This window comes from Oncorhynchus keta, chromosome 14 (assembly GCF_023373465.1).
Source record: "Oncorhynchus keta strain PuntledgeMale-10-30-2019 chromosome 14, Oket_V2, whole genome shotgun sequence".
In the NCBI taxonomy this organism is placed as follows: Eukaryota; Metazoa; Chordata; class Actinopteri; order Salmoniformes; family Salmonidae; genus Oncorhynchus; species Oncorhynchus keta.
Genome location: NC_068434.1, coordinates 49,037,783 through 49,485,970, shown reverse-complemented (window position 1 = coordinate 49,485,970; position 448,188 = coordinate 49,037,783). Strand labels below are relative to the sequence as shown.

Genomic DNA, 448,188 nt, shown 5'->3' with positions numbered 1-448,188 from the left:
TCAGGACTGTAACATTCTAATCATTTATTAAAACACATTTCCTTATCAATCCACCACACAACACCCACACAGAACCAAATCACTCATACAGGTGAAGGTTGCCCACAACACAGTGATTATGACGTTCTTCCATTTCCCAAACACACTGTCAAACCAATTTTTTAGAGAATTACCGACCCCAGAGTTCTCAGCCAATTCGTAAGCTGGGGTTGCTATCAATGTAAACTCTATTGTCAAAAGACCCGGACGGAGCACTCCGTCTTAACCCCTTGAAACTAGGGGGCACTGTTTTTATTTTTGGAAAAATAACGTTCCCAAAATAAACTGCCTATTTCTCAGGACCAGATGCTAGAATACGCATATAATTGACAGCTTAGGATAGAAAACACTCTTAATGTTCCAAAACTGTAAAAATATTGTATGTGAGTATAACAGCACTGATATTGCAGGCCTGAGGAAAATCCAATCAGGAAGTGCCTCTTATTTTGAAACCGTTGTGTTCCTATGCACCCCTATTGGCCATTGAAAGGGATATCAACCAGATTCCATTTTCTACGTATTCCGTACACCGTGTTATGCTGTGTTATGCTGTGTTATGCGTGTTATGCTGCACGGTGTCTCCAGTGCGGGTGCATAGCCCGGTGCGGTACATACCAGCTCCTCTTATTGGCCGGGCTAGAGTGGGCATCGAGCCAGGTAAGGTTAGGCAGGCTCGGTGCTCAAGAGCTCCAGTGCACCTGCACGGTCCGGTCTATCCAGTGCCACCTACACGCACCAGCCCTCCGGTGGCAGCCCCCCGACCCTGCTTCCTGTGCGTTTCCAGAGCCAAGTACTCCCTGTTCCTCTTCCCTGCACTCGCCCTGAGGTGCGTGTCCTCGGCCCAGTACCACCAGTACCGGCACCACGCACCAGGCCTACAGTGCGCCTTGCCTGTCTAGAGCTGCTAGAGTCTTCCGCCTGTCCAGAGCTGCTAGAGTCTCCCGCCTGTCCAGAGCTGCTAGAGTCTCCCGCCTGTCCAGAGCTGCTAGAGTCTCCCGCCTTTCCAGAGCTATTAGAATCTCCCGTCTGCCCTGAGCCACCAGAGCCGCCAGTCTGCAAGGAGCCGCCAGAGCCGCCAGTCAGCCAGGAGCCGCCATAGCCGCCAGTCAGCCAGGAGCCGCCAGAGCCGCCAGTCAGCCAGGAGCCGCCAGAGCCGCCAGTCAGCCAAGAGCCTCCAGAGCTGTCAGTCAGCCAGGATCCGCCAGAGCCGCCAGTCAGCCAGGAACCATCAGAGCCGCTAGTCAGCCAGGATCCTCCAGAGCCGCCAGTCTGCCAGGATCCTCCAGAGCCACCAGTCAGCCAGGATCTTCCAGAGCCGCCAGTCAGCCTGGATCTGCCAGAGCTGCCAGTCAGCCAGGATCTGCCAGAGGCGCCATTCAGCCAGGATCTGCCAGAGCCGCCATTCAGCCAGTATCTGCCTGAGCTATCTCAGTCCTGAGCTGCCACTCAGTCCTGAGCTGACTGTGACTGGAACGAATTGCAAAAATCGCTGAAGTTGGAGACTTTTATCTCCCTCACCAACTTCAAACATCTGCTATCTGAGCAGCTAACCGATCGCTGCAGCTGTACATAGTCTATTGGTAAATAGCCCACCCATTTTCACCTACCTCATCCCCATACTGTTTTTATTAATTTACTTTTCTGCTCTTTTGCACACCTCTACCTGTACATGACCATCTGATCATTTATCACTCCAGTGTTAATCTGCAAAATTGTAATTATTCGCCTACCTTCTCATGCCTTTTGCACACAATGTATATAGACTCCCCTTTTTTTCTACTGTGTTATTGACTTGTTAATTGTTTACTCCATGTGTAACTGTGTTGTCTGTTCACACTGCTATGCTTTATCTTGGCCAGGTCGCAGTTGCAAATGAGAACTTGTTCTCAACTAGCCTACCTGGTTAAATAAATAAAAATTAAAAGCTACCCCTCAGTCCGGAGCTGCCCCTCAGTCCAGAGGAGTTGGTTTAGTCCAGTAAGGCCCTTTAGTAGGGTTGCCAATCCTAGGTTCCTAGGAAGAGACTAAAGCGGACAAAGACTATGGTGGAGTGGGGTCCCGCGTCAGAGCCACCACCGTGGACAGACGCCCACCCAGACCCTCCCCTATGGATTTAGGTGTGTGGCCGGGAGTCCGTGTGTGGCCGGGGGGGTACTGGCCTTTAGTTATCTTTGTTTTCTTTATTATTTGGTTAGGTCAGGGTGTGACATGGGGGATTTAGGTGTTTTGCCTGGTCTAGGGGTTTTTGTATGTTTATGGGGCTGTGTCCTTTCTAGGTAGTATGTATGTATGTCTGTGGTTGCCTAGATTGGTTCTCAATTAGAGGCAGCTGTCTATCGTTGTCTCTGATTGTGTCATCACTATTAATAACACAGAAGCCCGCACCCAAAGAATGGAGTCAGCAGAAGCAGCGATCACCCCTCTCCCAACAATGGAGGAGCGCATCCATCATCATACAGCTGTCCTCCATCGGATCGGTTCAGCGTTGGACCAGCTGTTGGAGAGGATGGAGCGATGGGAGAGGAGTGGTCTACCGACATCCACCCCAGCTCCCCCACAGACGACGCAACCCACTCCTCCCATGTCATCGTCTGGGTCCAGCACATTGTGTCTCACCCCCCCGAGGGAATACAATGGAGCGGCGGCTGGGTGCCAGGAATTTTTGCTCCAGCTCGAGCTCTACCTGGCTACCGTGCGTCCGACTCCCTTGGGTGAGGAAATTGTGAGCCTCCTCGTCTCCTGTTTGTCGGGTAGGGCCCTGGATTGGGCCAACGCTGTCTGGAACAGCCCAGACTCGGCTCGGGACCACTACCCGGAGTTCACCCGCCGTTTTCGAGCTGTGTTCGACCACCCACCGGAGGTGAGCGACTGTTCCGCCTCAGACAGGAGACGAGGAGAGCGCGGGACTTCGCGTTAGAGTTCCGGACCTTGGCTGCTGGTGCGGGGTGGAATGACAGGGCCCTGATGGACCATTACCGATGCAGCCTCCGGGAGGACGTCCGCCAGGAGCTAGCTTGTTGGGACACCACACTCTCCCTCGGTGAACTTATAGACATGTCGATCCGACTTGACAACCTGCTAGCTGCCCGCGGGCGTTCAGAGGGGGTCCTGTCAATTCCACCTCCCAGCCCTCCCGCTCCAACTCCGATGGAGTTGGGAGGAGCTGCATCTAGGGGGACCGGAGGAGGAGGCTCCTCCTGCACCTACTGTGGCCGGAGAGGACACACTTCGGACCGGTGCTGGAGGAGTCCATCTGGGAGTCCATCCCAGGTGAGTAGGCACAAAACTCACCCAGAGCTCCCTGTTGGTCACATGTTTTTGTTTATTTTTTCCCCTGTGTTTTTTCCCTCTCTCCAGCATAAGGCGCTAGTCGATTCAGGCGCACCTGGGAGTTTTATGGATCGCGGACTCGCCCGTAAATTGGGTATTCCGTTGGTGCAGATAGACCCACCTTTCCCTGTGCACTCCTTAAGACAGCCGACCGTTAGGGTCAGGGCTGGTCAGGGAGGCCACGATTCCGCTGGACATGGTAACGCAGGGGGATCATAGGGAGCAGATCAGTTTCTACCTTATTGATTCACCCTGGGTTTCCAGTGGTGTTGGGGGTTCCCTGGCTAACTATTCACAATCCCCTCATTTCCTGGAGACAGGGGGCTCTTCAGGGGTGGTCAGAGGAGTGTTCAGGTAGGTGTATAGGAGTTTCCATCGGTGCCAAGTTCAGACCAGGTTTCTACTGTGCGCATTCCCCCAGAATATGCCGATTTGGCTATCGCTTTTAGTAAGAAAAAGGCGACCAAATTACCACCCCATCGACGGTAGGATTGCATGATAAACCTCCAGGAGAACGCTGCACTTCCCAGGAGTCATGTTGTCACACGAGGAGACGTTGGCTATGGAGACATATGTCACGGAAGCTCTGAGACAGGGGTACATTCGGCCCTCCATGTCACCCGTCTCCTCGAGTTTCTTTCTTGTGAGGAAAAAGGAGGGAGGACTGCGTCCGTGCATTGATTATCGAGGTCTCAATTCGATCACAGTGGGATTGTTATCCGCTACCTCTCATCACTACGGCGGTGGAATCATTCCATGGTGCACATTTTTTTTCTCGCAAAACTGGACCTCAGGAGTGCGTTAAATCTGGTGCGTATTCGGGGAGGAGACGAGTGGAAAACAGCGTTTAGTACCACATCAGGCTACTATGAGTACCTTGTCATGCCGTATGGATTGAAGAATGCTCCAGCCGTCTTCCTATCCTTCGTAGATGAGATTCTCAGGGACTTGCACGGGCACACGTGCCGAGCATGTCTCCCTGGTGCGCAAGGACCTTGGGCGACTGCTGGAGCATGACCTATACGTCAAGGCTGAGAAATGTGTGTTCTCCAAACAAGCCGTTTCCTTCCTGGGTTATCGCATTTCCACCTCGGGGGTGGTGAAGGAGTGTGACCGCGTTAACGCCGTGCGTATTTGGCCGACTCCGACCACGGTAAAGGAGGCGCAGTGGTTTTTAGGGTTTGCCAATTACTACCGGAGGTTCATCCGGGGTTTTGGCCAAGTGGCGGCACCCATTGCCCACTGCTGAAGGTGGGGCCGGTGCATCTACGGTGGTCGGCCGAGGCAAATGGAGCCTTCAACCAGTTGAAGGCGCTGTTTACTGAAGCTCCTCGTGTTGGCGCATCCGGACCCTTCGTTAGCATTCATAGTGGAGGTGGCTGGGGTTGGAGCCGTGCTGTCACAGCGCTCGGGCACGCCACCGAAGCTCCGTCCCTGCGCTTTCTTTTCTAAGAAGCTGGGTCTGGCAGAGCGGAATTATGATGAGGGGGACCGGAAGTTACTAGCTTGGTAAAAGCCCTGAAGGTATGGAGACACTGGCTTGAGGGGGCTAAACACCCTTTCCTCATCTGGAATGACCACCGCAATCTGGAGTATATCCGAGCGGCGAGGAGACTGAATCCGCGTCAGGCTAGGTGGGCCATGTTCTTTACAAGCTTTAGATTTACGATCTCTTATAGACCAGGTTTCCTTAACACTAAGGCCGATGCGCTGTCCCATCTCTATGACACCGAGGACCGGTCCATCGATCCTACTCCCATCCTTCCAGCCTCTTGGCTCATGTCCCCGGTGGTATGGGAGGTGGATGCAGACATCGAGCGGGCATTGAGGGTAGAACCTGCGCCGTCACAGTGTCCGACCGGTCTTAGGTACTTGTTGTCCGTGATCAATTGATTCGGTGGGCTCACACACTACCTTCTTCGGATCATCCGGGGATTGCGAGGACAGTGTGGGGTCTTATGGGGAAGTACTGGTGGCCCACCTTAGCTAAGGACGTGAGGCTTTATGTCTCCTCCTGTTCGGTATACGCTCAGAGTAAGGCTCCTAGGTACCTGCCTAGAGGGAAGTTACAACCCCTCCCGGTTCCACAACAGCCATGGTCTCATCTATCGGTAGATTTTCTTACTGACCTTCCCCCATCTCAGGGGAACACTTCCGTTCTGGTCGTGGTGGATCGGTTCTCTAAGTCCTGCCGTCTCCTCCCATTGTCTGGTCTCCCTACGGCCCTACAGACTGCGGAGGCTCTATTTACCCATGTCTTCCGGCACTACGGGGTTCTGGAGGACATCGTATCTGATCGAGGTCCCCAGTTCACGTCCTGGGTTTGGAGGGCGTTTATGGAGCATCTGGGGTTCTCGGTCAGCCTTACCTCTGGTTATCACCCCGAGAGTAATGGGCAGGTGGAGAGAGTGAACCAGGAAGTGGGTAGGTTTCTGAGGTCGTATTGCCAGGACCGGCCAGGAGAATGGGTGAAGTAGGCAGAGTTGGCCCAGAATTCACTCCGTCACTCATCAACGAACATGTCGCCATTCAAATGCGTACTGGGCTACCAGCCGGTCCTGGCTCTGTGGCATCAGAGTCAGACCGAAGCTCCTGCGGTGGAGGAGTGGGTACAGTGCTCTAGAGAGACCTGGCGGGTAGTCCAGGACTCTCTCAAGCAGGCCAGTGAATGGCAGAAGAAGAGCGCTGACCGCCACCGCAGTGAGGCCCCTGTGTTCGCACCAGGGGACAGGATTTGGCTCACGACACGAAACCTGCCCCTCCGCCTGCCCTGACGAAAGCTGGGGCCACAGTGTGTGGGGCCATTCAAAGTCCTGAGGAGGATAAACGAGGTGTGTTATAGATTGCAACTTCCCTCTTACTATCGCATTAACCCATCGTTTCATTTGTCTCTCCTCAGGCCGGTGGTAGCTGGTCCCCTACAAGATGGTGAGGTACCATAACAATAACAAGAGTTTATCACAATACTTTGTTATTGTTGGCAATGACACCTTTGTTGGCAATGACAGAGATCAAACGTTTTCTGTAAGTCTTCACAAGGTTTTCACACACTGTTTTTGGTATTTTGGCCCATTCCTCCATGCAGATCTCCTCTAGAGCAGTGATGTTTTGGGGCTGTTGCTGGGCAACACGGACTTTCAACTCCCTCCAAAGATTTTCTATGGGGTTGAGATCTGGAGACTGGCTAGGCCACTCCAGGACCTTGAAATGCTTCTTACGAAGCCACTCTTTCGTTGCTCGGGCGGTGTGTTTGGGATCATTGTCATGCTGAAAGATCATTGTCACGTTTCATCTTCAATGCCCTTGCTGATGGAAGGAGGTTTTCACTCAAAATCTCACGATACATGGCCCCATTCTTTCCTTTACACGGATCAGTCGTCCTGGTCCCTTTGCAAAAAAACAGCCCCAAAGCATGATGTTTCCACCCCGATGCTTCACAGTAGGTATGGTGTTCTTTGGATGCAACTCAGCATTCTTTGTCCTCCAAACATGACAAGTTGAGTTTTTACCAAAAAGTTATATTTTGGTTTCATCTGACCATATGACATTCTCCCAATCTTCTTCTGGATCATCCAAATGCTCTCTAGCAAACTTCAGACGGGCTTGGACATGTACTGGCTTAAGCAGGGGGACACGTCTGGCACTGCAGGATTTGAGTCCCTTGCGGAGGAGTGTGTTACTGATGGTAGGCTTTGTTACTTTGGTCTCAGCTCTCTGCAGGTCATTCACTAGGTCCCCCCCGTGTGGTTCTGGGATTTTTGCTCACCGTTCTTGTGTTCATTTTGACCCCACGGGGTGTGATCTTGCCTGGAGCCCCAGATCGAGGGAGATTATCAGTGGTCTTGTATGTCTTCCATTTCCTAATAATTACTCCCACAGTTGATTTCTTCAAACCAAGCTGCTTACCTATTGCAGATTCAGTCTTCCCAGCCTGGTGCAGGTCTACAATTTTGTTTCTGGTGTCCTTTGACAGCTCTTTGGTCTTGGCCATAGTGGAGTTTGGAGTGTGCCTGTTTGAGGTTGTGGACAGGTGTCTTTTATACTGACAACAAGTTCAAACAGGTGCCATTAATACAGGTAACGAGTGGAGGACAGAGGAGCCTCTTAAAGAAGTTACAGGTCTGTGAGAGCCAGAAATCTTGCTTGTTTGTAGGTGACCAAATACTTATTTTCCACCATCATTTGCAAATAAATTCATTAAAAATCCTACAATGTGATTTTCTGGATTTTCCCCCCCTCATTTTGTCTGTCATAGTTGAAGTGTACCTATGATGAAAATTACAGGCCTCTCATCTTTTTAAGTGGGAGAACTTGCACAATGGGTGGCTGACTAAATACATTTTTGCCTCACTGTAAGTCACATGGACTCACTCTGTGTGCAATAATAGTGTTTAACATGATTTTTGGATTGACTACCTCATCTCTGTACCCCACACGTACAATTATCTGCAAGGTCCCTCTGTCGAGTAGAGAATTTCTAACACAGATTCAGCCACAAAGACCAGGGAAATTTTCCAATGCCTCGCAAAGAAGGGCAACTATTGGTAGATGATTCAACATTTTTAAAAATCAGACGTAGAATAACCCTTTGAGCATGGTGAAGTTATTCATTACACTATGGATGATGTATCAATACACCCAGTGACTCACTACAAACATACAGTCACCCTTCCTAACTCAGTTGCCAGAAAATAAGGAAATTGCTCAGGGATTTCACCATGAGACTTGGTGACTTAAAACAGTTACATCATTTAATGGATCTGATCGGAGAATACTGAGAATGGATCAACAACATTGTAGTTACTCCACAGTACTAATCAAATTGGGGCGGCAGGGTAGCCTAGTGGTTAGAGCGTTGGACTAGCAACCAGAAGGTTTCAAGTTCAAACCCCCGAGCTAACAAGGTCATCTGTCATTCTGCTGCTGAACAGGCAACTGTTCCTAGGTTGTCATTGAAAATAAGAATTTGTTCTTAAGCGACTTGCCTAGTTAAATAAAGGTAAAATTGACAGTGTGAAAAGAAGGAAGCCTGTAAAGAATACAAATATTACAAGACATCCATCCTGTTTGCAACAAGGCAGTAAAGTAATATTGCAATAAATGTGACAAAGCAATTCCCTTTTTGTTTTGAATACAAAACCAATACCACACACCACTCTTCATAATTTCAAGTATATTGGCAGCAGCATCATGTTATGGGTAATCGTTAAGAACTGGAGAGTTCGGAAAAACGGAACGGAATAGAGCTAAGCACAGGCAAAATCCTAGAGGAAAACCTGGTTCAGTCTGCTCTCCACCAGACACTGTGAGATGAATTCCCCTTTCAGCAGAACAATAACCTAATCACAAGGCCAAATCTGAAATTGAGTTATTTACCAAGAACAGTTACAAGTATTGACTTAAATCTACTTGAAAATCTATGGAAAGACTTGAAAATGGCTTTCTAGCAACTATCAACAACCAATTTGACAGAGCTTGAAGAATTTTGAAAATAATAATTGGCAAATTTGACACAATCCAGGTGTGGAAAGCTCTTATAGACTTAACCGGAAAGAGACAGCTGTAATCGCTGCCAATGGTATTTCTGCAAAGTATTGACTCAGGGGGTGGGAATACTTACGTAAATGAGACATTTCAATAAATTTGCAAACATTTCTAAAACATGCTTTCACTTTGTTATTTTTTTAATCCAGTTTGAATTCAGACTAACACAAATGTTGAATAATTAAAGGGGCATGAATACTTTCTGAAGGCACTGTATGTCAGTTTCATTAAGACGGCAGAACTGGCAGTGTACAAGCTCAACCTTTATTGACAGAGTACAAGATCACACATGAGCTGGTATGACACTTTCTCTCATTGGTAGCCCAAAGAGCTCTAACCCAAGGCCACGCCTCCAGTGGCATACCACTCTGCATACCACTGCTGGTTTGCTTCTAAAGCTAAGCAGGGTTGGTCTAAAGAAATATCTCAATGCCCCAGGGCAGTGATTGGGGACGTTGCCCTGTGTAGCGTGCCATCTTTTGGATAGGACTTTAAATGGGTGTCCTGACTTGCTGTGGTCACTAAAGAACCCATGGCACTTATCGTAAGAGTAGTGTCAATCCCAGTGTCCTGGCTAAATTCCCAGTCTGTCCCTCATACCATCACAGTCACCTAATCATCCCCAGTTTACAATTGGATAATTCATCCCCCCTCCTCTCCCCTGTAAATATTCCCCAGGTCGTTGTTGTAAATGAGAATGTGTTCTCAGTCAACTTACCTGGTTAAATAAAAACACATTCCTCCAGATCCTCAAATAGGCTACAATATATTTTGTCAGAATGTATTTTTTATTGTACTTGACACATATTAACAGCACAAAAATGCATTTTAAATTACCACAAGAATTACGACAAAAATGTTACATTATCGGTCAGGTAGTGATTTCTTTTCAAGTTGAAGAGAGGCACGACTATATAGTCACATTTTTTTTTATGAAGTTGAACATGACAGAATTTTTTGGGGTGAAATCAAATGTTTTTTTTAAACCATAATTTAAATGACATCACTAACCACATTCGCATCCACAGTTTTTATACGAGTATAGTCATACCGTATATTTAAAAAATCAAGACAGCGGTGATGGAAACTGATGGTTCAGTTTTATAAATGCCGACAGAAAATGTGTTCGTTGGTGGGATATTTTTGTGTCTGTAAAATTAATTATGCGTGACATGGCAGTGGAACCGCCTTTATGCGCAAATATTGATATATAATAACAATCAAATTGAAGTAAACTTGGAGTCACGCAATAATATGGTGTGTGGTCCTCCCACTACGACTCCGGAAAGCATGCAGTTTATAAGGCTACAGATGAAATCATTTATGATGATCTTCACAGGGTGGTGACAGTAATCTTCATGTTCCTTTCCAATAAATATTGAGGGTCTTATTCAGGTGACATGATGATCGATGCTTGACTGCCGTTTGACAAATACAAATATTCTCGCTCTTATCCATAATAATCTCATCATGTAGACTAGCCTACCCGCACTGTATCTACGAACTGTTGGCTAGAGTGCATGTGCGAAGACCAAAGTAGGCACACAGCTTTTGTGAGGAAACTATTGGTAGAGTTGAAAATGCAATGGAAACACGTTGAACTGTAGATTTTTATTCGGTACATGTAAACTTAAGCGAAAAAGTACATTTTGTGTGCATTCACTGATTTTTATACGCCACAAGTCTGTTTGGTGGAAACACACCGCTGGTGGGATAATGCACATATTTTCTTTACGGCGATTTTATAATATTCACATGGAAATCTGTTGCCAATTGGATTGAAACCTAGCTAGTTTTGGCTTGGTGGCAAATTCTCCATTGATCAACACGTAAAGAGTAATTTAAGAATCCTCTGAAGGGACAAACTATGTCATATGCCGAATTAGGAACAACTGTGGCCACCCTGTCGACTAGATGTCATAGTCATGCATTTCTGGAATTGTCAGGCATTACATGCACTTTAACAAAGATGCAAATGCATGTACATGCATCTCTGGAATAAATGTTAAGGCATTACATGCATTTTAACAAAGATGTAAATGTATGTACATCTAAGTTAAATATATTGAGAAAAAAAGATGTATGGGATGAATGCACTAATGTAAGTTGCTCTGGATGAGAGCATCTGCTAAATGACTAAAATGTAAAATATATGTTATAATCCAAGTAAAGATGTACTGATGAGTTCGGAATTCCATGATCGGAACTCAAGAGCTGCATTAACTGTATGTAACCTCTAAAGCAACCTCTATCGATTCATGCAGACAGCTACTGTCAGACTCATACAGACTAGACTAGAACACTCAAGTGACCATGTAAAGCCAATGAAGCTGAAGACAAAATTAAATGTGTGAGGACAACAAAGGATTCCCAGCTCGCTCATAATGTCCCCATAGTGTTCCCTTGAGGTTCTCCTTTGGTTATTTGAAAAATTACTTTTCCACATCGTTCTGGGAACCAACATTTGTTTGCTGGGTTTTCATTTTTCAATTAGGAGCAAACTGCAACAGGACCACATGCTCATGAAACTGCACAAGGAGTGGTTATTGTAAAGCTGTGAACAGGCCCTGCTGAACGTGCTACAAGTGTTGTTGTCAGATAAAGCATGGGAATGTTGGAGCCACTAGAGGGACATAAAGTCACTTCTCTTTAACCACCCTCACTCCATGGCAGTACAATAGTTTTATATGGCTGAATCTCAATTGTATATCCTTGATCCCAAAGAGATCCTATTCAATTATATGTAGTTCTACATAATTCTATCCTTGTCATTTCTCCTTGCCTCCTTCTGAGAGGACGATCTTTTGCTCCAAAGTGCTTTGAGAAGGAGATAAGGATTTGAGGAATGAAGGAATAACAATTGATATTTACCCAATGATTCCATACCATCTGAATGACCAGACACATTATTATTATTAGGGATCTACAACCTTCACCAAAGAATGCCACAGATGGAAATTTGCTATCTTGACAACAAAATATTTTAAGAGGGGGAAATATGACTTGTTCATCTGAATTGATTGGTATTGTTGTTAGAATATATAGAGGACTGAGAATCTACCTACAGAAAAAAAACTATAATAAAGGCACATTTGAAGCGTCTAATTATCATCATTCAAATGGACAAACCACAGAATTAGTGGAGCTTACAAGATATTGGACATCAAAACGTTTGCCTGAATGTGGAGTACCAGACTAAACTGTATTCTTTCAGATACCGGTCACCAGTTTGTAGATTAATATTTCAGTATTTATGAAGAGCAATTTCAACAACACAATGCACATAAATGGTAAACTATTACAAATGAAGCTTTTTTAATTTATTTACTTTATTGTCACATACACCTGTTCGGTGCAGTGAAATGTGTTGTTTTACAAGGTCAGCCATAGTAGTACGGCGCCCCTGGAGCAAATTAGGGTTAAGTGTCTTGCTCAAGGGAACATCAACAGATTGTTGGCTAAGGTATTCTAACAAGCGACCTTTCAGTTACTGGCACAAAGCACTAACCGCTAGGCTACCTGCCACCCAGTTGGCTACAGTACCTGCCACCCAGTTTCTAAATCGAAATTAATTTTGAAGCACTTAGTTTCTCATTACCACAGTCAGACTGAATCTTAAAAGGATTTTCTATTTACCACTATCGTTACATTTAGTATGTGTAGTAGTAGTAATGTATGAGTCTACCCTCATAGATTCCGTCCGACCCTCCTAATAAAGTGATTTATGATTGGTGGATGGGGATGCATAGTGGTTGTGTAGTCTTCAGAGACCAAAGAGAGTGAAGCATGTTAACATGCAGGGGTCAGGACCAAGGCCAAATAAACACTAAAACCCCAGTTAGGATCATGCAAAGTCAAGTGATCACCATTTGGTGTGAAAGCATGGGTGCTTCAGCTCAAGGACATGGCACAGTAAAGCAGCACAGCGTAACATACACAAGTCCAGACTCTTAGAGCTATACATGCTACATTTCATCTCCTTACGATACACCTTTTACAAATTTTCAAAGACAAAAAAGTGTCTCAATGGCAACCTATTCCCTAAATAGTACAGTCCTACATGGGGAACAGGGTGCCATTTGAGATTTTCCCAAAGATTGATCAATCTCCACCAACTCTGATTTGATCTGCTGGCAGAAGAACCATGTTTCACGTCAATGATGTCACGCCCTGGGAGAGGGATGATGAGGTCACACAATGACACCTCACTTCCTGTTTACCCTTCCTCGCAGTAAACACATTCAAAAGATCACCCCATCATCGCCTAAAAACAACAAGGATTTTCTTCCTACGTTCCTTCTCAATTCTCTCTCTCTCTCTCTATCTCTTCAATAATCCACTCTCTCTTTGTCGTTCATTATCCCAGGTATGCAGGCGTGTTGCCCACATAGAGGGACAGGGTTGCCAGGGTCCCGTTGCTCGCAGTGACTGTCCCTCAGGCCGGTAGGCGGGGCTCTATCTTAAGAGAGAGGTCATAGAGAGTGTCCTCATCCATGATCAGAGTCTTGTCCAACAGGTACTGAGTCACCTGGATAGAGGGAAGGGGTACACACTGAAGACTAGGAAAATAGCCATTGGCAATATAAAAAGTGTCTAGTAAGTAGGCGTACCTGAGGCTGGTGTTCTATCCTGTAGGGTGTCTGCTGGAACTGGCGGATCTCTCGGATGATGTGGGAGATCTAGGACACACAGCATTTTCATCACAGCTCTTCATCACATATCTCAGAACTCAATTAAATCTATGGCAGATCAATGGAAACAGCAGTGCTGCAGCTTCACTGAACATGTTCATGCTGTATTCTATGGGATGAAAGTGGTTTCACATTGGAATACAATGTGTGTAAAATAAAATAAAATGTTATTTGTCACATACATTGTAAACAACCGGGGTAGACTAACAGTGAAATTCTTACTTTACTGGCCCTTCCCAACAATGTAGAGAGAAAATACAGAGTGTGTGTGTTTTACCATCCTCATCTTGGAGAAGTTGACCAAGCCCTCCTCAGTGAAGTTAGGTGTTCCTTCCTCGATAAAGGCTAGGTCAGTCAGGTACATACCCAGGTAGGGCACACTGGGAGGGTTACAACTGGGGAAGAGAAAAGTAGGAGGGAGACAAGAAGAGAGTTAGGGACAAAATATTCTGGGTCACACCTCCCTCACTGAAAATAAAGTTTTCATCAATAAGATTTGTGTCTAACTTTTTCAGGGTTTCCCTCAGGTTTTTGAATCTCCCTTCAGACGACACAGTCTTCTGCAGCTTGTCCATCAGGGCTTTAGTCTGTCAAAACCAAACACAACCATGTTTTAACGTGTCTGGTTTAAAATCAACAAATACAAAAAAATAAAACTCTTGCACACTTGTATTCTTGATGCTTTCAACAATTGAATGGATCTTATTTAGCAATGTTTCATTCTCAAACTACTTTCATAAGGGTCTGAAATCAACCCCTCACCTCTACCCCTTTCGCTAACGCCTAAGTGTTTAGCTCCACCCAGTCTTCCCAGTGGATACTGGGAGCTTTCCCCGTGTACCGCTATTAGATCTGAGAACAGATCTTCAACAAAGCTTTATTAGCAAAAAATGTATTAAAATGCTCTCCCTTTCGCCTGAAGTGTGCACTCGTACACTTACCTTCATGGATTTAAAAAATAATGCAGTGTTGGTGAGGAATATGGTGGGAACTCCCTCCAGCCATGCTTGCACCAATCCAATGCATAAAGTTGATTGACGTGCCCGTGCTTCACACAGTGATACCATTTTGAATATTGGATAGTATTCCATGTGCTTATGCTAGAGACTTACCTTATTGTAGTGGCTGCAGCCCAATCCCTTCTTTCCGCTGATATAAAGCTTGCACCTATTCCATAACATGGGGCTTGTGAAAGCTGTGTTTTCTACACATGAGAGGATCCGGACATGAAAATCGTCACAAACTTGTCTGTAAAATCCGAACCGTTTGCACGACAATTTAATAAGTCAGCAACATCAAAAGGCGAGACTTTCACAACCACAGAGTTGTTCGACAACGTACACCGGCTTCAGGGGAGTCGTCTGATGTTAACCCCGTACAGGGATGCAAAAATGGCACAACGTGTATAGGGGGTTAAAAATGTATCCCTGAGTTTTCTTATATCTCTCAGATATAGGACAGACACATCAAAACCTTATTCCATATGATTTCTTTTTTGACTGTCTGTTTTGTCATGTACAAATGTGTTATTCAATGCATTTATATGGGCAATAGCAGTAAAGGCCAAATTCAATGTTTTACAAAATAATTGTAAAATATTTGTTTATATAATTTAAAATCAAATGGCTAAATTATAAATTTTATGACCATTTCAAAAAATGCAATATGTTAGTGTCACAACTGGCCTGTGAGGATCAGGTTCCAAAGGATCACGGTTCTACAGAGATATTCCTCCCTCCCGCAGAGACGGAGAGGTACAGTTGAAGTCGGAAGTTCACATACACTTTAGCCAAATGCATTTAAACTCAGTTGTTCACAATTCCTGACATTTAATTAAAGTAATTTCAAAAAATCTTAGGTCAGTTAGGATCGCCACTTCATTTTAAGAATGTGAAATGTCAGAATAATAGTAGAGCGAATGATTTATTTCAGCTTTTATTTCTTTCACCACATTCCCAGTGGGTCAGAAGTTTACATACACTCAATTAGTATTTGGTAGCATTGCCTTTAAATTGTTTTACTTAGGTCAAACGTTTCAGGTAGCCTTCACAAACTTCTCAAAATACGTTGGGTGAATTTTGGCCCATTCCTCCCGACAGAGCTGGTGTAACTGAGTCAGGTTTGCAGGCCTCCTTGCTTGCACATGCTTTTTCAGTTCTGTCGATAGGATTTCTGTCGAATTTTCGATAGGATTGAGGTCAGGGCTTTGTGATGGCCACTCCAATACCTTGGCTTTGTTGTCCTTAAGCAATTTTGCCACAACTTTGGATGTATGCTTGGGGTCATTGTCCATTTAGAAGACCCATTTGCAACCAAGCTTTAACTTCCTGACTGATGTCTTGAGATGTTGCTTCCATATATGCACATAATTTCCCCCCTCATGATGCCATCAATTTTGTGAAGAGCACCAGTCCCTCCTAGAGCAAATCACCCCCAAAACATGATGCTGCACTCCTGTGCTTCACGGTTGGGATGATGTTCTTTGGATTGCAAGCCTCCCCCTTTTTCCTCCAAACATAACGATGGTCATTATGGCCAAACAGTTCTATTTTTGTTTCATCAGACCAGAGGACATTTCTCCAAAAAGTATGATCTTTGTCCCCATGTGCGGTTGCGAACTGTAGTCTGGCTTTTATATGGCGGTTTTGGAGCAGTGGCTTCTTCCTTGCTGAGCAGCCTTTCAGGTTGTGTTGATATAGGACTTGTTTTACTGTGAATATAGATACGTTTGTACCCGTTTCCTCCAGCATCTTCACAAGGTCCTTTGCTGTTGTTCTGAGTTGATTTGCACTTTTCGCAGCAAAGTACGTGCATCTCTAGGAGACAGAACACATCTTCATCCTGAGCGGTATGACGGCTGCGTGGTCCCATGGTGTTTATACTTGCATACAATTGTTTGTTCAGATGAATGTGGTACCTTCGGGTGTTTGGAAATTGCCCCCAAATGATGAACCGGACTTGTGGAGGTCTACAAAAAAATTTCTGAGATCTTGACTGATTTCTTTTAATTTTCCCATGTTGTCAATCAAAGAGGCACTGAGTTTGAAGGTAGAGCTTGAAATACGTCCACAGGTACACTTCCAATTGACTCAAATGATGTCAATTAGCCTATCAGAAGCTTCTAAACCCATGACATAATTTTCTGGAATTTTCCAAGCTGTTTAAAGGCACAGTCAACTTAGTGTATGTAAACTTCTGACCCACTGGAATTGTGATACAGTGAGTTATAAGTGAAATAATCTCTCTGAACAGTTTTTGGAAAAATGACTTGTGTCATGCACAAAGTAGATGTCCTAATCGACTTGCCAAAACTATAATTTGTTAACTGACCTTAGAGCTTTTTATGTCTCTATTTTGGTTTGGTCAGGGTGTGATTTGGGTGGGTATTCTATGTTCCTTTTTTAATGTTTTTGTATTTCTTTGCTTTGGCCGGGTATGGTCCTCAATCAGGGACAGCTGTCTATCGTTGTCTCTGATTGGGAACCACAGGTCGCTTTTTCCCACAGGGTTTTTGTGGGTAGTTCATTTCTGTTTAGTGTTTTGCACCTTTCAGGACTGTTTCGGTTATTCCCTTTGTTATTTTGTTCAGTTTTAATAAAGAAAGCATGAACATTTACCACGCTGTGCTTTGGTCCGATGATTCCTCTTCTTCAGACGACGAATACCGTTACATGGAGTGGTTGAAAAATTAGTTTTAATGACTCTAACCTAAGTGTATGTAAACTTCTGACTTCAAATGTATAGAGGGATTGATGGGGGGGGGGGGGTTATAACCACACGCCCATCGTAAATTATAAGGCAGCAGCCCAACTCCTTCCTTGTCTCTAATGTGACATACTGGAATGTGTGTGCCTTATGGAGAATCTACCTCAGAACTGTAACATGCAATAAATGGACTTCGGGACATTATATTTCATCAGCCAAAATGGTGGTAACAATGATAGATGGAATATAAAAATGAATGTCGTTTTTGTTATGTTATTATAAATTACATGACAACGTTATAATGAAAACTCCCCTCCAAGTCTCCGACCACTACATTGTATCCTTTTCCCTCTCGCTCTCATCCAACACTTCCCACACTGCCCCTACTCGGATGGTATCGCGCCGTCCCAACCTTCGCTCTCTCTCCCCCGCTACTCTCTCCTCTTCCATCCTATCATCTCTTCCCTCTGCTCAAACCTTCTCCAACCTATCTCCTGATTCTGCCTCCTCAACCCTCCTCTCCTCCCTTTCTGCATCCTTTGACTCTCTATGTCCCCTATCTTCCAGGCCGGCTCGGTCCTCCCCTCCCGCTCCGTGGCTCGACGACTCATTGTGAGCTCACAGAACAGGGCTCCGGGCAGCCGAGCGGAAATGGAGGAAAACTCGCCTCCCTGCGGACCTGGCATCCTTTCGCTCCCTCCTCTCTACATTTTCCTCCTCTGTCTGAGGAAGTACAGTTCCCGCTCAGCCCAGTCAAAACTGTTCGCTGCTCTGGCTCCCCAATGGTGGAACACACTCCCTCACGACGCCAGGACAGCGGAGTCAATCACCACCTTCCGGAGACACCTGAAACCCCACCTCTTTAAGGAATACCTAGGATAGGATAAAGTAATCCTTCTCACCCCCCTTAAAAGATTTAGATGGACTATTGTAAAGTGGCTGTTCCACTGGATGTCATAAGGTGAATGCACCAATTTGTAAGTCGCTCTGGATAAGAGCGTCTGCTAAATGACTTAAATGTAATGTAATGTAAAACATTGTAACTTGAACAGTTTTCATAATGTTTGCATACTGTGCATTTTGTAGAAAATATCCAGATCAAAGAGAATGTTTTTGTAACGATGAACTGTGATTTTAGTTGTCTAAACGAGATTTTAGTTTCCGTCTTCATAACATGTTCTCTGGGTTTCCTGGAGCATAGCTCGTTACAAGGCAACATTTGTTCTAATACCTGGAAACCCAGAGAGCATGTCATAAAGACCGAAATGCCCCTTTTAGACCCGAGGGTATAAAACATGTGAGTTAAGAATTTTACATGCAGACTAAGTTTACCACGCGCTGCAGCCGAGGTTTTACGACTAGTCGTGACCCTGAAACACAACACAAGATTGAAGACAAAAAAAAATCAAGTTCATGGTGGAGTAGCGATTCTGTATTGTATCTGAGAAGGTGAATTCAAGAAAGACCAACCGGTTAATCTCTTCAAATCATCGGTTGTCTACACGGCCCTCCTACCCAAGCTGGGAGCGTTGACACAGCTGATTAGCCTCCTAAGAAGACTACTCTCACAGAACAAGTACAAGGCAACAGACAACCAAGAGAAAGAACATTGTGTGGACAATCAGTAACGAAGGAGACTCGGCCATCGAAAGAAAAGGGCGTCGGCCAAACCTATCCCACTAAGCAGAACTCGGTCCACGAAGAGATACCCAACGGAGACCTTCAACATGTAAATACATTCTGACCCATAAGAGTGACAGTTCGGGGCAAGGTGTTAGAGCTAACCTAAGCATAGTTTACAAATGTATCTAAGTGTGCTTTTCTCTCATGCACTTTCTCTCTTTCTCTCTCTTTCTTTAAAATCTCCATCTTGTGTAACACTTGTCATATTGTGTTGGACCGCTAGGGACCTGTTGCCATTGTATTAGGTTCTAATCAATAGCCTAGACTGTGTGTGTGTGTGTGTGTGTATGTGTATCCTATGTTACCATTTAACTTGTTAGTAAATAAATAATCTACTCAATTTGTGTGGTACGGAAAGACCCGAGTTTGTGCAGATTTACGAATTATCCGACGTTCAGAATGAGACTGATGAAACGTTACCTCTTTAAACAAACTTTTCCCGTGGTGCCCCAGGTTACCGAGTTAATGGTTACCTGATTAATTTAATCACGTAATTCTAAACATAGTTAATCATTCGATTAATAGCATGTCATCACATTAACAATAATACGTAATGACAGTTAGCTTAGTAGATCTAAGGGCAAGGGAGAGTGATTGAGTGCAGACCTCTGGAGAAGGATAAAGAATTAGAACAATTTCCCACCTGTTTGCAGACTTTGGCCCATGTCTTCTTCAACCTGTAGATGGCGCTGCGGTTCAGAGCTGAGGTGATCTCTAAGACTCCATTGTAGTTATTGAGGCAGCGGCAGATGTCGGCCACAGCCACCCATTTTTCAATAGAGTTGGCCCTGGAGCCCACGTCAGTATGGGTCATGATTTGAGACGCCACCAGGTTGCTCATCTAGAGGAGGGTGAGAGGGGAAAGACAGAGAGAGAGAGGGAGAGAAAGAGACAGGGGGTGGAAAGCAGAGAGGAAAAGAGGAGACAGACTCACTTTAAGTATAGCCCACTGGGCACAGACGTCAGTTCAACGTCTAGTTTTGATTTACATTTGGTTCAGTTGTCAACTAACCTAAATTCAACAAGAAATCAACAAAAAATGTCACCAAGTCATTGGATTTAGGTTAAAAGTTAATAATAATAATATATAATATAAAGTTGGGGGGGGGGGGGATACTGCCCTTACATTGATGACTTTTTGCAAGTCCAATCAGTTTTCCAAGTTGATTCAACGTCATGACATAGATTTTTGGGGTTGAAATGATGTGGAAACCAAGTTGATTCACCCAGTTTTTGCCCAGTGGGAGGCCTCCAAATAAAGTAAAGACACACACACACAAACTCACATCATTGAAGTGCTGGCTGGTCTTCATGATGTAGGGTGTCCTCTCAGACTTATCCACCTTCATCCAGCCCTGCCCCAGGAACTCCCTGACAGAGACAACACATACTGATATGAGATCATCACAAGAAATTATATCATCACTTTAGGATAAGGTGACAGACTCACAGACTCACTCATAGGGGATACTCCTGAAGACGATGTGGTCCAGTAGTGTGATCTGTTCAGCCAGCTCCATGGCAGACAGAGACTCAAAACACTCTGACCTAGGGCACTCCACCTGGAAGAGAACATACACACACCAGCATGAGACATACATACACACACACATGCATCCACGCGCTGTACACATACACATACAGTGGGGCAAAAAAGTATTTAGTCAGCCACCAATTGTGCAAGTTCTCCCACTTAAAAAGATGAGAGAGGCCTGTAATTTTCACCATAGGTACACTTTAACTATGACAGACAAAATGAGGAGGAAAAAATCCAGAAAATCACATTGTAGGATTTGTGGTCCTTCTGTAGCTCAGTTGGTAGAGCATGGCGCTTGTAACGCCAGGGTAGTGGGTTCGATCCCCGGACCCACCCATACACATGGTGTAGAATGTATGCACACATGACTGTAAGTCGCTTTGGATAAAAGCGTCTGCTAAATGGCATATTTTATTATATTATTTTGAATGAAGTTATTATGCAAATTATGGTGGAAAATAAGTATTTGGTCAATAACAAAAGTTTATCTCAATACTTTGTTATATACCCTTTTTTGGCAATGACAGAGGTCAAACGTTTTCTGTAAGTCTTCACAAGGTTTTTCACACACTCTTTGCTGGTATTTTGGCCCATTCCTCCATGCAGAGCTCCTCTAGAGCAGTGATGTTTTGGGGCTGTTGCTTGGCAACATGGACTTTCAACTCCCTCCAAAGATTTTCTATGGGGTTGAGATCTGGAGACTGGCTAGGCCACTCCAGGACCTTGAAATGCTTCTTACGAAGCCACTCCTTCGTTGCCCAGGCGGTGTGTTTGGGATCATTGTCATGCTGAAAGACCCAGCCACGTTTCATCTTCAATACCCTTGCTGATGGAAGGAGGTTTTCACTCAAAATCTCACGATACATGGCCCCATTCATTCTTTCCTTTACACTGATCAGTCGTCCTGGTTCCTTTGCAGAAAAACAGCCCCAAAGCATGATGTTTCCACCTCCATGCTTCACAGTAGGTATGGTGTTCTTTGGATGCAACTCAGCATTCTTTGTCCTCCAAAAACGACGAGTTGAGGTTTTACAAAAAAGTTATATTTTGGTTTCATCTGACCATATGACATTTTCCCAATCTTCTTCTGGATCATTCAATTGCTCTCTCGCAAACTTCAGACGAACCTGGACATGTACTGGCTTAAGCAGGGGGACACGTCTGGCACTGCAGGATTTGAGTCCCTGGCGGCGTAGTGTGTTACTGATGGTAGGCTTTGTTACTTTGGTCCCAGCTCTCTGCAAGTCATTCACGAGGTCCCCCCGTGTGGTTCTGGGATTTCTGCTCACCGTTCTTGTGTTCATTTTGACCCCACGGCGTGAGATCTTGCGTGGAGCGCCAGATCAAGGGAGATTATCAGTGGTCTTGTATGTCTTCCATTTCCTAATAATTGCTCCCACAGTTGATTTCTTCAAACCAAGCTGCTTACCTATTGCAGATTCAGTCTTCCCAGCCTGGTGCAGGTCTACAATTTTGTTTCTGGTGTCCTTTGACAGCTGTTTGGTCTTGGCCATAGTGGAGCTTGGAGTGTGCCTGTTTGAGGTTGTGGACAGGTGTCTTTTATACTGATAACAAGTTCAAACAGGTGCCATTAATACAGGTAACGGAGTGGAGGACAGAGGAGCCTCTTAAAGAATTTACAGGTCTGTGAGAGCCAGAAATCTTGCTTGTTTGTAGGTGACCAGATACTTATTTTCTGCCATAATTTGCAAATAAATTAATTAAAAATCCTACAATGTGATTTTCTGTATTTTTTCCCCCTCATTTTGTCTGTCATAGTTGAAGTGTACCTATGAAGTCAATTACAGGCCTCTCTCATCTTTTTAAGTAGGAGAACTTGCACAATTGGTGGCTGACTAAATCATTTTTTGCCCCACTGTATAGAAACACAAGAGCAACAACCATTGAGCTGCAGAACAATGCGATTCAACAACAACAACAAAACAGCCAGCCCACCAGCTCTGACTGACAAGGGTTCGGTGAAAAGCTGTACATATGTGTTCACAGAAAGGAGAAATAAAAGGCTCAGTAATTTATTTGTTGAGACAATTAGTTGCCGTGGCCTCTGGTGGCTGGTTTGAGATTATTTTCTCTCTGGTCACCCCCAAAACCAATTATTTATTTGGCCGCCTCTCCTTCCAGTTCTCTGCTGCCAATGACTGGAACAAACTACAAAAATCTCTGAAACTGGAAACACTTATCTCCCTCACTAGCTTTAAGCACCAACTGTCAGAGCAGCTCACAGATTACTGCACCTGTACATAGCCCACCTATAATTTAGCCCAAACAACTACCTCTTTTTTATTTTATTTTTTGCTTTGCTTTAATGCTTTGCTTTATCTTGGCCAGGTCGCAATTGTAAATGAGAACTTGTTCTCAACTTGCCTACCTGGTTAAATAAAGGTGAAATAAAAAAATAAATAAAAAATCCACAATTAACACACAAGGTAATTAACCCCCCTCAAAAAACATGGTGTGAGTCACGAGAAAGAAGAATAAGAAGGGAGATATAGAAGGGAAATTAGAGAGAGAAAAACATAAACAGCTTTCGGTGATGTAAGATAGTCACAGTGGACAAATATATTAGGAGAAATATATACCTCTATCTGGAACTCAATCTCTATAACACACCACACACACCATTTTTCTATCTCTTTTCTCCCCTTTCCTTAATCTTTCTCTCTCCCTTCATTTACCTCTAACCCTCTTACACTCAACCTCTTTCTCTCCGTCTCTGACTATCTTATGGGTGGCCCATTAAGATTTTGTGTCGGAAAATTCTGGATGTAGCCAATGCTTTTTCAATGGGAGTCATCTTTTGCCGGATGAAAGACAATGGCCGTGATTTTACGACAAACCATGTACAATATGTCCACCTATGAACATATGCAACTCCAAAAGAAGTCGAGATTATTTTAACTTTTGAAGAACAAAAACGCACAATGACTAGGTCATATATGATTTCATCATTGATCATGCGTCTCAGTGTGACCATACCCTACTTTAGGAACTGTAATGTTGATGTTATAAAAAAGAAAAACAGCAGATGGTGCCTAAGTCTCACAGACTGGCAGGCCTATTTATATCAGCATGTCTGAGTTCTGCTTCGTGGGATAGGTCAACTAATCTATAGATCACAGGAGGCTGGTGAGGGGAGGATAGCTCATAAAAATGAAAAATTATGGAATGGAGTGAATGGAATGGTATCAAACACATGGAAATCATGTGTTTGATTCTATTTAATCCGTTCCTGGTCATGGCTGTTTGTAGAGACACGGACCAAGGCGCAACGAATGTTGAGTTCCACATCATTTATTAATAGTGAAACTTAACAAAAACAACAAAACAAGAAACAAACAACGAACCGTGACTACAGAGGTGCTACATACACCAACTCAAAGTACAAAATACAATATCCCACAGCTGGGAACAAACACTAATTAAATATGATCCCCAATTAGAGACAACGATTACCAGCTGCCTTGAATTGGGAATCATACAAATCACCAACATAGAAAATAAACCTAGAACCCCACATAGAAATAATAAACTAGAACACACCCCAGTAACACCGTGACCTACAATACCATAGAGAAACAATGGCTCTCTATGGTCAGGGTGTGACAGTTCCAGCCATTACTATGAGCCCATCCCTCCCTAATTAAGGTGCCACCTGCCGCCTGTGGTACATAATCCAACATCAGTTACCTTTCCTAAATCTTAACCATTAGCACAACCTTAGATCTGCTCTGTAACCTACACTATTAGGGTGGGTTGCACCAACATGGTTTAAATTACTCATACATTAGACCTAATCTAGACGCTGTAAATCTAGGTTCATAATTATATTATATTTACGACTGGATTAAGGTTAAGTCACTAAACTATACACCGAGTTGATATTCACATCATAAAATGGAATTACCCTTGACCACACCCACAAATTGGGGAAAACAAAAATTCTTTACCATTGACTCCCATTGTAAAAGAACCAACTTTAACGTCGATTTTCCTTTTTACAGAAATAACAAAACATGCCTTAAAAGCTGCTGTGTTGTTCAATGTACATGTAACCAGGTAAAGAAAATCACGACCTTTGGTTCGGAATGCTCCCACATAGGGAAATAGAGCCTGTGAGAAGACCCCTGTGGCTTCAGGCTTTTCTGTGCAGAAGAGTGAGAAATGTGGGGACAATGACAATACTGGGTCAGTAACGAGGGCGTTGGCACCAAGTAGGCTACAAGTAGCTATATGAGTGGAAAATATTTATTCACAGGTAAGACATTTAACTTGTTTAGTATAGTCCGTTTGTAACTTCACTCACTACTTGTAGCTGTATAGTCTGTTTGTTTGTGTTGTTGGTCTTGGCTATCGTAATGTTCCGGTTGGTAGCAAGCAAGCACTCACTCAGGTGGCTGCTAGCACCATCATGAAAAGTGGCATGAAGGAAGCCCTACAATATTACAAAAATGGCCATGGGCGCCCCCTATCGGATGGGCACGGTTGGGGGATGCTCTCTACTCGGCCATGGACCCCTTGCACCCACTAAAGGCATTAAAAAAAACATTTAAAAAATGTGCTCCTGGTAACCCATTCAGATTAACAGGTGCATGGCTATCCATTTGCAGTGTCTTACAATGGGTATTTACCATCAAGAATTTGACATGCTCTAATATACTGCAGAAATGCCCAATTGACTGGCCCGTTGAATGAGTGGACAGATTCCAGGACCCAAGATGACTTGGATGTACTTCGCCATTCCCAGGCCGTCATTGAAAATAAGAATATGTTCTTAACTGACTTGCCAGGTTAAATAAAGGTAAAAAAAAATAATAAAAAAATAATAATAAATAAATTCCTGTAGAGTATCTTCTGTTTCCAGAAGGTGTCAAAGTTATCTATAAAACTCCAGCAGAGCTACAGTAATACTTTTGCCACATGTGTAATGCCAGTAGCCTGCTGAATCTTTCACACCCGCGGCCCAACAATGGTACTGGACCTGCAATTATAGGAGGTTTTAATGCTAAAATCAATTCTTTAAAATCCATTTTCAGATCTTCTGAGCTAGCCCTCTTTTGATCCCACATGAACTATAACAGGGTCAGCTCCCGGCATCTGTTGTAGAACAGTCATAAGCAGCCTTGTGATGTCCTGTACTCTTACTCCTGGGTAGCACATGGTTTTTGCCTTGGGAACCAAGACGTTTCTCACCATAGAGCTGTTTATGATGACAGCTGGTGATGTTAAATGGGCCAGTCGCTCAGGCAGCCTCATGGTCTGATGAGGGTGAGAGCTGCGAGGATCTGAACCCGAAGTAGAAGCCACCGGAGAGGAAGACAGAACAGAAGGCGAAGATGCAGGTACCTCCGGATCCAATCTTGAATGGGAAGCCCCCAAAGAAGAAGGTGCTGGAACCTCTGGAAATCGTCCAGGGCCATGCCAGTCCTCAAACAACAGGTCGGAGGGCTCTCGCCCAATTCCGGCTGCCACAAATGGAGGGTCTGGGACAGTAGGGGACCGGCCCAATGAGGCCACAGTGGGCTCATCAGAAGTCCCGGGTTTATCCTTCACGCAACCAGAAGAGAGAGCCAACATTATGAAACTTCTAGTAGCCTCAGCCTATGGAATTCCCAGACCCAAACTGCCATACTTTGAAAACGGAAAGGAGAGTGAATTTGTCCTTTTGGAAATGGAATTGGAGAGCCTACTGGGTATTCACAGTCATCTGTCAGAACGCTACAAATACCAAGTACTAATGGATAATTTGCGGTTTCCCAGTGCATACAGGCTGGCCCAATCCTTTATGCACTCCGCAACACCATACACTGCTGCTCTCCAGGCCCTGAAGGCGAGATATGGTGAGCCATGTCAGCTAGTCCAGAATTAACTAAACAACATCCTGAACACGTCTCCAATTAAAATGGGAGACCATGCTGCCTTCCAAGAATTCTCCCTGGCTGTCCAATCGCTGACCTCGATGCTCCAATCCGTTGAAGGAGAAGACGGGAACGAGCTGAAATGTGGCTCCCACGTGGACAGGCTTCTTAGCAAACTTCCAGTGTACCTCAGAGACAGTTTCATTGAACATTGTTTGAATAAGGGCATCCTGAAAGAGGGCTCGAGAAGCACCTATGCTCTTAGAGACCTGGCCGCATGGTTGGAGGTGAAGGCAAAGGCGAAGAGCATCGCTCACCAGGCCACAATCTCAGCCATAGATGGGGGAAGGAAGGAGTTTGAACGCCAGGAGGGACAGAAAAGGCCAAATCCCACTACCATGTACTTAAATAGTGAGGCTGGGGAGGAACCCGGGAAGAAGAGCCCTCTCAAGAGCAAGCACATCAAATTCCAGCCTTACTGCCCATACTGCAATAGTAAGGGGCACTTCCTTGGCTCATGCCCCAGAGTAAAAAAGCTCACTCAAACTCAATTGAAGGCCTGGATCACTTCAGGCGAGCGATGCTACAAGTGTGCCCGTAGCCATAAGGCTACCTGCACATTGAGGAAACCCTGCAACCGCTGTAAAGAAATCCATCTCACCGTGTTGCATGATCTAATTCCCCAAGCACAGAAGGAGCAGAGTATGCTCATGGTAGGAGCTGCAAAGGAGCTGTACCTCGACCAGCAGAACCGGTCTCCAAAGGTCATGTTGAAGGTGGTCAAGGTCACTGCAAAGTGAAGGGAGAAGCATTGATACATTCGCTGTTCTAGATGATGGGTCAGAAAGAACAATCATTCTCACGGCGGCCACCCGTCAGCTTAACCTGGAAGGGACCCCTGAGACCCTTAATCTCAGAACGGTGCGACGTGATGTTATCCAAATGAAAGGCTCTGCTGTAACCTTTAGCATTTCATCTTCAGGAAACAGGGACGTGGCCTATAACATCACCAATGCCTTCACGGCAGATGGCTTGAATCTCGCAGAGCACTCCTGCCCGGTAAGTGTTCTACAGAAACAATATCCTCATCTACGAGGATTGCCTCTTCCTAACCTGGCCAGAGTAGCGCCACTTATCCTGATTGGGTCAGACCACCCACATCTCGTCACCCCGACTGAGCCTATACGAGCTGGACCAGAAGGAGGGCCCATTGCTGTCCATACCTCCTTGGGTTGGGCTGTGCAAGGTCCATCCCATCTACTGCTCTCCACCCAAGCTGTACAGTCACAGCAAGTCCTCTTCATCAGAAGCAATCCAGATCCATTCCCCTGTGCAGCCACTGACCTCCTTCGGAATGTTGAGATGCTCTGGAAGATGGACACCTTCTCCAACCGGAAGATACAGGAGGTCACTCGCTCGAAACATTACTCCTATGCATTAGACCTCCTGGAGAAGAGCACCACCACCACTGAAATGGATGGTGTTCGCAGGTATGCAACCCCACTGCTACGGGTGCCCAACCATCCTCCTCTGGCAACCACGACACGGGCTGTACTCCCACTACTGCGTGGAACGGAGCGACGCCTGGTGAAGAATCCTGAGCTTGCAGAAGTTCATAACCGAGAGATTCATAACCTTGTGAAGGCAGGCTACGTCACTGAAGTGACAGCTCATGAAGTGGGAAACTCCGTGAATCCTGGTACAGTGCCTTGCGAAAGTATTCGGCCCCATTGAACTTTGCGAACTTTTGCCACATTTCAAAATTATTCAGCCCCCTTAAGTTAATACTTTGTAGCGCCACCTTTTGCTGCGATTACAGCTGTAAGTCGCTTGGGGTATGTCTCTATCAGTTTTGCACATCGAGAGACTGAAATGTTTTCCCATTCCTCCTTGCAAAACAGCTCGAGCTCAGTGAGGTTGGATGGAGAGCATTTGTGAACAGCAGTTTTCAGTTCTTTCCACAGATTCTCGATTGGATTCAGGTCTGGACTTTGACTTGGCCATTCTAACACCTGGATATGTTTATTTTTGAACCATTCCATTGTAGATTTTGCTTTATGTTTTGGATCATTGTCTTGTTGGAAGACAAATCTCCGTCCCAGTCTCAGGTCTTTTGCAGACTCCATCAGGTTTTCTTCCAGAATGGTCCTGTATTTGGCTCCATCCATCTTCCCATCAATTTTAACCATCTTCCCTGTCCCTGCTGAAGAAAATCAGGCCCAAACCATGATGCTGCCACCACCATGTTTGCCAGTGGGGATGGTATGTTCAGGGTGATGAGCTGTGTTGCTTTTACGCCAAACATAACGTTTTGCATTGTTGCCAAAAAGTTCAATTTTGGTTTCATCTGACCAGAGCACCTTCTTCCACATGTTTGCTGTGTCTCCCAGGTGGCTTGTGGCAAACTTGACATGACACTTTTTATGGATATCTTTAAGAAATGGCTTTCTTCTTGCCACTCTTCCATAAAGGCCAGATTTGTGCAATATACGACTGATGGAATTAACTTCCCACTCAACAACCCGGTCGCATTCCGCTTCGCTCCACAGGTAGTATCACATTTTCATTTCATTTCATTACAGCACAACGGTTTGATTTGCTTGATCGTAGCTAGCTACATAGCTAGCTACATAGCCGTCCTTGTATCAAAGATAATTGTGTAGTCTAGAGCGATTTTCTAGGTTAGCTAGCCAGCTATTGTCGTTCTTTTAACGCAACGTAATGTAATCAACACTGCTAGCTAGCCAGCTAGCCCCCGAATAGCTGCACTGTAGAAACTATTACACTCAACGGAACGACTTGATTAGTGTAGTGTCAACAACGCAGCCACTGCCAGCTATCCTACTTCAGCAGTACTGTATCATTTTAATCATTTTAGTCAATAAGATTCTTGCTACGTAAGCTTAACTTTCTGAACATTCGAGACGTGTAGTCCACTTGTCATTCCAATCTCCTTGCATTAGCGTAGCCTCTTCTGTAGCCTGTCAACTATGTGTCTGTCTATCCCTGTTCTCTCCTCTCTGCACAGACCATACAAATGCTCCACACCGCGTGGCCGCGGCCACCTTAATCTGGTGGTCCCAGCGCGCACGACCCACGTGGAGTTCCAGGTCTCCGGTAGCCTCTGGAACTGCCGATCTGCGGCCAACAAGGCAGAGTTCATCTCAGCCTATGCCTCCCTCCAGTCCCTCGACTTCTTGGCACTGACGGAAACATGGATCACCACAGATAACACTGCTACTCCTACTGCTCTCTCCTCGTCCGCCCACGTGTTCTCGCACACCCCGAGAGCTTCTGGTCAGCGGGGTGGTGGCACCGGGATCCTCATCTCTCCCAAGTGGTCATTCTCTCTTTCTCCCTTTACCCATCTGTCTATCGTCTCCTTTGAATTCCATGCTGTCACAGTTACCAGCCCTTTCAAGCTTAACATCCTTATCATTTATCGCCCTCCAGGTTCCCTCGGAGAGTTCATCAATGAGCTTGATGCCTTGATAAGCTCCTTTCCTGAGGACGGCTCACCTCTCACAGTTCTGGGCGACTTTAACCTCCCCACGTCTACCTTTGACTCATTCCTCTCTGCCTCCTTCTTTCCACTCCTCTCCTCTTTTGATCTCACCCTCTCACCTTCCCCCCCTACTCACAAGGCAGGCAATACGCTCGACCTCATCTTTACTAGATGCTGTTCTTCCACTAACCCCATTGCAACTCCCCTCCAAGTCTCCGACCACTACCTTGTATCCTTTTCCCTCTCGCTCTCATCCAACACTTCCCACACTGCCCCTACTCGGATGGTATCGCGCTGTCCCAACCTTCGCTCTCTCTCCCCCGCTACTCTCTCCTCTTCCATCCTATCATCTCTTCCCTCTGCTCAAACCTTCTCCAACCTATCTCCTGATTCTGCCTCCTCAACCCTCCTCTCCTCCCTTTCTGCTGGACTTTATGCAAACTGGAAACCACATATCCTGAGGCCGCATTTATTGTAGCTGGGTATTTTAACAAAGCAAATTTGAGGAAAACTCTACCAAAGTTCTATCAACCCATTGACTGTAGTACTCACGCTAATAAAACACTTGACCACTGCTACTCCAACTTCCGGGATGCATGACTCCATTTTGCATATCCCTTCCTATTCGCAGGAACTCAAACAGGAAGTACCCCTGCTAAGGTCTATTCAACGCTGGTCAGACCAATCGGAATCCATGCTTCAAGATTGTTTTGATCACGCTGACTGAGAAATGTTCCGGGTAGTCTCAGACACTGAGAAAGTGATTGTGTTCATCAGGAAAGTTATAGTGGATGTTGTTCCCACTGGGACTATTAAAACCTACCCAAATCAGAAACTGTGGATAGATGGCAGCATTCGTGCAAAACTGAAAGAGCGAACCACCGCATGTAACCATGGCAAGGTGACTGGGAATATGGTTGAATACAAACAGTGTAGTTATTCCCTCCGTAAGGCAATCAAACAGGCAAAACGTCAGTACAGAGAAAAAGTGGAGTCGCAATTCAACAGCTCAGACACGAGACGATTGTCTACAGACAATCATGGATTACAATGGGAAAACCTGCCACACCGCGGACACCGACGTCATGGTCCCGGACAAGCTAAACACCTTCTTTGCCCACTTTGAGGATAACACAGTGCCACCGATGCGGCCAACTCCCATGGACTGCGGGCTTTCGTTCTCAGTGGCTGACATGGGTAATGCATTTAAAGCGTGTTAACCCTCACAAGGCTGCCGGCCCAGACGGCATCCCTAGCTGCGTCCTGAGAGGATGCGCCGACCAGCTGACTGGAGTGTTTAAGGACATTCTATCTCTCCCTATCCTAGTCTGCAGAGAGAGCACGCCCCTATCCACATCGATGGGACCGCAGTGGAGAAGTTGAAAAGCTTCAAGTTCCGTGGCGTACACATCACCGACGATGTGAAATGGTCCATCCACACAGACATTGTGGTGAAGAAGGCTATAAAAGGCTACAAGGCCATCAGACTATAAAATAGCCATTGATAGCCGGCTCCCACCAGATTACTCAACCCTGCACCTTAGAGGCTGCTGCATAGACATGGAATCATTATCATTTTAATAATGGAAAACTAGTCGCTTTAATAATGTTTACATACTGCTTTACGCATCTCGTATGTATATACTGTATTCTATTCTACTGTATTTTAGTCAATGCCACTCCGACATTCCTCGTCCTAATACTAATATATTTTCTAATTCCATTCTTTAACTTTAGATTGTTGTGAATTGTTGGATATTACTGAGCTGTTGGAGCGAGGAACACAAGCATTTCGCTACACCCGCAATAACATCTACTAAATATGTGTATGTGACCAATAAAATTGGATTTGATTTGACTATCCAACACAACACTGGAACTCTTCCAAGTCAAGGTAAGCTTTCGGTTTTACTAATTTATTGCCACCAGGACCCGCCGGTGTAACTGCTTACTGTAATGTGTAACTGCACACTGTAATGTTACTGCATGATTGTAGAGGGTTTACTAACGCGTTAGTTCTATTAGCTATGCTGACTATGACAGTACTTTAGCTAATATGGTGACACCGATGTAGGCTGTGTGTAGGGGTTTGGCTTGGAAAGTTTATTTTGCCTGGTCACGCTGATGCGTTGTGCATTGAAGTTCACAAGCGAAGGGAAGAGGTGAGAGTGTTTACGCGTGATCAGGTGTGCATTCATTCCGCTGATTCAGGATAGCTTCAAATAGTCCTTGTTGAGGAATATATCCATTCCTCTCGAGTTCTTGGCTCTATCCTGAACCTCAGGAACTTGACCACTATCTTGACCATCTGACCACTGTCGGCCTGGGCCTGTCACCTGGGTTGGTGGTGGGTTTTCCAGTCCTGTGGGCGTGCTCCACCTCAATCTTCCTGTGGTCCATCTTGAGTTTTTCCGAGATAATTTCCCACCATCCAGGTCTCATGTGGAGATTCTGCAATTCTGTCCACAACCATTGTTGTTCCACCTTGATTGTCCTTTGAGATAATCCGATTTCTCACTGTTATTATGGATTCACATACAGAACTGAGGTCCTCTCTCAATAACTTACAGATTGCTGTCATCTTGACATTCTCCTGTTTAAACTCATCGAGCTGACCCTGGGAGAACTGCAAACTATTCTTCAGATCCTGGACCACTCTGGTCAGGTCGTCCATTATTTTATTAGCTGACTCCACCAGTTTTTGGACAAAACACTTGAAGCTATTTCATGTCGTTGTAACAACTGTTTGTAAAACTATTTTTGTTCGCTTAAAATATCCTTCACAGGTGATAGAGAGACACCACTGTCCTCCACGGTACTCCCACTGGCTTTGGTCTTTGTCATGGTAACAACATAGATTACGCTGTTACTCCTCGCAGATCCAGACAGGGCAGGTGGCGGCGAAGATTGATAACAACCAACAGTAGGGTTCAAGACAGCCACAAGCTTAGAACAATCCACTCCACTGATCCCTGACCTATGGTGGGTGCAGACATCTGTTCCAGCTCAGCAATAGCACACTTGATTATTAACCTCAGGGGGCACTATTTTCACCTCCGGATGAAAAGCGTGCCCAAAGTAAACTGCCTGCTACTCAGGCCCAGAACCTAGGATATGCATATCATTTGGATAGAAATCACTCTAGTGAGTTTCCAAAACGGTTAAAATAAGGTCTGTATAACAGAACTGATATGGCAGAGAAAAATCTATCCAGGAAGTGGGATTTGTTTATGTTTGTAGTTTTATATTGAATATAAATATAATACAGTATCCCATGACTTAGGACTAAAATTGCACTTCCTATGGCTTCCACTAGATGTCAACAGTCTTTAGAAATTGTTTCAGGCCTGTATTCTGAAAAATGAGGGAGTAAGACCACTGAGTGAGTGGACCCTGGGAAGTCCCCAGACCTGTTTGCTGCGCACGACCGAGAGCACACCTTTCTTGTTTTTCTTTTATATTGACGAAGCTATTGTCCGGTTGAAATATTATTGATTATTTTGACTAAAAACAACCTGAGGATTGATTATAAACATCGTTTGACATGTTTCTATGAACTTTACTGATACTATTTGGATTTTTCATCTGCCTGTTGTGACTGCCTTTGAGCCATTGGATTACTGAACAAAACGCACCAACAAAACTGAGGTTTTTGGATATAAAGAGGGACTTTATCAAATAAAACGAACATTTATTGTGAAACTGGGAGTCTTGTGAGTGCAACCATATGAAGATCATCAAAAGTAAGTGATTAATTTTATAGCTATTTCTGACTTTTGTAACTCCAATACTTGGCTGGTAACTGTTTGTAATATTTTGTGTGCTGGGCACTGTTGTCAGATAATCACATGTTATGGTTTCGCCATAAAGCCTTTTTGAAATCTGACACTGCGGTTGAATTAACAAGAAGTTCATCTTTAAGCCGATGTATAACACTTGTATGTTTTATGAATTTTTATTATGAGTATTTCTATTTTTGAATTTGGCGCTCTGCAATTTCACCGGATGTTGGCCAGGTGGGATGGTAGTGTCCCACATACCCATAAGAAGATAACTAATTAGGTTTGATACATTGAATCAGGTGTGTTAGTGCTGAACAGAAGCATGCACACCCAGCAGGGTTGGCCTGTTCCATTTCTAATAGGTTTATAAACTCAGCAAAAAAATAAACATATTTCTTTCAGGACTGTCTTTCAGGACTGTCATTCAAAGATAATGAGTAAAAATCCAAATAACCTCACAGATTTTCATTGTAAAGGGTTTAAACACTGTTTCCCATGCTTGTTCAATGAACCATACACAATTAATGAACATGCACCTATGGAACGGTCGTTAAGACACTAACAGCTTACAGGTAGGCAATTAAGGTCACAGTTATGAAAACTTAGGACACTAAAGAGGCCTTTCTACTGACTCTCAGGGTTCCTGCTCATCTGCGTGAACATGCCTTAGGCATGCTGCAAGGAGGCATGAGGACTGCAGATGTGGCCAGGGCAATAAATTGCAATGTCCGTACTGTGAGACGCCTAAGACAGCGCTACAGGGAGACAGGACGGACAGCTGATCGTCCTCGCAGTGGCAGACCACGTGTAACAACACCTACACAGGATCGGTACATCCGAACATCACACCTGTGGGACAGGTACAGGATGGAAACAACAACTGCCCGAGTTACACCAGGAACATACAATGCCTCCATCAGTGCTGACTGTCTGCAATAGGCTGAGAGAGGCTGGACTGAGGGCTTGTAGGCCTGTTGTAAGGCAGGTCCTCACCAGACATCACCGGCAACAACATCGCCTATGGGCACAAACCCACCGTCGCTGGACCAGACAGGTCTGGCAAAAAGTGCTCTCCACTGACGAGTCGCGGTTTTGTCTCACCAGGGGTGATGGTCGGATTCGTGTTTAACGTCGAATGGAATGGGCGTTACACCGAGGCCTATACTCTGGAGTGGGATCAATTTGGAGGTGGAGGGTCCGTCATGGTCTGGGGCGTTGTGTCACAGCATCATTGGACTGAGCTTGTTGTCATTGCAGGCAATCTCAACGCTGTACGTTACAGGGAAGACATCCTCCTCCCTCATGTGGTACCCTACCTGCAGGCTCATCCTGACATTATGGAAGCTTCCGCGCAAAACGAAAAGGGGAAACATGATCGAATACAAGCAAGTGTAGCTATTCCCTCCGCAAGGCAATTAAACAAGCTAAGCGCCAGTATAGAGACAAAGTAGAGCAATTCAACTGCTCATACACGAGACGTATGTGGCAGGGTCTACAGTAAATCACGGATTACAAAAAGAAAACCAGCCCTGTCGTGGACACCGACGTCTTGCTCCCAGACAAATTAAACAACTTCTTTGCTCGCTTTGAAGACAATGGGACCTGTTGGATCGGAGGGTGAGGGCTAGGGCCATTCCCCCCAGAAATGTCTGGGAACTTGCAGGTGCCTTGGTGGAAGAATGGGGTAACATCTCACATCAAGAACTGGCAAATCTGGTGCATTCCATGAGGAGGAGATGCACTGCAGTACTTAATGCAGCTGGTGGCCACACAAGATACTGACGGTAACTTTTGATTTTGACCCCCCTTTGTTCAGGGACACATTATTCAATTTCTGTTAGTCACGTGTCTGTGGAACTTGTTCAGTTTATGTCTCAGTTGTTGAATCTTGTTATGTTCATACAAATATTTACAAATGTTTGCTGAAAATAAATGCAGTTGACAGTGAGAGGACATTTTTTTTTTGCTGAGTATACATTTTGTGTTGACTTAAACTGTATTTTTGTTCACAAAATGTGCTAACATAGGTACATATACAATCCATGGTATACAAGGATGTACCCTTATTCTCTTGGTGCATTCATTGGGATCTCTTCATCTGCTTTGCATCTCTCTGTATCAGAGGACAGAAAGCATCACAAAAGAAACAGGCTGCATTACACTCAAATGAGACAGCCCTGAATATTATGTTGTTATATCTCTCTGTCCTCAGTTTTTCTCACTAGGAACTGGAAATTTAGAATATTTTCATAATGTCCTTCCACAAAGGTACCTGCCCTATCCAGAGTAGCCTACTCTCCATTCTGAAAGCTTGAACTGCTAGCTAATCCATTCACCCTCTTCCATGGCTGTTAGTTAGCTACCTAGCTACAAATTCACTTAGACTTACAATGATAAATACATCAAGATAGCTAGCTGACTAGCTAATATCAAGTTAGCAAACTGGTGAAATTGAATCCACTTAGCCAGCTATACAGTATGTAAAGTTAGCTAACATTACATTAGCAGCTCATTTGAGTTAGCCTGCACACTAAGGTTCTGTAGCAAGCTAGCTAGCTAATAATACATTGATTTTGATAATTCAAAAATATATTTACTTACTTGAAAAGGGGTTTCCACTGCCTCTGTTTTCTGGCTCCTTAGAAAAACGAAATAATTAGCTGTCTTCCCGAAGATTCCGGTGGTAGCAAAATGCAGCCAGCCATGTGGACGATTGGAGAACTTCCAACAGACTGATTTTGGTCTTCCAACATGGTGACTGGTGCGGTTGTTAGGTGATTTGTGACACAACTGTAAGCCCTCTATGATTAGTGACACCATATAAATGTGTTCTTATTCTATTTCTATGGGAACAAATCAGCACTAATCATTGCTAGCTGATCTATACTTCCGGTGCCGACAGAGATGGCCGCCTCGCTTCGCGTTCCTAGGAAACTATGCAGTTTTTTGTTTTTTTACTCGTTATTTCTTACATTAGTACCCCAGGTCATCTTAGGTTTCATTACATACAGTTGAGAAGAACTACTGAACATAAGAGCAGCGTCAACTAACCATCAGTACGACCAAGAATATGACTTTCGCGAAGCGGACCCTGTGTTCTGCCTTTCACCCAGGACAACGGAATGGATCCCAGCCGGCGACCCAAAAAAACGACTTCGTAAAAGGGGAAAACGGAGCGGTCTTCTGGTCAGACTCCGGAGACGGGCACATCGTGCACCACTCCCTAGCATTCTTCTCGCCAATGTCCAGTCTGTTGACAACAAGGTTGATGAAATCCGAGCAAGGGTAGCATTCCAGAGGGACATCAGAGACTGTAACGTTCTTTGCTTCACGGAAACATGGCTCACTGGAGAGATGCTATCGGAATCGGTGCAGCTAGCTGGTTTCTCCATGCATCGCGCCGACAGAAACAAACATCTTTCTGGTAAGAAGAGGGGCGGGGGTGTATGCTTCATGGTTAACGTGACGTGGTGTGATCATAACAACATACAGGTACTCAAGTCCTTCTGTTCACCTGATTTCGAATTCCTCACAATCAAATGTCGACCACATTATCTTCCAAGAGAATTCTCTTCGATTATAATCACAGCCGTATATATTCCCCCCCAAGCAGACACATCGATGGCTCTGAAATAACTTTATTTGACTCTTTGCAAACTGGAATACATTTATCCGGAGGCTGCATTCATTGTAGCTGGGGATTTTAACAAGGCTAATCTGAAAACAAGACTCCCTAAATTTTATCAGCATATCGATTGTGCAACCAGGGCTGGAAAAACCTTGGATCACTGCTATTCTAACTTCCGCGACGCATATAAGGCCCTGCCCCGCCCTCCTTTCGGAAAAGCTGACCACGACTCCATTTTGTTGATCCCTGCCGACAGACAGAAACTAAAACAAGAAGCTCCCACGCTGAGGTCTGTTCAACGCTGGTCCGACCAATCTCAATCCACACTCCAAGACTGCTTCCATCACGTGGACTGGGATATGTTTCGTATTGCGTCAGACAACAACATTGACGAATACGCTGATTCGGTGAGCAAGTTCATTAGAACGTGCGTTGAAGAAGTCGTTCCCATAGCAACGATTAAAACATTCCCAAAACAGAAACCGTGGATTGATGGCAGCATTTGCGTGAAACTGAAAGCGCGAACCACTGCTTTTAATCAGGGCAAGGTGACCGGAAACATGACCGAATACAAACAGTGTAACTATTCCCTCCGCAAGGCAATCAAACAAGCTAAGCGTCAGTATAGAGACAAAGTAGAATCTCAATTCCATGGCTCAGACACAAGAGGTAAGTGGCAGGGTCTACAGTCAATCACGGATTACAAAATGAAAACCAGCCCAGTCACGGACCAGGATGTCTTGCTCCCAGGCAGACTAAATAACTTTTTAGCCCGCTTTGAGGACAATACAGTGCCACTGACACGGCCCGCAACTAAAACATGCGGACTCTCCTTCACTGCAGCCGACGTGAGGAAAACATTTAAACGTGTCAACTCTCGCAAGGCTGCAGGCCCAGACGCCATCCCCAGCCGCGCCCTCAGAGCATGCGCAGACCAGCTGGCTGGTGTGTTTACGGACATATTCAATCAATCCCTATCCCAGTCTGTTGTTCCCACATGCTTCAAGAGGGCCACCATTGCTCCTGTTCCCAAGAAAGCTAAAGTAACTGAGCTAAACGACTACCGCCCCGTAGCACTCACTTCCGTCATCATGAAGTGCTTTGAGAGACTAGTCAAGGACCATATCACCTCCACCCTACCTGACACCCTAGACCCACTCCAATTTGCTTACCGCCCAAATAGGTCCACAGACGATGCAATCTCAACCACACTGCACACTGCCCTAACCCATCTGGACAAGAGGAATAACTATGTGAGAATGCTGTTCATCGACTACAGCTTGGCATTTAACACCATAGTGCCCTCCAAGCTCGTCATCAAGCTCGAGACCCTGGGTCTCGACCCCGCCCTGTGCAACTGGGTACTGGACTTCCTGACGGGCCGCCCCCAGGTGGTGAGGGTAGGCAACAACATTTCCACCCCGCTGATCCTCAACACTGGGGCCCCACAAGGATGCGTTCTGAGCCCTCTCCTGTACTCCCTGTTCACCCACGACTGTGTGGCCACACACGCCTCCAACTCAATCATCAAGTTTGCGGACGACACAACAGTGGTAGGCTTGATTACCAACAACGACGAGACGGCCTTCAGGGAGGAGGTGAGGGCCCTCGGAGTGTGGTGTCAGGAAAATAACCTCACACTCAACGTCAACAAAACTAAGGAGATGATTGTGGACTTCAGGAAACAGCAGAGGGAACACCCCCCTATCCACATTGATGGGACAGTAGTGGAGAGGGTAGTAAGTTAAGTTCCTCAGCGTACACATCACAGACAAACTGAATTGGTCCACCCACACAGACAGCATTGTGAAGAAGGCGCAGCAGCGAGGCTGAAGAAATTTGGCTTGTGACCTAAAGCACTCACAAACTTCTACAGATGCACAATCGAGAGCATCCTGTCGGGCTGTATCACCGCCTGGTACGGCAACTGCTACGCCAACAACCGTAAGGCTCTCCAGAGGGTAGTGAGGTCTGCACAACGCATCACCGGGGGCAAACTACCTGCCCTCCAGGACACCTACACCACCTGATGTCACAGGAAGGCCATAAAGATCATCAAGGACAACAACCACCCGAGCCACTGCCTGTTCACCCCGCTATCATCCAGAAGGCGAGGTCAGTACAGGTGCATCAAAGCTGGGGCCGAGAGACTGAAAAACAGCTTCTATCTCAAGGCCATCAGACTGTTAAACAGCCACCACTAACATTGAGTGGCTGCTGCCAACACACTGACTCAACTCCAGCCACTTTAATAATGGGAATTGATGGGAAATTATGTAAAATATATCACTAACCATATCACTAACCACTTTAAACAATGCTACCTAATATAATGTTTACATACCCTACATGATTCATCTCATATGTATATGTATATACTGTACTCTATATCATCTACCACTTTAACTATGCCACTTTGTTTACATACTCATCTCATATGTATATACGGCACTCAATACCATCTACTGTATCTTGCCTATGCCGCTCTGTACCATCACTCACTCATATATCTTTATGTACATATTCTTATCCCCTTACACTTGCGTCTATAAAGGTAGTAGTTTTGGAATTGTTAGCTAGATTACTTGTTGGTTATTACTGCATTGTCGGAACTAGAAGCACAAGCATTTCGCTACACTCGCATTAACATCTGCTAACCATGTGTATGTGACAAATAAAATTTGATTTGATTTGATTTAGCTTGCTAGCTATCAAAGTGGGTGTTCACTTAGTTGCACTTTTACGTCAAATTAGTAAACTGGCTAGTTGAGTTTTACAAACATGTCTGTCTTGTTTTTTTTGTATCCTTTTGAAATTATATTTAGTGACATTTTATTTCAAACCTAGACTTTCAAATCTCGTATTCCCCTACATGGGGACTATTCTGGAACCCAACCCCCACCCCAAAAAAAGTGTGGCATATCAAGAAGCTGATTAAACAGCATGATCATTACACAGGTGAACCTTGTGCTGGGAACAATATACGTTTTTGTCACACAACACAATGCCACAGATGTCTCACGTTTTGAGTGAGCGTGCAATTGGCATGTTGACTGCAGAGCTGTTGCCAGAGAATGTAGTGTTTATTTCTCTACCATAAGCTGCCAACATCGTTTTAGAGAATTTGGCAGTACGTCCAACCGGCTTCACAACCGTAGACCACATGTAACCATGCCAGCCCAGGACATCCACTTCCGGCTCCCTCACCTGTGGGATCGTCAGAGGAGGGGGGGGGGACTCATTCTAAATGACTGGGCCTGGCTCCCCAGTGGGTCGGCCTGGCTCCCCAGTGGGTGGACCTATTTCCCTCCCAGACCCACCCATGGCTGTGCCCCTGCCCAGTCATGTAAAATCCATAGATTAGGGCCTAATTTATTTATTTCAGTTGACTGATTTACTTATATGAACTGTAACTCGCGTTTATATTTTTGTTCAGTATGGTATTCATTTAAAACTAGGTTTAAAGTTTTGTGCACCAACCTTGATTTAACCCAGTTTAAGAGTTAATCCATTTTGGTGCAACCCACCCTTAATGTGTAAGTGAACGGATCAGTTTGCAGACAGACATGAGGGCAGTTTCCCATCCAGTGGAGGGAGAGGGGAACAAAAATATCCAGTGTCACAGTGGTAATATTTAAACACAACTGGAGACAGTCATTTTTGCGACAGGTTATTAGTGACACGTCAGCGCTATTGTACCTAGCAAAATAGTGTAGAAGCAATTGCTAACTAACTGTAAACAATTGTAGGAATCTTGGCTAACTGTGAGGCAAACAATTCAGTTATTTATTTAGTTAACCTATCTGATCAAAGACTAAAACTTCTAAAATATAGCTAACTAAGCCAATCACAGGTCTCTGTTTACTGTACATTATAAGGTCGTCAGGGTTAGGGTTTGGACAGGGGGAAGGCCGTCATTGTTAACCGTCAAGTTAACTGACTTGCCTCATTAAATAAAGGTTAAATAAATAAGAGGAAGGTGGGTGACGTGATTGATCGAGAGAGATGTAGGATGAGGTAGGACAGAACTCTGACTGGCATCTCTCTACTGGATGGTGCTAAGGGTTTAGAGGGGACTTATCAGGGGTTGATTATCTGGGGAGTGTAGACACTCTTACCAAGATGAAGTGTAGCAGGGGACTGCTTCTCTGGAAAATTCAGAAGAGGTATCAGTTCCGTACAAAGGGGGCAGAGTTCACCAGGGCTAAGGTGAATGAGAAAGGAGGAATGTCCTAACTACAATGATCACTAGGAACCAATCAGAATCAAATGGGACAATACGGTTAGGGACTAACATGAACTTGTCCAGTAAGAAAGGCTTGTTTTCGTGGCAAAATGGGTTCTGTTTTACTACGGTGTGCACTAATGAATACACCCCATGTCTTACCTAGAGACGTTTGTGAGTAAATGAGAGGGGTTGCTGGATAGTGGAGTTTTCTCACCATCTGAAGGATGTCTTCTATCCTCAGCTGGGCATCTGCTTCCTGCTCATCCAGAGAAAGGGTACTGCAGAAACAATTCACCTGATTGGTCAATACAGTCGTTGAAGCGATAGAGTACATGACAGTGTCATCAGCATATAGATGAATTTTACACTTATCTCATCAACGATATTGTTTTTGTAGAGAGTGAACAGTAATGGACCAAGTATAGAACCTTGTAGAACCTTGTGGGACCCTTTTAACCAACTCCAATGGCTCCGACTGGATTCCGTTGACTTAACAGCCTGACTTCTATCCTTTAGATAGTCATGAAACCAACGACAGGCATCCGATCCCAGTCCTATTAACAGCGAGTTGGTCCCCTTATGCTGATACAACAGCCTCCACTCTTCTGGGAAGGTGGCGGCAGGGTAGCCTAGTGGTTAGAGCATTGGACTAGTAACCGAAAGGTTGCAAGTTCAAATCCCCAAGCTGACAAGGTACAAAATCTGTCGTTCTGCCCCTGAACAGGCAGTTAACCCACTGTTCCTAGGCGGTCATTGAAAATAAATTTGTTCTTAACTGACTTGCCTAGTAAAATAAAGGTTAAAAAAAAAGGTACTCCACTAGATGTTGGAACATTGCTGCGGGGACTTGCTTCCATTCAGCCACGAGGGCATTAGTGAGGTTGAGCACTGATGTTAGACGATTAGTCCTGGCTCACAGTCGGCGTTCCAATTCATCCCAAAGGTGTTCAATGGGATTGAGGTCAGGGCTCTGTGTATGCCAGTCAAGTTCTTCCACACTGATATTGACAAATCATTTTTGCATGGACCTTGTTTTATGCATTGTGGCATTGTCATGCTGAAACAGAAAAGGGCCTTCCCCAAACTGTTGCCACAAAGTTAAAAGCACAGAATCGTCTAGAATGTCACACTGTAGTGTTCGGGCTAAGGGGCCTAGCCCAAACCGTGAAACTCAGCCTCAGACCATTATTCCTCCTCCACCAAACTTAGTTATGCATTGGGGCAGGTAGCGTTCTCCTGCCATCCCCCAAACCCAGATTTGTCCATCTAACTGGTGAAGTGTGATTCATCACTCCAGAGAATGTGTTTCCACTGCTCCAGAGTCCAATGGCAGCAAGCTTTACACCACTCCAGCCGACGCTTGGCATTGCGCATGGTGATCTTAGGCTTGTGTGCGGCTGCTCGGCCATGGAAACCCACGTCATAATGCTCCCGACGAACAGTTATTGTGCTGATGTTGCTTCCAGAGGCAGTTTGGAACTCGGTAGTGAGTGTTGCAACTGAGGACAGAATATTGTTACGCGCTACGCACTTAGGACTTGACGGTCCTGTTCTGATAGCTTGTGTGGCCTACCACTTCGTGGCTGAGCCGTTGTTGCTCCTAGACATTTCCACTTCACAATAACAGCACTTACAGTTGACCGGGGAAGCTCTAGCAGGGCAGACATTTTATGAACTGACGTGTTGGAAAGGTGGCATCCTATTGCAGTGCCACGTTGAAAGTCACTGAGCTCTCCATTCTACTGCCAGTGTTTGTCTATGGAGATTGCATGGCCTTGTGCTCGATTTTATATACCTGTCAGCAACGGGTGTGGCTGAAATAGCCAAATCCACTAATTTGAAGGGGTGTCCACATACTTTTATACTTTTATATATATAGTGTATGTGGCCAGTAGCTGCTTGTGTGTATGTGTGTGTGTACATGTGTTCATATTTGAGTGTGTGTGTTTGTCCATGCCTGCATGTTTGTGTGTACCTTAGTATATTAGCAGTAGCTTTTCTCTCCTGTGGCAATAGGTCTGGATCTCTGAGTATCTCCTCTAGTAGACAGATCACTCCCATCTTCAACTCACTGTTCATCTCAAAGTCCTAAACAACACACACACACACACGCACACACACACACACTTAAGAGATATTGCCCGAGAAGCCGCTGTTTGGAGGATACAGCGCATTCGGGAAGTATTCAGACCCCTTTCCTTTTTTTCCCTCAATCTACACACTTTTTTCCCCTCAATCTACACACAATACCCCATAATGACGAAGCAAAAACAGATTTTTAGAGAAATGTATTACAAATAAAAACACATACCTTACTTACATAAGATTTCAGACCCTTTGCTATGAGAATTTAGCTCAGGTGCATTCCATTGATCATCCTTGAGATGTTTCGACAACTTGATTGGAGTCCACCTGTGGTAAATTACATTAATTGGACTTGACTTGGAAAGGCACACGCCTGTCTATATAAGGTCCCACAGTTGACAGTGCATATCAGAACAAAAACCGAGCCATGAGGTCGAAGGAATTGTCTGAGAATTCAGGGGAGAAGGGCATTGGTCAGGGAGGTGACCAAGAACCAGATGGTCACTCTGACAGGGCTCTAGAGTTCCTCTGTGGAAATGGGAGAAGCTTCCAGAAGGACAACCATCTCTGCAACACTCCAAAAATCAGGCCTTCATGGTAGAGTGGCCAGATGGAAGCCACTCCTCAGTAAAAGGCACACGACAGCGCGCTTGGAGTTTGCCAAAAGGCATCTAAAGGACTCCGAGACCATGAGAAACAAGATGGAACTCTTTGGCCTGAATGCCAAGCGTCACGCCTGGAGGAAACCTGGCACTATATCCCTACGGTGAAGCATGGTGGTAGCAGCATCGTGCTGTGGGAATGTTTTCCATCGGCAGGTTCTGAGAGACTAGTCAGGATTGAGGGAAAAATGAACGGAGCAAAGTACAGAGAGATCCTTGATGAAAACCTGTTCCAGAGCGCTCAGGACCTCAGACTGGGGCAAAGGTTCACCTTCCAACAGGACAACAACCCTAAGCACGCAGCCAAAACAATACAGCAGTGGCTTCGGGACAAGTCTCTGAATGTCCTTTAGTGGCCCAGACAGGATCTGGACTTGAACCTGATCAAACATCTCTGGAGAGGCCTGAAAATAGCTGTGCAGCGATGCTCCCCATCCAACCTGACAGAGCTTGAGAGGATCTGCAGAGAGGAATGGGAGAAACTGCCCAAATACAGGTGTGCCAAGCTTGTACAGTGGCTTGCAAAAGTATACACCCCCCTTCCTTGGCATTTTTCCAATGTTGTTGCCTTACAACCTGGAATTAAAATGGATTTTGGGGGGGTTGGTAATCATTTGATTTACATGACATGCCTACCACTTTGAAGATGCAAAATATTTTTTATTGTGAAACAAACAAGAAATAAGACAAAAAATTGAGCCCCCCCCCAAAAAAGTAAATACTTTGTAGAGCCACCTTTTGCAGCAATTACAGCGGCAAATCTCTTGGATATGTCTCTATAAGCTTGGCACATCTAGCCACTGGGATTTTTTTCCCATTCTTCAAGGCAAAACTTCTTCAGTTCCTTCAAGTTGGATGGGTTCAGCTGGTGTACAGCAATCTTTAAGTTATACTCAAATGGATTGAGGTCTGGGCTTTGACTAGGCCATTTCGAGACATTTACATGTTTCCACTTAAACCACTTGAGTGTTGCTTTGGCAGTATGGTTAGGGTCATTGTCCTGATAGAAGGTGAACCTCCGTCCCAGTCTCAAATATAATATATAATATAATATTATTATTATTATTATTATAAATATCTAGAAGACTGAAACAGGTTTCCCTCAAGAATATCCCTGTATTTAGCATCATCCATCATTCCTACAATTCTGACCAGTTTCCCAGTCCCTGCTGATGAAACATATCCCCACAGCATGATGCTGCCACCACCATGCTTCACTGTGGGGATGGTGCTCTCAGGGTGATGAGAGGTGTTGGGTTTGCGCCAGACATAGCATCTTCCTTGATGGCCAAAAGGATCAATTTTAGTCTCATCTGACCTGAGTACCTTCTTCCATATGTTTGGCGAGTCTCAAAAATGCCTTTTGGCGAACACCAAACGTGTTCGCTTATTTATTTCTTTAAGTAATGGCTTTTTTTCTGGCTACTCTTCCATAACGCCCAGCTCTGTGGAGTGTACGGCTTAAAGTGGTCCTATGGACAGATACTCCAATCTCCGCTGTGGAGCTTTGCAGCTCCTTTCAGGGTTATCTTTGGTCCCTTTGTTTCCTCTCTGATTAATGACCTCTTTGCATGGTCTGTGCAATTTGGTGGCTGGCCCTCACTTGGCAGGTTTATTGTGGTGCCCTATTCTTTCCATTTTTTATCATGGATTTAATGGTGCTCCGTGGGATGTTCAAAGTTTCAGATACTTTTTATAACACAACCCTGATCTGTACTTCTCCACAACTTTGACCCTGACCTGTTTGGAATGCTCCTTGGTCTTCATAGTGCCACTTGCTTGGTGGTGCCCCTTGCTTAGTGGTGTTGCAGACTCTGGGGCCTTTCAGAACAGGTGTTCCAATACTGAGATCATGTGACACTTAGAGTGCACACGGGTGGACTTTATTTCAAGAATTATGTGACTTCTGAAGATAATTGTTTGCACCATATCTTTTTAGGGGCTTCATAGCAAAGGGGGTGAATACATATGTACGCACCACTTCTACGTTTTTGATTTTTTTTGAATTTTTTAAACAAGTTATTTTCTACATTTCACTTCACCAATTTGGACTATTTTGTGTATGTCCACTACATGAAATCCAAATAAAAATTCATTTAAATTACAGGTTGCAATGAAACAAAATAGGAAAAATGCCAAGGGGGTGAATACTTTTGCAAGGCACTGTAGTGTCATACCCAAGAAGTACCGAGGCTGTAATCGATGCCAAAGGTGCTTCAACAAAGTACTGAGTAAGGGGTCTGAATACTTATGTAAATGTGACATATATTTTTTGGGTGCAAACATTTATGAAACCAGTTTTTACTTAGTCATTATGGGATATTGTGTGTAGATTATTTTAATAAGGCTGTAACCTAACAAAATGTGGAAAAAGTCAGGTAATCTGAATACTTTCCAAAGGTACTGTACATACACAGTGTGTACAGACCTGGGAGTGTTTTGAGACCCAGTGTCGAAGTACGTTGAGGACTCTGTTAGTAGCTGCTCTTCTGATGATAAACTCCTTATCACATGTCCTCTCTGAGTTATTAAACACTGGTGGAGAGAGGAGAACAATTAGTGTGTGTGCTTGCTTGTGTGTGTGTGTGTGTGTGTGTGTGTGTGTGTGTGTGTGTGTGTGTGTGTGTGTGTGTGTGTGTGTGTGTGTGTGTGTGTGTGTGTGTGTGTGTGTGTGTGTGTGTGTGTGTGTGTGTGTGTGTGTGTGTACCTGGGGGAGAGCCATGTCCTGCTGCAGCTGTAGCAATAGCAAAGGCTGAGGCAGGAGAAACAGAACAACGAGAGTTCTCCCCTGATTGAACTAGAGAGAGAAAGTGAAATAGAGAGACAGAGAGAGAAAAAGAGAAAAGTTATCCATTCACAAGCACACACAGCATTTCCACCTTGTGCTAACAGAATGTTCACAGTCCCAACATTTCTTTCACCGTCTGAGACAATCTACAATATTCAGTCCAATACTGTCACCTTGTCTCAGCTGCCCTACATATGGGCTGCTTTAATGTCATCCAAACAGCATTAAGCTAAATCCAAGAAAAACTGTTACCAGTCTGACCACACACACACACACACACACACACACACACACACACACACACACACACACACACACACACAGAGCTCCTCTGGCTCTGAAGCTCCGACCAGTGACTTGGGCTTGTTTAAATGAAGTGTGAGTCACAGGGAAATAATCCTATGTGAATCTGGCCTCACTAAACATTCACACCTCTGAGGTTATGTACCACTGGAATGAAAGCTAACCCAAACACACTTCAGCCCACCTTGAACAAAAAAGGGAATCAGGTAATTAACTCTAAGATTTGTTAATGCAAAAACATATGCCTTACCTAAAAACACTTCAACATTTGACTATCCAGGGAAATAAAGAAAAATGTGCTTTTGTCCTGAAAATAAATTCAGATCAATGCAGACACAGACTTCTCCTTTTCTTTATTTTCCTGGGATAGTCACCTGTTGAAGTGTCCTTGGGTAAGGAATACTTTTTGGAATATATAATGGGGTAAAAAATGATTTAGTCAGCCACCAATTGTGCAAGTTCTCCCACTTTTAAAAGATGAGAGAGGCCTGCAATTTTCATCCTAGGTGCGTGCACTTCAACTATGACAGACAAAATGAGGGAAAATAAATACAGAAAATCACATTGTAGGATTTTTAATGACAGAGGGAATGGAAATGAGGAGATTTTGAATTTGTATTTATTCTGGATTCCCATTAGCTGTTGCCAAGCAGCTACTCTTCCTGGGGTCCAGCAAAATTAAGGCAGTTATACATTTGAAAAACATTACAATACAATCATAACAGATTTCACAACATATTAAGTGTGGTCCCTCAGGCCTCTACTCTGCTACCACTTATCTATAACACAAAATCCATGTGTACATGTGTCTATAGTGCGCATGTCATTGTGTGTTTGTATGCATTTGTCTATGTTTGTGTTGTTTCACAGTCTCCACTGTTCCATAAGGTGTATTTTTATATGTTTTTAAAATCAAATTTTACTGCTGGCATGAGTTACATTGATGTGGAATAGAGTTCCATGTAGTCATGGCAATATGTAGGACTGTGCACCTCCCATCGTCTGTTCTGGACTTGGGGACTGTGAAGAGACCTCTGGTGGCATGTCTTGTGGGGTATGCATGTGTGTCTGAGCTGTGTGCCATTAGTTCAAACAGACAGCACGGTGCATTCAAAGTGTCAATACCTCTCACAAATACAAGTAGTGAAGTCAATCTCTCCTCCACTTTCAGCCAGGAGAGATTGACATGTATATCATTAATGTTAGCTCTCTGTGTACATTCAAGGGCCAGGCGTGGTGCCCTGTTCTGAGCCATTGCACTTTTCCTAAGTCCCTCTTTGTCATACCTGACCACACAACTGAACAGTAGTCCAGGTGCGACAAAACTAGGGCCTGTAGGACCTACCTTGTTGATTGTGCTGTTAAGGCAGAGCAGCTCTTTATAATGGACAGACTCAATATCCTAACTACTGTTGTATCAATATGTTTGAAACATGACAGTTTACAATCCAGGGTTACTCCAAACAGTTTATTCTCCTCAACTTGCTCAATTTCCACATTATTAATTCCAAGATTTAGTTGAGGCTTAGGGTTTAGTGTATGATTTATCCCAAATGCAACGCTTTTAGTTTTTGAAAGATTTAGGACTAACTTATTCCTTGCCACCCATTATGAAACGAACTGCAGGTCTTTGTTAAATGTTTGTTAAGTGTTGTTGATTTGTATAGTGTTGAGATGCACTATTGTAAAGTGGCTGTTCCACTGGATGTCATAAGGTGAATGCACCGCTCTGGATAAGAGCGTCTGCTAAATGACTTAAATGTAATGTAAATGTTGAGTCATCCGCATATTAGACACACTGGCTTTACACAAAGGCCTAGACATCTGCCCTGACGAATTCCTGATATTATACCTGGATTTTGTGGGAGAGGCTTCCAATAAAGAACACCCTCTGTGTTCTGTTAGACAGGTAACTCTTTATTCATTGTCCACAATATAGCAGGGGGTTTGAAGCTATAACTTTCATGGGTCAACCTGTCACCAGAGGGCGGCAGAGCCCGTCCTAGAGACATTAATGACCCTCAGGTGTGTCCTATTACTCATTATGATTTCCCTGTTAAAAGAGGTGTGTTTTCTGGTTTTCTTTGCAGAAGCTTGAATTGTAAAGTGTGTGTTTGTTTCCTGAGTGAGTTCTCGAGACTTAGTGATTGTTGTTTTTTCCCAGTGTACTGTGAAAAAGTCCTGCGGCTACTGTTTATCCAGTAGTCCTGCGGCTACTGTTTATCAGTAAAGTAATTATGTTTATCCTTAAGCACTGATTCCTTGTCTGGTCTCGTCTCTGCACCTGGGTCCAACCTCACCACGTCACAATAACACATATGTTTTTCCAGCAACAGACTACGATCGATAATGTCAAAAGCTGCACTTTTTTCCGGTTCCGGGTTGGAGCGAGCGGTCGCATTCGCACTTCGCTCTGCAGGTTGTATAACTTTTTCATTACATTTCATTATAGTACAACGGTTGATTTGTCTAATCTTAGCAATTCTTCTTAGCTAGCTACATAGCCGTCCTTGTATCAGAGATAATTGCATAATTATCGTATTTCGTCGCCCTAACGTAGCCTTCACTGCTATTCGCCCAGGAGCTAGCAACGCTAGCTAACGCACACGGATTAGCATCACTGTAGTGCTATTCACTCAACTGAACGACTTGATTAGTCTAGTGTTAGCTAGCTACATAGCTGTCTTTGTTTCCAAGATAATTGTGTAGTTTAGTGTGTGTAGCCTTGGAGTGATTATCTTAATTCACTGAGGGTCGCTAGCCAGCTATTTGTCGTCCTTAACGTAGGAGACTCTGCTAGCTAGCCAACAGCTAACAGCTAGCCAACGTCTACTGTTTCGAATTCAACAACCCGGTCAGGTAGTTTCACATTTTCATTTCATTTCATTTCAACGGTTTGATTTGTTTGATCGTAGCTAGCTACATAGCTAGCTACATAGCCGTCTTTGTTTCAAAGATAATTGTGTAGTCTAGAGCGATTTCCTAGGTTAGCTAGCCAGCTATTGTCGTTCTTTTAACGCAACGTAACGTAAACAACACTGCTAGCTAGCCAGCTAGCCCCCGAATAGTAGCACTGTAGAAACTACTACACTCAACGGAACGACTTGATTAGTGTAGTGTCAACAACGCAGCTACTGCCAGCTAGCCTACTTTAGCAGTACTGTATCATTTTAATCATTTTAGTCAATAAGATTCTTGCTACGTAAGCTTAACTTTCTGAACATTCGAGACGTGTAGTCCACTTGTCATTCCAATCTCCTTGCATTAGCGTAGCCTTTTCTGTAGCCTGTCAACTATGTGTCTGTCTATCCCTGTTCTCTCCTCTCTGCACAGACCATACAAACGCTCCACACCGCGTGGCCGCGACCACCCTACTCTGGTGGTCCCAGCGCGTACGACCCACGTGGAGTTCCAGGTCTCCGGTAGCCTCTGGAACTGCCGATCTGCGGCCAACAAGGCAGAGTTCATCTCAGCCTATGCCTCCCTCCAGTCCCTTGACTTCTTGGCACTGACGGAAACATGGATCACCACAGATAACACTGCTACTCCTACTGCTCTCTCCTCGTCCGCCCACGTGTTCTCGCACACCCGAGAGCTTCTGGTCAGCGGGGTGGTGGCACCGGGATCCTCATCTCTCCCAAGTGGTCTTTCTCTCTTTCTCCCCTTACCCATCTGTCTATCGCCTCCTTTGAATTCCATGCTGTCACAGTTACCAGCCCTTTCAAGCTTAACATCCTTATCATTTATCGCCCTCCAGGTTCCCTCGGAGAGTTCATCAATGAGCTTGATGCCTTGATAAGCTCCTTTCCTGAGGACGGCTCACCTCTCACAGTTCTGGGCGACTTTAACCTCCCCCGTCTACCTTTGACTCATTCCTCTCTGCCTCCTTCTTTCCACTCCTCTCCTCTTTTGACCTCACCCTCTCACCTTCCCCCTACTCACAAGGCAGGCAATACGCTTGACCTCATCTTTACTAGATGCTGTTCTTCCACTAACCTCATTGCAACTCCCCTCCAAGTCTCCGACCACTACCTTGTATCCTTTTCCCTCTCGCTCTCATCCAACACTTCCCACACTGCCCCTACTCGGATGGTATCGCGCCGTCCCAACCTTCGCTCTCTCTCCCCCGCTACTCTCTCCTCTTCCATCCTATCATCTCTTCCCTCTGCTCAAACTTTCTCCAACCTATCTCCTGATTCTGCCTCCTCAACCCTCCTCTCCTCCCTTACTGCATCCTTTGACTCTCTATGTCCCCTATCCTCCAGGCCGGCTCGGTCCTCCCCTCCCGCTCCGTGGCTCGACGACTCATTTCGAGCTCACAGAACAGGGCTCCGGGCAGCCGAGCGGAAATGGAGGAAAACTCGCCTCCCTGCGGACCTGGCATCCTTTCACTCCCTCCTCTCTACATTTTCCTCCTCTGTCTCTGCTGCTAAAGCCACTTTCTACCATTCTAAATTCCAAGCATCTGCCTCTAACCCTAGGAAGCTCTTTGCCACCTTCTCCTCCCTCCTGAATCCTCCCCCTCCTCCCTCTCTGCAGATGACTTCGTCAACCATTTTGAAAAGAAGGTCGACGACATCCGATCCTCGTTTGCTAAGTCAAACGACACCGCTGGTTCTGCTCACACTGCCCTACCCTATGCTCTGACCTCTTTCTCCCCTCTCTCTCCAGATGAAATCTCGCGTCTTGTGACGGCCGGCCGCCCAACAACCTGCCCGCTTGACCCTATCCCCTCCTCTCTTCTCCAGACCATTTCCGGAGACCTTCTCCTTACCTCACCTCGCTCATCAACTCATCCCTGACCGCTGGCTACGTCCCTCCCGTCTTCAAGAGAGCGAGAGTTGCACCCTTCTGAAAAAACCTACACTCGATCCCTCCGATGTCAACAACTACAGACCAGTATCCCTTCTCTCTTTTCTCTCCAAAACTCTTGAGCGTGCCGTCCTTGGCCAGCTCTACCGCTATCTCTCTCAGAATGACCTTCTTGATCCAAATCAGTCAGGTTTCAAGACTAGTCATTCAACTGAGACTGCTCTTCTCTGTATCACGGAGGCGCTCCGCACTGCTAAAGCTAACTCTCTCTCCTCTGCTCTCATCCTTCTAGACCTATCGGCTGCCTTCGATACTGTGAACCATCAGATCCTCCTCTCCACCCTCTCCGAGTTGGGCATCTCCGGCGCGGCCCACGCTTGGATTGCGTCCTACCTGACAGGTCGCTCCTACCAGGTGGCGTGGCGAGAATCTGTCTCCTCACCACGCGCTCTCACCACTGGTGTCCCCCAGGGCTCTGTTCTAGGCCCTCTCTTATTCTCGCTATACACCAAGTCACTTGGCTCTGTCATAACCTCACATGGTCTCTCCTATCATTGCTATGCAGACGACACACAATTAATCTTCTCCTTTCCCCCTTCTGATGACCAGGTGGCGAATCGCATCTCTGCATGTCTGGCAGACATATCAGTGTGGATGACGGATCACCACCTCAAGCTGAACCTCAGCAAGACGGAGCTCCTCTTCCTCCCGGGGAAGGACTGCCCGTTCCATGATCTCGCCATCACGGTTGACAACTCCATTGTGTCCTCCTCCCAGAGCGCTAAGAACCTTGGCGTGATCCTGGACAACACCCTGACGTTCTCAACTAACATCAAGGCGGTGTCCCGTTCCTGTAGGTTCATGCTCTACAACATCCGCAGAGTACGACCCTGCCTCACACAGGAAGCGGCGCAGGTCCTAATCCAGGCACTTGTCATCTCCCGTCTTGATTACTGCAACTCGCTGTTGGCTGGGCTCCCTGCCTGTGCCATTAAACCCCTACAACTCATCCAGAACGCCGCAGCCCGTCTGGTGTTCAACCTTCCCAAGTTCTCGCACGTCACCCCGCTCCTCCGCTCTCTCCACTGGCTTCCAGTTGAAGCTCGCATCCGCTACAAGACCATGGTGCTTGCCTACGGAGCTGTGAGGGGAACGGCACCTCAGTACCTCCAGGCTCTGATCAGGCCCTACACCCAAACAAGGGCACTGCGTTCATCCACCTCTGGCCTGCTCGCCTCCCTACCACTGAGGAAGTACAGTTCCCGCTCAGCCCAGTCAAAACTGTTCGCTGCTCTGGCCCCCAATGGTGGAACAAACTCCCTCACGACGCCAGGACAGCGGAGTCAATCACCACCTTCCGGAGACACCTGAAACCCCACCTCTTCAAGGAATACCTAGGATAGGGTAAGTAAGGGTAAGTAATCCTTCTCACCCCCCAAAAAAAAAATATTTAGATGCAAGTGGCTGTTCCACTGGATGCCATAAGGTGTAAGTAAGTGCTTGTTGAATGTCTGTCCCTATAAGCGTGCTGAAATTCTGTTGTCAATTTGTTTACAGTGAAATAGCGTTGTATCTGGTCAAACACTTTTTTTTTCCTAAAAGTTTGCTAAGGGTTGGTAACATATTGATTGGCTATTTGAGCCAGTTAAGGGGGCTTTACTATTCTTAGGTAGGGGAATAACTTTTGCTTCCCTCCAGGCCTGAGGGCACACACTGTTTACTAGGCTTAAATTGCAACATCGTTCACTATTATCCTCAGTCCTTTTCCATCCAAGTTATTAGACCCCGGTGGCTTGTCTTTGTTGATTAGACAAATTGTTTCACCTCTTCTACATTTCACAGAATTCAAAATTACAATGCTTGTCTTTCAAAATTTGGTCAGATATACTTGGGTGTGTTGTGTCAGAATGTTTTGCTGGCGTGTTATGCCTAAGTTTGCTAATCTTGCCAATGAAAAAAATCATTAAAGTAGTTGGCAATATCAATGGATTTTGTGATGAATGAGCCATCTGATTCAATGAATAATGGAGTGGAGTTTGCCTTATTACCCTAAAATTTATTGAAGGTGCTCCAAAGCTTTTGACTATTATTCTTTGTCATTCATCTTTGTTTCATAGTGTAGTTTCTCCTTTCAAATAAGGAAATAATAAGGAAGCAGAGCATAAAGGAGTGACCAAAGTTGTCTGGAAGAGAAAGGGATGAGGAGGAAAGAGTAGGGTAGAGAGTCAATGATTGGATTTTCCATTTGGGGGAGGGGGACACACCAGCAGAATATGTTTGTATTTTCTAGTTTATTTGAAAATACCACCTCTTCAAATACTCAGTATTCAAATATAGTTTATATAGGATTTTCAACTAAAAGGCAACTATTTTCTTGGATATTCCACTACAGGTCTCAGAAAACCAAATAGGATTTTTAAGTACTGTATTTTGAATACTTCTCAAACTTACCAAATAATATTTGAAAGTATTTGAATATACAATATTAGTCAAACGTTTGGACACACCTACTCATTCAAGGGTTGTTCTTTACTTTTACTATTTTCTACATTGTAGAATAATAGTGAAGACATAAACTATGAAATAACACATATGGAATCAAGTAGTAACCAAAAAAGTGTGAAACAATTTGATATATTTTAGATTCTTCAAAGTAGCCTTGACAGCTTTGCACACTCTTGACATTCTCTCAACCAGCTTCGACTGGAAGGCTTTTCATGCTGAGCACTTGTTGGCTGTTTTTCCTTCACCCTGCGGTCTAAATCATCCCAAACCATCTCAATTGGGTTGCGGTCGGGGGGGTTTTGGAGGCCAGGTCATCTGATGCAGCACTCCATCACTGTCCTTCTTGGTCAAATAGCCCTTACACAGCCTGGAGGTGTGTTGGGTCATTGTCCTGTTGAAATACAAATGATAGTCCCACTTGAATTGTAAAGTGTGTGTTTGTTTCCTGAGTGAGTTCTCGAGACTTAGTGATTGTTGTTTTTTCCCAGTGTACTGTGAAAAAGTCCTGCGGCCACCAGATGGGATGGCATCTCGCTGCAGAATGTTGCGGTAGCCATGCTTGTTAAGCGTGCCTTGAACTCTAAATAAATCACAGATAGTGTCACCAGCAAAGCACCCCTACACCATCACACCTACATGCTTCATGGTGGGAACTACACATGCAGAGAACATCCCTTCACCTACTCTATGTCTCACAAAGCCAGGGCGGTTCGATCCAAAAATAGGAAATGTGGACTCATCAGACGAAATAACAAATTTCCATCGGTCAAATATTCATTGCTCGTGTTTCTTGGCTCAAGCAAGCCTCTTATTCTTATCGATGTCCTTTAGTAGTGGTTTCTTTGCAGCAGTTAGACAATGAAGGTCTGATTCACATTGTGCCCTCTGAACATTTGATGTTGAGATGTGTCTGTTACTTGATCTTTGTTGAATAATTTATTTGGGCTGCAATTTCTGAGGCTGATAACTCTAATGAACGTATTCTCTGCAGAAGAGGTTCCTTTCCTGTGAGAGCCAGTTTTATTATAGAGCTTGATGGTTTTAGTGCGACTGCACTTGAAGAAACTTTGAAAGTTCTTGAAATTTTCCGGATTGACTGAACTTCATGTCTTAAAGTAATGATGGACTGTCATTTCCCTTTGCTAATTTGAACTGTTCAAAATGGACTTGGTCTTTTACCAGATAGGGCTATTTTCTATATACCACTCCTACCTTGTCACAACACAACTAATTGGCTCAAACGCATTAAAAGATTGAAAGAAATTCCACAAATGAACTATTAAGAAGGCGCAGCTGTTAATTGAAATGCATTCTAGGTGAGTACCTCATCAAATCAAATTGTATTTGTCACATGCACTGAATAAAACAGGTGTAGTAGACCTTACAGTGAAATGCTTACTTACAAGACCTTAACCAACAATGCTGTTTTAAGAAAATACATCAAGAAAGTAAAAGAAAAAAGTAACAAATATTTGAAGAGCATCAGTAAAATAACAGGCTATATAAAAGGGGTACCGGTACAATCAATGAGTCACCGGTGTTGAGGTAATTGAGGTAATATGTACAGGTAGGTAGAGTTATTAAAGTGACTATGCAAAGATAATAACAGAGAGTAGCAGCAGCGTAGAAGGGGGGGGGGGACAATGCAAATAGTCTGCGTAGCCATTTGATTAGATGTTCCGGAGTCTTATGGCTTGGGGGTAGGAGCCTCTTGGACCTAGACTTGGCGTTCCGGTATTGCTTCCCATGCGGTAGCAGAGAGAACAGTCTATGACTAGGGTGGCTGGAATCTTTCACCATTTTTAGGGCCTTCCTCTGACACCGCCTGGTATAGAGGTCCTAGATGGCAGGAAGCTTGGCCCCGGTGATGTACGGGGCCGTACGCACTACCCCATGTAGTGCCTTGCGGCCGGAGGCCGAGCAGGTGCCATACCAGGCAGTGATTTAACCCGTCAGGATGCTCTCAATGACGCAGCTGTAAAACCTTTTGAGGATATGAGGACCCATGCCAAATATTTTCAGTCAGGGGGAATAGGTTTTGTTGTGCCCTCTTCAAGACTGTCTTGGTGTGCTTGGACTATGTTAGATTGTTGGTGATGTGGACGCCAAGGAACTTGAAGCTCTTAACCTGCTCCACTACAGCCCTGTCACCGAAAATCGTGGCGTGCTCGGTCCTACTTTTCCTGTAGTCCACAACCAACTCCTTTGTCTTGATCAAGTTGAGGGAGAGGTTGTTGTCCTTGCACCAAATGGTCAGGTCTCTGACCTCCTGTCAGAGCAGCTCACAGATCACTGCACCTGTACATAGCTCATCTGTAAATAGCCCATCTGATCTACCTCATCCCCATACTGTATTTATTTATTTACCTTGCTCCTTGGCACCCCAGTATCTCAACTTGCACATTCATCCTCTGCACATCCTACCAATCCAGTGTTGATTTGATATATAGCAATTACTTTAGGTTGGCCATGGCCTATTTATTGCCTTATACTTCTCTTATCCTACCTCATTTGCACATGCTGTATATAGATTTTCCTACTGATTGATTGTATGTTTGTTTATTACAAGTGCTTTATTTGATCTTGGCCAGGTCACAGTTGGAAATGAGAACTTGTTCTCAACTAGCCTACCTGGTTAAATAAAGGTGAGATAAAAAATAAATAAAAAAATAAAATAAACTGTCTCATCATTGTCGGTGATCAGGCCTACCACTGTTGCGTCATCGGCAAACTTAATGATGGTGTTGGAGTTGTGCCTGGCCGTGCAGTCATGAGTGAACAGGGACTATAGGAAGGGACTGAACACACAGCCCTGAGGGGTCCCCGTGTTGAGGATCAGCGTGCTGGATGTGTTGTTACTTAACCTTCCCACCTGGGGGCAGCCCGTCAGGAAGTCCAGGATCCAGTTGCAGAGGGAGGTGTTTAGTCCCAGGGTCCGTAGCTTAGTGATGAGCTTTGAGATCACTATGGTGTTGAACACTGAGCTGTAGTCAATGAAATACATTCTCACATAGGTGTTAATTTTGTCCAGGTGTGAAAGGGCAGTGTGGAGTGCAATAGAGATTACATCATCTGTGGACCTGTTGGGGAGGTATGCAAATTGGAGTGGGTCTAGGGTTTCTGGGAGGATGGTGTTGATGTGAGCCATGACCAGCCTTTCAAAGCACTTCATGACTACTCGTTGAGAGAATGTGAAAAGCTTTCAAGGCAAAGGGTGGCTACTTTGAAGAATCTCAAATACAAAACATATTTCGATTTGTTTAACCCTTTTTTTACTACATGATTCCATATTTGTTATTCCATAGTTTGTCTTCACTATTATTCTACAGTGTAGAACATAGTCATAATAAAGAAAAACCCTTGAATGAGTAGGTGTGTCCAAACTTTTGAATGGTACTGTATGGTACTATATGAAAACCAAAAATAATAAATATTTGATGGCTGCCAAATATTTGATGAAGATCCAAAAACTAAATTGGTCTAAATATATGATCATTAGCACATGGTTTGGAAGGCTCTCAGGTATTAATTTTAAATATAGCCTAGAATTAAATACATGAGGGACATGGAATCACCTCAACGTTAGAATAGACCACTTTTGCGGCTTCAAAATGATTAACAAATACAGTGCCGTATTCCAGATTTTCTTATGTTACAAACTGAATTTAAAATGGATGAAATTTTGATTTTCCGTCACCATAATGTCAGTGGAACTATGGTTTTATATATATATATTTTTTATTAATACAAAACAAAAGCTTAAATGTCTTGTCAATAAGTATTCCACCCTTTGATATGGCAAGCCTAAATAAGTTCAGGAGAAAAATATGCTTAACAAGTTACGTAATAAGTTGCATGGACTTTTTTTGAATGACTACCTCATCTCTGTACCCCACAAATATAATTATCTACAGTGCAATCTGAAAATATTCAGAGCTCAGGTCCATCCTGTTTCTATTGATCATCCTTGAGATGTTTCGACAACTTGGAGTCCACCTGTGGTAAATTAAATTAATTGGACTTGGCTTGGAAAGGCACACGCCTGTCTACATAAGGTCTCACAGTTGACAGTGCTTATCAGAGCAAAAACCGAGCCATGAGGTCGAAGGAATTATCTGAGAATTCGGGGGAGAAGGGCATTGGTCAGGCAGATGACCAAGAACCCGACGGTCACTCTGAGAGAGATCTAGAGTTCCTCTGTGGAGATGGGAGAACCTTCCAGAAGGACAACCATCTCTGCAACACTCCAACAATCAGGCCTTTAAGGTAGAGGGGCCAGACGGAAGCCACTCCTCAGTAAAAGGCACATGACAGCGCGCTTGGAGTTTGCCAAAAGGCACCCAAACGACTCTTAGACCATGAGAAACAAGATTCTCTGGTCTGATAAAACCAAGCTTGAACTCTCTGGCCTTAATGCCAAGCGTCACGTCTGGAAAAAAACAGGCACTTCTCATCACCTGGCCAATACCATCTCTACAGTGAAACATGGTGGTGGCAACATCATGCTGTGCAGATGGTTTTCAGCGACAGGGACTGGAAGACCAGTCAGGATCAAGGGAAAGATAAACAGAGCAAAGTACAAAGAGAATCTCAATGAAAACCTGCTCAAGAGTGCTCAGGAAGTAGAAAATGGCGCCGACAGAGAGGGCTGCCTCGCATCTAGTCCTTAGGAAACAGTATTTTGTTTTTATATGTATTATTTCTTACATTGTTATCCCAGAAAATCTTCAGGGTTATTACATACAGCCGGGAAGAACTATTATATATGAGAGCGGTGTCAACTTACCAACACTATGACCAGGAATACGACTTTCCCGAAGAGGGAAGACATCAGGGATTGTAACATACTCTGTTTCACGGAAACATGGTTCTCTCGGGTTATGCTGTCGGAATCGATACAGCCTCCTGGATTCTTTGTACGCCGCACCGACAGGAATAAACTTCTCTCCGTGAAGAAGAAGGGCGGGGGTGTATGTTTCATGATTAACGACTCATGGTGTAAATGTAGCAACATACAGGAACTCAAGTCCTTTCGTTCACCTGACCTATAATTCCTCACAATCAAATGCCGACCGTATTATCTCTCAAGAGAATTCTCCTCGATTATTGTCACAGCCATGTATATCCCCCCTCAAGCTGATACCACGACGGCCCTCAAGGAACTTCACTGGACTTTATGCAAACTGGAAACCATATATCCTGAGGCTGCATTTATAGTTGCTGGGGATTTTAACAAAGCAAATTTGAGAACAAGGCTACCTAAATTCTACCAGCATATTGACTGAGGTAGTCGCGCTGGCAAAATTATGGATCACTGCTACTCTAACTTCTGTGATGCATATAAGGCCCTCCCCCCACCCTGCCTTGGGGCAAATCTGACCACGATTCCATTTTGCTCCTCCCTTCCTATAGGCAGAAACTCAAACAGGATGTACCCGTGCTAAGAACTATTCAATGCTGGTCTGACCAATCGGATTCCACTCTTTAAGATTGTTTTGATCACTCAGACTGGTATATGTTCTGGGTAGCCTCAGAGAATAATATTGACGTATATGCTGATTCGGTGAGTGAGTTTATAAGGAAGTGCATAGGAGATATTGTACCCACTGTGACTATTAAAACCTAACCAGAAACCGTGGATAGATGGCAGCATTCGCGCAAAACTTACATGACTGGGAATATGCCTGAATAGATACAGTGTACTTATTCTCTCCGCAAGGCAATCAAACAAGCGAAATGTCACATTTAAACGTGTTAACCCTCGCAAGGCTGCAGGCCCAGACGGCGTCCCTAGCCGCATCCTCAGAGCATGCGCAGACCAGCTGGCTGGTGTATTTACGGACATATTCAATCTCTTCCTATGCTTCAAGATAGCCACCATTGTTCCTGTAGCCACCATTGTTCCTGTACCCAAGGAGGCAAAGGTGACTGAACTAAATGACTATCGCCTCGTAGCACTCACTTCTGTCATCATGAAGTGCTTTGAGAGGCTAGTCAAGGATCATATCAAAGGATCATATCACCTCCACCTTACCTGTCACCCTACAGTTGTGGCCAAAAGTTTTGAGAATGACACAAATATCAATTTTCACAAAGTCTGCTGCCTCAGTTTGTATGACCGCAATTTGCATATACTCCAGAATGTTATGAAGAGTGATCAGATGAATTGCAAAGTCCCTCTTTGCCATGCAAATGAACTGAATCCCCCAAAATCATTTCCACTGAATTTCAGCCCTGCCACAAAAGGACCAGCTGACATGTCAGTGATTCTCTCGTTAACACAGGTGTGAGTGTTGACGAGGACAAGGCTGGAGATCACTATCATGCTGATTGAGTTCGAATAACAGACTGGAATCTTCAAAAGGAGGGTGGTGCTTGGAATCATTGTTCTTCCTCTGTCAATCATGGTTGCCTGCAAGGAAACATGTGCCGTCATCATTGCTTTGCACAAAAAGAGCTTCAAAGGCAAGGATATTGCTGCCAGCAAGATTGCACCTAAATCAACCATTTATCGGATCATCAAGAACTTCAAGGAGAGCGGTTCAATTGTTGTGAAGAAGGCTTCAGGGCGGCGCCCAAGGACGTCAAGCAAGCGCCAGGACTGTCTCCTAAAGTTCATTCAGCTGGAGGATTGGGGCACCACCAAGTCATTGTCTCTGATGAATCCCCTTTCCGATTGTTTGGAGCATCTGGAAAAAAGCTTGTCCGGAGAAGACAAGGTGAGCGCTACCATCTTTCTACTTTGCACATTCTTCCATTGCAAATCTACCATTCCAGTGTTTTACTTTACCTCCCTGTCTTTACCTCCCTTATCTCACCTCATTTGCTCACATCGTATATAGACTTGTTTATACTGTATTATTGACTGTATGTTTGTTTTACTCCATGTGTAACTCTGTGTCGTTTTATGTGTCGAACTGCTTTGCTTTATCTTGGCCAGGTCGCAATTGTAAATGAGAACTTGTTCTCAACTTGCCTACCTGGTTAAATAAAGGTGAAATAAAAAAATTAATAAAATAAATGCCAACAGTAAAGAAGAAGAGAAAAGACCATTCATGTGTGGGGTTGCTTCTCAGCCAAGGGAGTGGGCTCACTCACAATTTTGCCTAAGAACACAGCCATGATTAAAGAATGGTACCAACACATCCTCAGAGAGCAACTTCTCCCAACCCTCCAAGAACAGTTTGGTGACAAAATGCCTTTTCCAGCATGATGGAGCACCTTTTGGAGGATAACTAAGTGGCTCGGGGAACAAAGCATCGATATTTTGGGTCCATGGCCAGGAAACTCCACAGACCTTAATCCCATTGAGTACTTGTGGTCAATCCTCAAGAGGCAGGTGGACAAACAAAAACCCACAAATTCTGACAAACTCCAATAATTGATTATGTCAGGATGTGGCCCAGAAGTTAATTGACAGCATGCCAGGGCAAATTGCAGAGGTCTTGAAAAAGAAGGGTCCACACTGCAAATATTGACTCTTTGCATCAACTTCATGTAAATTGTCAATAAAAGCCTTTGACACTTGTGAAATGCTTGTAATTATACTTCAGTATTTCATAGTAACATCTGACAAAATATCTAAAGACACTGAAGCAGCAAACTTTGTGGGAATTAATATTTGTGTCATTCTCAAAACTTTTGGCCTGACTGTAGACCCACTTCAATTTGCTTACAGCCCCAATAGGTCCACAGATGATGCAATCGCCATAACACTGCTCTATCCCACCTGGACAAAAGGAACACCTACCTGAGAATGCTATTCATTGACTATAGTTCAGCATTCAACACGATAGTGCCTTCAAAGCGCATCACTAAGCTAAGGACCCTGGGACTAAACACCTCCCTCTACAACTTGATCCTGGACTTCCTGATGGGCCGCCTCCAGGTGGTAAGAGTAGGTAACAACACATCTGCCACGCTGATCCTCTACACGGGGGCCCCTCAGGGTTGCGTGCTCAGTCCCCTCCTGTACTCCCTCTTCACCTATGACTACATGGCCAGGCACGACTCCAACACCATCATTAAGTTTGCCGATGACAAAGCAGTGGTAGGCCTTGTGGACTAAAGGAAAAGGAGGACCGAGCACGCCCCCATTCACATCATCAGGGCTGGAGTGGAGCAGGTTGAGAGCTTCAAGTTCCTTGGTGTCCGCATCACCAACAAACTATCATGGTCCAAACACACCGGTACCGGAGAGCCAAGTCTAGGTCCTAAAGGCTTCTTATCAGCTTCTACCCCTAAGCCATAAGACTTCTGAACAGTTCATCAAATGGCTACCCCCTCCCTTTACGTTGCTGTTATTCTCTGGTTATTATCTATGAATAGCCACTTTAGCTCTACCTACATCTACATATTACCTCAATTACCTCGACTAAACCTGTGTCCCCCACACATTGACTCTGTACCGGTACCCCCTGTATATAGCCCCGCTAATGTTAATTTTACTGCTGCTCTTGTAAAGCCCTTAACACTTATTTTTCTTAGAACTGCATTGTTGGTTAAGTAAGAAATAGATAAATAAAAAAACAAAATGGTTAAAGAGCAGCAGTAAAATAACATTAAGCATTTCACTCTCTACAGTTGTATCGAATACTGTTGTATTCGGCGCATGTGACAAATACAATTTGATTTGATACTCATCTGTACAAAATATAAATCGTTTTGAATTTATTATGTACACAAATGGACATCCAGGAGAATTGGGAGGCAGGTAGCCTAGTGGTTAGAGTGTTGGGCCTGTAACCAAAGTTTGGTGGATAAAATCCCCAAGCCGACAAGGTAAAAATCTGTCGTTCTGCCCCTGAACAAGGCAGTTAACCCACTGTTCCTAGGCCATTATTGTAAATAATAATTTGTTCCTAACTGATTTGCCTAGTTAAATAAAAGGTTAAATATAGAATGTTCAAAAAAGTGTTGTGTAGATCAAATATGACTGTCATATAGATTGCAATAGTATAGGAGATTGTGTTTGCTATTTATTCTATTTCTATTTTCAACATACAGTTCCAGATACAGCCCTGCCATTAGTTGGAGGCAGCAAATCCAATAGTTTCCGAAAAATAATCACTTTCTGAGATCTGTATTCAAATAGTTAACTATTTGCCCCCCCCAAATAAATAGTTACTTTCCACGAAGCACAGTTTAAACCGTAGTTGTGTCAAGTCTGACACACAAACATATGCACACACATTTACCTCCAGGCTGCTTGTAGCGGAAGTGTCGTGGGGTGGAGGGGGAGCGGCAGGGAGAGACTTCTCCCGATTCGCTGTTCTGAGGCGACTCAGGGATGAACTTGTCCATTGAGACAGACTCCAAGACAGCTAAGCAGAAAATGACACACTATTGTCAATCACACAATGGCAACAACAACAGCGTCATGTAGAACAGTGTGTCAGCATGCTTGGCTGGTCTAGCGGTAATGCTGCAGCCTCCAGCACACACGTCTACAGTGACGGCATAGGTTTGAATCTGGCATAAGGCCCTTTGTCACAATCTCTATCGTTCCTCACTGTCACCCTCTATCTCTATCAGTTAAATCAAATCAGAAAATACCTTTTTAAAAAAACAGAAAAGTGAATCCTTCACTCACACACACACACACACACTCTCTCACACAGATAAATACTCGGATCAAGAAGTCTTCCCTTTAACTGTCTTCATAAACTCAGGACTACAGAGCCACTTTAGATGACTATCCTGCACTGTGTGTGTGTGTGTGGCATGCGTGTGCGTGTGTGCGCAGTGTCCGCCCAGCCAATAAGCGATATGCTTAGGAGTGTGAAAATGATTGACACGTCTAAAGATTTGTATAAATAAAGTAGTCAAAAGTGTTGTATTTGATCCCATATTCCTGGGACGCATTGACAACATCAAGCTTGTGACTCTAAAATCTTGTTGGATGCATTTGCAGTAAGTTTTGGTTGCGTTTCAGATTACTTCCTTATTTTAATTTTTTTTGCCCAATAGAAATGTATGGTAATTAATGTATTGTGTCATTTTGGAGTCAATTTGATTGAACATGAGAGAAAAGGGAAACCTGCAATGCTGCTATTGCTAGTATCACCGTGTAAGCTTTACTTATCGAGGGGACTAGGAGCTACAGCAGGACGTGGTAATTAACCTCTCCAGAAAAGAACTCACTGACGCTCAAGTCTCAGTCTTATCTAAGGGCCTCTGTACAGACAAACCATTTGATACAAAAGATTAATTCACAAGATAAAAACTTAGATGTGTTTTCCCAAAACACTGCTTCCAGCCTAGAGACCCAACAAATAACTATTACTCATTTTATTCCCAAAAGCAAATTATGTCCAATGGTTAACAACTCCTCAGTTAATACCTATTGTAGGTTAGTCATACAAGAAGTTGTGCCTGTATATATATGAGAAAAACTAACCACATTCAGAAAACCTCACCAGGACAGAAGAAACAGGCACTCACTGAACAAATGAAAGACTTTGTTAAATCAAACCTGCAGACAAGGGGGGTGCTGTGGTCATTTTAGACCATGAAAAATACCAAAAAATGTATTGAACTTGATGCAGCTTATTAAGAAAAGATCATTAATCTTCATGAAGAAATTTTACATTTAACCAAACGGCTTGAACTGAATAAGGATTCCATTAGACTATCGGCATCTTCAAATGCTTCCTGTCAAAACATCCAAGAGGATCATAATGGGACCTTCCTGTACTACGACACATTTCCACCACTGTACTCCTCTACTAGCTTGAACCAGAAAATGGCTGCTCATTGTTCGACTCCAGGTGAGCGTAAATGGATGCGTGTCGGAACCAGAACGAAGGAGAAGAATCGTTCTCGGCACACCTGTCTTCTTCCCTGTGTCCGGAATTAAGACTTTCAAATCGCTTTGAGCCCCTGTACCAGCTGTCTTCTGCCGGGGACTTGGGTGTTCCCTCCATGGCTGTGGATGTCCCACCAGCTACCTCTCCCTGTCCTAGTCAATCAATCGCCTGGGCACAGCCTTGACCACCCAGCCCCCCTTCGCTGGGCCGTGGTCTCTGGATCAGAGCTCTGTCCGTTTGTCTGTTGTAGCCTGCACGCAGCCTGCGTCTCAGCAGCCCTCTATTCAGGTGAGTTCTGTGGCTCTGGCCTCACAATCATAGAGTTCGATGGTGAGGTATATATTTGTACCAGGGGCAAAGACTTTGTGTCTTCCCAGGGCAAACATTCAGGATATCACCACGTTGCTTCCTGAGGCTGTGTGTCAGTGGGGGCTGATACTGTCATGGTTCACTTGGGGTCGAATGACATTATGAAGGGCAGCTCAGAACAGCTGAAGATGTATTTTAAAGAACTGATTGGGTCTCTACTTGACACCAACGAACGCCACATAATATTTGGCATAAATCATGACATTGAATGGTTCAGCAGACTTTTAGCTCTCCGTACCTGTCTACAAGACTATTGCAGCTCTGTGGTTTTAACATTTATTGACAACCCAAAAATGTGGGTTCTTGGATCCTTTCACAGAATTATAAGGCTGCGTTGAGACAATGATTTGTCAATGACCCAAGTCCAGCTCATTTAATCCCTACCGTTGTGTCGCTGAGTTGTCATAATGCTTCAGCAAATGTACATTATCCCAAGGGCATTGAAAGACACAATGTAAGTAACCTAATGTATGTCCATCTCACTATCCTGCCTCTGCTGATCCTACAGCTATTGTATGTGGTAATCAGATGCCTATTAACCAGATAAATACTGTTAGGACTGAGGTGGTGTGCACAAGCAGGAAGTCCACTGTGTGCAGCTCACCCTGCACTAACATAAATAACCCAAGCATGTCTACCTCTGCTAAGCTTCCCAGTAAAGCAAGAACTACATTCAAAGACCCCAGAAAAGTGTAAAAAATAGCCCACGTTGACATATGTAGCTTAAGAAACAAGGTTCATGAAATCAATAATTTGCTAGTAACAGGTGACATTCATATTCTGACAATCTCTGTAACTCACTTAGATAATTCCTTTGATGATACAGTGGTAGAAATACATGGTTATAAGATCTACAGAAAAGACAGAAATGGCAAAGGTGTGGCTGTTTATGGTGTGGCTGTTTGTATTCAGAACCACATTCCTGTAAAGCTTACAAAGGCTCTCCTGTTAAATACTGTTGAAGTAATATGGCTACAGGTTCATCTACCTCACTTAAAGCCCATTCTTGTCACAGTTTCTGTTTTATTTTGAGTGTGTTTCCTTAGGTTACCACTGGTTACCACTGGAGGGCACCCTTACCTTGTTTCTATCGTTATCCTGATTGTTTCTTATTGGTTTCACCTATGTGAAATATAGAATATGTTTCAAAATAATTCTATATGCTACCATGATTATGGATAATCCTGAATAAATTGTGAATTATGAATAATTAAAAAGTTAGAGGGTCAAAGATCATACCCCCAAGACATGCTCTCTAACCATTACCAATAACAAGGGAGATTAGTATAATATTTGACTCTCTATAACTTTCTCACTCACTTGTTAATCAAAACCTCTTTCTGCCTCCCGGGTGGCGCAGTGGTTTAAGGGCGCTGTACTGCAGCACCAGCTGTGCCACCAGAGACTCTGGGTTCGTCCCCAGGCTCTGTCGTTACCGGACGTGACCGGGAGGGCTGTGGGGCGACGCACAATTGGCCTCAAAAGTGCAGATGTTCTTCATTTTTCATTTTTTTGGAATATAAACACCATAATATTAATCAAATTAAATAAGCTACATTTCTTAAAATCAATCCCTCTTTTTATTTTACCTTTATTAAACCTCTCTGGGAAATGTGGGACGGTAGCGTCCCACCCCGCCAACAGCCAGTGAAAGATCATGGCGCCAAATTCAAAACAACAAAAATCTCATAATTAAAATTCCTCAAGCATACAAGTATTTTACACCATTTTAAAGATAAAATTATTGTTAATCCAGCCACAGTGTCTGATTTCAAAAAGGATTTACAGCGAAAGCACACCAAACAATTATGTTAGGTCACCACCAAGACACAGAAAAACACAGTCATTTTTCCTGCCAAAGAGAGGAGTCACAAAAAGCACAAATAGAGATCAAATTAATCACTAACCTTTGATGATCTTCATCCGATGACACTCATAGGACTTCATGTTACACAATACATGTTTGTTTTGTTCGATAAAGTGCATATTTATAACCAAAAATCTCATTTTACATTGGCGTGTTATGTTCAGCAGTTCTAAAACATGCAGTGATTTTGCAGAGAGCCACATCAATTTAAAGAAATACTCAAAATAAACATTGATAAGAGATACAACTATTATACATGGAACTTTAGACAAACTTCTCCTTAATGCAACCGCTGTGTCAGATTTAAAAAAACTTTACGGAAAAAAGTATACCATGCAGTAATCCGAGTACGGCGCTCAGAGCCCAAACAAGCCAAAAAGATATCCGCCATGTTGCAGAGTCAACATTAGTCAGAAATAGCATTATAAATATTCACTTACCTTTGATGATCTTCATCAGAATGCACTCCCAGGAATCCCAGTTCCACAAAAAAAATTGATTTGTTCGATAAAGCAAACACCTCCTTTTGTTAGCGCGTTTGGTAAATAAATCCAAACTCACGACTCGCGTGCAAGTACAGCGGAAAGGTCGGACGAAAAGTCAAAAAAGTTCCGTTACAGTCCGTAAAAACATGTCAAACGAAGTATAGAATCAATCTTTAAGATGTTTTTATCATACATCTTCAATAATGTTCCAACCGGAGAATTCCTTTGTCTGTAGAAAAGCAACAGAACGCGAGGTAACTTTCACATGAACGCACGTCACAAGCCCATGGCACTCTGCCAGAAACCTGGCTCAATACCCTCTCATTCAGCCACCCTTCACAGTAGAAGCCTGAAACAACATTCTAAAGACTGTTGACATCTAGTGGAATCCTTAAGAAGTGCAAAATGACCCCACAGACACTGTATATTGGAATGGCAATGAGTTGAAGAACTACAAACCTCAGATTTCCCACTTCCTGTTTGGATTTTTCTCAGGTTTTCACCTGCCATATGAATTCTGTTATACTCACAGACATCATTCAAACAGTTTTGGAAACTTCAGAGTGTTTTCTATCCAAATATACCAATTATATGCATATTCAGGCTTTTATGGTTGAGGAGCAGGCAGTTTACTCTGGACACCTTATTCATCCAAGCTACTCAATAATGCCCCCCAGTCACCAAGAAGTTAACCAGGTAGGCCAGTTGAGAAGAAGTTCTCATTTGCAACTGCAGAACACCATCCTAACCGTGAAGCACGGGGTGGCAACATCATGTTGTGGGGGTGCTTTGCTGCAGGAGGGACTGGTGCACTTCACAAAATAGATGGCATCATGAGGGAGGAAAATTATGTGGATATATTGAAGCAACATATCCCATCAGTCAGTAAGTTGTGGCAAAATGGCTTAAGGACAACAATGTCAAAGTATTGGAGTGGTCATCACAAAGCTCTGACCTCAATCCTATAGAAAAATGGTGGGCAGAACTTGAAAAATGTGTACGAGCAAGGAGGCTTACAAACCTGACTCAGTTACACCAGCTCTGTCAAGAGGAATGGGCCAAAATTCACCCAACTTATTGTGGTAAGCTTGTGGAAGGCTACCTGAAACTTTTAACCCAAGTTAAACAATTTAAAGGCAATGCTACCAAATACTAATTGAGTGTATGTAAACGTATGACCCACTGGGAATGTGATGAAAGAAATAAAAGCTGAAGTAAATAATTCTCTCTACTATTATTCTGAGATTTCACATTCTTACAATAAATTGTTGATCCTAAGACTGGGAATTTTTACTAGGATTAAATGTCAGAAATTGATAAAAACTTGTGGAAAAGGTCAAATGTATTTGACTAAGGTGTACATAAACCTCCGACTTCCACTGTACATGTATAGATGAAAAAAACATGTTTAGATATACTGTAGGCCTACCGTAGGTGTTGTAGGACTTGTTGATTATGAGCCGGAGCTGAGAGGATCACCAAAACTAAAAGGTATTTTGGTTTCAGTGCATTCTCTTAGATTTTTTAAATATATACTATTAATGTGTAGGCATACTGTGTAATAAAATCGATAATTGTGTACTAAAAACGTGAATGTGCTCTTGAAGAGCATATGACCATTATGAGTTCTGCACCACAGGGGACCTTGGTACTTTTCAGCATGTGCTGGTGGAAATGCCCGGGGGTGGTTGAATTCTGGGAGAAATTCAACAATGTAATCTCTGTACTTACATATCAAATTCTGCTATTAGATCCAATAGTGATGTCGCCTTGTGATGACTCTGATTTGCATTTGCACTTCTCATGGCTCCAACAGTGTGTGTAGCGAAATGCCAAGAATAAGATATGCATATTATTAGTAGATTTAGATACAAAACACTCTGAAGTTTCTAAAACTGTTTGAATCATGTCTGTGAGTATAACAGAACTTATGTAGCAGGTAAAACCTCGAGGACTAACTGTTCAGAACAGTTATTGAGTTCACTGAGTTCTCATTGGGAAACGATATTTCTTAGGAACTTGTTTTCAGTTCCTACCGCTTCCGCTGGATGTCACCAGTCTTTGGAATTTGGTTGAGGTTATTACTTCGTGCAATGAAGAAGTACGGCCATTTAGGAACCGGGTAACACTGTTGAGAGTTGCGCAAGACTTGAAAAGTAGCGTTGGTTTGTTGTCTTCCTGTATTGAACACAGACCCGTCTTCAATTTGATCGATTATTAACGTTTAAAAATACCTCAAGTTGTATTACAAAAGTAGTTTGAAATGTTTTGGCAAAGTTTACAGGCAACTTTTGAGATATTTTATAGTGAAGTTGCGCAAATTGGAAGCTGTTTTTTTCTGGATCAAATGCGCCAAATAAATTGACATTTTGGATATATATGGACAGAATTAATCAAACAAAAATACCAATTGTGATGTTTATGGGACATATTGCAGTGCCAACAAAAGAATCTCGTCAAAGGTAAGGCATGTTTTATATTTTATTTCGGCGTTTTGTGTAGCGCCTGCAGGGTTGAAATATGCTACAAACTCTCTTTGTTTACTGTTGTGCTATCATCAGATAATAGCTTCTTATGCTTTCGCCCGAAAAACCTTTTTAAAATCTGACATGTTGGCTGGATTCACAACGAGTGTAGCTTTAATTTAGTATCTTACATGTGTGATTTAATGAAAGTTTGATTTTTAAATCATTTTATTTGAATTTGCAGCGCTGCATTTTCCCTGGCTTTTGGCCAAGTGGGAAGCAAGCGTCCCCTATACCTTAAGAAGTTTTAACCAACGGGCCTTTACACCCATGAATGTGTATCAATAATGTGTCACTATTTCTGAGGATATATGATGTATTGTTGTCTCTGATAGAGTTCAGTCGGAGGGCCTCTGACAGTTTGGACCTCTGACAGTCTCTATGGGTGTGCCACAGGGTTCAATTCTCGGACCGACTCTCTTTTCTGTATACATCAATGATGTTGCTCTTGCTGCTGGTGATTCTCTGATCCACCTCTACGCAGACGACACCATTCTGTATACTTCTGGCCCTCCTTGGACACTGTGTTAACTAACCTCCAGACAAGCTTCAATGCCATACAACTCTCCTTCCGTGGCCTCCAACTTGCTCTTAAATACAAGTAAAACTAAATGCATGCTTTTCAATCGATCGCTGCCCGCACCTGCTTGCCTGTCCAGCATCATTACTCTGGACGGCTCTGACTTAGAATACATGGACAACTACAAATACCTGGGTGTCTGGCTAGATTGTAAACTCTCCTTCCAGACTCACATTAAGCATCTCCAATCCAAAATTAAATTTAGAATCGGCTTCCTATATCGCAACAAAGCATCCTTCACTCATGCTGCCAAACATACCCTCGTAAAACTGACCATCCTACCGATCCTCGACTTCGGTGATGTCATCTATAAAATAGCCTCCAACACTCTACTCAATAAACTGGATGCAGTCTATCACAGTACCATCCGTTTTGTCACCAAAGCCCCATACACTACCCACCATTGCGACCTGTACGCTCTCGTTGGTTGGCCCTCGCTTCATACTCGTCGCCAAATCCACTGGCTACGTGTTATCTACAAGTCTCTGCTAGGTAAAGCCCCGCCTTATCTCAGCTCACTGGTCACCATAGCAGCACCCACTCGTAGCACGCGCTCCAGCAGGTATATCTCACTGGTCACCCCCAAAGCCAATTCCTCCTTTGGTCATCTTTCCTTCCAGTTCTCTGCTGCCCATGACTGGAACGAATTGCAGCTGGAATTGAAGCTGGAGACTCACATCTCCCTCACTAGCTTTAAGCACCAGCTGTCAGAGCAGTTCACAGATCACTGCACCTGTACTTAGCCTATCTGTAAACAGCCCATCTACCTACTCCAGTATCTCTACCTGCACATTCATCTTCTGCCGATCTACCATTCCAGTGTTTAATTGCTATATTGTAATTACTTCGCCACCATGGCCTATTTATTTCCTTGACTTACCTAATTTGCACTCACTGTATATAGACTTTGTTTTCTTTAGTTCTACTGTATTATTGACTGTATGTTTTGTTTATTCCATGTGTAACTTTGTGTTGTTGTATGTGTCGAATTGCTACGCTTTATCGCAGTTGCAAATTCGCAGTTGCAAATGAGATATGTTCTCAACTAGCCTACCTGGTTAAATAAAGATGAAATAAATAAAATAAATAAATTGTTGAGAAGATGTAATATAAATTTGTTTTTATCTCATGATTTATTTGACATGCTATCAGATTGTCTTTTGGGCGTCTCTGGACAGGAACGGGCCAGCAGACCTGACCACTTCATCTTGGGCCATCCTTTCCGGAGTGCTGTCTGTTTTAAGTTCTAACATGCAGAGGTAAGTCTCGATGTCATCATCCTCCGTTAGCTTGATAAAAAATTGATTGGGATGAGATTCAGTCTGCGTTTCTCCTCGCAGCTTCTTGACTTCCTCAAGCAGGCAGACAGTCTGTAGACACTGTTCTTCCAGCATTCATTTGTGAATGTTCTGTTGCGCCCAAACGAATTGAGCTGTTAACTCATCCATAGTGATATTACATAAACGTCAACCCTGGTCTGACCACATTGTCAGAATGCCTACATTCTCCACCACTTGTGGCAGACCAAGGTTTTTGATCTAGACGTTGACACAGATCGGTCTCATCCAGAAGACCTCTTCCGGAATACCGCCTTCTGGGCTCCGGGGAATGTTGTCTCCTCTGGGATAAAACACAGAGCCCCTCGGTTCTAGCAGGCCGTGAGGATGTCTATCCAGTAGCAAGCTCTCACCACCTCCAAACCTCCCGTGGCTGCCCTCCTGGCAGCTTTATGGGCCCCATATGGCCGATGAGCAAACGGCCCCTTGATTACTCACCAGTCTCAATCAGCCTCAATTAGTCTTGGCCAGAGGACCCATCGAGACCTGGCACGTCCATCAGAGGGAGCCAACACCGCGTGATGTAGACTCTGTCTGTCACCAGGCCTCAATGAGTCTCCCCCGGTGGCTTGTCTGCAGTGCACTACAAAAGATTGCTTTTCTTCCACCCAGATGCCCAGATATTTATAAGCGGGGGCATGATTAATGGTGGCACCATCCAATGGACATATGCATAAATCATCAGATACATTTTTACCTGAATTGGAAAATAACATCCCTGCATAAAGTATCAATTTCACTTCAACAAAGGCTTTCTACAAGGAAATTAAGGCAGACTGGAGCTCCAAAAGAGCCTGGCCAACCGTGGGGGCAATAGCATACACAACTGTTTGCAGAAAGCCTTTGTTGAACTGAAATTGGTACTTAATACAGGTCAAAACAAGTACAGTATATGTTACTTTCAAAACATTATTTACAAAAAATGGATGGTGCCCACATTGATCATGTCCCCTCTGGGCATCTGGATTGAAGAATATCTACCTCTTAAAAAGCATATTGATAAGTTAGTTAAGAAGTTGAGAATAAAAATAGTCTTTAGAAATAGGTCATGCCTCTTCGCTAAATAGCAAAAAGCAGATCATTCAGTCAACATTCCTGCCGGTTCTAGACTATCTACACTGAGTGTACAGAACATTTAGGAGCACCTTCATAATATTTAGTTGCACCCCCTTTTTCCCTCAGAACAGCCTCAATTCATCGGGGCATGTACTACAAGTTGTCGACAGCGTTCCACAGGGATGCAGGCCCCACAATTGTGCCAAGTTTCCTGGATGTCCTTTGGGTGGTGGACCATTCTTGATACACACCGGAAACCGTTGAGCATGAAAACCCCAGTAGCGTTGCAGTTCATGACACACTCAAATATATGTGCCTGGCACCTACTACCATACCCCATTCAAAGGCAATTCAATGTTTTGTCTTGCCCATTCATCCTCCGAATGGCACACATACACAATCCATGTCTCAATTGTCTCAAGGCTTAAAAATCCTTCTTTAACCTGTCTCATCCCCTTCATCTAAACTGATTGAAGTGGATTTAAGGATTTAATAGGTGATATCAATAAGGGATTTGTATTTATTAGGGATCCCCATTAGCTGCTCTTCTTGGGGTCCAAACACATTAAAGCACTTACATTGCATTTAAAACAAAATATAAAACAGTACATCATATAACACTATTACACCACTACATATCTACAATACAAAATGTACAATAAAATATGTATAATACCACCATTCAACAATTTTACAATGTATGCGTATGTCTGTACCGGTGTGTGTGTGTCTTCACAGTCCTCGCTGTTCCATAAGGTGTATTTTAACCCGTTTTTATATCTGGGTCAACTGCTTGCATAGTGCCATGCAGTACTATGGCACTATGCAGTACTGTGCGCCTCCCGTAGTCTGTTCTGGACTTGGGGACAGTGACGAGACCTCTGGTGGTATGTCTTGTGGGGTATTCATGCGTGTCCGAGCTGTGTCCCAATGGTTTAAACAGGCTGCTTGGTACATTCAGCTTGTCAACACTTTTTACAAAAACAAATGATGAAGTCAATCTCTCTTCTACTTTGAGCCAGGAGAGACTGACATGCATATCATTAATGTTATCTCTCTGTGTACTTTTAAGGGCCAGCTGTGTTCTGAACCAATAGCAATTTTCCTAAGTTTATTCAAAGCCAGTGGCATGGCGTTAGTAAATATTGAAAAAATTAAGGGGCCTAAACTGCTGCCCTGGGGAACTCCTGAATCTACCTGGATTATGTTTGAGAGGCTTCCATTAAAGAACACCCTTCCATTAAACACCCTCTGTGTTCTGTTAGACAGGTAACTCTTTGTCCACAATATTGCAGGAGGTGTAAAGACATTACACATACGTTTTTTCAGCAGCAGACTATGATCGAAAATGTGAAAAGCTGCACTGAAGTCTAACAAAAATCCCCTACAATATTTGTATCATCAAATTCTCTCAGCCAATCATCAGTCATTTGTGTAAGTGCTGTGCCTGTTGAATATTCTTCCCTATAGGCGTGCTGAAATTTGTTTACTGTATTATATCTGCTCAAACTCCATTTTTTCCAAAAGTTTTCAAAGGGTTGGCTATTTGAGCCAGTAAAGGAGGCTTTACTATCCTTAAGAAGGGGAATAATTTTTCTAGTGGGCTTAAATTGAAGATATGGCAAATAGGAGTGACAAATAGGAGGGACAATATCGTCCGCTATTATCCTCAGTAATTTTCCATCCAGATTGTCAGACCCCAGTGGATTGTCATTGTTGATAGACAATCATTTTTTCACCTCTTGCCCACTCATTTTATGGAAATCAAAAGTACAATGCTCATCTTTCAAAATTTGGTAAACTATACTTGGATGTGTAGTGCCAGAGGTTGTTGCTGGCATGTCATGCCTAAGTTTGCTTATCTTTCCAATGAAAAAGGAATTAAAGTAGTTGGCATTACCAGTGGGTTGTCAACATCTGACCTCTTATACAATATATTAGGCCCGGTCTTTGGAATTTTGGTTTTCCTAGATATGGCTACTATATTGTGATCACTACATCCTATGGATTTGGATACTGCTTGAAATCAAATTTCTGCAGCATTAGTAAAGCTGTGATCAATACATGTTGATGATTTCATTCCTGTGCTATTTGTAACTAGTGGGCAGCTTGATGAAAGCCAGTCAATATTTAAATCACCCAGACAATATACTTCTCTGTTGATATCACATACATTGTCAAGCATTTCACACATATCCAGATACTGACTGTTAGCAGTTGGTAGCCTATAGCAGCTTCCCACAGGAATGGGCTTTATGTGAGGCAGATGAACCTGCAGCCATATTACTTCAACAGTATTTAACATTAGATCGTCTCTAAGCTTTACAGGAATGTGGTTCTGAATATAGATCGCAGCACTGGCATTTCTGTCTTTTCGGGTAGATGTCATAGCCATATATTGCTACCACTGTATCATTACAGGAATTATCTAAATGAGTTTCAGAGATAGTCAGAATATGAATGTCACCTGTTAAAAGAAAGTTATTGACTTCATGAATCTTGTTTCTTAGGCTACATATGTTACTATGGGCTATTTAGCACTTTTCTGGGTTGCTTGATTGTTTTTAATGCTTAACTTGGGAGCTTATCAGCTCATGTTATTTACATTGGAGCTGATAGTGCACGGTCAGTCATTCCTGTAGAGTATCTTCTGTTTCCAGAAGGTGTCAAAGTTATCTATAAATTGATTCCAACAGAGCTACAGCAATCTTTTAGCCAGATGTGTAATGCCAGTAGCCTGCTGAATCTTTCACACCTACTGCCCAACAACAGTACCGGACCAGAAATGATTGGCCGCTTTATTGAATCTTTCAATGCTAGAATCAGTTCTTTAAAATCAATTTTCAAAAGTTCCTATCCCTCCTGATGTCATTTGACCCCACATGGACAATGACAGCGTCACCTCCCAAGCATCTGTCGCAGAATGGTCGGAAGCAGCCTTGTGGTGTCCTGTACTTGTGCTCCTGGGTAGAACAGGGTTTTTGCACTGGGAACCAAGATTTTTCTCACCATAGTGCTGCTGATGTTGAAAGCAGGTGAAAGCTGGGGAGGTATGGATGTTCTTTCGCTTATAGTGGTTTAAAAGACCCCTTGAGGACCGAAGTGTGGTGTGGCCCGATGGACCAGAGCCGGCTGTAGTATATGTGGTAGAGCCGGCTGTAGTATATGTGGTGGAGACGCCCTGGTCTGGAGACAGGGTAGAGGATGAGGGAGCAGGAATCTCCGGAAGCAGGTGGGTGAAACTGTTGGTCAGCAGGATGAGATTCCCAAAATCCATTTCAGCCCCATTCACCAAAGATCTCTGCCTTGGGATCATAGCTTTCACCTGGATTCACTTGGTTGGTCTATGTCATGTTTTGTACACTCAGTGTATATGAATGCACCTGCCACTACACTAAATTGGATGCTGTTTATCACAGCGCATTATGCTTTATTACAGGCCAAATGTTCAGTACACATCACTGCATTCTGTATCAGAAAGTAGGATGGCCCTCTCTGAAGTCTTGTACAGTAAATTGATGCATTGCTCTCTTTTTGTTTATAAAGCTCTCTTGCAAACTTCCGATTTACTTCATTGTTAAATATGTGTAATTATATTTTATATTAATACAATTGCTTAGAGAAAGAGATTGTTTAAAAAATATTATACTTTTTTTATATTGACACCCTAAAGATTCTTATAAATAAAGTAGTGAAATGTTCAATATTTGGTCCCATATTCCTAGCAAATTTGTGACCACAAACTTGTTGGATTAATTTGCAGAAATTGTATGTAATGTGTTGTCATTTTGGAGTCATTTATATTATTCGCAAATAAGAATATAATATGTTACGGGTATAAAAGTCTAGTTACATTTTCAGATATATGTTTCTAATTTAGTCAGAAAGTTGTTTTTATTGCAAGTTAAAGCATACTGTTAGCTAGCATTAGCTTGCTGGCTTACATTACGTGTATGATCTGTGTAGTAATATTATTCTAATCAGAAATCCATTTGCATTGCTAGTTATAGCCTAATGTTATCTAGCTAACATTGAACGTAGTTTGTTAGCTTTAGCTACCTGCAGATTCATACTACAGCTGTTTGTATTGGTAGTAGTATGAGTTGGGATTATTATTTAACCTTTATTTAACTAGGCAAGTCAGTTATGAACAAAATCTTATTTACAATGACAGCCTACCGGGGAACAGTGGGTTAACTGCCTTGTTCGGGGGCTGAACGACAGAACCTTTTCAGCTTGGGGATTCGATCCAGCAACCTTTCGTACCCCACTGCTTCTGTTTTACAGTTTAGAAATTGTATTTATTTAACCAGGTTAGTCTCGTTGAGATAAAAACTAATGTTTTTCAAATGAGACCTGGAAAGCCATTTATGTATCTAGTTCACCAATGTGAAGAAGTCAGAATTATTTAGACAAATTCACTAAAAGTGTATCAAAGTAGTCAAAAGTGTAGTATTTCTAGAAGTGCACCTATTGGAATATGGGTAAAAAAATATATTAAAAGAAGCCCAGTTCTGGGCATGAAACAGTCAGGGGGAAAGGTCATAAAACACTCACTCTCTCTCGCTTTTTCCCATACACACACAGTAAAGAATGTAAAGTGAGAACACTTCCTCTGAATGCTTTCTACTCACACCCCAATTCTAATGGCTGTGTATAATGTGCAGCCATAAACACCCTAGCAGCCTGCCTCTCTTCTCTCTAAAGGCCTTGTCAGAGAACATCAGAATCAGAGCTTCTGTTAAAACTCAGAAATAAACTGCCGAAATGCCTGTGATGCTCAGAAGGCAGCTCAGTAAGGGAATCCAGGTAGTATGTGTGTGCGCATCTGTGCTGCATGTGTGTGTTTAGATAGGCCTTACCTCTGCGGATGCTGCGTCTCATTTTTCCACAGAAGGCGTCAACACGAGGCAGCTCCTGCCCTTCTGTAGTGGGGGAGGGACTCTGTTCGGGGTAGGACAGAGGTAGACAGGGGAGGAGGGGGGCCTGGTCTTGGGGGGTCTTGTTGCCACCTGGAGGGGGCGAGGAGGAGGTGGGAGGGGGGGAAGTGGTAGTGGGGGTCTGGGGGGAGGGGTGTGGAATGTAGGGGTTTGGGCTGAGGATGGACTACTGACAGCGGACTGAGAGAAGGAGGAGGGGATAGAGTTAATATTAATAAGGTCCAGCCCCCCCACCCTGGCACTGATGGGGGAATGCAGAGAGAGTTTGCGTGTGCGGACAGGAGAGGAGGTGCGGGAGGATATGGAGAGAGGACCGGAGAACTTGCGGCAGAGACGGGGGGACTTGTCATTGGTGTGATCACCACTTCGGTTGTTCTGGTTGGTGGCAAAGAACAATTCCAAAGACCTGAGAGAGAGCGAGAGAGAGCAAAAAAATCTGTCAAATTTGCATTGAGTCATGAATTTGAGTGTTTTGAGACAGGAGATGCTATCATCATCATCATGCCAGAAAACTGTGAACAGAACCATCAGCACTACAGATAGATCTATAACTCAGCCTGAGTGGAAAATAGGTTACATGAAAGACCATGCAAAGAAGTTGAAGAAAGGAGTGAGAGTGGTGCTGAGCGATTAGAGCTTTTTGAGGTTGGTTCGGATTCGGTTCGATTATAAACAATAATCAAGATTTTCGAAACATTAAATGCACTATGCATTATGTGGGTTGAATGTTGTAACCAAACAGAATAAAACAATAATTAAAAGTCCCATGATGATAATGACTGCTCATGACTGCTTATCATTATCACTTATCACCTCTCCACTCACTGGACCCTTTTGATCACTCGACTAAGCATGCCTCTCCTTAATGTCAATATGTCTTGTCCATTGCTGTTCTGGTTAGTGTTTATTGGCTTATTTCACTGTAGAGCCTCTAGTCCTGCTCACTATACCTTATCCAACCTATTAGTTCCACCACCCACACATGCAATGACATCTCCTGGTTTCAATGATGTTTCTAGAGACAATATCTCTCTCTTCATCACTCAATACCTAGGTTTACCTCCACTGTATTCACATCCTACCATACCTTTGTCTGTACATTATACCTTGATGCTATTTTATCGCCCCCAGAAACCTCCTTTTATTCTCTGTTCCAGACGTTCTAGACGACCAATTCTTATTGCTTTCAACCGCACCCTTATTCTACTCCTCCTATGTTCCTCTGGCGATGTAGAGGTGAATCCAGGCCCTGCAGTGCCTAGCTCCACTCCTATTCCCCAGGCTCTCTCTTTTGACGACTTCTGTAACCGTAATAGCCTTGGTTTCATGCATGTTAACATTAGAAGCCTCCTCCCTAAGTTTGTTCTATTCACTGCTTTAGCACACTCTGCCAACCCGGATGTTCTAGCTGTGTCTGAATCCTGGCTTAGGAAGACCACCAAAAATTCAGAAATTTTAATTCCAAACTACAACATTTTCAGACAAGATAGAACTGCCAAAGGGGGCGGTGTTGCAATCTACTGCAAAGATAGCCTGCAGAGTTCTGTCCTACTATCCAGGTCTGTACCCAAACAATTTGAATTTCTACCTTTAAAAATCCACCTCTCTAAAAACAAGTCTCTCACCGTTGCCGCCTGCTATAGACCACCCTCTGCCCCCAGCTGTGCTCTGGACACCATATGTGAACTGACTGCCCCCCATCTATCTTCAGAGCTCGTGCTGCTAGGTGACCTAAACTGGAACATGCTTAACACCCCAGCCATCCTACAATCTAAACTTGATGCCCTCAATCTCACACAAATGATCAATGAACCTACCAGGTACCTCCCCAAAGCCTTAAACACGGGCACCCTCATAGATATCATCCTAACCAACTTCCCCTCTAAATACACCTCTGCTGTCTTCAACCAAGATCTCAGCGATCACTGCCTCATTGCCTGCATCCGTAGTGGGTCAGCGGTCAAACGACCTCCACTCATCACTGTAAAACGCTCCCTGAAACACTTCAGCGAGCAGGCCTTTCTAATCGACCTGGCCGGGGTATCCCGGAAGGATATTGATCTCATCCCGTCAGTAGAGGATGCCTGGATATTTTTTTTAAATGCCTTCCCTACCATCTTAAATAAACATGCCCCATTCAAGAAATTTAGAACCAGGAACAGATATACCCCCCAGACCTGAATGCCCTATGGCGTTTTGCATTAGCATCGAACAGCCCCCGCGATATGCAGCTGTTCAGGGAAGCTAGAAATCATTACACACAGGCAGTTAGAAAAGCCAAGGCTTGCTTTTTCAAGCAGAAATTTGCTTCCTGCAACACTAACTCAAAAAAGTTCTGGGACACTGTAAAGTCCATTACATTTACATTTAAGTCATTTAGCAGACGCTATTATCCAGAGCGACTTACAAATTGGTGCATTCACCTTATGACATCCAGTAGAATAGTCACTTTAAAATAGTGCATCTAAATCTTAAAGGGGGGGGGGGGTGAGAAGGATTACTTATCCTATCCTAGGTATTCCTTAAAGAGGTGGGGTTTCAGGTGTCTCCGGAAGGTGGTGATTGACTCCGCTGTCCTGGCGTCGTGAGGGAGTTTGTTCCACCATTGGGGGGCCAGAGCAGCGAACAGTTTTGACTGGGCTGAGCGGGAACTGTACTTCCTCAGTGGTAGGGAGGCGAGCAGGCCAGAGGTGGATGAACGCAGTGCCCTTGTTTGGGTGTAGGGCCTGATCAGAGCCTGGAGGTACTGAGGTGCCGTTCCCCTCACAGCTCCGTAGGCAAGCACCATGGTCTTGTAGTGGATGCGAGCTTCAACTGGAAGCCAGTGGAGAGAGCGGAGGAGCGGGGTGACGTGAGAGAACTTGGGAAGGTTGAACACCAGACGGGCTGCGGCGTTCTGGATGAGTTGTAGGGGTTTAATGGCACAGGCAGGGAGCCCAGCCAACAGCGAGTTGCAGTAATCCAGACGGGAGATGACAAGTGCCTGGATTAGGACCTGCGCCGCTTCCTGTGTGAGGCAGGGTCGTACTCTGCGGATGTTGTAGAGCATGAACCTACAGGAACGGGCCACCGCCTTGATGTTAGTTGAGAACGACAGGGTGTTGTCCAGGATCACGCCAAGGTTCTTAGCGCTCTGGGAGGAGGACACAATGGAGTTGTCAACCGTGATGGCGAGATCATGGAACGGGCAGTCCTTCCCCGGGAGGAAGAGCAGCTCCGTCTTGCCGAGGTTCAGCTTGAGGTGGTGATCCGTCATGCACACTGATAGGTCTGCCAGACATGCAGAGATGCGATTCGCCACCTGGTCATCAGAAGGGGGAAAGGAGAAGATTAATTGTGTGTCGTCTGCATAGCAATGATAGGAGAGACCATGTGAGGTTATGACAGAGCCAAGTGACTTGGTGTATAGCGAGAATAGAAGAGGGCCTAGAACAGAGCCCTGGGGGACACCAGTGGTGAGAGCGCGTGGTGAGGAGACAGATTCTCGCCACGCCACCTGGTAGGAGCGACCTGTCAGGTAGGACGCAATCCAAGCGTGGGCCGCGCCGGAGATGCCCAACTCGGAGAGGGTGGAGAGGAGGATCTGATGGTTCACAGTATCGAAGGCAGCCGATAGGTCTAGAAGGATGAGAGCAGAGGAGAGAGAGTTAGCTTTAGCGGTGCGGAGCGCCTCCGTGATACAGAGAAGAGCAGTCTCAGTTGAATGACTAGTCTTGAAGTCCATGGAGAATAAGAACACCTCCTCCCAGCTGCCCGCTGCACTGAAGATAGGAAACACTGTCACCACTGATAAATCCACCATAATTGAGAATTTCAAGAAGCATTTTTCTACGGTTGGCCATGCTTTCCACCTGGCTACTCCTACCCCGGTCAACAGCACTGCACCCCCAACAGCAACTCGCCCAAGCCTTCCCCATTTCTCTTTCTCCCAAATCCATTCAGCTGATGTTCTGAAAGAGCTGCAAAATCTGGACCCCTACAAATCAGCCGGGCTAGACAATCTGGACCCTTTTTTTCTAAAATTATCTGCCGAAATTATTGCCACCCCTATTACTAGCCTGTTCAACCTCTCGTGTCATCAGAGATTCCCAAAGATTGGAAAGAAGCTGCGGTCGTCCCCCTCTTCAAAGGGGGGGACACTCTTGACCCAAACTGCTACAGACCTATATCTATCCTACCTTGCCTTTCTAAAGTCTTCGAAAGCCAAGTCAACAAACAGATTACCGACCATTTCGAATCTTACCATACCTTCTCTGCTACGCAATCTGGTTTCAGAGCTGGTTATGGGTGCACTTCAGCCATGCTCAAGGTTCTAAACGATATCATAACCGCCATCGATAAGAAACATTACTGTGCAGCCCTATTCATTGATCTGGCCAAGTCTTTCGACTCTGTCAATCACCACATCCTCATCGGCAGACTCGACAGCCTTGGTTTCTCAAATGATTGCCTCGCCTGGTTCACCAACTACTTCTCTGATAGAGTTCAGTGTGTCAAATCGGAGGGTCTGCTGTCCGGACCTCTGGCAGTCTCTATGGGGGTGCCACAGGGTTCAATTCTTGGACCGACTCTCTTCTCTGTATACATCAATGAGGTCGCTCTTGCTGCTGATGAGTCTCTGATCCACCTCTACGCAGACGACACCATTCTGTATACTTCCGGCCCTTCTTTGGACACTGTTAACAACCCTCCAGGCAAGCTTCAATGCCATACAACTCTCCTTCCGTGGCCTCCAATTGCTCTTAAATACAAGTAAAACTAAATGCATGCTCTTCAACCGATCGCTACCTGCACCTACCCGCCTGTCCAACATTTGTAATTGTCCACATATTCTAAGTCAGAACCGTCCAGCATCACTACTCTGGACGGCTCTGACTTAGAATACGTGGACAACTACAAATCCTTAGGTGTCTGGTTAGACTGTAAACTCTCCTTCTAGACCCATATCAAACATCTCCAATCCAAAGTTAAATCTAGAATTGGCTTTCTATTTCGCAACAAAGCATCCTTCACTCATGCTGCCAAACATACCCTTGTAAAACTGACCATCCTACCAATCCTCGACTTTGGAGATGTCATTTACAAAATAGCCTCCAATACCCTACTCAACAAATTGGATGCAGTCTATCACAGTGCAATACGTTTTGTTACCAAAGCCCCATATACTACCCACCATTTCGACCTGTATGCGCTCGTTGGCTGGCCCCCGCTTCATACTCGTCGCCAAACCCACTGGCTCCATGTCATCTACAAGACCCTGCTAGGTAAAGTCCCCCCTTATCACCATAGCATCTCCCACCTGTAGCACACGCTCCAGCAGGTATATCTCTCTTTTCACCCCCAAAACCAATTCTTTCTTTGGCCGCCTCTCCTTCCAGTTCTCTGCTGCCAATGACTGGAACGAACTACAAAAATCTCTGAAACTGGAAACACTTATCTCCCTCACTAGCTTTACATGCACCTGTACATAGCCCACCTATAATTTAGCCCAATCAACTACCTCTTTCCCAACTGTATTTAATTTATTTATTTATTTGGCTCCTTTGCACATTCTTCCATTGCAAAACTACCATTCCAGTCTTTTACTTGCTATATTGTATTTACTTTGCCACCATGGCCTTTTTTGCCTTTACCTCCCTTCTCACCTCATTTGCTCACATTGTATATAGACTTGTTTATACTGTATTATTGACTGTATGTTTGTTTTACTCCATGTGTAACTCTGTGTCGTTGTATCTGTCGAACTGCTTTGCTTTATCTTGGCCAGGTCGCAATTGTAAATGAGAACTTGTTCTCAACTTGCCTACCTGGTTAAATAAAGGTGAAATAAATAAATAAAAATTAACCATCAGTTATTCACATTCCTTCAATAAAATATTTCAGTTTTGTATATTACAATTGTTTGATTTGATGACTTTAATTTCACACACACTATGCTGTCTGAGAAAACCATTATTTCAGTAGTTCTTTAATGTAAATAAGGCATACCAATATGACTGCTGAATACCTCAAAAAGCAACTGCTCTCTATGTATCCCCTCTTGATCGCACATTCTTCTGTCTCTTATGTAGCAGGCGTAAGAATAAACATTATTTTATGGACTATGGTTATTTGAGTTAGTTTAGTGACGAAAACGTGATAATTATGTAGAACATTGGCCTGTTGGAAACTTCAACTCCCCACAACAGTACAACACACAGTTTGGGCATGATCTGATTTATCTGTAGAGAAACTACAGTGTGCGCATTGAGCTCATAGAGAAAAAAAATGAAATGGGATTAAAATAATTCAACCAATGTCAGTCAATAAATTGTTTTAAAAAACAAAAATTAACCAACATTTCTGTTAATCGCTCAGCACTAAGTGACACACAGACAGAGAGGGAAAGAGCCCAGTGGTCTTCCACAGTAGTCAGAAGGGAGAATATGCAGACGGAAGATGCTCGAGGGAGGAAGAAAACTAAGGACAGAGACATTGAGCGAAGGACAGGGAAAGGGAGCGGAGTAAAGAGCAAAGTTTCCTCTAAAAGTAAAGGTGCAGTGAAAAGATGCAAAAGTGAGGAAAGATGAGAAAGAGCGAGAGAGGGGAGAGGAGAAGAGAACACAAGTGAGAGGCAAATAGAGAGGTACTTGGACAAGTCCAGGGACAGAAAGAGAAAGAGCAAGGGATAAAGCAGAGGGGGAGGGAGAGAGAGAGGCAGATTGTGTTACTTGGACTGATCCAGGGCTATCTTCCTGATCTTCAGGCTGTAGTCAGGACAGATGGACGTGATGGACAGGCGGTCAAATGAGTGGTACTGTACCCTGTGGAGGGGGGATGGAGAGGAAAGGGATATAACGGATGGAGGGGATGGGCAAGGGGTGATGGGGTGAGGATGAGAGAGGAGGGGATGGAGTGAGAAGAGGGGATGGGTGAGGGGGGATGAAGGTGATGGGAAAGGTGAAGGATGGAGGAGTGAAGGTCAGGACAACATATACGTTTATTTATATATAACTGACAATGATCACAGGACATCAAAGCCTTTTCATGTTGAAACTATGTGTGAATTCATTATGCTCCAGGGTGAAGACTCCAGTAGGTCAGTGGAGGCTGCTGAGGGGAGGACGGCTCATAATAAGGGCTGGAACGAAGCAAATGGAATGGAATCAAACAAATGAAAACCATGTGTTTGATACCATTCCACTGATTCCGCTCCAGCCATTACCACGAGCCTGTCCTCCCCAATTAAGGTGCCACCAACCTCATGTGCCTTAGGTACAGATCTAGGATCGTCTTACCCTCCCCCAATTCTAAGATTAACAATTAGTGGGGAAAATGCCAAACTGACAAGATCAGTGTCTAGGAGCAAATACACCCTGTCATATACTGTAGGTGTGTGGGTCTCTGCTGTTGTTTCTGGTCTATGTTCTCTGGTAATGAGGTCATCCAGGAGTTGGCCTACAGACATGCGCTGGACACAGGAAAAAGATAGGAAAAGAGGCACAGACTTTCCAGTTGAGAGGATCATTAGGTCTGGGCAGGAAAATGCATACACACAAAACACTGTCTTGGCAAATGAAACATTTTTCAAGCATCTGTTTTGCTAGCAGTAAAATTGTTGTGTCTCGTTCAATTAACCCCTGGGCCACAAGTGGTCCTACACCACTCACCCTCTGTTCTGGGGAAGAAACAGCCAGGTGGAAAGGTTAAAAAAAACTCTCTCTCTCTACACACACACAAAACACCAATAAAACTGGATAGAGAGAATAACAGGAGATATAATGAGGTGAGAGGTTTAGAGAAAACTCAACCCTCTATAACATGAAAATGTGTGTGTGTGCGCTTTTCTGTGAATGTGTGCATGTCATGCATGTTCTCTCTCATGTATTACCTGACAGGTATAGAGGTGAAAGGTTTCTTGTAGATGTCAGCCAGTTTATCCATGACCACGGCAGCAGTAGTGAAGATACGGTAGGTGTGGAGGAAGGTGTTGAGGAAGTCGATGGAGAGGAAGCGCAAGTCCGTCAGCCTTTCCAGTAGCCGCTCCACGCTGGCGTAGCGAATCTGTGGGACCTTGCAGGAGTTGAGTGTCTTGCTGAAGCAAATGTCAACATCATCTTTATGGAGGCGCATATCAGATCTGATGGACGGACACACACACACCACAATCACTGGTGATTGGATTGCTAGGATTACTCACACAGAAGTTTTAAGTATGGATAAACACTTAAAGATGCAGTAAGTCATGTCAGAAGCTAGCAGATTAATTACTTACCGACAACCGCTGCAAATGCCAATAAAACTACATCACGCTTTCAAATTCACTTTCCTTGCTTTGTCTAACACTATAAATCAATCGATCAAAGGAGTTTTGTGGGTCAGAGTGCAGGATTTATTTAGTTTCATAGCACAAATATTTGTTTGCACATATCACAATGTTACCAACACTTAGTAAACTTTTGAAAAAAAAGGTGTGTTTGACCAGATACAATGCTATTTCACAGTAAACAAATTGACAACAGACTTTCAGCACGCATATTTGTGAGGACACTCAAAAAGCACGGCACTTCCACAAATGACTGATTGGCTGAGAGAAATTGATGATAAAATTCTGGGGGCTGTCTTGTTAGACTTCAGTGAAGCTTTTAATATTATAGATCATAGTCTTTCTGGAAAAACGTATGTGTTATGGCTTTACACCCCCTGCTATAATGTGGATAAAGAGCTACTTGTCTAACAGAACACAGAGGGTGTTTTTTAATGGAAGCCTCTCAAACATTATGAAGGTAGAAGCAGGAATTCCCCAGGGTAGCTGTTTAGGCACCTTGCTTTTTTCAATCTTTACTAATGAGATGCCACTGGCTTTGAGTCGTGTGATCAGGTGCCACAAAGGGGGATAATGGGAAATTGCAGTTGGCTCAGAACAGGGCGGCATGACTGGCCCTTAAAAGTACACAGAAAGCTAACATTAATGACATGCATGTCAATCTCTCATGGCTCAAAGTGGAAGAGAGATTGAATTCCTCATTACTTGATTTTGTAAGAGGTTGATAAACTGAAGGTACTGAGCTGTCTGTTTAAAATACTAGCACACAGCTTGGACAACTATGCATACCCCACAAGACATGCCACCAGAGTTCTCTTCACAGTCCCCAAGTCCAAAACAGACCATGGGAGGCGCAAAGTACTACATAGAGCCATGACTAAATGAAACTCTATTCCACATCAGGTTACTGATGCAAGCAGTAGAATCAGATTAAAAAAGCAGATAAAAATAGACGCTATGGAACAGCGGACACACGCACACACACACACACACACACACACACACACACACACACACACACACACACACACACACACACACACACACACACACACACACACACACACACACACACACACACACACACGTGGATTTTTCATTGTAGATATGTCGTTGTGGAGTATGGGCCTGAGGTCACACACTTATTGTGTTGTGAATTCTGTACCGAATGTATTGTAATGTTTTTAAAATTGTATAACTGCCTTAAAACTTCTCTAGGATAGGGGGCAGCATTCGGAATTTTGGATGAAAAGCGTGATCAAATTAAACTGCCTGCTACTCATGCGCAGAAGATAATATGCATATCTTATTAGTATATGTGGATAGAAAACACTGAAGTTTTTTAAAACTGTTTGAATCATATCTGTGACTATAACAGAACTTATTTGGCAGGCGAAACCCCGAGGACAAACCATTCAGAATGTATTTTTGCGGTCACTCTTCAATAGGGCTTTCATTGGGAATTCAGATTGCAGTTCATATTGCTTCCACTGGATGTCAATAGTCTTAAGAAATTGGTTGAGGTTTTTCCTTTGAGAAATGAAGAAGTAACACTGTTCAGAACGAGGCTGAAGGGAAGTGTACTCTTTGTTAGAGGCGTGTGACCTGAAAGGAATCCACTTATCATAAATGTTGGTACATTTGTGGACAAAAGTCCAAAGAAAATAGCCAAGAAATCTGCATTAAAAAAATTAACACCACCACCAACTAAGGAGGTTCAGTCAAAAAAGCAGTGGCTTTTACAATAGCTGTGTTAAATACGGCAGTGTTCCTCACACCTGGGCCTGGAGGAAGTGCAGGCTCATGTTTCAGCCAAGAAGTAACAAACCTGATAAACTATTCATAAATACTTTGAGTGGTATATTCAGGTATGTTAGCTCTGGGTTAGAACTAAGCCATATACACTGGAGCAAAAGCAGGTGTGACAGACACAGACATGTGTTAACGTATACAGTTTAAGTCGGAAGTTTGCATACACTTAGGTTGGAGTGACTAAAACTCGTTTTTCAACCACTCCACACATTTCTTGTTAACAAACTAGAGTTTTGGCAAGTCGGTTAGGACATATACTTTGTGCATGACACAAGTCATTTTTCCAACAATTGATTACAGACATATTATTTCACTCTATCACAATTCCAGTGGGTCAGAAGTTTACATACACTAAGTTGACTGTGTCCAGAAAATTATGTCATGGCTTTAGAAGCTTCTGATAGGCTAATTGACATCATTTGAGTCAATTGGATGTGTACCTGTGGATGTATTTCAAGGCCTACCTTCAAACCCAATGCCTCTTTGCTTGACATCATGAGAAAAACAAAAGAAATCAGCCAAGATCTCAGAAAAAAATGGTAAACCTCCACAAGTCTGGTTCGTCCTTGGGAGCAATTTCCAAATGCCTGAAGGTACCACGTTCATCTGTACAAACAATAGTACGCAAGTATAAACACCATGGGACCACGCAGATGTCATACCGCTCAGGAAGGAGACGCATTCTGTCTCCTAGAGATGAACGTATGTTGGTGCGAAAAGTGCAAATCAATCCCAGAACAACAGCAAAGGACCTTGTGAAGATGCTGGAGGAAACAGGTACAAACGTATCTATATCCACAGTAAAACGAGTCCTATATCGACATAACCTGAAAGGCCGCTCAGCAAGGAAGAAGCCACTGCTCCAAAACCACGATATAAAAGCCAGACTACGGTTTGCAACTGCACATGGGGACAAAGATCATACTTTTTGGAGAAATGTCCTCTGGTCTGATGAAACAAAAATAGAACTGTATGGCCATAATGACCATCGTTTGTTTGGATGAAAAAGGGGGAGGCTTACAAGCCAAAGAACACCATCACAACTGTGAAGCACGGGGGTGGCAGCATCATGTTGTGGGGGTGCTTTGCTGCTTTGCTGCACTTCACAAAATAGATGGTGTCATGAGGGAGGAAAATTATGTGGATATACTGAAGCAACATCTCAAGAGATCAGTTAACTTCTTGCGTCGAGCAATCCCGTATCCGGGAGCGTAATCATAGCCTCAAGCTCATTACCATAACGCAACGTTAACTATTCATGAAAATCGAAAATGAAATTAAAGAAATATATTCACTCACAAGCTTAGCCATTTAACCTCTTCAACCTATGGGGGCGCTATGTCATTTTTGGATTAAAAAAAGTGCCCGTTTTAAGAGCAATATTTTGTCACGAAAAGATGCTTGACTATGCATATAATTGCCAGCTTTGGAAAGAAAACACTGACGTTTTCAAAACTGCAAAGATATTATCTGTGAGTGCCCCAGAACTGATTTTTACAGGCGAAACCAAGATGAAACTTCAAACAGGAAATGAGCAGGATTTTTGACGCTCTGTTTTACTCTGGTCTCCTTATATGGCTGTGAATATGCTGTGAACGAGCTTATGCGCTCTGCCGTTCGTCCAAGATGTCTGCAGCATTGTGACGTATTTGTAGGCATATCATTGGAAGATTGGCCATAAGAGACTACATTTGCCAGGGGGCCGTCCGGTGTCCTTTGTCTAATTTGGTGCGCAGCAATTATTTTACCATGCGATACAGAAGGAGACTCGTACTTCCAGGAACGATACATCATTGAAGAGATATGTGAAAAACACCTTGAGGATTGGTTCTAAACAACGTTTGCCATGTTTCAGTCGATATTATGGAGTTAATTTGGAAAAAAGTCTGGCGTTTGGATAACTGAATTTTCGGGGTTTTTTGGTAGCCAAACGTGACGCACCAAACGGACCGATTTCTCCAGCCCAAAAAATCTTTCAGGAAAAACTGAACATTTGTTATCTAACTGAGAGTCTCCTCATTGACAACATCCGAAGTTCTTCAAAGGTAAATGATGAAATTGAATGTTTTTGCTGGTTTTTGTGAAAATGTTGTCTGCTAATGCTAACGCTAAATGCTAATGCTAAATGCTAACGCTAAATGCTAAATGCTAGTTTGCTATGGCAGAGAAGCATATTTTTTCAAATCTGAGATGACAGTGTTAACAAAAGGCTAAGCATGAGAGCTAACATATTGATTTCATTTCATTTGCGATTTTCATGAATAGTTAACATTGCGTTATGGTAATGGTCTTGAGGCTGTAGTCATGATACCGGATCCGGGTTGGCTCGACGCAAGAAGTTAACAACACTGTCATCTCAGATTTTCTAAATATGCTTTTCAACCATAGCTACACAAGCATTTGTGTAAGAGTATTGATAGCTAGCATAGCATTAAAGCTTAAAGAAAGTTAAAGCTTGGTGGCAAATGGGTCTTCCAAATGGACAATGACCCCAAGCATACTTCCAAAGTTGTGGCAAAATGGCTTAAGGACAACAAAGTCAAGTTATCACAAAGCCCTGACCTCAATCCTATAGAACATTTGTGGGCAGAACTGAAAAGGTGTGTGCGAGCAAGGAGGCCTACAAACCTAAGTCACACCAGCTCTGTCAGGAGGAATGGGCCAAAATTCACCCAATTTATTGTGGAAAGCTTGTGGAAGGCTACCCGAAACATTTGACCCAAGTTAGGCAATTTAAAGGCACTGCTACCAAATACTAATTGAGTGTATGTTAACTTCTGACCCACTGGGAATGTGATGAAAGAAATAAAAGCTGAAATAAATAATTCTCTATTATTCTGACATTTCACATTCTTAAAATAAAGTGGTGATACTAACTGACCTAAGACAGGGATTTTTTACTAGGATTAAATGTCAGGAATTGTGAAAAACAGGTGTATGTACACTTCTGACTTCAACTGTATGTGGGTGCTCTTACTTGATCATGTGAGGCACGGTGACTTTGGAGTTCTCCTCGAATACACTTGTCATCAAACCATTACAGCGGATATTATCGATACACTAGAGAGAGAGGGCGAGAGAGAGAGGAAAAGGGAGGAGAGGGAGAGTTAGTGCAGATAAGTGGAGTGAAAGATCAATCTAAACCTCAATCTGATATATTAGCAACATCCTAAGATGTCGTATGTAGTTATGGTTTACAAAAAAATGTATCAAAACCCTAAGGAAAGATATGTTGTTATTAAAGCTTTTCCTTTGACCTAATCTTTGTTTAGAATCAAGCCAAGCCTCCAGAGGAGGTGTGTGTGTAGGAGGTGTGTGTGCGTGTATGTAGGGGGAACACTGGGTTAAAGGGGATGAGCCAAGCACAAACCAGGGTTTGACCCCTGGGGAACCAACCACTCTGTTTACTCCCTGCAAAGCCTCATGGGATACCCAGAGGGAAACACACGGTGCTGTTTGTGAACTTTTTGTTGTTCGGTTATTATTCCAAGAAGAGAAAGCGAGAAAGAGAGAGAGTTAGTTACCTGGCTGATGTCGCTGGTCCAGGCAGCTTTCTCTTGTCGTGAGGGAGCCAACAAGACTACAGTGAAGGAGGGTGAGTCAGACGGCTCGATGATCAGCTTAAAGTCCAACTGACCGAATACCTGACCACCACTGGACTTCGCTAAAAACAAGGGAAGGGAGAGTGAGAAAGAAAATGAGAAGATTGGGTCACCTAGGGTGACAGTGCATTTTGGTATGACACGAGATAAAGATTAATACATGAATAAGATATAAGCTGGTCCACTTCATTTAACCCTGCAGTGTGCGTGTGTGTGTGTGTGTCACTCAAAGGTCCGTCCCTGGAAGTCTGTGAGTGAAAAGACCCCGCTGTAAGGTTAATGAGTGAGAGATGCCATAGGATCAGCATGAGTGTCATTTAAAGGGAAGGCTGTTAGCTGATATTTGAAGGGATGTGAGAGTCAGCCAGAGCTTTATCTGTGGACACTTATCTTTTGACACTAATTAACCTGTATGGAGACAGAGACTTAATGAGCCTGTCTGAGTCACTGCATAGATCTAAAGGACTGGGGTTGGTTAACACACACACTTTACTCACAGTCGTCCTCGCTGGTCTCTGTTTCTTCTATGAGGGTACATTCTATCAGAGATAGGACTCCACCTTGCTGCAGAGAGAGGTCCGAGGTCATTGACTGTTTGTGTTTTTTTTGTGTGCTTAAAATATGACTAGGTCCCAATTCTCCACCTTTCTCCCAAGGTGTACAATTACACAAATTCTCTCATGGATTTAACAATGGTGGAAACTCATTCTACCAATATGATTTTAAATCCAACCCCGGGAGTATGTAACTGCACACTTCTGGAAAAGGGTGGAGAATTATAGCCAGTAAATATGCGTGTGTGTGGCTCACCTTGAGCAGGTGCAGCTTGCCTCCTGAGCTGCGTGTGCAAATCAGAAAGTGTTTTGTAAACAGGAAGCACTGTCTCTCTCCTTCCTTCTTCAGAGACAGAGAGCCCAGACGCACCTTACTGAGCTTCCCCCTCTCCACTGACGGCAGCTGAATCAGAGAACCTGGCGGGGGAGGGCAATGGGGGAGAGAGGGAGGAGGGAGTAAGAGGTGGTGTTGAGAGACAGGAAGAGTGGGGAGAGGTGAGTGTGAGAAAAAAAATTAAAAGTCTTGTCCAAGCCAGAACTGCCCATCTCCTGTTTCTGTAGCGTGAGGCAGCTTGATGTACAAAAACAGACCCTGGACAGGACGCTAGTTTATCGCAGGGCCTTACCCCCAATCAATCTCCTTAATGCCAAGCAGAGAGGTATCAAGTCCCATTTTTAGACTCTTTGGTATGACTCGACCAGGGATTGAACCCCCAACCTTCCAATGACTGGGAGGACAGTCTAACCACAAGGCCACTGAGATGGGTATGAGAAATACTGTTACATAAACAATAGTTTGTGTCATGAATGTGTAAGTGAATTCTGATGTGTGTGGGCATATACCTGTGGATGTGTGCACGCTCACCCTGTCTGACGAAGGTCTGACTGGTGTCCAGTAGTATATCACATCCCTCTACAATCATCCTCTCGATGGCCAGGTTCTTACGGATGTTCTCTGTATCACTCACCTCATCATGCATCACCCTGAGGAAACACACAAACATGATATACTACATGAAATGTCTAAGAGGTGATAATTCATACCTGAATGTGTTGAGGTATTCGTACTCATTGACACACCCACAAATAAACACAAACACACACCTTGACAGCTCCTCTAGTTTGGACTTGGCGAACTCCAGGCTCTTGCGCTCTACGTGTTCGTGCGGAGTGTGCGCCAGCAGTTCATGCAGGGTGATGATGTAACGAGGAATCTAAGAAAAACAAATAGAGGAAGAAAGGAAGAGAGAGATAGAGGGTAATTGGGAGAAGGGTGAGGTATTTAATTGAGACTTTATGGTTTGAATGTTTGAGCAAGGCCACAGATAGGGTTCTACAAGTAGGTATTTGCTAGGTGAGTGTGTATGGTACCTAGAACATGTGGTATGTGAGGATGTATTTGTGTGTTAGAGTGAATGTGTGCATGCATTGCGTGTGTGCAGGCATGTGTGAATGCGTGTGCATTACCGCTACTCCCCTCAGGGGTTCGATGTCGCCGGTATACTAACCACTGGTCCTGGATCCATCATTACGCACACCTGGTATCAATCATTACACACACCTGCACGTCAGACACACCTGGACTCCATTACCGCACTTATTACCTCCCCTATATCTGGCAACCGCTTAGGTTCTTTCCCCAGTCAGTATTGTTTGTGTTTCATGTCTATACGCTACTCGTGTTTGTTATTTTGCTCGATGTTCTGTTTATTATTAAACTCACCACCTGCACTTGCTTTCTGACTCCCAGCGTATACGTTACAGAACATATGGTTTGTGGTGGTGTGAGTGCATGTGTGTGTGTGTGCGTTGCACAAATCAGAATCACATTTGCGCTATCGATTTTCTATCGCTCATTTGCACACTATGTCACAGTGTGAGGCTGTAGGTCAATTAACCTTGTCGGAGTGGGCGCCCTGATTCTAGTTTGTGAGCTAGGCAGGCTACTGCCTGGGAAGGTCTCCCACTCAGATGTATGAGATAGGGAGGCAGGGGGGTAGGTACACCTCAGGTCTCTCCATTGGAAGCCCGAGGTAGGGGGAGTGGGGGAATCTATCAAATAGCTCACCTCTAACTTTGTACAGTACTAATGCAATTAGTAAAATTAGTCACACTAGAAAATGCTACCAAAGAAACAATTCGTTCATAATATGAATATATATAGTTTCACAGACATATTTTTGCATTTTTTTTCTGGTTTGTGTGAAATTGTGAACAATAATACAAAACCAGTCTGCACACCAATGTGAATTGGTTTAGTCTTGACACTTGGTTGACAGTGTTGGGTGATGGGTAATGTATTGACGCTCGAGTGCCAAATCCACACATTTGTTTCTATTTGTCTTTGTTACTACTTTTTGATATTTGAGTCTTTGTATTTATATTGTTTTAAATGTTATGATTATTTGTGTTCCAAATGTCTGAATAAAATGTGTTAGTGCAGAATGGTGCTTTTTTTGGGGGGCGGGGGGCTTGGAACCGCTACTGATGCCCGTGCATGTGTGTTACCTGGAACATGGGGTATGTGAGGAAGGTCTCCAGCATCCTGCCCTCACAGGCAGCATTAGCCTCATACTGCTTCAGCAGCTTATCGAAGTCTCGGTTCTGCTTGCAGTTGGCCAGCACTTGCAGGCTGTACTGGTGGTTCCTCACAAACTCCTGGTAGATGTTCAGCATAGGCAGCAGGATGTCAAACAGGTCCGCTAGACACACACACACAAATGTATAAATATATTCTACAGTACACGACAGGCTGGTTTCCCAGACACAGATTAAGCCTGGAGAATCTCCATTGAATAGAAATACTAGACAAAGAACTCAAATATATAACAAATAGGAGCCAGGTAGAGAGAACAATAAATGAACTAAGCTAAAATGATATTAGATTAGCATTAGAGCCTGTTCAGTTTGGCCTGTCCCTGGCCATGTCTTTTCCTTACACAACCCATTCCTTACAGCCTGGTCTCCTAGCAAATGCTTATCGGTAGGCTGTTGAGGTTTTTAGGAGGAGAAATTATGGGATGTCAAGCCATTGTATGTGTGTGTGTGCGAGAGAGAAAGTGATGAGACGTTGTTTCAATAAGATGAGTGTGTGTGTGTGTCTGTGTGCCTGAGATAGGCAGCAGTAAGACATCAAGGCCAATTCAGCGCTGAGGAACTGACCTTGATGTCAGTGCAAGACTGGGGTGTTTGTCTTGCATTGTCTGTGAGTGTGTGTGTTTTGACCAATATCCTCTTCATAACAAAGCTCTTAGTTTCTAGAACTGCAAGACCAAAAATAGTTTGTGTAGTCCTGTGAAACCGGCCCTATGACCCCCAATTAAGTCACTTCCTGCAATTAGACAGACAGACAGACAGGCAGACACAGACAGGCAGACACATTTTATTTTTATTTCACCTTTATTTAACCAGGGAGGCAAGTTGAGAACAAGTTCTCATTTACAATTGCGACCTGGCCAAGATAAAGCAAAGCAGTTTGACACATACAATGACACAGAGTTACACATGGAGTAAAACAAACATACAGTCAATAATACAGTATAAACACATCTATATACGATGTGAGCAAATGGAGGTGAGATAAGGGAGGTAAAGGCAAAAAAAAGGCCATGGTGGCAAAGTAAATACAATATTGCAAGTAAAACACTGGGATGGTAGATTTGCAGTGGAAGAATGTGCAAAGTATAAATAAGAAATAACGGGGTGCAAAGGAGCAAAATAAATTAAATAAATACAGTAGGGAAAGAGGTAGTTGTTTGGGCTAAATTATAGGTGGGCTATGTACAGGTGCAGTAATCTGTGAGCTGCTCTGACAGTTGGTGCTTAAAGCTAGTGAGGGAGATAAGTGTTTCCAGTTTCAGATATTTTTGTAGTTCCTTCCAGTCATTGGCAGCAGAGAACTGGAAGGAGAGGCGGCCAAAGAAAGTATTGGTTTTGGGGGTGACGAGAGAGATATACCTGCTGGAGTGTGTGCTACAGGTGGGAGATGCTATGATGACCAGCAGGCTGAGATAAGGGGGGACTTTACCTAGCAGGGTCTTGTAGATGACATGGAGCCAGTGGGTTTGGCGACGAGTATGAAGTGAGGGCCAGCCAACGAGAGTGTACAGGTCGCAATGGTGGGTAGTATATGGGGCTTTGGTGACAAAACGGATTGCACTGTGATAGACTGCATCCAATTTGTTGAGTAGGGTATTGGAGGCTATTTTGTAAATGACATCGCCGAAGTTGAGGATTGGTAGGATGGTCAGTTTTACAAGGGCATGTTTGGCAGCATGAGTGAAGGATGCTTTGTTGCAAAATAGGAAGCCAATTCTAGATTTAACTTTGGATTGGAGATGTTTGATGTGAGTCTGGAAGGAGAGTTTACAGTCTAACTAGTCACCTAGGTATTTGTAGTTGTCCACGTATTCCACGTAAGTCAGAGCCGTCCAGAGTAGTGATGTTGGACAGGCGGGCAGGTGCAGGCAGCGATCGGTTGAAGAGCATGCATTTAGTTTAACTTGTATTTAAGAGCAATTGGAGACCACTGAAGGAGAGTTGTATGGCATTGAGGATTGCCTGTAGGGTTGTTAACACAGTGTCCAAAGAAGGGCCAGAAGTATACAGAATGGTGTCGTCTGCGTAGAGGTGGATCAGAGACTCACCAGCAGCAAGAGCGACATCATTGATGTATACCCTAGAAGAGAGTCGGTCCAAGAATTGAAACCCTGTGGCACCCCCATAGAGACTGCCAGAGGTCCGGACAGCAGACCCTCCGCAGGAAGGACCACATGCAGGAAGTTGGGCAGACAGACAGACATTTTATAGAGAGTGTGCTATGGAATATACGTGTTTTGTTGAGCTCTGCTCAATTTTGAAACAAATTCATGTTTAACTTTTATTTAACTAGGCAAGTCAGTTAAGAACAAATTCGTATTTACAATGATGGCCTACCTCGGCCAAACCCTAACACTAATCAAGTTTGCGGACGACACAACAGTGGTAGGCTTGATTACCAACAACGACGAGACGGCCTACAGGGAGGAGGTGAGGGCCCTCGGAGTGTGGTGTCAGGAAAATAACCTCACACTCAACGTCAACAAAACTAAGGAGATGATTGTGGACTTCAGGAAACAGCAGAGGGAACACCCCCCTATCCACATCGATGGAACAGTAGTGGAGAGGGTAGTGTGGGAGAAATGACATACATGATTATAGTAACACAAGAGAAAGATACACTTATGGGTTCATTTCCTGTTCTGGTAAAATGCATTGTTTATTGTATGGTGCAGGAAGCCGATAAAGGCCATGGGAGTATGGGGCAGCTGGGAACACTAAGACCAGTATGTCCAGCCTAGACCAGCTGGACATACAAAGATCAAAGAGGTTGTCTAAGTCAGCCAAATGACCAACTGATGGATTACAGACATCAATCACAGGGCAGCTGGACACTGAAGCTGGAGGAGATGAAAGACACATGCAGAGGGACACATGGAGTTAATTACAGGGTCTAAAACACAGGCCACAGGAAGAGGGATGTATATTATCTTTAGGTCAAAACAAGGGTCTTGTCATCATTATCTGGCCGAAAGCAGATGTGGGCGTTACTGGGCTGAACAAGCAGGACACACAGATTGGGATGTAACTGTATTTGCATTGGGGGATGAACTGATGATGTATGCATGGATATAAAAGGAAGAGCGAGAGCTCTGGAGGGTGTGGGTCCCGCGGGGCTCTCCGGCTTGTTATACTTTTGTATTAAAAGTCTATAATTGAATTCAAAGTTCTTCATTGTGTCATATTTGAACCGATTTTCCACTACAGTAGTAAGTTTTAAGTTCCTCGGCGTACACATCACAGACAAACTGAATTGGTCCACCCACACAGACAGCATCGTGAAGAAGGCGCAGCAGCGCCTCTTCAACCTCAGGAGGCTGAAGAAATTCGGCTTGTCACCAAAAGCACTCAGAAACTTCTACAGATGCACAATCGAGAGCATCCTGTCGGGCTGTATCACCGCCTGGTACGGCAACTGCTCCGCCCACAACCGTAAGGCTCTCCAGAGGGTAGTGAGGTCTGCACAACGCATCACCGGGGGCAAACTACCTGCCCTCCAGGACACCTACACCACCCGATGTCACAGGAAGGCCATAAAGATCATCAAGGACAGCAACCACCTGAGCCACTGCCTGTTCACACCGCTATCATCCAGAAGGCGAGGTCAGTACAGGTGCATCAAAGCTGGGACCGAGAGACTGAAAAACAGCTTCTATCTCAAGGCCATCAGACTGTTAAACAGCCACCACTAACATTGAGTGGCTGCTGCCAACACACTGACTCAACTCCAGCCACTTTAATAATGGGAACTGATGGGAAATGATGTAAAATATATCACTCGCCACTTTAAACAATGCTACCTAATATCATGTTTACATACCCTACATTATTCATCATATGTATACTGTACTCTATATCATCTACTGCATCTTTATGTAATACATGTATCACTAGCCACTTTAACTATGCCACTTTGTTTACATACTCATCTCACATGTATATACTGCACTCAATACCATCTACTGTATCTTGCCTATGCCGCTCTGTACCATCACTCACTCATATATCTTTATGTACATATTCTTATCCCCTTACACTTGTGTCTATAAGGTAGTAGTTTTGGAATTGTTAGCTAGACTACTTGTTGGTTATTACTGCATTGTCGGAACTAGAAGCACAAGCATTTCGCTACACTCGCACTAACATCTGCTAACCATGTGTATGTGACAAATAAAATAAAATTGGATTTGATTTGATTTGAAACCCTAACCCGGACGACGTTGGGGCAATTGTGCGCCGCCCTATGGGACTCCCAATCACAGCCGGTTGTGATACAGCCTGGAATCGAACTCCCAATCACAGGGTCTGTAGTGTCTGTCTGTCTAATTACTTTTAATTGGGGGTAATAGGGGCGGTTTCGCAGGACTAAAATGGTTTAATATTACCAAATTGTACATATTTGTGACCGGCAAATATCGGACCCGGCATATGAAATCTGAAGTCAATCTACACAAACTATTTTTGGTCTTGCAGTTCTAGAAACTAAGAGCTTTGTTATGAAGAGGACTCACTGAGATGTAGTGCCTTAGACCACTGCGCCACTCGGGAAACCGAGTGGAAACAGATTCAACCATGCTAGTCATTTATGAACATTTGAACATCTTGGCCACGTTCTGTTATAATCTCCACCCGGCACAGCCAAAAGAGGACTGGCCACCCCACATATGCTCTCTCTAATTCTCTCTTTCTTTCTCTCTCTCTCGGAGGACCTGAGCCCTAGGACAGTGCCCCAGGACTACCTGACATGATGGCTCCTTGCTGTCCCCATTCCACCTGACTGCTGCTGCTCCAGTTTCAACTGTTCTGCCTTATTATTATTCGACCATGCTGGTCATTTATGAACATTTGAACATCTTGGTCATGTTCTGTTATAATCTCTACCCGGCACAGCCAGAAGAGGACTGGCCACCCCACATAGCCCGGTTCCTCTCTAGGTTTCTTCCTAGGTTTTGGCCTTTCTAGGGAGTTTTTCCTAGCCACCGTGCTTTTACACCTGCATTGTTTGCTGTTTGGGGTTTTAGGCTGGGTTTCTGTACAGCACTTTGAGATATCAGCTGATGTACGAAGGGCTATATAAATAAATTTGATTTGATTTGATTTGATTTGATTAGGTATTTTCTTAACATACATTGTATACATTGACATCCCCATTTGCCTGAATCATGCTTTCCACCGTGCATTGGATGATTTGGTGTTTTCACAGTGGAGGGAGATGGGGCTCACAACAATCAATAACATGTACATTCATTACAACAGTTACAGGGTAAGTTTAACATACCAGCAACACAGTTTCTTAAGGACACATATCCCACAGTATGGCATTAAGCCAAATAATCCTACATTAGATAGCCTTATCCTTGTCAAACCTCATTCAAAAGGGTTGGTCACTAGACTAAGATAGACTATAGACTATGACCACAAAGAGGTATCCGCATACACGTCTCACACAGTAAATAAAAACAATATGGGGATGAGGTAGGTAGTTGGATGGGCTATTTACAGATGGGCTATGGACAGCTGCAGCGATCAGTAAGCTGATCAGATAGTGGATGCTTGAAGTTAGTGAGGGAGATATAAGTCTCCAACTTCAGTGATTGTTGCAATTCGTTCCAGTCATTGGCAACAGAGAACGGCAGCCAGGAAAGGAAAGGCAGCCAAAGTGGGTGTTGGCTTTGGGGATGACCAGTGAGATATACCTGCTGGAGCGCATGCTACGAGTGGGTGCTGTTATGGTGACCAGTGAGCTGAGATAAGGCGGAGCTTTACCTAGCAGAGACTTATAGATGACCTGGAGCCAGTGGGTCTGGCGACGAATATGAAGCGAGGGCCAGCCAACGAGAGCATACAGGTCGGAGTGGTGGTTGGTATATGGGGCTTTGGTGACAAAACGGATGGCACTGTGATAGACTGCATCCAGTTTACTGAGTAGAGTGTTGGAGGCTATTTTGTAAATGACATCGCCGAAGTCGAGGATCGGTAGGATAGTCAGTTTTACAAAGGTATGTTTGGCAGAGTGAGTGAAGGAGGCTTTGTTGCGAAATAGGAAGCCGATTGTACATTTAATTTTGGATTGGAGATGCGAGTCTGGAAGGAGAGTTTACAATCTAGCCAGACACCTATTTATTTGTAGCTGTCTACATATTTTAAGTCAGAACCGGCCAGAGTAGTGATGCTGGTCGGGCAGGCGGGTGCAGGCAGCGATCGTTTGAAGAGCATGCATTTAGTTTTACTCGCATTTAAGAGCAGTTGGAGGCCACGGAAGGAGTGTTGTATGGCATTGAAGCTCGTTTAGAGGTTTGTTAACACAGTGTCCAAAGAAGGGCCAGATGTATACAGAACAGTGTTGTCTGCGTAGAGCTGGATCAAGGAATCACCCGCAGAAAGAGCGACATCATTGATATATACAGAGAAAAGAGTCGGCCCGAGAATTGAACCCTGTCATACCCCATAGAGACTGCCAGAGGTCCGGACAACAGGCCCTCCAATTTGACACACCGAACTCTCTGAGAAGTAGAATTAGTACTTAATTAGGCAATAGAAGAAAACAAATTTGATTGGGTTAAGACGAACCGTCACTCCAAAACTAGCGGACCAATGGAGACTCATTGTCTCCTCCTCCCTCTAAACCCCGTTCTTCACGGAAAAATTATTCCAAAACTCGCAATCGAAAAGACTGGCAGGGAAAGCAAAGAAACATCGAAATAAAAGATACGAGTAGCGTAGCCAAAAGGTAGTACATGCAGGCATGAGTGTGGGCAAAATGTATTCAATAGGATTTGTGGCTGGGAAAGTTTAACCGAAAATTATTTTTGCATTCTTTTCAAAGAACATTTTTTATAATTTGTCATAGAGTTTTGCTCTCGCCTTAAGTTTTGGGGTTTTGCTTTTGATGTCTTATTTTTGTTTACAATTCTATACATTTTACTTTCAATTGTTTGGTTTTGATTTCAACATTTATTTCACCCATCCTTGAAAATATGTGTACATTCTCAACTTTATTTTTCATGTTCACGATGTATTTTATTTTGAATTCGATACATATGGCGTGAAATTGACCCCAAAACAGCAGAGAAGTTTCGCTCTTCAATGCTCCTGGTTGTTGAGGAAATTCCTGCAACAATGATTACGCACACATGCGTCTCATCATGTTCAGCTAAATGGCATATATTATTATTATTATATTATCATCAGTCAAACCTGGACTTCATTACTCCCTTTATTACATACCCTTTATATACACCACTCTTTTGTTGTCAGTCATCAGGTAGTATTTTTTATGTTCTATGTCAGACACGTCTCTTGTTTTGTATCGCTCCATGGTCGTTATTATTAAACTCACGAACTGCACCTGCTTCCTGACTCCCTGCGTCAACATTACAGAATGCTACCTCAACAAATGGAAGCAGCAGTTAACCAAGACATCTCCCAGATGGTCAGCGAACAGGGACACCTACTTCTTCACCATGACCAGCTGGCTCATTTGGGGATGGCTATGGATGAGGTCCTCCATGTTCTTCAACGAGTCACCATTACTCAAGGGGTGTCATCTCCAAACAACGGAAGATTCTCTACCACAAGTCGAGCCAGTACCCCTGCCCATCCAGTAGTCCGTCCTGGTCAGCGATACCCTATTGTCCCTTCTGAACAAATATGATGGGACTCCATTGAAATGCCGTGGCTTCCTACTCCAGTGCTCCCTCTATTTCGCTCATCAGATGGGAGCTGCCACCACCACCTAGGTCTGAGCCATGGCCGTCTGGGAGAGAGGAGAGGAAGAGCTGGGATCAGGGGGGTCTTCGACCAGAGAGGGGGGTGAGTGCCTACTCCAACTACGGCAGGATGTCCAGACCGTGGTGGAGTACGAGCTCACCATTCAGACAGTGGCAGTATCCAACGGATGGAATGAGCCGACGCTCCGCAGCCTATTCAGAAGAGGACTGCGCGAAGAGGTCCAGATGTAGTTGGCGTGCCGAGACGACAACATATCCTTGGATGCCCTCATCGCAATGGCCACCTGTCTGGATACCTTCTTTGGGAGCGCCATGCATGCCCCCATCGCCTCTCTCCCTCCTCTGTTAATCATTCTGAGTCAGAGCCTGAACCCATGGAGCTGGGGGCCACACGTTTCTCCGTGGCTGAGCAACGCCATCCTAGACAGCTGGGGCTCTGTCCTTATTATGAACAGGATGGGCACCAGATTCAACGGTGTCCGATTCGTTCTAAACGGGGTCCACAGGAACAGAGAGACAACCACATGATCAACCCTAGTACGATTTCACTGGTTGGCTGTCCGTTCATGTTTTGTTTCTCGAGCTCTAGTGGACTCCGGTGCCATGGGGAATTTTACCGACCAGGCCCTCACTTCCCTTAACATTACCTCATACCCACTCTCCTCTCCTTGTCCGGTTCAAGCACTGGATAGTCAACCACTGGGATCCAGGACAACCACACACATCACAGCACCACTCACCCTCACCGTGGAATCCAGATATAAAGAAGGCTTTCCCTTCTTCATCATCAGTGCAACCATACACAAGATCATCCTCCTATGGCTTCAATGTCATAAAAATCAGACTGGGCACCCGAATTCTGGAAGACCTGCTTACCTTTTCCTTGTGGTTCCACATTGCTTGAGAGTCCTGCAGTTGCCCTTCAGCCCAACATCCTGAAGGTATACCAAAATGTTTTTTCCAAGACCCGCGCCACCTGTCTCCCTCCTCATCACTCCTGGGACTGTGCCATCTACCTGATTACAGGCTCTGCATCTATCTTCTGTCAGTGGCCGAAACCAAGGCTATGGAGGAGTACATCCAGGAGGCCCTCCAGCAGGGTTTCATTTGCATGTCCACCTCCCCTGCGTCAGCAGGCTTCTTCTTTGTGGCCAAGAAGGACAGAGGATTGCGCCAATGCATCGATTACAGAAATTTGAATTCCATCACCACGAAGTACCGCTACCCTCTGCCCTTGGTGCCGGCCACGATTGAACAGCTCTGCAGGGCCCATTTTGTCACAAAGTTGGATCTGCGGAGTGCCTACAATTTGATCCGCATCCGGGAGGGGGATGAATGGAAGATGGCCTTCAGAACGATGTCCGGTCACTACGAGTACTTGGTGGTGCCTTTTGGAATAGCTAATGCTCGGTCAGTGTTCCAGGCTTTCGTCAACGAGGTGTTCCGGGACATGCTCGGACGCCAGGTGGTCATCTATATCGACGACATCCTGGTCTACCTGCCTACCTTGGAGAAGCACATTGCTTACGTCTGAGTAGTCCTGGAATGCCTCCTGGCCAACAACCTGTACGTTAAGGCAGAGAAGTGCCAATTCCATCAGGATGAGGTCTCCTTTCTGCGTTACCATATTGGCCCGCAAGGAGTCATGATGAATGAGAGGAAGGTGGATGCTGTCAGGTCATGGCCAATCCCAACCACCATAAAAGGGATACAATGGTTTTTGAGATTTGCCAACTTTTACCACCAATTCATTAAGAACTTTAGCTTGATCAAGGTGAAGGCTTGTTTCACCTCCGCCTCGTTGCTTAAACATCCAGATCCTACGCTGCCCTTCGTGGTGGAGGTGGACACTTCAGAAGTAGGTGTGGGGGCTGTCCTGTCCCAATGTCAAGGTAATCCATATTAGAGGTCAACCGATTAATTGGAATGGCCAATTAATTAGGGCCGATTTCAAGTTTTCATAACAATCGGAAATCTGTATTTTTGGGCCGCGATTTGCAGATTCTTTATTTTTTATACCTTTATTTAACTAGGCAAGTCAGTTAAAGAACACATTCTTATTTTTAATGACGGCCTAGGAACGGTGGGTTAACTGCCTTGTTCAGGGGCAGAACGACAGATTTTCACCTTGTCAGCTCGGGGGATCCAATCTTGCAAACTTACAGTTAACTAGTCCAACGCAATAACGACATGCCTCTCTCTCGTTGCACTCTACAAGGAGACTGCCTGTTACGCGAATGCAGTAAGCCAAGGTAAGTTGCTAGCTAGCATTAAACTTATCTTATAAAAAACAATCAATCATAGTTAATGTGTAGTTAACTACACATGGTTGATGATATTACTAGATATTATCTAGCGTGTCCTGCGTTGCATATAATCTGACTGAGCATACAAGCATACAAGTATCTAAGTATCTGACTGAGCGGTGGTAGGCAGAAGCAGGCGCGTAAACATTCATTCAAACAGCACTTTCGTGCGTTTTGCCAGCAGCTTTTCATTGTGCGTCAAGCATTGCACTTTTTATGACTTCAAGCCTATCAACTCCGGATAAAAAGGCTGGTGTAACCGAAGTGAAATGGCTAGCTAGTTAGCGCACGCTAATAGCGTTTCAAACGTCACTCGCTCTGAGCCTTAGGGTGGTTGTTTCCCTTGCTGCTTCGATGGTGGCTGTTGTCCTTGTGTTGCTGGTTCGAGCCCAGGGAGGAGCGAGGAGAGGAACGGAATCTATACTGTTACACTGGCAATACTAAAGTGCCTATAAGAACATCCAATAGTCAAAGGTGAATGAAATACAAATGGTATAGAGGGAAATGGTCCTATAATTCCTATAATAAGTACAACCTAAAACCTCTTACCTGGGAATATTGAAGACTCTGAACTGAAATGAACTGAAATGTTAGCTTTCTTACATAGCACATATTGCACTTTTACATTCTTCTCCAACACTTTGTTTTTGCATTATTTAAAACAAATTGAACATGTTTCATTATTTACTTGAGGCTAAATTGATTTTATTGATGTATTATATTAAGTTAAAATGACTGTTCATTCAGTATTGTTGTAATTGTCATTATTACAAATACATTCCCAAAAAAAACAACGGCAGATTAATCGGTATCGGCTTTATTGGTCCCCCAATAATCGGTATCGGTATCGTCGTTGAAAAATCATAATCGGTCCATATGCATATTACTCAAGAAAGCTGTCTCCAGCAGAAAGGAAACTATGATGTTGGCGATCGGAAGCTCCTGGATGTGAAGTTGGCATTAGAGGAGTGGAGACACTGTCTGTAGGGCGCCCAGGCCCCATTTCTCATCCTCAACGACCATCGGAACCTGGAGTACATACTGAACCCACGCCAAGCCAGGTGGGCCCTTTTCTTCACCAGATTCGATTTCACACTGACATATAGCCCAGGTTAGAAAAACATCAAAGCCAATTCGGGAGAGGTTCCTGTCTTGAGTGCATCCATAATCCTACCCTCTTGAATCGTAGCCCCCATGCTCTGGGACCTAGATGTGGACATTCGCCAGGCCCTGGAGAGGGAACCCACAACTGCCACCTGTCATCCTGAGCGCACCTACGTTCCCATGGGGATAAGGGATTGGCTATTGACCTGGGCACACACAGCTGACGTTGCTAGACATCAAGGTATCACCCACACCATTCAGTCCAGTGCTGGAAAGTCCTGCTGGCCCACCTTGGCGCAAGACGTCACTCGTTATGTCAACTCCTGCTCCATATGTGCCCAATCCAAATTCCCCAGAACGCTCCAGCAGGGAAACTCCTTCCCGTGCCTCAGATTCCCGGGTCTTATCTGTCCATTGACTTTGTCACTGATCTCCCCTCTTCTAATGGTTTTACCTCCATATTGGTGATAGTGGACAGATTCTCTAAATCATGTAGTTTCATCATGCCTGTCTCCTACCGCTCTCCAGGTCGCTGAGGCACTGTTCCAGCAGTTCTTCCGGCACTGTGGCCCAACCGTGGCCCCAAATTCACATCAAGTGTATGGAAGGCTTTCATGGAGAAGCTAAGGGTCACAGTCAGCCTCACTTCCAGGTACCGGCCTCAGTCTAACAGGCAGGTGGAGAGGATGAACCAGGAGCTGGGGACGTTCCTGAGGTGCCACTGCCAGGACCAGCAGGGGGCTGGGGCCTGATTCCTTCCTTAGGCTGAATACGCCCAGAATTCATTGCCACACTCCTCCACCGGGTTGACTCCCTTCCAGTGTGTTCTTAGAAACGTTTTTATAAAACTTAAAAACGAAATAAAAACTAGTAAAGTGGATCTGAAAACTAACTGCAACTAAACTGATTTTAAATAAAAACCTTCAAACTAATGTAAATAAAAACGATAATACAAAACGATAACGATAATGCGTGGGTGTGGTTTGCATGGTGTATGCAACTGTTGTGTGTGTGTGTGTGTGCGTGCGAGTGCATGTGTGCGTCAATGTGTGTGTGCATGCATTTTGGCGTGTTTGTAATGACAACTTACCCAATACCAGTGTAGGCCAGTTCGCTATCCGGGCTTTGAGACCTTGGTGGAATATCTCATGTAGAAACATGATGGTCTCACTGGATATAAAATGAAAAATAAATAAAAAACAGAATATCACACATGTTTCTGTGTGTGCGTGTGTGTGGGTGTGTGTGTGTGTGTGCATGCATGTGTTGTACCTGTTGAGGAACACACTGCTGACATCATCGTGACTGATTGGAGGTTTCTTGGAGCTGGCGGCCATGCGGAGAGGTCTCAGGAAACAGTTAACCAGGATAGACAGCTGGTGGACATACCTAGGGTTAGATCAACAAGGATCAGACTAACACTCTTGGAATAAAAATGTGCTATCTAGAACCAAAAAGGGTTATTCGGCTGTACCCATAGGCGAAACCATTTGAACAACCCCTTTTGGGTCCAGGTAGAACCCTTTACACAGAGGAGTTCTACCTGGAACCAAATAGGGTTCTACTTTGAACCAAAAAGGGAACTCCTATGGGGACAGCCGCAGAACACTTTTGGAACCCTTTTTTTTTTTTATTAGAGTGTAGGATGCAGCAGACCTTGCTCCAGCCCAGGAATAAAACACCCGAATATGCGACTTGTGGTCTAATCACACTATGAGTGTAATCAGGTGTGCTGGTGCCGGATTCGAATAAATAACAACAGTCAATCATTCAATTCATCAATCATTCATTCAATCAATTCACAAATCAGCCACTCAATCAATCAATCAATCAATCAGTCTCTGTGTAAGTGGTGTTAGGTACGTACTCTGTCTCAGCCTCCACCATGTTAAAGACAATCTGGTTCCTCTTCCTCATGCTCTCAGCATGGGGAGAACAGATATAGTCCTGAACTATCAGCTTCCACTTCCTACGGCACAGCCAACCACGCATAAAGCTTTGCACCTGTACAGGGAAACAGACACACACAGGTTAGAATATTTATTTTTGGGGGTAACATTTTATAAAATGTTTCTAACAATATAAACGTATACAGACAAAAGATGGTTTTGAATCACACAAAAATCAACCAAGCACACAAACATCAATGACATCACACCTGCCCAGACCCACATGTTCCGACAGCATCAATCTCCAGTGCTTGAAAGACTATGCCGTAAAACCTCAAATTGCAGTATTCTGTTTTTCTCTGTTGCCCACACCTTTTCAATATTTAAATAATAATGCATTTGATTCTTCCACTGTCTCAACGATGGAGGATCATTTGATTTACAGTTTAAGTCAACATTTTGTTTTTAAATGATTGATGAGAAAAGTACGGTTTCTCACCGCACCCTCATATTTCATGTCTTCAAATATGCAAGATAGACATTAAAAAGTACATTTACATTGTAATAATTGACAGCCAACTTTCTAACTCTGCCCATAACTTTTGGACTTTATAGCACACCCAGAGGGCATGAATTATAGATTCATAGTTAATTTTATACTTAAGACATGTAGAATTTGTGAATGCTGTCTCTTGTATAATAAATTCTATATTTTTGTTTATACTGGATTAAGCATACATTTTTGTTAACTGTAATTTCATTAGTTATGTTGCAACACTCCCTTCATCTAGTGCCAATATCAGTTATTTTAAAGTCTTGGTTCCAATAGTTTTTTTCGAAGAAATTGTCAGTAGGTTGCAAGATTTTCTATATTATTACCTATCATATGAATATCCTGATATTAAACTTTTAAAGTTGCATGTATTTGAAAATGTCTACATTGGTCAGCCCAAAATGGGTTTTTTAATTCTGTCATGGAAATAATTGTATTTCCTATTACCATGTCATGTATGCCTTTAGTTTTCCATATGCGACTATTTATCGGTGAATTCTGAAAAGCTATCCAAGAATTGTTGCATAGGGGTGTGTTTTTAGGGAGTAATATTGGTTCTTGCAGTCCGTTTCAATTTCTTCCGTATTGTTATACTGTCCTAAACTATGAAGTTGTTAATGTTCTTCGCTTTAGTCTTTGGAAATAGACATGTGAAAAGATTTTGGGGATCTGTATGCGCATCTTTTATATGTACCCATTGTTCCTCTTTAGTGCATTTAACAATATGTCGCAAGTAAAAGCCTTGTGACGAGTTTTTACAATTCCAGGTCTGGAAGGTTAAAACCACCAATTTAGGCAGATGTAGAACTATACTTTTTATTCTACGAGTTGTATTTGCCCATATAAAGCATGTTATGACCGAGAATTATATTTAAAAGAAAGAATGTCTTCGGTGGGGTATTACAGAAAATAAATATAGAAACTTTGAGAGATTTGAAAATTGTTTTGAATAGCGTTGTTAAACATTTTGTAAGGGCTTTATTTGAGTTGAACCTGTAGTTGTTGGCTCTCTTCAAAAGATCATATTCTTGCTTAAATTCAGAAAGTTTATTTTCTTCTTTGCCTTAAAGTTTTTATGGGCCTTTCTAAAATAGTAAATAATTTATATTTTTCTTTCATTTTAATTTCTAATGCAGATTTAACTTTTTCAAAGTATGATATTATCATTCCCCTAATGTACTCCTTAAAAGCACCCAAATTATGTTGGAGTTCTGCTTTTCTCTGTCCTATATCATGCTGAATTACACCAACATAAAATACACTTAGTGACAGAACATGGACAAAGAACAGAGCACATTTTCAAGAACCAAAATATATTAAATAGATAATCTAAAAAATAAAGACCTTCACCATAACAAATGTCTACATTTATTTATTTGATTTTATTTTATTTCACCTGTATTAACCAGGTAGACTAGTTGAGAACAAGTTCTCATTTGCAACTGCAACCTGGCCAAGATAAACCAAATCAGTTCGACGCATACAACAACAGAGTTACACATGGAATAAAAAAACATACAATCAATAATACAGTAGGAAAATCTATATACAGCATGTGCAAATGAGGTAGGATAAGAGAGGTAAGGAAATAAATAGGCCATGGTGGCGAAGGAATTACAATATAGCAATTAAACACTGGAAGGGTAAAATGTGCAGAAGATGAATGTGCAAGTAGAGATACTGGGGTGCAAAGGAGCAAGCTAAAAAAATAAATACTGTATGGGGATGAGGTAGATTGGATGGGCTATTTACAGATGAGCTATGTACAGGTGCAGTGATCTGTGAGCTGCTCTGACAGCTGGTGCTTAAAGCTAGTGAGGGAGGTAAGATTCTCCAGCAGGAGGAGGCAAAAGGAAGAATTGGCTTTGGGGTGACCAGTGAGATATACCTGCTGAAGCGCGTGCTACGGGTAGGTGCTGCTATGGTGACCAGTGAGCTGAGATAATGCGGGGAACCAAGCAGAGACTTGTAGATGACCTGGAGCCAGTGGGTTTGGCAACGAATATGAAGCGAGGGCCAGCCAACGAGAGCATACAGGTCGCAGTGGTGGGTGGTAATATGGGGCTTTGGTGATAAAACGGGTGGCACTGTGATAGACTGCATCCAATTTGCTGAGTAGAGTGTTGGAGGCTATTTTGTAAATAACATCGCCGAAGTCGGGGATCGGTAGGATGGTCAGTTTTACGAGGGTACGTTTGGCAGCATGAGTGAAGGATGCTTTATTTGCGAAATAGAAAGCAGATTCTAGATTTAACTTTGGATTGGACATGTTTAATGTGAGTCTGGAAGGAGAGTTTACAGTCTAACCAGACACCTAGGTATTTGTAGTTGTCAACATATTCTAAGTCAGGACCGTCCAGAGTAGTGATGCTGGACGGGCGGGCAGGTGCAGGCAGTGATCGGTTGAAGAGCATGCATTTAGTTTTACTTGCATTTAAGAGCAGTTGGAGGCCACGGAAGGAGAGATGGCATTGAAGCTCATCTGGAGGTTAGTTAACACAGTGTCCAAAGAAGGGAGAGAGGTATACAGAAGAGGTGGATCAAAGAATCACCAGCAGTGAGAGCGACATCATTGAAGTATACAGAGAAGAGAATCGGCCCGAGAATTTAACCCTGTGGCGCCCTCATAGAGACTGCCAGAGGTCCGGACAACAGGGCCTCCGATTTGACATTCTGAACTCTATCGGAGAAGTACTTGGTGAACCAGGCGAGGCAATCTTTTGAGAAACCAAGGCTGTTGAGTCTGCCAATAAGAATGTTGTGATTGACAGTTGAAAGACTTAGCCAGGTCAATGAATACGGCTGCACAGTGATGTCTCTTATCGATGGCGGTTATGATATCGTTAAGGACCTTGAGCGTGGCTGAGATGCACTCATGACCAGCTCAGAAACCAGATTGCATACCGGAGAAGGTGCGGTGAGATTCAAAATGGTTGGTAATCTGTTTGTTAACTTGGCTTTCAAAGACCATAGAAAGGCAGGGTAGAATAGATATAGGTCTGTGGCAGTTTGGGTGTAGAGTGTCTTCGCCTTTGAAGAGGGGGATGACCACGGCAGCTTTCCAATCTATGGGAATCTCAGACGATACGAAAGAGAGGTTGATCAGGCTAGTAATAGGGTGTTGCAACAATTGAGAGATAATTTTAGAAAGAGTGCCCAGATTGTCTAGCCCGGCTGATTTGTAGGAGTCCAGATTTTGCAGCTCTTTCAGAACATCAGCTATCTGGATTTGGGTGAAGGAGAAGTGGTTGAAGTTTGGGCGAGTTGCTGTGGGGAGTGCAGAGCTGTTGACCGTGGTAGGGGAAGCCAGGTAGAAAGCATGACCAGCTATAGAAAAATGCTTCTTGAAATTATCAATTATTGTGGATTATCGGTGGTAACAGTGTTTCCTAGCCTCAGTGCAGTGGGCAGTTGGGAGGAGGTGCTGTTATTCTCTATGGACTTTACAGTGTCCCAGAACTTTTTGGAGTTCGTGCAAATTTCTGCTTGAAAAAGCTAGCCTTAGCTTTCCTAACTGCCTGTGTATATTTGTTCCTAACTTCCCTGAAGTTGTTCGATGCTAATGCAGAACGCCACAGGATGTTTTTGTGTTGGTCAATGGTAGTCAGGTCTGGAGAGAACCAAGGACTATATCTGTTCCTGGATCTACATTTTTTGAACAGGGCATGCTTATTTAAGATGGTGGGGAAGGCACTTTTAAAGAATAACCAGGCATCCTCTACTGACGGAATGAGGTCAATATCATTCCAAGAAACCCTAAGCCAGGATTCAGACACGGCTAGGACATCCAGGTTGGCAGAGTGTGCTAAAGCAGTGAATAAAACAAACTTAGGGAGGAGGCTTCTAATGTTATTAACATGCATGAAACCAAGGCTTTTACAGTTACAGAAGTCAACAAATGAGAGCACCTGAGGAGTAGGAGTAGAGCTAGGCACTGCATGGCCTGGATTAACCTCTACATCGCCAGAGGAACAGAGGAGGAGTAGGATGAGGGTATGGCTAAAGGCTAACAGGACTGGTAGTTTCGTGCGTTCAGAGCAGAGAGAAAAAGGAGCAGGTTTCTGGGCATGAGAGAATAGATTCAAGACATAATGTACAGACAGAGGTATGGTAGAATGTGAGTACATTGGAGGTAAACCTAGGCATTGAGTAAATGATGAGAGCGATATTGTCTCTAGAGACGTTTAAACCAGGTGATGTCACCGCATATGTGGTCTGGATCCTGTTTTCTTTGAGACTTGCAGTAACTCTCCGTGGTTCTAAATCAATAGTTGTTAAGTAGTCCAAAAATGTCGGAAACATGCTGTTGGTCATGTAACTGTTTGTTACATGCAATATGCTTTGTGAACTTCACAGGACAGAGGTTGCTCTCCGGTTTTGTGATGAAACAAGGGTGTGGTTGCAAACATTTTTTTAAAAATCTGGATGCATCCTGAGATCATTCATGTGTGTGGTTGCTTCTCAGCCAAGAGAGTGGGTTCACTCACAATTTTGCCTAAGCACAAAGCCATGAATAAAGAATGGTAACAACACATCCTCCAAGAGCAACTTCTCCCAACCATCCAGGAACAGTTTGGTAATGAACAATGCCTTTTCCAGCATGATGGAGCACCTTGCCATAAGGCAAAAGTGATAACTAAGTGGCTTGGGAACAAAACATCGATATTTTGGGTCCATGGCCAGGAAATTCCACAGACCTTAATCCCATTGAGAACTTCAAGAGGCGGTCCACCCGCAAAACTCCAAGCATTGCTTATGCAAGAATGGGCTGCCATCAGTCAGGATGTGGCCCAGAAGTTAATTGACAGCATGCCAGGGTGGACTGCAGAGGTCTTGAAAATGAAAGGTCAACACTGCAAATAGACTCTTTGCATCAACTTCATGTAATTGTCGATAAAAGCCTTTGACAATTATGAAATGCTTGTAATTATACTTCAGTATTCCATAGTAATATCCCACAAAAATATCTAAAGACACTGAAGCAGCAAACGTTGTGAAAATTAATATTTGTGTCATTCTCAAAACTTTTGGCCACGACTGTATATAAGGTCCACACAGTTGACACAGCATGTCAGAGCAAAAACCAAGCAATGAGGTCGAAGGAATTGTCCGTAGAGCTCCAAGACAGGAAGGGAAACAAAAAATGTCTGCACCATTGAAGGTCCCCAAGAACACAGTGGCCTCCATCATTCTTAAATGGAAGAAGTTCGGAACCACCAAGACTCTTCCTAGAGCTGGCCGTCCGGACAAACTTAGTAATCGGGGGAGAAGGGCCTTAGTCAGGGAGGTGACCAAGAGACCGATGGTCACTCTGACAGAACTCCAGAGTTCCTCTGTGGAGATGGGAGAACCTTCCAGAAGAACAAACATCTCTGTAGCACTTTACCAATCAGGCCTTTATGGTAGAGTGACCAGATGGAAGCCACTCCTCAGTGAAAGGCACATGACAAACGGCTTGGAGTTCGCCAAAAGGCACCTAAAGGACTCTCAGACATGCGAAACAAGCTTCTCTGGTCTGATGAAACCAAGATGGATCTCTTTGGCCTGAATGCCAAGCTTTACATCTGGAGGAAACTTTGCACCATCCCTACAATGAAGCATGGTGGTGGCAGCATCATGCTGTGTGGATGTTTTTCATCGGCAGGGACAGGGAGACTTGTCAGGATCGGGGAAAGATGAACGAAGCAAAGTACAGGGAGATCCATGATGAAAACAGAGTGCTCAGGACCTCAGACTGGGGCAAATATTCACCTTCCAACAGGATAAAGACCCTAAGCACACAGCCAATACAAAGCAGGAGTGGCTTCAGGGACAAGTCTCTGAATGTCTGCGAGTGGCCCAGCCAGAGCCCGAACATCTCTGGAGAGACCTGAAAACAGCTGTGCAACGACACTCACCATCCAACCTGACAGCTTGAGAGGATCTGCACAGAATAATGGGAGAAGATCCCCAAATACTGGTGTGCCAAGCTTGTAGCATCACACCCAAGAAGACTCAAGACTAGGTATGGTGTTCTTTGGATGCAACTCAGCATTCTTTGTCCTCCAAACACGACGAGTTGAGTTTTTACCAAAAAGTTATATTTTGGTTTCATCTGACCATATGACATTCTCCCAATCTTCTTCTGGATCATCCAAATGCTCTCTAGCAAACTTCAGACGGGCCTGGACATGTACTGGCTTAAGCAGGGGGACACGTCTGGCACTGCAGGATTTGAGTCCCTGGCGGCGTAGTGTGTTACTGATTGTAGGCTTTGTTACTTTGGTCCCAGCTCTCTGCAGGTCATTCACTAGGTCCCCCCGTGTGGTTCTGGGATTTTTGCTCACCGTTCTTGTGATCATTTTGAATCCACGGGGTGAGATCTTGCGTGGAGCCCCAGATCGAGGGAGATTATCAGTGGTCTTGTATGTCTTCCATTTCCTAATAATTGCTCCCACAGTTGATTTCTTCAAACCAAGCTGCTTACCTATTGCAGATTCAGTCTTCCCAGCCTGGTGCAGGTCTACATTTTTTTTCTGGTGTCCTTTGACAGCTCTTTAGTCTTGGCCATAGTGGAGTTTGGAGTGTGCCTGTTTGACGTTGTGGACAGGTGTCTTTTATACTGATAAGTTCAAACAGGTGCCATTAATACAAGTAACGAGTGGAGGACAGAGGAGCCTCTTAAAGAAGGTCTGTGAGAGCCAGGAATCTTGCTTGTTTGTAGGTGACCAAATACTTATTTTCCACCATAATTTGCAAATAAATGTATTAAAAATCATACAATGTGATTTTCTGGATTTTTTTTTCTCATTTTGTCTGTCATAGTTGAAGTGTACCGATGATGAAAATTACCGACCTCTTTCATCTTTTTAAGTGGAAGAACATGCACAATTGGTGGCTGACAAAATGCTTTTTTGCCCCACTCTAAATGTAATGTTTCAGTAATATTTCAGTTGGTGTTGGCCAAGTTAGTGCAGCGCTGTGTCCTTTTTTCATGAATCTGGGTTAAGGAGAGGGTGTGTAGTGCCTCAGTGTAACTTGTGTATCCTCCTAGGATGAATGCGGCATGCTCTCTTTTGGCATGCTCTCTTCTGAATATGCCGCTCCAAGGAGGAGGGGCATATTCCATGGTGTGGCATATGTAGCCAGTGTAAATGCTCACCAGGTCTTTTCAGGTGGTGAAGGATTAACATAGTATCAACCTGCCCACCCCATTGTAAGTCATTTTGTACAATTACCCCTAAGATCTTAATAGCGTCACACACTTGAGCTCCTGGCCCATCTGGAGAGGGCATGGGACAGGTGGGTTCAGTGACATTCTGCTTGCCCAAAACCCACGTGTCAAAGTTGTTCAGGGCCTGCTGTGGTGTGCTGATGTTTCATGTTGTACATGTGTGGATGAGATTGAGATCATCAACATATTTCCAGCTACTGCCAACATCCCAGCTTGCGATGTCTGCTAAGAAGATGAGAAGGTCCAGAAGAGTTCCTTGAGCTACGCCTTCTGTCAGCTCCTGCTAGTCTGAAAGGCTGTCTAGGGTAGCGTACCTGTTGTTTGTGGCCGGTCACAAAACCGCAAAGCCATGCTGTGAGAGCAGGTCTAATCTCTCGTGGACAGACGCACATAACATTACTGGTAGCGTAAGGTTTATCAACAGACTGTGGGATTTGACAACTAAAGAGGAACTATGTTCCAGTGCGCAGATTTTTATCACTGATCATTTGGACAAATCACAATTTCGCATCTTTCAATTTTAAAAGGGGAGGGGATATTGGCCCAGAGACTTGCCGTAACTTGCAAATACAGGGGATGGTGCTACCGTCCTGTTTCAACTCCTCACTCTAGTATATTTTCTATATATTTTTTTTTCTTCTTTTTTTTCGCCCCCAGAACTGATTGGAGCATCTGATGCAATTATGCAAGGTTTTAGTTCTGGGTATCCGAGATAAGAGCAAGTCTAATCAAGTCTAAAAAAAATAAAAATGGCGCTGGAGCAGAAGGCAGACGTTTTACATGCCTCCAACCGATTTGTTTTTTTGTTTGTTTATCTGCTTTGTTTGTAACTTATTTTTAAAACTAATTTTGTACATAATGTTGCCGCTACCATCTCTTATGACCAAAAATAACTTCTAGACATCAGGACTGCGATTACTCACAACGGACGAGCATAATATTTTTCTTCTTGTGGCTCCCTCAGGAACAGGCCCCGACCCCTGTGATCTGCGCAAGAAGGAGGCGGCGAAATAGAGGCCGGAGAGCAGGCTGCCTTCTGAGGAGTAGGAGGCGATCGAACAAACCCCCACTCCCCTCAATTCTGCTCGCAAACATACAATCTTTGGACAATAAAATTAACAAATTATTGGGACGATTAAACTACCAACAGGACATTAAAAACTGTAACATTATGCTTCATGGAGTCGTGGCTGAACGACGACAATATGAACATACAGCTAGGCTGTGTAATGAACTTCGTCTGTTGTTTGTAGAGAGTCAGACCGAAATGCAGCGTGTAGGTTACTCATGACTTTTAATGAAGAATAATGCGGTACATGAAATAACTGAAAATACAAAAACAACAAACGAGTGAAACTAATACAGCCTATCTGGTGACTAACACTAAGACAGGTACAATCACCCACGAAATACAACGCGCACTCAGGCTACCTAAATACGGTTCCCAATCCGAGACAATGAGAATCAGCTGACTCCAATTAGGAATCGCCTCAGGCAGCCAAGCCTAACTAGACACACCCCTAATAATACACACTCCCAATTAATACAAACCCCAATACGAAATACAACATATAAACCCATGTCACACCCTGGCCTACCCAAACATATAACAAAAACACAAGATACAATGACCAAGGCGTGACAGGCTGGTTATACGATCTACCGGCAGGATAGAACAGCGGCGTCTGGTAAGACAAGGGGTGGCGGTCTATGCATTTTTGTAAACAACAGCTGGTGCATGATATCTAAGGAAGTCTCTGAGGTTGAGTTCTTCATGATAAACTGCAGACCACATTACCTACCAAGAGAGTTTTCAAATATATTATTTGTCACGGTTTACATTACATACCACCACAGTCAGAGGCTGGCACTAAGATGGAATACAGCTCATTCAATTCTATCATAAGCAAACAAGAAAATGCTCACCCAGAGGCGCAGCTCCTAGTAGCGGGGACTTTAATGCAGGGAAACTTAAATCAGTTTTACCTAACTTCTATCAAAATGTTAAATGTGCAACCAGAGGAAAAAGAACTCCGGACCACCTATACTCCACACACAGAGATGCATACAAAGCTCTCACTCGCCCTCCATTTTGCATATCTGACCATAATTCTATCCTCCTGATTCCGGCTTACAAGCAATAATTAAAGTAGGAAGCACCAGTGACTAGATCAATAAAAAAGTGGTCAAATGAAGCAGATGCTAAGCTACAGGACTGTTTTGCTAGCACAGACTGGAATACATTACGGGATTCCTCCAATGGCAATGAGGAGTACACCACATCTGTCATTGGCTTCATCAATAAGTGCATCGAATGACGTCGTCCCCACAGTGACCGTACATACATACCCCAACCAGAAACCATGGATTACAGGCAGCATCCGCACTGAGCTAAAGGCTAGAGCTGCCGCTTTCAAGCAAACGGGACTCTAACCCGGAAGCATATAAGAAATCCCACTATGCCGTCAGACGAACCATCAAACAAGCAACGTGTCAATGCAGGATTAAGGCTGGATCCTACTAAACCGGCTCTGACATTCGATTAATGTGGCAGGGCCTGCAAACCATTACAGACTACAAAGGCAAGCACAGCCGAGAGCTGCCCAGTGACATGAGCCTACCGGACGAACTAAACTACTGTGCTCGCTTCGTTTTTGTGACCCCAAAGTGTCCAGTCCCCACCCCCCCATGAATACCCTGGAGCACAGCTTCCCACAGTGCTTTTGGGACCACCACCTGCCACCTCTCCTCTGCCCGCTGTAGCACACCACAGCCTTGTCTGCCGCCTACTGGCGTGCCAGCGGAATACGGCGGGGACGCATCTTAAAAGTTCGAGCATCACCTGTGTTGATCTCATGCTGCACCAGATGAGTCTGACCCACCTCTTCCTCACTCAGCGCAAAGCTGTCTCTGAATTCAAACAGCAACTGCCACAACCGTTCCTGCTGCTCAGGGTCAAGACCAACACAGTTCCTCCCCCATATCTCACTCACTGCAGACAGTGTCCTCTCTTCTCCCATCTGGGGTAGCTGGGCTGGGGGCACGGCCCGGACTTGCGGAGAGATGTGTCGTGGAGGTAGCTGGGGGAATGTAACAAACAGATGTGGGGCGGGGGGGGGCAGCCATGAGTCTCTGCTGCTTTAACTATTGGAGTAAAGGGTTTGTTGGGTTGAGTGAATGTGACATTGGGGGAGGGGGGGGACATGGTGACTGCCGGCCCTCCCTGGAAGCTCGGCGTACCCCCATTTAGGTCTAACTGGCAGCCTGTGCACCTAAGAAAGTCCAACCCCAGGAAACAAGGGTCCTGCACAGCCGCCACCCACACAGGATGACGCACAGACCTGCCCCCTACTGTCAGAGTCATTAATCCCTTCCCTTTCATGGGTGCCAGCTCACCTGTGACTGTGCGGAGCTGCACAGTTGTGGGCTCACACTGAGTCCAACCTTGCACAATATCCGGCCTCACCAGAGTTACTGTGGACCCAGTGTCCACCTTGGCAGAGCAGGGCACCCCCTCCACAGTGACAGGGACATGACAAAAGTCCCCCAACACAGGTCCGGCCCACCACAACAACAGGCTTCAGCCGCTTGTCCTCGTCTGCTTCTGGGGGAGGTGGAGCCTTGCTTCCCCATCTGTGCCGGTGGGTTCCTCCTGAAGATGATGGTGGTTGGGAAAGAAAGCCAGGGGTCTGCACTACCCGGTCTATGCGGACCCCAAGCCGTTTCCCTGAGCTCTGGGGGACAGGGGGCAATCCAGGCGTAGATGGCCTGGCTGGCTACAACCCCAGCAGACCCTGGGACCAGGGTGTGTGTTTCGTGTCGCCTGTAGCGACACAGCACGAATGAGTTCTGTCATTTCAGCCACCCATGCAGGCATTTTCGGCTCTGGGCAACTCTGCGCCACAGCCCGCACAGAGGGTCTGTCTCCCTGCACCCCCACCAAAGCCCCAGCTGAAGCCCCAGCCCACACCAGCTCCCTCGCTAAAGCCATTTCCAAGGCTATCTGCAATGACTCAGGATGAGCCAGCTGGATCTGTATGCTCAGCTCCGTAGGAGAGAGCGCCCATATGAACTGGTCCCGTGCTAGCTCACTCTGCACAGAGGGGGGCATGTGAGGATCTCAATGACATTAGCTCGCACCCGTAGAGGCTCTCCAGCCTGCCTGCGTCTATTACTCAGTTCGGAGCGCAGCAGCCCGGGCTGAACACACTGTCCATAGATCTTCCTCAGTGCTCCCACTAAAGCACCATAATCATGTCTGTCCTCGGGGCTAATCAATATCAAACAGGCCAGAGCATCATCCGTGAGGCATAAAGCCAACTACAGTGTCCTTTTTTCATCCGACCACCCTCTAAATGAGCTAACAGTTCAAACTGAGCATGAAAAGCTTCCCAATCCGCCTTACCGGAATACTTCGAGGTCTTAACAGATACGGACGCAGCCGGGAACTGGGCGCAGCCATGTTTGTTTACATCCTGAGCCCCAGATTCCTCGTCACCCCTTCGGTCCGCCCACCAGAATCCGCGCGAAGCACAGTCGACGAGGCACTCATGCCCGCTTCTGCCGCCATCACTCTAACGTCCTCCCTCAAGCGGCCTCTGGGCTCCGAAGCCCTGGCGATCTCCTCAGCCAGATCCCCCGACGTCCATGCACACGCACCTCCTTGGCCATAATCGTCCCCTACCTCCACCTTTCAGATTCCCTCAAAGCATTTTCAACCCCGTTCTCACCTACAGTAGCTAGCCACAGAAGTCAGCTAGCTAGCTGGTTTTTACTACTGACACCAATGTAAAGAAACAGCAGGGAGCAGGTCTCGAACCCTCGACCCTATCGACTGTGCCGCAAAAGCATGCTCGAACGGCAGGTAATAATACGAACGGCGATAATAACCCAGGGTCGTTACACTATACCACCTCAACTAACCGGAATCTAACAATGCGTGGAATACATACACACACACTTAGGCACATCCCCACGTACGCAGATTACACACACACACACACGGGCATGCATGCACATACCTTCTTAATCTTTTTTATGTCTGGATCTTCATCCTCTTGGTTTACATGGTAAGGCCACATTCTCTCATTGGTTTTGTTCAGGGCAACGATCTGAGGGAGAATGAAAACACAGTAAACACAACTGAAGACTGCACTTCCTGATTAGGCTCCTTTTTTTCATCAATGCTCATTAAGAAATGCTAGCGGCCATGACTGAAGGCAAATAATAGTTGTCTTGGGTGTGGTTTGATGTGGGTGTTCATTGGTTATGTCTTTGCCATTCAAGTAGTGAGTACAGTGATGTAAGCTAAGATAGCTTTGCTATGGAGAGAACAAAGTTTTTGAAATTGAGGACTTCTTCCGGTCTGACTGCCTCGCCATCCCCAGGTGGTCAGCTAATTCAGTGTTGTGTTTAGCCAAGCAAACAGCAGCTAGCTAGCATCGCTTGGTGATTGGATAGCCAGCTGCAGCTATCTAGCTGATTTAAATCAGTTATTACAAGATAGCAAGAGCCAGTGTTTGGAATGTGTTTCACAAAGACACTCGTTCTACATCACCTTGCTACGAAAGTAGCTTGCAACTTAGTTTCAACGTTTCATCACATTCCGGTCTTTAGTCAGCTCAGCTGTCCTACAACACAATTTCTGTAATTGGCTAGTTTTGCAGAACTAGAAAGGCATTTCTTTGGTCTATTTGCAGAAATGGAAGGATTTGGCTGTCTTACACAGTTCAATGGTTAAGAATCTGTCAAGTCCCCAGTGAGGTCCCTTTCCTCTATGTAATGCATTACAGTTTATGGACATGTGCAGTCAGGTGGCAGAAGGGGTGGAGTGGATATGACAGAGTTTGCCTCATGGGTCCAGCAGGCAGAGTTCAATAACTCCAGGCAAATGTGAGATGCAGGAGGATGGCACTCTTCTCATACTGACTATACAGTCCCATGTATATACTGTATAATAAACCTCCTACACAATCCTGCTGAAGCAGTGTTCTGCTAATATAACAATGTGCAAATATTATACTTGCCTTTCATCTTTTGTCATTCACAACCGATACAAATACTGTACCTATCAACATTGTGTCTGGTGGCCCTGGACCTACCTTGCCAAACATGTCAGTCATCATACCTTCCTGTATGGTGTCCCATATCTCCCCCCCCCCCATCGATAGTACCATTCAAATCAATAATAACAAAAAGACAATAAAAAGTCATAGATGTGTCTTGTATAATTTTAATGCGGAGTACAAGGTATTTCCCAATTCAGACATCAGTATAAACCTGTCTTTCAGTCAGAGGACTCCATGACCAAAGCTTATCATCCTCCATCTGTAGAAAAACAAAGTAGAGTTGATGAGTGACAAATGGTGGTGTTTTCTTGTCCGTATATTCAGTTTGTCTGTCTGTAAATTATGTTTATTGTGGCAGCACTATTTCACAGAGTCAAATTCCTGTACATGCAAATGAATTTGGCAAATAAAGGTGATTCTAATATTACTAAACACTTGTGATGTACTATCTTATTAGTAATCACCTTTTGAGGTGTTTGCCAGTGTCAGTAGATCAGCTCCAGGCCCCTCGTCACAGATACCGGTCATGAAGGAGCCTGACATACGGATCCGACCCAGCTCCTATCACAGAGACAGAGAGGGAGGGAGAGGGAGAGAGAGAAAGACTCACCATACAGTCATGGAAAACAACAGTAAATACACAGTTGAACATAGCCAATCAGAGATGAGGATTCACAGCTAATTCAATGCCAGTGGAACAGTTGTTAAAGTACTGTGTGAATTTCACCAGGTTCATATATTAACATGTCATGTTGATTTGTTATTGTGCATGCCTGCATTCTGGGAGTTGGGAATCATTTTGATGCACTATGAGAGGTAGCCACGCTTTTTCTGTCGTATTCAGAAAAGTTTGATTATTTTAAGCTCAAAGTCATACACACAGTGTTTTGTTCATGGATAATGTTGTATATTTGAGCGTCTGCTAAATGACTTAAATGTAATGTAATGTAATATTTAGAGGTTATTTAGAGGTTACTCATACGTGGATGGTATTGTTAAGATGCACTTGTAATTGTACTTTTTAGGATGATATCAACATTCTGAATTCAACATGTGGTTTATAGCTAACTAAGGTATTAGCAGGCTATTGTATGTGTGAACGATGGCTAGCTCCTTGAATGATCCCAGTCCCTCCTATTGTGCATCTGTTGTAGAAAGAGGCAACGATTTGCAGAACATATGTGGCTCTACAAATGTTTTATTTCCTTTTGGATGCAGGTATGTGGTTTTATCTATGTCAAATATGTTATGTATAATAAGGAGAGGCTGTACTAATTTGTGTAATCATTTTGATGCACTATGAGAGAAAGAGGTGACGATTCTCAGAACATATGTGCTCTACAAATGTTTTATTTCCTTTTGGATGCAGATGCAGGATGCAGAGAGTGAGTTCTGCTTAATTAAAACTACCTGAACTCCAAAGTCCACGTCTATAGTCTCAATCAACCACACACAGCGCAGAGTTACAGCGGTGCTGCACCGGTTACACCAGCATGTCACTGACTGGTTGGCATTACTCACCCTTGCCCAGGAGTTGTCCATTGTGGCACCATGGATGGGGGGCACCTCCTTACAACATACAAGACACAGCACTGATTACATTATCAATGGTGGTTATGTCCTCCATTACTCTGAAACGTGACTGGTGTCTGGCCATTGCTTCCTTATCTGTCATCATTATTTTTGCCCTAGAAAATATTAAATATTGTTGTTGCTTATTGGCAACTTTTTGGGGGGTTAGCTGAAGCCCTCAAATGCTAGCTAGCTAATATGGTTGATTATTTAGAAGGGATCTAGCTAGCCAGTTTGAGTTGAAACATTATTGAAAGCAATCTGGCAACATGCATCAAACATGCAGTCAGGTTTGCAAGTAACGTTAGCTAGCAGGGATGAAACCTTCAGGTGCAACGTTAGCTATGCAAATCTTCCTTTCACATTACAGGTTAGGGAGAGGCTATGTATTTAGCTAGTTACATCACAGTATCATAGTGGAACAGCCTGTCAAATAATGGCATGTAGCTAGCTATAAACAAAACTTAGCAACTTACCAACAACACACCAGTCTCAGGTTTTTGACGGTTGACAGCCTAAATATAAACTAGTCGGAGGTAATATAAATCTTGGCAATTTGCCCAAGATTGTTGAACAACTTTATGAAAGCCCATTTTCACTATGGTAGCTATTTCCCGAGCAAGGGCAAGCACAAACCACGCGCCTTGTCTGGGGAAGACGTTCCAGTGGGCGAGTTCATTTGATCTTTTCCCCACAATGCAGTATTCAATATCAGTAGTACTATACAAAAATTAAAATGAACTACAAAAAAGTCAAGCAGAACAAAACACACGAGAAATAAGAAGTACACAAGAAAGTATGTAAACTATATAAACGGTCAGTTCCAGGGTCAATGCCAATACCATATTTACAATGTTCAGGGATACTGGAGTGGTAGGATTAGCTATGTATGGGCATAATGTGACAAGGCATCAGGATATATAATAAACAGAGTAGCAGCAGCAGCGTATATGATGATTGTATGTTAGTGTGTGCATAGAGTCCGTATGAATGTGTGTGTGTGTGTGTGTGTGTGTGTGTGTGTGTGTGTGTGTGTGTGTGTGTGTGTGTGTGTGTGTGTGTGTGTGTGTGTGTGTGTGTGTGTGTGTGTGTGTGTGTGTGTGTGTGTGTGTGTGTGTGTGCATAAAGTCAGAGCGATTATTCAAATGAAATAGAAGGGTCAATGCACATAGTCCATGAAGCCATTTTGTTAGCTATTTAGCAGTCTTATGGCTTGGGGATAGAAGCTGTTCATGAGCCTGTTGGTGTCAACTTTGTTGCTCCGGTACCGCTTGCTGTGCAGAAGCAGAGAGAATAGTCTTGGGTGGCTGGAGTCTAACAATTTTCCGGGCCTTTGTTTCACACCGCCTGATATAGAGTTCCTGGATGACAAGGAACTTGGCCCCAGTGATGTACTGGGTCATCCACACCACCCTATGTAGAGTCATGCGATCAAGGGCTGTGCAGTTGCCATACCAAGCAGTGATGTAGCCAATCAAGATGCTCTCAATGGTGCAGCTGTAGAACCTTTTGAGGATTTGAGGGCCTGTGCTAAATATTTCAACCTCCTGAGGGGGAATAGGCTTTGTCGTGTCCTCTTCACGACTGTCTTGGTGTGTTTGGACCATTCTAGTTTGTTGTTGATATGGATACCAAGGAACTTGAAGCTCTCAACCTGCTTCACTACAGCCCATCGATGAGAATGGGGGTGTGCTCTGTGCTCCTTTTGCTGTAGTCCACAATCATCTCCTTTGTCTTGGTTACGTTGAGGGATAGGTTGTTATTCTGGCACCACCCGGCCAGGTCTCTGACCTCCTCCCTATAGGCTGTCTCATCATTGTCGGTGATCAGGCCTAGCACTGTTGTGTCATCGGCAAACTTAATGATGGTGTTGGAGTCGTGCCTGGCCATGCAGCCGTGGGTGAACAGAGAGTACAGGAGGGGACTGAGCACGCACCCCTGGGGAGCTCCAGTGTTGAGGATCAGCGTGGCAGATGTGTTGCTACCTACCCTCACCACCTGAGCGCGGCCCGTCAGGAAGTCCAGGATCCAGTTGCAAAGAGAGGTGTTTAGTCACAGGTTCCTTAGCTTAGTGATGAGCTTTGAGGGTACTATAGTGTTGAACTCTGAGCTGTAGTCAATGAATAGCATTCTCACATACGTGTTCCTTTTGTCCAGGTGGGAAAGGGCAGTGTGGAGTGCAATAGAGATTGCATCATCTGTGGATCTGTTTGTGTGGTATGCAAATTGGAGTGGGTCTAGGGTTTCTGGGATAATGGTGTTGATGTGATCCATTACCAGCCTTTCAAAGCACTTCATGGCTACGAATATGAGTGCTACTGGTCTGTAGTCATTTAGGCAGGTTGCCTTTGTGTTCTTGGGCACAGGGACTATGGTGGTTTGCTTGAAACATGCTGGTATTACAGACTCAATCAGGGACATGTTGAAAATGTCTGTGAAGACACCTGCCAGTTGGTCAGCAGATTCCCGGAGTACACGTCCTGGTAATCCGTCTGGCCCCGCAGCCTTGTGAATGTTGACCTGTTTAAAGGTCTTACTCATGTCGGCTACGGAGACCGTGATCACACAGTCGTCCGGAACAGCTGATGCTCTTGTCCAATGATTGCATGTTGGCGAGTAGTATTGACGGTAACGGCAGCATCCCTACTCGCCTTCTGCGGGTCTTGAAGAGGCATCCGGCTCTTTGTCCTCTGTACCTGCGTCGCTTCTTCTTGCGAATAACTGGGATGTCGGCCCTGCCGGGTGTTTGGAGAATATCGTGTGAGTCCTGCTTGTTGTCTAATCCGAGGTGAGTGATCGCTGTCCTGATATCCAGAAGCTATTTTCTGCAGTGTGGAGTGCAATTAAGATTGCGTCATCTATGGATCTGTTGGGGCGGTATGCAAATCGAAGTGGATCTAGGGTGTCTGGGATGATGGTGTTGATATGTGCCATAACCAGCCTTTCAAAGCACTTCATGATTACAGATATGAGTGCTACATGGCTGTAGTCAATGGGGCAGATAGCCTTAGAGTTCTTGGGAAAAGGAATGATGGTGGTCAGCTTGTGGGGATAAACAAACTGGGACAAGGAGAGGTTGGAAATGACCGAGAATATGCCTGCCAGCTGTTCTGCGCATCCTCCGAGAACGCGCCCTGGAATACCATCCATCAATACCAACCATCCATACCATACAATACCATCCGACCCCGCGGCCATACGAGTGCTGACCTTGCGTCGTCCTTGGAAAGTGTGGTTTTTGTTGAAGCATGCCAAAAATGCATTGATTTTGTCTGGTAGAGACATCATTGGACAGATAACGTCTGGGTCTTCCTTTGCAATCCGTAATGGACTGTAGCCCTTGCCACATGTGGTGTGGGGCGGAGCCTGTGTAATAGGATTCCACCTTATTCCTATAATTGTCCTTTTGCGTGTTTGACGGATCTGCAGAGGTCGTAATGGGACTACTCATACTAGTTTGTGTCCTCAACCGTAGCCTCAGGGTTAGCTGCGATAGCTCTGTGTGTGGTAGCCCTGTCCTTTAGCTTAACACCAACCTCCGTGTTAATCCAGGGCTGTGGAGACATCACTGTGGAGACATCGTCAAAGTATTTCCTAATGAAGCCGGTGACTGAGGTGGTTAGCTTGTCGATGCTATCGGCGGAGTCCCGGAACATATTCCAGTCAGCGCCTGCAAAGCAGTCTTGTAGCATAGCCTCTGATTCGGAGGACCATTTCTCAACGGAGCGCCTCACGGGTACTTCCTGTTTGAGCTTCTGCTTGTATACAGAAAGCAGGAGTATAGAGTCATGATCTGATTTGCCGAAGGGGGTATGTGGGAGAGTATGGAATGTTTGCTTGTGGGTAGAGTAATTGTGGGCTAGGACTTTATCTCCCCTAGTGGCGAAAGAGACGTGTTGCTGGAAGTTGGCCATTATGTGTCTTAATGACGTAGAATTAAAATCACTAACAACACGGAAAGCAGCCTCCAGGTGCATGGTCTCCAACTTCTTTATAGCCTTGTATAGTTTGTGAAGTGCCAGCATGTTGTTTTCCTTGTCCTGACATGGAATATACACTACATGACCAAAAGCATGTGGAGAACTGCTCATCGAATATCTCATTCCAAAATCATGGGCACTAATATGGAGTTTGTCCCCATGTGCCGCTTTAACAGCCTCCACGCATCTGGGAAGGCTTTCCACTTGATGTTGGAAAATTGCTGCGGGGACTTGCATCCTTTCAGCCATAAGAGCATTAGTGAGGTCGATTTGTGCACAGGAGCATTGTCATGCTGAAACAGGAAAGGGCCTTCCCCAAACGTTTGCCACAAAGTTGGAAGCACAGAATCGTTTACAATGTCATTGTATGCTTTAGCGTTAAGATTTCCCTTCACTGGAACTAAGGGGCCTAGCCCGAAACATGAAAAACAGCCCTAGACCATTATTCTTCCTCTACAAAACTTTACAGTTGGCACTATGCATTTTTTTAGCAGGTAGCGTTTTCCTGGCATCAGCCAAACCCAGATTTGTCCATCAGACTGCCAGATAGTGAAGCTTGATTCACTGTGAATGGTGATCTTAGACTTGTGTGCAGCTGCTTGGCCATGTAAATCAATTTCATGAAGCTCCCGATTAACAGTTCTTGTGCTGACGTTGCTTCCAGAAGCAGTTTGGAACTTCGTAGTGAGTGTTGCAACCGAGGACCTACAATTGCTACACGCTACGCCCTTCAGCATTCAGCAGTCCCATTCTGTGAGCTTGTATGGCCTACCACTTTGCGGCTGAGCCGTTGTTGCTCCTAGATGTTTCCACTTCACAATAAGAGCACTTACAGTTGGCAGCTCTAGCAGGGCAGAAATATAACCTAACTGACTTGTTGGAAAGGTTGCATCCTATGACAGTGCCACGCTGAAAGAGCCCTAATCTCGCCCTAATCTCACCAGGGCTCCCCCTCTTCTCCCTGTTTTTGATAGAGTTAAAACAAGTTTAGGCATTCATGTCCACCGCTGGGACTGAACACACACCCTTCGGATCTGGCGTCATGGGATTACACCAATCCACCACCATTTAGCAAAACCCAAGCCCCTAGGTGCGGGTTTTGAAGACATATACTGAGACTATTAATTGGCATATTGAAACATATCTGAACGTTTTCCCAATGTTTAAACAGCAAAGCAAACAACTGGAATCTGATCTTTTGAGTTTTGATTTATACCATATATGTATATGGTTCTCAATTCTGATACAATTCCGATTCTCCATTATGCAATCCTTTTTGTTGTTGCATGTAACCAGCCGTTACCACAACAACCGCCACAAAATTTAAAGGAACAGTGATAGGATGTCTGCATGCTATTTCAGAGGCTACATCAGTGTGAATGCACAAAATGATATGGGATACATGTAAAACTGAGCGTGGACAGTCAGACAAAAAGATTGGATATGAGCAAAAAATCTGAATTAGGCTCATGTGTAAACACAGCATATAGTGTTTTGATTTGAAATGCTGGGGCTTTTAGTTGAGGAGAAGTCCAAATTTAAAGGCAGGAGATGGCAGAGGTGGGCTAATAAGAGGCCTGTACTATTCTACTCTAATCTACTGATGAGTGGTGAGCTTTCAGGCACTAGCGGCTGCAGGGGGATTCACCCAAGCGGATGCAGTGAAGGAGTAGCTCGCGGTCATTCTACCTACAAAGTCAAGTGGCTATGCTACGGGATGGATGTGGATGGCTGTGAGGACGTTGTCGACGGGCAATGTGCGCACCTGAATTGCTACGGAACTGTCTTCTGACCAACTATTCCCCCCTGGCTGTGACCGTCATGATGCTCCATCTCTGTGACCGTGATTCTGCCTCCCACCACTCGATGCTACCAAAAGAAGCTGCTTCAGCTCCCATGCCAACTTCCTGACATTGCTTAACCATTCTGGCTTCCTGATTTTGTTTAATTGTATGTTCTTTACTTTTGTGTGTATTGTATTCATATTTTGTATGCTCATGGATTTCAGTTTGTAAATAGTGTAAATAGCTTTGATTATGGCTATAATAGTCACATTAAATGGCAATCCATTGATATACAATTCTATGGAATGTGGCGCTATTTCAGGTTTGTGTGTGTGTGTGTGTGTCAGGCTGTGAGTGTTTCCACGTTAGATAAGCATCAGATTTCCTCTTCACGGACAATCTCCTGCCACACACACACACACGTAACTGTGGGTTATCTGCCTAAGCAAATCATGGTTTAGCTCAGCGATACAGCAGCAGTATCCCACAGGACTCTCACAAAGCCTTTACACACTCTACCTCACTGACTGTGGGAAATCATTTCATTAAATGTTTCATTTATTACATTTATTTGACAGGGACAGTGCACATCAATTAGCATTTCTGTAAATGTGGCAGATTTTCCAGCTAGCTATTTTTCAATTGTAGTCCCTGGGCAGGTATATAAAAGCACTTAAAATGGCATCATAAAAATGGTACATTTGTTTAAACATTGTGCATACATGTCTGATTGTCCTTCAGCCACACTCTCAACCAATGGCAAAGGGTTGATAGGTTGCACAGCTCCATAATATCAGTGGTCGATGAGTTCCAGACGTGAGGCTCTGCTTTTTCTTTACATGCTAACCTAACATGGTGTCACGGTCGTCGGAATAATTATCGGACCAAGCTGCAGCGCGATATGGTTTCCACATATTATTTATTAGAAACGCACAAAACAACAAAAGAACGAAACAAACAACGAACCGTAACAAAGAGGTGTAACATACACTCAAAACAATATCCCATATACAATATCCCATAAAACACAGGTGGAAAAAATGCTACTTAAATATGATCCCCAATTAGAGACAACGATAGCCAGCTGCCTCTAATTGGGAATCATACCAAACACCCACATAGAAAAACTAAACTAGAACCTTACATAGAAAATAATAACTAGAAAACACGCCAGTCACACCCTGACCTACTATACCATAGAAAAACAAAGGCTCACTATGGTCAGGGCGTGACACATGGCTGATAGAAATCAGTCAATCAGCATTAATATGCAACATAAAAACCATGCAGTCAGCCAAAGAAAGTTGGACCAGTCTCAAAAAGCATGGATTCGGCTTTGTAACGGTCTTTTATCTGTTCACAAGCATGACATGAAGTATGACAATAAAATAAAAAACACGGTCACGTTGAGCAACGTTACAAGGCACAACTACAATACCAAACTGCAATACCACGCTTAGCAGAGGTCATGATTGGGTGTTCCTCTCCTGGACCTGTCCTGTGAGCTTTGTAACCAGCCAATGCTGTTTGAATGTTGCCTTCTATCAAAGTCAGTACATGTATTTTACATACAGGCAGTGTTATAAGGAAAGCTATAAGCATTTGTAACAGCTGTTAATATTAAAACTAGAGGTCGACAGATTAGGGCCGATTAAAATTTTTCATAAATCGGTAGTCGGCATTTTTGGACACCGATTACGGCCGATTACAATGCACTCCATGAGGAGACTGCGTGGCAAGCTGACTACCTGTTACGTGAGTGCAACAAGGAGCCAAGTTAAGTTGCTAACTAGCATTAAACTTATCTTATAAAAAACAATCAATCTTAACATAATCCCTAGTTAACTACACATGGTTGATGATATTACTAGTTTATCTAGCTTGTCCTGCGTTGCATATAATCGATGCGGTGCCTGTTAATTTATCATCGAATCACAGCCTACTTCGTCAAACGGGTGATGATTTAACAAGCGCATTCGCGAAAAAAGCACTGTCATTGCACCAATGTCTACCTAAACCATCAACATCAATGCCTTTCTTAAAATCAATACACAAGTATATATTTTAATCCTGCATATTTAGTTAATATTGCCTGCTAACATACATTTATTTTACCTCTGGAAATTGTGTCACTTCTCTTGCGTTCTGTGCAAGCAGAGTCAGGGTATATGCAGCATTTTGGGCTGCCTGACTCGTTGCAAACTGTGTAAAGACCATTTCTTCCTAACAAAGACCATAATTAATTTGCCAGAATTGTACATAATTATGACATACAATTGAAGGTTGTGCAATGTAACAGCAATATTTAGACTTAGGGATGCCACCCGTTAGATAGGTTACGGTTCCGTATTTCACTGAAAGAATAAACGTTTTGTGTTCTAAATGGTGGTTTCCGGATTTGACCATATTAATGACCTAAGGTTCGTATTTCTGTGTGTTATTATACGTCTATGATTTGATATTTAATAGAGCAGTCTGACTGAGCGGTGGTAAGCAGCAGCAGGCTCGTAAGCATTCATTCTAACAGCACTTTCCTGCATTTGCCAGCAGCTCGTCGCTGTGCTTCAAACATTGCGCTGTTTATGACTTCAAGCCTATCAATTCCCGAGATTAGGCTGGCAATACTATAGTGCCTATAAGAACATCCAATAGTCAAAGGTATATGAAATACAAATGGTATAGAGAGAAATAGTCCTACAATTCCTATAATAACTACAACCTAAAACTTCTTACCTGGGAATATTGAAGACTCATGTTAAAAGGAACCACCAACTTTCATATGTTCACATGTTCTGAGCAAGGAACTTAAACATGATCTTTTTTACATGGCAAATATTGCACTTTTACTTTCTTCTTCAACACTTTGTTTTTGCATTATTTTAACCAAATTATTTATTGTAGACTAAATTGATTTTATTGATGTATTATATTAAGTTAAAATAAGTGTTCATTCAGTATTGTTGTAATTGTCATTATTACAAATATCTATATAAAATTCGTCCGATTAATCGGTATCGGCTTTTTTTGGCCCTCCAATAATAGGTATCGGTATTGAAAAATCATAATCGGTCGACCTAATTTAAAACTAGCGTTAGGTTGGACCCTGTAGATTCATGATTACCAAACACTAAACTCAGTAAAACGCTCAGTGGGAACTCAAGATCCAGTTTCTCAAATCAAATCACTGCACAATGTTGGACTCACACACGCGCGCACACACACACTGTAGTTTTAATTTCCTTCTACCAACTGTCTGACATCGATCTCATCCATCCAGGTCTCACTGACTGTTTACTCCAGGAACAACTAGGACTGTTCATCTAATTATCACTAGCCAACATAATTTCACAGTGTGTGTGTGTGTGTGTGTGCTGCATTATTAACGCTGCATTTATCACCCCCAAATGAACCGCTAAGCACCTTTCCCTCAGCTTAGCGAGAAGTTAACTCTACACAAACGTGTATGTTCCTCTTTGCATCACTCATTGACTGGCGCTGGCTGGAGACTGATCACAGTGTGTATGTGTTTGCAACTTGTCAGAGCAAAAATGTCAATAAAGCGAATTCATATGCCGTCACCAAGGAGATGAGAGGTGGTGGTCTAAAATCAAGGCTGAGAGAGACAGCTCGACAATGACAGAGGGGGAGGAGAGAAAGATGAATAATGAAAGATGGAGAGAAAGAGAGATGGAGTTGGAGAAGAAAGAGGACAGAGTTAAAGATGAAGAGAGGGCAGAGAAGGAAAGATACATATACAAAACAATACAGAAAGAGAGAAGAGATAGAGACAGAGAAAGAGGAACAGACAGAGGTAGTGTGTTTTGAGTGCCAGTGTGCTTGCAAGCACCTCTCCTTTGAGCCTCTCTATCTCTGTATCCTGATCCTCCAATTGAGTACGTAGTTGGTTGGCTGCCACCTTCTCTGTCTCCACAATCTGGACCAGGTGGATGTACTTTTGCATCAAGACCTCACGCTCGATGATGATGTCAGAGTAGCTGAGGAGACAGACACACAGGGATGATGTCACCGAGGGACCCCGGAGGACAGAAATACTCAATCCCGAATAGACCCTGCCCCCAAACCACTATCTGACAGGACTGGAAAGGTATAATAAACTATATTTTTGTGACACAGTGGCAATAAGGGAGAGAGAAGAGAGGGAGAGCAATGAGACAAACAGTGGAAGGAGGCCTGATAGAGAGAGGTTGAGAGGGAGGAGTAAGAAAAAGGTTGAGTGGGAGAGAAGGCACCTGGGTTCGGAGATAAGCAGGCGGGGGGGGGTTAAGAATAAGAGATGTAGAACAGGCAAGTCCCATGGCTATGTACAGGTATACCCACTGGGCTCTGGCTTGGTTGTTATGCAGACACAGCAACACACAACCATCCCTTCCCCTTCTCTCAGGAGGTTCTCTGTCTCTCTCTCGAACACACACAGTACCTGGCCTGTTGGATGGCCTCCACCCATTCATCACATTCATTCTCCTCCTCAGTCCGTAGCTCCAGAGGCTTCTGTCCATCATGGCCAAACACGATCAGGAAGTAGTGCTGCAAGAAGAGAGAGAGTGAGTGAGAGAGAGAGGGGTACTGTAGGTGCCAACACACCTCAACATTCCTGAACAGGCTAAACATATAGAAGGAGAGGAAACAAGTCAATGACATACATATGCACAGACACGCTGGCACGCACGCACACACACACACACACACACACACACACACACACACACACACACACACACACACACACACACACACACACACACACACACACACACACACACACACACACACACACACACACACACACACGTTTGGGCTCAGCAACAGTAGAGCCAGGGGTCAAAAGAGTAACCATCAGCTTTGGCCTCACACGTCAAATACACAAACAAACACACAGAAAGATTGTGTGTGTGTATGTTTAGACTGCAAGTGTGTCCTCCTGACACAAACAGGCTGTAACAGGGACAGGCATGAACAGAGCCAAAGGACATGGTGACATGGAGCCTGCATCCCAAACAGCACCCCAATTCCCTTTATAGTGCACTATTTTTGACCAGTGGCCTATCCATGAAGATAGGCCACTCGTTACCTGTATGATCATCAACATCAGCCAGCCTGCTCTTTTCTTTCACACTTTCTCTCACTCCCACTTCTCTCTCCCTCCCATTATTACAGGAATTCCGGCTCTCACAGACCTGTTAGTTTTTCATTAAGAAGCCCTCTTGTTCTCCACTCATTACCTGTATTAACTGCACCTGTTTGAACTCGTTACCTGTATGATCATCAACATCAGCCAGCCTGCTCTTTTCTTTCACACTTTCTCTCCCTCCCATTATCCTTGCTGAATTTCCCTGCCTTCTTAGCCTGGACGCGAACCCTAAAATCAGTAAGAATTCCGGCTCTCACAGACCTGTTAGTTTTTCATTAAGAAGCCCTCCTGTTCTCCACTCATTACCTGTATTAACTGCACCTGTTTGAATTCGTTACCTGTATAAAAGACACCTGTCCACACACTCAATCAAACAGACACCAACCTCTCCCCAATGGCCAAGACCAGAGAGCTGTGTAAGGCCATCAGGGATAAAATTGTAGACCTGCACAAGGCTGAGATGGGCTACAGGACAATAGGCAAGCAGCTTGGTGAGAAGGCAACAACTGTTGGTGCAATTATTAGAAAATGGAAGAAATTCAAGATGATGGTCAATCACCCTCGGTCTGGGGCTCCATGCAAGATCTCACCTCGTGGGGCATCAATGATCATGTGGAAGGAGAGGGATCAGCCCAGAACTACACGGCAGGACCTGGTCAATGACCTGAAGAGAGATGGGACCACAGTCTCAAAGAAAACCATTAGTAACACACTACGCCGTCATGGATTAAAATCCTGCAGCGCACGCAAGGTCCCGCTGCTCAAAGCCAGCGCATGTCCAGGCCCTTCTGAAGTTTGCCAATGACCATCTGGATGATCCAGAGGAGGAATGGGAGAAGGTCATGTGGTCTGATGAGACAAAAATAGAGCTTTTTGGTCTAAACTCCACTCGCCGTGTTTGGAGGAAGAAGAAGGATGAGTATAACCCCAAGAACATCATCCCAACCATGAAGCATGGAGGTGGAAACATCATTCTTTGGGGATGCTTTTCTGCAAAGGGGACAGGACGACTGCACCATATTGAGGAGAGGATGGATGGGGCCATGTATCGCGAGATCTTGGCCAACAACCTCCTTCCCTCAGTAAGAGCATTGAAGATGGGTCGTGGCTGGGTCTTCCAGCATGACAACAACTCGAAACACACAGCCAGGGCAACTAAGGAATACCTAGGATAGGATAAGTAATCCTTCTCACCCCCCCCCCCTTTAAGATTTAGATGCACTATTGTAAAGTGACTGTTCCACTGGATGTCATAAGGTGAAAGCACCAATTTGTAAGTCGCTCTGGATAAGAGCGTCTGCTAAATGACTTAAATGTAAATGTAACTAAGGAGTGGCTCCGTAAGAAGCATCTCAAGGTCCTGGAGTGGCCTTGCCAGTCTCCAGACCTGAACCCAATAGAAAGTCTTTGGAGGGAGCTGAAAGTCCGTATTGCCCAGCGACAGCCCTGAAACCTGAAGGATCTGGATAAGGTCTGTATGGAGTAGTGGGCCAAAATCCCTGCTGCAGTGTGTGCAAACCTGGTCAAGAACTACAGGAAACGTAGGATCTCTGTAATTGCAAACAAAGGCTTCTGTACCAAATATTAAGTTCTGCTTTTCTGATGTATCAAATACTTATGTCATGCAATAAAATACAAATTAATTACTTAAAAATTATACAATGTGATTTTCTGGATTTTTGTTTTAGATTCCTTCCCTCAGAGCTGAAGTGTACCTATGATAAAAATGACAGACCTCAACATGCTTTGTAGGAAAACCTGCAAAATCGGCAGCTATTATTACCGAAGCATCATTTCAGATGAACTGTATTTTATTTTTGTGTGCAACATTGGCTAACATAGGTAAGCCTACACATATAACTGTCACGATTGTCATTAGAAGCATACTCGGACCAACGTTGTCACACCCTGACCATAGTTTGCTTTGTATGTTCTATGTTTTGTTTGGTCAGGGTGTGATCTGAGTGGGCATTCTATGTTGGATGTCTTGTTTGTCTGTGTTTGGGCCTGATATGGTTCTCAATCAGAGGCAGGTGTTAGTCATTGTCTCTGATTGGGAGCCATATTTAGGTAGCCTGTTTTGTGTTGGGTTTTGTGGGTGATTGTTCCTGTCTTTGTGTTTGTTACACCAGATAGGGCTGTTTTCAGTTTTTCACATTTCTTGTTTTGTATATTGTTCATTTATCATCTTCATTAAAGATGTATCACAATAACCACGCTGCGTTTTGGTCCGCCTCTCCTTCAACAGAAGAATGCCGTGACAAACGTGCAGCGTGATCTGGGTTCCACATCTTTATTTAGTGAAACGCACAAAAACAATAAAGCAAGAACGAAACATGACAAAGTGGTGCACGTGCACAAAACAATATCCCACAAAACACAGGTGGAAAAAAGGCTCCCTAAATATGATCGCCAATTAGAGACAACGATAACCAGCTGCCTCTAATTGGGAATCATACAAAATCACCAACATAGAAAAACAAAACTAGAACCCCACATAGAAATAATAAACTAGACTAACCCCCAGTCACGCCCTGACCTACTCTATCATAGAAAATAAGGGCTCTCTATGATCAGGACGTGTTAATATTCCATGGCATGGCATTTAGAATATACCCTTAGTCTTTTTGGGACATTCATTGGGATGGCTCTCTTCATCTGCAAACAGGCTTTCACAGCTTTTTATATCTGAGGAGAGAAAACATCACAAAGAAACAGGCTTCATTTTACTCAAATTAGACAGCACTGAATAAATATTTTGTGGCATGTCTGTCCTCAAAGTTCCCCCTCTAGGGACTGGAACTGGAGAATCCTTTCATAATGTCCTCCCACAAAGTTACCTGCCCTATCCAGTAGCCTACACTTTCCCTTTACAGACAGCTGGAGCTGCAATTTCACCCTCTTCCATGGCTGTTATCTGCAAATGCATTTGGAGACTGTTTTTAATTTAGAAGGGTTACAATTAAGATAGCTAGGTGATGACATTTAAACTGAATAAAAAGAAGAAACTATACTAAAACAAAGATAAATTATATAAAGAATGATAGTAAAAATGGATCCATAATAAATACAAGTGGCGGATGATATTGCCACTCCTATTGCTTCAATCTAAGCCTACTAGAAAGTGCGTGCCCTCAGGCTACCCAAGAATAGTAAAGCCCCCTTTATTAGCTAAAATTAATCAAATCAAATGTTATGTCACATGTGCTGAATACAAAAGGTGTAGGCCATACAGTGAAATGCTTACTTACAAGCCCTAACCAACAAAGCAGTTAAAAAAAGAAAAAAATAAGAATAAGAAAAAAAAGTAACAAATAATTGAAGAGCAACAGTAAGATAACAATAGCGAGGCTTTACACAGGGGGTACAGGTAATATAATACCCTACATTATCCATCTCATATGTATACGTATATACTGTACTCTATATCATCTACTGCATCTTTATGTAATACATGTATCACTAGCCACTTTAACTATGCCACTTTGTTTACATACTCATCTCATATGTATATACTGTACTCGATACCATCTACTGCATCTTGCCTCTGCCGTTCTGTACCATCACTCATTCATATATCTTTATGTACATATTCTTTATCCCCTTACACTTGTGTGTATAAGACAGTCGTTTTGGAATTGTTAGCTAGATTACTTGTTGGTTATTACTGCATTGTCGGAACTAGAAGCACAAGCATTTCGCTACACTCGCATTAACATCTGCTAACCATGTGTATGTGACAAATAACATTTGATTTGATTTGATTTACAGAGTCAATGTGCGTGGGCACCAGTTAGTCAAGGTAATTGAGGTAACATGTACATGTAGGTAGAGTTATTAAAGTGACTATGCAAAGATAATAACAGCAATGTAAAATATGCACATAGTCTGGGTAGGCAATTTGATGAGATGTTCAGGAGTCTTATGGCTTGGGGGTAGACGACCTAGATTTGGAGCTCCGGTACCACTTGCCATTTGGTAGCAAAAAGAACAGTCTATGAAAATGACTGAAACACTTAACGAAGAGCTGCAGTTAGTTTCAGAATGGGTGGCAAGGAATAAGTTCAACAACTAAAAGCATTGTATTTGGGACAAATCATTCCCTAAACCATAAACCTCAACTAAATCTTGTAATGGATAATGTGGAAATTGAGCAAATTGAGATTACTAAACTGTTTGGAGTAACCCTGGATTGTAAAACTGTCATGGTCAAAATATGTTAATACAACAGTAGCTAAGGTAGGGAGAACTCCGTCCATAATAAAGCACTGCTCTGTCTTCTTAACAACACTATCAACAAGGCAGGCCTGTTTTGCCGCACCTGGACTGCTGTTCAGTCGTGTGGTCAGGTGCCACGAAGAGGGACTTAGGAAAATGTAAATTCAATGTACACAGAGAACTAACATTATGCACGTCAATCTCTTGTGGCTCAAAGTGGAGGTGAAACTGATTTCATCACTACTTGTTTTTGTAAGAAGTGTTGACAAGCTGAAAGCACCCATGCACCTCAGACACCCATGCACCTACTAGGATACCCATGCACCTAGGACACCCATGAATACCCCATAAGACATGCCGCCAGAGGTCTCTTTACAATACAAGTTCAGAACAGACTACAGACTACTACATAGAGCCATGACTACATGGAACTCTATTCCACATCAAGTAACTGACGCCAGCAGTAAAATTAGATTTAAAAAACAAATAATCTGTGAATGTATTGTTATGTTTTTAAAATGGTATAAACTGCCTTAATTTAGCTGGACCCCAATTAGAGTAGCTGCTGCCCTGGCAGGAACTAATGGGGATCCATAATAAATCCAAATACACAAACACTAGCTAGCACACGTAATCTACACACACGTACATTGTAATATTGTTGTATGGTGGAATTACATATTTTGTATTGTAGATATGGAGTGGTGTAATAATGTTATATGATGTACTGTTTTATCTTTAGTTTTTTGGGTTGCAACGTGCCTTAATGTATTTGGACCCCAAGAAGAGTAGCTGCTACCTAATAAATACAAATACACAGTCACTTAGCTAAACAGTGTCTAAAGTTTAGCAGCTCAGTTGAGTTAGCCTCCTAGCTGTATTTCAATTTTTTATTTATTTACATGAATAGGTTCTCCCACTGCCTCTGTTTTTTGGGTTGTTACAAAAACAAAATCATGTCCAATCTTCATGATATGTTTGGTGGTAGTAAAGTACAGCCATGTGGACGAATGGAGACAAGGAAAAAAGTGTGTTTGTCACCAGAGCGGTTAAGAACATGTTGTGATGTTTGATTTTCCCAGCATAAATCCACTTTCAATTTCAATAAATATAAAATTGCAGACTGTCGGCCACACTTGATAACTAGCATAGGCAACACACACCAGGACGGAAAACAGGGAGGGTTCTTGAAGTGTAACATCCAATAAAAATCTTGTCCCAGTGGACCATTCAAACTGTTTTTGCAATACAAGATTCTTCAGACCTCCAAGGGGGGTGTCACTGTTTTCCGCCAGACCACTTCCTTCCTACTATCCCACACACAGTGGACTTACATGCGCTGACACACACACACACACACACACACACACACACACACACACACACACACACACACACACACACACACACACACACACACACACACACACACACACACACACACACACACACACACACACACACACACACACACACACACACACACACACACCAGGTATTGAGTGAAGCTGTGGTTTAGCAGAGGAGCTGCTTTTCAAAGTCGGCGAAAAGAACAGAAGAGAAGACACAACTGACTCTCTCTTCTTCTCATCCTCCTCTTCCCTCTCTCAGCATAGAGAAGATTGGCTCCCACATTCTCCTTCTCTACTCCCACTTCATCTCACACACCTCCACCTTTCCCTCACTCTCCTCCTCCTCTCTTTGCACTCCACCTTTCCACCCACTCCAGCTGTCCTCTTTCTTCTCTTGTGCCGCTCTCCTCTCTCTCATATTCTCCAATTTTCTCCTCTTCAAAATTCTTAACGCTCACCCTTCTCTCTGTCTCTCTCTCTCTCTATATATTCCCCTCCGTTAGTGGACTAGGGGGGATGAAACCGAACAGAATCAAGAGAACATCTTTCCATGCTCTGTTTTCATGTCACCTTCATATAAGCTTTTACATAAAGCCTGTATAGTGTTCTCCATCAACGATGATCTGTGCTATTATACTGCCTCGCTTATAGGGAGAGGACAGAAAGAGAAAGAGGAAGAAAAAGAGGAAGAGAAATAACGAGAGCAAGAAAGGAAGAGACACGAGAGATAAAGAAAAAGAAAGAAATACAGAGAAAGAAATGGAAAGAGTTATAGATAAAGTGCAAGTGAGAGAGATACAGAGAGACAGATGGGTATCGAGTGAGACAGAGCTATCCTACATACAGTATATAATATCTTAACGGAGTGCTGTGCACCTTTCCGAACTGTGTCACATCGCCTAACAAAACAATTTCCATGGCAACAAGATATTCAGCGCCTGCATGTGCTGTGTTTCACAGTGTTATATATTTCCGTTCGTTTACCTCTTGACTATCCATCCCTCTATTTATCTTTTACTTTGAGTACTTTTATATCAGAGAAGTGATGAGGAGAGGAGAGGACACCCAGACAAAGCACAGCACATAAAAAATATATATATTAAAGTTGATGTCTCACGTGATATATTGTAAATTGCACCATGGATACACTTCAAAAACATACTTACAGAAGTCACAGAAACAACTCATACAGATTACAATGTAAATTGTGCATACAATGTGTTTCAATATGTCTTCTTCCAGCAGAGTAATGGTATGTAACAGAAAGTAAGAATGTAGTATTCCAATGTGTTATGCTATGTTGCATAACATAAAGAGAGTTTGGGCATAAACGCACATTCGCCATCTCTTCTCTGTCCTCAGTACAGAAACGCCACGGGCAGTTTTCCATCTTTAGGCTAGTGGGCTGGTCTAAAATCAGTGTTTTTGCACAGGATGATAATTATTTGGCTTATAAAAGCCTTTAAGATCCCAAACAGTCATTCTGATTCCCATGTAAAATAGCTTTTGGAGTGACTAAAATATCACCCATAATATTTTTTCCCAAAAGAAATGCTCACAATTTGATGTCAAACTACCATCTCCTGTCAAACTACCAGGAGGCCTGGAAAGACAAACTGAGTGAGGGACCCCACACATTGACTCTGTACCGGTACCCCCTGTATATAGTCTGGCTATTGTTATTTTACTGCTGCTCTTTAACTACTCGTTACTTTTATTTCTTATTCTTATTCATATTTTTGAAACTGCATTGTTGGTTAGGGGCTTGTAAGTAAGCATTTCCCTGTATTCACTTGTATTCAGCACATATGACTAATACAATTTGATTTGATTTGACATCAAAAATATGAAATAACACATATGGAATTATGTAGTAAACAAAATAGTGTCAAACAAATTAAAACATATTTCAAATAGCCACCCTTGCCTTGATGACAGCTTTGCACATTCTTGGCATTCTCTCAACCAACTTCATGTCACCAGGAATGCATTTCACCAGGAATGCATTTCAATTAACTAATTAAGGTGTGTCTTCTTAAAAGTTCATTTGTGGAATTTCTTTCCTTCTTAATGCATTTGAGCCAATCAGTTGTGTTGTGACAAGGTAGGGGTGGTTTACATAAAATAGCCCTATTTGTTAAAAGACCAAGTCCATATTATGGAAAGAACAGCTCAAATAAGCAAAGAGAAACAGCAGTCCAGGCAAAGAGAAACAGCAGTAAGGAAAACAGAGTAAAAGGGAGATTTAATCGTTAATTGAGAGGTCTGTGTTGAGCCTTTCTACTCTCTTTCTTTATTACAGTCTACAAGGGTCTGTTCATATTGTGTTCTGTGTCTCTCTAAAGACCATGTTCCTCAGCACTTGAAACAATTACACAGATCTGGGGAACAGAGATGCCACACAATGAGAGGTGGAGACAGACAAACAATGGAGAGCGTTACACCCTCACAGAATGAGACACACACAAATAAAATAAAATAAAATAGGCAAGCGCACACATTTAGACAGACACACAATGAAGAATGGAATGCCTCTTTGTTCTAAAACTAATTTCAAGCCAATCATTATAGTCACCCAGCGTGAGAAAGAGAGAAGAGAGAGATATGGCACGATAGGTTACGTGCACACAGGTTAGTCATTATCAAAGCTGATATGACAATGACGTCAGGGTGATAAAAGGTTATTTTCTTAGAGGGAACAAGTTGGAGCTCTATTCTGAGGTGTTCATAGATATATGGAATAGAAAGACGATGACCAGAAATATGATTTAATTCCAGAAATACCCAAATAAGAGGGAAATTCAATCAGCTCAGCTGCCCACTGAAGATGTAAGAGTATTATCATCCCAAGGGCAGTTCGGGCAAATGCCAGATGGGCCGGTGAATCTTTAGTCCGGTGGGCCCATCTAAAAATGGGCTTTTAGCACATAATCATCATAATTTGGTTAATAATAGGATCCTCAAGGACAAAAATGGGACAGTGTGTTAGACATTCCTGGGCCATTTTCTGGTCCCAGTCCATCCCTGGGCCTGGCCTGGTGGTTCAGTAAAGTCTGGTTTAGACATTGGAGAAGATGAGACCTGGGGGGGACACAGTCAATCCCATCTACACCTGGTAGGACACATAGGCCTACACACAAAAGGGTAGCCTCAGAGAACAATATCAACATATACGCAGATTCGGTGAGGGAATTTATAAGGAAGTGCATAGGATATTTTGTTCCCACTGTGAGTATTAAAACCTACCCTAACCAGAAACCGTGGATAGATGGCAGCATTCCCGCAAAAACGTGAACCACCGCATTTAACCATGGAAAGGTGACTGGGAATATGGCCAAATACAAACAGTGTAGTTATTCCCTCTGCAAGGCAATCAAACAAGTGAAACGTCAGTATAAAGTGGAGTCGCAATTCAAAAGGCTCAGACTCGAGACGTATGTGGCAGGGTCTACAGACAATCACGGACTACAGCCACGTCACGGACACCGAAGTCTTGCTTCCAGACAAACTAAACACCTTCCTTGCCCGCTTTGAGGATAATACAGTGCCACCGATGTGGCCCGCTACCAAGGACTGTGGGCTCTCCTTCTCCGTGGCCGACGTGAGTAAGACATTTAAACATGTTAACCTTCACAAGGTTGTCGGCCCAGACAGCATCCCTAGCCGCATCCTCAGAGCATCCGCAGACCAGCTGGCTGTGTTCATGGACATATTCAATCTCTCCCTATCCCAGTGTGCTGTCCCCACATGCTTCAAAATGTCCACCATTGTTCCTGTACCGAAGAAGGAAAAGGTAACTGAACTAAATGACTATCGCCCCGTAGCACTCACCTCTGTCATCATGAAGTGCTTTGAGAGGCTAGTCAAGGATCATATCACCTTCACCTTAGCTGCCTACCTCCCCAATAGGTCCACAGACGATGCAATCACCATAACACTGCACACTGCCCTATCCCATCTGGACAAGAGGAATACCTATGAAAGAATGCTCTTCATTGACCATAGTTCAGAATTTAACACCATTGTACACTCCAAGCTCATCATATAGCTAGAGACCCTGTGTATCAACCCCGCCCTGTGCAATTGGGTCCTGGACTTCCTGACGGGTTGCCCCCAGGTGGTGAAGGTAGGAAACAATATCTTCACTTCACTGATCCTCAAGACTGGGGCCCCACACGGGTGCGTGCTCAGCCCCCTCCTGTACTCCCTGTTCACCCATTTCTCCGTGGCCATGCACGCCTCCAACTCATCATCAAGTTTGCAGACGACACAACAGTAGTAGGCTTGATTACCAACAACGACAAGACAGCCTACAGGGAGGAGTTGAGGGCACTCAGAGTGTGGTGTCAGCAAAACAACCCCTCACTCAACGTCAACAAAACAAAGATGATCGTGGACTTTGGGAAACTGCTGTCCCGTCCACATCGATGGGAAAGCAGTGGGGAAGGTGAAAAGTTTTAAGATCCTTGGTGTACACATCACGGACAAACTGAAATGATCCGCCCACACAGACAGTGTGGTGAAGAAGGCGCAACAGTGCCTCTTCAACCTCAGGAGGCTGAAGAAATTTGACTTGTCACCTATAACCCTCACAAACTTTTACAGATGCACAATTGAAAGCATCCTGTGGGACTGCATCACCGCCTGCACCACCCACAACCACAAGGCTCTCCAGAGGGTGGTGCAGTCTGCACAACGAATCACCGGTGACAAACTACCTGCCCTCCAGGACACCTACAGCACCCGATGTCACAGGAAGGCCAAAAAGATCATCAAGGACAACAACCACCCAAGCCACTGCCTGTTCACCCTGCTACCATCCATTCAGAAGGCGAGGTCAGTACAGATGCATCAAAGCTGGGACCGAGAGACTGAAAAACAGCTTCTATCTCAAGGCCATCAGACTGTTAAACAGCCATAACTAACACAGAGAGGCTGCTGCCTACATACAGACTTGAAATCATTGGCCACTAATAAATGTATCACTAGTCACTTTAATAATGCCACTTTAATAATGTTTACATATCCTACATTACTCATCTCATACTGTATGTATATACTGTATTTTATGCCTATTGCATCTTGCTCATCCATATATTTGTATGTATATATTCTTACTCCATTCCTTAGTTTTGTGTGTATTAGGTAGTTGTTGTGGAATAAAATTTGATTTCACACACACACACACACACACACACACACACACACACACACACACACACACACACACACACACACACACACACACACACACACACACACACACACACACACACACACACACACACACACACACACACACACACACAATTTCCCAGGTCTAAATCAGTTGCTAATTTGAAAGAAAGAACAAAGCGCAAGCGGACACTGCAGTTCCCACGGAATGAGGAGCCTTACAGTGAGTATTTGATCCCCTGCTGATTTTGTACGTTTGCCCACTGACAAAGAAATGATCAGTCTATAATTTTAATGGTAGGTTTATTTGAACAGTGAGAGACAGAATAACAACAAGTAAATCCAGAAAAACACATGTCAAAAATGTTTAAAATGTATTTGCATTTTAATAAGGCAAATAATTTTTTGAGCCCTCTGCAAAACATGACTTAGAACTTGATGGTAAAACCCTTGTTGGCAATCACAGAGGTCAGATGTTTCCCGTAGTTGGCCACCAGGTTTGAACACATCTCAGGATGGATATTGTCCTCTTTGCAGATCTTCTCTAGGGCATTAAGGTTTCGAGGCTGATGTTTGGCAACTCGAACCTTCAGCTCCCTCCACAGATTTTGTATGGGATTAAGGTCTGGAGACTGGCTAGGCCACTCCAGGACCTTAATATGCTTCTTCTTGAGCCACTCCTTTGTTGCCTTGGCCATGTGTTTTTGGTCATTGTCATGCTGGAATACCCATCCACGACCCATTTTCAATGCCCTGGCTGCGGGAAGGAGGTTCTCATCCAAGATTTGACGGTACATGGCCCCGTCCATCGTCCCTTTGATGCGGTGAAGTAGTCCTGTCCCCTTAGCAGAAAAACACCGCCAAAGCATAATGTTTCCACCTCCATGTTTGACGGTGGGGATGGTGTTCTTGGGGTCATAGGCAGCATTCCTACTCCTCCAAACATGGCGAGTTGAGTTGATGCCAAAGAGCTCAATTTTGGTCTCATCTGACCACAACCCTTTCACCCAGTTGTCCTCTGAATCATTCAGATGTTCATTGGCAAACTTCAGACGGGCATGTATATGTGCTTTCTTGAGCAGGGGGACCTTGCGGGCGCTGCAAGATTTCAGTCCTTCACGGCATAGTGTGATACCAATTGTTTTCTTGGTGACTATGGTCCCAGCTGCCTTGAGATCATTGACAAGATCCTCCCGTGTAGTTCTGGGCTGATTCCTCACCATTCTCATGATCATTGCAACTCCACGAGGTGAGATCTTGCATGGAGCCCCAGGCCGAGGGAGATTGACAGTTCTTTTGTGTTTCTTCCATTTGCGAATAATTGCACCACCTGTTTTCACCCTCTCACCAAGCTGCTTGGCGATGGTCTTGTAGCCCATTCTAGCCTTGTGTAGGTCTACAATCTTGTCCCTGACATCCTTGGAGAGCTCTTTGGTCTTGGCCATGGTGGAGAGTTTGGAATCTGATTGATGTCTTCTGTGGACAGGTGTCTTTTATACAGATAACAATCTGAGATTAGGAGCACTCCTTTTAAGAGTGTGCTCCTAATCTCAGCTCGTTACCTGTATAAAAGACACCTGGGAGCTCAGAAATCTTTCTGATTGAGAGGGGGTCCAATACTTATTTCCCTCATTAAAATGCAAATCAATTAAAACATTTTTGACAAGCGTTTTTCTGGATTTTTTTGTTGTTATTCTGTCTCTCACTGTTCAAATAAACCTACCATTAAAATTATAGACTGATCATTTCTTTGTCAGTGGGCAAACATACAAAATCAGCAGGGGATCAAATACTTTTTCCCCTCACTGTATGTGGGCTCGACCAAGAAGTAAAATGAACACACACACACCAGCCCTTCCTCCCTCCCACTGATGGCTGAGTTATTGTTTTATGCCAGAGTACCTGCAGGGAGAATTACCATTACAGAGAACCATAATAGAAAAGAGCACCATCTGTGTGTGTGTGTGTGTGTGTGTGTGTGTGTGTGTGTGTGTGTGTGTGTGTGTGTGTGTGTGTGTGTGTGTGTGTGTGTGTGTGTGTGTGTGTGTGTGTGTGTGTGTGTGTGTGTGTGTGTTGCCAGAAACGAACAAGAGTGACAAAAATCTTCAAACTCGGGTGAGATGTACTTAGTCAGCTAGATAAAACATAATGATAATAACAACCAGCTGTGTCTGTGTGTACGCGCATGCTTGCACGTGCATGCGAGCGTGTGTTATGTGAGTGTACATTTTCCACAGGCAAGAGCATCATCTAAAACATGGATCAAAAACAGTATGCAGTACATTTTCTATTTTTTATGAAATCAGCATGAGCTGTTAAAAATATTATTGGCCACTATCAGAGCCAGAGCAGAGTTAATAAAACAATAAAAGTCATTGGTGGGGAGAAATGTTCTGGAGATAACTAGGGTAAAGGGGTGTGTTCATTTTTTCCATTCAACACTCCTCTTTACCAGGCAAACAGGGCATTCTAGGAGCATTATATTTATACTCTTATCATGCATGCCAGGGTGAAATTTCCCCTATGTAAAGATATAGGATCGGCATCCCCTCCCCCAATCCTAACCTTAACCATTAGTGGGCGAAATGCAAAACTGACCCAAGATCAGCATTTAGGGGCAAATTCATTCCACTCCCCATCTCATACAGAATTGCTAAATTACTCTAATCCAGGCCTCTCCAACCCTGTTCCTGGAGAGCTACCCTTCAGTAGGTTTTCGCTCCAACCCCAGTTATAAATAACCTTAATCAGCTTATCAACCAGCTAATTTATAGAATCGGGTGTGCTAAATTTGGGTTGAAGCGAAAACCTACAGGACGCTAGCTCTCCAGGAACAGGGTTAGAGAGCCCAGCCAATCTGTCAATTGTTTTTCTTCCCCAAATCTACTGTACCACCACTACTCAGTCAGTACATCAGTACTTGTAGCTGGTAAAAGGATAATACACACTACGGCTGGAGTGGTGTAAAGCTCACATCAATGGAGCAGTGGAAACGCATTCTCTGGAGTGATGAATCACGCTTCACCAGCTGGTATTAAGACAGACCAATCTGCATTTGGCGGATGCCAAGAGAACGCTACCTGCCCCAATGCATAGTGCCAACTGTAAATTTTGGTGGAAGAGTGGGATAATGGTATGGGGCTGTCTTTCATGGTTAGGGCTAGGCCCCTTAGTTCCAGTAAAGCGAAATATTAAAGCTACAGCATTCAATGACATACTCTAGACGATTCTGTGCTTCCAATTTTGTTGCAACAGTTTGGGGAAGGCCCGTTCCTGTTTCAGCATGACAATATGCCAGTGCAAAAAGGGAGGTCCATACAGAAATGGTTTGTCTTCACTTGGCTTTCTAAGGTCTTCGAAAGCCAAGTGAAAAAAAAGATCACCAACCATTTCAAAATCCCACAGTACCTTCTCCACTATGCAATCTGGTTTCCGAGCTGGTCATGGGTGCACCTCAGCCTCCTAAACGATAGCATAATCGCCATCGATAAAATAAAGTACTGTGCAGCCGTCTTCATCGACCTGGCCAAGGCTTTCCACTCTGTCAATCACAACATTCTTATCGACAGACTCAACAGTCTTGGTTTCTCAAATGACTGCCTCGCCTGGTTCACCAACTACTTCTCAGACAGAGTTCAATGTGTCAAATCAGAGAGCATGTTGTCCAGACCTCTGGCAGTCTCTATGGGGGTGCCACAGGGTCAAATTCTCGGGCCAACTCTTTAATCTGTATACATCAATGATGTCGCTCTTGCTGCTGGTGATTCTCTGATCCACCTCAATGCAGACAACACCATTCTGTATACAGCTGGCCCTTCTTTGGACATTGTGTAAACTAACCTGCAGATGAGCTTCCATACAACTCTCCTTCCGTGGCCTCCAACTGCTCTTAAACGCTAGTAAAACTAAATGCATGCTCTTCAAACGATCGCTAGGTATTTGTAATTGTCCACATATTCTAAGTCAGAACCGTCCAGCATCACTACTCTGGACGGTTCTGACTTAGAATATGTGGACAATTACAAATACCTAGGTGTCTGGTTAGACTGTAAATCTCCTTCCAGACTCACATTAAGCATCTCCAATCCAAAATTAAATGTAGAATTAGCTTCCTATTTCACAACAAAGCATCCTTCACTCATGCTGCCAAACATACCCTCATAAAACGGACTATCCTACCGATCCTTGACTTTGGCGATGTCATTTATAAAATAGCCTTCAACACTCTACTCAGCAAATTGGATGCAGTCTATCACAGTGCCATCTGTTTTGTCACTAAAGCCCCATATACTCCCCACCACTGCGACCTGTATGCTCTCGTTGGCTGGCCCTCGCTTCATATTCGTCGTCAAACCCACTGGCTCCAGGTCATCTATAAGTCTTTGCTAAGTAGAGCCCCACCTTATCTCAGCTGACTGGTCAGCATAGCAGCACCTACCCATAGCACCCGCTCTAGCAGGTATATTTTACTGGTCACCCCCAAAGCCTATTCCTCCTCATTATGGAGCATACCTGTCACCATCGTTACATGCACCTGCACGTCATCAGACTCAATCACTTCCCTGATTACCTTCCGTATATATATATATATATATATGTCACTCCCTTCGGTTCCTTCCCCAGGCATTATTGTTTCTGACTCTGTTTCATCTTGGTAATTTGTTTGTGTTTCGTGTTTATTGTTTTGTTTATTTATTAAAACACTCACTCCCAGTACTTGCTTCCAGACTCTCAGCACACTCGTTAGAGATTTAGTATTTAATATTTATTAGGATCCTTTTCTTCCTGGGGTCCAGCCTAAATCATAAATAAAACAATACATCATACTCAACATTATTGCTCTAATATAAAAAAGTTACAATATAAAATGTGTTTGTGTGTGCGTGCGTATGCTTGTGTGTGTTTGTGGCCATGTATCCGTCTCTTCACAGTCTGCGTTGTGCGGTGAGGTGTGGTTTTATCTGTTTTTAAATCTGATTTCACTGCTCGCTTGAGAAACTTGATGTAGTCATGACTCTATTAGTACTGTGAGTCTGTTCAGGACTTGGGGACTGTGAAGAGACCCCTGGTAGCATGTCTTGTGGGGTATGTATGGGTGTCTGAGCCGTGGGTTAGCTGTTTGACAGCTTTCAACACGTCAATACCTCTCACAAAGACAAATTATTTAGTCAATATCTCCTCTACTTTGACCCAGGAGAGATTGACATTCATGTTATTGATATTAGCCCCCAGTGTACATTTAAGGGACAGATGTGCTCCTCTGTTTTGCCTCAACTGTAATTTGTTTATGTTCTTTTTTTTGTGCGGCACCATGTCAATTTACAATCTAGGGTTACAACAAGCAGTTTAGTCTACTAAACTTGTTCAATTGCCACATTATTCATGAAGGCCCAGATTCTGACCCGAGTTAAGCACGCGTAAAAGGAACGTAATTCGCTTTTTAGGCACTTTTCTCTCTGTGTATTCTGACCTTGAACGTAAGCTTAAAAAGAATATGCTATTCACCCACTATTCATTTGAAGTTTTAGCTCCAATAAAGGAAGTGGCAGCGGTGTGATTACAGATACACAATATTCTGACCTTCACTCAATTCCCTAATAATTGCACCACCTTTACTGCAAGGAAACATAGCAATTGTTTAGGATTATTTTTCGTTATGATCCCCGGAGAGACAAATGTGAAACCAGCCGTATGGAAGCAAACTGAAAATCGTATCAACATGACATGTATTGCGGCTTCATTTCCTCAGTGAAATAGGACATAAGTAGCTGTGCCGTTTTACAGAATAATAATTGTGTGCCGTCATAATTTGCAAGGATGAAATTTGGAGACCCAAACTATAAAAACTTCTGTAGGGCTGAGCCTGCCGAGTAGATGTATGCCCTTTATAATCCAGGCTGTATCACAACCGGCCGTGATTGGGAGTGGCACATGGAACATGGTTCACGATGACTACAGTTCCATGATTAGTGAGAATTAGGGTAGATTTATAGGATTATTGTTCAACCCCTATTGTACACCACCTTCCAATATGACTTAAATATGACAACTTTCGGAACGAATCAAACCACTGTATTTTTTATTCATCAATATAAAGTATTTCATGCGTAAAAAGGCTCTCCAAACAGTTAAAAAAAATATTCATATGTACTTTCCTAACTATAAAATGTGCCTAAATAATCTACAAGAGAGACGAGTATGCACAGATTACTTTATTTTATTGATTCCTATATTATTATTTTTTTAATAAAAAAGTACACAAATGAGCTCCGAGAAGGCTTAATAGAGTCAACAAACAATACCTCACCTAGGCACAAACAGAACAAACTGAACTAAATAAGGAGCTGATGAGACCAGGTGAGTAACTAACACAGGTGAAATCAATGACCAAAAATGAAATACAGGGCTACGTTCAAGAACACCAAAAAACAGGGCTTACGTTCAAGAACACAACGAAACAAGGTTGACTAAGAAAATAAATACAGAATCTTACAGCGCAGTGTGCATTAACAGCATGCATTGACAAAGAAGCAAGGAGCTTACCAAATAGCACTTCTTCCATATCATCCAAGAGAGGTCCATGCAGTCCAGACATTTTGATTGCTATACACTATCAGAAAGAGCCGATTCCAAGATTTCGAATAAGCTATTTTTGCCAAACAACAATACAAATCATGCAGATGGTCTCTGTTTCAAAATATACAGTAACTTTTTCCTATAATAACCATGGCACCATGCATTCCTCATGTTAGTAGGCTACTGGTGAGAATCAGTAATATCCACTTGGGATATTCCATTATATTCTTACTGTAAAATATGTGTGTTGACTGTGGTAAGGCAGGACCTGTGATGTCTGCTAAACAAACAAGTTGATTTCATTGGCATGGCACAGCCATAGCCTTTTTTTATTTAACCAGGTAGGCCAGTTGAGAACAAGTTCTCATTTACAACTGTGGAGGCCACGGAAGGAGTGTTGTATGGCATTGAAGCTCATTTGGAGGTTTGCTATTATAGTGTCCAAACAAGGGCCAGATGTATACAGAATGGTTTTGTCTGCGTAGAGGTGGATCAAAGAATCATCCGCAGCAAGAGCGACATCATTGATACAGTTGAAGCCAGAAGTTTACATACACATACGTTGGAGTCATTAAAACTTGTTTTTCAACCACTCCACACATTTCTTGTGTCGGTTAGGACATCTACTTTGTGCATGGCACAAGCAATTATTCCGACAATTATTTCACTTATAATTCACTGTATCAGTGGGTCAGAAGTTTACATACACTAAGTTGACTGTGCCTTTAAAACAGCTTGGAAAATTCCAGAAAATTATGTCATGGCTTTAGAAGCTTCTGATAGGCGAATTGACATAATTTGAGACAATTGGAGGTGTACCTGTGGATGTCTATCAAGGCCTACCTTCAAACTCAGTGCCTCTTTGCTTGACATCATGGGAAAATCAAAAGAAATCAGCTAAGGCCTCAGAAAATAAATTGTAGAACTCCACAAGTCTTGTTCGTCCTTGGGAGAAATTTCCAAACAGCTGCAGGTACCACGTTCATCTGTACAAACAATAATACACAAGTATAAACACCATGGGACCATGCAGACGTCATACCGCTCAGGAAGGAGACGCATTTTGTCTCCTAGAGATGAACGTACTTTGGGTCGAAAAGTACAAATCAATCCCAGAACAACAGCAAATGACCTTGTGAAGATGCTGGAGGAAACAGGTACAAAAGTATCTATAAACAAAGTAAAACGAGTCCTGCATCGACATAACCGGAAAGGCCGCTCAGCAAGGAAGAAACCACTGCTCCAAAACCGCCTTAAAAAAGCAGACTACGGTTTCCTACTGCACATGGGGACAAGGATCGTACTTTTTGGAGAAATGTCCTCTGGTCTGATGAAACAAAAATAGAACTGTTATGTTTGGAGGAAAAAGGGAGAGGCTTGCAAGCCGAAGAACGCCATCCCAACCGTGAAGCACGGGGGTGGCAGCATCATGTTGTGGGGGTGCTTTGCTGCAGGAGGGACTGGTGCACTTCACAAAATAGATAACATCATGAGGACGAGAAAATTATGTGGATATATTGAAGCAACATCTCAAGACATCAGTCAGGAAGTTAAAGCATACTTCCAAAGTTGTGGCAAAATGGCTTATTAAGGACAACAAAGTCTAGGTATTGGAGTGGCCATCACAAAGTCCTGACCTCAATCCTATAGAACAGTTGTGGGCAGAACTGAAAAAGCGTGTGCGAACAAGGAGGCCTATAAACCTGACTCAGTTACACCAGCTCTGTCAGGAGGAATGGGCCAAAAGTCACCCAACTTATTGTGGGAAGCTTGTGGAAGGCTACCTAAAACGTTTGACCCAAGTTAAACAATTTAAAGGCAATGCTAACAAATACTAATTGAGTGTATGTAAACTTCTGACCTACTGGGAATGTGATGAAAGAAATCAAAGCTGAAATAAATAATTCTCTACTCTTATTCTGACATTTCACATTCTTAAAATAAAGTGGTGATCCTAACTGACCTAAGACATTTTTACTAGATTTAAAATGTCAGGAATTGAGGAAAACTGAGATTAAATGTAATTGGCTAAGGTTTATGTAAACTTCCGATTTCAACTGTATATACAGAGAAAAGAGTTGGCTCGAGAATTGAACCCTCTGGCACCCCCATTTTTTATTTTATTTTTTATTTCACCTTTATTTAACCAGGTAGGCTAGTTGAGAACAAGTTCTCATTTGCAACTGCGACCTGGCCAAGATAAAGCATAGCAGTGTGAACAGACAACACAGAGTTACACATGGAGTAAACAATTAGCAAGTCAATAACTTGCTAATTGAGACTGCCAGAGGTCCGAACAACAGCCTCTCCGATTTGACACACTGAACTCTATCTGAGAAGTAGTTTGTGAACCAGACGAGGCAGTCATTTGAGACACCAAGGCTGTTGAGTCTGCCGATAAGAATGCGGTGATTGACAGAGTCGAAAGCCTTGGCTAGGTTGATGAAGACGGCTGCACAGTACTTTCTTTTATCGATGGCGGTTATGATATCGTTTAGGACCTTGAGCGTGGCTGAGGTGCACCTGTGACCAGCTCGAAAACCAGATTACATAGCGGAGAAGGAACGGTGGGATTTGAAATGGTCGGTTATCTGTATGTTCACTTGGCTTTCGAAGACTTTAGAAAGGCAGGGCAGTATGGATATAGGTCTGTAACAGTTTAACAGGGTCTAGAGTGTCTCCCCCTTTGAAGAGGGGGATGACCACTTAACAATCTTTCGGAATCTCAGACGATACGAAAGAGAGGTTGAACAGACTAGTCATAGGGGTTGCAACAATGGCTGCGGATAATTTTAGGAAGAAAGGGTCCAGATTGTCTAGCCCAGCTGATTTGTAGGAATCCAGATTTAATTGCCAGCCTTGGCTATTACGCAGATACATTCAACTTAAAACATGCTATTCTGTTCTTTTGAAATAAATTGCCTTCTATCATGTTTTTACGACCTTCCTAAACTAAATAAAGCAATTTATTTGTGATTGTCTATATTAACACTAGAAAGACATAAAGCAATATAATGACTCAAAACAAATGTAACAGTTACAAGCATTTCGCTACACCTGCAATAACATCTTGTAAATATATGTATGCGACCAATAAAATGTGATTTGACTTGATTTACTCTGCCATTTTTAAAGTCATGTCCCTTTCGTCCTCGACTTTTCCTAAATAAGTTTATATGACACACTGTCATTGTTAGAATCTTAATATCACATACAGAACTGGAGTTATAACCAATTTTAGGAGTGCATGTCATTTTTGTGTGGTTTTTCCCCCTGACTGCTCCACTCATTCTCTGATAGTTGAATGTGACATGTCCAGTTGATAATCACTCCAATAATCACCTCGAAACTGAACCTAAACTATACCGAAACTAATTTTACACATATAACAGATTAAATAAATCAAGTATAGTATGATGGGGAAGAAAATGGGAGAATGGATGAGTTGATGAGTGAGGGGAAGCAAACGATACAGAATTATGTAATCACCAATTGTGAATGAAGAACATTATATTCTATTAATATATTCTAATTATAATCTCAAAACGGTGTACGCTATATCAGGGGTTCCCAAACCTTTTCAGTCAGGCCCCTCTTCCACCATGTCTATTTAGCGCAACACATATATTTCTATGGGTACAAGCACATTTCATGACACAAACTGTTCACAACCCTCTTGTTGGCGGAGAGAACATTTTACAGGTTGAAGCTTATTTTCATGCAATTCTATACATTTTGCCATGTTTAATGTGTATTCAAGTGGAATGTGAGTGACTTGAACAATACTACAAAATCTATGGGCTAAAAAACATTAGCTGACATGGGCTAGTTGAGCTGGACGTTTCAAAAGTTATAAATAGCTCTGAGGTATGCAATGACTGACATGACAAGAGAAAAACTTATGATGCACTACCCAATTAAGAAATGGCACCTTGTGCATTCTGCTATTACAACTTTCAAGAGTAAGTTGAACGCCGGACTGAGTTCCTAAAAAAAAAAAAAAAAAAAAAAAGACCCGTGCCCCCCCCCCTGCCAACCCCCCACAGTTTTGGAACCACTGCCCTATATCAGTCCACCAAATCCAAGCAGTCTTATTAGTCTACTCTAGGCCTACTTGGAGTAGGCTAGACAGTGAGAGCGTGCATGATTTACAATGGCAAACCAAGACGAATGGATACACATGCTGCATTAGCGTTACTACAAGATCTGACTCAAAACGACTCAGATGGCGGGGCAGAAATGGATCACGACATCTCTGATTATTATTCTGATTTACGCTGAACGGCTTTCCATACCTGGGAAAGGATCCATATCGGGCAGCAGGTGAGCGAGTGTCGGATAATGTTTCGGATCAGATGGCACGGCTCTATCTACTAGGTGAAAGGAGGAAGCAGTGCATGAACAACACCAGCAGGAGTCTTGCACACAGGCTACGTGACAGACATATGAGGGCCAAGGCAGCAGCAAAGATTCCACGGGAGCCATTGCGCAAGCAAAATTGCACACAGTTCCCAGGGAATAGAAGCTGCAAGGTGGGCAGATGCACGAGGAACAGAACCCACAACACTGGTTTCAGCTGCACGGTACTTGTTTGTGGAAAGTGTTGCCATCAAGTGAAAGTGATGAAGATTTGTGATGACTGTTAGGACAAGGGATAACAGCTAAATGAGATCCAAATGTTGTGTAAAGACACACACAAATCAAATCAAATTTTATTGGTCATGGGCATAGGCAATATAGATGGTATAAAATACAGCACACCATACCGTAAGCATGAGCGAGGCCACAAATAATTTGTCCAATAACTGACAAAATGATACTATTTTTGACTGCAATCATATCGACACTAATATTCATTTTAATGCCATTATTGCATTTGTGTTGATGTTCACTATTTACAAGCATGCTTTGGCACCTATACTGAGGTTTAGGCTGCTGATATTCTCTTCATTGACTACGTGTTTTACTCTGTTTCAACGCACTTGCTTTTTGTTAGTAACAAAGGCACTCCATTAATAACATTTATTTTACTTGAAATTATATGTCTTTAGTGTTTTTTTCTCTTCATTTTCACATATAGCCTATGTAACAGACTAATGACAATGTTAATTTCTCTCAAATACTTACATTTCGTACGTTACCTAATACCTTCATAAACACAACCAAATGATATTGGCATGAAGGGAGGGGCATGAATTGGGGGGGTCCAATGAGGCCATGCTTTTCTAGTTAAATGGTTTTATTAGACCGGTGGCTATTGGTACCCCCCGAGGCCTGGCTATTCTACTATTTATTTATGCATACGGTCACCGTCATGGCACTTTGAGGATGAAATGCTCAGAAAGTTGTTGTCTTATAGGATATTTCTTCAGAAAGTACTTATAGAGTGTAAAATAAACATATTTAGGAAAAGTCAGGGACAGGTGGGTTCAAGGATCTTCTTGAAATGAAGATATTGAAATTACAACATTTAAAACGGCTGTCTTGGTAGTTTTAGTGTTAAGTGTAACAGTGATTTCACTAGCTGTGGTATATAATGTTGAGACACCAGCATACATAAACACACAGGCTTACTCAATGCTCGTGGTAGGTCAAGACAGTTAGCTAGCTACCTTGATGTATGTCAAACTCTACCTGGTTTACGTTGGAGAGGCTTCCAATAAAGAACACCCTCTGTGTTCTGTTAGACAGGTAACACTCGATCCACGATATGGCAGAGGATATAAAGCCAGAACACATTTTCAACAGCAGACTATGATTGATAATGTCAAACGCTGCACTGAAGTCTAAGAAAACAGCTCCCAAAATCTTCTTACGGTATTATCCATTTCTTTCAGCCAATCATCAGTCATTTGTGTTAGTGCTGTACATGATTTTCAAAGTAGTCAACCTACAGAATAAACCAACAGACCACTTCAACTACATTGGAACCAATGTAATGGTTACAGACAATTTCTTTCTTGCTATGACTGTAATAGGTTGTTGTTGATCTAACTTAGTTGAATGCACTGACTGTAAGTCGCTCTGGATAAGAGCATCTGCTGAATGACCAAAATGTAAATGTAAAAAACAAGCACTTGCAAAACATGCTCGGTATTAACCCTAATGAGCTTCGCCCCCAAACAAGTACAAATCTGAACAAATCACAGAAGTCTAGCCTATGTTTCACCAGTTTTAACATCACATTACGTCACAGTTTAGTATAGTAGAGTACAGTAGAGGACAGTATGGTACGGTACAGTACGTTACATTACGTTACAGGACAGTCAAGTTGTATTCAGTAGAGTAGCGTATAATACAGTACAGAGCAGTCGAGTACAGTAGAGTTTAATTCAGTAGTATATTATAGTTTAGTTTACTAGATTAGTGTAAAGTAGGGTACAATACAGTACACTATAATTTACTTTACTATATGCTACTGTGCTCTACTGTATTGTACAATACTCTACTTTTATTTACTGTACTCTATTGTACTGTACTGTGGTGTCCAAACTTGTGAAACACGTATATATGTTTGGTTTAGATTTGATCCGGACTGCACCAAAGAAAGAGAACAAAAAAAGACGCCCTGTCCAGACAGGACCAAAAAAAAGACGTCCTGTCCAGACAGGACCAAAAAAAAGACGTCCTGTCCAGACAGGACCAAAAAAAAGACGTCCTGTCCAGACAGGACCAAAAAAAGACGTCATGTCCAGACAGGAACAAAAAAAGACATCCAAAAAATGTCGCCGTCATTTGGCAGTTTATTTAGTTCCCTATTTAGTGCACTATATAGGGTGCCATTTGGGACAGCTACTTGTAGTCTGCTTCTTACGTTATTTCATGGTAACTAACTCCACCAATCTACAACCCCTACTGACACACTGGCCAAACAGGATACCAAGACAGGGCAGAAATCTTGGCACCCCAAAAAGGCTAGAGTCAGTCCTGCGCCAAGAAAAAAAGAAGCAACAGTCAGTAGCCAAAATGTTGTCCCCCGAACTCAGAAGAGCAGTTTATGATGGTTGTTTAGGGTTACAGCTAGCAGGCAATGTGCTGAGCAGAGCTGTTACAACTGCAGGGGATTAACATAGAGAATGAATTAAACTGCAAATCATAGAGAACACACACATGCACGCACACACACAAATACATAGTCCAGCAAATTAGTTAACACTCCAACTGTAAAAATACTGTAGAATCCTGTCTCATTTTAACAGTAAAGACAGGATGAGTAAATCACCCCTTTGCTCTGAGCCACAAAATACAGTACATACACACACATATACACCATTTCTTAATTCAAAGTCATTTTCAAATGTTCTGCTGTGTCACCCAAATTAGAATCCACACTCTGTTGGGAGATAATGCAAAAATATGCTGTGGTGCATCCCAGATGGTACCATATTCCTTATATAAGGCTCTGGTCAAAAGTGGTGCACTAAATAGGGAATAAGGGAACCATTTGGAATGCAAAAAAAATCAAAATCTCTGATTATGAATTATGTGGATTACCCACAGAGACCATTGCGCCAAAAACAATTAATAGAAGAGCCTGTAGGGAGAAGACCCTGTACAATGTACGCATGTTATATTGTGGGAACATTCAATAATAATGTTGAGACATCTGGACTCTTTCTATCTCCTCAAAGGAATCATGTTAGAGACTGATAATAGTGTTTGTGTGTAGTTGCCTGGTCATCGATATTAAATGAATCTGCAGGCCTTGTGTATACAGACACACAGAGACACACAAACAGCATCAGACCAGCTGATTCATCTCTGTAGATACAGCACCATTGAGACCAGAGCGAGTGCTCTTCACACATCACGTGTCTACATCTTTATGGAGTGTATGCGTGTGTGGTATGGCTCTGTGAGGGGGTGTGATTTAGAATACTGCAATTTGCTGCACAGACTTAATAGAGAGGAGGCGTCAAATCGCTCCCTCCCTCCCTCCCTTCCTCAATCCCTCCCTCCATCCAGACCTTTGCACAGATAATGAATCCATGTGTACTGTGTGTGTATGGTAACACATGGCAACATGGGTACATAGAGAAACAAAGGAGTATAAATAACCCCAATTAATGGACCACAGCTGCACAGAGAGAGAGAGAGACAGAGAGGGCAAGAGAGGGACTCTTTTTATTTGCAAAACACCTTTATTGGCAAGAATATGTTAAACCATTTAAAAGCAAACTTTATTCCATTTAAACAGAGCTAGAAAATTTGAAACAAGCCCCCCTCACACGCCACACCCCTACAAAACTCCCCCAGACAGATCACCAGCCCCCCCACGTTCAGAAAGTATTCACACCCCTTGACTTTTTCCAGAATTTGTTACCTTACAGCTTTATTCTAAAATGGATTAAATCATTTTCCCCCTCCACAATCTACAGACAATACCCCATAATGACAAAGAAAAAATTGTTTTATAGAAATGTTTGCTAATTTATTAAAAAATAAAAAACAGAAATATCATATTTACATAAGTATTCACACCCTTTACTCAGTGCTTTGTTGAAGCACCTTTGGCAGCAATTCCAGCCTCGAGCCTCCGTGGGTATCACACTACAAGCTTGGCACACCTGTATTTGGGGAGTTTCTCCCATTCTTCTCTGCAGATCCTCTCAAGCTCTGTCAGGTTGGATGGGGAGCGTCGCTGCACAGCTATTTTCAGGTCTCTCCAGAGATGTTTGATCGGGTTCAAGTCCAGGCTCTGGCTGGGACACTCAAGGACATTCAGAGACTTGTCCCGAAGCCATTCCTGCGTTGTCTTGGCTGTGTGCTTAGGGTCGTTTAACTGTTGGAAGGTGAACCTTTGTCCCAGTCCTGATCTCTTTATTTTGCTCAATTCATCTTCCCCTCATTCCTACAGCATGATGCTGCCACCATCATGCTTCCCCGTAGAGATGGTGCCAGGTTTTCTCCAAAAGTGACACTTAGCATTCAGAACAAAGAGTTCAATCTTGGTTTCATCAGACCAGAGACCTGAGAGTCTTTTAGGTGCATTTTGGCAAACTCCAAGTGGGCTGTCATGTGCCTTTTACCGAGGAGTGGCTTCCATCTGGCTACTCTACCATAAAGGTCTTATTGGTGGAGTGCTGCAGAGATGGTTGTCCTTCGGGAAGTTTCTCCCATTTCCACAGAGGAACTCTGGAGCTCTGTCAGAGTGACCATCAACTCCCTGACCAATGCCCTTCTCCCCCGATTGCTCAGTTTGGCTGGGCGGCCAACTCTAGGAAGAGTCTTGGTGGTTTCAAACTTCTTCCATTTAAGAATGATGGAGGCCACTGTGTTCTTGGGGACCTTCAATGCTGCAGAAATGTTTTGGTACCTCTGTGCCTCGGCACAATCCTGTCTTGGAGCTCTATGGACAATTTTGTCAACCTCATGGCTTGGTTTTTGCTCTGACATGCACTGTCAACTGTGGGCCGTTATATAGACAGGTGTGTGCCTTTTCAAATCATGTCCAATCACTTGAATTTACCACAGGTGGACTCTATTCATTATGCGTAGATTGATGAGAAAAATGTCAATTTTAGAATAAGAATGTAACGTAACAAAATGTAGAAATAGTCAAGGGGTCTGAATACTTTCCGAATGCACTGTACATGCTCCAATGTCAGGCGAGACCACACCCTGCTCCCTGTATCTTAGGTTTCCTAGTCTTCCACATTGCCATTTTTGTCTGCTCCAACAGGTAGTTTACTAGGCAGTCCGTTCGCCTGTTGGCTACGCTACACCTAGTCCCTCCAATGTAGAGGTCCAGAGTCCTCCCCAACCCTAAGCCTGTACACAACCCACCCAGGACAGAAAACAACCCTATCAGCCTGTACACCACCCACCCAGGACAGAAAACAACCCTACCAGCCTGTACACCATCCAACCAGGACAGACAACAACCCTACCAGCCTGTACACTACCCACCCAGGACAGATAACAACCCTAAGCCTGTACACCACCCACCCAGGACAGAAAACAACCCGAAGCCTGTACACCACCCACCCAGGACAGATAACAACCCTACCAGCCTGTACACCACCCACCCAGGACAAAAAACAACCCTAAGCTTGTACACCACCCATCCAGGAGAGAAAACAACCCTACCAGCCTGTACACCACACACCCAGGACAGAAAACAACCCCACCAGCCTGTACACCACCCACCCAGGACAGAACACAACCCTAAGCCTGTACACCACCCACCCAGGACAGAAAACAACCCTACCAGCCTGTACACCACCCACCCAGGACAGAAAACAACCCTAAGCCTGTTCACCACCCACCCAGGACAGAAAACAACCCTACCAGCCTGTACACCACCCACCCAGGAGAGAAAACAACCCTAAGCCTGTACACCACCCACCCAGGAGAGAAAACAACCCTACCAGCCTGTACACCACCCACCCAGGACAGAAAACAACCCTAAGCCTGTACACCACCCACCCAGGAGAGAAAACAACCCTACCAGCCTGCACACCACCCACCCAGGACAAAAAACAACCCTAAGCCTGTACACCACCCACCCAGGACAGAAAACAACCCTATCAGCCTGGAACAAGAAAAAAACACTGTCTCCTCCTCCCTCCTCCCTACAGAACAGACACGCCCTCCCCACTGATGGATCAAGGTGCGACTTGTAATTTGTCTTAATATATTTCATGGTTTGTAGCCTAACATGTGTAGCCTACTAGTAGGATCCAAAGAAAGGGTGATTTAAATCATATCAGTGTTTTAATTAATTTAGATAGTAATATTTCTACAGGTGCTGATCCGTCTAATGCGTTGTCAATATTGTGAAATAATCATTTTAAGGTAAAATTTGAATAGAGAAAGCTGATCCGAGAGCTGCGCTCCCTTTCTTTGGATCCTATCAGTATCAACACATGTGTCAATGATGCACTTAGAGACCGTTCTCTCTGCAAGGTGTTTTAGGAAACGCATGTTACATATTCGACCGTTGTAGGAAAGATGCACTGTTAAAAAAACATGTGAGACTAAATTCCATCGCTATCGGGAAACCGGGCCCTGGTCAGGTAACAGTGCATATGAAGGATAAAAGTGTTTGACTACTGAGATGCAAACGCCTGAAGGTACTACGTTCATCTGTACAAGCAAAAGTACGCAAGTATAAACACCATGGGACCACGCAAACGTTATAACATTCAGGAAGGAGACGAATTCTGTCTCCTAGAGATGAATGTACTTTGGTACGAAATGTGCAAATCAATCCCGGAACAACAGCAAAGGACCTTGTGAAGATGCTGGAAGAAACAGGTACAAAAGTATCTATATACACAGTAAAACGACTCCTATATCGACATAATCTGAAAGGCCGCTCAGCAAGGAAGAAGCCACTGCTCCAAAACCAACATTAAAAAGCCAGACTACGGTTTCCAACTGCACATAAAGACAAAGATCATACTTTTTGGAGAAATATCCTCTGGTCTGATGAAACAAAAATAGAACTGTTGGACTATAATGACCATCGTTATGTTTGGAGGAAAAAGGGGGAGGCTTGCAAGCCGAAGAACACCATCCCAACCGTGAAGCACGGGGGTGGCAAGCATCATGTTGTGGGGGTGCTTTGCTGCAGGAGGGACTGGTGCACTTCACAAAATAGATGGCATCATGAGGTAGGAAAATTATGTGGATATATTGAAGCAACATCTCAAGACATCATTCAGGAAGTTAAAGCTTGGTTGCAAATTGGTCTTCCAAATGGAGCATACTTACAAAGTTGTGACAAAATGGCTTAAGGACAACAAAATCAAGGTTTTGGAGTGGCCATCACAAAGTCCTGACCTTGTGGAAGGCTACCCAAAACATTTGACCCAAGTTAAGTATTTTAAAGGCAATGCTACCATATACTAATTGAGTGTATGTAAACTTCTGATCTGAAATAAATTATTCTCTCTACTATAATTCTGACATTTCACATTCTTAAAATAAAGTTATGATCCTAACTGACCTAATACAGGGAATTTTTACTAAGATTAAATGTCAGGAATTGTGAACAACTGAGTTTAAATGTATTTGGCTAAGGTGTATGTTACCTTCTGACCTCAACTGTATGTATACATAAACATTCATACATATACACATACAGTGGGGAGAACAAGTATTTGATACACTGCCGATTTTGCAGGTTTTCCTATTTACAAAGCATGTAGAGGTCTGTAATTTTTATCATAGGTACACTTCAACTGTGAGAGACGGAATCTAAAACAAAAATCCAGAAATTCACATTGTATGATTTTTAAGTAATTAATTTGCATTGCAAGATCTCACCTCGTGGGGCATCAATGATCATGAGGAAGGTGAGAGATCAGCCCAGAACTACACTGCAGGACCTGGTCAATGACATGAAGAGAGCTGGGACCACAGTCTCAAAGAAAACCATTAGTAACACACTAGGCCGTCATGGATTAAAATCCTGCAGCGCACGTAAGGTCCCCCTGGCTCAAAGCCAGCACATGTCCAGGCCTGTCTGAAGTTTGCCAATGACCATCTGGATGATCCAGAGGAGGAATGGGAGAAGGTCATGTGGTCTGATGAGACAAAAATAGAGCTTTTTGGTCTAAACTCCACTTGCCGTGTTTGGAGGAAGAAGAAGGATGAGTACAACCCCAAGAACACCATCCCAACTGTGAAGCATGGAGGTGGAAACATCATTCTTTGGGGATGCTTTTCTGCAAAGGGGACAAGACGACTGCACCGTATTGAGGAGAGGATGGATGTGGCCATGTATCGCGAGATCTTGGCCAACAACCTCCTTCCCTCAGTAAGAGCATTGAAGATGGGTCGTGGCTGGGTCTTCCAGCATGACAACAACTCGAAACACACAGCCAGGGCAACTAAGGAGTGGCTCCGTAAGAAGCATCTCAAGGTCCTGGAGTGGCCTAGCCAGTCTCCAGACCTGAACCCAATAGAAAATCTTTGGAGGGAGCTGAAAGTCCGTATTGCCCAGCGACAGCCCTGAAACCTGAAGGATCTGGAGAAGGTCTGTATGGAGGAGTGGGCCAAAATCCCTGCTGCAGTGTGTGCAAACCTGTTCAAGAACTACAGGAAACGTATGATCTCTGTAATTGTAAACAAAGGTTTCTGTACCAAATATTAGGTTCTGCTTTTCTGATGTATCAAATAATTATGTCATGCAATAAAATGCAAATGAATTACTTAAAAATCATACAATGAGATTTTCTGGATTTTAGATTCCGTCTCTCACAGTTGAAGTGTACCTATGATAAAAACTACAGACCTCATGCTTTGTAAGTAAGTAGGAAAACCTGCAAAATCAGCAGTGTATCAAATACTTGTTCTCCCCACTGTATGTGGTAGTGGTGGAGTAGGGGCCTGAGGGCACACAGTGTGTTGTGAAATCTGTGATTGTATTGTAATATTTCTAAAACTGCATCAACTGCCTTCATTTTGCTGGACCCCAGAAAGAGTAGCTGCTGCTTTGGCAGCTAATGGGGATCCATAATAAATAAAAATACAACCCATTTCCCCCACAACAACCATAGACTCAGATTCTCAACAGTTGCACCATCCAAGAGCCAACTAAAGAAAGGTCTTGATTTACGAATGCATATACAGTTGCAGCTGTATGAGAAGGCCTAATAAAACTGTGCCAAAAAAAGGCCAGAAATGGGGAGATTTGATAAACCATTGTCACGTCCTAGATGATGGAGGTCAGATATACCCCCTTCCCCTAAAACACCCACAACATGGTCCCCCGTACTGACCATATTCCCAAGCATCTCCGTGCAGTCAGACCTTTGATTTTGTGCCACCAGGGCCACAATAATATGCATACTCTCTGAATGTGCGAGTGTGACCCACTCCCCATGGGTTACTGCTTACCCAGGCTATTAACCATTATTTTATCTTTAAAGAAGGCAAATTTGGCAACGATTGGGCGTTCATACCTCTGCCCTATCTGTCCGAAGCGGTGTACACGTTCGAGTTGGATTTTGTCGATAGCTTTGCGTGGAATCTGAAGCGCTGTGAGGAGGAACTCTCTAACTACAGATTCAGGAACTTCTCCTTCTTTCTCTTGGATACCTGTAAGTACTAGATTCTCTCTCATGGATCTAGTCTGTATGTCAGGTAAGGCTTCTCTCAGAACGATGTTCTCCTTTTTAAATTCATTAACTTAGGTTTCAATCTTATTGACTGTCCCTTTTAGCTTGTTTGTGTCTTTCTCCAATGTCACAGCTTTTTCGTCACTCATCTCGAGGCTTGCCTTAAACCCCTTTATATCCTTACTGACTAGTTAAAAAATATATAATATAGTTTGTCATTTATTGATTTTAACAGATCGGTTTCGACCTTTACCATTCCCGGTGATGAAAATATTAAATCGTCTGTCTGTAGAAGAGTCATGTTTTCGCTTTGAAATAGGTTCCCCTGTCTTACTTTCCTCCATGTTTGGGTGTTGCTTGTTTTCATAATATTTGTCGATACATTTCTCTAGTCTTATGATTTGTTTTGTGTTGTTATCCAGATTGAAGATAATTACCCACCAGATTGTGTAGTGCTAATATTTAGTCTAACTTACCGATATTGAATATTACATTATTATCTTGAGGTGGTCTACATAGCTGTGTTCAGTCCGCCATCTTGCCACTTCCCTATTCTTAACTGGTTTTCTACTAATGATAATGTACATTACTTGCTAAATCAAATCAAATGAAATTTTATTTGTCACATACACATGGTTAGCAGATGTTAATGCGAGTGTAGCGAAATGCTTGTGCTTCTAGTTCCGACAATGCAGTAATAACCAACAAGTAATCTAGCTAACAATTCCAAAACTACTACCTTATAGACACAAGTGTAAGGGGATAAAAAATATGTACATAGGTGATATGAATGAGTGATGGTACAGAGCGGCATAGGCAAGATACAGTAGATGGTATTGAGTACAGTATATACATATGAGATGAGTATGTAAACAAAGTGGCAGAGTTAAAGTGGCTAGTGATACATGTATTACATAAAGATGCAGTAGATGATATAGAGTACAGTATATACGTATACATATGAGATGAATAATGTAGGGTATGTAAACATTACATTAGGTAGCATTGTTTAAAGTGGCTAGTGATATATTTTACATCATTTCCAATCAATTCCCATTATTAAAGTGGCTGGAGTTGAGTCAGTGTGTTGGCAGCAGCCACTCAATGTTAGTGGTGGCTGTTTAACAGTCTGATGGCCTTGAGATAGAAGCTGTTTTTCAGTCTCTCGGTCCCAGCTTTGATGCACCTGTACTGACCTCGCCTTCTGGATGATAGCGGGGTGAACAGGCAGTGGCTCGGGTGGTTGTTGTCCTTGATGATCTTTATGGCCTTCCTGTGACATTGGGTGGTGTAGGTGTCATGGAGGGCAGGTAGTTTGCCCCCGGTGATGCGTTGTGCAGACCTCACTACCCTCTGGAGAGCCTTACGGTTGTGGGCGGAGCATTTGCCGTACCAGGCGGTGATACAGCCCGACAGGATGCTCTCGATTGTGCATCTGTAGAAGTTTGTGAGTGCTTTTGGTGACAAGCCAAACTTCTTCAGCCTCCTGAGGTTGAAGAGGCGCTACTGCGCCTTCTTCACGATGCTGTCTGTGTGGGTGGACCAATTCAGTTTGTCTTTGATGTGTACGCCGAGGAACTTAAAACTTACTACCCTCTCCACTACTGTTCCATCAATGTGGATAGGGGGGTGTTCCCTCTGCTGTTTCCTGAAGTCCACAATCATCTCCTTAGTTTTGTTGACGTTGAGTGTAAGGTTATTTTCCTGACACCACACTCCGAGGGCCCTCACCTCCTCCCTGTAGGCCGTCTCGTCGTTGTTGGTAATCAAGCCTACCACTGTTGTGTCGTCCGCAAACTTGATGATTGAGTTGGAGGCGTGCGTGGCCACGCAGTCGTGGGTGAACAGGGAGTACAGGAGAGGGCTCAGAACGTACCCTTGTGGGGCCCCAGTGTTGAGGATCAGCGGGGTGGAGATGTTGTTGCCTACCCTCACCACCTGGGGGCGGCCCGTCAGGAAGTCCAGTACCCAGTTGCACAGGGCGGGGTCGAGACCCAGGGTCTAGAGCTTGATGACGAGCTTGGAGGGTTACTATGGTGTTACAGAATGCTGTAGTCGACGAACAGCATTCTCACATAGGTATTCCTCTTGTCCAGATGGGTTAGGGCAGTGTGCAGTGTGGCTGAGATTGCATTGTCTGTGGACCTATTTGGGCGGTAAGCAAATTGGAGTGGGTCTAGGGTGTCAGGTAGAGTGGAGGTGATATGGTCCTTGACTAGTCTCTCAAAGCACTTCATGATGACGGAAGTGAGTGCAACGGGGCGGTAATCATTTAGCTCAGTTACCTTAGCTTTCTTGGGAACAGGAACAATGGTGGCCCTCTTGAAGCATGTGGGAACAACAGCCTGGGATAGGGATTGATTGAATATGTCCGTAAAAACACACCAGCCAGCTGGTCTACGCATGCTCTGAGGGCGCGGCTGGGGATGCCGTCTGGGCCTGCAGCGTTTAAATGTTTTCCTCACGTCGGCTGCAGTGAAGGAGAGTCCGCATGTTTTGGTTGCGGGCCGTGTCAGTGGCACTGTATTGTCCTCAAAGCGGGCTAAAAAGTTATTTAGTCTGCCTGGGAGCAAGACATCCTGGTCCGTGACGGGGCTGGTTTTCTTTTTGTAATGCATGATTGACTGTAGACCCTGCGATATACCTCTTGTGTCTGAGCCGTTGAATTGAGATTCTACTTTGTCTCTATACTGACGCTTAGCTTGTTTGATTGCCTTGCGGAGGGAATAGCTACACTGTTTGTATTCGGTCATGTTTCCGGTCACCTTGCCCTGATTAAAAGCAGTGGTTCGCGCTTTCAGTTTCACACGAATGCTGCCATCAATCCACGGTTTCTGGTTTGGGAATGTTTTAATCGTTGCTATGGGAACGACATCTTCAACGCACGTTCTAATGAACTCGCTCACCGAATCAGCGTATTCGTCAATGTTGTTGTTTGATGCAATACGAAACATATCCCAGTCCACGTGATGGAAGCAGTCTTGGAGTGTGGAATCAGATTGGTCGGACCAGCGTTGAACAGACCTCAGCGCGGGAGCTTCTTGTTTTAGTTTCTGTCTGTAGGCAGGGATCAACAAAATGGAGTCGTGGTCAGCTTTTCCGAAAGGAGAGTGGGGCAGGGCCTTATATGCGTCGCGGAAGTTGGATCATTGCTATTCTAAGGTTTTTCCAGCCCTGGTTGCGCAATCGATATGCTGATACAATAGTACAATGCTAGTACAATGCCTTGCAAAAGTATTACTGCACCTGTACATAGCCCATCTATAATTTAGCCCAAACAACTACCTCTCCCCCTACTGTATTTATTTATTTATTAATCAGAGAGGTAACAAAGAGACCAAAGACAACCCTGAAGGAGTTGCACTGCTCCACAGCAGAGATTGGAGTATCTGTCCATATGACCACTTTAATCCGTACACTCCACAGATCTGGGCTTTACGGAAGAGTGGCCAGGAAAAAGCCATTGCTTAATAAAGAAAAAAATAAGCAAACACGTTTGGTGTTCACCAAAAGGCATGTGGAAGACTCCCCAAACATATAGAAGAAGGTACTCTGGTCAGATTAGTATAAAACTGAGCTTTTTGGCCATCAAGGAAAACTATGTCTGGCACCAACCCAACACCTCGTCACCCCGAGAACAACATCCCAACAGTGAAGCATGGTAGTGACAGCCTCATGCTGTGGGGATGTTTTTCATTGGCAGGGACTGGGAAACTGGTCAGAATTGAAGGACTGATGTAGGGTGCTAAATACAGGGAAATCCTTGAGGGAAACCTGCTTCAGTCTTCCAAAGATTTGAAACTGGGACTGAGGTTCACCTTCCAGCAGGACAATGACCCTAAGCATACTGCTAAAGGAACACTCGGGTGGTTTAAGGGGAAACATTTAAATGTCTTGGAATGGCCTAGTCAAAGCTATGACCTCAATCCAGTTGAGAATCTGTGGTATGACTTAAATATTGCTGTACACCAGCAGAACCCATCCAACTTGAAGGAGCTGGAGTAGTTTTGCCTTGAACAATGGGCAAAAATCCCAGTGGCTAGATGTGCCAAGCTTATAAAGACTTACCCAAGAGACTTGCAGCTGTAATAGCTGCAAAAGATGGCTCTACAAAGTATTGAATTTGGGGGGGGTGAATAGTTATACACGCTCAAGTTCTGTTTGTCTTATTTCTTGCTTGTTTCACAATAAAACATATTTTGCATCTTCAAAGTGGTACGCATGTTGTGTAAATCAAATGATACAACCCCCCACATAAAAATCTATTTTAATTCCAGGTTATAAGGCAACAAAATAGGAAAAATGCCATGGGGGTGTCACGTCCTTAGTTCCTTTTTTATGTCTCTATTTTAGTTTTGTCAGGGCGTGAATTGGGGTGGGCATTGTATGTTTTTGTTCTATGTTTTGTATTTCTGGTTTTGGCCTGGTATGGTTCCCAATCAGAGGCAGCTGTCAATCGTTGTCTCTGATTGAGAACCATACTTAGGCAGCCTGTTCTCCCACTATGATTTGTGGGTAGTTGTTTTCTGTTTTCTGTTGCTGCACCTTACAGGACTGTTTCGTTTTCGTTTCACTCTCTTTGTTATTTTGTTTAGTGTTTCTGTTCTAATAAATATAACATGAACACTTACCACACTGCGCATTGGTCCGATCCATCTTATTCCTCATCAGAAGAGGAAGACAATCCTTACAGGGGGTGAATACTTTCGCAAGCCACTGTATATTACCTGCTAAAGTAGTCGGATTTCCTACCAGAGAGATTGTAAACTGTAATGTTTTACTGAGACTTGGCTAACGGGGGAGGTACTTGATACGGCTATACAGCCTGCAGGGTTTTCTGTACATCGGCCAGACAGGAAAAAAATACTTTGAGGGAAGAACAAAGGCAGAGGAGTATGTTTCATGATCAACAACTCATGGTGTGATTGTCTGAATGTAAAAACTTTTAAGACTTTCTGTCCCCCTAACCTGGAATACCTCACGATGAAATGCTGACCACATTATCTCCCCAGAAAATTCACAGGTGTTTGAATCACGGCTGTGTACATTTTCAAAGAATTACACAGGACTTTCAACAAATTTGAAACAGCATATCCTGAGGCCGCATTCGTTGTAGCCAGGGACTTTAACAAAATAAATCTAAGGAAAGATCTCCCGAAATTCCATCAACACATCTCTTGGCTACGTTGGACCATTGTTATTCTCCATTCCGACTGCATGGCCAAACATGACTCCAACACCATCATGAAGTTTGCAGATGACACAACGATGGTGGGCCTGATCGGCAACAGCGACAAAACAGCCTACAAGGAGGAGGTCAAAGCCCTGTCGTAGTGGTGCCAGGGAAACAGCCTCTCCCTCAAAGTCAGAAAAACCAAGGAGCTGATCGTGGACTACAGGAAACAGGGGGAGGAGCATGCCCCTATTGTCATTGACAGGGCTACAGTGGAGAGGGTAAAAAGCGTAAAGTTCCTCGGCGTGCACATCACAGAGTACCTGACATAGTCCAATCACACCACCACCAATCAATCCCAGGCGCCTGAAGAAATGTGTCAGGTGTCATAAATCACCGGGGGGGGGGGGGGCTCCAGGACATCTACACCAGGCGGTGTTTGAGGAAGGCCCAAAAGATCAACCAGTACTCCCGTCACCCGAGCAACGGACTGTTCACTCTCTTACCATCTGGCAAGCGGTATCGGAGTATCAGGTCTCGAACCAACAGGCTCAGAGAAGAAGTACCATCAGGTCATCAGACTGCACAGACCTGCACCTCTTTAGACCATTTGCACCGGAGAGAATATATGCACCACCGACTACCCACACATCCAAACCTACACACACACACACACAGTCAACGCTGCTGTTCTAATATATACAGTTGAAGTCGGAAGTTTACATACACCTTAGCCAAATACATTTAAACTCAGTTTTTTTTATCCTAGTAAAAATTCCCTGTCTTAGGTCAGTTAGGATCAAAATTTATTTTAAGAATGTGAAATGTCAGAATAATAGTTGAGATAATGATTTATTTCAGCTATTTTTTCTTTCATCACATTCCCAGTGGGTCAGAACTTTACATACACTCAATTAGTATTTGGTAGCATTGCCTTTAAATTGTTTAGACGTTTCAGGTAGCCTTCCACAAGCTTCCCACAATAAGTTGGTTGAATTTTGGCCCATTCCTCCTGACAGAGCTGGTGTAACGGAGTCAGGTTTGTAGGCCTCCTTGCTCGCACACACTTTTCAGTTCTGCAAACAACATTTCTATAGGATTCAGGTCAGGGCTTTGTGATGGCCACTCCAATACCATGACTTTGTTGTTGTCCATTTTGCCACAACTTTGGAAGTATGCTTGGGGTCATTGTCCATTTGGAAGACCCATTTGCGACCAAGCTTGAACTTCCTGACTGATGTCTTTAGATGTTGCTTCAATATAATTACATAATTTTCCTCCTCATGATTAGAAGTGCACCAGTCCCTCCTGCAGCAAAGCACCCCCACAACATGATGCTGCCACCCGTGCTTCACGGTTGGGATGGAGTTCTTTGGCTTGCAAGCCTCCCCCTTTTCCTTCCAAACATAACGATGGTCATTATGGCCCAACAGTTCTATTTTTGTTTCATCAGACCAGAGGACATTTCTCCAAAAAGTATGATCTCATGTGCATTTGCAAACCGCAGTCTGTTTTTTTTAAGGCAGTTTTGGTGCAGTGGCTTCTTCCTTGTTGAGCGGCCTTTCAGGTTATGTCGATATAGGACTTGTTTTAATGTGGATATAGATACTTTTATACCAGTTTCCTCCAGCATCTTCACAAGGTCCTTTGCTGTTGTTCTGAAATTGATTTGCACTTTTGGTACCTTCAGGCATTTGGAAATTGCTCCCAAGGATGAACCAGACTTATGGAGGTCTACAATTTTTTGGCTGATATCTTTTGATTTCCATATGATGTCAAGCAAAGAGGCACTGAGTTTGAAGGTAGGCCTTGAAATACATCCACAGGTACACCTCCAATTGACTCAAATTATGTCAATTAGCCTATCAGAAGCTTCTAAAAACATGATGTCATTTGCTGGAATATTCCAAGCTGTTTAAAGGCACAGTCAACTTAGTGTATGTAAACTTCTGGCCCACTGCAATTGTGAACTGGAATAAGTGAAATAATCTGTCTGTAAACAATCATTGGAAAAATGACTTGTCATACACAAAGTAGATCTCCTAACCGACTTTCCAGAACTATATTTTGTTAGTTTTGAAAAACAAGTTTTAATGACTCCAACCTAAGGGTATGTAAACTTCCGACTTCAACTACCCACTTCATACTTGTAAATACAGTCCATTATTACTATGCATACTACCTCTTCAATTACTTCTACTACTTGTTCTTTTTTACTTGACTCTTTTCATTGTTATTATTGATTCAGGTATTGCATTGTTGAGGGAGCTAGCGCAAAAGAGTTTTGATGCAACTTTTGTACTTGCTGTGTATATATGTGACGAATACATTTTATATCTCTCCTCTTTCCATTTCTTCTCTCCTCCACCCCCCTCTGTCCTATCCTCTCCTCTTTCCATCTCTTCTCTCCTCCTCCCTTTCTCCTATCCTACTCTCTCCTCTTCAGTTTAGCCATAGTTGTCCAGCTCTTCCCTGGGGAGAACCAATTAGGACCAGTGCAGAGCCAAAAGGGAGGAGTTATCATGTCTGGTTATAGCCAGGGGCAAAGAGATAGACATTTATGACTCTGCCCTACATGCACATACACAAACAAACAGACTTTAACTGAGCCCAACACAAGGCTTTAAAAGCTTTCTGTAGGAGACACAGGCCTACACAAGGCTTTAAACACTAGCCTTTGTCATCTATCCCTCTCTCTCTCCTTTTTTCAATTGTCTCTTTAATATGTGTGTGTGTCACCACAAAGGCTCATAGAACAGGAACAGAATCGATATAAAGGCAATAATAAGTGCCAAAATCTAATAACATACTGCACCCATGGCTTGTGACTGAAATATAGTTCCAACAGCAACTGTCTCTATTCCATAAGATTATTTGTTTATGTTTGATAGAGCCTGAAATGAATCAATGATATGATCGCATTCAACAGGTTTCTCTACATGCAGAAAATGTCATTCAAATGACTCACACACAGGAAAATTTGAATGTGGACAGCAACTGTCATTTTCATATCAGTGAAAATAACATTTTGCTGCCAAACCACAGGGTGTAGGCCTACATGAGAGGGGTGGGAAGAGAACTGTTCAAGCTATAGGAATAGTGTAGGAAAGAGGTGTAGGAAATAGGAAAGAGGATTGACATTTTGAATACTGCATGAAGCCAATTAAGTGCCATCATCACTATGATCCGTTCAACGTCCACTTCACCACCCTATCTTGTTCTGATCGTCTGCTTTACTAGACTGCATTACCTCTCCCTTTCTCGTTGACTGAATGCTCTGGGCAGCTGTTCTGAAAACATATTACCGGTATCAGAGTTTAGGCTGCAGCGGGAAAGTTTGGCAGCCACAGACAGATACACAGATTGCGTAAGTCTCTCTCTCACCTGTTTGTCGAGGGTCTCCTTTCCCGCTGTGGAGACCTTCGGAACAGGCACGCTCTCACAGGTGCAGCCCTCCAAGAGGTAAATCCCGGCGGGGCGTACACTCTGCTCGTTTTCAAAGTAAAAAAACACGTTTTGGTACAGCGCAAAGAACTTCTCGTGCCACCTGCTGTTCTCCGTGGTCTTCTTGCTCAAATAACCGCGCTTGGTACCCTCCTTACGCGCAACGACTGAGAGGAACAGAGCGTGTCCCTCATTAAACCTGACACTCTTCTGCATTTTAATTTACTCCTTTTTGTTTTTTATAAAACCGTGTGTAGGCTATTGAATGCGAGACCAAATCCGCCGGTGTGTGTTTAAACTTCCCCTTTCAGTGAATGAAGAGGGAAAGTGGTCACCAGGCAAAGCATCACCAGGCTGAGCGCCGAGGTGCACGGGAAAGTTGCCCCGCCAAAGTGAGAGCTCTTGCGGGGAAACTCATATTCGAGAGAGACCCCGTCAATGACTTCTTAATAAACCCAGATACGATCCATGTCCACATCTGCCAAACGTTGAAAAGAAAGGTAGACCAAATCCCAGATGGAGGAAAGAGTAGGTTATGAGATGCAGAAAATGGAAAGGTTATTGTTCGCAAAGCAGAGGGGGAAAGCCTTGGAGAGGACAAACAGTGTGGTCGAATCACAGCCTAGATCAGCAACAATTGGCTTTGAGACCGCCTCTCTCTCTCTCTCTCTCTCTCTCTCTCTCTCTCTCTCTCCACAGAAAAATGCTGGGTTAAAAAACATCTAATTTGTGATATTTGGTAGCCCAGCGCTGGCTAAATATTGGACACTACCCATGCTGTGTTATTTTGACGCAGCCATGTTGGGTTTACCTAAAAATGGGTTCCTTTGGTTTTTATTCATGTTCATGCGGTGTTGACCCAGCACTTGGGTGTTTTTAATGTAATCTATTTTTAGTACACATGTTCCAAACACTGTCAAGACTCAGCATATCTAAGCATTTAGATCAATGACATGGCGGCACTATAACGGGCACATGTTTATATCTCTTGATATTTTTACTCAAAGGGATGGAATTGGGCACAAATGCTAAGGGATATGAGTCTAGCTAAACTGTAAAATATGATTCAGTTTGGCCGCATGGTGGCTCTGTTCGACAGGAAAGGTTATTAATGCAAGCTCATTGACTTATTGCGGCCATATTGTTTTTATTATTATTATGGATCTCCATTTGAGCAAGAGTCATGGAAAATATTGTGTTTAAAGATATGCATCCATAGATGCTATATAACACATTTGGTGCCGATCGGTTTAACCGTCCTGGAGAAGACAACATTTAGTAAGGAGAGCAGAAGTAGCTCCTCCTAGGGCGATGTGTCCAATTTGTTCTAATGGTAGCAAAGTGGTCTACAGCTTGAACCCTGGCATTGCTGCTTGCAGCTATTTATTATTATTAGGGGTTCATCAGCGAAGATGGTGAAACCTTATTGTGTTTCTTCTGGTTAGAGGTTCAGCAGCAAAGCTGGAGACACAGTGCACATGACCGCATACCACGGTGCCTGACCAGTCCAGTCACACGCTCCCCACAGTAATCAAGGGGACTTGGCTCAGGTCTAAGCCCTGACTCTGCCAATCTCCCCGTGTGTTGCTTCGAGGTCGCTCACCCCGGTGTCGACGTTGTTCCTCCCTTGCTGCCTCCGTCTGCTCCCATGGAAGGCGATCCATTCCGGCCTGGATCTCCTCCCATGTCCAGTCCTCCTGGACAAGCCACGCTGCTTGGTCCGTTTTTGGTGGGATCTTCTGTAACGGCTCTCGTTTGGAGAATGAAGAGTGGACCATGGCGCAGCGTGGTAGGCATACATCGTCTTTTTATTGATGACACCAAAACAAAATAACAAGACAAAAAAAACGAAAGCGCAAAACAAGAAAACAAGATCCCACAAACTCAGGTGGAAAACAGGCTGCCTAAGTATGATTGGGAACCACACTCGGCCAAAAACAAAGAAATAGAAAACATAGAATTTCCCACCCGAGTCACACCCTGACCTAACCAAACAGAGAATAATAAGGATCTCTAAGGTCAGGGCTTGACAGATGAGGCATTAAAAAACCTATTGTAGGGGCCTCCCGGGTGGCGCAGTGGTTAAAGGCGCTGTACTGCAGCGCCAGCTGTGCCATCAGAAACTCTGTCGTAACCGGCCGCGACCGGGGGGTCCGTGGGGCGACGCCCAATTGGCCTAGCATTGTCCGGGTTAGTGAGGGCTCGGCCGGTAGGGATGTCCTTGTCTCATCGCGCACCAGCGACTCCTGTGGTGGGCCGGGCGCAGTGCGTGCTAACCAAGGTTGCCAGGTGCACGGTGTTTCCTCCGACACATTGGTGCGGCTGGCTTCCGGGTTGGATGCACGCTGTGTTAAGAAGGTTTGGTTGGGTTGTGTATCGGAGGACGGGTTATTTATGTTAGTGCAGGGTGAGCTGCCACATTGGACTTCCTGCTAGGGCACACCACCTCAGTGCTAACAGTATTACTCTGGTTCATAAGCATATGATCACTGCATACAATAGCTGAAGGATCAGCAGGGCCATTCAGGGCAGTAAAGAGGGACATAAATTAGGTTACTTACATTGTGTCTTTCAATGCCCTTGGGATAATGTACATTTGCTGAAACATTATGACAACTCAGCGACACAATGGTAGTTATTAAATGAGCTTGGGCCAGGAGAAAGCTTTGGGCCAGTAGGTTACAGGCCAATGCTGATGGTGGAAGGTAACACCCAGCAACAGTCAACAGAGAACTATTTGAAAGTGTAATGCTGAAAACCAGAAAGTCAAATTGTTTGGGGACAGACTTCGTGGAGACAACCGAGCACTGAAGGTGGTCCTTGGTAAAGATTGCCACTCCACCACCTTTGGAATCTGTCTCGTCCAAAAAGGTTATAACAAGTAAGGTTAACATCAGTGTTCAGAACACTCTTTCTTAACCATGTCTCCCACCGGTTTGGCGGTGGGTCAGTCATGGTGTGGGGTGGCATTTATTTGGGGGGCCGCACAGCCCTCCATGTGCTCGCCAGAGGTAGCCTGACTGCCATTAGGTACCGAGATGAGATCCTCAGACCCCTTGTGAGACCATATGCTGGTGCGGTTGGCCCTGGGTTCCTCCTCATGCAAGACAATGCTAGACCTCATGTGGCTGGAGTGTGTCAGCAGTTCATGCAAGAGGAAGGCATTGATGCTATGGACTGGCCCGCCCGTTCCCCAGACCTGAATCCAATTGAGCACATCTGGGACATCATGTCTCGCTCCATCCACCACAGACTGTCCAGGAGCCTCATCAGGAGCATGTCCAGGCGTTGTAGGGAGGCCATACAGGCACATGGAGGCCACACACACTACTGAGCCTCATTTTGACTTGTTTTAAGGACATTTACATCAAAGTTGGATCAGCCTGTAGTGGGGTTTTCCACTTTAATTTTGAGTGTGACTCCAATGGGTTGATACATTTGATTTCCATTGATAATTTTTGTGTGATTTTGTTGTCAGCACATTCAACTATGTAAAGAAAAAAGTATTTAATAAAAATATTTCATTCATTCAGATCTAGGATGTGTTATTTTAGTGTTCCCTTTATTTTTTTAAATAAATGTCTCCATTTCACTTTGGCCATTGTTGTGGGCCTGCCCTCCCCTCAACAGCCTCAAATAGGCTATTTCATTTCACAAATAACATTTTATATTATTAATTTCAAACAACGGCATTAGCATGAAAATAACTTACCAGTCCAAAACTATGTTCTCTCCGTTCAAAAAATATTTTTTATTTTTTATTTTTTTATTTCACCTTTATTTAACCAGGTAGGCAAGTTGAAGACAAGTTCTCATTTACAATTGCGACCTGGCCAAGATAAAGCAAAGCAGTTCAACAGATACAACGACACAGAGTTAGTTACACATGGAGTAAAACAAACATACAGTCAATAATACAGTATAAACAAGTCTATATACAATGTGAGCAAATGAGGTGAGAAGGGAGGTAAAGGCAAAAAAGGCCATGGTGGCAAAGTAAATACAATATAGCAAGTAAAACACTGGAATGGTAGTTTTGCAATGGAAGAATGTGCAAAGTAGAAATAAAAAGAATGGGGTGCAAAGGAGCAAAATAAATAAATTAAATACAGTTGGGAAAGAGGTAGTTGTTTGGGCTATATTATAAGTGGGCTATGTACAGGTGCAGTAATCTGTAAGATGCTCTGACAGTTGGTGCTTAAAGCTAGTGAGGGAGATATGTGTTTCCAGTTTCAGAGATTTTTGTAGTTCGTTCCAGTCATTGGCAGCAGAGAACTGGAAGGAGAGGCGGCCAAAGAAAGAATTGGTTTTGGGGGTGACTAGAGAAATATACCTGCTGGAGCGTGTGCTACAGGTAGGAGATGCTATGGTGACCAGCGAGCTGAGATAAGGGGGGACTTTACCTAGCAGGGTCTTGTAGATGACCTGGAGCCAGTGGGTTTGGCGACGAGTATGAAGCGAGGGCCAGCCAACGAGAGCGCACAGGTCGCAATGGTGGGTAGTATATGGGGCTTTGGTGACAAAACGGATTGCACTGTGATAGACTGCATCCAATTTGTTGAGTAGGGTATTGGAGGCTATTTTGTAAATGACATCGCCAAAGTCGAGGATTGGTAGGATGGTCAGTTTTACAAGGGTATGTTTGGCAGCATGAGTGAAGGATGCTTTGTTGCGAAATAGGAAGCCAATTCTAGATTTAACTTTAATATTCCTTCATTTGGGAAAGTCCTCGATCAATTTCTTCTAAAATTGTGTGTACATCTGTATATCTAGACTTAGATTTAGCTTTCCCTGACTTAGTTGCCATACTGATTGATATATAAACAGCTGAATATGCTCTTTACCAAAAGAATGCTGTGTGCAACATGCGTAGCTCCTTCCGGTATGAATCGTCAATGGCGAATTAACCTCTTTACGCCGGAGTTTACTACATGGGTTGGTCTTCCAACACATAAACATAACATATTGCAGTTTACCTCAGCTCATTGACTATCTACCCAGGCTATCTACCCAGCTAGATTTCAAGACGATCAGTGGTCATTGGGTTAAAATAGTCAATCAACGAAACAGGGGTCATATCATTGGTACACAATGATATCATTACTTGTTGTCTTCAAATCAGTTTCTTTCAGTCAATACATCCCGCGAAATGACCCATTGGTTTGGTTGTGTTACAAACAAACCAGTTGATTGCAATGAAACCAAACATGACTGGAAAAGTCTCGTTTTGTGTGTATTTACCTCGAATGTGTCGTCGAAAATGGAATGAGACGGAATTCACAACACAAGCGTTGTGAATGTTTCGTGTTAGGCTATAAAAATCGATTTTATCAAACAAAAGACCATTCATTGTGTGTAACTATTTATTTTATTGCAGTTTGTGATTTTGTTACGCCTGTGCTGGTTGAAATAGTTGTTTTTTACGTGGCTCTATCCTCAGATAATCGCATCGTATTCTTTCGCAGTAAATCCTTTTTTAAATCTGACAACGCAGTTGGATTAGCAAGATTCTCGGCTTTCGAAACATGTGAGACACTTGTATTTTCATGAATGTTTAATATGACTATTTATGTAGCGATCACCATATGTTGTGGAATTTCATCCCCCTACCGTGTTCGGTGCGCAGAGAGGTTAACATGCAATGGTCACGCCTCTCACCCCATGTTAGCTAGCGTCCAAAAGATTGGTACATAGGTCCCTCTCTTCACACAAAACATATTTGTGGAGAAGGTGGAAAGTTTTAAGTTCCTCGGCGTACACATCACACACAAACTGAAATGGTCCACTCACACAGACAATGTGGTGAAGAAAGCACAGCAGTGCCTCTTCAATCTCAGGAGGCTGAAGAAATTTGGTTTCTCACCCAAAACCCTGACAAACTTTTATAGATGCACAATCAAGAGCATCCTGTCGGGCTGTATCACAGCCTGGTACAGAAACGGCAAGGCTCTCCAGAGGGTGGTGTGGTCTGCACAACGCATCACCGAGGGCAAACTGCCTGCCCCCCATGACACCTTATAGCACCCGATGTCATAGGAAGGCCAAAAAGATCATAAAGGAATTCAATCACCTGAGCCACTACCTGTTCACACCACTACCATCCAGAAGGCAAGGTCAGTACAGCTGCATCAAAGCTGGGACCGAGAGACTGAAAAACAGCTTCTATCTCAAGGCCATCAGACTGCTACAGCAATCACTAACTCAGAGAGGCTGCTGCCTTACATTGAGACCCCAATCACTGGCCACTTTAATAAATGGATCACTAGTCACTTTATACTATGCACTCTAAATAATGCCACTTAATGTTTACATGTCTTACATTACTCATATCATATGTATATACTGTATTTTATACCATTTATTGCACTTTTCCTATGCCGCTCGGTCATCGCTCATCCATATACTTACATATTCTCATTCATCCCTTTAGATTTGTGTGTATTAGGTAGTTGTTGGGGAATTGTTTGATTATTTGTTAGATATTACTGCACTGTTGGAACTAGACGCACAAGCCTTTCGTTACACTCGCATTAACATCTGCTATCCATGTGTATGTGACAAAATAAATTAGATTTGCCTCAAGAACCCATAGTCTCTTCCAATATAGATTTTCCACCATTCTGAATTTAGTAAGAAATAAAACTCAAAGAGCTACTCCTCTGGCATCGAATGACCGATCTGCACGAAACTTGATATGTAGCATCTATGGACCAATGTTACTCAATGCAACATTTTCCAGACTAGTACCTAAACCAACATTAAACATTCAGATGGGCATGACCTGGCACATAAATGCATATAAATCAGACTCAGATATTAGTATTGGAAAAAAACGTGTGTTCCAAACACTGTCAAGACAACATATGCAAGCACATGCAGATCGACCACATGGTGGCGCTATAAAGGCACATCTTTTTTCACTTGATCGGTTTGACTCAGAGTAATGGCACACACGCTCAGGGAGATGAGTGACAAATCTAACCTGTAGAGTTTGGCCACATGGTGGTGCTGTTGGAGAGGAAAAAACTTGAATGATGGCTCATTGGCTTATAGCGGTCATGTTGTTTTTGCTAGACTATTGGAAAATGTTGCGTTGAAAGACGTGCGTCCATAGATGCTACATACTGTACCAAATTTAGTGCCTATCGGTCCAGCGATTCTGGAGAAGAATACGTTTGAAATTAATCAACATTATAAAATACAGTAAAATCATATTGATCGATCTGTTTGATTTTGAATATTGATATTTGGCAAGCATGGTAAGGAGTACAGAAAGAATAATAAGGGGAATGTTTCCAATTTGTCCTAATGGTGGCAAAGTGAACCCACAGCTTGAACCCTGGCATTGCTGCTTGCAGCTACATTTTTAATCTTGTTCTTGATACCATGTTTTGTTTGTGTGTGTTTTGACTAATATCACGTCTATGCTAATATAAATTTGCTAACTAGCTAGCTAACAAACAACTGTAACTATGTATTTGAGAGACAAGTGCTCATTGTGAAAATGTGTTTATGTTTTTAATAAACATTTGAGGCTTAATATAGTTTACATGTTATCAACAATCTAAGCCAACCCCTTCTGTTTTGCCCCATAGTTGCGCACTCGTCGGTTTTGTGGCTAAACAACTAACCCATCTATAGGCTATTTTCAGGAGGCTTGGCATATTAGGGACGTGGCTTTCAGATAGTTATTTTGTCCAACCGTGAGAGTAAATGTAATTTCATGTTCATCATGGTTAAGTTTGTACACATACATTTTCCTTGAATAGTTTTTACACATTACATATTGTACTATAAAATTATTATTTTTTACATATTGCAAAAAAAGTGGAAACTATCCCAACATTGGGATATGCATATGCTCTTAAGGGACACATACACTTGTGTAAAGCTACAAAAGTGTCAGTGTTCAACCTTAACGTGATAATACAACAGAACAGATGAACCGGCATGACATTTACTCTTACAGGTGTCCAAAAATTATTTTCTGAAAGCCACGCCCCTACTAAACCACACCTCCAGTCTTCTGATCTGACCCACTGGGTCATATCTCAATAACCCAGCATCAACAACCCAACCTTCCTCCGTTTAAAGAAAACAATGCAAGTTACCCAATACCTGCAAACCAACAGTTGGGTCATCCAAACAACCCAGCATTTTTGGGAATGTAGTCGGCTAGAGTGTGTATGCAATGTTGATGCTCTCAGCTTGTTGGGCACTGGTGCACCGCAGTTTAGGCAGTCGAGTTGATGGAATGAAAGGCGGAGTGTGTGAGACAACCGCTTTTTGACTGATGACTCATCACCACTCTCTCTCCTAGGCCTAACATGGCTTACATGAATTCTCTAGTTCAGTAAAAAATGGTCAACCGCATGATATCATAGTCCTACCACACATACAGTACATGCTGCATTTCATATTTGCTGTCAACTTTGGTAACACTTTACTTGATGCCCAGGCGTCATAACATATTTAGACCTGTTGTCATATATTGCGTTATTTAATTACTTTTTATGGCTGGTTATGACTCATAACCAGCCATAAAATAACTCCCGTGGTAGGTTTTGTGGGTTTTTACACTCATGTAGTAGGTCATAACTTATGTTATATATAAAACAATGAAATTACCCATATTAAATTATCATTGTAATTGTACACACATTGATGTCAGACATGCACCTAACCCAATTCTCGGTTTCTGGTGACTAGGATGAACGCAGGAACAGATTCACAAATGGGACAAGAAAACCACTTTTTGATGAGAGATGGCTGTGGTTTTATTGTCCCTTAACCAACCGTACTATTTTGTTTGTAACTTATTTTGTACATAATGTTGCTGCTACCGTCTCAGCGATTACTCATCTTGAACTGTACGAAGAATTTCTCTATAATGAGTCAGACGGGAAGGATATACTCCAAACACTCAAACAGGCCCTCATCCCAGTCATTCACAGGAGTAAGAAACTGAAATTTCGCGGAAGGAGATCAGGGAGCCTTGTGAGGATCAGGCGACGAGTGACTAATCTGCCTTTGCCATCCGTACTGTTAGCCAACTTTCAATAGCTGGAAAATAATTGGGACGAACTAAGAGCACGTATATTCTACCAACAAAAAGTATGTTTCACTGAGTCCTGGCTGAACGATGACATTAACAACATAGAGTTGGAGGGTTATACACTCTAGAGGCAGGATATAAGAACAGACGGGGTGACGGCCTATGTATATTTGTAAACAACAGCTGGTAAACGATATCTAAGGAAGCCTCAAGATTTTGCTCGCCTTCGGTAGAGTATCTTATGAAAAGCTGTAGACCACACTATCTACCTAGACAGTTTATCTGTATTTTTCGTAGCTGTCTACATAACACCACAGACCAATGCTGGCACTGAGACCGCACTCAATGAGCTGTACACCGCCATAAGCAAACAGGAAAATGTTCTTCCAGAGGCACCGCTCCTAGTGGCCGGGGACGTTAATGCAGGGAAACTTAAATCTGTTTTAGTGAATTTCTATCAGCATGTTAAATGTGCAACCAGAGGGGGGAAAAAACTCTAGACCGCCTTTACTCCACACACACAGAGACGTATACAAAGCTGTCCCTCGGCCTCCATTTGGCAAATCTGACCATAATTCTATCCTCCTGATTCCTGCTTACAAGCTAAAATTAAAGCAGGAAGGACCAGTAACTCGGTCAATAAAAAAGTGGTCAGATGAAGTAGATGCTAAACTACAGGACTGTTTTGCTAGCACAGATTTCCGATGGCATTGGAAGTCACAACATCAGTCACTGGCTTCATCAATAAGTGCATCGATGATATCATCCCCACAGTGACTGTACGTACATACCCCAACCAGAAACCATGGATTACAGGCAACATTCGCACTGAGTTTAAGGGTAGAGCTGCTGCTTTCAAGGAGCGGGACTCTAACCCGGAAGATTATAAGAAATCCCGCTATGCCCTCCGACGAACCATCAAACAGGCAAAGCATCAATACAGGACTAAGATTGAATCGTATTACACCGGCTCTGACGCTCGTCAGATGTGGCAGGGCTTGCAAACTATTACAGACTACAAAGGGAAGCACAGCCGAGAGCTGCTCAGTGACACACGCCTAAAAGATGAGCTAAATTACTTCTATGCTCGCTTCGAGGCAAGTAACACTGAAATATGCATGAGAGTATCAGCTGTTCCGGATGACTGTGTGATCACGCTCTCCGCAGTCGATTTGAGTAAGACCTTTAAACAGGTCAACATTCACAAGGCTGCGGGGCCAGACGGATTACCAGGACGTGTACTCCGATCATGCGCTGACCAACTGGCAAGTGTCTTCACTGACATTTTCAACCTCTCCCTGTTAGTCTGTAATACACACATGTTTCAAGCAGACCACCATAGTCCCTGTGCCCAAGAACACTAAGGTAACCTGCCTAAATGACTACCAACCCATAGCACTCACGTCTGTAGCCATGAAGTGCTTTGAAAGGCTGGTCATGACTCACATCAACACCATTATCCCAGAAACCCACTCCAATGTGCATACCGCCCCAACAGATCCACGGATGATGCAATCTCTATTGCACTCCACATTGCCCTTTCACACCTGGACAAAAGGAACACCTACATGAGAATGCTATTCACTACAGCTCAGCATTCAACACCATAGTGCCCTCAAAGCTCATCACTAGGACCCTGGGACTAAACACCTCCCTCTGCAACTGGATCCTGGACTTCCTGACGGGACGCCCCCAGATGGTAAGGGTAGGTAACAACACATCCCCCACATGGGGGCCCCTCAGGGGTGCGTTCACAGTCCCCTCCTGTACTCCCTGTTCACTCATGACTGCAAGGCCAGGCACGACTCCAACACCATCATTAAGTTTGCAGATGACACAACAGTGGTAGGCCTGATCTCCGACAACGATGAGACGATAGGGAGGTCAGAGACCTGACCGTTTGGTGCAAGGACACCAACCCCTGCCTCAATGTGATCAAGACAAAGGTGTTGATTGTGGACTACAGGAAAAGGAGGACCGAGCACGCCCCCATTCTCATCTACGGGGCTGTAGTGGAGCAGGTTGAGAGCTTCAAATTTACCAACAAACTAACGTGGTCCAAGCATACCAAGACAGTCGTTTAGAGGGCACAACAAAACCTATTCCCCCTCAGGAGACTGAAAAGATTTGGCATGGGTCCTCAGAGCCCATGCCAAAGGTTTTACAGCTGCACCACCGAGAGCATCCTGACGGGTTGCATCACTGCCTGGTATGGCTACTGCTTGGCTTCAGACAGCAAGGTCCTACAGAGGGTAGTGCGTACGGCCCAGTACATCACCGGGGCCAAGCTTCCTGCCATCCAGGACCTCTATACCAGGCGGTGTCAGAGGAAGGCCCTAAAAATTGTCAGACTCCAGCCACCCTAGTCATAGACTGTTCTCTCTGCTACTGCACGGGAAGTAATACCTGAGCGCCAAGTCTAGGTCCAAGAGGCTTCTAAACAGCTTCTACCCCCAAGCCATAAGACTCCTGAACATCTAATTAAATGTTTACCCAGACTATTTGGATTGCCCCCCCCCCCTGCCCTCCTCTATGCTGCTGCTTCTCTCAGTTATTATCTATACATGGTCACTTTAATAACTCTATCTACATGAACATATTACCTTGACATCGGTGACCCACACATTGACTCTGTACCGGTACCCCCTGTATATAGCCGCCTTTTGTTATTTTACTTCTGCACTTGAATTATTTGTTACTTTTATTTCTTACGTTTTTTAGGTATTTTCTTTAAACTGCATTGTTGGTTAAGGGCTTGTAAGTAAGCATTTCACTGTAAGGTTGTATTCGGTGCATGTGACAAATAAAATTTGATTTGATAGGCCTTTCTGTTTTATATGGTTATGATGGTCATAACGCTTTTTGTTTCATAAAGTTTATTTTCTTAGTCTAAGTAAAGTAACACGATGGTCATAATGCTTCTTGTTATTTAAAATATTATGAAAAAACATGACTTTAAATAAAATGTGGGTTTTGAAACTAATTTAGGTGTCATAACCAGCCATAAAATAACACAATGTCACAACAGGCGTAAATATGGGTCATAACAGTGTTATGACCATATTATGTCTCCTGTTATGACACTGGGTGTCAAGTAAAGCGTTACGCAAATGGTATCACTGAAACTAAATCAGACATTAAAAATGGAAGATAAGTATTTCATTAGACAGTGAGTTTCACACTAGAGAAATCAACACAAAGATTCAACAGTCTGAATAAAGTTTTTTTTTTTTTTATTGAATTGTACAAGCCTGAATTCCTTCTACCCACACAGCCTGAATTAGGATAGGTAACAATCATTTTAGATAACATTCCACTCCTGTCACTTGCCAAATGACAGGAGTGGCAAGGAGTGGAATGATAGCTAAACAGACTGGTACCCAGACTAAATCTGAATTAGTGATTAACATGGGTAACCAGGAGCCTGGGACTGTCCCGGGGACGCTATTCACATTTCAACCAAAAAAACCTGGGAAATTACAAAAATATTACCCAATGTTGGCACTAATGCATTTCCACAAAATACACAACATACACAGCATCAGATTAGCAGAAAATAAAATAGCACATTATCCAAACAGTTTGCCTTTAGCCTAGCGCATTTACTTCACACAAAGTCGCCATGAATTCAAAGCACACTGCTGAACTGCACACGGGACCTGAATGCAGTTAATAAACCCTACAGGAAACCCCTACAGTAACCTAGAACATAACATGTGCCTCTTTGGGCTGTCATTTTGTCTCTTCAGACAGTCTCAAATTTGCTAGGCCTATGCTAAATTCACTACATAGGCCTCTCTGTCACAGACATGAAGTCTGAACAATTCAGAGAGGCATGAGGGAAAACTATCTTCTCCTGTCCTAGAGCCTAGGCTATTTTCCAATCCAGTCCCAATCACACTGAAACTAAAATCCTAAATCCTGCCTCAAATGCAAATTCCTGACCTCTTTTTGTAAACCATAGGTTGCATTATCAAAACACGTCTCTCGCCTATGCTTGTCAAAATAACGCTATCCCCTGCTTCTCTGCGCGGTCTCATACTGGATTCACAGCAAGCGTGCATTAACGCTATGAGTTTCCCTAACCATAGATAAACTTGCTGTTTCAGCTGGTATTGACCAACAATGGTAACTGGGTACCTTTAGGTATTTACTTACTAATACAATTAAACTACCTGGTACCAAAGAAAAACTAGACACTCTGGTTCAAATCCAGGCATAACCGGCCGTGATTGGGAGTCCCATAGGGCGGCGCACAATTGGCTCAGCGTCACCCGGGTTTGGCCTGTGTAGGCGGTCATTGCAAATAAGAATGTGTTCTTAACTGACTTGCCTAGTTTAATAAAGGTTCAATTAAAAAAATGACTGGGTTTAGAGATAGGTCTCGCATCACTGGCCCCGCTAATCCGCCGCGCACTTGCATGTGCTTTGGCATTTAATGGTGTGTGTGTTTCATTTTCTATAGATACAGAGATTAATGTTGTTCCTCCTGTTCCCTCAGGGCTTTAGTCCTTCCTGAGTCAGGGCTAGAGAGACTTTATGGAGAACACAAGAGGACAAACCAGGCTTAGAGTCACAATGGCCAGGGATTTCTGAGTGTGTGTGATTAGGAGTTTAGCTGCACCCAGTCCAAAAGAGTCTTTCTGTCGTCGATGCTCCACAGTTCAGCAAACAACCTCTTGCTCTTTCTAGAGAGACAGATCAGAGAGAGAGCGAGAGAGAGAGAGAACGAGAGAGATCAGAGAGGGAAAGAGAGAGATCAGAGAGGAAAAGAGAGAGATCAGAGAGGGAAAGAGAGAGAGAGAGATCAGAGAGGGAGAGAGAGAGAGAGAGATCAGAGGGAGAGAGAGAGAGAGAGATCAGAGAGGGAAAGAGAGAGAGAGCGAGAGAGATCAGAGAGGGAAAGAGAGATCAGAGAGGGGAAGAGAGAGAGAGAATGAGAGAGATCACAGGGAAAGAAAGAGAGAGAGATAGAGAGAACGAGAGTGAATGAAGTGGGTTAGAGGTAGGGGGAACACAATAGAAAAGTGGTTTTAATTCGATCCAATATAATTGGAGGCCAACAGAGAATTATATGGAATTATACTAGTACAAATGTTTCAGTCTTGAAGTAAATCCATTCAGTGTGTTCTGAAATTTTGCCCAATATCAAGCCCCCCGCCATTTATGTAGATCTGAAAGGACTGATAAGTGTCCGCAATATGGTAGAATCAAAGTGCAGCCGGACCAGATAGTCACATATAAAATGCTACGTTCTGAAAAGTATGCTTTACACTCATGGATATATATTCCTTTGCTACTACTGGTATGCAATTGACATTTGGCGAAAGTTGCAGGTGGAAATGTTACTAGATCCTTTAAAGGAATGGGCTGATGTCAGGATGGTGGAACATGCAAAAACCAATCTGATTCTTTGAGAAATAAGACACCGGTCCCCAGGGGTGAACTGAGCCTTGATGGTAGAGGAATGAGTGGCAAGCCAGTACTCTACTGCACCCCACGGGCTCTGACTGTCTGGCACGAGACACACATTTCATATGGAAGGGATTACATGGTGTGTGTGTGCCTCTGCTAACAGGTAATAGCTCTGCTAACAGGTAATTCCTATGGGAGACTGACTAAACTAGCTCTGTACGCCCTGGTCTGCGGGTTGCCTGACACACGCACACCCTGCAAAATAACTTGATCTAATTAGGGGAATGATAATTTCATATTCCGCAATAGTTAAATCTGAGTTAGAAATTAAAATTAAAGAAAAATAAATCACTATTTTAGAAAAAGCACAAAATCTTTATATGGTAAAGAAGTAAATAAAATTTTGAAGTGAGCCAACAAATACAGGTTAATCTCAAATAAAGCCTAGTACTTAATGGCAAATAAACCTGGTAAACATCTTGCAGCCCTCACCAAATCAGTTTAATTTAAAAAAGATAAAGATACAAATGCATTAATTACAAAATGTATTTCAGAAGAACAGTATATGAGTTGGCCTACTGTATGTTATCTGGCAATGGGCAATGCCATAGTCTGTAGGTGTGTTCATATAGCTGACAAGATATGCGTAGAAGTCCAATTCCATTATTTTATATTATATGATTTTCTAGTAAGAAGAATATAATTGAACTTAGTTGAATAAAATAGAAATTATATTTTTACCATTCCAGAGCAAGTGCGCATATGAAAAGGCTAAGTTGAGCATAAATGTGATAATTTCAAACAGGTCCTATATGCTCCATTTAGAGTAATTTGGCAACTTTAGTTGTGAATGATACAAACTTTAGACTGTCTTAGAAATTAAAACATATATGGGCTGCATGATGCGACAATACGCTATTGATCATTTGAGAAAGTCACAAAAAGCTTGCGCTCTCTTCCTTGCCTCAGGCTAGTTTCGATTTAGAATGGCCCATTATCAAACGGGCAGGAACAAGGCATTCGAATAGCGAATGGAGGCCGCTTTCCCACCGGCAGGCTACTCAGGTTATTTCACTTCATGCCTCAACCACTGTTTGAGGAGCATGCAGCCTCTTGCTGCTCGAAAGGTGATATTCCGCCCAAACTCTGTATGCCGTGCGCCCTCCAACCATGTTCCTGCAGCCAGCCAGTGGTTCATATGGGAAACCAAGTGAAATCTGTTCGGGAACATTGATAGTAACATGTTTTCACAACAAACATATTTCATTAAACTGTTGACTGCCCCCATCTCTGCATGCTCCAGAAAGGAATTGAAGGTGAGAGAAGAGATGAAATCTCCAAGTTGATCATCCGGTTGATAGCAGCTTCGCAATCGTGGTGATAGTTCTGGCGGATCTGAGACTCCATTTTGGCAGATTTTCTTTAGTATCTAAAGTAACGGTACAAAAATAAGGTTTATTCGACTATTTGATATTCTGTTGCTTAAAGTAGTGTCAGCCTATTAATTATGAAAAAAATAAAATAATGTAATCAATAAACCAACAGCTTCGCCTAAGCCTAGAAGTTCTCCCCCAGACTCAAATATATACATTTTTGAGCGTAGCACAAGGTAACTGAATATCAGTACCAAAGACAACTGAAATCAGCAAAAAAAACAAAATATATATATCCTGTTATATGTGGTACGCTATGTCACAATAATTATTTTAATTCTGTTTTTTCAAATATAGGCCTATGCTTATGTATAATTTATGCATATTTGGATTTGTTTAACACTTTTTTGGTTACTACATAATTGCATATGTGTTATTTCATAGTTTTGATGTCTACAATGTAGAAAAGCCCTTGAATGAGTAGGTGTGTCCAAACATTTGAGTGGTACTGTACGTAAATAAGGTATGTTTTTAAAATTATTAATACATTTTTTTTTTATTCTAAAAACCTGTTTTCGCTTTGTCATTATGGAGTATTGTGTGTAGATTGATGAGTATTATTTTTTATTTAATCAAGAGACAACATTCACAAATTCTACAGCACAACAGCATGTCTTAAGTGTAAAACTAACAATGACTCAATAAGAAGGTAGCATGGCGGTTCAGAATGCCTCGTGAAAAAAGCATATAGATTAATGTCCCTAAAACTGACTAAATAATAGTACTTCTACGCTGATCTGCTCACTCGTGTGCAACAACATCCACACTGGATAACTCAAAACAGCTTGTAAGGCTAGAGAATTGTATAGACAAAGACAACCAACACAGTCAACAACAAAACATAGCAGAGAGTAAACACAGAAAAAATAGAGAACCAAACTCTAAAGGAAAATGAAGAGACTCTTTGACTGACACCGATGACCTTTTTCACCACCAAATTAGGCGTGCTTGGGCATGTCCGTAAAAAGATGGAAGGCGCGCGAGCCCTTCAAATGAGAAAAATAAACGAAAAAGCTGAAACTAAACTGTCAATGTTATTGAACTTAAAATAGAGAACAAGATAAGAGAATGCCTTATTTGATATACAGACAATATCAAAGCGCGAAAATTTGGTGCTCTGGAGTTAATTATTTTATATATATTTTTCACAGAAATAATAAAATACAACAATTAATACTTTAACTATAAATACACTACACTATTCAAGTTAAGGAATGTTGTCAAATAATTGGTATTATATATTTTTTTATGTATAGTAGATAGATAAAATAGATAAAAGATAGGATAATTCATGAAATAATAAATCCCCAAATACAAGGAACTGGTACACAAAGTACCCAAAGCCAAAAAGTAGGCAGTAATCAACAAGGTAGAAATAAAAACACTACAAACAAGAGGACATAAAAAAGGCACAGTATGCGGCACAGGATGTTGGTGGTACCTTCATTGGGGAGGATGGGCTCGTGGTGAAGGCGGGAGCGGAATTTGTGGAATGGTATCAAATACACCAAACACATGGTTTCCTATTGCAAGTAGGCTATGCAGCCATGACAGAAAGTTGAACGCAGTCAGAGACTCACTGATGCAGCACCACCCCATCAAGAGTCTGAGCCTGCCTGGTAGAGTAGGCCCAAAAGTCTAAGCCCCCGAATGGGTGAGCATAATATACTAGGATTTTCTCAAAGCTGCTAATGAGAGTGGAGTACCCGCAGGTAATGGCATTGCTGGCTACACTGGCTGCAGTAACCCATGGGGAGGGAGTCACACTTGGACAATCAGAGAGAGGGCATTTTATTGTGGCCATGGTGGCACAGAATAATCAAAATGGTCTAACTGCACAGAGGTTCTTGAGAAGATTGGTCATAACGGTGGACCAGCGTGTGTGGGTGTTGGGGGGGAAGAGCTCTATAAGCTAGGACTAGATTGGTTAATTAAATCTTCCCATTCCTGCTCAATTTCTAAATAGCCAAACTGTTTTACACATTCACACATCAAGTCTTCCCTTTAGTTGGGGCCCGGGATGGAACAACTGTTGAAAATGTTAGCTTGTGTTTGTGTGTGGGAAAGGTCGATCTATGGGTGGAAGGGGAGAGGGGCAGAGGTGTTTGTTTGGATGGGGTGGGTTGAGTGAGTCTATGCATCCCACATCTGTTGACAAAATGTAGAATTCATACTGCCAGCCCTTGTTACAGGTTACAATCCTTCGTAGAAGTGCTGATATTATTATGCAAATGATTCGTCAATTGTGGGAATAAATTAAGATATGCAATGTTTTTTTATATATACATTTTTAAATAACTAGATGCAGTAAAACAGAGATGAATGTGTTCAAAATGCTGTTGACTGAGAATCTGGTTCTGTACTGTAAGTGGCAACATGTGCTGGGTTGAGTATTCGGGTGGTAACCTGCTAGTGATGGCTATTTAACAGTCTGATGGCCTTGAGATTGAAAAATAGCTTCTGCTTCTCATTCCCAGCTTTGATGCACCTGTACTGACCTCGCCTTCTGGATGATAGCGGGGTGAACAGGCCGTAGCTCGGGTGGATGTTGTCCGTGATAATCTTTTTGGCCTTCGCGTGACATCAGGTGTTGTAGATTTTCTGGAGGGCAAGCAGTGTGCCCCCTGTGATGCGTTGGGCAGACCACACCATCCTCTGGAGAGCCCTACGGTTGCAGGCGGTGCAGTTGCTGTAAAGGGCGGTGATACAGCCAGACAGGATGCTCTCAATTGTGCATCTGTAAAAGTTTCTGAGGGCCTTAGGGACCATGCCGAATTTCTTCAGCCTCCAGTGATTGAAGAGGCACTGTTGCGCCTTCTTCACCACTGTGTGGGTGGACCATTTCAGATTGTCAGTGATGTGTATGCCAAGGAACTTAAAGCTTTCCACCTTCTTCACTGCGGTCCCGTCGATGTGGATAGGGGAGTACTTCCTCTGCTGTTTTCTGAAGTCCACGACCAGCTTCTTTGTTTTTGTTGACGTTGAGGGAGAGGTTATTTTCCTGGCACCACTCTGCCAGGGCACTCACCTCCTTCCTGTAGGCTGGGCCCGTATCTCTTAAAGGCCCTAGGATCCATGTGTACAGTGATGGCCAGCTAGTCACTGGGACGACAACCCAACCTGGAATGGGGGGAGGTTTTAGCTGGTGGAATATTGGAGAACAATTAGAGGTCACATGTGACGAATACAACATGTGTAGACCTTACAGTGAGTGACATGCTTACTACAAGCCCTTAACCACCAATGCAGTTTTAAGAAAATATCTAATAAAAATGAAAGAGAAAACATGGAAAAACAAATAATTAAAGAGCAGCAGTAAATAACAATAGCGGGGCTATATACAGGGGGTACTGGTACAGAGTCAATGTGTCAATGTGCGTGGGCACCGGTGTCGAGGTAATTATATACATGCAGGTAGCGTTATTAAAGTGGCTAGGCATAGGTCTTAACAGAGAGTAGCATCAGCATGGGGGTGCAAATAGTCTGGGTATCCATTTAATTAGCTGTTCAGGAGTGTTATGGCTTGGCGGTAGAAGTTGTTTAGAAGCCTCTTGGACCTAGACCTGCCGTGCGGTAGCAGAAAGATCAATCTATGACTAGGGTGGTTGGAGTCTTTGACAATTTTTAGGGCCTTCCTCTGACACCACCTGGTATAGAGATCCTGGATGGCAGGGAGCTGAACCCCGGTGATGTGCTGGGCTGTACGCACTACCCTCTGTAGTGCCTTGCTGTCGGAGCAGTTGCAATACCAGGCAGTGATGCAACCCGTCAGGATGCTCTTGATGGTGCAGCTGCAAAAACCTTTGGTATGGGATCTGAGGACCCATGCCAAATATTTTCAGTCTCCTAAGGGGGAATAGGTGTTGTTGTGTCCTCTTCACGACTGTCTTGGTGTGCTTGGACCATGTTAGTTTGTTGGTGGTGTGGACGCCAAGGAATTTGAAGCTCTTAACCTGCTCCACTACAGCCCCGTCGATAAGAATGGGGGCGTGCTCGGTCCTGCTTTTCCTGTAGTCTTCAATCAACTCCTTTTTCTTGATCACGTTGAGGGAGAGGTTGTTGTCCTTGCACCACACGGTCACCTCCTCCCTATAGGCTGTCTCATCATTGTCGGTGATCAGGCCTACAACTGTTGAGTCATCAGCAAACATAATGACGGTGTTGGAGTTGTACCTGGGTATGCAGTCATGAGCGAACATGGAGTACAGGAGGGGACTGGGCACACACCCCCTGAGGGGCCCCCGTGTTGAGGATCAGCGTGGCGGATGTGTTGTTACCTACACTTACCACCTGGGGGCTGCCTGTCAGGAAGTATAGGATCCAGTTGCAGAGGGAGGTGTTTAGTCCCAGGGTCCTTAGCTTAGTGATGAGCACTATGGTGTTGAACGCAGAGCTGTCGTCAATGAATAGCATTCTCACATAGGTGTTTCTTTTGTACAGACGTGAGTGCTACAGGGTCGGTAGTCATTTAGGCAGGTTACTTTTGTGTTCTTGGGCACAGGGACTACGGTTGTCTGCTATGCTATATGTTGGTATTACAGACTCAGACAGGAAGAGGTTGAAAATGTCAGTGCAGACACTTGCCAGTTGGTCAGCGCATGCTCGGAGCACACGTCCTGGTAATCCGTCTGGCCCAGCAGCCTTGTGAATGTTGACCTGTTTAAAGGTCTTAAATCGGCTGCGGGGAGGGTGATCACACAGTCATCCAGAACAGCTGATGCTCTCATGCATGTTTCAGTGTTACCTCGAAGTGAGCATATAAATTATTTAGCTAGTCTAGTAGGCTCGTGTCACTTGGCAGCTCTCGGCTGTGCTTCCCTTTGTATTCTGTAATAGTTTGCAAGCCCTGCCACATCCGACAAGCATCAGAGCCTGTGTAGTACAAGTAAATCCTAGTCCTGTATTGACACTTTGCCTGTTTGATGGTTCGTCGCAGGGCATAGCGGGATTTCTTATAATCTTCCGGGTTAGAGTCCCCCACCTTGAAAGCAGCAGCTCTACCCTTTAGCTCAGTGCATATTTTGCCTGTAATCCATGGCTTCTGTTTGGGGTATGTACGTACAGTCACTGTGGGGGGACGACGTCCTCTATGCACTTATTGATAAGCCAGTGACTGATGTGGTGTACTCCTCAATGACATTGGAAGAATCCCTGAACATATTCCAGTCTGTGCTAGCAAAACAGTCCTGTAGTTTAGCATCTGCTTCATCTGACCACTTTTTTATTGACCGAGTCACTGGTGCTTCCTGCTTTAATTCTTGCTTGTAAGCAGGAATCAGGAGGATAGAGTTATGGTCAGATTTGCTAAATGGAGGACGAGGGAGAGCTTTGTATGCGTCTCTGTGTGTGGAGTAAAGGTGGTCTAGAGTTCTTTCCCCTCTGGTTGCACATTTAACATGCTGATAGAAATTCGGTAAAACCGATTTAAGTTTCCCTGCATTAAAGTCACTGGACACTTGGAGCGCCGCCTCTGGATGAGCATTTTCCTGTTTGCTTATGGCAGTAATACAGCTCATTTAGTGCGGTTTTAGTGCGGTTTTAGTGCCAACCTCGCTCTCTGGTGGAATGTAAGACAGCTACGAAAAAAACGGATGAAAACTCTCGGTAGATAGTGTGGTCTACAGCTTATCATGAGATACTCTACATCCGGCGAACAAAACCATGAGACTTCCTTAGATATTGTGTACCAGCTGTTGTTTACATAAATGCATAGGTCTCCGTCCTGTGTCTTACCAGAGGCTGCTGTTCTGTCTTGCTGATAGAGTGTATAACCCACCAGCTGTATGTTCTTAATGTCATCGTTCAGCCACGACTCGGGGAAACATAAGATATTACAGTTTTTAATGTCCCGTTGGTAGGATGTAAGTGCTTTCAGTTCGTCCCATTTATTTTCCAGCGATATAACGTTAGCTAGCAGAACGGAAGGCAAGGGAAGATTAGCCACTCGTCGCCTGATCCTTGCAAGGAACCCTGATCTTTTGCCTCGAAATCTCAGTTTCCTTCTCCAGCTAATCACAGGGATCGGGGCCTGGTCGGGTGTCTGCAGTATATCCCTCGCGTCCGACACATTGAAGAATTCCTCGTCCAATTTGAGGTGAATAATCCAAGTTCTGATGTTCAGAAGCTCTTTTCGGTGATACGAGACGGTAGCAGCAACATTATGTACATAACATTAGCCCTACCCTCCGGCACCCTCACTGTCCCACCCACATTATGCTTAACAGTGAAAATATCATGGTACAGCTATATGAACACTCAGTTATCATGGTATTTCTTAATGGTAAGTTTACAAACATATTATGGTATGTATAATCTAAACTTGTATCTCATTATGGCAAGTGGTGAAATAAGTATAGCTGGTTATAATTGTAATGGTTTAGCAGATAATAATAAAAGACGATCAGTCTTTATCTGGCTTCCTTCCCCTAGAAGAAATATATCTATTGTTTACAGGAAACTCATTCTACACCTTTAGAAGAAGTTGTATGGAAAAATGACTGGGGGCGAAATATATTTCTCCCATGGGCAAAGAAACTCAAAAGGGGTGATGATATTAATGAACAATAATTTTGATCCGAATATGCAAACTGTTCAAACAGATCAGCAAGGAAGGTGGATCCTTTTAAATATGCTACTGGACCCATACACAGATCTGGCTCATTGATCTACATGGTCCAAATAACGATGATCCACACTTCTTCAATAATATATACACAACCGTTCAAAAGTTTGGGGTCACTTAGAAATGTCCTTGTTTTTGAAAGAATAGTCAGTTACAACATTAACAATGTCTACACTGTATTTCAATTTGATGTTATTTTAATGGACAAAAAATGAGCTTTTCTTTCAAAAACAAGGATATTTCTAAGTGACCCCAAACTTTTGAACGGTAAGCGCTTAAGGAAATTACGAATATTATGGATATATTGGAACTAGCGGGTATATGGAGGCTTAAATATCCTGACCTAGTGAGATATACATGGAGGAGGCTCAATCAAGCAAGTCGTCTTGACTAATTCCTTATGTAATTTTCGTTGCCAGCAAATGTTTAGTGTTGATTGGTGACAGAATGCGGTCGGACCATCAAATAATTGGTATTCACATTACTCTTACAGAATTTCTGCAAGGGCGAGGATACTGGAAATATAGTCAAAGCTTACTGCATGACAACTTGTTTTTAACCAAGACAGAATAATTTATACCTGCCTTTTCCCTACAGAACATAGGTACAGCAGATACCCTTATTGTTTGGGATACTTTTAAAAGTGTCTTTAGAGGCCATGCAATTCGATACTCATCTATAAAACAAAAGCAATTTAGGGTGAAAAGAGTCCATATTAACAAAGGAAATTGAAGGTCTAACAATGCAGATAGATGGTAATAAAAACTGTGCCATAGAGGCACAGAATAAGTTAGAGGAAAAACAAAAATAAATTAAGGAACTTATTGAAGAAAGATCAAGTGTAATATATTATAAAAATAAGGCGAACTGGAATACAGGGAAAAATATATATATTTTTTTTAAATCTTCAACATAGAAATGCGATCAAAAATAATTTACTGAAACTTGCTATAAATGACAGAGTCATCCATGATTCATGTTTTAATTTCAGTCTCCTCCATCTCCATGAACTAAAGTTAATTGTAAGGATTTTTTTTCTATTAATAGTGTAAAATTAACAGCTATACAGAAAGACTCATGTGAAGGCCTAATTACAGAGGAATAACTTAGATGCAATTAAAGCCTTCAAGGTCATGAAAACTTCAGGGCTGGGTGGCACACCAGTTGAGTTATATCAAATATTTTTTCAATGTACTCAAAGTTCTGTTTTAACCAATCCTATAAAAGCGGTAGACTATCTGATACTCAGCAAGAAAGTCTGAATTCACTATTACTGAAATAGGACCCAGGTGGTAAATACAGTATAAAGATCCAGTCCACCTAAAAAACTGGAGACCCCTTACACAGTGTTGTGATGCCAAAATCCTAGCAAAATGCATAGAGCATATAATTAAATGCCTGGACCATTAGAATTTTGAAGAATCTCTTACACAATGGGTTAAAGTTATATATAGTAACCCCAGGTGTAAAATAGTAAATCATGTCTACTTATCAGAAAGTATTAAATTGTAAAGAAGAGTAAAACAAGGATGTCCATGATAGACATTTCTATTTATTTACGGCCATCGAATAGTTAGCTATTAAAATCAGATCCAACAAAAATATCAAAGGGCTAGAAATCCAGGGCTTAAAAACAAAGGTGTCAATGTATGCTGATGATTCATGTTTTCTTTTAAATCCGCTATTTGGATCCCTGCATAGCCTCACAGATGATCTATATAACATTTCTAACCTCTCTGGATTATAACCGAATGATGATAAATGCACCATATTTTATATTGGATTGCTAAAAATAAAAGTTTGCCATTATCGTGTTGTTTACCAATAAAATGGTCAGACGGTGAAGTGGACATACTTGGTATTCATATCCCGAAAGAAACAAATGATCTCGCTACAATACATTTTAATAGAAAGTTAGCCAAATTAGATAAAATCTTGTTACTATGGAAAGGACAACCTGTCTATTTGTGGAAAAATCACCCTGATTAATTATTTAGTCATATCCCAGTTGACCTATTTGCTTATGGCCCCGCCTACATCTAATGATTTGTTTTTTAAATTATATGAGCAAAGACTATTGAACTTTTTTTGGAATGACAAGCCAGACAAAAATTAAACGGGCGTATTTATATAATGAATATGAATTCGAGGGGAAGAAATTATCAATTACTAAAGCATTGGAACACTTAATAAAGGCTTAAATCGTACAAAAACTATACTTAAATCCGAACTGGTTCTCTAGCAGATTGGTAACAATAGTTCACCTCGTGTTCAAGAATGGACTTCTTCCCATCATTCAGATTACAACCTTTCACTTTCGATTATTTAAAAATTAAATAATCTCCAAAATATTGCTATTTTTAAAAGAAGCCATAGAAAGGGGCGGCAGGTAGCCTAGTGGTTAGAGCGTTGGACTAGTAACCGAAAGGTTGCAAGATTGAATCCCCAAGCTGACAAGGTAAAAATCTGTCGTTCTGCCCCTGAACAAGGCAGTTAACCAACTGTTCCTAGGACGTCATTGAAAATAAGAATTTGTTCTTAACTGACTTGCCTAGTTAAATAAATAAAAAAATAAAAAAAATAGCTGGGTGCAATTTCACTTTAATAAGCTTTGTAAATTATATCATAAATAAGACTGGTCGAGTTACGTCACACATGCAGTTAACAAATATATATGGAAATGCCTGCTCTATCCAAAATTACAACTGATTGCAGCATTACTACAAAAATGGACGAGGCAAATGGAAAGGGGAGAAGGTAAGGAACATGTCTGTCGGCCCTGCACTAAAGACAAAAATTGTCTATGAATAAATTATTTTAATAAATTATGAATAAAACAGTATACCAGTTTGATTTAAGGAACAAAAAAATTGACAGCTGCGCCACACAGGTTGCAAAATAGTTGGGAGATTTTCGATACACCGATTCCATGGCACATGGTTTATGACCTGATACACAAAACAATGAGTTTTTCCATTTAAATTATTATACAAATTCTTGCAACCAATAGAATGTCATATTCAGTATATGGGGAATACAACCATCCTAACTGCAGATTTAGCTGCGAAAAGACAATCATTAGATCACTGGTTTTGGTACTGCCCATATGTACACTACATGACCAAAAGTAAGCAGACACCTACTTGTTGAACAACACCTTGAGGATTGATTCTAAACAACGTTTGCCATGTTTCTGTCTATATTATATATATTATATTATGGAGCTAATTTGGAAAAAAGTTTGGCGTTGTAGTGACCGCATTTTCCGGTCGATTTCTCAGCCAAACGTGAAGAACGGGAGCTATTTCACCTACAAAAATAATGTTTTTGGAAAAAAACATTTGCTATCTAACTGGGAGTCTCCTGAGTGAAAACATCCAAAGTTCTTCAAAGGTAAATGATTCAATTTGATTGCTTTTCTAATTTTCGTGAAAATGTTGCCTGCCGCTAGCAGAGCCTAGCATAGCATTATGCCATGATAAACTTACACAAATGCTTGTCTAGCGTTGGCTGAAAAACATATTTTGAAAATCTGAGATGACAGTGTGATTAACAAAAGGCTAAGCTGTGTCTCAATATATTTCATCTGTGATTTTCATGAATAGGAAGATTTATGTCCTCTGCGTTATGCTAATTCGTTTGAAGCGATGATTACGCTCCCGGATCCGGGTTTGAGAGTTACAAGAAGTTTAAGAAGGTAGAGCAACACTTTATTATGGACAGACTTCTCCCCATCTTAGCTACTGTTGTATCAATATGTTTTGACCATGACCGTTTACAATCCAGGGTTACTCCAAGCAGTTTAGTCACCTCAACTTGCTCAATTTCCATATTATTTATTACAAGATTTAGTTGAGGTTAAGGGTACAGTGAATGACTTGTCCCAAATACAATGCTTTTAGTTTTTCAAATATTTAGGACCTTATTCCTTGCCACCCATTCTGAAACTAACTGCAGCAATTTGTTAAGTGTTTCAGTCGCTGTAGTAGCTGTAGTAGCTGATGTGTATAGTGTTGAGTTATATCCATACATAGACAAAGCCAGTGGCATGTCATTAGTCAAGATTGATTTAAAACGTTTTGCAGAAGTGTTCTCATACTCAGTCATTGGACTGCTCAGCCGAAAGAGTTTCCCACTGTTTGGGACAGTGGGTGTCTTTGTATGTGTACCTCCGGGCGTCGACGATGTTCTTTAGCTCCTGTGCTTTGCGTGCGGCGATGTGGAGTACAGCTTCTGGAATCTCAGCCAATCGGGCAACATTTAGCCCATAGCTCTGCCCAGCCGCCCCCTCAGTCAGCTGGTACAGGAAGGTGATGAACTCTGGCTGCACCTCAACGTCTACACACACGCACACACAAAGGTATAAACACAACTTCGCTATGGTTAGCCTTACTGGACTTAAGTCAACCGTCCTAACTAACCCTTCATAAACCTACAGCCTTGGTTAAACTCTACACGAGATTATTTCTATAAATATTGGGGCCAATGTGTGACATTGTTTAATTGTTTTGAAACAAAAATAAAAAGGAGTTGTATGCAGTTATATGTGTAGTTAGAGGAATAATAGTGAATACAGTGCCTTGCGAAAGTATTCGGCCCCCTTGAACTTTGCGACCTTTTGCCACATTTCAGGCTTCAAACATAAAGATATAAAACTGTATTTTTTTGTGAAGAATCAACAACAAGTGGGACACAATCATGAAGTGGAACGACATTTATTGGATATTTCAAACTTTTTTAACAAATCAAAAACTGAACAATTGGCCGTGCAAAATTATTCAGCCCCTTTACTTTCAGTGCAGCAAACTCTCTCCAGAAGTTCAGTGAGGATCTCTGAATGATCCAATGTTGACCTAAATGACTAATGATGATAAATACAATCCACCTGTGTGTAATCAAGTCTCCGTATAAATGCACCTGCACTGTGATAGTCTCAGAGGTCCGTTAAAAGCGCAAAGAGCATCATGAAGAACAAGGAACACACCAGGCAGGTCCGAGATACTGTTGTGAAGTTTAAAGCCGGATTTGGATACAAAAAGATTTCCCAAGCTTTAAACATCCCAACAATCCCAAGGAGCACTGTGCAGGCGATAATATTGAAATGGAAGGAGTTTCAGACCACTGCAAATCTACCAAGAACTGGCCGTCCTTCTAAACTTTCAGCTCATACAAGGAGAAGACTGATCAGAGATGCAGCCAAGAGGCCCATGATCACTCTGGATGAACTGCAGAGATCTACAGCTGAGGTGGGAGACTCTGTCCATAGGACAACAATCAGTCGTATATTGCACAAATCTGGCCTTTATGGAAGATTGGCAAGAAGAAAGCCATTTCTTAAAGATATCCATAAAAAGTGTTGTTTAAAGTTTGCCACAAGCCACCTGGGAGACACACCAAACATGTGGAAGAAGGTGCTCTGGTCAGATGAAACCAAAATTGAACTTTTTGGCAACAATGCAAAACGTTATGTTTGGCGTAAAAGCAACACAGCTCATCACCCTGAACACACCATCCCCACTGTCAAAAATGGTGGTGGCAGCATCATGGTTTGGGCCTGCTTTTCTTCAGCAGGGACAGGGAAGATGGTTAAAATTGATGGGAAGATGGATGGAGCCAAATACAGGACCATTCTGGAAGAAAACCTGATGGAGTCTGCAAAAGACCTGAGACTGGGACGGAGATTTGTCTTCCAACAAGACAATGATCCAAAACATAAAGCAAAATCTACAATGGAATGGTTCAAAAATAAACATATCCAGGTGTTAGAATGGCCAAGTCAAAGTCCAGACCTGAATCCAATCGAGAATCTGTGGAAAGAACTGAAAACTGCTGTTCACAAATGCTCTCCATCCAACCTCACTGAGCTCAAGCTGTTTTGCAAGGATGAATGGGAAAAAATGTCAGTCTCTCGATGTGCAAAACTGATAGAGACATACCCCAAGCGACTTACAGCTGTAATCGCAGCAAAAGGTGGCGCTACAAAGTATTAACTTAAGGGGGCTGAATAATTTTGCACAACTAATTTTTCAGTTTTTGATTTGTTAAAAAAGTTTGAAATATCCAATAAATGTCGTTCCACTTCATGATTGTGTCCCACTTGTTGTTGATTCTTCACAAAAAATACAGTTTTATATTTATTTATGTTTGAAGCCTGAAATGTGGCAAAAGGTCGCAAAGTTCAAGGGGGCCGAATACTTTCGCAAGGCACTGTATATGCAAATTGGCCCATAATTCCACCTATACTATAACATATGGCTAGGACTACACATCCTTCAAGCAGGGTTCATACAGACATTGGCAAGTCAAATTCAAGGACTTTCAGGGACTTTTTCAAGTACTTATTTGAAATGTGTAAGGACCTCAATGTTATACAATTGTAGATACGCTGAATATTTCATGACAGACTGACCAGGTGAAAGCTTTGATCCCTTATTGATGTCACTTGTTAAATCCGCTTCAATCAGTGTAGATGAAGGGGAGGAGACAGGTTAAAGAAGGATTTTTAAGCCTTGAGACAATTAAGAAATGGATTGTGTTTGTGTGCCATTCAGAGGGTGAATGAGCAAGACAAAATATTCAAGTGCCTTTGAACAAGGTATGGCAGTAAGTGCCAGGTGCACCAATTTGTGTAAACAACTGCAACGCCTGTGTTTTTTTCACGCTCAACAGTTTCCATTGTGTATCAAGTATAGTCCACCACCCAAAGGACATCCAGCCAACTTGACACAACTGTAGGAAGCATTGGAGTCAACATGGGCCAGCATCCCTGTGGTGCTTTCGACACCTTGTAGAGTCCATGTCCAGATGAATTGAGGCTGTTCTAAGGGCAAAATAGGGGAGGGGGTGACCAACGAACACAATTGCATTTTATCGATAGCAATTTGAATACACAGATATACTGTGATGAGATTCTGAGTCGTGCCCATTGTCGTGCCATTCATCCGCCACCATCACCTTATGTTTTAGCATTATAATGCACAACCCCATGTCACGAGGATCTGTACACAATTCCTGGAAGCTGAAAATGTCACAGTTCTTCTGGCCTGCATACTCAGACATGTCACCCATTAAGCATGTTTGGGATGCTCTGGATCGACGTGCACGACAGCATCTTCCAGTTCCCGCAAATTTCCAGCAACTTCGCACAGCCATTGAAGAGGATTGGGACAACATTCCACAGGCCACAATCAACAGCCTGATCAACTCTATGTGAAGGAGATGTGTCGTGCTGCACGAGGCAAATGGTGGTCACACCAGATACTGACTGGTTTTCTGATCCACGATGCAGACTGTCGAAGGAACAATGTTTATTGTAGCAACAGGGGCAGGCAAGACAGGTCAAGGCAGGCAGGGGTCGAAGATCCAGGTTAAGGCAAAGGTACAGGACGGCAGGCGGACTCCGGGTCAGGGACAGGCAGAGTTCAGTTATCCAGAGGTGGAGCAAAGGTACAGGACAGCAGGCAGGCTCAGGGTCAGAAAGAGAGGTCAGGCAGGCGTGTGCAGGGTCAGGACATGCAAAGGTCAAGAACCAGGAGGAGGGGTGCCGGTGGGGAAAGTCGGCGATGAGGACCAGGTCCAAGATGTCTTTAGCGGGAACCCAGCACCTCTCCTCCGGGCCAGAACCCTCCCAGTCAACCAGGTACTGGAAACCCCTGCCTGTGGTCGAACCCTCAGGAGGTGTCTCACCGTGTACGCTGACTGGCCATTGATGACATGGGGACATGGTTTTGACTCTCGACACAGAAAATGTATGGAAAATACGGAGGGTACAGGGCAACAGAGGGTACAGGGCAACAGAGGACGAAGAGCAGAGGGGCTAATGATCTTGGAGTGGGGGGGGGCAGGCCTTGGCTTCCGGTTGCCGTATAGCGACGTGCCAGTGCCTCAGACTTGACCTTCCTGGTTATCAGTCGGTGCTGCAGAAGCGAAGTGGCTCAGGCTATACTGAACCCCTCCCGGAGGTCCTGGTACTCTGTGGAGCTGGCGTAGAGGTCAGGGGCAATCTCCAAGCCCCCAGAAAGACGTCCCAGGGCAGGCAGAGCTGACTTCAGACAATGAGTGTGGCAGGACGGGCAACAGCCCACGATGGCACCAGTAGCCCAGTCAATGGAAGCATTGTATCGCTGGAGCCAAGAGAATCCCAATACCACAGGAACCTACGGAGACTCAACCAGCAGGAATTGGATAGCCTCGCTGTGGTTCCTCGACACTCGTAGGCTGACGGGGGTGGTCTGGTGGATGACCCGGCCTATAGAGCACCCGTCCAGCGCTCTAACACCCATGGGAATGGAGAAGGGTTGAGTGGGGATGCCCAGCTTGGATGTTAGGGTAACTAAAGTCCATGAGACTCACATCTGCCCCTGAGTCGATGAGTACCTGGAGAGAATTGGACTGGTCGCCCCACAGCAGGGTGGGGCGAGTAAGGGGAGAAGAACAATAATCTTTCAGACCCACCAGTGTACTCACTCCAACGAATGAGCTAGCTCTCTTGAAGGGATAAGTAGACACAAAATGACCGGCAGTACCGCAACACAGACAACTCTGGGTCTCAAGTCTCCGTATTCGTTCGGCTGGAGGCAGCCTAGCCCTGCCGAGCTGCCTCGGCTCGGGAAAAGGTGAAACTGCAGTCTCCGGAGGCTCTTGGAGGGTCTCGGGTAAGCACGGATGCTTTCGGGGACTTCCGGAGTTTATTAGCTGCAAGGTGGGATCCCTGAATGAGCGATTGAGACCGCAATCGAACCTCTTTTCCCTCCTACGTTCCCGTAGCAGACCATCGATCTGGATGGTTAAAGCGATGAGTGAGTCGAGATCTGTTGGTAGTTCTCGGGCTGCCAGCTCATCCAGCCTCTCTCCCGGACCCCGAAACCTCAAACACCTTTCTCACCTCCTCCACAAATACCTCCAGACTGAGGCAGATAGCGTATTGTTGCTCCCACACCGCCATGAACCAGGCAAGTGCCCTCCCGGACATTAGCGTAATAATATACGCCATCTTTGAGCGGTCTGAGGGGAACGAAGAAGGCTGCAGCTCGAAAACGAGGGAGCACTGGGAGAGAAAGGCCCGGCAGGTTCTGGAATCTCCATCATAGCGCACCGGGGTAAGCGGGGTTCCCGGGAAACCGGGGTCATGGCTTGCTACCAGTCGGGTTACAGAAGGGCTGGGAGGTTACCGTCGTGGTTGGCTGCTTATTAGGCAACCCACGGACTTGCTCCCGCACAATGTCCAATGCTAGGTTAAGACGCTCGGCCGTGGCCTGGAACCCCTCTGTCATACCGCGAAGCAACTCCTTATGCCTACCAATGGTGGCTCCTTGGGAGGAGATGGTGTAGTGGAGCTGGTGCAAGTCTGCTGGGTCAGTCATGGGCAGTTCGTACTATCAGGAATCAAGGTAAGACCCAGATGCAGACTGTCGAAGTAACACTATTTATTGTAGCAACAGGGGCAGGCAAGACAGGTCAAGGCAGGCAGGGGTCAAAGATCCAGGGTAAGGCAAAGGTACAGGACGGCAGGCAGACTCCGGGTCAGGGACAGGCAGAGTTCAGTTATCCAGAGGTGGAGCAAAGGTACAGGATGGCAGGCAGGCTCAGGGTCAGACAGAGAGGTCAGACGGGCGGGTACAGGGTCAGAACATGCAAAGTCAAGAACCAGGAGGATGAGGAAAGAGAGGCTAGGAAATGATAGGAGCTGACGGGAAAAACGCTGGTTAGTTTGAATGAACAAGATGAAATGGCAACAAACAGACAGAGAAAACATGTATAAATACACAGGAGATGATAGGGAAGATGGGCGACCCCTGGAGAGGGGTGGAGACAAGCACAAGGACAGGTGAAACAGATCAGGGCGTGACACTATGTTCATGAATAGCGGTAACATTAAATGTCACAATTTATGTTTTTATAATGAGAAAGAAATAAAAAAACTGTTCCCTTTTGTAATGGAAGGATTTGTATGGAAAGCCAAGTTGAAGCCAACATTAGATGTTGTCGTCCACATAATAACCACACTGCAACAGAGTAGAGCAACACCCTTCAATTGAAGCAGAGGGAAAATGACGAAAGTGGACACATAATTTCAATGAAACTACATTGAACCAAGGTGGAATAGACATTGAATTGAAGTCTGTGTCCAGTTGGCTCTCACAAAAAGTAATTAAATAAATCACAGATAATTATAAGGGAGCAGGAAAACTTATAAATTGACAACAATAATTACAAGGATTTTCCAAGCACCAAATTGAGGAAATGTCTGATTTTAAAGGTAGGCTCATTCCAGTACTTACATTTCTGAGCCCCATATTCAAGTAGGTTACAGTGCAAGAGGTATCTTGTATTGTTTAAAATTGCAGGTGTAACATGTAAACCAAAATGTATTTGTCATGTTATTTCAATACCAGATCATATTGTGAATAAGCCCTATGTAATTTGTTATACTTATACAGATCAGTTCATAGGAATCTCGTTGGGTGTTGCACAATAGTCTATCCTACACAATTGCGCACAGTAGACTGTGTTCAATCCAAGGCACAAAAACATATGAAAAGATTGAAATCATTACCTTGATACTTTCTGTTACATCTAATGAGACACCTTACCTTACTAGGCAAGTCAGTTCAGAACAAATTCTTATTTACAATGACGGCCTACCCCGGGCAAAGCCAGACGACTCTGGGCCAATCGAGCGCCACCCAATGGGACTCCCAATCAAGGCCGGATGTGATGTAACCTGGATTTGAACCAGATACTGCAGTGAGATGCAGTGTCTTAGACCAGTGTGCCACCTGGGAGCCCAAATCAAGCAGACAACAAGATGATCAACATCAATTCGCTAGGGATATTAGAGCCAACGTGGATCCAGGCACAACTGTCTTCACCGGCTGTCACGTTCTGACCTTAGTTCCCTTTTTATGTCTCTATTTTAGTTGGTCAGGGCGTGAGTTGTGGTGGGCATTCTATGTTGTTTTTCATCCCAGTGCGGTCTTTTCCACCTCGCCGCACTGGCCTGGCTACGGGGAGTATCCAACCAGGTAGGGTTGTGCAGGCTCGGTGCTCGAGACCTCAAGTGCGCCTCCACGGTCTGGTTTATCCGGTGCCTCCTCCACGTACCAGCCCTCCGGTGGCAGCCCCCCGCTGTCTCTCCGTCTCCTCCCTACAGGTGCTCCTGCCTGTCCAGCGCTGCCAGTGTCTCCCGTCTGTCCTGAGCTGCCAGTCTCCCGTCTGTCCTGAGCTGCCAGAGTCTCCCTCCTGTCCTGAGCTGCCAGAGTCACCCGCCTGTCCTGAGCTGTCAGAGTCGCCCGTCTGTCCTGAGCTGCCAGAGTCTCCCGTCTGTCCTGATCTGCCAGAGTCTCCCGTCTGTCCTGAGCTGCCAGAGTCGCCCGCCTGTCCTGAGCTGCCAGAGTCGCCCGCCAGTCAGGAGCTACCAGAGCCTCCAGTCAGCCAGGAGCTGCCAGAGCCGTCCGTTACTCCGGTGCTGCCGGAATCGCCCTTCACTCCGGAGCTGCCGGAATCGCCCGTCACTCCGGCGCTGCCGGAATCGCCTTTCACTCCGGAGCTGCCGGAATCGCCTTTCACTCCGGAGCTGCCGGAATCGCCTTTCACTCCGGAGCTGCCGGAGTCTCTTGTCTGTCCGGTCCTGCCAGAATCTCCCGTCCATTCGGGACCCATTGCTAGGGTCCCCAGTCCGGGGTCAGTGGCGAGGGTTGCCACTCCTAAGGTGCCACATAAGTGGGACGAGACTATGGTGGAGTGGGGTCCACTTCCCGCTCCAGAACCGCCACCGTGTTAAATGCCCACCCAGACCCTCCCCCATAGGTTCAGGTTTTGCGGCCGGAGTCCGCACCTTTGGGGGTACTGTCACGTTCTGACCTTAGTTAACTTTTTTATATCTTAATTTTAGTTGGTCAGGGCGTGAGTTGGGGTGGGCATTCTATGTTGTTTTTCTATGTTTTGTTCTGTTGTTATATCTATGTTCTATGTGTTTGGCCTAGTATGGTTCTCAATCAGAGGCCAGGTGTCAGTCATTGTCTGATTGTGAGCCATATTTAGGTAGCCTGTTTTCTATTGTGTTTTGTGGGTGGTTATACTTTCTGTTTAGTGTGTTTTGCACCTGACGGAGCTGTTTCGGTTGTGCTTTTTGTTTCTTTGTTTGATCTTGTTCAGTTTAAATAAATAATATGAACAAGTACCACGCTGCGCTTTGGTCCTCAGCTTCTTCCACCGACGACCGTTACACCGGCGTAACGAATGACAACAAAATTGTCACGCCTTGGTCTTAGTATTTTGTGTTTTCGTTATTTATTTGGTCAGGCCAGGGTGTGACATGGGTTTATTTTGTGGTGTGTTTTTGTATTGGGGTTTAGTAGGTATTGGGATTGTGGTTGAGTAGGGTTGTCTAGCATAGTCTATGGCTGCCTGAGGCGGTTCTCAATCAGAGTCAGGTGATTCTCGTTGTCTCTGATCGGGAACCATATTTAGGTATCCTGGGTTTCACTGTGTGTTTGTGGGTGATTGTTTCTGTCTCTGTGTTTCTTGTCACAAGATAGGCTGTATAGGTTTTCACGTTTCGTTTGTTGTTTTGTAGATTTAAGTTATTTCATGTATCGTTCATTTTTTCATTAAAGAACATGAGTAACCACCACGCCGCATTTTGGTCCGCTCCTCTTTCAACAGACGAACGGCGTTACAAAAATACTCTGGACATTCCTTAAACATCTTTTTTTCCAGCACTTGGGCTGTTGTTGCATTGCATGCACAACAACTGACTGTCATTCGGAAAATTCCTTCCTGGATCAGACAATGATGTGAAAATATCACGCCGTAATTAAACAGCTCAACACTAAATACGCATCCAACAAGTATTATGCATAACTATTGAAGAGCCATGTTAATGACTGTATCGATTTAAGTTGTAAGTATCACGATAACGTGACTCTGTTAGCAGCATTCGATTTAGCAAATCGCATACATTTTGGGGGATTTGTATGCCCATGAAAACTGTTTTCACGCCGTAAGATAAGTAGACACAAAATGTGACGTAGTTACACTGCATTTCTGAGATCTTTATACAAAAACAACTGTCCGACAGCTAGATCCAGGATTCTTACAGGGTTCAAGTTCAATGTCTAATTTATTAATGCTTAATATACAATATAATGACAACTTGCCATAAATGCAAGGACAGGCAATGTATGTTTTATGTCACACGATTCTGGACAAATCCGTCAAGACACCAACCATGAGAAAGGACTAAACAAAAAAAAATGTTGGCAGATTATTATCAATGACTTATAACAGCTGTAGCAAGTTGTCAAGTTTAGGAAATCCTCACGGGTACCCTTGTTTATAGAAAGACCCACAAGCATGTACACACATAAACACACACACACCACCAGCATACCGTCTGTGGCGATGTCTGGTTCATTGAGGAGGAAGGCCATGTGGAAGTTGCCTACATGCAGAGGATACACCTTCTCCAGCTCACACAGAGGTGGGTAGTGGGTCACAAACAGAGTTAGAGACTTCACCTGAGAGGGGTAAAGGGGGAGGAAAATGGATGGGGAGAGAGGGGATGGGGAGAGAAAGGGAGAGAGGGTGATAGAGACCAAGGGAGAGCAAGAGATGGAGGTCAAACATTCAACAGTAAGTGAACAATCATATTTTCAATTTCATTGAGATCACCTGTATAAATAAAAAGAAAAGTGTATATGACCCTATTCAATCAACCCAGGTAATAATTTATCTTCATGCTATTGCTTTACACTTATTGTGAAACCTATTCTGAGACACATAGACACAGAGGTCTCAGACACAGAGAGAGGAGAGGCAAGGAGGCAAGAGGAGGATAAATAGAGATGAGTAGTCACCTGGTGGCAACTTTTCCTGACCTGAAGAGGAGAGGAGCATTGTACTGGGGAACTTACTACCTGTATCATAGCCAGCACTATAAATATGTGTATGTGTGTGCCAATTTGTGTACCTTGGTTAACCTGTCTGGTGTTCAAGGTAAAAGGCCATTATAGCACTATGGGCTGGTTACCCAGACACAGGCTATGCCTAGTCTTGGACTAAAAAGCTATTTCAACTGAGAATCTCCATTGGTCAGGTTTTTCAGCACTAAACTAGGCTCAATCTGTGTCCGGGAAACCGGGCCTATTTTTATTCATTTTGTGCCTTTATTTAACTAGGCAAGTAAGTTAAGAACAAATTAATATTTACAATGACGCCATTTACATTTCACAGTCTGCACTGTTACACCCATCATGTGAGAACTGGTTTTGGAATTTGGCCCTGGAAATGGCTTGAAATGGTTAATTACAATTAACACCACTGTTAGACTACAATGAGTTCTATTAGATGAGTGGCCGCACCCTGACCTCTAACCTCTGAGGGTCATCAGAAGGGCAAGTGGGGTTGTCCTGGCAATCTGTTGTTGACCTTAGGATACACGACTGGGGCGGCAGGTAGCCTAGTGGTTAGAGCGTTGGACTAGTAACGGAAAGGTTGCAAGATTGAATCGCCGAGCAGACAAGGTAAAAAACTCTCATTCTGCCCCTGAACAAGGCAGTTAACCCACTGTTCCTAGGCCGTCATTGAAAATAAGAATTTGTTCTTAACTGACTTGCCTAGTTAAATAAAGGTTTGTTTAAATAAATAAATGTGCTAGATATGTAACATTATTATGTTAAAAGGCTGCCAAAGGAGATTAGTGCTCGGCTGGAACTAAAGCCTGCACACCATGTATCTCACCAGACCAAGTGCTGGTTTTGTGACTGCCAACAGAACTCCTCTGAGCTCTCTCTTTCTCAGAGTCTCTGGGATAGCTTTGCTATGGCAACCAGTCTCTCTCTCTTCTCCCTCCCTCTCCACATCCCCAGAGAGAGAGAATGTTGAACTTCAAGGCTGTCTGTTCACAATGCTCCAATCAGAGTGTTAGGTAACAAGACACATACATAACTACAATCTACCTCACAGGTGAGCATAGGAGACCGAGACTGGTTACTATGACAACCAGGACTCCTGTTCTGATGCAGACTCATGTCGGATGGTGATGAGGGTGATGATGATGGTGTGGAAAAGAAGGAGGAGAAGGAATAGGGGTAGGTGGTGATGGTGATAGTGTGTGTATGGACTGGAAATCGCAGAAATGCATCAGGGGTATTTACTGTATCTACCTAGTATTGCTTACAAAATGAAGGAGAAGTAAAAGCCCTGAAACAGTGCCATGTTTGTCTTTTTATAAACTCCTTCCTTTGAAGTTGTTCAAACAAAGCAATGCTATTACACAACAGGTCGTTAGCCTGTGCTTTTCTAGCCAAACCACCGCCAAAAACATCCCAGAAAGGCTTAGCTTCTACTTAAACATTCGCATTTCCCCAATTTACATAACAAGAACATTCATCTATTTATTTTGTAAAACATGAAACCTTCAGAGCTCTCTCAGAGAACAGTTTCTGTTTTACAAACGTGGATCGTTTAAAAGAGCAAATGCCCCTAAACTTCTCATTTAGAAAACAGCCTATGTGGCATCAAACATTTAATCTGTCAAAACTGACTACAAAGTGTAAATAGGATAATTTTGGTCATAAAGTCAGTCTCGTCCAAAACAACAGAAATGAATGTTAGGTTCATTTCAATTATGCCCTCATGCCCACAATAGCAGCACACAAGTAATTTTCAATTTGAAGTGCAGCTGCACGTGACCCAATCGTAATACCTGTGGTAAATATGTTTTGACATAGGATATCCCTTTGGGTCTAATTAGGGACCATCAGTAAATTACACAATGTAAATGTGACAATATGTTAAAATTCCAATAACTTTCAATGACTTAAAAACCTCAGACCAACTATAAATTGTCAAAATTCATATAGGAATATTGAAAGCATTTAATGAGACAACTAAAAGGTGTGCAACACACACACACACACACAGACACACACAGCCTCCAGGACATCTATAACACCCGGTGTCACAGGCAGGGCAAGAAGATCATCAAGGACCTCTGCCATCAAAGCACAGCCTGTTCACCCCTCTAGCATTTAGAAGGCTGAGACAATATAGGTGCATCAAAGCTGGGACCGAGAGACTGATAAACAACTTCTATCTCCAGGCCATCAGACTGTTAAACAGTCATCATTATCCACCTTCAGCCCAGTACCCCGGCCTGAACCATAGAGACTGTCACTAGCCGGCTACCACCCAGTACTCTACCCTGCACCTTAGAGACTGCTGCCCACTGGTCTCTGACTTTAATAATGTTTACATGATGTTATACCCACTCTACATGTACACCGAGTGTACAAAACATTAGGAACCCCTGCACTTAATTTAAAAAAAAAAAAACATTTATTTAACCTTTATTTAACCAGGTAGGCTAGTTGGGAACAAGTTCTCATTTACAACTGCGACATGGCCAAGATAAAGCAAAGCAGTGCGACACAAAACAACAACACAGAGTTACACATGGAATAAACAAACATGCAGTCAATACAATAGAAAATGTCTATATACAGTGTGTGCAAATGAGCTAGGATAAGGGAGGTAAAGGCAATAAATAGGCCATAGTGGTGAAATAATTACAATTTAGCAATTAAACACGGGAGTGATAGATTTGCAGAAGATGAGTGTGCAAGTAGAGACACTTAGGTGCAAAGGAGCTGGGGTGACCAGGGGTGCAAAAGATACAGGGGTGACCAGTTAGATATACCTGCAGGAGCACGTGCTACGGGTGGGTGATGCTATGGTGACCAGTGAGCTGTGATAAGGCGGGGCTTTACCTAGCAAAGACTTATAGATGACCTGGAGCCAGTGGGTTTGGCGACGAATATGAAGCGAGGGCGAGCCAACGAGAGCCAGCCAACGAGAGCATACAGGTCGCAGTGGTGGGTAGTATATGGGGCAGTGGTGGGTAGTATATGGGGCTTTGGTGACAAAACTGATGGCACTGTGATAGACTGCATCCAATTTGCTGAGTAGAGTTGTCACGACTTCCGCCGAAGTCGGTCCCTCTCCTTGTTCGGGCGGTGTTCAGCGTCACCGGCCTTCTCGCCACCGCCGATCCACTTTTCATTTTCCATTTGTTTTGTCTTTGTCTTACACACCTGGTTTCAATCACCCAATTACTAGTTTACTATTTAACCCTCTGTTCCCCATGTTTGTTTGTGAGTGATTGTTCGTTGTACATCGATCTGTTATTGTGGGCTCGCTATATTGCTTTGTATTTTGGATATTTTGAGTAAAGTCCGTTGATTACTCATATCTGCTGTCCTGCGCCTGTCTCTCTACACCAGCTACACACAGGACCATTACAAGAGTGTTGGAGGCTATTTTGTAAAGGACATCGCCGAAGTCAAGGATCGGTAGGATAGTCAGTTTTTACAAGGGTATGTTTGGCAGCATGAGTGAAGTATTCTTTGTGGCGAAATAGGAAGCCAATGTGAGTCTGGAAGGAGAGTTTACAGTCTAACCAGACACCTAGGTATTTGTAATTGTCCACATATTCTAAGTCAGAACCGTCCAGAGTAGTGATGCTGGACGTGCGGGCAGGTGTGGGCAGTGATCGGTTGAAGAGCATGCATTTAATTTTTACTTGGAGGCCACGGAAGGAGAGTTGTATGGCATTGAAACTCATCTGGAGGTTAGTTAAGCATGCCCAGCTTAACAGCATGAGCTCTGAAGATAGATGAGGGGCAATCAATTCACATATGGTGTCCAGGACACAGCTGGGGGCAGAAGGTGGTCTATAGCAAGCAGCAATGGTGAGAGACTTGTTTCTGGAAATAAATAGATACAATTTCAATAATGTAGGCTATCTAGCCTGAATTACATTTTAAATATGGCTTAGATATGGCTGAGAACAAAATATATTGAGCATCAATATTGTCGGGATATAACATTAGCTAGCTAGCTAAAAATGTGTGTAGCCATCTTTTTTATTTTTTATTTTTATTTCACCTTTATTTAACCAGGTAGGCTAGTTGAGAACAGGTTCTCATTTGCAACTGTGACCTGGCCAAGATAAAGCATAGCACAGCATAGCAGTGTGAACAGTAGTGTGAACAGACAACAGACAACACAGACAACACAGAGTGTTGAAAGAGCTGCAAAACCTGGACCCGTATAAATCAGCTGGGCTTGACAATCTGGACCCTCTATTTCTGAAACTATCCGCCGCCATTGTCGCAACCCCTATTACCAGCATGTTCAACCTCTCTTTCATATCGTCTGAGATCCCCAAGGATTGGAAAGCTGCCGCAGTCATCCCCCTCTTCAAAGGGGGAGACACCCTGGACCCAAACTGTTACAGACCTATATCTATCCTGCCCTGCCTGTCTTCGAAAGCCAAGTCAACAAACAGGTCACTGACCATCTCGAATCCCACCGTACCTTCTCCGCTATGCAATCTGGTTTCCGAGCCGGTCACGGGTGCACCTCAGCCACACTCAAGGTACTAAACGACATCATAACCGCCATCGATAAAAGACAGTACTGTGCAGCCGTCTTCATCGACCTTGCCAAGGCTTTCGACTCTGTCAATCACCATATTCTTATCGGCAGACTCAGTAGCCTCGGTTTTTCGGATGACTGCCTTGCCTGGTTCACCAATTACTTTGCAGACAAAGTTCAGTGTGTCAAATCGGAGGGCATGTTGTCCGGTCCTCTGGCAGTCTCTATGGGGGTGCCACAGGGTTCAATTCTCGGGCCGACTCTTTTCTCTGTACATATCAATGATGTTGCTCTTGCTGCGGGCGATTCCCTGATCCACCTCTACGCAGACGACACCATTGTATACACTTTCGGCCCGTCATTGGACACTGTGCTATCTAACCTCCAATCGAGCTTCAATGCCATACAACACTCCTTCCGTGGCCTCCAACTGCTCTTAAACGCTAGTAAAACCAAATGCATGCTTTTCAACCGATCGCTGCCTGCACCCGCATGCCCGACTAGCATCACCACACTGGATGGTTCCGACCTTGAATATGTGGACACCTATAAGTACCTAGGTGTCTGGCTAAACTCTCCTTCCAGACCCATATCAAACATCTCCAATCGAAAATCAAATCAAGAATCGGCTTTCTATTCCGCAACAAAGCCTCCTTCACTCACGCTGCCAAGCTTACCCTAGTAAAACTGACTATCCTACCGATCCTCGACTTCGGCAACGTCATCTACAAAATTGCTTCCAACACTCTTCTCAGCAAACTGGATGCAGTTTATCACAGTGCCATCCGTTTTGTCACTAAAGCACCTTATACTACCCACCACTGCGACTTGTATGCTCTAGTCGGCTGGCCCTCGCTACATATTTGTCGCCAGACCCACTGGCTCCAGGTCATCTACAAGGCCATTCTAGGCAAAGCTCCGCCTTATCTCAGCTCACTGGTCACGATGGCAACACCCATCTCATTGATCATCCCTAAAGCCAACACCTCATTCGGCCGCCTTTCGTTCCAGTACTCTGCTGCCTGTGACTGGAACGAATTGCAAAAATCGCTGAAGTAGGAGACTTTTATCTCCCTCACCAACTTCAAACATCAGCTAGCTGAGCAGCTAACCGATCGCTGCAGCTGTACATAATCTATTGGTAAATAGCACACCCATTTTCACCTACCTCATCCCCACAGTTTTTATTTATTTACTTTTCTGCTCTTTTGCACACCAATATCTCTACCTGTACATGACCATCTGATCATTTATCACTCCAGTGTTAATCTGCAATATTGTAATTATTCGCCTAACTCCTCATGCCTTTTGCACACATTGTATATAGACTCCCCTTTTTTCTCTGTGTTACTGACTTGTTAATTTTTTACTCCATGTGTAACTCTGTGTTGTCTGTTCACACTGCTATGCTTTATCTTGGCCAGGTCGCAGTTGCAAATTAGAACCTGTTCTCAACTAGTAGAAAAAAAGGGGCAGTCTCCAACTTCAGCGATTTTTGCAGTTGATCACTGATCATCCCTAAAGCCAACACCTCATTTGGCCGCCTTTCGTTCCAGTACTCTGCTGCCTGTGACTGGAACGAAAGGCGGCCAAATGAGGTGTTGGCTTTAGGGATGATCAGTGAGATACACCTGCTGGAGCGCGTGCTACAGATGGGTGTTGCCATCGTGACCAGTGAACTGAGGTAAGGCGGAGCTTTACCTAGCATGGACTTGTAGATGACCTGGAGCCAGTGGGTCTGGCGACGAATATGTAGCGAGGGCCAGCCGACTAGAGCATACAAGTCGCAGTTGTGGGTGGTATAAGGTGCTTTAGTGACAAATCTAGCAACTGCTGTTAAGGTACAAGAGAGTGGCTAGGTTTCAGGTTTGCGTAACAGCTTGGTACATATAACAGGTAGATTTCCAATGAGGACATGCTACATATTTCACTTTGAATGAGATAGTATAGCTGTCTTTGAATACTCATACTAACCGCACTATTTGTGACATACATTGAGTATGTAGTATGCTTATTGGTCATAGTATAGGTATAGTTAGTATGCCAAAAGTTCCCGGATGTAGTACTAAATTCACCAAAATACAAAGAATATCAGCAGTGGACCTATTTCCGTGCTTTTAGGGCCCATAATGCAATTCTTCATAAAAACATTTTCAGATTTGAAGAAAATCCGATGAGAGTGGATACAAATTCTTTGCTTTAACAAACATTTTTTTTTTTGCAATGTAATAAAGTAATGCCTTTTCAAATGTGATAAGTTACATGTTATGTTGGCTAGCTACACTATCCTTACGAACCGCATAGCATATCATTACAGCAGTATGTACTGGTATGTTAGCTACCTACCAAACGTTAGTTGGCTACTAAAGGTGTGTTCGTAAATTCAGAGCGGTTCGGTCATGGAGCGTTCAGAGCGCACACTACACTTAGATGCCTTGCTCTCGCCGAGGAGTAGGGTTGATCAGAGTGTTCTGACCTCACAACGGCAGTCAAGCACCCGAGCTAACTGGCTAACATTGGCTAGCATGCTAGCTACTTCCAGACACAAATAAGAGAACACCTCACTCTGTCCATTTTACACGCTGATTAGGCTGCTTTCATGTTATGCTGTTATGTTATGCTGAGCGTTGGTGACAATTTAATTATGATTTTTTTTGCCGACGTTTTACTGACACCGGCCATATTCAATGGGTGTTGAGTGTTCGTAAATTCTTCAGTTATTCTGTATTCTGGCACACTCCGACGGGAATACTCTAAAACCAGAGAGAATAGCCAGAGTGAATTTACGAACGCAACCTATTGACTTCATTATTCAAGTGATTCTTACATCTTGCGTAAATCTATCCGGTGTATATACGAATAGATTGCATTACTGTTATAATGCTTTTTGGGTTGTCAATTGGATTTGTTCCAACATTTCTTGATTTCTTTTACATTTCAATTTTTTTGTGTACTTGTTTGACAATTTTGCTGCATTGTTAGGAGCTAGTCACATAAGCATCTTGCTGCACCTGGTATAACATCTGCTAAACTGTGTACGCAAGCAATAAACTTTTATGTGAACATAAATATATTATCTCAATTACATTGTGTAATTTATTGACGGTCCCTAACTGCCCGCAGAGATAGGCTATCCAATGTCAAACCAACTTTGCCTTGGTGGAGCTAATTGTCAGAATAACTTGTCTAACTGATTCCTACTTGCAAAAAACACACCTGAGACACCGACATCAAACCACACACAGAAACTAACCCACGTTTGAATTCAGTCATGGCCGAAGTGTTAATTAATTAACCAAATCTAAAACGAGGCCAGCGTTTTCTGTGATATGAATGAGATGAAATAGAAATAAACATAAAAGCTAATTGACCAACTAAGCTTGATTGCATTTAGATGAATATATTTGAGACATTTAGCAGACGCTCCAATCCAGAGGGACAAGAATCACATTCAAATGAGGAAGGTGAAACAACAACCACATAGTAAAACCTTGATTGGATGAGTGCGCAGAGGTCGACAACAACACAGCTTTTACAGCCAGCCTTATCATGGAGCTGCACACAGGGGCCCATTTCTCTCCAGCTCCATCAGCTTTCCAGCTAGTAAACATATGGTGGATGATTCCTCACCAGTGTAGATTCTGCTAAACAAGATCCCCCATGTGCACCAATAAGCTCATTCCCCCAAGACCTGCATGTGCGCTGATAAATATATATCCCCCTGGAGCGGTGGAGTCCAGATGGAACTAAATGAGACCTGAAAGGCAGAGAGACCAGTAGCATGCAGTCGCACACACCCACATACAAGCGCACACACAGATCAGGTAACAAACCACTGTTCTGTCACTTAAAGAGTCAAACCAGGAACAATTTGCAATATCCAGAGGAGTCCTGAGTGACATCAGGTAACTTCTCTACTCTCCACACCTCTATCTCTACCTCGTCATGTCTCCTCTCCTGCTCTTTATGCATCTGCCTTCCTCTTCTCTCTACCTCCTATTTGGATCAAATCTCCCCTCCTCCTTTTAAAACAAATAAAAAAATTGCAGTTCCTGAAGCAGAGGTGATGTAAGATCCTCTCCCACACACACACACACCCACACAAACACTAACAAGCAACTCCATTATATTAGCATTATAGATCAATTCTACCTCCCCCAATTATACTCCCTCTTCTAGCTCTGTTCGGCTCCCAGTCTCTCTCTAGGGCCTACTCTACGTATGGAAAACAAACTATCACAGCGCTCTCACACTCTCACACTCTCACACACACACACACACACACACACACACACACACACACACACACACACACACACACACACACACACACACACACATCACCAATAAGCTTTATTGGAGGCCATAACTTAGTGATTTGGATGGCGTCTGACATCAAACCCCACTGGAGGTGTTGACTCAGCTCTATGGGGTACAGAGGGAGGGAGGTGTGTGTGTATTGAAAAGTGTATAGCACTATGTTACCAGTGAAGCCAGGGAGACATATGTCAGGAAGGCCAGAACACACTGTGCCGACGAAAGTCTAAAAGCAGTGGGTCGCTGCAGAGTGTTCACAATCACCATGTGTGTGGTGATATAACATGTAGATTCGTCAAGATTGAACAGAAAATGACCGCCGACGTTCTATCTAAGAAGATAGGATGGCCACCCGCTGCTTCTTCCCGTTCATCAGCACGGTGTGTTTTGGCCTTTACAGTCAAGTGAAGTAACTATAGTGAAGAAAATAACACCTTCCTACAATCAAACATTGGGGAGGTTTGATAATGCTGTGGGGTTACTTTGCTGCCTCTGGTACTGGGGGCCTTGACATGTGCAAGACATGAAACCAACAGATTATCAAGGTGTTTTGGATTGCAATGTTCAACCCATTGTCCAAAAACTGGGTCTCCTTTGAACTTCGTGAGTCTTTCAGCAGGACAACAACTCCAAACACAAATAAAAATCACACAGTGTTGGTTCAAGAAGATATGGCGGACTGTTCTGGAATGGCGAGTGATGAGTCCAGATCTGAATCCCATCAAAAACCTATGGAGATATCTGAAAACAGCAGTTGGTCGAAGGCAACCCAAAAACATTGAAGAATTGGAACAGTTTGAAGTTGAAGAGCGGACCAAATTGCCAACAGAAAGGAGCTGCAAGCTCATTGATGGCTACAAAAAGCATGTGTTGGCAGTTCTTGGCCAAAGGCTATGTAACCGAGTACTAGCTCAGGTGTGCCAATAATTATGCCAATGCCATTTGTTTTTACTTTTAAAATTTAAATAGTACATTCTGTAAAAAAAACAATTGGTTCTGCAATGTTGAAAATCCAATTACAGGTAGCGAAGTGGTTAGAGAGTTAGGCCAGTTACTGAAAGGTTGCTGGATCGAATCCCGGAGCAGACAAGGTAAAAATCTGTCGTTCTGCCCCTGAACAAGGCAGTTAACCCACTCACCCCACTCTATTTCTACTTATTTAAGAAGAAAAAATGTGCAAGGGTGCCACAATATTACGTCGTAATTGCATCTAAAGTGAAGGGACCCCCCCCCACAAAAAAAAAGGAGTCTTGTTGTGGAATTATGCTTGTTCAACGACTAGGATAGGATAATAGGATGACATACAGATGCATGCATGCACACACACTCACATCTCTGATGAAGTACTCCAGAGTAGCATAGGCGATAGCTATACCGTCGTGGGTGCTGGTGCCCCGCCCCAACTCGTCCAGGATGACCAATGACCTCTCGGTTGCCCGGCTGACAATTTCCGAGGCTTCCGTCAGCTCCTCCATGAATGTGCTTCGGCCCTTATAGATGCTGTCAGACGCTCCCATTCTACCAAAACACACACACATTAATTATGTTTTCAGACCAATAAACACACAGGAGAGAAGAATTTTAGAATGAAATGTGTCTACTTCATTCTACTCATTTTATTTCTACATTTTACAGGCAGAGAGGAGGAACACAGCTTTAGGGTGTTTGTGTGTGTGTGTGTGTGTGTGTGTGTGTGTGTGTGTGTGTGTGTGTTCCACAAAGCAGTGAAAAGACAGAACAGTTTGTATTTGTACAAATACCTACACGTGTTGGACCTGTGTGACACCCATAAACTACCGTCCATTAATAACAACACACAATCTCCTTGCACAACCTTGAACCCCCTCCTACAGACTGCGACTCAACTCAACTCACAGCACAAAAAAAGAGAGGGATTGAGAGGGACACACACACACACACACAGGTACATTACGTGACCAAAAGTACGTGGACACCTGCTCGTCGAACATCTGATTCCAAAATTATGGGCATTAATATGGAGTCGGTCTCCCCTTTTCTGCTATAACAGCCCCCCACTCTTCTTGGGAAGGAATTCCACTAGATGTTGGAACATTGCTGTAGGGACTTGCTTCCATTCAGCCAAATAAGCATGAGTGAGGTAGGGCACGGATGTTGGGCGATTAGGCCTGGTTCGTAGTCGGCTTTCCAATTCATCCCAAAGGTGTTAGATGGGGTTGAGGTAAGTACTCTGTGCAGGCCAATCAAGTTCTTCGATGCCAATCTCGATAAACCATTTCTGTATGTTCCTCCTGCACCAAACTTTACAGTTTGCACTATGCATTGGGGCAGGTAGCGTTCTCTTGGCATCTTCCAAACAAATCCACAAATTTGAACGAGTGTCCACATACTATTTCAAGTAATGTTAGAGGCTGTGTGTGTGTGTGTGTGTGTGTGTGTGTGTGTGTGTGTGTGTGTGTGTGTGTGTGTGTGTGTGCGTGCGTGCGTGCGTGGCCCGTGTTTAAAAATTGACCAACTGGGAACATTTTGTTAGTCCCAACGAGGTCAAATGCTATTTCTAGGGGGTTTAGGTTTATGGTAAGAATTAGTGATAGAATTAAGTCAAGGGTTAGGGTTAGGAGCTAGGGTTCATTTTAGGGTTAGGAGCTAGTGTTTGGTTTAGGGTTAGGTTTTTGGGTTAAGGTTAGAGTAAGAGTAAAGGTTAGGTAGGAGTTAGGGAAAATAGGATTTTGAAATGGACTGAATTGTGTCCCCACAAGGTTAGGTGTACATTACTGTGTGTGTGTGTGTCAGGGTTTCTGTTAGGAACATGTGTTTACTGGACAATTGACTGGAAAGATTTTAATTTACCCGACACCATTTCCAAATGCATCAGGAGCGCAACCTGATTAGGACATCCATCCACAGTGCACAGAATGACATAAATCACATTTATACATATTAACTTCTTGGTGACAGGGGTCAGTATTTTCAAGTCCGGATGAAATGCATGCCCAAATTCAACTGCCTGCTACTCATCCCCAGAAGATAAGATATGCATATTATTAGTGGATTTGGATAGAAAACACTCTGAAGTTTCTAAAACTGTTTGAATCATGTCTGTGAGTATAACAGAACTTATTTAGCAGGCGAAACCCAGAGGACAAACCATTCAGATTTTGTTTTGTTTTGAGGTCACTCTCTTTTAAATGTATTTTCATTGGGAATCCAGATTTCTAAGGGAACTTCTTTCAGTTCCTATCACTTCCACTGGATGTCAACAGTCTTTAGAAATTTGTTGAGGTTTTTCCTTTGTGTAATGAAAAAGTACGGCCATCTTGAACGAAGTGTACTGTTAGATAGAGGCACATGACCAAAAAGCTAGCTACAGGTTGTTTTCCTCCTGTATTGAACACAGATCATCCGGTCTTCAATTTTATCGATTATTTACGTAAATAAATACCTAAAGTTGTATTACAAAAGTAGTTTGAAATGTTTTGGCAAAGTTTACAGGTAACTTTTGAGATATTTTGTAGTCACGTTGCGCAATTTGGAACCAGTGTTTTTCTGGATCAAACGCGGCAAATAAATGTACATTTTGGATATATATTGACGGAATAAATCTAACAAAAGGACCATTTGTGATGTTTATGGGACATATTGGAGTGCCAACAAAAGAAGCTCGTCAAAGGCATGAATTATATTTTTATTTCTGCATTTGTGTCGCGCCTGCAGGGTTGAAATATGCTTTTCTCTCTTTGTTTACGGAGGTGCTATCCTCAGATAATAGCATTGTTTGCTTTCGCCGAAAAGCCTTTTTGAAATCTGACATGTTGGCTGGATTCAAGACGAGTAATGAACAGCAAAAACACTAGCTTATGTCAATCTACCATAGTAGAAACGACTAGGCTACCTATTCTATTGGTCAGCTTGTCGAGAAAGAAATATTATATTCCAAAACAGACTATGACAGTTGTGGGTTGATAGATCCCAAAAGTAAACAACCAGTAGGCCTAGGCAACATTTAAAAAAACACGTTAAAACGCAATGAGTCTGAGGCAACAGATCAGAATGTTCAGCTTAAAAATGTTGATAAACTATTATTTCTTCACATTATAAGCACGGCAATGTGCACAATGTAGTAGGCTACGGCCAAATGTTTGTTCCACAATGCAATTAGCAAGAAAACGCCATTGTCAAAAGGGCACTGCACTTGCTAGAGGTTTTATGTGACAGAGGTGAAAATATCTGCTAGAAATGTTGAAACTGAAGAGATCTAATAGACTACTTTGAAGCAAGGTAAGACATGCCTAATAATATACACTGAACAAAAATAAACGCAACTGTGTTACAGTTCATCTAATGAAATCAGTTAATTGAAATACATCCATTAGGCCCTAATGGTCCACATGATTGTGAATATAGATATGCATCTGTTGGTCAGAGATACCTTAAAAAAAGGGTAGGGGCGTGGATCAGAACCAATCAGAACCAGTCAGTATCTGGTGTGACAACCATTTGCCTCATGGAACGAGACACTCCTTCGCATAGAGTTGATCAGGTTGTTGATTGTAGAATGTTGTCTCACTCCTCCTCAATGGCTGTGCGAAGTTGCGGGAACTAGAACACGCTGTAGTACACGTCGATCCAAAGCATCCCAAACATGCTCAATGGGTGACATGCCTAGTGCGTATGCAGTCCATGGTAGCACTGGGATGTTTTCAGCATTCAGGAATTGTGTACAGACGCTTGTGACATGGGACCATGCATTATCATTCTGAAAAAGGAGGTAATGGCGGAGGATGAATGGCACAACAATGGGCCTCAGGATCTTGTCATGGTATCTCTGTGCATTGACATTGATTAAATGCAATTGTGTCCATAGCTTATGCCTGCCCATACCATAACCCCACAATGGGGCACTCTGTTCACAATGTTGACATCAGCAAACCGCTCTTCCACAATATGCCATACACGCTGTCTGCCATCTCCCCGGTACAGTTGAAACCGGGATTAATCCGTGAAGAGCACACTTCTCCAGCGTGCCAGTGGCCATTTTGTTATGTGACAAAGCTGTACATTTTAGAGTTGCCTTTTAATTTCCCCAGCACAATGTGCACCTGTTATGATCACGCTGTTTAATCAGCTTCTTGATATGCCACACTTGCCAGATGGATGGATTATCGTCGCAAAGGAGAAATGGTCACTAACAGGTATGTAAACAAATTTGTGCACAACATTTTAGAGAAATAAGCTTTTTGTGTGTATGGTACATTTATGGGATCTTTTATTTCAGCTCATGAAATATGGGACCACCACTTTACATGTTCCGTTTATATTTTTGTTCAGCGTATATTAAAATATTCAGGTTTCAAACAATTAAGTATGTTTTGAAAATGCATACTGCCTCCAGCTCATTGCAAAGTGGTGTGTGACGCACTGATGAAGCATGCCTTCCGTTGCCGTTTAATGCCGCATTCAAAACAACTGGGAACTCGGAAATCTCCGACTTCAGTGCGTTCAAGACAACAGGGGGAAAAAATATCTGGGAAAAATCATTTTGAACAGTCATCCAACTTGGAATTCCAACTCGGGAACTTGGGCCGCTTTCTAGAGTTCCGACTTTCCGACCTGAAGATCCCTGACGTCATGATTTGACCTCGTATATTTCAGAGTTTCCAGTTGTCTTGAAAGCACCAATCTCTTGCCCTGTCTGACAGATGTTCCACTCAAAGGCTCTGTATCTGTATGCTGTACGCATGTAATAAGATAGGCAATGAAAATACTATACACACGCGCCAATTTCATTTGTACACGCACTCATTTAATTCCCAAAAATTATGCAAATTAACCTATAAGCATGAACCGTCAAAAATATTTCCATCGACTGGTATTTCCATCATTAAATAGGCTAAAAAGCATTATTTCATACTGGGATTTTTTTCCTAATTCTCCTGGCAAATTGGCAATTTAATTTATTGACTTTTAGAAAATGTAAAAATAAATCAGACAAAAGCAGGCTATTAACGGAAACCCTGGTGTGTGTCCATGCGTGTGTGTGTGTGTGAGCAGAGCCTAAGATTAGGATGCAGATGAGAATTCTGTTGAATGCTGTCAGATCACAGAATAAGAGATTAATGAAACCAGACAGACAGACAGACAGGGAGAGAGAAAAAAATCGCAACACACATGAACTAGATTAGTCTCTCCCTGGCCAGCTCTGGACTCTCAATGGATTGTTCACCTCTAAACATTTCAATATACATTTCAATATTCAATATACAAATCAAACAATCCAAATATACAGTCAACAATATACAGCCCAATTGTCGCAGTAGTATGACTACAGCCAGTTAGTGCATTGCAGGAACACTCGACTCTTACCAATACAAGCAACCTTAATTTCATTTTCAATATGGTTTCCGCACCTCTCAACATGCTTATTGTCATTTGACCAATCAGATAAACTGCTAAGGTCTGTAACAACAGATGTAACTTGGGGCTCCCAGGTAGCGCAGCGGTCTAAAGCACTGCATCTCAGTGCTAGAGGTGTCACTGAACCTGAATCCAGGCTGTATCACAACCAGCTGTGATTGGGAGTCCCATAGGGTGGAGAACAAATGGCCCAGCGTTGCCCGGGTATGGCCGGTGTAGGCCGTCATTGTAAATAAGAATGTGTTCTTAAATAACTTGCCTAGATAAATAAAGGTTAAATAAAAATAATAATAATAATTTTAAAACCATGGTTATGGCACATGCCAGAGAGAGGGGAGGGGTGTGGCCAGCATACCTCTGCATCTCCTCAAACAATTAGGGTGCGCATGTTGCGTGCATGTGTGTCATACTCCAGGAAAGTTTTATCAGTCAAATATATAACGTAGCCTTGCAGTGGATAGACAAGTATAAGACCATGAGGCTATTCAGCTGGCTCAGTGATGCCATTTAGATAACATGCCAGAGCAAACTGTGTGGTCTTTTATTTCTAAATAAAACTATTATTTTGGATACTTCAATATTCTGTGGCTGTATGGACTGGCACTCACTCACAAAATAAGGAGCTGTTATCTGCGTTTCACAAGACCATAAGCATCTGTGGACATCATGGCTGTCTTGGAGTTTCCCTCGTTTAGGGAGTGATTTTCTGCTGATTCGCTGTACGCATTCATTCCTTTATTTATTCTGTTTCACTTCCCCCATTATTTATTCTCTTGATTAGGCCTCCAGACTAGAGGCAGTTTGCCAGCGAAAACTCAGTCTAAGCGAAGCCAGATGGGTTGTAAGGACCCTCCGTGCCATGCTCTGCCACCCACCCACCCACCCACCCACCCAAAAGCCATTCCATGCCACCTCTGTCCACACTTCCAACAGAACAGATGCCAGTGGAACATTGGAAGACTTGCCCCTTACACAACAACCATGCCCTTCAATCCAGCTATGAAACATTCAGGGTTGGGTCTGGGTGAATGGACCATGCCTACTTGTGGACTAAAAAACACTTTCAATAGAGAATCTACAATGAAGGATGGTTTCCCAGATACAGATTAAGCCTAGTCTTAAAAGCAGGCTCAATGTAGAGTCTCACCTGAAAATGCTTATTCAGTCCAGGATTAGGCAGAATCTGTGTCACAGAAACAGCCCCTTTAAGTCTACATAGATTGAAGGGGTCTGTTACTTCTGGAGTAAGCTTATCCTCACTCAGGGATCAATCATCCCTACTACTAAACTTTCTTTAGAAACAGAGGTCTATCAGTCCCTCCAGCATTTCACAACATTTTTGTATTATACTTGAGGGTTGATGGCTATCCTCTCTAACCGTTAGGCTACTTTGTCAACCGGTAATAGTGCAGTGATTTTTCAAATCTGCATAAAATGCGGGAAATTGTTTATTTATTTAATTGATCACAAAATCCTGGAGAGACTCGCCTATCGTGTTTCTGCTGCTCAGGGATTGACTACGTGTGGATCTTCTGAAGCTCAAAGTCCATGCAGGCTGCATCTAAAGCACTGCGTCAGAGAGATGCTACAATACAGACTGCAGAATCAAGACATGAAAACCATTTTGACATAATATATGACATGAAAACAGAGAAGAGGAGATAGGAGACATCAGAGAACAAAGAGTAATGGCTGGTTTGAATGTACGGTGGATGTAAGGTCCTTTTCAAACAGCTTTCTACATTTCATTTCCTCTGCGGTTTCCATAACAACAGTGAGGAAAAGAGAAAATGTGCTCCATAACCTTCAGATTCAATATGGCCATCAGAGGTAAAATACCATCAGAAACACACAGACAACACACATGCACTCGTCCATCAGCACTCAAATACCATCAGCCATGAACGCACAAACAACGAGACACATACACACTTTCCAACCAAGGGAACACTCTGGTGAACTCTGTTGAGGAGGAAACATATTATGTCATCTCATCTCCCGAACTAAAATAGCATTCTCTCTGTCCTTTATAACACACACAAAGTGTGTGTGTGTGTGTGTGTGTGTGTGTGTGTGTGTGTGTGTGTGTGTGTGTGTGTGTGTGTGTGTGTGTGCATGTGTGCATGTGTCTGTGCCAATGTTTGTGTTGCTTCACAGTCCCTGGAGTAAGCTTATCCTTATCCTTTGTTTTTTTAATCTGTTTTTTTAAATCAGATTTTACTGCTTGCGTCAGTTACTTGATGTGGAATAGAGTTCCATGTAGTCATGGCTCTATGTAGTACTGTGTGCCTCCCATAGTCTGTTCTGGACTTGGGTACTGTGAAGAGACCTCTTGTGGCATGTCTTGTGGGGTATGCATGCGTGTCCGTGTGCCAGTAGTTTAGCTTTGTGCCAGTAGTTTAGACAGAAAGCTCGGTGCATTCTACCTCTCATAAATAAAAGTTGTGATGAAGTCAATCTCTCCACTTTCAGCCATGAGAGATTGACATGCATATTATTAATATTAGCTCTCTGTGTACATTCAAGGGCCAGCCGTGCATCCCTGTTCTGAGCCAATTGCAATTTTCCTAAGTCCCTTTTGTGGCACCTGACCACATCACTGAACAGTAGTCCAGGTGCGACAAAACTAGGGGCTGTAGGACCTGCCTTGTTGATAGTGTTGTTAAGAAGGCAGAGCATTGCTATATTATAGACAGACTTCTCCCCATCTTAGCTACTAATGCATCAATATGTTTTGACCATGACAGTTCACAATCTAGGGTTACTCCAAGCAGTTTAGTCATCTCAACTTGCTCAATTTCCACATTATTTATTACAAGATTTAGTTTAAGTTTAGATTTTAGTGAGTGTTCTGTTCCAAATACAATGCTTTAAGTTTTAGAAATATTTAGGGATAACTTGTTCCTTGCCAACCACGCTGAAACTAACTGCAGCTCTTTGTTGAGTGTTGCAGTCATTCCAGTCGCTGTAGAAGCTGACGTGTATAGTGTTGAGTCATCCAAATACATAGACATTCTGGCTTTACTCAATGGCATGTCGTTAATAAACATTTTAAAAAGCAAGGGGCTTAAACAGCTACCCTGGGGAATTCCTGATACTAACTGGATTATATTTGAGAGGCTTCCATCAAATAACACCCTCTGTGTTCTGTTAGACAAGTAACTCTTTATCTACATTATAGCAGGGGGTGTAAAGCCATAACACATACTTTTTCCAGCAGCAGACTATGATCGATAATGTCAAAAGCTGCAATGAAGTCTAACAAGACAGCCCCCACAATCATTTGATCATCAATTTCTCTTAGTCAATCATCAGTCATTTGTGTAAGTGCTGTGCTTGTTGAGTGTCCTTCACTATAAGCATGCTGAAATTCTGTTCTGTCGATTTGTTTACTGTGAAACAGCATGTATCTGCTATTTGAGTCAGTAAAGGGGGCTTTATTATTCCTTAGCTTCCCTCCAGGTCTGAGGGCACACGCTCTCTAGTAGGCTTAAATTGAAGATGTGGCAAATAGGAGTGGCGATATTGTCTGCTATTATCCTCAGTCATTTTCCATCTAGATTGTCAGACTCCGGTGGCTTGTCATTGTTGATAGGCGATAATACTTTTTTCACCTCTTCCATACTGACTTATTGGAATTCAAAAAGTACAATTCCTGTCTTTCATAATTTGGTCCGATATACTTGGATGTGTTGTGCCAGCGTTTGGTGCTGGCATGTCATCCCTAAATTTGCTTAATTGTGCAATGAAAAAGTAATTAAAGGAGTTTGCAATATCAGTGGGCATTGTGATGAATGAGCCATCTGATTCAATAAATAAAGGAGCCGAGTTGGCTTTTCCCCAAAAAATGTCATTTAAGGTGCCCCAAAGCTTTTTATTATCATTCTTTATAGAATTTGTTTTTGCTTCATAGAGTGGTTTATTTTTATTTAGTTTAGTCACATGATTTCTTAATTTGCAGTACGTTTGCCAATTAGTTGGGCTGCCAGACTTAGTTGCCATACCTTTTGCCTCATCCCTCTCAACCATACAATTTTTCAATGTCTCATCAATCCAAGGGGATATAACAGTTTTTACAGTCATTTTCTTAATGGGTGCATGCTTATTGGTAACTGGAATAAGTAGTTTCATAAATGCGTCGAGTGCAGTGTCTGGTTGCTCCTCATTACACACCACAGACCACAAAATAGTCTTTATATCACCAATATATGAATCACAACTAAACTTATTGTACACTATATTAGGCCCAGCCTTTGGAACTTTGGTTTTCATTTATATGCTATTATATTGTGTTCACTATATCCTATGGATTTGGATACTGCTTTAAAGCAAATATCTGCAGCGTTAGTAAAGATGTGATCAATGCATGTTGAGGATTTATTTCCTGTGCTGTTTGTAACTACCCTGGTAGATTGACTGACAACCTGATCCAGGTTGCAGGCACTGGTCACAGTTTGAAGTTATTTCCTGAGTGGGCAGCTTGATAATAGCCAGTCAATTTTTAAAATCACCCAGAAAATATACTTCTCTGTTGATATCACATACATTATCAAGCATTTCACACATATTATCCAGATACTGATGTTAGCACTTGGTGGTGTATAGCAGCTTCCCACAAGAATGGGCTTTAGGTGAGGCAGATGAACCTGTAGCCATATTACTTCAACAGAATTGAACATTCGATCGTCTCTAAGCTTTAAAGGAATGTGGTTCTGAATAGACCACAACAGCGTTGGCATTTCTGTCTTTTCAGAAGTTGTTATAACCATGTATAGCTACCTATGTATCATTAAAGGTATTATCTAAGTGAGTTTCAGAGATTGTCAGAATATGAATGTCATCTGCAAATTATTGATTTCATGAACCTTGTTTCTTAAGCTACATATGTTAACATGTTAGATTAGGTTATTTACATTGTGTCTTCCAATGCCCCTAGGATAATGTACATTTGCTGTAGCTGTAACGGAATTCCTCTTCTTCAGAGGAGGAGTAGCAAGGATCAGACCAATGTGCAGCGTAGTAAGTGTCCATAATGATATATTTAATAAATCAACAGAACACTGAACAAAAATAACAGAAGTACAAACAAACAACCAAAACAGTCCCGTATGGTGAAAACACGAACACAGGATACAACCACCCACAAAACACAATAGAAAACAGGCTAACTAAATATGGCACCCAATCAGAGACAACGACTGACACCTGCCTCTGATTGAGAACCATACTAGGCCAAACACATAGAAATATAACAACAGAACAAAACATAAAAAAACAACATAGAATGCCCACCCCAACTCACACCCTGACCAACTAAAATAAAGACATAAAAAAGGAACTAAGGTCAGGACGTGACAGTTGCCTTATGACATCTCAGCGACACAATGGTAGGGATTAAATGAGCTGGACTTGGGTCATTGATAAGTCATTGTCTCAACGCAGCCTTATAATGCTGAGAAAGGATCCAGCAACCCAAATGATTTTGGTGGATCCCATCCTCCTTATAATACGAGCTTTGTTTCCAGAAGGTATCAGAATTGTCAATCAATGTTAAAACCACAGAGCTGCAATAGTCTCGTAGCCAGTTACGGAGGGCTAAAAGTCTGCTGAACCGTTCAATGTCATGATTTAGGGAGGGCAGAGGACCAAATATTATGGGTCGTTTGTTGGTGTCAAGTAGAGACTGTCAAGTAGTGACTGACTCACAGCCACGGGAAGCAACCTGGTGATATCCTAAACTTTTTCCCCAGGAAAACAGAAAGTCTTTGCCCCAGGTACAGATACATGCCTCACCGTCGAACTCCCTATCAAAATCACCAGAATGATCATGGCCTCGAAGAACATTGCGAGGCCAGAGCCACAGAACTCACCTGAGAAGCTCTGATCCAGAGAGCACGGCCCAGCGGAGGTATACTTTCTGGGTGATTTAAATATTGACTGGCTTTCATCAGGCTGCCCACTCAAGAGAGAGCTTCAAACTGTAACTAGTGCCTGCAACCTGGTTCAGGTTATCAATCAATCTACCAGGGTAGTGACAAACAGCACAGGAATGAAATCATCAACATGTATTGATCATACTGCAGAAATTGGTTTGAAAGCAGTATACAAATCCATCGGATGTAGTGATCACAATATAATAGCCATATCTAGGAAAACCAAAGTTCCAAAGGCTGGGCCTAATGTAGTGTACAAGAGGTTTTGTAGTGATTCCTATGTTGTTGATGTGAAGAATATTTGTTGGTCCATGGTGTGTAATGGCGAGCAACACTTGACACATTTATTTCTTATCCCAGTTAATAATAAGCACGCACCCATCAGCAATGACAAGACACCGGGGTCTGACAACTTGGATGGAAAATTTCTGAGGATAATCGTGGATGATATTTCCACTCCTATTTGCCATATCTTCAATTTAAGTTCACTAGAAAGCGTGTGCCCTCAGGCCTGGAGGGAAGCAAAATGTATTGTCATGCCCAGATCCGTTTCACCTGTCTTTGTGATTGTCTCCACCCCCCTCCAGGTGTCACCCAACTTCCCCATTATCCCCTGTGTATTTATACTTGTGTTCTCTGTTTGTCTGTTGCCAGTTTGTTTTGTTCTTCATACCTAACAGCGTTTTTCCCTTTGCTCCTGTCTTGTCTATAGTTCCTGTTTTTAGTTTTCCCATTGTTGACCTTTCTGACTGCCCTGACCCTGCCTGCCGTCCTGTACCTTTGCCTCACTACTCTGGATTACCAACCTCTGCCCGACCTGACCCTGAGCGCGCCTGCTGTTCCGGTGATTTACACCTAATCTGGATTATTGACCCCTGCCTGCCTTGACCTGTCATTTGCCTGCCCCTGTTTAAAGAATACACTTTTGTTTATTCAACACTGCACCTGGGTCATACCTTAAAACTTGAACTTACGAACTGGCAATGACTGTACCAGCAGACTTGGACCATCTCCGCAACGCCATCTCCTCCCAAGGAGCCACCATTGGTAGGCACGAGGAGTTGCTTTGCGGTCTGATGGAAGGGTTCCAGGCCATGGCTGAATGTCACGACCTAGCATTGGACACATTGTGGGAGCAATTCCGTGGGTTGTCTACTAGGCAGCCATATCACGACGATAACCTCCAAGCCCCTCAGTAACCCGGCTGGTAGCAGCGCCGTCACCCCGGTTTCCAGGGAACCCTGCTTACCTCCCCCAGAGCGCTTCAATGGAGAGTCGGGCACCTGTCAGGCGTTTCTCGCTCAGTGTTCCCTCGTCATGGAGCTGAAGCCTTCCTCCTTCCCCTTGGACCACTCTATGATAGCGTACCTCACCACACTGATATCCGGGAGGGCCCTCGCCTGGGCTAAGGCTGTTTGGGAACAACAGTCAGCCGTATGCCTCAGTCTGGAGGGATTTGTGGCGGAGGTGAAAAAAGTTTGAGGCTTCGGTGTCTGGGAGAGAGGCTGCCCGGAAGCTACACCAACCTCGGCAGGATTTCCGCACGCTAGCAGCGGGGCATGCCTGGAACCCGGAAGCGCTGGTCAACACGTTCCTGCACGGATTATCGGAGGAAGTAAAGGACGAGCTTGCAGCCCAGAAACTACCGACGGATCTCGACTCACTCATCGCTTTAACCATTCAGATCGATGGTCGGCTACAGGGACGTAGGAGGGAGAAGAGTTCTGCTTGTGGTCCCAATCGCTCACTCAAGGATCCGACCTTGCATCTGATGAACTCCGGATATCCCCGGCGTTTACATCCCTGAGAGGATCCGGGCTTACCCGAATTCCTCCAAGAGCCACCGAAGACTGCCGATTTACCTCTTCCCGAGCCGATGCAGCTTGCCAGGGCTAGGCTGTCTCCAGCCGAACGTGTACACAGACTTAACACCCAGAGTTGTCTGTATTGTCTTTCTCGGCTCCCGGAAGCCGAGACCTTTCCCCCCGCTCCAAGATCATAAACCCCTCTGCTGTTCATCCTCTGTTGCCCCGTACCCTCTGTATACTTCCTACCTTTCCTGTGTCTAGAATTAAAACCATGTCTCACAGCCCTTTGTCTCCTGTTTACAGTTTACATACCTATCAGCGTTTTCCCCCTTACTTTCTTCCTGCCCTGAGCCTGCCTGCCATCCTGTACCTTTGCCCCACTATTCTGGATTACCAACATCTGCCTGATCTGACCCTGAGCCCGCCTGCTGTTCCAGTGCCTTACACCTTCTCTGGATTACTGACTCCTGCCTGCCTTGACCTGTCATTTGCCTGCCCCTGTTTAATGAATAACCTTCAGTTTCTTCAACACTGTCTGAATCTGGGTCATACCTTTAAACATGATAGTTTTGTTAGACTTCAGTGCAGCTTTTGACATTATCGATCATAGAAAGCCAGTGTGTCCATGTATGTGGATGACTGAACACTATACACATCAGCTATCACATCGATTGAAATGGCAGCAACACTTAACAAAGAGCTGCAGTTAGTTTAAGAATGGATGGCAAGGTATACGTCAGTCCTAAATATTTCACAAACTAAAAGCATTGTATTTGGGAAAAATCATTCACTAAACCCTAAACCTCAACTAAATCGTGTAATGAATAATGTGGAAATTGAGGAGACTAAACTGTCATGGTCAAAACATATTGATACAATAGTAGCTAGGATGGGGAGAAGTTTGTCTATAATAAAGCACTGCTCAGCCTTCTTAACGGCACTATTAACAGGGCAGGTCCTACAGGCCCTAGTTTTATCGCACCTGAAAATTGCAATTGACTCAGATCAGGGCAGCACGGCTGGCCCTTGAACGTACACAGAGAGCTAATATTAATAATAAGCATGTCAATCTTTCCTGGCTCAAAGTGGAGGAGAGATTGACTTCATCACTACTTGTATTTATGAGAGGTATTGACATGTTGAATTGATCGAGCTGTCTGTTTGAACTACGGGCACACAACTCGGACACCCATCCATACCCCACAAGACATGCCACCAGAGGTCTCTTCTCTTTTGTGTTATAGATAAATACAAATATATACACATATCACTGTCTTTGCGAATGGAGGAACTGAGTGTGAGATAAAGAGAGGTATGAGAGAGGTGGATATAGGAATCAACCTTTTCGCTTTCATCTCTCATCTCTCAGACATACACACGCGTAGGAATCGACACACGCCCAGGCACACCTACAAACACACATGCCCAAACCAACAAACACACACACACACACACACACACACACACACACACACACACACACACACACACACACACACACACACACACACACACACACACACACACACACACACACACACACCCTGTCGTTTACCGTGGTATGCTGACTGTCATTGATCCCTCTGTGTGTTAACACACAGAAACATGCTTAAACATGCAAAACACACAAACATCTGCAGGTGATTAGGGGTATTTCCCTATACCATAGCGTTCACACTGTTCAAATCGGGAAACACACACACATTACCTGTGGTAGACACCAACACACACTCGGTTTGCAGAGAAACACAAAAGGATTACGGGAGATTGTGGCTGTCACAATAAAAATAACATCACATCTTTACGACCACACACATGCGCCTCTACGCCATGCACAAACACACAAAAAACAGTGGGCAGTCATCGGGGCTATATACACGGCTAAAAATGACGATGTTGTGCACTCAAATTACATGCAAACAGAGACACCGCATAAAGCCTAATTTATACTCTACGCATAACAAAAATATGTAGATGTGTGCACCCCGCAATTTATACTTGATGCAAGTACGCAAGATTGTCATTTTGCAGGGATTGTTCATTAGTACGGTACGAATTAGGGAAAGTCTTCTTCTAACGCTGATGTGTGTTTGTTTGGCTGCCACGTACTCAAGTTAACAATACCAAAACAAAAGTAGCAATTTATGTGGACAATACTATCCGTAGAGGTGTGTTATTGTGCAATGTGTATATATATATCCAACACGATTTTAATGTACCTTTCCGATAGGGGCAATGTTGGCCATGCAGTACTCAATATTGTTGTAAGTCTAATTTCACTAGAGAAAGGGACAGAAAGACAAAGAGAAAGCAAAGAAAAACAAAGAGCGATGGAGAAAAATAAAGTCTGCTGCATTTATTATGGATCCCAACGCTGTGCCTCTAATGTTGTCATGGCCACTATTCTTTCTGCTTTTGTCAAACAGCAGAGAGAAAAGGAGAGAGAGTCCTTCTTTAGTCTCTCTCTGCTCAAATGGTAGCATAAGCGGCGAACAGAAACGCGCTCGCTCGTGTATGTGTGTGCACGCGCGTGTGTGTGAGAGGGAGAATAGTCTCTGTTCTCTCTCATATGACCTGGCAACCATTGAGGAGCTACAAATATATATATATACAGTGCCTTGCGAAAGTATTCGGCCCCCTTGAACTTTGCGACCTTTTGCCACATTTCAGGCTTCAACCATAAAGATATAAAACTGTATTTTTTTGTGAAGAATCAACAACAAGTGGGACACAATCATGAAGTGGAGCGACATTTATTGGATATTTCGAACTTTTTTAACAATTCAAAAACTGGGCGTGCAAAATTATTCAAGAGGTCGCAAAGTTCAAGGGGGCCGAATACTTTCGCAAGGCACTGTATATATATATGTGTGTGTGTGTGTTTGTACCTGGTGTATATGCCATCCAGGATGCCCAGTCTTGCCTCTGTAGCTGGTACATATGATCCCACCTGGGCCATGATGCTGACTAGCGCCACCTGGCGGATGTAGGAGCTCTTACCCCCCATGTTAGGGCCTGTTATTATCAGAGTCCTCCTCCCGTCACCCTGAACAAACAGAGAAGGGGGGACAAAGTGTAAATAGCTAAGTAACTAAGTGGTGTTATTTTTATTATTGACACCCCTAAGCTAAAAGCCACCCCCTCCGACACATAGCAGCTGAGAAAATAACTCTTAATACTTCATTTTCATTTTCTTTCTCTTTAAAATCATGTGTCAAACATGATACTTCTTCTTCCAAAACTGAATAGATTCCAAATGCTTGTGAATCGTGATATGTATTTAAATGCACTTAACTAAATTACATACAGTCTATGGAAGGGCAATTTAAGTAACTTAATATACATGTTTTTTGTTTTAAATGGAGACTTGCTCACACGACTTGCGAGAGAGCCGGTGCGCTGCTCTTTGACAGTGTGTGGCACGGAGGGAGAGAGAGAGAGAGTAGCCAAACTGACTCGCAAACTTGTTGCTGCCATAGGTTATCTAACATACCATCTTGTTTGAGAATATATTTTAAGCAAACTGGGCATTTGAACAACAGCATAAATACAGCTACTGTGAGCTCCAAAAGAATTGGGACAGTAACATTTTTTGTTTTTGTTTTGGCTCTGTACTTCAGCACGTTGGATTTGAAATTATGCACTTCAACCTATTAAAACTAGGGGGCACTATTTTTATTTTTGGAAAAATAACGTTCCCAAAGTAAACCACCTATTTCTCAGGACCAGATGCTAGAATATGCATATAATTGACAGCTTAGGATAGAAAACACTCTAAAGTTTCCAAAACTGTAAAAAAATTGTCTGTGAGTATAACAGAACTGATATTGCAGGCGAAATCCTGAGAAAAATCCAATCAGGAAGTGACTCATATTTTGAAACCCCTGTCTTTTTTTGTTGTCGTGACCGCTATTTCCGGTGGCCTTCTCAACATAACGTGACCAACAAAAAGAGGTATTTTGGGTATAAAAATAATCTTTATGGAACAAAAGGAACATTTGCTGTCTAACTGGGAGTCTCGTCAGTGAAAACATCCGAAGATCATCAAAGGTAAACGGTTAATTTGATTGCTTTTCTGATTTTCGTGACCAAGCTTCCTGCTGCTAGCTGGACATAATGCTATGCTAGGCTATCGATAAACTTACACAAACGCTTGTCTTGCTTTGGCTGTAAAGCATAATTTCAAAATCTGAGATGACAGGGTGATTAACAAAAGGCTAAGCTGTGTTTCACTATATTTCACTTGTGATTTCATGAATATGAATATTTTTTGACCGTTGCGCTATGCTAATTAGTGTAGTTGATGACAATTCTCACGGATCCTGGATGGGTAGTTCTAAGAGGTTAATTAACCTCATAGTCATTGTATAATTTCAAATACAAAGTACAGAGCTAAAACAACCAACAATGTGTCACTGTCCCAATTCTTTTGAAGCTCACTGTATTTCATGTTTGCATGTCAAAACCCGAATGACCACTGCTGCACATGCTGCCACAGTTTATTTTTTTATACTTTTTCGACGAAGCTGGGCCAATTGTGCGCCGCCTCATGGGTCTCCCGGTCACGGGAGCAGTGTGACACAGCCTGGGATCGAACCCTGGTCTGTAGTGATGACTCGAGCACTGTGATGCAGTGCCTTAGACCGCTGAGCCACTCGGGAGGCCACATGCTGCCACTGTTTTGACAGATTCGATTATACTATTTAGAACAAGCAGCCAGCTCATATCCCGAATGAACGCAAGAGGGAGAACGCAACAAGTAAAAACATATTATATAACTAGGGCTAGCTAGCTAACAAAATGCCAAAGTGTGCAAAGCTGTCATCAAGGCAAAGGGTGGCTACTTTGAAGAACCTCAAATATAAAATATATTTTGATTTGTTTAACACAATTTTGGTTACTGCATGATTCCATATGTGTTATTTCATAGTTTTGATGTCTTCACTATTATTCTACAATGTAGAAAATAGTAAAAATTAAGAAAACCCTTGAATGAGTAGGTGTGTCCAAACTTTTCACTGGTACTGTATCAAAACGTATGCACAAACTTGCATACATGTTGCATACACAGTGCATTTAGAAATATTCAGACCCCTGGACTTTTTTCAAACTTTGTTACGTTACAGCCTTATTCTAAAATTGATTCGTTGTTTTTCCTCAAAAAGATAGGGGTCAAAATGATTGACACCCCTGTTTTCAATAATTCAACTTGCAAGGATAATGCCACTGAGCCTTTTTCTAAAATGTTTTATGAGATTGGGGAACACATTGGGAGGGATCTTAGACCATTCCTCCATACAGAAACCTTCCAAATCCTTGATATCCTTCATCTGCACTTATGGACAGCCCTCTTCAATTCAAACCACAGCTCTTCAATAGGGTTCAAGTCCGGAGACAGATAGCCATTGCAAAATGTTCATCTTGTGGTTAATTAACCATTTCTTTGTGGATGTGTACGTGTGCTTGGGGTTATTGTCTTGCTGGAAGAGCCACTTGTGGCCAAGTTTGAGCCTCCTCAAACTTGTATTAGTATAAAATAATATAATTTACCAAATATAGCTCAGTATTTCTGATTAATATTACTGTATACAGTATTTTTTTGCTCATCTTTATCAAAAGGTACCAATATTTTTTGACCTGACTCTATATCAATTGATATTCTGACTTTGAGCAGTTCTAAGCAGATTAATCAGGCAAAATTGTTTCTGCCTGGAAAGATTTAAAACCTTAGCAGCATTGTGGTTCAATCCTCAGTTCCACCCTATTGCAGAATAAAATGTCAATACATATTCAATCTTAATGCATAACGAATCGCAATATGTATCGAATAGTGTATGTATCATGCAACGTATTGTGAGGTCACTGTCCTACTATCTTTCTATCCACCCTCTCATTGAATGTTATGACTTATGGACATGATATGAACATGATAATATTATGAACATGAATAAACAGTCCATAGAGAGTAATGACCATATGAGCACAAAGAGATCGATGCATTTCTTCTTTCGCTCTATCTGGAGGGAGAGAATGAAAGAGAATAAGAAGGAAACTGAAATCCGTTTTACCTCATTTTTAAACAGCATGTCACCTGTACAACTTGAGATGACAAAACTCAAAATCACCTTTATTCTACACACTGAAATGGAAACAAGGCCCTTCCTCTGGCAAATCAGACCATAACTATATCCTCCTGCTTCCTGCTTATGAGCAAAAACTCAAGCAGGAAGTACCAGTGATGCGCTCAATATGGAAGTGGCCCGATGGAGCAGATGCTAAACTATAGGACTGTTTTGCTGACACAGACCGGAATATGTTCTGGAATTCACCCACATCAGTCAACGGCTTCATTAATAAGTGCATTGATTACGTCTTCCCCACAGTGACTGTACATACTGTACATTCACCAACCAGAAGCAATGGATTACAGGTAACATCCGCCAAGATAACCTGCCTAAATGACTATCGCTGCGTAGCACTCACATCTACAGTATAGCAATGAAATGCTTTGAAAGGCTGGTCATAGCTGACATCAACACCATCATCCTAGATACCCTGAACCCACTCTAATTCCCATACCGCCACAACAGATCCACAGATGACTGGCCATAAACAAAGACCTTTCTTCCGAAACGTGTCAGTCTATTCTTGTTCTGAGAAATGAAGTCTATTCCACGCGAGAAATTGCCAAGAAACTAAAGATCTCGTACAACGCTGTGTACTACTCCCTTCACAGAACAGAGCAAACTGGCTCTAACCAGAATAGAAAGAGGAGTGGGAGGCCCCAGTGCACAACTGAACAAAAGGACAAGTACATTAGAGTGTCTAGTTTGAGAAACAGATACCTCACAAGTCCTCAACTGGCAGCTTCAATAATAGTACCCGCAAAATACCAGTCTCAACGTCAACAGTGAAGAGGCGACTCCAGGATGCTGGTCTTCTAGGCAGAGTTGCAAAGACAAAGCCATATCTCAGACTGGCCAATAAAAATAAAAGATTAAGATGGGCAAAAGAACACAGACACCGGACTGTCACGTGTGCTCCCTCTCTGGCCTCTAGGTCACCAGGCCACTCGTTAGGGTGCACACCTGTCACCAGCGTTACACGCATAATGACACTCACTTGGACTCCATCACCTCCTTGATTACCTGCCCTTTATATGTCATTCCCTATGGTTTTTTCCCAGTCATCATTGTTCCTGTTTCATGTCGGTGCGCTGTTTATGTTTGTTTTGTTCATTTATTTATTCAATGTATTCACTCCCTGAACTTGCTTCCTGACTCTCAGCGTACATCGTTACAGAATGACAACTCAACAAAAAGAAGCATCAGGGAGTGTTTTTTGTTATGTTTTTGTGTTGGGGGTGATGTCAGGTCTGGGTATTGGAGATACCTGGGAGGCCTCAGCAGGTCCGATAGGCTTCCATACCTCAGCGGGTTCGATAGGCTCCCATGCCTAAGGTGGGTGAACAGGTCCCCGCTCCTGATCCCCGGGATCGTCATCTTGGTCGGCGCCCTGCGGCTGGAGCCATGCTCTAATGATCAATTAGCCTTTTAAAATGATAAACTTGGACTAGCTAACACAATGTGCCATTGGAACACAGGAGTGATGGTTGCTGATAATGGGCCTCTGTACGCCTATGTAGATATTCCATAAAAAATCTGCCTCATCGTCGTCATCAAGTTTGCTGACGATGCAACGGTGGATGGACTGATCACCGACGACGATGAGGCAGGCTATAGAGAGGAGGTCAGAGACCTGGCCGTTGTGGTGCTAGGGACAACAAAATATTGCTCAACGTCAGCAATACAAAGGAGCTGTTCGTTGACTACAGGAAAAGGAAGGGCGAGCACGCCCCCATCTACATAGATCGGGCTGTAGTGGAACAGGTCAAGAGCTTCAAATTCCTTGGTGTCCACTTCACCAACAGTGCCTTTCCCCCTCATGACGCTGAAAAGATCTGGCAAGGGCCCTCAGATCCTCAAAAAGTTATACAGCTTCACCATTGAGAGCATCTTGACTGACTGCATCACTGCATGGTACGGCAACTGCAAGGCACCTGATTGCAAGGCGATATGGAAGGCGATGAGTACGGCCCAGTACATCACTTGGGCCAACTCCCTGCCATCCAGGACCTCTATACCAGGCGGTGTCAGAGTAAGGCCCAATCATTTTTAAAAACTCCAGCCACCCAAGTCAATGATTGTTCTCTCTGCTAACGCACGGCAAGCGGTCCCACTGTCCGAAGTCTGGAACCAACAGGAACCCTGAACAGCTTCTACCCACAAGCCATGAGACTGCAAAACAAGGCTGCTAAATATAGTAGTTAATCAAATGGCTACCTGCATTTACCCTTTTTTGAACTCTCTCTCTTGCACTGACTACGCACACACACTGGACTCTACCCACACACTCACACATACTTACACCCCAACACACACACACACACACTACATACACCCACACACACAAAACATACGCACACATGCATACCGACGCTACACACATAGGCTGTTGCTCCACATACGTTGCCGCTACAGTCTATTACCTATCCTATTGCCTAGTCATTTTACTCCTACTTATATGTATATAACTACCTCAATTACCTCGCACATCGACTTGGTACTGGTACCATGTTATTTTTTACTTGTTATTGTTATTCATTCCTCGTGTCACTATTTATATTTTTTATCTTCAACTATACATTGTTGGAAAAGGACCCATAAGTAAACATTTAACTTTCAATGTAAGCATTTAACCTGTTGTTTAAGAAGCATGTGACCAATAAAATTTGAGAGAAAGAGAGATAACGATTTATGGAGAGAGAGTGAAAGGTCGATATTACATTGCTGATCTGTACAGTGATTGGGTGGGCAGTATGAGAGCTTGGCTCTGATTCCTATTGGCGCCTTTTGCATTTCACAGAGAGAAGGATTAATCTACACCAGCTTGTGTGTGTGTTTGTCTGTATACCTGTAATTCTGTGTTGTTGGGGACGTATTGTGTGTGCTCTCCCATCAGTAGGTCTATCACAGGATGTCTGCCGTCCCTGACCACGATCTGACGGTCTCCCTCACACAACACCGGCCTGGGAGAGAACACAGTTATATACTCTGAGGTGAGAAGTAGGGGGTGTAGTTGGCGAGAGAGGGACACAGAGATGGATAGAGAGAGGGAGATGTTTAGGGTGCAGTTGGCAGTAGAGCTAAGCCTTCTGGACCCAGTCCACTCCTCCTCACAGGCTGTTTAAAACTGTAACACACACACACACACACACACACACACACACACACACACACACACACACACACACACACACACACACACACACACACACACACACACACACACACACACACACACACACACACACACACACACACACACACACACACACACACACCTACCTAAGGTAAAGGTCATCAGAGTGATTACCTGCAGTAGTTCCTCTGCTTAGCGACCTCAGCCAATGAGAACAGGCAGTCCACTGTTGCTAAGTTACCAACAGCCTTCTTCATAGTGTGGTAGTACTCCCCAAACTGACTGAGAGCAGGAGAGAGAGAGAGAGAGAGAGAGAGAGAGAGAGAGAGAGAGAGAGAGAGAGAGAGAGAGAGAGAGAGAGAGTTTGAGTATAGAAGGGGAACAGACAAAACTACCAAAAGTTATCACCAAAAGTGATATGCGGTTGTCTTAATGTAATCGGTGTGAAATAGCTAGCTAGTTAGTGGTGCCCGCTAGTATCGTTTCAATTGGTGACTTCACTCGCACCAAGACCTTGGAGTAGTTGTTTCCCTTGCTCTGCAAGGGTCGAGGCTTTTATGGAGCGAGGAGAGGGACATAAGCAATACTGTTAGATTGATGCTGTTGACCCGGATCACTGGTTGCTGTGGAGAAGGTCAAAAGGGGGTGAGTGTAACCAGTGTGAAATGGCTAGCTAGTTAGCGGTGTGCACCTATTTGGAACACCTATATACACTTAAAACAGTCTAATAAAAAAATCATATTTAATATACACCATCACAATAAATCCATTATTTATTTTGGTCAGGTCTAAAAAAAAACATTATGATAAAGAGAAAATGTATTTCAGAACAACAGAATAGGAGTTGGCCTACTGTATGTTTTCTGGCTCTGCTCCATGTCATAGGCTATAGGCTTGTTCATTTAGCAGACAAGATATGCTTAGAAGTCCCATGCCATTATTTTATATGATATGATTTTATAGTAAGAAGAATATAATTGAACTGAGTTGAATAAAATAGAAAGGATATTTTTCCCATTCCGGAGCGAGTGCTCATATGAAGTTGTAAAAGTGATCATATATGCTAGATTTAGAGATATTTGGAAACTTAAGTTGTGAGAGACACAAACCTTTGTTTGTGTATTAGAAATTATGGGCTGTGTTGTAGAATTACAACATTATGTTAATCACATTACTTTTATATTAGAATGTAAGCCTATATTAGTACTTACACTGTCTGTTTTTCTTAGAGGCAACATAATAGAGTTCTTAGAACTCTTATGCGTCTGTGTGGAGAGAGAAGCCTCTGAGATTTAACATTAACAGTAGATTTATGATGGCTTGGTGATAAAACAACAATCCCTTCCATGATTAGTGTCTGTGTGCCTGTCTGTCGGTGCCAGGGAGACCCAATCTCCAGTTTATTTAAGGAAAGGACCTAGTGTCTATGTTGCATTAGTATTTCTGTATAAGAAAGAAGTAAATTAACTATAGACAGATATTTGGCGCCATGTAAATCTTGACGTATGTTGCATGAGAGCAAAATGTACCTTTGTATAAATTCTCTCATATGTGATTTGTCATGAATATCCAGGGGGAGGTACTTTGTTATAAAATGCCGTGGCTTAGTTCTGCTGTTTGGGCTCTCAACAAATCACTTACCTTACAGGTGGGTCATTGACAAGCTCCGTTACTACAGTAATTAAATAATAAAGTTTGATTGTTTTGATGAAATCTAAAAGTCTCATTTTGATTAGAATAATTCCACGACAGCTGCATGATGCGACTATTAATGATTTGAATGTCACAAAGCTTGCCCTCTGTTTCTTGCCTCAAGCTGCACATCTGTTCACTCATCAAGTGATCATATTTTTACCCATCAGACTATGCTCAATTTAATATTGTCTTTACTAATATGTAAAATGTATTTCAATATACTGAACAAAAAGATAAACACAACATGTAAAGTGTGGGTCCCCATGTTTCATGAGCTGAAATAAAAGATCCCAAAAATGTTCCATACACCAAAATATTATTTAATTCAAATTTTGTGCACAAATTTGTTTACATCCCCGTCAGTGAGCGTTTCTCCTTTGCCAAAATAATCCATCCACCTGACAGGTGTGGCACCACATGTAACCAAGCCAGCCCAGGACCTCCACATCCAGCTTCTTCACCTGCGAGATCGTCTGAGGGATCGTCAATGATGCCGAGTAGGCTACTTCAGTTTTAGAGCGAAGCATGTGCTTCATATGAGCTGCTCCAACCCTTTTCCTGCTGCTACTCAGTGCTTAATTTGGGAAACCAAGGGAAATCTGTTCGGGAATATCGATAGTAACATGTTTTCGTACAAAAACATATTTCACTAAACTTTTGACAGCCCCTCTGAGCGCTCTAGAAAGGAATAAAGGAGAGAGAAGGAGATGGAAATGCACGGTGGTGAGATATTCTGTATGGCTAAAATTAAATTAATTTTGAAAATGTAAAAACTGCCCTATTACTAGGCTATTCAAAATCAAATACAAATGTACTATAATTGTAGGCTAACTCTGTACGCTGCCCTGCACAATCAATGAACCAACAGCATTGGCCCAGGGCTATGCGTTCTCTCCCAGACTGCTGGATAGAAATGATATGTCTATAAAGCCTCCTTGCATAAACTTCCGCCATACCTTACCTCATTGTTAACATTATTGATCATAGTCTTGGAATTTTACTGCGGTCATGACTCATGACTGCCGGTGTGGCGGTAATACAGTCACTGCAACAGCCCTAGTCACTCACTCCAAGACCTTGAAGTAGTTGTTGTGGAGCGATAGGTAACGGTGCTTCGAGGGTGAATGTTGTTGATGTGTGCAGGGAGTCCCTGGTTCAATCCCACATTGTGGCGAGGAGAGCGACGGAAGAAATACTGTTACATTAAGGTAGGGAAGACATATGCATATCACAGTCGCTGCAAGTAAAACTTTCCTCCAAGTACAGCTATTAGCACAATCAGTGATAGTAAGAAAATAAAGTGCAAGGGGGTGCTTGGGGGTTAAACCAAGAGGCTTTTGAAGAGACATTTTTGGAAGATGGGCCCCTGCATTTATTTTGACATTAATACGTGTCACATATCAGTTTGCCAATGAAGCCGCATACAAACAAGTCCCTACTCTGCTGTCTGGATTTTAGGAAGGAGCTTGTTCCTCCATTGTGGTGCCAGGACAGAGAAGAGCTTTGACTGGTATTTGGGGAGCTGTCCCTCATAGGAGTGGAGGTCCCAGGAGACCTGACATGGCGGGTTGGCGGGAAGGATGACTTTAGATTTTTTTCATGCAGTTTTTTTTTAAGGTCACTTTAAAACACCTAAAATGGCTTATTACTGCTTATTACTACCTTATCAGCTGGACTGGCTTGTAGTCCCAGTAAAAATGCTAATTAGAAGTGAAATGCTAATTAGCTGCGTTGTGCGGTGTTCTAAAAAGTATGTTTTACTCTTGTGGATTTCTAGAACTTTGCTACTACTTATATGTAATTGACAGTTGGTGTTAGTTGCCGGTGGAAATGTTACATGTATCCCCTTTAAACTAGGTCTTATACCTCCCATTGGAATTTCTGCTGTTTTACACATCAACCCTCTCCCCACTTTGGATGGATGTCAACAACATGAAATTGATGTACTGTAGGTGATGAATAAAGGATACATACTGTAGGAAGTTGGTCCATTCTTTCTGGCTGTCGATGAGCAGCTGTTCTCTGAGCTGGGACAGACTCCTACATCTTCCTATCAGGTACGGAGACTGGTACCTACTCACTGCCTTAGTACTTGAAGGGCGGAGGGAGGGGGAGAGAGAGCGATTCATCCTCAGTCATAGATCATGGCCTTTAATTTCATTTCCCAGCTAAAAAAATATCACAATTTCCTGTCAGGACCTCTATCTTACAAGACGGTGGTCAGAGAAATGAGACCGAGGGGAAAGGTAGACATAACAGGAAGAGACAACACTGATTAGAACAGATAAATAAAATGTGACAAAATGTGTAAAACCCCCGTCTCTGTCCTCTCTGTGTTCTCACCTGCTGATCTTAACCCAGTCGGACGGAACCACAGACACCATAGAGTTCTTCACCTCTATCAAGAACTGGGATGGGGGAGGCAAAGAGGGAAGCAGGAAGAGAGGGATGTAGGGGGAGAGAGAAGGATGGAGTGAGTTTAGGAGGTAGAACAGGAGGGGAGATAAATAACTTGCCTGCAGACAGAGACAACGTCAATTTGATTAAAACACACAAACAAGCCTTAAAGATGTAAAGTCCCCTGTTTTGGGGACCTGCGTGGTTCTGGTACCGGTTAGGACAGACATTTGCGCTTATAATTCGATATGTGGACACCACAGATCGCAATGGCTTGCATTGAGAGGTAGCCCTGATTCTTACGGAAAGGATTTAGTCTCTTCTGCCTGTGTGGCGCAGGATGTGAAATCTGACACCATTTGAAGCTAGGATGTCCCTCCTACCATTTCATTCACTCTTCTGACTGTCCATCAACTCCTGGCTGAACCCTATTTTCATATTTGTACTGTGTACTTGTGTCTTCAAAAGTGACTACACCTCAGCAATGTATAACAATTTTTTACCAGTAAGGTAAGATTTGAACCTTTCTTGAAGCATGACTAATTATTGTTTGTGGCAGGTTTTCCCAAACTCGATCCTGGGGCCTACTCTGGGTGCACATTTTGGTTTTTGCTGTAGCACTACATAGCTGATTCAAACAAACAACTCATCATCAAGCTTTGATTATTTGAATCAGCTGTGTAGTGTTAAGGGTTAAGTTTGGGAAACCCTGGTTTATGGCCCTCTTATGATAAATAATTACTTTGGGGAATTACATTAGGTTACATTTAAGCAGTTAAAAAGTCAGACACACATACACAAATAAAATCAGATCCCAACTGTGACCTAGCCACCTACAGAAAATGAGGCCATCAGTGCCCGCCTAACACAAACACATACACTCACCTATTCACCCGCAGCTTTTCTCGCAAACATACACGCACGTCTAAATTAGATCACCACTGTGACTCAGCCACCTACACAAAAGGCCTCTTCACACTTAGTAAACTTTTTGTAAAAATACCATAGGCTACACATATTACTCAAATGCAAACTTGCGTACTTGCTACGTCTCGACCACTATCTCTGGAAGTAGCGCATGACACTCGCCCAACCACTTGAAGCAGGGCAGTGTAAACAGAATTGTCTCATTGAGTTAACACTCCTACAATATAAATGGTAATAGCAGTGCAATGTTTTTTTAAACAGTTGAAACGTATAGACATTTTCCTAATATTTGAGATTTGTTTTATAGATTTTTTACTTAAGTGCCTGTTACATTCTGAAATTGTCGCAGTAGCCGCCGGCTGCACTGAGCCTCGTAAAACTATGGAAGTCCATCCCCACCACCAAAAACATGGAAAATACAGAGCATACAAATAGGATATGTTGTTTCATTTATAATATTGTGTTATTTCAGAGGTGGAACCACAGGTCCCAGAGTGGTGGTGGGGAAATTGTTTTCCTGGGGCCCAGAGTTTTTCTTGATCTGGTAGTATGCTAACCTAACCAACTCCGGATCCTAGTTTTAGCGCAGGACATAGTAATAAATCAGCTGTAAAAACATTTTTTATGTAAAATTAATAATTAGGTCATATGGTAAAAAAATAAATACTGGAAAAAAGATTTAAAAAGTAAAACCCTTTAAACAGACAACAACTGCGATAGGACAAAAACAGGGTTGAGCTCGCTGTATGTAGGGTGTCATTGTGTAGGCCTTTGCAGCTGTAATTAAAAAGATACTCATCCAGTATGCCATCACTATTGTGATGATTGATTAATTAATTCCAGTTAATAATTTTGGATTCAAAAGACCTAGGTAGCCTAGCCATCCAAAGTGTGAATTTAACGCTACTTGATGAATACATGCTGTTAAAGCAACTGTGCTTTTGTCTACAATAGACCAACATAGCTACTGTAGTAAGTCAAAGTTGTGTGCTGGAGAACCTTGGCTGAGCATGGGTGGAGTAGGCATTGTGGTGCTCAAGTGAATTTCCTATCTTTATTGGCTTCAGACCAATGCCAGTTTCTCAATTAAAACACCAATTTAGTTTTTAATTGTAAAATTGTCATTTTGAGCTGCGGACCATGTATGTCACATTGCCAGCCACAACGAAAGGCAAGGCTGTAATGTGGAATTATCTTTCGCCACCCCGCTCCTCAGACTCTCCTTCATATCTTGTAGTGGGAATAGGGCTAAAATGATATTAGTCTCCGCCTAACACAAACAGACACACACTCCCCTGTCCACCCGCAGCTTCTGTCACACACAACACACAGTCTCTCTCTCTCTGTTACCTCTTGTCCACTGACTCTGACGTAGTCCAGTGTGGGGGTCCTGAGTGTGTATCGGACCTCTCTCCGGTGGTCTTGTATCTCAGTCAGAACCGATTGGATCTGGACTCTCCTCTCCTGGAGCACTGGGAAGCCCGATAGGTCACAGAACAGCTCCCTCTTATCCCCCGACCTACACACACACACATTTTTTACTTTCACCTGTATGCAGATGACACTGTGTTGTATGCCATTGCCCCACAGCTGACCAAGCTCGGTCAGAGCTTCAATCTGCCTTTATTTCACAACAGAAAACCTTTGATGAACTGAAATTGGTACTTAATGCAGGTAAAACCAAGTATGTTATTTACCAAATTACGTAAAAATGTGTCTGATTTGGATGGAGCCCACTTATTAATATCTGGGCGTCTGGATTGACGAAAAGCTATCTTTCAAAAAACAAGTTGATGAATTAGTTAAATTAAGAATTAATATATACCCCATCTATAGCAACAGGTCCTGTCTTTCATTAAATATCAGAAAACAAATAATTAAGTCAACATTCATTCCGGTTATATATCGCGATATCGCCTATATGAATGTATCGAAGCCATTGGATGTTGTTTATCATAGCGCATTGCGCTTTATTATGGGTGATATGTTCAGTACACATCAATTACATTTTATATTAGAAAGTAGGCTGGCCCTCTTTGAAGTGTCGAGGATCGATGCAGTGCGCTCTTTTTGTCTATAAAGCCTCCTTGCATAAACTTCCGCCATACCTTACCTCATTGTTAACATTATTGATCATAGTCTGCTGCTGGAAAAAGTATGTGTTATGCTTTACACCCCCTGCTGTAATAAGCCTCTAAATTATAACCAAGTTAGAATCAGGAATTCCCCAGGGTAGCTGTTTAGGCCCCTTGCTTTTTTACATTTTTACTAACGACATGCCACCGACGTTGAGTAAAGCCAGAGTGTCTATGTATGCGGATGACTCAACGCAATACACATCAGCTACTACAACAACTGAAATGACTGCAACACTCAACAAAGAGCTGCAGTTCATTTCAGAGTGGGTGGCAAGGGATGAGTTAGTCCTAAATATTTCTAAAACTAAAAGCATTGTATTTGGAACAAAACACTCACTAAACCCTAAACCGCAACTAAATCTTGAAATAAATCATGTGGAAATTGAGCAAGTTGAGGTGACCAAACTGCTTGGAGAAACACTAGATTGTTAACTGTCATGGTCAAAACATATTAATGCAGTAGTAGCTAAGATGGGGAGAAGTCTGTCTATAATAAAGCGATGCTCTGCCTTCTTAACAACACTATCAACAAGGCAAGTCCTACAGGCTGTCACGAATCCCGCCGAAGATGGTGCCTCTTCCTGTTCGGGCGGCGCTCGGCGGTCGTCATCGCCGGCCTATTAGCTACCATCGATTCCCTTTCTTTTTTTTCTGTTTATTGGTGTTGGTGTATTAGTGTGATCTCTATTTTTCCGGACAGTTTTAGTCCTGTGTATTTTGGACGGGTTGTTTCATGCACCCTTGTGTTTTGCATGTCCGTGTCTCCGCTGTCTTTGGAATAAAAGATCCACATACGGAATTACCTGCTCTCTGCGCTTAACTCCTCCACTCACCATTCATAGAATTCATAACAGAAGCTCACACCCTTGAATGGAGTCAGCAGGAGCAGTGACCACCCCTCTCCCAAAGCAGTTGACAGTGAGAGGACGTACATTTCTTTGCTGAGTTTATTTACCATATTATATGGAGACAGAAACATTTAAATTCAGCTTAGGATAGAAACCACTAAAGTTTCCAAAACTGTAAAAATATTGTCTGTGAGTATAACAGAACTGATATTGCAGGCGAAAGCCTAAGAAAAATCCAATCAGGAAGTGACTCATATTTTGAAACCGTTGTGTTCCTATGCATCCCTATTGGCCATTGAAAGGGATGGCAACCAGATTCCTTTTTCTACGTATTCCCCAAGGTGTCTACAGCCTTTAGACGTAGTTTCACGCCTTTATGTTGAAGAATGAGCGTAAAGGACTACATTGCGTCAGTGGCCAGAGTGATTCTTGCGTAAAAGACAGAGGTAGCCGTTTTTCCTCTCGGTCCTACTGAAAAGTCAATTGTCACGGTTGACATATTATCGAATAGATATTTGAAAAACACCTTGAGGGTTGATTATAAAAAAACGTTTGCCATGTTTCTGTCGATATTATGGATATCATTTGGATTTATTTTTGGCGTTGTCGTGACCGCTATTTCCGGTGGATTTCTCAATATAACGTGACCAACAAAAGAATGTATTTTGGGTATAAAAATTATCTTTATGGAACAAAAGGAACATTTGCTGTCTAACTGGGAGTCTCGTCAGTGAAAACATCCGAAGATCATCAAAGGTAAACGGTTAATTTGATTGCTTTTCTGATTTTCGTGACCAAGCTTCCTGCTGCTAGCTGGACATAATGCTATGCTATGCTATCGATAAACTTACACAAACGCTTGTCTTGCTTTGGCTGTAAAGCATAATTTCAAAATCTGAGACGACAGGTTGATTAACAAAGGCTAAGCTGTGTTTCGCTATATTTCACTTGTGATTTCATGAATATGAATATTTTCTAGTAAGATTATTTGGCCGTTGCGCTATGCTAATTAGTGTAGTTGATGACAATTCTCCCGGATCCTGGATGGGTAGTTCTAAGAGGTTAATGTGCATATATTCCCGTTAATTCCCATATATTCCCATTAATTCCCAAGAAAAGTTTCCACCTATGAATATTCTCCAAAATGTGCAACAATGCTCCATCACATATTCTGACTTCCTTTTGTGATGATTTTTTTGATAACTTTAATAGCAAATTAAGAGCAACAATTGATGCCAAAGCTCTAGTAAAGTTGGAAAAGGCCAAGTCCAAACGGAAAGTCCCTTGGATGAGTGAGGAAACTAATAAATTAAAGAGAAAGTGCAGAAAGGCAGGGGCGGCAGGGTAGCCTAGTGGTTAGAGCGTTGGAAGGTTGTGAGTTTGTGAGTTCAAACCCCCCAGCTGACAGGGTACGACAAATCTGTCGTTCTGCCCCTGAACAGGCAGTTAACCCACTGTTCCCAGGCCGTCATTGAAAATAAGAATTTGTTCTTAATTGACTTGCCTGGTTAAATAAAGGTTAAAAAAATAAAAATAAAAAAAAAAATTAAAAAGTGGAGAAAGTCAAAGTTGCAGGGCCATTATGATATTCTGAGAGATATATATCAAGGCATTTAGAAATGCCAGATGGGCTCATTTTTCTAATTTCATCACTAAAAATCATCATAATAATAATGCAAGATTAATAATAAGATCTTGATGAAAAGTTTGATGACATATGCCCTAGCATACCACGAAAGGGCACTATGAATTTATTTTCCCTGGTTAATACAGACATCCCATCCCCTCCTTGTTCAAAACAGTTTTTAATTGCATATCTGAAAAAGTGCAAGATATTGTTAATCACTCCCTGTTCGCAGGTACTTTTCCCACTGCACTAAAAACTGCTATGGTGAAACCCCTTCTGAAGAAAAGTAATCTAGATGCTTTTCACTGCTACAGGCGATACCAAACTTTACATTTCTCTGTCACCAGAGGATTTTAGCTCCACAGAAAAATTTGACTGTATTTGTGATTTAAATACTTGGATGGCTCACAACCACCAGCTAAATCAAGACAAGGCTGAGGTACAGTGCATTCAGTAAAGTATTCGGACTCCTTGACTTTATGCACTTTTTGTTACGTTAGTCTTATTCTAAAATGGCTGAAATTGCTTTTTTCCCTCATCAATCTACACACAATACCCCATAATCACAAGTCAAAAACAGGTTTTGATAAATATTTGCAAAATTATAACAAAAATAAAAACTGAAATGTTACATTTACATAAGTATTCAGACCCTTTACAAAATACTCTGTTGAAGAACCTTTGGCATTGATTACAGCCTCGAGTTTTCTTGGGTATGATGATACATGCTTGGCACACCTGTGTTTGGGGATTTTCTCCCATTCTTCTCTGCATATCCTCAATATCCTCAAGCTCTGTCAGGTTGGTTGTGGAGTGTTGCTGCACAGCCATTTTCAGGTCTCTCCAGAGATGTTCGATCGGGTTCAAGTCCGGGCTCTGTCTGGGCCACTCAAGGACATTCAGAGACTTTTCCCGAAGCCACTCTTGCATTGTCTTGAGTGTGTGTCTAAGGTCCTGAGCGCTCTGGAGCAGGTTTTCATCAAGGATCTCTCTGTACTTTGCTCCATTCATCATTCCCTCGATCCTGACTAGTCTCCCAGTCCCTGCCGCTAAAAAACATCCCCACAGTATGATGCTGCCACCACCATGCTTCATCATAAGGATGGTGTCAGGTTTCCTCCAGAAGTTACACTTTGCATTCAGACCAAAGAGGTTTCATCAGACCAGAGAAACGTGTTTCTCATGCTCTGAGTCCTGTAGGTACATTTTGGCAAACTCCAAGCAGGCTATCATGTGCCTTTTACTGAGGAGTGGCTTCTGTCTGGCAACTCTACCATAAACACCTGATTGGTGGAGTGCTGCGGAGATGGTTGTCCTTCTGGAAAGTTCTTCCATCTCCACAGAGGAACTCTGGAGCTACCTGCCCAAGACCCTTCTCCTCCGATTGCAAAGCTTGGTGCGGTGGCCAGCTCTCATTCTTCCATTTAAGAATGATGGAGGCCACTGTGTTCTTGGGGACCTTCAATGCTGCAGAAATGTTTTGGTGCCCTTCCTTTCGCAACCTTTCGGTTACTAGTCCAACGCTCTAACCACTAGGCTACTCTATGAGTCTCATAGCAACGTGAATGTGATATTTCATTTTATTTATTTTTATTTCTAAAAATATGTTTTGCTTTGTCATTATGGGGTATTGTGTGTAGATTGTTGCGGAACATGTTTTATTTAATCCATTTTGGAATAAGGCTGTAATGTAACATGTGGAAAAAGAGAAGGGGTCTGAATACTTTTATTTAACTAGGCATGTCAATTAAGAACAAATTCTTATTTTGGCCATGTAACGTTTTTGCAAAAAATACTTTTCATTGTGAGCTCATTTACTTGGGTGGCTGCCAGCCAAATAGCGTTGCACTTCTGTTGTCATTTTCTACTAAATGTGTTGTACTAATGTATTTTCTGTGAAGGAAAACTAAAGTTGCACGCCCCTGATCACTCTATTAAAGCAACAAAAGAACACTTTCAATATAAAACGGCACCCCTGTCAATACACAGCTGGACGCACCTGCTCCCGCTTTCTTTCGTTGTGCTATTTACAAACAAAGACGTAACTGGCTCAAATATTCTGGGGAACTACGGTAAGCTTCATAATGTAAAACAATGTGGCAGGTGAAATGATCAATGCGATCTGCTTTATTTCCTAACGTATTGCACAGGTTGACTGCATGTATTTACTAAAAAAGTAGCTACAAATATTAAGATGTATTGAAAAACTTCAAATAAATAGTTTCAACGGTATTGAAAAACCATCCTGTGGCTATTTCCAAATACCCCAGTATACGGTATACCACTCAAGCCTAACACACACACGCACACGCACACTGTGGTGACTCACTTGGCTGCCTTCTCGTTGAGGACTTTGAGAAAGTTGTGAGCGGGAGCCAGCAGTTCAGGTGTGTCCAATAGGAGCCCTCGGAGCAGAGAGGAGCTGAGCTGTGATTGGATGGATGGGAGCAGAGCCTGTAGTTCCACCCCCAGCCGAGAAAGACTGCTGCTGATGAGGTAGAACTCCTGGGTGGAACACTGGAACACACACATGCAAACACATGGGTCATTAGAATGTAATGTGTGCGTTTGATATTAAAACTCAATTCATCTTTCATATATTTCCCTGTGGTGAGGTAATATCATTGACATAACTAAGAATGTATAAATTAGATCATGGAATAAAACAAGAGTATGTGTGTGTGGGGAGAGAGATGAGATGTAAATTCCTCACTCTCATCTAATACTGATATGACAGCTGTTAAGCCTAATTTACATCTTATGCTTCCACGCTATCAGGTCGGCTCGAATGAAATTATGCAATGTCCGCTGCAATGTCCTCTACCCTCCACACATGTCCGCACGAGCTTCCGAAATCTCTGTGTCCGCAGGACACTTTTCCTAGGTGGTGTGCAGACGTGGAACCCTGTGCGGACATGAGCAGATGTTCAATTGAAGTGGAAGGTGGAAAGTAGGTCTTAGGACACACACACTAACCTGTAAAGTAAGGAAGTAACACTCCCTTTGAAAACAACCTATGTGGCATCAATATAAGTCAGAATAATTTATTCTAGTGTCAAAATCCACTACAAAAGTGTAATAGGATCATTTTGATAATGAAGTTAACCTCGTCTAAAACAGAGTTTGGATTACAATATGTGATAGAAAAATTACATATTTACCTGATTTGTTGGATATTTGACAATTATATACTTAACTAAACAGTAAGACATTTCTGTTCTATTAAATGTCTGTGTGAACTGAGAAGAGCCTAAAAACCTACAGCTGGCATTCCATAGATGAGATGTGGTGGGTGTCAATGAGATCGAGATAGCCTGGAGGAACAGAAAAAAGGCAACAGTATTCCTAATTGTCCTGGCATCTGGGAGACCACACCAGAGGCAGATGACCAGAGGATGATCCAAAGTGGCTTATGGTGCTCCATATGGGAGGGGTTGAACCAGCCATGACTGAGCATTCTTGGTATCAGCTATATAAGGAACAGCATGGTCTGTAAAGGGGAGGCTTCTCTGCAGCCCAACAGCCCAACAGTCCTGTTGGGCTGACAAGTGTAAGAATATTTCAAGATAAATACAGGGGACTAAAGGTCAAGAAGTCTAAAGGTCAAGAGGACTAAACGTCAATAGAGTACTAACGATCAATGGAAATAGTGTTTTTTCTGTAATAGGGAAATAATAAGCAATGGGTCAGAGACATGGAAGGAATTTGTCTTCACATTGAGCCTGAAATAGGATACTTGTTATTTGGCCATTGGTCCAGTTTTATTGCAAGGTAAATTGGTCAACCACAGGCTAGGGCTGGGTTATAAAGTACAATATGTCCCTTTGTTCTGTGGAGAGAATCACCTCGGACAGATGTGTCCGTACTTGTTGCACATCATGTCGTCACACGTCATCAGAGTGCGCAGCTGAACAGTGTATGCTGGAAAACACTCGGTCTGTTATTTTTGATTGAAACAAAACCGATATTCATTAAATACGAATACAGAACAAGGACCGCTATTTCTTGTCCCGGAATCCTACTGGTTTAAGCCTGCTTGACAGAGACGCTAATCTGCTAGCCATCAAGCTAACGAAGTTGGTACCAGATGAGTTTTGTCTGGAGAAATAACATTTCCAGCGCTGTAGGAGCTGTATCTATTACGCACTGTTTCAGGACAAACCAGATCATTCGGAGTTCCATTGCGGAAATTGTTTACCTGCCGAGGATTTCCTCGTCCTTCTCGCCAAAAGTGATTCCGGGCAGCTCCCTGGTAAGAAATGTGACCGTTCCTGGTGCAAAAACAATGTTTTATGACAAAGCTCGAGTAAATAACATTACTAAGCTGCTCTCGAATGCACTATGCCAGGAAATCGATTATATCGTAGTCCATGTGGGTTTTAATGACATTATGAAGGGCAGTTCTGAAAAGTTGAAACTGGATTTTAAAGAGTTGATTGATTCTCTAAACACTAACAAAAGACCCATCATATCCGTACCATATCCGCTATCTCTGAATTGCAGCATTGTACGCTTTAGCAGGATTCTTTCTCTTCACAACTGGCTACGTGATTGTTGCAGCTCAATGGGTGTAACTTTAGTTGACAATTTCGATACCTTTGGAAACAAAACACGTTTTATAAGGAGGATGGGATCCACCCAAATCATTTGGGATCCTGGATCCTTTCACAGCACTATAAGGCTGCTTTGAGACAATGATTTATCAATGACTCAAGCCCAGCTCAGCTAATCCCTACCAATGTGAGGCAGAGTTGTCATAATGCTTCAGCAATTGTACATTACACCAGGGGCATCAGTAGACACAATATAAGTAACCTATTGTATGTCCCTTTATCTGCCCTGAATGCCTCTACTGACCCAACAGTTATTATATTCAGTAATCATGTGCCAATGAACCAGATGTATACTGTTAGCACTAAGCTGGTGTGCCCTAGGAGTAAGTCCACTATGAGCAGCTCACCCTGCACTAACATAAATAACATGAGCACATCTACTGCTGCTAAGCTTCCCAGTAAAACAATGAAAGAAAGTAAGGATCCTTGAAGAAAAATTATAAAAATATCACAAGCATATGTAGCTTAACCTGTTACTCCTACCCCCTACTTTTTCGAACATTCTGTTAAAAATCGCGCAACATTTCAGCGCCCTGCTGCTCATGCCAGGAATATAGTATATGCATATATGCGTATATGCATAGGATAGAAAACACTCAGACGTTTATAAAACTGGTTAAATCACTGCTGTGACTATAACAGAACGTGCGTTTCATCGAAAAGCGCAGGAAAATCTGATCACTGAAAATGAAAATGTATATCCATCCGTCACTTCAACCCATTGATAAAGGCGGACCACAATAAATGGGGCTGAGGTTGCAATACCTACAGCTTCCACACGATGTCAACAGTCTTGTCATTTGCCTAGGCTTTGTTTCTTGGTCAAACGAAGAAGAGACAAGCCATTTGTTCAAGTCTCCGACCGGATATTTTGGTTGAGATTTACCCGGACATTATTTCCAGACGGACAGCTAAAAAATATACATCGCCTCGTGATCAATTTGGTCGCTTATTAACGTGTACTAATACCTAAAGTTGCATTACAAAAGTATTTTGAAGTGTTTTGTGAAAGTTTATCGTCAACTTTTTTAATTAAAAAAAATGACGTTACGTTATAAGACGCTATTTTTTTCCGTTTATCACACAGTCTTCATAGATCGATATCTAGGCTATATATGGACCGATTTAATCGGGAAAAAAAGACCCAATAGTGATTATGGGACATCTAGGAGTGCCAACAAAGAAGATGGTCAAAGGTAATGAATGTTTTATATTTTATTTGTGCGGTTTGTGTAGCTTTGTGTATGCTAATTATTTTGTTTTACGTCCCCTGCAGGTCTTTTGGGGTGTTACATGCTCTCAGATAATAGCTTCTCATGCTTTCGCCGAAAAGCATTTAAAAAATCTGACTTGTTGCCTGGATTCTCAACGAGTGTAGCTTTAATTCAATACCCTGCATGTGTATTTTAATGAACGTTTGAGTTTTAACTAGTACTATTAGCATTTAGCGTAGCGCATTTGCATTTCCAGATGTCTAGATGGGACGCCTGCGTGTCAGGTAGGAGCAAGAGGTTAACCTTTCGTGACTAGGGGGCAGTATTTTCATTTTTGGGGAGAAAAAAACGTTCCCATAGTAAACGGGATATTTTGTCAGGACAAGATGATAGAATATGCATATAATTGGCAGTTTAGGATAGAAAACACTCTAAAGTTTCCAAAACTGTAAAAATATTATCTGTGAGTATAACAGAACGGATGTTGCAGGCGAAAGCCTGAGAAAAATCCAATCCGGAAGTGCCTCATGTTTCGAAAGAGCTGCGTTCCAATGCGCCCCTGTTGAGCAGTGAATGGGCTATCAACCAGATTACTCTTTCTCCGTATTCCCAAAGGTGTCTACAGCATTGTACGCGTAGGCGACTACATTGCACAAGTGGTCACCTGATGGCTCCCAGGGTGACTCTCGCGTAAAATACAGAGGTAGCCATTACTCCAATCGGTCCTACTGAAAAACGAATTGTCCCGATGGATATATTATCGAATAGACATTTGAAAAACACCTTGAGGCTTGATTATAAACAACGTTTGCCATGTTTCTGTCGATATTATGGAGCAAATTAGGAATATTTTTCTGCCGTTTTCGTGACTGCAATTTCCGCGCGATTTCTCAGACAAACGTGAAGAACAAACGGAGCTATTTGGCCTACAAAAATAATATTTTGGGAAAAAAGGAACATTTGCTATCTAACTGGGAGTCTCATGAGTGGAAACATCCGAAACTCATCAAAGGTAAACAATTTAATTTGATTGCTTTTCTGATTTCCGTGACCAAGTTACCTGCTGCTAGCTGGACAAAATGCTATGCTAGGCTATCGATTAACTTACACAAATGCTTGTCTAGCTTTGGCTGTAAAGCATATTTTGAAAATCTGAGATGACAGGATGATTAACAAAAGGCTAAGCTGTGTCTCAATATATTTCATTTGTTATTTTCATGAATAGGAATATTTTATAGGAATATTTATGTCCGTTGCGTTATGCTAATTAGTGTCAGATGATGACAACGGGATGGGGTGTACGGGATGGGGTGTCACTAGTGGTTCAGAAACAAGGTTCATGAAATCAATAATTTGCTAGTAACAGATGACATTCATATTCTGACTCTGAAACTCACGTATATAACACCTTTGACGATACAGAGGTAGCAATACAAGACTATAACATTTATAGAAAAGACAGAAATGCCAATGGTGGAGGTGTTGCTGTTCATATTCAGAACCACATTCATGTAAAGACTAGAGAGGATCTAATGTTAAATACTGTTGTAATATGGCTACAGGTTCATCTGCCTTGCCTAAAGCGCGTTCTGGTGGGAAGCTGCTATAGACCACCAAGTGCTAACAGTCAGCATATGGATAACATGTGTGAAATCCTTGATAATGTATGTGATATCAACAGAGAGGTATATTTTCTGGGTGATTTAAATATTGACTGGCTTTCAACAAGCTGCCCACTCAAGAAAAAGCTTCAAACTGTAACCAGTGCATGCAACCTGGTTCAGGTTATCAGTCAATCTACCAGGGTATTTACAAACAGCACAGGAATGAGATCATCAACATGTATTGATCACATCTCTACTAATGATGCAGAAATTAGCTTGAAAGCAACACCCAAATCCATTGGATGTAGTGATCACAATATAATAGCCATATCTAGGAAAACCAAAGTTCCAAAGGCAGGGCCTAATATTTTATATATATTTTTTATTTCATCTTTATTTAACCAGGTAGGCTTGTTGAGAACAAGTTCTCATTTACAACTGCAACCGGGCCAAGATAAAGCAAAGCAGTGCGACACAAATCAACAACACAGAGTTACACATTGAATAAACAAACATGCAGTCAATAATACAATAGAAAATGTCTATATACAGTGTGTGCAAATGAGCTCGGATAAGGGAGGTAAAGGCAATAAATAGGCCATAGTGGCAAAATAGTTACAATATAGCAATTAAACACTGGAGTGATAGATGTGCAGAAGATGAGTGTGCAAGTAGATATTCTGGGGTGCAAAGGAGCAAATTAAATTAAAATAAATAACAGTATGGGTGATGAGGTAGTTGGATGGGCTATTTACAGATGGGCTATGTACATGTGCAGTGATCTGTGAGCTGCACTAACAGCTGGTGCTTAAAGTTAGTGAGGGAGATATGAGTCTCCAGCTTCAGTGATTCTTGGATGCTGTTGCTGCTATGGTGACCAGTGAGCTGAGATAAGGCGGGGCTTTACCTAGCAGAGACTTTTAGATAACACGTGGCCAGTGGATTTGGCGACGAGTATGAAGCGAGGGCCAACCAACGAGAGCGTACAGGTCGCAATGGTGGGTAGTGTATGGGTCTTTGGTGACAAAACGGATGGTACTGTGATAGACTGCATCCAGTTTATTGAGTAGAGTGTTGGAGGCTATTTTATAAATGACATCGCCGAAGTCAAGGATCGGTAGGATAGTCAGTTTTACAAGGGTATGTTTGGCAGCATGAGTGAAGGATGCTTTGTTGCGAAATAGGAAGTCGATTCTAGATTTAATTTTGGATTGGAGATACTTAATGTGAGTCTGGAAGGAGAGTTTACAATCTAACCAGACAGACACCTAGGTATTTGTAGTTGTCCACATATTCTAAGTCAGAACCGTCCAGAGTAGTGATGCTGGACGGGCGGGCAGGTGTGGGTAGCGATCGGTTGAAGAGCATGCATTTAGTTTTACTTGCATTTAAGAGCAGTTGGAGGCCATGGAAGGAGAGTTGTATGGCATTGAAGCTTGTGTATAAGAGGTCATACAATAAGTTTTGTTGTGATTCCTATGTTATTGACGTAAATATTATCTGTTGGTCCGTCGTGTGTAATGAGGAGCAAACAGACAAAGCACTTGACATTTATGAAATATGCTTAATCCAGTTGCTAATAAGCATGCACTCATTAAGAAAATTACTGTAAAAACTGTTAAATCCCAGTGGATTGATGAGGAATTGAAAAATTGTATGGTTGAGAGGTATGAGGCAAAAGGAATGGCAAATAAGTCTGGGTGCACAACCGATTGGCAGCCTTATTGCAAATTGAAAAATTATGTGACTAAACTGAATAAAAAGAAGAAAAGGGTTTAAACATGGCTATGTAAAGATGTGTTCCGAGGTCACTCCACTATGGGTTGATACTTCTATGTTTTAACCTTTTATCTATCAAAACAATAACTAATTTTGCACACCTACTCTAACAACATACGGGTGACATTATTGGATATGTCCGGAACTGGGAAAACGGTAGACAAGACACGACAAAGACTAGCAACAAGATAGTGGATGCTAACGCTATTGAGATGCTAGTCACCATCCGTGCAGAAATGGCTGTACTACGCTCTGATTTCATGACCGAACTTCACTCCTCTGTGTCAAGTCTATGAGCTGAAATTATGACAGAAGTCCAGTCAACTATGGCAACACTACAAACAACTTTCGCGACACAAACCCAAAAAATAAAGGATATGGAAACGCCATTGACCGACATAGATAATTGGCTTACCGAATTGGAAACCAAAAACGACGAGCTTACCTCCGAGAACGTGAAGTTGAAGGTTAGTCTAGATGAACAGGAAACATGTTCCCGGAGACAGAACATACGTGTGGTCGGAATCACAGAAGGGACGGAAGGGCGCAATCCTACCGAATTCATGGCCACTTTCCTGCTTGACGTCCTCGGTGGAAAGACGTTTGACCGGCCCCCAGTCACCGACAGGGCACATCGCACTCTAGCGGTAAAACCACAGCCCGGTCACCCTCCCAGAGCAATGCTGGTCCACCTACATTACTTCCAGACCAAAGAGAACATTCTTCACCCCTCCCGCGAAAGAGGACAACTGAACTACAATGCGGATCCATATCTTCCCAGATTACTCTGCAGATGTGGAAAAACGCAGAGCTGCAAACAAAGATGTGAAATTCCACCTTCACAAGGCAGGGGTCAGATTTGGCCTGTTACACCGGGATAACTGAGGATTACTTTACAGGGGGCTAGCCACACATTTGAAGATCCCCAGTCTGCGCTCACCTTCTACCGGGACAATATCCACTCTACAGCGGCACAGAACCCAGATCCGTGAAGGTTGCTAGTTGTGTTATTAGGGTGCACACATGGTCCGTGTATAGACATGAACGTGAGTAACTTTTATTTGCCCTAGCAAAATAATGCACCACATGCAGATGGCTGAATGCCTCAGGTCGGAACCATCTACCATGCAATGGTATTCAAAGTAATCGTTAATACGCGTTGTGGTGTAATGTAACTAAGCTTTTCATTTATGGAACTAATGAGGTTCTTTTTCTTTTTTTCCCCGGAATGAATAAGCCAAATCCCAATGACGTTCCTGTTAATTTGCTCATTTAGTCAGGTCTCAAGGTAGGCAAAGGGGTGTATTTACTTTAGGCCCACAATTTTTTTTATGTTTTATTATATAGGCTAGGCTACATGTATGGTGTATCTGTTCGGGCACGTGCATGAGTGCAATAGCGATAACGCTTAGGACAATTTAAAAGATTTAGTTTATTCCTTTTTCATCCACATGTCCATAGATTTATGTTAATTCCACTTTATTCAACATAGGACAGTGAAACCGTTTAACTTCTTTAAAACCATTAGTGGGCTTCCTGTTAGTAAAGTTACAGAAAACAGGGTAGGTACCGTTTTGGGGGTCTGTCATTTCATTTGGGGACTCAGCAGTGGGGTTTTTCTAAACTTGATTTGTATTTTTTGTTTTAGTTTAGGCTTTCACAAGCGTCTTATTAATTGTCCAAAAATTAGATATTGGAGACTTAATACATCTCTGCTAAACAATGAAGGATTCTACTCTGTGATAAAATATAAATGATCACATTACTGGCTCGACAACCAACTCTCTCCTGTCTCAGCTGCAACTATCTGGGATGCTGCTAAAGCAACCAAAAGGGGTCATATAATTTCCCAAGCCTCCCTAATCAAGAAGCTTAGAATTGAAAATAGGGAAAAATTTGATTTTGAAGTAAAGCATTTAGAACTTTTTCATAAACAACCAACCCAGGCGAACAGGAATTCACTAGCTTGTGCTAAGGCCAAAATCAATTTAGAGCATACAAAACACATAAAAAAGTTGTTTTTTCTTCTCATTATCCAAAAAAACAGTTGTTTTTTTTACCAAGCAAAAATATGATGAGTTTGGTAACCGTCTGAGCCATCTACTTGCACACCAACTAAATGAAAGATTGAAAGATTTATTAAGTCTATAAGAACGGCAGATGGCTTCACTTCTCATGATCCATTGCTTATCAATAAGTTTTGCGACTTCTATAAATCTCTTTATACTTCACAATGTACAAGATTGAACAATGAAATTACAAAATATCTGAATAAGGTAACCTTGCCCACTATATCAGATGAGCACAGAAATGGACTAAATGCTCCCTTTACTCCTGAAAAGGTTTGGGAAACTATTAAGGCAATCCTTCTGGCAAGGCACCTGGCCTAGATGGCTTCCCGGCAGGGTTCTACAAGAAATTCTGTTCGAAAGAGACATCATACCAGAGTCTTGGAAAACTGCATCCATTAGCCTGATACTAAAAAGGACAAAAATCCATTAAAATGCGCTTAGTTTAGACCTATCAGTTTGCTCTGAGATGATGTTAAAATAGTTGCCAAGAGACTTGCTCGCAGGTCGGAGGTCCTACTTCCAGACCTCATCATTGCCTGCATCCGTAATGGGTCAGCGGTCAAACGACCTCCACTCATCACTGTAAAACGCTCCCTGAAACACTTCAGCGAGCAGGCCTTTCTAATCGACCTGGCCGGGGTATCCTGGAAGAATATTGATCTCATCCCGTTAGTAGAGGATGCCTGGATATTTTTTTTAAATGCCTTCCTAACCATCTTAAATAAACATGCCCCATTCAAGAAATTTATAGTAGATAGATATAGCCCTTGGTTCTCCCCAGACCTGACTGCCCTTAACCAACACAAAAACATCCTATGGCGTTCTGCATTAGCATCGAACAGCCCTCGTGATATGCAGCTGTTCAGGGAAGCTAGAAACCATTATACACAGGCAGTTAGAAAAGCCAAGGCTAGCTTTTTCAAGCAGAAATTTGCTTCCTGCAACACTAACTCAAAAAAGTTCTGGGACACTGTAAAGTCCATGGAGAATAAGAACACCTCCTCCCAGCTGCCCACTGCACTGAAGATAGGTAACACTGTCACCACTGATAAATCCACCATAATTGAGAATTTCAATAAGCATTTTTCTACGGCTGGCCATGCTTTCCACCTGGCTACTCCTACCCCGGTCAACAGCACTGCACCCCCAACAGCAACTCGCCCAAGCCTTCCCCATTTCTCCTTCTCCCAAATCCGTTCAGCTGATGTTCTGAAAGAGCTGCAAAATCTGGACCCCTACAAATCAGCCGGGCTAGACAATCTGGACCCTTTCTTTCTGAAATGATCTGCCGAAATTGTTGCCACCTCTATTACTAGCCTGTTCAACCTCTCTTTCGTGTCGTCTGAGATTCCCAAAGATTGGAAAGCAGCTGCAGTCATCCCCCTCTTCAAAGGGGGGGGACACTCTTGACCCAAACTGCCACAGACCTATATCTATCCTACCATGCCTTTCTAAGGTCTTCGAAAGCCAAGTCAACAAACAGATTACCGACCATTTCGAATCTCACCATACCTTCTCTGCTATGCAATCTGGTTTCAGAGCTGGTCATGGGTGCACCTCAGCCACGCTCAAGGTCCTAAACGATATCTTAACCGCCATCGATAAGAAACATTACTGTGCAGCCGTATTCATTGATCTGGCCAAGGCTTTCGACTCTGTCAATCACCACATCCTCATCGGCAGACTCGACAGCCTTGGTTTCTCAAATGATCGCCTCGCCTGGTTCACCAACTACTTCTCTGATAGAGTTCAGTGTGTCAAATCGGAGGGTCTGCTGTCCGGACCTCTGGCAGTCTCTATGGGGCTGCCACAGGGTTCAATTCTTGGACCGACTCTCTTCTCTGTATACATCAATGAGGTCGCTCTTGCTGCTGGTGAGTCTCTGATCCACCTCTACGCAGACGACACCATTCTGTATACTTCCGGCCCTTCTTTGGACACTGTGTTAACAACCCTCCAGGCAAGCTTCAATGCCATACAACTCTCCTTCCGTGGCCTCCAATTGCTCTGAAATACAAGTAAAACTAAATGCATGCTCTTCAACCGATCGCTACCTGCACCTACCCGCCTGTCCAACATCACTATTCTGGACGGCTCTGACTTAGAATACGTGGACAACTACAAATACTTAGGTGTCTGGTTAGACTGTAAACTCTCCTTCCAGACCCATATCAAACATCTCCAATCCAAAGTTAAATCTAGAACTGGCTTCCTATTTCGCAACAAAGCATCCTTCACTCATGCTGCCAAACATACCCTTGTAAAACTGACCATCCTACCAATCCTCGACTTTGGCGATGTCATTTACAAAATAGCCTCCAATACCTTACTCAACAAATTGGATGCAGTCTATCACAATGCAATCCGTTTTGTCACCAAAGCCCCATATACTACCCACCATTGCGACTCTCGTTGGCTGGCCCTCGCTTCATACTCGTCGCCAAACCCACTGGCTCCATGTCATCTACAAGACCCTGCGAGGTAAAGTCCCCCTTATCTCAGCTCGCTGGTCACCATAGCATCTCCCACCTGTAGCACACGCTCCAGCAGGTATATCTCTCTAGTCACCCCCAAAACCAATTCTTTCTTTGGCCGCCTCTCCTTCCAGTTCTCTGCTGCCAATGACTGGAACAAACTACAAAAATCTCTGAAACTGAAAAAACTGTCTCCCTCACTAGCTTTAAGCACCAACTGTCAGAGCAGCTCACAGATTACTGCACCTGTACATAGCCCACCTATAATTTAGCCCAAACAACTACCTCTTTCCCAACTGTATTTAATTAATTTATTTATTTTGCTGCTTTGGACCCCATTATTTTTAATTCTACTTTGCACATTCTTCCATTGCAAAACTACCATTCCAGTGTTTTACTTGCTATATTGTATTTACTTTGCCACCATGGCCTTTTTTGCCTTTACCTCCCTTCTCACCTCATTTGCTCACATTGTATATAGACTTGTTTATACTGTATTATTGACTTTATGTTTGTTTTACTCCATGTGTAACTCTGTGTCGTTGTATCTGTCGAACTGCTTCGCTTTATCTTGGCCAGGTCGCAATTGTAAATGAGAAATTGTTCTCAACTTGCCTATCTGGTTAAATAAAGGTGAAATAAAAAAAAAAATAATAAAAATTCAACCTGATCAGACTGGCTTTGTCAAAGCCAGATTTGGAACGGACAATGTGAGACGTGCTCTGAATATCATAAACCACCTTGGCAGAATTAAAGACCCTGCACTCATTGTCTCTCTCGATGCCAAAAAGGCCTTTGATAGAGTTGAGTGTAAATTATTGTATGCTGTATTAGACAAAGTTCATCTGGGCGACCATTTTATTAATTTAGCAAAATGTATTTTTTTCTGAACCATCAGCGGCAGTTAACACAAATGTTAAATTATCGGAAAGATTTCATATCGGTAGGGGCTGTCGTCAGGGCTGCCCTTTATCTCCTGCTCTGTTCTCGTTAGTCATAGAACCACTGGCTGTGGCAATGAGGTCTAGTCATAACATGAGCATTACCTTTGAATATCCCCTCTTACAATCAACTTAGAAACAATATCTCCATTCCAATTGACTGAAACAGGCTTAAAATACTTGGGTGATGAAGAGCATAGAATTGTATTATTTGCTGATGAGGTGCTTCTATACATGTCTAAACCAGAGATCTCTGTCACTGCAGTAATGGACATTACATTTACATTTAAGTCATTTAGCAGACGCTCTTATCCAGAGCGACTTACAAATTCATATATGAATATAGTAACCTGTCAGGGTACAAAATTTATGTGGATAAATCCATGGCATTACCTTTGAATATCCCCTCTACAATCAACTTAGAAACAATATCTCCATTCCAATTGACTGAAACAGGCTTAAAATACTTGGGCATATATGTTACTCCAAGTCTTAAACACCTGTTCACTTCAAATGACATACCTTTGCTCACAAAAATTAAACAGGATCTGATTAACTGGTCTACCCGACCAAACTCTCTTTTTGGCAGGATTAATACCGTCAGGGTGAATATCCTTCCTCGGCTAAATTATTTATTCCAATATATCCCCTGCCATCTATCTCAGTCCTTTTTTAGAAAATAAATGTTGATATATCTAAATATATCTGGAACAATAATCAAATTTACCAAACTAATTAAGCCTAAGAATTCAAGAGGGATATCTTTATATATCTTTATCTATGCTAAATCTGCAACTATATTACTGGTCTGCTCAGATCAAGCACATGATTAGTTGGTGCCTAAACAGACGCCACTCACTTTGGGTTGGGATGGAATCAATAGCATGTCATCCAAAAGCATTAGTTTCCATACGATTTATTAATAGCTTTGAAAAGATCCAGTCCTTGCCTGACAATTTTACAACACATAATACACTCTTAGCTTGGAAAGATGCAAGGAGGCATCTGCAGATTCCAGACCATATATCACTCTGGTCACCGATTGCCCTTAATATAGATACCCCCAAGGGTATCGCTGACCTCATGCTTTTATTTACTCAGGACACTTAAATCGTTCCCACAGATAAAAGCTGAGTTTGACTTACCCAACAAATATTTTTTTTAAGTACCTACAGCTTAGATACTTCATAGAGGGTCAGACGAAAGTCGATAAACTACATTTTCAAATGACTGAAGTTACTAACTATTTACGAATCCTACTGTTCAGAGAGGTTTAATCTCCGACATATATTCTATTTTATCGAACAGAAGTGCCTCATCCTGTGATGCATTGAGACATGTTTGGGAGAGAGACATTGGACATGCATTTAGTGAGGAAGAATGAGCTTCTATCTGCGAAAGGGTCTACCCCAAATGCACCCCCATAAGCATACAAGAGCTAAAATTCAAATTGTTTCATAGAACTTACTTCACACCTGTCCGCCTTCACAGAACGTATTCAAATGCATCACAATTACGCTTCAAATGTAATCAGGATACTGGCACCTTCATGCACGTTTTTTGGTACTGTAGCAGAATACAGTCTCATTGGAATGATATTCACTTACACATCAATGAATGACATGCCACAAGGTCATGACAACTTGGATGGAAAATGACCGAAGATAATAGCAGACGATATTGTCACATCTTCAATTTAAGCCTACTGTAAAGTGTGTGCCCTCAGGCTTGGAGGGAAGCAAAAGTCATTCCGCTAACTAAGAATAGTAAAAACCCCTTTACTGGCTCAAATAGCCAACCAATCAGCCTATAACCAACCCTTAGTAAACTTTTGGAAAAGATTGTGTTTGACCAAATACAATCCTATTTTACCGTAAACAAATTGACAACAAACTTTCAGCATGCTTATAGAAAAGGACATTCAACAAGCACAGCACTTACACAAATGACTGATGATTGGCTGAGAGAAATTGATGATAAACAGATTGTGGGGGGGTTTTCTTGTTAGACTTCAGTGCGGCCTTTGACATTATCGATCATATTCTGCTGCTGGCAAAACATATGTGTTATGACTTTACACACCCTGCTATATTGTAGATAGACAGATAACTCTTTAACAGAACACAATGGAAGCCTCTCCAACATAATACAGGTAGAATCAGGAATTCCCCAAGACAGCTGTCTAGGCCCATTCCTTTTTTCAATGTTTACTAATGAATTGCCACTGGCTTTGAGGAAAGCCAGAGTGTCTATGTATGCGGATGACTCAACATTATACATGTCAGCTACAACAGTGACTGAAAAGACTGCAACACTCAACAAAGAGTTGCAGTTAGTTTCAGAGTGGGTGGCAAGGAATAAGTTAGTCCTAAATATTTCTAAAACTAAAAGCATTGTATTTGGGACAAATCACTCAAGAAACCCTGAACCTCAACTAAATATTGTAATAACGTGGAAATTGAGCACGTTGAGGTGACTAAATTGCTTGGTGTATCCCTGGTTTGTCATGGTCAAAACATATTGATACAATAGTAGCTAAAATGGGGAGAAGTATGTCCATAATAAAGCGCTGCTCTGCCTTCTTAACACTATCAACAAGGCAGGTCCTACAGGCTCTAGTTTTGTCACACCTGGATGACTGTTCAGTCATGTGTCAGGTGCCACAAAAAAAGACACGGACACCCATGCATACCTCACAAGACATGCCACAAGAGGTCTCTTCACAGTCCCCACGTCCAGAACAGACTATGGAAGGCACACAGTACTAAATAGAGCCATGACTACATGGAACTCTATTCCACATCAAGTAACTCAAGCAAGCAGTACAATTTTTATTTATTTAAATAGATTAAAAAACACCTTATGGAACAGCGGGGACTGTGAAGCAACACAAACATAGGCACAGACACATGCATACACAATAGCATACACACTATACACTACTGCCTTAGCAGCAGCTAATGGAGATCCATAATAAATACAAGTAAACATCTACCTCTCAGCATAACATCTATGATTTTTCCTCTTTGAATTAACCTTTTTTTCTCGCCCTGATTTACTTTGGGGTCTGTGTTATTGAAGAGTAACATCAACTGCTAACACTTGGTGCCGTGACATAGATTAATTGGTTGTGACCAACAACAAGGAAAAACTCAACTGTGTGTTGATGCAGGGAAAAGAAAGAGAGGGCTGAGCTCTTAATCTCCTGATTGCTGGGTGAGTCTAGACCGATGTCATTTAAAAGAACCAAATCAGGTTACAATTAGTCCATGCATTGAGTGATACGCATCTGTGATGTATAAGGTTTGAGTCCTTTGTTCTGTTACAGGGTTTAGTTGTTTGTTTGCTATGTTACACATTTTTTAAATATCTATTATAGGGGTTCAAGTCCTCTTATTAAAAGGTTTGAATCCTTTTTGCGTAACCTTCTTGTTGCATAGAAGTGAGTTGCTAGTTGAGTAGCAATTTGTACCTGTGTGGGTAATGTAAGCCTTCAACAAGCTTTTGAAGTTAACCTTTTGCGACTAACAAACCCGTATGCGGGAGCGTAATCATAGCCTCAAATGCATTAGCATAACGCAGCGGACATAAATACCACTAGAAACTTTTCCTATTCATGAAAATCGCAAATTAAATGAATGACATGTTTTCAAACACAAGCTTAGCCTTTTGTTAACTTCTTGGATATAGGGGGCGCTCTTTTAATTTTTGGATAAAAAAAACGTTCCCATTTTAAACAAGATATTTTGTCACGAAAAGATGCTCGACTATGCATATAATTGACAGCTTTGGAAAGAAAACACTCTGACGTTTCCAAACAACAGTGGAGTGGGAGGAGTGGGAGGCCCCGGTGTACAACTGAGCAAGAGGACAAGTACATTAGAGTGTCTAGTTTGAGAAACAGACGCCTCACAAGTCCTCAACTGGCAGCGTCATTAAATAGTACCCGCAAAACACCAGTCTCAACATCAACAGTGAAGAGGCGACTACGGGATGCTGGCCTTCTGGCAATTTTGAGCCAGTAATAGAACCCACAAATGCTATGCTCCAGATACTCAACTAGTCTCTAGAAGGCCAGTTTTATTGTTTTATTTAGGCCAGTTCTATTTAATGGACAAAAAAGTAGCTTTTCTTTAAAAAAAACAATCTAAGTGACCCCAAACTTTTGAACGGTAGTGTATGGATATGTAGCAAAAAAACAGTTAAAAAAACAAAAAGATATGGGGGTAATAATTAGTTGTTGTTTTTAAATGTTTTGAAGAAAAAAAAAATAATAATAAATTACCTCCAGCCTGCTCACCAATGGTCATCGTTGGGGAGAACATAATTAGGTTTGTTGTTCAACAGAGTATAGGTTTGTACAGTTGAAGTCGGAAGTTTACATACACTTAGGTTGGAGTCAATAAAATTCGTTTTTCAACCATCCCCAAATTTCTAGTTAACAAACTATAGTTTTGGCAAATCGGTTAGGACACCTACTTTGTGCATGACATATTGTTTATAGACAGATTATTTCACTTCACTGTACCACAATTCCAGTGGGTCAGAAGTTTTCATACACTAAGTTGACTGTGTCTTTAAACAGCTTGGAAAATTCCAGAAAATTATGTCATGGCTTTACAAGCTTCTGACATCATTTGAGTCAATTGGAGGTGTACCTGTGGATGTATTTCAAGGCCTACCTTCAAACTCAGTGCCTCCTTGCTTGACATCATGGGGAAATCAAAAGAAATTAGCCAAGACCTCAGAAAAACAAATGTAGTTGTCCACAAGTCTGGTTCATCCTTGGGAGCAATTTCCAAACGCCTGAAGTTACCACGTTCATCTGTACAAACAATAGTAGGCAAGTATAAACATCATGGGACCACGCTGCCGTCATACCGCTCAGGAAGGAGACACGTTCTGTTTCCTAGAGATGCACATATTTTGGTGCGAAAAGTGTAAATCAATCACAGAACCACAGCAAAGGACCTTGTGAAGATGCTGGAGGAAACAGGTACAAAAGCATCTATATACACAGTAGAAGGTGTCCTATATTGACATGAAAGGCCACTGAGTAAGGAAGAAGCCACTGCTCCAAAACCGCCATAACAAAACAGACTACGGTTTGCAAATGCACATGGGGACAAAGGTCTATTTTTTTTTTAGAAATGTCCTCTGGTCTGATCAAACAAAAATAGAACTGTTTGGCCATAATGACCATCGTTATGTTTGGAGGAAAAAGGGGGAGGCTTGTAAGCCGAAGAACACCATCCCAACCGTGAAGCACGGGGTGGCAGCATCATGTTGTGGTGGTGCTTTGCTGCAGAAGGGACTGGTGCACTTCACAAAATAGATGACATCATGGAAAATGAGGGTGGAAAATGATGTGGATATATCACCAGTTCTGTCAGGAGGAATGGGCCAAAATTCACCCAACTTATTGTGGGAAGCTTGTGGAAGGCTACCTGAAACGTTTTAACCATGTTAAACAATTTAAAGGCAATGCTACCAAATACTAATTGAGTGTATGTAAACTTCTGACCCAATGGGAATGTGATGAAAGAAATAAAAGCTGAAATAAATCACTCTATTATTATTCTGACATTTCACATTCTTAAAATAAAGTGGTGATCCAAACTGACCTAAAACAGGGAATTTTTACTAGGATTAAATGTCAGGAATTGTGAAAAACTGAGTTTAAATGTATTTGGCTAAGGTGTATGTAAACTTCCAACTTCAACTGTATTTCAGATTTCACCTTTTCATTCCATGTGCTACTGATGAACTCTGCCTCAACTCTGGCTACTTCTACAGATGGACAAGATGCTTTTGGTAGACGACAGCCTCGGTCCTTTGATTTGCAGACCATAATTGGGTCGGTTTTATCTGACCTGTTAAAACTTCAGCATAGGTAACATCTGACATACAAACGGGTACTATGATTTGGCTGGGGATTGAATTACCAAACTTCCAATATAAGGGCAGCCACTCTAACCACAAGGCCACTGAGTTGGTCACACACTAACCTGTGTTCAATCACACAGACGTTAAAAGCCAATCTACTTCTTCAATAAAACTCAACAAAGAGCAGCGCCATCTAAATCTATAACCACCATTATCTGTCCACATGACATACAGTGCCTTTAGAAAGTATTCACACCCCTTGAATTTTTCCACATTCTGTTGTGTTACAAAGTGGGATTCAAATGGATTTAATTGTCATTTTTTGTCAACGATCTACAAGAAATACTCTGTCAAAATGGAAGAAAAATTATCATATTTGTAAAACATTTATGAAAAATAATACACCAATAATATCTTGATTAGATAAGTATTAAATCCCCTGAGTCTATACATGTTAGAATCACCTTTGGCAGCAATTACAGCTGTGGCTCTTTCTGGGTAAGTCTCTTAGTGCTTTTCACACCTGCATTGTGCAATATTTGTCCATTATTAATTTCAAAATTCTTCAGTATTACTTTAGTGCTTTGTTGCAAACAGGATGCATGTTTTGGAATATTTATTTTCTGTACGGGCTTCCTTCTTGTTAATCTGTCAATTAGGTTAGTAGTGTGGAAAAACTACAATGTTGTTGATCCTTCCTCAGTTCCCTCTTATTACAGCCATTCAACTCTGTAACTGTTTTAAGTCACCATTGGCCTCATTGTAAAATCCTTTGAGCAGTTTCCTTCCTCTTTGGCATATAAGTTAGGAATTACTGTATCTTTTGTAGTGACCGGGTGTATTGATACACCATCCAAAGTCAAATTAATAACTTAAACATGCTCAAAGGGATATTATATGTCTGCTTTCTGTATTTTTACCCATTTACCAATAGGTGCCCTTCTTTTGCAAATCATTGGAAAACCGCTCTGGTCTTTGTATGTTTGAAATTCATTGCTTAACTGATAATTGTGTGTGTGGGGTACAGACAATTAGGTAGTCATTCAAAAATCATGTTAAACACTACTATTGCACACATGGAACTTATGTGACTTGTTAAGCACATTTTTATTCCTGAACGTATTTAGGTTGAATACTTGACTCATTTTTTACTAATTGTATTATTCAGCTTTGACATTATGGGGTATTGTGTGTAGTTGGCTAGTCACACAAAAAATATAAATGTAGTACATTTTAAAATGTGGAAAAAGTCAAGGGGCGGAAATACTTTCTGAAGGCAGGCACGATGTTATAAAAATATACTATTGTTAATCATTATAGATTCTACAGTTTTATTGATTCAGTGACCTGTATGTCAGTGGTCTATTACTGTTATTGGAGAGATGTGGCGTTACAGATAATATTGAATTCATATTGGCATTAAAACAGGTCAGAGGTTAATGAGTGTCACAGCTTTAATGGTTCTCTGGCTTTGGGAGGTGACGTGGTTTTTATGGTTGAGAGCACACGAAGGCTTGCTACCATAACCATTCCATTTCCTCTCTCCATTAAATAGAGAAGAAGACCATCACACAACTCATCCAAATACGACAATTAATATGTATGTGTGTGTGTAGGGAAGGTGGGTGGAATAGATTAGAAAAAACTTCTAACCAATCACTGTGAGGATGAAACTTTTAGCAGATTTTGAGGCAAGAGTGCAAGCTGAGAAAACGATACTGTGGACAAGAGCAAGGTTCAGCATCAAATAAGCACATACACACACTGATGAAAGCTCTTTGTCCTGACATTTGAGTGAAGCTGGGAGGGTGGGAGATATGACAGTGAGGCAGAAAGAAAGAGGTGAAGCGAGAGGATTTGCTTCGCTCACAATCTGTCCGAATGTGATAAGCCCTTTTTTGTATGGAGGTCTATGAGAGAATATCGAATTACGTGAGACTTGTTTGATCGAATATAAGTTTCGTAATGTTTAGGCTTTTACAAAGGTACTGATATAAGTGGATGCACGTGGCATTCCGACAACATTGAAATAAACAACTTACTTGTGCCTGTTGTTCCCCCGTGTATCTTCCCTATCATTGGCTAGAATGGTTCTACCTGATCTCACCAGCCTTCAATCATCGATGACATGCATTTCCATTGCTAGGGTGGTCACTCGTTTAATCTTTGAGTGAGGCCACTGCTTCTAGACCGTGTGTGCGTGTGTGTGTGCATGCACGAGCGTACCTTCTTGTGGTAGATGCTGCACACTCCTCTCTCCAGGTCTGGCAGTCGGAAGAGCAGGGCTCTAACGGAGGGTAGGGTGACGGAATCAGACTCCAGGATCTCACATACAGCACCTTGTCTCTCACATATAGACCTGTGGGGTGAACAAGTGCCTCCAGGGTTGACATTTTGTATACAGAAGCACAAGTGCTATTTTCAGTTTCCTCCCCAGCAACACAATGTGCATTAGGCATTCGAGTGTGACTGCAGAGTGCAGAGAGACATGAGCATGTGTGTGTAATCTGGGTTTTATTCATGTAAGCGTGAAGCAGGGTTCTCTCATAACCTATCTGATGGTAGAATCTAAGATTTGTAATCCTAACAGCAGATCTGAGCGAGTAAGAGAGATTACAATCTCAGACCAACCCCAAATCCATCTCTATCCCTCAGACACTCAGTGCAGATCTGAAAGGATTGCATAGGTCCGTGTGTGTACTTGCTCCAGGGTAAAGTTTCCCCTAGGTACATATTCCTAGGTTCAGCTTCCCCTCCCCTCCCTGCCCCTAAATCCTTAACCATTAATGGGGGAAATGCAAAACTGACACAAGATCAGGGTCTCGTGGCAACTTCACCGTAATCTATTGCTGAAGCCCAAACCAGTCCCTTTCCTTTCCCCTCGCCCCCTCATTTGCGAATTCACTCACGCCTCCACCATATGCACAAGTGATGTAAATCTGAGGGATTTAAAATGATCATGGGTTTAGGGGCCACTTCAACTGAGCCAGCAATGCTGCCAGCTCAAGAGCAAAGTGCTATCCCAACATGCACCGCAATATGTTTGGTGTTAACAATTTCATAGAAAATAATGGAGAGGTGAGCCTAATTATATGAAAATACATTTGCTTGTGTCTGATTTCTAGGCTTGACACATGTAAAAAAAAAAATCAAATACCTCACAAATTAAATGTTTAACTGTTTAACGGAGGTTTATATCTTGTAAAATGACAGGGGAAATTTGTTCATTTTAATTTAATTCTCGTTTTATTATTTAACGTGGAACATAAATTGCATCATTCAAGTCCCAAGTGTGTCCTGAAATTGATGGGTTAATTTGATCCCACAGGAGGTTGGTGGCACCTTAATTGGGGAGGACAGGCTCATGGTATGTATGGCTGGTTTCTATTCTAGAAACACATGGTTTCTATGTTTGATGCCACTCCGTTCCAGCCATTATTATGAGCCGTTGTTTGATCCACTCATCACTCTTGAAGTCACCCCCAGAGTTTCGTCAGCAACAGATGACCACGGAGGGCCCTCCAAGCGAGTTAGTAGGGGCAAAAGACTGGTTTGGGATTCAGTGTGTACTTACTGTGCATCTTTGAGGGGCTGGCTTACCCACTTCCTCATCAGTCTTCTACCAAATGAGGTGTGGGTGTGGTCTAACACCCACAACAAACTGCCCTTCGTACCTCCATCTGTCTGTAACACACGCACACAAACCTTTCTGTGAAAAAGAGTACTGCACTTGGCCTAGTAATATCGTACCGTTCCAATGCTCCACGATAACAATTGCCCAAACTTAATTTAGGCCACAAAATAGCACCAAACAGGACATTATATAAGATAAAGTTGTAAGTTGTATACAAGTAAACTGCAGTGAAAGTACAGTGGTTCATCATGTAAAAGTTGCAGCGTACTGCAGCACAGCTTGCATGGTGCCGCAGAATTCTATGGCACGTTATTTAAGTGTCAGCCATTGTAACCATTAAAGCTAGTTAGTGCTAGTTTGACCACCAGAGGGCATATTTGAGAAGCATTTGATAGCCTTCAATAGTGGCTGTACAAGAGCATTTAAAACCTTTTTTGTAAGAACATAGTGTATGGGACTAATTTTAAGACATTTTGCTTAATTCATTTGATTAATATTATGGTGTTTCTATTCCAAGAAAAATGAAAACCCCCTGGGTTTCCGTTAGGATGGAACGGAAAATAAGGAGCTGTACAAGGTGACGGTCGGGAGTAGGCTACAGTACTAAGAGCATAATATGTCCACACCCTAATTGTATAATTCTAGCCTAACCAATACACAAACAGAGATTCAGTGAAAATAAAACTCTCATTGATTTACCAAGACCAGACCCCATGCTTGTCTCAGAGCAGCGCGAAACTGTGCTAAAAAAGTGACCACAGCGGGTAGGCTTATTGCATCAAATGCTATTGTTTCTAACTTCAATATGCTTTTTAAATAAGACGTACACCACTTTTAACAGCACATTACTCAACACTAGTGAGACTCATGTCGCCTACAGTAGGCCTACAGTATATTGAAAATATTTTGATATTCAGATTACAAATCGCTCACTTTTATTTTTTTAACGAAATAACCTACAAATTATTGTTATATATTATCAAGTTGATGGCACAGTCATATAGCCCGGCACCTACATAAAGCTGACAGACTCACTCATTCAGGCTTTGGATCAAAATAAACAAGTAGCAACATTCTTTCTAATAGTCTTTAAAAAATAAATGTTTTGGTTATCCAGACCTGGACCCCATGTACAAGATTATAATAGCCTTCCCGGTTGGCGCAGCGGTCTAAGACATTGCATCACAGTGTAAAATGCATTGCTACAGATGCAGGTTCGTGACAAACAGTAATTACATATGGGTCTCCCAGTGGCGGCCAGCACGGGTATCGAACCTACATCTGAAGCAATGCATTTTGCACTGCAATACAGTGTCTTCAACTGCTGCGCCAATCGGAAGGGCTATTATAATACTGTACATTGTGTCCAGGTCAGGATAACTAAAACATTTCTTTATTAAAGACAGGAACTTCTGAGACACAGTAATTTAAGTATGAACACCCGGAGGTTCACGGGTAAGCCACATTTTCCACGGGATCCATCCCAGTTGGTATTCTGTTTGAGCCCACTCGTGGTATCTCTTTGGTTACACATCCTTGGAATAGCAGAACAGCATAACAGACCGGACAGCCCTTGCTGTGCCTGGTGAGCAGTTGGACAAGTTCTGTTGTCAGAAGAGGAATAGAAATGTCAGGGTGAACTGACGACCTGACGAACCCACCATAGAAAGAAGCTGGCTTGATGAAAACAATGTCCATTTTGTCTGTTCTCTTTGGTCGCAATGTCATTTTTTTGTAGATAAATAGCTTGTTTTTGAATGGTAACTGTGTTAAGGGTGGAGTTGGGACGGGGTGAGGAGTACTGGAAAGGTGTGACTTTCATCTTACAATAGACCATAAGTAAACAGCAGATCGCCGATTATCCTCACTTTGATTATGCTGTAACGACATACTGTAGCACCATGACCAGGATCTCTATTCGTTTAAGTGAGCAGATTCGGGCTTTCAGGTGGAACGTCTTCTGGAGACATTTAAAAAATACTGGTAGACTTGGGGATTTTGGTCACGGACAGTGCTATTCACAAATGTAACACTTTAGAGTACTTAAGCATCAAATACATTGTAGGTAGGGGGATGTTCACACCTACAGTAGCAGGGCTATACATATTCTATTGTCCTGCTAATCTGGCCACAAGTACAGTGGGGCAAAAAAAAGTATTTAGTCAGCCACCAAATGTGCAAGTTCTCCTACTTAAAAAGATGAGAGAGGCCTGTAATTTTCATCATAGGTACACTTCAGCTATGACAGACAAAAAGGAAAAATTAATCCAGAAAATCACATTGTAGGATTTTTAATGAATTTATTTCCAAATTATGGTGGAAAATAAGTATTTGGTCACCTACAAACAAGCAAGATTTCTGGCTCTCACAGACCTGTAACTTCGTATTTAAGAGGCTCCTCTGTCCTCCACTCGTTACCTGTATTAATGGCACCTGTTTGAACTTGTTATCAGTATAAAAGACACCTGTCCACAACCTCAAACAGCCACACTCCAAACTCCACTATGGCCAAGACCAAAGAGCTGTCAAAGGACACCAGAAACAAAATTGTAGACCTGCACCAGGCTGGGAAGACTGAATCTGCAATAGGTAAGCAGCTTGGTTTGAAGAAATCAACTGTGGGAGCAATTATTAGGAAATGGAAGACATACAAGACCACTGATAATCTCCCTCGATCTGGGGCTCCAGGCAAGATCTCACCCCGTGGGGTCAATATGATCACAAGAACGGTGAGCAAAAATCCCAGAACAACACGGGGGGACCTAGTGAATGACCTGCAGAGAGCTGGGACCAAAGTAACAAAGCCTACCATCAGTAACACACTACGCCGCCAGGGACTCAAATCCTGCAGTGCCAGACGTGTCCCCCTGCTTAAGCCAGTACATGTCCAGGCCCGTCTGAAGTTTGCTAGAGAGCATTTGGATGATCCAGAAGAAGATTGGGAGAATGTCATATGGTCAGATGAAACCAAAATATAACCTTTTGGTAAAAACTCAACTCGTCGTGTTTGGAGGACAAAGAATGCTGAGTTGCATCCAAAGAACACCATACCTACTGTGAAGCATGGGGGTGGAAACATCATGCTTTGGGGCTGTTTTTCTGCAAAGGGACCAGGGCGACTGATCCGTGTAAAGGAAAGAATGAATGGGGCCATGTATCGTGAGATTATGAGTGAAAACCTCCTTCCATCAGCAAGGGCATTGAGGATGAAACGTGGCTGGGTCTTTCAGCATGACAATGATCCTAAACACACCGCCCGGGCAACGAAGGAGTGACTTCGTAAGAAGCATTTCAAGGTCCTGGAGTGGCCTAGCCAGTCTCCAGATCCCAACCCCATAGAAAATCTTTGGAGGGAGTTGAAAGTCCGTGTTGCCCAGCAACCAAAACATAATATAATAATAATAATAATATAATATATAATATATATGCCATTTAGCAGACGCTTTTATCCAAAGCGACTTACAGTCATGTGTGCATACATTCTACGTATGGGTGGTCCCGGGGATCGAACCCACTACCCTGGCGTTACAAGCGCCATGCTCTACCAACTGAGCTACAGAAGGACTGAGCTACAGAAGGACCAACATCACTGCTCTAGAGGAGATCTGCATGGAGGAATGGGACAAAATACCAGCAACAGTGTGTGAAAACCTTGTGAAGACTTACATAAAACGTTTGACCTCAACAAAGGGAATATAACAAAGTATTGAGATAAACTTTTGTTATTGACCAAATACTTATTTCCCACCATAATTTGCAAATAAATTCATTAAACATCCTACAATGTGATTTTCTGGATTTTAGTTGAAGAGTACCTATAATGAAAATTACAGGCCTCTCTCGTCTTTTTAAGTGGGAGAATGTGCACAATTGGTGACTGACTAAATACTTTTTTGCCCCACTGTATTTGAAAACCTGTTTTGAAAATGCCACCAGCTGTCCATCACTACTGTAAATAAAAACACAGCATCTTGTTTACATTCTTTATTGTAACAACAATGTCACAAATCATTTGTATCTACCATTCAAATTACTTTTAGATTTACAAATGTGTGCTTTTCATGTCATTTTTCGCTAAATCCAGTTCTGATTTAAGTGGAACTTTTGACTGACGCCTTTAGCGAGAGGTCTAATGCTTTAATATTTAATAATATCTGCCCTTCAGATTTCATATCTAAGAGGAATTTTGCACGCCATTATATGTTACATTGTGTTAGTTTTAACGTGCAGACTGGCACGAATGACAACAGTCAGCGCCATTATTAGTGCAATGCCTTAAAGTGTTGTTCTGTGCTACCCGTCCGTCCGTCCTCATGGGCTAGGTGCGTCTTCTGTGCACGGCTTTGCGGCCCCTCCCGTGCCCCTTGCACTCGTGTCTTGAACCTCTTGCGCCCACCGCTACTTCAGTGGATACAGCTAGAGAACTGCAAGGCAATCCCATTGTGCTCCACTCGGGTGCCATGACCAATATATATTGTCCTGCTAATAACAGGGTTAATAATATATGTGTGTGAATATCCAAGGGCCTTTTATATTATTCTAAATTAATAATAATAATAGTTTTGTTTTAAAAAAATAACAATATTTTGGAGATGATTTCGTTTTCAAATAACGTAAAAACCTACAGTCATCTCATGGGTCTCCCAGTCAAGACCGGCACTAGTATTGAACCAGCATCTGTAGCAACACAGCTTGCAGTGTCTTAGACCTTTGTGCCACTCAGGTGCTGTACAACGTGACCGTTCGGGAGTTGACTACAGTAAGAGCAAAATAATCCTAAACATTTCCACACCCTAACTGTAGTCTAAATTACTCTTAGAATAAAAACCTTAGTGTAACAACAGTTTTATTAAGTAATAATTAAGTTCTGCACAAGTCGTGCAGCATAATCACAAAACTTTTAGTGGAACAACCACTCATTCACTAACACGTACCTGGTTGGTGAGTATCTCCAGGTTTCTGAGAGTGGGAGCACTGAGGACCATACCGTCTGACTCACAGGAGAGGTGCCTGAACGAACTTGAAGTCACACACACACACAGATTTACCACATACAATATTACAAGACTCACAGGGAGTCAGTCTGTGGCAACCCCAAGGGCGGTGTGTGTGTATGTGTGTGAGTACCTGTGGTGCAGTAGTACTCTCTGCAGGTTAAACTCTGTGAGGTAGTGGATGAGAGGACCCAGACAGCAGACCACAGGACTTTCCAAAGAGGCTATACTGGAGAGAGGTCTAGAACCTGGGGATGGTCACACGAATACAGCAATGAGTCATAAACTCGTGCCTCATTTTGTTAGACAATACTTGTTTCGTTGATCATCCGCCAGCGTCCCCAAAACTCTCTCTCTCTCTCACCTGAGTCCTGCGTGTGACAGTAGAACTCAGTGACAGTGTTCATTGCAGAGGCAAAATCAAACTGGGCACTTTCCCTCTTCTCTATACGTACACCATCACCAGCCTGCACACTGCAGAAAGAGAGAGGCAAATAGAGAGGGAGTGGAGAGAGGGAGAAGGCAGGGAGAGAAGAGTGACAGAAGGAGGAAATAGGAGGTAGAGTTACACCAGCTCCTATAAGAATCAACCTGTTTGTCTGAACAGCCTCAGGCACAAAAATCTAAGCTCAAGTAAAATGTTTTAGAAAAATATCTAAAAAATAGACAGTACCAGTCAAAAGTTCAGACACACCTACTCATGCCAGAGCTTTTATTTATTTGTACTATTTTCTACATTGTAGAATAATAGTGAAGACATCAAAACTATGAAATAACACATATGGAATCATGTAGTAACCAAAAAAGTGTTAAACAAATCTAAATATATTTTATATTTGAGATTCTTCAAATAGCCACCCTTTGCCTTGATTACAGCTTTGCACACTGTTAATGCATTCCAGGTGACTACCTCATGAAGCTGTTTTAGAGAATGCTAATAGGTGTGCCTTGTTAAAAGTACATTTGTGGAATTTCTTTCCTTCTTAATGCAATTGAGCCAATCAGTTATGTTGTGACATGGTAGGGGTGGTATACAAAAGATAGCCCTATTTGGTAAAACACCAAGTCCATATAATGGCTAGAACAGCTCAAATAAGCGAAGAGAAACGATAGTACATCATTACTTTAAGACATGAAGGTCAGTCGATGTGGAAAAGTTTCTTCAAGTGCAGTCACAAAAACCATCAAGCGCTATGATTAAACTAGCTGTCATGAGAACCGCCACAGGAAAGGAAGACCCAGAGTTACCTCTGCTGCAGAGGAGACCACTACAAAAGGAAACCAATAATAAAGAGGAGACTTGCTTGGGCCATGAAACATGAGCAATAGACATTAGACCGGTGGAAATCTGTCCTTTGGTCTGATGAAGCCAAATTAGATTTTTTCTTCCAACCGTCGTGTCTTTGTGAGACACAGAGTAGGTGAGCGGATGATCTCTGCATGTGTCGTTCCCACCGTGAAGCATGGAGGTGGTGGTGTGATGGTGTGGGGATGCTATGCTGGTGACACTGTCAGTGATTTATTTAGAATTCAAGACACACTTAACCAGCATGGATACCACAGCATTCTGCAGCGATACTCCATCCCATCTGGTTTGTGCTTAGTGGGACTATCATTTGTTTTTCAACAGGACAATGATCCAACACACCTTCAGGCTGTGTAAGGGCTATTTGACCAAAAAGGAGAGTGATTGACGTGCTGCATCAGATGACCTGGCCTCCACAATTGCCTGACCTCAACACAATTGAGATGGTTTGGGATGAGTTGGACCGCAGAGTGAAGGAAAAGCAGCAAACAAGTGCTCAGCATACACTACCAATCAAAAGTTTGGGGTCTCTTAGAAATTTCTTTTTTTTTTAATCACATTTTTTGTCCATTAAAATAACATACATTTGTTCAGAAATTATGTGTAGACATTGTTCATGTTGTAAATGACTATTGTAGCTGAAAACGGCAGATTCTTTCTGGAATATCTACATAACATAGGCATACAGAGGCCCATTATCAGCAGCCATCACTCCTGTGTTCCAATGGCACTTTGTGTTAGCTAATCCAAGTTTATCATTTTAAAAGGCCAATTGATCATTGGGAAAACCCTTTTGCAATTATGTTAGCACAGCTGAAAACTTGTTCTGATTAAAGAAGCAATAAAACTGGCCTTCTTTAGACTAGTTGAGTATCTGGAGCATCAGCATTTGTGGGTTCAATTACAGGCTCTAAATGTCCAGAAACAAAGACCTCTCTTCTGAAACTCGTCAGTCTATCCTTGTTCTCAGAAATGAAGGCTATTCCATGCGAGAAAATGCCAAGAAAAAACAATGACATTTCTAAGTGACCCCAAACTTTTGAACGGTAGTCTACTCCTTCAAGACTATTGGAAATGCATTCCAGGTGAAGCATTCCAGGTGAGAGAATGCCAAGAGTGTGCAAAGCTGTCATCAAGGCAAAGGGTGGCTACTATGAATAATATAAAATATATTTGGACTTGTTTAACACTTTTTTGGTTACTACATGATTCCATATGTGTTATTTCATAGTTTTGATGTCTTCGATGTTATTCTACAATGTAGAAAATAGTCCAAATAAATTAAAACCCTTGAATGAGTAGGTGTGTCCAAACTTTTGACTGGTACCATAATTACAAAAAAAGTGAATACAAATATTTGAGAAAAATATCTAAGAAATATATTTAATAAAAAAGTAATTTAACTAGTAACATTGCTTGAAGATTGTCACATATGACAATTTGTTTACATTACGCTTGCATTATAGGTAATTCCACGGTAACGGAATTGCACCAAAAAGAACAGATTTCAAAGTTTAACAAACCATACAACTCTATGCACAAGGACTATATTTAACAACATACACTGAACATGTACAAAAATCACATTTACTGAAAGAACTGTGCAGATGCAAAGTTTGGTAGCAGAATGTCTATAAAATCTTGCTGTTTTTTGAGTGAACATGTTCTCCCAAAATTCTGTTAAATATGATTAAAATATGTCTGCATAAAGAATGGGGTGTCAGCTATGACATGACACCTTGAGTTTAAAATACAAAACAATAATCGGACCAACCGAAAAATGTATGTAAACGACTTCAACATCCATGGACGTCTGGTGTCAGTCAGTGGGTGAGGATGCAGGTTACAGTAAATGGAAAGAGATGGGGCTCATGAGTAGGTGTCAATAAGAGTTGGGAGCGGTGACATTAATTGAAGAGAGAGAAGAAAGAGAAGAGAGCGAGGGGTTGACCACCAAACAGAAAGAAAAGTTATTAACTGAACATAACAGTATTCCAGCGGAAGGGAGAACATTAGCAGGTGACCTAACTGTGGTTTGTGACTATTATGATTCCGCACTGTAGCCAATTCAATTGCTGAATTGACATTAATGACTTTTCTGAAATTCTGTTACAGATTTGGTAACAGAATTTTGTTTTAAATCAATTAATAAAGTAAATTGATATCTGTACAAACACTATAACTAATTGATTGGTCTACCTTTACATGTTACTTCTTTGAACTTTCATTATCTTCCCTCCAAATGCTGTATTATAGAAATGTTAAAATATTTTAAAGATATGTTGATTTTGGGTAAGAGAAGGCCATGTTACCGAAAAAATAACCAAAACTAAATATACAGTGCCTTCAGAAAGAATTTATACTCCTTGACTTATTCCACATTTTGCTGTGTTACAGCGTGAATTCCAAATAAATTCAGCAAAAAAAGAAACGGTTGACAGTGAGAGGACGTTTCTTTTCTTGCTGAGTTTATTTGGAATTCAGGCTGTAATGTTTATTTTCAGCAAACTTAACATGTGTAAATATTTGGATGAACATAAGATTAAAAAACGGAGACATAAACTGTACAAGTTCCACAGACATGTGACTAAGAAAAATTGAATAATGTGTCCCTGAACAAAGGGGGGGGTCAAAATCAAAAGTCAGTATCTGGTGTGGCAACTAAGTACTGCAGTGCATCTCCTCCTTATACTGCTGCTGTGAGATGTTACCCCACTCTTCCACCAAGGCACCTGCAAAGTTCCCAGACATTTCTGGGGGGAATGGCCCTAGCCCTCATCCTCTCATCGAACAGGTCCCAGACGTGCTCAATGGGATCGAGATCCGGGCTCTTCACTGGCCATGGCAGAACACTAACATTCCTGTCGTGAAGGAAATCACACACAGAACGAACAGTAAGGCTGGTGGCATTGTCATGTCAGGAAGATCCTGCAGGAAGGGTACCACATGAGGGAGGAGGATGTCTTCCCTGTAACTCACAGTGTTGAGATTGCCTGCAATGACAACAAGCTCAGTCCGATGATGCTGTGACACACCGCCCCAGACTATGACGGACCCTCCACCTCGATCCCGCTCCAGAGTACAGGCCTCGGTGTAATGCTCATTCTTTCGACGATAAACGCGAATCCGACCATCACCCCTGGTGAGACAAAACCGCGACTCGTCAGTGAAGAGCACTTTTTGCCAGTCCTGTCTGGTCCAGCGACGTTGATATTGTTGCCGATGATGTCTGGTGAGGACCTGCTTTACAACAGGCCTACAAGCCCATCAGCCCTACAAGCCCATCAGCCTATTGCGGACAGTCTGAGCACTGATGGAGGGATTGTGTGTTCCTGGTGTAACTCGGGCAGTTGTTGTTGCCATCTTGTAACTGTCCCGCAAGTGTGATGTTCGGATGTACCGATCCTGTGCAGGTTACACGTGGTCTGCCACTGCGAGGACGATCAGCTGTCCGTCCTGTCTCCCTGTAGCTCTGTCTTAGGCATCTCACAGTACGGACATTGCAATTTATTGCCCTGGCCACATCTGCAGGTCTCATACCTCCTTGCAGCATGCCTAAGGCACATTCACGCAGATGAGCATGGACTCTGGGCATCTTTATATTGGTGTTTTTCAGAGTCAGTAGAAAGGCCTCTTTAATATCCTAAGTTTTAATTGCCTACCGTCTGTAGCATGTTAGTGTCTTTAATTTAATGTTCATTAATTGTTTATGGGTCATTGAACAAACATGGGAAACAGTGTTTAAAACCTTTACAATGAAGATCTGTGAAGTTATTTGGATGTTTACTAATTATCTTTGAAAGACACGGTCCTGAAAAAGGGACGTTTCTTTTTTTGCTGAGTTTAGATTAAATATATGTTTTTCTCACCCATCTACACACAATACCCCAAAATGATGAAGTGAAAACACGTTTTTAGAAATGTTTACACATTTATTGAAAATGAAATACAGAAATATCTAATTTGCATAACTTATACACACCCGAGGCAATACTCTGCAGAAGCACGTTTGGCAGCGATTACAGCTGTGAGTCTTTCTGGGTAAGACTAAGAGCTTTCCACACCTGGATTGTGCAACATTTGACGATTATTATTCTCTAAATTCTTACAGCTCTGTCAAAGTGGTTGTGGTTCAGTTCTAGACAACCATTTTTAGGTCTTGCCATAGATTTTCAAGTAGAATTAAGTCAAAACTGTAACTCGGCCACTCAGGAACCATCACAGTCTTCTTGATAAGAAACTCCAGTGTAGATTTGGCTTTGTGTCTTAGGTTATTGTCCTGCTGAAAGGTGAATTACTCCACAGTCTTGACAGTGTCTCCACAGTCTTTAATGATTACAAGCATACCTATAACATGATGCAGCCACCACTATGCTTGAAAATATGGAGGGGGAAAGGGAATCGGAGAGGTGCGGGGGGCTGCTTTAAAAAAAAAATGCTTTTTTTAAATAAATAAAATAAAAATCGACATCCAGGTCTTCGGTGGTACTCAGTAATGTGTTGTATTGGATTTGCCCTAAACATAACACTTTCTATTCAGGACAAAAAGTTCATTGCTTCGCCACATTTTTTTCAATACGGTACTAAAATAATACGGCAAATAGGATACATGTTTTGGAATATCTTTATTTATGTACAGGCTTCCTTCTTTTCCCTAGTATTGTGGAGTAACTACAATGTTATTGATCCATCCTCAGTTTGCTCCTATCACAGCCATTAATTAAACTCTGTTTTAAAGTCACCATTGGCCTGAAGGTGAATTCCCTGAATTGTTTCCTTCCTCTCCAGCAACTGAGTTAGGAAGAACGGCTGTATCTTTGTAGTGATTGGGTGTATTGATACACCACCCAAAGTGTAATTACTAACTTCACCATGCTCGTAGGGATATTCATTGTCTGTTTTTTGACCCATCGACCAGTAGGTGCCCTTCTTTGCAAGGCATTGGAAAACCTCCCTGGTCTTTGTGGTTGAATCTGTGTTTGAAATTCACTGCTCAACCTTACAGATAAGTCTGTGTGGAGTACAAAAATTAGGTAGTCATTCAAAAATCATGTCAAACACTATTATTGCACACAGTGAGTGAGTCCATATAATTTATTACGTGACTTGTTAAGCACATTTTTTACTCCTGACCTAATTTAGACTTAATAAAAAGGGGGTTGAATATGTATTGATTCAAGATATTTAAGCTTTTCATTTTTTATTCATTTGCAAAAACTTTTTTTTAAAACTATTCCTCTTTGACATTATGGGGTGTATAGATAGGCCAGTGACAACAAAATGCACATTTTATAACTTTTTTTATTCTCGCTGTAAGAAAACAAAATGTGGAGGAGGAAAAAAAAACAAGGGATGTGAATACTGTCTGAATTCACTGTAAGTGTTGATATTAGTTATAAGTGTTGTACACCCAAACATTTTAATACTTTTTCTGGTAGATGTTTTCTAAGAGCCACTTTTCCACCTGTTTGACAATAAATCAAAGCCTGCTTATTCCACATTTTTGGGATGGACACTTTAAGAAATGAATATATGCCTAGGGCTGTGGCGGTCATGAAATTGTGTCAGCCGGTGATTGTCAAGCAAATAACTGCCTGTCTCACGGTAATTGCATAAAACGGTAATGACATAAAACGTTAATTAGCATCTCCTGAAGCCACTGATGCAGACCTTTGGAACATCTACATTTTAAAATGTCTAATAAATCAATTTAATATAGCCTACACCATCACAATAAATCCCTTATTTACTTTGGACAGGTCTAAAGAAACATATGAAGAATGTAGTCTATTTCAGAAGAACAAAAAAGTACACTCTGAGTTGTACTTATGTTAATATAGACTCTTAAGGGGTCTAACACGGTCTACGCAAACAGAGCCAATGGAAGATTCAGTATTTTTGGAACGGAGGAGACTGGTACTTCCGAGAACACAAACACCTGCATCTTTCATAGCAAGCTAGCGAGGGACTGGGAAAGAGGGGAGGAGAACAGTATAGGCAGGTCGGCCACCAGACAGACATTTAGAATTGTGCACTAGGCCTAAATATCGATAATCAAAAGCTGCATTTTGCAATAGAATGCTGTATCTGGCAATTTCTTGGCTTACGATGTCTCGCAATTTCAGTACAGCAGGGCCCATCATCAATGAATAGGCTAGGATATTCTACACACAACAGGCCGAAGACTGAACACCCACTCGCATCAGTAGCGAAGGGCAGGCGAGCGAGCGCGAGGGAGGGGGCAGGCAGAAATAATGTCTTAGTAATCTGTATTTCGCAATGTATTGTTTTGCATGCCTCACAAATTCACCAAGGTAGCCTACAGCTCGCCTTTTCCTTTCTGGTTTTACTTAAATGACACAATTTTCACCAGGCCTTTATAGGCTACCGTTAAGTTAGCCTATAACATGAAAATAATATTTTTTTGTGATAACTGCACTGTGATTTTAATTTTGTGGGGGGAATTCTTTTTTAAATAATAAATGTCCTTCACCAAGGAATTTTGTTAAGGATCCGAACATCACTTAAAAGTTAGTTCAAACCCCTAGTGTAAAGCCCTTTATCTTTCATTTGACATGCTCCTATGAACTTGACATGTTGGTGCTCATGGAAATGACCTTATTGCTTCATTATAAATGTGTCATAATGGTCTATAACAGCATCTATAAGTTGAGCAATATAACTAACATAACCCTTCAAATAAAATGTTATTTGTTTTACTGAAACTTCAATGTCTGTCAACATCATACAGTACCCATATTTTGCTTGTGCCTGACAAGTATTTATTCCTATGAAAGTCTCTCTCTCTCCTCTGATTTCAAGGACTCTGTGGCTTTGTCATCTCTTGCTGTTTCCAAGACAACCAAAGCAAACATGTGGCAGAGAGAGAGAGGAGAGAGAGCGAGAGATGGCGGATTCTCTTTAACAGCAACACACTCCACAAACCATGACAACCAATTGAACCATTGCAACGAAGAACCATATATTAGTCTGTAGGATTCAATTGTTGAAAACACAGACAAAGCAAGCAGCATGCCTCCAGCTGACTTCCATTCTAGCTAGAGATGGTTATAAAATACCAGCTATAGACAGGCCCTTCAACACCATCACACCCCTGGGTAGACCTGATCACTATAATCAATAGCCAATACACTCAGCCATTCCAAATAACCAATTTCACACACACCAATGGTTCTGATCAACCTGTATGTAGAACATAGACCTTAATGTGAAATGGTTACAAGCCCTTAACCAACAATGCAGTTCAAGAAAGAGTTACGAAATGTGTACTAAATAAACTAAAGTAAAACATTTAATAAAAAGTAACAATAACAAGGCTACAGTTGAAGTCAGAAGTTTAAATACACCTTAGCCAAATACATTTAAACTCAATTTCACAATTCCTGACATTTAATCCTAGTAACTATTCCCATCTTAGGTCAGTTAGGATCACCACTTTATTTTAAGAATGTGAAATGTCAGAATAATAGTAGAGAATTATTTATTTCAGCTTTTATTTCTTTCATCACATTCCCAGTGGGTCAGAAGTTCACATACACTCAATTAGTATTTGGTAGCATTGCCTTTAAATTGTTTAACTTGGGTCAAACATTTCGAGTAGCTTTCCACAAGCTTCCCACACATAGTTGGGTGAATTTTGGCCAGACTGACGAGTTTCAGAAGAAAGTCTTTGTTTCTGGCCATTCAAACCCACAAATACTGATGCTCCAGATACTCGACTAGTCTAAAGAAGGCCAGTTTGATTGCTTCTTTAATCAGGACAACAGTTTCCAGCTGTGCTAACATAATTACAAAAGGGTTTTCTAATGATCAGTTAGCCTTTTAAAATGATCAACTTGGATTAGCTAACAACATGCCACCATCACAAGAGTGATGATTGCTGATAATGGGCCTCTACGCCTTCTTTTTTTATTAAAAAGCTGGAAATAGTCATTTACAACATTAACAATGTCTACACTATTTCTGATGAATTTGGTGTCATTTTAATGTACAAAAAAATGCACTTTTCATTAATAAACAAGGACGTTTATAAGTGACCCCAAACTTTTGAACGGTAGTGTAAAAAACACATTTTAAGCCCTGTCAAGTTTGTTGTTGACTATTGCTGACTATCGTTGACAGCCATTTTCAAGTCTTGCAATAGATTTTCAAGACGATTTAAGTCAAAACTGAAACTAGGCCACTCAGGAACATTCAATATAGTCTTGGTCAACAACTCCAGTGTATACTTGACCTTATGTTTCAGGTTATTGTCCTGCTGAAAGGTGAATTTGTCTCCCAGTGTCTGTTGGAAAGCAGACAACCAGGTCTTCCTCTAGGATTTTGCCTGTCCTCTAAGTTTTTGCAATAAGACACTAAAGTACTACTTCAAACAGGATGCAAGGTTTGGATTTGTTGTATTCTTTACAGGCTTCCTTCTTCTCACTGTAATTCAGATTAGTATTGTGGAGTAACTACAATGTTGTTGATCCATCCTCCGTTTTCTCCTATCGCAGCCATTCAACTCTAACTGCTGGCCTCATGGTGAAATCCCAGATCGGTTTCCTTCCTCTCCATCAACTGAGTTAGGAAGGATGCCTGTATCTTTGTAGTGACTGGGTGTATTGATACACCATCCAAAGTGTAATAAATAACATTAACATGCTCAAAGGGATATTCATGGTCTACTTTTCTTATTTTTACCCATCTACCAATAAGTGCACATCTTTGCGAGGCATTGGAAAACCTCCCTGGTCTGTGGTTGAATCTGTGTTTGAAATTCACTGCTCGACTGAGGGACCTTACAGATAATTGTATCTGTGGGGTACGGAGATGAGGTAGTCATTCAAAAATTATGCTAAACACTATTATTGCTCACAGTGAATCCATGCAACTTAATATGTAGTCGAAGACAGAGTGAACAAATGTGAACGATGAAGGCCAGTGACGAAGACACATCTAGCGACTTGTTGACACACCAGCCTGGAGTGTTCATTCAATATGGCATTATCCAGACGGATGGCTGTATATTTACAACTCATAGGAGAGAGTCACACCTTCGCCATGGCGATGTTCTCACGGAAGTCCTGGGGTCACTCTCCAGGAGTGGTAAGTACTGACGAAACTTGAAATCAACTAAATGAATGTTAGTGTGAATTAAATTGTCATGTTTGGATTGTTTCAAGAGTTCATGAAGAGCTATGAATTTTGATATGTTTCATTGTACTGTAAGTTATATGGATTTTATTTCCGACTGTTCGTTGGAAAGTTCAAAGACAAGCGACACAGGAATGCGCCAATATAATTTAGATAAGGTTTTTGATGAGTAGATCCAAGAATGCGTGTGCTGTCATGCCTTTTGTTTGAATGTTTTGGGACATGCAAAGTGATGTTAATTAGACTATGGGAGATACTGGGATTTTAGTGCTCTTGGAAGAATAAAAACTGTGTTTAAATCCAAATCTAATTTTATTTGTCACATGCGTCGAATACAGCAGGTATTACAGTGAAATAATTACTTACAAGCCCTTTACCAACAATGCAAGAAACAATTAACTAAAAAAAAAGTAAAAGTAAAAAAAACAAGTAATTAAAGAGCAGATGTTGGTCATGGTTTAAACACTGATCGTGGAGTCATTGGTAACCGATCTACGTTTATATATCATAGTGGTGAATTTTCTATGCAGTTATTGCGGAACTGTAATAAATCGGATTACTTTTAAATGTAGCTCTCACATTTGAGCAATATTTCTTGAATTATTATTAGGTGAAATGTCTAATGGTAAATGTTATTCACAACATGCCTTTTGCACACATTGTATATAGACTCCCCCTTTTTTTTCTACTGTGTTATTGACTTGTTAATTGTTTACTCCATGTGTAACTGTGTTGTCTGTTCACACTGCTATGCTTTATATTGGCCAGGTCGCAGTTGCAAATGAGAACTTGTTCTCAACTAGCCTACCTGGTTAAATAAAGGTGAAATAAAACATTTTAAAAATTTAAAAAACATACATAGCATATATACTTGGTCTCCAAATGTGCATCTCTGAGCTAAGGTTAACTCAATAACTTAATGCCCGGCCATTGATTGCAAGATATTAGCTCCTTGTTAGAAATCTATATTATTAAATTATTGCGCGCTCCAACGAGCGTCTGCGTTGCCAAGGGCTAAAATAGAAGTCACCCACGTGACATCTCCTCATTGGTTATACCCACATGGGGTCAGATGAATGAGGTCAGTGGCGATAATGCACCTAATTTATGAAAGTTGCCAGTCGCAATATAAAGTCAAGAGAAGAAAAAGCTTAGAAAAAGGAGAGATGACTAGAAACGATTCGGATGACCGTTTTATGTGTGGATTAATTGGTGGAGTAGAGGACCTTGCGCATTTCTGGTAAAATAACAACTCAATGTTTATATCCCAGGACAAATTAGCTAGCAACAGCAAGCTGCCTAAATAGGACAAATTAGCTAGCTAGCTAAATGTCCATAAATGTTTAATGCTTTTGTTCCTAAATTAATATAATTGGTTCAGAGTTTGTTTTGATATTTTAACCTGAGTGTCATGATCGCGTTTGGTGTGGGGGGGACAAAATACATACACCGTGCTTCTACAGCTGCATTGCTTGTTGTTTGGGGTTTTAGGCTGGGTTTCCGTACAGCACTTTGATATATCAGCTGATGTAAGAAGGGATATATAAATACATTTGATTTGATTCCGAGTGGTGACGCAAGGCTCGCAACCTTGGCATACCCACTGGATAGGATTACGGGCCTTATAGCGTTCACATGATAATGGAGTTAGATCAAGAGTTGGTTCATAGACCCCTACACTCATTCTCTGTCATCCGTAGACAAAGTGAATTCTCACTATTCTACAATTGTAACATGTTAGGCAAAAATGTTCTCCTGAACATATTTAGGCTTGCCATAAAGGGGTTGAATACTTATTTTCACCGTAACATTCACATGGGTAGGGTTGCAAAATTCCCCAAATTCCACCCGTGATTTCTGGAAAACCTCACAAGTCCAACACTGACATCAGTGTGTGCATTTGTATGGTTGCAAAATTCCTTTAACCTGGGAATTGGGGAAAGTTTCCCAAAAATCACAGGTGGAATTTTGCAACCCTACGCATGTGAATATTACAGTGAAAATGTTAAGGGTCTTACATTTTAGCAGAGTGAAAGACTTCACACAGCACCTACATTGGAACCCTCCCAGGATCTCATTAACTGGGCACTCGACAGCCATGTGACAACCACACAGAGACCGTTACTAAGGGGCCTCTCTGGCTAGCCACCCCAGAGACAAGTTAACGTTAGTAGCACCCAGAGATGCTAAAACACATGTCATCATGCAGAAGATGATATCCACACAATATAGGGCTCCCGAGTAGCGCAGCGGTCTAAGGCACTGCATTTCAGTGCTAGAGGCGTCACTACAGACCATGGCTAGATTCCAGGCAACCAGCCGTGATTGGGAGTCGCATAGGGCGGCGCACAATTGGCCCAGGATCGTCCGGGTTAGGCGGTCATTGTAAATAAGAATTTGTTCTTAACTGACTTGCCTAGTTTAATAAAGATTAACTAAAATAATAAAACACAGCAGGCTAACCATACAAAACAACTTTCAGACAATGCACATGAAATTCACAAGGTCAGGAGAAAGTGACATCTGCATTTTGACACACACACACAGATTCACACAAACATGGCAGAATGGAATAAGAGAGAAAGCTGTGAAAGAAAGAGAGAAGTCAGAAAATGAGAAGAAAATGGAATAGGGAAAAAAATGAGTATTAATGAAAAATGATTGAAAGATGAGGGAGAAAGGGACAGAATGAGAGAAAGAATAGAGATGACAGCAGGTGGGAAGTTGGTCAGAAGAGTGTGAATATAAAGGGAAAGGGATGGGAGAGAAGGAAAGTTAACAGTGCAGAAGACATTCCTGCATCCTGCAGCCACTCACTCCTAAATGACATCACCCAGAGACCATCAGCAGTGAGGAGTAAATCTTTACATCAGGGCTGCCCAATCTTGTCCCTGGAGTGCTACCCCCCGGTACGTTTTCACTCCAACCCCGGTTGTAAGTAAACAGATTTGCTTATGAACCAGCTATCAGAATCAGGTGTGCTAGATTAGGGTTGGAGCGAAACCCAGGAACAGGGTTGGGGAGCCATGTTTTAAGACAAATGGAGATGAGAGCCTGACATCACCTTCTCCTTCGTGTTCACAGTCACTTAGAGAATGAGTTTAAAAAATAATTTAAAAAGGAATTGACTGGTGTAAAAAATGTAGTGGAAACTCATGCTTACCAGAACAATGACTTTAAATTAACTCTGGGTTAAAGGGTAGATCATAGGCGAGCACCGTATCTCTCTCACTCGCTCTCTCTCTCTGACAGACGTTTACTTCCCCCTAGTGTTCAGCACCTAGCACTGCCACCCAGTCAGAGACGGCACAACTGCAGAGGTTGTGCCCTAGGCTGGTCTAGCGGGAAACACCACCACCTGTAGTACACATGCACAACCCCAACGTGGGTTTGAATCCCAGCCCCATCACTATTCTGAATCTTCCTCCCTCTCATTGCATGCTATAAAATGAAAATACTTTAATATATGCAGAGGTCAAAGCAGAATCAGGCTGTGTAAGAGGTCAAATGTATTCATGTCTATTTTCCAAACCAACCAGAAACTAGGCTATTGTTGGGAGATGCATCACCTTTGCTTTTGTAGAAAAAAGCTTTTAGTGCTCTTCAGCAGCCTGAGGAGAATGAGACGTCAGGGTAAGAGGTTACCTGGCGGTGACGATGCTCTGCAGCAGTCGGTGGGAGGAGTCTGAGAGGTCAGAGGGCACCAGGATCTCTACAGGGTTGACCTTTAAGACTCGCCCCTCCAGCTCACAACGCGTTGAGCCGTCCACAAAACAATCCAACAGCACGTCACCTGTACTGGGCTGCACCGCCTAACACACACATACAAACACACAGCAATTTTTGCCAGTCACTATTGGCCCGATTCAGACTTAGGAAAGATATACATTTCCTATGCACACCTTTCCGACGCACTTCTTAGTAGTTGGTATTCAGACTTACAGTATCTTATGCAGGCGCGTAATGCGCTCTGCAAGTGTGGCTCTCTGGCGCACAATGAATACATTTAATTAAACCGCTGAAAATCTGCCCACTTGCTGGAACATATTTTTATGGTGTTTTCAGGACACTTATCTTAAGCCATCCCTTTAAATACTGTTCCTCTTTATTTTGAATTTTGGCGACAGACTAACTAGAATACATTGAGAGAACGGGTTAAGAGATAGAGATATATATCCATTTAAGCACCAATTGGTAGATTAAATTATCTACAAGATCAGAATATTTTTTTTAGGGTTAGGAAAGTATGTATGGATAATGAAAAATAGTTTACAAAGCCTTTACATACAAAATATATTGATTAATTTTTTAAAAAAGTGGTTCAATCCATAAACTATTGGAAAGTGAGAAAAGTGCACAATAGGGGTTGAATAATAGTCCTATAAATCTACCCTATTCCTCAATAATCATGGAACTGTAATGACAACGGTCCAGTCCTTGTGAACCGTGCACCCAAGCTCCAGGTATAAACTGCTAAGTGTGGTCTGAGTTATATAATGATTCAAATAGGCTGCAGGTACCAAATTATTGCACTACTTTAGCCTAATATTATCCACTATTGATAGCGACCCTCAGGAGCAACTACACAGACAGAGGAAAGAAAGGTAAACGGAATGGAATAGAAAAGAGCCTTTACGCAGAAATGATTAATTGATTAATTCTGAAAGCTTCCATATTCAGCTCATCAAATGGTAAAATTGGAAGTAATATAATATGGAGAATAGTATGATCAAATATACCCTAATTTCCCGCAGTGATCATGAAACTGTGCGATGACAAGTGCCAAGTCTTGCGCCGTGCGTCAAGTTCAAAATAATGGTTTAATAAGCTTACTGTACATGCGCAATTTATTTTTACTATATTTGTAATTGGCCTTCATAAAATAGTATCCACTATTACTTGACCCTCAATAACAAGACAGCGTTTACTGAAGAAACCAATAAAGTTAGGCTAAGTCAAACAAAGGAATGGAATTCTATGAATGTAAGGAAAGGAAACAAACACTAAATTATTAAATATTTATTAATTACTTATGGTCGCTACCAATAGTGGCTAATAATATTTAACTTATAGCCTACAAATTGAAGAAAACTAGGGCTGGGAATTAACAGGGACCAATACGATACATATTGCGATTCGAAACTGTGATTTGAGGTTCCAAACATATCGCTCACCATATGTCTGAGCAGAGGGACAAGAGTGAGCCATGAGAAAATAAGTTGTGACCAGTCATGTAAATAAGTGCAGTAAACAAATTGGCTCCCTATTTCTCATCCCTGCAAGTTAATAAAGGCCATACCATTAAAATTCAGCATAATGGCACAGCATTTCATACTTCACTGAGGAAAGGGGCATACCCATCATTTCAAATCAAAATTTTATTTGTCACATCAGCCGAATACAACAGGTGTAGACATTAAAAGGAAAACGCTTACTTAGCAAGCCAACAATACAGTTAAGAAAAATATATATATATATTTTTTTAAATCAATGAAAATAAGAAATAATTAAAACCTCTACAGGATCGGTGGGTCCCCCACGGGACGGTTGAGCTAACGTAGGCTAATGAGATTAGCATAGGTTGACTGGAGTCTTTGACCATTTTTATGGCCTAACTGACACCGCCTGGTATAGAGGTCCTGGATAGCAGGAAGCTTGGCCCCAGTGATGTACTGGGCCGTACGTAATACCCTCTGTAGTGCCTTGCGGTCGGAGGCCGAGCACTTGCCATACCAGGCAGTGATGCAACCATGCTCTCGATGGTGCAGCTGTAGAACCTTTTGAGGATCTGAGGACACATGCCAAATATTTTCCAGTCTCCTGAGGGAGAAAATTATTTGTTGTGCCCTCTTCACAACTGTCATGGTGTGCTTGGACCATGTTCATTTGTTGGTGATGTGGACACCAAGGAACTCTCAACCTGATCCACTGCAGCCCCATAGATGAGAATGGGGGCATACTCGGTTCTCCTTCTCCTGTAAGTCCACAATCATCACCTTTGTCTTGATCACATTGAGGGAGTGGTTGTTGCCCTGGCACCACAAGGCCAGGTCTCTGACCTCCTTCCAAAATGCTGTCTCGTCGTTGTCGGTGATCAGGCCTACCACTGTTGTCTTCGGCAAACTTAATGATGGGGTTGGAGTCGTACCTGGCCATGCAATTATGAGTGAACAGGGAGTACAGGAGGGGACCCCATGTTAAGGATCAGCGTGGCGGATGTGTTACCTACCCTCACCACCTGGGGGCGGCCCATCAGAAAGTTTAGGATTCAGTTGCAGAGGGAGGTGTTTAGTCCAAGGGTCCTTAGCTCATTGATGAGCTTTGAGGGCACTATGTTGTTGAACGCTTAGCTGTAGTCAATGAATAGCACAGTTGTCCAGAACAGCTGGTGCTCTCATGCATGTTTCAGTGTTAGTTGCCTCGAAGCGAGCATATAAGTAATTTAGCTTGTCCCACAGGGCAGCTCTCAGCTCTGCCACATCCAACAAGCGTTGGAGCCGGTGTTGTATGATTCGATCTTAATCCTATATTGACGCTTTGCCTGTTTGATGGTTCGTCGGAGGGCATAGCGAGATTTATTATAAAACTTCCAGGTTAGAGTCACACTCCTTGAAAGTGGCAGCTCTACCCTTCAGCTCAGTGCGGAGGTTGCCTGTAATCCATGGTATCTGGTTGGGGTATGTACGTACAGTCACTGTGGGGATGATTTCCTCGATGTACTTACTGATGAAGCCATTGACTGATGTGGTGTACTCAAGGCCATCGGAGGAATCCTGGAACATATTCCAGTCTGTGCTAGCAAAACAGACCTGTAGCTTGTGCTTATGTGACCACTTCCTTACTGAGAGAGAGTCACTGGTACTTATGGTTGAGTTTTTTCTTGTAGGTAATCAGGAGGATAGAATTATGGTCAGCTTTGCCAAATGGATGCAGAGGGATAGCTTTGTATGCGTCTCTGTGTGTGGCATAAAGGTGGTCGAGTTTTTGTCCCATAAAATAACACCAAATTGATCAGAAATACATTGTAGACATCGTTCATGTTGTAAATTACTACTGTAGCTCGAAACATCTGATTTTTAATGGAATATCTACATAGGCCCATTATCAGCAACCATCACTCCTGTGTTCCAATGGCATGTTGTGTTAGCTAATCCAATTAGCCAAAAGGCTAATTGATCATTAGAAAACCCTTTTGCAATTTTGTTAGCACAGCTAATAACTGTTGTTCTGATCAAAGAAGCAATAAAACTGGCCTTCTTTAAACTAGTTGAGTATCTGGAGCATCAGCATTTGTGGGTTTGATTAAAGGCTCAAAATGGCCAGAAACAAAGTGCTTTCTTCTGAAACCTGTTAGTCTATTCTTGTTCTGAGAAATTAAGACTATTCCATGTGAGAAATGGCCAACAAACTTTAGATCTCGTATAATGCGGTGTAGTACTCCCTTCACAGAACAGCGCAAACAGGCTCTAATCAGAATAAAAAGAGTGGGATGCCCCGGTCCACTTGCTCAGTAGTGCACAAGTACATTAGTGTCTATTTTGAGAAACAGACGCCTCAAAAGTCCTCAACTGGCAACTTCATTAAGTAGTACCCGCATAACACCAGTCTCAACGTCAACAGTGAAGAAGCGACTCCGGGTTGCTGGCCTTCTAGGCAGAGTTGAAAAAAAAAAAAAAAAGCCATATCTCAGACTGACCCAATAAAAATTAAGATGGGCAAAAGAACTGTTCTATCTTGTCGATGCAGTGTGTAACCTGCCAGCTGTATGTTAATCATGTCTTCGTTCAGCCATGACTTGGTGAAATATAAGATATGACAGTTATTGATGTTCAGTTGGTAGGATATACATGCTTTGAGCTTGTCCCAATTTATTTTCGAGCGATTGTATGTTGGCCAGTAGATTACCCACTTTTCGGCAGATCCTCACAAGGCACTCCAATCTCTTTCCCTGTTATCTTTTCTGTTTCTTTCTCCTGCAAATGACGGGATGAGGGCCTGTTTGGGTGTCTGGAGTAAATCCCTCTCGTCCGACTCATTGAAGAGAAATACTTCGTCCAGTTCAAGGTGAGTAATCGCTGTTCTGATTTCCAGAAGCTATTTTCGGTCATAAGAGACAGTAGTAGCAACATTATGCACAACAAAAAAAAAAAACGAACAAAATAACACGGTTGGTTAAGAGCCCATGAAACGGCAGCAATCCTCTCCAGCGCCATCTTCGAGCATAAAGAATACATGTTGATATGCTTTTCCATTTCCTACCGTGACTGGTTTGACATTAATATCCAGTGATAAGGTAAAATAGATCTAAAACAATTGTTATTTGGCCTATACACATACACAATCACCTTATCCAAAATGATTACGCGTTTACCTAGGTCTTATCAATTAAAAAATTACAGTGCATGGAGTATGCTGTCATTTCTATCGTTAAAAAAATGAAGTAAATGCTTTTTCCACTTGGAGCCGGCAGGTTCACGCGATTTTATTCATGGTTTCCACGTGTGTAAAGAATACGCTTAGAGAGAAAAGTGCGTAAAATGGGGAATGAAGTTCCATTTACGTGAACATAACTCGGGTCTGAATTACCCCACATTGAGCCCATGTGCGTACAATTGAGTGTGTACTCACCACCAGCCCAATGGTTAGTTGTTTTCTGGTTTTATCCCAGGTCTCACTGAGACAGAGCAGGTAGCTCTCTGGAGGATCTGTCACCACATCACACTCCCCCTCCTCCACATCAACCAGACTATGCACTGGGTTGACGTCTGATACCCAGGGTCAAGGGTCAATAAGCACACTATAGTGGGCTGAAGTAGTCACACACAGGAGGAAACTACTGCAGCTGTGAGCAGTTGACTACTCTTATGCCCGGTCCATACATCACCTGTATGGATATGGTGAATAACACAACACACACACCAGCATATGTAAGGATACCCTCCCCCACCAGTGTAGACTTTGTGTAGAGAGCACTGAGTTGGCGGGTGAACAAAGTGTTCTTATTGGCTCCGGAGGCCTTAATGGCCGACGTCTCCGTCTGCTTCACCACGCCCACCTGAGGTGAGAGAACCAATCACAGTCAATCAAATGTAAATCAGACACACTAACATCTGTCATCACTGACAAATAATTATTTTTCTTCCTAAATTAATAATTAATCTGTGGCAGACAATAACATCACACATAAACAACGGCTATGGTGACATTTAACAGTTGTATGCCTAAAACATTTCACATTGCATTACTTAAAATACTGTCTGCCCTTTGACTTCGATAATGAGTTGCAACAGTAATGGGCCTGACTGGAGAACCTTGAATCTGCCCTGTTCCACACCTTGTAGCCCTGGGAGACAAGGCGTCGTACGTGAACGAACAAGCGGTGTGTGGGAATGCTACACGTCATGAAGTTATGGTCCAGGTGACAGAAGATGTTCAGCTGCTTCGCTGCTTTCTACACACACACAAACCAGTGACAGCAAGGGAGCTAAACATCTGCGATCTACATACACACATTGATTAACACACATCAGAAAGTTAGTCCAGGTGACAGAAGATGTTCAGCTTCTTCGCCGCTCTACACACACGCCTCTCACCTCTGCGTCCTCGCCAAAGAACCTGTACTTGTATCCACACTCCACAGCCAATAGAGCGTCTTTATGTTGCTCTTTAATCTGCAGGTACTGCTGCTCCAGAGGAGTGTACCCACTCTTAGAGATCCCACAGGGGGCACTGGTCACAGAGACCTCACCCCCTACTCCTGGAGGAGTCTTCATTACACCCCCCCTTCTTCTTCTTCTTCCTTCTCCTGGCTTGGCAAACTGAATGAGGCTGAGAGCCTAGGAAGGATCACAACAATAAAGTTTCCATTTAAAGCTGCAATATGTAACTTTTTGGGTGACATGACCAAATTCACATAGAAATGTGTTATAGATGTGTCATTCTCATTGAAAGCAAGTAAGAAGCGTTAGATCTGTTATATATGTGTACTATTGCTATGCTTCCTGATCTTAAGTTGAATTTTTGCATCTTTTACTTTTGGTTTTGTACAGCAGCTTCAAACAGCTGAAAATACAATATTTTTGGTTATGGAGAACATACTTCACAGCAGTGTAGATGGTACAATGACTCTTTACACTATACTTGCTTCTTTTGTCACAAACTGAAATTAAGCAAACTATTCTAATTTTAGCAACGAGTTAATGCCGGAGCGATTTTTACATAGTGCAACTTTAACATACAGTTTCAAACTTGCAGAATACAATTAATTAGGAGAAAATCAAAGAGAAAGGTGATGATGATCTCCTACCTGTTTTTTGGATGATGGCTCTGGACTCCGCCACTCCTCTTCTTCGCTTTTCTGTCTCTCTTTATCGCCAGTCATTTCTCTGTGGGCCACAGCCTCCCTACCTCCTACAACCCCAGGCCCATTACCTCCATGAGCACACCCATCGCCTACATCACCAGGCCTACCACCTGCATCCTCAGGCCCACCATCTGTATCCTCAGACCCGCCACCCGCATTCCCGGGCCCAGGAGGGCCTCTGCCTTGGGGCTCACTAGGGCAGACGAAGCCCTTCAGTCTCTCCAGGGTGGAAGAGGCGAGGCTGCCTGCCCCTCGAGAGGAGGGGGCCCTGATTTCTGATAGGAAAAAGGGATAAGAGGATAAGGATAAAATTAAAACTGGTAGTGGCTGTGTAAACAAACCCAAAGTGTGGATTGCAGGCAAATTGAATTATTTCAAAGTAAGTACATATTTATACACTCTCCCTCAAGGTAAATCATTTTCTGATTTTGATTAACATTTTCAGGGGGGTGCCTACTGTAATTCTGAGTGTGGAATGGACAAGCCTCCACTCTCTAATTTGAATCTTCTAAAATAGTTAACAGCTCATTTACATGTCAGAATGTTAAATAAACTTCATTTGAAGTTAGTCTACCTAGTGTCCACTGATTTCATCCTTTTGTTGGAAATCTGAAATAAAATATCCATAGGAAAGTATTATTAATCGCACTTCAAAATTTGTGTTTCTGTGCGTGGCTCACAGCTTGTTCGTTAATCATGTGCACACGCAAGTACATGCACGGATACATGTGCACAATGTAAGTACATGCACATGATGCACGCATACCTACCAAGCTCTTGTAGGTGTTTATATGGTTTTGCCCATGTGCCAGGAGATTGAAATCTCAACGGCAATATCAGTGTTTTGAAATGTCGGTTTAATAATACTTTCCTGTGGATAGTTTGTATAAGGACTAGAGGTCGACCGATTATGATTTTTCAACACCGATACCGATTATTGGAGGACCCAAAAAGCCGATACCGATAAATCGGCCAATTTTTTTATATATTTTTTTATTGTACTTAAAACATAAAAATGTTACCTTTTATTTAACTTAGAATGTGTTCTTAACTGACTTTCAGTCAGTTAACTGACTTTCACTGATTTTCAATGACTAGGAACAGTGGGTTAACTGCCTGTTCAGGGGCAGAAGGACAGATTTGTACCTTGTCAGCTCGGGGGTTTGAACTTGCAACCTTCCGTGGGGCGACGCACAATTGGTCTAGCGTCGTCCGGGTTAGGGAGGGTTTGGCCGGTAAGGGAAATCCTTGTCTCATCGCGCACCAGCGACTCATGTGGCGGGCCGGGCGCAGTGCGCACTAACCAAGGTTGCCAGGTGCACGGTGTTTCCTCCGACACATTGGTGCGGCTGGCTTTCGGGTTGGATGGCGCTGTGTTAAGAAGCAGTATGCCCGTACGGGAGTTGTAGCGATGAGACAAGATAGTAGCTACTAAACAATTGGATACCACGAAATTGGAGAGAATAATGGGTAAAAAAAAAAATAGGAATCTCTCCCAAAATAAGTCTCTCACTGTTTGTTGCTGCCTGTTTATAGACCCCCCTCAGCTGCCAGCAGTGCCCTGGACACCATATGTGAATTGGTTGCCCCCCATCTATCTTCAGAGTTCGTTCTGTTAGGTGACCTAAACTGGGACATGCTAAACACCCCGGCCGTCCTACAATCTAAGATAGATGCCCTCAATCTCACATAAATCATCAAGGTACCCACCAGGTACAACCCTAAATCCATAAACATGGGCACCCTGACCAACCTGCCCTCCAAATACACCTCTGCTGTTTTCAATCAGGATCTCAGAGATCACTGCCTTATTGCCTGCATCCGCTATGGGTCTGTGGTCAAAGACCATCACTCATCACTGTCAAACGCTCCCTAAAACAGTTCTGTGATCAGGCCTTTCTAATCGACCTGGCCCAGGTATCCTAGAATGATATTGACCTCATCACGTCAGTAGAGGACACCTGGTCATTCTTTAAAAGTAATTTCCTCACCACCTTAAAAAAGCATGCCCCTTTCAAGAAATGTAGAACTAAGAACAGATATTTCCCTTGGTTCACTCCAGACCCGACTGCCCTCGACCAGCACAAAAACATCCTGTGGCAGACTGCACTAGCATCGAATAGTCCCCGCGATATGCAACTTTTCAGGGAAGTCAGGAACCAATACACAGTCGGTCAGGAAAGCAAAGACTAGCTTTATCAAACATAAATTTGCATCCTGTAGCTCTAACTCCAAAAGGTTTTGGGACACTAAAGTCCATGGAGAATAAGAGCACCTCCTCCCAGCTGCCCACAGCACTTTAGAAAGAGAGGGTCCAGATTGTCTAGCCCAGCTGATTTGTAGAGGTCCAGGTTCTGCAGCTCTTTCAGAACATCTGCTATCTGGTTTTGGGTGAAGGAGAAGCTGGGGAGGCTTGGGCAAATAGCTGCGGGGGTGCGGCGCCAAATATCATTTTTTTCTATTGTGTTATTGAATGTATGTTTGTTTATTCCATGTGTAATGCTCTGTTTTTGTCACACACGCTTTATCTTGGCCAGTTGTAAATGAGAACTTGTTCTCAACTGGACTACCTAGTTAAGTAACGGTGAAATAAAATTTAAAAAAATAAAAACATTCCAAGTAATTAAATTGCTTTGTTTCAGACAGACCTTTGCTATCAAGTCTGATGTATTATGGTGCTTTCAAGACAACTCTGAAATCGGAACCTCTGATATACGTATGCAAAGAAAAAAAAACGTGAAGCTTCCTATTGGTTGATTTTGATACTTTTCAAGTGGGGAAACTCAGTGCTCATCTTTCTCAACGAGTTTCCAAGTCAGAAATGTCAGCGTCTCAGAGTTCGGAGTTGTCTTGAACGCGGCATTCGGCTAGGGGTGCTCACCATCGACACGCCAGGATATGACCTCACAGTTCATGTCCTCCTTTTCCTGTCCATTATGGGCCAATTTGGCTCGTTTCAATAACGACCCACCATTATTATTATTCGGAGAATGCTTATGCTGCACAATACAGAGAACACAGAAGAGGGAAATAAAATACAACTTAATTCATAGTGTGCAACACAAGACCATTGATATAGATGTGTGTGAGAGCGAACAAGTAAACGTTAGCTAACAACAGTTACATGTATAAAGCCATTGCATTCTCACAACTCTGTCATGCACTTTGGTTGAGCTATGTCGGAGTTAAATGCTTTATTTGTATACAGTTACACAATAACATTCGCACTGTCTGTGTCCTTACCTTTCCTTTAGGTCCTGGTTTCAGCCCAGCGCATAGTTCAGAGTTACCGATAATACCGGATTGAACGTTTCTGCTGCTCAACCCGCCGAAGTAGCTACTTATAGATGTCTGGGTAGTGCAGGACTTCTTGATTGATTTAGGCATTTTCACAGATAATTTGCGAATATAAAGTCTCATGCATTACGAAAAATTAATTGCATGCTTTGTTTCAGCTTTTGATATTTGCGAATACGCGGGTCTCTTCCTCGCTTCTTCTTCTTTAAATTTGAAATTGCGGATGGCAACCAACTGAAAAGTGTATACAGCGCCACCTATCGCGGGTGGCTAAGAAGTGCGAATTCAGTACACTTTGTGAGACGAAAAAGGGAAGAAAAAATGCCCCAAGAGGCTACTGGGTGCACCTGATAAGCCACCAATCACCCCTTTAAAATGTGGACAAATCTTACCAATCACACAATTCATATGGTATCCCACACGCCTCGTGTTACCTCTGAAAAGTGATTCAAACCACACATCGTACTGTGCAATACGCGACCCTTTCAATGGTGATGTTCACTGAGACTATGTGCGCATTTTCACTATAGAAGCCACACCCAAAGTTTTCAGAGACAAATTCCTTGGTTTCGCGTGAAATTGTATTTGAGATGAACCATTGTAATATTTACTATACAGATAAGGAAAGTTCTTCTACAACTGAATTATGTCATTGGCAAGTGTGGTTCTTATAAAAGCAACATTTAATTATAACTTGGAGAGTTGTTTAGACGCTGATTTTCATAATTGCATACTATCTGAACTAGCTAATATAGCTAGTATCACCTAAAGCATGTTAGTTACAGTAGCTAGCTATAAAAAGATTAGCTAGCTATCCTCACGTTGTAGCTAAATATAATTTATTTGTTCCCATTCTAGTCTGTTCCCACTCAATGATGACATCTCCCATCACTCAATAATGACATCTCCCATCACTCAAGGTATGTTCAACAATTCCCTTCGATGTTTGTCTCAAAAGAATAAGTAAAACACTACAACAGGTGAAATCTTTAGTCAGATTAGCTAGCAACTTGTCATTTGTTTTTTTTAAAGGGGAAATCAGCCGTTTCTAGATCAATTGAGACTTTTAAATTAATGGTATGTACCCGTTGAGTTTTGAATATATAACTTATACATGCATTGTGAGCTTATTTCAACTGTCATACCCCACCAGAACCCCAAATAAAAGCTTGTTTTACTCCAATGTTTGTTGTAGCATTGATTGTCAGTCCTTGCATCCATAGCCCTTGCTGTGAATTTGAGTGGTAACATTTTTCCTGCCCCGTCCCATAGCTTTTAATCAAACAGGAACATGGTAGATGCTTTATTGTTTCTACTGCTGATTGCAGCTTTAAGTGCTTTTCATTTGCTTCATATTGTAACCTGCAATAGGCTCTATGTGAGTGCAGTATAATGAAAATACTGGCTCCTACTATAATGACCAAGGGCTTTTGGTCTTGCTGGCAAAGGCTAACTACCTTTCAGTTAGACCAAAAGGCCTGAAGGCTCTTGTTCAAAGACAAGGAAACACTTAAATGTTGCAATTTAATATTTCATATATCTTTGTTGTTGTAGGAAGAAATCTCATAACGGCTAACATCAGGGGTACCCTTGTGTCTTATCATGAACGGGGTATGAAAAGGAGGTCCTCAGCCCTGGTGACGGAGGCTGCTGCGGCTACAGGACTACCTGTGTCTGTAGTTAAGGTATGAAATGGAGGGAAGGGGCGAGAGGGAGATGGAATTAGGGGTATGTGACTATAGGGTTGTTGGATTTTGAGGGGTTAGTGGAAAGGGGGATTGGGGGAACAACTTGGTTTTGGGGAAATAAATAGCCGGTGTTCTGATACCCTGCATCCATAAGTGTTCACACTTTCATTTCAACTCATGCATTTTAAAAGCATTGGATTGGTGCAAGCATAATGGGGAGACATTCCACCACAGCACAAGACAACTGAATGACCCCAGGCCAAGTTTTTTCTTTCCTAACCCCCTGTATTATTAGAATATTGTGAAATAAAGAATAAACAATCCACCACCTAAAACACTGCTTAGGTGGCAGTGTAAAATCATGTTTAATTACAGTACTATAAACTGCATTTTATCAACACAGAAGTTATACAATGTTATGCTTGAATGTTTTTAGTTGAGTTACATCTAACGATAATGCTTTCCTTTCAAATTACAGAACTGTGGGTAACTATGGGTGTTCACGTAATACCTCCTGCAACACCAGGCGACGCAAAGCTGCTGGTCATAAGCGCAGCGTGTCTGCCTATAACTTGTTTTGCGCAGAGCTGCTGGAGGGGAAAGACATGTATTCTCAGATTAATGTTTATTCCAACATAAAAAATGTAGTCCTACATTCGGATGTGAAATGTTGATAATTGCTCTATCATTTTCACCTCTCGATTAAATAATGTGTCTTTCCACACATTAGATATAATATATTCCTAATTTCAAATAAGACTGTTTCCCGCTGGATTATTTTTAAAGTAAGAGTATTATTTAAATAATTATATTAACTGATAATACCAACATGTTTTAAGCAGAACACCATAGTGCCTGTGCCCAAGAACACTAAGGTAACCTGCCTAAATGACTACCAACCCTTAACACTCACGTCTGTAGCCATGAAGTGCTTTGAAAGGCTGGTCATAGCTCACATCAACACCATCATCCCAGAAACCCTAGACCCACTCCAATTTGCATACCGCCCCAACAGATCCACAGATGATGCAGTTTCTATTGCACTCCATTACTGCCCTTTCCCACCTGGACAAAAGGAACACCTATGTGTGAATGCTATTCATTGACTACAGCTCAGCGTTCAACACCATAGTGGCCTCAAAGTTAAGGACCCTGGGACTAAACACCTCCCTCTGAAACTGGTTCCTGGACTTCCTGGCGGGCCGCCCCCAGGTGGTAAGGGTAGATAACAGCAAATCCGCCACTCTGATCATCAACACAGGGGCCCCTCCGGGATGCGTGCTCAGCCCCCTCCTGTACTCCCTGTTCACTCATAACTGCACGGCCAGGCACAACTCCAACACCATCATTCAATTTTCCGAATACACAACAGTGATGGGCCTGATCACCGAGAACAACGAGACAGCCTATAGGGAGACAGCCTATACAGTCGTGAAGCGGGCACGACAAAACCTATTCCCCCCTCAGGAGACTGAAAAAATTTGGCATCGGCCCTCAGATCCTCAAAAGGTTCTACAGCTGCACCATCGAGAGCATCCTAACTGGTTGCATCACTGCCTAGTATGGCAACTGCTCGGCCTCCGACCGCAAGGCACTATAGAGGGTAGTGCAAACGGCCCAGTACATCACTGGAGCCAAGCTTCCTGCCATTCAGGAGCTCTATACCAAGCAGTGTCAGAGGAAGGCCCTAAAAATTGTCATAGACTCCAGAAACCCTAGTCATAAACTGTTCTCCCTGCTACCACAGCTTCTACCCCCATGCCGTAAGACTCCTGAACATCTAGTCAAATGGTTACCCAGACTATTCGCATTGCCCACCCCCCCTCCCCTCCACACCACTGCCTCTCTCTGTTGTCATCTATGCATAGTAACTTTAATTAACTCTACCTACATGTATATACTACCACAACTAACCGGTGCCCCCGCATATTGACTCTGTACTGGCCCTGTATATATTGTTATTTTTTTTACTGCTGCTCTTTAATTTCTTGTTACTTTTATCTCTTATTCTTGTCCACATTGTTTGAAACTGCACTGTCGGTTAGGGGCTCATAAATAAGCATTTCACTGTAATACCTGTTGTATTCGGCGCATGTGACTAATAACATTTTATTTGATAACTGGCCAATTACGTCTTTTTTGGGGTGTTTTTATCCAGATTCACTTCTACTAAAATTAATAATTTGTTTTAATTTGGCAGATGACTTTTAGGACACTCAAGGACATCTTATATTAAAAGTAGGCCTGATACATGAATATACAGTGGGGCAAAAAAGTATTTAGTCAGCCACCAATTGTGCAAGTTCTCCCACTTAAAAAGATGAGAGGCCTGTAATTTTCATCAAAGGTACACTTCAACTATGACAGACAAAATGAGAGAAAAAAAATCCAGAAAATCACATTGTAGGATTTTTTATGAATTTATTGGCAAATTATGGTGGAAAATAAGTATTTGGTCAATAACAAAAGTTTATCTCAATACTTTGTTATATACCCTTTGTTGGCAATGACAGAGGTCAAACGTTTTCTGTAACTCTTCACAAGGTTTTCACACACTGTTGCTGGTATTTTGGCCCATTCCTCCATGCAGATCTCCTCTAGAGCAGTGATGTTTTGGGGCTGTTGCTGGGCAACACGGACTTTCAACTCCCTCCAAAGATTTTCTATGGGGTTGAGATCTGGAGACTGGCTAGGCCACTCCAGGACCTTGAAATGCTTCTTACGAAGCCACTCCTTCGTTGCCCGGGCGGTGTGTTTAGGATCATTGTCATGCTGAAAGACCCAGCCACGTTTCATCCTCAATGCCCTTGCTGATGGAAGGAGGTTTTCACTCAAAATCTCACGATACTTGGCCCCATTCATACTTTCCTTTAAACGGATCAGTCGTCCTGGTCCCTTTGCAGAAAAACAGCCCCAAAGCATGATGTTTCCACCCCCATGCTTCACAGTAGGTATGGTGTTCTTTGGATGCAACTCAGCATTCTTTGTCCTCCAAACACAACGAGTTGAGTTTTTACCAAAAAGTTATATTTTGGTTTCATCTGACCATATGACATTCTCCCAATCTTCTTCTGGATCATCTAAATCAGGGGTGTCAAACTCAAATACCCAGTGGGCCAAAATGTAAAACCTGAACAAAGTCACGGGCCAACATTGAACAAATTAACCTTTTAATATGGACCCAAACAAGTTTTGCTTTAACATTGAATATGGAACAAGCATCGCTTATTACCATACAATATATAATTTAATAGTGGAGACATGCAAAATCGAATTTCAAATGAAAAAACACATCAATGGCATTCATTTATTAAATAAATCAAATTTAAATAAAAATTGTATGCCTCTTTTCTATTTGCAGCCTTCTGATTTAAATACCAAAATAAACTTTTTCCACTGGCTAATAATTTTACAAATAAAATGATAATAAATCAATCAACCATTCAAGCCCATGCCTTGTAGCAAGAAAAAGTGCATAAAGAAAACGTTAATTATTGCACACTGGTCTAATCTGATGTGCCCAAGCCAGATACCTGGCATCTCTTCTTGGATGCTAGTTCATCAATGTCTGGGCTCAAGCTCTGAGCTGAAGAAATCCTCAGTATCGAGCGAAGATGTTCATCAGTCAGACGTCTCCTGTGAGTTGTTTTGGTCATCTTCATCGAGGAGAAAAGTTGCTCGCATAGATAAGTGCTGCCGAACATGGAGAGCATCTGAGCAGCTTGGGTGCGGAGCTGAGGCATTGTGTCAGGGATGAACCGTGGAAACTGTGCGGCGCCCACAGCATCATACTTTGACTTCAGCGTGTCGTTGCACTGGAGTTCAATCGGCTCCATTTGGATGTTGGTTGGTGCATTTTCCACATCAACTGCGAAGGGATTACTAAGCAGTTCAAACTTGCATTTCTGGGCATCGAAGTCGGCAAATCGCCGGCTAAACTCAGCGGCGAGAACACTGAGTTTTTCAGCAAACTGTGGGAACACGGCGGTAGGGATCTGCGCTTTTATGGATTGGCAGCAGGGAAAATGGCAAAGGTTTCCTTGCAGCATCTGATTCTCCCACAGGCACAGTTTAGTTTTGAAGGCCCTCACTGCAGCGTACATGTCTGTGATGATGCGCCCCCGCCCCTGAAGCTGCAGGTTCAGCGCATCAAGATGGCTCGAGATGTCACAGAGAAAGGCCAGCTCACACAGGAACTTTTGCTCCCGGAGCTCTGCTGTATCCTTCCCTTTGGTTTCCAGGAATTGACATATTTCCTCACGCAGCTCGAAACATCTGTTCAGTACTTTTCCTCTGCTTAGCCATCTCACCTCTGTGTGATACGGCACGTCTGCGTATTCCGAACCACACTCCTCCAGAAAAGATTTAAACTGGCGGTGATTTAGACCTTTGGCTCTTATAAAGTTAACTACCTGTGTTACTGTGGTCATAACATGTTCCATCTTTAGGGCTTTGGCACACAGTGCTTCCTGATGTATGATGCAGTGGTAAACAGTTAGCTCACCTGCACAGTTCTCTTCCCGCATCTTCTCCCGAACCATGCCCACCAGTCCACTCTTTTTACCGCACATCACTGGCGCACCATCTGTCGTTAATCCAACGAGTTTATCCCACGGCAGCTTTATTTCAGTTACACATTTGGAAACCTCCTCAAAGATTTCCTTTCCTGTGGTTGTGCCATGCATTGATTTGAATCCTCCGTAACACACAGATTTGAGTCCACTCCACGGATGAAGACTGACAGCTGAGCAGTATCAGATGCGCCGCAGCTCTCATCCACAGCGAGGGAGAACGCAACAAAATCTTTTCCCTTTTCCATCAGCTGGTCATACAGATTGGTGGCAAGATCACAGGTGCGATCAGCTACTGTGTTCCTGCTCAGGCTCACGTTTGAAAATGCTTGTTTTTTCTCTGGGCATACGAGGTCACAAACCTTCATCATGCACTTTTTCATGAACTCTCCCTCATTAAAGGGCCGGGCTGATTTTGCGATCTCTGCTGCCACTATATAACTAGCCTTTACAGCAGCCTCGCTTTGTGATGTGGCTTTTTAAACATATTCTGTTGTGAAACCAAACTTATTTTCATCTCCTCTACTTTCTGGCTCCTTTGAGTCATGTCCAGGTCCTTGTATTTGTCATGGTGTTTCGTTTCATAGTGTCGTCTAATGTTGTACTCCTTACTTACAGCCACGTTGACTCCACAAACAAGACAAACAGGTTTGTCTTTTACATATGTAAACAGATATTCTGCCTCCCACTTGTCCAGAAAGCTCCTGTTTTCTGCCTTTCTTTTTGCCATTTTTGGGAAGGGTTAGCTCGCTGACAGTTGTAGCGTCTATGTTGCTATGACTACTGTCACAGAGGAGAGAGCGTTTCTGGGTCCTGTCCTGATTGGCGCGCGAAAACAGCAGAGCATTATGGGATTCGTAGTATTAGTGGTGAATGCGCTGTATAATACCGGCGGGCCAGCTCTAGTAGTAATTTGGTATTGTCTCGCGGGCCAAATATAATTACCCTGCGGGCCAAATTTGGCCCACGGGCCAGAGTTTGACACCCATGATCTAAATGCTCTCTAGCAAACTTCAGACGGGCTTGGACATGTACTGGCTTAAGCAGGGGGACACGTCTGGCACTGCAGGATTTGAGTCCCTGGCGGCGTAGTGTGTTACTGATGGTAGGCTTTGTTACTTTGGTCCCAGCTCTCTGCAGGTCATTCACTAGGTGGTGGTTCTGGGATTTTTGCTCACCGTTCTTGTGATCATTTTGACCCCACAGGGTGAGATCGTGCGTGGAGCCCCAGATCGAGGGAGATTATCAGTGGTCTTGTATGTCTTCCATTTCCTAATAATTGCTCCCACAGTTGATTTCTTCAAACCAAGCTGCTTACCTGTTGCAGATTCAGTCTTCCCAGCCTGGTGCAGGTCTACAATTTTGTTTCTGTTGTCCTTTGGCAGCTCTTTGGTCTTGGCCATAGTGGAGTTTGGAGTGTGACTGTTTGAGGTTGTGGACAGGTGTCTTTTATACTGATAACAAGTTCAAACAGGTGCCATTAATACAGGTAACGAGTGGAGGACAGAGGAGCCTCTTAAAGAAGAAGTTACAGGTCTGTGAGATCCAGAAATCCTGCTTGTTTGTTATTGACCAAATACTTATTTTCCACCATAATTCGCAAATAAATGTATTAAAAATCTGGGAAGAGGATACAAACCTGTGTAAGGGTTTGGTTTAAGGTGGTAGGCTACCCTGTGTAGGGTTATGTTTTGGTTTAAGGTGGTAGGGTTGGGAATAAGAGCTGAGGACCCCGGCACACATTGTGGAATGGAGGGAGACAAGGAGACCAGCAGAGGAGGATCGGGAGGGAGCATAGATCGGGAGAAGATCAGAGAGGTAGGTGGGTGCCAGGTTGTGGAGGGCTTTGTAGGTGAGAAGGAGTATTTTAAAGTTAATACAGTGTTGCACATGGAGCCAGGATTGGTTTGATTTGTTCAGTTGATCTGGTGCTGGTGTGGATTCTGGCTGCGGAACCAGTTGGAAGTCTGTTGATGCGGTTGGTGGGGATCTGGTGAGGAGAGTGTTACACTAGTCTAGTCAGGAAGTAACCAAGGCATGGATGAGGGTTTCGGTGCTGGAGTGTGACAGTGAGGGGTGGAGCCTGGAGATTTCTGAAGCACCAATATCTTTCAGCATCAGAGTCACATCTCTATAATCACCATTGGAGCACTCCGCAATAATATCACAATCTTCAGCGCTAAAGCCCATACAATGATCCTATCACCAATATATAGTTACTAGCTTTTACTTTAAATTAGAAACAGCAATACACAGAAAGGTTTAGGAAGGCATGCCCAGGGAGAAGTTAGAGCTGATCCCGGCTGGAGGTCATACTTTTGCCATACTTACGATTCAACTACCATTACTGGAAGTTTGGTGTAAGTCACCTTCACTTCTTTTGTCCCCTCAAGGCAGGCCAACCTTTACAAATAATGGGAAACTTCTGACCACCGGGAAACACTGGAAATGTATAGGGAAAACCCCACCCACCAATAATGAGATGCACCTTGGCGCAATCACAGTTAGCTGACGCATGTCACACCAATAAAATGTGGGTTATTCCGTCATATTTATTTGGAGAATAATTATAAAGTGATTTGTTTCATTACATAAAGCCATTTGTTTTCCAACATATTTAGAAAGAGGTTAAGCTACACATGACTAAGTCGTGTGACTAAGTCGCTTAAAAGTGTCAGCTTAATGGTGTGTATTATATATTATTAAATAATATTATATGTGGACTATAATATCTTGATACAGTCATGGGTCACTTGCGTTATTGTGTGTTTATAACCTACTGTGTCTGGCCTGTTAATCAGTTGAATATCGGCTTAAATAGTGAAACAACATGGTATGCTCGCCTTAGCTCTGTCACGGTAGAACTGTATCCTGTGGCGCGGGAGCAAGAGCACCCATTGTCTTGTACAGTGGTTCCTCCTTTAAAAGTTGCGACCTTACACCGCGGGACTTAAGAGGTATCCAGCGTCACGGCTTCATTGCTCCAGACCACCACAAGGGGGAGTTAGAGCACTCATTATGCATTTGGGTCCCAAGGTTTTCATATAACCGAGTGGTTCCAATGACGAATTTGACACGAGCCATCCGTCGCTGGTGACTTTCTTCAGCAAAAGGAGGCTGACAAAACATTACGGGTGAAGCAAATGTAAGTAATTATAATGTCATAATGAGTCAAGCAAAAAATGTACAATTGAGAGGAATATGTTAGTTAATGTAGAGACAAACGATTGTGCATATTCTTTTGTCATAAAGTTAATTTACGAAAATCGCTATTTAGCAAGTTAGCTGACTAGCTAGCATTAGCCAACTAGCTAGCTAGTGTTATGAGTATGAAATTGTCATTTGTGTTGTTTAATGTTTTAGACTCCTGAGAACCAGAAAACCGGGCTGTCGTCTTGTGAAACAGTGGATGTAAAGAATGTAGCTTGCTAAAGCATTTACTGCAAATTGAATGTACAATTGTGTTAGCTTGCCTTGATGACTTGATCATTTGAATACACCAGCAACAGCTGGTGAGGTGTCAGGTTCGCCTCTGTACTTAAAGGGAGATTATTCGAACTCTGTGAAATGCTGCAGATGAGGTAGGAACACATATCCCACACAGAAGAGGTGGATAGAATTCGACAGGTCAAGGTAGCCTTCTTCCTCCAAACTGTGCAGCAAGTTGTAGTACTGAAATGTCACAGCACTCCAAACATCTCCCCATAAGCGTTCCACTCTTAATAACAGAGAAATAAAAGGTTTTGTGGAGGGAGGAACCAAATCTCTGGTCCTGTGGTGGGTCCGAGGTTATAGAAATGCAAGTTGTGTGTGCCTCTGTGAGTGGTTACTGACTGACGCAGACACCTATCAGAGTGTGCCTGAAACATCTAAATATAGAGGGCTATGTGTCTCACCACTTGGTTATTGCAAGGCTAACCCCCAGTGAAATCAAGACATGGCAGCAACAGGGGCTTGATAGTCCAGTGAAAATGGCTGAGTGTTTATGTGATATAAATCTGAAAATTAGCAGCTGACATTTTAAGGGTTTTTTAATTAATGCCTGTGAGACAGGTTCCATATACAACAAGACAGGCAGAGATGGAGAAAAAGAACACAGAACAGTTTAATTACCTCTGGCTGTGGACACTTTTGCCAGCAATAAAGCTTCCACGGCCTGTTCCTCGGATAGTGAACATCTGGCAATATCTACATTTTCGACCCCTTGATCAGCTCGCACTCTGCAGTAAAGAAAATTGCTTATTTTTTTGTAGATATGAAAACAATAACTGAGATATGTCCATTCAATCTAAAGTGGCAGATGTCGCGGATAGGTCAATAAAGAAAGCTTAACACCAGGCTGGTATTGTGGTTGTTCATTATTTGATGGGAAATATGCAATATGTATACAAAATAATATACTTACCTTCCTTGAAAATCCATCTATACCGCCAAAGATGACAATGTTGTATCTTGAAAAAAAGCATTGGAATTAAAAGTTAAATGTTTAACCTATTAACCAAGGGAGTAGGAATAGAGTATTTCTGCAGAGCGATGCACCGAAACTAATAATAGGATGATTTACCATTCAGCGGTATGTACAGTATGTATCTATGTAATATAGTAGAATTAATGAACCGACACTGAATCGTAGGATCTAACTACTAGCTATGTAAAAGTTGGACGGCAGAACGCCCAGTGCTGCTTACCTGAGATGCCATCACCACACAGTCCTTCGTAGGTGTCCGCTATGAGTTCCTTTGTGTCGAAAAGAAAGGCTGAACAGTATTGGTTGTAGCCAAACACTCAAAAAATGGCCAAAGTGGAGGGTTGATAGCGAAATTAAATTGTAGTTTTGTTTTCAAATACATTTTTTGTTCTCAAAATATTTTGGGGGAATGAAATGCATAACGTTTTGGACTCTATTACAAAATATTTGATTGCAAAAAAATGTTTTACTTTGAAGCCTCGTTTTTGCTTTCAGAACTATTATTTTTGATTGAAAATGTTTTAAAAGTTTTGCTCTCGAGAAAAATACACAAATGTACCATTGCATGTAACAATTTGCCTGTGAATAAACAGACCTTCATACAAACTTGCTATGCAGAATTCTTGATGCACAGCCGAAATGCTGCCATATCCTGCCAGCACGCCACAAGCGAGCCACTCAGGCGGAGAATGACGCGTGGAAGAGGGCGAGGAATGAGATGGTAACAACAATTTGTTGCAAGTTGGGGAGGGGGGCTAATAGCTGAACATTAGACTATAAAACCTTTACTAAAGAATAGTCCAATAGCCAGGCTAGGTGTGAAGAAAAACAATTCCTATCACAGACCAGATTTGCCCGAACGACCAAGGGGGAGTTAAAGTACTGATTATGCTTTTGGGTCCCAATGCACTACTGTGTCTCTAACTGAATCGGAAATAAAAACCAAATAATAAACTGATAATTGTGCATGACTTCAAATTAAACAAGCAGGGAGCAGGTTTCGAACCCTCAACCTTCTTGCCAAATTGTTAGCGACGCTGTCCTTATGAACCACATAGCTAACATACTGCTGTAATTATATGCTATCTACCTAACGTTAGTAGTTATACATCAACCTTTTACTGCAATGGGCTAAATCAAAGTGTTTCTTGGTAGTCTTAACTTAAACAAATCTACTTTGAAACTAAAGTATACATTTCACACAAATGGTTATGGGCTTAAAAAAATAAGACACCTGCACCATGTCCGATATAGAGATGAAATGTATTACATTTTGAGTTTGCATTCCAATATAACATTTTATATGTATCACAGAGGACAGAAATATAACAAAACCGCTTGACATGGAAACACCAGACTTTCGACATTAAAAAAAATAAAAGTTGAGTAATTATGAAAAATATAATTAACATTTCACCACTAAAGAGCGATTTGGTCATTTGCAGAAAAGGGTTACCACCATTGCATCATGTACGGCAGGTAGCCTGGTGGTTAGAGTGTTGGGCCATTAACCAAAAAGTTGCTGGATCAAATCCCAGAGCTGACAAGGTAAAAATCAGTTGTTATGCCCCTGAGCAAGGCAGTTAACCCATTGTTTGCTTATGGAAGCCCCCCGCACCTCTCTGAATTAGAGGGGTTGGGTTAAATGTGGAAGACACATTTCAGTTGAATGCATTTAGTTAAACAAGTGACTAGGTATCTCCCCCTTCCCTTTGGATGTGGTAACAGAGTTTGTATATGTGATCACTGCAGTATTTGAACAAGAAGATTTCCAAATATAGCTGTGAGCAGAAATGAACGGGTTCACAGGATGACAGAAAAGATGCAAGATCAGTTGGATAACTAAGCTAACACTCTATTATGTACAGTGGTGGAAAAAGTACCCAATTGCCATACTTGAGTAAAAGTAAAGATACCTTAATAGAAAATGATGCAATTAAAAGTGAAAGTCACTCAGTAAAATACTACTTGAGTAAATGTCTAAAAGTAAACACAGCAAAAAAAGAAATGTCCTCTCGCTGTCAACTGTGTTTATTTTCAGCAAACTTAACGTGTAAATATTTGTATGAACACAACAGATTCAACAACTGAGACATAAACTGAACAAGTTCCACAGACATGTGACTAACATAAATGGAATAATGTGTCCCTGAACAAAGGGGGTCAAAATCCAAATTAACAGTCAGTATCTGGTGTGGCCACCAACTGCATTAAGTACTGCAGTGCATCGCCTCCTCATGGACTGCACCAGATTTGCCAGTTCTTGCTGTGAGATGTTCCCCCAATCTTCCACCAAGTTCCCAGACATTTCTGAGGGGAATTGCCCTAGCCCTCACCCTCCCATCCAACAGGTCCCAGACATGCTCAATGGGATTGAGATCCGGGCTCTTTGCTGGCCATGGCAGAACACTGACATTCCCGTCTTGCAGGAAATCATGCACAGAACGAGCAGTATGGCTGGTGGCATTGCCATGCTGGAGGGTCATGTCAGGATGAGCCTGCAGGAAGGGTACCACATGAGGGATGAGGATGTCTTCCCTATAATGCACAGCGTTGTGATTGCTTGCAATGACAAAAAGCTCAGTCCGATGATGCTGTGACACACCGCCCCAGACCATGACAGACCCTCCACCTCCAAATCGATCCCGCTCCAGAGTACAGGCCTCGTGTAATGCTCATTCCTTCGACGATAAACGCAAATCCGACCATCACCTCTGGTGAAACAAAACCGTAAGTTTTCAGTGAAGAGCACTTTTTGCCAGTCCTGTCTGATTCAGCGATGGTGGGTTTGTTCCCATAGGCGACGTTTTTGCCGGTGATGTCTGGTGAGGACCTGCTTTTACAACAGGGCATCTTTCTTTTGGTCTTTTTCAGAGTCAGTAGAAAGGCCTCTTTAGTGTCCTAAGATTTCATAACTGTGACCTTAGTTGCCTACCATCTGTAAGCTGTTAGTGTCTTAACGACCGTTCCACAGGTGCATTTTCATTAATTGTTAATGGGTCATAGAGCAAGCATGGGAAATAGTGTTTAAACTCTTTACAATGAAGATCTGTGAAGTTATTTGGATTTTTACGAATTATCTTTGAAAGACAGGGTCCTGAAAAAGGGATGTTTCTTTTTTTGCTGAGTTTATATACTTAAGTATAAAAAGTCAATGGAATTGCTAAAATATACTTAAGTATCAAAAGTAAAATTATTAATAATTTCAAATTCTTTATATTATGCAAATTAGACGACACAATTTTTGTACTTTTTTTTAACGGTTAGCCAGGGGCCCCCTCCAACACTCAGACGTTAATTTACAAATGAAGCATTTGTGTTTAATTAGTCCGCCATATCAGAGGCAGTAGGGATGACAAGGGATGTTCTCTTGATAAGAGTGTGAATTGGAATATTTTCCTGTCAAAATGTAAAGAGTACTTTTGGCTGTCAGGGACAATGTATGGAGTAAAAAGTACATTATTTTCTTTAGGAATGTAGTGAAGTAGAAGTTGTCAAAAATATAAATAGTAAAGTATGGTACAAATCCCCCCAAAAATGACTTAAGTAGTACTTTAAAGTATTTTTACTTAAGTACTTTACACCACTGATCATGTAGGAACTCTTCCTTTATGTGAAATCAGTGAAAGCACCACAAGGATGACACAAGTGAAATTTAGTCTAGTGCTGTAGGTTGAATGCAGCCGGTAATCATTCTTGAAGTTGTTACTTAAATATTATAATTCAGACAACAATAATAGGTTTCACAGCTTTGCTGCGAACCCCTAATAAGAAAATAACCCCAAAAAGACACCAGAAAGGTCCCTTTCTCTAGCCAGCATCAATTCTGTCGCTATTGCCCTTTTGTTTTTGGGGCGGCAGGTAGCTTGTGGTTAAAGAACAGGGCTCCGGGCAGCCGAGCGGAAATGGAGGAAAACTCGCCTCCCTGCGGACCTGGCATCCTTTCACTCCCTCCTCTCTACATTTTCCTCCTCTGTCTCTGCTGCTAAAGCCACTTTCTACCATTCTAAATTCCAAGCATCTGCCTCTAACCCTAGGAAGCTCTTTGCCACCTTCTCCTCCCTCCTGAATCCCCCCCCCTCCCTCCTCCCTCTCTGCAGATGACTTCGTCAACCATTTTGAAAAGAAGGTCGATGACATCCGATCCTCGTTTGCTAAGTCAAACGACACCGCTGGTTCTGCTCACACTGCCCTACCCTATGCTCTGACCTCTTTCTCCCTCTCTCTCCAGATGAAATCTCGCGTCTTGTGACGGCCGGCCGCCCAACAACCTGCCCGCTTGACCCTATCCCCTCCTCTCTTCTCCAGACCATTTCCGGAGACCTTCTCCCTTACCTCACCTCGCTCATCAACTCATCCCTGACCGCTGGCTACGTCCCTCCCGTCTTCAAGAGAGCGAGAGTTGCACCCCTTCTGAAAAAACCTACACTCGATCCCTCCGATGTCAACAACTACAGACCAGTATCCCTTCTCTCTTTTCTCTCCAAAACTCTTGAGCGTGCCGTCCTTGGCCAGCTCTACCGCTATCTCTCTCAGAATGACCTTCTTGATCCAAATCAGTCAGGTTTCAAGACTAGTCATTCAACTGAGACTGCTCTTCTCTGTATCACGGAGGCGCTCCGCACTGCTAAAGCTAACTCTCTCTCCTCTGCTCTCATCCTTCTAGACCTATCGGCTGCCTTCGATACTGTGAACCATCAGATCCTCCTCTCCACCCTCTCCGAGTTGGGCATCTCCGGCGCGGCCCACGCTTGGATTGCGTCCTACCTGACAGGTCGCTCCTACCAGGTGGCGTGGCGAGAATCTGTCTCCTCACCACGCGCTCTCACCACTGGTGTCCCCCAGGGCTCTGTTCTAGGCCCTCTCTTATTCTCGCTATACACCAAGTCACTTGGCTCTGTCATAACCTCACATGGTCTCTCCTATCATTGCTATGCAGACGACACACAATTAATCTTCTCCTTTCCCCCTTCTGATGACCAGGTGGCAAATCGCATCTCTGCATGTCTGGCAGACATATCAGTGTGGATGACGGATCACCACCTCAAGCTGAACCTCAGCAAGACGGAGCTCCTCTTCCTCCCGGGAAGGACTGCCCGTTCCATGATCTCGCCATCACGGTTGACAACTCCATTGTGTCCTCCTCCCAGAGCGCTAAGAACCTTGGCGTGATCCTGGACAACACCCTGACGTTCTCAACTAACATCAAGGCGGTGTCCCGTTCCTGTAGGTTCATGCTCTACAACATCCGCAGAGTACGACCCTGCCTCACACAGGAAGCGGCGCAGGTCCTAATCCAGGCACTTGTCATCTCCCGTCTTGATTACTGCAACTCGCTGTTGGCTGGGCTCCCTGCCTGTGCCATTAAACCCCTACAACTCATCCAGAACGCCGCAGCCCGTCTGGTGTTCAACCTTCCCAAGTTCTCTCACGTCACCCCGCTCCTCCGCTCTCTCCACTGGCTTCCAGTTGAAGCTCGCATCCGCTACAAGACCATGGTGCTCGCCACGGAGCTGTGAGGGGAACGGCACCTCAGTACCTCCAGGCTCTGATCAGGCCCTACACCCAAACAAGGGCACTGCGTTCATCCACCTCTGGCCTGCTCGCCTCCCTACCACTGAGGAAGTACAGTTCCCGCTCAGCCCAGTCAAAACTGTTCGCTGCTCTGGCCCCCAATGGTGGAACAAACTCCCTCACGACGCCAGGACAGCGGAGTCAATCACCACCTTCCGGAGACACCTGAAACCCCACCTCTTCAAGGAATACCTAGGATAGGGTAAGTAAGGGTAAGTAATCCTTCTCACCCCCTCCCCCAACAAGATTTAGATGCAAGTGGCTGTTCCACTGGTTGTCATAAGGTGTATGCACCAATTTGTAAGTCGCTCTGGATAAGAGCGTCTGCTAAATGACTTAAATGTAATGTAAATGTAAAGCGTTGGGCCAGTAACCAAAAAATTGGTGGATCGAATCCCTGAGCTGACAAGGTAAAAAAATCTGTCATTCTGCCCCTGAACAAGGCAGTTAGTTAACCTGCTGTTCCTAGGCCATCATTGTAAAGAAGTATTTGTTCTTAACTGACTTGCCTAATGAAAACAAATTATGCAACGAGAGGTGTGTCATTAAATACAACATATGGAAATGTTTGTGATCAAGACAGGCTACATGGCTTGTGCTTTTGTGGAACACTGAGATGTATAAGAAAGCATTCAAAGTTTGAAACACGATAACACATAAACGAAAACTCAGAGTTAAGCTAGCTATATTTTCACCTCTCAAGATAAAACATTTACAGTTTAACATCACAGCTTTTATAAGTGTTATTTTAAACAGTTAAATGTTATTTTACAAACTGTTCTGTATGGCCATGGTATTACTGTGGATTGAACTATACTGTTACTAAATTTAAACTTCCTGTACATCAAACCTTAATGACACATGTTAATTAACAATAAACAAAATGTGAGGATATGCATACATTTATTGGTATATAAATCAATATTGTGAACAACATCCTTTTCAAATGAACTAAAATATTATGCCTCGTCAGCTCAGTGAGGAAATATTTGTGTGAGGAAATATTTGCCTCCTCCATTTTTATATCTTTTAACACTAAATATCATTATGTTCAAGGTGTACCAAATATTTCAATACACACAAAGTGTAACACCATGACAGTGTTGACAATTCAAATCAAGAATTATGTTGAAATTAACCATAGACAAAAACAACATCAAATGTGATTTTAGATCCTGAGATCCTGTCACATTCGTCGTATGAAGGAGACCAAGGCGCAGCGTGCATTCTCTTTATTAAAAGAATTGAACACCGAACAAACAAACAAAATAACAAGCAAAAGGTGACGCTATACAATAGTGCTGACAAGACAACTACACATAGTCAAGATCCCACAACTAACAATGGGGAAATGGCTACCTAAATATGATCCCCAATCAGAGACAACGATAAACAGCTGTCTCTTATTGGGTACCATCTCAGGCCAAAATAGACATACAAACACCTAGATGACCCACCCTAGTCACTATCATGCCCCAACCAACACTGAGAAAAACAGCTTACTTTGGTCAGAGCGTGACAGTTCCGCTGAAAACATTTGTAATTGGGTAAAAATGAAACCATAAAAAATGTCAAAGAGAAATGTCACTCAAATGTGCAGTAAAATAAAAATAAAACTTGCTTAATGCATTATTCCCTAATAAAATAGGACATATTTTACACTTTTGAAACACACAAATGATCATATTTGTGTCATATTACACATTTAAGAACATATTACACATTTAATGTAATAGCATTTATATCAGAGATGGGTAACTTTGATGAGGGTGGGGGCCACAAAAAATCTGAACTAATAAGGTGCCGCAGTTGCTCATGGGTCTGCGTACCCATTCGTGCATACGTAATTCAGTTAATTTAGAGCAATTCTACACATTTTGCCATGGGTGTAGAGAAAATGTTGCCGTTTTAAAACAAGTTTGCTGCAATTCTACAGATTTTGCAATTCGACAGATAAAATATTGAGCATTTTTATAACTAATTTCCTGCAATTATACACATTTTTCCATAGGGTGGAGAGAAATGTTTGCAGGTTTTAATATTATTTCTGAGTGAGACTGACTAACAAAATCAGATGTCTCTTAATGACAATAAGTGTAACTAAATTCATACGTAAAAAATATATGTATTTATTTATAGAGTTGTTGAGTTATACTTGAGGGGACACCGTTTGGAATTATGGTATGCTGAAATACAACCTGTAGTATTTTGAGAGAATAAATGCAATTTTTTTCTTCTTCTGACAAATAGATAAAAGGAAATGATCTGGTCCCATGTGAAATCTTTCCTCTATAGCTGTATATTTAAAGAGGAGAACAAAAACACCTGTCTTCACAGCCTAAGTTCTGCTGTGGCACTTGGATCTGTGAACATGTGTTGGCCCTGTGCTTTTTCTCTTACGTAGATGTCTCTTTTCTACAAGGCTTTCTTCCTGCTCTTGATCTGATGAAAGCACGACCACCTCAGGATCGAACTTCTCAGGTGTTACTATTTTGCTGTGTCTTGTGGATTTACGCTGGGGCGTGGCCTTGGAATTGGGTGTGGTTGTGGGTGTGGCAGTTAACCTCACTCTCAGAACTCTCGTTAAAACCACTGGAGCCTCCTCTTCCGCAGAGCTCTTCAGCTCTTCCTTCTGAGTTGGAGCAGCTCTCTTTTCCTCTACCTCCATCTTCTCCCCCTCCTCTTTCTCCTCCTCCTCATCGTCTTCTGCCAACTGTAAATTAAGGTTGTCCACCTTGACCGCGACTCCATTCTCTGCCTCTGTCTCACCGCTCTCTACATTTTCCATACCATTCTCCTCAATAGTTTCTTCTTCCTTCTCTGTTCCATTTTCCTCAGGCTTGACACCACCCTCAGCCACTGAGGCCACTTCCTCCTCTTCTACTACGCTTGCCTCTTCTGCCATTACCTTATCAACCTCTTCTTCCACCTCATCTACCGCTTCAGCTGTTTCTACTTCAGCTGCCTCTTTTGATGTTTCTGTAGTTTTCTCCTCTGTGTTCTCCTCTTCTTCCTTCTCATTGGTTTGCTCTGCCATAACCTCCTCTGGCTGATGTGTGATTGCTTCTTCTTTTGCCTCAGGAGCACCACTGTCTGTGTTTCCTTCGTCCTCTACCATCGCAACATCTGCCTCCATCTTATTCTGTTCCACCATTTCCTCCTCCACTGCTTTTCCTTCCTCCACAGCTTCTGGCACAGGTTCAGCTGCCTCCTCCATCTTTTCAACCCCCTTTACTTCCTCTTCCTCAGGTTCTTTGCAAGCTTGTTTGGAGTTGCATCTGGGTGTGGCAGGAGCAGATTTTCTTCCTCTCCTCAGAATGTTGGCTCCTACTACCAGTGCCTCTTCTTCCTCCTCCTCCACATTTTCCTCCACAGCTTCCTGCACAAATTCATCCATCTCTTCAACCTTTCCTGTCTTCTCCTCTTCCTCGGCTTCTTTGCCTCTTCGCGTGGACTTGCGTTTTGGAGGAGTAACAGAAACGCTTTTTCTTCCTCTCCTCGGGGATCTTGTTTCTACAACTTTATCCTCTTCTTCCTCGGGTGGTAAGGCTTTCTCCTCATCCTCAACCGGCTTTTCCACTACTTCCTCTGCTACACTTTCCACCTCTGTTGCCTCCTCCACTTTTTCTGACTCTTCTACCACAGTCACCTCAGTTGTTGCTTCTTCCACTGTTTCTTCTTCCTCAACTGTTGCTTCAACCTTTTCTTCCTCTACAGATTTAATTTCCTCCTCAATCTTTTCTTTTGCCACTGTCTCGTCTTTCACTGGTGAAGTTTCAGGTGCAGCTTCTGCTTCCTTCTCCTCCTCTACCTTTTCCTCTTCCTCAGTTGTTGCTTCCTCCACATGTTCTTCCTCTATCGCTTCTGCCTCCTCAACCTTTTCTTCCACAGTAGCAGTTTCAGCTGCAGCTTCATTTACCTTTTCCTCCTCCACCTTTTCCTCTACAGCTTCAGGCACAGGTTCAGCTGTCTCTTCTACCTTTTCTTCCTCCCCAGGTTCTTTGCGGGCTCGTTTTGATTTGTGTCTGGGTGTCGGGGCAGATTTTCTTTCTCTACTCTGAACTCTGGCTTCCACTACTGGTGGCTCTTTTTTATATCCATTTTCCTCTTCTGGCTCATCCTCCTTTTCTACTTCATCGGGTTGTTTGCCTCTTCGTGTGGACTTGCGTTTTGGAGTCGGAGTAGCATGAACACTTTTTCTTCCTCTCCTCAGGACTCTTGTTTCTACAACTGGAGGCTCCGCTTCCTCCTTCTCCTCTGGTGGTGACGTCTTCTTCTCTTCCTCAAATGGCTTTTCTACCACTTCATCTGCAACACATTCCACTACTCGTGCCTCTTCTTCCTCCGCTTTTTCTGCCTCTCGTATCATAGCAACTTCCTCTGCTAGTTTTTCTATAGCTATTTCAAAAACTGTTTCCTCTTTCTTCTCTTCATCCACTTTTTCCTCTTCAGTTGTTGCTTCATCCACCTTTTCTTGCTCTATGTTTTTTGCTTCCTCTTCCACCTTTTCTTCCACAGTAATAGTTTCAGCTGCAACTGCAGCTTCAGTTTCCTCAATTTTTTCCTCTTCCACTATCTCTGTTTCTTTCTCTTCCTTCATCTTTTCCTCTTCCTCGGTTGTTGCTACCTCCTCCCCCCTTTCTTCTGCAACACTATCCTCTTTCACTGATTCAGGTTCAGCTGCAAATTCAGCTTCCTCTTCCTCTTCATCTACCATTTCGTCTTCCATTATTTCAGTTGCTTCCTCTGCCATTTCCTTCTCCACTGGTTTTTCTTGCTCCACTTTTTCTTCCTCCTCTATTGCTGCTGTTTCCTCCACAGGTTTTTCTTTCTCCTCCCTTTTCTTTACATAATCCAGCATAGGTTCAGCAACCTCCTCTACCTTTTCCTCCTCCACCTCTTCCTCAGGTTGTTTGCTGCCTTGTTTGGATATGCATCTGGGTTTGGCAGGGGCCGATTTTCTTCCTTTCCTCAAAACTCTGGCTTCCACTACTGTTGCCTCTTCTTCCTCAGCTGCCTCTTCCTCATCTGGTGCCTCCACTTTCTCATTTTCCTCGGGTTGTTTGCCTTTTCGTGTGGACTGGCATTTTGGTGGAGTAACTGGAACACTTTTTCTTCCTCTTCTCAGGACTCTTGTTTCTACAACTGGGGTCTCCTCTTCCTCCTGAGGTTCTGTGGTTCTCTCTTCTTCCTCAACTGTTGCCTCCCTCTCCATTTTTTCTGCCTCTTCAATTACCTCTGCTAGTTTTTCTCCCATTTCTTTTTCTGCCTCTTTCTTCTCTTCCTCCACTTTTTCCTCTTCCTCAGTTATTGCTTCTTCCACATTTTCTTTATCTGCGTGTTTTGCTTCCGCCTCCACTCTTTCTTCCACAGCTGTAGCTTCCTCAATATTTTCTTCATCTGCTGACTCCTTTTCTTCCTCCACAATATCTTCTTCCTCTATTATACCTGCTTCATACTCCACCCTTTCCTCTGCAACACTCTCTTCCTCCACAGTTGTAGCTTCAGCAGCAGCTTCCCCTTTCTCCTTTTCCTCCGCTATTTGTGCTTTCTTCTCTTCCTCCACATTTTCCTCTTCCTGATTTGTTCCTTCCTCTTCCTCTGCTTTTTCTGCTTCCACCTTTTCTTCTGCAGCACTCTCCTCTTCCACTGGTGCAGTTTCAGCTTCCTCGTCCTTTTCTTCCTCTTCTTTTTTCTCCTCCACAGCTTTTTCTTCTTGCACCGCTTCTGCCACAGGTTCAGCTGCCTCCACCACCTCTTCCTCAGGTTCTTTGCGGGCTCGTGTGGATTTGCGTCTGGGTGTGGCAGTTGCAGGGGCTGATTTTCCTCCTACCCTCAGGATTCTGGTTTCCTCTAATGGGGTCTTCTCTTCCTCAGCTTCCTCTTCCTCCTCTGGCTCCTCCAGCTTCTCTTCCTCAGGCTGTTTATCTTTTCTTGTGGACCTACGTTTCAGAGTCAGAGCAGCAGGAACCCTTTTTATTCCTCTCCCAAGGACTCTTGTTTCTACAACTGGAGCATCTTCTTCAGGTGGTGAGGTCTCCTCTTCCTCAGATGGTGAGGTGTTATTTTCTTCAACTGGATTTTCTACCACTTCATTTGCAACAAATTCCACTTCTCTAGCCTCTTCTTTCTCCTTCACGTTTTCTGCCTCTTCTACCATAGCAACTTCCTCTGCTAGTTTTACTATAACTGTTTCCTCTTTCTTCTCTTCGTCCACTTTTACCTCTTCCTCAGTTGTTGCTTCCTCCACCTTTTCCTCCTCTATGGTTTTTGCTTCCTCCTCCACCTTTTCTTCCACAGTAAGAGTTTCAGCTGAAACTGCAGCTTCAGCTTCCTCTATTTGTTCTTCCTCCATTATCTCCGCTTCCCCCTCTTCCTCAGTTGTTGCTACCTCCTTCACCTTTTCTTCTGCAGCACTCTCCTCTTCCGTTGATTCAGGTTCAGCTTCGGTTTTCTCCTTCTCTTCCTCCACATTTTCCTCTTCCCCAGTTGTTGCTCCCTCCTCCACCTTTTCTTCTGGAACACTCTCCTCTCCCACTGGTGCCGTTTCAGTTTCCTCTTCTTCCTCCACCATTTTTTCTTCCACTATTACAGCTACCTTCTCCTCTGCCATTTCCTTCTCCACTGGTTTATCTTGCTCCACTTTGTCTCCCTTCTCTATTGCTGCTGTTTCCTCTACTTCTTTTTCTCTCTCTACCATTTTATCCACAGAATCCAACACAGGTTCAGCCACCTCCTCTACCTCTTCCTCGGGTTGTTTGTGGCGTTGTTTGGATTTGCACCTGGGTTTGGCAGGGGTAGATTTTCTTCCTTTCTTCAAAACTCTGGCTTCTACTACTGGTGCCTCTTCTTCCTCAGCTGACTCTTCATCTGGCGCCTCCACTTTCGCAGGTTGTTTGCCTTTTCGTGTGGCCTTGCATTTTGGTGTAGTAACTAGAACACTTTTTCTTCCTCTTCTCAGGACTCTTGTTTCTACAACTGGAGCCTCCTCTTTCTCCTCAGGTGGTGTGGTCTTCTCTTCTTCCTCAACTGGTTTTTCTACTGGTTCATCTGCTACATTATCCACTGCTGTTGCCTCCCCCTCCACTTTTTCTGCCTCTTCAACTACCTCTGCTAGTTTTTCTACCGTTTCTTCGTCTTCTTCTTCTGCTTCCACCTCTTTCTTCTCTTCCTCCAATTTTTCCTCTTCCTCGGTTATTGCTTCCACTACTGGTGCCTCTTCTTCCTCAGCTGCCTCTTTCTCCTCTGGCTCTTCCGCCTTCTCTTCCTCAGGCAGTTTGCCTCTTCTTGTGGACTTGCATTTTGGTGTTAGGGTAGGTGGAACGTTTTTTCTTCCTCTCCTCAAGACTCTTGTTTCTACCACTGGAGCTGCCTCTTCCTCCTCAGCTGGTGAGTTATTCTCCTCTTCCTCAGCAGGTTCCTCAACTACTGGCTGCTCCTCTTCCACTCTCTCCTCCTCAGCCTCAACAGGTTTCGTGAGACGAGTGGATCTTGGTCTGCCTCTTCTTTTTTTCCCCTCCTTCGAGGATTCTTCGGCTGTTTCTTCTTTGTTCTCTTCTTTGTCTTCATTGGTTCCTGCCACCTCCTTTGGAACCTCCTCCCTCTCCTCCTCCTCCTCAATCTCAGAGGACACATTATCAAGCTCAATTGCTATGTCCTCTGTGGCTATGTCAACGACATCCTGTAAATTATACACTTTTTAAAGAGCCTGTGTCACTTAAGCCTCCTTACTCCTGGACACTTGAAAAACAGATGAATTGTTTACGAATCATATTACATTTATATATACCTCAGCTAACTCCTCTTCGTCGCATTCAGCTACAGCAACAACTTTTTCATTCTCTTGCTGATGCTCTGAAACTGGATTCTCTTTTGGGGTATCCACCTCTGCTTCAATGTCCTCAAACCTACACCACACATATGTTCCAAAGTGAATGACCTTCATTTTAGGCAATAGTTATTTAACTGTTTGTGTGTTTTACTGGACATGAACATTTGAAACAAAGCAGTATTCACATTCTGTTACCTGCTAACTTTCTCTGATATGCTTTCCTCCGAGATATTCTTGAATTTCTGGCCACTGCTCCTGCCTCTAGATGTAACCGGCGTTTCTTCCTTCTCTGGAAACATCATAAAAAATTATGTTAGGAGGTGAAACTCTGTCGTTTTAGAGAACATATGTTAGAACTTATTACAAAGATCCAGTACATGAAACAACCAATACTTGCCTTTTGTCACTTTGACCAGTGTAACGTCCTCCTATAAACAAAGTAAATGTATGTTATTATGTAAGCAAAACAATAAACATTCCATTGCAAATGCTATAAGTCAAAGTAACACAAAACTAAAATAAATATTGAACAATAGAGATTATTTGTCACATAACATGTTGTATATTCTTTACATTAAATCTATTGTTATATTTTAAAAATGTACCACAATTTCAACAGTGTACTCCATGGCTTCCTGTATGCGTGATGTCACATTCTCCATTACCCCCTCATTTTCAGCCCCCACACGGTTCGCCACAGAGTGCTCCGTAAAGGGGAGGTACTTAGATAAGGCTGAGGGAAGAAGTTACAATTCCACAATTTTAGTGAGAAATGTCGCTGTTCAAGACATACAGTGACGTGTCATTCTAGCATCCTAAGTACAGCAATATAGACACTTAGGCTATATTGTGCACGTCTGGGATGTGCACGTCTGCCATTTTAAACCTGTGATAAACATACAGCTCAGACCCATAGCCTGGATCTTGTTGGCTATGTTAGTCCTCTGGCTGGGTCTTCCAACACTCTCCACCTCCCACAGCAGGTCTCTGTCGGCCGGGTACAGGCTCAGGTACTTCCCACACACTGGAAAACGATAAGAAGTTGTTTAGGAAGTGGACTGGTAGGCTGATGGCTGCAGGTTAGGAGAGGATAGGGAATGTTTTGAAATCTTTCAACCATCCTTGTATTTCTCTGTGTGAACATTGTAAGTATTTCAACAACTAATCAAATGTTATTTGTCACATGCGCCGAATACAACAGGAACTTAACCGACAATGCTTTAAGAAGTTAAGAATAAAAATGAATAATAATAAGGTAGGGGGAGCAGGGGAATCTATCAAAAAGCGCACCTCTAACTTTGTACAGTACTAATGCAATTAGTAATGCCATTAGTTGTGCAATTTAGTTTGTGTGTTTATTGTTTGAAGTGCAATAGTGTAATAATTCAATTCTCTTTTATTTGTATTTATATACTACAATTTGTTTCTATTTGTCTTTGTTACTTCTTTCTATATATATATATATATATTTTTTTTTTAATATATATATTTATATAGTCTTAAATGTTATGATTATTTATTTGTGTTGTTCCAAATGTCTGAATAAAAATGACAGTTAGTGCAGAATGGTGCTTTTTGTTGTTGAAGGGGGGGGGGTTCATCCAGGGAGCCATACAAGCTAGAACTGCCACTGTGCACCGGTACCGCTTGCCGTGCAGTAGCAGAGAGAACAGTCTATGACTAGGGTCTGACAATTTTTATGGCCTTCCTCTGACACTTCCTGGTATGGAGGTCCTGGATGGCGGGAAGCTTGGCCCCAGTGATGTACTGAGCCGAACGCACTACCCTCTGTAGTGCCGTGCAGTCGGAGGCCGTACAGTTGCCATACCAGGCAGTGATGCAACCAGTCAGGATGCTCTCGATGGTGCAGCTGTAGAAACTTTTGAGAATCTGAGGACCCAGGCCAAATCTTTTCAGTCTCCTGGGGGGGAATAGGCTTTGACGTGCCCTCTTCACGGCTGTCTTAGTGTGTTTGGATCATGATAGTTTGTTGGTGATGTGGACACCAAGGAACTTGAAGTTCTAAACCTGCTCCACTGCAGCCCCGTTGATGAGAATGGGGGCGTGCTCGGTCCTTTTCCTGTATTCCACAACTAGTAAAAAAGGTTGATGATTACCTTTGTACATAACTTTTGAAAGGGGGTATCTCAACCCAAGGCAGTCCTCTTTGAAACATTCAACAAAGTTCTCCAGCATTTGAAGGCCCAGGCCGTTGTCACGGTGACACTTCCTGACGAATATGGAGTCCATGATAGGAAGCTGATAGCACTGGGTTAAGAAGGTACTGCACAAGCTGCCTATAGGGAAAACAGGAAAACATATGGAGACTCATGACTACAGTAGATAGTCAGAAACATATATAGAATGTACACTGAGCAAATATATAATCGCAACATGTAAAGTGTTGGTCCCATGTTTCATGAGCTGAAATAAAATACCCCAGAGATGTTCCATACGCACAAAAATCGTAGTTCTCTCAAATTCTGTGCACAAATTTGTTTACATCCCTGTTACTGAGCATTTCTCCTTTGCCAAGATAATCCATCCACCTGACAGGTGTGGCATATCAATAAGATGATTAAACAGCATGATCAGGGTAGCCTAGTGGTTAGAGCAAGTTCAAACCCCCGAGCTGACAAGGTACAGATCTGTCGTTCTGCCCCTGAACAGGCAGTTAACCCACTGTTCCTAGGCCGTCATTGAAAATAAGAATTTGTTCTTAACTGACTTGCCTAGTTAAATAAAGGTAAAAAAATAAATACAAAAAATTAAATGTACACAGGTGTACTTTGTGCTGGGGACAATAAAAGGCAATGCCACAGATATTTCAAGTTTTGAGGGAGTTGGCATGCTTTTGGCATGCTGACTGCAGGAATGTCCACCAGAGCTGATTCCAGATAATTTAATGTTTATTTCTCTACCATATGCCACCTCCAATGTCATTTTAGAGAATTTGGCAGTACATCCAACTGGCCTCACAACCACAGATTGGGTGTATGGCGTTGTGTGGGCAAGTGGTTTGCTGATGTCAATGTTTTGAACAGAGCGCCCCACGGTGGCCGTGTGGTTATGGTATGGTCAGGCATAAGCTACAAACGAACACAATTGAATTTTATTGATGGCTTTTTGAATGCACAGTGATGAAATCCTGAGACCCATTGTTTTAAAGGTATCTGTGACCAACAGATGCATATCTGTATTCCCAGTCACGTGAAATCCATAAATAAGGGCCTAATAACATTTATTTCAATTGACTGATTTTCTCATGTGAACTATAACTCAGTAAATTATTTGAAATTGCAGCATTTTGCATTTAAATTTTCATTCAATATACAGTGCTTTGCAAAAGTATTCACCCCCTTGGCATTTTTCTATTTTGTTGCATTACAACCTGTAATTTAAATGGATTTTTATTTGGATTTCATGTTATGGACATACAAGAAATAGTTCAAATTGGTGAAGTGAAATGAAAAAAACAAGTTGTTTCAAAAAATTCTAAAATATTAAAAACCGAAAAGTCGTGCCTGCATATGTATTTACCCCCTTTGCAATGAAGCCCCTAAATAAGATCTGGTGCAACCAATCACCTTCATAAGTCACATAATTAGTTAAATGAAGTCCACCTTTGTGCAATCTAAGTGTCACATGATCTGTCACATGATCTCAGTATACACACACCTGTTCTGGTCCTTCTGTAGCTCAGTTGGTAGAGCATGGCGCTTGTAACGCCAGGGTAGTGGGTTCAATCCCCAGGACCACCCATACGTAGAATGTATGCACACATGACTGTAAGTCGCTTTGGATAAAAGCGTCTGCTAAATGGCATATATATTCTGAAAGACCTGAGAGTCTGCAACACCACTAAGCAAGAGGCACCATCAAGCAAGTGGCACCATGAAAACCAAGGAGCTCTCCAAACAGGTCAGGGACAAAGTTTTGGAGAAGTACAGATCACGGTTGGGTAATAAAAAAAATCAGAAACATCCCACGGAGTACCATTAAATCCATTATTATAAATATGGCACCACAACAAACGTGCCAAGAGAGGGCCCCCCACCAAAATTCACGGACCAGGCAAGGAGGGCATTCATCCGAGCGGTAACAAAGAGACCAAAGACAACCCTGAAGGAGCTGCAAATCTCCACAGCGGAGATTGAAGTATCTGTCCATAGGACTACTTTAAGCCATACACTCCACAGAGCTGGGCTTTACGGAAGAGTGGCCAGATAAAAAGCCATTGCTTAAAGTAAAAAATAAGCAAACACATTTGGTGTTCGCCAAAAGGGGTGTGGGAGACTCCCCAAACATATGAAAAAAGGTGCTCTGCTCAGATGAGACTAAAATTGACATTTTTGTCCATCAAGGAAAATGCTATGTCTGGCGCAAACCCAACACCTCTCATCACCCAGAGAACTCCATCCCTACAGTGAAGCATGGTGGTTATAGCATGATGCTGTGGGGATGTTTTTCATCGGCAGGGACTGGGAGTCTAGTCAGAATTGAATGTTGTATGGTGCTAATTAGAGATAAATTATTGAGGGAAACCTGTCTCAGTCTTCCAGAGATTTGAGACTGGGACAGAGGTTCACCTTCCAGCACAACAATGACCCTAAGCATTCTGCTAAAGCAACAGTCAAGTGGTTTAAGAGGAAACATTTGTAATGTCTTGGAATGGCCTAGTCAAAGCTCTGACCTCAATCCAATTGAGAATATGTGGTATGACTTAAAGATTGCTGTACACCAGCAGAACCCATCCAACTTGAAAGAGCTGGAGTTTTTTCTTGAAGAATGGGCAAAAATCCCAGTGGCTAGATGTGCAAAGCTTATAGAGACATACCCAAGAAACTTGCAGCTGTAATTGATGCTAAAGGTGGCTCTACAATGTATTGACTTTGGGGGTGAATAGTTATGCACGCTCAAGTTCCGTTTTTTTGTCCTTTTTCTGGTTTATTTCACAATAAAACATATTTTGCATCTTCAAAGTCATAGGCATGTTGTGTACATCAAATTATACAAACACCCCTAAAATCTATTTTAGTTCCAGGTTGTAAGGCAACAAAATAGAAAACATGTCAAGGGAGTGAATACTTTCTCAAGCCACTGTATATATACACATTGGAAAGAATACAATACGTATAAACGTCAATGCGAAAATGCGCATTGGCTTTGTGAGTTAGGAACTATCTTTGTTTTGCACACATATGCTGTTCTGTATTTAAAAATGTCAGTATTAAAGGTCACCCATAGTTTACTAAACAGCACATAGACACTTGAACTCAGCTCTACTCCATAATACCTGATGTGTGACAAGAATTGAGCATCAATGCTTTTATCTTCAATGTCAATGCCAGGTTCCTTACCTGAAGGTTTCACTGAGTAGAAGCCGACTGCCTGTCCGTCTTTCCAGAGGATCTTGGCGTTGTCGCTCTCCCCGTGGCAGAGGAAAGGTAGTTCGTCTGAACTCATTTCCATAGCTCTGTACACCACACGATTCAAAATGTATAGGACTATCCTCTCCCCTAGAGTTTCCACCTATAGAGGAACACATAGCAAAACACACAACCACACCAGTCAGCACCCCTGTGTGTCTCATTCAATTCACTGACCCAATACTATCTAATTCTTGTTAAAAAAACATTTAAAAAATAAACCCACAAATATATACCTATTGTCTCTTGGATGCGTCTTATTTTACATTTACTTTTGCAGCTGTATAATAATTTCTGCAACAATAGTGAGAACTCTTACACATGCTATTTCTCAACAACCAGGTGGTGTATTAGTACACATACACCTAAAATAGTTTTCAAAGAGTACCTCCACACATCCATCTCTGGCAGGGTCTGCTGTTTTTAGGATGTCCTCCAGTGACCACCATCGATCCAACAAGTACAGCCCCACCGCTGATAACGCACACAACAATTACATACAATACATTTGAAAAGTATTCAGACCCCTTCACAAAATGAAAATATCACATTTACATAAGTATTCAGACCCTTTACTCAGTACTTTGTTGAAACACCTTTGGTAGTGATTACAGCCTTGATTCTTCTTGGGTATTTGGGGAGGTCCTAAGCACTCTGGAGCAGGTTTTCATCAAGGATCTCTCTGTACTTTGCTCCGTTCATCTTTTCCTTGATCCTGACTAGTCTCCCAGTCCTTGTTGCTGAAAAACGTCCCCACAGCATGATGCTGGGGATGGTATTGGCCAGGTGATGAGCAGAGTCTGGTTTCCTCCAGACGTGACGCTTGACATTCAGGAGTTCCATCGTGGCTTCATCACACCAGAGAATTTTGCTTTTCATGGTCTGATAGTCTTTAGGAGCCTTATGGCAAACTGCAAGCAGGCTGTCGTGACTTTTACGGACGAGTGGCTTCCATCTGGCCACTCTACCATAAAGGCCTGATTGGTGAAGTGCTGCAGAGATGGTTGTGTTCTGGAAGGTTCTCTCATCTCCACAGAGGAACTCTGGAGCTCTGTCAGAGTGACCATCAGGTTCTTGGTCACCTTCCTGACCAAGGCCCTTCTCCCTCGATTGCTCGGTTTGGCCGGGCAGCCAGCTCTAGGAAGGGTCTTGGTGGTTCCAAACTTCTTCCATTTAATAATGATGGCGACCACTGTGTTCTTGGGGACCTTCAATGCTGCAGACATTTTTTGGTACCCTTCCCAAGATCTATGCCTCGACACAATCCTGTCTCGGAGCTCTATGGACAATTCGTTCAACCTCATGGCTTGGTTTTTGCTCTGACGTGAACTGTCAGCTGCAGGACCTTATATAGACAGGTGTGTGCCTTTCCTAATCATGTCCAATAAATTTAATTTACCACAGGTGGACTCCAATCAAGTTGTAGAAACATCTCAAGGTTGATCAATGGAAACAGGATCCACCTGAGCTCAATTTCGTGTCTCAGAGCAAATGATCTGAATACTTAAAGTATTTCTGTTTTCTATCTTCAATAGAAGAAAAAAAAATCTGCTTTGACGTTGTGGGGTATTGTGTGTAGATTGATAAGATATTTTTTTCATTTAATACATTTTTGAATAACGCTGTAATGTAACAAAATGTGGAAAAAGTGAAGAGGTCTGAATCATTTCTGAATGCACTAAGAATATAGACTAAGAATACAATAAACTTTTAGAAATACTATATGTACCGCTTTTAAATACATATTATTACATTGTTAACTGTTACAATTGGTAAACATTTTCATGATTCATTTTACAGTTCTGAAGGCACAAAAGACATAGTGGCATTACATTAGCCTCATAAGACCTCATTTACCTGTAAACTGGTCCTGTGGGGAGAACAGGGCGAGGACTTTCTGTCTCAGGTTGACTCCATACAGAGGGACGAAACCCACATTGGAAAGCCCAATGGGCACCTGGGTGAGGACAGGAGCACAAGATCAAAATTCAACCATTTAATCTATTGGGGTATAATTTAGCATATAGTAGAACAATTCTAGGGAAGCTGTACATTTGAATTCCATCAAATAGGCTACTTCCTATGAAAAGGGGAAGATTTCGTAATATAACTGTTTTGTCGTTTTAAAGTGGCGAAGCGGACCTGGAATAACTGTAGTACTGGAAGTATGTAAATCTAGCCAAGGCAGATTCAATGACAAATTTCAGCAAATTAGGAGTATGTCACGCGTCACTACTTCACAGGAGAGCCATTTGAACGTAAACGTTTTTTAGTAGAAATGCCTTCTTGCCAACTTCCATGTGCCTTAATAACAAACTTGTATGCCATCTGTAAATACAAATACAATTGTTCGCCAATCATGGCTAAAGGGAAGATCTTTTCTTTTTCTGTGGCTAAACCTGAGCTGATGTGTTTGTAATCCTTTCTAACGCACCTTTAAAAGAAAATGTTTTTAAAGATATCACGTAGTAGAACTGCAAAGGGGTCGCTCTCCACTTTCCGGAGGATCAAGTTTTTTGAAATCGATATCAACACTGTGGAATTGGAGTATGATAGCTAAGGAGATTAAGAAAATTCTGGCGTTTGATTGCAAATATGCAGACGGAGTCGAAAAGAGAACACACTGTTGTATAAAACAGCTGTCTCTGGATTACATCTTCAAACTAAGGCAACCATGATATCCGTGACAGAGAGGGAGAAGCGTCCATCCATTTATACGGGTGAGATTATCTAGCTAGCTACATTTTCAGATATTACACATTTCTAATTTTGTCAAAAAGTTGGGTTAATTTCAAGTTAAAGCGTACTGTTAGCTAGCTAGTTAATGTTAGCTGCCTGGCTTGCTAGCTAATGTTACATGCATGATCTGTGTAATAATATTATTCGTATCTCAGAGCCATTTGCATTGCTAATTATAGCCTAATGTTAGCTAGCTAGCTATCATTGAACCTGGTTGGTTAGCTCCCTGCAGATTCATGCAGGGTAGTAACATTATGAGTTGGGATTATGGTTAATTGTTTAGCTAGCTAGTTAAATGTCTAATCAAAAGACTCCACTGTGACAACTCTCAATAGACGTAGCTGGTAAATTCATCAGAATAACTGACACATTTACAAACGCGCAACACCTGTTGAATATGGCTGGTGAAAGTAAACGTTTGCAAAAACGCAGCACAGTTGCAGACACCAACATAACATAAAAACAGCCTAACCAGCTCTGCTAGGGTGAGTAAAATGGTCATAGTGAGCTGTTCTGTCTGGAAATATTTAGCAAGCTAGCCAACCTTAGCCAGTAAGCTTGGGTGCTTGACTGCTGTTGTTAGGTCAGAACGCTTGGATCAACCCGACTCCTCGGCCAAATCGTCTAAGGTGCGCTTTGAACGCTCCGAGAGTGAAACGCTCTGAATATACCAACGGACAATCTGACAACACTCTGCGTTTACGGTACGCCCAGAGCGCACTCTAAACACACTCTGGTACACCAGATTGAATTTATGAACACACCAGTTAGACTTGAAATCTTTGGTTGTTTAGTACATGGCCTCACATAAATTCTTAAAGAGCTAGGTGGGGCTAAAGCTTAAGAGGGTGTGAACGATGCTGTATAGGCGTAGACAAAGAAGAGCTCTCCAGTAGGTGTACCAAAACATTCAAGGGACATTTTCTCATAAGTGAGGTTATAAATTCATCAATTTACCAATGTTCCTCAACTGTATGGTATGATATACAATTCTCTAGCTCTGAGTCTGTACTTTGATCCAATGTAAAAAACACTATTTCAAAATTTGCTACATAAGACTGAATCGAGCTAGTCGGTCACAAATGCAGTCAAAGCTCCTTTACCTGTGTGGATTGCTGAGGGTGAGGTGTTTACCTGTGTGTTGTTGGCGAGGGTGAGATGTGCAGGTGAGTCTGGATTGCTGTGGAGGATGCTGTTCATGTAGTCCTGGGCTGATCTCTCCAGGACCTCTTGGGTCACGCTGGCCAGGCCATCCACAGGGAACTCCATTCCTACAGGAACACAGAGCAGTCAGTCACCAGAGATCACAGATAAGCTCTGTGAAGACACATCATATTTATTTATTTAAATAAATCGTTATTTCACTAGGGAAGTCTCATTTAAATATATTCATCTTGCAATGGAGCAGTGTTAGAAGGGAATCACTCGGATCACTCAGTCAGAAAAGAAGTGGTTATATTTCTACATTTATTTGATTATTTATTTAACTAGGCATGTCTCATTGTAATTTCTGGAGCCTTTGAAAAGGTCAGTTGCATGACATAGACATGACGCTTATTTTGGGAGAACACTAGTTCAACTGTTCGATGGAACTGAGCCATAAGATCTTTGCATATTGCATATTGACATTTGGCTGTAATGGTACCAGACAGTACAGGGAAAGCATTGACATGACTTGCCTCCATCCCTACTGCCATAAACTGCACTGGAGGACTACAGATCAGTGGTTATTAACACTACAACACCCACAATACAGGTCACTGGTGGATGAGCAGATTTAGCCAAACAAACTGAGAGTGTAATTCTTAGTACTTGTTGGAAAGCCAGCAGAAGACCAGATTGTGCACTTTGCAGATCTACAGAACCTATGTGAGAGAGTGATCTGTGTCTTCTAACATTAGTATTGTAACATTATCTTTTGTAATTAAATGATGTCTTGTTATCTATTTATTTGATTGATTAGTCTGTTGTAGTTTATCGTAATTCATTATATTAATCTAATGCATTTGTCATATATTCTAACAAAGAAAACATCTCTCAGCCCTATCATTCAGAGTGCATAACATGATCAACAAAACAAACAATAGTCTAGACTATCATGGCTCGTCTGTGCAGGGAAGAAGAGGAGATTACACATCTGCTGAGATGTCATTGTCATCTAATCTAATCCACGTGTCACAACAAATAACAATAATCCTGCTTCGATCTTTCATGCTCACTTGTGTGTCTAACTAACTTGTTTTATCTTCACTCAGACAACAGAAGAGAAAGGAAATAGATGGTGGATGCTATTTTCTATTTAATAGTCAACATTCAATGAGATGTAATTGGAAACAGATGCATGTGAAAGATGTCACTTTTTATAGAATCGAATTCTATAAATTCCCTGTGGTCTTTAAAATGTTCGTACTTAATTAAGCAATAATGCCTGAGAACCCTGGAATTATCCTGTGGTAACTCCCAACAAGGGCTGTTCTGACATGCTGACCATACTGCACATTTTGCCTGCCTGAATGTTGCAAAATAAATATACACCTACATGTTATTCAATCATTTCATCCAAACTGCTTGCAAGCGTCTGCGTAGCCAAGTGCTAAAATAGAACTTAGTTCTAAACTCAGCAAAAAAAGAAAAGTCCCGTATTCAGGACCCTGTCTTTCAAAGATAATTAGTGAAAATCAAAATCTTCATTGTAAAGGGTTTAAACACGGTTTCCCATGCTTGTTCAATGACCCATAAACAATTAATGAACATGCACCTGCAGAACGGTCATTTACACACTAACAAGCTTACAGACCGTAGGCAATTAAAGGCACAGTTATGAAAACTTAGGACACTAAAGAGGCCTTTCTACTGACTCTGAAAAACACCAAAAGAAAGATGCCCAGGGTCCCTGCTCATCTGCGTGAATGTGCTTTAGGCATGCTGCAAGGTGGCATGAGGAAAGCAGATGTGGCAGGGCAATAAATTGCAATGGCCGTACTGTGAGATGCCTAAGACAGCACTACAGAGAGATGCAGTGATGCAGTGGCAGACCATGTGTAACAACACCTGCACAGGATCGGTACATCCACACATCACACCTGTGGGACAGGTAAAGGATGGCAACAACAGCTGCCAGAGTTACACCAGGAACGCACAATCCCTCCATCAGTGCTCAGACTGTCCGAAATAGGCTGAGAGAGGCTGGACTGAGGGCTTGTAGGCCTGTTGTAAGGCAGGTCCTCACCAGACATCACCGGCAACAACATTGCCTATGGGCACAGTCGTTGGACCTGACAGGACTGGAAAAAAGTGCCCTTAGCTGATTCACTGGTTTTGTCTCACCAAGGGTGATGGTCAGGGTGACATGACCCTCCAGCATGACAATACCACCAGCCATACTGCTCGTTCTGTGCGTGATTTCTTGCAAGACAGGAATGTCATAGTTCTGCCATGGCCAGCGAAGAGCCCAGATCTCAATCCCATTGAGCACATCTGGGATATGTTGGATCGGAGGGTGAGGGCTAGGGCCCTTCCCCCCAGACATGTCTGGGAACTTGCAGGTGCCTTGGTGGAAGAGTCGGGTAACATCTCACAGCAAGAACTGGCAAATCTGGTGCAGTCCACGAGGAGGAGATGCACTGCAGTACTTAATGCAGCTGGTGGACACACCAGATACTGATTGTTACTTTTGATTTTGACCCCCCACCTCCCTTTGTTCAGGGACACATTATTCCATTTATGTTAGTCACATGTCTGTGGAACTTGTTCAGTTTATGTCTCAGTTATTGAATCTTGTTAACTTCTTATTGGCAGGTGGGATGGTAGCGTTATTTGCAGGGTGCGAAATTCAAACTACAGAATTAATACATTTAACTTTCATAAAATCACAAGTGTAATACATCAAAATAAAGCTTAACTTCTTGTTAATCCAGCCGATGTGTCAGATTTCAAAAAGGCTTTACGCCAAAAGCACCCCATGCGATTATCTGAGGCCCGCATACAAAGCATGAAAAAGATATTTCAACCAGGCATGTGCGCCACGAAAGTCAGAAATAGCGATATAATTAATGCCTTACCTTTGATGATCTTCTGCTTTGGCAGCAGCTAATGGGGATCCATAATTAATACAAATACAAATGTGGGGCATGTTGTTTCAGGCATTTATTTTACACCTGCTACGTTAGGTTAGTTGGTAAATGACGTTTGATCAGCCTAAAGCTACCTGTAAGCTGTTTTAGACAGTCAACTAAAATATGACACAAAATGTAGCACTGACTTGAAGTAACAATAGATATTACCTGTTAGGTAGGATCTCTGTTTGTGACCTTCAGTACAATCAACTAAACAACTTACTGAGTTTGTCAACAAATCAGGCATTTAGCTAGCATGCCCTGTTGCCATTGGGGGGTTGGTTCCATCCATAAGGCTGTACCCATAGTGCTGGAAGTGTAACTATAAGTACACAGTGCCTACCATGGGGAACCATTTTGTGGCTAAACTTGGTGTGGGGGGAGGGGTGTAAGCCAAAATATCTGAACACAATATCTGAACCTAACTTCACTTCAGTCCTTACTCTCTGAACAACCACCATCTCAGTGCAGCTTGAGAAGTAGTAGTCTATGTGCCAGAGTCCTACCCACCAACCCAGACACCTCCCACCCCCTTCCCATCCCATGAAGACGAGGGAACAATAGACAGTGGATAGATCAGGGTATTGTACTTGAAATGAGAGCACGTGTAGCTATATGCACCATTGAAACATACTTAAATAAACATATGCACACACACTCATATAAAAAACACTCACTGCATGCACGCGCACACATACTATGAATGGAAACATAAACAACCCACACACACATGTATGGACACCTGAATAAATATCAACACATACAGTATGTATAGACCACAGTCTATGTGGTATGGATATATGAAAGCACACACATACTGTATACACAAACACTTTCCATGTGGTCTGTTCCAGTGCATACCCCACATAGTATACCCCTCCCTCTTCCCTTCCTAACCCTTCAGAAAATGAGATCAGCGGGCAGACCACAAAGTTCCCTGTACTTGCAGGACGGGTTACCTCAATCTCTACCATATTTTATAATAATACCAATACTTGATTGCATTTATATATTGCTTTTCCAGATGCTCAAAGAGCTTAAATAGTAAGTGGAAAACTGACCTCATTCACCACCAATGTCTAGCACCCACTTTACTAGTACTTACAATGCAACTTGTGAATGGGTTATCAATATCAAGTTCAAGCTATATGTCTGTGACACTTTCACATCCAAAGCAATATAGTACATAATGTACTCTATAGATACAGTGGTTCCTCCTTTAAAAGTTATGTCATACTGTGGCACACCTTGTGGGATGCTGCAGCATTCTGTGGCACGTTATCTAATTGTCAGCCATTTATTCTGTTAATGCAAGTTATTGGTAGTTTGACCACCAGAGTGTATCTTTGAGTAGCATTTGATAGTCTTCCATATTGCAGGCAAGTGGGAGACTGGGGTTCAATTCCCCGATGGGGAGGAAGGAGTAGGCTGTCCTTGTAAGTAAGAATTTGTTCTTAACTGATTCCATACCTGTTATTTCATAGTTGTGATGTCTTCACTATTATTCTACAATGTACAAAATAGTAAAAATATAGAAAAATCCTGGAATGAGTAGGTGTGTGCAACATTTTGACTGCTACTTGCTTAATTCATTTGATTAATATTATAGTGTTTCTATTCAATGAAAATGAAAAACCCTCTGGGTATATTCCCACCGTTTCGCTATCGGAGCTAGTTAGTGACTGTAACTGTGCTGCTGGAAACAAATTAAGTCCGATGTTTACTGACACCGGCAAATTCAACGAGTTTTTAGCGCTCGTCAATTCATTATTCTGCGGTCTGGTACACTCAGATGAGAGTGCTCTGAAATCGGAGTAGATAAGAGCGGATTTACGAAAGCACACCGAATGTCCATTGAGAACGCACAACGACTATAACATTTAGGGAACCTAAGAATGACAGGAATAATCAAGTCAATAAATGTTGGGTAGTTAAATAGCCTATAGTTAATATACTGTCAAGTTTGATGTATAGGTACTAACATTGGGTAGACAGCTAACATACCGGTACATACTGCTGTAATGATATGCTATGTGGTTCGTAAGGAGTAAAACGAGTCCTGTATCGACATAACCTGAAAGGCCGCTCAGCAAGAAGAAGCCACTGCTACAAAACCGCCAAAAAAGCCAGAATACGGTTTGCAACTGCACATGGGGACAAAGATCGTAATTTTTGGAGAAATGTCCTCTGGTCTGATGAAACAAAAATAGAACTGTTTGGCCATAATGACCATCGTTATGTTTGGAAAATTATGTTGATATATTGAAGCAACATCTCAAGATGACCTCAGTCCTATAGAACATTTGTGTGCAGAAATGAAAAAGCGTGTGTGAGCAAGGAGGCCTTACAAACCTTTACACTAGCTTTGTCAGGAGGAATGGGCCAAAATTCACCTAACTTATTGTGGGAAGCTTGTGGATGGCTACATGAAACGTTTGATCCAAGATAAACTATTTAAAGGCAATGCTACCAAATACTAATTGAGTGTATGTAAACTTCTGACCCACTGGAAATGTGATGAAAGAAATTAAAGCTGAAATAAATAATTCTCTCTACTATTATTCTGACATTTCACATTCTTAAAATAAAGTGGTGATCCTAACTGACCTAAGACAGGGAATTTGTATTAGGATTAAATGTCAGGAATTGTGAAAAACTGAGTTTAAATGTATTTGGTTAAGGTGTATGTAAACTTCCAACTTCAACTGTATGTATTAATTTGTGATGCTATCCTTGATATGATCCTGCAATTGTCACATGCTACACATGCACATGGATCTATCTATCCAGTGTTTTTCTGATTTGTTATAAGGGAAAGTATGCTTATATTATACAGGAAGTATTATTAAAGAGATGGTTTACATTGAACTACAGATAGAGATGTAGTAGTAGAGTTAATGATTCATGGTCAGCTTTCCATTTCACCTCCTGATATGATGACTGACCGTGTTAGAATGAAAAAAAACAAAGCTTAATCATGCTCTCTCTCTATCCATCTGTCTCTCGTCTGCAGGTATGTTTTGATGTGAGAGAAGAAGCCAGTCCTGTCATCGCCACCTCACCTGCTCTTAAGATAACCTCCTGGCCGACTGGGATCCCAAAACTGGTTAGGAGATACCGCTAGAGACACTATGTAATTGTGATGAACTGAGAGAATATTAGGGTAGCACTGTACATCTTTATCATATGCTGTCTTCCCTCCTCCTATGTTTTATCTATTTCCTTTTCTGTCTTCTACACCTCTCTCCCCACCTCCTCTTATGTGCATTGAAGTACATATTGAACTTGTATTTATAATATATTACAATTATAATATTTATAATCATGTATTTTGTATTTATAACACCTGGATAATAACATTTCAAAAAAGTGTTTCACATTATCCACTGGTTGAAATGAAGTATCTCATTGGAATACTACACCTATCCTGTGTCCTCAGTTCGGGTAAGATAACTTAGTCCTTGTTGAACTTGCTATAAAAAAAAGTTGGCTTATGACTGAGTCAGAAACCCTTGCCTGTCCCACAGTTAATGTAAGTTGGATAACTGGCTTGCTAGCTAAATGACCACTACCAACTGTAGCTTGATTGCTTCCTGTTATGAATTCCATTTGTAGCTAGGTAGCTTTGTTTGGACTTTGTTTAGTTTGTATGCCACACTATGTTATGAAGCACGCTGGCTATGTCTGTTTTGTTACTTTGTTTGTTTTCTAGCTAACTAGTTGGCCATGAAGAGTGGTGGATGCTAGCCAGATAACAAACTGACTCGAAAACAATGTCTGCTCTACAATTTGAGATGGTGAATTCACAAAGCTAAAGCCTGAATATTTATAATTAATTATAAGCAGGTAAATATACATGAAATGTAGCAATCCAATCTAACTTGAAGATCACATCCTGCTGTTTTGATATGACAGGGGATATGTAGGCCAAGCTACATTCAATGCTTCTTTTCTGTTTCTTAGGATGGGCCCAAAGACAGACACGGCCTACAAAGGACCCCCTCACCCACAGATGAGGCCCAGGTCCAGCGACTACAAGCACAATTACTTTCACAACAACACACAACTATGGAATTGGGGTGGCTCCTCTGACAAGCACCCTCAGGCACAATGGAAAGAAATGGTGCAGATGAGACAGGAGAGGGGGGCAGATGAGACAGGCAAGACCCTGGAGAAACTCTTCGAATCTGACAATGCCTTTTCCTAGTGGACGAGGAGCTTGGGACCCATGGGCCGACCCTAAGAGTGTGAACGCACCAAGACAATGCTTACACTGAACAAAAATATAAAGACAACATTGAAAGATTTAAAATATTTTACTGAGTCGAAGTATTTTGTGTTTATCTTCATGTATTGGGTCAGGCCAGGGTGTGGCATGGGGTTTTTGTATTGTGGTGTGTTTTGTCTTGGGGTTTTGGTGTGTATGTATTGGGATTGTAGCTAGTGGGGTGATCTAGCAAAGTCTATGGCTGTCTGGAGTGGTTCTCAATCAGAGGCAGGTGTTTATCGTTGTCTCTGATTGGGAACCATATTTAGGCAGCCATATTCTTTGAGTTTGTCGTGGGTGATTGTCCTTAGTGTCCTTGTTCCTGTCTATGTTAGTTTTCACTAGTATAGGCTGTTTCGGTTTTCGTTACGTTCTTTGTTTTGTAGTGTTTGTGTTTTAGATTCGTGTTACGTTTTTTGTTCATTAAACATGGATCGCAATCTACACGCTGCAGTTTGGTCCGACTCTCCTTCACCACACCTAGAAAACCGTTACAGAATCACCCACCGTAAACGGACCAAGCAGCGTGTCAACAGGCAGGAGCAGCCCAAAGAGGAGATGCGAAATAAGGATTTCTGGACATGGGAGGAAATCCTCGACGGGAGAGGACCCTGGGCTAAACCAGGGGAGTGTAGCCGCCCAAAGGTGGAACAGGTGGAGGCAGCGAGGAGAGCAGAGTCAGCCGGAGAGAGGAGCCGGCGATATGAGGGAACACGGTTGGCAAGGAAGCCTGAGAGTCAACCCCAAAAAAATCTTGGGGGGGGGCTCAGGGAGAGTGTGGCAGAGTCAGGAGTCAGACCTGAGCCAACTCTCCCTGTTTATCGTGAGGAGCCAAGGAGGAGACCAGAACCAGAGCCGGTGTTGGAGGTGAGCGAAGCAGAGACCGTGAAGGAGTTAATGGGGAAATTGGAGGAGAGAGAAATGAGGGAGTTGCTGTGTTGGTGCTTTTTGCATGGAATTCGCCCGACGGAACGTGTCGGGGATTTGATGGCACCTGGGTCAGCGCTCCATACTCGTCCTGAGGTGCGTGTTAGTCGGCTGGTGAAGTTGGTGCCAGCCTCACGCATCAGGCCATCCTGTGCACATCCCTAGCCTTGCACGTCCTGTGCCAACACTGCTCTCAAGATCTCCAGTACGCCTTCACGGGCTAGCCCATCCTGTGCCACCTCCACACACCAGCCCTCCGGTAGCAGCTCCCCGCACCAGGCTTCCTGTGCGTGTCCTCGGCCCAGTACCACCAGTGCCAGCACCACGCATCAGGCCTACAGTGCGCCTCGCCTCTCCTGCGCTGCCGGAGCCTCCCGCCTGTTCAGCGCAGCTTCCTCTACAGCGCTGCTGGAGTCTCCTGTCTGTTCAGTCTGCAAGGAGCTGTCAGTCTGCAAGGAGCTGCCAGTCTGCAAGGAGCTGTCAGTCTGCAAGGAGCTGTCAGTCTGTAAGGAGCTGTCAGTCTGCAAGGAGCTGCCAGTCTGTAAGAAGCCGCCAGAGCTGTCAGTCCACATGGAGCAGCCAGAGATGTCAGTATGCATGGATCAGCCAGAGATGTCAGTCTGCATGGAGCAGCCAGAGCTGTCAGTCTGTATGAAGCAGCCAGAGCTGTCAGTCTGCAAGAAGCAGCCAGAGCTGTCAGTCTGCAAGGAGCTGCCAGTCTGCAAGGAGCTGTCAGTCTGCAAGGAGCTGTCAGTCTGCAAGGAGCTGCCAGTCTGTAAGAAGCCGCCAGAGCTGTCAGCCCACATGGAGCAGCCAGAGATGTCAGTCTGCATGGATCAGCCAGAGATGTCAGTCTGCATGGAGCAGCCAGAGCTGTCAGTCTGCATGAAGCAGCCAGAGCTGTCAGTCTGCATGAAGCAGCCAGAGCTGTCAGTCTGCAAGGAGCTGTCAGTCTGCAAGGAGCTGCCAGTCTGCAAGGAGCTGTCAGTCTGCAAGGAGCTGCCAGGCTGTAAGGAGCTGTCAGTCTGCAAGGAGCTGCCAGTCTGCAAGGAGCTGTCAGTCTGCAAGGAGCTGTCAGTCTGCAAGGAGCTGCCAGTCTGTAAGAAGCCGCCAGAGCTGTCATCCCACATGGAGCAGCCAGAGATGTCAGTCTGCATGGATCAGCCAGAGATGTCAGTCTGCATGGAGCAGCCAGAGCTGTCAGTCTGCATGAAGCAGCCAGAGATGTCAGTCTGCATGAAGCAGCCAGAGCTGTCAGTCTGCAAGGAGCTGTCAGTCTGCAAGGAGCTGTCAGGCTGTAAGGAGCTATCAGTCTGCAAGGAGCTGCCAGTCTGTAAGAAGCCGCCAGAGCTGGTAGCCCACATGGAGCAGCCAGAGCCGCCAGTCAGCATGGAGCAGCCAGATCTTTCAGTCTGCCCAGCGCCACCAGTGCCGCCAGTCTGCCCAGCGCCGCCGGTCTGCCCAGCGCCGCCAGTCTGCCCAGCGCCGCCCGCGCCGCCAGTCTGCCCTGCGCCGCCAGCGCCGCCAGTCTGCCCTGCGCCGCCAGTCTGCCCAGCGCCGCCAGAGCCCCCAGTCTGCCCAGCACCGCCAGTCTGCCCACGCCGCCAGTGCCCTCAGTCTGCCCAGCGCTGCCAGTCTGCCCAGCGCTGCCAGTGCCCCCAGTTTGCCCAGCGCCGCCAGTGCTGCCAGTCAGCCAGGATCCGCCAGTCAGCCAGGATCTGCCAGTCAGCCAGGATCCGCCAGTCAGCCAGGATCTACCAGTCAGCCAGGATCCACCAGTCAGCCAGAATCTTCCAGATCTGCCAGTCAACCAGAATCTTCCAGATCTGCCAGTCAACCAGACTCTTCCAGATCTGCCAGAACTGCCAGTCGGCCAGGATCTGCCAGTCGGCCAGAATCCGCCAGATCCGCCAGTCAGCCAGAATCCTCCAGATCCGCCAGTCAGCCAGGATCTGCTGAGACCACCAGCCAGCCAGGATCTGGTAGATCTATCTACCTGCCTGAGCTTCCTCTCACTCCTGAGCTTCCTCTCACTCCTGAGCTTTCTCTCACTCCCGAGCTTTCTCTCACTCCTGAGCTTTCTCTCACTCCCAAGCTTTCTCTCAGTCCCGAGCTGCCTCAGTCCTGAGCTGTCCTTCAGTCCCGATCTGCTCCTCAGTCCAGTGGGGTTCTGGGTGAGGACTACTAGGCCATGGTCGGCGGCGAGGGTGGACTATCCAGAAACGCAAGGAGAGGGGACTAAGACATTAACTGAGTGGGGTCCACGTCCCGCGCCGGAGCCGCCACCATGGACGGACGCCCACCCGGACCCTCCCTATTGTTTTGAGGTATGTTCGGGAGTCCGCACCTTGGGGGGGGGGGGGTTCTGTCACGCCCTGGTCAAAGTATTTTGTGTTTATCTTCATGTATTGGGTCAGGCCAGGGTGTGGCATGGGGTTTTTGTATTGTGGTGTGTTTTGTCTTGGGGTTTTGGTGTGTATGTATCGGGATTGTAGCTAGTGGGGTGATCTAGCAAAGTCTATGGCTGTCTGGAGTGGTTCTCAATCAGAGGCAGGTGTTTATCGTTGCCTTTTGAATTCATTTTTAGAATTCATTTTTAGAAACACGACTTTGGCCAGTCTGTGGCATCAGGTTCATGCGATGGTGACTGGAGATCCAGCCAGCAGCGGATAATGTCCTGTCCACACTTGCAGAGCCACTGGGGCTGGGGAGAGATGCAGAGTTGTTTTTTAAAATGTTTGTATAGGTAGGCCTAAAGGTTATTAAGCAAAAAATTACTTAACGCTCCTTCAATGTGGGAATATGGCAGGCCTAATGGGCCAAAATCAATTATGGCCTATTGTATAGATAAATAGAACAAAATGAATGAAAAGTTTAAATACTTTAAATACTTTAAATTCTCTTGACTAATATATAGGCTATAGTAAAGACTTATATAATCTATGCACCATGAAGCTTTTATTATTTTATTATTAGTATTATTTATAATTATGCCCAATGCAAGAGGCCCTTATGATGTGAGGCCTGAGGCAATTGCCTATTCTGCCTAATGGTAAATCCGCCTCAGGTGACATGCAAATAACATTGAAGTCCCTGTCTTGCCCTAAATAACAAAGTCCCCCCCCCCCAAAAAAAATAAAAAATAGGCTACACGTTTGAAATACTATCGAACTAAATCAGGAAAGTAACCATGATCCATCATGCAAAAGTAAACAGAAGAAAGAGTACAATCAATGTAACAGAATGTATCCAAAGCAAAAACTCAGAACTGCAGAAAATACCGAGTGGGCAGTTATAATGCACATGCTCTCGGAAACCGAGAGTGAGTAAAAAGAAAGAGGCAGGTGTATCGTCGCGCACACGAGGAATGGGAGTGTAGCCTACTCTACACTGTCTAGTAGCCACGCTGCAAGACTGGATATGGATATCACTCGAAAATAAGTTATGAAATAATTATCAAAACAATGTCAAGTAAAGATCATTGTGAAGCTAGGGGCCACTTAGTCCGCACATTTCCCCATGAGATCTGGATACACAGAAAGCATAACTCATTTGTATACATTGAGAGAACTGTAGGCATTTTTATTGTATTTCGCACGACAATCTATTCAATAATTCACATGGAAACATATTGCTCCATTATTAAACAAATATATTAGAAGAACACACTGCTATGTACAACCTAAAGGGGTTATTTGGCTGTCCCCATAGGAGAACCCCAAAGGAGAACCATGTTTTGTTCCATTAAGGTTCTACATGGAACCCAAAAGTGTTCTATCTGGAAACAAAAACGGTTCTACCTGGAACCAAAATGGATTATCATATGGGGCCAGCCGAATAACTATTTGAAACCATTTTTCTAAGACTGTAGAGGCATACATTTAAACATAAGAATCTGCAACTTGCATTTAGCCTATGGAACCCCATTGGAGGAGAGAGTAATTATAATTTTCCCTATCCATAGAAAATCCACTCTAGAAAATACCTTATATTCATCATCTCTTACATAACGCATTGTGCATGGCGCTGGTTTGATTTGGGGATGTAATCACGGTCTGTTGGACATTTAACAAAGTCTATGTCCTGTTTTTGGAACATTTTGTTCTCGACATATTGTGGGCATCACTACGCTGGGAAAGTGAAAAGATTTTATGAGATACATGCAGCTTGTTATACAACGTAGTGTGCTGTTTGTTCTATAAAGCTTTCAGGAGTCACTGGGTTCAAACTATACCTAATCCAACCAGTGCGTCCGAGATGCTCAGGTAGGTCATTGTGCCCTAATTCTCTGCTCCAACTCGCTCAGTACTTGCAATAAAAATACTGAATTCTTCACCCATAGGTACAGAACGAACGCGGCGCGTAATAAAGCCCAAGATTAAAATGTAACTCACCTTCGTTCTATTGAAGAATATTTTCTCCACGAATAAGTAGTATCTTTATTTACTGAAATTCCGTGCGTATGTGCTGTGCTTGCTTGAGGGCATGCTCGCCACATGCCCCGTGCCCAAGCGGCCAACTGAAGATAAGCGAATACAATCTCGTTACATAATCGACTTACCCTGCAGCCAAAATACATGTTTGAACATTTAAATGACCTCAAAAGACTGTATCTCTTCTGTCTTTTCTAAATGATCACATAGCCAAATATAATTATTATTGAATAAGAAAATATTTGAATTCATTATTATTCCATGAAATGTTTTGTATTATAAACTGGGTGGTTCGATCCCTGAACGCTGATTAGTTGACAGCCGTGGTATATCAGACGGTATAAAATGGGTATGAGAAAACATGTATTTTTACTGATCTAATTACTTTGATAATCAGTTTATATTAGCAATAAGGCAAATCGGGGGTTTGTGGGAGAATGTCTGAAGGGAGAATGTCTGAGGTGGGGGTGATGTGTCAAAATAATGATTTATCATTATGTAATTACAATGTAATTAAAAAGTTGAGTGAAAACAATAATCTCTTCAATAAAGATATTTAGAAAAGGATGAGATGACAGAGCAAAAAATAATGGGAAAAAAATAGAAAGAAAATAACCCTTCTTTTTTTCATGTTATTATACATTCTTTTTAAATAATGGAATTTACATTTTTGAAAAAAAAACATGTAGGGGGTGGATCAGCTTTAATGTTGCAGATAGATTGTCGCTTCCATCATTGAAAGTTGTCAACATAATTTCCAATCCCCTATATTTTGGGGGGTAAATATATATATATATTTATTTATATATACAGTTGAAGTCAGAAGTGTGCATACACTTAGGTGAGAGTCATTAAAACTCGTTTTTCAACTACTCCACAAATTTCGTGTTAGCAAACTACAGTTTTAGCAAGTCGGTTAGGAGAACACACTTTCAATTAATTTAATTGGAATATATTTTTCCCTATAAGTAATGCGGTCTTTGGCACAATTTAGCCCTGTGTATTGCCGTGTTTGTATATTTGCATGACACAAGTAATTTTTCCAACAATTGTTTTACAGACAGATTATTTCACTTATAATTACTGTTTTGTAAAATTCCAGAAAATTATGTCATGGGTTTAGAAGCTTCTGATAGGTTAATTTACATAATTAGAGCCAATTGGAGATGTATCTGTGGATGTATTTCAAGGCCTACCTTCAAACTAAGTGCCTCTTTGCTTGACATCATGGGAAAATCAAAAGAAATCAGCCAATACCTCAGAAAAAAAATGGTAGACCTCCGCAAGACTGGTTCATTCTTGGGAGCAATTTCCAAATGCCTGAAGATACCACGTTTATCTGTACAAACAATAGTATGCAAGTATAAACACCATGGGACCACGCAGCAGTCATACCAGTCAGGAAGGAGACGCATTCTGTCTCCTAGAGATCAACATACTTTGGTGCGAAAAGTGCAAATCAATCCCAGAACAACAGCAAAGGACCTTGTGAAGATGTTATGGGAAACAGGTACAAAAGTATCTATATCCACAGTAAAACGAGCCATATATCAACATAACCTGAAAGGTGCTCAGCAAGGAAGAAGCCACTGCTCAAAAAACGCCATAAAAAAGACAGACTACTGTTTGCAACTGCACATGGGAACAAAGATCGTACTTTTTGGAGAAATGTCCTCTGGTCTGATGAAACAAAAATAGAACTGTTTGGCCATAATGACCATAGTTGTGTTTGGAGGAAAAAGGTGGAGGCTTGCAAGCCGAAGAACACCATACTAACCGTGAAGCACGGGGGTGGCAGCATCATGTTGTGGGGGTGCTTTGTGCAGGAGGGACTGGTGCACTTCACAAAATAGATAGCTTCACGAGGAAGGAAAATTACGTTGATATATTGAAGCAACATCTCAAGACATCTGTCAGAAAGTTAAAGCTTGGTCGCAAAATGGACAATTACCGCAAGCATACTTCCAAATTTGTGGCAAAATGGCTCAAGGACAACAATGTCAAGGTATTGGAGTGGCTATCACAAAGCCCTGACCTCAATCCTATAGAACATTTGTCGGCAGAACTGAAAAAGCATGAGCGAGCTATGAGGCCTACAAACCTTACTCAGTTACACCAGCCCTGTCAGGAGGAATGGGCCAAAATTCAACCAACTTATTGTGGGAAGCTTGTGGAAGGCTACCCGAAACGTTTGACCCAAGTTAAACAATTTAAAGGCAATGATACCAAATACTAATTGAATGTATATAAACCTCTGATCCAATGGGGATGTGGTGAAATAAATAAAAGCTGAAATAATTTATTCTCTCTGCTATTATTCTAACTGACCTAAGACACAGAATTTTTACTTGGATAAAATGTCAGGAATTGTGAAAAACTGAGTTTAAATGTATTTGGCTAAGGTGTATGTAAACTTCTGACTTCAACTGTACATACATACCCACATATTTAAATATAAATATAAGTATGCATACATATACACATACAAATAGATACGTACAAATACACATCCCTTACCGTTCAAAACTGGGGTCACTTGGAAATGTCCTTGTTTTTTAAAGAAAATCTATTTTTTTGTCCATTAAAATAGCATCAAATTGATCAGAAATACAGTGTAGACATTGTTAATGTTGTAAATGACTATTGTAGCTGGAAACGGCAGATTTATTAATGGAATATCTACATAGGCGTTCAGAGACCCATTATCAGCAACCATCACTCCTGTGTTCCAATGGCACGTTGTGTAAACTAATTCAAGTTTATCATTTTAAAAGGCTAATTGATCATTAGAAAACCCTTTTGCAATTATGTTAGCACAGCTGAAAATGGTTGCCCTGATTAAAGAGGCAATAAAACTGGCCTTTGAGTTGAGTATCTGGTGCATCAGCATTTGTGGGTTCGATTACAGGCTCAAAATGGCCAGAAACATAGAACTTTATTTTGATTATTTTGAAATGAAGGCTATTCCATGCGAGAAATTGTCTAGAAACTGAAGATCTCGTACAACGCTGTGTACTACTCCCTTCACAGAACAGAGCAAACGGGCTCTAACCAGAATAGAAAGAGGAGTGGGAGGCCCCAGAGAACACCTGGGCAAGAGGACAAATACATTAGAGTGTCTAGTTTAAAAACAGACGCCTCACAAGTCCTCAACTGGCAGCTTCATGAAATAGCACCCGCAAAACACCAGTCTCAACATCAACAGTGAAGAGGCGACACCAGGATGCTGATGTTTAGAGGTTTAAACCTCACTCTTTTGTTTGGGTTACATCCCAGTGTATTTTATATATGTGTTTGTTTTGGGCTTTGTCTCCCTGCCTTATTTCATGACATGTTGTAATTTGGGTGGAGTAATAAAATCATATATTACGTATTCCTGCACCTGTCTGTAACGATCTGGGTGTAGTGGGTGCGAAGTCAGGTGCAGGAAGCAGAGAGTTCAGGGGAGTGCTATTTAATGCACTAACGGCGAACATAAGCCACCCCACGAAACACAGGGCAGGACGCACACAAACCAAATGCCCCAAACACGGGGACTTAAGTTAAACAGTCCAGCAAAACCCCACGGAATGGGAAACACGTAAACCTCATTCGTGCACACAAGTCACACAAAACAATAAAAAAGCTAATGATAAAGCTCCGCCTTATCTCAGTTCACTGGTCACGATGGCAACACCCATCCGTAGCACGCGCTCCAGCAGGTGTATCTCACAGATCATCCCTAAAGCCAACACCTCATTCGGCCGCCTTTCGTTCCAGTACTCTGCTGCCTGTGACTGGAACGAATTGCAAAAATCGCTGAAGTTGGAGACTTTTATCTCCCTCACCAACTTCAAACATCAGCTATCTGAGCAGCTAACCGATCGCTGCAGCTGTACATAATCTATTGGTAAATAGCCCACCCATTTTCACCTACCTCATCCCCACAGTTTTTATTTATTTACTTTTCTGCTCTTTTGCACACCAATATCTCCACCTGAACATGATCATCTGATCATTTATCACTCCAGTGTTAATCTGCAATATTGTAATTATTCCCCTACCTCCTCATGTCTTTTGCACACATTGTATATAGACTCCCCTTTTTTTCTACTGTGTTATTGACTTGTTAATTGTTTACTCCATGTGTAACTCTGTGTTGTCTGTTCACACTGCTATGCTTTATCTTGGCCAGGTCGCAGTTGCAAATGAGAACTTGTTCTCAACTAGCCTACCTGGTTAAATAAAGGTGAAATAAATAAAAAATATATTTTTTAATTACAGTGTCCCAGAACTTTTTTGAGTTAGTACTACAGGATGCAAATTTCTGTTTGAAAAAGCTTGCCTTAGCTTTTCTAACTGCCTGTGTATATTTGTTCCTAACTTCCATGAAAAGTTGCATATCACGGGGGCTATTCGATGCTAATGCAGAATGCCACAGGATGTTTTTGTGCTGGTCAAGGGCAGACAGGTCTGGAGTGAACCAAGGACTATATCTATCCCTAGTTCTACATTTTTTGAGAGGGGCATGCTTATTTAATATGGTGAGGAAGGCACTTTTAAAGAATAGCCAGGCATCCTCTACTGACGGGATGAGGTCAATGTCATTCCACGATACACCGGCCAGGTCGATTAGAAAGGCCTGTTCGCAGAAGTGTTTCAGGGAGCGTTTGACCGTGATGAGGGGTGGTCGTTTGATCACAGACCCATTACAGATGCAGGCAATGAGGCAGTGATCACTGAGATCTTTATTGAAAACAGCAGAGGTGTATTTGGAGGGCGAATTAGTTAGGATGACATCTATGAGGGTGCCCGTGTTTACTGATTTGGGGTTGTGCCTGGTAGGTTCATTGATCATTTGTGTGAGATTGAGGGCATCAAGCTTAGTTTGTAGGATGGCCAGGGTGTTAAGCATCTCCCAGTTTCGGTCATCTAGTAGCACGAACTCAGAAGATAGATGGGGGGCAATCAATTCACATATGGTATCGAGGGCACAGCTGGGGGCAGAGGGAGGTCTATAGCAAGGGGCAAAAGTGAGAGACGTGTTTCTGGAAAGGTGAATTTTTAGAAGTAGAAGCTCAAATTGTTTGGGTACAGACTTAGATAGTAATACAGAACTCTGCAGGCTATCTTTGCAGTAGATTGCAACACCACCCCCTTTGGCAGTTCTATCTTGGCGGAAAACGTTATGGTTAGTGATGGAGATTTCAGGGTTTTCGGTGGTTTCCTAAGCCAGGATTCAGACACGGCTAAGACATCTGGGTTGGCAGTGTGTGCTAAAGCAGAGAGTAAAACAAACTTAGGGAGTAGGCTTCGAATGTTAACATGCATGAAACCAAGCCTTTTACGTTTACAGAAGTCAACAAATGAGAGCACCTGGGGTTTGGGAGTGGAGCTAGGCACTGCAGGACCTGGATTAACCTCCACATCACCAGAGGAACAGAGGAGAAGTAGGATAAGGGTACGGCTAAAGGCTATACGAACTTGCCGTCTAGCACGTTCGGAACAGAGAGTAAAAGGAGCAGGTTTCTGGGCATGATAGCATAGATTCAAAGCATAATGTACAGACAAAGATAAGGTAGGATTGGAGGTAAACCTAGGCATTGAGTAATGATGAGAGAGAAATAGTCTCTAGAGATGTTTAAACCAGGTGACACATGTAGGACGTGGAACAACATGGTTGGTTAAGGCATATTGAGCAGGGCTAGAGGCTCTACAGTGAAATAAGACAGTAATCACTAACCAGGACAGTAATGGATGAGGCATATTGATATTGCGTAGCCAAGTGAACATATGGGTTCAGTGAGTGGTTGGGCTGGGGACACGACGATTCAGACAGTTAGCAGACCGATGCTAACAAGCTAACACCTAGTAGACCGGGGCAAAGCTAGCAGTTAGCAGGCCGGGTTAGCAAGCAAGCCGTTAGCAGGGGCTACCATTTTTTTTTTTTTAACTAGGCAAGTCAGTTAAGAGCAAATTCTTATTTTCAATGACGGCCTAGGAACAGTGGGTTAACAGCCTGTTCGGGGGCAGAACAACAGATTTGTACCTTGTCAGCTCGGGGGTTTGAACTTGCAACCTTCCGGTTACTAGTCCAACGTTCTAACCACTAGGCTACCCTGCCGCCCTGGGGCTAGCATTTAGCAGACCGGGTTAGCAAGCAAAGCAGTTAGCAGGGGCTGGCAGTTAGCAGACCGGGCAAGCAAGCTAGCAGTTAGTAGACCGGGGTAAGCTAGCCGTTAGCAGGCCGGGTTAGCTAGCAGTTAGCAGACTGGGTTAGCAAGCAAGCAGATAGCAGTTAAGTCTGTTTTTGCCTCTTCGTGCGGTGACGTCGATAGACCAGTCGTGGAATTAGTAGGGTTCCATGTAGCTCTAGGTAGCTAGCAGGCCTTCGCTGGTTAGCATAATGGGCCTTCAGCGGGCGTCGCGCCTGAGTTTCTGTTGGAGTCCTCAGGCAGATTATGTCGGTATTCCAGTCGTAGGGGATCTGCGGGGTTCCATGCCCCGTACAGGCTGTAGAAGGGGTCCGGATATTGTAGCCCAGGAGTATGCTTCGGTGGTAGCACAGGAGCCCTGGCCGGGCTAGCTTCAAGCTAATTGGTGCTTGCTCTGGGATGGAAACGCTAGCCAGGCGTAGTCATCCGGGATTGCGGTTAGCTCGTTGTGAAGATCCAGATGAAAATGTTCAGTTTGCGGTAGGCATCCGGGGATAATAATAATAGGTAACGTTATGCTCTGGTTAGAGTCACGTTGTTCGAACTGGCGAGAGCTTTCCGAGCTGAAGGTTAGCTGATGACCGCTGGCATTGGTTTGCTGACTGATAGCTGGTAGTTAGCTGGCTAGCTTCAGTTGAGGGATTCCAACTGAACAGCTCTGCCCCCCCGCAGCTACTCGCCCAAGCCTTCCCAACTTCTCCTTCACCCAAATCCAGATAGCAGATGTTCTGAAAGAGCTGCAAAACCTAGACCCATGCAAATCAGCTGGGCTAGACAATCTGGACCCTCTCTTTCGAAAACTATCCACCGCCATTGTTGCAACCCCTGTTCAACCTCTCATATCGTCCAAGATCCCTAAAGATTGGAAAGCTGCCCCGGTCATCCCCCTCTTCAAAGGGGGTGACACCCTAGACCCAAACTGTTACAGACCTATATCCATCCTGCCCTGCCTATCTAAAGTCTTCGAAAGATCACTAAACAGATCACTGACCATTTCGAATCCCACCGTACCTTCTCCGCTGTGCAATCCGGTTTCCGAGCCGGTCACGGGTGAACCTAAGCCACGCTCAAGGTACTGAACGACATCATAACCACTATCGATAAAAGACAGTACTGTGCAGCCGTCTTCATCGACCTGGCCAAGGCTTTTCGACTCTGTCAATCACCGTATTCTTGTCGGCAGACTCAATAGCTTTGGTTTTTCTATTGACTGCCTCGCCTGGTTCACTAAATACTTTGCAGACAGAGTTCAGTATGTCAAATCGGAGGGCATGTTGTCCGGACCTCTGGCAGTCTCTATAGGGGTACCACAGGGTTAAAATTCTCGGGCCTACTCTTTTCTCTGCATATATTAATGATGTCGCTCTTGCTGCGGGCGATTCCCCGATCCACCTCTATGCAGACGACACCATTCTGTATACATCTGGCCCTTCCTTGGACACTATGCTAACTAACCTCCAAACGAGCTTCAATGCCATACAACACTCCTTCCATGGCCTCCAACGGTTTTACTCCAACGTTAGTAAAACCGAATGCATGCTTTTCAACCGTTCGCTGCCCACACCCGCCCACCCGACTAGCATCACCACCCTGGACGGTTCCGACCTAGAATATGTGGACAACTATAAATTCCTAGGTGTCTGGTTAGACTGTAAACTCTCCTTCCAGACTCATATTAAATATCTCCAATCCAAAATGAAATCTAGAATCGGCTTTCTATTTCGCAACAAAGCATCCTTCACTCACGTTGCCAATCTTACCCTAGTAAAACTGACTATCCTACCGATCCTCGACTTCAGTGATGTCATCTACAAAATAGCTTCCAGTACTCTACTCAGCCAACTGGATACAGTATATCACAGTGCCATCCGTTTTGTTACCAAATCACCTTATTACCACCATCTACTGCGACCCGTATGCTCTAGTCAGCTGGCCCTAGCTACATATTTGTCGCCAGACCCACTGGCTCCAGGTCATCTATAAGTATATGCTAGGTAAAGCTCCGCCTTATCTCAGTTCACTGGTCACGATAACAACACCCCACCCGTAGCACACGTTCCAGCAGGTACAGTGGGGCAAAAAAGTATTTAGTCAGCCACCAATTGTGCAAGTTCTCCCACTTAAAAAGATGAGAGAGGCCTGTAATTTTCATCATAGGTACACTTCAACTATGACAGACAAAATGAAAAAACAAATCCAGAAAATCACATTGTAGGATTTTTAATGAATTTATTTGCAAATTATGTTAGAAAATAAGTATTTGGTCAATAACAAAAGTTTATCTCAATACTTTGTTATATACATTTGTTGGCAATGACAGAGGTCAAACGTTTTCTGTAAGTCTTCACAAGGTTTTCACACACTGTTGCTGGTATTTTGGCCCATTCCTCCATGCAGATCTCCTCTAGAGCAGTGATGTTTTGGGGCTGTTGCTGGGCCACACAGACTTTCAACTCCCTCAAAAGATTTTCTATGGGTTGAGATCTGGAGACTGGCTAGGCCACTCCAGGACCTTGAAATGCTTCTTACGAAGCCACTCCTTCGTTGCCCGGGCAGTGTGTTTGGGATCAATGCCCTTGCTGATGGAAGGAGGTTTTCACTCAAAATCTCACGATACTTGGCCCCATTCATTCTTTCCTTTACACGGATCAGTCGACCTGGTCCCTTTGCAGAAAAACAGCCCCAAAGCATGATGTTTCCACCCCCATGCTTCACATTCTTTTTCCTCCAAACACGACGAGTTGAGTTTTTACCAAAAGGTTATATTTTGGTTTCATCTGACCACATGACATTCTCCCAATCTTCTTCTGGATCATCCAAATGCTCTCTAGCAAACTTCAGACGGGCCTGGACATGTACTGGCTTCAGCAGGGGGACACGTCTGGCACTGCAAGATTTGAGTCCCTGGCGGCGTAGTGTGTTACTGATGGTAGGCTTTGTTACTTTGGTCCCAGCTCTCTGCAGGTCATTCACTAGGTCCCCCCGTGTGGTTCTGGGATTTTTGCTCACCATTCTTGTGATCATTTTGACCCACGGGGTGAGATCTTGCGTGGAGCCCCAGATCGAGGGAGATTATCAGTGGTCTTGTATGTCTTCCATTTCCTAATAATTGCTCCCACAGTTGATTTCTTCAAACTAAGCTGCTTACCTATTGCATATTCAGTCTTCTCAGCCTGGTGCAGGTCTACAATTTTGTTTCTGTTGTCCTTTGACAGCTCTTTGGTCTTGGCCATAGTGGAGTTTGGAGTGTGACTGTTGTGGTTGTTGATAACAAGTTCAAACAGGTGCCATTAATACAGGTAACAAGTGGAGGACAGAGGAGCCTCTTAAAGAAGAAGTTACAGGTCTGTGAGAGCCAGAAATCTTGCTTGTTTGTAGGTGACCAAATACTTATTTTCCACCATAATTTGCAAATAAATTCATAAAAAATCCTACAATGTGATTTTAAAAACCCTACAATGTGATTTTCTGGATTTTTTTTCTCATTTTGTCTGTCATAGTTGAAGTGTACCTATGTTGAAAATTACAGGCCTCTCTCATATTTTTAAGTGGGAGAACTTGCACAATTGGTGGCTGACTAAATACTTTTTTGCCCCACTGTAAGTCATCAACACTCTGGATAACATGAAAACGGCCTAACCAGCTCTGCCAGGGAGAGTAAAATGGTCAGAGTGGGGTGTTCTCTCATTATGTGTCTGGAAGTAGCTAGTCAATGTTAGCTTCGGTGCTTGACTGTCATTGTGAGGTCAGAGCTTTTGGAACAACCCTACTTAGTGGCCAGAGGGTCCAGTGTGCGTTCTGAACGCAGAACGCTCTGAATTTACAGACAATCTGACAGCACAGTTGCAGTCACCAACGCTCTGGATAACATAACAGCCTACCCAGCTCTGCTAGGGCGAGTAATGTTCAGTGACCTGTTCTCTCTCTCTTAGATGTCTGGATATAGCTGGCTAGTATAGAACACACGGATCAACCCTTAAAGAGATAGGTGCCCATGACCGCTAGGCTCTCCAGAGGGTGGTGCGGTCTGCCCAACGCATTACCAGGGGCTAGCTACCTGCCCTCCAGGACACCTACAGTACCCAATGTCACAGGAAGGCCAAAAAGATCATCAAGGACATCAACCACCTGAGCCACTGCCTGTTCACCCAGCTATCATCCAGAAGGCGAGGTCATGTGTTTATATCGTTTTCTATAATATTCTATGGTATCTCATTCACCTATAATGCTTACATATCTTGCATTACTCATCTCATATGCATATACTGTTTTATATACTATTCTAATGTATCTTAGTCCATTCCGCTCTGACATCGCTCATCCATATGTGTATATTGTCTTAATTCACCTCACCTTCTGGGGTGACAGGTAGCCTAGTGGTTTATGCGTTGGGCCAGTAATCGAAAGGTTGCTAGATTGAATCCCAGAGCTGACAGGGTAAAAATCTGTCGTTCTGCCCATGAACAAGTCAGTTAACCCACTGTTCCCCGGTAGGCCATCCTTGTAAATAAGAATTTGTTCTTAACTGATTTGCCTAGTTAAATAAATAAATACAATTTCCTATTTAGATTTGTGTGTATTGGGTATACGTTGTAATTTGTTAGATATTACTGCACTGTCGGAGCTAGAAGCACAGGCATTTCCCTACACCCACAATAATATCTGCTAATCAGGTGTATGTGACCAATAAAATTTGATTTGATTAATACACAGTGGACGGAGCTAGCTAGCATATAGCTGAGGCGAATTGCCAAAATGTCCGTACAGTTACATTTACTGGACAGAAGTCCAAATAAACCCTCACAATACATGATAACATGGTTTTACAGCTTAGAACAAGTTATTTTCCCAAAATATATCAAAATACAAGGGACAGCCTGGCACACAATACATACCTCAAGAAATTACCACATTACGCCAGTAGATGTCACTTAACACACAAATAGCATGAAAAACAAATAATGGAGAAAGTCAGTCAACAGGGACATTTCTAACCCTGTTACACCCATCCACACTGAATTTCAGCAACAGTTTACAACCATAGGGTAAAGGGTACATCACTTGTTAACTGGTAGGTATCCATAGACTGAATTGACAACATCTGACGTATCCATGATGAAGGATGAAGTGGAAAGATAGCTGGCCTAACTCTCCAACCAACTACTGGTTGAAGGATGCCTTTCTACACCCCACACAACCTATTCATACTGTGTACTACTGACCCTGATCAATAAAATAAAGTGCAAAGGTAAAAAGAAAACTGGGATCTTTACTGAAAGATTGTAACTACAAACTGTTGCTTTGCCTAATCTTTGAACTCTGACTTGCAAACTGCTTGAACGTTAAGCTTAGTGTCACTGAGAATGTCTTGTCTAGACACACTGTGTATCAATCTGTTAACAGGTCTGACAATGCAACCAACATATGGGTCCTGACTTGTGTAACTGCACTACAATGCTCAGTGTGAGTGTCAAAGATCCAGTGAACAGACAAGCCCTTGTAACTGTTCACTGGATCTCTTCGGAGTATCTTTTTAGTCTTGAGACCAGAGGTGCGGAAGCCCCACTGAGTTCTTCTCAATCATCTCTTCCACTTGGTAGCTGTGTTATCCATTCTCGAGTTCTTCCATCAGGCTCCGGATCAGGTAAGGAATTATCTCTCCCTCTTTCAGGAATGGAATTCACTCTCTCCTCCACAGGTAACTGGTCACAGCTGGGTCGTTCAGGATTTTTCTGAAGAGCACATCTACTGGCATATAAGGGGTCCTTCCGTGACTGTACAGGTTCTTCCTGTAAAAGTTGCATCATACTGCAGCACACCCTGCGTGTGTTGGTCTATGTAGCCTAATGTAGGCTACTCTACTTTCTGTAACGTCAACATTTGTTCATAACAATTTACTTGATAGCAAGATAAAATGTCACACTCAAAAAGTATCAAGAAGAAAGGTGGATAATGAAAATCGAAATTTCAGAGAAGAATGTACAGAGAGATATGCTTTCATCTCTCCATCTTTTCCCAATGCCAAGCCAGAGTGTCTTATTTGCAATGAAAATATTGCTGTTAGCAAATAATTCAATCTCAGACTAATTATGAATCTAGAACTTTTAGTGGCCTTCCTGCCCCATATACAGGCCTGACGCAGAAACATTAAATCGTTAACTGCAAGCTGCACATACAGCTTCTTTTGCGGACATATTCTAACTTAAACGGGTTAAATCTGCAGTTACAAGGAGGGAAACAGTCGCGGACAAGTTGGAGAAATTTGAGGCCTTTACTAGGAAGCTTGAGTTGTTCAATTTGGACTTGTCATCTGAAAGGCTACTGTACTTCAGCACACTGAAGAAAGAGGGACCAGGCATTGTCACAGAGGTGATGGAAGATTTCATCAAGCAGCTGAGGGACAACTTACCCACCAGATTTGAAGACTACAGCATGCCCAAGGATATCATTGTGTTGTACATGCTCCTCTCACAGTCCGCCCAGGTGGAGAATTCTCCTCCCATGCTAAGAAAACGATACCCTCGCTAGGTGAGGTTTTTAAAATGTAAATATAAACTTTATTTAACAAAATGCCTCCAGCTGCACATCACTACTGTAAATAAAAACACAGAATGTCTAAGGGGCTTTTATATAATTATAATGCAGGGTTAATAATAATAATACTTTTCACCCTTCCACTTGTTAAACATTTTTCTATCAATTGTATATTTGAGTTTAACCACAATGTTTGTTGTATTATTTGTTGTATGAGGTCTTGAGTTAGAAATGGTACACTTTAGAGTACTTAAGCATCGAATACATTGCAAATTGTGGGATTTTCACACCTGGATAGGAAACATTGTTTGCATGATGGGCAACACCTGCTACACTCCCCTATGAAAACCTGTTTTCAAAATGCCTCCAGCTGTCCATCACTTCTGTAAATAAAAACACAGCATGTTTACATTCTTTATTGTAACCACAATGTCACAAATCATTTGTATCTACCGTTCCAATTACTTTTAGAATTTGGGATTTACAAATGTGCGCTGTGAGAATATATAATAATAATAATCACTTTGTAAATAAGGATGCATTATGAAAGGAAAATTACATGTGCAAGAGACAGTGGTAATGTTTCCTTTTAGAGTCTATAATATTGTACATGGCGTCCAGGTCATTTTTGTTTCTCTCAGAATAACAACCTTAGTATAACAACAGTTTTAGTAAGTAATATGCTACATTCCAGTTACAGCTTGTTCTGATCAAGTAGAAAAAATTAATAAAGATGTTTCCATTGTTTATTTAGTGGCAACACAAATGTGAATTCATATTTACAAAACACATTACAAAATTGTTTGGTTTTTATTTAAATAGGCAAGTCAGTTAAGAAGAAATTCTTATTTACAATGACGGCCTACCCTGGCAAAACCCAGATGATGCTGGGCCAATTGTGCACCGCCATATAGGACTCCCAATCACAGTCGGATGTGATACAGCCTGGATTCGAACCAGGGCCTATAGTCTCTTACACTGAGATGCGGTACATTAGACCGCCTCGCCACAATATACTGTATATTGTCCTGCTAACTGTTCTGCAGTTTCGACCCAATGATTCGTCTGACAAACAAAGACATTTGCGTCCTGCAGGCCCAGGCATGGATCAAAGCTGGAGAGTATTTGTATCTTTATTTTATTAAAGAATGCATAAAGATGTTGATGAAGAAACCACATTTGCCTCGGGATCCATCCCAGTTGGTACTCTACGGAACCATGCATTTTTTCTCTGCAGCCTGTTGTTGTCCACTGATCTCCACGGATGGTTGTCGGCATGGTTGTATGCTCTGCAAAAACACAGTCACGTTTTTAGTACACAATTAGCAATTATATTACACAGTATGCCTGCACATTGATAGGCTATATAAAACATTTTTTAAAGAAAATGCACTGAAACCAAAATACCTTTAGTTTTGGTGATCCTCTCAGCTCCTGCTCAATAATGGGTGGATGAATGGTTAATGTTGTATTCCAATGTATTGAATGAATGTATTCATTAGTCATTTACCATTCTCGGACGGGAAATGTTGTTCGCAGAGCTCACAATCCCATTTTCAAGTCCTTGTTTAAAAAATAACGATATTTTGGAGATTTAGTTTTCAAATAACCTAAAGTCAGCGGTTGTAATCTGAATAAAGGAAAAAGTTGATTGTCCTGCCAATAGCCCATCCTAGAAATGTTGTTTGCAGAATTCACAGCCTGCAACGCTTGTTTTCTCTCCCTGTTTTATCAAAATACTAAAATACTACTAATTTGATTTATTTATTTATATTTCACCTTTATTTAACCAGGTAGGCTAGTTGAGAACAAGTTTTCATTTACAACGGCGACCTGGCCAAGATCAAGCAAAGCAGTGTGACAAAAACAACAACACAGAGTTACACATGGAATAAACAAACATTCAGTCAATAATACAATAGAGAAAGTCTATATACAGTGTGTGCAAATGAGGTAGGATAAGGGGGTGAGGCAATAAATAGGTCATCGTGGCGAAATTATTACAGTATGGCAAATTATACACGGGGGTGGTAGATGTGCAGAAGATGAGTGCAAGTAGTGGAAGTAAAATATGGTATAAGTAAGTAAAATAAGTAAGTAAAATATGGTGATTGGAAGTTGGATGGGCGATTTACAGATTGGCTATGTACAGGTGCAGTGATCTGTGATCTGCTCTGACAGCTGGTGCTTAAAACTAGTGAGGGAGATATGAGTCTCCAGCTTCAGTGATTTTTGCAGTTCGTTCCAGTCATTGGCAGCAGAGAACTGGAAGGAAAGGCGGCCGAAGGAGGAATTGGCTTTGGGGGTGACCAGTGAAATATACCTTCTGGAGCGCGTGCTGCAGATGGGTGCTGCTATGGTGACCAATGAGCTGAGATAAGTCGGGGCTTTACCTAGCAATGACTTATAGTTGACCTGGAGCCAGTGGGTTTGGCGACGAGTATGAAGCGAGGGCCAGCCAATGAGAGCATACAAGTCGCAGTGGTGGGTAGTATATGGGACATTGGTGACAAAATGGATGGCACTGTGATAGACTGCATCCAATTTGCTGAGTAGAGTGTTGGAGGCTATTTTGTAAATGAAATCGCCGAAGTCAAAGATCGGTAGGATAGTCAGTTTTACAAGGGTATGTTTAGCAGCGTGAGTGAAGGATGCTTTGTTACGAAATAGGAAGCCGATTGTAGATTTAATTGTGGGTTGAAGATGCTTAATGTGAGTCTGGAAGGAGAGTTTACAGTCTAACCAGCCACCTAGGTATTTATAGTTGTCCACATATTCTAAGTCAGAACCGTCCAGAGTAGTGATGCTGGACGGCCGGGCAGGTGTGGGCAGCGATCAGTTGAAGAGCATGCATTTATTTTTTCTTGCATTTAAGAGCAGTTGGAGGCCACCGAAGGAGAGTTGTATGGCATTGAAGCTTGTCTGGATGTTAGTTAACACAGTGTCTAAAGAAGGGCCAGAAGTATACAGAATGGTGTCGTCTGCGTAGAGGTGGATCAGAGAATCACCAGCAGCAAGAGTGACATTATTGATGTATACAGAGAAAAGAGTCGGCCCGAGGATTGAGACCTGTGGCACCCCCATAGAGACTGCCAGAGGTCCGGACAACAGGCCCTCCGATTTGACATACTGAACTCTGTCTGAGAAGTAGTTGGTGAACCGAGCAAGGCAGTCATTTGAGAAAACAAAGCTGTTGAGTCTGCCGACAAGAATGTGGTGATTGACAGAGTCGAAAGCCTTGGCCAGGTCGATGAATACAGCTGCACAGTATTGTCTAGTATCGATGGCGGTTATGATGTCGTTTAGTACCTTGAGCGCGGCTTAGGTGCACCCATGACCAGCTCGGAAACCGGATTGCATAGCGGAGAAGGTACGGTGGGATTCGAAATGGTCCGTGATCTGTTTGTTCATTTGGCTTTCGAAGACCTTAGAAAGGCAGGGTAGGATAGATATAGGTCTGTAGCAGTTTGGGTCTAGAGTGTCTCCCCCTTTGAAGAGGGGGATGACCGTGGCAGATTTGTTTCTGGAGAGGTGGATTTTTAAAAGTAGAAGGCCTGGATAGTTAGACCTGGATAGACCTGCAGACCTGTATAGTTAGACAGAACTCTGCAGTAGATTGCAACTCCGCCCCCTTTGGCAGTTCTATCTTGTCGGAAAATGTCATAGTTCGGGACGGAAATTTCAGGGTTTTGGTGGTCTTCCTAAACCAGGATTCAGACACGGCTAGGACATCCGGGTTGGCAGAGTGTGCTAAAAGCAGTGAATAGAACAAACTTAGGGAGGAGGCTTCTAATGTTAACATGCATGAAACCAAGGCTTTTACAGTTACAGACGTCAACAAATGAGAGCGCCTGAGGAATGGGAGTGGAGCTAGACACTGCAGAGCCTGGATTAACCTCCACATCACCAGAGGAACAGAGGAGGAGTAGGATAAGGGTACAGGCTAAAAGAACTGGCTTGTATGTTCAGAACAGAGAGTAAAAGGAGCAGATTTCTGGGCACGGTAGAATAGATTCAAGGCATAATGTACAGACAAAGGTATGGTAGGATGTGAAACAGTGGGGGTAAACCTGTGTATAGTGACGATGAAAGTCTTTGTTGTCTCTAAAAATTGTCTCTAAAAATATCATTTAAACCAGGTGATGTCACCGCTTGTGTGGGAGGTGGAAATAAAGTGTTAACTAAGACGTATTGAGCAAGGCTAGAGGCTCTACAGTGAAATAAGGCAATAATTACTAACCAAAACAGCAATGGACAAGGCATATTGACGTTAGGGAGAGGCGTAGCCAAGTGATCGCAGGAGTCCAGTGAGTGGCTTCAGGCAGCTAGCCGGCCAGGACAGGACAAGCAAGCAGAAGGGCCTTTGAGGGACATCGCAACAGAAGAAAGTCTGTTGTGGCGCCCTCTTGCTGTGACGTCGGGAGACGGATCAGGAGGACTCTGTGTGGTAAATGGGCCTAGCAAGGATAGCTCCAGGCTGATTGGTTATTGCTTCAGGACAGAGAGGTTAGCCATGAGTGGCCACTCGGACAGCAGCTAGCTAGTTGCGATGATCCAGGTGAGGGAAAAAAATAATTTAAAAAAAGGTTCAGCGCTTGCGGTAGGAATCCGGAGATATGGGGAAAATAGGTCCGATTTGCTCTGATTTGAGTCGTGCTGTGCAGACTGGCGAGAGTTGTCCGGGCTAAAGGTAGCTGATGACCACTAGCAGTGGCTAGCTGACTACTAGTTAGTAGCTAGTTAGCTGGCTAGCTTCTGTTGGGGGGTCACGCTAGCAGGCTAGCGGGTGGGCATTCATGGGACGTCGCGACGGAGGAGTCAGTTGAAAAAAAACCTCGGACGGAATTACGTCGGTAGTCCAGTCGTGATGGGTCGGCAGGGGTCCAGGTAATGTAGCCCAAGGAGTGGCTCATGGGCCTCTTCGGCTAGCCGGGAGATGGCTAACTGATTACTAGCTCGTAGCCAGTTTGCTGGCTAGCTTTTGATGGGGTTTCTGGTTCTTAATTAAAGTATAGAAATAGCACATCCGTACCACAATGTGTGATGCGGGTTGCAGGAGAGTATATTCAGTCCATAGATGGAAAGTGATATTAAAATATATAAGGAAAAAACAAGGAAAAAAACTATATTTACACGGGACAAGACAAAACACACGTCTGACTGCAATGCATCTTGGTTTGGTTACTTAAACAGGACTCTTATAGAATTTAACTTAAAAGTGAACTTCATTTTTTATCACAGAAACAATGAGAAAATATGTAAACATCTATAAATAATGAAATGTTAATGATATAAAGCGGACCGTGTCAGTCCGAGCCCGATCATCATCAAGAGATATGCTGGACCCTATGTCAGAGAGGTGTTTTATGGACCACATGTCTATTGTCCTGCTAAGAAAACATGTTTTCAAAAGGCCTCCAGGGGGGCGGATAGAAGTTCCTTACATTTCCTCCCCTTATTTTTTTTAACATGAGATTTTGGAGATTTCAAATAACCAAAAGTAAGCAATTGTAATCTGAAAAAGGCCAAAATAATAATTTATAAAGGCCAAAATATATATTTTTGCTTTTAGAGGGGGAGAAACCAAAAGCCCAACGTGTCTATTTAGCAGGACAATATATATTGGTCATGGCTCGCAAGTGGAGCAATGGTCTAAGGCACTGAATCTCATTGCAAGAGGCATCAATAGGTTTTTGTGAAACTTCCTCACACCGGACACTCTGAGTAGCTCGCTGATCAGTTGACTCTTGAAGTTTGCCCCTTGGTCTCTATGAATTCTCTCAGGAAATCCATGAACACATGAATATCTGTCCCACAGGATTCTTGCCACTTGCTTAGCTGATTGGTATTTTGTGCAGGCGAAGGCTTGAGCCATTCTTCTAAAGTGGTCTGTTACCAACAACACGTCGATGGACTTGTTGCTTGAATCTTCGGCTGACCAAAAGTCAATGCAAACCAGCTGTTACGGTATAGTAGAGGTGATACTTTCTAGGGGGGACCCTACCCTCAGGCTCAACAGTTTGCTGACGATGCAAGGCTGGCAACCACAGACATAGTCCCTAGCATCAAGGTGCAGCCAGAATAATCTGTCTTGCTAAATTTAGGCTTCTGAACTGATCCTGATGACTGGTGTGGTTGTGGACACCCTTCAGGACTCCAGAATGACATATTGGAACCGTTTGGTCTTTGCAATCTGATCTCGAGACTCTATATAGTGTGCCGTTACTGACAACAAGCTATTTCCCAGCTTTTCAAATATCTGACGACTGTGACTCATTCCTTTGCTCTTTCTCTTCTGGAGGGTCTGCGGCGTTTCTCCACATAGAACCAAACATGAGAGAGTGTCCTGTCGTTGAGCTGCTCATCACAAGGCTCCTTCTCTGAGTAGGCAGTTCAGGTGCTTTGACCAGGAGGTATTAGTTGAGGCAGGTGTTGCACCATTTCCACAGCCCGTGTTCTGGCTCCAGATTCCCACTCATTGTGACTGACCACCCAAAGGCATCTTGGACTGAGGCGATTAACACTGCATGAACGTCGCTGAGGATATTCTCGTAGGACTCATGGAGCAGTCTGTGGCCAACACCTTTATGAAAGGGCATTTGACTCAGGGCATCAGAAACTACATTCTGAGGACCTGGTATATACTTGATGCCTAACTCCTAACCACACAACACTGCTCGCAACAGTTCAGTTTAGGCTTGGTTATTATGCGAGTAAGCGGATTGACGTCAATCCAAACAGTAAAGACATGGCCTCCACACACTCCACAACCCAACCTTCACAACATCCCTAACTTTACCCATCAACCTCTTTGTGATATCCTTCGCCTGATCAGGCTCGTCACATCTTTGTTTTTTCAGGTATGATTTTGTGATTTCAACCGACTCTTGAACTGTGAAACTGTCAGAGCTGTGACCTCTGAATACTTTTGTTTCTCTCTCAGACTTGACATGGACAGTCACTTGTGGAACTTCCTGGCTCACTGAACCAGCGACTGCTGTGTCTCTTGGTGATGTACTGTGGCGCTCACCACTCTTATCAATGGCTCCAACTGACATCAGTCTGGCTACTATGGAGACACCTATCTGCACTCCTAACTGGCCTACCATGTCACGGTATGGTGTTTGTGTCAATACTGGATGTGGACGTGTGTGGACCTCCCCTCAAAAACGTACCCATATTAGAACAACCTGGGCTCTGACCTAGCCCTGCACTCCTAGCACTATCAGATAATGACTGAGAAGTCCCCACTCTGCAACTGTGAAACCAACTGGACATTGCATTACTCTCAGCATGCTCACCAAACCAAATACCCCTCCCTCTGACAATAGGAGTAGTGGAGTAATCATCTGGCTCACTATCAGGTGTGAATTTGTAAGCCATGACATCAATATGAGATTAAACAAATCAAATGTAAAAGTTTTTTATTTTATTAAAAAAATAACCTCAATACTGTTGAAATGTATACAGGATGTGGGTCCCTATACCGGAATGGTTGAGCTAACGTGCACTAATGTGATCAGCATGACAGTTGTAAGTAACAGCAAACTTTCTAGGACATAGACATAAAGATAGACAGAAAGCTTAAATTATTGTTAATCTAACTGCACTGTCCAATTTACAGTAGCTATTACAGTGAAAAATACCATGCTATTGTTTGAGGAGAGTGCACAACAACAACTTTTATCACGGCAAATGGTTTGATACGTTCACCTCTGAAGGTAAATAATGTACTTACATTCAGTAATCTTGCTCTGATTTTTCATCCCGAGGGTTCCAGAGATAAAATGTAGCATAGTTTTGTTTGATAAAACATATTTTTATACTCAAATGTAGGAACTGGGTTCTACAGTTTGAACCCCTGCTGTCTCTGGCTCCGCACCCACCCCACCCAGCCATCTAGATGTGTGAAAGTTAGTGTATAAGCTAATGATCCATAAATGTATGACATTCCTGGTAGTGTGTAAACTTACATTTTGTATTAGCACATGATTGTTTTAATGTTCTCTATAGTTATGTACTTTGCAATGTATCAATTGGCCAATTCGGCACATTTGGGCAGACTTGATACAAAATATTGTCCAGTATTGACATGCTTCACTGAATAAACTTTGCACACACACAGCTGCCATCATTAAAACCTGTTATGGCTGCAATCCCGATATCGGGATCGATATGACAACTACCAGTGAAAATAGAGGGCGCCAAATTCAAACCACAGAAATCTCATATTTACAATTCGTAAAACATACATGTGTCTTATATAATTTTAAAGCTATTCTCGTTGTTAATCCCACCAAAGTGTCCGATTTCAAATAGGCTTTTCAGCGAAAGCACTACAAACGATTATGTTAGATCTCCACCAAACCACAATAAGCACAGCCATTTTCCAGCAAAATATAGAATTCACAAAAAGCATAAATAAACATAAAATTAATCACTAAACTTGAAATATCTTCATCAGATGACACTCATAGGACTTAGCCACATCGTTTCAACAGAAATACTCATCATAAATGTAGATGATAATACAAGTTAAACACATGGAATTATAGATATACCTCTCCTTAATGCAACCGCTGTGTCAGATTTTTTTTTAAGTTCACGGAAAAATTAACCCATGCAATAATCTGAGACGGCACTCAGAACAGTAGCCAAATTATTCTCCATGTTGGAGTCAACAGAAACCAGAAAATACATGACAAATGTGTCCTTACCTTTGATGAACTTCATCAGAATGCAGTGCTAGAAATCCCAAATCCACAATAAATGCTTGATTTGTTCGAAAATGTCTGTTATTTATGTCCAATTCGCTACTTTGGTTAGTGCGTTTGGTAAACAAAGTCACAAAGCGCGTCCACTATAACGTGACGAAATGTCCAAAAGTTCCGTAACAGTCAGTAGAAACATGTCAAACGATGTACTGAATCAATCTTTAGAATGTTGTTTACATATATCTTGAATAACGTTCCAACCGGAGAATTAGAATTACTTCAGATGAGCGGTGGAACGCAAGTCCTTCCCCTGGTGAAAGCATGGTCCACTCATGGCTGTGGTGACTATTTCCTGTGTCAATCGACCCCCCTTCACATTAGTGCCATCAGACAAGGTTATATTGACTGCTGACATCTAGTGGAAGGCATAGGAAGTGAAAACGCATCCATATCTGGCTGTAATTTCAATGAGACCTTGGTTGAAAATCTGCCACCTCCAGAAAAAAAACAGGAAGTGGAATTTCTCAGGTTTTTGCCTGCTAAATGATTTCTGTTATACTCACATACATAATTCAAACCATTTTAGAAACTTCAGAGTGTTTTCTATCCAATACTAATAATAATATGCAAATATTAGCAACTATGACTGAGGAGCAGGCCGTTTGATATGGGCACCTTTCATCCAAGCTACTCAATACTGCCCCTGCAGCCATAAAAAGTTAATGGCGCCGAAGGAGATGGCCGCTGTTTAACGATCCCGTAACTAATTGTGCTATTGTGTGTGTTTTTTGGGGTTATTTGTAACTTAATTTGTACATAATGTTTCTGTCACAGTGTCTTATGTTCGAAAATAACTTATTGATATCAGGGCAGTGATTACTCACCCCGTTCTGAAGGAATTCCTCTTCTTCAATGAGTCAGACGGGAAGTATTTACTCCAGACACCCGACAAGGCCCTCATCCCCGTCAACGTACAATTCATCGATAATAAAATAGACAAACTACGAGCACGTATATCCTACCAACGGGACATTAAAAACTGTAATATCTTATGTTTCACCGAGTCATGGCTGAACAACAACATGATTAACATACAGTTGGCAGGTTTTATGCTTTTTCAGCAGGACAGAACAGCGGCCTCTGGTAACACAAGAGGCGGCGGACTATGTATATTTGTAAACAATAGCTGGTGCACAAAATCTAAGGAAATCTCAAGTTTTTGTTCACCTGAGGTAGAGTATCTAAGTTGTAGACCACATTATTTAACAAGAGAGTTTACATCTATATTTTTCATAGCTGTCTATATACCACCGCAGACCGATGCTGGCACTAAGACCGCACTCAATGAGCTGTATACAGCCATAAGCAAACAGGAAAACGCTCATCAAGACGCGGAGCTGCTAGTGGCGGGGACTTTAATGCAGGGAAACTCAAATCAGCTTGCCCTAATTTCTATCAGCATGTTAAATGTGCAACAAGAGGGAAAAACCTCTAGACCACCTTGACTCCACACACAGAGACAGATACAAAGCTCTCCCTCGCGCTCCGTTTGTCAAATCTGACCATAATTCTATCCTCCTGATTCCTGCTTACAAGCAAAAACTAAAGCAGGAAGCACCAGTGACTCGGTCAATAAGAAAGTGGTCAGATGAAGCAGATGCTAAACTACAGGACTATTTTTCTAGCACAGACTGGAATATGTTCCGGGATTCTTTCAATGGCATTGAGGAGTACACCACATAAGTCACTGGCTTCATCAATAAGTGCATCGATGACATCGTCCCCACAGTGACCGTACGTACATACACCAACCAGAAGCCATGGATTACAGGCAACATCTGCACTGAGCTCAAGGGTAGAACTGCTGCTTTCAAGGAGCGGGACAATAACACGGAAGCTTATCAAAAATCCCGCTATGCCCTCCGATGAACCATCAAACAGGCAAAAGCGTCAATACAGGACTAAGATTGAATTGTACTAAACTGGCTCCGACACTAGTCGGATGTGGCAGGGCTTGCAAACTATTACGGACTACAAAGGGAAGCACAGCCGAGAGTTGCCCGGTGACACGACCTACCAGACAAGCAAAATTGCTTCTACGCTCGCTTCGAGGCAAGTAACAATGAAACATGCATGACAGCACCAGCTGTTCCTGGCGACTGTGTGATCAGTGTAAGACCTTTAAACAGGTCTACATTCGCAAGGCCGCAGGGCCAGACGGATTACCAGGACATGTACTATGAGTATGCGCTGACCAACTGGACAGTATTTTCACTGACATTATCAACCTGTCCCTGACTGAATCTGTAATACCACCATAGTCCCTGTGCCCAATAACACTAAGGTAACCTGCCTAAATGACTACCGACCCATAGCACTCACGTCTGTAGCTATGAAATGCTTTGAAAGGCTGGTCATGGCTCACCTCAACACCATTATCCCAGAAACCCTAGACCCAATCCAATTTGCATACTGCCCCAACAGATCCACAGATAATGCAATCTCTATTGCACTCAACACTGCCCTTTCCCACCTGGACAAAAGGAACACCTACAGTTGAAGTCTGAAGTTTACATACAACTTAGCCAAATACATTTAAACTCAGTTTTTCACAATTCCTGACATTTAATTCTAGTAATAATTCCCTGTCTTAGGTCAGTTAGGATCACCACTTTATTTTATGAATTTTAAATGTCAGAATAATAGCAAAGAAAATGATTAATTTTGAATTTATTTATTTCATCACATTCCCAGTGGGTCAGAGGTTTATAGACAACTCAATTAGCATTTGGTAACATTACCAATAAATTGTTTAACTTGGGTCAAACATTTCGGGTAGCCTTCCACAAACTTCCCACAATAAGTTGGGTGGATTTTGGCCCATTCCTCCTGACAGAGCTGGTGTAACGGAGTCAGGTTTGTAGGCCTCCTTGCTCGCGCACGCTTTTTCAATTCTGCCCAAAAATGTTATATAGGATTGAGGTCAGGGTTTTGTGATGGCCACTCCAATACCTTGACTTTGTTGTCCTTAAGCCATTTTGCAACAAATTTATGCTTGGGGTCATTGTTCATTTGGAAGACCCATTGCAACCAAGCTTTAACTTCCTGACTGATGTCTTGAGATGTTGCTTGAATATATCCACATAATTTTCCTTTCTCATGATGCCATCTATTTTGTGAAGTGCAGCAAAGCACACCCACAAAATTATGCTTCCACCCCCGTGATTCACAGTTGGGATGGTGTTCTTCGCCTTGCAAGCGCCCCCCTTTTTCCTCCAAACATAACAATGGTCATTACGGCCAAACAGTTCTATTTTTGTTTCATCAGACCAGAGGACTTTGCTCCAAAAAGTATGTGCAGTTGCAAACCATAGTCTGGCTTCTTTATGGCGGTTTTTGAGCAGTGGCTTCTTCCTTGCTGAGCGGCCTTTCAGGTTATGTCGATATAGGACTCATTTTACTGCGAATATAGATAGTTTTTTACTTGATTTCCTCCAGCATCTTCACAGAAGCGTCTTAAAGCCATTACATAATTTTCTGAAATTTTCCAAGCTATTTAAAAGACACAGTCAATTTAGTGTATGTAAACTTCCAACCTCAACTGTATAAATTCCTAATAAAAAAAATGCTTAGAAAACTAACAATAGATACAACTACTGGAGAAAGACACAGACATACCTTTTACTTTTGTAGACTAAGGTACTGTCAGGGATCTAAAGTGCGATCATTTTGTACCATACGGTACGTCCAAGTACTTGTTTAGTTAGTATACTGTATATTCAGTCTCCAGGCTTAATTGTTACCACATCTGCATATAGGTTAGACAGAGAAAGAGAGACGGCTTGTGGACGAGATTCAGTCAAGTTGATTCAAACATGTATATTATTTTCCCAATAGATTGGAACAGCTCAGATTGGTTTCTGTTACATTAGATATGCACTGACTACATGAATTCTACAAAAATAAATGACATGTTTCCAATTTAAACTAAAGAAAAGATTGACAAATGTTCACAAAAAGATAACAATTTCAATGTTTCGGAGTGGGTACTGTTCCCCCTACTCATTACTAAAATACATAAAGGTAACATAAATTATCTATTGAACAGTGAGCACAAACTAACGTCGAATAAGGCTATAATAGCTAGAGCTACATTCCATGATTTTCACTGTGCAAAATACTTTATCCAGATGCTGGCAGAAGACGACTTCAATCAATAAGTACAGTTTACAGATGACATATAATAGAGCTTTTTGAGTGTTTCAACTGCCCATAAGGGCCAGTTCGTTGAGTGCTGCACATTCTTTAAACACACTGACGTATTTAAGGCAAGCATTTACACCATGTATGTCTTTTGTTGTTACATATAGATATACATGAAAAGGTTTGCAAAATTCCGGTAATTTGCCCAAAATTCCTAGGTTTTCTGGATTTCTCAGTTGGAGAATTCCGGGAATCAGGAGGGAATAAGCAGGAAATCCAGACCACTAACCCGGATTTCTGGAAATCCTGGGAATTTTGGGAAAGTTACTGGAATTTTGCAAATTGCAACCCTATACAGGAAAACACTGGTGCTGAAGATTACACAACAAAATGGAATGTCATTCTACTGCAATAATGCTTAATGATACAGATTTTGGACAGTGGATATTAGCATTCTCAAAGATTTCTTGCCTTTCATGTTCTAACAATTAAAAGACAAAATATAGATTTGTTTTCCCTGAAAATAAAACTACCAGTATGTCAACATATTCATTTGAACAGAACTGTGTTGATTTTGAAATGTAAAGGCATACTCAAAATGGCCTAATTTTGTCATGACTCATAAATCATGACAGAAAGAAGAAAGATTGAGAGCGAGAGGGTACATCTCAAAAGTATTTCCTTATTCCTTGCCTTTTGAGAAGAAGGTGAGAAATCAAGGGAAAAACCTTGAAATTCACCCAGTGCTTGAGAGAGAGTACGACAGGGTGATGCCCATAGTGCGTTGTTGCCACGGAAAAGGGATTGTACTTGAACAGATGGTTATATAGAGGAGTGTTGACGAAATAAATATCTCCTGAGGTCTTGCTGCTCTGCTCTCAGCATTGCAAAATAATACACCCTGGACCATCAATGACATTCAGATATAATATACTTCCTGGTCTTTAAAATAAAATAGATTTTTAAAAGCCGTACACTTATTGTAGAAAGTAAACCAGTTGTTTCAGTCCGTGTTTGAATACATCTCCTCTACTCCAGGAACCCTGAGTTGTGGACTTGTTTCTCTTCATTGTACATTCTAGCTCTGGCCCAGGGCATTGCGTGTGGCTTGCAGATGTAGAAGTCTCAGCATCAGCAAGCTGCATGTAATGCACTGGACCAGAGCTACATACCTTCATTCGTGAGCAGCACAATGGCCCATTGTCAGATGAAGTACCTCAGTGCTGATCATTGGAGTCTATTTCAGTGGTTTCAGGTCTGACTTCACTGACCATGGCCGGGGCTGAGACTAGCTCTAGCTCAGTAAAGGCTGTCACAATTAGCTGCTGGCCCCAGATTCTGACCCACCCTGGTTATTCGGAGACTGCGATTGGTTGCTGGCCTCCACTTGTGAGCCAGCCCGTTTTTTCGGAGACTGAGATTGGCCTGGGAGCAATACCTCGACGGTGAAGCAGATGCGTTTGGACTGGAAGATACTGTAGGTGTTGTCGAACCGCAGCACATCTGAAGAAGAAAGAAAACAACATGGATGTCGCCTAAGTCAAGTCCTACACCTTTACTCCGGCCCTTGTCCTCTTTGTGTGCTTGTATGCAAGGCCTGGTTCTTAATTGCCCAGTTTCTAGACCTGAGTGGAACCTGGGTCTAGCTTTATAACATGCACCCACCTTGCTAGTTATTTGCTGACCATTCCTATGCTTGTTTGGTGACAATTTTCCCACGACCGAGCTTACATCCGCAATCGGTAGACAGTTGTCGTTTGCGTCTCTGAGCAGTGCCCAAGTAAGAATTCAATCTAATTGATATCTGATACCGCCCTCCAAATCAAAATCAAACATGGATTCCATGTTGTGTTCTCACTTTGCACGCACATGTCTGTGTTTCACATCTTTTTGTCTAGCTAATCAGCCTTGCAGACAGGAAGCAGACAATAAGTAGAATAGAGTGTGTGCGCACAAACATTGGTTTTGATTTTGAGGTGGGGTGGTAGTATCTTACAATTTGAATAAATTATTTCCCGCACAACACTTGGTGATGCAAACAACGCATTCCTTATCAGAACGATCCACTGACCACGGATATACCCTCAGAAGTAGGAAAAGCGTCACCCAACAGGCAAAGACACAGGTCTGTATAAAGTAGTCACACGGTGGGCTAGTGTTATACTGGTAGGCCGAGATCCAATCTCTGTCTAGTACCACTGGACTAGGTTCTTATGTGCCCCTACCCAAGTCTTCATGTGTCATTGTACCTCTGTTCTAGCCCACTGTAGGGCTTTTCACACTACTGAGACTAATCAAACCAAGCATTAAAGATGCTGGAACCATGAAAAATAGGCAATGTGAAAAGAAAATACCCAAGCCAGCACAGTTTGGTTTGGGATGGCACGATAGTGTGAAAGGGGTATAAAGTTTAGAAATCGCTTATGTGTCTCTGTCTAGCTGTCCTGTACTCACAGACCCCAGGCTCGCTGCAGGTGAGAGAGCCGTCTTCGGGCACCAGGTGTGCGTTGTATCTCTGGCTGGGAACCACCTCCTGCATCTGCCCTGCATTCTGCCTCTCTCCTATCTTCCCCTTCATAAACACCCCAAAGCCGATGTCTGCCCCATCACTAGAAAACTGCCACCTGCATGGGGGGGGAGATATTATATTACATAATTATATATCCCGACACACCCGCATAGAATTGTTCCGAGAGCCGATCCGTGACCCGCCAAATAACATTAATTTATTTAATAGTTTTTATGACTATTCATAGGCTATGACTAGTCATAGGTTATTATTCCCCTCCCTGCATGAGTTAATGTATATGCATGTCTAATCAACATTTAGATAAAAGGAAACTATGCCATGAAACCATGCCAGAACGACATAATACATTTTTTTACAATGAGATGTGGCACATTGACAACTAAAATTGCTCTGAAAAAGGTTCTTCTCATTAGCCTTCTTACCTGATGAAAGCCTATAGCCGACATAATAAAACAAGACCTTTACATTCAATATTGTTTAGATAGTAAAACTGTTTAATTGAAAATCATATAAACAATTCCCAGAATCGAATATAGGATGCAAAACTACATTTAATTAGTAGGCTATAACCTTGGCCTGCTCAAACATTCACCAGCGCACCGGTTTAAACTTGATATAGCCAGCGTTATGGTCTAAATCAGAGGTTCTTAAACCTTTTCAGCCTGGGACCCAAATGAGAAATTCTGTGTTTTCCTGGGACCCAAGCTTAGCAAAATATGCAACTATGCATAAATATTGGTATATTTCATTGCCATTATGCCTAAAACAAATGCAATATAGACAAAAACAAATAACAATGAAATTAAATATCCATATAAATATATATTAATGTTTATTTTCCCCCTTTAAAAACACTTACATATCTGTCTAGGTTGGAACTGTTTGCTGTTAAAATACAATAAATCATTTTCATTCTGAACTGGAATAAACTGATTGATCACATCACACATGAATAACAGAACACACACACACACACAGGCTTTTTGATAGTGCAACTCTAAGCATCAGTACAGATGAACAATGATCAGGCCTACTGTACATCTTGCTGTAGAAATTGTTGAAAGAAAGTTTAGGTTGGAACTGTTGCTGTTAAAATACAATACATATGTTTTATTTTGAACTGGAATAAACTGATTGATCACATCACACAGATGTAGACCAGAAAACACACACACACAGTCCTATTGAGAGCATGTCTATTCTGGGCTCCGTTCTTGACAGTGCAATACTCAGGTCATGCTCAACCTTGAAACTGTTTCTGTACTTGTTTTAAGTGTGTCAGAGTTGAGAAACCTGACTCGCATAGGTATGTGGTGCCAAACTGGACCAGAACATCTACTACTTTCTCAGTCAGGCAGGAGACAGCTGTGTTTGCCTCAAAAAGCATCTTGCTTCAATCAGTTTATTCCAGTTAAGAATAAAAAAAATATGATTGTATTTTAACAGCAACAGTTCCAACAGAGACCAGTTTTCAACAATCATTTATACAGTAAGATGTGCATTTTTATTCTTCATTTGTACTGTTACTAGGGTTGCACTATCAGTAGCTAGCTTGCTTTGGCAAATGATAGCTATTAGCTGTGTACAAGGCCAGGGGATTGTTTGAAAGATAAACTCACATCTACTACTATGGAAGTTAGTTAGTACTCCCTTATTTCTACTTATCATCTCACCTGTTATAAAATGACAATGCCATGCTAGCTGACTTACTTTTCCACTGTCGAAGCAGTGTTTCCTGAAGCATGCTACCCTGTTCTGAAAGAACTCCCTTGGTTTACCATCATGCTGTGGATGTTTGGTCAGGACGTGTCGTTTCATTTACTAAAGACTTCCCCGCACAAAACACATTGTGGGCGCTCTTCGTTATAAATTTATATGAAAGAGAAACGCTCTCTGTATATGCGTTGCATGACAATTGAGCTCAGTCAGAACTTGTGGCTAGCATGAATCTATTTGATGACAGCGGTGAGTGATGGCGAATGGAAATGACAAGTCAGTGGCAGACAGCGCATCATCTGCTGCTGAACGACAGCGCTGCATCGCCTGTGTCGCGGAGTAATCTTCAAGAAAACTGCAGGAAAAAAAAAATCAGGTAAACCGCGAAGCACACGGGCATCTCACTATCACTAACGCAGCTGCCAAACTGAGCAGAGACCGCTGCTAAGCAGAGAGCGCACTTGGCCAAATCAATTCCAGTAATTAATGAAATAATTAGAAATTTACTCTGACACATCGCGATCCACCAACCCATAATTTAAGAAAGGCTGCAAATGAATGCCTGGAGTAGCTTAATAGTTAACTGATAATAAACTCAATTAGCCTATCGTAAACAAATACCTACGTTGGCCACTTTCACATGAGCTAAGCGAGCCAGGGAAAGTACACATGGCAAAGTATTCTTGTGTGGGAGGACGAAACATACATTTCAGCACCACACAAATAATGGACAGTTCCCTGATCCACAGCGTGGTAGTTTATATGTCTGCCTCATCGCTCACAGAATGGAATTCGCAACACAACAAGTCCTGGGTCTGTAAACCATTTTTATATCGATTTAAAATGTTTCGATCCGGATTATAATTGTTCTGAATCGCGAGCCGACCCGTGGGTTGAAAGAACGTTTTCATTTCACCCACCAACTGACATTTTTCCGGGTCAACCACGGGGAACCGTGGGTATCGGACTCGATGCAGGGTCACCCTGCACTGGAGTTAAGGAGGGTAATAAAGAGATAGAGAGAGAGGAAAATAAAGGCGGAGGGAGGTAAGGGAGGCCGAGATAGAACAGGACAAGTAGTGGGGTTACAGAGAGGTAAGACAGAGAAAGAGGGAGGGGTAGAAAGAAAGAAATAGCGGTAGTAATATCGGTCCACTCACCTGAGCACACAGCCAGGGAAGAGGATCTCATATTCTAGCTGCTGCGAGGAGCCACGGCTGACTGTTAGACACTGTTCATAGTCCACCTTCACTGACTCACGAACATAGTAGGACGTAGGCACTGTCCCAGCATAGTGGATCTTGAATACACACACATATATATATAGACAGAGTAAGAGGATGGATAATGTGGGGTTACATTGGCTTGCGAAAGTATTCACCCCCCTTGGCATTTTCCTAATTTGATGCCATACAACCTGGAATTAGAATGGATTTTTTTTCTTTTTGGGGGGTGGGGGGTGGGGGGGTTGTATAATTTGATTTACACAACACTTTGAAGATGCAAAATATTTGTTTTATTATGAATCAACCAAGAAATAAGACAAATAAAACGGAAAACTTGACTGTGCATAATTATTCACCCCCCCCAAAGTCAATACTTTGTAGAGCCACCTTTTGCAGCAATTACAGCTGTAATTCTCTTTGGGTATGTCTCTATAAGCTTGGCACAACTAGCCACAGGGATTGCTGCCCATTCTTCAAGGCAAAACTGCTCCAGCTACTTCAATTTGGATGGGTTTCGCTGGTGTACAGCCAATCTTTAAGTCATACCGCAAATTCTCAATTGGATTGAGGTCTGGGCTTTGACTAGGCCATTCCGATACATTTAAATGTTCCCCTTAAACCACTCAAGTGTTGCTTTAGCAGTATACTTAGGGTTATTGTCCTGCTGAAAGGTGAACCTCTGTCCCAGTGTCAAATCTCTGGAAGACTGAAACAGGTTTCCCTTAAGAATTTCCCTGTATTTAGCGCCATTCATCTTTCCTTCAATTCTGACTAGTAGTTACCTAGTCCCTGTTGATGAAAAACATCCCCACAGCATGATGTTGCCACCACCATGCTTTACTGTGAAATGGTGTTCTCGGGGTGATGAGAGGTGTTGGGTTTGTGCCAGACATAGCGTTTTCCTTGATGGCCAAAAAGCTCAATTTTTGTCTCATCTGACCAGAGTACCTTGTTCCATATGTTTGGGGAGTCTCCCACGTGCCTTTTTAAGCAATGGATTTTTTTCTGGACACTCTTCTGTAAAGCCCAGCTCTTAGTGGTCCTATGGACAGATCCTCCAATCTCCACTGTGGAGCTTTGCTGCTCCTTCAGGGTTATCTTTGGTCTCTTTGTTGCCTCTCTGATTAATACCCTCCTTGCCTGGCCTGTGAGTTTTGGCCCTCTATTGGCAGGCTTGTTGTGGTGCCATATTCTTAAAAAAATTTAATAATGGATTTAATAGTGCTCCATGGGATGTTCAAAGTTTCTGATATTTTTCATAACCCAACCCTGATCTATACTTCTCCACAACTTTGTCCCTGACCTGTTTGGAGAGCTCCTTGTTCTTCATGGTGCCGCTTGCTTGGTGGTGTTCCTTGCTTAGTGGTGTTGCAGACTCTGGGGCCTTTCAGAACAGATATATATATATATATATATACACTGAGATCATGTGACACTTAAATAAAGTTCAACTATGTGCAATCTAACTAATTATGTGACTTCTGAAGGTAATTGGTTGCACCAGATCTTATTTAGGGGCTTCATAGCAAAGGGGGTGAATACATATGCACGCACCACTTTTCCATTACATTTTTTTATTTTTTGAAACAAGTAATTTAATTTCACTTCACCAATTTGGACTGTTTTGTGCATGTCCATTACATAAAATCCAAATAAAAATATATTTAAATTACAGGTTGTATTTCAACAAAATAGGAAAAACACCAAGGGGGTGAATACTTTTGCAAGGTACTGTAGCTGATAAAAATGCTATGAAAGTCAGCAGGACATTTTTTTTAGGGAAGAACTTACGAGGAAATAAAAAAGAAAGCTTTACTTTCTACAACTACGAATCTGCTGCGGTTACATGTTTTATCATACGCTTTTTGAGCTTCACATACTTTCAGCTGAGAAATAAAAGTCCAGAGTATCAGCCTCAGAGTTTAGTTTTGTAATTTATTTGCTATAATAACAAGACCAACAATTTTCTTTAGACCACCTTACTGGCTAATGATCTCATCTTCCTAAACAGTCTGAGCCCTCAGCTCAAGAAAACCAAGGATTTGAGAAATACTGACACACCAAACACAGACGGAAGTTAAAAATGCTGCTTGCAGCAGTAATTGAGAACCACCGGGGGGGCAAAAAGGGGTGATGTATTCCATTTGTGAGTGAAGAGAGAGAGAGATGGGATGGTTCACCTCAACCATAAGCAGAGGGCAATTAGCATTGGTCCACAGTCAAATCACACAAGACCATTCATTACATGTCTAGCATAACACAGCAAGCCATGGGAAATGTTGAGCTGAGGACAGCTGCAGACACAAATAGGACCTTGATCCAAATGCATTTGTGGCACTGTCGGCGGTAAAGGTGTTAAAAATGATCTTTAAAACTTGACTGACTGTTGCACAATCAGCCTGTAGTGTACACACAGACCCATTCTGATCTCCCTCTACAGCAAATAAGCTATAAATGTCAGATGAAACAGATCATTTTTTAATGTAATATCTACAGAGGCCCATTATCAGCAACCATCACTCCTGTGTTCCAATGACACGTTGTGTAGGCTAATCCAAGTTTATCGTTTTAAAAGGCTAATTGATCATTAGAAAACCCTTTTGCAATTATGTTAACCCAGCTGAAAACTGTTGTTCTGATTAAAAAAAGCAATAAAACTGGCCTTCTTTAGACTAGTTATGTATCTGGAGCATCAGTATTTGTAGGTTCGATTACAGGCTCAAAATGGCCAGAAACAAATAACTTTCTTCTGAAACTCGTCAGTCTATTCTGGTTCGGAGAAATTAAGGTTATTCCTCTAGTGCCTCTTCAACCTCAGGAGGCTGAAGAAATTTGGCTTGTCACCAACACTCTTGACAAACTTTTACAGATACACAATCGAGAGCATCCTGTCGGGCCGTAACACAGCTTGTACGGAACTGCACCGCCCTCAACCGCAAGGCTCTCCAGAGGGTGCTGCGGTCTGCACAACGCATCCCCGGGGGCAAACTACCTGCCCTCCATGACACCTACAGCACCCGATGTCACAGGAAGGCCATAAAGATCATCAAGGACACCAACCACCCGAGCCACTGCATGTTCACAACGCTACCATCCAGAAGGCGAGGTCAGTACAGGTACATCAAAGCTGGGACCGAGAGACAGAAGCTGTTTTTCAATCCCAAGCCCATCAGACTGCTAAACAGCAATCACTAACTCAGAGAGGCTGCTATCTACATTGAGACCCAATCACTGGCCACTTTAATAAATAGATCACTAGTGACTTTAAACAATGGCACTTTAAATAATGCCACTAAAAATGTTTACATATCTTACATTACTCATATCACATGTATATACTGTATTTTATACCTTCTACTGCACCTTGCCTATGCCGCTCAGCCATCGCTCATCCATATACTTACAGTTGAAGTCGGAAGTTTATATACACCTTAGCCAAATACATTTAAACTCAGATTTTCCACAATTCCTGACATTAAATCCTAGTCAAATTTCCTGTCTTAGGCCAGTTAGGATCACCACCTTATTTTAAGAATGTGACATGTCAGAATAATAGTAGAGATAATGATTTCTTTCAGCTTTTATTTCTTTCATCACATTCCCAGTGGGTCAGAACTTTACATACACTCAATTAGTATTTGGTAGCATTGCTTTTAAATTGTTTAACTTGGGTCAAACGTAGCCTTTCACAAGCTTCCCACAATAAGTTGGGTGAATTTTGGCCCATTCCTCCTGACACAGCTAGTGTAATGGAGCCAGGTGTATAGGCCTCCTTGCTCGCACACACTTTTTTCAGTTCTGCCCATACATTTTATATAGGATTGAGGTCAGGGCTTTGTGATGGCTACTTCAACACCTTGACTTTGTTGTCCTTAAGCCATTTTGCCACAACTTAGGAAGTATGCTTGTGGTCATTGTCCATTTGGAGACTCATTTGCGACCAAGCTTTAACTTCCTGACTGATGTCTTGAGATGTTGCTTCAGTATATCCAGATAATTATCATTCCTCCTGATGCCATCTATTTTATGAAGTGCACTAGTCCCTCCTGCAACAAAGCACCCCCACAACATGATGCTGCCACCCCCACAACATGATGCTGCCACCCCCATGCTTCACAGTTGGGATGGTGTTCTTCGGCTTGCAAGCCTCCCCCTTTTTCCGCCAAACATAATGATGGTCATTATGGTCAAACAGTTTCATCAGACCAGAGGACATTTCTCCAAAAAGTACGATCTTTGTCCTTATGTGCAATTACAAACTGTAGTCTGTTTTTTTTTATGGCGTTTTGGAGAAGTGGCTTCTTCCTTGCTGAGCACCTTTCAGGTTATGTCGATATAGGACTCGTTTTACTGTGGATATAGATACTTTTGTGCCTGTTTCCTCCAGCATCTTGACAAGGTCCTTTGCTGTTCTGGGATTGATTTGCACTTTTTGCACCAAAGTACATTCATCTCTAGAAGACAGAACGTGTCTCCTTCCTGAACGGTATGACGTCTGCGTGGTCCCATGGTGTTTATACTTGCGTACTACTGTTTGGAAATTGCTCCCAAGGATGAACAAGACTTGTGGAGGTCTACAATTTTTTTTCTGAAGTCTTGGCTCATCTCTTTTGTTTTTTCCATGATGTCAAGCAAAGAGGCACTGGGTTTGAAGGCAGGCCTTGAAATACATCCACAGGTTCACCTCCAATTGACTCAAATGATTTTCAATTAGCCTATCAGAAGCTTCTAAAGCCATGACAGCATTTTCTGGAATTTTCCAAGCTGTTTAAAGGCACAGTCAACTTAGTGTTTGTAAACTTCTGATCCACTGGAATTGTGATACAATAACCTGTCTGTAAACAATTGTTGGAAAAATTTCTTGTGTCATGCACAAAGTAGATATCCTAACCGAGTTTGTTAACAAGACATTTGTGGAGTGGTTGAAAAACGAGTTTTAATGACTCAAACCTAAGTGTGTGTAAACTTCCGACTTCAACTGTATACAATGAGTGTACAAAACACAAGGAACACAGGAGTTTTGCCCGCAGAACAGCCTCAATTCATCAGGGCATGGATTCTACAAGGTGTCAAAAGCATTTCACAGGAATGCTGGCCAATGTTGACTCCAATGCTTCCCACAGTTGTGTCAAGTTGGCTGGGTGTCCTTTGGGTGGTGGACCACACACATAGGAAACTGTTGAGAGTGAAAAACCCAGCAGCATTGCAGTTCTTGAAAAATCGACACTGGCACCTACTACCATACCCCATTCAAAGGCACCTAAATCTTTTGTCTTGCCCATTCACCCTCTGAATGGTACACAATTCATAGCTCAATTGTCTCAAGGCTTGAAAATCCTTATTTAACCCATCTCCTCCCCTTCATCTACACTGATTGAAATGGATTTAACATGTGACATCAATAAGGGAGCATAACCTTCACCTGAATTCACCTGGTCAGTCTGTCACAGAAAGAGCAGGTGTTCCTAATGTTTTGTACACTCAGTGTATATTCAAAGTTTTGTCACAGACTGTATTTAACACCAAGGATTTGTTTTACAATGAAATTGGCCCCAACTCCCAACTGTTCACCATGTACCCTAAATCAGGTAGTCACATTCTTCCATATGATGTGGGAGTGCCCTGCTGCAGTTTGAAGTGCATGAATGGAAATATTCAATGCTTTCCATCTACTATGTTACTTAACGATGATAGCTCCTTGAATCTCTTAATCAATCAGAGATGATTACCGTTGGCAGGTGACACTGCCACAAAAAAAGTTTTTGGCTCATAGATGGCAATCACCTCACTCTCTCCCAATTCACCAGTGGATACAGTTACTATTAGAAGTTGTAACATTAGAAATATCGACAGGGAGAATGAATGGTGCTAGTCAAGGGTCAATTGAGGCCTGAACAAATATACTTGAATCTGTAAAGAATAACCTAAGCTAAAGCACAACATATAGAAATAAACAAACTATAAAGCCCAACAAATACACACGTACAAATATACACACTACATGACCAAAAGTACGTGGACACCTGCTCGTCAATCATCTTATTCCAAAATCATGGGCATTATTATGGAGTTGGTCCCCTCTTTGCTGCTATAACAGCCTCCACTCTTCTGGGAAGGCCTTCCACTAGATGTTGGAACATTGTGGCAGGGATTTGCTTCAATTCAGCTACAAGAGCATTAGTGATGTCGGGCACTGATGTTGGGCGATTAGGCCTGGCTCGCAATTCATCCCAAAGGTGTTCGATGGAGTTGAGGACAGGGCTCTTTGTAGGCCAGGCAAGTTCTTCCACACCAATCTCGACAAACCATTTCTGTATGGACCTCACTTCGTGCACGGGGAGCATTGTCATGCTGAAAAAGGAAAGGGCCTTCCCCAAACTGATGGCAAAAAGTTATAAGCACAGACTTGTCTAGAATGTCATTGTATGCTGTAGCGTAAAAATTTCCCTTAACTGGAACAAAGGGGCCTAGCCCGAACCATGACAAACAGCCCCAGACCATTATTTCTCCTCCACCAAACTTTACACTTGGCACTATGCATTCGGGCAGGTACCGTTCTCCTGGCATCCGCCAAACCCAGATTGTCCGTTGGACTGCCAGATGGTGAAGTGTGATTCAGAACTCCAGAAAATGTTTCCACTGCTCCAGAGTCCACTGAGGACGAGCTATACACCACTCTAGCCGGCGCTTGGCATTGCGCATGGTGAACAGGCTTATGTGCGGCTGCTCGGCCATGGATACCCATTTCACGAAGCTCCTGAAGAACAGTTATTGCGCTGACAAGTTTGGAACTTGGTAGTGAGTGTTGCAACCGATTTAATATTGTGAGTAATTGTTCATAGAGTTAAAGAAACAATTGTAAAGTTTAAAAAAAAAGTTTTCATGGGCATGGTGGTTACGCAAATTCATGGGGGGGAAAGAGAGACCAGTCATATACTGGAGTAAAGCGGTCTAAGACACTGCATCTCAGTGCAAGAGGTGTCATTACAGCCCTTGGTTCAAATCCAGGTTGTATCCCATTGGGTGGTGAACAATTGGCCTTGGGTCATCCGGGTTTGGCCGAGGTAAGCAGTCATTGTAAATAAGAATTTGTTCTTAACTGACTTGCCTAGTTACATTTTAAAAATTGTTAGACTTGGCAAGAGGAATGCCGTCGTGTCTAAGTGCAGTGCAGGCGAGAGAACACTGCTTTGATTACAATGGGCCAAAATTAGACCTGTCTCGATTTAGTGAATATTAATCTTAAAATAGTAGACATTAATGAGTGTGAAGCAAATAGTGAATATCCAATGGATATTGGTTATAGTATATGCAGTAAAGGTTGGGGTGGATTACAACACAAGTGATTCAAAGAGTGGAGGACAGTAGCCTCTTTGTAAACAGAAATTATCATGTTTTGTTTTGTCTGTATTTAAAACTTTGTGTTGCTTGATTAAGATTTAGCATAGTGAAAACGAACAAAATGTACATTTTCTCTTCCAGGATAGGATAGGGTGTTCATATCTCTCCCTTTGAAATATTTCCGAGGCTGTTGTCTTGGGAGAGCAGTTAGTGAAATTCTGCACTTCTATTAAGTATAAAGTTACCTGGATCCGGCCGTAAAAGGAGGTCACAATTAAGTAAGGTCTGGCCATTTGTTTGTTTTTGCCCAACGTTTTACCACGCACACCAGCACACAAACCACCTGTTATGAATGTTTTTTTGTGGTGTTGCGTGGGGTCTTATTATTTGGTTTTAGTTGGTATTTCACTAGTTAGAAAGGATACACCTTAAAGGGAACACAAAGAACATTTTCTACAGTGGTTCGTCCTTTAAAAGTTGCAGCGTACTGCGGCTTAGGTTGTATGGTGCCGCAGAATTCTATGGCACGCTATTTAAGTGCCAAACACTAGTATCATTAATGCTAGTTAGTGCAAGTTTGACCACCAGAGGACATCTTTGAGAAGCATTTGATAGCCTTCAATAGCGGCTGTACTAGAGAATTTTAAACCTTGTTTTGTAAGAACATAGTATATGGGACTAATTGTAAGAAATTTTGCTTTTAATTAATTGTATTAATATTATGGTGTTTCTATTCCAAGCAAAATGAAAAACCTTCTGGGTTTCTGTTAGGATGGAACAAAAAATATGGATGGAATGTGACGGTCGGGAGTAGGCTACAGTACTGGGCTATTTAGCTAAAGAATCCCTGTGTCGTGCATTGAAGATGAACCTCGTTCGACCTCTGTCATTGCCAACAAAGAGTATATAACAAAGTATTGAGATAAACTTTTGTTATTGACCAAATACTTATTTTCCACCATAATTTGCAAATAAATAAATAAAAAATCCTACAATGTGATTTTCTGGATTTCTTTTCTCATTTTGTCTGTCATAGTTGAAGTGTACCTATGATTAAAATTACAGGCCTCTCATCTTTTTAAGTAATATAACTTGCACAATTGGTGGCTGACTAAATACTTTTTTGCCCCACTGTAAGTGGCCTAGCAGTAGTAATGAGTGTGTTATGGTTTAGATGGAATGATCTATGTGCAAATGTATTTATGGCCGGAGGCAAAGTACAACGATGGCCTGTCTCAGAGACAGAATGTTCCCATAAGGGAGATAGGAGTCATATGATAGCGCTTATACCGTAGATTGTGAACTATTGCCCTATAATACTGTCTTCTAGCTTTCATGATATTCACTTGAGTAGGAATGGGTCGCTTATTCTCAAATAGCTGTTTGTTTATGAGTCCAGGTAATTAACAATGGACTGAGGCAAAGTGCAATAATGTATACTACTGATAAGAAGACTGGGAGATGTGTGGAGGAGTACGAAAGGTTCTGGACTCGGGATGGGAGGATAACACCACCTGCCTAGACACAGAGATTCATTGTACATCCTAGACAAAGGAGGGGGGCTTTTCTGGGGAAACAGAGGGCCAAAGTGAGGATGACATCACGTGGGAACACCTCCTGTAAAACCTGCAGCCTGATGGGGGAAGTCTGGGTACAAGCATGAGGAGGTATTTTGAGCCTTGATTTTTGTGGACCCCAGCAGAACAGTATCCAAAGGTACAGTTTTTGCCATATATGATTATGCATAGCTTAACGCATTACTAACACTTGTCATATATTGTGTTTTCTTTTCAAGTCTTTTGCTTTCAATCTCTTAGGAACCGGAAGGAGGAAGAGAAAGTCAAAATCTCCAGCTGAAATGTCATTATCAGTTGTACAACAGGAGGGGTAATGGCAGACAGGGGGGGGGGGGTAAAAGGGTGCATAGTGTGATTATAGGTTTGAGGCCATAAGTCTCTGAGGTGTAAACATCCAAATCAACTGAGAATATGAATTATGTTTTCTTTTCTGTTTATTTATAAGTAATTTCTACTGGTTTTTTTTGTTGTTTTTTAGTAGGTAAGTCAGTTAAGAACAAATTCTTATTTTCAATGACGGCCTAGGAACAGTGGGTTAACTGCCTGTTCAGGGGCAGAACGACAGCTCGGGGATATGAACATGCAACCTTTCGGTTACTAGTCCAACGCTCTAACCACTAGGCTACCCTAATTGTTGAACAGTATGGAGATACTATTAAAAAAAGAGGGACTGTTGGATTGTAGCTTGAATTATACTTATTCCTGTTACCATACTAGAACTTATTGATTATTTGACATGTATAAGGAATGTATATGTCGGGGTCAATGAAGGGTGGATAAGAATTTGGTGTATGAAAATTTACTGAGTGAGACAAGGGGGAAGTGCAGAAAGTTAATTTTTTGTTGTTCGTAAGGAGGGAGGCAAAGGGCAACAGTCTAGTTAGTCTCTGATAAGGCAGACTGGCTGTGGAACAAGGGACGAGTGAGGAATTCGACTCGAGGTCAAGTCAACAGATGAAGTAAGAAGAAACCTTGGGGAAGGGGGCCCACCACAATGACTCTCCTACTACAGTTCTACCTCATATACATACACTTCCACACCCACGAAGGTTCTAGCATCAGGCAGGGCCATGACTACCCCAGTGAGAGGAACCAATAAGTTCCTGCCTAGCAACAGAGATGTATTGGCTGTCTAGATGTGTAAGGAGTTGACCCTGCCTAGTAGGAGGTTATATGTGCTTGTGTAATCATACCTTGTCTTTGCAGCTGTATGACCCAGTGGGTGAATAAACTTGGGTTTGAGCTTTTTCTAGTCGTCCGTTTGAGTTTTTCTCTGTTTGTTCAGAACCTAACAGATGGCATCTGACCAAATTACGCAATAATTTAGTTCTGGGTTAACCTAAGTTCCTGATCTAAACACTCCATAGAACCCCATAGGATAGCTACTAATGATAAAAGCTGAAGTTCCTGTTCAATCCTGTGTTGAAAGACTAAATTACTCAGTTGAGTAAAATGGAATCATGAAGTTAGGAAGAATTTCAGTCCGTGAAATCTTAGTCTTCCGGAAGATTTCAAAAGGTAATTTCCTGGGTCTCATTTGGGATGACAAAGACCTGTCCTCCTACTCCTCCTGCTCCTCTCCAGGTTAGGAAGACATCTCTACCTATGTATCTACAGAGACATCAGAGCAAGGGTCAGTTTCCTAGGTAAGAACATTTCAAATGCATCTAGACTCAACTGTCATGGCATTTACTGGCAGGTAGATGACTACAGAGCCATTGAGAGGTTGTAGCTGGCTGGCAGCAAGGTAATTTGTGGCAAGGCAGAATTGAACTGAAGAGCAAAAATAAGCAGATCCATGATATATCCATGCGGCATTGTCTTCGAAAAATACCCAATCAGCAGACTGTAACTGTTGAAGCAGACTCTAAGGAAGCCATCTGGAACTCCTATAACATCTCAATGACGAGAAGGAATAAAAAGACTCGAGACTCATTGTGAATTATTTCATGGTGATATATAGCCCACAATCTCAATGTATCACACATACAAAGTCCAACAGTCTGACAGAGAATCCTCATCTAATTCTACTGGCCCCACAAGTAGCTGGATGTATCTTAGGAACGTTATTAGCCCTGCCTGCAGCATCTTGTGGTTGCAGGCAGCAAAGCAAAGCTGCTCTCATCTCACAGCATGGCTTCAATATTGCAGCATGTTGAGTCCTTCCTACTGCAAAAGCCCTTAGGCAGGTGTGGAGCAACTAGTAATAGGTGGCACTGCAAGCCCTAACTGTTGTCGCCATATGTAATTAAATACATTTTTTCTCCTAAATCTACTGAAGAGCAGCAATGACTACAGCATTGGACATCTCTCGTCACATTTCGGGGGGGTCATGAAAAAAGCAACCCACTTCCTGGTGGTGTGAGCTCACCTTGGTCCTACAGCGAGAGTCGCCGTCCGGGTCGGTGAGTTTCCCTCCGTACGCAGCAGGAAGCTGCTCTGGGTCTATGTAGTTCAGCAACACCTCCTGCCAGTTGGCTGCAGAACAGACAGGGAAAGATAGAGAGACTGATATTGCCATTTTACGTTTGAGTTATTTAGCAGACGCTCTTATCCAGAGCGACTTACAGTGAGTGCATTCATTACCTTTACTGACCTGAAGGGTTAAACTGGGTAGAGTTAGAGACGATGCAACCATATACTGTATGTATTCACAGCGTATGGAATGTTCCTACTGTAATAGAAATGCCATGCATAGAGCTGACATGATTCAGCATTCTGAAACAGTATATTTTTATGGGAACATTCAAATGGAAATACGGAAGTGTCTTACCACCCAGGACAATGATCTTGTTGCGGGTGATCTCACTAAGGAAGTGCTTGACGAGGTTGTAGGCCACGGGGAAGAGCTTGGGGGCTAAGGAGTGGGAAAAGAGAGAACAAGTGTGATACAATGCTGTCTAAATAAGGTTTGAGAGATGTGAGACACACAACATAAGTAAGTTTACTACTGTCACGCCCTGACCGTAGATTGCTTTGTATGTTTCTATTTTTAGTTTGGTCAGGGTGTGATATGGGTGGGTATTCTATGTTTGTATTTCTATGTGTTTGGCCTGGTATGGTTCCCAATCAGAGGCAGCTGTCAATCGTTGTCTCTGATTGAGAACCATACTTAGGCAGCCTGGTTTCGCCCTTGAGTTGTGGGTAGTTTGTTTTCTGTTTTGTGTGTATCACCTGACAGAACTGTTTTGTTCTCGTTATTTTGTTTCGTGTTCAGTTTTGATTAAATTAACAACATGAACACTTACCAAGCTGCGTTTTGGTCTACTCCTTCTTCCACCTACGACGATCGTTACAACTACTGGGATACTAAGGGGTAACATCTCCCTCTGGAATCCTTAATTGGTGAAATTGCCACCTCCGTTTGGGATATTACAACAACAAAGAATTTACTGCAAACATGATGATGGTTCTTTTCCCTCAGATATCATTGCACGCGTAGTAAAACAGCAGAATATGTACTGCATTTTTAAATATATTTTTTTTATAAATACTGCCGGACGTTCCTCTTCTCCGTTTCATCAACAAAACCAAAATAATAACAAAGGTGGTGGGGCAAACAGTGGCTCTGTTTCCCCAAATGCGGATTCGATGTTTAAAGAGTTGTGTCCATTATTCATGGTTTCTTTAGGATCTATCTTTTTCAAATGTACAAAGAAACGATAGCATGGTTGGTCTTCTCCAGATCATTTCTCCACATCCAAATATAATAGATTGATATGACGAAGAAGTGGTGGTGAAACTTACCTTTAATGACAAATAGTCTCTTGAGGCCCTCAGGGTAGTTGTCCTCAAACATGGTCAGGATCTGTAAGGATAAAACACTTTGATCAGACAGTATCATCTCAGATCACCCCCCCCCCCCTATGGATTCAACAGAACTCTCTCTGTGTGTGTGTGTGTGTGTGTGTGTGTGTGTGTGTGTGTGTGTGTGTGTGTGTGTGTGTGTGTGTGTGTGTGTGTGTGTGTGTGTGTGTGTGTGTGTGTGTGTGTGTGTGTGTGTGTGTGTGTGTGTGTGCGTGCGTGCGTGCGTGCGTGCGTGCGTGCGTGCGTGCGTGCGTGCGTGCGTGCGTGCGTGCGTGCGTGCGTGCGTGCGTGCGTGCGTGCGTGCGTGCGTGCGTGCGTGCGTGCGTGCGTGCGTGTGTGTGTTGTCATGACGTTGGCCTCTTTGGGTATAGCAACCCCCATCCCCCTCTCCCTACATCCCCCTTGCCTCCTTCAACTAGGCTGCTGTGGTCAGAGGTAGTAAATTGCTGAAAGGATCTCCTCATGGACACATAGTAGAGAGAGAGTAAACTTTCATAGAGGACAAAGGAAATCCTTCCACCTCACAGAACTTGAGGTACGAACAAATGTCATGTTCCAGGGAGAGTATAGAGGACCGGTGAAGAATCCAGCTAGGAACTGGTCCGTTTGTCACAACAAGCTCATGGGAGACTGTGTAGCCACATTACCGTAACGCTGTTTGTATAATAGCCTCAGATATGAGGTTTACATCTAATTGTTGTATAAGATGAATGAGTGCGTATGATACTGTTTGTATAATTGTGTAATATGATTTTGGACTGTTTAATGAAGAAAAATACAATTCCCTTTTGATTTGAACTAAATCAGAGGACCGCCCCTGAGCCCAGTTAGGGTTAGACATCCTGGGACAGGCTTTTCTGCCATTCCAAATAAAAACCCCACTCGGGTTTTCGATCAGTAGACCGAGCTTACCTCAATTACGAGATGGCTAAAGGTTGCAGACCATGTTTTTCTCCATTAGGAGGGGAACAAAGGTTGTAGACCATTGCTGAATCTTTTAACCTCTTAGAGCTCGGGACTATTTTATCAACATTTTGTTAAAAATCACGCAAAATTTCAAAGTCCTGCTACTCATGCCAGGAATATAGTATATGCATATGATTAGTATGTGTGGATAGAAATCACGGCTGTGACTATAACAGAACATGTGTTTTGTGAAAAAGCCCAGGGAAAACTGATCACCAAAACGGGGGGGAAAAAAATCAATGCGCCAGTTGCCTGTATTGTCTATGGCACAGCAAAATAGATGGCTCCCAGTTTACAAGTCCTACAGCTTCCGACAGATGTCGCCAGTCTTGGCAATTGCCTGGAGGTTGTTCCTTGGTCAAATGAAGAAGAGACACCCCTTGTCATCCGGTATACGACAGGATGTTTTGGAAGAGAGATTTTCGACCATCATTTGAAGACGTGGAGCTATTGAATACACATCGCCCCGTGATCAATTTGATAGATTATTAACGTTTACTAATACCTAAAGTAGGATTACAAAAGTCGTTTGAAGTGTTTTGTCAAAGTTTATAGGCACCTTTTTTAATTTAAAAAAATGACGTTGCGTTTTGAAACAGTGTTTTTTCCTGGATCACACAGTCTTCATAAATGGACATTTTGGGTATATATGGACCGATTTAATCGAAAAAAAAAGACCCAATAGTGATGTTTATGGGACATATAGGAGTGCCAACAAAGAAGCTCGTCAAAGGTAATGAATGTTTTATATTTTATTTCTGCGTTTTGTGTAGCGCCGGCTATGCTAATTATTTTGTTTACGTCCCCTTCAGGTATTTCGGGGTGTTGCATGCTATCAGATAATAGCTTCTCATGCTTTCTCCGAAAAGCATTTTAAAAATCTGACTTGTTGGCTAGATTCACAATGAGTGTAGCTTTAATTCAGTACCTTGCATGTGTGTTTTAATGAATGTTTGAGTTTTAACGAGTGCTATTAGCATTTGGCGTGGCACATTTGCATTTCCTGTTGGCTGGGTGGGACGCAGACGTCTCAGATGGCACAAAGAAGTTAACCATACCACGTGGTTAAACTCTTAAGACCATCGATACCGACAGAATAAGAACAAGTCTTTGATATTGATTACTAGTCTGCAGCTAGGAATTCGGCATCATTGAACGCGAAGAACGACAACCACCGAAACATCAATTCTATAACGAATGTCACTCTGAACAATCCCCTCTAACCACAACCGAGAGAGAGAGGGAGAGAGACGGACAATGCTACAAAATAAATGAACCCCCACTTCCCCTTTTATCTAACAAGCCGCCATGCCGGTTTAGCCCACTAGGGTGCATTTTCCTATCATTACATTTACCTTGTTTGTTTGTTTGTTTATGCATTTCTGTGAATTATTTAGTTAGTAATAAATACATGATTTAAGACAATTGATGTATGGATAGTAGTGAAGACTGGGTTCGTGCAGATTTTTTGGAATGAGATTAACGTGAGGTAAAGTAAATAATTCATTCATTCAAAAACTAATTGATCAGATAAAATATCTGAAAAGTTATTTTAGGAAATGATAACTTTGTAATCTGAAAAATGTTCCTTGGTGCCCCGACTTCCTAATTAATTAGTTACGTGATTAATCAGTTGATCGCGTAGTAACTATTTACAGAGAATCTTTGATAAAGACTATCAGTCTTCAGTTCATGATAGTAAAGACACGACATTTAGTATACCTCTCCGTAAGTCTCGATGGCAGGCTTCCACAAATGTTTGAGACCCAGCCCCTCACAGTCATAGATCATAGTGATGGCTTCCACATGCCTCCCGAGCTGGAGGAGAGAGCGAGACAGATGGAGATGGAGAGACAAAGAGAGAGGGCGGAAAAGAGAGAGAGCGATGAGAAGGAAGGCAGAAAACAGAGTGAGAAAGTGGAAGGGAGAGGAAAAGTGTTAATAAATGTATACTACATGACCAAAAGTACGTGGACAAAAAAAGATGTTGGCTCTTAGATGGCAATCACCTCACTCTCTCCCAATTCACCAGTGGATACAGTTACTATTAGAAGGTATAACATTGGAAACATCGACAGCGAGAGTGAATGGTGCTAGTCAAGGAACAACTGAGCCTAGACAAATATACTTGACTCTAAAGGATAACCTGAGCTAAAGCCCAACAGATACAAATAAACAATATATAAATCCCAACAAATATAAACATAAAACAAAGATATATATATAGTTGAAGTCAGAAGTCAGATTATTTCACTTGTAATTCACTGTATCACAATTCCAGTGGGTCAGAAGTTTACAAATACTAAGTTGACTGTGCCTTTAAACAGCTTGGAACATTCCAGAAAAGGATGTCATGGCTTTAGAAGCTTCTGATAGGCTAATTGACATAATTTGAGTCAATTGGAGGTGTACCTGTGGATGTATTTCAAGACCTACCTTCAAACTCAGTGCCTCTTTGCTTTGACATCATGGGAAAAACAAAAGAAATGAGCCAAGAACTCAGAAAAAAACATTGTGGACCTCCACAAGTCTGGATCATCCTTGGGAGCAATTTCCAAACACCTGAAGGTACCATGTTCATCTGTACAAACAATAGCATGCAAGTATAAACACCGTGGGACCACGCAGCCATCATACCGCTCAGGAAGAAGACGTGTTCTGTCTCCTAGAGATACGTACTTTGGTGCGAATAGAGCAAATCAATCCCAGAACAACAGCAAAGGACCCTGGGAAGATGCTGGAGGAAACTGGTACAAAAGTATCTATATCGACATAACCTGAAAGACCGCTCAGCAAGGAAGAAGCCACTGGTCCAAAACCACCATAAAAAAGCCAGACTACAGTTTGCAACTGCACATAGGGACAAAGACCGTACTTTTTGGAGAAATGTCCTCTGGTCTGATGAAACAAAAATAGAGCTGTTCGGCCATAATGACAATCGTTATATTTGGAAGAAAAAGGGGGAGGCTTGCAAGCCGAAGAGTACCATCCCACCCGAGAAGCACAGGGGTGGCAGCATCATGTTGTGGGGATGCTTTGCTGCAGGAGGGACTGGTGCACTTCACAAAATAGATGGCATCATGAGGAAGTCAGGAAGTTAGAGCTTGGTCGCAAATGCGTCTTCCAAATGGACAATGACCCCAAGCATACTTCCAAAGTTGTGGCAAAATGGCTTAAGGACAGCCCTGACCTCAATCCTATAGAAAATATGTGGGCAGAACAAAAAAAACATCTGCAAGCAAGGAGGCCTACATACCTGTCTCAGTTACACCTGCTCTGTCAGGAGGAATGTGCCAAAATTTACCCACCTTATTGTGGGAAGCTTGTGGAAGGCTACCCAAAATGTTTGACCTAAGTTAAACAATTTAAAGACAATGCTACCAAATACTAATTGAGTGTCTGTAAACTTCTGACCCACTGGGAATGTGATGAAAGAAATAAAAGCTGAAATAAATCATTCTCTATACTATTATTCTGACACTCCATATTCTTAAAATAAGGTGGTGATCCTAACTGACCTAAGACAGGGAATGTTTACTAGGATTAAATGTCAGGAATTGTGAAAAACTGAGTTTAAATGTAAAACCCTTTTGCAATTATGTTAGCACAGCTGAAAACTGTTGTAGTGATTAAAGAAGCAATAAAACTAGCCATCTTCAGACTGGTTCAGTATCTGGGAGCATCAGCATTTGTGGGTTTGATTACAGGCTCAAAATGGCCAGAAACAAATAACTTTCTTCTACTTGTTCTGAGAAATGAAGGCTATTCCATGTGAGAAATTGCCAAGAAACTGAAGATCTTGCTCAACGCTATGTACTACTCCCTTCAGAACAGCGCAAACGGGCTCGAATCAGAATAGAAAGAGGAATGGGAGGCCCCAGTGCACAACTGAGCAAGAGGACAAGTACATTAGAGTGTCTAGTTTGAGAAACAGACGCCTCACAACTTCTCAACTGACAGCTTCATTAAATAGTACCCGCAAAACACCAGTCTCAACATCAACAGTGAAGAGGCGACTCCAGGGTGCTGGCCTTCTAGGCAGAGTTGCAAAGAAAAAGCCATATATCAGATGTTTTGTGCATTGTCATGCTGAAACAGGAAAGGGCCTTCCCCAAACTGATGGCACAAAGTTATAAGCACAGACTTGTCTAGAATGTAATTGTATGCTGTAGCGTAAAAAAATCCCTTAACTGGAACAAAGGGGTCTAGCCCGAACCATGACAAACAGCCCCAGACCATTATTCCTCCTCCACCAAACTTTACAGTTGGCATTATGCATTCGGACAGGTACCGTTCTCCTGGCATCCGCCAAACCCAGATTTGACCATCGGACTGCCAGATGGTGAAGCATTATTCATCACTCCAGAGAACGTGTTTCCACTGCTCCAGAGTCCAATGGCGGTGAGCTTTACACCCCTCCAGCCGCTGCTTGGCATTGCGCATGGTGATCCTATGCTTGTGTGTGGCTGCTCAGCCATGAAAACCCATTTCATAAAGCTCCCTACAAACAGTTATTGTGCTGACGTTGCTTCCAGAGGCAGTTTGGAACTCGGTAGTGAGTATTGCAAAAGAGGACAGACGATTTTTATGAGTTACGTGCTTCAGCACTCGGCGGCCTCGTTCTGTGAGCTTGTGTAGCCTACCACTTCACGGCTGAGCCATTGTTGCTCTAAGACATTTCCACTTCACAATAACAGCACTTACAGTTGACCGGGGCAGCTCTAGCAGGGAAGAAATTTGACAAACTGACGTGTTATAAAGGAGCCATCCAATGACGGTGCCACGTTGAAATTCACTGAGCTCTTCAGTAAGGCCATTGTACTGTCAATGTTTGTCTATGGAGATTGCATGACTGTGTGCTCGATTTTACACACCTGTCAGTAATGGGTGTGGCTGAAATAGCCTAATTGTCTATATATAGTGTATGTCAGATCTGTGACCATAGGTAGGGTATTCAACTAGGATGACAAAGATTCTACAGGAACACTTCATTAGTGGTATAGAATCTCAGTAAGGTTGGTGCCAGGGGTTTTTCCTGGTCTTGTCAAACATACTGTATATTCATGTAAAACTCCTGACCCTCCACATATAGTACTGAACACCATAGATAGTGGCAACATTGATTTAAATGGGAATCCCCATTCTAATAATTATATTTATATGAATGAAACCTCCTCATACCCTCTCAGACTGCAGGTCACACTCCTTCTGCAGCATCTCACAGTCTCTGATCTTAGACTTGATGAAGTCCTGTTTAGAAGCAGACAGGAAGAGGCCCTTGGGGTCCACAGGGCCGATGACATCCCACCAGATGGGGCTTCCCTCCCGGTCGAACCCGCACATCCCACCAGACAGGTACTTCTCAATAACCTGGACACAAATGCAATGGAAACACACTATTAACACCATGGTAACAGACTAATAACATGGCACTATTATACAGTCAAATGTAAACTATTTCAGTATTTAGGCCTATTTGATATTTTAATAATCGAAAAAGATTAAAAAATATATACTCTGCTAATAGGTCAATTGAATAAGTGTGATAACAGACTGTCATACCTCTGGAGGCTGCCATTCTGTGGTGATTGTGTCTGCTTTCATGTGTTTCCTGAAGTCAAGGTGCTGGAAATAAAGCATGACAGAACATGAATGGCTCCAATAGTTTTACATGTAATGGATTGAAATATCTCTGTCTCTCACGCACACAAACACTGTTTGTGTCAGGAGAACAGTGACTATAGTGAGTTAAGTGGATCAGTAGGTTTAGACTGCCAGTGTGACAATAACCTGCATAAATACCCCATCAGCATAAAGGGGATAATACACTACACACTTCAGGAAATGATAGAGCTGAGCGATAAACTGACCTTTCGTCATTTAAGGGGTTATTAAACAACTAATTGACCGTCATTGGTTCAATTACTTGAATTCCATTTAGTTATGTGTTTTTTTGCGAGCCCATTGTGCCATTTCTCTAGAAAAAAATGGATCCATTCACAAGAAAAATCAAGTCAAGGACCATGTGGACACTGGGCTGAAGGGACTTGTAGTTTTCATTAAACAAATATTAAACCTTGTAGGAGTCTGCAGAAATGCGGTAATGAACTACAATGACCACATTCCATTGTGAAAGTTTTTTCTGGCTCAGACAGATGGATTAGAGAGGAAGAGGCAAAGTGAGAAGCTTCATTCTTGACAAATTCTATCTAAAATAAGCACAATGTAATTCTATGGGCTTATTTTGGAACTAAGCTTGTTGCCTTCCTTCCTGCCTTTGGGACAACGACTCCCATTGTTAGCGTGGAGACATGAGCATCTCGTCATTATATACAGATCTCTGGACGGATACACTTTTACGTCTGCTAAATTAGGTAAAATAAACAGACTGCATGAGGGTGGAATGTACACAACAAACAACGAGAGGGACGGAGAAAGTTCGCAAAAGTATGCCTTATCTACTTTGAAGAACTAGTCAAATTAAACAGGAGCAAAAAAAGAAGTGTCCCTTTTTCAGGACCCTGTCTTTCAAAGATAATTCGTAAAAATCCAAATAACTTCACAGATCTTCATTGTAAAGGGTTTAAACACTGTTTCCCATGCTTGTTCAATGAACCATGAACAATTAATGAACATGCACCTGTGGAACGGTCATTATGACACCAACAGCTTACAGAGGGTAGGCAATTAAGGTCACAGTTATGAAAACTTAGGACAGTAAAAGAGGCCTTTCTACGGACTCTGAAAAACACCAAAAGAAAGATGCCCAGGGTCCCTGCTCATCTGTGTGAACGTGCCTTAGGCATGATGCAAGGAGGCATGAGGACTGCAGATGTGGCCAGGGCAAATAAATAGCAATGTCCGTACTGTGAGACGCCTAAGGCAGTGCTACAGGGATACAGGACGGACAGCCGATCGTCCTCGCAGTGGCAGACAACGTGTAATAACACCTGCACAGGATCAGTACATCTGAACATCACACCTGCGGGACAGGTACAGGATGGCAACAACAACTGCCCAAGTTACACCAGGAATGCACAATCCCTCCATCAGTGCTCAGACTGTCAGCAAAAGGCAGAGAGAGGCTGGACTGAGGGCTTGTAGGCCTGTTGGTGATGTCTGGTCCTCACCAGACATCACCGTCAACAACGTCCCCTATGGGCACAAACCCACCGTCGCTGGACCAGAAAGGACTGGCAAAAAGAGCTCTTCACTAAAGAGTTGCGGTTTTGTCTCATGGTCTGACTCGCATTTAACGTCGAAGGAATGAGCTTTACACCGAGGCCGGTACTCTGGAGTGGGATCGATTTGCAGGTGGAGGGTCCGTCATGGTCTGGGGCGGTGTGTCACAGCATCATCATTGCAGGCAATCTCAACGCTGTGCGTTACAGGGAAGACATTCTCCTCCCTCATGTGGTACCCTTCCTGCAGGCTGATCCTGACATGACAATGCCACCAGCCATACTGCTCGTTCTGTGAGTGATTTCCTGCAAAACAGGAATGTCAGTGTTCTGCCATGGCCAGCGAAGAGCCAGGATCTCAATCCCATTGAGCACGTCTGGGACCTGTTGGATCGGAGGGGGAGGGCTAGTGCCATTCCCCCCAGAAATGTCTGGGAACCTGCAGGTGCCCTGGAGGAAGAGTGGGGGAACATCTCACAGCAAGAACTGGCAAATCTGGTGCAGTCCATGAGGAGGAGATGCACTGCAGTAATTAATGCAGCTGGTGGCCACACCAGATACTGACTGTTACTTTTTATTTTGACCCCCCTTTGTTCAGGGACACATTATTCCATTTATGTTAGTCACATGTGTGTGAAACTTGTTCAGTTTTAGTCTCAGTTGTTGAATCTTATGTTCATCCAAAATTTTACAGATGTTAAGTTTGCTGAAAATAAACACAGTTGACAGTAAGAGGACATTTCTTTTTTTGCTTAGTTTATTTTGTCAGTCCGCTCTGCAGCATACTTAGGCAGGTTAGCTAAATAGGATGACTAAAGACAGTACAGTATGGGGAGCACATAACGATAGATGACCTGGCTAGATGGATGGTTGACTGCAAGGCTACTTACTACCTGAGCAGAGATGAGATTATTACTTTAAGGAATGAAAAATAATAAAGTCATCAAATAAAAATAAAGTAATATACACAACTGAAAAATGTCCAATATTTTGGCAATTGAATGCTCACTATTGTTGGCTTTGAAATGCACATTAAATAGCTCTAAAATCATTGTAACATCATTATTTTCATCACACATTTATTTCATAATTGAAAGCCGTGATATTTTTTTAATAATCAAAACTAAACTGAACCAACCTCAAAAAGCAGTAATCACTCAGAACTAAGAAATAGGCCAGGGCTTCTGAACCCGGCATACAGCACTACTCTGGGCCTGTATTTTCAGAGTAAGAGTGTTGACATCAGTTCCTGACATCAGCCTTTTCGATTATTACAGTTGATAAAAAACGTATACAGTGCCTTCAGAAAGTATTCATACCCCTTAACTTTTCCCAGATTTTGTTGTGTTACAGCCTGAAAATGTATTGAAAAAGAAATACAGAATAATCTCATTTATATACACTACCGGTCAAAAGTTTTAGAACACCTAATCATTCAAGAGTTTTTCTTTATTTTTACTATATTCTACATGGTAGAATAATAGAAAACATCAAAACTATAAAATAACACATATGGAATCATGTAGTAACCAAAAACAGTGTTAAACAAATCAAAATATATTTTATATTTGAGATTCTTCAAATAGCCACCCTTTGCCTTGATGACAGCTTTGCACACTCTTGTCACTCTCTCAACCAGCTTCACCTGGAATGCTTTTCCAACAGTCTTGAAGGAGTTCCCACATATGCTGAGCACTTGTTGGCTTCTTTTCCCTCACTCTGCGATCCGACTCATCCCAAACTATCTAAATTTGGTTGAGGTCAGGGGATTGTGGAGGGCAGATCATCTGATGCAGCACTCCATCACTCTCCTTCTTGGTATATATCCCTTACACAGCCTGGAGGTGTGTTGGGTCTGAAAAACAAATTATAGTGGGACTAAGTCCAAACCAGATGGGATGGCGTATCACTGCAGAATGCGGTAGTAGTGATGCTGGTTAAGTGTGCCTTGAATTCTAAATAAATCACAGACAGTGCCACCAGCAAAGCACCCCCACACCATAACACCTCATCCATGCTTTACGGTGGGAAATACACATGCGGAGATAATCCGTTAACCCACACCACGTCTCACAAAGACACGGTGGTTGGAGCCTGTCATCCAGGCAAAGGGGGGCTATTTGAAGAATCTCAAATATAAAATATATTTTGATTTGTTTAACACTTTTTTGGTTACTACATGATTCCATATGTGTTATTTCATAGTTTTGATGTCTTCACTATTATTCTACAATGTAGAAAATAGTAAAAATATAGAAAGTCCCTTGAATGAGTCGGTGTTCTAAAACTCAGTGTTAGTATTCACATCCTTGAGTCAGCACTTTTTGGCACCAATTATAGCTGTGACTCTTTCTGGGTAAGTCTCTAAGAGCTTTGCACACCTGGATTGGGCAACATTTGCCGATTATTCTTGTCAAAATTCTTCAAGCACTCTCAAATTGGTTGTTGATCATTGCTATACAACCATTTTAGGTTATTGTCCTGTTGAAAGGTGAATTCATCTCCCAGTGTCTGGTGGAAAGCAGACTGAACCAGTTTTTTTCTCTAGTATTTTGCCTGTGCTTAGCTCCATTATGCTTATTTTTTTATTCTGAAAAACTCCCTAGTCCTTAACAATTACAAGCATACCCATAACATGATGCTGCCACCAATATGGAAAATATGGAGAGTGGTACTCAGTAATGTATTGGATTTTCCCCAAACATAACACTTTGTATTCAGGAAAAAAAGGTTGACGACCCCTGCTTGTTTTACATTTGTATGCATGAGGCATGATAATGTCGACTCTGTAACAATACAAATGCAATATATTGAGTTCAAATGCATGAAAAATTGCAAAAATACTATTCATATTATGCATAAAACTGACTAAATGTAATCATCATTTGTATGGGGTATGTTGTGCCATTGGCTCAACTTGGCCAAATGGCATAAAGTTTTTTGTTTTTTGTTTATGAATTTTACCCCTTTTTCTCCCCAATTTCGTGGTATCCAATTGTTGTAGTAGCTACTATCTTGTCTCATCGCTACAACTCCCGTACGGGCTCGGGAGAGACGAAGGTTGAAAGTCATGCGTCCTCCGATACACAACCCAACCAAGCCGCACTGCTTCTTAACACAGTGCGCATCCAACCCGGAAGCCAGCCGTACCAATGCGCCGGAGGAAACACCGTGCACCTGGCCACCTTGGCTAGCGCACACTGCGCCCAGCCCGCCACAGGAGTCGCTGGTGCGCGATGAGACAAGGACACCCCTACCGACCAAGCCCTCCCTAACCCGGGCGACGCTAGGCCAATTGTGCGTCGCCCCACGGACCTCCCGGTCGCGGCCGGTTACGACAGAGCCTGGGCGCAAACCCAGGGACTCTGATGGCACAGCTGGCGCTGCAGTACAGCGCCCTTAACCACTGCGCCACCCGGGAGGCCCAATTGGCACAATTTACCCCAAAGAAACCATTATGACTAAATTAGCCAACACAGCTACAAGGATGCATTTTCATATTAGGTTTAGGACCTCATGCTATATTTAGGACCCCAACTGAAGTATAAAACAGTTTTAAACCAATCTTCTTGGTTTAGATATTAGCATCATGAAACATATAACACAACAAATGAATTGGACTTTGTGAAAATCCATTTTTTGGACCTAACTTGCTTACTTACCTCTTCTATGTGGTTTCTTCCTTCACAGATGCCATTAACTTATGACCTCTTCCTAAATATTTGGTCACATGATTAATGTTGTGTTTCCTAGAAACAAGGGGTGGCTCAATTAGCCCTTTGGCATTAATTACCCCACTCTCCCCTACAGTAGCATTCGTAGGCTTGGCAAAGGTGTTTAATCAAATGAATGTGATGGATGTATTTCAGTTTTTTAAGCAGCACTTTCATGTGACGCAATCCACTCTTTGAAAGCGCCTGTATTGTATTGTGGTTAGGCTACATTCCTGATATTTACCACCTGCTTTTCCCAACAGTATTTCAGATTACTGGCTAGATAAACCGTTGGTCACACCAGGGGTACTCTAATGGCAGCAATGAAAATATACAACAGAACTAGTCATATATGTTTCAATAGCAACATAGGAAAGGAGAGGGGGAGTGTTAGCCTACCTTTCGAAGCATGGCTTCTGACTTATTGACATTGAAGTTCCTGGCTGTGAGGGGAGAGAAAAGGGGAGAGAGAAGAGAGAAGAAATGGAGAGAGAGAGAGTGGGTGTGAATAATATCCATGGCACCATGGTTATAGATCAGAGCTGACAGTGATTTTGTGTTTGTGTGTATGCTGTTATTTAACATGTAACATATGAAGGACATTCTATTTGAGAAACATGGAGCATTTTGTCCTCCACTACTAACATTATAAACATGAACATTAGATAACTAACCACAAGCAAACAAGCAGGAAATGACCCCAAGTTCCCTTTTCATTCATAGGAAGAGTCTTCAGTTTTACATCTGACCGGTGAGACACTGGTTGCGTCCCAAATGGCACTCTTTTCAGTCAGCCATGTGACTGTGCAATTTTTATTTCATCTCCCTCTATAAATCTGGACATGACTAATTTCTTCCTCACTCCAGGTGTCAGTAAATGAGCAGGGTAGGGCTGGCGGTTTCACCATAACAACAGACTGTAGTTAGCCTCCATTAGGGCTCTTTATGGAGATTAGAGCAGCCAGTCGCCTGACTGAGAAGCTTTCTTCCACTGTGTGTCAACACCTTACATCAGACCTCCCCTGTATACGGTACTGACCCAGAAGGGAGAGAGGAAACTATAAGCAGCTTATCTAATACTCTAATAGCTAAGGTGATTAAGTGGCCAGCTGACAGCAGTGGTCAGTCAGTGGCTCTGTCCCAAAACCCCCCTCCTATTATAGACCAGATTTGCCCTAACGACCAAGGGGTAGCTTGCTACTCAATGTAATAAAGTAATGGCTTTTCAAATAAGTTACCATACAAAGTTATGTTGGCTGACAATTTGTTAGTTACGCTGTCCTTAAAAAATTCACCCAAGGCTGAAAAACAGCTTAAGAACGATGGCTAAACTGGAACAGCAAATTGATGGAATCAAACAATCACAGGGCCTGTTTTGACTGGAGTGATGCTTAGAATTCCATAAAAAATGTAATCCTTTTTATTTTCCCATAGGACGAAACTGGAAAAAAAAAAAACTTGTGTAGAAAGTAAACATCCGCAACCTCGATGCTGTCAACTGTGCTAATGTCTGCGTAATGAAAAAGTAGGGAAAAATAAAAACTTCTGACTATTTCTGGTCTAGCGATTGATGACAAACGAACTCGCTACCCAGACTTACATAATTACATAGAGGAGATTCTGCTGATTAAAACGGTGCCCGTGTAACAGTTTTGCTTGCGCCACTCTCCTCGCCCCTACCTGGGCTCGAATCAGGGACCCTCTGCACACATCAACAACAACCAGCCTCGAAGCATCGTTACCCATCGCTCCACAAAAGCCACAGCCTTGCAGAGCAAGGGTAACAACTACTTCAAGGTCTCAGAGCGAGTGACGTCACCGATTGAAACGCTATTAGTGCGTACCCCGCTAACTAGCTAGCCATCTCACACCGGTTACACATAGGCTTCATTAATGTCATTCAGACTTGAATTTGATACAACAACTATGATAGCTGAGGTTCATAGATTGGAATAAATATTAGTTCAGAGCCTAACGTTTTAGGGTCCATACACAGATCTGCTACACACTGTAGCTAGCTACACATCCATAAGCATACAGTTATTTGTATCCTCCACTACACAATAAGCAAATAAATAGTTAGCTATGTTACTTCAGCTGCATTGCAAGGCAAGCTTACACAATTGTACATTCAATTTGCAGTAAATGCTTTAGCTAGGTAGATTCTTTACATCTACTGTTTCACACGACGGACAGCCTGTTTTGCTGGTTTTCTCAGGAGTCCCTAAAAACATTAAACAACACAAATTACAAATTCATTCTCCTAACACTGGCTAATGTTAGCTAGTCAGATAACTTGCAAAATAGCAATTTTTGTAAATTAACTTCATGACAAAAAAATATGCACAAACGTTTGTCTCTACATTAACTAACATATTCCTATCAATTGTACATTTTTTGCTTGACTCGTTATGACGTTACAACAACTTACATTTGGTTCCACCATAATGTGTTGTCAGCCATCTTTGTTAAAGAACGCCACCAGGCACGGGTGGCTCGCGTCAAAATCCGTCATTGGAACCACTCGATATCATTGGATAATGCATAATGAGTGCTCTGACTCCCCCTTGTTGTTGTTTTCTGGAGCAATGGTAGGGGTCAAAATCATCTTGCGAGGTTAACGGCACTGAGCCTTTTTCGAAAATGTTTTATAAGTTGGAGAACACATTGTATCTTAAACCATTCCTCCATACAGAAACCTTCTAGATGCTTCATATCCTTCATCTACACTTATGGACAGCCCTCTTCAATTCAAACCACAATTTCTTTATGGACTTTGGATGTGTGCTTGGGGTTATTGTCTTACTGGAAGATCCACTTGCGGCCAACTTTCAGTCTTCTGTCAGGGGCAACCAGGTTTTTGGATAATATATCCTGGTACTGGGTAAAGTTCATGATGCTGTTGACCTTAACAAGGGCCCCAGGACCAGAGAAAGCTAAATATCCGTATAGCATCAAAGATCCAACACCATATTTGACAATAGGTATAGGGTTATTTACGACACATGCATTCTCATTTTGATGCCAAACCCACCACGTGTGCATACGACAACTGCACTGCCCGGGTGCGGCAACTGCACCACCTGCAACCGCAGGGCTCTCCAGAGGGTGGTGCGGTCTGCCCAACGCATCACCAGGGGAACACTGCCTGCCCTCCAGGACAACTACAGCACCCAATGTCACAGGAAGGCCAAAAAGATCATCAAGGACATCAACCACCCGAGCCATAGCCTGTTCACCACGCTATCATCCAGAAGGTGAGGTCAGTACAGATGCATCAAAGTTGAGACCAAGAGACTGAAAAACAGCCTCTGTCTCAAGGTCCTCAGGCTGTTAAATAGCCATCACTAGCCGGCTACTACCTGGTTACTCAACCCTGCACCTTAGAGGCTGCTGCCCTATGTACATAGACATGGACATAGACATGAATCACTGGTCACTTTAATAATGGAACACTAGCCACTTTAATAATGTTTATATACTGTTTTACTAATTTCACATGTATATACTGTATTCTAGTCAATGACACTCCGACATTGCTCATCCTAATATTGATATATTTCTTAATTATATTCCTTACTTTTAGATTTGATCTCTTACGTTGTGAATTGTTAGATACTACTGGAGCTAGGAACACAAGCGTTCCGCTACACCAGCAATAACGTCTGCTAAATATGTATTTGTGACCAATACAATTTGATTTGATTAGAAAGAGTCCTATTTTCATGTCATCCAAAAATACGTAAACGCCTTGAGTTTGCTAAACGGCACTGGCCCTTGAATTGGAACCGGTGCTTTGGTCAGATGACATGAAAATAGAGCCTTCACTAGTCTTGGGCGCTTGTATATAATAACACGAAGCACACATATACACATATAAAAATCCACAAAGACATTGTTAATTGGCCAGAAAATCTAAATTTTGCAACGGCCATCTCAGTCTCCGGAATTGAAAACCTGTGGTTTAAATTGAAGAGGACAGTCCATATGCACAGGATTCTGTAGGGAGAAATGGTCTAAGATCCCTCCCAATGTGTTCTCCAACTCATAAAACATTTTAGAAAAAGGCTCAGTGCCGTTATCCTCGCAAGATGAGGTATTGAAAGGTATTGAAAACAGGGATGTCAATCATTTTGACAAAAATAGTATTACTTTTTAAACAAAATATCTTCCTCTGAGCAATTGTATTAGTATAAAATAATATAATTTCACAAAAAAATGTAGTATACAATTTAGCTCAGTATTTGGAATTATTTATTTAATACAGTAATTTTTTTCTCATCTTTATCAAGGGTGTCAATAATTTCGGACCCCACTGTACATGTGTCACAATAGTAATAACATTACTTGTATTATTTTTTTAAACGAGCACCTTATGTACTGTATACGCCCCAAAACCCCATTGGTTTGATAAGTCGCATTAAATCACTCATATCGATTAGGGGTGAAAATCAGGTTGTATGCGCTGCTAAAACTAACACAACTAAAAAAAACACACAGAAATTGGAAATATTGTTACCATCACTGGTTAGAGGACAACTTACTAAAGACAGTCAGCTACATTTTTGAGTGGTGCATTTTTATTTGGGGGTCGCCAAAATGAAACGCATCACTGATTTGTCAATTACTAATATTGATATTGTGTTGAAATCAATAGAACAACATGGGTGGAGTCAGTTTGCACATCCTGTTCAAACTAACACTACTGAAAAAACACAGAATCTGTGAATAAAATGTATATCACCGCTTAGAGGGCACCTTGTAGAAGACAGCCAGCTACATTTTGGATTGTTGCATTTTGTTTCAAGTGGGTTGCCAACGCAGAAAGGTAAACGCAACACTATTTTGTTATTCACTTATATCGATATCACATTGAAATCAATAGAGAGAGGGCAAACATTTGGGTTGTATGCGCTGTTTAAACTAACACTATTCAAAGGACACTGAATCAGAGAATATTTTTTTACATCAGTGGTTTGAAGATAATTTGCGGAAGGCAGTGGAATCTCAGATGGAGATTCTGAGAGGCTGTTGAAATGGGGAAGGAACAAATCAGTTGCTTTGTTATTTAACTTCAATGAATCACATCACGACCTGACATAGGATATCAACACTGACTAGGGCTGGCTGTTATTTGAGAGATAGTTTGATTCTCAAATCTGTGTATTGGTGTGAGGCCAGCGACATTTATAGAGACCACCCCGATTTCTACGTGCCATTTGAGTTCGAAAATGTCCTGCAACCCCCAGCATGTATGACAAAATCAACAGTACAAAACCAAATATATTGATCTGTTTTAAGCATTTCATCTTGTGTCATCGTGCTGACTATAAACTTTTCTACTAACATCACCAATCTGAGGTAAAAAGGATGTCTAAATCCTCTCAAACCGATATGGTCAAAACATGAGCTTGTGTAATAACACATACTGTCCACATCAAGGAAAGTAGCGTAAAATAAACTGTTTAAATATGGCCAAAATAATTATATATTTTAATTTAGGATAATAGTAAATAAAGCAAACTCACAGATTTGTACAATAATCACATATATTTCCCACTAGTTTAACCATTCAAACATGTCGACTCAGTCTAACCAATTGAAGGTCAACTCCGCTTTTCTCAAATTTCAAACAGAAATGGGGTGGGTCAGTGCTAGGGCTGCGGCGGTCATGAAATTTTGTCAGCCGGTGATTATCATGGAAATAACTGTCGGTCTCACGGTAATTGACCGTTAATTAACAAACATGTTTCTCCTGGCTTCCACGCATAGCCTACAAGCCACTGATGCAAAGCTATTGGATCATCTACATTTTAAAAAGTATAATAAATCAATTTAATATAGCCTACACCATCACATTAAATCCATTATTTATTTTAGACAGGTATAAATAAACATGATCTGAAGAAAATGTTGCCTATTTCACTGGAACAAAATAGCATATTCCGAGTTGTCCTTATGCTAGGCCCTGATCTGGCTATGCCATAGGGCTGTGGGCTACACTAGTTAATTTAGCAGACAAGATTTGCTTAGCATTCTGTGGCATTATTGTATAGTATTTTATTGTATGAAGAATACAATAAACACAGCTAAATAATATAAAGGATATTTTCTCCAAAGGATTTCCGAGGAAAGTCTGTGTTAACAAAGAAACCGGCTCTCCTATATGCTTAATTTAGTGTTATTTACACTACATTAGGTGTGATACAAATGTTAGGCTATATGTTTAGATTTTTATTACATTCTAAGGCTGCATGATGCAACTTTGAAAAAAGTAATGCTTCTTGTGCAGGCTGCACACACTTCATCAGTCTCGCATTCACAATTTGACAAGTACGTGATAATATTCTCACCCATGAGACTATTCTTAATTTAATCTGGTCTTTAAATATAGTCTATGGGTGAAATTCTTTTTGATTTAGAATGGCCCACAAAAAAAACGTTATCCGTAGCCTGCACTTGAATAGTGAATGGAGGTTACGTGCAGTTACGTTTTTTAATATGCAAGCATAGGCAGCACATCCATAAGGCAAGGGAAAGCTTTTCCTAAAGTAAATTGAATTATATTTCTGAAATTATATAGCGTTATTAGCCTACTCCTGTCTATACAGAAATAAATAAAATAATTCAAAATAGGATACTAAAGCATGATTTGGCCACAGAGGATCATTAGCTCATTTCAAAAAATGTTTTTATTGTGGATGGTTTTAAATTGTATTGCCTACAGTCGGAAGGAAAAGCAGCGCTCGCAATTTGGGCAATTGTTGAGTTGCAACTGTCTGTTATTGCTGTAAAGAAAATACAATGAAAAAGACTAATCTGTCTTTAAGTTATCAAAATGTTCAACTTAATTGAGCAAACAACAGTATAGCCTCTCTTATTGGCACCAGCGGAGAGCATCTGTAATATCACCAGTGAGTGCGAACTGCGCAAATTCACTATTTATAATTGTTGGGTCAGTGCTACTAGTTTTTTTTTACAATCATTTTGTCCACCAGTTTATTTGCATCTCCCCTTCTCGTAGGCCTATTATATGAGCATTGTTGTTTTTATGTATCTGTTTGTCAGTGTCAGCAGTCGGCTACCCTGTAATTTGTCGTATTAAAAATCAAATCAAATTTTATTTTATTTGTCACATACACATGGTTAGCAGATGTTAATGCGAGTATAGCGAAATGCTAGTGATTCTGCTCATGTCTCCAGTCATATAAAGTATAGTAGAATTACATGAAATGTGTTTATAAAATACCACATTTTTTCCCATGCGAAGAAAGAAGAAACGGAATTAATCTTTTTTTTGCGAACAGTGATTGAGTTATATTTGTAGCCAAAATTATGACTATTCAATCTACTCATCACATTACGAATAGTAGGCAATCTTACATAAGTTTGCAAATGTGATGATGCATGGAATGCTTTCTTATAAAGGTGCATTTTTATGGTGAAAATGTGCCTCCCCAAACTTGAAACTCACGCGCCTTTGTATGCCATGTTGTAAAGTGGATTATTGTGCTTAATTTAAGAATTTAGCAACATTAAGAATTGAGTAATAAATATAGCAGCACAAGAAAGCTCGGATCCTCTTTTAAATAGTGGCCAGTCAAAATTCTGTTTTCACATGCGATTGCGCAATGACATCTTTCAATGTGCTCTCTAACCGTGTTCCAGGGGTCCTAGGTCTATATGTTACATTTGGAGTTATTTGGCCACTTTAGTTGTGATACAAACCTTATCAAAACATAGGCCTATGGGCTAGGTTACATGATGTGTGCGACTATGACTAGAAAAAGTTGCGCAAAAATACGTATGTGCTGTTTCTTGCCTTACTTCACATGCTGGGCATCATTCACAAGTGATAATACATCATTCACAAGTGATAATATTGTCACCCATCAGACTGTTCTTAATTTAATCTGGTCTTTACATATACAAATAATATACAGTGCATTTGAAAAGTATTCAGACCCCTTGACTTTTTTCAATTTGTTACGTTACAGCCTGATACAAAAATGGTTCAAATAGTTTTTTCCCCCCCCTCATCAATCTACACACACTACCCCATAATGACAAAGCAAAAACAGGTTTTTAGAAATTTTGGCAAATGTATTAAAAATAAAAAACAGAAATCCATTCAGCCACAAGATAATTAGTGAGGTCGGGCACTGATGTTTGGCGATTAGGCCTGGCTCGCAGTCAGCGTTCCTATTCATCCCAAAGGTGTTCGATGGGGTTGAGGTCAGGGCACTGTGCAGGCCAGTCAAGTTGTTCCACACCAATCTTGACAAACCATTTCTGTATGGACCTCACTTTGCGCACAAAGGCATTATCATACTGAAACAGGAATGGGCCTTCCCCAAACTGTTGCCACAAAGTTGGAAGCACAGAATCATTTAAAATGTCATTGTATGCTGTAGTGTTAAGATTTCCCCTCGCTGGAACTAACAGGCCTAGCCCAAACCATGAAAAAGCCCCAGACCATTATTCCTCCTCCACCAAACTTTACAGTTAGCACTATGCATTGGGGCAAGTAGCGTTCTCCTGACATCCTCCAAACCCAGATTCGTCCATCGGACTGCCAGATGGTGAAGCGTGATTCATCACAAAGAAAACACTTTCCACTGCTCCAGAGTCCAATGGCGGTGAGCTTTACCCCACTCCAGCAGACGCGCATGGTGATCTTAGGCTTGTGTGCGAATACCCGGCCATGAAAACACATTTCATGAAGCTCCCGATGAACAGTTCTTGTGCTGACATTGCTTCCAGAGGCAGTTTGGAACTCGGTAGTGAGTGTTGTAACTGAGGACAGATGATTTTTACGCACTACACGCTTCAGCACTCAGCGGTCCCGTTCTGTGAGCTTGTGTGGCCTACCACTTCGTAGCTGAGCTATTGTTGCTCCTAGACGTTTCCACTTCAAAATAACAGGGAAGCTCTAGCACGGCAGAAATTTGACGGACTGACTTGTTGGAAAGGTGGACTCCTATGACGGTGCCGCATTGAAAGTCACTGAGGCCTCCCGGGTGGCGCAGTGGTTAAGGGCGCTGTACTGCAGTGCCAGTGGTGCCATCAGAATTCCCTGGGTTTGTGCCCAGGTTCTGTCGTAACCGGCCGCGACCGGGAGGTCCGTGGGGCGACGCACAATTGGCCTAGCGTCGTCCGGGTTAGGGAGGTCCTTGTCTCATCACGCACCAGCGACTCCTGTGGCGGGCCGGGCGCAGTGTACCCTCCGACACATTGGTGCGGCTGGCTTCCGGGTTGGATGCGCGCTGTGTTAAGAAGCAGTACGGCTGGTTGGGACGCATAACTTTCAACCTTCGTCTCTCCCGAGCCAATATGGGAGTTGTAGCGATGAGACAAGATAGTAGCTACTATAACAATTGGATACCACGAAATTGGGGAGAAAAAAGGGGTGAAATTAAAAAAAATCAAAATAAATAAAGTAACTGAGCTCTTCAGTAAGGCCATTCTACTACCAATGTTTGGCTATGGAGATTGCATGGCTGTGTGCTCGATTTTAAACACCTGTCAGCAACAGGTGTGGCAGAAAAAGCCGAATCCACTCATTTTTTGGGGACACTGAGCAAATTTTTGGTCTTGTGAGTGAAAACCTGAACATTGTGAGAATTTTGTGCACAGTGAACACTGAGTCTGTACCCTTACAGTTTTAGACAGGAGCCAATAGTCAAAAAAAAAAAATATATATATATATATATATATATATATATATATTATATTTGTACTTTTAGCCATTTTTCTCCCAATTTTGTGTCTCATCGCTGCAACTCCTCTACGGACTCGGGAGAGGCGAAGATCGAGAGAGCCATGCGTCCTCCGAAACATGACCCTGCCAAGCTACACTGCTTCTGACACAGTGCTTGCTTAACCCGGAAGCCAGCCGCACCAATGTGTCGGAGGGAACACCATCCAGCTGGCGACCGAAGTCAGCTTGCAGGTGCCGGCCCGCCACAAGGAGTCATTAGAGCGCGACGGGACAAGGAAATCCCGGCCGGTGAAACCCTCCCTTAACCCGGACGATGCTGGGCCAATTGTACGCCGCCTCATGGGTCTCCCGGTCACGGCCGGCTGTGACACCGCCTGTGATCGAACCCGGGGTTGTAGTGACACCTCACTGCAATGCAGTGCCTTAAACCGCTGAACCACTCAGGAGGCCCGTATTGTTGATATTTGAACATAATGTAGGCCTACCAACAAAACCAATTTAGCAAATCCCATAACATTTTCACATGGAAATAGGTTTTAATTTCTATGATATAGCCTACAGTAGACTATACTGTATGAGGTGTTCAATGCAGGCCTACATTGCATTTAAAAAAACTTTTTTACATTATAATGGGCTTGACATTAATTAATGACTTACTTGTTCTGTAACTGGGCCAAATAGGTGAATGTAAATTGTAGCAGGAACTCCCCATTGTTGACCTATACCTATCTATACCTGGACTAATAACTCGCTAACTAGCAAAGAACAACAAATGCGCTCTGATCTGATCTGAAAAGTCACTTGTGGGTGAAAGACCGCTCATGTGGGTGAAAGACCACTCATGTGGGTGAAAGAACACTCATGTGGGTGAAAGAACACTCTTGGGCTCCCTCTGCCAATAGAATTCTACTCCACTGCGCTATGGCCCTGCCTACAACAAAATCACAGACTCAATCTCATTTGTTTTGGTTTGTTGCATTGGCTGATATGTTGATTCGATCACAGAAAAAACATTGATCTAAATAGGGCAAACAAACAGCAGTCCTGGAACATCCACATATATATAGTCTAGCTAGTTTGTTAGCTAAGCTAGTCACGGTAGCTAGCCAGTAACTCTTCCAGTATGTGTAGACATCATTTCAAAGGATTTGTTTTTCAAAGGTTCTGCCCCTGAACAGACAGTTAACCCACTATTCCAAGGCCGTTATTGAAAATAAGAATTTGTTCTTAACTGACTTGCCTGGTCAAATAAATAAAAAAATCTATGCAGTGAGTGCAGCTCTGATTATTAGACTAGATCTTTATGATCTGCCAAGGATCAAAACATAGTAACAAGCTCTTTCTAATTACAGATGGAATAGGAAGAGTTATAGATGAAAACCTGAAAGACACAGACCATCAGTGGAAGGGCTAAGCGTATGTTAAGCTGCCATAACTAATAATGTATGAGTCACTGTTTTACAGGTTTAATGCAATAAGCCCTAGATTAGTCCTAGATTATAAGGATTCAGAGAGCCTACGTGAGTCCAATCTATTCCAATGTAGAACAAGGCATTCTTTACAACGCCTGCCTCTCACTCGCTGTGTTACTACAACCTGTCATTCCACTAATCAACGCTAGACCAAAGACCTCTCTCTTTCTCGCAGGCCCTAAGTCATTTGCAACCGTGTGAAGAATTTAAACGAAAGCTCTAACACTGTTCATGTCCATGTTAACCAGCTATTAGCCAAGTATTCAAAAGTTATTAGTTATATACCAGTTATAAAGATAGCCCTCTCTCAAACCTTACAAACACCTTCCACCCCCAACCGCACACAACTGAAAGCATTTACTGTAGCTACGCAGGTGTTGAAACTTTTCTCATGGTCAGTAACCATTCCAAAACCAGTTGTTAACTTCTCTATTTGCAAAACCATTGAGTTTTAACTGTTGAATTGTTCGGTTGAAGCTGAAATATCTGTTGCTGTGTAACAACGTATCCATCAAAGATGATAATCACCGTCTTCAGAAGCCTATCTAGCCGAGCTAGACTGGACTGGAGAGTCTGACCATACCCAGGCATGGTCTTAACGGCCTTGCAGCTCTCCTATCAGAACAGATCATTCCAGTTCCAAGCACCCCGTGGTGAAGCAACAGGCGGTTAATTAGTCTGCCTTACCTCTGAGCCAGCGCAACAGGAAGTGGTCATGCTGAGCAGGAAGTAGTGGAAGAACATCCTGAATCCTCTCTCGAAACTGCCCAAGGATAAAAACCGGATGGCAGAGAGAGAGAGAGAGAGAGAGAGAGAGAGAGAGAGAGAGAGAGAGAGAGAGAGAGAGAGAGAGAGAGAGAGAGAGAGAGAGAGAGAGAGAGAGAGAGAGAGAGAGAGAGAGAGAGAGGAGAGAGGAGAGAGAGAGAGAGAGAGAGAGAGACAAAAGGGGTATAGGTGTATTAGTGAGGATGCACATATGGGTTTAGTGGTACAAATGGAAGCAAGCATGTGAAATGAATTGTTATAAGCAACATGAAAGCTTCAGACTTCTGTGTGGAAGTTAATCTCTAAAAACAAAGCACATTGGTCACAGTAAGTTCAATACGTTTTTCCACTCACATCTCAAATAGTCATATATTTTAGGAAATGAAACTAAAATCATACACTAGAACCAAACCTTTCAAGGGAGATACATATACTAAATTGCAATTACATAAATAATTAATTATTAATAACATGATAATTGAAATAATAGGCCTAGGGTAGATTTTTTACCCAGTTAGGTGGTTACATTATTTTCATCACCTATCAATTTTACTGGCCCGTATTACAGAGAAACCTCAGAAGGAAAAGCTTGATAAAATTCATAAATAGGTTACAGCGTATTGTAGCCATGACATGTTTCTGCATATAATCATATCTTGTAACGTTAATTGCAGACAACACTGTCTGTATGCGTGTGGTGGAAAAAGATAGGAAGGTTCAAAGTTCCAAAAGCATCAATGACTGTCGGATCGTCAGGTCAAACATGAATAAATGCGACAGAGATACAGACAGACATGTACAGTACAGCAATTCACCTCCTCCAATGCCTCAGCCTGCTTCGGACTTAGGTCGCCAACCCTGCCACTCATCACGTCTGTTAAAGCAAAACAAGATACAATGGCAGTTTTTATTCCGTTAATTGCAGTTGAAGACCCGAAGAGGATGCCACGCACTTTTCTGCCCTCGTCGCTGGACTGATCCCACTGTGTGAAGCTGTTCTACGAGGGCAATGTTATCCTCTTCATCCCTGTCAGTCAAGTCGTAAAAAGCAATGACCGTATCAAAGACAGTACACTATGGAGATGTGCTAAAACTGCTTCTTCAGTATAAATCCCAGAGCACACTTGTAGGCGACGTTGGCTCACTAAACTCATGCGTAGAAACAACAGTCGTCTCGTGCCGAACTACGCATGTGCAGGCCGTCAAATCAACGGCACTCCGTCGATATAACGTTGTTTTTGACGAAAATTAAAACGTTTCAGTTTCTCACTTTCACGAGCTTGGAGTACTAAACATGCCCAACTACTTAAGACATCGGATCTAATCTAGGTTGTATCTTTAGATTTTGAGAAAATCAACAGCTAAGGAAGAATATTTAATTTATATCATTGACTTCTCAAACCCCAAACCCCAGACTGGTCTGTTTCTCAACCGTTCCCGGAAGTCTTGCGAAGTTGCGTCTCTGGGTTTAGAAACCCTAAAAAGCGTAAACACGAGAGGACACGCCCATTTAAAGGGCCAGTATCCCAACTTGATCCAGCACATTTCGCAGTGGGTTCATTCAAAAATAACAATAAAACATACCAACACAAGTTGTTTTTATGCAACACAATAAAACTCGGGTTTGCATCAAAAAAATAAACATTACATTACTACACACCATGCAGTATCAGTCCACACGTTGCATTTGGGCCTGGAAACAAGCACAATACACCATTTTTGTATTATTGTTATATATTCACTAAAACAAGCATTTTCTCAATTTCCCAGTAGATGGCAGATCTGCAAGCAAACGTCAACTCACATCTCAGCTTCCTGTTCTACAGGAAGTAGTGTTCTTGCTTACATTTTTGGGGTCCAAGCCAAAAAGTACAGTAACTTAGTTGGTTCTGTAAAATAATGGTTGACAGTTGATAAGATTATTTATTTTATAATATTTTTAATTTTACGCATTTCTTCGGCCATGTCTGCAAGCTGCTGCTATTTTACCGTGGTGTTTCTGGTCTCGGCTCCTTCGTTCGTGTCGTGTCTGCTAGTTACGGGCGCTCAGGTCGCCTTGGTCGAGGTTCTGCTGAGAGAACGTCCAGATGTCAGCACCGTTCTACAAGGCGAAGTGCTCGAAGCGAACTGGGAAAGCAGCAGCGTACCCGAAAAACACAATCAACAACAAGAGCATGATCTCGAAGGGGACCTCATATTAGTGAGTGATGTTACAGCTAGCTAGGCTCTGCTATGTAAAACCACTGGATTTGTGTGTGCAACATGATATGGATATAAACATTAGTTACTGAGAAAATAACATATACAGTGCATATATATAGTACTCTATATTGTCTAGCAATAGCTTAAAATGTGTTATTTTCACCATTGCATGTTGAATCATCAAGCATGCAATGTCTGCATAGGATACGTCTATGATATTACCCAGTAACAATCATAGAACGACCCCAGTGTTTCCAATTGCCATTGTTCAGGTGCAGGATGAGGAGCCGCAGGTGAGCCAGGATAAAGGTGGGGGTGTCCAAGCCAAAGACCAGGAGCCCTGGATAGGTGTGGTGCCTGTCAAAGTGGAGGAGAGCAAAGCTTCCACTGCTGGGAACAGCCAGGAATCCTTTGCTGCTGCCGTTGTCAATAAAGTGAGTTCAGGGAGGAAACAAGACAAAAAAAAGACCATGATTTTGGGGATTTTCGCAAAATGTAATCCATAGAATGATTCTTTGAAGGAAGGATTGTTGACATATATTTGACATTTGTATCTAAAAGCATAATTGAAAAATAATTTATCAAAGTTTCTGGCATTACCTAGGCTTCCTTTAAGACTCCATGATCTGTAGGTGCTACAAAGCAACATTTTATTTCATATTAAGCTTTACTCTTGTTCTGTAATATGAGTAGTATTTTGATTTCAATAACATTTTTGTACGTTCATTTATTAATAAAATGTAAACATGAATATTGAAAATATAACATTTTGAGTTGGTAACTTAAAAAATATATACATTGTTGAACATAATATGCTCAGTGTTTCCCAACCAGTGGTACTATGACCCCTGGGTGTACTTGGTCTATCTCTAGGGGGTACTTGAGAAGACTTATGAGACCATAGGCCTACTGGTAAATTGCTTAAAAATCATTCTTTAACCTGTCTCCTCCCCTTCATCTACACTGATTGAAGTAGATTTAGCGAGTGTCATCAATAAGGGATCATACAGTAGCTTTCACCTGGTCAGTCTGTCATGGAAAGAGCAGGTGTTCTTAATGTTTTGTATACTTGGTGTACATCAACATTCCTTCCTCCAAAGGATGATTTTATGGATTCAATTTAGTGATAATCCCCCAAATATTTTTTTGGCTTGGTTTTGTGAGGAATCACTCATATGGGCATGGGAAGAACAGTCAGTCTACTGTTTTGTTGAATAATTTGTATATTTGGTGAAATAAGTATTGTGACACACAACAAACTATACCGTGATCAGTGAGAGATGAATAACTGTCTGAATGTTATATCTGTTCTTCAGCACCACAGAGTTTCACCTATGGTTGCAAAGGGAGGGTATATTAAAGGAAATTTACCAGGGAACCAGATTTTTTGAAATCCAGGATTTTATCATTGTAATCTATCACATGACATTTAATGGGCCTTTTGGGTACTTTGTACAGGTGTCTGTAATTATCTCTGGCCCTCTGTGTGGCCTTATCACATGTTAATATGAAATTATTAAACAAAGATGATTTTCAAATTAAAAAAATAGAATGGCAATACTGTAAAATGTTAACCTAAATATAAATCTTTAACTTAGTGAATAGTGTTTAGTAGGAGGGTTTCCGCATGAATTTATATATTTTTTACACACTTTTAACACATGCAAATATATCAGTGTGGGTCAAGTAAGTCTGAAGTAAGTATAACCACTATCTCTCTTTGTTAGATGAAACGAGCCTTGGTCCTGGGGGCTTCTGCACTCATCATCCTAGCCCTCAATCAGAACACTATCAGAGAGGTAAAAGTCATTTTCTTACACACTGGCTGTGTTAGTGCTGGGCTGGAGCAAAAGCCTGCACACCCTGTAGCTCTCCTGGACCAGGGTTGGTAACCACCACTATAGAGCATAACACCAATGTTGCTCTATAATTGTCAGCTGTTAGAGTAACCACTCCTCTACTACTGCTTTACAGTATAACTCCCATAGAGATAGAACAATGATATATGGTCTATGATAACTACTATTCTCTCCTGTATTCTCTTTCTAGATGGATCTGTCCCAAGTCCTCTCTAAGCCAGTCATTGTGATCCAGACATCAGAAAATGTTACCAAGCTTATCGGAGCACTCCTCAGGTACCACAGTGATGGAAAACTAAACAATACTAGTCTACACAAGGATCCCTCTCTGTGTATATATTTCACTAGTCAAGTCAGTTAAGAACAAATTCTTATTTACAATGACGGCCTACACCGGGCCAAACCCGGACGACGATGGGCCAATTGTGCGCCGCCCTATGGGACTCCCAATCACGGCCAGTTGTTATTCAGCCTGGAATCGAACCAGGATGTCTGTAGTGACGCCTCTAGCACTGAGATGCGGTGCCTTAGACCGCTGCGCTACTCGGGAGTATAGCTTTGATTGTATGAATATACTATAGCATATTGACTAATATAGAGACACTGAGTGAGTTAATAACTCTATGGTTTATTTCATAGGGGCCTTCATGCTACTGTGAAAATCACATACAAGACTATTCTACAGGACAACTTGGTAAGATCATATTTTGTGCCATAAACTTTATCACCTGAGAGAACAGCAAAATAGTCCGTGGACATTTCCAGTTTTCTATGCATTGTATCACTCTACTGTCCAGCTCATGTTATTACTTTGGATGTGTGTAAAACCTCCTCTCCGGTGGTATTGTAGGGGGCCACCCTGACGTTGTGGTCCACGTGCGGTCTCTCCAGAGGCGGTCTGTATGGAGAGTGGCAGGGGGTCATCTGCACCGGAGAGACCAACTCGCAGGTCCAGGTGTGAACACCATGGCATACATTCAGATGAATAGGGACAACAAAATAAATAATAAATGACATTGCAACCAAAGATAATCTGAATTTTACGCTACAACTCCTCACAGGCTAGATCTAACAAATCACTGATCCGTGCAACTCATTGCTTTTTCCTATATCTCTGTTGTGTGACAAACGTAAACAAATGATTTAGAGGTAGGTTAACATTCGTGCTCGGTCCTGTTATGTGTTGTCCTCCAGAAGTACCTGCATCAGCTGTGGAACACGGTCCTACTGGTGGCTCTGATCCTCTGTACAGGGGTCATAGTTCAGGCTCGATGGCAGTACCAGGACAACCAACTCAATGACGACCTGGAGGTAGAGTTGAACCATTTTCCTCTTTTAATCATTCAGCAATTAGCAGACACACTAATCTAGAACAAATTTAAGTAAATAGACACTGAACGACAGTATTTCAATGAGATGCTTTAAAATTAATAATGTAGAAACATCCACCATAATATTCATGACTTAATCATTCCTACAGTTACCAAAACAGGACATCCTGAAGAGACTGTCTTCCCTGAAGACCAGGATGTACCGGCAGCCCAAACCGTGGTGTGACCCAGCGCAGCTAGAGACAGACAACTGTGCTGTCTGTCTGGAACAGTTCAACAACAACCAGGTCAGACTGACTGACTCCTGAATGTTATACTACAAAGCAGGATCAAAGAGTTAACCAGCTAACTTGTCTAAATATTCTTAAATAGCATTGTTGTTTTTTACTGCTAAGCTTGACTTGGGCATGGTCAAATTGACTCGACAACAAAAATCTCATATATAAGATTATCTTAACACTAGAACAGATGGGCCTCGAGGGACCCCACCTTTCAAGTTAATGAGCAGTCATTTTTACTGCAACATTCTAACAGTGTAATTAATACATTTCATATATACTATCGCAAAAATAATAATTTGGTTGTGTTTATGAAGGTCTTAGGTAACATTAGATTACCATTTTATTAAAATGTAAAATAATAAAGTTGCATTTTCATTATTTTGTTACTGTAGGCTATATGTAAAAACAAAAAAACACAAATTCAAGTGTAAAATCTATTTTATTCGTGGAGTGCCTTAGTTACAACTATGAAACGGAAAGCTTGTGTTGGAATGCGGTAACAGCTTATTTTTATTACGTCAAAATAAAATAAATACCCCAACGTCCAAGACTCACGGTCAGCAAGACGCACAGTCAGTATCCTAAACATCATTATAAGAGCAGTGTTCTTGATAAATAGCGAAAGTCGGCACAAAAGCAATAATTGCATTATAATTAATGTGTCGATATGACAGCAGTCAAAAATAGTCAATTGTCAGCTGGTGAGTGTGTTGCCTATGCTGTTTTTTTGCTTGAGATGTAGGGCCTGCTTCTTTGTGATGACATTATGTGCTGATAATCGCCCCATAGCATTGTCACCTGCTTGTTCTATCCAAGCGGTGCTGTCCCTTCCTCTCTCCTGTCTCACCATTTTAATTTGTTGGTGGTGCGGGCACCTGCTCAGTGCGCACCGGTCTGGCTTTTTTTGCACTTAGGCCTTGGAGGTTTAGGCTGAGGCTCAGAATCAGGAAGAATAATCATCAGAGATGTCATTTCTGTGTCGATTTCATTCAGATTGTAGTGACACTGTAGTAACGCTAACGCAGCATGTGCATCTATTCATCTTGGTCTTCTTGCCATTGTAAAATGTGCACGCCCTCACTGTGTACTCCAAATAGGCCAGAGTAGACTGATAAGACTGTTTGGATTCGATGGACTGATATGTATCATTTTTACATTTTTGTTTGTGATATTAAGATTCTAACAGCGACAGTGTGTTTTAAAGACTTATTTAGGAAAAGTCAAAGATGAAGGGGGGCATATTTTTTTTAAATATTAGCAGTCCAAATTACTGCTTTAGTGATTCCAGCATTAATGAACCAGAAAATCAAGTTATTTCAGGCTCTTTTTTTTTTGTTAGCTGCCGTTAATGCGTTGATCCTGCTTTGTAGTATCCTCCTCTGGAACTACTCAGAAACACACACAAACATGTAATATGTTACATAGAAAGTAAGATGTATAACACATAGAAATTCTGTAAATTCTACTTTTAGACACAAGAGTGTTAGTAGTATGCTAACTCACCTGGTGGTGTGTGACTGTGTGTTGCAGTGTCTTCGCGTGCTGCCCTGCCTCCATGAGTTCCACAGGGACTGTGTGGATCAGTGGTTGCTCCTGCAGCACACCTGTCCTCTGTGTAAACGCAGCATACTCAGTAAGTTATAGACCTGCCCCCTGTGTAAACACAGCATACTTAGTTAGATCTCTACTTGCCTGTACACTTAAGTGCAACTTTATTTGCCATATGGAATCAACACATTTGAAATCTAATGTAGCGTTGGTGATTGTATTTGGTACCCGGGTTAATCAGCTATCCCCTTTGACTGTCATCTTTCCCTTCCATCCACAGGTAACCTCTGTAGAGACAGCTAATGGTAGCCTTGGCCCAACTCCTCACCCCACTGACCAGGGCCCAGTTTTTAAAAACTTTTAATCTGTATCAGAATTTCGATTCTGTAATCCCCATTTTTGCTATCCAGGTTCAGATCAATCTGGCTGTTTTTGAGCCAGTTTTCAGAAAAAAATCAGGATCATTCTGATCCAGATAACACAATATCAAGATCACAGAATTTGGATTTTCAGTGTTTTGAACAGGCCTAAATCTTGCCATCTACTGGACAAATTGTGGTACCACTTCTACACTGTCATAGGGTAACAGAGATGAGTGAACTACATGAATGGGGGGATCAAGATAATCCCCGTTTTTGGCATCAAAACTATCCTAATCAGTATCTTTTAGAGTTTTGGCATGATTTAAAAAATGACATGATTAAAGGTCAGATTGGATTACCAAATCCTTATCCGGGGGATCATAATCACATTTTTCAGTTACACTTTTGTAATAATTTTGAATCCTGTCCGATTCCGGAATCCGATCAGATAACTTCTGAAAAGCTGGGCCCAGAACATTGGGATCTTGAAGTCTTGTAGTCTGTCGTGACTTGTTTTCAGTAGCAGTTCCAGACCTCACCTCTTCCTCCTGCACTGGATTGTGGTCAGGGGAGCTTCTCCCAGCAGCTGGCCTTCTTATTGGACAATGTTGACTTCTGACCTTTTGTGGACAGCCAATCCTGAAGCAGCTTCACTTATGTGGTACTGTAAAACAAATGTTACCGTACCGGTGTTGAAACAAACAGTACTTTCGTCCTGGGATAACATACTGTACAATGACGTTACTCTATTCTCTCCCACCCACCTCTCTCTCTCGTTGTATGTGTGATAGAGTACTGGTGCCTCATGTTGAAAGTGTCTATACATGTGGAGAATTCTAGAAGGGCATTCTAATGTTCTGTGAATCTGGTGGAATTCCATGTATGTTCTTTACAGAGAAATGAATTAAGTCCAAGCATTTTAATGTACAAAAATAAGATATAGCTAGGTATATTTGCATGGATGTTAAATGCAATATGGTACAAAGCATGGATAACAGTGTGTTGCTAACTGGCATCAAAACGCATCTGGTCATGTGGGGCCCATATTCCACCATATCACAGGGTCAGTATAATCTCAAAAGTTAATTTAAATTTGTGTAGATGGACTAATTTCATCCAGACGATTGTGTACTCTGAGTCCAATTTCAAAGTTTGTTAATTCTGAATTAATATGAATAAGGGCAGGGATTAATTATGTAGGGGTAACAATTAAATTGTTACCCCTACATTTGTTAAACTCTGTAGAGAGACGGCTCTGTGAGGTAAATACCAGAACCAGAGTAGCTGTACAGAGACAGCATGTTACAAACACAGCCGCACTTAGTGTACTACTTGACATTACTTATGTTATATTAATCCTTTGTAGTCCTTCAATTATTTTATTATAAACCAGTGACCTTGTAGAACTGAAACAGACTTGACCTTGGCTAACCAATGTGTATAGTATGGAAAGGTCAAATGGAGTCACTTGTATCAACCACTTTCACTCAACCACATCCCACAGGCTGTCATTGTAAATAAGAATTTTTCTTAACTGACTTGCCTAATTAAATAAAAGGTTAAATAAATTATATTTTTAAAAATCTAGCAACACCTAGAGTATTCACATCAGCTAATCACTAGAGAAATATAGCTGCAGTTTCCATCTTTCACCATCCTATGGTATTATGTTGCCACTAGAACATTTTAAAGTCAACGCCCAGTTCCCACAGAAATACTCCATTGGAAAAGCTCTAACCACAGTATTAAATGTATTTATTATTTTGAAAGAGAACTTCAAAAAGCTAATTGTATTTTTTTTGTTGTACAAAAATGCTCTTATAGATCTTTCTATAGGATTCTCTTGTTATAACGTAGTTGTGCATGGCGAGTCAGAAGCCTCTAGAAGCTGTTCAATGTCTGTCTGAGGGACATTTGGCCTCTTAGGCTGCACTTCCAAACACACACACACACACACACACGACTGTTGTTATAGCAGCTCACTTTTTGGGTCGAGGCTGAACCATGGTGAGTGGGGGGATTGGCTGGGTGAGGAGATATTAACTACCACAGACACTCACTTCTTTCAGACATTGCACACACATGCTGCCACCCCTGGTCCTGCCCTGCCTGTCATTTTGATGTCTAGTCCTGTATTTAACTGACATTCATTGTTCTTCTAGATCCAGCAGACAGTGGTTTCAGTCTGACAGTCAGGCCGGTCGCACTGGTTCTCTCGTCCTATTGGAGTCTCCTCGCTCTCATTTTACTCATATGTTCCTTGTTCATTTGATGACCATGTCAAAGCTAATGATTCCATCACTCCAAATCTTAATAAATGGATTTGTTACATGGCAAAAATAAATCTCTTGTCATTCAGTCAGCACTTTGGTTTAACTGAATCAATCTACAATATTGGACTAAACCATTCAAATGTGTCTAAACATTCCACCAACAGGCCACTTGGCAACCAAAGTTCTGTTATGGAACTAATCATTGGTGTCCCTTTGCAATAGAAAATGGAAAACTAGAATGTCTTTGCTAAAAGAGAACAGAAAAAGGCCTATAAAAATGGCCTGGTCGGTGAATCCCGGTAGAAAGAATCTGACTGATGAGGACTCTGGGAGGGGACATCAATCAGGGCTCATGACCTTTGAGCCCAGATTATCTTTCTCTCTCCTTCCTTTCCACGTCGTCCCGTCTTGTACGCACCGTCCGCTAGGTCAGTTGGTCTCCATGGCAACACCTATCAGGAGGGGATCATTCCTTTGTTCCTCTTGCGGTCGGACATGGCCCTGCGGTTGTGGTTGGCTCCCCTGCTCTTGTGGGCCTCCTTCTTGCGTCGGTCCAGAAGGGTCTCTGTTGACTGGCCCTGGCCTTTAGGTTTACCCACCACGTCTCTCTCTCTGGCAGGCTCCGGACGGTACCTAGGAGGAGAGAGGGATTCAAATGGGAAATGCACACATTTCTCATAAGCTAACCTCAATTTAGGATGTCTTACATTGTAAGACATGTAGCAGAACTTAGTGTGTGTCTCCGTACCCCTTCCTGTGTTGCATGGTAGCTCTCCTGGCCTCTGCCCTCTCTCTCAGCAGAGCTGGGTCCTGAACAAACTGGTCTCTCTTCACTGCGTCTTCCTGAGGACACAAACCATGTGAAGGGTTAATGATACAACACATACTAATCCATCTAAACAGCTTAACCTAGATATAAGAATAACACTACAGCATAGCCACTGGTTCAACTTTGTCAAACCTAATATAAATCATCTGGATATCAAGGCATGGTACATAGACAGCCATAGGTAGCTAGTCATCTTGTGGGCAAGATTTTAAACAGCGCCATACAATAAATAGATAACACTTACCATGCCCATATTGTTGATCATAATAAGGCAAGCAGCCGTATAGTTAGAATAATAAAGAACAGAATAATAAAGAACAGGAATCAAGGGTGGTATTTGAAGAAAGTGGCAGGTATTGCTATTAACTTACACATCACAGAGAAGTCCATAGCGGTTCGTGTGAACCAGCATTGTTCTATACAAGTTGTCAGTCCTGAAATGGAGATCGGGGTGCCCTCTCCTGGGGCCGTTGGCCAGTTTTATGATGGTTGTAAATACCTTCCCTTGCCAAGCATTATGGAGGGAAAGACATTATGAATTTTGGCAGAAGGTCCTTTGTTCTACTACCTCCCCAAATTGGAGAATTAAACAATATTTCAATTTTTGAGAATGTGGAAATGGTCAGTGGAGACCAAAACAAATTCAACACGAGAGTTCTTTTTAATGTTGTGACATCATGAAAGATGGTAGAACCACATAACGGTACCTCTGTCTACACTTCTCAATTATGAGGTGTGCATCTGAATTTGTATAAAATTAATGATTAAGTGTCAGAATACTTTTGAAAAGACAGAAAAAAGATTGTAGTCTTCTAAATGAGAAAATAGTTATATAAAAAAATAGTTTGTACGTAGCCTAGGGATGAGAACACCGACAACCTCTGAAGCAATTCTAACAAGATCAATTGAGAACTACTGTACAGGGTACTTCAAGGTATCCATTCATACCACCAGCACGACCAGGAGCTCTACCTAAGGACATGGTGATCTCTGGTGGCCAAACCAGAGTCATACACCCAACATCTCCGTGACCAAAGGATTGACGTTCAAGGACAGCTCAATCATAAATATATAAATTGCATTCTCTTTTTTTCTCCAAATGAACAGCTATCAGAGTGCTTAAGATTTTGTATTTTCGTGAGCGAAGCTTCTCAATGTCCAATAGAGTTGACTCCTTGCCCCCCCCTCTGAATTCCCCACAGTGTTATAACCAAAATGTCCTGTTTTGATAGTATTCTAGAGACTATTTACTGTATAATGTTAGTGTAATTGTTTAATTAGTTAGTAAATAAATAATTGAGCCAATTTGTGTATCGCTGATTCATCAATAAAGTAGTGTTCGTGCAGACTACAAGGAATTACGACGTTCAGAATGACTGATGAGGTAATAATATATTAATACGTGACTAATCGATAAGCTTTGAAAATATCTGGAAATAGTTCAACATTTTCCCGTGGTGCCCCAACTTCTTAATTAATGTTACATGATTAGTTTAATCAAGTAATAATAATTACACAGAATTGAAGCTCTACCGCTCAGATTATTTGAATTTTTTCCCAGTCTGATCTTTTTACTATAATCATGTATTATTATTATTATTATTTATTTATTTATAAATTAAGTTCCCAGCACTGAAGTCAGAAGTCTGAGATTTCAGAGTTTCCAGTTGTTTTAGTTTTGGCATTAGTCTCAGCGGAGGAAGGGAGAAAGCAGCATAGGGTCTGCCTTTCACAGTCCCTGCTCTCTCCTTCCTTTCTTCCGGTAAGATTGACGAGAGAGATGCCATCAGGTGGAAGACTGTCCGAAACTTGAAACCGCATCTGCCTCATGCATAAATTCATGTTTTTTCTATGACCAGAGAAAGTGAAACTCTTCTCAATATTAAAAAAAGACATGACGAGCTGCTAATAAATAATAAAAACACAGGGCTAATCGATACACTTGGCTACTCATTCATTGCGGTGCAAGTGGAAGTAGGGATAAGCTTGTTTTATGTTTTGTAATAGTGTTAAATAAAAACAGTGTTGACAGTGCTGAATAAAAACATAAGACATGAACCAACTCAAAACAAATAGCAGCTCTTTGCTGTGTTCTTTGACAGTCTCTCTGGGCATTGTTTTAAATGTTTGCTGGGGTCGTGGAAGCTGTATGCTTCCAGATCTCCCAGTCCGCCAGGTAGGTGGAGTTTGTCTTTTCAGACAAATTAAATGGTTCAAAATAGGAACACTTTGCCAACCCAGTGCGCAGGGCTTCTGAATCAAGTTCACCTACTACCAACACCACAACACGAATACAAAATGAAGGAGCGCAAGCCTTTATCGCAGGCTTTTCTACAGAAATGTTTGGTGCTCGACTAGGAATGCTTTGAAGATCGACCGGTCGGTGACCACTGTTCTATACAGTACAATCCATTTCTATACAACCTACCTTCTCGTCCTCTTCCTCCTCTATGTTCTCCTCCTGCATCTGTGGTCTGCCTCCCTGCCGTAGGACCTGAGGGATGGTGAACGGCCTGTGGAAGGGAGAGAGAGGATGTGTGAATTAATAAAGAGTATTCATAAAGCCCTTTTTACATAAATGTGGTACAAGAGTTGTCAAAGTGTTTTCATTAACCAGAGCTCGATCTCAAAGGCAAGCAGTAGCACCTTGGTAAGAGGGAAGAAACCTTGAGACTGAGCAACCAAACTCAGATGGGAGGCTCTAGTCTAAATCAGCATAACGACTAGCTAAAATCTTAATTAGTAAACAGGTGTGTATGTTACCTGCGGTTGAGCAGGTTGGAGTCTCCGTCCAGATCATTGGCTCCTACTTGGTTGATGTCATATGTGTCATCATACTCATCATCATAATCGTTCAGATTGTCGATGGCTCCTGATTCGCTGGGAGTCACGATGACCTCATCCACCACAGTCTCATAGGTCAGGTAGCGTTCCTTCTGCTCTGCTATGTGCTGCTTGTCATTAAGCAGGTCCCGCACACTTTCTCCTTTCCTGATGGGAAACAACACAGACAGATATACAGAGATTATAGATCACACAAAGATAGAGGTCAGGCTTTATTGTACAGTTCACTATTGACCTGGTATTTATCTAAAAATTACTTGGGATTTTTTACATTTTGGGTGTGGTTTGGCGTGACAAGAGAGGACAGGAAATGGTCTGTGACCGAGTCATCATCTTGGCCACAATTAAATAGTCGATAGTTTCTCACCTCCGGCCCTTCCAGACGCGAGTCATGTCCACCTGGTCTCTGTTGAAGACATCAAACTCATCATCGTCAAACACGTTGGACCTGGTGCTGAGTACAGGAGGAAGCTCCTCCTTTACCGGCCTGGAGAGAGAGGCGAACATCACCATTAATACCTTTTTCAGACTACTCAACCGGTGCTGGCTGTCATTTTGCACAGTTCCCACAACTATGGTGGATGCGTAACCAGGCCAGCGCAGCACGACTCAAACTTGTGTATCTTTGTTTGTCTACACACAGACCAACACACACACCCATCTCCCTACCTGGGCATGGCTCTATCCAGTTTGTCCAGATCAGGGTGTAGTCTGTCCTCTAGGATGTAGTTAATGACCAATTCAGAGCTATAGTTGTACTGGTGGAGACAGGCCAGTAGAAATCCCTCTCCCAGGTCTGGTAGCAGGTCTCTGATGTGGGTTAACAGAGACTCCAGCTCCCCCGCACTGATCGTACACGCAGCACCCTGGATAACATAACACATATTAGACACGGACACACACTATTACAACAGCATCTACACCGGACTGAATCTACTGTGTATGGTCTCATATAGGATAGGTAAGCTCTCATAATGATTTGGTTATATTTGTGTATTATTTTGCCTGCTAAAATTACAAATCTGGAGGTCATACTTGCAAACATAAGCAACCATTTAAATGTAGTTGCGTATCAGCCAATTAAAATAGTTGATTTACTTGCATGTGAGAGAACACTAAATTGTAGCTGGTCCCATCAGATAACATCGCACACATTAGCCCTAAACTAGCCACACCAGGTGGCAGTGATTATATCCTGGAACAAGTTCTGCATCAGCCAATTAAAATCGTTGATGTAGTTGGACGAGTTCCAAAAACTTGCTCACGGAAGCGTCCTTAACATACCCACAACAGCATGTCCTGATCATCAAAGCAACTATATTTGACTAACTGGTCAAATTGCGCTCTGTGTAAAGTGCCCAGTCCACATAATCGTTGCAGATTGTGGCATGAGTTCCAATCTCACGAGTCCTCACATTTGAAATGTAGATTCACATGTATTGTGTTAGTGTGTTGAAAAGGGACGTAGCAAACAGCTTGAAAATTAAGATTGCATTTATTATTAAGGAGCTCTCTCTTCAGCCTTGCACACAAACACTAATAATCATATAGCATATTTATTTATTTTTTATTTTACCTTTATTTAACCAGGCAAGTCAGTTAAGAACAAATTCTTATTTTCAATGACGGCCTAGGAACAGTGGGTTAACTGCCTGTTCGGGGGCAGAACGACAGATTTGTACCATGTCAGCTCGGGGGTTTGAACTTGCAACCTTCCGGTTACTAGTCCAACGCTCTAACCACTAGGCTACCCTGCCGCCCCGTAGGCTTTATTACATGGAGGTGTACACCTAAATGTAGGCCTAAAACGTTTTATATGCATTTTTAATCATCTGCTTTGTCACATATGCATTACTTGACTCGAGGAGGATGAGTATTAAAGTGTACAGTAGGATTATACACTCACTGGCCAGTTTATTAGGTACACCACCCAGTTTAAGAAAATGTATCGCTCCTACAGGCAGTGAGTCATGTGGCCGTGGCTTGCAATATAAAGCAGGCAGGCATTGAGGCTTTCAGTTACTGTTAGATTTAACGTTAGAATGAGCAAAACGAGTGACTTAATTGACTTTGAACGAGGTATGATTGTTGGTGCCAGGCACACCGGATCCAGTGTCTCAGAAATGACTGCCCTCCTGGGCTTTTCACGCACGACAGCGTCTAGGGTTTCTGAGAGTGGTGCAACAAACAGCTTGTTGATGAAAGAGGTCGAAAGAGAATGGCAAGAACTGTGCAAGCTAACAGGCGGGCAAATAACGGTGCAGTACAACAGTGGTGTAGAACAGCATCTCGGAACGCATAACTCGTCGAACCTTGTCACAGATGGGCTACTGTAGCAGGTGACCACACCGGGTTCCACTCCTATCAGTTAAAACCAAGAAGAAGTGGCTTCAGGGGCACGCAATCAACACTGGACAATTGAGAAGTGTAAAAACGTTGCCTGGTCCAGCGAATCCCAGTTCCTGTTGCGTTATGCTGACGGCAGAGTCAGGGTTTGGCGTAAGCAGCATGAGTCCCACCATGCCTCGTGTCAATGGCACAGGCTGGTGGCGGTGGTGTACCACCATCCAATCTGCAGCAACTGCGTGATGCCATTGTGTCACCATGGACCAACATCCCTGTGGAATGTTTCTGACATGTAGAATCCATGCCCCAAATAATTAAGGATGCTCTGAAGGCAAAGGGGGTTCCGACCCAACACTCTATGGGGGTACCTAATAAGCTGTGTAGGTTGCACTCTCATTATCATCCTACAGATGGCGGTATTGTTTTTTAAATTATTTTTATTATCCCGAGTCCAGAGGACTCGAATCAACAGAGGACACTTGGCTGTGTTTTTTTAATTTTTTATATCTAACTATGATTAGCATTTTCTGTATGCTACTATAGCAACTCCAATCAAGCTATAGTTTACATTCGTTAACATCAGATAGTGTCCTCCTTATGCTACAACCTACTAATGCATATGGGACTTTGAATGGTACACCTCAATTCATGAACAACTGGCCGGTGAGCCACCCATAGAGCGATTACGCCCTCTCCTGGCGAGGAGACAGTGTGGGCAACCCTGGTCCTGGAATGGCGCAGGAACTTCATGTATTTGATTTAACCCATCTGAAAGACCAGATGTGTTGATTTTAGGCAATCACTGATCAACCTTCAAGTTAGTCTTGAGTGGTGCCTAGTTGGAACAAAATCCTGCAGTACCTGCAGCACTCCAGAAACAGGGTTGCCTACCCGTGGTGCAGGCTATCATTAGTCGGTTAAATTATTATGTAGGCTTCACTTACGTAGGCCTGCAATGTTTTATAGGCCATTCATGATTATATTAATCCACTTCAATACATGCGTTTTGAATCCTATTTTTTCCTCAACAAGAAAGCTTAATGCGAGGGGGTCTCAAACCCATAGTTAAAGTGCACTAAAACAGTGTTTCGATATTGGAAGAATTTCTAGAAAGTACACATAGAATAACGAGATACATGCAACATTAACTTAATTATTCAAATTAGTGGATTCGGATATTTTCGCCACACCCATTGCTGACAGTTATATAAAATTGAGCACACAGCCATGCTATCTCCATAGACAAACATTTTCAGTAAAATGGCCTTACTGAAGAGCTCAGTGACTTTCAACATGGCACCATCATATGATGCCACCTTTCCAACAAGTCAGTTTGTCAAATTTTGAGCCAAGCGAGAGCAACTGCTATTGTGAAATGGCAAAATCAGCCGCGAAGTGGTAGGCCACACAAGCACACCTTTGGGATGTATTGGAAAGCTGAGGCCTAATCACCCAACATTAGTGCCCGACCTCTCTAATGCTTTTGTGGCTGAACCGAAGCAAGCCCCCGCAGCAACGTTCCAACATCTAGTAAAAAGCCTGCTCAGAAGAGTGGAGGCTGTTATAGCAGCAAAGGTGGCACCAATGCCATATTAATGCCCATGATTTTGGAATGAGATGTTTGACAAGCAGGTGTCCACATAATTTGATCATGTAGTGTATCTGCTAAATGTATTTCTTGACCAGTTGTCTGGGATGTTCATCACTTGCTGAAATAGACTTCTTCCCTTCTCTCACTTCCTTAGCTGCTCTCTCAATAACCTGGTTTTCCATTTCTACATGATGATGTCTGCTCTGTAACAAACATTCATATGCACATTGCAAAAATACTATGCATAAAATTTAAAAAATGTAGTCATCATTTGTATTGGGCATGGTGGCCATCGGTTCAACTTACCCCAAGGAAAACACATTACTATATTAACCAACATAGCTTTCAAGGATGCACTTTGTAAAACTTTTTTTTTTAATCTTCAAACAATCTACTTTGGTTTAGATATGAGCATCGTGGCAGAATTCACTAATTTGACTTTGTGAAAATCTGTTTTGTACCTCACTTGATTACCACTTTTTCCCAGGTGGTTTCTTCCTTCACAGATTACATGAAATGACCTTTTCCTAAACATTTGGTCAAATTATGAATTGTATTTTGAGAGAACCGCTTAGAAGCGATGGTGATAATGGTAGCCTACATGACTGCTATTTGGCAAATGCATATGGCTCTTATTTTTTTAATTTTTTTACGCTGTATGAGTGGCGCAGCAGTCTAAGGCTCTGCATCTTAGTGCTAGGGGTGTCACTACATACCCTGGTTCGATTCCAGGCTGTATCACAACCGGCTGTGATTGGGAGTCCCATCGGGCGTCTCGCGCAATTGGCCCAGGGTTTGGCCGGGGTAGGCAGTCAATGTAATTTGTTCTTAAGTGACTTGCCTAATTAAATAAAGTTGAAATAAATACAGAAAATAAATCAACGTAGATGTTGTAAGGACCTCATTTATCTTTTTTCCATAAAAGCACAAAAACTTGACATTTTCTCATATGCTAGGAGCCTAGTTAAGGATGCGTCAATGCAATATTGGCACACAACATTTTGTTACAGACCAACATAAAAGTAAACCTTTAATTTGTAGGTTTAAAATATACCCCGTGGTCAGGGTCGACCTATTTTAAGAAATGCCATTGGTTGGCGCATATAAAGTCTAAGATCTTTGATAGGCTGATGAAGAATATGTTCCAAGATATAATCACTGCCACCTGGTGAGGTTAGCATAAAGCTAATATATGCCATGTTATCTGATGGGACCAGCTACAATTTAGCGTTCTGTCACGTGCAAGTCAATCGACTATTTGAATTGGCCGATACTCATTACGAGTCGGAGAGAAACGGTTTAAATTGAAATGGTCACTTATGTTCGCAAGTATGGTCCCATTATTTTGCCGGTTTAACTAACAAACTACAACACAGCTCTCCCCACCCCATTGCCCAAACTGGTATCTCCTATTCAGAACTCACGTTGTCTCCTTTATGGGGCATATCCCGCATGGCCTGTGCTCCTCTGGGGGTCTCCCCTCCTTCCCCTGGCTCTCTGATCCCCATCTCTCCCCCCCAGGCCCCTGCCCCAACCTCTACTCCCTGGCCAGTCAGCCCGGCAGAGGAGTGTGTCTGCTGGGGTCTGTCCTGGGTTCTCCTCCGGCCGATGCTGTCCCAGGCATCCTCCACCCCCTGGAGCAGATATGATGTCCTAGTCTCATCTCTGACAGGGAGAGAGGGTTAAGGAAAGACAACAGGCAGTGCTGGAGGAAAGGGTGGTGGAGGTATGTTAATATCACTGCTCTAGGTTGGATGGATGGATACGTTTCTTCCAATGAGGGGGATGTGTATGTTTCTAAGACTGAGTGGCTGACTGGTGGACTCATTGAGGAACATGCGTCTGAGTGTGTGAGACCATGTGGAGGAAGGATACAGGAGAGGAAAGGCCTGCTGTAGAAGACTGATATCATCAGCTATGGGGAACTGCTCATCGTAGTCTAATAGGAATCTGAGACAGCAACAAGGATGGCATAAACAAACATCCTTTATCTCCTCAATGGACAACCTCCAATCAGTTACACAAGCATTCCTAACAGCAGTTATCATACAAAAACTCTAGTATTAATTAGGTCAGGGATGCAATGGTCAAAAATATTGATTGAAGACATTTATGGCCCTTCAAAAAGGAAATTCTTCCCATATCAGGATTCAAACAAGTATGCACTGTACCTCTTCTCTGGTAGGAAAGTAGTGAAATGCTGCAGGAGTTCCTCCACAAATGTCTGAATGTTCTCTGAGCTAAAAACAAATTAACAAGAATGTTCAAAGGCTGCAGGAAGGCTATGAGCAAATATGATCACCATACTAAAAGAAAATCTGAATTTTAGGGATCCCCATTCCAGCATGAAGGTTTGGTAGGTGGATAAAGAAAGGATGAAAAAGAGAATAGAAAGAGAAAGGCATTTTATTCTGACCCCTCTAGTATGGGCTGTAGGCAGGTGTGTTGTAGCAGCAGGTGTGCCATCTCCACCATCCTCCTCCGGGCGTGACACACCCTCCTCCACAGGTCCTCCTGGAGACTGGCAGGGGGCACGGGAAGGGGTCAGTCACTCACACAAGTGCGTACACACACACGGATACAAAAAAGAACAGGCGCGGTCCATACATGCACAGTACATACACAGAACATTCAGTTGAAGTCAGAAGTTTACATACACCTTAGCCAAATACATTTAAACTCAGTCTTTCACAATTCCTGACATTTAATCATTGTAAAAAAAATCCCTGTGTTAGGCCAGTTAGGCTCACCACTTTATTTTAAGAATGTGAAATGTCAAAATAATAGTAGAGAGAATGATTTATTTCAGCATCACATTCCCAGTCGGTCAGAAGTTTACATACACTCAATGAGTATTTGGTAGCATTGCCTTTAAATTGTTTAACTTGGGTCAAACATTTTGGGTAGCTTCCCACAATAAATTGGGTGAATTTTGGCCCATTCCTCCTGAGAAAGCTAGTGTAACTGAGTCAGGTTTGTAGGCCTACTTTCTTGCACACGCTTTTTCAGTTCTGTCCACAAATGTTCTATGGGATTGAGGTCAGGGCTTTGTGATGGCCACTCCAATACCTTGACTTTGTTGTCCTTAAGCCATTTTACCACAACTTTGGAAGTATGCTTGGGAAGACCCATTTGCGACCACGCTTTAACTTCCTGACTGATGTCGCGTCAATATATCCACATAATTTTGCTTCTCATGATGCCATCTATTTTGTGAAGTTCACCAGTCCCTCCTGCAGCAAAGCACCCCCACAACATGATGCTGCCACTCCCATGCTTCACGTTTGGGATGGTGTTAGCCGGCTTGCAAGCCTCCCCCTTTTCCTCCAAACATAACAATGGTCATTATGGCTCAACAGTTCTACTTTTGTATCATCAGACCAGAGGACATTTCTCCAAAAAGTACAATCCTCCAAAAAGCACCATCTTTGTCCCCATGTGCAGTTGCAAACCGTAGTCTGGCTTTTTTAATGGTGGTTTTGGAGCAGTGGCTTCTTCCTTGATGAACAGTATGACGGCTACGTGGTCCCATGGTGTTTATACTTGCGTACTATTGTTTGTACAGATGAACGTGGTACCTTCAGGCGTTTGGAAATCGCTTCCAATGATGAACCAAACTTGTGGAGGTCTACCATTATCTTTCTGAGGTCTTGGCTGATTTCTTTTGATTTTGCCATGATGTCAAGCAAAGAGGCACTGAGTTTGAAGGTAAGCCTTGAAATACATCCACAGGTACACCTCCAGTTGACTCAAATGACATCAATTAGCCTATCATAAGCTTCTAAAGCCATCACATCATTTTCTGGAATGTTCCAAGCCATTTAAAGGCACAGTCAACTTAGTGTATGTAAACTTCTGACTCACTGGAATTGTGATACAGTTAAATAATCTGTCTATAAACAATTGTTGGAAAAATGACTTGTGTCATGCAAAGTAGATGTTGCCTACTTGCCAAAACTATAGTTTGCTAACAAGAAATTTGTGGGGTGGTTGAAAAACGAGTTTTAATGACTCCAACCTAAGTGTATGCAAACCATGCCCAGTATCCCCACACACATACATGATTAATCAGGTTGTAATACACTATTAAATGGTATATACAGCCATGTGTGCATTGTCTTTATAAGCCAGAATGTTTAATAAAATTACATTTAAACTTGATCTACCGGTTGTCGGTGCATTTTGTCCTTCTGCTGCATGAAAACTGAGACAAAATATCCACAGAATAGTGTTATTCAGACGACTTTCAGTATATTCAGACTTTCAAAAAGTTTGGTAAACAACACTTTCCTGTGGATACTCCATCTCCACCCCCTACCGCCAAAAGAACCAACCGGGAAAGTAACCTCAAATATAATTTTATTTGTAGAGACTAAGTCTTTTTTTTTACAGCAACTTCTTTCAGACTGATATCCATGGGGTAAGCATGTTAACAGTCTGATGTTCAGGCAAAAGCACACGTCTATGAACAGAGACACACCTGTCGTCGTCAAAGTTTCTTTTCCTCACAGCCTTCTCTATGTCAGGCACAGCCACCTCGTAGAATGAGGCTAGTCTAAGAAGAATAAGAAGGTAAAAGTTAAAGAAAAAAAGTGATCAATTCTGACAAATGCATTATTGCCGTGGAAACAGTGTAGTTGAATAGTGGTGGTGGGAAACGAGCTAAATACGGATTGTTCTTGGCTGTATAGGTTTATCAAATAAAATAATTCAAACTGTTGAGGAAACTGAGTGGAAGGTGTGTGTGCGAGCGAGCACGCTACCTGTTGAGGAAGCTGTGACAGTGAAAGGTGGAGCAGGCAGCAGGGAAGATGTCCAGGAAGGCCTGGATGGTGGTACAGGTGTCACACAGATACAGCACCAAATCCACTAGGTCCTGGAAGAGGAGGCACAACCAGTCAGAACCAGTCACTCCTGTACTAGGAGAATGTCAACTCATTGAGGAGATGGAAGAGGTTTCACAACCAGTCACAACAATCAGTTAAAACAAACCCATGACTCATTGAAGAGATTTTAAACTTCAGCTGGCATGTTTTAAAGACACCAATAGCTGACACGCAGTGGACTTTACTTTATAACTGTGGTCTATCTAGTCGGTCATGCATCAGCAGTATGTTTATCATAACCTGTTGACTCATGGTCATGGCGGTGGGTCGGCCGGATGAGCTGAGCTTCAGAGGCTCGATGGCAGTGGCTCCTTCACACTGGAGACCACACTTAGCAAGGATAGTGTCTAACACCTTTGGGAGAGACAAAGGGCAAGTCTGAAATGGCACCCTATTATCTACAAAGTGCACTCCTTAAAAGTTGCAGGCTGAGATGTCTTAAAATGCCGTGACACTAAATTTGAATTGAGGTCAAATTTCAGTGTCACCTAGATTATTTTCAAAGAGCACAAAATGGGAGAAAGCTTTTTGAAATGGAGTGTATTGAATGATTGTGCTTCTTACCTGTAGGACTGAGAGAACAGCCTCATCCAGGTCTCCATAGTAACACGGCTGCTGGGTGAAGATGTTTTCTGGAAGATAAACAAGACATTGATGTCATTAATTGAGAAAAAAAAATCTGTTCTAGATCCATTTGAGCAGGTAAAGTGCTCCACCTGAGAAAGGGCCCATTGCTGAGCTCACCTATCATCTTATGGAGCAGCTGGGCGTTTCCTTTCCCAAACAGAACACACAGGTCCAGGATCTTGGGAATGTCGAACAGGAAGTTGTTGTAAATGATCTCTCCGAACACAGTCGGAGTTATAAAGCTCTCCTGAGAGAGAAAACAGGAGATAACAGTTATGTTCAGTCAGACAATTCTCCTCTCAATAGAAGAGTCGGACGGAGAATAATTAATGTTCCAAAAATTCTTTGCCTCTAACAGAGGTTAAATATAACTTGTCTCTAACGCAGTCTAAACATGACCTTTAAATGTGAGCCAAGTTATCTGGACGTACATAAGACAGTTTTTCCATTCAACAACACTACATCATTGCCTTATCAGAAACAGACAGACCCCCAGAATACCTAGAAAGCAGCGGTACCTTGGACTCCTTGTGCGTGGCCATTCTGAGGAAGGTCATAAAGACGGCTCGGTGGATGCAGCGCTGCATGTCAGCAACGGCCGGGGAGGAGGGCAAGGAGGAGGGGTCTAATCCCCGAGGGGAGTGGCGTAGGTAGGAATCCAGACACTTCTGCAATGACTCATCAAATACCACCTGGGGGAGGGGGGTTTAATAATGGACACAATGGGTTTAGGTTATTTTTGGTTAGGTCAAAACCTCCCGTCTCCACATCATATGGTGTATGACAGCCACAGTGACTGACCTGGCACCAGAACTTGTCATGTCGCAGGGCCAGCAGCCAGTCCAGGTCCTCAGTGATGAACTTGCCATGCTCCAGGTACTCCTCCACCTGAGCAGGGGAGCTGTCCTCGGGAGGGGGCTTATAAGTCACAAAACACCGCTCCTCCTTCCTGTCTGGATGCTGCCATGGCAACACAAGGACAGTGGGCAATGGTTCAGAGACAGACATAGGCAAACACACTGATATATAGATTAACTTCTACAGTTGAGGGAAACATATACTAGAGTGGGGATATGATGAGAAAACAACTAGGACAGTAAAATAGGTCTGATGAACTGGCACATAACCAAAGGGAATTTACAGACTTCGATGATAGCTTACAGTAGCAAACTCTAACTAATGCAGATAACATACCACAACGCAGTTCGTTTGTGATGTGACAACCACAGCTATGGACATGATGTACACGAGGAAGCAGTGTCAGATGGTTTTTAATGTTGGCTGTCTTACCAGGGCTGGCAGGGTGCGCTCCTTTCCCAGAGGCCCAGTAGCCTCTGTCACCTGTTGCTCATCAAGAGGTATCATTGCACACGCCATCGTTTCTCTTCACTCTTTCAAGTTCAAGTTGATTCTTCTAATAGAGAGAACTTACTGTATGCAATGGATAGAACACACATCCAACTAGTTAGCTAACCTACCTGCTAGTTAAATTAGACGACTCCCAGTTTAGGTAACAGCTGGGTTAAATCAAAATCGATTAAGCTAAGCTAGGTACAACCGTTAAGTATGAGTCATTGATGTTACCTAACTAGGCAACACCGGTGTGTAGTTTGCCGATGACAGAATGTGCATTAATAATTTAGGAAGTGGCTACAACAAATCAACGTGGCACTGGCAAAGAAAGACGTAACTAGCCAGCTAATTGCAGACAGTTAGCTAGCATGAGCTTCTCAGCTTGCCAATCAGACAGCTGAGCCACACAAGTGCTGGCAAGGAAGATTAACCACAACGCGTTAGTTAAACTAATCGAATTATGTTAGCTATTTTATCATCATATGTAATTGTCAATAAAGATAAACTCACCTCTTATTTTATATAATGTTTGGCTCTTTCAAGCCATTACGAGCCAAGCCACTGTTCTGTTTCGCGAATGAGGCGAGCCGGAAGTGCCCAAGCACTTTTACATTGCACATTGCGCACGCGCAGCTCAATGTCCGTTTGGGTGACGTAAATGATGGACACCCTGGGAGGGATAGCAGAGAGGAAGAATCTTTGTGCTTGATAGCTAAGTTAGCCATTTACATTTACATTTACATTTAAGTCATTTAGCAGACGCTCTGGCCTTCATTGATTCATCAGAAATATTTCATATGCGAACGTCATGCATAATAAAGGAGGCAAATTATGAACGATGAGTTGTGCAACATTTGTCAAAGCATCCACCCAGCACATCCAGAAGAGGACTGGCCACCCCTCAGAGCCTGGTTCTTCTCTAGGTTTCTTCATAGGTTCCTTCCTTTCTAGGGAGTCTTTCCTAGCCACCGTACTTCTACACCTGCATTGCTTTCTGTTTGGGGTTTTAGACTGGGTTTCTGTACAGCACTTTGAGATATCAGCTGATGTAAAGAAGGGCTATATAAATCCATTTGATTTGATTTGTTGGGTCATTGTCCTGTTGAAAAACAAATTATCGCCCTATAAAGCGCAAACCAGATGGGATAGCGTATCGCAGCAGAATGCTGTCGTAGGCATGCTGGTTAAGTGTGCCTTGAATTCTAAATAAACCATTGACAGTGTCACCAGCAAAGCACCCCACACCATCGCACCTCCTCCACACGTGGAGATCATCCGTTCACCTACTCTGCGTCATACAAAGAGACGGCGGTTGGAACCAAAATAATCTCAAATTTGGACTCATCAGATCAAAGCACAAATTCCCACCTGTCTAATGTACATTGCTTGTGTTTCTTGGCCCAAGCTAGTCTCTTCTTATTGCTGGTGTCTTATAGTAGTGGTTTCTTTGCAACATTTCGACAATGAAGGCCTGATTCAAGTGGTCTCCTGAACAGTTGATGTTGAGATGTGTCTGTTACTTAAACTCTGTGAAGCATTTATTTGGGCTGCAATTTCTGAGGCTGGTAACTCCAATTCATTTATCCTCTGCAGCAGAGGTAACTCTGGGTCTTCCCTTCCTGTGGAGGTCCTCATGAGAGCCAGTTTCATCATAGCGCTTGATGGTTTTTGCGACTGCACTTGAAAAAACTTTCAAAGTTCTTGAATGATTCCGAATTGTCTTATTTGAGCTGTTCTTGCCATAATATGGACTTGGTCTTTTACCAAATAAGGCTTTCTTTCTTCTGTATACCACCCCTACCTTGTCACAACACAACAGTTTGCCTCAAACACATTAAGGAAAGAAATTCCACAAATTAACTTTTAACATGGCACACCTGTTAATTTAAATGCATTCCGCATTCATGAAGCTGGTTGAGAGAATGCCAAGAGTGTGCAAAGCTGTCAAGGGAAAGGTTGCTACTTTGAAGAAGCTCAAATATAAAATATTTTTTTATTTGTTTAAAACTTTTCTGGTTACTACATAATTCCATATGTTATTTCATAGTTTTAATGTCTTCACTATTATTCTACAATGTAGAAAATAGTAAAATAAAGAAAAACCCTTGAATGCGTAGGTGTGTCCAAACTTTGAAATGGTACTGTGTGATACATATTATACATATATATACATTTAAACTCTGCAAAAAAAGAAACATCCCTATTTCAGGACCCTGTCCTTCAAAGATAATTCGTAAAAATCCAAACAACTTCACAGATCTTCATTATAAAGGGTTTAAATACAGTTTCCCATGCTTGAACAATTAATGAACATGCACCTGTGGAACGGTCATTAAGTCACTAACAGCTTACAGACGGTAGGAAATTAAGGTCACAGTTATGAAAACTTAGGACACTAAAGAGGACTTTTTACTGACTCTGAAAAACACCAACAGAAAGATGCCCAGGGTCCCTGCTCATCTTCGTGAACTTGCATGCTGCAAGGAGGCATGAGGACTGCAGATGTGGCCAGGGCAATAAATTGCAATGCCCATATTGTGAGATTCCTAAGACAGTGCTACAGGGAGACAGGACGGACTTGTACTCTGGAGCGGGATCGATTTGGTGGTGGTCCGTCATGGTCTGGGACAGTGTGTCACAGCATTATCGGACTGACCTTGTTGTCATTGCAGGCAATCTCAACGCTGTGCGTTACAGGGGAGACATCCTCCTCCCTCAAGTGGTACCCTTCCTGCAGGCTCATCCCGACATGACCCTCCAGCATGACAATGCCACCAGCTCGTTCTGTGCGTGATTTCCTGCAAGACAGGAATGGTAGTGTTCTGAGAGCCAAGATTTCAATCCCATTAAGCACATCTGGGACCTCTTGGATCTGAGGGGAGGGCTAGGGCCATTCCCCCCAGAAATGTCCTGGAACTTGCAGGTGCCTTGGTGGAAGAGTGGGGTAACATCTCAAAGCAAGAACTGGCAAATCTGGTGCAGTCTATGAGGAGGAGATGCACTGCAGTACTTAATGCAGCTGGTGGCCACACCAGATACTGACTGTTACTTTTGATTTTGACCGCAACCCCCCTTTGTTCAGTGACACATTATTCCATTTCTGTTATTCACATGTCTGTGGAACTTGTTCAGTTTATGTCTCAGTTGTTGAATCTTGTTATGTTCATCCAAATATTTACACGTTAAGTTTTCTGACAATAAACGCAGTTGACAGCTGAGTTTGTTTATATATAACCTTATATCCTCTAATTTTTGTGGATTTCAAACTGTATGTAGACTCACCTAGCTCATGGAGGATCTCCTCACAGAGTATAGCCACAAAGGTGCTGATGCCATGGAACGTTGAGGCAGTGAATGATGCTCCGATGGCTAGCCCGTCAATGAAGTTATGGAGACCGTCACTCAGCATGATCATCCAGGCCAGCATGCCTATGGCAGAATACTCCGTACCCTTTAGCCAATAGCAGCATCCTTTGCTGTTCCCTCCACCCAGGCCCCCGAGAGTCCTGTTGGAGAGGAGGAGAGGTGTGAGGAATGGAGGGAGGGAGGAAGTGGAAGGGTGAGAGAGTGTGAGAAAGTGTGTGTATGACAAAAACGGTATCCCTTCTAGACAAA

General features: G+C 42.7%; 6 protein-coding genes and 2 long non-coding RNA genes across 14 annotated transcripts; 2 read left to right on the top strand and 6 right to left on the bottom strand.

Moving 5' to 3' along the window:
* Positions 1-10,509: 10,509 nt before the first annotated feature.
* On the bottom strand, positions 10,510-175,503 carry rasgrf2b (Ras protein-specific guanine nucleotide-releasing factor 2b). Its single transcript, XM_052461900.1, has 29 exons — positions 174,837-175,503; positions 134,179-134,285; positions 133,588-133,735; positions 121,358-121,447; positions 108,549-108,685; positions 107,954-108,070; positions 107,772-107,851; positions 95,452-95,645; positions 94,048-94,157; positions 93,809-93,927; positions 93,200-93,360; positions 92,887-92,953; positions 92,312-92,451; positions 91,765-91,847; positions 86,541-86,789; positions 78,827-79,076; positions 78,593-78,791; positions 63,901-64,026; positions 47,003-47,092; positions 46,724-46,830; positions 43,524-43,636; positions 41,763-41,826; positions 20,451-20,554; positions 20,279-20,363; positions 19,636-19,833; positions 14,112-14,191; positions 13,882-13,999; positions 13,524-13,592; positions 10,510-13,441 (listed from the first exon to the last, which is right to left on the bottom strand). The coding sequence occupies exons 1-29, from the start codon at positions 175,110-175,112 to the stop codon at positions 13,349-13,351; spliced, it is 3,774 nt and encodes a 1,257-aa protein (XP_052317860.1). The 5' UTR covers positions 175,113-175,503; the 3' UTR covers positions 10,510-13,348.
* Positions 122,564-124,981, bottom strand: LOC118393569 (uncharacterized). The gene is made up of 4 exons (XR_004827573.2): positions 124,453-124,981; positions 123,926-123,973; positions 122,869-122,965; positions 122,564-122,663 (listed from the first exon to the last, which is right to left on the bottom strand). It is a non-coding gene; the product is annotated as an uncharacterized LOC118393569 (long non-coding RNA).
* Positions 175,504-187,167: 11,664 nt separating the features above from the next.
* Positions 187,168-306,765, bottom strand: msh3 (mutS homolog 3 (E. coli)). Of its 2 annotated transcripts, XM_035786337.2 has the most exons (24): positions 306,486-306,765; positions 306,124-306,241; positions 303,186-303,517; positions 302,473-302,715; positions 302,214-302,330; positions 301,817-301,934; positions 301,508-301,644; positions 296,525-296,691; positions 282,782-282,891; positions 282,551-282,665; positions 282,358-282,442; positions 277,364-277,473; positions 276,016-276,148; positions 255,536-255,723; positions 249,944-250,112; positions 247,613-247,677; positions 247,244-247,360; positions 243,749-243,856; positions 243,287-243,401; positions 237,202-237,359; positions 221,511-221,697; positions 210,815-210,941; positions 201,591-201,759; positions 187,168-188,639 (listed from the first exon to the last, which is right to left on the bottom strand). In XM_035786337.2, the coding sequence occupies exons 1-24, from the start codon at positions 306,660-306,662 to the stop codon at positions 188,558-188,560; spliced, it is 3,447 nt and encodes a 1,148-aa protein (XP_035642230.1). In that variant the 5' UTR covers positions 306,663-306,765; the 3' UTR covers positions 187,168-188,557. The 2 variants fall into 2 exon arrangements, with proteins under 2 accessions (XP_035642230.1, XP_035642231.1); XM_035786338.2 differs by lacking the exon at positions 201,591-201,759.
* A 493-nt stretch (positions 306,766-307,258) lies between these two features.
* Positions 307,259-309,387, top strand: LOC118394276 (uncharacterized). The gene is made up of 3 exons (XR_004827715.2): positions 307,259-307,459; positions 308,094-308,224; positions 308,706-309,387. It is a non-coding gene; the product is annotated as an uncharacterized LOC118394276 (long non-coding RNA).
* Positions 309,388-324,057: 14,670 nt separating this feature from the next.
* On the bottom strand, positions 324,058-352,681 carry LOC118394112 (trichohyalin-like). Its single transcript, XM_035787361.2, has 12 exons — positions 352,543-352,681; positions 339,974-340,110; positions 337,958-338,057; positions 336,489-336,574; positions 336,032-336,203; positions 332,789-332,968; positions 331,573-331,695; positions 331,277-331,404; positions 331,069-331,099; positions 330,867-330,960; positions 330,630-330,747; positions 324,058-330,521 (listed from the first exon to the last, which is right to left on the bottom strand). The coding sequence occupies exons 2-12, from the start codon at positions 340,106-340,108 to the stop codon at positions 325,179-325,181; spliced, it is 6,510 nt and encodes a 2,169-aa protein (XP_035643254.2). The 5' UTR covers positions 340,109-340,110; positions 352,543-352,681; the 3' UTR covers positions 324,058-325,178.
* Positions 352,682-377,882: 25,201 nt separating this feature from the next.
* Positions 377,883-421,702, bottom strand: sec14l8 (SEC14-like lipid binding 8). 3 transcript variants are annotated; one of them, XM_035786331.2, is made up of 13 exons: positions 421,195-421,701; positions 421,057-421,115; positions 420,164-420,239; positions 408,683-408,726; positions 402,952-403,014; positions 402,571-402,759; positions 399,112-399,207; positions 396,364-396,424; positions 395,390-395,473; positions 394,988-395,094; positions 383,633-383,772; positions 380,681-380,850; positions 377,883-379,729 (listed from the first exon to the last, which is right to left on the bottom strand). In XM_035786331.2, the coding sequence occupies exons 2-13, from the start codon at positions 421,108-421,110 to the stop codon at positions 379,545-379,547; spliced, it is 1,269 nt and encodes a 422-aa protein (XP_035642224.2). In that variant the 5' UTR covers positions 421,111-421,115; positions 421,195-421,701; the 3' UTR covers positions 377,883-379,544. The 3 variants fall into 3 exon arrangements, with proteins under 3 accessions (XP_035642224.2, XP_035642225.2, XP_035642223.2); XM_035786332.2 differs by lacking the exon at positions 408,683-408,726 and having other exon boundaries at positions 421,195-421,702; XM_035786330.2 differs by having other exon boundaries at positions 421,057-421,701.
* A 310-nt stretch (positions 421,703-422,012) lies between these two features.
* On the top strand, positions 422,013-428,580 carry rnf215 (ring finger protein 215). Of its 2 annotated transcripts, XM_035786333.2 has the most exons (10): positions 422,014-422,441; positions 422,716-422,877; positions 424,171-424,242; positions 424,493-424,578; positions 424,942-424,996; positions 425,153-425,257; positions 425,497-425,613; positions 425,783-425,920; positions 427,445-427,547; positions 427,743-428,580. In XM_035786333.2, the coding sequence occupies exons 1-10, from the start codon at positions 422,205-422,207 to the stop codon at positions 427,763-427,765; spliced, it is 1,098 nt and encodes a 365-aa protein (XP_035642226.1). In that variant the 5' UTR covers positions 422,014-422,204; the 3' UTR covers positions 427,766-428,580. The 2 variants fall into 2 exon arrangements, with proteins under 2 accessions (XP_035642228.1, XP_035642226.1); XM_035786335.2 differs by lacking the exon at positions 424,171-424,242 and having other exon boundaries at positions 422,013-422,441.
* Positions 428,581-429,562: 982 nt separating this feature from the next.
* ascc2 (activating signal cointegrator 1 complex subunit 2) lies at positions 429,563-445,245 on the bottom strand. Of its 3 annotated transcripts, none has more exons than XM_035786327.2 (19): positions 445,084-445,245; positions 444,511-444,651; positions 444,022-444,180; positions 443,739-443,912; positions 443,338-443,467; positions 443,158-443,225; positions 442,834-442,947; positions 442,471-442,583; positions 442,188-442,262; positions 440,124-440,228; positions 439,879-439,947; positions 439,583-439,657; positions 439,132-439,372; positions 434,440-434,636; positions 434,138-434,257; positions 433,690-433,917; positions 433,355-433,439; positions 430,846-430,940; positions 429,563-430,730 (listed from the first exon to the last, which is right to left on the bottom strand). In XM_035786327.2, exons 2-19 carry the CDS (start codon positions 444,595-444,597, stop codon positions 430,553-430,555), a joined length of 2,313 nt encoding a protein of 770 aa, XP_035642220.1. In that variant the 5' UTR covers positions 444,598-444,651; positions 445,084-445,245; the 3' UTR covers positions 429,563-430,552. The 3 variants fall into 3 exon arrangements, with proteins under 3 accessions (XP_035642220.1, XP_035642221.1, XP_035642222.1); XM_035786328.1 differs by having other exon boundaries at positions 444,511-444,634; positions 445,084-445,193; XM_035786329.2 differs by lacking the exon at positions 439,583-439,657.
* Positions 445,246-448,188: the final 2,943 nt, after the last annotated feature.

Coding starts and splice junctions, on each gene's coding strand:
- rasgrf2b (XM_052461900.1), bottom strand. CDS start 175,112: ATGCAGAAGAGTGTCAGGTTTAATGAGGGACACGCTCTGTTCCTCTCA. Junction 107,852..107,953: donor AGCAGTGTGTTCCTCAACAG/GTACAACACATG, acceptor TTTTATATCCAG/TGAGACCATCATGTTTCTAC. Junction 92,452..92,886: donor AGAGACCAGCGAGGACGACT/GTGAGTAAAGTG, acceptor CCTTGTTTTTAG/CGAAGTCCAGTGGTGGTCAG.
- msh3 (XM_035786337.2), bottom strand. CDS start 306,662: ATGAGACTTTATATTCGCAAATTATCTGTGAAAATGCCTAAATCAATC. Junction 302,716..303,185: donor AGCCATCATCCAAAAAACAG/GTAGGAGATCAT, acceptor GATCCTTCCTAG/GCTCTCAGCCTCATTCAGTT. Junction 247,361..247,612: donor GACTGGGTTAAGATCAGCAG/GTGAGAACACAG, acceptor CCGCCCTTCAAG/TACTAAGGCAGTGAGTAGGT.
- LOC118394112 (XM_035787361.2), bottom strand. CDS start 340,108: ATGGAGTTCCCTGTGGATGGCCTGGCCAGCGTGACCCAAGAGGTCCTG. Junction 331,100..331,276: donor AGTACACTGTTGAAATTGTG/GTACATTTTTAA, acceptor CTTTGTTTATAG/GAGGACGTTACACTGGTCAA. Junction 330,961..331,068: donor ACTGGTCAAAGTGACAAAAG/GCAAGTATTGGT, acceptor TGATGTTTCCAG/AGAAGGAAGAAACGCCGGTT.
- sec14l8 (XM_035786330.2), bottom strand. CDS start 421,110: ATGAGTGGCAGGGTTGGCGACCTAAGTCCGAAGCAGGCTGAGGCATTG. Junction 396,425..399,111: donor CCATCGAGACTTACGGAGAG/GTATACTAAATG, acceptor TTATCCTTACAG/ATCCTGACCATGTTTGAGGA. Junction 380,851..383,632: donor TTCCCTGGCTGTGTGCTCAG/GTGAGTGGACCG, acceptor CCCCCCATGCAG/GTGGCAGTTTTCTAGTGATG.
- rnf215 (XM_035786333.2), top strand. CDS start 422,205: ATGTCTGCAAGCTGCTGCTATTTTACCGTGGTGTTTCTGGTCTCGGCT. Junction 422,442..422,715: donor TCGAAGGGGACCTCATATTA/GTGAGTGATGTT, acceptor GCCATTGTTCAG/GTGCAGGATGAGGAGCCGCA. Junction 422,878..424,170: donor CTGCTGCCGTTGTCAATAAA/GTGAGTTCAGGG, acceptor TCTCTTTGTTAG/ATGAAACGAGCCTTGGTCCT.
- ascc2 (XM_035786327.2), bottom strand. CDS start 444,597: ATGGCGTGTGCAATGATACCTCTTGATGAGCAACAGGTGACAGAGGCT. Junction 442,584..442,833: donor CCATGACCATGAGTCAACAG/GTTATGATAAAC, acceptor CTCCTCTTCCAG/GACCTAGTGGATTTGGTGCT. Junction 439,658..439,878: donor ACTTTCCTACCAGAGAAGAG/GTACAGTGCATA, acceptor TTGCTGTCTCAG/ATTCCTATTAGACTACGATG.